The following is a 441868-nucleotide window of genomic DNA, read 5'->3' on the forward strand; positions in this document are numbered from 1 at the left end:
ACGACTGGAGTCAGCCGGGTGCCAGCACTGGAGTCATCGGGTGCCTGCGCGGGAGTCTTCCCGCGCAGGCACCCGATGCTCACCACTTCCTCTTCCGGGCCGCGGGAAGAAGAGAGCACGCCGGTGCTGAGCGGCACCGGCGTGCTCTCTTCTTCCCGCGGCCCGGAAGAGGAAGTGGTGAGCATCGGGTGCCTGCGCGAGAAGAAGAGGCCACGCTTGTGGGAAGAAGACTGCAGCGCGGCTCGGAGGAAAATGAAGTTTCAACCGCGGCCGATGGGACTCCGCCTCCGCGAGGGCTGAAAATGAAGGAGGTTAGTGTTGGGAGGAGGCTGCTGCTGCCGCGAGTTCCTGGGGTGGGGGTGGGGGAGAGAGAGAGTGAATGAGCGAGCAAGCGTGTGTGTTTGAGATCCTGTGTGTGTGTGAGTGAGATTGCATGTATGTGAATGATTGAGAGCCTGTGTATGTGAAAGAGAGTATGTCTGTGATTGAGAGCCTGCCTGTGAGAGAGAGAGCATGAATGTAAGTTTACCATTGGGAACCTGTATGTGTAAGTTTGTGATTGAAAACCTGTTTGTGTGAAAGAGTATGTGTGTATGATTGAGATCCTTTGTGTGTGAGAGAAATCATGTGTATGTATGATTAAGAGCCTGTGTGTATAAGTAAGAGAGAGATCATGTGTGTCTGTGTCTGATTGACAGCTGGTTTAGGTGATGGAGCATGTGAGTATGTGATTGAGAGCCTGTGTTTAAATGAGAGAGAGAGACCATGTGTGTCTGTGTGTGATTGAGAGCTGATTTAGGTGAGGGAGCATGTGAGTATGTGATTGAGAGCCTGTGTGTAAATGAGAGAAAGAGAGGACATGTTTGTAAGCATGTGAATGAGAGTCTGTGTGTGAGAGAAAAAGACAGCATGTATTTATGTGATTGAAAGCCTGTGTGTGTGTGTAAGCGTGAAAAGATAGACAGCATGTGTGTAAATGTGTAATTAAGAGCCTTTATAAGTGAGTGAGAAAAAACATGTGTATATGTGAGTACTGAGAGCATGTGTGTATAGGTGTGTCATTGAGAGCCAGTGTGAGAGAGAGCGCTGGTATGTGACTGAGAGAGGAGAAAGTTCCAAGCAAACTACCCCACCTCCTGCTAATTCAGAACAATCTCAGGACACCTGGATATCAAACGTTCCCAGGTATACAGAGCAAAAAAATTTTTGTATCCTTATTATTTTTCATTACTGGATCTTTGTGTCTGCTATTTTGAAATATTTTGTTGGTATCTGGAAATGTTTTATATGAGTTTTAATTATTGGATATTCCTCTCATCAGCTGTTTCGAAATATGTTCTTTTTGTTAGTACAGTTTTACTGCTGATGATTTTATATTTCTTGATTTGTTTTATAAGGATGTGTGATGTTTCTTTTTTCCTTTGTTACACTGCATACAGAGACTCTGGCTTGTTGCAGTTTCCAATTCAGTTTTTTCTGCATGCTTCTTGTTATGCGTTTTGGTCTCTTTATTCTATGTTAGGTGAGGGACAGCACGTGATTCAGGTGAGGTTTTCTGCTGGCGTGTTGTTTCTGTGTAGGACTCTATAGCAGCCTGACTTGGTCCGTTTTCCTAATAGGAGATGTATTGGTGTCTTAAGGCCTGGTGTAATATTTTCAGAGACTTATTGTACATTAAAAGTGGGATCTTACATAAAATGCACACATTTACTTGTATTTAGTTTTAAACATATTGTATGGCTCTCATGGAATTACATTTTAAAATATGTGGCGTTTATGGCTCTCTCAGCCAAAAAGGTTCCTGACCCCTGGTCAAACGCATGGACCTAGTGGCCCTTGCCTGAGATGTAGTCTTGACCAGCCAATTGTCCAGACAGAGGAAAACATGCACTCCCAGCCTACGGAGGTGTGCCACCACCACAGCCAGGCATTTCATGAAGACACATGGGGCTGACGCTAGCCCGAACGGCAACACCCGGTACTGGAAGTGCTGTGTTTCCATCACAAATCTGAGATACTTCCTGGGTCTAGGAAAGATCTTTATGTGAGTGTATGCATCCTTTAGATCGAAGGAGCATAGCCAGTCTCCTTTTTGTATAAGTGGGATCAAGGTGCCCAGGGACACCATCTTGAACTTTTCTATTTTTAAAAACTTGTTCAAGGCCCTTAGATCTAGGATGGGACAGAGTCCTCCTGTTCTCTGTGCAATAAGGAAGTACTTAGAGTAGAATCCTCACCCTCTTTGACCTGGTAATACACGCTCGACCACTCTGGTTGCTAAGAGGGAGGAGAGCTCCGTTAGTACCTCCTGATATGCTACTGGCCCCCAAAATGTGCTTGGAGGGCAATTTGGTGGACACCCAATAGATTTAATTGGCTCTCTTGACGGACGATGGAAAGAACCGACTAGTTTGCGAAGAACCGCAGCCTGCCCCGACAAGAGGGTCCAACGTCCTGGGTAAGGAAGACTGGCCTACACTCCCTACGACCCAGTCAAAATCCCAACCCTGGAGTTGACTGAGGTGCTGGCTGGGGCTTGGGGGCTCTCTGCTGCCTGGGATGGCCACGGGAACCCTGATGGTGCTGATGGGAGCAAGGGGGCAGAGGACAGTACTTCCCTTTGGCAAAAGAAAGGCTTCTTTTGCCCTGGAAGAGGAGGACGAGTCGGAGTGCTGATGGAGAGTTGTTGGAGGGTTTCATGGTGGTTTCGAAGTTGGGCTACAGCATCCCACACGCTATCTCTGAAGACATTCTCTTTAGTACATGGCACGATGGTGAATCATTCCTGTACCTCTAGTCGGATATCTAAGGCCCTCAGCCATGCTATTCTGTAGGTGCTGATTACACTGCAGAGACTCTCGATGCTGTCTCAAAAACATCATAGGTCACTCAATTCTCATGTTTTCCGCACTCCAGATCCTTATGCATCAGTGACATAAGGGTGTCCTGCTGCTGTTGAGGCAGCTGCTTGGCCACCTCCTTCACCTGCTTCTAGATGTCCCGCGAGTACTGGTTCATTTAGCGCTGGTAGGCAGCTATGCGGTTAATAAGCATGGTGCATTAAAATACCTTCTTTTGTTCTATGGTCCTTCCCTGGGGGAGCCGAAGAGTGAGTCCAAGAGCGCCTGGCCCCCTTGAGAGTGGATTCGATCACCACAGACTGGTGGAGCAGCTGACACTTATCAAACCCAGAAGCCTTCTGGATGAGGTAGACCTCCCCCCCCCCCCCCCGCCCTCTTATTAACAGGAGGCACAGAGGGGATGTTCTCATATCCTTAGCAGCAGCTCCTTAAGGATCTCATGCACTGAGACCACTATAATCTCCTTAGGAGGCTCCACAAACTAGAGGATCTTAAGCATTTTTGTGCCTGGTATCCTCCTCCGTTGATAACTGAAACGGGGTGGTTTCCGTGATCACCCTCACAAAACCTGTGAAGGTCAAATCCTCCAGCGGAGACTTCCTTCACTCCTCTGGAGGAGAAGGGTCTGATGGGAGACTGTCAGAGTTCTTGCAGGGCTCCTAAGCATCATCCCCATAGGGTTCCTGATCCTCACTGTAGGCTAAAGGGGAGGGGCCCTAGGTGCTTGGCCTTTGTCCAAAGGTGCAGGCACCAGTAACACTGGAAGGGGAATGTCAGGCCTCAGCGTCTCTGCTAGCCTAGGTGGAGCTTCCTCAAAGAAGGAACCAGCAAAGACTACTGTAGCGATGGGTGGGGAGGCTTCAGTGCCCCACTGGGCACAATGCCATCCTGGGAACCAATGCCAGCTGAATCAGTAATCCACCAATGAGCACACTGAGCTTCTCCAGCAGCTGTATGAGGACAGGCATCACCGGGTCCAGTGTCATCAGTGCCACAGGACCGAAGCCCTTCACCATCAACTGGACTCGCCGATACAGCTCCTCCTCAAACACTGCTGATACCAACATTGACTGGGAGGAAGGGGGGGGGGGGTCAGATCTTCAGACCCACGAAGCGGATCAGTGACTGGCATCAGGACCAGTGGAGATCATCGCAGATCCCTGGCATGCTTTGGGGGCATCGCAGCATGTGCTGCTGCAGCCCCGTTCCTGGAACTGTGCATCGATGGTGACCGGTGCCGATGCTTCTTGGTCTTCCCTCAGTGCTCAGCCCAGTCCTTACCTGGTGCCAAAGCCAATGACAAGGAACCCAACATCCTCAGCCTGGAGATTGACAGTGGTCGACTCTGGCGCTCTTATCCACTGACAGCCCTGTCATTGTCAATGGTGCTGTGTCCATCGGTGCGGTTCCCAGGTCCATCAATTCCAATGCTACTGATGCTGATGGCTCAGACTTCTTCGACCCCAAGAGCTGCTCTATCTTGTCAAGTCAAAGCAGTCATCCCTTCGGGGTCATCTGAGTGCATAAGCGGCAACCCTGGATGTCATGCAATGGCCTCAGGCAGAAGACATAAATCTCATGTGGATCGGAGATGGACATGGTCCTCGGGCACCAGGGGCATTGCTTAAACCCAGATGTGACCATGTCAGGATGAAACAAAAGAGGCGCAAACCAAACTATGGCAGCAGGCATCGATGGCCGGTGGGCACTGAGGCATCGTTACTGCAGGAAATTGACCGTGAAAGGAAACTTAGCAGAATCGCTGAAAACCCTGACTAGTAACACTACAGGGAGGCACCGAGAGGGATCCGGCGATGGGCCCATGAGAGAAAAAACACCAGAAAAAAAGTTTTTCACAAGGCCAAAAATAGCCAAAAGTGAGTCCACTCACACCATGAGGCTTACAGCTCTGCAGAAAAAGAGAAGGCTGGAGAGGGATCCCACGTGGACAAGTGGAATAGGGCATCCTGGGTATGATGAGTGTACTTAGTCAAAGTTCTAGAAACTTTGACATAAGTTTTCTGTATCAGGGTTGCATCTGCTGATGTCACTCATATGTGGACTACTATCCTGCTTGTCCACAGAGAAATAACATTTTTCCAAAATGAGTAGTCAGATAAAGCAGAGTTGCTTACCTGTAACATGTGTCCTCCCAAGACAGCGGGATGTAGTCCTCACATGTGGGTGATGTCAGCAGACGGAGCCCTATCACGGAAAACCTGTCAAAGTTTCTAGAACTTTTGACTGGCACACTGCGCATGCCCAGCATGCCATAATCCCTGTAGCCACAGGGGTCTCCCTTCAGTCTCGTTTGTAGCAAAAGGTGCAAGTGAAAAAATAAAATAATAAAACTGATTCGGACCCAACTCTGCGGGGTGGCGGGTGGATTTCATGAGGACTACATCCTGCTGTCCTGGGAGAACACCTGTTACAAGAAAGCAACTCTGCTTTCTCCCAGGACAAGCAGGAAGGTAGTCCTCATATGTGGGTGATTAGCAAACTACAGGCTGACTCATATTTATTTGGAACAACAGCGTACAACTTGTGCAACAGGCACAACTGGTGTACTGATAGGAAAAATGAGGCAGCCTGAAAATCACAGCAAATGGATGTGGAAGAAGTTGGGATTATACCGGAAATAAGTTCTTCAAGATGGATTGGCCAAAGGCAGAGTCTTGATGTCCTTCCTCGTCCAGGCTGTAATGTGCTGCAAATGTGTGAAGAGAGCTCCATGTTGCAGCTTTTCAGATCTCAGCAATCGGTACTGAACGATAGTGTGCTACTGAGGTTGCCATGGCTTTTACTGAGTGCGCCTTCACTTGTCCCTATAGAGGAAGGCCTGCTTTTTCATAGCAGAATTTGATACAGTCTGCTAGCCAGTTGGAGAGAGTTTGTTTGCCCACTGCAACTCCTGGTTTGTTTTTATCAAAAGAAACAGAGTTGGGTGGATTTTCTATGGACTGCAGTGCAGTCTAGGTAAAATGCAAGTGCATGTTTACAGTCCAAGGAGTGTAAAACTCTCTTGCCCTGGTGAGAATGAGGCCTTGGGAAAAAGGTGGGCAAGACTATAGACTGATTCAAGTGAAAGTCAGTAACCACCATGGGAAGGAATTTAGGGTGAATACGGAGGACCACTCGGTCGTATAGGAACCTTGTATAGGGTGAGTATGTGACAAGTGCTTGTAACTCACTAACCCTTCGAGCAGATGTAATGGCTACTAGGAAGAGAACTTTCCATGTAAAATTTAACATCGCAGGAGTGAAAAGGCTCAAATGGGGAACGCATGAGTCTTGCAAGTACTATGTTTAGGTCCCATTCAGTAACTGGTGGCCGTAGAGGGGGCTTAAGTTGCAGCAGTCCCCTCATAAATTGACTCACAAGGGGTTGCGCCGTTATTGGGGCATACCCATCTGCCTTGTGGTATGCTGAGATGGCACTGAGGTATACCCTCACCGAGGAAGTCTGGAGACCAGAGTCTGAAAGGTGCCAGAGATAGTCTAACAAGGATGGAAAAGGGGTCGATACCTTTTTGCGTGCACCACATGGTGAATCTATTCCACTTAGAAAGGTAGGATTTTTGTGTGGAAGGCTTTCGTGAATCTACAAGCACTTGAGAGACCTTAGTTGAAAGACTGAGCGGTTGTAGGATCAGGCTTTCAACATCCAGGCTGTGAGGGGCAGGGTCTGAAGGTTCGGGTGGAAATTTGTTGAGATTGTGGAGGTCTAGGATGGGTCGGAGGCCGCCTGATTTCTTTGCTGTGCCAGGGGAACGGTCTCCACAGCCCTGGCGCTCAGGAGGGTGGACAGTTCTGACTCTAGAAGGATTGTGTGATCTCTTTTGATCCACAGTGGATTGGGTGGTGATTCCGGGGGTACCATGAGGAAATTTAGATGGTATCCGTGGGTTATGATGGATATTACCCATTGGTTGGTTGTAATGCAGCGCCAGTTTGTGATAGAGTGGTGTAGCTGCCCTCCTACAGGCAATTCTGGTCTTGGATTGGTAGAGTGGCTGCTGTTCTCTGGACAGATTTAAAAATCCAGAGGCTGGGCCTATTTGTGGGGCTGGCTGAGATCTGGATGTTTTGGCCTGCCATGGATGTGATCTCTGAGGTGGTTTGGCGGGTCTCACATGAGATGTAGGTGGGTAGTATTTGTGTGAGCAATAAAAGTGTCTTCTCAGGTCCCTTCTTGTTGTTTTTCGAGCAGAGGAGGGAGTTTCGACAGTCACTGTGGAGAGTTGACGTAGGGTCTCATGATGATCTTTTAGTTGAGCCACTGCACCTTGTATCTTGTCGCCAAAGAGATTATCTCCAGTACACGGGAGATCAGGGAGCTTATCCTGGACTTCTGTTTGCAAGTCAGATGCCTTAAGCCAGGCCCATCTTCTGGCACTGATTCCTGTTGCTAATAAGCGAGACGCCATTCCAAAGGAATCATATTCAGCTCTGACTTCATGTTTTCCTGCCTCAAGGCCTTTGTGGAGAATGGCAGTAAGGTGTTCTTGCTGCTGTTGAGGGAGAAAGTCCACTATCCTTTGGACCGGTTTCCACAGATTCCTCTGGTATTGTGTCATGTATAACTGATAGGCAGCTATACGTGACACTAACATAGAACCTTGAAAGACCTTTCGACCCAAACCATCCAAGAATTTTTGGTCCTTTCCAGGGGGAGCTGAAGAATGGGGGAGCAGTCTTTTTGTCTTCTTCTGCGCAGATTCCACTAATTGGTGGGGTAGCTGTGGTTTCTGAAGCCCTGGAGTATGCTGGACCAGACAATTCGCATCTGCCTTTCTATTAGCTGGTTGGACAGTGCAAGGATGCTCCCATAGGCGATGTTGCAGATCCAAGAGAACTTCGTGGACGGGAATGGCCATAATTTCTTTGGGGGCATCTACAAATTGAAGAACTTCCAATGTCTTGTAACATGTGTCCTCTTCTTTAACTAGGTCAAAAGGGATAGTCTCTGACATTTCTTTTATGAAATTAGCAAAGGAGAGGTCTCCTAGAGGGGACAGTCTCCTTTCCTCTGGAGGAGATGGCTCTGAGAGTATGTCCACTGTAGAAGTGTTGGTGTCAACATCCTCCCAGGGATCATACGGGGTCTCTGGCGGAGAACCCGAGAGAGGGAAAAGGCTTGATACTCCAGGACGTACAGGCATCGATGGAGGCCTTGATGGTTTTGATGGAGGATGCGGCAGCACCGATGGAGCCTTAGGCGACATCGATGGCATCAGAGGGAACCGTGGGTGCCTCAATCCCAAGAGCCCCGATGGACCAGGAACCGGTTCCGGCATCGGTGGAAGCAGAGCTGGAAGAGGACTAGAGACTGTGCCTTCATCCTCCGAGGACCCTGGAATGGGTATCGGGGGTTTCGGAGACTCAGTAGGTCGTCTTGGTACCGATGGCCCAGGTTGGGTTGGAAGGGCACCGATGAGTGTATCAAGGCGGTTGAGCAACGATGTGAAGAATGATGGCTCCAGTGTCGGTGCCAGTATGGGGGCTGGCATCGATGGTGGATGAAGGTTCTGGAGGGCATTGAGGACCGCCTGTCGGACAAGTATGTCCAGCTCCTCCCTGGAAGCTGGTATAGGTAACAGCTGCAGGGGAGGCAGGCTAGGCGCTACTGGCACCTCCACAGGAATCTGTGGGGGCTCAGTAACTGGCACCAATATCAATGGGGATCGCCTCGGTTTCTTGGGTGCAGAGGAGGTTGGAAGCTCCTCTAACCGTGTCCTCTTCGCAATCTGCTCGATAGCCATCGAAGCCGATGCAGTGTCGGTGGCGGCACCGGGCGTGGAATCACGTCTTTGCTGGTGCTGGTGTTTCCCTCAGTGCTCGGTCCGGTCTTTCTCCGGCACCGAGGAGGAAGATGTCGATGCCCTGGATGATGTCAGTGAAGGATGGTCACCGCTGCCTTGTTGCTTCTGGTGAGGTTTATTGATGGATTTTGTCGATGTTACTGTCAGTGATGACTGGGTGGACGTCGATGGAGTTTGTTTTATCTTGAAAAGAGACTCCATCTTGTCCAGGCAGGCACGCCTGTCCTTCGGGGTCATTTGAGCACAGCTAGGGCATCGACGAACATCGTGTGATGAGCCGAGGCACAACACACAGATATCATGTGGGTCAGTAATCGACATGGTACGCGGACACTCCGGGAGCCCGTCGCCATGGTGGAAAAAAGGGGCCATGAAAACGGTTGGTGGCCTGCGGGAACCGAGGACAGGGTAGCAGGAACTAACCGAGGATGGTGGAAATTACTCACCGAGCAACGAGAAAACGATGTCGCAATGGGAGACCCCTATGAGGGAACTTTTTTGTGAAGAAAACTTCAAGTTTTTCCATGAGGAAAAGTAGTAAGAAAAATCTCACAGAGCTCCTAAACGCGAGGCAGACTGCAGCACGGAAAAAAAGAGACTGAAGGGAGACCCATGGCTACAGGGATTATGGCATGCTGGGCATGCTCAGTGTGCCAGTCAAAAGCTTTAGAAACTTTGACACAAACGTTTTCCGTGTAGGGTTCTGTCTGCTGACATCACCCATATGTGAGGACTAGCATCCTGCTTGTCCTGGGAGAATAGTTATGAAGTCATGTATAGTTTTATGCATTTTTTTGTTAATTTAAATTTTATTTAATAATGATATATTGTAATTCACCTATCACATTCTGTTGTAGACAAAAAATAAATATTTTAAATAAATAATACTGTTAACATCTTATCAATTTATACATTAATAGAAATCATGCCTATTAAAATAAATAAATGAACAATTAGATTTTAATCTCTATCATTATTAATTTTTGATAACTGAATGTTGATTACTTCAGGACTATATCATATGCTTGCTTTCTGCAGCTGACTACAATGTAATGGAAATGAGCCAATGATTTTAGTCTTGCAAAATGCACAGTTTAGACAATTGATTGGGTATCAGACGATAATATTAAATATTAATTTATTACAAAATAAATATTAAGGGTCTCTATAATAGCGTCTTTTTAAGCTGCTCATTATTATAATTTTTATATATGCTGTAACATTTTGTCTGGCCACAGGAAGGCCCCATAACCGGCCACACCTACCCCAAGTGCCACCAAGGCCACAGAACGCTGCTGGGATCTCTTGCAGCAGGGACACCACCATCATATGCTGGGCTGGTTGTGCTGCGCCTCTCCCTAGGTACGCGTGCACGCCTCTTGTACTTATAGGACCCACAGCAGTGCCCCCTGATGACATCAGCACAGCTGGATATTTAACCCCAGCCACACTCCTGGCCAGTGCCTCAGCAACAGGTACTTTTGCCTTGCAGTATATGTTGCTACCTCTCTGTACCTCGTTGTCCTGTCTTGCCTTGTTGTCCTGCCATGCCTCCACCTTGCCTTGCTCTTGCCTCGTCTTAGTCCTCAATATCATCTTGCCTTGCATGTATTGGCCTGATTCATTGTTCTAATCTCTGCTATGGACTCAGCTATCACTCTGGACGTCTGCCTGCCTCAATGTTGGCCTGGACCGATGCTGATTCTCGCTGCCTGTCCCAACCTTGGCCTGGACCCTGCCTACTCTCTGCTAGCCCTGACCTCTGTCTGTATCCTGCCTTCATCTGACCACTCCTTATGGGACACTTGTCTAAGCCAATTTGGCCCCTGGACCCAAGGGCTTAACCTGCGGGGAACAGGGCTGGTATAGGTAAAGTCCCAGTTCCAATCCCAGTAAGGGCATGTTCACCAAATGTTGGCATGGGTTTAGTATGTTTGCCTACTAGACTGCATTAACCATGCCACAGCCCAAGGGCTCACATCCATGACACTGATGAGAATGGTTTTATTATTTTATGATCATTGCATTATTATACATTGCTTTGGACGATTTATTTTAAATCGAGAAAGTGGTTTATAAATAGCACTAAATAAAATGTAATAAATAATAGCTGGAAGGGCTGTCAGTGTAAAACATGCAGGCGGTAGAATATCATGCCCATTCTATCTGGCTGACACAAACGGTATCAAGAAATTGGCTAAAAACAATAATTCCACTGGCACAATTCCTGAATCAAATATGAAAATACAAAACAAAGGTCCTCCTGGAATTTATATTTTATAATCAATAATGATTAATTGCAATAATCTTCACAGAAAACATCAGAATATAAAATGCCAAATTCATATACACATTACTTAAAGGATGTCAACATCTAGTGTCAAAAAAGTAACCATAACTGTGAAAAAAAACACTGAAAAATAGCAAACTTCAAAAATAATTAAAAATTATTAACAGCCTGAAAACTTATGCTTTGAAAATTCCATGTATAATAAAAAGAAAAAGTGGTTCCATTGTGCAGAGTAATTTTTCAAGAATTTTTCCCAAAGAAAAATCCTATACACAATGCACACAATCCCAAATTCCAATCTTCATAAAATGCAGTGATATATCAGAACAAAAGAACCCCATAGTGATATATCACTGGATTGTCTGATGACTGGAATTTGGGACTGTGCATGTATATTATATAATAGGAGTTTTTGGGGGGAAATTTTGAAAAATTACACTGTACAACAGAACTGCTTTTTCTGTTTATTATACATGTTGGAATTTTCACAGCAGAAGTTTAGAGTCTGTATAATTATTTTTAAAGCTTATTTGTGAGTGTTTTTTTCACAGCTAGTTATGATTACTTTTTTGACTCTATATATTGACATCCTTTATGTAGTGTACATATGAATTGCCATTTTTTCCTCTGAATTTTTGTTGACAATTCAATTAAATTTCATTATTGATTATAAAATATAGTATATATTCTAGGAGAACCTTCTTTTTTGTATTGATATAAACAAGCTGGCAAGTAGGTAAGTTATCCATGTAAAGTTGTGTGTAACTTTATCTGGATATTTAGTAAGACTTATCGCAATAAGTCTGCTGCTGAATACACTTGGATAAAGTTAAGCACATAACTAGCAAGACAGCACTCAATGGAGTGAATATTCAAAGGGGTTATGTATGTAAAAGTAATATTTCATAGTAATTTTCAAAAGCCCATTTATACACAGAAAATCCAATTTAACATATATACATCCTTTTGAAAATTAGCTCTAAAATGTGCCCCTGCTCCGCCTCTTTTTATTTGGATAAATTTTGTGTAATTACATTTATCTGCTTGGTGGAAAAAGAAAGCAAAATTACTTACCTGTAACAGGTGTTTCCTGAGAACGACGTCAGACAATGGAGCCCAGATGCAGCTTTTCTTAAAATTCTACACATTTAAAATTGCTCTACTGAGCATCTGCAGGAGTTTATGCATCAGTGATGAGCATGTGAGGCCCCTTTCTGGTTCAGTATAAAGCTACAAAACTTATAGAAACCAACTTTTAGGGGAGGTGAGTGGGATTGTGATGACTATGTATCCTGTTGTCTTTTGGAGAATACATGTTACAGGTAAGCAGTTTTGCTTTCTTTCAGGACAAATAGGAATCCATAGGTACAGGTTGCCTTGAAATAAAGGGAAAATACAAACCATGTTTTTGTTGGCAACAGACAATTTTGTAATTTTCTTAGGCAACTTGAAAAAATAAGAATGGGGATGAAGATGAATGCTAAACCACAAATAAGCCATGCAAGATAGATTGACCAAACCTTCCTTTGTGTTGGGAATCCCTATCTAAACAGTAATGATATGTAACTATGTAGACAAATCTCCACATCACAGCTTTGTATATCTCTTCCATCGAAGATTATTTCAACTGGGTGAGACACTGCTATGGCTATGCCATTCTTGGCCTCAACATACCTGTCCGGAGTCAGACCTGCCTAGGCATACTGGAGAGATGCTACCGGTATCTGCTATCCAATTAGTCACTGTATTTGGCCACAACTATTCTAGGTCTATTGGTAGACTGGAAAAGGAAGTGATGGAGGAGGTGATCAAATTCTCAGATCACCAGCCAATTGTGGGGAACTACAAGAAGACCTTGTGAGACTGAGGGATTGGGTGTCTAAACTGCACGTGCAATTTAATGTGGACAAGTATAGAGTGATATATATAGGGAAGAATAATCCAATGTATAGGTAATACAGTGAAGGGTTCCATATTAGGTGCCACCACACAGGAAAAGGATCTTGGAGTCATTGGCGATAGTACTTGAAATCTTTAGCCCAATAAGCAGCAGCGGTCAAAAAGGCAAAACAGAATGTTAGGTATTAGGAAAGGAATGGAAAACAAAACAGAGTATAAAATAATGACTCTGTACTGATCCATTGTGCTACCACACCTTCAGTATTGTAAGTAATTCTGGTCACCCCATCTCAAAAAAGATACAGCGAAGCTGGAAAAGATAACAAGAAGGGAGACAAATGATAAATGGGGTAAGGCTTCAAAGGTTAGGGATCTTCAGCCTGGAAGAGAGAAGGCTGAAAGGAGATATGATAGAGGTATACACAAACTTGAGTGGGGTGAAACTGGTAAACAGGGAACAGTTACTTACTCTTTCAATTAGCACGAGGACTAGGGGACACTCCATGAAGTTATTAAGTAGCACATTTGAAACAAATCAGTGGAATTTATTTTGCCAGAGGATGTGATGAAAGTAGTTAGCTTAGTTGGGTGTAAAGAGAGTTTGGAAAGTTCCTGGAGGAAAAATCCAGAAACCTTCATTAGTCAAGTAGAATTGGGAAAGCCTCTACTTATTTCTATTTATGTGCAAGGAGGACTGGATTAAGAAAGATGGAATGAAGGACAAACAATTGCTGGTATGGTTAAAAGTTGAGATGAAAGAGGCTATTTTATCCAAAAGGTTTCCTTCAAAAACTGGAAGAAGGATCCATTTGAAGAAAATAGGAAAAAGCATAAGCACTGGCAAGTTAAATGTAAAACATTGATAAGACAGGCTAAAAGAGAATTTGAAAAGAATTGGCCATAGAGGCAAAAACCCATAATAAACATTTTTAAATATGTCTGAAGCCAACGTACAGATTCTCGATCTCCTGCAAGGCTGCCCAAGCCTAAGACATCTGCCGGCTTCTTGAGTTGTCTTTTTGCCACCTGGTGACACTGCCCTGACGTCGGGAGGAGGCACCGGTTTTACTTTCAGAAGGTGGCACGCTGCAGGGCCGAAGCCACACGCTCCTTGTACAGGTTTTAGGCTCCTGTTTTGGCTGCTTCCCGTGGCACTCTAAGTTGCCTTTAATTTTTTATCATTGATATGGGTAAAAGACGGGACCCTGTGCTTAGTTCCTCTCAGCAACAAACAATTCCTGAGATGATTCTCGGTTCTTTGGTATCTGGTTCAGGGACCCTTGTTGCTGGTAATGTGACTGGAACAACACAGGGCCAGCTAGAGGAAAACACTACTATGATTCCTGATCACCGCACTCCCCCCTTCTAGAAACATAGAAATGACGGCAGAAGAAGACCAAACGGCCCATCCAGTCTGCCCAGCAAGCTATGCACTTTTTCTTTTTTATTTCTCTCATACTTCTGTTACTCCTGGCTCTTAGTAACCCTTTGGTTTCTTTTCTATAGGCCCAATCAATTAAAATTATTATTGGAGAGTAGAATAGCTATGGCTTCAGCCTCTATTCCAGCGCTAAGTCATTAATTAGGTGGTACTGTAGTTATTAATGTTAAATTTGCAGAATGTTTTACTTTTCCTCTTTATCCCTCATACCGGGTCATTCATCAAGCTGCGATGTGGCTTTATCACGTGCGCTAACGAGCTACCACATGCAATACCAGCCACATCGCGGCGGTACTATTCAAATTAAGGGAAGGGGAGGAGTGTGGGCGGAGTTTGGGCGGACGTATGTCCCAGCAGCGCTGCAGGTGATAATGTTTTTCACATTATTGCCAACAGCACCACAGGAAATAACTACACCTTTTCCCTTGTCACTATGGGGACGATAGTGTGCGGCACCACCGCAGCACCACGATGTGGCCGGCTGCATACTATCTCTCCCTCTTCCCTAAGGAGCACTTAGGGAAGATAAAGTTATTATGGAAAGACTAAATTAATTCTTTGATTCGGTGTTTACCGAGGAGGATGTTGGAGAGATATCCGTTCTGGAGATGGTTTTCAAGGTTGATGATTCAGATGAACTGACCCAAATCACAGTGAACCTGGAAGCTTTAATAGGTCAGATTAACAAGCTGAAAAGTAGCAAATCACTGGACCGGATAGTATACATCCAGGATTCTGAAATGACTCATAAATAACATTTCAGAGCTTACAAGTAATCTGTAATCTATCATTAAAATCATCCATTGTACCTGAACACTAAGGATCTGCATTCGTTTGCGAGCAATGGATGGCCCACGCCATTTTTTAAGATGGTGCCGGCCCATCCATTGATCCTACCATGTGACAGAGGCCGGCCAATGGCACCGATAGCCCCTGCCACATGGTAAGGGCAAAGGACCACCGGCGCGATTTTGTTTACTGGCAGCCGATGGCCCAAGAGCAGGAGATCGCTCCCGGGCCCCCGCTGGACCACCAGGGACTTTAGGCAAGTTTTTTTTTGGGGGGGGGGGATTGTAATTAATTAAATCTGAAGGGTTGGGGTGGGGTTTTTTTTTTTTGTTTTGTTTCACGAAATAGCACGATAAAAGTTTTCCGATCTGGGGAGTGGAGCGAAATGGCCCTCCCCAGACCTGAAAACAAAATGGGGATGAAAAAAAAATTGTATGCACACCCCTACTGAACACTGGAAGGTGGCCATTGAAGCCTCGATATATAAAAAGGGCTTCAGAGGTGATGCGAGAAACTATAGACCGGTAAAGCCTGACTTCAGTGCCAGAAAAAATCGTGGAAACTATTATAAAGAATAAAATCAAAGAACGTATAGATAAACATGATTTAATGGGACATAGCCAGCATGGTTTTACCAAGGGAAGTCTTGCCTCACAAATTTGCTACATTTTTTTGAAGGGGTAAACAAACGTGGATAAAGAAGAAGCGGTAGTTATGGTATATTTGGATTTTCTGAAGCGTTTGACAAAGTCCCTCATGAGAGGCTTCTAACAAAACTAAAAAGTCATAGGATAGGAGAAGATGTCCTTTTATGAAATGTAAAATGGTTAAAAGACAGAAATAAGATTAAATGGTCTGTTTCAAAGTGGAAAATGTAAACCGTGGAGTGCCTCAGGGATCTGTGCTTGGACCAGTGCTTTTTAATATATTTATAAATGATCTGAAAAGAGGTATAACGAGTAAGCTGATCAAATTTGCAGATGACAAATTATTCAGAGTAGTTAAGTCACAAGCTGATTGTGATAAATTGCAGAAGGACCTTGCGAGACTGGAAGATTGGGCATCCAAATGGTAGATGAAATATAATGTGGACAAGTGCAAGGTGTTGCATATAGGGAAAAATAACCCTTGCTGTAGTTACATGATGTTAGGTTCCATATTAGGAGTTACCACTCAGGAAAAAGATCTGGGTGTCATAATTGATATTAAATTGAAATTGTCAGCTCAGTGTGATGTGTCAATCAAAAAAGCAAACAGAATGTTAGGGATTATTGGGAAGGGAATGGCAAATAAAATGAAGGATGTCATAATGACTCTGGATTCCTCCATGATTAGACCACATCTTGAATACTGTGTGTAATTCTGGTCGCCACATCTCAAAAACATATAGTAACACTGGAGAAAGTACAGAGAAGAGAGATCAAAATGATAAAAGGTATGGAATGGCTCTCCTCTGAGGAAAGGCTAAAGAGGTTAAGGCTTTTCAGCTTGGAGAAGAGAAGACTGGGGGTAGATAGGATAGAGATCTACAAAATCATGAAAGGACCTGAATGGGTAAATGTAAAATTGTTATTTACTCTTTCAGATAATACAAGGACTAGGGGGCACTCCATGAAGTTAGCAAGTAACATTTAAAATAAATTGGAGAAAATTATTTTTCACTCAACACACAATTAAGCTCTGGAACTGGTTGCCAGAGGATGTGGCTAAGGCAGTTAGTGTAAGTGGGTTTAAAAAGGCTTCGATAAGTTCCCAGAGAAGACCATAAACTGCTATTAATCAATAGGGAATAGCCACTGATTGTTGCTGGCATTAGTAACATGTGATCTGTTTAATGTTTGGGTACTTGCCAGGTACTTGTGACTTGGACTGGGCGCTGAGACAGGATACTGGGCTTGATGGACCCTTGGTCTGACCCAGTATGTTATATCGTGGTTTTATCTATTCTGTGGTAACCTGTTGGGTACTTGTGACCTGGATTGACTACTGTTGGAAATATGATACTGGACTTGCAGGACTTTTGGTCTATTCTAGTACGGCATTTCTTACATACTTATGTTAAAGAAAACAAACCTGGTGAATTTTCTAAAGGCTTCATTTCATTCCAGATAGAAAACTAAGGCTCTTTTGTAATTCAAACTATGCAAGGACTGTTCACATTTGTGGACATGTGACTTAGGGAAAAATATTGGAAGGGCAATTGATTAAGGTGGATATCTGACCCTGCCTCAGGAAAGAACTTAGAATGTGTATGCAAAATCACCCTATATTGGAAAATCTTCATGTGTGGCCGATAAGTCACTAGGGCTTGGAATTCACCGACTCTGCATGCCAAAGTAGACACCAGCAAAATCTAACTTCCACAGAAGATACTTTAGCTTTTGGTAGTCCAATGGCTCAAAGGGAGCTTTTCATACACTGGGTCAATACCACATTGAGGTCCTATGATACATTAAATCCATGTACTTATTGACTGAAGGAACAGAGAGATGCTTCTACTACATCCTTAAGGATGTCATGGAACAAGTACTGCCACAACATCTTCGAGGGATTCAGAAAGTAGAGGATTGTCCATTGTGTGCCTGGGGCTTAATTTCTTTTTTTTTTTTTAAACTAAAAATGAAAACAGTCTCAGGCATTTCCTTGATAAAGTCTAAGAAGGAGAGTTCCTCTGGTGGAAAACTTACTTTCCTGTGGGAGAACAGCGGTCTAGAGAGACCTGTAGCCTCCTACTGTTCAGACCAGTCCTAAATATAAAACCATAACCCTAAGAATGGCCACACTCTGAGTCAGGAATAAAGTATTAGGATTGCTTGAGTCTGCCCCTGGTAGGCAAACAAGGCCCTCTGTGAGAACGCCTTTGCTTTAAAGATAAGAAGTCTATTTTCAGCCATTGTATGGCTTGGCTAATTAGCCAGAATAAACATATATTATCGAGCTAAACTCTGAATATCAGTTAATTTATCCAACTAACTCACTCACATAATACTTTTGCTTGTTGACAAGGTTGTCTTCTTCAAAAGATGTGATTTGCTTGTCTGTCATGTTAAGCCTTACTTTAACCAACAGTCTTATAAGAAAATTAGAATCCCATATGCCAATAAATTCTAGCTGAGGATAACTGACAGTCAAAAACAAATTTTAGTAGAATAAATTTACTTCCTAAATCAAGAAATCTTCCACAAATATGAACCTGTCTACAATTTAGATTCACAGAGTGTCTAATGTTAATAAATTAAAAATATATTCCTGCTCTAGTTCTAAAATTATATTTCTTTCTCTTTGTGGATATTATAACAAATTCTGTAAAAAATACGCCATTACCTGTATGACAACGAACACTTCATGCTGCCCTTTTAAAAGGCTGTTTAGGAAAAGACTAGATCAGAGTATTCCAAATAAAGTATAAACTAACTTTAATTAGCAATTCTCAGATTTTCTAATACTAATAAATTAAAGCAACCACATTAATCAGAAAAAGAAAGAAATCCTAAATCAACTGGAATTTTGCCAGAGGGAAACATGATAGTAGGTTGACACTTCCATATCCTGCACAGCAGATTAACATATTCAAGACGTTACACTAGAGAAGCATTGATTTGATCCTTTAAAGTGAGATCAAGGACCACCTACATACTGGCAAGCAAGTTTTCAAGTCATGACATCAAAACGTAAGGACAAAGTCACTGTCTGGAGTGATTCCTCTTTGGCAAGAGCCATCAATTGTATATCGAGAAGTAGGCACATGCACTAATTACAGCCCACAAAAAAGTTCTAATGGAGTGAAAGCTGGACTAGTATTTTCATCACCATCTTGTTAATAAGACAGAATTAAAAGCAAAAAAAAAAAAAAGCAAAAATGAAAGCAAAAAACCGAACTGTTTGTCTATATTTACAAAGAAAATTCACTGGTAAAAATGATAATAAAAAAATTTTTCCAATAGCTTCTTTGCACTGCAGAAGCAGCTCCATAAAAATGAACTGATTAGATTTCATATGTGGCAGTCCCATGACTCCCAGGTCACATCTGCTAAGTTTTCAAGTTAGAATCACTTAAAAAATGATCAGTTATCAGTCAGTGAACACAAATTATTCAACTTGTTCTCCCTGCTAATATCATCAGATTACCTGTCCACTACCTGGGCGAATTATAACGGAGTTTCATAATCAGTTTGCAATGATCAAGCATGATGGTACAAAAAAAAAGTGATTTTAACTTTTAGACTGAACAATTTATGACTTGAAAAGTCAGAGCAAGGACACACAGAGCCCAAACATCTCATTTCACAACTGACTTCTGAATTGTAGAAATGCTTTAAACTGAATAACTTAATTTCAAAGAGGCAGTACTTCAAATAAATACCACTTTCATCAGTTCACAAGTAAATCATCTTATAATCTTAGAGCTACTAGCTCTTCAAATGTTGTTCTGGAAACTAAATCTGTTCCAAACACAAATGAACTACTTGATAATTCAGGCAGTTTATAGAATGTGCTTGAAAGCATGGGTAGATGAGGAGAGGCTGATGATGTTGGCTAAAGGTTTTCTAGCAGTTCTATCACTGGATAAAAAAAAAGCCAACACAATGGATTTCTTCATTTTCTGGATGCCACAGCTACAATATCTCCAAGTCCACATGCCGTACATCAGGATTCCGTTGCTGTAACAAACGAAAAAAAAGTATAACATGTAAAGCACATATTAACCTTTGTGAACAGAACTATACATACACGAGTGCTGAGCAGTAGGTAAATAATTTGACATATTAAGCAACTGATGATCAGAAGATCCAGAAATCTTTGGCTTCTACCACATAACCTGAAAAATATATATATTTTTTTAATGATTTTCAAAGTTTTGTTTTTTTTTTAAATCAATAAATATCTTCTATAGTGGCGGACTGACAACGGTCTGCAAAGAACCGCAGCTGACCTCCGCCCCCTGTAGAGGGCACAGGTGGCTGTCTTACACTCCCTCCCAGCCAGTCAAAACCCTGTGGCGGAGCTTTGCTGGGGCACCGGCTGAGTCTTAGAGGCTCATTGCTGCCTCGGGTGAACCCTGCGGCCAACCCGCTGAGACCTCTCCCTGGTTGCCTGCGGGTAGTACCTGTGTGGCTGGTAAAAAGGGCGCCTTAGCCCTTGCCATGAGAGCTTCTTGCCTGATGACTGTGGGTCCGAGGTGCTGGAGGGTCTCATGATGATCCTTCAGCTGTGCTACTGCCTCCTTAGTCTTATCTTCAAAAAGATTCTCTCTGGTACAGGGCAAGTCCGCAATGCGCTCTTGAACTTTTGGACGGAAGTTGGAGGCTCGGAGCCAGGCCATGCTGCAGGCTCCAATGCCCGCTGTGGGCACTCTTGCCATTAATACCCCCCCGACGTCGAGGTCGAAGGACCAAACTTCCTGGGGGCCAAACAGCTTCTTCATCTTATCTAAGCGTGCGTGGTGACCCTTGGGGGGGTCATCTGGGCACAGAGGGGCATCCCCTGACGTTGTGCGATTCCCCCAATTATAGAACCCAGACTTTGTGGGGGTCTGTAATGGACATCGTAGAGCACTGGGGGCTTGGTGAAAGCTCAACGACGTCATGTCAAAAAACAACTGAAGAGTGGTCGATGGTCAGTGGTCGCCGGGGGACGGCAGAGTTGGGGATCGACCACAAAGAGCATAAAACTCACTGCAATGCCCACTAATTAAGGCTGAGGCGATGTCGAGGGACCTGGCGCAGGAAAAAGATCGAGAAGAACTCAAATGTAGCAGTTTTCCAAGAAAAAACAGCACGAGTTCCACATCCGCAAGATGATAGTCTGTGGAAAAACAGAGACTGAAGAGGGACCCCCACATGGACACGTGGATAGTGGCATGCTGGGCACGCTCAGTTTTCCGGGCCAGGCTCCATCTGATGATGTCACCTTCTTGTGAGGACTACCATCCTGCTTGTCCTAGGAGAAAAACAACCTCCCCCCCCAGATACTTGGAGCAGTTGCCTGGGGGAACTCAGACACCATCATTTTGGAGTTAATTTGGAGGACTATTGTCACCTTGGTAAAGAAAATATCTAGGAGACTGGAAAGTACAGACATATCTACTGGAACTCTGATAGAGTATGTTCCCAGGTTGGAATGCAATGTCATGGAGCACAGCAGGAAAACTGAGATTTTGGAAGCTCAAGTAGTTTCAACCCAATAGACAAATCTGGCCATAATTCAGGATATTGTGGCTATTCAATACAAATTAGAGCTTGTGGAAAATAAATCACATCACCTTAACCAGAGAGCTCTGAATTTTCCTCAGACAGTTGCCATTACTCTAATGAATATGTTTAAAAAGTATATGACAGATATTCTCAAAATCCCTTTGGAAGCTCTGTTTCCACTGAATAGAATATTTTATTTATCTTATGGGAAGCAAATGATGAGTCAAGCTAGGAACAATGATTGGGCTAGATATCAATGGATAGCCTAGACCTGACAGGCTTCCTGAACAAAAATCTACAGAGGGAAAACTCTTTACTAAGACTTATTTTTTTCAGTTTAGGAATAGACTTTATATGTATAAATTCACACAGAGTAGGCAGAAATTATTTTTGCATGCAGATAAGTCAAAAGGTTATTTCCTTGGGAGGAGAATTTTTCCTACAGACTGGATTTCTCTCATGAGCTGCAGTTTGTGCACTAAAAAGCCACATGCAGCTTGTGAGACACTGGTTGGCCTCTCTTGATCTATGGAATAAGCTACCTTCTGATATTCAGGATTCGCCTTCATTGACTTTAAAATTCAAATTTCATTTTTTCATGTAGCTTATGCAGTCAACTTCCTCGCTTCTAGTAATCTATTCTGTTTATTAGCCTACTTTCCAAAAGAAAGGCAGGCTTCTGAGATCACACTGTGTGCATTGGTGTGCATATGTCAAATAACCTTTTTGTTTGGTGTCCTATCTACAACAAAGTTTCAGAACATGTTGTGGGGACATGAGGACGTTGATAAGAGTGTGGTTTTTTTTGGATCCCGGCAAGTGTGTAGAGTGCATATCCTGGAAAGTAGGCTTCTTAATTTTGAGTAAAACTTATTGTATATTATTAGGTGCCCTGGTTAAGGGTACCATATAAATAACAATTTCTTTTTAATATGATGTGTAGCACGTAGATGGAATTATCTTTAGTATTTTAAAACAAAACCATGAGCCCTACTTAGAGTAAATTATCTTTAGTGGGTAACAAACTTCATCTTTACAGATTTTCAAGAAATTCTAAAGAAATGTAGTATGTTACTCCTGTTTTTACAGGACTGTATTTAGAAAATTCAACCTGCACTCTTCAATTTCATTATTGTTATTTAGGTTTTCTCTCATTATTTGCTACCCTAAATCTAGCTTACATGTAATCTATGTAATACAAGCCGTTAAGCCCCGTAACAACGAGCTACATTAAAACTTTTTTTTTTCGGTTTGGTTTTCGGAAACGGCACTCTTCCTCATTTCTTCTCCCTCACTCCCCCTTCCCCTCTCTCATTCACCTTGGTCACTCATCCTCCTTCCCCTGGTCACTCACCCCTCTTCCTCCACCCACCTCCCCCTTCCTTCCCCTGCCCCCCTCAAACTCCTTTCCCTCAGTCTTATTCACCCTCTTTCTTCCCCACTGCCTCCCTCCCCTCTCCCTGCCCTTCCACCCCCTTCCTTCCCTCTCCCTCACTCCCCCCTCCCCATTCCCCTCATCTCCCGCTCCCCCCCACTCCCACCCTCCCCTCCTCCGTCACTCCCCCCCTCTCCATCCCCCTCCCCTCCCACTCCTCATCCCCTCCCGTCCCTCCCCGTCCTCCTTCCTATGCTCTCACTCCTTCCCTTGTGGCACAGCAGTCTATCTGTTACTCTTGGCCCTTATTGGAAACTTTTTGTTTCAAATTTTCTTTCCCCCCCCCCCCCCCCCCCACCGCCATTGATGCAGAGAGCAGTGCTGGAGCTGCATCAAAGTAAAGGCTTGCTTTGCTCTCTTTCTGGGAGACCTGTGCCTTTAAGAAATCCGCTTATGGACTTGAGAGGGAGCAGGGAGTACGGCTCTGGCTTTCACTTTTGTTGCTCTGCTTTGCGGGGGATGGAGGGATGCCCATGTAAACTCTTCCCTTGGTGGCTGAGAGCCCCCCCCCCCCGCGGTTTGACTGCACTGCTCCCCCCCCTCCCCCTCCTGCAGTTGCTGAATGTTTACTTGGCTTCTCCTTATCTGCAGGACTCAGGGGGCGGGGGCAGGCTGACTCAGATCTTCTCCGTTTGGCTGTGCTCCTGCTGCAGCTGCTTCTAATCTGTTCAGCTGGAGGTAAGGAGTAAGGCCCCTTCGCAGCACATTGGTCTCTACTGCATTTGCTCAGCGACTCTTCTTTCCTCCTCCTGTCCCTGTGCGTGACAGTCCCTCCCTACTTCCCCCCCCGGCAGTAGAGGAACATATCGGAGCGGCAGCTCCCTGCCCTTTCCTCCTCCCCTCTGTTGCTCAGAGTTCTCTGTGCCGCACATGCGCGGTAGAGCTGCTCTCTACTGCGCATTTGTGGCACGTTGGTCAGGGCTCATTTATCTAGTTAGATTAGTGTCCATTCAGAGATGAGAATCTTCCATTCATGGTTTTGCTGTACTTTTCCATTTTAAAGGAATATAACAATTTTTTTAGAGTTCCCTACTTTGAGTAATATAGTGATAAATCTTTTTGTGGTAAACACAATAACAGCTGCTGTATTTTCCCCAAAGATCAGCTTTATGCTGATTTCCTTGTGGCAGCTGCAGCTTATTAAATCTAAAGGGGAAGGCTCACAAAATGTACAGCATAACAAAATTACACACAGGCAGGCAGGCAGGCATGCATGGTATCAGGGCCTCATGTTTGGCTGCTGCAGGATAGGCTCTGCAGTAGCCTACTCTTCCCTCTTCCAAGGCGGCCTGTCATGTCCTCCTCATAAGCTGCCATGAGATGGCTCCATGGCAGCTTAGATTGCTTCTTTGACTGTCATGGGATCGGTTCCATGGTGGCACAGCTGGACCTCGATTTTAGCCACCGCGGGAGGAGCTCTATGGCAGCTTGGACTTCTTCAGCCGCCACAATGGGTTCTGCAGCAGTGCAGCCCGACTTTTTCAGCCATCATTTCAGTGGGGTGGGGTGGGGAAGGATGTGGATTTAGCAGGCAGCTCTGTCCACAATGTGATCTTCCCCCTTCTCAGGAGCCATTTCTGGGACAGAAGTTGTAAATTTACCCTTTCACCATGAGCTGGCTGCTCAGAATGGGGAGGACTGCAGCGTGCAGGAGACAGAGGAAACAGTCTATTCGTCAGTTTTATGGAAATCTTTATTCTTTTTATTAATATAGTTTTACTATTATGAATGATGTTTTATATTTTTTTGATTTTATTTGGTATTTTATGAAAAATGGTGGTGGTTCTTTTTTCCATTGTTCCACTGCAGTTGGGGTTGTTGCAGCTTCCAGTTTAGTTTTTGTGGGTACTTTTCTATTTTTGCTTTATGGTTATTTTTTTTTCTGTGATTGGTGAGGGTCTGTCTGTGTTCTGTATGTGTGAGATATTCTGCTAGCACGGGGGTGGCTAACTGGCATTTCATGAGCTTTATGCACTGGCTAAGGCATCAGCGAGTCTGTTGGAGAGTGTGGGTGCCAAGAAGGGATGAGAATGGGAAAGGGAAGGGGCTGTTGCAAGCTGTGGAATGGCCCACAGCAAGAAAGAATTTTACTCGGGTGGGTGGGTGGGGGGCACTCACTAAAGAGGTAATTTTAAAAGGAGTTATACATGTACATGTAGCATACTATCGTAATAATTTTTTAAAGCCCACTTGCACAGGTAAAGTGCATGGACAGATGTACAACCCAATTTTAAGAGAGTAAATGCTTTTTTAATCAGGCCTTACATAAGCACATGAGTAAAGAGTATTTGTCTGTGTCAGAGAGAGTGAGTGTGTGTCTGAATTGTTCTGAGAGTGTGCACTAGTATGTCTGTGTTTCTGAGTGTATGTGTTTTTCTGTTAGAAAGTGTGTGTGTATCTGTGTGTCTGAGAGAGATTTGGCCTTTTCTTTTGTGCACGTGTGTGTGTGTGTGTGTGTGTGTGTGTGTGTATGGGGGGGTTCATCTCTCACCTGCTCATGAAAGGTCTGGCTAGCGCCGGTGCATCCCAATAGGTGAACTAGGCTGTTGCCTAGGGCGCCAGTCATTAGAGGGCAGCAAAGTGCAGCCATGTAGGGCCGCAAGTGGAGCCCATCTCACTCACGGCCGAGAGAAGCAGAGACTTGGTAGGCCACGAGGTGTAGGTGTGTGTGTATGAGACAGCAATGGTGCTAGTGAGAGAGATGGAGGGAGCCTGTATAAGGGTGCATGTGTGAATGAGACAAGGAACCTAATGGGCAGATTTTAAAAGCCCTACGCACATAAATCCCGGGCTTTACTTGCGTGGCCGGGCCTTGCGTGTGCTGGGTGAATTTTCAAGGTGCCCAGCCATGCAGGTAAACCCCGGTACGTGCACAAGTGCCGGGCTTCTTCAAAGGGGCGGGCCAGGGAAGCCTGTTCTGGGTGGAGAGGGGCGAGGCAGGGGCGGACTCGGACAGTGCCATTTATCGTTGTCCGGAAGACTCGCGCACTGGTAGCTGGCTGGCGCATGCAACTTACTTCAGCCTGGGGACCTGAAGTAAGTTATAAAACAAAAAAAATAAAAAAAGACAGGTAGGGTTTAGGAGGTGGGGAGAGGGAAAGAGGGAGGGAGTTTAGGTAGGGGCATAGGGAACTGGGGAAGGCCCAATTGCGAAGCTCCTCCCCCCCTTGCATGCGCCACCTGCACATGGCCACCCAATTTTAATACGTGTGCGCTGGTGTGCGCATGTTGTATAATCGGTGCGCCCATGTGTGCGTGCACACATTATAAAATCTACCCCTAAGTGTGTGCAAGAGAGGGGGGTCTGTCTGAGTGAATGAAGTCAGGGCTGGAACTAGGCCTGGACCAGGTGTATATGGGGGTGGGGGCGCAAAGCAGGTGGTTTACCTAGGGCACCTAATATCTGAATTCTGGTTTTGTGGCTCTTGACATATGACAGTTGGCCACCCCTGCCATAGAGAGAGGACAAAGAGCAACAAGACATAGTACCAAGAGGGTGCCTGACTGATACAGAAGATAGACAACAGTGTACGGTAAGAGAATTGGAGGCTGCATGCAGGAGGGGGAGTACAATGAAAGAAAGTAAGACAAATAGAGGGAAGCCCAATCATGAATACATTTTTAAGTCAGGGCAAGAATTATGAAGAGACAACATAATTTAACAGGGAGTTGATGTAATGCCAAGGGTAGAGGAGAAGCATGAGAGTGTAGTGGCAGTTGATACAAGAGGTGAGCATTGGAGTTTTAAAGAACCTGGAGGGGGTGAACAGCAAAATCAGGTGGTCCAAATGGAAGACTATTGCAATAGACAAGATGGGACATGAACAGAGCTTGATGTTTAAATTGTAATGTTTAAATTGTAATGTTTTATAATACCATGTTTAGACATTGTTTGTGTCATATATTTTTCTTCTATTTATCTGTTATTTAATAAGTTTTTCGTTATATGTAATTGCATTCAAGCAAGTTTTTTTAATTGTTCTCTGTAAACCGATTTGATTTGCATATAATGTAAGAAGATCGGTATATAAAAAACTAAAAATAAATAATAAATAAATAAATGTAAGTCAAAGACAGACATCAAAAGATATTTTGAGTTTCTATTATGTGGCAATAACTTCAACTCAGGACACACAAATTTTCTTCTAGAAAATCAGCAGAGGTGTCAATGGAAACTCACCTTTAGCTCTTTCTCAAGTCTGTCTACCTCAGCCCCCAGTGTGTCAATGATGTTCTCTCCATGCTTTAACATAAAAACTTCTAAATCCTCAGGAGTCTTAACTTGCAGGATTTCCTGGAAAGAAAATAAATCAAACTTTGAATGGTAGGTGGGGAGAGGGATACATTAAATCCGACATTTTCATAGTTAAAATAAGATCACATACTCAAAAGGAAAGCATTCTTAACCAGAAAATTATTTTCTTTATAAAAGGGACAGGTTTAGCTGAGCATGAAGAAATGGAATTAGACATCTATGAACAACCTAACAGATTACCTCTAATTGCAGGTCAAACAAGGCATCAACAACATTCACCAGCTCTTCACATTTGTATTTAATCATTTTGCTTTCTTCATTCTGTTTTTGGATACCATTTACTCAATGTTTACATGAGTTACCAAATTTTTATATTTTCCCAAGGGCTCTTTTTGGATTTAAAAAGTATGCCTTTGTCCTGAATTATGACTAGCAGAACCCCAAGAAACAGCAATCAGGGTGATGGGAGGAGATGTGATGTGTGCAAATTGATCAAACCATAATGATTGCAACACATGAACACTGGTTTGCCCCTCCCTGAAACATGTTCTTGATCAGTCATTCGCTCAGAGACAGGCTGAGCTCTGGAGTCCAAATGCATACAGCAGACAATGGTACAGGAAAGCCTATTCTGATGGTATGGCCTCCACCTTAGCCAAAACGGAACCTGGCTGCTGGTGCTAATAATTTAAAAAGATATGTTCAAAAGCCGACTTGCATGGGTAAATGTTCATATTGTACCCAGCTCTGAAAGTAGGAAGGGCGGGTAATAAGTGCTTTTAAATAAATAAATAGATAGATAAGATAGAACAGTTTCTTAAACAGGATAATGGAAGATGACCAATAGTCATGGTGTCTTCAAAGAATACTGTTAAAATAGGCAAATAAGAGTGCCTTGATATACAAGTTGAGATTGTTTGCTCTTCATTTAAATCCACAAGAACTAACAGTGCTTTACCCGGAATAATGGCTTACTACAAAATTGCCCACCAGATATGCAGGTAAACTTACATGTGTATGTCCTGTATGTACGTTTACCTGGATTGAGCAGAAGCATTTCTGGGTGCAGAGTTGGGGAGGGGGTTTGGATTTACATGCATACATTTGGATTAACCAAAATGCACATAACATTTCCCAAAAAAGTTGTATATGAGTAGTTTTGATGGGATAATTTTCAAAGCAAATCATACATGCTTAAGTTGCTTTGAAACTGGTGCATCTTATGCATGTTTTTGATTACTTAACCATGATATAAAATGTGCATTAAAAATAAGGGTGATGAAACTGGCATAAGCAAATGTAATCCAAGGCCCCTGGTAAGTGAATCTAGAGCACTGCTGGATGCCAATTTGGTAGAAGATAAGGCTGGTTTCTCCTGCTGGCTGGCTCAGCACTGAAAATGCCTGAGGGCTTTTAGGGATGGGTGGAAGGGAAGACGGGGTCAGGAAGACAGGGTTATTTATTTTGTATTGGGTGGGAGAGGAGATCAAGAGTCCTGGGAGTCTGTTTATTGTGATCAGATGGAGGCACTATTTACTGTGAAGAAGTCAGAGAGGGGATCGGGGTGGAGGGGACTGTGTTTTCACTAGATAGGTAGGAAGGCTGTCTGTGGTTATCAGAAGAGTGCAATCAGGAGGGGGAGTACATTTGTTTTGATCAGATAGGTGGGACGGGAGACTTCTGGGAATATTGAAGTTATGACTCACACTCTAGTAAACTGCTAGTTGTTGCATCGGGGCATTAGCAGGTTACTTCGATCCTGAACAGAAGTTAAATTTAAAGCACTAAAAAATGCTTTAAAATTAGCTTCTGCTTCTGGGCCCTTTGTAAATAGAGTGATGAGGTCATTAGCTTACTATATACCTATTTAGCATATGTGAGGCATTAACATTTAATACACCAGCAGATCAGCTAAAGAGCACATTTTGTTTCAATATCAGGGAGCTTTGTACATGGAACATTAAATTGACATAGGCTATAAGTTTTAGTATGGATATTAATTTTAATACTTCTTTAGTAAACTGGCCCTGTCAGTGACCTGACTGAAAGAACTAATCAGTGGGACACTGATAGCAGAATACAAAATATATCGAAATGACAAAGTAGATTGAACTGGTGGTGGGGTGGCACTATATGTTAAAGTAGCATTGAGTCAAGTAGGATATAAGTCCTACAGAAAATAAACTACACTCCAGAATCTCTATGGATAGAAATTTCATGTTTGATTGGGGAAGAGTATAGCAGTGAGTATACTATCATCCCCCTAACCAGGATGATGAAACAGACTATGAAATGCTACCAGAAATTAGACAGGCTATTAAAAGTAGAAACACAATAATGATAGGAAATTTTAATTACCCTAATATCAATTTAGTGAATTTCTCATGAGGACTTGCTAGGGAGGTAAAGTTTCTAATGGACATAAAATAAATGCTTCATGGAACTGCGGGTCTTGGAGCTACTTTACATCTAGTTCTCAGTAGGACACTTGACTGGTTGATGCAAGGTGTAATGGGCATAGAGCTGATTGGCAATAGTGATCATAATGCAATCAAATTCAACCTAATCAATGGAGGAAGAATAATAAATAAAACCAATGCAGTAGCATTTAAACTTTAAAGAGGAACACTGACAAAATGAAGAACTTGGAAACAAAGGAGTAGCTGAAAGGATTAAAAGCCTACACAAGGTGTAGAAAATGTTTAAAAATACACAAATTAGCTAAAGACCATACTACCAACAAACAATATATCACAATGCAATGAGGTAGGTTACACATATAAAATCAAATAGAATTTACCTATATATAATCATATTTAAATACAAAAACCTTTTTATTTAAACATTCTATTAAAGACAAAATTACAAAACAAAAACAAAAAAGATATACACTAAAAAAAACCCAAAAAACAAAACACAATTAAAAAGGAAAATAATTTTTTAAAAAACCCCCTCAAACAAATCAAAATGTAACTCCACAAGCATATCTCTTTTCAAAGGAGTAACCAGTGCAACCAAAATATTCGTAAAATGCTATCAAGAACCTATGAAAAAGTCACAGGAATATCTTTATTGTGCTGTTGAAATTTCATCCACAACAATGCTATATTAATGGAAAAATGATGAAAAAATGGCGAAAGTTCCTTAACCCTTTGGCACCGTAGCATCAATATTATAAACTCCTTCAAACAAGATCCAGCAATAATGTTGCAAATATGGAATACTTTAGGATCCAAACAAATCCCGTTTAGGTATCCAAATGTATATATAGTGAAGCAGTAGATCCACAAGCATTTAAGGTGACCCCATCATATAAATCAATCGAAATAGCAAGTAAACCCCAAGATGGTCCATGTTTCATCCATTCGGAGGCTGCCTCTGAGGAAAAAATAAGATAGCTATTGCATTGATGACTCCACTGACTGATAAGAAATATGTTTAAGGACTTACTTTTTGCATTGTTTAAACTACTTTTGTTTTATTTGCTTTGTTTGTGTTAATTGTTATGTGGTCTTTTCTTTATTGTATTTTCCTTTTTTAACTTTTCCATAATTGTTCAAATATTTAAATAACAAAAAGCTTTTTTGGATTTAGATTGTTTCAAAATACCATCTTGGAGACCCACAGAAAATGTATTCCACAAGTTAAAAAAAAAAAGTTTGAAAGGCCACCAACTGACTGCCAACATAACTAGATGATGCTGTGAGAGGATATCAAAGACATCTTAAATGGTCAGTTTTCCCAATGCAGAGAGGTGAACAGCAATGCTCCCTCTAAGGATTGGGTTGCTGTGAACAAAAGTTTTTGTTCATGAGCAAAATGTTTTGGTTACATTACCTTTTGAGCTCTTCTGGCTACAGCGGAATGGGTTCCATCATATCCCTGCTGGGCCTCCTCTCTCATTGGGCCAAGGTGCCCTGTGCGAGAATCATTAATGGTGCCCTCCCAACCCCCAGCAATTGATCTAGAGAAGGGCTAACACCATTCCCCCCCCCCCCCCCCCCCAGACTGACAAGGATTAGCAGGGGTGGACACATTATCTTTCCCCGACCTCTGTACTCTCCTCATTCCCCTCTATCACTCCAGTTCCGTCCTTAGAAATATAGAAATACACATTCTCTACATATAGAAATGCTGTATCTACAGAATAAAAAGTCTTTTTCATTTTCTACCAATCATGTATCCCTGGATCACACATCAACAGCAGAACTGAGCCAAAATATCTCTAATATATTTCAAATTTTGTCTAAATAACCAAGAAGTAGAGCACACCCATAGATTATGCAGACCTTGGCCTGCCATTAACTGTATCTGGCAACCTAAGACATTACAAGAACAACTCCTAAGGGACCTATATACAATAACGAAACCCTGGCCAGTTTTAGACACCTAGCAAAACTATTTTTGAAATCATCTGACAGCATTGCATCAATTTAAAAAACGGATACAAGATTTTTATTTAACACTTCATTAGATTACACATAATTGTTGGAGACAAATATTGAACAACAAGGCTGATCAGGAACTAAAAAACAAAACTACCTTGTGGGTGAAGAAAACATTTTAATACTTTTGGATATACCTCTAGCATACGCTACTGCTTTACATCATGATTCACATAGGATCCTTGAACATACAGAATATTTTATACACATAAAAGCCCAAACAGGTCAAATCTAGTGAACACATTATGCAGACTGAAAAGCAAAACATTCCTATTTAGACTTACATACATTTGGCATCTTTCAACTAACAGGACCAAAGTCATGCCTTTTCATGGATACATACTGAAACTTTATTTGCTGGAAATTGTAAATTGTTCAGAGTGTCTGACTCAAGCTACTCTGGTCAATAGAGTACCAAAATGCAATCAATATGCAGCTGCATTAAAGGTTTGACTCAAGCTCTTACTGGACAAAATAGATTTAGAAAACATTTAAATATTTGTTCCTACTGAGCCAAAGAGAGAAGCCTTAAACAAGCTAGGTGATATTTTAAAGAAACTTAAGGTATTAATGCTTCAAGATATCTAGCTTCAATGATAGCTTAGTTCAAAGTTAAAAATAATCTAAGGAGAAATTTAACTTACCTGATAATTTCCTTTCCTTGAATCCTGCTATATCAGACGCATGGGTTAACTATCCCTACTACCAGAAGGAGAAAGAGCACATACCTTTTCCTGCGACATCATCACAGGCTTTTGCAGCTCCAGCTAAAGCCTGTATTCTTATGTCAAAGCCATGAAGGATAACAGAACTAACAGCTGACTCAAAAATATCCTATAAATAATATGAAATACAATACCTAAAAAGAATACTTCATCAAGAAAATACCATTCAAAATTCTTTTGGTAAATGAAGAGGAACGAGAAAAAAAAAAGAACAAGTGAACTTCCAGTTGTCCATGATATGAAAACAATCAACTTCTATAATCCAAGGTATACCGAAATAAAAAAATGGCACAGGTCCAACTTCCTGTGAGAGTCTGGGACTGATGTGGAAGGATTTAAGGAAAGGAAATTATCAGGTAAATTCTTCTTCCTTATCCTACTACAACATTCCAATTGTGTGAGAAATGTCCAAGCCCAATTAATCTGAGAGGGAAGAAGTTAGGGTGGATTTAAGAACTGAAGCACCACAAGCTGTGTCCCTTCCTTGCATGTAGATCCAGTCTGTAATGCTTAGTGAATGTGTGAAAAGACTATCAAGTAGCTACTTTGCCAACTCCACTCCAGAGCTCTTGAGGAGCCCAAAGGACTTCTGGAGCCTGATGGCTTTTCAACAGTAAAACTGAAGCAATCATTTCTACCTAGCCAAAGAAGCCTTGGAAGCTGCCTCACCCTTGCATGGCCTTTTAAATACAAATGTCAGATTTCCAGACTGAATTAGTAACTTCAAAATATCTAAAACTCAATGGTCATCTAACAATTGGCGAGATCTATTACCACCATGACACTCCTTCTGAGATCTGGGAAAGAAACGGATTGGTTTAAATGAAACAGCTCTGGAATGCAGTGGTACTAAGGTTTTATTTATGCTGTTTGTAACTTATTTTGAAAATTCCAATAAAAATGAACAAAAAAAAAAAGGAATGGAAGAAGAGAAATGGAATTGGAGGAAAAGACGAAAAATGAATCTCTACATGTCATTGATTGCAACTCTGAGATCTGTCTGGCAGAACAAATAGCAACCAGAAAAATCACCTTCAGGAATATATCTTTTAGAGAAACTCTTAAGACATTTGCAAGGCGGACCCTACTAAAATTCTGAGGACCAGATTACGATCTCAATAAGGGAACAAAGATCTGGAAAAGAGGTTGTATATGCTTAATTCCCCATAGGAAATGAGATATATCAGGTTGGGTAGCCATGGAAACTCCCTGAACTCTGCCCTTGTAGCATGAAATAGTTGCAACTTATATCTTTAGAGCAGGGGTCGGGAACCAATGGCTCGCGAGCCAGATGTGGCTCTTTTGATGGCTGTATCTGGCTCGCAGACAAATCTTTAATAAAAAGTAAAAATCTAATAAAAACCCCCACCCTCCTGACGCCCCCCCAAGACCTCCAAAATTAATTTACTACAACCCCCCACCCTCCTGACCCCGCCCCCAAGACCTGCCAAAAGTCCCTGGTGGTCCAGCGGGGGTCCAGGAGCGATCTCCTGGACTTGGGCTGTCGGCTGCCAGTAGTCAAAATGGCGCTGACGGCCCTTTGCCCTCACCTATGTCACTGGGGTCGACCAATGGCGGCAGTAGCCCCTGTGACATAGTAAGGGCAAAGGGCCGTCGGCTGCCAGTAATCAATCCTATGGTTTACATAAGTCCTATGGTTCATAAGTCCTATGGTTTACATAAGTCCTATGGTTTACATAAGTTTTAAGATCAATTAAACAATTGCACCGTTGTGAGCAAAGGTGGAGAAAAATAACTTCCCTTCCACAAAAGTTGAATATTTGCAGAATACATTAAAAAACAGTATTATACTCTCAAAATTTGGTTGATTGGGAATAACAACTCTATTGAATTTTGTTTGAAGTCCTTAACTACTAAACCCCCTACTAAAGACGCAGGGAACATTGCAGTTTCTGAACACTGCAATCAGTATGCAATATTCTTTTCTACAAAGATTACTACTACAATTCTCTGTTGTACCAGTAATTTCTCCAACTTCTGCACTTCATGACAACTCTATTTGGAATCTTTTAGGTTGGTTACCGAGGAAGATATTGGCCATATTTTGGCCAGAATGAATTCTTCTTCTTGTCCCCTAAAGCCTTGACCTACTGCTTTGTTGAAGTTTCTTAGGGAAGATATCAGTAAACCACTTGCTGGAATCATCAATTTATGTTATCTTCTGGTACTCTGCTTGTGTCCCTTAAAAAGGCATCTATCCATCCAGTCTTCAAGCAATCTACTGCTGACCCTTTACCCTGGCCAATTATAAACAAATACCCTCCTTGCCATCTCTTGCTAAAATAATGAAATCTGCTGTCTTTTTCCAAGTACAGCTCTAGGAAGTTCCATAGCATGGAAACTCTTATTATCTGGTTTTAACACCATAATTTGAGTTTTGATAGTGATGTGGATTTTGTATTGGTTCTCCTTGACATATCTACTACTTTTGATACTCTTTACCACCAGATACTCCTAAAATGTAAGAAATCCTTTGGTATTACTGGCACTATCCTTAATTGCTTTTTGTCAACTCTCTGACTGGAATACGGTAACCACCAGAATCACTCAGGGCTCTACATTATTGGCATAGCTATTTAATCTCTCTCACTCCCCTTTGTAAATTGCTAGCTTGTCTTGGCATAAACTACAATGTTTATGCCAATGATATTCAATGTTTTGTTTCTTACTCCTCATCCTGGAATGAAGCTTTCAAACTTGTCTCACCCTGCATAAATTCTATTAATTGTTGGTTATTTCACAATAGATTATTATTGAATATTGATAAAACAGATTATATTGAGGAAATTTCCACTGTTCAATATTCCTTCTCCTGTTCAGTCTAGTAGTCACTGTATTCCTGTTGCAAATCAGGTTTGTAACCTGGATATTTTGATTGATCCTGCTTGGTCTATACTCCCACATACAAGGCCATGGTGAAATCTTCAATTTTTTAAGTTACAGATGTTGAGGCAACTTGTGCCTAATTTTGGAGCTAGATGTTTTTCAAAGTGTTCTTTCAAGCTCTTGTCCTGGTGGGTCTTTATATATCTTGGTCTTCTTGCTAACGTTACATGTCCTCTGCAACTGGTGTAGAATGGTGCTGAATGGTTGCTGTCAAATACACATGCATGAGACCACATTACTCCTATTCTTGCAGCATTATATTGACGTTCAGTAAAGTGGAGGGTCCAATTTAAGAGGGCTTGTTTACTATATTGCATGATTTATGGTGAGAATGATTGCTGGCTGAACAGTTTACAGGTTACAAACCCTTGCATTCTTTAAGATCTGCTCATTAAAATTTATTAGAGGTTTCCTCGATTAAGTTGGCCCACTTGCAAATAACAAGGGAGAGATATTTTTTCTGTTGCCGGTTCCCTACTCTGGAACTCTCTGAACAGCTTCATGTGACAGGATGTTTGAAATTGTTTAAGAAGGTACTCAGAATATACTTTTTCTCATTAGCTTTTGACCATTAGCGTTATCATAGGTTCTTTTATAATTGAGTTTTGAGTAAGATGCACTCTGTTATTTATTTTGTTTTATTGTTCTTAATTGGATTTATTTAATTTTGCTTGCTTGCTTTATGTTACTTTTATTGTGCATGTATTCCATGAACTCTGCCTCAAACCTTGGTAATATGGGTGAATGATAAATTATTTTAAAATAAAAATAAAAAATATAAATCTACCAGACAACCATAAGCCAGCAAAATGAAGATTTTTCAGATTTCAATAAAGTGGAAACTACAGAGGAAGAATAGCCTTTTCTGAGACACGACTTCTCAAGAGCCAGGCAAGTAAGATAAAATGGAACCTGATTCTCCATGAGAATCAGACCCTGAATTAAGAGTCCTTGATCCTCGACACACTTATCAAAGAATCAACCTGAAACCTTACTAGATCCACATACCATGGTCTTATTAGCTAATTATGAGCTGCTGCAATTACCAGTGAAATGTTACTCTTTATTCTTCTCAGAGTTCCCCCTATCAGAGGCCAGAGAGGAATCATGCATAATCGCTTTCACACTGGCCAAGACTGGACTAGGGCATCTATTCCTATGGAGCTGTACTTCTTGCTCCAGCTGAAGTGGAACTTTCACATTTCTTATGAGTCATTATAAGACACCAGTGATTTATTATTTTCTGAAAAGCCTCTGCCTGGATTCCCACCCTCCATGGTCCTATCTGTTTCTGCTAAGAAAAATTGGCCTGAACATTGTCCAGTCCCACACAAAGAAAGGCCAAGATTTGTAGGAGATACTATTCTGCTCATCTGAATAGGGCACTTGTCTTTTTGGCTATCCCTTGTCTTTGAGAACTTCTCTGCTTGATGACATAAGCCACTGCCATAGCACTACAGAAAGGACTCAGATTGCCTTTCCCTTCACCACTGACAGGAAGTGAAGCAATACTGACCTGATGGACCACAAGGCCTCCTCCAGACTCCAAAATTTCTGACCTACTTGATCCTGGCAGTGGGCATCCCAACCTGTCAGGCTTATGTCTGTTATAAATATTTAGTAAGGAGGTTCCAAATTCATTCACTTCTGTAAGTTTAACAGAATTGACCATCAGAAAAGGCTCTGCTTTACCAACCATGGAAGGGGAAGACTAACTTTGAAGTCTTGTATATGAGTGGACCACTGAGAGAGAAAACTGCAGAGGTCACATGTGAGCTCTGGCCCACAGCACAAGATCCAAGGTGGGTGCCATAGCCCATGTCTGCAGATAATTCCAAGCTCTGGGTGCTGTCAAAGAAAGAAATTTCTGCATCTTGCTAATGATTTTGGATATTTCCTGACTCAGAATAACTTGATTCGCCTTGGTATCGAAAAGAGCTCCCATATAATCCAGAGACTGAGAAGGCTGTAATATGTTCTTGGTAAAGCAGATTACACAGCCCAAGCTTTCTAAAACTTACACTGTCCTTTTGGAAACCATGAGGCTCTCCTAGCAGGACTTGGCTCTGATTAACCAGTTGTCCAAATAAGGATGAACCAGAATTCCCTCCTTTCTCAAGAAAGCTGCTACAACTACCATTGCTTTGGTAAATGTTCTTAGAGCCGTGATAAGACCAAAAGGAAGTGCTCTGAACTAAAAGTGCTTCTTCAAAATGAAAAACAGGGATATCCTTGATAGTTTTCCTGGATGAGAATATGGAAGTTTTTGAGAGATCTAAAAAGCACAGAAACTCCCCCTTCTACACCACCATTAAGACCAACCAAAGGGTCTGCATTTGAAAATGGGAGACAGAAAACTATTGCTGGGGCAGTGAGGGGTCTCTCTTGGCTCCCTGTTGTCCTGAGGCCCTCCTGGAACATCTCGGCTGCTTGGCCTCCCCTGCACACACACTCCTCATGGTGGGTATGACATCTTCTAGTAGTGCTGGCAGTTAAAAGGAGGAGTCCTGCAGCAGCGTATTGGGTTGTGAGGGATCTCTCTTAGCTCCCTGCTGTACTGAGGCCCTCCCAGATTATCAATTACCTCATCTGCCTGGTCTCAAAACCCCCGCCCCTCCATAGTGCGTCTGATGTTTAGTATTGCCGGCAAGCAGTTAAAATGAGTCCTGCGGTTTGCCGCTGCCAGTGTGCCAAATTCTCATGCCTCATGCCCCTGGGTTCATTTTGGATGGACTGTAGGTGACTTGTCATTTTGACTGCCTTGCTGTGATTCTTGCCTTCTGGCAATTCGTTTTTTCAATATAATCAAAAGGAAGGGTCGTGTGCAGGGGGGTTCCTGTTTCTTCCCCCTCCACAGATGTTGTCTGGATCTATGCAACAAGTAATCTCAGGTATGATCCTCATTGCTGATATTCCTAGTAGAGCAGTGATTGATCAGCCAGAGGATGAGACATCTCCGATTTTTGAGTATAGCAAACCTCCTTCTACACTGGTCTCTCGAGGGGCTGTGGATTCTGCCATCATGGGGGCTGTGTGGTACAGTCCAGGCAATTTGAAACATCTAGCTGGGCAAACCGCAGACATCTATGATGAGTAGGTTTTGCAGAGGCCTGCTAACTTTGATCTTGAACAATCACTTGAGCATACAAATCTAAAGTCCTGAGCAACCATATCATGGATTCCAAAGATTTAACTCTCTCTCATCATGGTCATTCACAGCAACTTATAAAGAAGAAACTTGTCCTTTGATTGAATCCAAGAAAGAAGATAAAACATCTAACTTTTTACTCCTAGAAAAAACTGTGAATAAAAAGTTGGATGTTTTATTTTCTTTCTTGGATTCAAACAAAGGACAAGATTCTTCTTTACAAGCTGCTGTGAATGACCATGATAAGAGACTTACATTTTTGGAATCCATGATCTGGTTGCTCAGGAATTTATATCTGTGTGGTCAAGTGATTGTTCTATTATCAAAAGGTATCTTGAACTCTGAGAACAGATGGAGATTTTTAAATCTTCAGTTACTGAATTTTCCTCATTCCTCTCTAATTGGTCCTAAGAAACTTGTAAACAAATATATGAAGGACATTTTGGGCATTTCTGATCAACATTTGCCCTCTCTCTCTAAATTTCACTATTTACCTACTGCTAAGGAAAATGATAAAGAGTTTCTGATATTTCAGCAATTTCTTCTGTTTTTTTCAATTTAACTTCTTTCCATGAACAGTCTAATAATGTAATAAATGATCAAGTCTTTTGTTATCTTGCTCCTGAGTCAAATAAGAAGTTAAGTATGCAATTCTTTAATAACAAAGATGCTTTCTATGGGTCATAAGATATGGATTTTTCCTTATATTTGCAAACAGACCCAAAGTAGGAGGAAATCCTTTCTCCAATTTAGTGATACTGTTCTGAGTTTAACGGCAAGAGCTTTTTCTTTGTCACCCTTCAAAATGTCTGATTAAATGAGGTGGAATCAGATATGTCTTTTTTGAACCAAGCCAGTGAAAGATATTATCGGATAGTAGGATAGCTGTGAATCCCGCTTCTAGTCCAGAGCCTAACTGATTAGCAGAGAAGAGGTTGTATTAATAGCAGTCAGGTTTTTCTTTATGAACTTGTTCCACAAGGTCCTTCACACCTCTCTTTCTTATTTTTATGTAGTAGGAGAATTTTGTGTCAATGAGATTTCTTTTTTTTTTTTTTTTTTAAGATTTCCTTTTTTGCTGGATTTTGTCCTAATTTCTGTGAGCAGTATTATGCTTGCATGTAAAGTATGAAATGAATAAATTAAGAAAAAATAGCTGTTCATTGCCTTGAGATCAAATATAAGTCTGAAGGATCCACAAAGTAAATGGAATACTGACTGTGACCTTGGGCTTCAAGTGGAACAGGAACCACTGCTTGCAGGAGCTAAAGTTTTTTAATGGTAGCCTGCACCATTAACCTTTTGACAGGCGACAAGCATAGGGAAATCATAAAGGCAAAGAAAAACTGGAGCAGTGAATTTTAGGGCATAGCTGTTTGAAACACATCCAAAACCTACTGATCAGAAGTTATGTGGATCCACTCCTAGTCAAAAAGCCAAAGGCAACCGCCCACAGATATTTGCAAGAGAACTCGACGACTTTCAATGGGAAGAATGGAAGATCCTTGTGGAACCAGAAGATTCTCCTTTGGTCTTTCTGGCGCTCTGAAACAACTGATTTCTTTATTTAAATCTGAACGATTGGGAAGATGACTGCTTCCCCCTGTCTATACTTCATACACTGACCACAGCCTCTGTTAGTCCTATAATAAGGTTGAACCTTATCTTCTGGAAGCCTTTGTGGTTTAACTTCACCAAGCTTCTCGACCAGCTTGTCTAGATCACCAAACAATTTTCCTTTAAAGGGAAATTTACTTAGATGGGCTTTGGATGATGCATCAGCCGACAAATGTCAAAGCTATAAAAATCACTTGGCAGCCACAGACGTTGCAACGGAACTTGAAGACATTCTAATCTGGACATATAGGGGATTAACTAGGAAAGCAGCCCCTGACTCCAAACAGCCACAACCTGAAATTAAAGCTAGGCGTGCTTTAATAAAACTTCAGTTTTACGATCTTTGAGTGCAGCAGTTCCTTCTACCAGCATATTTGTTTTTTTGAATACTGCAGAAACCAATCATCAATTCATGGCACTTGAAAACGTTTCTGGATTACAGTGGCAGATGATAGACTTTATTTAAAGCTTTAACACCTATGAGACAAGACTCTGAGGATTCCCATTCTGAAAGGAGCATATTTTCCACCTTAGAGTGTGGCAGAAAGGCCTTAGTAGACTTTCAAACACCCTGAAGATTAAGATCCCTCCAAGGAACTTCCTCTGCATTAGGGTCTGAAATCCTAGAAGTAACCACCTGAGAAATAAGGGAGTGATTTCATCCTTGTAAAATACACAGATAACTGTACCATCAGTTCCCTCTAAAGATAATTCACCAACCTATAAGAAATCAAAAGTATCAATTTCCCTGATGTCTTCTACCTCAGAAACAGGAAGAACTGCAATATTACAGCCCACAGAACTAAAAACATCCAAAGAAAACCAGTCCATTTGTTGTCACAGGTGCTACCATTCAAATACTTGGGACCAGACACTGATCCACAGGGAGAGAAAGATGGCTCCATCACCAGGTCTCCATAGGGCACAGTAGGCATAGTGTAAAAATAAAAAAAAATTAGGAGAAAACTCAAACTAGATAAGGTGATGCTTGCAAGTGATACATTATTTTGATCCACAAGAATCAAAAATAGAGCCTCCTCAATGTGTAGAGAGGAAGACTAGCAGATGAAATGCTGGATTTCAAAATGGTAGTCATTCCTGCTAAAACGGCTTCCTAAGCTGAGATAAATTCTGAAAAACTGTCCTGGTGCTAAGAGACTAAAACTGAGAACTCAACATTATCATCACCAGTGACAGCCAAAACAGGGTTTTATGAGATATCCCCCCTGGAAGAGGTAGCCTTCTTATAAACTGAACAAGAGAGGCTGACAACACTCCTAAAGTATGGCTCCCAGAACATGAACAGGGTTGTCTTCATTCACTGGATATTGCCTGCCATTCTTTAAAAAATGTCACAGAACAACAAAGGCTAGAGAGAATCTCAAACAGTCTAAACATGAGCCGCCACCTCCCCCTAAAACAATTACCCCATTCCTGTGGTTAAGTCAGTAGTTGCCAATGAAAATTGCCCAGCATGCTGTTAAATTCTCTATTTTTAAATCTTTAAGACAAAAATTAGATTTGGGGGGGGAGAAGAGAGAGGGGGGAAATTTTTATCTTCACAGAGGAACCTTCAAAAGGTATAAAAAGATACCTCACCTTCTCAATTCTATCGAATGCCCTTTGAGGATGTGAGTCTCCTAGAAGGGCTCGCAGAACAAAAGCCAGAATCAGGTAAAAAATAAATAAATAAAAAAATTTGTTTAACAAAAGGCTCTAAATAATCAATTAAGAAATGAATAAACCCAAACCTGGGAGACAAATATCCTGTTGTGCCAGGACAGTATGACTTGCCATCTGCTGGAGACAAAGAATAATGGCTTTTCTTGATCTGCACCATGTGATAATATCACTGAAAAAGGTGGGTCCTCTGTCTCCAACCACTAGAGTAGGGGAAGTAAACCCACACATCTAGGCTGGTATAGCAGGATAATGAAACAAATATTTACAGGATAACAAGAATGTTGGAAAAGGTAAACATATAGTTGCTTAAAGTATGTAATCTTTCATGTCTGGCAGGGTGCAATCTCATATGAGCCTATTAGCATTTCATGTTTTTCTCAAACTATCAGAGGAAAAATTGTGCTACCCTCATGCTACATATCACTGCCCACGATCTGCTTACAAATCTGGGTTTCAATGTACTTGATAATTAAGGAAATTTGAAATTCTAACCTGTCATAAAATAATATAAAAACACCAGAATAATATGGCTCTTTACAGCAGACTCACATTTAACATCTGTTCAATGTCTTGTTTTTCCAAGTAAGAACGCGTAACAACCCGTCCATCAAAGTCTACCTCTGCCTTGAATCTCACTTTGCTCATTCCCATATCTGTGGCTTTCACGTCATGAATAGCTCTGGAAAAAGAAAAGAAAAGTTGTCCCACTTCATTATACATTAGGCTGTAAATAAGGCAAGGATAGAAGTTATGAAAAAATGTGTGAATCACAACTTTATTATTTTTTTGTCAAGATCTCATTGCCCAACAGTTACACTGTGAATATAAAAATGCCATGTTTACTTTCCTCCTCACGCTTAAAGCTCATTAATATTATAACTGGAAAAGCAGCAGAATATGTACCATCATTAAGCAATAGCTCTGCTTTAAAACTTTATACTTGGAACATTTCAGAATTATATTCGTATACTTACATTCCAGGTATGAAAGAGATGCAGTGAAGCTAGAAGAAACATAATGCTAGGGTTATGGAAAATTTTATGAACGGACTGTGAAAACTGGAACTAGATGGAAAGAAAGGGGAAATCAACGAAGTAGCATCTAGATATAAAGTTCTGAGACTAAAAGATATGGTTGTCATGGCTTATTTTTCAGTTCCTCCCTCTATTGTTCTTACAGTTCAGGCACAGAGCTTGCTTTGGACTAGAACAGGTAGCAGATCAGGTCACAGTTTTGCAATAGTCCAGGGGTGACCAATTCCAGTCCTCAAGAGCCACAAAAAGGCCAAGATTTCAGAACATCCACAATGAAAGTGTATGACATAGATTTGCATACAATGGATGCAGTGCATGCAAATCTCATGCATATTCATTGTGGATATCCTGAAAATCTGGCCTGTTTTTAGCTCTAGAGGACTGGGGATGGCCACCCGTGCAATAGTCTATACACATTTTATGTTAGTGTAACAGACTTTCTGACCATCTTTTAGCAATTTACTTGCTGACTTTATTTAAGATATGCTAAAGGATAAAAATCCTGCATTAATTTTTCAAATATGAATTTTTTAAGCTTGTCTAAAGTTGGAAGCAATACTGTACAGAGAGTCAGGAAACATGAGAACTACCAATTCCAGTATACATTGACGAAAAGGACTTCAGAAAATAATATTTAATTAATGAACACTTATTACTCCTGCTTTGAAAAAGTACTTTGCAAGATATAAAATTCTATGTGTAAGGATGACTAAGACCTCACTATAGGTTAAAATATAAGCACTTCCAGAAATGCAAGTGTCCAGGGAAGTAGAATTAATTGGCTCATCCCATACAGGATAGCTCTTTGTTCAAAAGCTATATAGGTGACTGCACAATTCACAGGGAGGAGATATCCAGAAGAGCTAAGGAGAGGCAGCAAGGGTTGTGGCTCTGCAGGTTGCTGGAGAATAAAATGCAGTTTGCCATCCTTTTCCGTTGAGAGAATGAGTTGCTCTCTCTACCTGTTGGAGTGGCTTCTAGGATGGGATACTACCCCAGTCATTGGATACAGTAAACTTGTCCAGGAATCTGCTGTACTTGAAGTATTTCTATTTTTTTTTTAAGTGGGAGAAAATGACTTTATAGTTTCCTAAAGGGGTTTTTAAGGGAGAATGAAAGCCATTTGGATCAAGAGGAAGATTAAGACTCCTGTCAATTCAATCACGTGATATAAAAATTAGCATTTTTGTGCTTATGGACTGTTGAAACTAACTCTTTTTCCAATTTTTGTACTGTAAATCTTTTATTTTTATCTCTGGTATTTTTGCTTTGGAACAATTCCCAATGTGTGTGTGGACTGCTTCTTGAGAGACTGTGACCATGATACCTTGAGCTCTGCAGCTTTGTGCTTCCTCCACCCCACTCCCAGGAATCTTAATGTGGAGTTGCAGTCTACTTTCTTATGCTGAGGCATCTGAAAGTGGCCCCTTCCCTAATATTCGAGGAGTACCCTGAGAAAGGGGCTTGCATATTTTTTCATACAATTTTTAGAAAATTATTTTTTATTCTTGGTCAGTTAGCAATTGAGATTTTTAAGTTTTATATACATTTCCATACAACATTTGCCTGTATGAAGTACAGCAAGACAACAAAATAACCTGAAATATTGTTAGCAAACTTTTCACTATTTCAATGAAATCATTTTTCACCCTACCTTTTATCTCCACCCTCCTCCCATTCCCTCCACATTATTCCTCATATTACCATTAGCATGCCACATTACAATTAAACTGTCCTTCACTAAATTTTAAATGTAATTCACTCTACATTTGCCTAAAAACATATCAAAAGCAATTAGATTTTCACTCATTTCTTGAAACAGAAATGGCTGGTTGAAATGCTAGAAAATTTTAATTTATTACTTACCCTAACAACATTTATTTAGAAGTTTTTTGACTACTTCTTACCCAACCTGTCAGTTCTGGTACACAATTGATCTAGCCAACAATATTAATCCCTTTAAGGCTTTTCTTTTCAGAATTTCATTATACAGTGAAATCTGTTAACTGGGACCAGTGCAGGTTTTACTATATAGATTCTGGACAATCGATCAATGTGTTCATCCAGTCATAAAACAATACTGTAGAAAATGTATTTATCATGTACACTTCCCAAATACAACAAACTATAACAACCCACACAGCATATGAAATCCCTAACATTCAAGATGGCTTAGAGCCTTGTGAAGAAATGCAACATAAGATCCTTAAATTGCTCTTAAGATTTGCTCGACAGTTTCATTACTAAGCTTCTTACCTGACTGCAGGGTCACTCTCCAGTAACTCAGTGAGTCGCTGTACTTGCTCAGGTTGGATTGATCGCCCCAAAAGTGCTTCTGTGTTAGTGTAGATTAGAAAAGCTGATACAACACCTAAAAGTGTTCCAACACCTAGAGATCCAAGGCTGTCATAATAAGGGTTTCCTAAACAATACATCCAAAACACACAAAAGAAATCATCAGTTACATCTGAAATATGCCCCCCTTTGACCAGGAATTTTATATATTAGGCATTTGGTAGCTCATGGGGGCGAGGTCAACATCAATGTATGCTTTATTATATTTTAAAATGTGATAAATTGTGATCTAGAGCTTGGAGAGTAAACAAATAATCTTGCTAAAGGATAAGGCACATGAAAAAAGTATAATGACATTTTTCACTGACAACTAAATATTCCACCATAATCATACTAATTTAAGGGTCAATTCATGTCAATTCACACACACCCCCCCCCCCCCCCAGGCTTCTTTGGGTTGCATGGGACAAATATCTCAGAAAATTCAGGTTTTGGCAAATAGCAATTATAGTAATAGGGTCTAGTGAGGAGATATGTGGGGTAGACAAAAACACAGTGGCCGAAAAAAATGAGCTGAAGGTGTGGAGTCAAATGTACCATAAACACTTCTTGAATGTCCTCCACTCCATTCAAGGACTAGCACATGAGGGGTTATTTGCTTCTCAGAACTCTCTCAAACTCTTCCCCCATTATTTCATAAGAAGCCAGCCACATAAGTGTATTATTTATAAGAACATAAGAACATAAGAAAATGCCATACTGGGTCAGACCAAGGGTCCATCAAGCCCAGCATCCTGTTTCCAACAGTGGCCAATCCAGGCCACAAGAACATGGCAAGTACCCAAAAACTAAGTCTATTCCATGTAACCATTGCTAATGGCAGTGGCTATTCTCTAAGTGAACTTAATAGCAGGTAATGGACTTCTCCTCCAAGAACTTATCCAATCCTTTTTTAAACACAGCTATACTAACTGCACGAACCACATTCTCTGGCAACAAATTCCAGAGTTTAATTGTGCGTTGAGTAAAAAAGAACTTTCTCCGATTAGTTTTAAATGTGCCCCATGCTAACTTCATGGAGTGCCCCCTAGTCTTTCTACTATCCGAAAGAGTAAATAACCGATTCACATCTACCCGTTCTAGACCTCTCATGATTTTAAACACCTCTATCATATCCCCCCTCAGTCGTCTCTTCTCCAAGCTGAAAAGTCCTAACCTCTTTAGTCTTTCCTCATAGGGGAGTTGTTCCATTCCCTTTATCATTTTGGTAGCCCTTCTCTGTACCTTCTCCATCGCAATTATATCTTTTTTGAGATGCGGCGACCAGAATTGTACACAGTATTCAAGGTGCGGTCTCACCATGGAGCGATACAGAGGCATTATGACATTTTCCGTTTTATTCATCATTCCTTTTCTAATAATTCCCAACATTCTGTTTGCTTTTTTGACTGCCGCAGCACACTGCACCGACGATTTCAATGTGTTGTCCACTATGACACCTAGATCTCTTTCTTGGGTTGTAGCACCTAATATGGAACCCAACATTGTGTAATTATAGCATGGGTTATTTTTCCCTATATGCATCACCTTACACTTATCCACATTAAATTTCATCTGCCATTTGGATGCCCAATTTTCCAGTCTCACAAGGTCTTCCTGCAATTTATCACAATCTGCTTGTAAATTAACTACTCTGAACAATTTTGTGTCATCTGCAAATTTGATTATCTCACTCGTCGTATTTCTTTCCAGATCATTTATAAATATATTGAACAGTAAGGGTCCCAATACAGATCCCTGAGGCACTCCACTGTCCACTCCCTTCCACTGAGAAAATTGCCCATTTAATCCTACTCTCTGTTTCCTGTCTTTTAGCCAGTTTGCAATCCACGAAAGGACATTGCCACCTATCCCATGACTTTTTACTTTTCCTAGAAGCCTCTCATGAGGAACTTTGTCAAACGCCTTCTGAAAATCCAAGTATACTATATCTACCAGTTCACCTTTATCCACATGTTTATTAACTCCTTCAAAAAAGTGAAGCAGATTTGTGAGGCAAGACTTGCCCTGGGTAAAGCCATGCTGATTTTGTTCCATTAAACCATGTCTTTCTATATGTTCTGTGATTTTGATGTTTAGAACACTTTCCACTATTTTTCCTGGCACTGAAGTCAGGCTAACCGGTCTGTAGTTTTCCGGATCGCCCCTGGAGCCCTTTTTAAATATTGGGGTTACATTTGCTATCCTCCAGTCTTCAGGTACAATGGATGATTTTAATGATAAGTTACAAATTTTTACTAATAGGTCTGAAATTTCATTTTTTTAGTTCCTTCAGAACTCTGGGGTGTATACCATCCGGTCCAGGTGATTTACTACTCTTCAGTTTGTCAATCAGGCCTACCACATCTTCTAGGTTCACCGTGATTTGATTCAGTCTATCTGAATCATTACCCATGAAAACCTTCTCCATTACGGGTACCTCCCCAACATCCTCTTCAGTAAACACCGAAGCAAAGAAATCATTTAATCTTTCCGCGATGGCCTTATCTTCTCTAAGTGCCCCTTTAACCCCTCGATCATCTAACGGTCCAACTGACTCCCTCACAGGCTTTCTGCTTCGGATATATTTAAAAAAGTTTTTACTGTGAGTTTTTGCCTCTACAGCCAACTTCTTTTCAAATTCTCTCTTAGCCTGTCTTATCAATGTCTTACATTTAACTTGCCAATGTTTATGCTTTATCCTATTTTCTTCTGTTGGATCCTTCTTCCAATTTTTGAATGAAGATCTTTTGGCTAAAATAGCTTCTTTCACCTCCCCTTTTAACCATGCCAGTAATCGTTTTGCCTTCTTTCCACCTTTCTTAATGTGTGGAATACATCTGGACTGTGCTTCTAGAATGGTATTTTTTAACAATGACCACGCCTCTTGGACATTTTTTACTTTTGTAGCTGCTCCTTTCAGTTTTTTTCTAACAATTTTTCTCATTTTATCAAAGTTTCCCTTTTGAAAGTTTAGCACGAGAGCCTTGGATTTGCACACTGTTCCTTTTCCAGTCATTAAATCAAATTTGATCATATTATGATCACTATTGCCAAGCGGCCCCACCACCGTTACCTCTCTCACCAAGTCCTGTGCTCCACTGAGAATTAGATCTAAAATTGCTCCCTCTCTCGTTGGTTCCTGAACCAATTGCTCCATAAAGCTATCATTTATTCCATCCAGGAACGTTATCTCTCTAGCGTGACCCGATGATACATTTACCCAGTCTATATTGGGGTAATTGAAGTCTCCCATTATTACTGCACTACCAATTTGGTTAGCTTCCCTAATTTCTCTTAGCATTTCACTGTTCATCTCACCATCTTGACCAGGTGGACGGTAGTATACCCCTATCACTGTAGTCTTCCCTGACACACAAGGGATTTCTACCCATAAAGATTCAATTTTGTATTTAGTCTCATGCAGGATGTTTATCCTGTTGGACTCTATGCCATCCCGGACATAAAGCGCCACACCTCCTCCCGACTGCTCCTCTCTGTCATTGCGATATAATTTGTACCCCGGTATAGCACTGTCCCATTGGTTATCCTCTTTCCACCATGTCTCTGAGATGCCAATTAAGTCTATGTCATCATTTACTGCTATACATTCTAATTCTCCCATCTTACTTCTTAGACTTCTGGCATTAGCATACAAACATTTCAAAGTTTGTTTTTTGTTTGTATTTTTATTCTGCTTTTTAATTGAAAGGGATAAGTTAGAAGTTTTTAGGTCAGGTGAGTTTTTAGTTACAGGCACTTGGACTACTTTTCTAATTATTGTAACCTCACTGTTGGGATGCCCTAATTCTAATGCATCATTAGTATCCTTTAAAGATACCTATCTCCGAACCATGCGCTGCTGAGCGACTGTCGGCTTTCCCCTTTGTTCTAGTTTAAAAGCTGCTCTATCTCCTTTTTAAAGGTTAGCGCCAGCAGTCTGGTTCCACCCTGGTTAAGGTGGAGCCCATTCCTTCGGAAGAGACTCCCCCTTCCCCAAAAGGTTCCCCAGTTCCTAACAAAACTGAATCCCTCATCTTATTATTTATTTGAGGTTTTTCTAGACCGACATTTGTTGGGAACATCATATTGGTTTACATAAAACAGTAAATGCAACGTAAAAGCTTCACAAGGAATGTTATAGCTTAAAAACACAAGGAGGGAGGGGGGAAGTAGATAATTACAATGCAAGCTAACTTCAATACAAAACATTTTAACTTTAATACATGAACATTTTAACTTCAACTAACAGAGTGGGGTGTTTAGAAAAAGGGGAAGAGATAATAATAGATGAGATACTAAAGTAAGGGGGTCATAGGGGGAAGCGGAGGGCAATAGAGAGCGGTGTAGCGGTATAAGGTAGCTTCAGGAACAGAGGGGGAAGTAGGGAGAAAGGGGGAGAAAAATAGAGAAGGTGAGGAGGTATATCCAGTAATGAATTGCTTAAGGAATAAATAAAGGGTAATACAAGGGTTTACCAAAGGTAAGATTGTGGAGGGGGTCTAAAAGGTTGTGCATAAAAGAGGGGGGGAGGAGGAGGGATACAGGAGCCTGTAGTTGTGTCATGGGGCCTAGAAGGCAGAAAGAGGGAGAGGAGAGGGAGATGTCGAGTGACAGATGAAAGGGGGAGGGAGCTCAAGTGAAAGCCTATTTAAATAGCCACGGCTTCAGTTTTTGTTTGAATTTTTTTGGGCAGAGTTCTTGTCGTAGATCAGTGGGCATAGAGTTCCAGATTGTGGGCCCTGTGATGGATAGAGCACGCTCTTTAGTGGATGTGAGATGAGGAAGCTTGGTGAGGAGGGTGTGTGTGTGCAGGGTAGCCTTGTAGTGTGTTCTGGTAGGTCTCTTGAAGGTGTGGAAGTGTAGTAGTCATTGAGGAAGTGCATATTATGGGTATGTAAGGTTTTGTGTATGATGGATAGGGTCTTATAGCGAGATGCGATAGGGAGCTAGTGTAATTCTTTGAGGATGGGGGTGATATGCTCAGTTTTACGAGTGTTGGTGAGGATACGGGCAGCAGTGTTTTGCAACATTTGGAGTGGGGAGATTGTGTTTTTGGGAAGGCCTTGAAGAAGGGCGTTGCAGTAGTCAACTTTTGAAAAAATCTTGGCTTGGAGGACTGTGCGAAAGTCACTGATGTGGAGGAGGGGTCTTAGCTTTTTTAGGGTGTGCAGTTTGAAGTAACACTCCTTCACTGTGGAATTGTTACATTTTTTTAAGTTTAGTTGATTGTCATTGATGACGCCTAGGTCATGAACGTGTTGTGCAGGGGTGAATGTAGGAGGGAGGGAGAATGGTTGTGAGCGGGTGATGTTCAGGGCCGGTCGCTCTAGTCACATGGTCTGCCGAGCGCGGCCGTGACAGAGCCGCGCTCGACAGACCACGTGGTATCTCTGGGCTGGCCTGGGCGGCGAATCCCCGGGCCGGTCATCATCGGGAATCCGCCCCTAGTGATGTTGTTGTGTTGGGGTGATATGATCATGATTTCTGTTTTGGACCTGTTGAGAGCGAGGTTGAGGTTAGTGAGGAGGGTATGATAGGATATTCAAATAAGATCAAGCAGTGAGTGAAGTCTGGGCAAACAAATTTTTGATTCTTGCTCTTCGTAATACACCCAGTTCCAGATGTTGCTGACATTGTAATAGTGACTAGGCATATCCAAAAAAGAATTATGAGCCTGATGAATGCTGTAATGAAACTGATACTGTAGTCAATGTCCAAGAGCAGAAACAAGTCTAAAACACTGATTAAAAGGATTTAGGTTATTTTCACTGCTATGGGCCTCTTAGCAGCCATTTCAAAGTACACATTATGGTGTTCACTCAAGTTGAAAAATATATTTTTGCCAGATATTTCTCTAAGTCCCAAGTGGAGCTAAATCAACCTCTTAGCAACTGAGGTATTTTTTCTTTTCTTACTGTTAAGAGTCACTTATTTTCCTCTATAATCACTAGAAATACTGAAAGCAACACTTACTTGAGAATAGAATTGGATGCATATTTACAGTTTATGGTAGCCAGAATCCTTGCAATGGGACTGGTTACTTAAGGTTCCAAACAGAGTTCAGGTCCTTCAGCAATGCTTTCATATTGCAGAACTCCTTTGCTCTCTGATTCCCTCCACAGTAAGAAATAAAACAAATTCCAATTGTGGGGAGGGGTTTTCCTCATACTAACTTAATTTTATTATTTTTTGGAATTAGCTCAAAGTGAATTACATTGATGCAGTAGATATTTCACTATCCCTAGAGGGCTTACAATTTAAGAAGGTCATTACTAAACCATGATAAACGATTAACATTTGAAAACAGTGTTTATCGGATGAAAAACTGTTTATTGCATGATAATCGCATATTGCAGCAATATCGTGTGACATTTGGCCTAAAAAAACGGCCCCCTATTTAGATGAGCTGCTTTGCATTCATTTGAATGCATACAATCTTCAAATGCATGCAAATCAGCTCATTCAGGTAATCCTATGCAAATAAAATAACACGGCTTGCCAAAGTTGCATTATTTCCCAAAACGTTAGCTACAACTCAAGAGCACAGCGCACCCTCTAGGCTCCAGGTCCAGGAAGTGGCCATTTCTATCTGAAACTGATTTCTGATCATGTCCATCTATATTACTATAACTCTTTATACCTTGGTTAACCTATCTAATGTGTATATTACAGCTCATACAAAACGTGGCTGCTCGCCTGTCTCTGGACTGGTTCATTTCAATACTTTCATGAGCAATACTGCAGAAGGATTGTCAGGAAAAGTCTGTCTGTTTGCCAGTGACACCACAATCTGCAACAGGGTTCACAGCCAGGAAGGTGTGGGGAAAACATGAGGAAGGATCTAGCGAAGCTTGAGTAATGGTCTACGGTCTGGCAGCTAAAATGTAATGCTAAAAAAGGCAGAGTAATGCATTTAGGATGAAAACCCCAAACAAGAGGTGTAGTATTAGGGGTGAAATTCTTCTAAGCTGGAGTCAGTCTAGGGAGGCTGAAAAAATGGTCAGTGGTCTTCGTTCTAAGGCATATAACAGACAAAGATATGAATATGGAATGTGCTACTGGAAGTAATCACCAGCATTCTTGTAAACTAGAATTTATTCTGTGTTTTCTGGGCAAAGAATTCTCTGTGATCAGCTTTTGGTGTTTTGATAGAATAATGTAATGCAGAGCTAAACAGTTTTTTAGATTTTTTTTTTGCCAAAGTCCTCTAATCTGTGGCAAGAATCATGCTAGTAATACTAAGAAAAAAATACTTTCGGGGGGGGGGGGGGGGGGGTGTATGCTGCTGAAGGAAATAAGGAGCATTTTTACATTTAAACTTTGTGTGGGCTGTGTCAACAGAGGAATCGGTAGGTAGGAGGGTGTCCTTGAGGGGAGGATGGAAATGATGTTCTCACTGTATTCTGTGAATTTTATTTCCTTGCCGCAAACCACTTTGAACATTTTGTAGGAATGTAACGGTATATACATTTTAAGAAATATCAAGCCTAACCATTAGTATTTATTTCCCCTCTCTTTACTACTCTCAATACCTTTATCGTGGCAATGGCTTTGTCAAACTCCTTGTGTGGCTAGCAGGAACACAAACAAGATTCCAGATAAAACATTTGCTCAAATAAATATAAACTGTGGCCCTTCCTCTGGCTCTAGCACATCCAAAGAAAAGGATTCAGGAAAGCAAAGGACTCATGCATTACAACAAAGAGCTGTGTGATGCTCTCTCCCAAGGACTAGCGAGATGGATCTGTGTAGCACTTCAGACCTTGGCTGCCCTAAGAAACAGAAACCTGGCACCGGGCACAATGCATGGCAGAAAGGCCTTTTCAGTCCCTGGAACATATCAAGTGACCTAATAAATATTTGAAAAAGCTAAAATGCTAAGAACTTATTAACTTTTACTTAATTTGGTCATTTTCCTTTCAAGACTATTTCTATTTTTTTTTACATAAATTTACAGGTATTTAGAAAATTGTAGAGCTGGAATTGTTTCAATGCAGATGTGGTCCAGTAAATCTCATCAGGTTTAAAGAGGATAATCCTCACTGCATGCTCTGACATTTTCAAAGATAAAATCTTTGTTTCTGTTTGACAATAAGCATTCTTCATAAAGATACACTACACTTTCTGATAAAATAAAGAAAAAAATTGAAAAAAAAATATAATGGGAGGTTAACACAGAAACATGGAAGGTGTTAGCAGATAAGGACCAATTGGTCTACCCACTCTGCCCATTTGTGCCTGTCTCAGGTTTGATTCAATCTGTGCTCTTCTCCCTCCCTCCCCTATTAAAAGTGGGGTGTGTGTAAAGAATAGCTTCCCAATAGAGCTAGCATAAATGGGATCCAACAAAATATGGGATAACGATAGAGGATCATTAATTAAGGAAAAAGAAGGGTAAAGTCAGAGAGCAAGTAGGGTCTCCAGCACTACATGAGGAAAGAAAGATGGGCAAACTAATCTGGCTTCAAATTTGAGATTGGGCACCCAATGGAAGTGATACGAGCAGAGCTTGGGTTGGGAAGCAGGACCAGAGTAAGGGAGAGGACATCACAGCGGCTGCTACTGGCGGGGTCTGGGCTAGGATAAGGGAGCTGCAGCGGCTGCCGCCAGTTGGGCCATACATAAGGAGAATACCGAGAGGGAGGGGAAGAAGTTGGCAGGGAGGTGAGTTTGAGGGGAGTGCGGTTGAAAGGATCCTTGGCGAAAGGAGAAGTGAGGGGAGGAGACTGCCAAAAGAATAGGGAAAGGGAGAGTAAAGAAAAGGAAAAGAAAAAATATATAGAGAGAGAAAATACCTAAAGCACAAAATAGCCAAACAAAGAAAAGCTAAATAAAAATAAATTTGCCCAGTGCCTAACTTTTCTAAATATTTTTCCATCCCTGCTCATGGTCTCTCTCTGTTGTCCTATTCTATGGTGCTTAATATTTACCTGTGAGGGAAGTCAGACCCATACATGTAGCAGCTATTATCACTCCGAAAACTGCTGCTGCATCTTCCAACAACACCACGTTGGTGCTAGGATCACGGGACTGCATCACTGAAACAAGAAAAATACTACTCAACTGCAACTGTACCAGATCATCCACTTTGTTTCATTGACGTTTGTTGTAGCATCAATACAATATTGTAAATAAACAGTTATATATACAACATACCATTTGAAAAACATCAAGATCACAAACCAGCAATGCAAATTTTAGAACATTTAATGTTTCAATAAACATAGGGTATATACAGTGTTCAACAAGCATTAGTTAGCATCTGAAAAATAAACAAGATTTCAAAACAAACAATTTAGGTGCTAAAACAATTTGACCCTAGATTAAACAGAAATGCAATTTACAGAACTAAAAATTCCAAATCATAGGATCTGCTTAACGCTAACTACAAGATGCATAGTATTTCTTTCCGTTTTGTTCTGATTCCATATAGACAGGGCAGTAAGTTTTGATTGAAAGATCTATTGAATACCTTCCTTTACTAGCTGCCTGTGTAAAAAGGAAAACTATAAGCTGGTACCCTTGTTTTAAGGGGCAGCTTCAGGGTGGTTTCTACAACTAGGTGTACAGAATTCTGTGGCCACAATTTTTAAGTTTTGTTGCTGATCTGATATGCCTACAATGAAATACATGCTGATATGCTGTCACTTAAATGAAGACAAATTATTAAATATAGAAGAAAAATATATATTTTTTAAATACTTATATTTCTAGAGGTAACCTTATCATTGTCTCTCATTGGATTTTCTTTGATTACTATCGTTGTTTTGATAGGGAGAGAAGGTCATGTAAAGCAAAATTGCTTATCTGTAATAGGTGTTATCCCAAGACAGCAGAATGTAGTCCTCACATATGGGTGACGTCACTGGACGGAGCCCTATCACGGAAAGCTTTCTGTCAAAGCTTCTAGAAACTTTTGACTGGCACACTGAGCCCATTGAGCATGCCCAGCATGCCATGATCCCTCGAGCCACAGGGGTCTCTCTTCAGTCTCATTTGTAGCAATAAGCTTTAGCAAAAATAAAATAAAACGATCCAGCCCCAACTCCATGGGGTGGCGGGTGGGTTTTGTAAGGACTACATCCTGCTGTCCTGGGATAACACCTATTACAGGTAAGCAATTTTGCTTTATCCCAGGACAAGCAGGATGATAGTCCTCACATATGGGTGATCAGCAAGCTACAGGCTGAGTCACATCTGGAATGAACCAACAGCATACAACTTGCGCAACAGGCACAACAACTGGTGTACTGTTGGGAAATTGAGGCAGCCTGAAATCACAGCAGGTTGGATGCAGAAGGAGTTTGGATTATACTGGGAATAAGTTCTTTAAGACAGATTGTCCGTAGGCTGAATCTTGAAATTGTTGTCCTTCCTTGTCCAAACAGTAATGAGCTGCAAAGGTGTGAAGAGAACTCCATGTTGCTGCTTTACATTTGTCTAGGATTGGCACTGAACGATAGTGTGCTACTGAAGTTGACATTGCTCTTACTGAATGCACCTTTACTCGTCCCTGGAGAGGAAGGCCTGCTTTTTCATAGCAAAACTCTATACAATCTGCTATCCAGTTGGAGAGCATTTGTTTGCCCACTGCTGTACCCTGTTTGTTTTTATCAAAAGAAACAAAAAACTGGGTGGATTTCCTATGGACTGCAGTTCAGTCTAGGTAACATGCAAGTGCATGCTTACAGTCTAAGGTGTGCAAAACCCTCTCGCCCTGGTGAGAGTGAGGTCTTGGGAAGAATGTGGGCAAGACTATAGACTGATTTAAGTGGAATTCCGTAACCACTTTGGGAAGGAATTTTGGGTGAGTACGTAGGACCACTCGGTCATGTAGGAACCATGTATAAGATGAGTAAGTGACAAGTGCTTGTAACTCACTAACCCTTCTAGCCGAGGTAATAGCTACTAGGAAAAGAACTTTCCATGTAAGAAATTTAAACTCGCAGGAATCAATGGGTTCAAAAGGAGAATGCATGAGCCTCGTTAGTACTACATTAAGGTCCCATTCTGTGACTGGTGGCCGTAAAGGAGGTTTAAGCTGAATTAAACCTTTCATGAACCTACTAACAAGGGGTTGTGCTGATATCAGGACATCCCCTACTCCTTTGTGGTAAGCTGAGATAGCACTCAGATGTAGACATAGTCTGGAGGCCAGAGTCTGAAAGGTGCCAGAGATAATCCAATAAAGATGACGTGGGGCAGGAAGAGGGGTCAATACGTTTCTGCATGCATCACGTGGTGAATCTTTTCTACTTGCAATGATAGAATTTTCGTGTGGAACGTTTTTGTGAAGCTACAAGCACTTGAGAGACATTAGTTGAAAGATTGAGGGGTTGAAGTATCAAGCTTTCAACATCCAGGCTGTTAGAGATAGGGATTGAAGGTTGGGGTGGCGCAACCTGCCCTAATCCTGAGTTATGAGAGTGGGAGCAGTGCCCAGGTGAATTGGTTCCCTGATGGAAAGGTCGAGAAGTATGGGAAACCATAGTTGCTGAAGACAATATGGGGCTATGAGTATCATTGACCCATTGTCTTGCTGTAGCTTTACTAGAGTCTTGGTTATCAGAGGTATCGGGGGATACACGTATAAAAGGCCTGAATTCCAGGGGCGAGCAAAGGCGACCCTGGCTAATTTGTTTGTCTGCTTGTATAGGGAGCAGAATCTGTCCACTTTGTAATTTAGGTGAGATGCAAAGAGATCTATTGTTTGCTGACCCCGGCGTTTGAATATCCTGTTCGATACTAAAGAATCCAGGGACCAATCGTGGGGATGGAATTGACGACTGAGGCGATCTGCAACTACGTTGTGAATGCCTGCTAGATAAGTGGCCCGTAGAAACATGGAGTATGTCAGGGCCCAGTCCCAAATCTGTGCTGCTTCTTGGAAAAGGAGATAAGAACCTGTACCCCCTTGTTTGTTCAGGTACCACATGGCAACTGTGTTGTCTGTCTATATCAAAACGGACAATTTGTAACCTTTCATTAAAATCATCCATTGTACCTGAAGACTGGAGGGTGAACAATGTAACCCCAATATTTAAAAAAGGCTCCAGGGGCGATCCGGGTAACTACAGAACAGTTAGCCTGACTTCAGTGCTGGGAAAAATAGTGGAAACTATTCTCAAGATCAAAATCATAGACCATACAGAAAGACATGGTTTAATGGAAATCAATCAACATGGATTTACCCAAGGCAAGTCTTGCCTAACAAATCTGCTTCATTTTTTTTGAAGGGGTTAATAAACATGTGGATAAAGGTAAACCGGTAGATGCAGTGTATTTGGATTTTCAGAAGGCGTTTGACAAAGTCCCTCATGAGAGGCTTCTATGAAAACTAAAAAGTCATGGGATAGGAGGCTATGTCCTTTCGTGGATTACAAACTGGTTAAAAAACAGGAAACAGAGAGTAGGAATAAATGGTCAATTTTCTCAGTGAAAAAGGGTAAACAGTGGAGTGCCTCAGGGATCTGTACTTGGACCGGTGCTTTTCAATATATATATAAATGATTTGGAAAGTAATACGACGAGTGAGGTTATTAAATTTGCGGATGATACAAAATTATTCAGAGTAGTTAAAACACAAGCGGACTGTGATACATTACAGGAGGACCTTGCAAGACTGGAAGATTGGGCATCCAAATTGCAGATGAAATTTAATGTGGACAAGTGCAAGGTGTTGCATATAGGGAAAAATAACCGTTGCTGTAGTTACACGATGTTAGGTTCCATATTAGGAGCTACCACCCAGGAAAAAGATCTAGGCATCATAGTAGATAATGCTTTAAAATTGTTGGCGCAGTGTGCTGCAGCACTCAAAAAAGCAAACAGAATGTTAGGAATTATTAGGAAGGGAATGGTTAATAAAATGGAAAATGTAATAATGCCTCTATATCGCTCCATGGTGAGACCGCACCTTGAATACTGTGTACAATTCTGGTCGCCGCATCTCAAAAAAGATATAGTTGCGATGGAGAAGGTAAAGAGAAGTACAGCCAAAATGATAAAGGGGATGGAACAACTCCCCTACGAAGAAAGGCTGAAGCGGTTAGGGTTGTTCAGCTTGGAGAAGAGACGGCTGAGGGGATAGAGGTCTTTAAAATCATGAGAGGTCTTGAACGAGTAGATATGAATCTGTTTACACTTTCAGAAAATAGGACAAGGGGGCATTCCATGAAGTTAGCAAGTAGCACATTTAAGACTAATCGGAGAAAATTCTTTTTCACTCAGCACACAATAAAGCTCTGGAATTTGTTGCCAGAGGATGTGGTTAGTGCAGTTAGTGTAGCTGGGTTCAAAAAAGGTTTGGCTAAGTTATTGGAGGAGAAGTCCATTAACGGCTATTAATCAAGTTTACTTAGGGAATGGCTACTGCTATTAATTGCATCAGTAGCATGGGATCTTCTTAGTGTTTGGGTAATTCCCAGGTTCTTGTGGCTTTGTTTGTCCTCTGTTGGAAACAGGATGCTGGGTTTGGTCTGACCCAGCATGGCAATTTCTTATGTTCTTATGTCTTGTGTGAAAGACAGTCCTTGAATGCATGTAGAGCATAATGTATAGCTCGAAGCTTAGGAAATTGATTTGAAATGTTGCTTCGAGTTTTGACCAAGTACCTCGAGTCTGTAGATTGTCTACGTGTTCTCCCCAACCCAAGGTGGATGAATCTATAGTTAAGGTTACTTGTGGAACTGGTTGCTGGAAAGGTAGGCCTGTTCGCAAGTTGTTTGTGTTCGCCCACCAGAGGAGAGATGAACATAACTGGTGGGTTATTTGAATTGGAGATGATAGTGGTTGAATGGCTTGGATCCACTGTGATCTTAATGTCCATTGTGTTATTCTCATGGCTAATCTGACCATAGGAGTAACATAGACTGTGGAAGCCATGTGGCCCAACAGAGTTAGAAACTGATGGGCTGTCGCCTTTTTTTTTGTGAGAAGTGAGTTCGCTAATGTGGAAAGTGTCTCTGCGTGATCTTCTGGGAGGAAGACACTTGAAATTGTGGTGTTTAACTCTGCTTCGATGAATTGTAGTAGTTGAGATAGTATGAGGTGGGAGTTTTGGTAGTTGATTAGAAATCCCAACGAGTGTGGAGCAGATTGATTGTAAGCTTGAGCGAGTTGAGAGCTCCTTGTCTTGATTGGCTTTTGCTGAGCCAGTCATCGAGATAAGGGAATACATGTATGCTTTTCTTGCGTAGATGGGCCGCTGCCACTGCTAGGCACTTTGTGAATACTCTGGGTGCTGAGGCAAGTCCGAATGGCAGCACTCGGTATTGAAAATATTGATGACCCACCAGGAAACGCAGGAACTTGCGATGAGGGGGAAAAATTGGAATGTGAGCGTAAGCATCTTGAAGATCCAGAGGTCAGAGCCAATCTCCTCTTTGAAGTAAAGGAAGCACAGTGCCTAAGGATAACATCCTGAACTTTTCTTTTCGTAGAAATTTGTTGCGTTTTCAAAGGTCTAAGATAGGACGTAGGCCTCCTGTTTTCTTTGGAATGAGGAAATAGCGGGAGTAGAATCCTCTGCCCTGCTGAGGTCGGGGAACTAATTCCATGGCCCTGGCTCTCAGGAGGGTGGACAATTCTGTTTGCAGAAGTGAGGAATGATCTTGGGGTACCCAAAGCGAGTTTGGTGGAGAGTCGTTTGGTACTTTGAGAAACTCCAGATGGTAACCTTGAGATATGATGGAGAGTACACATTGATCTGTAGTGATATGCGACCAATTGGGACGAAAAAAGGAGATCCGACCTCCCACTGGTAGGTTTGGGGTCGGGTTGATGGAGTGGCTGATGTCCTCTGGCAGGTTTTCAAAATCCCAATGCAGGGCCTGTCTGAGGAGGAGGTCGGGGCCTAGGTGCTCTTAAGAACATAAGAACATGCAATACTGGGTCAGACCAAGGGTCCATCAAGCCCAGCATCCTGTTTCCAACAGTGGCCAATCCAGGCCATAAGAACCAGACAAGAACCCAAAAACTAAGTCTATTCCATGCTACTGTTGCTAGTAATAGCAGTGGCTATTTGCTATGTCAACTCAATTAATAGCAGGTAATGGACTTCTCCTCCAAGAACTTATCCAATCCTTTTTTAAACACAGCTATACTAACTGCACTAACCACATCCTCTGGCAACAAATTCCAGAGTTTAATTGTGTGTTGAGTGATAAAGAACTTTCTCCGATTAGTTTTAAATGTGCCACATGCTAACTTCATGGAGTGCCCTCTAGTCTTTCTATTATCTGAAAGAGTAAATAACCGATTCACATCTACCCGTTCTAGACCTCTCTTGATTTTAAACACCTCTATCATATCTCCCCTCAGCCGTCTCTTCTCCAAGCTGAAAAGTTCTAACCTCTTTAGTCTTTCCTCATAGGGGAGCTGTTCCATTCCCCTTATCATTTGGGTCGCCCTTCTTTGTACCTTCTCCATCACAATTATATCTTTTTTGAGATGTGGCGACCAGAATTGTACACAGTATTCAAGGTGCGGTCTCACCATGGAGCGATACAGAGGCATTATGACATTTTCCGTTTTATTCACCATTCCATTTCTAATAATTCCCAACATTGTTAGCTTTTTTGACTGCCGCAGCACACTGAACTGACAATTTCAATGTGTTATCCACTATTATGCCTAGATCTCTTTCTTGGATGGTAGCACCTAATATGGAACCTAACATTGTGTAACTATAGCATAGGTTACTTTTCCCTATATGCATCACCTTGCACTTATCCACATTAAATTTCATCTGCCATTTCGATGCCCAATTTTCCAGTCTCACAAGGTCTTCCTGCAATTTATCACAATCTGCTTGTGATTTAACTACTCTGAACAATTTTGTATCATCTGCAAATTTGATTATCTCACTTGTTGTATTTCTTTACAGGTCATTTATAAATATATTGAAAAGTAAGGGTCCCAATACAGATCCCTGAGGCACTCCACTGCTTACTCCCTTCCACTGAGAAAATTGTCTAGCTTGCCCCTCTGAGCTGGTCTTGACACCCTACCACGGGATGCTGGGGGATAGTATCTCCGTGGCCTGTAATAGGGCTTTCTAGTGTCCTTTCTGGCTGTTCGTCGTGCAGAAGATTGAGGTTCTGATGGAACAGAAGAGAGTTGGCGTAGAGTCTCAGAATGTTCTTTCAGCTGTGTTACAGCATCCTGTACTTTCTCTCCGAAGAGATTGTCCCCAGTACAAGGGAGATCTGCCAATTTTTCCTGAATTTCTGATCTGAGGTCAGAAGCCTTCAGCCAGGCCCATCTGCGAGCACTAATTCCTGTTGCAGCCATTCTGAACGATGTTTCAAAACTGTCAGGCTGCACAGACCTCATGTTTTCCAGCTTCTAGGCCCTTATAAAAGATATTATTAAAGGAATCCTGATATTGTTGAGGAAGTGATTCAGACAATTCCTGTATTTGCTTCCACAAATTGTGCTGGTATTGAGTCATATATAACTGATATGACGAAATTCTGGAAACCAGCATGGATCCTTGAAACATTTTTCGGCCAAGAGTGTCCAAACATTTTTGTTCCTTCCCAGGAGGCGTTGACGAGTGTGGGCGGATTCTCTTTGATTTCTTTTGAGCCAACTCCACCACTACAGACTGGTGTGGAAGCTGAGGTTTCTGATAACCTGGAATGTGTTGAACCAGGTACATGGCGTCAGTCCGCTTATTTACTGGTGGTATGGTACAAGGATGTTCCCATAGTCTGTGCTGGAGATCCACGATCACTTCATGCATCGGTATTGCAAGAACTTCCTTAGGAGGTTCTACAAATTGTAAAACCTCTAGGGTTTTTTGTCTCGTGTCCTCTTCTGCCACCAACTGGAAAGGGATGGTATCTGCCATCTCTTTTACAAAATTGGAAAAAGAGAGGTCCTCTGGAGGTGATTTTCTCTTCTCTTCCGGATGTGAGGGATCCGATAAGATATCTTCCGATGAAGTATCGGTGTGTCCATCATCCCAGGTGTCCGAAGGAGGATGTCGTGGAGGAGTGGAGTGAGGGTGTAACGGTGGCATCAAAGGCATCAATGGTTTCATTGGTGGTATTGATGGAATCAATGGAGAAGGAGGGGGTCTCAGATGTGATATCCCCGGTATTGGCTCAGGCATCAGTAAACTTTGAGACATCCTCTTCCCTGGGACCAGTGTCTTCGATCCCAATGGCACTGGTTGTACCGGAATGGCACCGATAAGGGCATTGAGTTTGGCGAGTATCGGTGCAAATATTGTTAGGTCCAGCATTGGCATGGGCATCAGTGCCGGTGATGGTATCGGTACCGGTGATGTTATTGGTGCCGGTATCGGCACTGAGGGTAGAATGTCTCATAGAGCTTCTGTAACTGCCTGTCAGGTGAAACCATCAAGTTCCGCCCTTATAGCGGGTGAGGTCAGAGCAGCTATAGGAGGTGGCAGTGAAGGCGTAACTGGCTCCTCCACAGATCCCTGTGGTGGCACCATACCCGGCACCGATATCAGTGGGGAACACCTGGGAGTGATGGGCATTGAGGGTATCGATGGCTCTGTTCGAGGTTTTTTCGGAGACGGCTCCATGGGTATCGATTGCACTCCAGGCATCATTCCGAGTTCAAGGGTTGTAAGCTCTCAGATGTTGGTGCCGATGTTTTTTCCCGATGCTCGGTGCCTTTTTTCTCGAGCACAGAGGTGGATTTTATGGACGACCGAGAAGGAGTCTGAGATTATCGGTCACCACTTTCATCAGGACGACGTCTTGTTTTAAGTACTAACTTTTTTGCCGCTCCGGCCGGAGACGAATGTGTTGAAGTGGACATTGATGGCAGCAATTGAAGATGGAAAAGATGCTCCATCTTCTCCAGACGGGCCCATCTGCCTTTGGCTGTCATCTCGGCACACTGCGGACAGGTCGAATGTGTTTTGTGCTTGGCCCCTCGCCCAAGCACAAAACACATTCGACGTGCGGGTCTGTAATGGACATGGTGCGAGGACAATTAGGGCATTTTTTGAACCCAGTAGCCATTTTGAAGGTCGGACAGCCATCGACGGCCTTCTGACTAGAAAAATTGGGACAACGGTATTGACCGGAAAAATGGTATAACTCACCGAACAATGGAGAAAGAGAGACCCCTATGAAGGGGATAACTTTGAAAAACTTTTAAACTTTTTCCGATGAGAAAAATAGTGTGTGAAAACTACCACACAGGGCTCCTTCACCGCGAGCTAAAAGCAGCGTGGAAAAAAGTAGACTGAAGGGAGACCCCTGTGGCTCGAGGGATCATGGCATGCTGGGCATGCTCAGTGGGCTCAGTTTGCCAGTCAAAAGTTTCTAGAAACTCTGACAAAGTTTTCCGCGATAGGGCTCCGTCCAGTAACGTCACCCATATGTGAGGACTATCATTCTGCTTGTCCTGGGATAACTTATAACTCAAATGCAAATCTAAAAAAAAACCCCACAAAAAAAAAACCAAACTTGTCCTTTCCACATTCATTTAACTTTAAAGTTATATACTCTGATAGATTTTCAAAAAACCCATTTAGCAAAAAGATAAGTCAGCAACTTTATCTGGTTATTTATAGCTGAATATTCAGCTGCATTAAAAGTGCAGCTGAATTTCTGGCTAAATCTAGCAGGTCAAATTTTGACAGCTAGATTTCACAAACTTGGTTGATTAGTGCTGAAAACAATTGCTAACTGGCTAAGTTCTCTTTAAAAAAAAAAAAAGGGTAGGGATCTCCAAACCCCAACCCTTCCCAATGTGCACCCTATATGGTCCTATCCTCCTCCCTCTCTCCCGAGCACCCAATATAAAAACGCAGAATGTTCCCCACTCACACGTCCCAATCCTCCTACCTCCCTCCTGCACCTTGACCCTACTGTTACCTCAATGGAGCCAGCAGAAGGACTTGTTCTTTCTTCCTGTCGGTTTGGCAACCTTACAGGCGAATTTTAAAAGCCCTGCACACACCAAAAGTGGGAGATATGTGCATAAGTTGGGCCGGAGCGAGCCAAGCAGATTTTAAAAGCCGCCCGAGGAAGTGCGTATCTCCTGCTGTGCACACAAGGAAAAAGCTTGCAAAAAGAGGCGGGGCGTGAGTGTGGTTTAAGAGGGGCACGGGCATGTCAGGGGAAGGCCAAGAGCGTTACATGTAAATACTTGCACGCACAGGCACATGCTGGGCTCCCATGCCACATCACTTTATTACTGCTATGTATGGCGTGTAAGTAATAAAACAAAAAATGTAGGCTAGTCAGTGGGCTTTTAAGGGTCGAGGCCAACAGGGGGGAAGGTTGGCTATTAAATTAGGAGAGTTTGGAAATCCTATCCTTTACCTGGGTGAACTGGGAATTAACTGGGAAAAATAGCTAATGGTGTCGGTGCATGTCCCTTATAAAATTCCCCCACTTACAGGGTAGAAGCGGCATTTGCATGCACATGTGCAAGTCCACTTAAAATCATACACGCGTCCAGGCTATTTTATAACATGCGCGCATATAGGTGCATATGTTGTAAAATGGACACGTCTCTGGATGTGAGCCAGCAAATGCGCGCCTGTTTAAGTTACCATCCCTTACTATTAGTTATAAGTGAAGAGCAAGTCCTCCTACTGGTTCCCCTGAAATGACTTTAGAAGAAACTAGGAGAGCAATAATTTGTTAAAAAAATGGGGGAGGGAAGAGGGGGACTGCTCCTCCCTCATTTTATTTTTTATTAGATGTTCAAGAGGGAGCAAGATCAGGGTGTGGGTGGTGAGGAGGCAATATTCCACCTTTTTAAATCTGGTATTCAGAAGAGATGGAAGAGGATATCAGAGCATGCAGAGAACAAATTTAGAGTGTTTTTAAATTGTCAGAAAGGAAGAGGGGCTCAGGGGACAATTTTTCTTTGATTGGGGCTTGGGGAATGCTGAATATTGCAACCCACTCTGTAATGTCTCCGACTCGGCCAACTTTTGTCCAGGTAAATTTTGGTTGCATGGTACGGATAAAACTTATCCAGGCAAAACAGGAGATTTCAAAACAGCAACATTTATATGGTTAAAAGCCACATAAATATAAAGATAAAGGAAACTCTTCATGTTAAGTCCTGCTTTATCTCAAGTTTCTATGGGGCCCATGTAATAAAACCCATGCTAAAATTGTAGCTAGATTTTAGCGTGGCTTTTATTTTATACACGTGTTAAAAATGTGGTCCCCACAGGATGCAGGAAGTTAATGACATGCAAATAAACCAGGAGTAAAAAAGCACACTAAAATGAAAAAAAAAACATGTTTTTCTTGACCGACTGTGCTTTTGCATGCCAATCTGAGCTCTCTTTCTCTCTTTCTCTCTATATATACATGCACTGTATATTACAAAGAAAAATTCCCTGACATCCTAACAAGTGAAGCTCCCTCCTGTGTGGGCTGGGCCAGTAAATCCTCATTTCTTCTTCTCCTCTCAAACATGCCCAGCCCACTTTAAAAAGAAGTTGGCCGGTTGGCTAGGCAGGATAGGGTTGGGTCAGTCGGTCTGGGTGGCATAGATCCTCCTTCTCCTTGTCCATTCTCTCTCACCTAAAAAATTTAAAAATTGGGCCCTGCATAACACCTACATAGTGAAACCTCTCCTAATCCCACCTGGAATTCCAGCTGAAGAACTTACCTTCTTCAGCAAGGCTGACAGCCCTGTCAGAGGAGGTAAGGTCTTCTCTAGCTGGGGTTCTGAGTGTGAGGTCTGCAGGGCCCAATTATTAGGTGAGAGCAAGGGGAATGGGAGACAGAAGACCTACACGACCCAGACCGACCAACCGTATCCTTCTTGGGCTGCCGGCTGACTTCTTTTTAAGGTGAGGGAGGGTTTGGCATGCTGAAGACAGAATGAGGACTTGCCAGCTGACCCACCCACTCTACCCCAGTGGGATTTGGTACCCTTCTCTCTACTGCAGGAAGCTTAATACCTGCCTCTGACCAGGCATTTACAAAATTACAGAAAACTAGAGGCCTTGACTTAAAATAACAGGTCTGTTCATTTCTGATTATGCTAAAGCAATAAGGTAAAATTAGCAAACAGTTTTAATTATTCTAAAGAGAAATACAATATGCAAATATTAACATTTTTATGCACACTAGGCTTAAAGGCCTTTGACTTTAAGACTACATACCGTATTGATAAAATGATATTCCCCTGGTCTGGGCACTTTTTCGGATTTCATTTATAGCAACAAGAAGTGTAGCTAGAAGAAAATATTTTCAATATTCACTGTTTTTGCACATCAGCAAAGTGATCACACTCACTTTTAAAATATTAATAAACTAAATCACACAGTATTAGGACAACCAGCAGATAATTTTATACAGCTATTCAATATTATTTTTCCCTTTCTCATCAATCTCTATTCGCTTACATCCAAATAAGCAAATTTACATTTTTCTAGATTCCCAGTTTTGTATTTTACATAGGGCTCTCAGGAGCTAAAGTAGCATGACAATAAGTGATTAGCCAATATAGGATTTCTTTTCTCAAAGTTTCTCCTAAGTAGCATAAACATTTTTGATGCTTTAGTTTCTTTATTTCTGCATTAGCCTAATTCTTTCCAAAAACTCTCTCTCTCTTTAATGTTATCACCCACATCTGGATTCTGGAAGGATAAGCACACACTGAGAAACAGTTTCAACTAGGCCTGAACACACATATGCAAAGATAACGAGGAAGCAAAACAAGGTAACAAACATCTGAAAAGCGTTCAGTAAATTATGCTCCCTACATTCACATTGTAAGCCCTGAATAGCTGAAATAAAAGCAAATGCATTTAATGCTGTATCTAGCCTCATTCTAAAGACTTTTCAATACTTTAATTTAAAAATTAAACTGTTGAAATTCTATGAATATGGTCCCACTGGTTTAAAAAAGGATATTGACTCTCTTCATAGAGGTAGTAACAGAGGAAGTTGGAAACTGGTTAGTCTCACTATAGTAGTGGGAAAATTAACAAAAACTCTGAAAAAGGAAAAACTAGTGAAGTGACTAGAATCCAGCAGGAAACATTTTATCATAGGGAGATGATGTCAAACAAACCCATCAATTTCTTTAATTGGATGACAAGAAAATGATATCAAGGACATGTACTAGATGTGGTTAACTTGGATTTTAACAAAGTTATTGCTAATATCCTGCATAAGCAGCTCATAAACTGAGCAGTCTGGTGGCAGGCTCAAGGTGGTGGTCTAGATTAGAAACAGGCTGAGTGATAGACGACAGGGAATACTGGTACATGGAATTCACTTGGAGAAAAGAAAAATGATTAGAGGAGTATTTCAAGGATCTGTCCTAGATCAGTTCGGCTTATTTTTGTAAGTGATATTGTGGAGGAGTTCGAAAGAAAAGGTTGCCTTTTTGTGGATGACACTAACATCTGCAACACAGAGGACCCCTCTGATGGAGACAAAGTGAGAAATATTTTCTGTTGTTCGGCCTTCCCTAGGGAATTTGCTTCCCAAATCTGTGGTGTCAGACTATAAAACTTTCAGAAAACAAATAAAGACTTATTTTTTTCACTTTAGCATTTAGTTCAGTGGCTTGATCACTATTTTAAGTTATAATTGAGTTTACTTTGAACCTATCATGCACTACTTATTTATTTATTATTTATTTAGAGTTTTTCTATACCGGCATTCGTGATTAGAAACCACATCATGCCGTTATTTTTGTTTGTTATTTGTCTTGTTTTTAAAACTGTGTATGTAGATGTAATCCGCTTAGAATGGCACTAGTTGTATAGTGGGGGAATATAGGTTTTTAATAAATAAAATACATAAATAAAGCTTGAGAACTGGTAGAGTGCATGCAGTCATATTTGGAATGCATAAATCCAAGGAAACAGTGCACAATATGGTCTGTTCTACACCAACCAGGAGGTAAACCTTGGTCTGATCGTGTGGTGAAACACTATGACAAATTGGTGGCCAAAACCAGAGAGATGCTAGACAGCATAGGGGAGGCATAATCAGCAGAAAAATTGGAGATATTGACTCTGTATCGATCACTGGTAAGACATCAACAAGCATATTGTCCAATTTTGAAAGGCTGGAGGCAGTCAAGAGAGAGTTCACTAATGAACCCTAGAAGCATACTGCAATATTCTAAACTCCTTCCCTTCTCCTAATAGTGGGGGAACATTCAAAAGATTTTATGCAAATAAACATGTATTGAAAAAGCGATTAGCACCCTTCCCGTATCATCACAGTATGCAGATAAAGTGGTGGGCACAACATAAAGAAGTGGGCATAGGACGGAGAGAGAAAGTATGTGCAGTGATTGCATTTTCAAATCACCCGGTATAATTTCTGCAGGTGAACAGTACATGGGTATGAAAGTGCCTTGCTGTGTATGCTGCCCAAATTTTCAAATGGAAACTACACAGGATGTTTCCCTTTGAAAGTTTTCTTGCAGGTTCTCTGCAAGCTGTCCATGAGGATTCAAAATGGCTTTCAATGCTTTCAAAGTTATTTAAATGCATAAAGTGTGGGTTTATGCATGCAAATGGTTTGTTTTGAAATTGTGCACCTAAAAGCATGCACATACAGTGCCTTATACCCTTATGTATTTTTTAGAAACAGAATGTGAAAAAGTTCATCAAAATGCATTAAAGAAGGAGTTTGTTTCATCAGTCTGCTCAATATACTAGACACTTCCATAATGAAGGAATAATTATAGAAATATTCTGAAAGTAAGAATTTTAAAAACCCAAATTCTTGATTGCAAAATCTGCACATCCTTTACTACAGCAAATCCAAATTAGCTCAGGTTCAAAATATTGCCTTAACAAGGCCCATAATAAGTTAAATAGAGCCCATCTGTGTCCAACAACAGTAGCTGAGCTGATTCAAACACTTCTGCATAAAGAACTGAGCAGTTTCTGTTATATAAAGTGAATCTGAAGCAAAGGTCAAAATATTCCAAAGAAGGAGCTGCCAAAAGAATTCCAGGATAACATTACTCAAAGGTACAGATTAGGGGAAGGCTATAAGAAAATTTCAATGTATTTGAATATCCCTTGATGCACTATCAGGTCACTATTGTAAAGTGGAAAGTTTGGCACCATCAGGACACTGCACCAAGCTGTCCCTCCAATGTCAGTAACCGTGGATTAAGGAAAGTGCTGTGAAAGGTCAATGTGAGTGTAGCAAAGCGTGCCAGAGAAACCCTCAGAAAACTTTCAAGGACTGGTCCACCTTAAAGCAAGGCATTCTGGGTGCAGGGTGACTCCTCTGAGCAGGAATAAAGAATAAACTCAGACGAGAGCAAGGGAGGCCCTGGGGAGATGTGGAGAAGGCAGCTCTAGCTAAATACTGCTTTTCTGACATTGTGTTTGTGAAGGGAAGCAGTCTGAACTTTATGTTTAATGCTGTGAAGAATAAAGTTTCTGCAAAGAAGAGCGAGAGTCCTGCAAGTGTTTGGCCTCTGGCAAACTGTAAACCACTCATGCTTTATCACAGTAAGGCCTATTTATTTATTTGATTTAAATTCCACCTTTCAAAGACCTTTCAGGTACTGTAGGTATTTCTCTGTCCCCAGAGTTTATACCTGAGACAATGAAGGGCAAAGTGACTTTTCCAAGATCACGAGAAGCAGCAGTGGGATTTGACCCCTGGCGTTCTGCGATTCACAGCCTATTGCCTTAATCACTAGACTACTCCTCCACTCCACAAGATCTAAGATTACATTAAAAGAACTACAGAGGTTCCCTAGCTCAGACTGGAGAAAATGCTGACTGCTCAACAACTTCAAGATTACTCACAAACATGGCCTGTATGGAAGAGTGGCAAGCAGGAAGCCACTGCTGAAGAAAAGCCAAACAATGTGCCATAAAGAAACACTTAACAGCCACTGCATACATGTGGGAGAAGGTTTTGTAGTCTAAGACCAAAGTTGAACTGCTTGGTCTCAGTGCTCAATGGTATGTGTAGTGTAAAACAAACATAGCACATTATCCTACAAACGCCATTCTTACAGCAAAACATAGTGGTGGCAGCACTGATTTGGGAATGCTTTGCAGCAGCAGGAACAGGAAGATTTGTGAAGGTCAAGAGAAAGACTGATGGTGCAGAGTACAGGCAGATCCTAAAGGAAAACCTGTTCCAATCTGCCATAAACCTGGGACTGGGGAGAAGATCCACCTTTTAGCAGAACAATGATCCTAAGCACAAAAGCAAAAGTGGAATGGCTCAGCAAGAAGAAGGTGAATGTCTTCCAGAGGCCCAGTCAAAGCTCAGGCCTGAATCCAATAAGAAGACATGAAGACTGCGGTCCACAGATGATTCCCAGACAACTTGAAGAGCTTGAACTCTTCTGCCAAGAAAAATGGACAAAAACTGCATCATCCCGTTGTGCAAAGTTGGCAGCACTTATCCTAAACAACTCATGGCTTCCACCAAGTACTGAATCAAGGGGTCTGAAGACTTATGCAAGCAATACTTTTTGTTTTTTTTATTCTTAACTACTTTTGGAATCTTTTAGTCCATTTTACTTGTGCTTTTTTTTTATATTATGCGTGTCTACGTTGTGCCCCACCTTGAATGATGGATAAGGTGGGATATAAATATTTCAAATAAATAAATATTTCTGTAATTGTTCTTTCATGATGAAAATGTAGACTATGTTTTGCAGGTCAGTGATACAAACTTCTACTTTAATCCGTTTTGATTTGTACTTTATTTAGCCATTTTATATACCGTCATTCCAAATGAAGATCACAACGGTTTACACTGTGACAAATATTATAGGTAGCTAATTACATTCACTTGATGTGTTGATGTGTCATATTTTAGCGAGCGACATACGTTAACTAAGGCGGTTGGGGGGAGGGGAGATGTGCAGGGACAGGGTAAAAGGGATGAGGTAGCAATTTTGAGCAAAATGTGTGGAGGAGACATACAAGGGGCGTTGAGAGAAGATGTTTCAGATACATTTATTTATGCTGTGTTGGAAAGAAAATGGTAATGAGATTAATAGGTAGGTTTATCATGAGATTGTCAGTGTAGGAGCAAGTGATGATTTCAGCGAGGTTAAGTAAGAGTGCAGGCATTTTGAAATAACCACGTTTTGAAGTCACATCTGAAGTTCTTTGTTTCAGTAGTCAGGCGTAGAGTCTCAGGTAGAGAGTTCCAAACTGTAGGGCCTGCAATGGAGAACACACGGTCTCTTATTTTTGTCTGATGAGTATTCTGTAATGATGGCACAGCTAGTAATCCTTTATTATGAGATCTTAGTGATTTCTGTGGTTTGTATGGTTGTAGTGCCACCCCTACCAGGCCAGTGTTGTCAGAATGGAGGGAGGAATGTATTAATGTTAAAACTTTGAAATGATTCAGAATTGTATCAGTAGCCAGTGCAGAGCTATCAGTGATTATGAGATGTGATCAAATTTCCTGGATCCTGTTAGGAGTCTTGCTGCAGCATTTTGTAGTAGTTGTAGTATTTTTTTTATAAGACCTTTAGGTGTCCGAGTAGAAAAGAGTTACAGTAGTCTAAGTCTGAAAAGATGAGGATTTGTAGTACCGTACGGAAGCCTGCATGAGCCAGCATTAGTTTCAGTCTATGTAGTAATTGTAGTTTAGCATAGCCAGATTTGAGTAATTTGTTTACGTGTTTTTCCATAGTTAGGTTCTCGTCAATCTGTACTCCTAGGCCCCGCACTTGGTCTATGGGTGTAATATTGAAGTCACCCAAGTCAAGTGTCTGCGGAGCCGCTATTAGAGAATGTCTTCTTAACAGAATGATTTCATTTTTTTTAGTGCTTAGAGATAGTTTGAGATTGGATAGTTCATGTTGAACAGCCTTCATGTATGATGCCAGTGTCCTTATTGTACTTTCAATGGAAGTGGTGTATGGTATGTAGAGCTGAATGTCATTGACATATAGATAGAAGGCGATTCTTAGATCTGATAGTAAATTAAATAGTGGAAGCATGCAGATGTTGGAGAGATGTGTGGATAAGGCTGAACTTTGGGGGACACCACTGTCGATTGGGAAAGTGTCGGAAATATGGCTGCCCAGTTTGACTTGGAATGTCCTTTTTGATAATGTGGTGGTTAACTACTTCATTACATCTCCGTCAATTTCTCAGCTGCTGGTATAGAAGGGTATGGTCAACAGTGTCGAAGGCAGCCGAGAAGTCAATTAGCACCAAGATATAAGATTCATCATTGATAAATCCACGTAATATGGGGGTCCATTAAGGGTACGAGTAAAGTCTTAGTGACATGATTTTTTTCTGAATCCAAATTGGTTTGGATGTAAAATGTGGTGGTCTTCTAGATAGTCTTCTAGTTGTGATAATATGGCTTTTTCAAGAATTTTGGATAGAAAGGGCAGGTTGGATATAGGTCGATAGTTTTCCCAGTTGTCCATACAGCTGGTTTTATTTTTTAGGATTAGGTTTTATCACTGCTTGCTTCGCTCTTTCTGGAATTAGACCTTCTATGAGAGATTAATTAAGGATGTGATTGCTGGAGTGATTAATCAATGTATTAGTTTTAAGGAGCTAGCTGGGATGTGGGTCGAGAGGATGATATACAGGTTTTAACTTAGAAATTATTTCTGAGATTTGTAATTTAGATATTCTGTTGAAGGTGGTTCATGATTTTCTCTTTTTGTTCTCTGGTCAGTGGGTATGCAGAAAATTGATTTTTTAATCTGGTTATTTTTTCTGATAAATGATTGGCGTAGTCATTGCAGGCATTCTCAGAAAAGCAGTTGTTGCTCGAGATAGAGGACGATGGGTCTTTGATTAGATATTTAACAACATTAAATTAGTTTAGAGTTGACTATCACTTCATGAATCTGTTTAGCATAGTGTCCTTTCTTTGCTTTATTGATAGAAGACAGATATTGAGAAAGTAGTGATCTGTTATTTTCCAAGTGATTCTGAGGTTTGGTTTTTCCGCCAAAGTTTCTCAGATTTGCTCAATAACTGTTTAGCGTACCTTAATTCTTCATTGTACCAAGGTTTCTTTTGTTTAGAGGAACGTTGATAGGGTTGGATTGACTATGTTTGAATTGGGCTTTAGTTGTCTGCTATTTCATTAACAATGATATCCCATGTGTCAAATGATGCAGAGGCATTAGGAAAGTTGAGGTCAGTTAGTTTATCTTTTATAGTTTCAGCGAGTAGCTCTGGTTCTATCATTTTTCTGAAGGTGAATGCCTGGTTGATGTTTGGGTTTTGAATTATTGTGTTTAGGCTGGTTATATCAGCTTTTAGTAATTGGTCAGACCAAAGCAGAATCATGTGAGAGGTATTTATCCTGTAATTGTTGTGGTTGGTGAATATAAAATCCAGGGTATTTCCAGTTTTGGTTCAGTTACAAATTGTGACCTCTCATTGCTTCCATAGTTACTAAGAAGGTTTCACATGCAGAGGATTTGGTTGTATTATCAACATGTATGTTAATGTCACCTACTATGAGGGTGGATTCAGGTGAAGGGAATGCATTGGTGAATGCTTTGATAAGAGGTGAACAGCCTTTTTGAAGTAGTCCAGGGGGATGTTTAATTGTGGCGATTTAAGTTTTGCCACTTCATAAGGGGGGTTAACCTCTAACTTGTATGGAGTAAGTTTGAGCTTCTTTTTTTTTTGTCTAATGATTAGTAGTCCCCCGCCCCTACGCTTAGGCCTGGGGAAGTGAGATATCATAAATGGAATGTTTGATTTGATTTAAGAGAACATTATTATTGTTCAGCCAGGTTTCGGTGATGCAGAAGATGGCCAGGTTTAATTCCTCAAGTAGGTCATTTATTAGGGGGATTTTTTTTTTTTTTTTTAAATAGACTGCACGTTTAGAAGAAGCAGTAAGAACATTAGGTAGGAGTTAGATGCTAAAGAGTTGTTGTTTCTTATGAGATAGGTTAGGTTAGTGTTTGTTTGCTGCTTGATGTTAGGGAATTTCTTAAGGTTTCTATGTGAATCTTGTTCTATCTTAGTTGATGTGGGCTGCTCCTACTCCAATTTCATTGTATTGTCAAAGCAGAAGAGCAGTACAGAAGAATATCTGCTGGCTTCACTTCAGGTGTGCACGAAGGGGCATGCAGAATGTGAAAATTGTATAAAGGTGTGAAGATTTTTACAAGGCACAGTAACCTAATTTTGGCCATACTTTTATGTGCATAAAAAATAAGCATTCTAGGGGGTTGTTGGGATTTACGTGCATACTTTTGATTTTAAAAAGTATGCACACGAATTACCATGCACAAGTTTCACTCTGCAAATTACTAATCGGAGAAAATTCTTTTTCACTCAACGCACAATGCACTTGTTGCCAGAGGATGTGGTTAGTGCAGTTAGTGTAGCTGGGTTCAAAAAAGGTTTGAATAAGTTCTTGGAGGAGAAGTCCATTAACGGCTATTAATCAAGTTTACTTAGGGAATAGCCACTGCTATTAATTGCATCAGTAGCATGGGATCCTCTTAGTGTTTGGGTAATTGCCAGGTTCTTGTGGCCTGGTTTGGCCTCTGTTGGAAACAGGATGCTGGGCTTGATGGACCCTTGGTCTGACTCAGCATGGCGATTTCTTATGTTCTTATATATGTGCTGGTTAATTTGTGTGTGTTCTTAGAGGCAATTTCAAAGTGAACTTAAGAATATAGGATCGTTTTGAAAATTGGCATAACTAAGTGTAGGGAGCTCATAACTTATGCAGATTGTTATAAATTTAACCTCAGCATGTATAAGACAAATCAAAAAATACATCCATAGTAGTGGATTAGAGGGCGTTTTACAAGATTACACTAGTGCACTATTCTATACATGCTAAGTATTGGCAGCATGATTCAGCTGTAGCAGTAACTCTGGGTTATTTTCATTTACAAAAGGAAGGGGTATAAATGAATGCCACCCTTAAGCTGCAATATGGATTAATAAACACCAAATAAAGTTCAAACCATCTAACCTCTGCAACAAATCTAAAACTCCTCAGGTAAGAATACCACAAACATACATGAGGCTATGATCCTACTGAGGACTTTTTGGAGCACTACCAGGGAGTAAAGTTCATATTAACAGAGACGGGTCAGTTTTTCACAATCACAGATCATGATCCTTGTTCACAGTTTTATATGTAGGAATAGATTAATCTGATCAGGAAAAAAAATCATCTGGACTAGATTCTTTTGAACCAAGATTAAAGATCTAAATAAGTCACAGCCCCCAAGAAAACACACAGAACAACTGTCAGGATGAGCGATTATTAAAAAAAGACTCATCTCAAATTATCAATGCCAGTTTGAGGATCTGGTTGCAACTTGCATCTTTCTGTAATTAGATGTTTCGCTATTTGCTTTTCACATAGTGTCTGGATTGATTTGAGACTATCCTGCAATTTCCAGCTCTTGACAACTAATATTCTTTTAATCCATTTAAATCTGACATCAGATCCATACTTGAAAAGCAACTGAAAGCCAGCTAGGAAAAAATATAACATTTCCATTCACTAAAACAATTTTGAGCTAGGCTGAGTGAGAATCCAGTTAAGCTAATATTTTGTTCTGCTTACCTCCTTCAGACACCAGAGATCCTGCTAAAATACAATAAGCCTGAAAAAAGTATTAAAAATAACACTTAATACTTGAAATTTTACAGTTAAAAAAAATTTATGAAGAAAATAATTAAGATGGTCCTACCCAAAGAAGAGATTCTATGGGCTGAGGGTGAATTAAACCAATGATTCCATGGTACCAAGAGAGTCCCGCACCCATCATGAAAATGCCAACTCCACTAATCAGTGAGGCGATATACCGCATATTTGTGAAACCATATCTGGAAGAAAATTTTTAAAATGCTCAAAAGTTAACACTTGCTTTCAAAGGTAATGACATTTGAGAAGGGAAGTCCGTGTAAGGAGGTTATCTTTTCTAACTCTTGCAGCATTGCACAGTGTAAGGTGAAAGAATCATAACCACCTGAAGCTGTTCAAGAGCCCACCTATCAATGCAGTGGCTTTCCAAGGTGGGAAGAAAATGGTTAGGGAAACTTTTTCCATATATTTACTTTTTGGATAGATGCCTTCTGATTTAGCAGGTAGAAATCAAACTGGAACAGCTTAGAACCTTTTGCAAATTTATAAAAGTGATCTAGGTGAATATATCATACCGATCAAAGGAGGGCTTGATCCACAGCAAAAACTTTTCTATCTTAGAGTCAGTGCTGCTTATAAACAAGTGAGCATTAAAAAGAAGGGGAAAATTATATCTTAGGGATTATAAGATATATAGATGAATACACAATTAAAAACAGCCAAAAATATTTGTGTGCAGCTAGATTGATAGTGACGAGATAGTAATGACTGCTTATTTCTAGAAAATACTTCAAATAAAGCAAATGTCATTTAATTTAGATTTTCTTCTCTAATCCCTCCTTTGCACAGACTATTTAGATTTAATCTCATTACTTTTAATGTTATGCACTACAGCTGCTGATGAAATTGATTTAATCCTTTTTAATGCATTCAGATGTTTAATGAACAGGATAGCATTTAAATTTCCTATGAATATCATTTCTAATGTAATTCATATAATCTTTACATGCAATCAAAGATTTGTTTTCATACTGTAAACACATTTCTATAACTTAACATCACAGCAATCTGCACAACAACTAGCTTGTGGAAACAGTGTCTCAAGCTCAGCTCTCTCTGTTCAGCACCTCATATCATGGACATTTTTTCTAAACATTTATTATGCTAGTAGTTGATATTAAATACAGGACTTCCTTATTATATAATAAGAGGGTCAATTGTATAACTGCCCACACTGGTACAAAGGGTGCAAATACTTTTTACCTGTAGACTTTACTCTATTGTTCAAAGGGAAAGTTATGCATATGTTCATTTTGAAAATTACCTAGGAAAACCATCCTAAGGCATATGCTTTTTGAAAATTGCCCATACTGTATGCAGGTAAAAATCTTTGCATTTTTGTGGCTATGTTGCTGAGGCAGAATTAGACCAGGGGAGGTAACAATACACATAATTTTGCATTTTCAAAACCAAACTAGTTGCTTTTGTCAGAAAAAGTACCCACAGAAAAAGCAAGTGCATATCTGAGGGTATGCTTTCCTTGGACAGTTTTCAAAGGAAATACATGCCTTACATGTTTGTTTTGAAAATTGGTGCAAAGTTGCCCCAAATTGATGTAGAAGTGCCCGTGGACTTTGCACCTGCCTGCAGTTGTGAAAATTGCTCCATAAAGACTGCTTCTGGAAATGCATGCATAGATATAACTTAACTCACTTACGGGTCGATTCAGTAAAAACGTGGGAGAGTGGACGAACGCCCGCTCTGCCGGTGCACGCGATTCAGTATGTAAATTAGGTGGTGCGGTAGAAACGGGCAAAAGGAGGCTCTAGGGACACTAGCGCATCCCTAGCGCCTCCTTTTGACCCGGAGTGGCGGCTGTCAGCGGGCTTGAGAGCAGACGCTTAATTTTGCCGGCGTCAGTTCTCGAGCCCACTGTCAGCCACGGGCTTGGAAACCAGACGCCAGCAAAATTGAGCATCCGGTTTTCGGCCTGACAGCCGCCAGCCCAATCTTAATTTTTTTTTTTTTTACTTTTTACACCCTTCGGGACCTTCGACTTAATATCGCTATGATATTAAGTCGGAGGGTGCACAGAAAAGCAGTTTTTACTGCTTTTCTGTGCACTTTCTCGGTGCCAGCAGAAACTAGCACCTACCTTTGGGTAGGCGCTAATTTCTTAAAGTAAAATGTGCGGCTTGGCTGCACATTTTGCTTACTGTATCCCGCGCGCATACCTAATAGGGCCATCAACATGCATTTGCATGTTGAGGGCGCTATTAGGTGCCACGGGTTGGACGCGCGTTTTCCGCCCCTTACTGAATAAGGGGTAAGGGAAAACACGCGTCCAAGGGCAGGTTAACAGTGCGCTCCGTCGGCGTGCACTGTACTGTATCGGCCTGTTACAGTTTATATCACTGTGTCATTAGGGACTATAGCAGTATTCATCTGTAAGGCATTAAATATTAGGGCATAACAGACTTTGACAACTCCAATGCTTTCAGCCCTAGTAACTTTCTTTTCCCATTCACATGAATGAGAACCAAACGCATTTCTGTAAGAGAGTTGCTTTCTTCTAAGTATGCCTAATGATACTTAAAGTTGTAAATCAATCTCACTGTAGCCTAAAGCTTCTATGATGCTTTCCTTAGAAAATCTCACAATAAAATGAAGATGGATAATAGTCATTCCATGGGTCACTTGACTACAAACGACCCTGATGGAACAGACTTCCAGAGCGCCTTTTGGAAAAGCTTAAAACTACACTGCTCACTTGTAACAGGTATTCTCCATAGAGAAAAGATAAATCAGCCACACAAGTGATACACATCATCTGATGGTGCAAAGATGGATTACATTTTTCTGAGCTTGCATGGACCTTCCTGCACAGCTACCCATCACGCAAATCTCCTCCGTCTTTATAGCAAGCTAATCTTCAGCTCTAAGGGGAGGTGGGAGGGACTGTGTGACTGATTTATCCTGTAGTCTATGAAGAACATCTGTTACAGGTGAGCAACTTGGGTATCTCTGTGGATGAGCAGGATAAAGTCAGCCACACAAGTTAGAACTCCCAAGCTAAAGGCTGCATATGATTATTTTTCTGTTCAAGAATTTTAGTATATGAACACAACTCATATTATTGCATGGGCTAGTAATGTATATTGAAAGATTTAGTTAAATAAGCTTTGAAGAACTGCCTGACCAAAACTGCTATCATGGCATGAAGCATTTTCTAGGCAGTAATGAGCAGTGAAAGTATGAATGGAACACTAAATAGCAGCTTTCCAGATATCTTCTATGGACGTTGACTGAAGATGTGCTGAGGAAGTAGCTTTAGCCCTAACCTCATGTGCTTATACTTTGCTTTGAAGACTTAATCCTGACTGATTTTAGCAATAAGAGATGAAATCAGAGATCCAGGCAGAAAGAGTCCTCTTTGTAACTGAAACTCCTTGCTTTAGTGTGTTGAAGAAACAAAAATAGTGAGGATTTTGTTTATTCTAAATAGAATACAATCTTTTGTAATCTAATGTATGAGGGACTTGCTTGCCTTTATGAGTATGAGGTCTTGGAAAGAATGTTGGCAATACAATGTTCTCATTTATGTGAAGACTACATTTGGTAGAAAATTAGGATGCTCTCAAAACTACTCTGGGAAAAAATTTGAGTATAAGGAGAGACTAGGGTTTGCAGTGCACTTACTCTTCAACATTAAAACTGATATGAAAAATAAAATGTTCCAAAAACGAAATTTAGATCCATAGTTGCGAATGGTTAGAATAGAGGTTTCATGAGTTGAGCAAGAACTGTTCATATCCCAAGGAACAGGAAGCTTCAGATTTATTAAATCTTTGCATGAATCTGGTAACTGTAGGTAAATGGGAAATAGAAGCATCATCCTAGTTATCTGGTATGGTGCCATAGCACTGAGGTGAACTCTGATAGAGTTACTTTCCAACCTAGAGTTAGAAAGGGTTAGTAGATACTGAAGTAACAAAGAAAAAGGACTTTGAAAGGGGTCTCCATTAAAATGTAAGCACCAGGTCACAATTCTTTTCCATTTACAGCTGTACGATCTTCTGCTAGAGTATTTCTTTGAAACTAGAAGACCTCCCATCACCTTCACAGGCAATTGCAAGGATATCACTAACCAACTTTCAACATTTAAGCAGTCAGATCTAAAGACTGAAGGGTGGGATGCAGATTTCCATTGATCTTCGGGATGAGAGAATATCCTCAGTCTTATTGGTTGTTGAACAGCTAGATGCTATAGCAAAGGAAACCAAATTTGACAAAGCCAGAAAGGGGCTATCAAAATCACTTCCCTTCTTAGTTTTTGGATTGCCCTGGATATCAGTGGGTTTGAGGGAGATGCATAAAGTCTTCCCAGATTCCACAGAATTGAGAAAGTGTCTGCCAATGTGCTGTCCCTTGCTAGACTCCTGGAGCAAGCATAGGAACTTTTCCTTTTGAAGGCTGTTGCAATGATATCTGCTTACAAAATGCACCAAGGCTGGAAAAGTTCCTGTACTATTTGATTGTGTAGCAAAGACTTGTGCCATTGAAGATGGTGGCTTAATTTGTCTGCTACTTGATTCTGGTCTTTAGAAAGACAGACAGCAAAGAGAAACATCCCCTGGGAAATTGACCATTTCCAAATGTTTAGTGCTCCCAAGAAAAGCCTATAAGAAACTGTTCCTCCGTGTTTGTGTCTATAAAACATTGCCATCTGGTTATGTATCTAGATCAACACCACTTTCCTTTCAACCACAGACTGAACATCTTTAGAGCATTTAAGACTGCTTTCAATTCTAGAAGGTTTATATGAAACAATTTCTCTTTTCAAGAACACATTACTTGAGGACAGAGGTTACTTAGATGAGCTCCCCAACCTTGAATGGAAATGTATGTCAGTTTCCTGAAATCATGGTTGGTGAAAATATTGACCCTTTAATGGATATGATTGGTCCAACCATGTTAGAGATTGGCTAAGTGCTGGCTATTTTCACTGTGGGGAGAATTTTAAAAGCATACTTGTGTTAAAAGGTTCACATAGGCAGGTATATGGGCTGTTTGTGAGCAATGCATATTTTAAAAGTCACAAATTAGTGCATATATCCACATGTGCAAGTTTAAAAAAAAATAGGGGGGGGGGGGGGGAGGCAGAGTTGGGGTATGTCAGGTGCATTCCAGAAAAGGGCCAAAATTTACGTACATAAATTCATCATATTTTAAATCCGGTGGCTGCAGTGCACAGCAGGCTGCTAGCCGTGCATGTTTACTTCAGCTCTTGAGGTGTAAGTCTGCATAAAAATTTGTTAACAACACAACAAAAGACTGCTTCTACAAATTATAAATTCTGAACAAATTTAGACCACTCCACTTCTATGACTTCTGGACAGTCCTCCAAGCTACCTTTTTCTCTAAAATCGACTACTGCAACTCCTTCCCTTCTAGGCCTCCTCGCAACTACCACAAAACACTTGCAGATGCTCCAGAATGCCACCGCCAGAATCCTAACCAATTCCAGCCGAGGAGACCACATCACACCCATCCTCAGGAATCTCCATTGGCTCAGCTTTAGAATCCTTCATAAGTCTCTATCACTCACAAAACCATCCACAATCAGCACTCGCTTGAGCTAAAAATCCCACTACGACTCCACACTTCAAAAAGACCAGTTAGAAGTGCTTATAAAGGAACCCTACACGTTCCCCCCCCAAAATCCATTCTTCACACCTCCTCTAGGGAACGTGCCTTCTCCACAGCTGGGCAATCCCTATGGAACACCTTGCCTCCAGACCTACGCCAGGAACACTGCCCACTGACCTTTAAAAAAAAACTAAAGACATGGCTGTTTTCAAACAAGCCTATCCTTAACCATATAATCTGTAACATTACATTCTTTATTCTATATTTTATATATTTATATATATATTATTGTTATAACTTATATCATTCAACTGTTCCTCTTACCGTTGTTATTCCATATATTTATACTATTACTCAACTGTTCCTCTCTCCTTACTCTCTTCTATCCTCCAAGTTCCAGTATCCCTCGTTCATTGTAACTTACCTCTTCCCTTAACTATCAGTAGCTCTCTAGCTATGATTATTGTTAATGTTAAATTCCCATGTTTGATGTGAACCGATGTGATATGACATGTGTCATGAATGCCGGTATAGGAAAGAATTAAATAAATAAATAAGTCTTTGTTTAGGACTAAAACGACTGGATGAGGAGTCTGGGTCAACTGAGGGGACTGCAGGCTGAAGAACCAGAGGCGTCTGGATGACCTTGAGATGGACTAGACAAACTGGTGGACTAAATGGTAAAACTGGGAATGTCCTTCATGCGAGCATGTTTTAAACTTCGCTTATCTCCGTACATTAAAGCCGACAAAGTCCTAAGGAAGATATGCAAAATACATTTGCTTGAATAACTGCTTAAATTAGAAGCACACATTTTAAATCTTACACATACAACTGCACGCACGATATAAAATTCCAGCATATGTACTCTCGCACATCCATACGCATATATATGGGCGCCCGAGCGCTCATTTTAAATTTACGGTCCATGTGCGTTAAAAGTTGAAGATGCTGATTCTGTTGAAATTTCATTTGCCACTGAACTTGTCTCATGTGAAGACGTGCAAAAGGGATGACAAACCACTGCTTCTGTATGACCTAGAATCTTCATGAAGAGGTGGGTCGAGACTTGTCTCTGGCCTAGGATCTTTAAGATTAATTTGGTTAAATCATCTGCCTTCTGGTGAAGCAGAAATGCTTTCCTCTGTGTTGTATCCAGGTGGGATCCTATGAAGTCTATTATATGAGAAGGATTCATATTAGATTTTGGGAACCCTATAAAAAACAAAACAAAAAAAAAAAAAACAAACCACCCTAGGAAGTGAAGACTCTTATCCAAATTTGTCTTTTTCACCTTTTGTGTGCTGAAGAGTCCAACTCAGCACCAAAATGATTCTGACATTGACAAAGCTCCACTATCTTTACTAGTCAATGGCACCGATAGAGTATCCATGAAATAAATAAATAATTCATAGGATTTTCCACTCTGTGATCTGTTCAGCTGAAAAAATATCTATATTAGAGAGACTGAATTGATGGTGTTGCTCTCCATGTGGATCTCTTTTCTGCATTTTGAACTATAGAGGACCAATGATATGTGGCAGCATAGCACCAGTGCCCACTGGCAACTTAATTCCTTCTTTACTCGAAGGTTAATATCTTCATGAGTGGACTCTGCCTTGTTTGATTAAAGGATCTGCATAAATAAGAATTGCCATGCTGAGTCAAATCAAGGTACATCTTGCTCTGTTAGTGGCTAGTTTGTGTCCTATCTGGTGCTTGTGACCCAAACAATAAATATATTATTTCTTGTTGCTTACTCACAGGGATAAGCAATGACTTTCCCAAGTCTACCCAGCTAATAATCCTTCTATGCTATTTACCTTGACCACATCCTCTGGCAACACATTCCAAAGCTTGTGTGCTGGGTGAAAAAAAATACCTTATACAATTTTATTTTAAATCTACTCATTTTTAGTTTCATGGTATGTCCTTTTGTTTTAGTATTATTTGAAAGGATAAATAACAATCCCCTATGTCAGTGTTTCCCAACCCTCTCCAGGAGGCACACCTAGCCAGTCGGGTTTTTAGAATTGGCATAATGAATATGCATGAGATAGATTTGCATACCCTGGATCGCCATTGTATGCAAACTTCTCATATGTATAACTGATTAAGTGTGCCTCTAGGAGAGAGTTGGGAAACACTGGCCTATTTATCCATTCCATACCACTCAAGGTTTTATAAATCTTTATCTCCCCTCTGTTGTCTCTTTTCCAAGCTGAAGAGCTCTAATTTGTTCAGCCTTTCTTCATAAGGGAGCTGTTCCATCCATTTTATCATTTTTGTTGCCCTTCTCTATACTTTTTCGACTTCTGCTGTGTCTTTTGAGTTGAGGTGGCCAGAACCACGTGCAATACTCAAGGCACAGTTACACTATGGATCAATACAGATGCATGAAGATATTCTCCATTTTATTCTATATTCCTCATGAAGGATCGGATAGGAAGAAAGGATGGAATGGCTCCCTTATCTGGAAAGACTAAAGAGGTGAGAGCTCTTCAGCTTGGAGAAGATTAAAGCTGAGAGGATATATGAGAGAGGTCTATAAAATCATGACTGGACAAAATATTTTTTCTCATCGCACAATTAAGCTCTGGAATTCATTGCTGGAGGATTTGGTAAAGACAGTTAGCGAGGCTAGGTTTAAAAACGTTTGTACAAGCTCTTGGAGGAACATTCCAAACAGCAAAAATGACAGGAGTCAGGTGGCACCTTATAGACTAACCAATTTACTGACCCATGAGTTTGAACTTGAAGATTTGATCAAAACAGCAGGATCATCAAAAAAAAAAAAAAGTGAAAAATATCCAACTTAGAAACTGTCAAAAAGCCTGACTGGGAAAGACACCAAGGCAGAAAAATGCACACACTAAAAAAAAAAGCTTAAACAAAGAAGGGTTCAACTGCAGAGCTGGTCGCATCTGATGCCACAGGCAGATGAAGAAAAAAATGAGGTGGACTGTTGGCCACTGCTGTGCAGGAAGTCCCTTGCAAACTCGGAATAGACACTTACACTTTTTGAGAAAGCTCTGGAAGTTTGTTCCATCAGAGCCAAATGTGGTTGTATGACTGGCTGATCTGTTTTTCTTCAGAGAACTTCAGACACACTTCACCCTTTTAGTTACCATTATGTGATGAACACAAATATGCTAGCTCCCTATGCCAGCTCTTAAATGCCTAGCTAAGGAAAGATAGCACTGCACTGTTATTAAAGACTTACACTGCTGAATATAATTGCTCTGAGCACTTTATTTTACTATGTCAAAATAAAGGTATCTAAGGGGTAATAAATCAGCACAACAACTACAAAACAGTGATTATTAAGATTATTAATCCTCAATAATCTTTTTTGGGTAAGTACTGTGTCTACAAATGCATTACAATAACAGTATACTTACGGATGATCGGGATCTGGTATTCTTGCAGACTGGCTGATCCCGAGCGCCAGCAAAGCCTAAAGAAAACAAAAAGAAAATGTTTATTTATTTATTTGAAAAGATTTATATTCCACGGTTCAAGGAAGATTACAAAAGCATATGCAAAATAAAAGCCAAATAAAACTGTAACAAAACAGATAAAAAAAAAAGAGAAAACTAACGCAACTAAAACCAATGACAACATTGATGTAACAATATAAAATCATTACATAATTCAATAAAAAACAATGTTCAACTATAGTGCTGTTAGCATGTTCTTGCCTCCATGTCAGGTTTCCACTTTTATAAAGAATGAAAAGGTGTTTAAAATAATTTATGTGAACACACAATTTCTTTTCTCAATGCCTGCACTTTGTCTGTTTCTTATTGTTCACTACAGTTCACTTGCTGATGTGATACCTGGGAAACCCTTAGATAAGGAGACATTACTACTTACCTGATAATTTCCTTTCCTCTAATAAGGGCAGGTCAATCCCTACCAGAGGGTTATGCACTTATGCCAGCAGATGGAGACAGAGCAAAAGCTGACATCATGGATATATAGTCCCGCCCAAACATCAGCCAACCAGCATTCTCTGGAAAAGCCAAACTGTGGACAAACTGATTATACTTGAATATTATCATTAACAATCAACTGGTTTCAAACCAATGGGAACCCCAAACTCAGAAAAAAGAAGTAACACATGCAGTAAACTAAGGGGCTAGAAAAGCCACTTATCATTCATCAATGAAGAGCAGGAATCATACCCTGTTGGATTAGCCCTGAAAAAAGGCTAACCCAACAGTAAACCTCGGCAGCTTAGGGCAGGTATGGGATTGACCAGCCTTCATTAGAGGAAATGAAATTATCAGGTAAATTGTAATTTCTCCTTCCTCTGCATTCTGGCAGGTCAATCCCCACCAGTGAGATCTAATCCCAAATCTAATTCCAAAAAGGGTGGGAGGCTGCCAGCAGTCCAGTCAAAACTGTCCGCGCGAACATCCAAGCGGTAATGCTTAGAAAAAGGTGTGCAACGATGACCATGTCGCCGCTCAGCAAATCTTGGCAGGCAAAAACAAATGAAGTCTCGCCCATGATACTGCCTGTGCTCTCAAGAAATGCAGTTTAATTTGTTTTGGCAAAACAACCTCAGTAGCCACATAGGTGGCCGTAATGGCTTCCTTAACCCAGTGGGCTATCGTTGCCCGTGTCACTAGTGCTCCCTGTTTACTGCCACCATGGTGTGCAAACAGGCAATCAGACGTCCGAACAGATTCAGTCACCTCCAAGTACAGCATTCAATTATTCTTGACGTCAAAGAAACACAAAAGATGGTACTCACTCATATCTGTCTCCATCCAAGGTGGGCAGGAAATGGACTGATTCAAATGAAATTCAAAACCACTTTTGGCAAAAATGAGGGCACAGCCCGAAGCTGTACCGCTCCCAGAGTCATACTCAGAAAAGGCTCATGGCAAAGAGCCTGCAGCTCGGAGACCCGAGGTATCAAACAGACTGCTACCAGAAAAAACTGTCTTCAAGGTAAGTAATCACAATGAAAGGGCACGCAGTAGCCGAAAGGGCAGACTTGCCAAGAATTCCAGGACCAAGTAAGATCCCACAGAGGCACCGGAAGCCATAGTGGGGGGCAAAGGTGCTTAACTCCCTTCAAAAAAACAGAACACACCGGGATGGAAAGACCCTCCATTGACTTTCCCCCTTTAACAAGCAAGAGCTGCAACTTGAACTTTCAGGGTGGTAAGGACCAAGCCCTTATGCAAGTCATCCTGCATTAATTCCAAATTTAAAGGGAATATCCACCTTGAGAGGTTGAGAACTTCACTGAGAAGACCAGGCCTCGATAACGCTCCAAACTAACAAAAGCTAGAGAAGTAGAAAATTTTTCTGGCCCAAAGTAATGAGGTAATCACAGCAGGTGAATAATCTTGCTTCAAAAACAGAGCCCTTTTGATGGCCAAACCGTAAGACAAATGACCCATATCCTTGTGTAGAATTGGCCCCCTGCCGCAACAAATCCTTCTGAGACGGAAGCCTGAGGGGACTGCCCACCAGCAGTCTCTGGAGATAAGCATACCACAGCCTCCGAGCCACTAAAAGAATGGTGTTGGATTGACTTGCAATCTTCTGGACAACCCTGCCTATCAGAGGTGAGGGCGGAAACATATAAAGCAGGACCCTGCTTAGCCACTCCTGAATGAGAGCGTTGATGCCTAGCATTTTGGGGTCCCATATGCACCTGAAAAAGCATGGAACCTTCTCGTTGTTGATGGATTCCAACAAGCTAGGTTCAGTAGGCCCCAGCGGGCCACAAGGAGCTGAAAGGCTTTGTCCACCAGCATGATGAAAGTCACTGTCGCTGTATTGGCTGACATTATTCAGACTGCCTGAGCCTCTAGATGCTTGGTGAACTGCAAGCACGCTATTCGTACCACCCGTGCTTCCAACCTGTTGATGTTCCACTGCGGCTCCTCTGCATTCAAGTGGCCTTGCACCATCAACTCCTGACAGGAGGCCCACATTTGTCATGAGTACCAACCAATCCAGCATCTCCCAAGGAAACTCCCTTTCCTAAGATGATCCACCTGTAATCACCAGTTCAACTGAGACCTCCCATGCAATGGTTGAGCAGCCTCACTGCATTGTTCTGCGACTGCGTGTTTCACTGGGAAAGCAACACGCATTGAAGAGACCGCATATGTGCCCTTGCCCAGGGAGTTACTTCTAAAGTGGCAGCCATCAACCCCAGGACCTGCAAATAAGACCACATGGTCGGGCAAAACATGTTCATCAGGGTTCAAAACTCAGGCCATCAACATCCGGATTTGAGTCTCTGGCAGAAACACTCTGCCCTGCTTTGTGTTGAAGCAAACCCAGAGATATTCCAGAGTCTGAGTCGGCTGCAAATTGCTGTTGACCAGATTCACCACCCAGCCTAGTTCCTGTAGTAATGAAATCACCTTCCGAGAAGTGCAAAACTTCTCTTCCTTGCTCTTGGCTCGAATCAACCAGTGGTCCAAACAGGGGTGAACTAGAATGCCATCTTTGCATAGGGCTGCTGCTACCACTATAATGACCTTGGAAAATGTCCTGGGAGCCGGGGCCAGCCCTAAAGGCTAGGTCTGAAACTGGTAATGATGATCCAAAATGGCTTGCCGAAGGAACCATTTGTGTTTCTGGTGAATAGGGATATGCACATATGCCCCATCAGATCCAGAGACACGAGGTATTCCCTTGCTTGAACTATTATGACAGATCGCACCATTTTCATTCTGAAATGCGTGTCTTGCAAATGATGATCGATGCCCTTGAGATCCAGTATGGGTCGAAAAGATCCTTCCTTCTTGGATACGAAAAATCAATGGAATAATGGCCTGTATACTGTTGTGACTTGGGAACTGGAATCACTGCTTTCAGGTCCAACAGCTTCCACTTCTACTCTCTTCTGAGGGGAGTTGCATGGAGAACTCATAAAGGCATCCAGAGAAATGCAAGGAAATTCTAGAGCTTACCTGTCTCAATGCACTTCGAAGATCCATTGATCCAAAGTAATCTGGACCCACCTGTGATAAAAGCGAGATAGGCAGCCACCTCTCCCCTGCACCAACAAGTGGGCCCACAACTCCTCATCAAGCAGATCAAGGGGTTCCATTACCGGAGTCCACATCCTTTCAAGGCCCCCAGGGGCAAAAGGACTGAGATCTACGGTAGGGACAGGATTATCTGGGAAGAGCCTCCCCTATAAGGCTAAAAATGTTAGTAGTCTAGAGGGCAGCCACTCAACCGAACAGTCCGGGAACCCGCTTATCATCCTCCAATAAGCAAGGGACCTGGGTTTCTCCCCATCATTGCCAAATGAAAGTGAATCCATGAAGGGCAACTTGGAAAAATTGGACTTGGAAATAGTATCTGTCAACTAGTTGTGTAGCCACAGTTGTTGCCCAGTCACAATCACAGAAGCAGCTCCTCTGGCGGCTACGGAAATCAGGTCACATCCTGCATCAGCTAAGAAGAGAGCCCCCCAGCTCTACCATAAGTTCATTATCAAAAGTGGCACTGCCAGATTCTTGAGAAAGACGCAAGGTAGCCTGAGAAACCAAGGCAACAACAAGAAGCAATTTGTAAATGCTTCGCCACTGCCTCAAAGCCTCAATTCTACTATCCTGAGCATTCTTCATAGCTGCAGCCCCCTCCACTGGAATTGTGGTTTGTTTTGTGTCAGAACACACCAAAGCATCCACCTTAGCGAAACATAACTGCTTTTTGGCCTGTGGAATTAAGGGTATTTAAAACCACCAAGGTGCACCCTCCTTTAAAGGATGCCTCTGGCGCACTCCATTCCAGATCAATCAACTCTTGAATCGCATCTAGGAGGGGAAAGAAAGATGAGGCCTTGCATAAGGTGAAAAAATAGGATGCTTCTTCTGTACCCCTGAGGAGTCAGCCCCAGCCACTCCGAGTTACTTCAAAGTTAGAGAAATCAAGCTCGGCCACTCATCTCTATGAAAGACACAGAGAAATGTTCCATGGGGCTTCAAATCTGGGGGAATTTCCCTTTTCTCCCTAGGAGAGCCTCCATCATCATTGTCAGTGTCATCTCGATCCATCTCCATTTAAACTGTGTCAGGCTGCGCCGCGCCATGGCACTTGATTGTGATGACAGGCACAGGAGAACGCTCCGTGCACAGATGTAAACTAGTAGGTAATGTCGGCTCAGAAGACCACCTCTGTATAAATGTCTAATCACTGGAAGCATTCCAACTACGAAAAGGAAGATGGGTCCGTTCCAGTCCCTATAGGCCCAAATTTTACATCCTGAGTGCGGGTTTCTCCTGATAACTTAACCGGTGTATCAACTGAAGGAGGGAGACACCTGCATCATGTCGTCCTTGGTCCCATTCCCTTCAGACCGGGGAGATAGACTATCATTGGCAAAATCAGAAGGAAGTAGATCCCCATGAGCATTCAGGCAGCAATGACACAGGCTTGAAGAAAGCTCTGGCTATATCATCCTGATGTTGCATGCAGCACAAATAGATAAGCGCTTAGACTCCTTTGTCGTTGGCGCCATGATTGTACTTCGCTCAGTCAGGTGTAGGCATATGGCCAGCTAGATGCACAAAATGAGTGGTCAGGCACCCGCGTGTAAAAGCAGTGCCCAAAATGAGGGCACAAAAAATGTGTGTCCAGGTTCATGCGCTTAGAACGCTTATACAAAGTGGACATCAAAATTGGATATTCAGACACATATCCGCTCAAGGAACGCCCAATCTAGGCACACAAGGTGTGTGTTCAGAATGAAGGATGCTCAAACTGGATGCACAAGATGTGCATCCAAGGTGTTACACACATGCGCCCAAGTGGGAAATGTGGCAACGGATGCCCAATTCACTGGTGCGCACCGGTGGCACACAGCGAAACTTGCGCGAACGCCCTTGTGGCCTACCACATGCCATCCAAGGAGAAGCCTAAGAGTGGGGCCTAGCCAAAAGGCCACTCAACCTGCTGTGCCTCAACTACCTTCACATCTCACAGAACTCCCCAGAGACGTGAGTGGGAAAGGCCTACGCCAAGGAAAAACAGACCCAGTAGGAAAACTCTCTTCCTTCTATGGTTTTTTTTTTTGGGGGGGGGGGGGTTTCTTATATATATTTTAAAACTTTAACCTGAGCTCAGCCCTCCCTGGCTAAGAGCAGGAACGGGTCCTGGCTATGGGAGGAGAGGGTGAAAGTCTTCACCCTCCGAGCCTCTCTCGGCCTGCAACTGCTAATTTAAGTTCACGCCATCCCAGGCTACCAAACTGAAGGCATTCTACTGAGGGAGGGACCAAACGGTATCACCTCAGGAGGCAAGCGGTGCTATATAAATATCTTGTCTTCCTGCAAAGTACATTTTTTCTTTCTTTTCTTTCTTGCTCACAGGCAATCCCCGATAGGGAAATGTATGTCCACATCTGCTGGAGACGGAGAATACTAGCTAGCTGATGTCTAGGTGGGACTATGTATCCGTGACGTCAGCTTTTTCTCCATCTCCATCTGCTGGCAGAGGTGCATAATCCACAAGTGGAGACTGACCTGCCAGAATAAAGAGGAAACTGTATTACAGCGTCATTCTCCACAGGTATCTCATGCATTATGCCCATTGGCAAAATGTAAACTGACCAGTGGAAAACAGAAATGGGGAATATGAGGCCAAACAGTATGTTTAAAAAATATATACTGGGGTTACGATTACAATACTCATTTCCCATTCTCCTTTTCATTTAAGATAAAAGCACATTCTTTAAACACATATTTGGCTAGTGCCTTGGTTAGTTTAAGGACAGGAGAAGAACTGTCCCAGAAATGAATTGGTTACTCAGGCAGAGAAAAATCTGTACTCAGCAATTTATCAGGCTCTAAACTTTGTAGAATTTTGCCTTTAGTGGATTACTTCCTTTTATTATGTCAAGGTTCAATTGTTTGTGTTTCTTCAATGGTGCAATTACATTTTTTTCTTTGTAATAAGTACTGTATAGATCACATCAGTCACATCAGCAGAAGAAATGTAAAATGATTTCTTACCTGGTTGCAGGTATCAGCTAAAGAATGTATGGCTTCTGAGAACATGCTTGCAGAGCCCGTATAAACCCAAGCAAGCAGTTTAAAGAAGAAGTTCAATCCGTTTCTGGGGAAAGAAGAGAGGAACAATAACTAACATATTTACTTTAACTTATAAAAATACAAACTTTCTCTTATAGCAAACATTCAAGTTTAACAAATATTTGTCAATGGTTAGTACCTGTTACACACAAAAGTCCCATATGAACCAGTAGGCTGGTAACTTGGTACTTATATATGGGCAAGACACCTTTGTATGATCAGATATTTTAGTTTGGACTGGCTCCCAAATTAATATCACCACAGCGCAAATTTTTTTCTTAGATATTTAACTTTGCTACTGTGAAGATGCATATAGCATGTGAAGGTAACATCAGCTTCTACTAAACAGGAGACCTCATTTCAGACACATTGCGAGTGTGATGTCTTGGAGCACCAGAGTGAAGGGAAGATGACTGCACACCTTACAGCATGCCCTGTCAACTCAAGGGTTAAAACAATGAGTTACACTGAGATGAGAAGAAGCTAGACTGGGGTAAAATGAAATAAAAAAAAAAGAAAAGAAACCCCATTAATACAAGATCTTTAAAATAGAATCAGAAGAATTCTGCCTGTTTATTATTTTCATTGGCTCCACTACATCTCTCTGGTCAGAGAACATCCTCTATAGATCTGGATCTCTAGTTGAATCCTCTGGATCAGAGAGCAATTAATAAGAATTATGACTAGCACATACTACAGACAAACATTATTTACATTTAAAAACAGATAATACCACCTAATAAAAAAGATAAAAAAGAAATGTTTCCTTGATAACTGATCAATGCATTTTATTTAGTACAACCATGATCTTATAATGTGCATTAGTTTACAGAAAGGTCTAACAAAAGAGCAAACAAAATATGGATGTAATTAGTGGTAAGATCTACACTGAATAATTATATTAGAATTATGGAACATAAGCATGCATAAATAAGAAAGAGAGCCCTAAAGGTTACACCATGCTATTGTGTGCTATTCTATTTTACAAGAACTTCCCACTAAACAAAACTGGAACTATACCCCCTGTAGTAAATAATAACAATGGCTTGCATTACATAACAAAAACAGCAAAATTCATGTTTCTGTGAAAGTGACCTGTTATGCTATAGTTGAACTTTCAGTTGATTGTAACAGAAACTAGTAATCTACAAGTAGAAGCATAGCAATTATAATAAAAAAAATTTGTATTTACATTCCATCTTTTATGACACTTCAAAGCGGATTACAGTCAGGCACTGAAGGTATTTCCCTTTCTCCAGAGGGCTTATAATCTAAGGGAATCATTTATCAAGCTACATTAGACATTTCCCATGCAGTAAAGGCCTTGTGGTAGCGATAACACATGGTATTTTAAATATGACGCATTATTTTCCCCCCAATAACACCATAATAGTAATGAGTTGATTTGCATGCAAATGTATTGCAAATCATGCAAAGCAGTTCATTACTAGGCAATTTTTTACCGTCTGAAATAAAAATATAAGACACGATACTTCCATAGCATCAAGTGAGCATTTGAACAGGACCGCAAGCATGGACTCTGAATGTAGAGGTGTAAGTTAGATTTCATAAGCTAGCTAATTTTTCTTCCATAACAGTTGAGGAAAAGGCAGGAACTTTGACAGGTCTTTCTCATTTCTTTCAACAGGTACTAGAAACTACCAGGAATTGAAGGATGATTGGGAAACACTGTATTGCCAGAGCTGTTGCTGCTGTTATCAGTTCTACACATGTCCAGACAGATGTCCTAAACCACAGGGAGGAACTGATTCAGTGTGAAAGATGTCTGCAAATCGACTCCCTCAAGAAAGAGGTGGCAGAACTCAAAGAGGTGGTGGCAAGACAGAAGCATCTGGGAGAATGAGGACTACATCAATGAAATGCTTATCAAGGCATCTAAGATGGAGAAATCAAGCAGAGTGGAGTGCGAAATTGGTCCACAAGATGATAGCTGGACCCAGATTACTATGGGTACTAGACCCTACATCATGACTCAGATTTCCCTTGAACTGAAGAGCCAGAATACAATCCTAGAAGTAGAGGAGATTTCATCCAATGAGAAGGAGGAACCAAGACATGCAAACCTCAAAGCTGCTGTTGGTGACTCACTTTTGAGGGGCACAGAAGCATCCATCTGTCAACCAGACATGGTGTCCCAGGAAGTATGCTATCTGACCGGGTGCCAAAATCCAAAACATTATGGAGAAATTGCATAAAACCTTCAAGCTTACAGATCACTGTCTGATGCTCCTTATCCATGGTGGTATGAATGATACTGCTAGGTACCATAAAGATTATATCAAAAGTGACTTCATGGCTCTGGGAAAGAGGGTAACGTAGATAGGTGTACAGGTGTATTCTCCTCAATCCTGCCAGTTAAGGATAAAGGCCCAGGAAGGGAAGCTTGCATTCTGGAGATAAATGAATAGCTGTGTAGATGGTATCAACATGATCATTTTGGCTTCTGGATCATGTGATGAATATTTCAAGGATTGCTGAACAAAGATGGGATCCACTTGTCAAAGAAGGGGTGCAGCACCTTTCAACAAGAATGGCAAACCTACTGAGAGACTTTAAACTAGAATCTTCGGGGATGGGTGAACAAAACCCTACAGTAAGAAAAACATTAAAAACTTGTATAGACCTGCAGACCCCCGCTGGCCAGCGAGTGACCGATACTCCTAGTATTCTTAAAAGTTTTTAGGGACTATTATGCTGCCTTATATTCCGCTGGGCCTCGGGATGCATTGAGAAGCCAACAATTTTGTGCTGGAGTAGAGTTGTCCCGCATTACTGTGGAGCAGCGAGCCCAACTCAACCAACCAATCTCAGAAGAGGAGGTTAGGAGGGCAATTTGGCAGGCAAAACGTTTTAAAGCCCCAGGGCCCGATGGTTACACGGCCGAATATTACAAGGCTTTGACAGAAGTTTTGACTGGTCCCCTTACAAGAGTGTTTAATGCACTGGTAGAACAGGGGGAGTTCCCATGCCATGATAATGCAGCTTTGATCTCGCTAATTCCTAAACCAGGGAAGGACCCACAGTCTCCTGCTGCTTATCGGCCTATATCATTATTAAATGTTGATCACAAATTCTTGGCAAAAATACTAGCGGACAGATTGGCGCTGATTTTGCCCTCTGTGATTAAACCGGATCAAGTGGGATTTGTGCAGAAACGCTATGCACTTACAAACATCCGTAAGGTATTGACGGCCATGGCGCTGAGCATACACTTTCAGGAGCCCTTTCTGGCTGTAAGCTTTGATGCCGAAAAGGCCTTTGATAGGGTGGAGTGGACTTACTTATTTGAGGTACTGGAGGCCATGAATATCAATGGGTGGTTTGGGAAGGCGGTTCATCTCCTTTATAAGGGCCCTGTAGCACGGATTGGGGTCAATCGGTCCTTTTCCGATACTTTTCCAATATCTAGGGGGACTAGGCAGGGCTGCCCTCTTTCCCCCCTGTTGTTCCTACTACAACTAGAACCCCTCCTCCTAGCTATCCAACAGGCTCAGCAAATTAAAGGGGTTCGATTTCGCACCCAGACATTTAAGTATGCGGCATTTGCTGATGACCTCTTAGTCTTCATGACCAATCCTAGGGCATCTTTATCCCATTTATTATCCCTTTTTAATGACTTTGGTTCTTTTTCAGGATTTCGCTTAAATCCTAATAAATCGGAGGCACTGGCTTACCCGGATGCGCTACGGGAACACTGGGAAGGTTCATTTCCCTTGCTGTGGGCGCAGGGGAGCATACGCTATTTGGGGATTTATATATCTACGGATTTAGCTAAGCTCTATGACCTTAATGTACGCCCCCTCTTAACCTCTACCTTAGACCGGATGCTCCGATGGCGATCTCTGCCATTATCTTTAGGGGGTCGTATTAACCTTTTTAAGATGATCATTCTGCCAAAATTTGGTGATTACTTTAAAACTTAAGGATGTTAGACGCTTGGAAAATGGTATATGTAAATTCATTTGGTGTGGGAAAAAATCTAGAGTGGCGCTTTCTTACTTGCAGAGTCAGTGGGGATGGGGGGGTCTCAGTGTACCCAACTTGCGTTTATATAATTGGGCGAGTAATTTACGGGTGGCCCGGGAGTGGCTGTTGGGGGAGGGCTATTATATGTATCTTGCGGCGGATCGCACAGTCATGGGCACATGTGATTTGAGGTTTGTTTTACAGACCACATGGGATAAAGTGAGTCTGCGGGAGCCCCTGGCGGGATTGATCACCCCGATTCGGAGAGCCTGGATCCGATTATTAAAGCTGTTGAAGCTTCCAAAGGGCTGTGCTTACTTCCTCCCCATTCAAGGGAACCTGGATTTCTCCCCGGGTTCCACTTCTATAATTTTTCAGAGATGGGCGGCTCTTGTGATCACGCAAGTGGGTCATGTTTTTGATGATCTGGGCCAATTATTCACCCTTCAACAATTGGCTGACCGTTATAATTTGCAGCCAGTATCTGTTTTTGAATACTTACAGCTTTCCCACTATATTAAATCCCTCCCGAGGGCCAGTTTGGCACCAGCGGGGGTCAGGGCGATTGTAGATTGCTTTCAGTTGGATCGGACCAGAGGACCCTCCCTCTCGCATTATTATAAGCGATTGCGGATTTTGGTATATCAAACGCCCTGTTTAATACTGGCGGAGCGTTGGAATAAGGAGGAGCAGTTTGGGGTTACGGCCATGCAGCTGGGAACTTGCTTTAAGCGCATTGCCAAGATTTCTTCTAATTCCTATTATAGGGAAATGCAATTTAAATTTCTCTGGAGAGCATATGTATCCACCCAGGTTGCTTTTCGTTCTGCTCTGGTGCCATCTGACATATGTGGGAAGTGCAATCGGGAGGGTGGGACTTTATCCCATTTGTTTTGGGGCTGCCCTGTTATCCGACATTTTTGGAAACGAATTGTATGTTATTTGGCTGCACTGTTGGGTTCTCCCCTAACGGCCTCGCCTTTCTTGCTGCTTTTTTAATGTATTCCTTTATTGCATATCTGGGACGCTGGGCACCGTATGTTGTTTATGAAAGCATGCTTTGTGGGAAAGAAGCTAATTTTATTGCAGTGGAAGGAAAAGACGGCACCCTCCTTTTGGGCATGGAGGAATCATTGGCACCGCTTGATGCAGATGGAGTGGCTGACTGCCTGCCAAGATCCTGGGCGGCGAAGACGTTTTCTACAGATCTGGAATCCGTACATTCAAACATTGCCTCATAGGGCGCTGAGTTTCCTTCTGAATGACTGATAACCCCTGCAATCTTGTTCTGTTCTTTGGATTATAGGGGGTGGTAACCCGACATCACAGTTTGGTTTAATAGACTGGGGCGGGAGGGGGGGGGATTGGGGTGGGTGATACTTGAGTTATGGATTCCTGTATTAGAGATTGCATTCACTTTTTGTATGCCTGTTGGATGCTGAAGGACGCCTGTGTCCAATATGCTATCTGTTTTTCCATTGTTGTATGCTGAATGGAATAAAAATTGTTTACACAAAAAAAAAAAAAAAAAACTTGTACAGAAATGGGAAATATGGGAAAAGGGCAATATCTGGAAAACTATGTACACTAATGCTCATAATATATGGGGAATAAATTCCCAAATCTAGAGGAGGTCAAAAAAGAATCTGATCTAGACATAGTAGCTGTCATGGAGACCTGGTACATGGAAAACCATGACAGATATAGTTATAACAGTCTACAATCTATTCAGGAAGGAATGGATAGGAAGGAAAGGAAGAAGCGTGACATTAGAAAAATCTAAATAGATAAAATAGATATATAAAGAATAATATTAAAGCAACTCACTGCTGGGCTTACGAGGTAAGGAGGAAGAAAAAGGGAATGTAACATCTATTTATATTGGTATAATATACAGAACTCCATCACAGACAGAGAAGATGGATAGAGATTTAATGGAGGATATTCACAGGATTGCTGTGAATGGGGAGGTGCTAATGCTAGTGTATTTTGACCTGCCATATACTAATTGGGACATTCCAGCTGTAGCAATTCTAGAAGCAGAGAGATCCTAGATTCTCTGCAAGGAGAGCATTTCTGGCAATGGGTAACTGAACCCACACGGGAGGGGGCAATATTGAACCTGATGCTTACCGATGGGGACAGTATTTCTGATGTTGTAGTGGATGATTATCTGGGATCCAGTGCCAACTGGAAGGTATGGTTCAATTGTATGTATGTATGTATGTATGTATGTATGTATGTATGTATGTATGAGCACCTTTGATGAGACTGCGTTGAAGTGATCGCATCCAGTCTATGTTAAGGGAACTGCATTGGTTACCAGTGAGGTGAAGATCCAAATTTAAGCTGTTGACATTAGTGCATAAGCTTATGATGTCACATTGTAGATGTATTTTTCAGAATAAACTGAATCATATAAACCAATTCGTAATTTGCGACTGGCAAATAAAGCTCTGTTAAAGGTACCAGCAAACAATGTTATTCGTTTGCAAAGAACAAAGGCATGGGCCTTTTTCATATGCGACTACTACTATGTAAAATTCTCTTCTGGATCAACTCAGGTCTCAATCTGATGTGAAGGACTTTAGAAAACAACTAAAACATTGTTGTTTAAGGAAGCGTTGAGTGATGGTCATATTTTTTATGAGATTGTATTTAATATATTGTTTGAATACAGAATGTTGTAATCCGCATTGAATACTGTGAGTGGATGTGGCAGAATATAAGCCACCAAATGAATGAATGAATAAATAAATAAATAAACAAACAAACAAACAAACTGATGAAACTTCCTGTTCCAAGGCACAGCGAATAGATTCCTGTCTGGGCTCACCCACAGGTAGAAGATCCAATTCACTACACCTTGATCCAGAGACCATTTGTGGGGTCTGAAGACACGACTCAGCATATCCACTAATATATTCTCCACATGGGCCAGATACATGGCCCTGAATACCATACCATACCATGCGAATGAGCCCATGACCAGATCTGATCTGCTTCCTGACAGATCTACTTGGTGATATACCACACTGCAACTTAGTTGTTGATCTGTATCAGGACAATTTTGTTGGACAGCTGATCTCTGAAAGCCCACAGAGTGAACTTGATCATCCAAAGCTCCAGGAAATTGATTTAGCAATGCCGTTCCAAGGTGGACCACAAACCCTGGGCGCTAAGCTCTTCTACATGAGCTCCCTAGCCCAGGGTGGACACATCCATTGTCAACATAATTTGAACCCGGGAACTTTGAAAGGTAACCCCCCATTCCAGATTGGAAATGTTTCACCACCGGGATAAGGAGTCCCGGAGTGCCGGAGAAATTCGGATGCAGTTTTGGAGGTCCTGTGTGGCCTGACACCACTGGTCCTTTAGGGTCCATTGAGTGTTCCTCATGTGCAGCATGCCAGGGGAGTGACATGTATTGTTGTGGCCATAGGGCCCAACAACCTGAACAAGTCCAAGGCTGGTACCTGCTGGCTTCCGTTGAATCCCCGCCGAAATAGTCATCAGATTGATGGTCCATTGTCGCAGCAGGAAGGCCTTGCCCTAAGCCGTGTCTAGCAAGGCTCCGATGAAATCCAATTGAGGTAATGGACTGAGATGGGACTTGGGGAAGTTGATGACGAACCCTAATGACTCCAGCACCTAGATGGTCGAGCGCATGGATGCATCGGCTCCTGCCTGAGAGGTGCTCTTGACCAGCCAATCATCTAGATAGGAAAAAAACATGGACTCCAGCTTGCATAAGTACGCCACTACCACAGGTATGCATTTTGTGAAGACACATGGGGCACATGTTAGCCCAAATGGCAGTACACGGTACTGGAAGTTTTGCGTTTCCACCACATATCAGAGATACTTCCGATGACTGGGGACGATCTCAATATGGGTGTACGCGTCTTTCAGATTGAGAGAGTATAGCCAGAACCCATTTTGCAAGAAAGGAATTACGATGCCCGGGTAAACCATCTTGAACTTTTCCTTTTTCAGAAATTTGTTCTGAAATTAGGTCTAGAATGGGACAGAATCCCCCTTTTTCACTGGTATCAAGAAATACCAGGAGTAAAATCCCCAAAACCTGGTGGAACGGGTTTGACTGCTCTGGTCGTTAAGGGGGAGAAGAGCTCCTCTACAGTTACCTCCTGATGGGCTACCGGTCCCCAAAAAGGACTCAGGGGCAATTTGGTGGGGCACTCAATAAATTTAATTTGCACCCACTGTGCACGATGGCAAGGACCATCTACTAGCCCAAATAGGGCAGGGCAGCAGAGAGGAATAATAGGAGGACATGAGCCAGCCCAGGGGGGCAAGTCTTAAGGACTATAAACTTTCTGTAACCATAAAGGGAGCAAGTTGTAAACAGCATGGGTACTTTTACCAATGGCATAAAATGGGCAGGGCTAAGTCAGAAGAGGGAAAAATGCATGGGGATTGCATATTAAAATCCCCACGTGTACTTAATATGTATTTATTTGCATCTCCATCAAAGCCAGTAGAAATATATGAACAGACTAAAGACCCCTGTTTCCCTCCAGCCCAAATATTTCCCTTTAAAAACTAGCTTACAGACCCCCGGATTTAGTTTAAAAATGTCTATAATATTGAAGATGTCTAACTATATTACATATTTATAAGACATCAATGGAATATAAAATGAGAAATTACTACTTACCTGATAATTTCCTTTTCTTTAGGATAGTCAGATGAATCCAGAACAAGTGGGTTAAACCCCTCTACTAGAAGATGGAGATGGAACAAAATTACATCACAGTACATATACCCCTGCAGTGACATCAGCCTTCCAGTATTCTCTTCAAAAGCAACTATGGACAGACTAACAAAACTTGATTAAACAAATAACCATTTCAATACTCAGTCAACAGGCAACACTGAGCTCAAACAAGAATGTATTAACACTAGTCTGGGCACTGGACAAACACTCACCAGTAACCCATGTAACATGTAGCCATGGAGGAGGACCATTCGGCTGCCAAGGGAGGGAAGCTGGATTCATCTGATTGTCCTAAAGAAAGGGAAATTATCAGGTAAGTAGTAATTTAACATTTCTTAGCGGCCAGTCAGATGAATCCAGAACAATAGGATGTACCCAAGCTACTCCCGAATAGGGCAGGAGGCTGCCCGCGGACCAGTCAGAACTGCACATGCAAAGGCAGTGTCCTCCCGGGTCTGCACATCCAGATGATAATACCTGGAAAAAGTGTGTAAGGAGGGCCATGTTGCAGCTCAGCAAATGTCGACAGAAGACAACAATTTCACTTCCGCCCATGACACTGCTTGAGCCCTAGTGGAATGGTCGCTGACCTGACCAGGTAATGGCTTCCCAGCATCAGCGTATGTAGCCGTGACTACCTCCTTAATCCACTGAGTTATGGCAGCCCGCGATGACGGCTCTCTCTGCCTAGTTCTGCTGTGAAGGACAAACAGACGATCGTCTTCCATAAAGGCTTAGTAACCCCCAGATACCGGACAATATGTCTATTGACATCCAAGGGTCGCAACAGATGATACTCCTCATCATCTCTTACTCTGTCCAAAAATGGCAGGGAGATGAACTGAATCAAGTGAAAGTCAGTGACCACCTTCGGTAGAAAGGAAGGGACAGTACGCAAATGTACTGCCCCTGGAGTCACCCAGAGGAATGGCTCCCAGCAAACAAAGCTTGCAGTTTAGAACCCCTATGCGCAGAACAAATTGCCACAAGAAACACAGTGTTCAAGGTCAATAACTGCGAGGTCAAGTTATGTATGGGTCTAAACGAAGGACTGGCTAAGAAATCCAAAACCAAATAAACACTCCAAAGGGCACCAGAAACCGCAAAGGACAACGAAGATGTTTCACTTCTTTCAAGAAACAGGCCACATCACGATAAGCCAACAAGGATCCGCCATTCATTTGACCTCAAACAGGTGGGAGCTGCTAATTGTACCTTTTAAGGAATTAAGTGCCAAGCCTTTATTCAAGCCATCCTGTAAAAATTAAAAAATGAGCGGGATCTTTACCAATCATGGAAGAGTTCCTCGATCCTCACACCATGCCTCACTCACCAAACCAGCACATAAGCCAAGGAGGTGGAGAACTTTCTAGTTCATAGCAAGGTAGAAATCACTGCCGCAGAGTATCCATGTTTCAGCAAGTGAGCTCTTTCAAGGGCCATACTGTAAGACAAAATCAATTTGATCATCGTGAAGAATAGGATCCTGCCGCAACATATTCCTGAGCACCAGAAGCCGAAGGGGCGATTCTGCTAGGTGCCACTGCAGATCTGCATACCATGGTCTCCTGGGCCAATCTGGAGCAACCAAGAGCACCACCTCTGTAGCGCTCGATCTTCCAGACTAATCTGCCCAACATGGGTCATGGAGTAAAGGCATACAGCAACTTGTCGTCCAGCCACTCCTGCACCAAGGCATCAATTCCCAACAACTTAGGATCTCTCCTGCGACTGAAGAATTGCGGAATTTTCGAGAAGTTGTCAGCAGGTCTAGAAAAAGGAGGCGCCAGCTATCCAGAATCAGCTGAAATGCCTCATTTGATAGCACCCATTCTCCTGGGTCCAGACTTTCCCAGTTGAGAAAGTCTGCTCTTACATAGTCTTTTCCTGCTATATATGAGGCTGAGATCATCTGGAGATGTAGTTTGGCCCATTCCATAAGTTGACCTATCTTCTGCGACACTTGGTTCCACCCTGCCAATTTATGTAAGCCACAGTCATTGCATTGTCCAAAATTATCTGGACCGCTTGACCCTGCAGCCTGTCGCTGAACTGCAAACATGCAAGCCGGATTGTCCTGGCTTCCAAACAATTGATGTTCCAGAAGGACTCTCTTGTATCCCAGCGCCCTTGTGCTGTCAGCTCCTGACAGTGAGCTCCCCTACCATGAAGGCTTGCATCTGTTGGCAGTACTAACCAGTCCAGTGGTGCTAGGGAAATTCTCTTCTTTAGATGTTCCGGCTGTAGCCACCACTGCAGTCGGGAGGAGACCTCCATTGGCAGGTGGAGCCGACCCAAATAATCCAGAGACTGCAGGTTCCACCAAGACAACAGAGCGCACTGAATAGGACACATATGCTCTTTCGCCCACAATACCACTTCCAGGGTTGTTGCCATAAAACCAAGTACCTGCAGGTAGGACCATACGGTTGGGCATAGGGTGTTCATCAATAGACGCAATTGTGTCATCAACTTCTGAATACAAGCTTCTGGCAGAAAATCCTTGCCCTGCTTTGTGTCGAACAGAACCCCAAGGTATTCCAATGACTGAGCAGGCTGAAGACTGCTCTTGCCCAGGTTCCCCCCCAGCCGAGCTCCTGTAACAAGGAGATCACCTTGCGGGTCACCAGGAAGCTCTCTTCCAGCGACTTGACTCAAATCAGCCAGACATCTAGATACGGGTGTACTAGGATCCCATCCTTTCTCAATTCTGCCGCCACTACCACCATTACCTTGGAAAAGGTACTGAGAGCAGTGGCCAGACCAACAGGCAGTGCCAAAAACTGATAATGGCATCCCAGAACTGTGAACCGCAGAAAGCATTAATGCTCTAGTCGAATGGGATTTTAGCGGTCTCGAGGGCCGATAAAACTTCAAAGCAGTATTAAAGCTAGCAGGCACCAAATGATTAAGACCCTTAAACACAAGCATTCAAATTTTAAACTTTATCTTCAATTTTACCAGAAGCCAGTCATATTTAGATAAAATGGGGGTGATATGTTTATGAGTAGAGACCCCCCTGAGACCACCCTAGCAGTGGAATTTTGGACATACTGCAATGCCCTGATGGAGGTCTGAGTAAGCCTAATATCCCTGCGAATATCCCTGCCAATATCCCTGCCAATATCCCCTCAGTGGTAACACGCTAGAGAACTATATAGATCTTCTCTAGAAATCACATGATCTTTGGCAGTCTATTATCTTCGGCAGTCTATTATCTTCGGCAGTCTATTATCTTCGGCAGTCTATTATCAAAACCCAACCTCTAGCCTATATTAGGCACCGCTCATGTTAATTATGTTATTACCCCCATATATCTTAATTATGTTATTACCCCCATATATCTTAATCCAAGTTAATTCGACCTGTTCATTGTAAGACATTTACTTGTCATTGTTGTTATTGTTTAAAATGTAAACCGAATTGATCAATAATTTTGTTATTGGAAAGTCGGTATAGAAAAATGCTAAATAAATAAATAAATAATATACAGGCCATTGCAGTAGTCCAAAGAAGAGAGAACCAGAGAATGTACGACCGCTTTTAAGTCTGTTTCTTGTAAATAAGGATGAAGACTACAAAGAACATGCAATTTGTAATATGCACTTCAAACCACATCCCATATCTGAGGCTTTAGTGAAAGGGAAGAGTCAATGACAACACCAAGGTTATGGACTTGAGTAACAATGGGAATTGAGTGTCCCTTCACACACAAAAAACTGGGAAAATTTGAAGGCATTTAGAAACTTTATTTAAAGTATCTTAAAAAGACCCCTTTATAGGAAAAAATATTGGATGTCGTCCGCATAGACACGATATCCTACATCAAGACTAGCTAAAACCTTACAGATAGATAAAATATAAATGTTAAACAAGGACGCTGACAACACAGACCTCTGAGGAACGCCAGTTTCAAGAGAAAACACATCAGATTGCTGGCCAGATAAAGTAATGTACTGAGTCTTATCAGATAGCGTGAAAACTATTGTAAAACAGAATGATTGATTCCAGTTTCGCTCAGTCACTGGATAAGTATTTTATGATCCACATTATCAAAAGCTGTAGTTAACTCAAGCAGCACCAAAAAATATTCAGTTCTGCAGTCAAACCTGCACATCGATAAAAGATAGCAATAATGCTTCCGTATTGTGATTCCGACAGAAACCATATTGATGGTTTCTGGTTCAAAACATCTTGTAGTTGAATCAGGATAACCTTTTCCAGCCATTTGGCGAGTAAAGACAGGTTTGATATAGGATGGAGTGAGTAGAGAAATTAACAAAAATTAGCTCAATAATCCACTTTTAAACAAAAGAGCAGAAAAGATAACCAAGAAAAGCAGCAAGCCGAGTGACAAAAGCTGAACTATAAGCACAAATGCTCATAGTCTGGGTAATAAAATCCCAGATCTGCAAGCTCTAATGATAGAAGTGGACTTGGATATTGTTATTAGAGAGATGTTCGGACAGTCTCATGAATGGAATACAGCCATACCGTACTACAAACTGTTCAGAAAGGATACAGATGACAGAAATAGGGAAGGAGTAGCTCTTCATGTCAACAATATGAAATGGAAGGGGCATGGGAAAAGGAAGAAGCGTTGTGGTGGTCTTAAAAATAAAAAGATGATGGTATTTCCATTTCCACTGGTGTGATCTACAGGCCTCCAAATCAGTCAGAAGACATCCAAAAGGTGGGAAGGGAGAGATGCTGCTCATTGGAGATTTTAATCTGCCTCATGCAGATTGGAATATCCCTGCACAGAATCTGCAAAAAAACAGAAAGACTATAGATGTCCTTTAAGGTGCTCTGCTCAGAGAAATGGTGATGGAACCCACGAGGGGAGAAGTAATACTGACTTGGTGCTCACAAATGGAGGTAGTATCTCTAATGTCTGGGTAGGTGCCCACCTAGACCCCAGTGATCATCAGATGGTATGATTTGATATAATAATCAAGAGGGAAAGAAGTCCTACAACGATCAAAGACATGGATTTCAAAATATGGACTTTGGTAAAATGGCAATGTACATCAAGGAGAATCTAGAAGTTTGGGAAGAGATGGATGAAGTGGAACCACAGTGGGCAAAATTAAAAGATGCTATAATAAAGGCAACAAATCTTTAATAAAAGTAAAAAAAAAAAAAAAAAGGTAAGAGAACAAGGAAACCGATATGGTTCTCTAAAGAGATGGTTAAGAAAATAAAGGCACAAAGATCAATATTCAAAACGTAGAAAAGAACTAAAAATGTCTGCCAAGTCAGTGAGTAGTGGTAAATGGAACCTATTCTGAAAAGAGAAAAGTGGAAGTGGAGTTCCTTAAGGATTGGTCCTGTTCGATATGTTTGCGAGGAATATTACTGAGGGATAAGAAGGTAAAGTTTTAAAGTTTGTCTTTTTATGGATAGCACTAAGACCTGCAATAGAGTTGATATACCTGAAGGAGTAGAGAAAATGAGAAGCGATCTAAAAAGCTGAAGGTTTGGCAGCTGAGATTCAATGCCAAGAAGTGCAGAGACATGTATTTGGGATATAGTAATCCAAAGGAGCAGTACATGATGGGGGAGGTAAAAGACTGATGTGCATCCACCATGAGAGATATCACGGGGTGACAATGATCTGAAGGTAGCAAAACAATGTGGCAAAGTGGTGGCTAAGGCCAGAGGGATGCTGGGTTGCATAGAGAGAGGCATAACCAGCAGAAAAAAGGAGGTGTCTTTGTGAAGCCTCACTTGGAGTACTGTGTTCAGTTCTGGAGACTTTAACTCAAAAAGATGGAAGCAGTCTAGAAAAAGACAACCAAAATAGTGTGGAGTCCGCATCAAAAGAATTATGAGAGGAGACTAAGACCTAAAAATATATACCCCGGAGGAGAGAAAAGACAGGAGAGAGATGATATAGACTTTCAAATACCTGAAAGAAGTTAATGTACAAAAATCAAACTTTTTCCAATGGAAAAGGAAGTTGGAAATCTAGGCATCAGGATATGAAACTCCAAGAAGGAAAAGTCAGGAACAATATCTGAAAATACTTTTGCACAGAAAGGGTGATAAATGCATGGAATACCCTATCAGAAAAGATGGTGAAAACAAGAACAGTAATGGAATTCAAAAGGGCATGGGACATATACAAAGGATCCCTAATGGCTAGAGAAATGAAGAACTGGGGTAACCTCTGTTTAAAGTTAACATTTTTGCATGGAAGCGTCTAATAGAGCAGCAATAACTACCTAAGCAATTTGCTAGGCAGACTGGATGGACCATTTTGGCCTTTACCTTTCTTCATTATGTACTAGGTTTACATATCTGGCATGCACTTTTGAAATATTAAGAAGAGAGAGGATACTGCTTTCTTTTAATATAACTGAAATCGCCTTCCATAACTGATTACAATGGTATGTATTCTCAGTGCGATTATTGTAGGCAGTGCTGCAAAAGTTATTTTGTAAAAACAGTCAGTCACAGTTACTAGTTCCTGCCAGCCTAAAGTATGCTGAAATTGCTATACTATCTGAATCTTTAGGAAATTTAAATATCAAAACACATTTCACGAGAAACACCGTCTCGGGGGAGTTTCAAGATGGCCGCCATGTGAAAGGCTCGCGAAACACTCTCTCCCCGTTTCTTCTTTAAACATATTTCTTACTTAAAAATGCCGCACTCTAAAAGAAAAGCTAAGCTCAGAGAAGCGGTGGCTTCGTCATCGCCGATCTCTGAAGCTGGCCAAACGCGGATAGAGACTTTTTTCGCCACCAAAGCAGCAGGGAAATTGCCGGTGGAAGCAGCCGCTGCAAATGCCGACTTCGGGCAGATGTCGGCCTTGCTGGCTGAGGAAGTTACACTAAGCCCCGGCGCTGCGATTACCCCCCCCCCCCCCCCCCGGTCCCGTCTGAAGCGGTGCTTGTTGGGGGTAAGTCCTCTGGAGTTACATTTAATGCCTGGAAGTACTGAAATTAAAAAATCTATGATGAGTATCTTACCCAAAGCCAGCAAAGACGAGGAGGAGAGAGCTATCCGGGAGGTTGTGAGTGGGAAAACTCCAGGCGGGGAAGAAACGGCTCAGAGACTCCTGTTGGAAAATTACACTCCTATTGAGACGCCGAAGGTGATAACACTGGAGTCCCTGTGGCATGCAATGAAGGGGCTGGAGAAAGCTGTTATTAACTTGACTAACATTACTTTGGAATCTAACAACAAGATCTTGAAAATTGAGAAAAACCTGACTGAACATGCTAACAGTCTGCAGGGGATGGAACAACGTTTGGGCAAAGTGGAAAATGCTCAGATTGAGATTATGAGAGTAGAGAATATAAGTGTGAAGAAATTAGAGAATCTGGAAAATCAGATAAAATATCTAAACCTTCGAGTTTTGAATTTCCCATACATAAAAGAGATATCCGCTTATGAGATGTTCAAGGACTATATGATAAAGATATTGAAGATCCCCTTGGAAGGACTCCCGGTGTTATCAAAAGTATATTACTTACCGAATAAGGAAGAAAAGGCAAAAGAAACAGCACAAGAAGAAGAGAATTTACTGAATTTGGCTCAGATTCTGGAATTATCATTGGCTTCAGAAGTAAAGAAGAGAATGACGTTGTTTCTCTCATGTACTTTCCCTTCAGATAGGGATTTGATTCTAAAGAGATTTATGAGAAATAGAGAAGAAGTTTACTATGGAAAAAAAATCTGGATTTATCCAGACATATCTCGTGTTACCCAAGAGAGACGTAAGAAATTCTTAACTTTAAGGTCCGAAGTTGTGGCTAAGGGTTCCAGTTTCAGTCTGAGGTATCCCAGTAAGTGTCATTAAACATTTAAATGCGAAATATATTTTCTTTGAGCCTGCCCAACTGCAGAAGTTTCTTGAGCCTAGTAACCCCCAGAACCTGTAGTAATCGTAGCAAGATACAGGTATTTCTGCTGCATTCTCATGACGGTCTAAATGTTTGGTTGTATAACTTATGTTTGATTTCTTGTAAACCGCCATGTTTAAACTCCCCCGTGATTACTTGGAATAGTAGATGAGAACTTGAATGTTAAAAACTGAGTAAGTAATGAAAAGTTTTGTTAATTAAATTTGTCTGACTGATATTAATCTACGTAATGTATAATATTTGCTTAATGTGAATATTGAAAAATTAATAAACATTAAATTGAAAAAAAAAAAACAAAACACATTTCACAAAACTTTTTTTTTCCCAAAACTTACATACAAATAGCAACCATTACCACCTTCCCTGGACCCTTCAGGAACATTTTTGCTGTGCTAGAGCGGGGCTGCAAAGAAAGGAGGAAAAAGAAGCACTAATATTTAAATGAACAAATACTCAGTTTTCCACAAGAGGTCTTCTAAAAAGACCAAGTGAAAATATTTTAGTGAACTATGCAAAACATAATTCTATGAGTGATATTTTCTCTTTTAGTAAAGCAAGTTTAATTGCTTGTAACAGTGTTTTCAATAGACAGCAGGATGAATCAGCCACAGCATGTGGGTGACATCATCCGACAGCGCAAACACGGACCCAGTTCTCAAAGCTCAGTAAAAGTCTTATTGAGCATGCACTGGAATTTCTACACATGCACGCTGACTTGTAAGCTACTTGTTCTCTTCTGGAGCTTAAGTTCTAGCAAGGCAATTGACTCTTCAAGAAGGCAAGTGTATATTAAGTATGGCCGATTCATCCTGCTGTCAATAGAGATCCCAATTTACAGGTAAGCAATCTTGCTTTCTCCATCAACAAGCAGGCATGAATCAGTCAAAATGTGTGGTAAGTCCCAAGCTGAGGGATGCTTTGTGGAGCAATTACTTAAAAGACAACTCGGCCCCACCAGGTGGAGAGTGGATTTCTGGATGAAAAGGCTGCGCAGAACTGCTTGTCCCAAGTTACTCTCGTCCTGTGACATGCTGTTCAAAGAGTAATTGAACGTACAAGTGTATACAGATGACCACGCAGCAGCTTTGCACATATCATTAACAGAAGCGACCCTTGATATGAACCACTGAAGTTGCCATGGCTCTCACTTGATAAGCCTTTACCAAACCTGTAGTCTGTATACCAGCCAGCACAAAACAGTGCACTAGTCAATTAAAGAGTTCTTTTGGCAACTGCCCTTCACAACAGCCCTTCGCAACAGCTGAACAGTTTGATGGTAAGAATAAATCCTCTTCAAGCAATGCAGAAGGACTCTCTTGCAGTCCAATGAGTGAAGAGCATGTGGTGTTGAAAAGAAAGATGGCAACACAACAGCTTGGCTGATGTGGAAAGCAAACACCACTTTCAGAAGTAATTTAGGCCAAGTATGCACAACCATTCTGTTGTGGAAAAAAATCAGGTATGGTAAGAAGACGACCAAATTCTGCATTTCGCTTACTTTTTTGCAGTTATGCGACAGCTACAAGAAACAACACTTTCCAGGTGAGAAACTCAAATCCACCAACTCAAGAGGCGTGAAGGGAGGTTTAATGAGTTGATTAAGGTCTACGTTGAGGTCCCAAGACAGTGCAGGCTTATTTCCTACAGCTCTCTCCAAGATTACTTACATCTTTTCATACCTGGATGGTAAGGCTCTGTCTTGGGCATTCACCTTGTGGGAACACAAGGACTCTATTTTGCAGGACATAGAAGGATTTATGGACTTGTTTAAATCCATTTTTGATGACCCTGCTCAAACTACTGTTGCCGGTTCTGCTTTAGTGGATTTGAAGCAAGGCAGCAGATCTTTGGTTGAATTTGCCATAGAGTTCAAAACTCTTGCAGCAGAACTTTGCTGGGACCCCAGATGTCTCAAGACTCTCTTCTGCAGAGGCCTGGATAACCGTTTGAAGGATGAGCTGGCCGCTCGCCAAACACCTGACTCGCTGGACGAATTAATAGCCTTAGCTACTCGGATTGATCAACGACTCAGGGACAAGGTGAAGGAACTCCAGCCTAGGGTGTTACCCGGGTTGAAACAGGCCAATGCTGTCTCTACACCTTGGATGGTTCCAGTAATCCCTGCTGCTTATACAGATGAATCTATGCAACTTGGTCATGGACGCTTGACTTCAAAGGAGAGAGAATTTCGGAAGAAGCGCAGACTTTGCATGTACTGTGGTCAACCCGGCCATGACACAAACAATTCCACAAAAATTATTACGGGAAGGGAAAGCAAAAAAATCAAGAGATGCAGAATTTACCACCACATGCAACAAGGTTGCAGCAATCCAAGAATTATCATCGATAATTAATTTATCTTCGGTACAATCGACTAAACATCAACAAGTACTTCAGTATGGGTTATCTTTTGTGCCAACAACTTTACATGACCCGTTTGAGAGCAGAACTGCCATCCATAGATTCGTCAGAAAACTCAATTTGAGATTAATTTTTTGAGACAATGTATTGGAAGGGGACATTTCGATAGTAAAACATGCATCAAAATGGAATCCACCAGGACCATTGGATACATACATAAAAATGTTTTTTAATTTGGTCATTAAAGATATCCAGACCCTGGAACAAAATAAACTCTTTGTCCATCATAATTTATCCTTTGTACAAAGGGAGGCATTAACAACACTAGGGAAGCTGGATCAGCTCATCACAAAACCCGCCGATAAAGGCGGAGCTATCTTGCTTCAAGACCGAACCAAATATGAAAAAGCTATGATGGATCATTTAGCTCAAGAGGGTTTTTAATGCGTCATGATTGATGACCTACCAGTGATTTTCAAGAACAAGTTAAGGCGATCGTAGAGCCAGCACCATTTTTGAATGGAAAAGAAAAAGCTTTTTTAGTGCAGAAATATCCCCGTACACCTGTAATGTATGCCCTCCCTAAAATACATAAGGATTTACCAAACCCACCAATTAGACTGATTGTCTCTTTAAATGGCTCTGTGTTAGAACCATTAGTGATTTTTGTGGGTCAATTTTTACAGCCTTTGGTCACCCAGAAGCCATCACACCTTAAAGATACCATTCACTTCCTCAATAAATTATCGGAAGTCCAAATAGGAGACATGGAAACTTTGTTGGTGAATATAGACATTCAACGCCTGTACACAGATTCCACAACATGCTGCCTTACATATAGTAACTCGAGAAATAACGAATGCATTAGGTCCACAAAGGGTACCAAAGAGATTTTTTGATCACACTTATGGAATTAGTGTTATTTAACAATTACTTCAAATTCAAGGACCGACTGTACCATCAAGATCATGGAATCCCAGTGGGGTCCTCATTGGCACCATCAGTCGCCAATTTGTACATGTCGAACTTCGAACACGAGAGTATCTATACATCTGAATGGATGCCACATATATATCAATAAACCGAAACAGCAACCGATCCACAAAATGGGGGTAACATAATCCAATCACTCTACGTAACCCACATGAAATATTTTCTTTTTGTCTTTTTATCTTGTTTTTCTTTTTTTCTTTTATCGTTCACACAGTTGAAAATGTGCCGAACCCTCAGTCACTGTGTCATCAAAAACTTATAACACACTGTTCATGACAAAAAAATTTTAAGAGAGGAAAGTGATGTTTCATAAAATTCAAGCCGCACATTTTACTTTCAGAAATTAGCGCCTACCCAAAGGTAGGTGTTAATTTCTGCCGGCGCCGGGAAAGTATACAGAAAAGCAGTAAAAACTGCTTTGCCATACACCCTCCGACTTAATATCATAGCGGTATTAAGTCGGAGGTCCCAAAGTAAAAAATAATTTAAAAAAAAACATTTTTAAATCGGCCCGCGGCTCATGGGTTGAAAACCGGACACTCAATTTTGCCGGCATCCGGTTTCCAAACCCGTGGCTGTCAGCGGGTTTGAGAACCAACGCCAGCAAAATTGAGCGTCGGCTATCAAACTCACTGACTGCTGCCGCTTCTGTCAAAAAAGAGGCGCTAGGGACGTGCTAGTGTCCCTAGCGCCTCTTTTTACCGCGGGCCCTCATTTAAATACTGAATCGCGCGCACAGGAGAGTGGCCTGTGACTTTTACTGAATCGGCCTGTGTGTTTGTGTGTCCAGAGCTGAGCCTGAACTGTGGCCCCTCACGGGACTTCCCCCCGTGGGCGTGGTGAGCTGCCACAGTGTCCAAGGGTCCACCCAAACTTTACAAAACATAACACAACCACGGTCAACATTAAAGATACAGATCGTAATACCCTACTACGTTATGAAAGTCATCATCCCACTATCTTCAAAAAGGGTCTGCCAGTGTCACAGTTCTTTCAAATAAGACGGATTTGTTCCACCATGGTCGAATTTGAAAAACAAGCTTGGATGTTAAGCCAAAAATTTCTATCGAGGACATACCCTAAAAAAGCTGTCAAACAGGCTTATAAATGGGCCAAGTATGGTGACTGTTCTGCTTTATTAAAGTATAAACCCCAAAAGGAATGTGACAGATTGGTATGTGTTTTACCCTATATTGCATATATAGGATCGATCACTGCATCCATTAAAAAACATTGGCACATTTTGGCGCTGCACGATATTTTTCAGAACATCCCACTAATAGCAACCAGTAGAGGAGAAACAGAGACCGGCTTGTTCATTCAGGGTTGAGAGATCAGATTCCAGAGGGGGAAACGCATAGTAAATGCGGTCGGTGTACAGTGTGCGAGTATACTATTGAAGGCAGTAATTGGATGGATCCTGTTACGAGATATGTCATCAGAAGGAGATATGATACCGATTGTACATCCGATAATGTGGTATACATCATTTTAAGTTCATGTCCCAAGATATATGTTGGTCGTACGAGCAGAACAGTAAAGCGTAGGATGATTGAACATCGTTCGAGACTAAACACTGAGAATATGACAGCCCCCATTGTTGCACATTGTTTAGAAGCTCACCATATGTTTGAGCAATTACAATGGACAGTAATTGATCATCTTCCGAAGGGCGAAGGAGATCGGTCCACTAAATTAAACTATCGTGAACAGTTTTGGATCCATAAATTGAAGTTGGAACAACCCCATAGGTTGAATGAAGAGCTCAATTGGATGTCTTTAATTTGAATTGTTCGATTCTGATTGGGTCCCCCAGGTATTCCCAGGTGACTTTATAATGTGGAGAAACATGACGGATAAGCAGGCCGCCATTGAGTATGTTCAGTAAAGAGGCTTGGCTGCCCGAATAAACCGCAGGAGTAACAAAGTGGAACAAGTTTGGTTATCCAAACTGGAACAGCGTGAGACAAAGATATACCCACTCCTGAAGAAGGATCCAGTTCGAAACTTGCGCATATATATATATATATATATATATATATAAAAGCCGTTTAGGGCACATTTAAAATTTGAAAAAAACCCACGACACGTTATAAGTGCACTTTGACAATCTATAAATTTCACATCATTTCACATAATTTGTAAAAAAAAAAAAAGAGGCGGAAGGTTTGTTGGTTTATGATTAAATCATAAGGATGGGACAACCTGCTTGGTTCCTGCCGTGAAAATATATGAAACCACCACCTTTCACTTTATATAATTTCAAAAGAATTTCAAAAGAATTTTGCTGTGAAATTTATGAGTATTTTATATGAGGTTCAGTTTTTTTTAATTTTTTTAAAATCCAAAGCCATCTTGGCTTTGGATTTCTCCAATCCTTTTTATTTAAATATAGAACTGAATAGTTCTGTTGAGAGGCTGCCAAGGCAGCACAAAGAGAATAGATTTGCAGTGTGGCAGAAAAATTAGGCCAAATAAGGCCAACCAAAAGGAAATACATCCATGTGGTAGCTCAGATGAAGACAGACCAAGAGGCTCAAGGGGCAATGATTGTACTCAGGAACTCCTATATATGTTCAGTGAGACTTTTACCGAGCTCTGAAAGCTGGGTCTGTGTCTGTGCCATCAGATGACATTAACCACACGTTAAGGTAGATTCATGTCTGCTCATAGACAGAGAAAAAGGTATCATTATAAGGCAAACACACAAAACGTTAAGATATAGCAAGTTAGAATATCACCATAACTGCTCTGCAGTATGACATCACAAACAACAACTTGGTAAAATGGGAATAAGATAACAGAGGATTGAAAAAAGGCTGTTTTCTATTTACTTTCCCTATACTTTTCAAGATTTTCATACTTTCAGTGTTAGCTCCCCTCAGTCATATCTTTTCTAAGCAGAAAAATTCTAAAATTTTAATCTATCTCTCTATGGAACTATTTTATTTTATTTCTTTTTAACACCCATAGTTATTTGTTGCACCATTTCTACCTTTTCTAGTTGTACTGCTATTTTTAAGATGAGGGTGACGAAGACTGCAAAAGTATTCAAGATGTGTGTGCTTTATGGAGTAGTACAATTGCATAATGTTTTATGTGCAAATTTTCTTAATTTCTAACATTCTATTGGCCTTTTTAAATTTAATTAAAGTGAAACGCAAGTTCCAATATCTAGCACATGATCTCACAAATATTTTCCCTCTTTTTAAGCATAGAACTTACACCACATAGTAATATATTTTCAAGGTTCTAGGAATAAGTTTGACAAAATAATTATCTGATAACTTACTATTGTCGGGGGGGGGGAAGCTTTATTAGAATGCTGTTTTCTCTAGCAGTAGTAAGCAAATACAAATAAACTACCAGTTACTCACATTATTAAAGATACGTTACTCGGGCCGAGCCAGTCCAGTGGCTCAGGGGCAGTACAGCACACTGTCATTCAAAGTACCCAGGTTCAATTCCTGGGTCATATCTTCCTGCAATCAGCTGGGGATGCTGCAGAGGCTCCTCACAGCCCCCAAGGAGTCTCGGTCTTTGTGCAATGGCAACTCCTAGTGTCTGTGACCAGGGCTCATGAATGCAGGGTCCCAGAAGGAGCCCTGATGCATGACTTTTGACTGGAGACTGATGCTGCAATGGCTGAACTTGGGGACATTGAAAGATGATATTTAAAAAGGAATAGTCATTTCACTCAGACTTACCTTTGTGTCGCCTAGAAAATCTTTATATTCTTTTAACAATTTTTGGTTTCTAAAATGATCTGCAACAAAACAAAGTTCAATATACTTATCACTCGTTTCAAAAAAGTGAAATGTCTATGTTTTAAGGGTCATAAGCTGATTTTCTATCATTGTATGAAAATATCACTATTTAAATTGAATACTGTGCCAAAACCAATTTATGGGTCCTTAAGGAGAACAACATTATCCAATATTAAGAATATGAGGTAAAGGCCAAGGTGAAAAAAGAATCAATACAGCGTGACAGATTTTTAAAACTAAAACAAAAAATCTTATGTATTTCATACACAAAATCTTTAAAAAGATAAATGCTTATTTCTCTCACAAGCTTGCAACTTAGAACATATTTGGTTATTGCTTCCATTTATGCAGAAAATGTTAAATTAGGCTCTATAAATCTTTTCAATTATATTTATCAATACTTCTAGGGATACACGTCTCACATGCACTGGCAACCTAACAAATGCAGTCTTGTTTTCAGGTCACAGTTAAGTGATTCTAGAGCATTCAAGTCTTTGACACACAAAAAAAAAAAAAGAAGTATAGCATTATGTCATTTCAGGGTTTGGATTGGTGAATTAAAAATGAGAACAAACAGTAAAACCATGCATAGATCTGCACTGCATATTAACTTTAAGACGACATGTAAATCTGTACTCGTGAATTGGATTAAACTAAAATTGAGAACAAACAGTAAAACTATGCATAAGTCAGCACTGCATATTAATTCTGAGACATGTAAATCTGTACTAATTGTGAATACAACCATAAAACATGTTAGATGTATTAGAAAATATTTGACTAAACAATGTTCTGCTAAAGTTTGATAGTTCAAATGATCTATTTTTTTATATAGGAAAATACCAAGAAATAGATTAATTTCAAAGAAAAATCTGTACATTTAAAATTATTTTGAACTACTCTGAGGTTACATTTCCTTACCTCTTTCAACCTCAGTTTCTACTTTCTGTGACTGTTTCATGTCTTCTAGCAGATGATGGGCCTTAAAAGGGAAGCTTCTTCCAAGACTGAACCCTTCAATACCACTCGCATGCAACCAGCGGTCACCCCATTCAGTCTGAAGATTAGGAAAGGGCATCTTTGCTAAAATCTTTCACTCAGTAGTCTCAACAGCAATGCATGCCAAGTCTATACACTTCTGGAAGGAGCTTATTGAAATGGTAGTCCATGGCCCCTGACACAAGCTCAAAAACCTTCTCTCATCAACACCCAAGGTATACTCCTTTCTGCAAGAATAGACTCTAAGACTCTAGAATTCTGACAGGCAATTAAAGACGCGGCATCCCTTTTCTCAATAAAAAATACAGGAAGTTGCCCAGATAATATAAACTATTTTGAATGTAGTCCTCAACAAACCGTTAGTGTCTCTATTATAGACTGTTAATATTTTAACAATTTATACATACTTTCTTTGTAGGCTCTCTCTTCTTCTTTACGCCACTTTCTTTCTCTGATAAGAGCCTCTGGGCTCCCCCATGCTTCCAAAGCTCTGTCGAAAGACATAAACTTAACATTTAAGTTTAAATGTGAGAAAATGTTGATCTACAAGTTAAATATTTTAGTTAACCACATACATAGGGTGGCTCCTTGCGACAGCAAAAGCTTTGGGAGTCAAGAAACTTATTATAGGTAAATTATAGCCATGATAACAAGAACTGAGCATGATTTACACTGGAGAGAATTTCAGTTTATTACAGAGAAACCACTTATTTTGCTTGAATATTTTGGGTCTGTATTAAATATACTTTACTTTAAAATAAAAACAGCTAAATATTTTTGAAAAATGTGTCCTCTTTGAAAATCAACTGATACCTTTAGAAGGAAGTATAGCAAGACATTTTCAAGCTGATGTACTAGCGAAAATGTTTTAATAAATCAGTCAAATAGTGAATTCAAAGTAAAGCATCTAGACACCACTTTTTCTGGCAGAAGTTTCATTCATGAGACTAAACAAGCACTGAAAGAATTTGAGATCTCACACCTATTCGGTTGCTTCTATTTCTTCAGATTTAGCAAGATCAGGGTTTAATTAGTAGACATAAAGGAAATGGAACTGTAGAGCTGGGAGAAAGGTGTGCCAGGGCCGAGGCTAGGTGTAACCTGTGCAAGGAGGTAAAGCCAGAACTAGATGTGTGTGTGTGTGTGTGTATATATATATATATATATATATATATATATATATATATATATATATATATATTGCTAAATCTGAAGAAATAGAAGCAACTGAATAGGTGTGAGGTGTACACACACACACACACACACACTATCCCAAACACATACCTGAACACACACTTCCTCCTTAATCCAGTAATCCTGCATCCCTAGCCCCCACCAGTGCTCAACCTCCAGCTGTCTTTTGCCCACCAAAACTGATTTACACCATCAGCTCTGCTCCACTTCCTCAAGTCTTGGAAAAAAAAAGGTGGCAGAACACTATTCTAGTTTCTTCCTTTAGAATGTAAGGCACAGGAGACACAAAAAGGCACTGAATGAGCAGAAGTTTGAAATTTGTGAGCTGTAGCGTAGTAAGCTTAGGTTGAAGCCTTGATTGGTACCACTGCTCACAAATTTCAACCTGTGGTAATTCAATCCCTTTTTGTGTCTGTTCTTTGAACTTCAGTGTCTGCTGCAGGTTCATACCTTCCCCTCCACCTGTACTTTGCAGAACAGGAGGGAAGGGGCAGAACACCTGGAATGAGAAGGGCTAAATCGGGAAGCAGTGTGGCTGTTCTTTGCCCTTTCTACTCCCGGCTCAGCTCCCTCTTCCCTGCAGGCTGCCTGGAGGGGAGGGGATGGAGCAGAACACCCCTGCTACTCTGCCTCTTAAGTCTGAAAAGAAGTGGTGAAACTCTGTTCCAGGCATTTCCCCCACAAATTAAACCCTGAACAAGATCTAGTTACAGTGGAGTCCTTCTGTACTCTACTGCCACCCTAATAAACTCAAACTATGATTCAACATTCGAAGAATAATCACAAGAGAAGACAGATTCTTTAAAATCATTCCATATTGACAATAAAAAGAACAATTTTTAAAAGAAGAAACAATACAGCATTGGTCTCACTTTGACTCCACATCCGATCGCAGATACACAGTAAAAGTCTCAGTATCATCATGGGGACTTCGCTGTCGGATTTTTCGCAATTGCTCCAAATCACTGTAAGAAGAGCAAGAGGGGAAACACAGAACTTATTATAATAAAACAATTTGGCAATTATGGGCCAATGCAATACTGTGAACTGTGGGAAGCGAACAGCTCAACGCACGACTGGTCGTGTGTCCATAGCCCCCAATGCAAAACAGGGGTTAACACATCCAAAACACGCGTATAGCTAATAACGCTCATCGCATGTAATGAGAAATTACTACTTACCTGATAATTTCCTTTTCTTTAGGAAAGTCAAATGCATCCAGAACAAGTGGGTTATGCACTCCTACCAGCAGATGGAGACGGAGCAAGCAGACATCATAGTACACATATCCCTGCAGTGACCTCAGCCTGCCAGTATTCTCTGCAAAAGCAACTATGGATAGATTAATCAAAAAACTTGATGAAAAACAGATAACCATGTTAATACTCAGCCAACATTGCATTCAGATAAGAACATAACACTAGACTATGGACTGGAGTTACACTTACCAGTAATCCCTATAACATGTAGATCACAGGAGGAGGAAAAGGCAATCACACGGAAGCCAAGGGAGGGAAGCTGGATTCATCTGACTATCCTAAAGAAAAGGAAATTATCAAGTAAGTAGTAATTTCTCATTTATTAGCATCCAGTCAGATGAATCCAGAACAAATGGGATGTACCCAAGCTACTCCCGCAGTCCAGTCAAAACCGCAAGTGCAAAGGCTGTGTCCTCCTGGACCTGAACATCCAGGCGAGAATACCTGGAAAAGGTGTGTAAGGAGGACCACGTCGCAGCTCGGTAAATGTCGACGGGAGACCACAATCTAACTTCTACCTATGACACCGCCTGAGCCTGAGTGGAATGAGCCCTAACCTGACTAGGTAACAGCTTCCCAGCATCCACGTATGCAGCTGTGACTACCTCCTTAATCCAGCGTGCTATTGTAGCCCGCAAGGCTGGTTCTCCCAGTCTAGTATCGTGATCTGATTTCCTCAAAGGCTCAGTAAACTCCAGAAACCTGACAATATGTCTCTTGACATCCAAGGATCGCAACAGACAATACTCCTCTATATCATTCTCTTTATCCAGAGACAGCAAGGAGGGAGTCTGATTAAAGTGAAACTCAGGGATCATAGAAACATAGAAAAGGACCAAATGGTCCATCCAGCCTGCCCAGCAAACTTATGGTAGCATCTGCTGCACCATACAAGTCACCCCCTTACTTAGTTTCCCAAATCGTCAAAGTCAGGGCCCTTTGTTGGTTCCTCTCTGAATACAATTCCCTGTTACTTCTTGCCATTGAAGCAGAGCACAATGTTGGAGTTGCATCCAAAGTATCAGGCTTACTGGTTAAGGGTAGTAATCGCCACATCAGTAAGTTACTCCCATGCTTGTTTTCCTAGACCGTAAAATCCAATGTCCTTGTTGGTTGCTGTCTGAATCTAAATCCCCTTTTCCTTTTCCCCTGCCATTAAAGCAGAGAGAAATAATGGAGTTGCATCAACAGTACCAAGGCTTATTGGTTAAGGGTAGTAAGGAGCAAGTTACCCCCATGCACTCTTTCCTTCATTTCCATCCTCTAGCCTTTAAGGATCCAGAGTATTTATCTCATGCCCCTTTGAAATCTTTCACCATTTTTGTCTTCTCCATCTCCTCCAGAAGGGCATTCCAGGCATCTACCACCCTCTCTGTGAATAAATATTTCTTGATGTTGGTTATAAGTCGTCCTCCCTGGAGTTTAATTATGTGACCCCTAGTTCTACTGATTTCTTTCCAACGGAAAAGGTTTGTCAATTGTACATCATAAAAACCTTTCAGGCATCTTAAGGTCTGTATCATATCTCCCCTGCATCTCTTCTCCTCCAGGGTATACATATTTAGGTCCTTCAAACTATCCTCATAAGTCATTTGATGAAGACACCCCACCACTTTTGTCGCCCTTCTCTGGACCGCCTCCATCCTGTCTCTGTCCCTTTGGAGATACGGTTTCCAGAACTGAACACAATACTAAGGTGAGGCCTCACCAAGTACCTGTAAAAGGGGAGTATTACTTCCTTTTTCTTACTGGTTATTCCTCTCTCTATGCAGCCCAGCATTCTTCTGGCTTTTGCTATTGCCTTGTCACACTGCTTCGCCGTCTTCAGATCACTAGACATTATCACCCCAAGGTCCCTCTTTTACTCCATGCACAATAGCCCTTCATCCCTAAGACATACAGATATTTTGAATTACCACACCCCAGATGCATGACTGCACTTCTTAGCAGTTAATCCCAGTTGCCATATCTTCGACCACCGTTCAAGCTTCCTTAAATAAAGTCTCATTCTTTCTATTTTTTCCGGCGTGTCCACTCTGTTGCAGATCTTAGTATCATCCGCAAAAAGGCAAACTATCTTCTAATGCTTCCGCAACCTCGCTCACAAAGATATTGAACAGAACACGTTCCAACACCGATCCTTGCGGTACTCCGCTTAACACCACTCTCTCTTCAGAGTAGGTTCCATTTACCATCACACACTGTCTTCTATCCATCAACCAGTTTGTAATCTAGGCCACCACCTTGGCGCTCACTCCCAAGCATCTCATTTGATTCACAAGCCTCCTATGTGGGACCATATCAAAAGCTTTGCTGAAATCCAAGTAAATCACATTGAGCGCTCTTCCTTGATCCAATTTCTTAGTCACCCAATCAAAAAAGTCAATCAGATTTGTCTGACAGGACCTTCCTCTAATGAATGCATGCTGCCTCTGGTCCAGTAAGTCTTCTGACTGTAGATAGTCACTATTCTTTCCTACAGCAGCGTCTCCATTATTTTTCCCACCACCAAGGTGGGCTATCCGGACTGCAGTTTCCAACCTCCTCTCTGCTCCCACTCTTCTCCAATCACTCAGCACCACACCCATTTCCACGGATCTATTGAACAGGTCGTGCAGCAGGCCCACCAGCACATCTCTGAGCTCCCTCAGATGAACCTCATCAGGCCCCATGGCTCTGTCCACTTTCAGTTGTCCTAGCTCTTCCCATACATTCTCTTCTATAAACAGAGTTTTGTCTACTCTACCCCCTTCCATTTTCTTGTTAACTAGCAACGTTCCTCCTCAAGGGTCTTCTTTAGTGAACACTGAACTGAAGTATTTGTTTAATATTTCTGCCATTTCTTCATCTCTTTCTCCACACATTGATTCTTTTCACCTTTCAATTTCACTACACTACTTTAGACCTTTCTTCTTTCTCTGATGTATCTGAAAAATATTTTCTCACCTCACTTTACCTCTTTGGCAATCCTTTCTTCCGCTTGACTTTTTGCTTTCTTGATTCAGTAAAAAGGAAGGAACAGTAGGCAGCTGTACCGCCCCTGGAGTCACCTGGAGAAATGGCTCCCAACAAGATAAGGCTTGCAGTTCGGAAATGCTACATGCCGAATAAACTGCCACAGGGAACACCATTTTCAAAGTCAGCTATCGCAAGGACAGCGTATGTAGCGGTCTAAATGTACGGCCTGCCAAAAAAATCCAAGACCAAATTAAGACTCCATACGGGCACTGAAAACTGCAAGGGAGGATAAAGATTTTTCATTCTTTTCAGAAAACAGGCCACATCAGGATGAACCAACAAGGATCCACCATTTACCTGACCCCTGAAACAGGCGAGAGCTGCTACTTGTACCTTTAAGGAATTAAGACCTAAGCCTTTATTCAAGTCATCCTGCAAAAGTTCCAAAATAAGCAGAATCTTGACCAAGGAAAGAAGAACACTTTGATCCCAAAAGGAGTCCAAGAAAAGCAGTAACCTGAACAAGAAAAGCTGGAAAGCTAGGAGAACAAATGCTCATAGTTTGGGCAATAAAAGCCCAGATCTGCAAGCCCTAATGGTGGAAGCGGACTTGGACATTGTTGCTGTCACAGAGACATGGTTCACGGAATCTCATGATTGGGATATGGCCATACCGGGCTATAACTTGTTAAAGGAAGGACAGAGGACAGAAAAGGGGAAGGAGTAGCTCTTTATGTCAAACAATATCCTAGCATCTGAGCTGCAAGGAAGATGGGGCAAAGAAGAAGCACTATGGGCAGACCTAAAAAAAGATAATGGGGCATCCATTTTTATTGGCGTGGTTAACCAGCCTCCAAATCAAATGGAAGAACTTGACAGAGATCTGGTTGAAGATATTCAAAAGATGGGAAAGAAGGGAGAAGTGGTGATTGTTGGAGATTTTAATCTGCCGGTTGTAGACTGGAGAATCCCTTCTGCAGAATCTAACAGTAGTAGAGAGATAATGGATGCCCTGCAAGAGCCTCTGTTCAAACAAACAAGGGAGGAAGCTATATTCGATTTAGTGCTCACTAACGGAGAAAATGTCTCTAATTTCCAGGTGGGTGCCTACCTTAGCACCAGTGATCATCAAACAGTATGGTTTCATATCTCAAACAGGATATGGAGAAGTCGCACGAAGACCCGAGTTTTGCAGTTCAAAAACATGGACTTTGTTGAAATGAGGAAGTACCTGGAGGAAGAAATAGAAGGCTGGGAAAACATGAGAGATGTGGAACAACAGTGGGCCCAACTAAAGGGAGCAATTACCAAGGCAACTAATCTATATGTTAGAAAAGTAAAGAAAAGCAAGAGAAAAATGAAACCTATCTGGTTCTCAAAGGAGGTGGCTGATAAAATAAAAAGCTAAAAGAACAGCGTTTAAGAAATATAAAGGATCTGAAAAGGAGGATTCACAAGGAAGAATATCTGGTGGAACTGAGGGAGAAAAAGAAAGTAATCAAGACAGCAAAAATTCAAGCGGAAGAAAGGATTGCCAAAGAGGTAAAGTGAAGTGACAAAACATTTTTCAGATACATCAGAGAAAGGAGAAAACTCCAAAGTGTTATAGTGAAATTGAAAGGTGAAAAGGATCAATGTGTGGAGAGAGACAAAGAAATGGCAGAAATATTAAACAAATACTTCAGTTCAGTGTTAACTAAAGAGGACCTTGGAGAAGGACTGTCGCTAGTTAACAAGAAACTGGAGGGGAGGGGAGTAGATGAAACTCCGTTTACAGATGAGAATGTATGGGAAGAGCTAGGAAAACTGAAAGTGGACAAAGCCATGGAGGCTGATGAGGTTCATCCCAGGATACTGAGGGAGCTCAGAGATGTGCTGGCGGGTCCGTTGCATGATCTGTTCAATAGATCCCTAGAAATGGAAGTGGTGCCGAGTGATTGGAGAAGAGTGGTGGTGGTCCCGCTTCACAAGAGTGGGAGCAGAGAGGAGGCTGGAAATTACAGGCCGGTTAGCCTCACCTCGGTGGTGGGAAAAGTAATGGAATCGCTGCTGAAACAAAGAATAGAGAACTATCTACAGTCAGAAGATTTGCTGGACCAGAGGCAGCATGGATTCACCAGGGGAAGGTCCTGTCAGACAAATCTGATTGACTTTTTTGATTGGGTGACTAGGGAATTGGATCGAGGAAGAGCACTCAATGTCATCTATTTGGATTTCAGCAAAGCTTTTGATACGGTCCCACACAGGAGGCTTGTGAATAAATGAGAAGCTTAGGAGTGAGTGCCAAGGTGGTGGCCTGGATTGCAAACTGGTTGACGGACAGTAATTGGAACTTACTCTGAAGAGAGAGCGATGTTAAACGGAATGCCGCACGGATCAGTGTTGGGACCAGTCCTATTCAATATCTTTGTGAGCAACATTGCGGACGGGATAGAAGGTAAGGTTTGTCTTTTTGTGGATGATACTAAGATCTACAACAGAGTGGACATGCCAGAAGAAGTGGAGAGAATGAGACGGGATTTAAGGAAGCTGGAAGAGTGGTCTAAGATGTGGCAGCTGAGATTCAATGCCAAGAACTGCGGAGTCATGAATAAGGGGCGTGGAAATCCGAAAGAACTGTATTTGATGGGGGGAGGAGTGAAGATCCCCTTGGACAGGGCCTTGGTGAGGCCTCACCGGGAGTACTGTGTTCAGTTCTGGAGACCGTATCTCCAAAGGGACAGAGACAGGATGGAGGTGGTCCAGAGAAGGGCGACAAAAAAGGTGGATGGTCTTCATAAAATGACTTATGAGGAGAGACTGAAGAACCTAAATATGTATACCCTGGAGGAGAGGAGGAGCAGGGGTGATATGATACAGACTTTCAGATACTTGAAAGGTTTTAATGATCCATGGTCAACAACAAACCTTTTCCACTGAAAAAAAAAAAATCGGTGGAACTAGGGGTCACGATTTGAAACTCCAGGGAGGAAGACTCAGAACTAATGTCAGGAAGTATTTCTTCATGGAGAGGGTGATGGATGCCTGGAATGCCCTTCTGGAGGAAGTGGTGAAGACCAAAACTGTGAAGGATTTCAAAGGGGCATGGGATAAACACTGTGGATCCATAAAGGCTATAGGATGGGAATGAAGAGAAGAGCCATGGGGGTGGCTACTACCTGGTGATTTCTACCCTTACTCAATAAGCCTTCACACGGTTAATGCAACTCCAACAGCAAGGAGAAATATGGAAAAGAGGATTTTCATTCAGACAACAACCAGCAAGGATTAAACTACAGTCTGGGTAAACAAATACACATGGGGGGGGGGTAGCTTGCTTATTGCAGCAGTTACTACCCTAAACCAATTAAGCCTGATAGTTCACTTTGAATGCATATACAGCGTTGCTCTCTGCTTCAACGGCAGGGGGTAATGTGGAAAAGAGGATTTACATTCAGACAACATCCAACAAGGCATTGATCTGTGCAGTCAGGGTAAAAAAGCATCGGGGTAACTTGCTTGATGCGGCAGTTAATACCCTTAACCATTAAGCCTTACGATTCACTTTTGATGCAACTCCAACATTACTCTCTGCATCAACGGCAGGGGGTGGCAGGAAATTTGAATCAAACAATTACCAACAAGGGACTTGAACTTGGTGGTCGGTGAAACAGATAAGTATGGGAAAATAAGTGTGGGAGCTTGCTGGGCAGACTAGATGGGCAGTTTGGTCTTTTTCTGCCATCATTTCTATGTATCCACACACCAGGCCTCAAACACTCTTCAAACTCGCACATAGGCCAAGGAAGTGGAGAGCTTTCTAGCTCTTATCAAGTTGGAAATCACTGCTGCAGAGTATCCACATTTCAGCAAAAGAGCCCTTTCAAAGGCCCTACCATAAGACAAAATTGTGTTGGATCTTCGTGAAGGACAGGTCCCTGCTGCAACAGGTTCCTGTGTGCCGGAAGTGGAAGAGGCAAATCCACCAGAAGCCTCCACAGATCTGCATACCACAGTCTTCTGGGCCAAGCTGGAGTGACCAAGAGCACCATCCCCCTGTGGCATTCGTCATTCGAATCAATCCCCCCAGCATGGGACATGGAGGACAAGCATACAGAAAGTCTTCTGGCCACTCCTGCACCAGGGCATCAAACCCCAATGACTTTGCATCTCTTCTGTAGCTGAAGAATCGCAGAAATTTCACGTTGTGCAGAGTCGCTAACAGGGCCTAGAACAGGAGACCCCAACAATCCCAAATCAGTTGAAACGCCTCATCTGACAACGCCCAATCTTCTGGGTCCAGACTCTCTCTGCTGAGAAAGTCTGCTCTGACGTTGTCTTTCTCTGTAATGTGGAAGCTGAGATAATCTAGAGATGCACCTCCGCCCATTACCTTAGAAAAGGTTCTGGGAGTCGTGGCCAGACCAAAGAGCAGCGACCGAAACTGAAAGTGGCATCCCAGAACTGTGAACCACAGGAAGCATTGATGCTCTATTCGAATGGGATTGAGAAGATACACCTCGGACAGATCCAGAAAGGTCAGAAATTCCCCTGACTACATAGCCATTATCACCGAGCACAATGTTGCGAAAATGCCTCACACGCAGCTGACAGTTGACACCTTTGAGGTCCAGAATGAGACGAAAGGAGCCCTTCTTCTTTGGCACAATGAAATAAATGGAATATCGTTCAATATTTTCTTGAGAACCAGGCACTGGAACTACAGCCCTCAGACTGAGGAGCCATGTCAATGTAACCACCACCTGCTTCTTCTGCAGGGAGTGGCAGGGAGATGCTATGAACACGACCCGAGGAATATTGCAAAACTCCATCGCATAATCTTCTCTTATCACCTCCAGGACCCACTGATCCAATGTGATCTCGACCTACTTCTGATAAAAGAGAGAGAGGTGACCCCCTATGTCCCAGTTTCCGGGGATGGGTTGGCAAGCCTTCATTGGGAGGGTCAGGAGGGACCACCACCCGAGCCTGCACCTCGTCTGGGCTGTCAGGGTTGAAAGGACCGAGACCTACCAAAGGGCTAACTCCTCTGAAAAGTCACTCCTCTATAGGGTTGAAAACGCCTGATCCTCTAGAACGACCTGTCATGGACAAGGGAGTGCTGTGCCTGTGTTTTATCTTCTGGCAAATAAAGAACCATAGATTCGCCCCACTTACTGACCAGTTTCTCCAACTCGCTGACAATCAAGAGCAATCAGTGAAAAGGCAATTTGGTGAGATTAGCCTTGGAGGTTGCATTGCTGAAAGATTTCTCAAAAACAACTGGCGTCTAGCCACCACAATCAAAGTTAATCCTCTGGCCAAAGTGCGGACCAAATCACAATCCACATTAATCAAAGTAGGCAGCAGCTGGTTCCATAACTGACCTGGGATTTACTCCAGGTTCATCAACCTCCTGGGACAGAAGCAAACAAGAGCAAGTCACCAAGGAACAACAAGAAACAATCTGCAAGGACACTGCCACAGCTTCAAATGCCTGCTTAAGGACAGTCTCAATCTTTCTATCATGAGCATCCTTCAAGGCCGCTCCTCCTTCCAAGGGAAAAGTGGTCTGCTTGGAGACTGCACACATCAGTGCATCTACCTTCGTAAAACGTAAGCACTCTCTCATCACTGGGTCCAGAGGATATAGGCCTTCCAAAATCCAGCACCCTTTGAAATTAGCCTCTAGGGCACCCCATTGAAGATCAATAAAATCTTGAATGGCTTCCATCAAGATTTTATTTTTCCATCAGGGAAGATTTTTCCATCAGGGAAGATTTTTCCATCAGGGAAAAAAACAAGAGTCTTTACGCAAGGAAACCAAAATAGGATTTTTCTTTGGCTCAGAAACAGGATCTGCCCCAGGAACTCCAAGCATGGTCAAAGTCTGGGAAATCAATACTGGCAGTTCATCCCTGTGAAAAACTGAAACATAGTTCTATATGGTTCGAATTCACAGGGATTTCCCCATCCTCAGAGACAGGATCAGAGTCATCCTCCATGCCATCCGCATCTCCAGCCAGAGGAGCCGCTATCGCTTGGTGGGGGGGGGGGGGGGGGGGGGGGGAGGTACTCCGGTGCGGAACAGAAGGTCCAGGCAAGATTCTCATCTGTGCCTCTGCTCTAGAAGCATGGGACAGAATCAAGGACTGCACCTGAAGAAAAGATTGTAACCCCTGGAAAAATTCTACCCAGGAAAAAGTAGAAGCATCCAGACCAGGAGGTACCTGAGGAGTTCTCACTGAGCTACCTTCCCCCGCTGAGGAACCAGTTAGGGGAGTTCCAAATTCAGGTGCCCCACCTGAGACATCTTTACCCAGACCCACATCCAGCTGGGAAGAATCAGGCTTAGAGAAATCAGAGGAAGACAATTCAACCTGAGCCTCCAAACAGCACTGGCACAATTCAGCAGGCACTTCTGGCTGAGACGCCTGAATATGACAAGCAGTGCAAAGAGAGAGACGCGTAAGGTTTCTTAGGCACAGGCGCCATAATGGCCTTCAATGCGCTGAGAGGCGGGCGGAGGCGTGCATCTAGCTTTTTTTAGTTTTACATAAGCGTGCAACTAGGCGCCCCAAAATATGTATGCATCCAACAGTTATGTGTGCACACACCTAGGCGCTCTACTTTGCACTCAAAATTATGCATCCAAGACTTAAGCGCGCACACCTAGGCACTCATCCAGGTGGCAAAATGAAAGCGCACAAAAAACAAGCACACAGTCACTTGTATGCTGACATAAAGGCGGTGCTGAACGTGGGCATTCAGAATTCAAGGCTTTACTGTCCTCCCAACAACTGGGTGCACAACGAGACACATGCTTGACCGACAAGCCTGTAGAGGGCAGCTCCAGAAAGCGCACAAAAAGCCATTGTGGCCTACCACACTGCACGCAGTGAAAAGCCTTGGAATGGGGCCTAGCCAATAGAGGCTGCTCAACCCACCAGGCTGCCCACGCCCCTCGACCTACCACGGAGTGGGACAAATGTCAGAAAGGTTGGTTTTTGTTTTTTTTTTTTTAGAAACTTATCGGAGCTCAGCCTTAACTGGCTGAGCACAGAGATGGTCTCTGGCTGCAGGAGGAGAGGGCATGTGCTGGCACTGCTGCACACACTTCCTGCATCCGCTACCTTTCAGCTGCTCAAGCAGCTAAGTCCACACTGGCAAAACCAGCCACCTGACCAAGGCACACCTCTGAGGGACCACAGAAATCACCTCAGGAAATTTCAACTAGGGGAAGGACCAATTTGGTATCACCGCAGGAGAGCAGGATATTAATCTTCTTTCCTGAATTCTCCTTCTTAAACTGAAACAATCCCCAATGGGGAGATGCATGTCCACCATCTGCTGGAAGTGGAGAATACTGGCGGGCTGAGGTCACTGCAGGGGTATATGTACTGTGATGTCAGCTTGCTCTGTCTCCATCTGCTGGTAGGAGTGCATAACCCACTTAATCTGGACTCATCTGACTGGATGCTAAGAAAATTCATGTTGATGAGGCTATTAGCTATTCTCTCCCCCACCCACACACATTTTTACTCTCCAAAATTAATTCCTGCCTTGGAGGAGTTGTTAATTTTTGAGGAGCCCAAAAAGTGTACAGAAAAGTAGAAAATTCTGCTTTTCTGTATTTCCTCCCACTTAATATCATGGCGATATTAAGTCGAAGGAACTAAAAAATATGAACTGTCCAAAAACATTTTTTTTTAAAAGTATGTCAGCAGTCAGGTTAGGAAAATGGATGCTCAATTAACGAGCGTACATTTTTCTAACCTGTGGTTGTGCAAACAGAGTAGGAAAACAGACGCTTGTAAAATTGAGCATCTGTTTTCCTAACCCACTGACAGCCACCTCTCCTGGACACCTGCTGCCGAGGCGGCGATAGGGGCGCACAATTTCCCCTAGTGCATCCTTTTTACCGCGGCAGCCTGATTGCAAATTGCATCGAGTGCCCCGGAGAGGTCAATCAGTATGTGTTAGGATAGGGGGAGCTCAGTCATGAGCGCCCATATCGCATCGGCCTGTTAATGCAGTAAGGCATTAAGCAAGTTGAATCAGTGATAAAGAAGAGTTAACAGTTTAAATGGCTGAATCCTATGGATGCAAGTCTAACAATGAACTCTATGAAGACAATTCTAAAGCAAGTATGGTACTTTTTACCTAGAGAAACATTTTAGGAGAAAAAGTTCGATTTACAAAGTTTATCAAACAACAGAATACAGAAGTTTACTTTTAAGCTACTGTTCACTTTCAGTGTAAATCACACATGATCTTTAACATGTTCATGAAAAGTTAAAGCCTAATTCTGTAGCAATAACCAAATAGCTATCTAGTTACTTTCACACTCCACTGTATTTTGCAAACTCTGATTATTCCTATTCCCTTTTTTGTTAAAACAGTAATCAGTAAACTATCAGTAAACGTATATCTCTACCCTTACTACTGAATATGCATGAAAAAGTCTGTATAAATTACATGGAAAAAACATTTAGAAGCTGCCCCAATTTTAAAAGGGAAAGTATGCACATACTTTTTCTTTGAAAATTATCCTACCAAAACTACTCAATTACACCTGCAAATCTGTGCACAGGAAATTTGTGCGCATACTTTTGAAAATCCACAAATATGCCTGTAAGTCCAAACCCTTCCCCCAGCCCTGCCCCTGGGAATGCCTCTACTCAGTTCAGGTAAAACGTATAAGCTATTTCTCTGGGTAAAACACCATTTTACCCACCAAAATGCCTTTTAGATTGACCTTTACAGTCTCTGAATTGGTTTGTGCTTTGCCACCACTTACTCTGCAAATGTACCCCTTGCATATAGGAATGTTTTAATGCCTTTGGTCTATGGACAATCTTTAGAGTATTTTACCTTCTGTAACTCTGCTAATTTATTTTGCTGTGCCACTTTTAAGTGAAGTTTGCTTTTGATTTTACACGTGTTTATGACTGTAACAGCATACTAATTATCTGCCTTTGTACAGACTGAAAGCTCCCAGGGTATATAGCAGGTGTAGTGAGCCACAAACAGGCCGATACAGTACAGTGCGCTCCGACGGAGCGCACTGTTAACCTGCACTTGGACGCGCGTTTTCCCTTACCCCTTTATTCAGTAAGGGGCGGAAAACGCGCGTCCAACCCGCGGCACCTAATAGGGCCCTCAACATGCAAATGCATGTTGAGGGCCCTATTAGGTATGCCCGCGCGATACAGTAAGTAAAATGTGCAGCCAAGCCGCACATTTTACTTTAAGAAATTAGCACCTACCCAAAGGTAGGTGCTAGTTTCTGCCGGCACCAGGAAAGTGCAAATGTACCCTTCAACTTAATATCATGGCGATATTAAGTTGGAGGTCCCAAAGAGTAAAAAAAGAAAAAAAAAAATTTTTTAAATGGGCCGGCGGCTGTCGGGCCGAAAACCAGACGCTCAATTTTGCCGGCGTCCAGTTTCCGAACCCGTGGCTGTCAGTGGGCTCGAGAACAGACGCCGGCAAAATTGAGCGTCGGCTGTCAAACCCGCTGACAGCTGCTGCTCCAGGTCAAAAGGAGGCGCTAGGGACGCACTAGTGTCCCTAGTGCCTCCTTTTGCCCGTTTCTACCGCACCACCTAATTTAAATACAGAATCGCGCGCACAGGCTCTCCCGGGGACTTTTTACTGAATCGGCCCGTGTGTGAACAGTATTCCCATCTATTCTATACCACCAGTGGGATGCCATAGAATTTGCACCAAGAACATTAGGCACCAAAGCAAGCGCATGGACAATATTCGTCTGCACCTGGGTGCCCAGCTGAAAAGAAGTTACACATATATTTTGCAAGTAGGGCAGAAGAGATGCATGCTAAAGATAAGATCAACCTGCTTGCAGCCCTGCTTCTTTATTGTGTTTTCAGCCCTTATATTGGTGGAGGCACAAAAATACTTTTAAGGCAAAAAAACACATTTTTAAATTAAACTTTGACACAATAAAACAAATTCTCATTTTGTTTTTGTTGCATTTGTCTTCTATTTTCCTGCTCACTCCAGGCACCATGCCATGAAAGGCAAAGGGCCCCACGGAATACCCAAGCACTGGAAGAGCACCCCCTTCAGAGGAGATCCTCCGTGCCACTCAGCCAGTAGACTGTCACTGAACAGCCACCACCTTTCCTTTCACCTCCATGGTTGGCCCTGTACAGGCAATCTGAACTTGTATCTGCTGTGCCACAGGCCTGAGCCATGGGACCAACCCATAAATTCACATTTTAAGATGAGGACTTCAATCTATGGCCTAAATATTTTTGAAAAAAGTCATTTTATAGACAATTTCAAATGGCTAAAAGTACCTCAATTTTAGACAGAATTCATTCATTGCTCGAACGCCTGTAATGAAGTTATTCTGCATGTATTTAGCTCCATACTCTCTCTTCTTCAGCACTGCTTTAACTGAATAAAAATAAAAAGAATTACTACCGAAAAAAATTAAACATCCAGGTTAAGATTTCTATACTATATTTCAGATTTTTAAATCTAAAATAACAGTGAGCTGAATGTTTATACCCTTTATTTGCATTTGATATTCTGCTTTTCCTGGGTGAGGCACAAGCTGGGTAAAATTACAATAATACAGGGGAAAAGCACTACAATGATGCCGGACTTAGCTTATAAGGATAATACATGACAATGACACTGGTACAGCGTATAAGGAGAATACAAAGACAATGACACAGGTACATAGTTTATATAGAGAATACAATGACAAGTAATGACACAAGCCTGTGATGCCAAGGGGTCTTGGGATTACACTTAAGGATGGAGTAGTCAATGAGGGGGAAGTTTCTAGTGGGAGAGTAGTGTATTTAGCTCATGCTTTTTCATCGTAGCTCAAAGCAAATTACATTCAGGGATAGTCTGGCTGATCAGACAAGCTTTGCATTTCTGATGGGAGGTAAGACAGCAAGTTTCATTAGTTTAGATGTGAAGTAGTTAAAGGCATAGGGCCTCATACAAACCAGTTTTGCCATTACTAACAGTACAGAAGAAAGGAAAGCCTGTTTGGGAGCACTGAAGTGTCCTAATAGGAGTGTAACTGATCAACAGCTGAGACAGATAATCTGGTGTCAGTTTAGGCATTTTTAAAATTAAGCGATGTGATAGCAAAGTAGCTTACCTCTAATAGGTATTCTCCATAGTCAGCAAGACAAATCAGCCACACAAGTAAGTGACGTCATCCCATGGCACCAACATGAAACGTGCTCTCTCAGAAAGACTGGTTTTCTGAGCGTGCATGCACAGGCATTCTGCAGCGCAAGTCTTTTGAGTCTTTTCACAAGATAAGCTTCAACTCTCTCAGCTACACCATTCAATATTTACATGCTCCTAATGTGCAAACTACTGACAAATCTAGGAATAACTTTCTTCTTGTATGCTGACGATATACAGTTCTACATCCCATTTTCCAGATCCTTTGAAAATACAACTTTGATACTTTCTACCGATATGAAAACAATACTAGAACTTTTGCATCTTAAATTAACACTAAACCATAAAAAGACTGAAATCATTTGGCTGAGTAGAAACCCATCGATAGTTAAACCACCTGTCCTAAACCTGGTAATTCTCAAACTAATCCCTCAAATCAAGTATGGGATTTAGGTATACAGCTAGATGAGAATCTTACAATGAAAATGCACATCAGCAAATTAATCAAGACAGGTTACGCCAAGTTGCGTATACTACATCGGTTGAAACCATTATCAACTTTTGAGGTCTTCCGTACTGCAAACTCTAATCTTCTCAAACCTAGACTACTGAAACTCCTTACTACTAGGCTTTCCAGCAAGTCACTTAAAACCACTACAACTATTACCAAATGCCACAGCAAAACTCTTATTAGGATCTAGGAAATACAATCACATTACACTCTCACTAATGTCACTACATTGGTTACCAATACAATCCAGAATCTACTATACAACATTAACGATAATATTCATCATTCTTTCCAATAATACCTGCTTGTTAGGACTGACACTACAATCATACAATCCACAGTGAACACTAAGATATCAAAATAAAGGACTATTGACTATTCAAAAATATGAAGACTACATCTGACGCAAACAAGAGATCATATGTTTTCCATAGCAAGTCCAAAACTTTGGAATTCCCTGCCTGAGATGTGTATTTTACCAGATAGAAAGAGATTTAAACGTGAACTAAAAACATGGCTAAACAAAAATGCATATAAATTAACTTTAAAACATCAGAATATACAGAACCACAAAGACAAGAAGGACAAAAGATAATAATCAAATCATGAAGGATAAATCAAACGAGAGAATGTAAGATTCTCCAAACAACCCACTGACTAAAATGTGAAACTTTCATTTTGTTTTAATTTTTCAATACCCTTGCCTTGAGTTCAAGATCTAGTATTAATATGTACTAGATAATTTTGCTTGATAAATATTAATGCCTTAGGAATGTTAGGAATTATTAGGAAGGGAATGGTTAATAAAACAGAAAATGTCATAATGCCTCTATATCGCTCCATGGTGAGACCACACCTTGAATACTGTGTACAATTCTGGTCGCCGCATCTCAAAAAAGATATAGTTGCGATGGAGAAGGTACAGAGAAGGGCAACCAAAATGATAAAGGGAATGGAACAGCTCCCCTATGAGGAAAGGCTGAAGAGGTTAGGGCTGTTCAGCTTGGAGAAGAGACGGCTGAGGAGGCCTTTAAGATCATGAGGTCTTAAACAAGTAGATGTGAATCAGTTATTTACACTTTCGGATAATAGAAGGACTAGGAGGCATTCCATGAAGTTAGCAAGTAACACATTTAAGACTAATCGGAGAAAATTCTTTTTCAATCAACGCACAATAAAGCTCTGGAATTTGTTGCCAGAGGATGTGGTTAGTGCAGCTGGGTTCAAAAAAGATTTGGATAAGTTCTTGGAGGAGACGTCCATTAACGGCTATTAATCAAGTTTACTTAGGGAATAGCTACTGCTATTAATTGCATCAGTAGCATGGGATCTTCTTAGTGTTTGGGTAATTGCCAGATTCTTGTGGCCTGGTTTGGCCTCTATTGGAAACAGGATGCTGGGCTTGATGGACCCTTGGTCTGACCCAGCATGGCAATTTCTTATGTTCTTATGGTCCTACGAATACCACATCTGTAACTAATCTTTGTTTGTTGAGCTATAACTATGAATATCACTTTGTCAACCGTTGTGATCTATAAATGGAATGACGGTATATAAAATGTCTAAATAAATAAATAAAAATAAGGGTAGAAGAGTGGGGCTGTGTGGCTGATTTGTCCTGCTCTCTAAGGAGAACACTTGGAAAGCAACTTTGCTTTCTCTATAGAGACAAATAGGAGCAAAGTTAGCCACACAAGTGGGAATTTCCAAGATGCGGGCTGCAAAGAAATATTTGTATTTTCCTGGATAGGGAGCATTTGCAACCTCGCTGAAGAGAGGATGGAAAGAGTTGAAGCTCTTAATTAACTACTTTTTTTTTATAGCTACTTTTGCAATGCTACTATCCTTGCAAAAGTCCTTCTCAAGACAGTAATGTTTAGTAAAGGTGTGTATAGAGGACCAATTGGCCAATCTGCAGATATCTTGAACATAAACAGAATGGAGATGTGCCAGTGAAATCCCAGCAGCTCACACCAGATGAGCTTTAAATTTATTTGGAAGATGAATTCCAGCATTAGCAAAACAGTATGAAATAAAGTCAGAAATCCACATAGAAAGGGTTTAGTATTTTTTTTTACTTGTAGACTTGCTTAACTAGTCATAAAATAGATAATTGAGAAGGTTTTCTGAAAGACTTGGTCCTTTACAAGATAAATAAAAGGGCTCTTCCAAAGTTTGTTCAGTTTTGCTGGAGTGAGGTTTTGAGAAGAATGTTGGTAATACAAAGGACCAATTTAAATGAAAGAAAGATACTACACTTTAGGTAAAAACTTCAGGTGAGTTCTCAAGACTACCTTATCTTTTAAAATCTGTGCGTAGAAGTGTGGGCTGCTATGGCCTTATTCTATGTGCTGACGCTACAGCTATAAAGAATAAGGTTTTCCAAGACAGGAATGTGAGATCTACTGTTGCTAAAGGTTCATATGGTGATTTCATCAATTTAGAAAGTACTACATTGAGGTCCCATTGCATGGGAGGGAACTTGTTCGGTGGCAGAAGAGATAAAGTCCTTTGATAAACTTAGCTACTAAGGGATGACAAGAGAGTGGAAGACCTAAGTACTGATGGCATGCTATAGCAGCACTGAGGTGTACTCTGACAGAGTTATACCTGCCTCACATTAATAAGAAAGCTTTCGCTAGCACTATTCAGCTTTCAATATCATGCTGCTGTTAGCACTATTTATTTATTTATTTATTTAAGGCTTTTATATACCGACTTTCTTGATACAGATCAAATCAACTCGGTTTACATCGAACGAAGCAGAAACAATAACCAACCATATAACAAGACAGTTTGAAGGAGCATAAAAGTTACATTCTAACAAGGTTGCCTTAACTGGGAGAAGGAAAAAAATGAGGGGGAGAACGAAGATAAATCACTATACACAATAAACAATAAATTACTATTTACAATGGAGAATGGAAGGGAGGCATGATAATTCTAGATCAGGCTGTTGAGTTATTAGTAGGGAAGGCTTGGCAGAGATGGAAGGTTGGGATGAAGAAGTAACCCACTATACTGGACTAGAAGAGTTGAAAATATTTGAAGATGGAATGATGAAGCCTTTGAGGTCATGGAAACCAAATCTGTTGTGGCCACAATAGGGCTAAGAGAATCATTCTTCCTTTGTCCATTCTTGAGTTATTGTTTTAGAGATGAGTGGAAATGGAGGAAAAATGTACATTAGAGTTTGCTTCCATGGAATCGAGAATGCATCTTATAGCAGGGAGTCAGGAGCAGGTCTCTTGGAATAGTAGAAAGGAGTCTGCAATTGAATGGGGCTGAAAAAAGGTCTCAGGCACTGCCTAGAGTTGAAAAAGGAACTGTATTGTGCTGAAGTGGAGAGCATTTATGAGGTTAGAGGCATCAGTTCAATGAGTCCACTAAAACACTGTCCTTTCCTGGAAGATAAACAGCATTGATGTGTATCTTCCACTTTATGGCCCTAATACCATATTTTGAGGGTTTCTTTTCATGGTCTTGAAAAACCTGTTCATCCCTATTTATGTAGTAAATTGCTACTTTATTACCTGTCTAAATCTGCACTACAGTTCCCTTAAACCAGGGCTCAAACATGTATAGAGTTCTGAATATGGCTATGAGTTTGAGACCATTGATATGGAGTTTTGCTTCTTGAGCGATTCAGGTTCCTTGTAAGCAGACTGTGTTGATGTGGGTTCTCCAGCTTTGGACAGAGGCATCTATAGTTAATGTTTGCTTGTCTTACACAGGTGAAAAGACTGACTGCAAAGCAGGTTAGAAGTTGCATCTACCACTGTATAAAACGAATGAGAAGCTTGCAGAGAAAGATTCTGTGCGACAGTGGTTGTAGATATTGATTCCAAAGGTGTTTGCACGTCTAAACATGTCTCATTTTTAGATGTAACAAGGGTATGACATGAACAGTGGCTACCAGGTGGGTACCAATGAAAGATGTGGCAGGAACCCATTGACGGTTGGATAGGGCTTGAACTATACATGCCAGAGTATCCAACTTCTGAAGATGAAGAAAGGCCTTCCTTTTCTCACTATCCAAGTGTACTCCTAAGAATTTCTATCCAAATTTCTGTGTTGGGGATCAGATGAGACTACTCAAAGTTCACTATGAAACCTAGGGGCTGTAGGGTGTTGAGTGCATAAGATGTGTCATGCATCAACTCTTTGAAGGATCTACTCAGTATTAGCTAATCATCTAAATAAGGGAAGACTAGAACGTTGTTCTTCCTGAAATGGGCAGCTACAACTAACAAGGTCCTTGGCAAAAACTCTGGCTCTTGCTACTAAGTCAAATAATATTGAAAATTATGTTCTTCTAGGAAGAAATGCATTACTTCCTGTGGAGCTTGTGGACTGGTATACGAGTGTAAGGATCTTTCAGGTTCAAAGTTGACAGCCAATCCTCTGAATTCTAGATGAGGAAGGATACAGCTCAGGAAACTCATTTTTAATTTTTACCTTTTGAGATATATGTTCAAATTTCTGAGATCCAGTATAGGATGAAGACAACCTATTTTTCTGAAATGAGGAAATATCTCAAATAGAATCCCTTTCCTTTTTCCAAAATTGGGATACATTCTATTGCATGCATCAACAGCAGGGGTTTTAGTTCTCCCTTAAGAATTTTGAGCTGCTCTGAAGATGGAAGATCAGTTGTGCAAGGTTAGAAAAGGAAGGGATCGAAAATTTAGACAATGACCATTGCGGATTATTGAGATCCCAACCATCAGAAGTGATGAATGACCACTGGGGGTAAAAAAAAAAAGAAAAACAAAGTCTCTCCCTGCTGGAAAAACTTTTAAGAAGGGAGAATGAGGATAATTTCAATAGTCAAGAAGTATGCTTTTGAGATAACTGAGACTGTCTCTGCTGAGGCTTATCTTTGGGGCAAGATCGTATCTGTTTTAGCTGAAATCATTGCTGCTTAGGAAGGAGACGCTACCTATCATATTAATAAAGATGGTGTCTTCTACAAGGGTAATAGTATTTTTTTCTGAACATTTGCTGTTAGTATTTTCTTTGAGAGGACTGCTCTTTTGTGGCTGCTGTTAAGAGCTTGTAAGGTAGTACAGTGGCCTTTTATAATATCCACTGCCTTGTACCTTTTCACAAAAGAGGTTATCCCCAGAATATGGTGTATCTGCCAGCTTTTCCTATCTTAAGACTGGAGGCCTTTAGCCAAGTGAGCCTTCTGGATTCTATAACATTAGCCAAAGATTGGGACGATGTGTCAAATACATCTTATTCTGATCTGTTTTGGCACATTCATCTACTTCATTGAGATAAGAAATGAAGTTTTCTTGGATATTTTGAGCAAGACATTGTGATGTATCCCTTAGCTTTTTATAAAATATTGTATTGGTACTGCACCATTTGTAGCTGATGGGCTGCAATTCGGGGATGACTAAAAACATCTTTTACCAGTAGTGTTCAGTAGTTTTGATTCCTTTCCCGAAGGAAAGGATGTATTCCTTTACTAGAGTGTGTCAGATTTCTTAGCTTTAATCAGTACAGAGTCATGAGAAAGCTGCACCCTAGGGTGTCCTGGACACCGCTGAACCTTATATTTGAAGTCTATGTTTCTGGCAACTGGAGGTATAGAAACATTATTATCAGATTTTTGCTTGCTGATTTTGCAAAGCTTTATGAATTGCAACAGTGTTTGCTTGTTTAGGTGCCTGAATAAACTTCAATACTCCTGGGAAATCTTCTGATAGTCGAGTGTTTCTCAAGTTTAAAATGTATGGCTTCTGCCATTTTAAGAAGACAGGAGAGATAGGACATGTCCTCCAATAATGCAGTACTTCTGGGTGGCTATGGTGAAGGATAAACCCGCACACTCTTGGAAGGAATAGAAGGTCTAAGATTCGAAAAATGAAAGGGTTTCAGAATCTGATATAACCACTGGAAGATCCTTTGATGAACATTTCTCTTTTGAAGACAAAGATACCAAACATTTTGCTCCTGATTGTGAAATTTTCTGATAAGATACAATAGGACAATGTGAGCACAACTAGGCAGAAAGTCTCCTCAATATTAGTTCCAAAATAGATATTTGTGGAGGAACAGATGGCATCTTTTTCATATAAGATTTTATAAAATTTACTCATAACATAAAACTTTAATGAGAAAGAATACAACTTTGGAGCTAATTCTGGAAGAGTTAGCATCTGTGCAGAAGTTGATATGACATGTTTGTGACTAGGAGATGTATTAGGAGTGAAGTATATTGGTGCCATAAATTTTGGCACTGGAACGGCCACTACAGATGGCGATGATGAAGCATACAGCATCTACCTTTCAGTGGCTAGCACCTTCTTTGTCTTATGCACCTTTGGAAATCTTGGTACAGTGCAGCTTAGCAGACAGAGCAGTAATGGAAAACACTTCCTTTCCTTTTTGCATTTGGCACCATAGAAGGAGGGAGTCGCAGCTTCAACCCCTGGGAGACTGCCCTCTTTGATCTAGGTACTGATCTCTTGGACTTTTTCCCCTCTATGTGTGAAGGAGAGGATAAATTATATTTTAACTTGTAAATCCAAATTCATAAGGATATTCTGCAACATGCTACACAGCTAGATATATCATGCGCCAAGCTCAAGCAATGGAGGAAGAGATTGTGGAGTTCAAGACTCCATCTTGTGTCCAAAATTCGGCCAGAGTTTGAAAGGTTTCTTAATGAATCTTGATGATTTCTATGATGTAATGAGGAAGTAGATTAAGAACATAAGACCATAAGAACATAAGATATGCTATACTGGGTCAGGCCAATGGTACATCAAGTCCAGTATCCTGTCTCCAACAGTGGCCAATCCAAGTCATAAGTACCTGGCAAGTATCCAAACATCAAACAGATCCCATGCTACTAATGCCAGCAACAAGCTGTGACCAATCCCTATTAATACAAGTTTATGGACTTCTCCTCCAAGAACTTATCCACACCTTTTTTAAACTTAGCTACACTAGTTGCCTTAACCACATCCTCTGACAATGAATGCCAGAGCTTGATTGTGCATTGAGTGAAAAAAATAACTGTGATTTTAAAAGAGCTACTTGCTAACGTCAAAGAGTGCCCCCTAGTCATTGTAAATAACCATTTCACATTTACCTTTCAAGTCCTGCCATGATTTTGTAGACCTCTATCATGTCCCCCCTTCAGCTGTCCTCCAAGCTGAAGAGTCCCAAACTCTTTAGCCTTTATTTATTTATTTATTTGTATTCTTTTTTATACCGAAATATAGCTAAATGCCTTCATTCCGGTTTACAGTGTAACAAATTCATACAATGAACAGTTATAGATTATAACATAATACAGTACAAAGAGAAAATAAATATATAAAAATATATAGAAACATCTCGGCAACAGCAGAGTATAACATGTTAGAAAGAAATATCACAGGTTTAGTTTGCATCATCTTATTAAAGAAGTAAAGGGTTTAGGAAGAAAGTTGGGATTGGTATATATAGATCATCTCATTCAGTGTATGATTGTCTAAACAACCATGTTTTTAGTTCTTTTTTGAAATTTAATCAGAGGCGCCATTTCATCTCCTTCATCATTCTGGTCACTCTTTTCTGTACTTTTTCCAGTGCAACTATATCCTTTTTGAGATGTGGCGACCAGAATTGTATACATTATTCAAGGTGCAGTCTAACCACTGAGCGATACAGAGGCATTATGACATCCTCCATTTTATTTGACATTCCCTCCCTAATAATTCCTAACATTGTTTGCTTTTTTTGACTGCCCCAGCACACTGAGCCAACAATTTCAATATAATATCAACTATGATGCCCAGATCTTTTTCCTGGGTGCTAGTTCCTAAAATGGAACTTAAAATTGTGTAGCTACAGCATGGGTTATTTTTCCCTATATGCATCACTTTGCACTTGTCCACATTATATTTCATCTGCCATATGTACCCCCAATCTTCCAGTCTCGCAAGGTCCTCCTGCAATTTATCACCATCCACTTGTGATTTAACTACTCTGAATAATTTTGTGACACCTCTGCAAATTTGATCACCTCACTCGTCATACCTCCTTCCAGATCATTTAAAAATATATTAAAAAGCACCGGTCCAAGCACAAATCCCTGAGGCATGCCACTGTTTACCTTTTTCCATTGTGAAAATTGACCATTTAATCCTGCTCTGTTTTCTGTCTTTTAACCAGTTTGCAATCCATGAAAGGACATCTCCTCCTACCCCATGACTTTTTAGTTTTCTTAGAAGCGTTTTATGAGGAACTTTGTCAAATATCTTTTGAAAATCCAAATACACCACATCTACTAGTGCACCTTTATCTACATTTTATTCAAGACTTCCCTTGGGTAAATCTATGCTCGCTGTGTCCTATTAAATCATGTTTGCCTATATGCTCTGCGATTTTATTCTTTATAATAATTTCCACGATTTTTTCCTGCACTGAAATCAAGCTCAACGGTCTAGAGTTTCCCAGATCACCTCTGGAGCCCTTTTTATATATTGGGGTTATAAATTAATTGAAATTGGTCTGAAATTTCATTTCTGAGTTTTTTCAAAATCCTGGGATGTATACCATCTGGTCTAGGTGATTTGCTACTCTTCAGTTTGTCAATCTGACCTACTACATCTTCCAGGTTCACCATGATTTGGGTCAGTTCATCTAAACCCTTGAAAACCGGCTCTGGAACTGGTATCTCCCCAACATACTCCTCAGTAAACACTGAAGCAAAGAATTTGTTTAGTCTTTCCGTGATGGCCTTATCTTCCCTAAATGCCCCTTTAACTCCTCGATCATTTGTCCACATTTTATATATATATTTTAAAAAAAGATATATTTTAAAAAGTTTTTATTATGACTTTCTGCCTCTACAGCCAACTTCTTTTCAAATTTTCTTTTAACCTGTCTTATCAATGTTTTACATTAAACTTGCCAAAGCTTATTCTTTTTCCCATTTTCTTCAGATGAATCTTTTTTCCAATTTTTGAAGGAAGATCTTTTAGCTAAAATAGCCCCTTTCACCTCACCTTTTAACAATACCAGCAATAATTTGGCCTTTCTTCCACTTTCTTAATGCATGGAATACATCTGGACTGTGTTTCTAAGATGATAGTTTTTAACAATGATAAAAGAAAGGTTTTTTTGAGACAAAAATAAATGGAAAAGAAATGAAAAAGAAGAGAAAAGAAATGTAAGGAAGTGGAAAATGTGGCAAAAACATGAAAAATCACAGTTGCAGCCAAAAGAGAGCATAAAAAAATGTCCTTTCACTTCACCAGAAGAAAAGCAACTTGTGCAGTGGTGGCGGCAGCTATATAGGAACACCCACACATGCTCAGAAGGTCTTCTAGGTCTTTCTGAGCTCCGAGAGAGCATATTATGTGTTGTCACCGTCAGATGTCACCCACTTGCATTGGTGAATTTGGTCCTGCTTGTCTACAGAGAATTGAGAAATTACTACTTACCTGATAATTTCCTTTTCTTTAGGATAGTCAGATGAATCCAGAACAAGTGGATTATGCACCTCTACCAACAAATGGGAGACAGAGCAAGCTGACGTCACAGTACATATATCCCCATGCAGTGACACCAGTCTGCCAGTATTCTCTTCAAAAGCAACTGTGGACAGGCTATGAAAACTTGATTAAAAACAGATAAGCATTTCAATACTCAACCAACAGGTAACACTGAGCTCAGACAAGAAAGCAATAACACTAGTCCAGGGACTGAAGTAACACTTACCAGTAATCCCTGAAACACATAGGCACAAAGAAGGATCATTATACAGTCATTTGGCAGCCAAGGGAGGGAAGTTGGATTCATCTGACTGTCCTAAAGAAAAGGAAATTATCAGGTAAGTAGTAATTTCTCATTTCTTAGCATCCAATCAGATGAATCCAGAACAGTGGGATGTACCCAAGCTACTCCCGAATAGGGTGGGAGGCTGCCCGCGTTCTAGTCAAAAACCCTGCAAAGGCCACATACTCCCGAGCCTGAACATCCAGATGATAAAACCTGGAAAAGATGTGTAAGGTGGGCTTCGTTGCAGCTCGGTAAATGTTGACGGGAGACAACAATGCAACATCCGCCCATGACACTGAGTCCTAATGGAATGAGCCCTAATCTGACTAGGCAACGGCTTCCCAGCACCCATGAATGCAGCCGAACTACTTCCTTAGTCCAGCGAGCTATTGTAGCTCGCGAGGCTGGCTCTCCCTGTCTAGTATGCCATGAAGGACAAACAGACGATCCAACTTTTGCAAAGGCTCTGTAATTTCCAGATACCTGAAAATATGCCTCTTGACATCCAAGGATCGCAACAGCCAACAATCCTCTATCGCTCTCCCACTGTCCAGAGACAGCAAGGAAATGGACTGAAGCAAGAAAAACTCAGAGACTACCTTCGGTAAAAAAGGAACAGTATGCAGCTGTATCACCCCTGGAGTGTCCTGGAGAAATGGCTCCCAGCAAGACAAGCCTGCAGTTCGGTACCCTACATGCCGAACCAACTGAACTAGTGACTTCTGAATTTGAGCTTCCGGCAGGAACACATTGTCCTATTTCATGTTGAACCGAACCCCCAGGTATTCCAGCGACCAAGTAGGCTGCTCTTGGCTAGGTTCACCACCCAGCTGAATTCCCGCAACAAGGAAATCACCTTGCGAGGCACCAGGCGGCTCTCCTCCAGCAACTTGGTGTGAATCAGCCAGACATCCAAATATTGATGTACTAGGATACTAGGATTCAATTCTCTCCCAACTCTGCCCACAACCACCACTATTACCTTGGAAAAGGTTCTGGGAGCGGTGGCCAGACCAAAGGGCAATGCTGAAACTAAAAGTGGCGTCCGGAACTGTGAACCGCAGGGAGCATTGATGTTGTAGTCGGATGGGAATGAGAAGATATGCTTCAGACAGATCCAGAAAGGTCAGAAATTCCCCTAACTGCAGATGATGGTTGATGCCTTTGAGGTCCAGAATGGGAGAATATTGCCCCCTATTTTCTTGAGACATGGCACTGGAACCATAACCCTCAGACTGAGGAGCCTTGCCAATGTACTCTCCATTGCCCACTTCTTCTGCGGGGAATGACAGGGAGATTCCATGAACATGTCCCGAGGAATCCTGCAAAACTCCATTGCATATGCTTCTCATATCACCTCTAGGACCCACTGATCCGATGTGATTTCGACCCACCTCTGATAAAAGAGAGAGAGGCGAGATTAGCTGTGGAGATCACATCGGCTGACCAATTTCTCAACCAAAACTGACTCCTGACCGCTACTATCGAAGCCAACCCTCTGGCTGAAGTGCAGACCAATCACAGCCTGCATCTGCCAAGAAGGCAGCCGCTGGTTCCATAACTGACCTGGAATTTACCCCAAAGTCATCGACTTCCTGGGAGCAAGCCACGAAAGAACAATAAGAAGCAATCTGCAAGGTCATTGCTACAGCTTCAAATACTTGCATATGGATAATCTCAATCTTTCAATCAAGAACATCCTTCAAGGCTGCTCTGCTTTCCACAGGAATAGTGGTCCGCTTGGAGACTGCACACACAAGAGCATCTACTTTCAGAAAACTAAGTGCTCTCTCACCTCTGGATCCAGAGGGTAGAGGCCTTCCAAAATTTGATTCCCTTTGAAATGATACTCTGGGGTGCCCCATTCAAGATCTATCAACTCTTGAATGGCCTCCATCATGGGGAAAAAACAAGAGGCTTAATACAAAGAAACCAAAATGGAATATCTCTTTGGCTCAGGCACTGAAAAAGCTCCAGGAACTCCAAGCATTTTCAAGGTCTGGGAAATCAGAGCTGGCAGCTCATATCTATGAAAGAAGTGTAACAGAATTCTAGACGGCTCTAATCCAGGGGGAACTTTACCATCCGCAAGAAAGGCAGGATAAGTGTCATCATCCATGCCATCCGGATCCATATTCAGAAGTTCTGCTGCCACTCTAGGAGTACTCCAGCGCTTAAAGTCCACGCAAGGTTCATGCCTGCGCCTCTGTTCGAGGAGCATTAAATAGGGCCAAGGACTGCACCTGAAGAAAAAGCTTGCAAACCCTGGAAATGTCTACCCATGAAGGAGGAGAGGAATCCAGACCAGGAGTAGTCACTGAGCCACCTTCCCCTGCTGAGGAACCAGATAGGGAAAGACCAAAATCAGGTGCCCCACCTGAGTCATCTTTACCCAAACCCACATCTGGCTGGGAAGAACCAGGCTCAGTGAAATCAGAGGAAGACAATTCTCCCTGAGCCTCCAAACAGCGCTGGCAGAAATCTGCAAAGAGAAAGATGTTTAGTCTTCTTAGTCACAGGTGCCAATATGGCCAACAGCACACTGAGCGGGGGCCAAAGGCATGTGTCTAGCTGTTCCTTTTTTCTTTTTTTCTTCTTTTTTTATGCGCCCAACTAGGCACTCAAAATACTTAGGCGCTTAACTAAGTGGCCAAATAGTCACAAAAAAGTTAAGTGCACAGTATCACTTGTATGCCGAAGGGAATGGCACTTATCATGGACGCACAGACTACAAGGCCCAAACAAGCGCCCAAAACAGAGCGCACAACCTGGACCCACAACTAAATGCACACGCCGGACCGACAATCCTGTAGAGAGCAGCCTTAGGAAGCAAGCAAAAAAACCGTTGCAACCTACCACGCAGTGTGCAGCGAAAAGCCTCGGAGTGGGGCCTAGCCTAAGGAGGCTGCTCAACCCGCCAGGCTGCCCACGTCCCTCGACCTCCCTCGAAGCGGGATGAATGTCGGACTGGCGTGCCAAGCACAGAGACTGAGGTAAGAGGAAGCCCTACACATGCAAAAACCTCCTTCTAAGTCTCTGTAAGTTTAATTTTTATTTTTTTTTAACTTATCTGAACTCAGCTGTTCCTGGCTGAGTACAGAGACGGTCTCCAGCTGCGAGGGGAGAGGGCAAGTGCAGTCACCGCCACGCTCGACTTCCTGCACCTGCTCCCTTTCAGATCCTTTAAGTCCACACTGGCTGAAAACCAGCTACTGGACCAAGGCACACCTCTGAGGGACCAAGGAAATCACCTCAGGAATTCTCAAATGTTGGAGGGACCAAATGGTATCACCACAGGAGAGTGGGGTGAATTTAATTCCTGAATTCTCCTTTCTTTAAAATGAAGCAATCCACAGAAGGGAGATGCACGTCCATCATCTGCTGGAGATGGAGAATACTGGCAGGCTGGTGTCATTGCAGGGTTATATGTACTGTGACATCAGTTTGCTCTGTCTCCATCTGCTAGTAGAGACACATAACTCACTTGTTCTGGATTCATCTGACTGGACGCTAAGAAAGCAGAGTTGCTTACCTGTAACAGGTATTCTCCCAGGACAGCAGGATGTAGTCCTCACATGTGGGTGACGTCACTGGACGGAGCCCTATCACGGAAAACCTGTCAAAGTTTCTAGAACTTTCAACTGGCACATTCAGCATGCCCAGCATGCCATAATCCCTGTAGCCACAGGGGTCTCCCTTCAGTCTCATTTGTAGCAAAAGGTGCGAGCGAAAAAATAAAATAATAAAACGTTTCGGACCCAACTCCGCGGGGTGGCGGGTGGGTTTCGTGAGGACATCCTGCTATCCTGGGAGAACACCTGTCACAGGTAAGCAACTCTGCTTTCTCCCATGACAAGCAGGATGGTAGTCCTCACATGTGGGTGATTAGCAAGCTACAGGCTGACTCATATTTGTTTGAATCAACAGCGTTCAACTTGTGCGACAGGCACAACAACTGGTGTACTGTTGGGAAAAATGAGGCAGCCTGAAAATCACAGCAGATGGATGTGGAAGGAAATGGGATTATACTGGAAATAAGTTCTTCAAGACGGATTGGCCAAAGGCAGAGTCTTGACGTCCTTCCTTGTCAAGGCAGAAATGTGCTGCAAATGTGTGAAGAGAGCTCCATGTTGCAGCTTTACAAATCTCAGCAATCGGTACTGAATGAGAGTTTGCTTCTGAGGTTGCCATGGCTCTCACTGAGTGCGCCTTCACTCGTCCCTGGAGAGGAAGGCCTGCTTTGTCATAGCAGAATTCAATACGGTCTGCTAGCCAAGTGGAGAGAGTTTGTTTGCCCACTGCAACTCCTAGTTTGTTTTTATCGAAAGAAACAAAGAGTTGGGTGGATTTACTATGGACTGCAGTGCGGTCTAGGAAAATGCAAGTGCATGTTTAAAGTCCAAGGTGTGTAAAACCCTCTTGCCCTGGTGAGAGTGAGGCCTTGGGAAAAATGTGGGCAAGACTATAGACTGATTCAAGTGGAAGTCGGTAACCACCTTGGGAAGGAATTTAGGGTGAGTACATCTTTAACATCTATCTCTTACCGGTATGCCAGCTCCTCTCCAGCCTCAATCTAAAACATTTTCTATATGCGGACGACATTCAGATATTGATCCCCGTTAAAGACACCTACTCGAAAACACTAGATCACTGGGAAAACTGCCACCAACAAATCAAACACCTCCTCACTAGTCTAAACTTAGTATTAAATTCCTCCAAAACCGAATTCCTGCTCATCTCTCCCGAGAACAGTAACATCACTTCTACTTACCCTGGCAACCCACAATCCATGCAATTGAGAGACCTAGGAGTTTTAATTGACAATCGGATGAATTTGAAAGCTTCTATCAACAAAACTACCAAAGACTGTTTTTACAAACTCCAAGTCTTGAAAAGGATAAGACCTCTCTTTCACTTGCAGGACTTTAGAACAATCCTTCAGGCAATAGTTTTCTCAAAGTTAGACTATTGCAACTCTGTCCTACTAGGTCTCCCTTCCTCCTATACCAAACCGCTTCAGATGGTACAAAATGCGGCAGCACGAATATTAACAAACACGAGAAGAAGAGATCACATCTCCCCTATCCTAAAAAGCCTTCATTGGCTGCCAGTGCACTTCAGAATTCTATACAAATCTATCTCAGTTATCTACAAAATCATTCATCAACATACTTCTATCGACCTGCAAATACCTCTCCTCTTACACAATTCTTCAAGACCTACCAGAGACGCATACAGAGGATCACTCCAGGTTCCTCCAACCAAAGCCACTAGACACATTACTTTGAGGGATCGGGCCCTCTCTATAGCCGGCCCCCCATTATGGAATTCCATCCCCCCACACCTAAGACAGGAACCCTGTCTCCCAACCTTCAGGAAGAGACTTAAGACTTGGCTCTTTAAACAAGCTTTCCCGGACTCCAGCTAATGTCCCTCAATTTCAAGTTCTATAACACAACCAGCTCAATTAACTGTTCGTTGTAAATATTTCAAATGCTTTCAACCTTTTCTTTTTTCCTTCCGCTCCCAGTTTAAGCATCCCTGTTTTTTGTAACTGCTTTCTTCCGCACTACAGTTCATGTTTGTTTTTTCTTTTTATGCACCACTGTTTTATTGTAAACCAGCATGATGTGAATTTTTTTCATGAATGCCGGTATATAAAAACCTTAAATAAAAAATAAATAAATGTAGGAACCTTGCATAGGGTGAGTATGTGACAAGTGCTTGTAACTCACTAACCCTTCGAGCAGATGTAATGGCTATTAGGAAGAGAACTTTCCATGTAAGAAATTATAAATCGCAGGAGTGCAAAGGCTCAAAAGGGGAGCACATGAGCCTTGTAAGTACTACATTTAGGTCCCATTCAGTGACTGGTGGCTGTAGAGGGGGCTTGAGTTGTAGTAGGCCCCTCATAAACCTACTTACAAGGGGTTGCGCTGTTACCGGGGCATCCCCAACTCCTTTGTGGTACGCTGAGATGGCACTCAGGTGTACTCTCACCTAAGAAGTCTGGAGACCAGAATCTGAAAGGTGCCAGAGATAGTCTAATACAGATGGAGTGGGGCAGGAAAAAGGGTCGATTCCTTTTTGCATACACCATATGGTAAATCTATTCCACTTAGAACGACAGGATTTTCGTGTGGAAGGCTTTCGTGAAGCTACAAGCACTTGAGAGACATCAGTTGAAAGGTTGAGTGGTTGCAGGATCAAGCTTTCAACATCCAGGCTGTGAAGGATAGGGTCTGATGGTTCGGATGGCGTAACATGCCTTGGTTCTGAGTTATGAGAGTGGGTTCTCTGATCGAGAGGTTGAGAAGCATGGGAAACCATACTTGTCGGGGCCAATAGGGGGCTATGAATATCATTGACCCTTTGTCCTGCTGTACCTTCACGAGAGTTTTGGCTATCAGTGGTATCGGGGGATACGCGTACAGGAGGCCTATGTTCCAGGGGTGAGCAAAGGCGTCCATGGCTAATGTGTTTTGTTGCTTTTGTAGGGAACAGAATCTGTCCACTTTGTGATTCAGTTTGGATGCAAAGAGGTCTACTGTCGGTTGACCCCAGTGTTAGAAGATTCTGGTTGTCACCAAAGGATCCAGAGACCACTCGTGGGGATGGAACTGTCGACTGAGGCAATCTGCTACTACGTTTTGTATGCCTGCAAGATAAGTGGCCCGGAGATGCATGAAGTGTGCAAGGGCCCAGGGCCAGATCTGCGCGGCTTCTTGGCAGAGGAGATAAGAGCCTGTTCCTCCCTGTTTGTTCAAGTACCACACTGCAACTGTGTTGTCTGTTTGTAGGAGAACAGTCATGTGTGAAAGGCAGTCCTTGAACGCATAGCAATCATAATGTATGGCTCGAAGCTCTAGGAAGTTGATTTGATACTTTGCTTTGAGTTGTGTCCAAGTACTTTGAGTCTGAAGATTGTTCACATGAGCTCCCCAATCCAAGTTGGATGCGTCTGTGGTTAAGGTTACTTGCGGAACTGATTGCTGGAAGGGTAGACCTGTTAGCAAGTTAGCATTGTTTGTCCACCAGAGGAGCAATAAACATAGCTGGTGGGTTACATGAATCTGGGATGAAAGAGGTTGAGTGGCTTGGAGCCACTGAAATTTCAAAGTCCATTGAGTTATTCTCATGGCCAGTCTGGCCATAGGAGTGACATGGACCGTGGAAGCCATGTGGCCCAGTAACGTTAGGAATTGATGGGCTGAGGCTGTTTTCTTTGTACGCAGAGACATAGCTAGCTTGGAGAGTGTCTCTGCGCGGTCGTTGAGTAGGAAAGCCTTTGCGATTGTGGTGTCTAGATCTGCTCCGATGAAAGTAAGGAGGTGAGATGGAGTCAGGTGGGATTTTTGGTAGTTTATGAGAAATCCCAACGAGTGTAGCAGATTGATAGTGAGTTTGAGAGCTCCTTGCTTAGAATGGCTTTTGATCAGCCAGTCGCCCAGGTAAGGAAACATGTGTATGCTGTTCTTGCATAGATGGGCCACAGCCACTGCTAGGCACTATCTAAATACATGGAGTGCCGAGGCAAGTCAGAAAGGCAGAACCCGGTACTGAAAATGTTGATGTCCCACAATGAAACGCAGGTATTTGCGGTGATGTGGGAATATTGGGATGTGAGCATAAGCATCCTGAAGATCCAGAGAACAGAGCCAATCTTTTTGTTGTAGAAGGGGACGCATGGTGCCTAGGGACACCATCCTGAATTTTTCGTTTTGTAGACATCCTCCGATGAGCCTGGAATGGGAATTGAAGGGGTCATCGGTGGATGTTTTGGCATCGATGGTGTAGATGGCGGCCTTGGAAGATCCATTGATGGAATCGGTGCCAGTGTTGGAAAGGCATCGATTAAGGCATCGAGTCTGTTGAGAAGAGGTTGAAAAACCAACGGTTCCGGTGTCTGTGCCGGTGGTTGTGCCAGTGCCGGTACCAATGGAGGCTGGAATTTCTGAAAAGCCTCGATGATTGCCTTTTGAACCATGGAAGTCACTTCTTCCCTGGAGACTGGGACTGGGTCCACTGTCGCAGGAGAAGGTAAGTCTGGCGCTACTGGCACTTCCACATCAGAGCGTGGTGGCACAGTAACACCGATCCCGGTGGAGAGCACCTCGGTGTCTCAGGTATCGAGGGGCATGGCAGCTCTAATACCCGGACCCGCTTCGTCATCGGCTCAATGTCCTTCAATACCGATGCGGAAACCGATTTTCCCGATGGAACAGAGTCAGATCGGTGACGATGGCGTCCTTTCTCTCGATGGTCTTTACTGAATATCGAAGAAGACGCTATTGAAGATCCGGATGGGGGTCGGTGACGGACGGTCATCGACCTTTTTCTTTCCTCGATGTTTTTCAACAGAAGATGAAGTTTTCTTCGGTGACGATGTTGAAGATGACGATGGAGTTACCTTTTTAAAAAGTTCCTCCATTTTATCAAGACGAGCACGCCTGCCCTTCAGTGTCATCTGGGAGCAGGTGGAACATGCCCGGACATTATGGCCTGATCCCAGGCAGAGAACACAAATGTTATGCGGGTCTGTTATTGACATTGTTCGGTAACAACTTGGACATTTTTTAATCCGGTGGCCATGGTGAATGAAGGCCGAACAATGGTAGGTGGCTGCGGGTACCAGTAACGAGGTAACCGGAATCGACCGAAAATTGATTCAAAAAAGTACTTACCGAACGGTACGTCAAAGGGAGACCCGAGTAGATTATTTTCTGGCAGAAAAGTTATGTTTTCCTTGAGGAAAATTTTTTGTGAGAAAAACTCACAGAGCTTTTAATATGTGAGGCTTACAGCAATACGGAAAAAGAGAGAGTGAAGGGAGACCCCTGTGGCTGCAGGGATCATGGCACCCTGGGCATGCTCAGTGGCCTCAGTGTGCCAGTCAAAAGTTTCTAGAAACTTTGACAGAAGGTTTTCCGTACCAGGGCTCCATCAATGATGTCACCCATATGTGAGGACTATTATCCTGCTTGTCCTGGGATAATGGCTTTCATTACTAATGTCCCCTTGATTAGTTTTCGGGAGCCAATACTCCCCTTCCTTGGGTCCAAACAGAGTAAGCAAAAAGAGAGAAAAGATTCTAAGTGTTGGGGTATTAAAGACCTATAAAAAATATGAGCTGGGGGATCATGGGATGCTCAATCATATGTGGCACAAATTTTAATGAAACTGGATGAACAATTCAAAAGTTAATAGGGAAGAAACAAATACAGGGAAGGATAAATACACACACATAAGACATGATGATTTTATAAAGCCATTTTCCCTGTAGGAAACTAGCCTGATAAAAATAGGATTTTAAAACATTTTGCTTGTAAGTATCTGAAGTATTTGAAAATCTGAAAAATAAAGTTTACCTACACAACATAAGCAAGCACATACCTCAATGTTATTACTATGCATAAAATTTACAAAATTCTATATTATTCAGTATGTACTCAGAACTCTGTCCCAAACCATGCTATAAAGTATATCTTACCTTTAACTTGAAGAGGGAGTTTCGGGAAAGCTGTTTTCTGTCCTACACTGCCAGGTTCCTGTCCTACAAAAATTAAAAAAGGAAAATTTCTTTAAAAAATGAATGATAGTATATATAATGTATGAAGTAATTTGATCTTACCTGTCAATTTCTGTTCATTATCATCCTGCAAGACCAGTCCAGACAAGTGGGTTTATTTTGCTTTTTAGCTGATAGAGAAAGAGGATGCACATTTTTCCATGACATAATCACTGGTCATAAGCAAGGTGCAGTTCAGGCAACCTTTTTGTCAAAGCAGTGCAGTGAAATCTCCACTCCAATAATACCTAAATTGAAACCTCTAACAGTAACACTTAAGAAGGGGTGGAGTGATAAGGAGGAGGCAATAAGACGGATGACACAGAGTAAAGTCAGTTCTATCCTTAAGGAGGAGCATGTAAACATTATGCGCCCCCAAAAGGCTGGAAGTGAGATGCATTAATTCAAATGAAAAGGCGACATTACCTCTGGTAAAAAGGACAGAACGGGAAGAAAAGTAACCAATTCAGCAGAGAAAACCAGTTAGGGGTCCCTTCAAGCTAAAAGTCTGCAACTCCGAAATACATCTGGCAGAACAGACTGCAACTAGAAAAATGGTTTTCAAGGACAGGTCTGTTAGAGAAGCCTGTTTCACTGGTTTGAAGGGAGAACGCACTAGAGCCTTCCAAGGGCCTCAAATGGAGACAAATATACTTAACAGTCTAGAGGAAGTGAGCAACATCTGGATATGCTGCTATGGATACCCCTCTAACCTGACCTCTGTAGCAAGAAACAGTTGTAACCTGAACCTTCAGAGAATTAAGTGCCAGACCCATATCAATGTTCTCTAAAGAAAGACCAAAACAGTACCCTCCATGGTGACACTGACAACTCTTCAGAGAAATGCTCAAAATGACGTCAAATTCGAACATAAGACAAGAATATTGCATTCAAATACAAGCTTTCAACATGGCTGAGATAACTAAAGGGGGATATCCCTTCCTGTGCAAACAAGCCATCTGAAGGGCCAGGCTGAAAGACAAAATGGAGCTGGATCCCCCATTGCCACTGGGCCCTGCCATAATAGCCTGAGCCCCTCCAGTAGACGAAGAGGGAGCCCAGTCAATAATCTGACCAAATCCGTATACCAGGGTTTTCTTGGCCAATCCAGAACCACAAGGATCATAGTGAAGGAGTGGACTTCTAATTTTTTTTAGTGTTCTGCCTTTAAAGGGCCAAGGCAAGGAGATAAAAAGGACCTTGCCCCTTGGCCAAGGCACGATCAAGGCATCTATTGCTACTACTACTTATTTCTATAGCACTACACAACATACACAGTACATCTATTCTACTGGAGCCCTATTCCTCCCATCAACAGAAGAACCTGTCCAACTTGGAATTCCTGTAGGTTGCCATCAGATCCATGAATGAGAATCCCCACTGACCTATTATTAGCTAGAATCTTTCCCAGCTGAGCTTCCATTCCCTAGGGTCCAACCTGACCCTGCTCAGAAAGTTGGCCTGAAAATTCTTGATTCCCATGATGTGGGCTGTGGAGAGGTGAAGCAAATTCTGCTTTGCCCACTGGAACAGATTTGTTTCCTGTTCCATCAAGGGACTCTGGGTACCTCCCCTTGCTTGTTCACATATGCCACTGCTGTGGCTTTATCTGATAGAGAAGGGAAAGTCAGTACAAGTGCTAACAGAAGGAACTGTGCCAGGGCTAGCCTGATAACCCTGATTTATAGCCTTATAGACCATGAGACTTCTTCCTTGATCCAAAGTCTTTGAGCCACCTGATCAAAAAAGTGAGCTCCCCAGCCTACTATACTTGCATTTGAGATTACTATGATGGCCTCTGGTGACTCATAGCCCTGTATGGGTTCAATCTGCAGGAAACCTCTGGGGCTTGGACTCCCCCCAATTCCAGATCTTTCCCGAACAGTAGCTTACTGCTAAAGGGAAGCTTACTGAGCCAGGCCTTAGAAGCAGTGTCAGCAGTCCAATTGCGCAACCAAAGTAACCTTATGGCTACAACCACCAAGGCCACTGAATGACAGAAGACTCTAATGGGTTGTACACAGTATCAGCTAAAAAGGTGACCCCTGACTCCAAAGGTGCTGTCTCAGGGATGAATCCAGCAAACAATAGCCTAGTGGTTAGAGCAGTGGGCTACGAACCAGGAGACCACGGTTCAAGTCCCGCTGTCGCTCCTTGTGACCTTGGGCAAGACACTTTACCCTCCACTGCCTCAGGTACAAACTTAGATTGTAAGCCCTCTGGGGATAGGGAAATACCTACAGTACCTGAATGTAAACAGATGTGATATCTCAGATCGAATGTCGGTATATAAAAATAAATAAATAATAATAATATTATTCTCCACAAACAGAGGATGGTATAGCCAAGTCTGCTGCTGAGAATACCTGGTACAAGAGGACTTCATTCTTCCTGTTCTGCAGGTCCATGAGCAGCAAAGCACTTCTACTGGAATAGTAATCTTCCATGTCACAACCAACACCAAGGTATCCACCTGAGGAACCTAAGGGAGACTATCCTTGTCCTCCACAGGTAGTCGGTAGAGCTTCTTCATGACTTTATTGCCCTTATGCCCTCCTTGAGATTATTCCAATTCTGACAGCACCATATGCTTCAAAGCCTTTTGGAGGGGGAAGGACTTTAGAGGCCTCTGAATTCCCTCCAGAATAGGGTCTCCTTCCATAATCTTCTGCCTTGGGAAACACCATCCTGATTAAGAAAATAACTTGAAAATGAGGGCTCAGAGTTCTTTCTTACAGAAGTCTAATGACCAAGGATCCTGTCTTTCCTGGAAAAACACTTTCCTTCCTCAGAGTGTCCAGAAAAGTTGTATGGGGATGCAGAGGAATTAGGAGCAACTAGCCTGCCCAAACCCTTAAAAGCTCCCTTGGGTGCTTAGGAGCAGAGCCCTGGTATTCAACAAACATGGGAACAGAAGTCGGATGAAGACCTCTCCTACCTAGTCTCTGCATAGCACAGGTGACCTGGTGCATAACAAGCACAAATTCCGAGGAAAAAATACACTCAGGAGAGCCAACCACTTCCCAAGGGACCTCCGTAATACCATTCCCTTCAGGAAATAGGACTGACAGCTCCATGCCCCCAGAACCAGAAGCCTTGGAAAAATGGTTTGAGAAGGTCTGAAAATTGAAGAGTTGTAAATTGGCAGCCTCCCCTGCCTCTGTGGTGTGGTTCTCTGCTGCCCCTGTGTCTGCCTGCTCCCCTTGCTCAAGGGGAATATAGGAATTAGGCAAACTAAGGTCGAGATCATGGCCTCCCCTATAGGAGGTTCTACATCCCCACTGCATTCAAAACAAACAGACCTGGTCATGCTACACAAGTGGTGAGTCCCACTAGTTGCGCATCTGTGACTGTATTCTTTTCTTATTCATCCTGGAACCCCAGGACTTCAGACTGCATGGGAGGCCGCTAGAATTAGAAATATGGCTCTGTAAGAAAAACCCCATCCCAGAAGACAGCACCAAGATGAGTTGGAAGACCTCAAATCCTGTGGCAGCTTAGCATTCATCTTCTCTGGGAAGTGAACAGACTCACAGCTGCAGAGGCTATCTCCTAGCTCCTGGCTTTGCTGCTTTCCCACAAGTAAAAAGGAGAGAGTTACAGAGGAGGGAAGGCAGAGTCAACTGCTAGAAGTTCCTCTCCTGCTATAGGGCCTCCCCTCTAGAGCTCAACCAGGCCAAGGTCCTGGAAACTGCCTGCAAGAGGCAATCAACCAGGACCATTAGAGACCCTAATATCAGTCCTGAGGATGCTCCACCTGGGAAATATTAGCCTTGGGAGCTCACACTGCTTGACAAAGGGAATCAACCCAAAAGGACTGTTACGCAAGGAGCAGAAACACCTGCTCAACCAGGCCAAGGCCCAAAGCCAAGCTCTGGGAGTTTAGAATTCTACTGCACTGATCCAACACGTGCCACAACTGTACCTCCCCTTATGACCAGTGATGATGTTGCGGAAAAAAGGTATGACCTCTGACTCCATCAGCTAGAAGGCAGAGTAAACCCATTTGTTTGGACTGGTCTAGCAGGATAAGAAATTCTTATTTGTTTTCTACACCATGCCTTTTATCCAATCAGATCACTTTAAAATCAGAAGATTTCAGGGGGGAAAAACCAAGCATCTACCTCATATGTGAGAAAAAATGAATAACTGAATAAACATCTCTCACCAAGTCTTGCTAAGTACCTTCACATGGTGACCTCATTGTATTTCACCTATACCAAATATCAGCAAGGTGAACACCTCAGCTGATGTAGGAAAGAAAAGAAGAAGAAAAATCATTTTGGCCACACATCAACCAGGATAAAAATTACCAATAAAAAGTGCCTCAGCACTATGGCTAATGATAGTGATAGCACCTCTGGAGCAGCTATGGGCCATGGTCATCCTACTCATAGACACACTGCAGCAGGAGAGGGACCTAAAAAATTAAGTAATTAAAACATAAAGAAGACTAAGTAAAGTTAGGTGGACCCCTGAAAATAAAAAGGAGATAATATATTGCTATTTTTATGCCAAAAAGCCTATATATAAATCTGGAAGGTATAAAAGAACATAAGAACATAAGAAATTGCCATGCTGGGTCAGACCAAGGGTCCATCAAGCCCAGCATCCTGTTTCCAACAGAGGCCAAACCAGGCCATAAGAACCTGGCAATTAACCAAAGACTAAGAAGATCCCATGCTACTGATGCAATTAATAGCAGTAGCTATTCCCTAAGTTTTTGCTTGGGACATTGTCTTTTTTAAAAGTATTGGGGCAAAGTTAACTATTTGGGAATATTATTTAGTGTGTTTGTGCTTTTAATAGTTAGAAAGGCGGTGAATAAACAAGTTACACTTTGTATTTTTAAATAGTCAGTCAATAAGGTAGCTAGTAAGCAGTAGGTAGTGTGTTTATTTTTAAAAGTCTGCAGAACAGAGTGTTCTGCAGACTTTTAAAGAACTGAGTGTTTGTATTTAATACAAACTGAGTGTTTGCATTGAAAAAAAAAACACAAAAAGTAGCCAGAAGCTAGAAATAAGCTAGAGGCAGTGTATACCTAAGTAAAAAGATTGAATAGTTCAGCTCAGTTACTCAACTTGGAAAGGTGTTGAGGTAGTGTGATTGGGTTTGAATAGGGACCAACATTTGTTAATCAAGAGAGCAGTGAGTCACTCTGGCTGACTAACTGAAGTTAAACTGTTTGTATTTCCCAACCCCCCCACCCCTCGCTCATCCCTTAATCTATAGGCAGGTGCCACTTTCACAAAAAAAAAAAAAAAAAATCAACAAAAACTTTATTGAGAATTCGATCAGACCCCGGTAGGCCACTACCAGACACATAGTGAATTCACTAATACATTTAAAGGACGTTAGACACATTCCTCCTCCCATAGCAACCTAAAACGTAACTAGGAACTGATCAAAATTGAGATGAAGGCAGCAGTCCAGCAGCAAGAGGGGGGCTTCATAGTCTTTTCCATAGAGTGTCACATGTATGATTTTTTACCCACCAGTGAGAAGTTGTACATGTGCATGCTATGCAAAGAGCTCCTGGCTCTCAGAGAACGAGTCCGATCTCTGAAGGCTAGAGTGGCAGACCTGGAGGAGCTGAGGCAGACAGAGAGGTATATAGATGAGACCTTCAGAGACATAGTAGTCAAGTCCCAACTTCAGACTGGCAGCCCTGGTGCTGCCTTATTTATTTATTTTATTTATTTTAAGTTTTTCTATACCGGCATTCGCGATAAATATCGCATCATGTCGGTTTACAATTAACAAGTAGATAGGGAACAAAAGGCAGAGAACAACATTGATCTAAGTAATAATAATAATAATAATCGTAATAGTAGTAAAAACATTAAACAAGAGAAGGCTAAGGAATGCAGTTACAATAAAACAAGGGAGTAAATATAACTTGGATCAGAGAAAAGAAGCAGGGGTTTAAATATAGATAACATATATGCCAGTCAATGTGCTTATAGCGTTGAATAATTGCCCTTATGAGGTAGTGATATTAATTACTAAGATTAAGGCAAAGTCTTAAGATTAAGGCAAAGCCTTGGAGGAAGAAGGTCTCATGATGGGAGAGCATCAACCAGGTGCAGCAGGAAAGGATCCTGTAGCAAGGACCTGCTCTCCAGTGATGCATTGTCCTTTCGCACTGAGGATATCTCCCCAAGGCCTACTGCCCAGGAGGGAAGGGTTAGGTCGGCCGTCATAGTTGGCGATTCTCTAGCACTGACTATTGTAACACACTATTTCTGGGACCTCTACAAATCTTACAGAACTCTGCTGCCAGAATACTTACTGGAAAGAGCAAAAGAGACCATATTACCCAAACACTTGCCGAATTGCACTGGTGCCAATAGAACAAAGAGTGCACTATAAAACACTCTGCACAATTCACAAACTGATAAACGAAGAAAAAGCAGACTGGATAAACACAGCACTACGCCTACACGTCCCACAAAGAAATCTCAGATCAGCTAATAAAGCTCTACTAACCATCCCTTCAATCAAGACAGCAAAACTGACCCAAGTCAGAGAACGAGCCCTATCATTAGCCGGACCACCACTATGGAACTCATTGCCACTAGAAACAAGATTACAGAGAGATCTAAAACTCTTTAAAAAAAGTTTGAAAACATGGCTTTTCAAGAAAGCATTTTACAATGAGAATGGAGATTCAGAAGTCTAAATGAACAAGCTAAAGTCACCAAAAACCCCACACCTATACCTATACATTATCATTTTAATTAACATTATAAAATATAAGTTAAGAGAACTGTAGTATAAAATGCAATGATTGTATGGTTTTTATTCCTATTAACCATTAAAAGGACAAAAATTCCAGATCACACAACATATACCTTATATTATGAATACTTGTTACCGATAAATGTTCTGGCACACTGTTAGTAAGAATTTCACCAAATATATATTTATGTGCCTCATTGTGAACCGTTGTGATGGTGCTTTACTAAACGACAGTATAGAAAAGATTTTAAATAAATAAATAAATAAATTAGGAATGTAGATAGCTGGGTGGCTGGTGGGCGTGAGGATCGCCTGGTAACATGCCTACCTGGTGTGAAGGTGGCGGGACCTCACGCGTCACCTAGATAGGATTTTAGACAGTACTGGGGAGGAGCCGGCTATTGTGGTACATGTGGGCACCAACAACATAGGAAAATGTGGGAGGGAGGTTCTGGAAGCCAAATTTAGGCTCTTAGATAGAAAGCTTAAATCTAGAACCTCCAGGGTAGCATTCTCTGAAATGCTCCCTATTCCACACGCGGGTCACCAGAGGCAGGCAGAGTTCCGGAGTCTCAATGCATAGATGAGACGATGATGCAAGGAAGAGGGATTCAGTTTTGTTAGGAACTGGGGAACCTTTTGGGGAAGGGGGTGTCTCTTCCGAAGGGATGGGCTCCACCTTAACCAGGCTGGAACCAGACTGCTGGCGCTAACCTTTAAAAAGGAGATAGAGCAGCTTTTAAACTAGAACAAAGGGGAAAGCCGACAATCGCTCAGCAGCTCATGGTTCGGAGAGAGGTATCTTCAAAGGATACTAATGATGCATTAGAATTAGGGCATCCCCACAGTGAGGTTCCAATAATTAGAAAAATAGTCCAAGTGCCTTTAACTAAAAACTCACCTGAGCTAAAAAATTTCTAACTTATCCCTATCAATTAAAAAGCAGAATGAAAATACAAACAAAAAACAAACTTTGAAATGTTTGTATGCTAATGCCAGAAGTCTAAGAAGTAAGATGGGAGAATTAGAATGTATAGCAGTGAATGATGACATAGACTTAATTGGCATCTCAGAGACATGGTGGAAAGAGGATAACCAATGGGACAGTGCTATACCGGGGTACAAATTATATCGCAATGACAGAGAGGAGCACCCGGGAGGAGATGTGGCGCTTTATGTCCGGGACGGCATAGAGTCCAACAGGATAAACATCCTGCATGAGACTAAATACAAAATTGAATCTTTATGGGTAGAAATCCCTTGTATGTCGGGGAAGACTATAGTGATAGGAGTATACTATTGTCCACCTGGTCAAGATGGTGAGATGGACAGTGAAATGCTAAGAGAAATTAGGGAAGCTAACCAAATTGGTAGTACAGTAATAATGGGAGACTTCAATTACCCCAATATTGACTGGGTAAATGTATTATCGGGACACGCTAGAGAGATAATGTTCCTGGATGGAATAAATGATAGCTTTATGGAGCAATTGGTTCAGGAACCAACGAGAGAGGGAGCAATTTTAGATCTAATTCTCAGTGGAGCACAGGCCTTGGTGAGAGAGGTAATGGTGGTGGGGCCGCTTGGCAATAGTGATCATAATATGATCAAATTTGATTTAATGACTGGAAGAGGAACAGTGTGCAAATCCAAGGCTCTCATGCTAAACTTTCAAAAGGGAAACTTTGATAAAATGAGAAAAATTGTTAGAAAAAAACTGAAAGGAGCAGCTACAAAAATAAAAAATGTCCAAGAGGCATGGTCATTGTTAAAAAATACCATTCTAGAAGCACAGTCCAGATGTATTCCACACATTAAGAAAGGTGGAAAGAAAGGCAAAACGATTACCAGCATGGTTAAAAGGGGAGGTGAAAGAAGCTATTTTAGCTAAAAGATCTTCATTCAAAAATTGGAAGAAGGATCCAACAGAAGAAAATAGGATAAAACATGAACGTTGGCAAGTTAAATGTAAGACATTGATAAGACAGGATAAGAGAGAATTTGAAAAGAAGTTGGCTGTAGAGGCAAAAACTCACACTAATAACTTTTTTAAATATATCCAAAGCAGAAAGCCTGTGAGGGAGTCAGTTGGACCGTTAGATAATTGAGGGGTTAAAGGGGCACTTAGAGAAGATAAGGCCATCGCGGAAAGATTAAATAATTTCTTTGCTTCGGTGTTTACTGAAGAGGATGTTGGGGAAGTACCCGTAATGGAGAAGGTTTTCATGGGTAATGATTCAGATGGACTGAATCAAATCACGGTGAACCTAAAAGATGTGGTAGACCTGATTGACAAACTGAATAGTAAATCACCTGGACCGGATGGTATACACCCAAAGTTCTGAAGGAACTAAAAAATGAAATTTCAGACCTATTAGTAAAAATTTATAACCTATCATTAAAATCATCCATTGTACCTGAAGACTGGAGGACAGCAAATGTAACCCCAATATTTAAAAAGGGCTCCAGGGGCGATCCGGAAAACTACAGACCGGTTAGCCTGACTTCAGTGCCAGGAAAAATAGTGGAAGTGTTCTAAACATCAAAATCACAGAATGTATAGAAAGACAAGGTTTAATGGAACAAAGTCAGCATGGTTTTACCCAAAGCAAGTCTTGCCTCACAAATCTGCTTCACTTTTTTGAAGGAGTTAATAAACATGTGGATAAAGGTGAACCGGTAGATGTAGTATACTTGGATTTTCAGAAGGCGTTTGACAAAGTTCCACATGAGAGGCTTCTAGGAAAAGTAAAAAAAAAGTCATGGGATAGGTGGCGATGTCCTTTCGTGGATTGCAAACTGGCTAAAAGACAGGATACAGAGAGTAGGATTAAATGGACAATTTTCTCAGTGGAAGTGAGTGGACACTGGAATGCCTCAGGGATCTGTATTGGGACCCTTACTTTTCAATATATTTATAAATGATCTGGAAAGAAATACGACGAGTGAGATAATCAAATTTGCAGATAACACAAAAATGTTCAGAGTAGTTAAATCACAAGCAGATTATGATAAATTGCAGGAAGACCTTCTGAGACTGGAAAATTGGGCATCCAAATGGCAGATGAAATTTAATGTGGATAAGTGCAAGGTGATGCAAATAGGGAAAAATAACCCATGCTATAATTACACAATGTTGGGTTCCATATTACATGCTACAACCCAAGAAAGAGATCTAGGCGTCATAGTGGATAACACATTGAAATCGTCTGTTCAGTGTGCTGCAGCAGTCAAAAAAGCAAACAGAATGTTGTGAATTATTAGAAAGGGAATGGTGAATAAAACGGAAAATGTCTTAATGCCTCTGTATCGCTCCATGGTGAGACCGCACCTTGAATACTGTGTACAATTCTGGTCGCCGCATCTCAAAAAAGATATAATTGCGATGGAGAAGGTACAGAGAAGGGCTACCAAAATGATAAGGGGAATGGAACAGCTCCCCTATGAGGAAAGACTAAAGAGGTTAGGACTTTTCAGCTTGGAGAAGAGACGGCTGAGGTGGGATATGATAGAGATGTTTAAAATCATGAGAGGTCTAGAACGGGTAGATGTGAATCGGTTATTTACTCTTTTGGATAGTAGAAAGACTAGGGGGCACTCCATGAAGTTAGCATGGGGCACATTTAAAACTAATCGGAGAAAGTTCTTTTTTACTCAACGCACAATTAAACTCTGTAATTTGTTGCCAGAGGATGTGGTTAGTGCAGTTAGGATAGCTGTGTTTAAAAAAGGATTGGATAAGTTCTTGGAGGAGAAGTCCATTACCTGCTATTAAGTTCACTTAGAGAATAGCCACTGCCATTAGCAATGGTAACATGGAATAGACTTAGTTTTTGGGTACTTGCCAGGTTCTTATGGCCTGGATTGGCCACTGTTGGAAACAGGATGCTGGGCTTGATGGACCCTTGGTCTGACCCAGTATGGCATTTTCTTATGTTCTTATGTTGATTAACAGCAGTTAATGGACTTCTCCTGCAAAAACGTATCCAAATCTTTTTTGAACCCAGCCACACTAACTGCACTAACTACATCCTCTGGCAACAAATTCCAGAGTTTAATTGTGCGTTGAGTGAAAAAGGATTTTCTCAGATTAATCTTAAATGTGCTACTTGCTAATTTCATGGAATGCCCCATAGTGTTTCTATTATCCGAAAGTGTAAATAACCGATTCACATCTACTCGTTCCAGACCTCTCATTATCTTAAAGACCTCTATCATTTCCCCCCCTCAGTCACCTCTTCTCCAAGCTGAACAGCCCTAACCTCTTCAGCCTTTTCTCATAAGGGAGCTGTTCCATCCACAGTATCATTTTGGTTGCCCTTCTCTGTACCTTCTCCATCGAAACTATATCTTTTTTGAGATGTGGCAACCAGAATTGTACACAGTATTCAAGGTGCGGTCTCACCATGGAGCGATACAGAGGCATTATGACATTTTCTGTTTTATTAACCATTCCCTTCCTAATAATTCCTAACATTCTGTTTGCTTTTTTGACTGCTGCAGCACAATGAGCTGATGATTTTAAAGTATTATCCACTATGATGCCTACATTGTTTTCCTTGGTGGTAGTTCCTAATATGGAACCTAACATCGTGTAACTACAGCAAGGGTCATTTTTCCCTATGTGCAACACCTTGCACTTGTCCACATTAAATTTTATCTGCCATTTGGCTGCCCAATCTTCCAGTCTTGCAAGGTCCTCCTGTAATGTATCACAATCCGCTTGTGATTTAACTACTCTAAATAATTTTGTATCGTCTGCAAATTTGAATAGCAGTGGCTTTCCTAAATCTACATGGCTAATAGAGGTTCATAGACTACCTAAGTGAAACTTGACACCCAAAATAAAGTGCATGTTAAGTTATATTAAGAAAGACATAAAGGGACCATCTATTGATATCACAGAAATAAAACTGGATACAATATTGTGCAGTGAAAATAATTACTGAGGGAGTACCCACCAACAAATACACAAGACCCGAAGAAAAGGAAAAAGATATAACTCCTGAAAAAAAAAAATATATAAAGAGAAAATAAAATCAATGCAAGCAGAGGTGCAACTGGAAGAAGAGTATCTCAAAGGATCGAGGATGCCAAAAATAATGAGAAAACTCCAAAACATGAAAGACAAACACATTTCCATGCTCCAATAACAAATTTAAAGTAACAACAAATGTACAAAAATGCACAGACAGGAAAAGAGTAGAGAGACATAGAAATAATACGTTTAGATATAAACCAAAGCAATTCTACATAAAAATGGGGAAGAACATTAGTGAAATCAAAATACCACCAATAAAAGCTAAAACAGAAAACTTCTGGAAAAATGTATATGAAGATTCCGTTGTGCATAATAGAAGTAGAATGACTACATACATGAGAACATGGAAAACAAAACCATCAATTATGGAATGGCCAGAGCTGAAAATCAGGTGAATCAGCGCCCTGACCTTGATGGAGTGCCCAATTTTTGGCTCAAATATTTAACATCTCTCCACCGAGACTTGGAAAACTGCAAGAACAATCATCAGACAGCCAGAACACTACAATGGTTAACAGAACACCACTCCTCCCTTTAAAGGAAGACCCACAATGTCCCCAAAACTACCAACCAATAACTTGCCCACCTACAATCTATCAACTGATCACAATATGATGCTGACAGAATACAGAATTATACTGACTGATGGCAACAGAACAGAAGGGCAATAAGAGGGGAGCATATGGATCCAAAGACCAGTTAATGCTGCTCAAATCCATCATCATGGCCAGCTGTAAGAAAAATTAAAATCTCAATCTAGCAAGGATTTGACAATAAGAAAGCATCTCAGACTTCTAGATAATAGATTGCCTTGATAGTATCCCACACATTATATTCCATCTAAATTATGAAGACCTGCAATTTGTCACCCCTAACATCAAGATCCATAAAGGAACATTTCAAGGAAATTCTCTCTTTCCACCCTTGTTTTGTCTGGCAACAGATTCTGCTTTATCCCAGAGACAATAATGATCCACAGATCACACTTCACCTACTATTTGTAGATAACTGAAGCTATACAGCTCCTGTGATCACTTAGCAGTATAATTGCAAGAAATGAACAGTTTCTCAGATGAGATTAGAATGCCATTTGGTTTAGACAAATGTGTTAAAGCAACCATCCTTAAAAGGAAAACTAAGCAAAACTGAAAACATCTAACTGAAGACTGTAAAAAAGGAAATTGGGCAGGAAGGTGAGAGTGAAAGATGGTGCAACAATCCAGCACAAATTGTTGAAAGAAAAGCTTAGCAAATAATACTACAGGAGACTAAAGCTGATTGAAAAGTGTATTAGCAGCACAGAATAAAATATAAGACATCAATTAGACTGCAATCCCTGCACTCTCATACAGCTTTGGAATCCTAGACTGACCTTACAAAAGATCTTGAAAATTTGGATGTAAAAACAAAAAAATCCATGCCCACTAAGTAAAAGCAAGTTTGCTTACCGTAAACAGTGTTTCTGTAGATAGCAGGATGAATTAGCCATGCTGTCATGGGAACTGTCCATCAGGGCCCGGGAGGCGGAGCTTCCATAGTAGAATTCAGAGCTTTGCTCTGAGACTGCACTTTCCTTCCCGCGCAGAAGAACAGATTCTCCTCAGTCTGTAATTAAGCAAAAAATATGCTTCGACTATCCAGGGAGGTGGATGGGTCTGCATGGCTAATTCATCCTGCTATCTACGGAAACACCGTTTACGGTAAGCAAACTTGCTTTTTCCCGTTGATAGCAGGGCTGAATTAGCCATGGTGTCATGCGAGCCCTAAGCTCCCGATCACGCTTTGTGCTTTGGTTGTTACGAGTGATCCCAGCGTGGTGGATAGTCGAGTATGTAACTATGTCGAGACAGATTGAAGCACGGCTCGGCCTAGTCTGGCATCGTTTACTGTCTGCTGATCTAAGCAGTAAAGGTATGTAAAGATGACCATGTTGCCGCCTTGCAAATATCCACGGGTTGCAGGTGTCGTAGGAGCGCCATGGAGGCCACAACTGCTCGTACCTGATGTGCATTTGGGTGAGATGACAGGGTTAACTTCTGTTTCTGGTAACAGAATTGAATGCATTGTGCAATCCAGCTAGATATGGTTCGAAGACCTCGTGCATTCAGGTTGAATGAGACGAACAATTGCTATGCTCTTGACTCCGATTGTGTCCTGGGCTTGTAATAGGCCAACGCTCTTTTACAGTCCAATGTATGTAACACTCTCTCCCAGTCATTTTTATGAGGCTTAGGAAAGAATGCCTGTAGCTCTATGGATTGATTTAAGTGAAATTGGGACACTACCTTCGGCAGGAACAATGAATGCATTCGAAGTACAACTTTGTGATGGTAGAATTGTAGGTAAGGACTACAATGTACTAAAGCTTGAATTTCGCTGACTCTGCGTGCTGATGTTACCACTATTAGGAAGACTACTTTCCATATATGGTACTTGATGTGGGCTGATTCCATATGTTCACAATGAAGGTGTTATGGTGCATCCCTATCTGGGCGATTGGAGCATGAGTTGCTCTAAGACCAGGTTGAGATTCCACAGTATTGGAGGTTTGCAAATTGGAGGGCACAGGTGGGTAAGGCCTCTGAGAAATCGAGATACCATTGGGTGGATTGATATTGGCTGACCTCTATGCGGTCTAAGATATGCTGCAATAGCGCTGAGGTGGATTCTGATTGACGAAGTTGCAAGATCTGCTGTATATAACGTATGTAGGTAATCTAGTAAGAGTGCCGGCGTGCAATCCAAAGGGTGCAGACCTTTGGAAGTGCACCAGATAGATTATCTTTTCCATTGAAAACTGTAATTTCTCCTTGTACATGGTTTTCTGCATTGTATAAGTATTTCCTGTGCCGTCAATGAGATGCCCTGTTCTGTTAGGAGGACCCGCTCAACCTCCACGCTGTTAAGTGAAAGGAGGAGTGCATTGGATGAAGAAGTGTTCCCCCCTCCTGCGATAAGAGGTCTGCTTGGTTTGGCAATGTGATTGGGTCTTCGACAGAAAGATATAGAAGGTAGGAGTACCACAGCTGCCATGCCAGTGCTATTAGTATCAGCTGAGCTGCATCTCGTATGCATTTTTGTATAGTTTTTGTGATGAGAGGTATTGGAGGGAATGCATACATCAGGGGTTCAGTCCAAGGAATCAGGAAGGCCTCCTGTTCAGCTCGTCGATGGCTGACCCACACCGATGAGAAATGAGAGACCTTTGTGTTTTCTTCTGTGGCAAAGAGTTCCATCGTTGGCACTTCCCACTTGGCAAATATGCTTAGCATCACTCGTTGGTTCAGTGACCATTTGTGAGGGTAGAAGGTGTGACTTAACCTGTCTGCTCAAGTACTAATGGCTCCTGGCAGATAGGTCGCCTGAAGGTGTATGCAGTGGCGATGCGCATGTTCCAAGATTTGCAGCGTTTCCTTGCATAGGGACCATGAACCTGACCCTCCTTGCTTATGTTTATGTAGAACATTGCTACCTGATTGCCTATATATACCATGACTCGACGACCTTGAAGCTGAGGCAGGAAAGTCCATATCGCATTTATTACCCTGAGTTCTATCAAATTCTGTTCTTGGGCGGACCACTGCCCTTGCGTCTGTAGGAGGTCTAAATGCGCCCCCCAGCCCTTGCGAGAGGCATCGGTGGTTAGGACTGTATAGTGTTGTGGCAGACTGAATAAGGCTCCCTTGGTTAGTGTCGTTCCTTAAGCCACCAAGCTATATCTTTTGTCATGTCTAGATTCAGAGTAACTCTGTTCATTAGGGGTTGCCTCTCCACTGCCTCTTCAACCCCCACTGAAGGCGACGCATGTGTAACCTGGTGTTGGGTACGGTGTGAATGGCCGCCGCCATATGACCCAGGACTGTGAGTACTTGCCATGCTGAAGGATGTTATGTTATCTGGAGAGAATGCAAGAGGCATCGCATCTCTAGTTTCCTTTCCCGGGGCAATAAAGCCCTGTTTCTCATGGTGTCCAAACGAGCTCCTATGAATTGGAGAACTTGAGTTGGATTCAGAATGGATTTCTGATAGTTGACCACTATGCCCAATCTGTCTAAGCATTGGATTGTGTGTCACAGTTGGTTGACCAGAGTCTCGGGATTGGAGGCTACTAGAAGCCAATCGTCGAGGTATGGAAATATTCGTATGCCCCATTGTCGTAGATGTGCCACCACCACTGCCATACATTTCGTAAATACTCTGGGTGCCGCTGAAAGGCCAAATGGCAGGACCTTGTATTGATAGTGCTTGTCCTGAAACTGAAAAGACAGGTAATGCCACGAAGATTGGTTGATCGGTATGTGGGTATATGCATCCTTCAGAACTATTGAGCACATCCAGTCATTGGGTTGAAGGAGTGGTAGGATGGTCTTTAAGGATACCATCTTGAACTTCTCCTAGATTAGGTGTTTGTTCAACTCGCGGAGATCCAGAATTGGTCTGTGGACACCTGTTTTCTAGGGAATTAGAAAATATGGTGAATGCCTTGTTGCGGGCATGTAGTGGAACAAGTTGAATTGCCCGTTGTTGTTGAAAGGATGCTATTTCCTTCGCTAGTTGGGGCTGATGGCCTTTTCCTACCCTGGCTGGTTGATGAGGTAGCAGAGGTTTGGTTGAAAACTGAAGTTGGTATCCCCGTTGAACAATTTCCAGAACCCACCAATCGGTTGTTATGGCTTTCCATTCTAAGAAGTGAGATGATTTTCTGCCCGGTGGGGTTGGGTGCAGTGGTGGTGGTGGTCACACAATTAAAAAGATGAAGGCATCTTATTTGAAGATGGAGGTTGTTAGCTCTGGGTACATTAGGCCCTTGGGCAACCTCTCCTTCGCTGTGGTAGATTGTAGGCGGGGGGCCGATATGCCGGATACTGTCGGAACGGCTGGCGTTGATACTGCTGCTGATACTTACGTCAGCATATTCTTTGTGTAGAATATGCTGACGGCTGTATCAATGATTGCACCGCCACCGATTGTTCCTTCAAATGGGACACTGTCTCTTGAAATCTATCTCCAAAAATATTATCTCCCTTGCAGGGCATGTTTGCCAACTTGTCATGTACAGCTTCGCGTATAGCACTCGAACGGAGCCATGCCATCCGTTGAGCCGCTATGGCTGATGCGGAAGCCCTTGACAAGGATACAAATGCTTCGTATACCGTGCGAAGGAAGTGACGGATGCCCTCCTCCATATCTTGTACCGGTTGATTCATGACTGCTGTAGAATGGTCAGCCGCAGGGAGCACTTCTTTTACGCCTTGTAAGCATTCATATAAATATTGAACAATATAAAATTGGTGCTGCTGTATTCTTGCGGAGAGCATAGCCGACTAGAATGCCTTCTTTGCGAAATCATCTAGCAACTAGTGTTCTTTACCCGGTGGTGTCGACACGTGCAGCCTGGACTTTTTCGCCCACTGCATGGCTGATTCCACTACAAGAGATGAATGAAGGAGTTGTGGAAGGGAGTAGAATGGGGACTGCTTCATTTGGAATTCTAAATCAGTCTTTCTGGAGACCAAAGGAATCAAACGGTGTTTCCCATGATTTTTCCAGCACTGAATCTAATACTTTGTGCGACGGCAAAGAAGTGGGTTCAGCTGGTAAATCAAATATCTTTAGTAATCCCAACATCTCTGACTTGGATCTGGAATCTTTTGAACTTCGAGATGCAGGACAGACCCCATCTTCTCAAGAATTAAGGATAGGATAAATCCTCCAGTGGAGAATATGGCTCAGGGGGATCCTCCGGAGGGTCAGATGGATATCCCATGGACGAGGCTGGAGATTTTTGAGGGGAGTCTGGATCCACGGATAAAAGAGACTCCTGTGGAAGAGGAAGATGTTCCCTTGGTTGGGGTGAAGGGTCCCTTGGTGAATGTGTCTCAGAATGTGCTGATGACGAAGGTCCTGTAGGTTGCTGTGATTCGGGTTCAATCCCCCTTGGTGAGGGAGGCAGAGAGAAGGTAGATTGCAGCGTCTCAAAAAAGCCAGAGAGAGCTGATGATAGTTGGATAATCGCTTGCTGAGTCTGAGGCGGCATATGAGGTTTGGAAGGCCGCTTCGAACTCAGAGGTGAAAGTGCTGTCCATAAAATATCTGCATTTGGAGCCCCAGACTGTCTGCATTGTGGGTACAAGTCCTCTGTTACCTGTCTCTTTTTTTGCAGTGGCTCCTTTAAGGCCGTTATCCAAGCCTCTATGCCTAGAGCTTGAAGAAAGATTGGAAAAAGGTTTTTGTGATGATGATGAAGTAGAGGAATGTGAGGAGACTCAAACATACTCCTTCTCCAACTGCAGGGGACTTCTTGGTGTCTCACCCCCCAGTGGTTACAAGGATTGTCCCGAGAGACGAAGGCTGGAAAGAGGCAATCAATCTCGCTCCAAGATCCCAATAGGTTGTTGACTTGTCCTTTCCTTGTGTCTTTGTCTCGGATGTTTTGTTGTACTTGGTTTCTGAGTCGAGTGAGACCCCTCCCATAGGGGGTGCGCCGCTTTTTGCGTCAGAGGGGTTTTCACTTGCACTTCCTGTGTGTCGGGCGTCGAGGCCGATGGTACATGCATCGGTGTTTGCGCTCCTTGCGCCGATCCTGGCACCATGTTTGTCGATGCAGACGCTCCCTGCGTCGGCTTCAGTTTGGTCTTCGGTGCATCCGGTGCTGGTCTCTGGTGTTTCGGCTTCGGATTCACATGTGTCAATTTTGGCTTTCTTTGCTTCGACGAATATGGCGAGTGGCTTTGATCGGCGTGCGTCGTGTATCCCGCAATCGATCGACGCATGGATGGAGATCTCTCTCGCTGACTTTTAGGATTTGAGGCCAGCGAATGCCAAGCGCTTCATGCTTTCTGCAGCCCATGATCACCTCCAGTCCTGGAGGTCTGAGGCTCCACCAACGCAGCTCTTACCTTCGGGGCTTGGTCTTTCGCTGGGCGCGGAGATGAATGGGCCTCCAACAGAGGGGCATAGGAACCCCCTGAAGCCAGTTTTCGCTCATATATCTTTTGAGCCTGCTGCTGCTGGGCTCTTGGCGACATTTGGCCATAATGTTCGCACTTGGCCTGCTCATGATTTGGGCCCAAACAGCGATAGCAACGATCATGTCCATCAGTTATGAACATGATCTTTCCACATCTGCAAGGTTTGAAACCTGACAGCCTCGGGTCTCATATTTTATACTTTTTTTTTTTTTCGCTGAGGAGAACAAAGCTCCGCGTGCGATCCTGTGTGTGGAAAAAACAGACTGACGAGAATCTGTTTTTCTGCACGGGCAGGCATGCGCAGCCTCACAGACCAAAGCTCTGAATTCTACTATGGAAGCTCCACCTCCCGGGCCCTGATGGACAGTTCCCATGACAGCATGGCTAATTCAGCCCTGCTTATCAACGGGAAATAGTGTATGCTGAAATTCTACATCCCAAGTGCAGGAGGATTGGGTCTTATAGAAAATGATTATATACGCTGTCATAGGTTTTCAGACATACTTAACAGCATCAACAGATCCAAATACTAAAAAAGTGCTAAAGTACAAAAGTAAACAGCAACAGTTGGTCTCCATTTTTAAATGTGTACAAGCACTCCAACAAACAGAAGGTATGAGTGAGAATCCACCAGCATAAAATAGGAAAGAAGCAACAGAATTTGCAAAACAAAAGAAATTTATAGTTAGACCAGCAAAGAAAAACAATTGACAAATCATAAATACAGTGCAAAATAGAAATAATTACTTCAGAAACCTCCACATAGATCAAAACCTGATATAGGAAAAGCCAAGGAGAGATGTACTTAAACCTGAAGATGTGAAATAGATAATTGCAGCACAGACTAGTAGACTACAGACAAAATGGTTCACGGCCAGTACAGAAAAAAAAACCCAGTAAAACAGAACTGGAAATTGTTACATCTCTCATTACTGGGTGTGACATGCTGATGTCAAAAGGACTGTGTAGAGGAAGGCATAACAAGGTGGCACAGCTCATCCAATGGAAACTGTACAAACACATATACTTTTGTACCAGAAAATACAGGGAAAATGACCCAGGCAGAATTACAAAGAATGAAGTTTTGATCACCTGGGAGTTTCCCAATCCAACTGATAAAAAGCTTGATACTAAAAAACCACAACAGCATTGTCGACAGAAATGTCAGCACCAAGGGACTAATCTGTTGGAACATATGGAGAGGGAGAAGATCCTCAAGTGGTTAGGGATACAATCAGAGACCAAGAAAAGTGGTAGAAAGATGCATAAAGAGTCCCAATTGTACTGGGCGCTGTCGGCCTGATTAAAAAAAAGAACTTCCAGGTGCATTAGGCTGACAATTAATATTACATCCTTTGAACTACAGAAGGAGGCTCTCTGACACAATGCAAGTATGCAAAAGAGCATCAGCAGTAAGTCTGAGAGATTGAGATCATTCTCAACATACACTGGGGTTTAGGAACTGGTTCATCCCTGTCAAGGTATGTGCAAAACAAACTCATTTGGAGACACTGCCCCTGAGTAAATATCTCTGATTATATAACCAAATCTCTGATTATATAACCAAATCAAATTTCCAGAAACCCAAACCAGGCCTGGAACACTTTCCTCACACTAGATCCTATTTAGATTTATGTTTGTTTATTTTAATTTTATCTAAATAAGTTGTCAGTAGGAACATCAAGGTCAGATCAAATACATGAATGAGGAATAACAGAATCAGGAGAGATTTTTGCTGATCAAGATGGGGGAAGAATTACATGAGTATTACAAGGATTTGCCCAAAGCAGTAAAATTTCTCAGGCATGCTGAGCATCTGATCACCTTCTAATGGGCTAAGGCTATCATATTTGCCACAGTGCCTGTTTTCAGTGTTAAGCAAATTCATCAAATTTTAGTAAATATCTAAATATATTCAAAAATGTATTACAATACTTAAGGAAAAGATCAACTTAAAATGAATTGTGATCTATTGCCTCCCTTTACTTCTCCACAACCATATCTCCAAATTCTACCAACAACAGCAATGACAAATGAAAACCAGCTACAAATATATCAGGCCTGAGAGAGAACTAGACCAGTGACATTGCATTGCCAGAATTACGATATCATTTGAAGGTTTAAAACCTGCAGGCAATGAGAGAAGTCAATTTTTCTTTTTTTTCACTGATAGCTCAAGATGTGTTAAATTGAAGTACCATAAGTATTTCCTTGTCCCCAGAGGGCTTACAATCTAAGAGGCAAATTTTAAAATCTGGGCACATGCATGAATTAGGGGATGTGCAAAGAAGTTCGGCTTACGCGTGCCGAGCGGGCTTTAAAACCCAGGGAAACGCGCACGTATCTCCCTCAGCGCGTACATCTCAAAAGGTTTACAAAAAGGGGCAGGTAGTGGGCATGGGCATTTCAGGTTGTGAACCCGAGATGTGCTTGTAAATACTTACACGACCCGGCGCACCAAGGTCCCCTGCTGTGTTACTTTATTTCTATGGATGACACATAAGTTAAAAATTACTGAAAACTAGGCAGATCTAAGGTGTTTTAAGGATCAGGGCTAAAATGGGAGAGTGAAGGCTATTAAACTAGGGGGCTTGAAGGAAATCTAGGGACAAATTGGTAAAACAGGGAATGGTGTTGACGCATGCCCCTTTTAAAATCCCTCGATTTACGTGGCAGAAGTAGCAATGTACACATGCACACTGGTTTGAAATTTACCATCCCCGTTTGTACCCGAGCCAATGGAGGGTGAAAAGACTTGTCCAAAGTCGCAAATTGTGTGTCAGCAAAATTTGAACTCTGGCTTCCTTGGCATATAGCAAGAATTCAGCATAAATAAATGCGTCCAAAAACATGATTTTTTTTTTTCAACCAAGATTTTGGGTAACATATTGTATACACAGAGCAGATGGCAAACTTGATGATATCATTACTGATGCAACAATTGTACTGATACAAACAGTGCTACTATGACATGTCATATCTAGCAATATAAAATGCTAGAGATTTTCAACAGTCCCTCATATAGCAGTCTTGCTACTGGCAGAGATATAGAACGTCATATCTATATATAAACAAGTAAGTCAACAGTTTATCATTCTGTTGAAATTCACTTTGAAATAATAGACTTTCTTTAAATATGTTTTTAAATTCAATTTTATTTAGCATTGCACTGCTATTTATAACAACTGCATTATGTAAACAACCTTTGCTGTTCATTAATCTCTGGGTCAGTGCATTAGGGCAGGATGTAATGACACCAGTGTGAACCAAGATATAAGAGGAACATCTGCACCAGCTGAACCTCCTCTTTCAGAGAGCTATCATTCAATTTATACTCAAGAGCACAAGTGGCTAGGTCATAATGCCTTCAGCTCTTGGGGTATAGGATATTGCTATTTTATCCATGATGGTGGCTAATTAGTGATAAAACTCACTTTATACAAACTGAATTGTGTTTTGCATTATTGTTTTACAGCATGGAATTTACATTACGGAAATAACTGGAGACAATGCTGACATTCTGGGGTAATTTTGTATAATGACACATAAAAATGTTAGCAAATAGCATGTTTAACTTACACCAATTTTCAAAGTGGACTTATGAACATAATTCTGCTTTGAAAATTATCTTACCAAATCTACCTGCTCAATTGCACCTGCTAAAACATATGTACAAATTTTGGTTCATGGTTTTTAAAATCCAAGCATAGGTAAACAAGTCCAATACCCTCTTCAACTCTTCCCAGGTAACAAAACACGCAAATAAGACAAGCATGCGTAATTTACGCACATTTTGGGCAGGCAATTTTGTAAAAGACCCATTTCTGCATGTAAAATACTACATTACCAGCAAAAGTCCCTTTGAAAATTACCCTTCCTAATGTTAAAATTAAATAAATCTTCCAGTATTGTTCTTAGAAAGTTGGCTTATGCAGCAAAAAAGATTGAAGGCCATTGTTTTACACCATGCTTTGTTGTGTACACAGATTGTCAAGAACATGTTTTATATACAATTGTATCTGAATTTGAATTCTGCATCACTCAAAGGCCTTTCCACTTCTTATTTCCAAGGCACTATGAAAAATTATTATATTGCCAATATGAAGCCTTTTCAGAATGCAGCTCTCCCTGTGAGGCTTTGTCTTATTCAGTATCAGTATGACCAAGCAATGGCCATGAAGTTACCCACTAAATAAAAGTGGTGGCTAAATCATTTTTATGATTTTAGCCAGCTTACCAGTTCTGCCACACTGATTTTGCTGATCCCTAAACTTGCGTGTCCTTGTGCTTGGTAGAATGAGGCATAATAAGATGGACGCATACTAGTACAGAAACGTGGATAAATTTAACACATCATCCAAATCCCCTAAATCCTAGCTTCATCAAGCTGCAATACAAGCATTAGAGTCTTCAGGCTACTGAAGCATATACTGTTTGCACATAGAAGGCAAAAATACACCCTAGTATCTAAAACAAGATGTACACAAGCAGATTTATTTAAAAAAAAAAAAAAAAGTTTCCTGAATTGGATTCATCTAAGAAAAATAATAATCACAATCATAAAAACAAATGTATTCCTCACTCACACCATACTCTGTGGTGAATTACAGCAGTACATTCATAATTAAAATATAACTAAATAAAAACAAACTTGATTGCCACTAATTACAAATATACTTGATAATGACTAGGTAACAGATAAATCTCAATTAGCCATATTATATGTTTGTTGGAACAAAAATATTTTAAGATGTTTTTTAAAGAGCTTGTGATTGATTCTCAATTAGCCAAAGATTTTCTGGAAGAAAATTCCAAAAAGTGGGACCTACCACTAAAAATACTCAGTCTCTCATCTCACACAGGTGCCACCAGTTTCAGAGAAGGAATCTCTAATTTCCCTTGCTACTAGAGCACAGAGTACACTATGGCCGATAGATACATAAAGGTGAATTTTCAAAGCGATATGCATGCTAAAACTGGAAGATGCATGTGTGCATGTCTGCCCAATTTTATAAACCTGCCACATACACGCACAAGTACCAATGTGCACATATCTAGCATCAGGGAAAAAAAAGGGTGGAATATGGGCGGGTCAAAGGCATTACAGGGCAGGGCCAAGAGATACACATGCATGTAACTACACACATGGGCGCGCGTCCAGGTATATTTCAGCACAAAGGAGAATATTACTACTTACCTGATAATTTCCTTTCCTTTAGTGAAGTGTAGGTAAATTCCAATGAGTGGGTTATGCACCTCATCTAGCAGATGGAGATGGAGCAAAAGCTAACGTCATAGCTATATAGTCCTGCTCCAACATCAGCCTGCCAGTAATCTCCGGAAAAGCCAAACTGTGGACAAACCTAATTATACTCGACCATTAGCAGCAACAGGGAACCATTCATGTTTCTCAACCAACAGGAACACTGAGCTCAGCCAAAAGAAGGAACATATCTAGCAAACTAAGGGCTAGAGAAGCCACTTACCAGTTATCAATTAAGAACAGGAATCATACTCTGCAATGCTCGTTCTAAGAAAGCTACCCACAAAATCCATCACTGGCAGCCAAGGGCTGATCTGGAATTGACCTACCCTTTACTAAAGGAAAGGAAATCAGGTAAGTAGTAATTTCTCTTTCCTTAGCGTTCAGGTAAGTAAATCCCAACAAGTGGGATGTACCAAAGCTAATCCCGAAAAGGGCGAGAGGCTGCCAGCGTCCCAGTCAAAACTGCCCATGCAAAAGCGGTGTCCTTCCTAGCGCTAACATTCAAGCGGTAATGCTTAGAGAAGATGTACAAAGATAAGCATATCACTGTTCAGCAAATTTCAGCAGGGGACAAAAACGAAGCTCCGCCCATGTGGAATGCGGTCTAAACTGTTTCGGTAAGGCAACCTCAGCCGACACATAGGCTGCTGTAAAGACTTCCTTAAGCCACCGGGCAATTGTTGCCCACATCGCTGGTGCTCCCTGCTTACCTCCACCATGGAGCACAAACAGGCGATCAGAATTATGAACAGTCTTAGTCATCTCCAAGTACTGCAGTAAATGATGCTTGACGTCCAAGGAACGCAAAAAGCGGTACTCAGCTTTATCTCTGTTCCTGTCCAAGGTAGGCAGAGAAATGGACTGAAACCAATCTGGGCAAAGAAAGAGGACACAGTCCGATTTTGAACTGCACCCAGAGTCATACGGAGAAAAGGCTCACGGCAGGAAAGAGTCTGCAGCTCAGAGACCAGATGTGCCGAACAGATTGCCACCAGAAAAACTGTCTTCAAGGTAAGCAGCAGTTTGCAGTGGTCTAAAAGACGGACCTGCCAAGAACTCGAGAACCAAGTTAAGGGCCCACAAAGACACCGGAAGCCACATTGGGGGGGGGGGGGGGCGAAGATATTTAACTCCCTGAAAGAAATGGGACACATCTGGATAAGAAGACAAAGGTCCTCCATTGACTCATCCCCTGTAACAAGCCAGTGCCACAACTTGGACATTCAAGATGTTAAGGGCCAAACCCTTAAGCAAGCCATCCTGTAAAAATTCCAAAATCAAAGGAATATCCACCTTGAGCAGTTGAGTACCTCACACAGAATACCAGACCTCAAAGACCCTACAAAGTCTAATATAAGCTAGAGAAGTAGAAAATGTCCGGGCCCGAAGAAGAATGGAAATTACACAAGGTGAATAACTGCGTTTCAACAGCCAAGCCCTTTCAATGGCCAAACCATAAGACAGAACCGACCCAGATCCTCATGTAGAACAGGCCCCTGACGTAACAGATCCGTCCGAGATGGTAGCTGGAGAGGACTACCCACCAGAAGTCTCTGGAGATTGGCGTTCTTTTAAGTCCAATTCAGAGCCACTAAAAGGACAGTGTTTGTTTGACTTGCAATCTTCTGTACCACCCTGCCTATCAAAGGCCAAGGCAAGAACACATATGGTAGGGTCCCATGTGGCCACTTCTGAATGAGAGCGTACATGCCCATCACTTTTGGGTCCCGTCTGCGACTAAAGAAGCATGGAACCTTCACATTGTTGAAGTTCGTCAACTGGTCTGTATCCAGTAGGCTCTAGTAGTCCACCAGGAGCTGAAAGGCCTCATCTACCAGCTCCCATTCTCCTGGGTCCAAGCTTCTCCTGCTGAGGAAATCGGCTCCGATATTGTCCTTTCCAGCAACGTGAGAGGCGGATATGCTCCGCCCATACCATAAGTGCATCTATCTCCTCCGACACCTGTCGACTCTTGGTTCCACCCTGATGATTGATGTAAGCCACCATTATCACATTGTCAGACATTATCCAGACTTCCTGAGCCTCTAACCACTCAGCGAGCCACAGCACACCAACCGAGCCACTCATGCCTCAAGTCTGCTCATGTTCCACTGCCACTCCGCAGCATTCTAGTGCCCTTGCACCACCAACTCCTGACAGTGAGATCTCAGCCTCAGAGGCTCACATCTGTCAGAAATACCAACCAATCCGGCATCATCAGGGAAATTCTCTTCCTGAGATGGTCCATGCATAACCACCAGTTCAACTGGGATCTCACCTCTAACGTAAAGAGCAGCCTCACCGCATAGTTCTGCGACTGCGGACGCCATCGGGAGAGCAAGACATGCTGAAGAGGGCACATATGTGCCTTTGCCCAGGGAACTTCTTCTAATGTGGCAGCCATCAACTCCAGTACCTGTAGATAAGACCACACAGTCGGACAAACAGAGTTCCACAGAGATCAAACTAGCAGCATCAATGTGTGGATCCAAGACTCTGGCAGAAATACTCTGCCCTGCTTTGTATTGCATTGAACCCCAAGATACTCCAGGGTCTGAGATGGCTGCAAATTGCTCTTGGCCAGATTCACCACCCAGTCTAGTTCCTAAAGCAAGGAAACCACATTGCGGGAAGCGCGAAGACTCTCTTCCACTGTCATAGCTCGAATCAACCAGTGGTCCAGATAAGGGTGAACTAGAATGCCCTCCTTGCAAAGGGTCGCTGCTACCACTACCATGACCTTGGAAAAGGTCCTGGGTGCTGTGGCTAGTCCGAAAGGCAAGGCCTGAAACTGGTAACAATCATCTAGGATGGCAAATCAGAGGAACCGCTGTTTCTGCCGATGGGAATATGTAGATACTCTTATGTTAAGTCCAGAGATGTGAGGTACTCTCCTGCTTGAACCACCATTATGACACAGCCCACCATTTCCATCTTGAAATGCGTGACTCCTAGATGTTTGTTGACACCCTTGAGACCCAGTATTGACCGAAACGACCCTTCATTCTTGGGCACGACAAAATAAATGGAATATTGGCCTATATTTTGCTGCAATTTGGGAATGGGGATCACTGCTTTCACAATCAACAGCAATTTGTAATGTTGCTTCCACTTCTATCCTCTTCTAAGCGGAGTTGCATGGAAAGATCATGAAGGCATCCAGAAGAATGTGAAGAAATTCTAGAGCATAGCCTTTCCGAACCTCTTCGAGAACTCATTGATCCAAAGTAATCTAGGCCCACCTGTAATAAAACAGATGTAGATGACTACTTATTTCCACTACCAGATGAGCCCGCAAACCTTCATTAGGAAGATCAAGGGGCTCCGCTTCTGGAGTCCATATCCTTTCGAGGACCTCGGGGGTGAAAGGACCAAGATCTGTGGACGGGACAGGATCTCTGGGGAAAAACCTCCCCTATAAGGCCAAAAACGCTGGTAGTCTCAAGAGCAGTCACTCGCCTGAGAAGTCCAGAAAACTGGCTTCTTATTTTCTGGCAAATGCCGGACCTGTGTCTCTTCCCTTTTACTTGCCATTTTTCCAATTCACTTCCAAACAAAAGCAAGCCTCTGAAAGGTAGTTAATCAGATGGACTTTGAAATAGGATCTGCGGACCATTGTGCAGCCATAGCTGCCGCCTGGTTGCAATAACTGAAGCAGCTACTCTGGCAGCTGTGTATACCAAGTCACAGCGTGCATCACTCAAGAAGGTGGCCCCCGGCTCTACCATAGGTCCCAAATCAGATCCAACGCCATCAGATTCTTGACAAGATGCAAGGTAGCCCGACCTACCAAGGCGCAACAAGATGCAATTGGCAAGTTCATTGCACTGCCTCAAAGGTTTGCTTCAGGATAGGCTCAATCCTCATATCCTTAGCATCCTTCAGTGCCACAACTCCCTCTGCCAGGATGGTATGCTTCATGACAGAACACACCAAGGCATCCACCTTAGGGAAATGCAACTGCTCACTGGCCTGCAGATCCAAGGGGTACAAACCCGATAAGACGTATCTTCTTTTAAAGGACACTTCTGGGGCATTCCATTCCAGATCAATCAACTCCTGGATGGCATCCAAGTGGGGAAAGAAACAAGAAGTCTTGCGCAGGGTGACCAAAATAGGATCCTTCTTCTACGTCCCTAAGGAGTCAGGCCCAGCCACTCCTAGGGTCTTCAGAGTCTGAAAAAAAACTCATCTCTCTGAAAGAAATGTAGAAGAGTTCTATATTGCTTCAAATCTGGGGAAATGTCCCCTTTCTCAGCAGGAGAGTCCCCATCATCGTATCATCCTGATCCACCTGCATTCGAGCACTATCAGATTGCATTGCTTTATGGTGCTTGACAGTGGAGACAGGCTAGGAGCATTCTGAGCGCTTAGACCTACCTCAGTAGGAACTGATGCATCAGCAGACCTGCCCTGTAAAAATGTCTGCAATCCCTGGAAGAATTCCATCCAGGAAAAGGAGGTCATGTCCATTCCAGGACCTAAAGGCCTGAACCTGATGTCCTGCGAGCCAGTGTCCCCTGAGGACTCGACCCACAGACCAATCAGGGGAGAGGACAACCCTACAGTGTCTTCCTCAGGCCCACTCCCTTCAGACCGAAGAGATGGACCATCATCGGCAAAATCGGAAGGAGGCAAATTTCCCCAAGCATCCAGGCAGTGCTGACACAGGCTTAAAGAAAGCTCAGACTGAATGGCCCTGTTGTGGAAGGCAGCACAGATAGATAGGTGCATAGAGCTCAATGAAGGCTCGTGCCAGCTTTCCTGTGGGTACAAGCACGCCTAAAATGGATGCACAAAAAAAATGTGAATCCAAGCCCATGCGCCTAGGCCGCCCATCCTACTGGACACCCAAACGGGATACCTAGAACCAATGCCTAAACTGGGCACGCAAGATGTATGTCCAGAAGGAAGAACGTCCAAACTGCAGGCACATACGGGAACGGACGAATACACAGACAGCATGTAGCAAAAAAGCTCACGAAAGTACCCTGCCTGGGAGAGTTGCCTAGCCGTGTCTGCATTCTCTCCTCACCTCACAGAACTCTCCAGAGATGTGAGCGGGACAGCCGAATGCTGAGGAAACAGACCCTTCACCTGCTGTCTTCCTGTTGCTGACATTTTTTTTTTTTTTTAAGTTAAAATCTTTTACCCGAGCTCAGCCCTCCCTGGCTGAGAGCAGGAATGGGTTCCGGCTATGGGGGGATAGGGCTAAAGGCTTCACTGGTAAGCCTCTCTCAGCCTACAACCGCTAATTAGAATTTAGGTCCATGCCAGTCAAGGCTACCAGACTGAAGGCACTCTACAGAGGGAGGGACCGCACAGTATCACTTCAGGAGGCAAGCGGTCCTACATAGATATCTCCTTTCCAACTTCTTTCTTCTTTTCTCCTTTTTATTTTTTATTTTCTTTTATTCACAGGCAATCTCCCAAAGAGAAATGCATGTCCACCATCTGCTGGAGATGGAGAATACTGGCGGGCGGGCTGATGGGGCGGGACTATATAGCTGTGAATTCAGCTTTTCCTCCATCTCTACCTGCTGGTAGAGGTGCATAACCTTCTTGTTAGGACTGACCTACCCAAAAGCTAAGGATGTTACTTCTGCTATAGATGAGATGTAAGTCTGAATAAAACTTTCTAGTCATATATGAACTACTTGAAGGGTCTGATTAACTGAGGGAGGGGCAGATTAAAGAACTTGGGGGGGTCTTGTGGACATTACTATAGACTGGGCAAACTGGTGGACAACTAATCAAACTGGTTATTTCCTGGCTGTGTGTATGTTATAAAATTCCCTCATTTGCGCGTCTGACTGCTGACTTCCCTGCTGTGTGCGTACACACTTAAAATTAGGGGCACGCATACACGTGCCAGGCCTATTTTATAGTGTTGCATAGGATATAAAATTTCAGCGCATCTTGCTGAGCATCCATATACACGCTTATATGGGCGTCCACACACTTGATTTAAAGTTACCATCTTAATGAGATGGGAATACATACCAGTCCCGCATTATTCAAAGATTTGTGCACAATCCTGGCAAGCTTACATTTTAAATGCCAAGCAATTGACAGCCAGTGTTTCAGGACTGGAGTTATATGCTCATGTAACCGAGCACCAGCTCTGATCATATATGCAGGAAGACCTATGTATACCAAATTACAGAAACCAAGCCTTGATAATACCAAAGACTGTCAAAACAATCTGAGGAGGATAAAAATGGCTTAAACCTCTCAAGCATATGTAGCTTAAAGAAAAAGGATTTTATTACCTCACTGATATGTTGTTGAAAAGATAAGTTAGGTTCATAAACTATTCCTAGACTGCATACATACTGAGACAATGAGACAGTAGTATCATTATACTGAAAACAAGATGGAACGCTATCAGATGGGAGCTTACTAAGAATCATTACTTCAGTTTACTTTTATATTGATGAACAATCTGTTCTTTTTCACTCACTCTTCAATCTCAGCTAGATATCAGGAGCCACATTTACAGGTTAATTTCAAAACAAGCGGGTATAGGTGCACGAGCGAACATAAGCTGGAATTTTAATTCATGCGCACATATGATTTAAAATATGCCTACCGCATGTATATTTGCTCCTAATTTTAAGTAGTTACCCGAGCAAAATCACGTCTTCCATAAGGATTTGTCGGTTTTAACACACACACAGGGAAGCAGGTTTTAAAACATGCTCGTGTGAAGGCCATTCCCAGTTGTATCCATTAGTCCACCAGTTTGCTCTGTCTGTCTCTATGTCATTCAGAGCATCTGGTATACTAGAGCAGCGCTTCTAAACCGGTGTGTCGCGACACACCAGAGTGTCGCCAAGCAGCGGCAGGTGTGTCGCGTGCTACCGCTCTCCCGCTGCTCTTCCCCTTTCTTCCTTCATCCGAGCGAGAGGCAGGCTATCTTCCACTGCCGCCGTTGCCGCCTGGGCTATCAGCACGTTCAAGCCTGGACGGGAAAGGAAGCAGTGTTAGTGGAGGCTGGCAACTGCGGCTGGGCCTTTTCTTCTTCCCGCACCTGTCCCCACCTTGGCCCGGAACAGGAAGTGATGTGCAGTGGGGTGCGTGGGAAGAAAGAGCCATGCTGCATGAAAAAGTAGCGGCGGCAGCGGTGGCCCCGAGCAGTAGCGTGGGCCCGAAGCAAAATCAGAAGCAGCAAAATCAGAAGCAGCCAGAAATCGGCACAGGAGACAGCAGAATTAGCCTCCCATGGCCGATGGGATTCTTCTTTCTTGGCCTGTGGGGGGCTAGAGGAGGAGGCTGCTGCAGCTACCATTTTTTGCTCGGGGGAGGGGGGGGGGCAGGAAATGAGAGAGAAACAGCCAGCCAGCCTGTCTGTAAGTGAGAGAATGTATGTGTGATTGAGAGTATGCATGTGTAACTGTGACTGAGAGCCTGTGTGTAAGTGAGAGCCTTTGATTGAGATCATCTGTGTGAAGTGTGTGAGCGAGAGCATGTGTGTGATTGAGAGAAACTGGTCAGAGAGGTGATGTGTGTATATATGAGAGACAATGGAAGTGACTAGTCAGGGAGATGACTGGAGTGTGTGTGTGTGTGTGTGCGTGTGTGTGCGAGAGAAAAAGTGACTGTGGGAATGAGAAGCCTGTGCATGTGGAGAGAGCTAGCATAGGACTGAGAAACATGGGTGTGTGTGTGACATAGCATGGGGGTGAGAAGCCTATATATGTAAGATAGAACATGGGAGTGGGAAGGCTGTGTGTGTGTGTGTGCGTGTGTGTGCACGCAGGAGAGAGAGAGACTGTTTGGGAAGGTGACGTGTGTGCGTGTGTAAGAGAGAGAGAGAGAGAGAGAGACTGATCGGAAGATGACTGGTGTGTGAAAGACAGAAACTGGTCATGGGGGTGTAACTGGTATGTGTGTGTGTGAGAGACAGAGAGAATGGTCGTGGGCACTAAGGAAGAGGACCATGAGTACAGAGCTTCAGTCACTACTGCTTCTGGTGTATGCTACTGGCCTGCATGGAAGAGGAGTAGGAGAGCTGCTGGAGGGGGTAAGTAAAGGTGGCTTTTTAAGTTTATTTTTCTTGATTGACTGCCATTTTAATTACTGAATATTATGTGATGTGTCTGCTGTTTTGAAATATTTTATTGGTGTTTGGAGAATTTTAAATAATTTTTATGAGTTTTTAATTGTTGGATATTATTCTGTTCATAGTTGTTGTGAAACGTTTATTCAGCTTATTAGTATAGTTATACAATTATTTCTGTGTTGGGATCTATAGCTGCTTGGCTAGTTCTGTTTTCCTAATAGGAGGTGTATTGGTGTTTAGGGCCTGATTTAATATTTGTAGTGTTGCCTTTTCATAGGTAGGGTTGTTACTGTTTGCGTGCATTCCATAATACAAGTGTAACTGTGCGGATTAGTTTATGTGCATTACTGCAGATCCTGGGAGTATGTTAGGTCGGTTCTGTGTATGTGACCAAGGTGAGGTATTTTACTGTATCAGTCTTATTTGTTGTATTTTCTCAAGAGGACATGCATTAGTGATAAACTGCTGTCTTTTCATAAGTAGGGCTATTGAGCCTAGTAGTTGGAATTTGTGTTGCTGTTACTGAGATGACACTAGAACCAGAATATATTTTTTGTAAGGTGGGTTGTACGGGGAATGCCATAATTCTGCTTTACATTCATATTTGTGGGTCAGGGGGGTTCCTGTGGATGCAAACTGTACTTTTACATTTAGCCCTATGATGGTCATGTGTTCAGTGTATCACGCATGTGAGAACCATCTGTCAGGTGTGCCCCGACAGAAAAAAGGTTGAGAACCACTGCACTACAACAAGATCTGACTTGGTATGCCCTGTCTTCAAGGTAGGATGCAAACCATCTATGTACCAGATCAGATTTCCCAAGTTCTAGAAATCAGGACAATAAGATCTGATAATCAATTGTGTCAAATGCCACCAAGATATTAATAAGTAGTACATACACACACATACATTTATATAATGTGTTGGACAGCGTAGGAAATGGTCTTATTCAGCTGTATCAAAGTCTTACAGTATGTCTAGGAGCTCTCTTTATTCAATATGGCAATTGTTAATGGATTGGTAAAAGGGATCATATTATTGAAGCCAATATTTTGAAGATTATATAGAAATTTAAGAGTCCAAGCTAAGTGATTAAAACTACATGTGAGTATCAGAAGCCTTCATTAAGCAGTACAGAAGCATAGTGAAGAAAAACATTCCCGACTTAAGAATACTTAAGAATGATTAACAAGTGATTTCAATCCCAATAAAATTAGCTTCGTTTAGAATTTGCTAATGACATCAGATGTTTGTCAAAACAAAAACCCATCTAGTGTGTGAGCATGAAGTACAGTGATTTAGATATTCATGAGAGAAAACGTCTGGGAAGGTGTTGGAAATAGCTCTTATCAGAAGATTTTAGTCTGCTGTAGATGGAGATGTGTGATGTGCTGAATATACATTCAGATCTGCATGTCTGGTTTGCAGTTGGAAACACTGTTCACCAACCTCACAGCTTCTACTGAGAAAAATACCTTAAAAAAGCTGTTGGTAATGCAAAGAAATGCTACTTTAGGAACTGAATTCAGGCTGCCTTAAACATGCCAGCAGAATTATTTTCAATTGTGAAGTCTCTCACGAATATGGGTTCAGCACATTCTCAACATTGTTATTTCTGTTTTACAATTGGAAGATTATTTTCAGAATATGATTATTGCTTTGTGTGCAAATATATATTATTAATGTGCTACTTTTTAAAGATACAACCTGTGATGGACCTAACTGAATTAAGTTCTCTGTGACTTCACTGGTGGAGATTCAATCGATGCATCATGACATTACTTTGTTCAATTACTTTGTTGAAATTTTCGAGATGCGCTATTGGTCCATCTGTAGTTCAATCAATGCCTTTCTTATTACTGATTGTGTACCCACTCATTTAAAGTATGCTTTGATTAGACTTTTACTTAAAAAAAAAAAAGGGGGGGCAATCTTTCGATCCAATACAGGTATCAAATTACAGAACAATTACTTCTTTGCCTTTTTTGACCAAGTATTAGAAGCAGCTTTCTGATTTAGATGATCACACTTTATATCAGTTTAGCTTCAGAAAACTTCACAGTACTGAGATTGGAGAAATTACTTACCTGATAATTTTGTTTTCCTTAGTGTAGATAGATGGACTCAGGACCAATGGGTATAGTGTACTCCTGATAGCAGATGGGAGACGGAGTCAGATTTCAAGCTGACGTCAGCCTCTATATATCTGTGCAGGAAGCTTAGCTCTTCAGTATTCTCCTCGAAAAGCAATTGTGGATATGTGTGCTCTAATAACTTGATTAACTTGATTAACTAGGACTGGTTCAACTGATTTCCAATTGGAGACCACTGCACTCAACCGAATAACGCCGATGACACCCGGCAACTAGGGTGTCTTGAACTAGGGTAATACCTGGCTTACCCGTGCTTGTCTTGTTCTCAGTGTTTGTTACCCAAGTTTTCCAGATTCCGGGGCAGCCGTGGGCGGGATGCTGAGTCCATCTGTCTATACTAAGGAAAACGAAATTATCAGGTAAGTAATTTCTCCATTTCCTAGAGTGTAGCCAGATGGACTCAGGACCAATGGGATGTACAAAAGCTACTCCCGAACAGGGCGGGAGCCTGCCCGTGGCCCACTTAGTACTGCCCTTGCAAAGGTTGTGTCCTCCCGGGCTGGCCATCCAGGCAGTAGAACCTGGAGAAGGTGTGTATGGAGGACCATGTCGCCGCCCGACAGATCTCGGCGGGTGACCGCATCTTGGTTTCCACCCAAGACACTGCCTGGGCCCTTGTTGAATGGGCATTGACTCACAGAGGTGGAGGTTTACCTGCCTCTACGTAGGCTGCCTTGATTACTTCTTTGATCCAATGGGCTATGGTTGCCCGCGAGACCTCTTCCCCCTGTTTCTTCCCAATGTGAAGGACGAATAGATGGTCTGTCTTTCGCACAGATTCCGATCTATCCAGGTATCGGACTAGGAATCTGCCGATGTTAAGAGATGGCAGCGAGATGGTTTGGTTTAGATTAAACTGAGAAACCACTTTCGGTAGAAAGGAGGGGACAGGGCATAGCTGTATGGTTCCTGGTGTGAACCTGAGGAACGGTTCCCGACAGGATAGCGCTTGAAGCTCGGAGATGCGATGGGCTGAACATATTGCCACTAGGAATTCAGTCTTCAAGGTCAGGAGCCGTTGTGACAGACCACGTGTTGGTCTGAAGGAAGTTCCCACTAGGAAGTTTAGAACTAGATTGAGATTCCATAGAGGCACCGGCCACTGTAATGGTGGTCAGATTTGTTTGACCCCTCTCAGGAAGCGGGAAACATCTAGATTGGTTGATAGGCTGATGCGGTCCACATTGGCTCTGAAGTTGGCCAGCGCGACCACCTGAACTTTGAGGGAGTTGAGAGACAACCCTTTCTTCAAGCTGTCCTGCAGAAATTCCAGGATTGTGGGAATTTTGACTGTCCGCGGAAGGATCTCGCAGTCCTCACACACACCAGGCTTTGAATACTCTCCATATTCGTATGTAAGTTAGTGATGTGGAGAACTTGCGTGCTCAAAGCAAGGTATCAATAACTGCCTTACAGTATCCACTTTTCTTCAGGTGAGTCCTCTCAAGGGCCAGACTGTAAGAGAGAATCGAGTCGGGTCTTCGTGGAGGATTGGTCCTTGCCGGAGAAGGTCCCTGTGTGGAGGTAGGCACAGAGGGTTCCCTGCAAGAAGTCTTCGCATGTCTGCGTACAATGGCCTTCTTGGCCAGTCCGAGGCCACTAGAAGTACTAATCCCCTGTGGTGTTCTATCTTGCAGATGATCCCCCCCAGTAGTGGCCATGGGGAAAAAGCAATCAGCAGGTGTTCCTGTGGCCAGGTTTGGATGAGGGCGTCGATTCCCCAGGATTGCGGTTCTCATCTGCGGCTGAAGAACTTGGGAACTTAGATGTTGGACCGGGTTACCAGGAGATCCATGTCAACTGGAAGGCTGTGGTCGACAGCGTCCATTCCCCTGGGTCTAGGCTCTCTCTGCTGAGGTAGTCCGCAGAGATGTTGTCTTGTCCCGCGATGTGGGCGGCTGAGATCCCTTGCAGGTTTATTTCCGCCCACGCCATGAGGGGGTCTATTTCCAGGGACACCTGTTGGCTTCTGGTTCTTCCCTGGCAGTTGATGTAGGCAACTGTTGTGGCATTGTCAGAAATGACTCTGAGACTCGCCCTGGAGTCTGTGGATGAATCGTAGGCAGGCTAGTCTGACTGCTCGGGCTTCCAGTCGGTTTATGTTTCATCCCGGCTCTTCCTTGTCCCATTGTCCCTGGGCCATCAGTTCCTGGCAGTGGGCTCCCCAACCTCGCAGACTCACATCTGTGGTGAGCAAGATCCAGTTTGGTTGGGATAGTTTTACTCCCTTGCTCAGATGGTCTTCCTGTAGCCACCATTGGAGTTGGGTCCGAACCTCTGCCGGTAGCTGGAGGTGAATGGAGTAGTTCTGGGACGTCTGTTTCCATCGTGACAATAGGGAACATTGAAGTGGGCACATGTGGGCCCTTGCCCATGGAACGACTTCCAGAGTTGTTATCATGAGACCGAGGACTTGGAGGTAGTCCCATACCTTGGGGCGAGCATAGTTCAACAGTTTTCGCAGCTGACCCATCAGTTTCCTTCTCCTTCGAGTGGGAAGGAAAACCTTGTCTTGCTTGGTGTCAAACCGGACTCCCAGGTACTCTAGTGATTGGGAGGGCTGCAGGCAGCTCTTGGCTGTGTTGACGATCCACCCGAGATTCTGCAGCAGATTCTTGATTCTGGTGGTCGCCTGGTGACTTTCCTCTGGAGATTTTGCCCTGATTACCCAATCGTCCAGGTAAGGCTGGACGAGGATTCCTTCTTTTCTCAGTGTTGCCGCCACTACCACCATGATTTTGGTGAATGTCCAAGGGGCGGTGGCTAGTCCGAAGGGTAGTGCCCAGAACTAGTAATAATGGTCCAGTATCGCAAAGTGTAGAAAGCGCCGATGGTCTTGATGGACCGTGATGTGGAGATAGGCTTCGGATAGATCTAGTGAGGTCAGGAATTCTCCCGGCTGTACTGCCCTTATGATTGAGCGCAGGGTTTCCATGCAGAAGTGTGGTACCCTTAGGTAACGATTGACGGTCTTGAGATCCAGGATGGGCCGGAATGTTCCTTCCTTCTTGGGAACGATAAAATAGATGGAATAGTGACCAGTATTTTGTTGGTGCATGGGCACTGGAGTTATTGCCTTAGGCTGAGTAGTTTCATCACTGTGGTTTCCACTGCTGTCCTCTTGGAGAGGGCATGGCATGGTGATCTCACAAATTTGTCTGGAGGGATGCTGTGGAAGTCCAGATAGTATCCCTCTCGAATGATGGTTAGGACCCACTTGTCCGACATTATCTCGACCCATCTTTGGTAGAAGAGGGTAAGTCTGCCCCCTATGACTTCTTCCGGTGGATGGGTCCTGTTGATTCTCATTGTGGGGTGCGGCCGGGGCCTGACCCTGAGCCTGCTCCCCCTCTTGTTGTGTCTGTTCCGAAAGAACTGAGCCCTGCCTGCGAGGCGAGGTGCTTGGTAGTGTGTGTTCTTGTACGGTCTAAAGCACTGAGCTCCTCTGCCCTTGGTTCTTTGGGGGGAGGAGCGCTGGTTTCTTTTGTTCCTGTCCTCCGGTAGGCAAGGTACTGGAGATTCGCCCCATTTGTTGGCTAACTTCTTCAATTCGCTTCCGAACAAGAGAGATCATTTAAAGGGCATCCTCATGAGGTTCACTTTGGATGTAGCGTTGGCTGACCAGTTTCGGAACCATAGATGTTTTCTGGCTGCCACTGCCGAGGCGACATTCCTGGCAGAGGTGCGCACTAGGTCTGAGGTCGCATCTGTGAGGAATGATACCACAGGTTCCATTGTCTCAACAGGCGTGGTTGCGTCTCTGGAGCGGAGCAAGAAAGAACGTGCCACCACGGCACAGCAGGAAGCGATCTGAAGAGTCATTGCTGCTACATCAAAGGACTGTTTAAGGATCGATTCCAGTCGTCTGTCCTGGGCATCCTTTAGTGCCGCTCCTCCCTCGACGGGAACGGTCGTGTGCTTGGAGGTTGCGTAGACAATGGCGTCCACCTTTGGGAACCGCAGGAGTTCTTTAGCTGCAGGTTCCAAGGGTTATAAGGCTTCTAGGACCCGTCCTCCTTTGAAGCTGGCCTCTAGGGCATTCCATTCCAGGTCAATCAGTTCCTGTACCGCTTGCAACATTGGAAAATAGAATGAGGCCTGACGGAGGGAGACCAAGATGGTGTTTATCTTTGGTTCCGCTGTGGTGTCCATGCCTGGAATGTCCAGCATTTTCAGGGTCTGGGACACGAGAGCTGGTAACTCGTCTTTGGAGAAGAATCGCAGCATGGTTCAGTATGGTTCCATCCCTGGGGGGATTTCTCCTTCCTCCAGGGAGTCAGCCTCGTTCTCAGAGGTGTCTGTATCCCCGGTAGGGAGGCACTTGCTTAGGAAGAGCACCTCTCGATTGGCCCGGGAGATGCTTGGAACATCTTGCGTTTCTTGTGGTGACTGGAACTGGGTCGCAGTCGGTACTGAGTGTGCTTGGACAAAGGTTTGTAGCCCTTTGAAGAATTACACCCAGGAAAAGGTCCCTGGGTGCATGTTGATTCCAGAGGGCATTATAGTGGAGGCCCCGGAGGTGTCTTCCTGTGTAGGAGCCGAGTTGGAGATACAGAGGTCCGGGGACCTTCCTTTGGTTCCCCCGAGCCTCTTCGCACTTCTGGCTGCGCAGCTCTCGGGTGGCAGGCTGGGCAGAAGGCTTGTCCCTTGACCTTCTTGGCAGGCGGTGCCATGGTTTGTGCTCGTGGTGAGCTTCAAAAACTCATCTGAGCGCATAGAAATGCGCAGCGGGAGGCTTGATTGGGTGCTTTGGATATGCCAAAGATGTGCGTGCGGAATGCCTAAAGATGTGCGCGCAGGCCACTACTTGTGCGCTTGGCTGAGATGTGCGTGCCGTTGTGTGCACAGCAATATTTGTGCACTCGGGCCGTTTATGCGGGCCGCTATGCGCCCAGCACCATTATGTGCGTCGCTGTGGGCACGGCACAGGTGTGTGCGCCGCTGTGCGCACAAATCAGTTCTGCGCACGGCTCAGTTGAGCTGGCAATACGGCAGTCAAGGGGGGGAAATGGCACCGACGACCATGCAGACAAGATGGCGACCCCCCACGTGTGTGGACCCTCGACCCAGATCGGGGTCTAGCCCAGATGGGGCTGCTCAACCCAATGTAACAGATGCTGGAAGGGACGATCTGTGCGGCAAATCGAGCCTCAGAGACCGGAGACTTTAAGAGAGGTTTCTACCTTACCTGGTCTCGGCGTTTCCCGGTCTCATGCTGGGCAGTGTCTGGCTGCGGGGGGAGAGGGAATTACCTTCACCATCGCACTCGATTCTTCACCTGCTGCCTCTCAGCCACCCTGGGGGCTAAGTCTACGCCTGGAGCTGGCTCCAGACCGAAGCTTGCCTCTGAGGGATCTCAGAAATCACCTCAGGAATTCTCGACTTGGGGGAGGGACCCTTAGGTATCACCGCAGAAGAGCGGGGCTCGTCTTGTACAGGTAAGTTTTCTTTCTTCTTTGTTTTAAATTTTCTAACACTATTCTAAGTGTGTGTAGTGTCCCTATCTGTTAGGAGACGGAGAAATACTGAAGAGCTAAGCTTCCTGCACAGGTATATGTAGGCTGATGTCAGCTTGAAATCTGACTCCATCTCCCATCTGCTATCAGGAGTACACTATACCCATTGGTCCTGAGTCCATCTGGCTACATGCTAGGAAACTTGCATTTATCCAATTTGGATTTCATTAGAATGGCCTTGACAGAGGCACTAAAGATGGATGGATATAGATAGATTAATTACATTAGATAGATAAACTATTTGTAAATTCCAAATCCACAAAACACCAATACACCAACATTTACTTAAGTGTTATGAGCAAAAAATGGGAACATTCATAATGGAACTAAATTCCACCATTAACTTGGTGTGTTTGTGCTGCATATTTTATTCATCTGTCCCACAAGCTCAATAGGAATGTCTCTTGTAAATACATTTATATGTACTGGAAGATACTGTGACTCAGATGTAGTATCTTCCAATAAGAAAGCTCCTTATGAAGATGATCTATTTGAAACATGGATTCGGTTAGGGCAAGGAAGTCAGACTGAGGTTACAGTTGTGCTCATAAGTTTACATACCCCTGGCAGAATTTGTAAGATGTGCAGCATTTTAAGATAACATGAGTGATCAGATAAAACACGTTTGTTATTTGTAATGTGTTTCAAATTAAATTATGCATCACAGAGTAGCACAATCATTAAACAAACCATAGCAATAAGGGAAATAATAAAATGGTCCTGTTCAAAAGTTTGCATACCCTTAATTCTTAATATCATGTATGGCCCCTTTTGCATCAATGATGGCTTGCAGTCTTTTGAGAGAATTGTGAATGAGGCCCTTTATTTTTTCATGTGGTAAAGCTGTTAGTACAGGTTTCAGCCAGTATAATATTCTCAGCTTAGTGTATCCTGTTTTTATTAATTTGCTTATATGCTTTTTCATGGTGAAGTTGTCATCGATTTGTATTCCTAGGTCTAGTACTTGATCTGAGGAAGTAATATTAATAATTCCTAGGTCTAGTGTTGGTGGTTTGATTAGTATTTTTTGAGTTTAGAGTTAGTTTCAGTTGAGAAAGTTTTTGTTGTATTTCCTCCTTGTATGTTGACAGGGACGAAAGTTTTTTCAAATGTTTTGTCGAAAGGGATGTAGAATTGAATGTCGTCTGCATATAGGAAGAAGTTGATTCCTAGATTTGCCAGTACTGCGCATACAGGCAGCAAATAAATGTTGAATAGGGTGGCCGAGAGAGCTGAACCTTGGGGGACACCTGTATCATTTGGGAAGGTGTCAGATATTTGTTTGTCAAGTTTGTCTTGAAATGTCCTATCATTTAAGAAGGGGGAGAAACATTTGTTGACATTTCTGTCTATTCCAATTTCTCTCAGTTGGTGGCATAACAGGGAATGATCAACTGTGACGAATGCTGCTTTAAGATCCATTAGAACCAGGATATATGATTCATTGTTGTCAAACCCCTGAGTACAGGGTCGGCTAAGGAGATGAGTAGAGTTTCTGTTGAGCGGTTTTTCTTGAATCCAAATTGGTTAGGGTATAGTATATTGTCGTCTTCTAGGTGATTCTCTAATTGTGTTAACACTTTTTCAACGACTTTAGCAAAGAAAGGCAGGTTGGATATCGGGCAGAAATTGACCCAATTGTCTATTCTGCCAGTTTTAATTTTTTAGTATTGATTTAATTACAGCTTATTTTGCCTTATTGGGGACCAATCCTTCTGCTAGCAAGTGGTTTATTATGGTTGGGAATTTGGGAGTTATTACGCTGTTTACTGTTTTCAGGGTACTTGCAGGGATAGTTGGGTAAGGGAGCAGGCTTCATTTGAGCGATGATTTGGTTTATTTCAGATTTCGATACTGGGTCAAATGAGTTCCATTTCACTTGACCGGATTTTTCTTCAGGCTCTGTTGATGAGTTGGTGGAGAATTGTGATTTTAGATTGTTAATTTTGTTTAGCAGAGATTTGGCATTTTCCTTGCATGAATTCTTTGAAAACTCATAGTTATTAGAGACGGAGGAGGATGGGTCTTTGATTAGGTTTTCAACTGTTTGAAAGAGTAATTTGGAATGAAATATTACCCCAATAATTTGTTTTGGGTAGTATTCTTTTTTTGCTTTATTGATTTGTTCATAGTATTTTGTTAGTAGAGATTTGTATTTTTCTAGTGAAACTGTAGATTGGCATTTCCTCATTGCTTTTCAGATTTTCTCAGGGTCTTTTGGTATGTCTTAGCTCTTCATTGTACCAAGGTTTCTTTAGTTTAGTTGTGTTGCCTTCATTTTGGAATGTTTTTTTCTAGATTGGGTTCAGGGTGTCTGCTATTTCATTGATGATTTTATCCTAGGAGTCAAAGGATGAGGAAGTATTATCGAGATCAAATTCAATTTATTTTCTTTTTAATTGTTTCTACAAGTATTTTCGGTTCTTTTTTCTGTATGTAAAGGATTGATTATTATGCGCGTTTGTTTGTTGTGTGGTGAGGAGAGTTACTTCAGCTTTTATTAGCCCAAACATGCGGCCTATCTGGCCCCAAACCCAGCCGTGACTCTGACAGCGGACCGCCCCCACTGACGCACCTCACATCCGGCCGAGAGGATCGTCAAAAAGGTGGGAGCAAAGGCCACCACTTCCTCTCTTGTGCACTGCCACCGCAGCTGATGATCTGACCCTCGCTGACCGCCGTGGCCGGCTCGGCGCAGTCGGCACGGGCCAAGCCCAAACATGTGGCCTACCCGGCCCCGAACCCAGCTGTGACGCCGACAGCGGACCGCCCCCACCGGCGCACCTCACATCCGGCCAAGAGGTCCCTATAATAACAGGACTTCCTCCCAGGCGTCTCGCACGTAAGGAGCGCGACAAAGGGGCCTGCCCCTTAGTGTGCTCCTTTGTGTCTCCCCTGTGTCTCTCACATCTCTCTTCAAACCCCGCCACCCTCTCTACCACCTAACACAGCTTCTCTTACCAGTACAATATACACTACCCTCATCCCTACAGGACACCCACCTCACCCACGCCAAGATGCATCCACTCCCCATACCCATAATCAAATATATACACCGCAACCACATAAGTTCCACCATCCCAACCCAAACACACCAACCAAGATCCCTCATACCCATCATGACATCCCCCTTCACACAACTTATAGGACTCACACTATTCACGCTGACGCTATTCAATGCACAATCCCTAGCTAGAAAAAACCCACATACTCAATGACTTCCTAACAGACTCAAAGCCAGACATCTGTGCCATCACAGAAACATGGCTCAAAAACACTGACATTGCACTACTAAACCAATTACCTTCACATCTCTACGACATATACTCCCATACCCAGACCCAAACAAAGAGGAGGCAGCCTTCTCCTCGTAACCAAAAAAGAACTTAACCTCACCCCCAAACAGTCAATATACCCCCCAAATATGAGCTTGGCTTCTTCAGATCCCCAATGCTACAAATATGCTTAATATACACTCCCCTGGTCTCCTAGAACATGATCCATCTCCCCTCATCGAATTCTTTGTAGACAACTTAGATCACAACACACCCGCCGTCTTACTCGGCGATTTCAACCTCCATGTCGACGCATGCCCACCTTCCCCCTCCTGTGAAGCATTTCTCTTCTCTCTCGAAGCCATGGGATACAAACATATCATAAACTTCCCAACCCATAAAGCAGGCCACACCTTCGACCTGATCTTCACTAATACCAACAAAGCCACCACCCAAACCCCCACCTGCACCCCAGTACCCTGGCCCGACCACTCCCTCAAAAACACCACCCTAGCTATAAAGAAACAAACTCCCCCCCCCCAACTCCCCATAATCACTCCTTCCAATTCTGTAAAACCTGCTCAAGAGAGGACTTAATAGAATCCTGCACTGACATCTTAAACAAGATTGATCTCATTAACCCCGAATCAGCTATAACACCTTGGAACGACACCACCAAAAACATTGCAGACAAAATCTGCCCACTCAAAACAATAAATGAGAACCCCGCCCGCAGCAACAAAAAAGCATGGTTCACACCTGAACTTAAATTCAAAAACAGCCTGAGAATAAAGGAAAGAAAATGGAGAAAGCACCCCTCCCCCTCTTTACTTGCCTCGTACAAGACATCCATGCATGAATACAGGATCAACATCCTAAAAACAAAGCGCAACTTCCACACACTCAAAATACACAACTATCAGTAAAATGCCAAAGCCCTTTTCTCTCTGATATCCAACCTAACTGAGCCAGCCCCCACACACAATCCCTCCCTAAACACCAAAAACAAATGTGACAACATAGCCTCCTTCTTCCACAACAAAGTATCCAAACTGACAGCCAATTTTCCCCCGGACTTGTCCTTCACCTTGCCACCCCCCTCCAACAACACAGCCTGCCTCGATCATCTTGAAACCACATCATCATGTGAAATTAAATCACTATTAAGGAAAATTAACCCCTCCTCACACCTCTTAGACCTCATCCCATCCAAAATGCAACAAACCATCCCAGAAACTATAGCCACAACCTTATCTGAAATCATCAACTGCTCCATCCGCCCTCAAGCTAGCGATTGTGAAACCAATCCTAAAAAAACCTAACCTCGACCCGTCAGAACTATCTAACTACTGTCCAATCTCAAATTTACCGCTACTAGCCAAAATCACTGAAAAGGTAGTCAACCTCCGCCTCACTGAATACTTAGACACACACAACATTCTATCCCCATCCCAGTTTCGATTCCAAATATTTTTCAGCACTGAAACACTCCTAATATCTCTCACAAACACTTTACTCAAAGGTATGGATAAAGGGCAATCATACATCCTAGCTATGCTTGACATCTCCTCTGCCTTTGACACTGTCAACCACAAAATCCAACTAAACCAACTCACGAACATAGGCATAACTGGTACTGCCCACTGCTGGTTTAAATCTTACCTGGAAAACAGACACTTCAAGGTCAAACTTAGCAACAACGAATCTGACCCCAAACTTACCCAAGGTGTACCCCAAGGTTCTGCCGTCTCCTCCACCGTCTTCAATATCTACCTGCTACCCCTCTGCCACCTCTTAACTAACCTAGGCATAGTCCATTTCATCTACACGGATATGTCCAAATTATCATTCCCATCACCGACTCACTATCCAAGTCCCTAAAAACCTGGAACAATTGCATCAACTCTATCAACCAACTCCTTTCTAACCTCAACCTGGCACTCACCACCACCAAAACTGGACTCCTCATAATCTCTCACAATCAGCCCTCCCTTAATCACATACTATCTAGCACCGCACCCCTCTCAGCCCCCTTCCCACAACACGTACGCAACCTGGGTGTCACCACTGACAACCAATTAAACCTAAAAACCTACATAAAGTCCACCTTAAAGGAATGCTACTTTAAACTGCATGTATTAAAGAGAATTAGACCCCCTCCTACACACTCATGACTTCCGCACTGTCCTACAAACCCTAATCTTCGCTAAAATTGACCACTGTAATTCCCTCCTCCACCATCAAACCCCTCCAATTATTACAGAATGCCACTGCCAGAATGCTAACCAACATCCGTAGAAAAGAGCACATCACACCCATCCTCAGAGACCTCCACTGGCTCCCGATCTCCTCTAGAATCCTCTACAAAACCCTCTCCCTTATACACAAAACATTACACAACCAAAACATCTCCTGGCTAAACTCATTCCTCTTCAACTCTTATAACAGACCAACCAGATCTACCTATAAAGGAACACTTCACATTCCCTCTACCAAAACCACACAATGGTCCTCCACTAGAGACATAGCACTCTCAATAACTGGACCCATCAACTGGAATTCAATGCCACCTGACCTACTCATGGAACCATGCACACACAAATTAAAAAAAAAATTGAAAACGTGGCTCTTCAAGCTAGCCTACCCCTAACCCCCCTTCAACACCTTATACTCTCTGCATACCATGTTTTGTACCCCCCCCCCATTTACCATGCCATGTAACCAAATCGTTCCATGTATTTTCTCTATCATGTTATATGTTATCTGTAAACCGATACGATGTGCAAACGGCTATCGATATATAAAAACCTTTAAATAAATAAATAAATAAGCTGGTGATCAGATCAAGGTAATATCTTGTGGGAAGAATTGATTATGCAGTTATTGTGATTGGCAAAAATTAAGTCAAGAATGTGTCCTGCTTTATAAGTTGGTTTGGTTATGAGTTTAGCCCATGGCTTCCATCATATCTAGAAAGATTTCACGTGCTGCAGATTTAGGTATGCTGTCTACATGTAGATTAAAATCTCCTACAATTAGAGTTGATTCAGGAGCTGGAAAAGCTTTGGTGAAGGATTTCGATTAGGAGTGAGCAGTCTTATTCGAGTGTTTCAGGTGGGAAATAGATCAAACCAATATTTAGAAGTGGTGATTTTAGTATAGCAACCTCATAGTAAGAGTTTATCTCAACTTTGTAGGGTTTAAATTTGAGTTCTTTTTTACAGATTATTAATAGACCCCCACCTTTTCATTTTTTTCTGGGGAAGTGAAAGATGTCATAGTTCAGTTTTGGTCTCATCACTCCAAATTATTTTGTTCCAGAAGATTTGAAGCTTTTCTAGGTGCTGCTTGGCATATTGTAAGCAGGCTGTTTTGTGGCGTTGGTGCAGCAATGGCTTTTTTCTGGCAACTACCATGAAATCCATTTTTGTTCAAGTATCTCCTTATCGTGCAAGCTGAAACACCCACACTACTTTGTTTCAGAGAAGCCTGTATTTCAGTAGAAATTGCTTGTGGGTTTTCTTTGCATCCCGACAATTTTTCCTGGCAGTTGTGTCTGAAATCTTTCTTGGTCTACCTTGGTATTAAAAGAACCCATAATTTTCCACTTCTTGATCAGAGTTTGAACAATACTGATTGGCATTTTCAAATCTTTGGATATATTTTTATATCCTTTTCCTGATTTAAAAAGTTGAACTACTTTTGCTCGCAGATCGTTTGACAGTTCTTTTGCTTTCCCCATGCTTCAGTAACCAAAGTAAGTGCAGCCCTGGATGAAATGCACAAGGGTTTCTCAAGAGCTAAGAAACTCATTGACTATTTATACACAGACACTAATTACAATCAACTTGTGTCAACTTGATTGTATATTATCAGCTCAAATATTCAAGGGTATGCAAACTTTTGAACAGGACTATTTTATTATTTCCTTTATTGTTATAGTTTAAAGATTAAACTATTATGCATCACAGAATAGCACAATTTGAAACACATTAAAAATAATAGATGTTTTGTCAGATCACTCATGTTTTCTTAAAATGCTACACACCTTACAAATTCTGGCAAGGGTATGTAAACTTATGAGCATAACTGTATCATGAGTGGCTTTTTCAGTGTGGGAAATGATATTGGATCATATAAGTACTTTACAAAAAGATTTTTAAGTATCTATAAAATATATTTACAAGAGACATTTCTATTGAGCTTGTGGGACAGATGATTAATTTGTGGCATTTATATGGATTTGGAATTTATGAACAATAGCTATGTGCATATTTCCATTCCTGTTGAACTTTAATTGGTAGTAGTATAGATTATATATGTATAAATATAAAATACACATACAGACACATCACCAAAGTCTAGAACTAAACATATGGCAATAAATTTAACAAAAATAAATCCCATAAAAATAAGAAAATTACTAAAAATTGAGTATACCTTATAAATTTCCTGAATATAATCTAGAAACTTTTTTTTTTCAATAGTGAAGCCAAATCTTCTACTGGCTTGGTATGCCTTATTAGACATTCAGTAAGGGCAAAACCAATGGCATCTGTGATTTATAAATTTTGATATCACATGCTGTATTTCAAAAGCCCCCACTGATGGCATATACTCGTGAGAGGAACATTAATGACTACGTAGTACGATCTTATCTGCATCCTTCAGATACAAATGATGAGCCCATTTCCACAAGTCATTCCCCATGTGAAAATTGTTCAATTTGTATTCAAACGTTTACAGGAAATTCTTGCAAGATCTAATTATAAGCAAAGTTTATATTGTAATTAGTAGTACAAGTTGTACATCATCGTTTGTTATTTATTTTATTTGCCCATGTTCCAAAATTTATGTGGGAAGAACGAACCCCATGCTCAAGACCAGTTTAATTGAACATCACAGCTTACTCGCTACAAGAAAACACAAGCACCATTACCACCACATTCTCATTCTTTCTAAGATTTAAGATGGGGTAAACCTGAGCACCTAAAATCATCAGCTCCAGGAGGAGATTGTCAAGCAATTTTAAATATGCAAGAGAAATTGTGAATTTACAAGTTATACACTGCACTCCTCAGACTTTGAATCTCGAGATAGAGTGGTATTCTGTCATTTAAATTAATTTTCATTTTTAGGAGTTCAAGCTATATAGTTTATTTATTTTTTTTTATTTTTAACAACAGTAGCCAGTGTAAGCCAGTGTATTGGTGCACAGATTAGTTGATTCTCAGTCAGTCTTTATAATGTTATCACAAGGCTCTTTAGGACTGGCTCATCAGCCACTCTTTTTTTTTTTTTTTTTAAGTGGCATAGAATATAGCAATTTGCTTCCGGGTAAACACAAATTTGGCACCAGTGTGTGAAAAGACTGAATCCAGCTAAAGGTTTGTGGGCAAAATTTGTAAAGAATGCTATATGCTGTTTTCTTTTTACAATTTTAAAATATGTGACAAGCTGTCCTTTTTTATTTCCAAATGAATGTTGGAATAATTATGAACATAACACCTTTCCTTAATTTTGATTGGAGGTAAAACTAAGAAGCTTCCTCTTGATGCAGAATCAATTTTCAAAGCACGGACACTTATTTTAAAGTTATCCTCTTAATTGACATCTGCTGGCAATCAACTAAACTGACAGATACTTGAGACTAGAAAAATTATGCAGAGTTATTTAAACTGAACAAATTTCTATGGAAGAGACAGAAAACACATTGAAGACATGATTATCTCTAAAAGAGAAGCTTCTTCACCTAGAAACATAGAAAAAGATGGTCAGTAAGGCCCAGCTGGTCTGCCTGAAGCAATACCATAAGAGCATACTCAGTCTCAGGTTTTACCCACCCTTCTTCACAAACACTGATCCTCTCTCTCTGCACATATTCCACACTTTCTTGAATTCTGTTACATTTTTTGGCCTCAAATTTACCAATAAGATAATTTTAAATAATCTGATCAAACCCACTTATAATACCATACCATCAGAAGTAAGAACTCATGTAAGTAAAACATATACACACCTGTTCCAGACTGTGGTGTGTTTCCTTCTGCAGCTGAAACACTAGAATCCTTGGATCCAGGTCCTTTAGTCTGACCATCAGCAGAATAAACTCGATGTTGAGATGCAGCGTATGTGGGCAAGTGACTGGAAGGCAGCCTGTGCAGGAAACCTCCATATTTCAACAAACGTTGCCATCCTAATAAAAAAAGATATACTTTAACTATAAATAGTTTAGCAAAGTACACCAGAAACCAGGATTTAGTCAAAACTATAAAACTTTTCATAAGGAAGTTGTGTCAGGTTTTGAACTTTTTTTTTTTAATTGCAAAACAAATTCATATAAAATAAAATTACATTTAGATTAGTAATTTATTGAAGTTAATCCTAAATGGTATCCCTCTGCCCAAACTGTGGGTGACTGTTTTAAGAACATGTTATGAATACAAAGATAATACTAACAGCACTTTTTCCAGGTCTTCAGATTTGATCCCACCTTTTGTAACACAATTGTAATGTCCCATTAGAACAATGACTACTGCTCTTGAGATTCATATACTGCTGAAGTCTGTTAAAACTACCTTCACTGATTGGATATGGCTACATGTTTCAGTTCTGTAATTAAACACAATGACGATAGAATCACTGAAAACATCTGAGTCAACAGGTCTTATTAACAAGTTTCTAAAAATCAGTATTTACTGATTGTTTACCCATACATTCCCTACAAATTAATCTAAAAAAAAAAAAACTATGCATGCTGGAAATTGTTTCTGAAGTACACATGGCAAGTAATACAAATCTCATATTTATTAGGATCTTCACTTTTAAGGTTTATTTTCACTACTTCTAATTCCCTTGCATTCACGCTGAAGACAAAGTTACAAATCATGTCCCATCCACTATCTTACCAGTTTAATCAGAGTAATAAGTTCTTTATAATATCACTGCCAATATAAGCCAATCAGATCTAACGTATCATGAAAAACTTAAGACACTTCCTAGGCTCTTTGTAGTTTGTGATATCTTTTCTGGACCAACTTAAAAAGTATCCAAAGATGACGACATACATGAACAACCCTGAAGAATTATACAAAAACCTACCCTCTCCTGTAGCTGATTCATATCTCAGATGTGACAGAGTGCTGCTTTTAGGAATGGAACTGGCTACAGTGATTCACCAAGTGCAGGATGTGTGTTAGCATCAAGCTAATGTAACAATAATATTTTAGAAAGGTTCCAGGGTTGATCCAGGAAGTTATAGACCAGTTAAGTCTTGTATTGGTGCAATGGAAGGTAGAAGCAATTGTTAAAAACTTGCTCTTTGCGTGTTTCCTCCTGAATCACCTTTCTCCACTGTATTCTATTCAAAATTCAACTGCACGACTTATCTTCTTTCAGGGTCACTGTGACCATGTAACCCTTCTTGCCAATTTGCTACATTGGCTCTCATCCACTTCCGCATACAATTCAAGTTTCTTTTACTCACCCACAAACGAAATTCATTCTGCAGCTCCTCATTCCCTATTTTCCATTCTCTTCCCATACACCCCTTTCCTTGTGAACTACATGCACTTGGGCAAGTTGCTCTTATCTGTGGCCTTTCGCCTTCACTGCCAATTCCTGACTCTTTGCTTGTTTCTTTTATTTATTTATATTCCACTTTTTGGCACTTCAAAGTGGATTACATTCAGGTACAGTAAGTATTTCCCTATCTCCAGAGAGCTTACAATCTAATAGGGAGATTTAAGAAGCCACAATTTTTTTTTTTTATCGCAGGATGAGCATACCCATGACATTGAGATGCTCCCGGACAAAATCTCACAGCTGTTTCCTGGCACGATTTTTTATCACAGCACAAACACAACAAAAAATCATGGCATAGTACGAGGCTTCCACGCATGATGACGACCCACCATCACATTAAAGGGCCAAGCGGCCCAAATCTGCCCCACCCCCATTCAGAACCTCACAATTGGCCATGGGATCTTTGGAGACTTCTGCCTGCCCCACCCCTACCACCTTACGAGGTGGCCATGGCCCCCCCCAAACCCAAAAAACTATTAGTCCAAATGCGTGATGGTCCACCCTCTTTGCAAACCATTTTTTTAGGCAAAATATATTTCCTATGCCATTAACCCCCCGAGGTCAAAAGCAAATAAAATCCTTGGGCCCTAGTGCCTCCCCCTACCCCATGTCTGAAAATAAAGACCCTGGTGGTCTAGTGGGGAACCCCAATCCCCAGCCCCCATGCTCGACCCCCCAACCCCAAGACAGCATTGTTGGTCTATAGCAGTGGTTCTCAACCCTGTCCTGGGGACCCCCCCAGCCAATCGGGTTTTCAGGATATCCACAATGAATATGCATGAGAGAACATTTGCATACACTGCCTCCATAACATGCACATTTTCTCTCATGCATATTCATTGTGGATATCCTGAAAACCCGACTGGCTGGGGGGGGTCCCCAGGACAGGGTTGAGAACCACTGGTCTATAGTGAGGGCCCAGAGCACCTCCTAATACTCTAGGCATGGTTGACACCATTTTTCGAAATGGCATCAACCTGACCTTGCCCCTATCATGTAATAGGAGCAAAGTCTGGAGACCGTGACCCAAGGGATGAAGGGACACTGATCCACAACCCCAAAAATGATGTGAGCAACGGAAAAGGGATCTCTTGGTCGCCTCAAAGGGAGAGAGTGGTGAAGACGTGAACCTCTTTGAGGGGCTTTTGATTGGGTACCCCTTTGGGCCAGGGGCAAAAAGGACACCCTATTGAGGGAGCAAATCTGATACCCTAGAGAGGAGAGGTTGAAGAGTGCCCCCCCCCCCCCCAAGAGGACCAGATCTCTAGCAGCAGCCACTGATACTAGCACTTGCTAGTAAGCCCTCATCTTGGGCTTCCTGCTTGTTACCAATTTCTTTACCTGGGCCTGCAGCTTCAAGACCCTCTTTCAGGTCATGAAGTCCTTCCCTAATTACATATTGAAGCATGCTCCAAGATACACCAGAGACTGTGGAGCTGTAATCAACTCTTGGACTTGTTCAATACCCACCCCAATCCCCAATGGCTCCTAGAGCTGTATCACCCTCAAGGTGGACTGCTTGCTCTCTAGCCTTGACTTGGCCCTTACCAGCCAGTCATCCAAATAGAGGTAGACCAGAATCCCTTCCTTGCTTAACACTGCTGCTGCTGCCACCATAACTCTGGTAAAAGTGTGTGGCATTGTGGGGAGACCAAAAGGCATGGCCTTGACTTCCAGTCATGCAAGGCAGCTGTGAAGTCATATTGTAGTTCAGCTCCAGTGTGCTTCACCAGAAATTGCTTCAAATCAGCATTTAATTTTCTTTGTAGGCTGGGGAATTAATTGGACTCATAGCTTGCTAAAACCTGCTTCATTTTTATTTTTGGGGAAGTTATGTCAAATAAATCTGAAAGATGCACTAAAAAAAAAAGATAAAACCCTCAGACCTAAAATGGCAACAGAGTTTGAGAATGCTCTGCTACACTTTAAGGAGGACATGATCAAAGAGATCTCTAAGAATGTGTCAGCAGCTCTCATGATAGCCTAAGTAAGATGCAATCATCTGTTGATGAGCTTAGAGAAAGTTTGGACAAACACGCTGTTTCACTAACTGAATTGTTAAATCAGGTATTAACTCAAGAAATGGTATCAGACCAATTTACAATTCAGCTAGCAGCCTTAAAGAAAAAATGCAACACTAATAGAGAGGATCAAAAGAACAGAGGAAGGAGGATCATCATCTGGATTATTGGGTTACCTGAAGAAGTAAGAATCTAATCTTTTTCAAATTGTGCAGGTCTGGTTGCCTGAGGCATTGGGACTATCGTTAGAGAGACAGCCTATCTTAATAGAGTGCGCCCACTGCCTGAGTGTGAACAGGGAGAATGGAGCAAGACCCATGCTAGTAATTGCCTGGATTCTGAATTATGTAGTTAAACTTTGCATAATGACAACATATAAGAAGGGACAAGCGCAGTATCAGGATAGTAAGTTATTGCTGTTCAATGACTATTCAGCAACGGTCTCAGCTGAGCGCAAAGCCTTAACTCCTATTTGCTCAGAACTTTTTCGCAAGGAGATTAAGTTCTCTCCTTTATTCCTGGCACATTTACATGGGATCAGTGAAGGAAAAACAAATGGTTTTGCAATTGCAGGACCAAATTACATAGAAACATATAGAAACATAGAAATGACGGCAGAAGAAGACCAAATGGCCCATCCAGTCTGCCCAGCAAGCTTCCCTCATTTCTTCTCCCATACTTATCTGTTTCTCTTAGCTCTTGGTTCTAATTCCCTTCCACCCCCGCCATTAATGTAGAGAGCGGTGGAGGAGCTGCATCCAAGTGAAATATCTAGCTTGATTAGTTAGAGGTAGTAGGAGTAGTAACCGCCGAAATAAGCAAGCTACACCCATGCTTATTTGTTTTTACCCAGATTATGTTATACAGCCCTTATTGGTTGTTTATCTTCTCCCCTGCCGTTGAAGCAGAGAGCTATGCTGGATATGCATCGAAAGTGAAGTATCAGGCACATTTGGTTTGGGGTAGTAACCGCCGTGACAAGCCAGCTACTCCCCGCTTTGTGAGTGTGAATCCTTTTTTCTTCTCCCCTGCCGTTGAAGTTATGCTGGATATGCGTGAAGTATCAGTTTTTCTTTTCCCCTGCCGTTGAAGCAGAGAGCTATGCTGGAAATTCGTGATGTATCAGTCTTTCTCCGATGCCGTTGAAGTAGAGAGCCATGCTGGATATGCGTCGAGAGTGAAGTATCAGGTACATTTGGTTTGGGGTAGTAACCGCCGTAACAAGCCAGCTACTCCTCGCTTTCCAAAATATATAGAGAGGATGAATATATTTTTCTATAATTCCTTTTGCCATCAGCTGCAATACATCATTGTAGCACTATCCTGTTTCATTTTTGAAAGTATGAAGAGATACGAAAGTCACCGATAGGTTTATTTTAGAGTTACTACTTTTATAATAAGTATAAGTACCATGACACTGCTTGATATGCGTGGGCATATTTTTATTTTGATTGGACTATATTGAACCTGTGGGCAAATTGTTAGACCTACAGTATTTTTCTTTTTGCCAGCACTTTGTTTTAATTTCACTTGTGAAACTGGAGTAGATGAGCAGCCTAGTGGTTAGAGCAGTGGGCTGGAACCAGAGAAACCAGGGTTCAAATCCTGCTCGCTCCTTATGACCTTGGCAAGTCATGCCACCCTCCATTGACTTAAACTTAGATTATGAGTCCACTGGAGACAGGGAAATACCTGAAGTGCCTGAAAAGTGGAATATAAATTAAATAAATTGAAAGACTCCATGGCAAAGTTGTGTGCAACATGACTTTGGCTACATGAAGAATTGTTAGTGGTGCTTTCTGTGTGTAGTGCTTATAACGTTTTTGCTGTCAGCTGCAGTACATCGTCATAGTGAGGTTTGGTTTTTTTAATTTTTGCTTCCTGTGAGTATAAAGAATGAATGTCATTTCTATATTGGTTACAACTCTTATTAGTGTCTATAAGTGCCACTGACTTACATAGGCATATTTTTTCAGGTTGGATTATTTTGAGCCTGTGGGTAAAATGTCACGTTACAATGTTTTCTTCTTCTTTTTTTTTTTTTTCTAACATGATGAACAGGGCTTCATTTTTTGTTTTTACCTTTTAAATGTTAATGTCCTGTGGGAGCTTGTGATAGATAGTCTTTCCCCACCCCAGATTTATCAGAGTATGCTGTAATGGCTTTTGTTTTGTCTAGAATCCCTGGTCCAGTCATGTAAGGATCTGGTGAGCCCTTAGGATGCAACGGCTGGAAGGAGTGAAGAAAAAAAGAGATGAAGAATGCATTTGTTGTGGCACTGTCCTCGAGCCACTTACTTGCTGCTCTGAACGCGGCCAGCCAGGCCGCCGCCGCCGCCACTGTCCTGGGCTTCCCCGCAGTCCTAGAGCCACCGGCGGGAGTCTCTTCTTCGTGGCACGAAGCCGCTCCTGCAGCCTGCCTCGCTTCATTCTTTGCGGCAGGGCTGCCAATACCAATGCCATCATCCTTCAGTCCTCCCATGCAGCAAGGACGCCGCCGTCGTGCCTGTTCTCTTCCTGGCTTCACCATAGGCGCGGGCGCACGCCTCTCCCCGGTATTTAAAGGGCGAGCGGTGGGAAAAGCCCCGCAGCCCTCGCTGATGATGTCATCCACCTGTTCCTGCTTCAGCCCTATAAAAGGGCCCTGCTGCCACAAAGGTAGAGAGAGTGGAGCGAGGGTGAGAATAGGCACGAACGCAACAGTACCCCCCTTCAAAGGGCGGTCTGCTCTTCGGGTACCAGGTTAAGTACCAGAGATGCGTGAGGTGGAACTGATGAGCATCTCTTATCCATTAGATCTGAGGCTCCCAAAGATGTGCCTTGATGAATCTTCATTCCATGTTCTTCATGTTCCTGAACTTCGTCTCCCTGATGTTCCTGGTCTCGTCTCTCATCGGAGCGCCCTCGTCACCTGTCTTCTGTTCCTGATGTTCCAGATATTCCGTGTCCAGATGCCCTGATGTTCCCAGTCCTGAGGTGCCATGTTCCATGTTCCTGATGTCCGATGTTCCTGTCTTGACTCCATCCGTCTCATTTTCAGCTCTTCATCCAGTTCCCAGGTCCCTTGTCTGTCCACCTCTCTTGGCGTGCCATGTCGTGGTCCATGACCAGCCCATGGGTTGGCTGTGTAGGGCACCTCGTGGTACAAGGCCTTCTTCTCATCTGCAGCGCAAGCCTCCAGGAGACTTTTTTTTTTTTTTAATGCCTTGCTTCTGAATATCCTGAGTCTTGAATCTTGTCCCGGTCTACAGAGTTCCCTTGTGTCTGTTTCCGTCCATGCCTAAGACTCTGCCAAAACCTGCTCCACTCCAGCATGGTCTGTGACCAGCCACAGGTGGCTGTGTAGGGTGTGCCATGGTGCAGGCCTCTACTGAATCTTCATGTTCCAGTCTCAAGTTCCACGTCTTTGCCTGGCTGGTCCGCGACCAGCCATGGGTGGCTATGTAGGGCTCGCTGCGATGCAGTTCTCACCCAGTACTTTTGCCTACCTTTTGAATCCTTGCCTGAAACTTCCGAACAGCCTGAATCCTTGTCTGAGTCCTCCAGGTCTTCTAAGTATCCTGAGTCCTTGTTTGAGTATCCAAGTCTACGCCAGAGTCTCCTGAGTATCCAAGTCTATGTCTGAGTCTTCATGTTCTTGCCCTCAGCCTCCATCTGGCCTCATGCACTCATCGTTCCCAAGCGGCGGGTCCGAAATGGCTTTCAAGTGGCCGGAGGGCTACTCTCGAGATCAGCATTGCGTTGCTGGATCCCACTGGTGCCTAGTTCCTGTTCCGAAATCCTCGCCTTGTCTTCGCTCCAGCCCTGCTCCTGCTCCACCCGTGCTCATACCAGCTCACCTCCCGCGGTGTGTCTTGGAGCTCCTCCCTGAGCCGTGCTGCTGCTCTAGGGCTCAAATTTTCCTTAGATGGGACCGCGCCTCCGAGCTCCTAACCAGGCCTGAGGGCATGCTCCACACAGCATCTAGTTGGTTGCAGACCCTTGGAGCATGGGAGTCTGTTATGTATGGTCTCTGTGGTGACTTTTTGTGGGGTTTGCATGTGATGTGATGGAGATGAGCAGGCTAATGAGAATGATTTTTATGTTAAATGTCTCGGCTTTGCTATTTTGGTGACTTTGTTGTTTGAGCTAAGGAGTAAACGTTTGTGTTCTCTGATTAGAAAGGGATCGGACTGGATTTGTATATTCCTGGCATGGAGTAAGATACGTGTATAAAGTAGTGGAAATCTTGTGGTCATCTCACGGTAAAAGCCGACAGAGTGTGATTATCAGTTTAGATACTGAGAAGGCCTTTGATAAGGTTCAGTGGCATTATCTTTTCTGTAAATTGGAGCAATATGGATGGGATTGGGTCAGTTTTATACTGGATAAAACTACTTTATTCTAATTCACAAACCAGATTGTGTTGTGATCGTGGACCCTTTCTCCGCAACATTATGAAGTCCGTCTCAAAGGTGAAGCCCCTGAGATCTTTGTCAACGGAAGGTGGTGCAAGAGAAGAAGATTCAATAGGATATTTGTCATACAAATCTGCGTTCTCCTCCAGTTCAGTCTTTAGATGTTAGGACCAACAGCAAAGGGTGGTTGAGACTGGCAACATGGTAATTACTGGATGAGGAACAAGCTGGATCAGGAATGGACTGAAGCAGGAATGGACTGAGGCAAGCAAAGGCTGAAGCAGAAGCAGGCTGGCAGACCTCACATAGCCCTAACTGTTGCCAAGACAAAAGGAAAAAGAACAGTTGGGCTTCAAATAGCCCTGAGCTTGTGATGTCATCCTCCTTGTCATGAGCCTTGGTTTCCTAGCGCAGTCCCTTTAAGAAGTTGCTGATGTTGCTGGGACCATATGCACGCATCTCGGCGGGCATGCACCAACGCTCCCAATATGGCCATCCGAACCGTGTGATTGGCCCGCAGCAGTCAGCGAGTGGCACGGCAGACCAAAAATAGATTCCCCAGACCCGCCTGAGCAGATAGGAAGGCCCGACCGCGGCGAATCACGGCCGGGTTTCCTAACAGATTGACAATTAATGGTAGAGTATCTTATCCTTTTGACCTCCTCTGTGGTACTAGGCTCTTTTATATACAGTATATTGTCTATTGAACCTTTGGTGATAATGCTCAGAACATCACCAGGAATTGAGGGTCTTATTTTGGGAAATCAAGTACATAAAATAAGCCTCTTTGTGGATGATATAATTCTTTTTCTTAGTAATCCTCAAGCATCTTTATGTGAAATCTTGGCAGTTTATGACACATTTGGTCCTTTTGCAAGTTTAAAGATCAATTATGACAAGTTTGAAGTCTTGCTGGTGCAGATTCAGGGCAAAGAGAGCTGGCAAAGTGATTTCCCCTTTCAATGGGCCCTGGGTATATAAGATTTATGGGGATAGCTGTTCCAGGGGATAAGGAGCTTTTTAGATTGAATATTAACTCCAAAAATTTGTCAAATACAGGATCAACTGCAAACTTGGTTGGAATTACCACACTCTTTGTTTAGAAGAAATGCTCTTTTTAAAATGATACTTTTTTCTAAGCTGCTCTATTGCCCGCAGAGGGTTCCTTGCTGGCTCACAAACAAAGATGTGCTTCTGTTGAAGTCAGCACTGACAAGATTTATTTGAAGGGCCAAAGGCACCAGGATCAGTTATGCCAAGCTCAATCGTACTAGGGAATATAGTGGATGAATCCTGAATTTAGATTTTACAATGTTGATTGCCAAATGCACTTTCTTTGGGACTGGATCTCTCTAGATTTTAAATATTGTACTTTTGGCATATTGTCTTTGCTATATGTCACACACTTCTGCGATTTTAATTCTGTGGGAATTAACATATCTCTCTTCTTGTTTCAGCCTGTATTGCTGGCTTGGAGCAATCTTTGTAAGTGGTGGAATGTCTCATACACAATATCTAAGGTTTTACCTTTGGTTGGAAATGCTGACCTTATTTCTGGTGTAACTGATAAAATATTTACTGTTTGGAGGTCTATGGACTTGAAAAGTATTTCAGATGTGCTTTACAAAGCTCATGGATGTGTTCTTATTTTTGAACAATTGAAAGATCAATATGATTTTCCACATAAGCACTTTTATGCTTTCTACAATCCAGAGATTTTCTTTGCATATTGCAAAGTCAGCATCTTGCATTAGAATCTGAGTTTTGTGACACTGGTAAACAAGGTAATAGGCTCTCTCATTGATACAAGTTGCGGTTCATTAAATGTGACCCACCCCAAACGCTGGACAATTAGATTTAGAGGTCACATCTCAGGATATATTTTTTTCAACTTCCAAGTAAAATTTCTAATGATGTAGCATATCAAGTTACAATATAAAATATCGCTTGCATATTGTAATCTGCACTGAATACAGGATTTACAGACTAGAAGATTTTTAAATAAATAAACGAGAATTGTACACTCAGCAACCTGTATTAAATGCCATATTAAAAATGAGTCTCTTGTGCATAATAATCTGGCGCTCTGTTCTAAGTAATTTAACTTTTGGGACTTATGGAGATAGAACCTATAATTTCTACCAAACCTCCCCTTTTGTAGCTAATGATTGTTATTGGGTTCTCTTTCTTAGGCTAATACTTTGTCTGTGGGCTGTAAGAAATTATTCCAAATTGCAGTGCTGACTGCATTTTGTTATATTGGTTGAAGAATTCTGCACCCCTAATGCTGCTTTGCTATCAATATGTTGAACTGGATGCAATCAGAAAGACTTGATTGGCTACCCTCCAAAAAGTGTGAAGCACAAGACTATATACATGCTTGGGAGTATTTTTTATAGAATATTTTTAAAAACATGTAATACTCAGCTCACTGGAAGGGTTAATATGTTTAAATACGGAGCTTCCCCTATGGGTGTGTGAGTATGGGTGTTTTGTGATTACTTTGGTTGTAGCTATAGGCAACATTCATGCATCATTGATAAAAAGGGTTGTACCCAGTGCTTGCAGACCTTTGGTTTACGTTCGTTTTATATAATTCTCTGGTATGGTTGATTGTTCCTGTACTGATGTTGCAATATGGTATGTTAAAAAGAAAGTATATATATAAAAGAGGCATGGCCTTGAATTGACAGTGGCTCCCCAGGACTGTGAAGCTCAGATATCTCTGGTGTGCTTCCCTGATGGGGATATGCAGATTTGCTTCTGCTAAATCTACAGAAGGAAAGATCTCTTTTCTCATCTCTTTTTTCCTTACTCCCCCCATCACTGATCTCAATATTTCTGTCCTGAAATGGGGAGCCCTGAGATAACTGTTCATCATAATTCCCTCTAAGCTGAGCGCATGAGCAATTGCTCATATATTTCGGAGCATCACTTACAGGTTTTACATGATCGCTCACAAATTTTTCTTTGTGCTATATACAGAAATGTAATGCTAATACTGGCATTCAAAAATTGTTGGCTTAAAAAAATGTTGCTCACATGGAAAAAATTTGCATGCACCTAGTCACTCCTTGGAGGGCGCATTGCTGTTCACCCTTTTTAGATCTAATACTGGGCGAAACATGACTTCTTTCTTTGGAACTATAAAGTAAAGCAAATAATATCCCCTTTCCATTTCAGACTCGAGGACAGGTACTACATTTCCAAATGAAGCAGTTTCTCTACTGTTGACTGAACGGCTCTTTCTTTTATTTGAGATCTGCATGGGGACATTAGGTATTTGTCAGAAATGGGGGGGGGGGGCAGTTCAAAGGCATAGCCCTGATGAATAACCTCTAGGACCTCTGTCCTTCGTAATATGGGTCCACTCCTCATAATTTGTTAGCCAGCCACCTACTGGAAGAAGTGAGGAGTAAACCCAGAAAACTTCAGCTGGAACCTCAGGAGTCCTCGTAATTCAGGAAGCTCTCTATTCTTCCCTTCTGGTTACCCCCCAAAATTGGTCTAACATGGGTCCTCCCCCCTTGTGGGTATGACCCCTTAGCTGGCCTATACTGCCTTGAGCCTTAAAGGTTCTTGCTACCTCTCGGTCTGAGTCTTCTGACAATTTCTGAAGTTTAGAATGCAAATTTATTCTTATCTGATAATTTGTTTTCCTTGACACCTGCTAGTCTTCACAATAGGGATTTTCTCCTTTGCAGCTGGTGTAGACAGAGAACACGCTTCCTCATTTTCGAGGGTGATGTCACTTCCTCTATAAGGGAGACATGCTGGAGGCAGTCCCCAGTAGCCTCCTGCCTTAGCTGATATTTTTTAGCCGGACTGCCTTATCCTGGATAAGTACTATAAATCAGATAGATTAGCAGTACTGCATTGCTCTTCAAGGACGCATTCAACTCTGTGGGACTAGGGTATACGACCCATACATTAAATTATGTAAATGATAATTCTGGTTTTCATGCCAAGAATAATCTAGACAAAACTATCTGATAATGACAAACTAAGCATAACCCTGCCCCATCTCCCAAGGAAAAAATTAAGGAAATATTTTCTTTTTTTTTTTTACTTCTCCCAAATGCCTCGCTGCATCTCATGCAGAAGGGAAGATACAATATCACCTGCGTAAAAATGGTGCCTGTTTTTCAACATACACACATCCCCCTCTCCTGGACGTGCGATGCAATATTCTAATGAGCTGCCATGCAAATAAGGACGCACTAGGGATAAATTGTACATCCCTAGAGATCAAAAGCATCAGGCGCCCAGGATAACTGGCTGTGCATGGGTTAGGAAAATAGATGCTCAATATGAGCATCCGTTTTATCCTGCCACAGATAATTTACCGGACACCAAAAAACTCCCAATCCACACAAAGTGGGGGTAATCCTAGTAAAATCACAAAAACGAACCCACACTCCAAAAACTATATACCCCTTTTTTTTATATCTATTTTTTTATATATAAATAATATTTTTTTATAATCACTCATAGATGACAATTTAAATATTTCAATGTTTATTTATTTTATTTATTTAAATTCTTTTAATATACCGATGCTCAAGACCAAGTCTTATCGTACCGGTTTACAATGAACTCGGGGGTAAACCAATTAACACTGAAAGCGAAAGTTACATTACAACAAGGAATGTCAAACAGGGCTGTTAGAAAAAAGGGATAGATTAACGATTTCTAACTGAAGAGCCGTGCCAGTGAGCAGGGAGTAGTTGTTTACATGGTAAAAATTAAATACAATTTACACTTTAAATTTACACATGGTGAAATTATATACAATTTACACAGAGGGTTCGATTAGGCAAGTTATATAAGAACGCAGTTGGCAGAAAACAATTCCTTTGTGAGGCGGCAGGAGGACACAACAGTGGGGTGTTGGTCCGTGTAGGTTACCGTAAGTATTTATTCAGGGAAATGCTTGGGCGAACAGCCATGTTTTTAATTTTTTTCTGAATGTGATATGACAATGTTCCTTGCGGAGATCTGGCGGGAGAGAATTCCAGTGATGTGGACCAGCAGTTGATAGCGCTCGTTTTTCAATGGCGTTATGTATAGCGGATTTGTTCGGGGGAACCTGGAGGGAGTCTCTGTATGCAGATCTGGTAGGTCTTGCTGAGGAGTGTGGTTTGAGGGGTATGGAGAGTTGGAGAGAGGATTGCTGAAATATGGTTTTGTGAATGATGGTCAGTGTCTTGAAGAGAATTCTGTAGCGGATGGGTAGCCAGTGAAGTATTTTTAAAATCGGTGTGATGTGGTCCATACGGCGAGAGTTTGTGAGGATCCTGGCTGCGGCATTTTGCAGCATCTGAAGAGGTTTGGAGGAAGAAGCCGGGAGACCAAGCAGAAGCGCGTTACAATAGTCAATCTTTGAGAATAGTATGGCTTGAAGGACGGAGCGAAGGAGTGGTCTTAACTGTTTTAGGACCTGAAGTTTGTAAAAGCCTTCTTTAGTTGTGTTGTTAATAAATTTTTTAAGGTTCATTCTGGAGTCTAGGATGGCTCCGAGTTCTCTCACTTGATTTACTAAAGGTGTATTAGTAGAGTTGGCTAGAGGGTTATTATCATTGGGGGAGATGACCAGCAGTTCAGTCTTGGACGTATTGAGAACAAGGCTGAGGCTTGTGAGAAGAAGATTGATAGCGTGTAGACAGCTATTCCAATGGTTTAGAGTGTCGGAGATGGGATCCTTGATGGGGATTAGGATCTGCACGTCGTCCGCATAAATGAAATAGGTGAGGTTGAGGTTATTGAGTAATTGGCATAGGGGGAGAAGATATATGTTGAATAGGGTCGGCGAGAGCGAGGAACCCTGGGGAACTCCTTGCTTGGCGGCTATAGGGGGAGACTCTTTGTTGATTATTTTCACTTTGTAATACCTGTCGCTTAGAAAGGATTTTAACCAGTGGAGTGCAGAACCTGATATGCCTATATCCATCAGACGGTTGATGAGGATTGTGTGGCTAACTGTGTCGAACGCTGCCGAGATGTCTAGCAGAGCTAGCAAGTAAGATTGACCTTTGTCGAGGCCCATCAGGATTTTGGCCGTTAATGAGAGTAGGAGAGATTCTGTGCTTCTGCGTTTCCTGAATTCGAATTGTGATGGGTATAGAATGTCGTGGGAGTCGAGGTAGTCTGTGAGCAAGTGTTTCAAAATGTTTTGTAACCACGTTTTTCACACTTGCTTGAGAGTCTCAAAGAGACTTCTAAACAAAGAAAAAAATTTTTTAAGGTGTAAGGTGATGCTTCATAAATTTACAAGGCACCATCCAGGTGTACCATGCTTAATCTTTATTTAATCATGAGCACCCCCGTCCACCTTAAAGTCCTTTTGTTTATTTTTTCAAAAAATATTCACTTATCATTTTATACTTATTCAAGAAAACTCTTCATCCGAAAGTGTGAAACACACAGCAGGAAGACGCGGTTCACCAAAACCCATTTCAAACAGGAGAAAATGTTTTTTAAAAAAGTAATTTAGCTTCAATGTGCAATTCCAGTTGTCCATTGGCATGAATTACCCCGACAAGGCCCCGTTTCGAAATCCTTCTTCGTCAGGGGGAGCCACTTGAACACTGCCTATCTCAGCTCCAAAATATTCTTTTGATCTTAATCCATATTAAAGCTCGCAGAAGCGCTGCTCAATACTCCTTAAGACAATGGCGAACCCGTCCTCCCATGTTCAGCGTCCCGATTTAAAGGGACTCCATCACGTGACATTAAAACATGGCTGTAATGAAATTTCAGCCTCCCCCTTAAACCAAATTTAAAGGAGAGAATACCAGTCAATCAAATCGTTCAACCCAGAGGGTATTTCCGTTTTTAATTTATAAATCCAATACTGTTCCCTCCAATTTAATATTGTGCTCATGTTCTCCCACGTTCTCCCCCTGACGAAGAAGGATTTCGAAACGGGGCCTTGTCGGGGTAATTCATGCCAATGGACACACTGGAATTGCACATTGAAGCTAAGTGACTTTTTAAAAAAAAATTTTCTCCTGTTTGAAATGGGTTTTGGTGAACCGCGTCTTCCTGCTGTGTTTTTAATTAAATTGGAAGGGTTGGGGCAGCCGAAATAAAATCGGCCCAAACCACGGGAAAACGAAATTTTCCACAGTGGGCCGATAACGAAGGTCGAACCGAAAAGTTCATGGAAAAAAAAATAAGACATCCCCTGAAAATAAGCCCTAACCTTTTTTTTCGGAGCTAAAAATAATAGAAGACCCTGTCTTATTTTCGGGGAAACACAGTAGCAGCCGGTGGTCCTGATCTTGTGTTTTCGGTAGTCTCCGAGGCACTGGCGCCTCCAGTTCCTAATGATGGACCTTGGCCTGTCTTCTTGGAGTCCTTGGGGCTGCGCTAGTTCCTAGCCTATCCGGTTCTTATCTGCACAGCAGATATCCCTCTGAGGGAAATTTACCCCGGCAGGACTTTGAGACTTCATCTGCGGCCCAAATCTGAAGACCTAGTATTATCTTCTCATTGCTTCTTCCAAGCCTGAGGCACGGGAAACTAACCTAATGAGGTCGTAGCAGGTATCTGCTAGGCAGGTCACCCTGATTCAAGTTGGGCCAGAGCTTCCATATCCAGCATCTGTAAAACCCAGCAGGCCACACAGCCTCCACCCCTGGAATCTTGTAGCCTCCCGCATCAGTTATGGAGGTCTGCCTTACTATATTTTTCTATCCAGTTGATCTTTCCATGCCAACCTTCCTTCCATCAGAACAGTAGTCTTGCAGGTGACAGTTAGCACCAGGGCACTCGTATTGGGGAACCTAAAGAGAAAAACCTACCTCTCTTGTGGTAGCGGGTAGACTTTCCCACAGATTATGGACCCTTCTAATGGCCCATGAGGGGATTCCCTTCTGCCATTACCACCTCTTTCTGGTTGTGGTGCAGTGAAAAGGATATTCTGGAGAATGGGATCTACTTCTAAATGACCCTTCTTAGAGAGTCTGCCATCCTGAGGGATGCCAAGGCCTTCATAAATAAGGCTGGCAATTCCTCCCTGCAAAACCAGCACACCCTTGCTGTATCATCCTCCTCAGAGGACCATTCCTGTTCCACTGAGGAATCTGGGTTTGACTTCATGGAGCTCACTTCTGGGATCCTGAGTCCTTGAGGACCAGCCAGGACTTGCTGGTGCTGCCCTGGCTACATTGAGGTCTGATTGACTTGCACACCTGGCAATCTTGCATTTATAACACTAAATCATTTGAAAAAAGCACCTGAGGGTTCCCTTACAGAGGCACTTATTGCTCTGGGCATCACTCGTTTACTTAACTGCAGAAGCCTCAAAATCACCAGGAATACCGCTTAGCTAGAAGTTATTTGCTTCTTCCTGTCCCCCATCCTCACTGCATCTAGAGGCGTAGCCTCGCCCTTATTCTATCTGGGAGGGTGGGGGAGGAGAGTAGGGGGGTCCGGGCTCAACCACTGTCTGATAAGAGCCATAGAGAGGACAGAAAAACCTGCCACCATGGGAATTCTTATAATCCCAAAGGCCAGGCATCTTCTCTTTCTCAGCATGTTGCTAATCTACCCTGCTTGTTGCCGCAAGTGCCATGCCCCTTACATATACAAAGGCGCATATGGGGGGGGCAGGTGTCATTAACACGTGCAACCGATGCACACAAGTGCACATGCGAATGCACATTGCTGAAGCACAGACACAGGCCGCCCTGTCTCCTCCATCTCCTGACTCTAGTGCTCCCTAGGTGGGCCCCTCTAAGCGTTCATTCTTCACTGCTGCCCCGGGCTATGAGGCGGCACCTCTACTGCTAAAACAAACACTATATTTTTTTTTAAACTTATCCACAGGAGAGACAGCCACGAGCGGCAGACAGGAGTGTCAGGGAAAGGCACTCAATGTCTGCAGTTCCCATCTCCATGCATGAAGGAGGAACTCCCTTACCAAGGCAGTTGCTCCAGCCCCCATGAGAGCTGGGGGCATGGCCCGAGGGATCTCACCAGGGAGGAGGCCCAACCACCTCATGATCCCGTGAGATACAGCTACCAGGGGAAGACCCTCGGGAGGGTCTCCAGAGAAATGAAATAAAAACAACACTCGTCCACACCTGCTATGAAACAGAGAAATACTGGAGACAGCCTCCAGCATGCCTCCTTTATAGCGGAAGTGATGTCACTTCCGCAGAGTATGAAATCCCTATTGTGAAGACTGGTCTAGCAGGGGGATAAGAAATCACATATTTACCAATTTTTCTAGATTTCCCAAAATAAGCGAACTTTAATGGGTAGCCTGCTTCAAAGAATCTGAAGGTGAGTAACCCATTGCACTATCTTAGTCACAGGAACCTTCTTGCCATTACCACTGCAGCTACTTGCTTGAAATCCTAATTATTAGATCATACAAAGTGACTGCCATAAACGCTGCCTCTGACTCTACCTTGGCAATTTCCAAATCTGCATCAGTGTCTACTTCACTTTTACCTACATGACCTTCCTGTAGACATTACACCATTGCTGGTCAACTCATAGGACCTCTTTAGGAGAGATTCTATCTTCCGGTCCAGCGCATCCTTGAGGGTTACACCTCCTTCTACTGGAAGGTTAAATTCTGCTTACTTGATTATTTTCTTTCCTTGAGTCTTGCTAGACAAGTCATTATGTATGGGGTTTACCTCCCTCACAGCTGACAGACACAGAGAACACATCTCTTTTATGATGTCACTCTGGGCTTATAAGGGAGGTGTGGTTATTGTCCAACCCAGTAACCTATTACCAAGGAACTGTGACCAAAAGAAACCTCTCCACTGCCCAAGTCAGAATCTTTACCACCAGGTACTGCAGAGTGCTCTGAGGTGTCCCAGAGATGTGCATAGGGGAAAGCAGAGAGAGAGCGATATCCAGGCTGCTACACATAGTGAGCTTAAACTCAATAATACCCCATAGCTCGTCTTCTTTGGCAGGAACTGAACAGTTTGGTCAGCCTGTTGGAGGACAACATGATCTTTCCTGCCTTGGTTTTGATCAGAGCCCCAAAAATTACAGGGCCTGAGGTGGCTCCAGATTGGTCTTCACAAGATTTATTAACCATCCTAGCTGTTGTAAGATCTGGACCACCTCTTGCAATGATTTGCGGCTCTCCTGTGCCAACTTGGCCCTTACGAGCTAGTTGTCTAGGTACAGGTGTACCATAATTAATTGCTTGCACAGGACTGCTGAAACTACTACCATAACCTTGGTAAAATTCCTAGGCACAGTGGCTAAGTCAAAGGGCAGTGCCTGGAACTAAAAGTGCTACTTCAAAGACACAGAACCTTAGCAGGCTTTGATGAGTGATTTGAATGGGAATGTAAAAGTATGCTTCTGCTAGATTCAGCAAAGTCAAGTACTCCCCCTGTCTTACTGAGGCCATTACTAACCTTAATATCTCCATTGAAAAAAAGGGGCACATATAGGCACCAATTAACTTTCTTTAGGTCTAGCATTGGCCAGAAGGATGCATCCTTTTTTGGCCATTACAAAATATATTGAATAGGTGCCTTGTCCCCCCTCTCCTGTGGTGGAACTGGCACAGTGGCCTAAAGGAGCTGCATCTTGCACAGTATTTCTTTCTCAGCCTCTCTTCTGAATGGAGACGTACAGGGGGCCACCATAAATATGCTTGATACCCGCTTTGCACACTTGGGGACATAGCCCTGCCAAATAATATCCAGGCCCATTGGTCCAATGTGATCAGAGTCCAGTCCACATAGTACCCCAAAAAGCAGCCACCTATGAAGTACTATTGTGTGGGGAGAGGGATTGACCCACTGTGCCTCATTTCTGAGAACGGACTGAGTTTAAAGCTGCAGGAGCATCACTTTTAGGCCTTCTGGCCCTTCAAAAAAAACAAAAAAAAACTGGGTCTTGGACCCCCTGGTTTGCTACCTAATGTATTTACCTGCTCAAAACCCCCGAAGGTCCCTAAAGTGCTGACACCTTGGGCCTTGATCACCTGCTCTGTGCTTGTCTTCAGGCAGTCTCTGGGGCTTGGAGTCACCTAGCTCCTTTATAAGCTTATATAGCTCTTTGCCAAATAGAAGTCCCTCAGAAGAGCAACTTACCAAGGTGATTTTTGGATACTGCATTGGCTGCCCAATTTCAAAGCCATAAGAGCTTCCTGCCCACCACCTCCAAGGCCACTGCCCAGGAAGTTGTCCTCACCAGATCATATAGGGTTTCTGCTAGATAAGTCACCCCTGATTCTATTCTTGCCATCTAGTCTGAGTCCAGAAGCTGATGAACCCCACTGCCTGGGGAACATAACCGCCATAAGCAGTGGCCTGCAAGACCAAGACATTGGTGGAGAAGACCTGCTTTAAGATTGAGTTGATATTCTTATCTTGTGCATCCTTCAGAGAGATGATCCACCTTCAACCAGAATAGTTGTTTTACGAGTGATGGCCGAAACTAGAGCATCCACCTTGGGAATTCTTAAGAGGGCCTCCCTATCCTCTATCAGTAGAGGATAGATCCTACTCATAAATCTTCCACCCTTTAAGCTCCCCTGGTCTTATCCCATTCAGCCAGCATCATGGCACTTAATGCTGGGTGAAGAGGAAAGTTTTTGATGGTTTGTGGACTCTCTGTAATTTCCATTTGATTGTCCCCTCAGGGTCTGATAACTTAAGGGCAGACATCACATTAGTTATGAGCCCTGTTACTCATCCCTATGAAATAGCCATACTACCATAGACTCATGCTTCTCCGAGAAGCATTCCCCCTCTTCGAAGAGCTCCAAGAGTCTAAACTGTTCAGAATCCATATCTGACCTAAAATACATTCTGGATTCCTGGATGAACATCTGGGCTGAAGAAAGGTCCTGTTAACCTGGACCTTTATGGTCAGGAACCCTCTCATCAAGGAACCCTGAGGGATCAGGCTATGAAAGTAGGGACCCTAATCCAGGCCTCTGAATGGTCCAGAAGGTCTGATACATGAGGTGGACAAATTCTGGAGGTACTCCACTGACAGGCCCTCTTCCAGGAGACTGGAAGACTCAAGCTGGGGAGGGATGGCATCAGGCTCCAGCTTCTGAATGGCCAAGGTGGCCTGATACAATAGGGAACCTCACTACTGGGCCCCTAACCAGAGCTCCCTGTGGGTTAGGCAGGACTCCTAGACCCCCTCTCAGATCCCAATCTGCTTACCTCTTGGGAAAGCATCAGGAAGCCTCTCTTCTGGCCCTAATGCATAAAGGGTACATAGACTTTTGGAGTCTGACATCCACTGGCACCTCCCAACAGGTCCCCCTGCCTGGGGTCAGGGCCTCCTGCGGGGACCGCACCTCCTCCAGTTTACAAACTGGGCATAAGGAGCATGCATTACATTAGCAATGGTAACATGGAATAGACTTAGTTTTTGGGTACTTGCCAGGTTCTTATGGCCTGGATTGGCCACTGTTGGAAACAGGATGCTGGGCTTGATGGATCCTTGGTCTGACCCAGTATGGCATTTTCTTATGTTCTTAACCTTCTCTGTGCCTCGGCGCTGCACCTGCGGCCTCTCATTATGATCCTTTCACCTTATATTTAAACTGATCCTTCTTTTAGAATGTCTTCTATTTAAAAACTGGAATGGAAGGGTGTGCAGGGAGGTGGCCTTTCTCTGTCTCTTGCACTTAAACCTCCCCTTTTCTTTTCTTTTTTCAGTAAGGCGGAAAGTTTGGAAGGAGCCCAGAAAGCTCCCTTGCCACCATGCTGAAGGCCTCTGCCCACCACCATTTTCCCGAAGTTTCATCACACCCTCGTGCACAGCTGTGGGCCCCCCCAGATGCTCCCTTGCTAACCACTGTGTTTCCTTCAGGGCTACTGGAAAACAGCTGCAGTATTAACACTTGTGGCTGCAATTGTGGTGTCACTCTTCTGTGGTCGCTTGGCCTGCTTCTCCTTCCTCTGCCCAGAGTGCGAATGTACTCACCCCTTCTCTGGAGTCTCAGCGCTGTGAGCTCCTCCTTCCTGCTTACTTTACTGACTTTTTTTTTTTTTAAACTTTATTGAGCCCACCAGGGAAGGAGGAGAAAGTAAGAGGAGGCAATAAGATGAGAGGAAAATGACAACTAACAGCCCTGCTACTCTCCTTGGGGATCCAATCCTCTGGGAAGGAGAGGAACCTCTCCCTGCCAGGGTACTCAACAGCCCGAAGAAACTGTGAGGAGACTTGATGGAACTCAACTGGGCAAATGAGTAAAATTAAGAAAATAGGAAAACTGGTTCTTACCTGCTAATTTTTGTTCCTGAAGTACCACAGATCAGTCCAGATAAGTAGGTTTATGCATCCCTACCAGCAGATGGAGGCAGAGAACAAAACTTTGAGGCACTGCTACATAACCGAGAGTGCCACCTGCAGTCCCTTGGTATTGACCTGTACCAAGCCAAGATGTCTACCTTAACAAACCCCAATAACCTTGGGCAAACAGAGACTTAAAGTTGGAGCCCCCCTGCAAGCTAGGTCCCCTTGATTAAACACAAACCTATATCAAACTATGTACAGTACTTAACAATCTGAGTATACTTTATGCCAGCTCTGCCAGCTCAGTCAAAACAGGAAACGAGAAAGTCTTTCGACAGATGGGGACCGGTCTCTGAACTGATCTGTGGTACCTTCAGGAACGAAAATTAGCAGGTAAGAACCAATTTTCCTTTCCTGTTCGTACCCCAAGTGGGATGTACCCAAGTCTCTCTACTTTGGGCGGGAACCTGAAAGACCCACATGATAAACACTGTCCCCAAACGTCGCTTCCGTTGGGGCTTGCACATCTAAGCAGTAATGTTTAGTAAAAGTATGAAGATAAGACTACATCACCGCACAACAAATTTCCTGCGGAGAAAGATGTTGACTTTCCGCCCATGAGGTCACCTGCGCCCTAGTGGAATGTGTTCTAAACCCTTCCTTTTAACCATCAAGCAATAGTGGCCTTGGAAGCCTTATTTCCCTTCTTTGCTCCACTGAAAAGAACAAACGGATGATCAGATTTCCAAAAGACATTCGTCACCTTGAGATATTGCAAAAGAATAAAACACACAAACAATAAGTGAAGCTCCCTAGCCATTGGAGTATCATCTGTCAAATTTGGAAAAGCTAGAAGCTCAACCACCTGATTAAGGTGAAAGGAAGACACTACCTTCGGGAAAAAAGGAAGGAACCATGCGCAAAGAGACCCCATCCTCCGAAAAGCGCAGAAAACAATCCCTACATGACAATGCTTGCAGCTCAGATATACACCTAGCTGAACAGATGGGCCACCAGGAAAATAGTCTTCAGGATTAAATCCTTCAAGGATGCCCCTCCGCATCTTTTCGAAGGAAGGGCCACACAGCACCCGAAGAACGAAATTCAGATTCCAAGCCAGCCAGATCTTCTGCAACCGGAGGACACAGATGTTTTGCCCCCTTCTAGGAAATGAGCCACATCTGATGAGATACTAGCAGTCTTCCCTGAATCCTACCATGCAGGGAACCCAAAGCTGCTACCTGGATCCAAAGGGAATTATAGGCTAGCTTCTTAGCCAAACCAATCTGCAAGGTGGCTAAAATCTGCAGAATGTCCACCTTTAAAGGCTGACTCCTGTTCTGCAAACACCAAGATTCAAAAACTCTCCACACCCGGATATAAGCCATTGAAGTGGAAGGTCTCTGCTCCTGAAGCAAAGTCGCAATCACAGATTCTAAATAACCCTTCAAACGGAGTTACCACCTTTCAAAAGCCAAGCCACTAGACAGAAGTGATCCTCCTGGTCCAAAAATACAGGCCCCTGCTGCAACAGCCCTGAGAGATGAGCCAGCGAACAGGGCCGTCCACCACCAGACGCACAAGGTCCACAAACCGTGGCCGCCGCATCCACACAGGTGCCACCAGAATCACCCCACTCAGCTAAAGCTTGATGCGCCACAACATTCGACCTTCGAGTGGCCATGGAAGGAACATGTACAAAAACAGATGTGTCGGCTACTGTTGAACAAGGGCGTCATGCCCTCCGATCCAACCTCCAGTCCTGTGACTGGAAAACCGTTGCATTTCACATTTGCTGGAAGTCACCATGGAGGTCTATCACTGGTCTGCCCACCTTGCCTGAAGCAAGGCGAAGGCCTGTGCCAACTCCCACTCCCCTGGGTCTAGATGCTGTCTGCTGAGGAAGTCCACCTGCACATTGTCCATTCCAGCCACATGAGAAGCAGTTTGTCTCACCAGATGTTTCTCCGCCTACATGAACAGCACTTGTACCTCGGGCACCACTAGACAACAATTGATGTACGCTACTGTCGTCACTTTGTCCAAGAAAACTCGCACCAACTTGTCCAAAATGAGTAGAAGAAACGCCACCAAGACCTTGCAACACTGCTCTGGTTTCCAAATGATTGATAGACCAAGTCGCCTCCTCCAGTGATCACTGACCCTGGACGGATTTTCCTTGACAAATCACCACCCATCCAGACAGGCTGGCATCCGTGGTCCCAGTACCCCAGTCGGAAATTTCCAGATCGCACCACGACAGCCACCACGAAAGACTGGACCTGGCATCGGTAAAGGAAGGCTGAAATTCTTCCAATAGTGGAGTCCAATGGGATAACAGAGCCCCCCTCCTTGCAGATGACGCATGTGAGCAAGTCCCATGGAACCCAGCACCTGTAGTTAATCCCAGACCTTGGGCACCAACAGGCTCAGTAACCAAAGAACTTGACTCTACAGCTTGAGGACTCTCTCCGCAGTCAGAAACACCTTTCCCAACTGAGTACCGAAGCGTGCCCCCAGATACTCCAAAGACTGGGTTGGTCTCAGATGACTCTTTGCAAGGTTGGTCATCCAGCATAACGCCTCCACAGCTGAGTAACACCACTGGACTAAGCGACCACACTCCACCTCTGACTTCGCCCAAATCAGTCAATCGTCCAGGTACAGGTGACCATACCACCCCACCATCATCTCTGTGAATGTGCGCGGCACCGCTGCCAACCCAAAGGGAACAGCCCGAAACTGGAAATGTTCTCCCAGAACCATGAACCTCAGAAGGCTTCTGGTGTTTGAGCTGATGGGGATAAGAAGATAGGCTTCTGACAAGTCCAACGATGCTAGAAACTCCCCTTTGCACACCACCACTATCAATGTGCACATCTCCATCCGAAAATGCGGCACCCGGAGGGCAGCATTCACCTTCTGCAGATCGAGAATAGACCAAAACGTCTCCTCTTTCTTTGGCACCACAAAGTACACAGAAAACCTTCCCGCCCTCTCCTGAGGAGGCACTGGAATAATGGCGCAGAGAAGTTATAAGCGCTGTAGCATGCCCACACTACCGCTCGCTTGCACCGGGAGACACAACAGGAGACGTTATTCAGACCCACTCCATGTAAAAGAGAGAGAGTCTCCCTCCAATAGCTTCCAGTGAGTAGTGGACCAACAAACCTTCATTGCCCAATCTTATTTCCACTCCCCCCTTGGAATACAACCATCTGTCGGGGACTTGCGCTGATTCAAAAGGAATGCTGTCTGCCTGAACTCTGTTTCTGCGATGCCAGCGCAGGGGGTCCTGCCTGCCCAAAATCTCCTAGCCTCTTGAAAACAGGCTCACGGCAGAAAGGACATCCTAGGACTTTTCATATCCTCAGGTAATTTATTGCCATTCAAACTCTTCCAAGTGCTTCGCCATTCAACTCTTCCAAGTGCTTCAAGAGCTGCTCCAAGTCCTCCTCCCCAAAGAGAATGTCCCCCTAAAAGGGAGGTTTGACAGCTGGGCTTTAGACCATACGTCCATCGACCCAATTTTGCAGTCACAGAAGCCTTCGCACCAACACCAAGACCATACTCCTGGCGGAAGTCCCAAACCATGTCATACAGAGTTCGACCACATAGGCAACCCTCACCTATGTGGTCGATACTCTGTATGACATGCCACCTGCGCTGTGTCAGACGCCGCTCCTGAACATTTGTCATGTGCCATCTGCACCCAGGACAAACAGGCTCTCTGTATCAGACTTCTGCACACTGCTGCATGCAGAGCCAAAGCAGAAACTTCAAACAGCCTCTTGAGTAGAATCTTCAGATTCCTATCCTGGACATCCTTTAGGGCCACTGCTCCCACTACCGGGATGGTTGTCTTCTTGTTAACTGAAGACACAGCCGCAATCACCTTGGGAATTCTCCACGACTCCAAAGGTCTGTTTTCCCGCAAGGGACATAGCTTCCCATAGCCCTCGCGACCTTCAGGCCCAACTCGGGAAATTCCCACTTCTGATCCACCAACTTCTTCACCTGATTCGGCAACGGGAAAGCTTAGGGGAGGTCCCAGTAATCCCTCCAGCAGTGAGTTTATCCCTTCCTTATCCGAATCTTCCTGGGCAGCCTTAATCCTGAGCTCCTCCAGCACCTGGGAATCAACAGATACAGTTCCTCCCTCCAGAACAGCTGGACCACTCACGGTCATCTCCTTCCATGATCGGAACCGCATCTGGATCCTGAATGTCCGGATCCTGCAGTGACTCCCCCAAAATATTCACTGGATCCTGGTCCGGATCCTGCCTTGGATCTCCCAGGCCACCAACAGGGTCCTTCTCTGGTCCTGCCGAACCCCCTAGGAGCTGATCAGGGTCATCCATACCATCTGACGAATCATCTACCTCCGGGGGCTCATCTAAGACCCATCATACACAGGATCCCTCCTGACCTCCCCCGGCCCTCTAGCCTTTTGGCATCTGGGACTTCTTCGGCAAGGTTCTCTTTGCCCCTAACTCCTTCCTGGCTAAATAAGCTTTATGAAGGAGAAGTACAAAACCCGTGGAAAAATGCCCTCCAGGTCCGAGGAGGAAGAGTCCTGTTCCACTCCCTCTCAAGCCCCCCCCACCCCACACCTCCCGTCCACTGCCACCAGCAGGGAACTTTTCCCACCGGAAAAAACGCATGGGAGGGGAAGTCCAGAGGCTCAGAAATGGCAGCCTGCACATTAGCATTGAGTGCTGCTCAAAATGATTGGCCGGTTCCTCTAATTTCCTCCCACCCCCCCCCCCCCCCCCGGGGCCTCCCGAGCCATCCCAGCCACCTGCACCTTCTCGCCACTCACTGGGGGACAAGCCGAAGTCCGGCCTCCCCCCCCCCCACCCCCCCCCCCCCTCGAGACACATTCGTGGCAAACGAGACTGCATCAGGCGAGCCTACCTCAGACCACAGCCACGACAAAGTTTACTGCACTGCCGCGGGAGCCGGCATGGCCAGAAAAGTCGGGCCTGCACATGTGGTCAGGCGCCTAAAAATAATCTAAGCCGATGCAATTGCTCTCCAATGTCTGGTGCAGGACATTCAGCACTCACCAGCCCCAATGAAGAGGTACGCAATTTGGCACGCTCCCTTCCGCCTGCCTCCTGGCAGGAAATCAAGCCTTACCGGCTCCTCGCTGCTTCTGCAGCTCTCCTGCTTCAACCTTCACTTTTTTTTTTTAAACAACTTAAAGTGACAGGTCAAAAAGAAAAGGGGAAAGAAACCTACCCCTCAGCTTCTGGAGGGCAGAATGCTGAGGAGACAGGCTCACATCGAGAGTGAAGGGCCCCAGAGGGAGCCTGGCTATCTACACACCCCCTTCCCCCTCGAAGAAGGGCCAAGTCCGGACATGGATCACCAACCCCCCCTCGCCCTGCTCCATCTGAGGGATGGCCCACGAAGGAACCTAACACCTCGGGGAGCGAATTCTCTTCTTATCCTAAATCTTTTTCTTCTAAGAACTCCAGACTGCAGGTTTGCACCTCTAACATCTGCTGGAGATAGAGAAATACTGAGGGAACTGCAGGTGGCACTCTTGGTTATGTAGTAGTACCTCAAGTTTTGTTCTCTGCCTCCATCTGCTGGTAGGTAATGTATAAACCTACTTGTCTGGACTGATCCAGGATCGAACAGGAATCATTGTGTTTTCCCTTCCGGGGTGGAATTCTACCAGAGGAGAAGCCCTTAAGGACTGGTAGCTTAGGAGTCAAGATCTCATCCAGGCCACAAACAAACTGTGGCCTGATGAGATCTTGACTCCCAAGCTATAGACAAAACTATAAACTCCATGCAGGCACGCTAGAGACAGATTATTGGAATTGGGACCGTAATACCTCCCTTATAAGCCTAAGTAATGTCATGAAAGAGGTTTTGTCTCTGTCTCCGTCAGCTTGTGAGGGGAGAAAATCTCATATGTAAGGACTGGTCTAGCAGGAGGACAAGGAAAATGGGGCTAAAAGTCATGGCAGAACATTTTGAGAATGATAAAGAAGAAGAAAACGGGTTTTTTTCCTCCTGCAGGTGTATAATACATATACTACAACACCTTCTCCAAGAATTTTCAAATATAACAATTCGGATGTTGGCTGTTACGAACTGCAGCTTTCAAAACCCCACAGCGAAATCCTGAATATGGCCTGGAACAGGGAAAAAACTTGTTCAGCCCTGCAAACCCAGCAATGTCATACAATTCTCCCTACAATGTATCCAAACAGGCTATAATTACAACCATCTACTAAACCTGTATCCCTAAATGAGAGAAATCACTTGATTATATGAAGATGTCTCATGCTATCAACAGTGGAACAAAATAATTCACAGCTGATGACATCATAGTATCTTTTTTTTTATGTCTTTCATGTAGTAAAAAAAGTATAAACAATTTGCAACAGTTCATTTGTGAGAATTACTTCATAGTAGCTTTTTTCATTATTTTCAAAATGTGATTTTTACAACTGCATGGAGGGGTAAACTGAGCAGTAAAACTGTACGGATGGGTACCACAATGAGAAACATACTCATAAAAAAGGCACTCACTGTCTTCTTTTAAAGAATTTACTGTTTAAAGCAAAAGAGCAATGAGCTTTTCCAGTATCTATAAAGATGTTAATACATTCAGTTACCTTGTGATGAGAACAATGTCAACTGCATTTTAAATCTAAAATCATTTAGGTCTGCAGCTCTCACACCTTAAAATTAGATGGATATAGAGACTTGTGATCTGATATGCTGGAGGGTTTGTGATGTCAAAGTCTCACCTACCAATCAGTGCAAGCACTGAATGCCTGCTCATGCTGACTGGTCAGTGATGTACCAGAAGGGCAGACATAATTACTAACTTAACACTGGCCAGGACCAGCACACCATCTGCATGGACCCATTCTCTCCATCCCCCAACACACATAAAAGCAAACATACATTTGAAGAAATATGCACACAAACAACCAAACACATGCAAACATACAACACACACACACAAACTAGGGATGTAAAATATTAAATGGTAAAATAATTAAACAGTAAGTGAAGTTTTACTTGTTAGCCCTTGAACTATTTAATATTTACTGATGCTACTATAGAGAGACTGGGCAGGTACAGATCAGCCCACAGCTGATTTCCAGGTTTCTCTTTCCTGGCACATGGCATGGTTTTCCATGTTGGGGCAGGCAGGGCAGTGTGTAGGAACACTGGATGGGTCGGAGAGGCAGCAAACAACATGTGAGCATGTCAGGATGGGGAGGTTAGGGAGTACAGGGAAACATCAGGGAGCCACAATCCTCACAGCTGCAGGCAGCCCTAGTGTAGCTATCATTTAAAATGGTTAACTATTTAAACAAGATTTACATTCTTAAGTCTAACATGCAAAAGACAGATCCCTCCCTTCTTCAGCAGTCTCTCTTACTATAGTAGCCGGCAGCAACTCTTCTGTTCCTCTGCTGCTGTCCTTCCCTTTCTTCAGCTTGCCTGCTGATTTCACCTAGGGTTACCAACTCACCAGGTCAACCAAACTGGTTGATCCAGTCCTGGTTTGCCCCACTGCATGCATAGAGTTGTAGTTCTGATCATCCTATTGATTTCCCCTAGACAACACTATAACTTCATGCATGCAGTTGGGGAAAACCAGGACTGGATCAAACTGCTCAGTCAACTCGGGTTGAGTGGGCAACCCTAATTTCGCCTCTTTTGGCCTGCACAAAACGCTAACTTCAAAAGGTTTTAGATCAGTGACCCGGCATGACTAGCTCAAAATCACCACCGTGAAGACTTTTTCACTGAATTCTATACCAAGTTCCAAAGTGGCTGTTATTTTACATAGACTGCAGCCTAATAGGATTACCCGGTAGGATTTTTTTTGTTTTTTTAAATCATCCTGAGTTTTTTTTTTGTAAGAAAGTGATTGAGCCCTAGGATAAGCTGATAAAGCCAGAACTGTACTACTGAAAACACTCCTTTGTTAAAAGAATAAAAATAAAGGGGCACAAAAAATATATGCTGTAATTAGGGTTGCCAACTCACCTAGATCAACCTGGAGGCTGATCCAGTCCTGCTTTTGTTCCACTGCATGCATGGAGATGTAGAATTACTTTCTTAGGGCAGTGATGGCTAACCTATGACACGCCAAGTCGTTTTGGCTGACACGCGCAGCGTTTCAAGGACTATCAGGAATTTATTTTTTTTTTTTTTATCGGCTGCGCCGAGCCTTTTCTTTTTCAGCTGCGCCAACCCTTTAAAATGTGTTTTCTAGTTTCCCCCTACCCTCCACCAATGCCCCCGGGCGCAGGGAGGCTCATGCGTCGCAGCGATGAGGCTCAAGACAAAGATCGCGTTCAAACGCGCTGATGCTCCTCCTTCCTGCCTGTGCGGCTCCAGAAGTAAACGTTGCTGGAGCCGCGTGGGCAGGAAGGAGGAAGAGAACCAGCGCGTGCAGAAGAGGAGCCGCCGCGGGTCGCTGCGAATCCCAAGTCGCAGCGGCCCAAGAAGATGAAGAGGCCCGGTAGCAGGGCTGCCGCGGCCCGAGAAGATCAGGGCCGCTGCAGAGCCCAACATGCGGCGACCCGCGAAGAGGAGGCCCAGAGGTGAGAGAGAGGCTGAGGGCCCGTAGAGTGCGTGTATGAGGTGAGTTGAGAGAGAGGACCTGAATGTTTGCAGAGACAGCATGTGAGAGCCTGTGTGTGTGTGTGTGTGTGTGTGTGTGTGTGTGAGAGAGAGCATGTGCCATTGAGAGCCTGTGTGTATGAATGATTGTATGAGAGAGAGCATGTGCCAGTGAGAGCCTGTGTGTATGAATGATTGTATGAGAGAGAGCATGTGCCAGTGAGAGCCTGTGTGTATGAATGATTGTATGAGAGAGAGCATGTGCCAGTGAGAGCCTGTGTGTATGAATGATTGTATGAGAGAGAGCATTTGCCAGTGAGAGCCTGTGTGTATGAATGATTGTATGAGAGAGAGTATGTGTCAGTGAGAGCCTGTGTGTGTGAGAAAGAGAAATGCATGTGAGAATGAGAACCTGACTGTGTGTTTGAGGGAAGAAGATGGAGAAAAAAGAAACAGAAAAAAAGACAATATAAAAGGAATTGGCAAAAAAAATAAGAAAGGGAAGGTGGAAAAAAAAAAGCCTGTGACCAACCATTAGAAACTAAGATCAGACAGCAAAGGCAAAAAAAAATAAATAAATTACTTTTTAGTGATTGGCACATGTAATCTTTGGGAATGTGCAAGAATAGCACTTTCTGTACGGATCTCACAATGTACGAGATCAGCATGGAGAAAGTGGAAGCCCACGGGGCCTGCACAGAAGAGGCAGCAGAATGGACTTCCGTGTCAGTAGCAGCAATCGGCACCTCCCCAATAGCCACGCGGCATCAGTGTCAGTGGCAGCAGAGGAATGAGAGAGGTTCTGAGGTTGCTGGCAAAAGAAAGCGAGGGGGGGGTCTGCCTTTAGTGTGTGGCATGTGAATGAATGGGACTCTGCCTGGGGGTGTATGTGTGTGAATGCATGGGTGCCTGCCTGAGGGTCTGTGTGTGTGAGAATGAATGTGTGCATGCCTGGGAGATGGGGAGGGAGTGTTGTGAACATGAATGGGAGCCAATAAAAAATCAACTGACAGATGAAGTTTGTAACGCTTGCTTTGACTTGAAGTGTACGAAATACCAACCTTCAATTGAAGATTTAGCCAATGAAATTCAGCAACAAAAAAGTCACTAAGCAGGTAAGGTAAAGAATTATTTGTTTTTGCTTTATTAATAAATACAGTATATATATTAAAATTATAATTTTGTTGATTAGAGCTACAAATATCACAAAATTATGGATTTTTTCTAGAAGTGACACACCACCCCGAGTTATGCTCGGTTTTTTAATGAATTTTGACACACTGAGCTCAAAAGGTTGGCCATCGCTGTCTTAGGGGAACCAGAATTACAACTCCATGCATGCAAAGGGGTGCAAGACCAGGACTCACTATGCTGATCTGGATGAGGTGGCAACCCTAGTTGTAGTAGGCATCAAAAGCTTCTAACCATTTCTTGAACTCTGAATCCAAAGGTCAAGTGGCCCAAGAAGATCACCAGAAATCTTGCGGTTTGGGAGACGAACAAACCCTTCAAATTGTGTTTTATGATGTTATTCTACCCCTAGGTTTTGGTAATCTAATCATGGCCACTTACCAAAGAAAGAGAAACGCTGATTTTTAGGCCCTCAAAGAACTCCCTACTTAGCTGAAAAAAGTACCCTGAATTTACAATTTATTAACATCTAAATAGAGAATCCTTAATCATAAACCTCTTATCCCCTTATGCATTACTTTCTTTTGCTGCACAGCTTTAGTTTTTAAAACCCAGCATGCTACCATCTGTTTACTCATGATGCTCCAGTTGTTAACACTCAGTGGACTGTCTGATCTGTGCTCCAGCTCCTGCCTCCTCTACTTCCATGCAATTCAGTTTCACTCCAGCAACAACTTATTTCATTCACTGTTACCCATTCCCCTAAAGTAAGCCACTGCAGAACTGGGCCGACAAGCAGTTTCAAGTTCCGTTGGTTTCTGACACAACCTGAAGCTGACAATAAAATGGCCACACCTTTACAGAGTTTCTTACATAAAAGATGTGGGTTTACAAATATTTTCACCCTTTGTCTCCTGCAGCATATTGTAATAGTTTTTAGCACTTCAATAAGCAATTATAAATCAGTCATCTCCTGGGGCCTTATTTTTAAAAGGGTTTCTCCTATACTGTGGTAATCGCTCTATAATTGTATGTAGAAAAACAATGTTTTCATGCTGCAAGCAGCAGTTCTGCATACCTTTTCCGGTTAATTCCAATACTCAGTTTGTAATTTATCCATCGATCTGTTCCCAAAATTGTTATAAAGTAGGAATAAAATAGCTTTGATTTCTGCAGCACAGCACAGCAAGGGGGGCAGGTTGATAAAGCACTGTGGAGGGAGCAGTGTTTTTTCTCGGGTTTATCCAATAAACACTAATTTTTGTTTACTAGGCATGTTATATCAGTGTTTATCAGTTAAACTATAAAAACAAAGTCCTACTTAAGATGCAGGAGCAGCAGTAGGGAGAATCGGCTATGGACACCATAACCCACTGGGGTTTTGGTTTCTGCTATACAGTGCTGCTTCAACCAGGTGGCCAGAAGGCATACACCTTAAACCACATCAACTAATCTAGCCAGCAAAATAATTTGGCTACCTCAGGTCAGCACCATTTATTCTTCTCTTTGCTTCTTATCATTCCTCCTTTTGCTAACTCTCCCCAGTCTTATTCTCCACTGTAAACCATTTCCACTCTCCCTCACATTTCAACTCTATTCCATACTTTACTCCTTCTCCTCACGGAGATATCAATCCCAGCCTGGCCATTAAAGGCAACACTTACCCCATCAGTGCACATCATCCTATTACCATAGTGCGGAGATGGCGAAATCCAGTCCTCGAGTGCCACAAACAGGCCAGGATTTCAGGATATCTACAATGAATATGCATGAGAAAGATGTGCATGCACTGCCTCCATTGTATGCAAATCTTGTTTGGGGTGGTTTGCGGGAATGACAGCTACTTCCAGGTGATGAATACCCTTATTCAATAAACATATACACGGTTAATGCAACTCCAACACTGCTCTATGCTTCGACGGCAAGAGGAAATGTGAGACAAAGGATTTGCATTCACAAATAAGCGTGGGAGTATTTTGCTTGTTGCGGTGGTTACTACCCCGAAACAATTAAACCTGATACTTCACTTTGAATACATATACAGCGCAGTTCACTGCTTCAACGGCAGGAGGGAATGAAGATAAGAGGATTTACATTCAGACAACTACCAACTAGGATTGAATTGCATAGTCTGGGTAAACAAATAAGCGTGGAAGTAGCTTGCTTGTTGCGGTGGTTACTACCCCGAACCAATTAAGCCTGATATGTCACTTTGAATACATATACAGCGCAGCTCACTGCTTCAACGACAAGGGAGAATGAAGATAAGAGGATTTACATTCAGACAACTACCAACTAGGATTGAATTGCATAGTCTGGGTAAACAAATAAGCGTGGGAATAGCTTGCTTGTTGCAACGGTTACTACCCCAACCAATACTTCACTTTGAATATATATACAGCGCAGCTCACTGCTTCAATGGCATGGGGGATAAAGAAAAGAGGATTTATATTAAGACAACCAACAAGTACTAAATTGCACAGGCTGCGTAAACAAATAAGCATGGGAGTAGCTTGCTTATTGCGGTGGTTATTACCCCTAACCAATTAGGCTTGATACTTCACTTTTATGCAGCTCCAGCACTGCTCTCTACATCAATGGCAGGAGTGGAAGGAAAATTAGAACCAAAAAGTTACCAATAAGGGCCCTGACCTCAGCGGTCAGAGTAACAGATAAGTATGAGAAAAATAACTGTGAAAGCTTGCTGAGCAGACTGGATGGGCCGTATGGTCTTCTTCTGCCATCGCTTCTATGTTTCTATCTCCTGCATATTCATTGTGTATATCCTAAAAACCTGGCCTTTGTGGCACTCGAGAACTGGAGTTCGCCATCACTGCCCTAGTGTTTCCCAACCCTCTCCTGGAGGCATACCTAATCAGCTGGGTTTTCAGGATAGCCTCATCCTGCTTGACCTATATGCTACTTTTTGACACAGCTTATCCCCATCTACTCCTTGACATACAGTACTCACTAGGATTGTGAAGCCCTATTCTATCTAAGTTATCCTTTTACTGCTATCACTACTTTTTTAATCTATCCTCTGGTGGATTATCATCTATATATATCCCATTATCAGCTGGTATGCCTCACAATTCTGTGTCCTGGACTATCTTCTCTCTCTGATCTCCTCCCACAACTTTCAGTATCATCTTTGTTTATAATTCACAGATCTACCAGAAATTTCACCAAGAATCCATTCCCAAATTTCAGCCTACTTGTCTAATATCACCACCTTAAACTTAACATAGCCAAGACAGAACTTTTCTTTCCTCCCAAACCTAATTCTACCATCTCCCTTTTCTATTTCTGTAAATAACACTACTATCCAGCCAGCATCCTCAGCCCATAGCCTTTGGAATCATCTTGGAATCTTTCTCCCTTCTCTCCTCACTTCTATATCACTGCTACAATGTATTGTTTCTCTATATATAGCACCACCAAAACCCATCCATATCTTTCTGAGCACACTACCAAATTCCCATTCACTCTCATCAATTCCAGGTGAGATTACTGCAACCTGATTCTCCCAAGCCTCCCACCGAACCATCTCTCACTACTGCAAGCCTACTCAACGTTCAATTGCATAACATCTTCCACTCAAGCTACTACATTGGCTCCCCATCTGCTTCCACTTACAATTCAAGTTTCTCCTGCTCACCCTATGAATGCATTTACTCTTCATCATTACCATTCCTCTTTCTCCCTACACCTGTCCTTGAGCAAGTCACTTTTTCTACACCCTTCTCCATCTCCAACTCCTGACTTCAAGTTTTCCACCTTGCTGCACTGTGTACTAGAATAAACTTCCTGATTTGCTGCATCATACTTCCTCTCTGGTCCTATGTAAGTTTCACCTAAAAACCCACTTTAATTAATTTCCTGAAGCCTCTTATTTATCTTATCTGTATCCTAACTAGATGGTACATGCCACAGAGCAGGAATACTAAGAACATAAGAACATGCTATAGTAGGTAAGACTAAGGGTCAATCAAGCTCAGCATCTGGTTTCCAACAGTGGCCAATCCAGGCTACAAGTACCTGGCAAGTACCCAAAAATTATATATATCCCATGCTACTGATGCTAGTAATAGCAGTGGCTATTTTCTAAGTCAACTTGATTAATAGCAGGTAATTACTCCTGGGGGAATTCTGCGCACAAAAATTTAAAATTCTGCAAAATTCTGCAAACTTTATATTGGTCAAAATAACACAATTTACATGACAATCTTTAAGTAATTCCATTTTAAATTAATTAAAGATGCAGAATTTTAAATATTTTGAGCAGAACTTCCCTAGAAATTCATTGTAAGAGTGTCCTATCCACTCGCTCTCCTTACTCCCCTGGCCACTTTGCCATCTCAGGCCCCAACTCCTCCACCTGCCAGTATCACTTTGCCCTCTCTAGGCTCAACCCCTTCCACTCTATCGCCAGTCCCAGAGTTTGACCCCATTCTCAGTACTGCCCCTCACACAGGCTCCCTTTGTCCCTCCCTCTCTCACACACATGCTCCTTTCTCTCTAGTACAGATACACAAACCCTCATACAGGCTCCATCACTCTCTCGCACCACACATATCCCCTCATACAGGTTCCCTTTCTCTTGCATACACACCCACAAAAGCTCCCTTTCTCTCTCACGCATACATCCTCACACAGGCTACCTATGTCTCTTTCTCACACACCCTTTCACACAGGCTCTCTCTCACACATACACAATCCTTTCACACAGGCTAGCACCCTCGCATACACACGAGCTCCCAATCTCTCACACACATACACAGTCCTTCACAATCTCCTCATATAGGCTTCTTCTCTCTGGCACCCACACTCAAGCATCCCCCCCCCCCAACTGCGCTCTCACCTCCCATGCTCTCTCTCACACCCTCCTGCTAACCCCCCTGCTCTCACCCTCCCCCCACACCCTCTCTCCTCTCACTCATACACACAGACACACATTCTCTCTCACCGGGCCTTTATCTTCACCATGAGCAGAGCACACAAGGGCCTTAGTCTTCGCGTGCTCAGTTCGCAGCATGCCGGGGTCTCCTCTGCTATTTTCTGCGCAGAAAATGGAAATTCTGCGCGGGGGGGGGGGGGGAATTCTGCGCTCCGCAGTAGCACAGAATTCCCCCAGGACTAAGTAATGGAATTCTCCTCCAAGAACTTATCCAAACCTTTTTAAAACCCAGCTACACTAACTGCATTAACCACATCCCCTGGCAACAAATTCCAGAGTTTAATTGTACATTGAGTAAAAACGAACTTTCTCCGATTAGTTTTAAATGTGCTACATGCTAACTTCATGGAGTACCCCCTAGTCCTTCTATTATCCAAAAGAGTAAATAACTGATTCACATTTACCTGTTCTAGACCTCATGATTTTAAACACCTCTATCATATCTCCCCTCAGCTGTCTCTTCTCCAAGCTGAACAGTCCTAAACTCTTTAGTCTTTCCTCATAGGGGAGCTGATCCATCCCCTTTACCATTTTGGTCACTCTTCTCTGTACCTTCTCCATTGCAACTATATCTTTTTTTTAGATGCGGCGACCAGAACTGTACACAGTATTCACGGTGCAGTCTCACCATGGAGCGATACAGAGGCATTATGACATTTTCCGTTTTATTCACCATTCCCTTCCTAATAATTCCTAACATTGTTTGTTTTTTTGACTGCTGCAGCACACTGAGCAGACGATTTCAATGTATTATCCACTAAGACACCTAGATCTCTTTCCTGAGTGGTAGCTCCTAATATGGAACCTAACATCATGTAACTATAGCACAGGTTATTTTTCCCTATATGCATCACCTTTCACTTATCCACATTAAATTTAATCTGCCATTTGATTGCCCAAATGTATATCTGTATCATGTTATGTAGCTGTACATTGCTGTGATTCATGTCGATTTATTTATTTAAAAGCATTTATTACCCGCCCTTCCTATGTTCAGAGCAGGGTACAATAAGAAAATACACAATTAAGAGTGTGGGACAATGAGGGTATATAGTTAGATGGACAAGCTGAGACAGGACAATGCAAGTTCAGAGGTAGGGGGATATAACCCTGAAAGTAATATTAGGCAATTTTTATTTGAGAATGATCCCTCCCTTAGTCTACTGATGGGCTTAAAGGTGACTTATGATGTAACACAATGGCAATGCTATCATGATTCAGTTGGAATTTAACATCCACTTTAAGCAGGTAAATGGCAGACTAATCCACTATCTACCCACGTTAGATAACTGTTAACAATGTAACAATGGGAGTAGTTTGAGGGCTGGTTAGTTGGATGATGCCTATGCAGCCGATGACTACAACATGCCGGGCTTCAACACCGAGAGCTAAAGGAGTGATTGCAGGGCCGGGCCACTCTTTCCCCTCCATAGGCAGTTCAGCCTCGCAAATCCCACACACCAGCTCTTCACCTGACCTCAGCGGTTACTGACCATGACAGATTCCGTCGCGTCGCAAAAAAGCCCCGGACAGCGAGCACCAGACGCGGCCCTGGGCCACCGCAATCATCTTCAGGCGCTACGGGCACAGCCCGTGGGCGCCGCGGTCACAGAGAGATGTGGCCTGTACTACCGCCCGGCATCACGCTGTCTTCCTGGGCAGCGGATCCAAAACACCACCAGCGCCTCTTGCGCCATCAACTATGCCAGGCCGTGTGGGGGAAAAAAAAGGCAGATAGTGGCACCGCACTCCGACCGCCCGGAAGCGGCGCTCCACCAGCGACCGCAGTGCGCCTGCGCTGGCAGTGACGCGACAGTGTTTCGTTGCCATGGTCACTCCCGGAAGCCGCCGCACTCTCCGACAGTGGCCGGTTAGGGTCGCTGCTGGTGAAGCCAGCGGCTCGGTTGCTTTCTGGATACCTGTGTGCATAAGAGCGAAAATACGGGAAGGGAAAAAGGATCGCTCAAAGCTGACGTGGCGGGGCTTGCCCAGTTTTCGTCCAGCTGTCCCCCGTCCCCCCCCCCCAAAAAAAAGGGTTCATACAAACCAAAAAGGCACTGATTTTTTTATATTTCATTCCTGAAAGAAAAAGAAGAAATGAAGATCAGTAAAAAGATGGAGGTCATACTTTGTGATTGTCTAAACAGCACCTCCCTGTGGCAGAGACCTCCCGATGTCGGGCGGGGTTAGTCAGGTACTAGATGTTAAATGTCCCTTAGTTACAAGGTCTTTAGATGGAACTTCACAGGGCGTACTGTTTGATGCCCTCTTCCCTACTAGACCTCTTGTGCAGAAATGGGGTCCTAAACCCACCCAGCAAAGTTTCCCGGGGGTAGGGAAGGGAAGAAGGGATAAAGTTAGGATAACCGTCCTAAGGGAGGATGTTATCAAGAAAACCTCAGAAATAAACAATTCCCGATTAACAAGTTTAACCATTTTATTTTTATAAAAAGAAAAGGATTAGGAATTGAATAAACAATAACAAATGTTCAAATTCTTTCAATAGGTATGTGTGAAATAATATTGCAATGGAAAATTCCTCTTTTCTTCTTTTACAGTAATCAACAAATATTTAGAATGCAAATGCTTTAAAACTTTTATATATAGCAGTGCTAAACAAATATTTATTATTCTGTTCTCTTTCTCACAGAATATTAAGCTGGATTCAACTCAAGAGTCAGATAAGTATCACTTTTAGTTTACTTTAGCTGTGTCCCAAACTTGTATTCAAACTTTAAATTTGTATTTTAAGTAATTGAGACTTTGTGGGTTATAGTTTCTCTTCCAGGCTCTGCTGAAACAAAGAAAGTCCCTCTTATGGTGAGTGTCTTTGTCTTCTCTTCCCTGTATGTGTTTGACTTTTCTGTGTTGTCTGTCTTTTATGTCACTTTCATACTGAGCTCAGTAATTTTTACTAGTTTGGGCAGACATAGGTTGTGTTCCTCAGATGTGTGTCACACTTTTAACTGTGGTCCCGAGGTTTTGGGTCCAAGCTCTGTCTGTTGCTGTAGGATGGTCTCAGACAGTCACATCTCCTTCAGCGGGCATTCCTCTGTCGTCGTCCTTCTCCAGGAGGAATACCTAATATCTGTAAGAAATCAATAATGACTGCCTCCCTGGCACTATCTTCCACAAATTTAAGATCTTTCTAGTGCGGGTGTCCAGCAGCTTGGTGAAGCTGGTTATATTTGACTATGGAAAACAAAAGATATTCAAGAATTCCCTGCCTTTAATTTCTTGAAACAGCATTCCCTATACGTACCAGGATCAGTCCAGACTGCTGGGTTATGCCTCCCTTCCAGCAGATGGAGTTAGAGAAAAACTGAAAAAGCACCTCCCATATACCCTGGTGTGCCACCTGCAATCCCTCAGTATTTCTCTGACTCCAGCAGATTGAGAGAGCATAACCTGCGGTCCTGATCATCTCTAAATTGGGAAGGGTTCCTCGGTCAGGTTTGGTTTAATCTTATGGGAAATCTTCTGACTAGTTCAATTCTTTAAAAAAAAGGGGGGGCATTGGCAGGCAGGGCATTGCCCTACAGCCTTTTTCCCCGGAGTAACCTTGGTCCCCTGCCCGGTTAGTTAGCAGGGGGAGGATTCACCGGTGGGCCGGTCACTCACCTCCTTTGCTCCAGAGACGCTGCATTCCTCGGAGACAGTTCTTGCAGAGAAGTTTAATTTCTCTGAAGGTTCAATAATGCTGTGGTTCAGGGAGGTTGTTCCCCTGTGTTGCAATTAAAGTTACAAAAAAAAAAAAAAAAGAGATACAGAACACATTAGGACACTTGATTTGAGTGAGAAAAGTTTTTTTTTAATTTAAATACCGTTCTGTTTGCCCCGCGCCTGGCTTACTCTCCCGGGCCTCCGGACAGGGTGGCTGGCCACCCGACAGCATTTTCGCGCCTTCAGGGATGCCGCGGGAAGCCGTTTGCACGGCGTGTGGGGAGCCGGGGTACCGGCTCTCCCGTGAAGGCCTCTGCTCCCGGTGCATTCCCAGGGGCGAGGGGCCTGCGCAGCGGCCGATTTCGGGCAGGGGGGCAGCCCTGCCACGCCCGAGGGGACACAAATCTGCATCGCTGCCTCAGAGGCAGAGGCCAGGCACGCTCCCGAACACGGGGGCGGCGGCCATCTTGCCTCCTCCGGATCCGCCAGCGGCCATCTTGCCTCAGGCAGATGGCAATTGCGATTCTATTGGGGAGGGAGAGGAGCTTCCTCCTTTGTCTCCGCCGGCACTCAGCCCTCAGAGACCACGCGATTTTCAGCGGGACTCGTGCCTTCCTCCGTTTCAATCAGCAGGGGGGCCCTTAAAGAGACCTCACCCCTTTTCTTCCCAGTTTGTCTTGCTTCTACATAAAGCTTATGTGGAAGCTGAAACTGACTGGGAAAATCTGTCTCCTGTCCCAGCTAAGTATTTTAAGGGCCCAACAGGCCAGGACAGCTCTGGTTCGGGGGTGCCTTGCATGGTCCAAGCTGCTGGACCTTCTATTCCGGTCTCGTCTGTGAATCCTATTTCTCAGGACCCCCTCACTCATGATCTGGGTGATGATGTGGGTAGTGCAGATCCAGTGGAGGGGGACGATCCACAGATACTCCGATTGTTCCATAAGGAGGAGCTGGACCCATTAATTTCGCATGTACTGCAGGAACTTGAAATCCCAGTCCCACAGGCAATTCCGGATACTTAGCCAGTAGACTCTGTGTTATCGGGACTCCGCGCTCCACCGCAAACATTTCCTTTCCATCCCAAACTTTTTCAGATCGTATCCCGGGAATGGGATACTCTGGAAGCTACCCTGCGTGTCAGCAGAGCTATGGAGAACCTTTATCCGCTTCCTAATGAGTCCTTGGAGCTCCTTAAAATCCCCAAGGTGGATTCGGCGGTCACGGCCATTGCCAAGTATACCACCATTCCCGTCACAGGAGGTACGGCGCTCAAGGACCTTCAGGATCGGAAGCTGGAAGTCTTGCTTAAGCAGATTTTTGAAATTTCGGCTTTAGGTGTGAGGGCCGCGGTTTGCAGCAGCATGATGCAGAGGGCCACCCTCCGCTGGGTCCAACAAATGCTCACAACACAGGATCTTCCTCCAGAAGAAGCTGAACAGGCGAATCGCATGGAATCTGCGGTGGCATATACCGCGGATGCTTTGTACGATCTCCTCCGCAACTCGGCCCGCACTATGGCTTCTGCAGTTTCGGCAAGGCGGCTCCTATGGCTACATAACTGGGCAGCAGACGCCTCCTCTAAGTCGCAATTGGGTTCCTTTCCTTTTCGGAGCAAGCTCTTATTTGGCGATGAATTAGAACAGCTGGTTCGCTCTTTGTGGGAGAACAAGGTTTACAAGTTACCGGAAGACAAGCCCAGATCGTTCTGTTCTCCCAGCACGTTTCGCAGCCGTTTCCGTGGGCAGCGCCGCTTCCACTCTGGGAGGGGCTCTTCCTCATTTACTCCACGTCAACCGCCCACAAGATCTCAAGCATGGGCGCATTCTTTTCGTGGCAGGCGGCCCCCGCGAACTGGCGCCTCTCATACCTTCGCCAACAATAAGGCGTCCCAATGAAGGGACGCTGGCCCGTTCCGGAGGTCGGGGGGTGACTCTTCCACTTTCGGGAGGAATGGACCAAGATCACCTCAGACCAGTGGGTCCTCGACATTATAAATCACGGCTATGCTTTGGATTTTGCACAGCCCCTTCGCGACCTGTTTCTTATTTCTCCCGGTGGGTTACAGACGAAACAGCAAGTGGTTTCACAAACACTGACTCGATTGCGGGCCCTGGGAGCCATTGTTCCGGTTCCCGCAGCCGAGCGGCGGACCGGTCGCTACTCCATCTACTTCATCGTTCCCAAGAAGGAGGGCAGATTCCGCTCGATATTGGATTTGAAGCAGGTCAACAGGGCGTTACGTATCCCGCGCTTCCGAATGGAGACATTGAGGTCCGTCATTGCGGCTGTCCACAAAGGCGAATTTTTGGCTTCTTTGGATCTAACGGAGGCTTATCTCCACATAGGAATACAGGAGTTTCATCAGAGGTTCCTGCGGTTCATGATCATGGGGAACCATTTCCAGTTTTGTGCCCTGCCCTTCGGGCTGGCGACGGCCCCAAAGGTCTTCACCAAGGTGATGGTGGTGGTAGCAGTGAGCCTTCGGAGGGAAGGCATATTGGTTCACCCCTATTTGGATGACTGGCTCATTTGGGTGAAGTCGAGGATACTCTGCAAGGATGCAGTACAGTCAGTTTTGAACCGTTTGAGTTCCCTCGGCTGTGTTGTCAACTATTCCAAGAGCCAGCTGGTTCCATCCCAGGTGTTGGAATTTTTGGGACCACGTTTCGACACCAGTGTGGGCAAGGTTTTCCTACCGCAGGTGAGGATGGAGCAACTAATGTCTCAGGTTCGGCACCTGTTAGCTCTTCCCTTACCCGTGGTGTGGGATTATTTGCAAGTTCTTGGTTTTATGGCATGCACACTGGAGTTGGTTCCTTGGGCTTTTGCTGATATGCGACCTTTGCAGAGGGTGCTACTTTCTCATTGGGATCCCAAATCGGCGGAGTTCCAGCGAGGTGAGGAGAGAGAGAGGCTCAAGTGCTGGGAGCTGCCCGAGTCCGGTTTCACTTGTCTGAAGCGAATTGAGAGAAAAAAAGAACTTTTCCTGGGCTCGGAGAGAGGAGGCCCAGATTGAGTGTGCGGACACAACTGGAGAAGCCCTGCGGCAGAGGTAAAAGCGGCAGCTCGCAGGAGGGACCTGTGAGTTGCCGAACACAACAAGGGCTTCTGAGTCTTCCCTTACCTGGACAACTCACTTGTGACAGCGAATGCCCAGAAAGGTATACTATCCTCCCTGAAAAAATCAAAATAACTTCTAATGTTGTACTGGTTCCTGGTAAATTAAAAAAAAAAGATCAATTCAAAGTCTCTCCCAGAAAATCAAATTCATTGGAGCATGGCTAGATTCTGTGCAGGAAAGAGCTTTCCTTCTTCAGATCAGGTGGACACTCTCAGGTCCCTTGATTACAGACTGTTGAACACAGATCAGTCAATAACCAGGGAACTACTAGTTGTTCTCAGCTATAGGGATGTGAATCATTTTTCTGACGGATGAAAATATTGCACGATATTTTCTCATTCGTCAGGTATCGGGGGTCCCCGAAAAGCGATAGGAAAACCCCACGAAATTTTCGTGCGGTTTTCTTATCGTTTTGGGGGGGGGAGAAAGGGCACACAGGAAAAAAAAAACCCAAACCCACCCTAACCCTTTAAATCGAATTATTTAGAATCCCCTACCCTCTCGACCCCCCCCCCCCCAAAAAAAAAACCTTTCCTAAAGTACCTGGTGGTCCAGCGGGGGTCCTGGGAGCGATCTCCCGCTCTTGGGCCGTCGGCTGCCACTAGTCAAAATGGCACCGATGGCCCTTTGCCCTTACCACGTGACAGGGGCTATTGGTGCCATTGGCCGACCCCTATCACATGGTAGGAGCAATGGAAGGCCTGCACCATTTTTTAAGATGGCGCCAGCTGTCCATTGCTCCTACCATGTGACGGGCCAGCCAATGGCACAGATATCCCCTGTCACATGGTAAAGGCAAAGGGCCATCGGCGCCATTTTGTTTATTGGCAGCCGACAGCCCAAGAGCGGGAGATCGCTCCCGGGACCCCAGCTGGACCACCAGGTACTTTAGGAAAGTTTGGGGGGGGGGTCGGGAGGGTGGGGGATGCAAAAAAACTTAGATTTAAAGGGTCTGGGTTGGGTGGGGTTTTTTTTTTAGCTCGGGACAGCTGAAAAAAAAAAAAACGTCTAGACCACGGGAAACATTTCCCGTGGGTCCATGATGCCGAAACCGGAACCGATTCCGGAACTGATTCACATCCCTACTCAGCTACATGGCGGTAGCAATTGACATATTTTACTACCCCGCCTTCATATACAGCTCCTGCAGTATGGCCTTTGTTCCCAGTGAGACCAGCTAATTCAGCAATATGGAGATTTCAAAAGAAATAAAACAGGAATTGTGCTGATGACAAAATTATGATATGTGCACAGTTCTTGTCCAAGGTTCTCCACTCACATTGTGAGATGCTGACAAATGTCTGATATGGAAGAACAATCACAGCTTCTTCTCTGCTGTGAATCACAGTCTCATATGAAGTTGTCAAGATCACATGGTTGAAGATTCCATCTTTGTGTTGCTTAGCCTGCACTTTTTGGTCCAATCTATGTGCATAGCTTCAGGACTCAAGTTCAATGATGCACATCCTTGTTTAGGGTCACTGGCATTTACCTGAGAGGATCTGATCACTAGGACGAATGGAATAAAACTTTTCCAGTGTTGTTTTACTCTGATGCAAATACGTTGTGATGTGGAACAGCTGCCCTATGAGGAAAGGTTAAAGAAGTTAGGGCTGTTCAGTTTGGAGAAGAGAAGACTGAGGGGGGATATGATAGAAGCCTACAAAATCCTGAAAGGACTTGAACAAGATAAATCCATAAACTGCTATTACGGTAATTAATAAGGAATAGTGGCTTGTGATCTATCTAATGTTTGGGTACTTGCCAGGTACTTGTGACTTGGATTGGCCACTGTTGGAAACAGGATATTGGGCTTGATGGATCCTTGGTCTAATGCAGTATGGCATTTCTTATGTTATAGCCCTTATAACAGGTATAACTTGAGATGGAGAGCGATGAAGAGGCAGAAAAACACTTTTTGACATGTCACACAGGAATTCATTCTTGTTCTCCTAAGTTTTTTTTATTTTTGATGATAGGTAGCTTTATAATTACTAACAAGTATAACATAACATTTTTGCTTCAGTTTTGTGCTTTGTTTTGCTAGACAGGCAGACATTGCGGAACGAGAGAGGCTAGCTAGATAGAACTGGGCCAAAGGGTTGTAGAAGTTATGTTTAGAACAGCAAGGTCATGCTGACACTTGAGTTCCATAGATAATATTTGCATACAAAGCAAGGATTAATTTACATGCACAGCGAGAACAAATCTACATACAGCCATTCAGATTAATTATTCATAATAAAAAGCTAATCATAGAAAATTTGACAATTGTGTAACCTAGTTTAGGGGTTGGAAATGTACAAGTGTAAAATCCTATATAATATCAGTAAGATCATTTGAGACAGAGTTTTATTGTTGGATTTGTGGCATATTGTGGACTCTTGGTCGAAGTGGCAATGACTCCTTCCATAGGGAGGGGCCCCGTGGGGAAGCACAACAATTGGCTAGACTCTAGTAAGCAGACACTGAGGAAAGAAAACTTTATTATACTGCTGTTGATGAATTGAATCTTGCCCAAGGAATGGACAGTGCTGTAGTCCAGTGATATCACAGTAAGCTCTAACAGTCTCTGTAGTTGATGGTCTCACCCAGATGTAGCAAAGGTCTGGTAGTATTCCGCAGCACGGGATAGGCCATGAACTTGAAGGGTGGAATGAGGAGAGCTGGAGCGTAGTGATACAGAGTAGCAGTGCTGATAACTTCCTTCGGTAATTGAATGAAGAGAGGGACCCGAGGTTCAAGGTGCAGGATACCCTGAGCAGAATAGGCCCTCGAGGAGCGAGTACCTAGGAGCGCCGAGGGTTCCTGAAAGAAAGCAGACGGGACCCCTGAGGAGCGGGTGCCCTTAAGGTTAGGCAAATTAACCACGGAGGGCAAGTAGAAGCGAGAGGCCCCAGAAAAGCGGGTACCCGGGCCTTCCGTAGGAGCGAGATACCCTGAAGGGTAGTGAGTAATCCAAGCGAGCAGCTTAGAAGCGGTCTCCAGGACCTCTTCCTAGTGGACTGGGTTTGAGGGTGTGCGAGATGAAATTGACGTACCATGTCTTTATCCATGTTGGCCAAAGGCTCCCATGAGTTTTCTTCTGGTCCATAACCCTCCCAGGAGATGAGGTATTCCCACGTCTTGCCTCTTTACCGGACATCCAAGATGTCATCTACAGCATACTCAATATCGTCCTCTGTGTCCAGGTTAGTGGGTTCTGGGGTCTTGTTAGAGAACTCTGAGAGCATCAAGGGTTTTAACAGAGTAGATGAGTAGCCTAGTGGTTAGAGCAGTGGGCTATAAACCAGGAGACCAGGATTTGAGTCCCACTGTCCCTCCTTGTGACCTTGGGCAAGTCACTTTACCCTCCATTTCCTCAGGTACAAACTTAGATTGTAAGCCCTCTGGGGATAGGGAAATACCTACAGTACCTGAATGTAATCCACTTTGAAGTGCTGTGAAAAGTGGAATATAAATCAAATCAGAGACATGGAAGGTGTTATGTATTCTCATTGCTGGGGGTAGTCTCAAACTGTACGTAAGATTTCCCAAGCACCAAAGAATAGCAAAGGGTCCTACATAGTGAGGTGCAAAACGTGCTGAAGGTAGTTTAAGACGAAGGAACTTGGTACTCAGCCAGATTTTGTCTCCAGGCTGAAAGTGAGGTGCCTCTTGACAGTGAGCATCGTAGATCTTTTTTGCTTTCTATCCTGCTTTAAGGAGTAGATCCTTTGTTTGCTTCCAAAGCTGAGATAACTGCTGCAGTGGCCTGTGCGGCAGGAGAAGCCACTGATAAGGGAATTGGCAGAGGAGGAAGCGGTTGTCGTCCATAGATGAGTTGGAAAGGAGAAGACCCCGTAGATGTAGTAGGATGTGAGTTGATAGCAAGTTCTGCCCAAGGCAGCAGTTCCGCCTGTTATGATTCCTGCCCGCGGGTTTCCCCGTGAGCAGGCCTCCTACCTTGCTCTGCTTTCTTCGATGCGGCTGCAGCCGCCAACTTCCACGGTGTAACGCTTTCACCGGTCCGTACACCGTGGCCGCCAACTTCCGCGGTGTAACGCTTTCACCGGTCCGTACACCATAGATTGCATCCGTTCCCGGGTCCAATCCCTGAACGAGCTTCCCTGGCCACTCGGAAACTCAAATAGCAGTTTAAAGTTATTTATCTTAAAAAGTCCTCAGGTGGGGTTTGAACCCTCTCCACCTGGATGAAAGGCAGATGCCTTTCCCACTAAGCCAGCAACTCACTTTCTGAAGGCTGACTTCAAAAGTTCATCTCCAACCAACTCAAGTCCACTGTTCAAAAGTCTGGCCCCACTGGGCCTAACTGCCACCTCCCACCATATCTCTCGGGATGTTTTCCTCATCCCTTAGAGACAACCACCCGCTTGGCAGTTCTTCTGGTAACGTATCCTTGCCATAAGTCCAAACAAACAGAAGTCCTTATATCCCCATGCTCACCTTCTTTGTGATAGTTGTTGCAGTCCTTCTTCACACAGTCGGGGAATATCCAGTGTCAAAGTCTCCCAGAACAAACAGGTAGTCCGATCCTTCCTCCTCAGTCCCCAGCAGGAGACTGAGAGTGCTCTACTAGGGAGTCCTTTTTATCCTGTGGAAACTCCTCCTCCTCTGTGAGCTGATTGGCTCCGAAAGTTCCACCCTCCCTCTGGTCCTCCCCTTGAAGCCTGGGATTGGTTTCTATAGCCCCACCCTCATCTTCCCACACCTGTGGTTCCTCTGTCCTTGTAACATCCGGGGGACGAACCAAGGGAGGTTTCTAGCCTGGTGTTGCCGTATTTTCCTTCCCCCCCCCCCCCCCCCCCCCCCCCCCCCCCCCCCCCTTCTCTTGAATCTTTGGTTCCGGGGTTTTTCTGGTTTGGGACATAGACCCCATCACACGCGGCTTGGAGCCGCCCCTTGGGACCTTGCTCACGCAACCGGCTGGCCGCCGAGGTCGTCAGCACTTTGTTGCTCTCCTCGGCCCGAAGCCACGCTGCCGTCCTCCCATGTGGCCAGAGCTGCCGACATCAAGGCTGTGTTCCGTGGCAGCTGGAGCCAGCCTCTTGTTCTTCACTCACGGCAGGGAGCTGCGAGTCAGCTGTGTCTTCAGCGACATAGAGCCACCACCGCTGGGACCTGTCTAGCGGCCTGGGGCCGCCCTTAATCTACCTTCGAGGCAGAGAGCCGCTTGAGCCTGCTCCTGAGCTATTTGTTCCTCCTGCCTGTGACTCTGCAACAGCATGACAGCTCTCCAAGGTCCTGCCCACTTCCTAAGGGGCAGGCCCGCGTCTTCTTCCCCTTCTTATTTATTTATTTATTTATTTAACAGGTTTTTTTTATACCGACATTAAAGTACACATCATATCGGTTTACATAATAACAAAAGGTGGAAATTACAAATAACAGGGGGAGGGGGAGTGGAGAACTAAGAGAAACTGGGGGTCGGGGGGACCCCAACAAATTAGAGCAGGAGCGAAGCGAGAGGAACGGTAACACATGGTTAAATAAGGTTTAAGTATACAAAATAAATATGGTTAAGTAAGGTACTGGAGTACAAAATATACAAGAGATGCACGAGAACAGAAAACAAATGGAAAATATATAGGGTTAAATAAGGGGCAGGAGTACAAAATATACAGGGGGAGCAAGAGTACAGAGTAGGAGTGATACCGGGATCCGGAGGGTCGTGATATCAATTATAGAATATGCAAAGGTTAGGAGGAGTACCAGGGGGGGGGGGGTGATGAGGGTAGCCGAGGTGTCAGGGATGTTAATCCGGGAAGGCTTGATGAAAGAGCCACGTTTTTAACTGTTTTCTAAATTTGAAAGGGCAGGGTTCTGTGTAGGTGGAGTCCTCCTGGCCCCACCGGAAGGCAGTTTCACCTGGTTTCCTGTCTCAGCCCTATAAAAGAGCTTCTCCAGCACTTCTGCCTTGCCTTGCATTGGAGTCACTTGCTCTTGGAAATCTCGTCTTCCAGCGCTCTGTCAGGTCTTCGTTCTTCGTTGGAGCTCCATGTCTCGTCGTGCTTCCTGAGTCTTCGTTGCTTCCTGTGACTTCCTGATGTTCCATGTCTTCATGTTTCGAGGTTTCTAGTACAGGCTTCCAGATGTTCCTCTTCTTGATGTTCCAGTCTTCCTGATGTTCCACTTCCTGATGTTCCGAGGTTTCGCTCCTCCTTCGTCTATTTCGAGTCCTCCAGATCCTCCAGCTCCTGTGGTTCTCCAGATGACACCTTGCCTCATCATTGGAGTCTCATCCCAGCTGGATTCCCTTCCTGCACTTGTCCCGCTCTCCGCGTGGTCCACGACCAGCCCATTGGGTCCGCCCACGTCGGTGGGCTGTGTAGGGTGCCCTGAGAGACAGTGCCTATATCTGAACCTTCCCAGCTTCTGGTCTCGTCCAAGACTCTTCCAAGTTCCTGGTCTCGTCTAGAGTCTTCTAAGTTCCTGGTGCTCATCCAGAGTCTTCTCGACTCGCCTCGAGTCTTCTGTGTCACAAGACCTTCGTCTGCCCTCATCCTCAGTCCGGCCTACTGCTTCTTGCCGATACCTTGCAGCAGGTCCGAAAGGGCTGGTAACGGTCAGAGGACTGTTCAACTACCACCATAGTGTTGTTGGCTTTCCAGAAGCATGCAGGTCCGGCAGAGGGTCAGATTTTGTCTTCGCCCATGCTGGGACACGCCTCGCCAACCCTCGGTGCTGTCTTGGATTCGTCTGGGGTCGTGCCGAGGCACAAGGGCACACATTCCCCTCAACTTGGGATCGCTCTCCTAGCATTCCCCAACACAACAGAATGGAAGGCCTCCTAAGGCTTTCCCTACATAACACCACCCAGTCACTCTGTCTTGAATTAACGTAGGACCATAGAAATTGTTTAAGCATTCTGTTCAATCTTTCAGTCTGTCCATTAGACTGAGGGTAGTAAGCGGAGGTCAAGTTCACGGAGATGACAAACTTTTGACATAGGGCTCTCCAGAACTTAGCAGTGAATTGTACTCCTCTGTCGGACAGAATATGCTTAGGCATTCCATGAAGACGGAAGATATGTTTGATGAAGAGTCTCGCTAACTCCACGGCTGAGGGTAATCCTGGTAAAGCAACAAAATGTGCCATCTTGGAGAAGCGATCAACGGTGACCCAAATGGTATTGTTCCCATTGGAGAGTGGTAAGTCTACCACAAAATCGGTTGCTATATGTGTCCAGGGTTCATCCTGCGCTGGCAGAGGTTGAAGCAGACCCCAAGGACGTTCGGCTGGCGGCTTTTGCTTGGCGCAGACAGTGCAGGAACCCACATAAGCTTGTACATCCTTTTTCATGGTTGGCCACCAGTAATACTGCTGTAACATGGCCAAAGTACGACTCTGACCAGGATGGTCAGCCAGTCGGGAATTGTGCGCCCACTTCAACAGTTTCTTCCTTTGATTTCTAGCCACAACCGTCTTCCCAGCAGGTACAACATGAGTGGCTGCAAGAACTTCCGTTTTTTTTTGCACCCCCTGTTATATGTAAACCGGCATGATATGATCTTATCATGAATGCCGGTATAGAAAAACCTTAAATAAATAAAAATAAATAAAACTACCTTTCCGGGATCAATAATGTGACAGGGTTTGTCAGGCACATCCTGAGGGGAGAAGGATCGTGACAGGGCATCAGCCCGGGTGTTCTTCTCTCCCAGACGGTATTTCAGAAGGAAATCGAATCTGTTAAAGAACAGTGACCATCTTGCTTGACGGTGATTAAGTTGTGCATTTCTGAGGTACTCCAAGTTCTTGTGATTGGTGTACGCTACTATCTGAAGTGCGCCCTCCAGTTAAGGATGCCACTCCTCAAAGGCCAGTTTAATTGTGAGTAACTCTTTGTCTCCGATTCCGTAATTTCTTTCGGCAAGCGAGAACCGCCTTGAGAAGAAGGAGCAGGGATGGAGCACATTGGATTCACTGTGCTGGCTCAAAACCGCTCCCACGCCGACGTCCGATGTGTCAACCTCGACAATGAATGGGCGATGCGGATCTGGATGGCGGAGGCACGGCTTCTTTTGAAAAGCCTCGTTGAGAGACAGGAAGGCTGATATAGCTTCAGGAGACCAGTCGGCAGGGTTGGCTTCCTTTCTGGTCATTGCATTGAGAGGGATCGTCAGTGATGAATAGTTCTTGATAAAGGAACGGTAGTACAATTCTGGTCGCCACATTTCAAAAAAGATGTAGTTGTGATGGAGAAGGTACAAAGAAGGGCAACCAAAATGATAAAGGGGATGGAACGGCTCCCCTGTGGGGAGGGGTTGGAGAGGTTGGGGCTGTTCAGCTCAGAGAAGAGATGGCTGAGGGGGGATATGATAGAGGTCTTTAAGATCATGAGAGGTCTTGAACGAGTAGATGTGAATCAGTTATTTACACTTTCAAATAATAAAAGAACTAGGGGGCATTCCATGAAGTTAGCAAGTAGCACATTTAAGACTAATCGGAGAAAATTATTTTTCACTCAACGCACAATAAAGCTCTGGAATTTGTTGCCAGAGGATGTGGTTAGTGCAGTTAGTGTAGCTGGGTTCAAAAAAGGTTTGGATAAGTTCTTGGAGGAGACGTCCATTAACAGCTATTAATCAAGTTTACTTACAATTAATAGCAGTGGCTATTCCCTATCAGTAGCATGGGATCGTCTTAGTGTTTGGGTAATTGCCAGGTTCTTGTGGCTTGGTTTGGCCTCTGTTGGAAACAGGATGCTGGGCTTGATGGACCCTTGGTCTGACCCAGCATGGCAATATCTTATGTTCGTGAAGCCCAAGAAATGGCGCAGTGCCTTCAGGCCTGTAGGTTGGGGCCAATCTCGGATGCGTTCTAATTTCTTGGGGTCCATCTGAAACCCGGTTTTTGAAACAGTGTATCCCAGGAAAGGTACAGATTTCTTGTGGAACTCACACTTCTCGAGTTTCGCGCATAGATGGTACTCCCGTATGCGTCTTAAAACCTTCTTGACATCCTCTTGATATGTTTATAGATCCTGGGAGAAGATCATGATGTCATCAAGATACTCTACTACACATTGATATAGTAAGTCCCGTAAGATGTCGTTCATCATATTTTGAAAGACTGCAGGTGCGTTACTTAGTCCGAAGGGCATGATGAGCTATTCGAAGTGTCCATCGCGGGTGTTAAAGGCTGTCTTCCATTCGTCACCTTCACGAATGCGCACAAAGTTGTAAGCTCATTTGAGATCCAGTTTAGAAATATCTTGGCTCCCTGGAGTCTGTCAAATAGTTTGGAAATTAAGGGCAGGGGATACCGGTCCTTGATGGTAATTTCATTCAGACCCCTATAGTCGATGCAGGGACATAAGGTGTCATCTTTTTTTCCCACAAAAAAGAATCCTGCACCAGCCGGGGATTTGGAGGGTCTGATAAATCCTTTTTGAAGGTTCTCTTGTATATAGGCGGACATGGCCTTAGTCTCAGCTGCAGAAAGAGGATAAACTCTTGCTTTTGGAAGCTCCGTATTGGGTTTCAGGTTTATAACACAGTCAAAAACTCTGTGAAGTGGAAGTACATCTGCTCCTTGTTTAGAGAGGACATCCTGGAAGGAGGTGTATTGTGGATGTAAACCTGGTAAAGATGGTGTAGTGGGCATGCATATTAGTGGCGAGACTTCTGCGAGACACTGGCCATGACAGCCAGGTCCCCACCGGGATAATTCCAGCATTGCCCAGTTAAACTGTGGCATATGATCTTGTAGCCAGGGCAGTCCAAGTACCACCAGATGCATGGCCTTTTCCAATACGAGAAAGGAGATGGTTTCAGAGTGTAAAGCTCCAGTGCACAGGTCGATGGCCTGGGTAATCAACAAAACCTCTCCAGGCAGTGGTTCCCCATGGATTGAAGATAATAGCAATGGCTTAGCCATTGGTGTGGTAGGAATCCTTAGATGTTCTACTAAATGTTTTAAGATGAAATTTCCTCCAGCACCAGAGTCTATGAGGGCAAGGTTTTGAAACTCAAGGCCTCTGCAGAGGAGTGAGACTGGTAGAGACAATGGAGGAGTTGGAGCGGTGAGGCTTAGGAGAAGTCCTCCTGCAGATCCTAGGCCTGTCAGTTTCCCGGACAGATGGGACAGGTTTGGATGGCGTGGCCTGATTGGCCACAGTACATGCATAACCCCATGCGTTTGCGGAATCGTCTTTCTTTAGAAGTTAAATGACTTCGATCTTGTTGCATAGGTTCATCTTCTTCTAATGTTTGTAGACGGTAGGCTTGAGGCAATTGGCACAGGTTTAGGACAGTTAGTTCCCGAGACAGGCTTCCGAGAACTCTTAGCCTCTTGAGTCCAGTCTCGAATCTGGCGCTCTATTCTCCCAGCCAGTTCCATGAGAGATTCAAGGGTATCAGGCAGATCGCGAGCCACCAGTTCGTCCTTTAAGCGAGAGTTGAGGCCCTCCATGAAGATAGCATCTAAACATCCTGTGTCCCAGTGTAGTTCAGATGCTAAAGTCTTGAATTCGATCGCATAGTCTGCTAGCGGCTTATTACCTTGCTGGAGATTGAGCAGAGCGGATCCAGCAATGGTGTGGCGAGCTGGGTCATCGAAGACAGACTTGAAAAGTTTCAGAAATCCTGATAGGTCATTCAGGATAGGATCTTCACATTCCCATAATGGTGAAGCCCAAGCCAAGGCTCTTCCTTCAAGTAGAGATAGGATACAGGTGGTCTTGGAAGCTTCTGAGGGAAAGAGGGTAGGTTGCAAAGAAAAATGCATATTGCATTGGTTAACAAACCCTCTACACATCCTTGCTTCACCCGTGAAGTGGGTATGCGTGGATAACGTTACGGTGGTCTCGACAGTCACCACCGGAGATAGCAATTCTTTCACTGGAGTTGCCAAAGTATTCAGTTGTGCACATAACTGATTGAAGGCAGCAGCCAGGCTTTCCAGAGACTTTTATTGCTCAGTGATCCGTTGGGCTAGGCCAGGAATGGCCTGCAAGGCTGCGAGCTGAACCGAGTCCATGGAGATAGCAATCTGTTGGGTTTGTGGCATATTGAAGACTCATGGTCAAAGTGGCGATGACTCCTCCCACGGGGAGGGGCCCCGTGGGGAACCACAATGATTGGCTAGACTCTAGTAAGCAGACTCTGAGGAAAGAAAGCTTTATTATACTGCTGTTGATAAGTTGAATCTTGCCCAAGGATCGGACAGTGCTGTAGTCCAGCGAAATCACAGTAAGCTCTAACAGTCTCTGTAGTTGATGGTCTCACCCAGATGTAGCAAAGGTCCGGTAGTGTTCCGCAGCGTGGGATAGGCCGTGAACCTGAAGGGTGGAATGAGGAGAGCTGGAGCATAGTGATACTCACAGAGTAGCAGTGCTGATAACTTCCTTCGGTAGTTGAATGAAGAGAGGGACCCGAGGTCCAAGGTGCAGGATGCCCTGAGCAGAATAGGCCCTCGAGGAGCGAGTACCTAGGAGCACCCAGGGTTCGTGAAAGAAAGCAGACAGGACCCCCGAGGAGCAGGTTTCCTTAAGGTTAAGCGGATTAACCCCGGAGGGCAAGTAGAAGCAAGAGGCTCCTGAGGAGCAGGTACCCGGAGCTACTGTAGGAGCGAGATACCCCAGAGGGTAGTGAGGAATCCAAACGAGCAGCTTAGAAGCGGTCAAACTGGTTAAAAGACAGGAAACAGAGAGTAGGATTAAATGGGCAATTTTCTCAGTGGAAGGGAGTGGACAGTGGAGTGCCTCAGGGATCTGTATTGGGACCCTTACTGTTCAATATATTTATAAATGATCTGGAAAGAAATACGACGAGTGAGATAATCAAATTTGCAGATGACACAAAATTGTTCAGAGTAGTTAAATCACAAGCTGATTGTGATAAATTGCAGGAAGACCTTGTGAGACTGGAAAATTGGACATCCAAATGGCAGATGAAATTTAATGTGGATAAGTGCAAGGTGATGCATATAGGGAAAAATAACCCATGCTATAATTACACAATGTTGGGTTCCATATTAGGTGCTACAACCCAAGAAAGAGATATAGGTGTCATAGTAGATAACACATTGAAATCGTCGGTACAGTGTGCTGCAGCAGTCATAAAAGCAAACAGAATGTTGGGAATTATTAGAAAAGGAATGGTGAATAAAACGGAAAATGTCATAATGCCTCTGTATCGCTCCATGGTGAGACCGCACCTTGAATACTGTGTACAATTCTGGTCGCCGCATCTCAAAAAAGATATAATTGCGATGGAGAAGGTACAGAGAAGGGCTACCAAAATGATAAGGGGAATGGAACAACTCCCCTATGAGGAAAAACTAAAGAGGTTAGGACTTTTCAGCTTGGAGAAGAGACGACTGAGGGGGGATATGATAGAGGTGTTTAAAATCATGAGAGATCTAGAACGGGTAGATGTGAATCGGTTATTTACTCTTTCGGATAGTAGAAAGACTAGGGGGCACTCCATGAAGTTAGCATGGGGCACATTTAAAACTAATCGGAGAAAGTTCTTTTTTACTCAACGCACAATTAAACTCTGGAATTTGTTGCCAGAGAATGTGGTTAGTGCAGTTAGTATAGCTGTGTTTAAAAAAGGATTGGATAAGTTCTTGGAGGAGAAGTCCATTACCTGCTATTAAGTTCACTTAGAGAATAGCCACTGCCATTAGCAATGGTTACATGGAATAGACTTAGTTTTTGGGTACTTGCCAGGTTCTTATGGCCTGGATTGGCCACTGTTGGAAACAGGATGCTGGGCTTGATGGACCCTTGGTCTGACCCAGTATGGCATTTTCTTATGTTCTTATGTTCTTATGTCAGAGTAGCAAATCCGAAGTCCTTGCTAACTCGTTGAATTGGAGCGGAGCAGAGGTTTAAATACCTGGAGGTACTGACATCATGCGGTGGGGCTGCCCCTGAGGTTCCCGCCATGACGTATTCAAAAACGTAGGCAGCGTGTGCGCGCGTGCCCTAGGAGGCCTCAGGAAGAAGCATGGCAGACGGGGACGCCCATGCTGGCTCGGAGACGCTGAGGGTTTCGGCAAACAGCAGCGGAGGCAGCCATCCTTCCAAGGGAGGAGGAAAAGGGTAAAAAAGAGGTGAGGCAGAGCGGTCGCAGCCGTCTGCGACCGACGGACGCAACATCTATACTAGTGCTTTGCGTGGCTCTCTGTCTCACCTTATTACTATAATATTAGTTTGTAGCATTTAATAAAGAATTTTTTCTCTAAAGCTGTTGGCTCTAAGCATCTATTTCATGAACTACATCAGTTGATTGCTCAACAATCTGTTAGCTATTGATTGCTGCAGAGACAATTTTTGTGGTCGAAAAAGTCCATTTAGGTGATCTGCTAATGTCACTTGCAGAACAGCCTGATGTTTGCATATCTTTATCGCTTCTAGGCAAAGGTCCATGCCCACCCTTTCAAAAGGGGTCTTGATGATGGTCATTGATATGAGATGTGCCGCTCGTACTCCGGCAGGCTTTGTGAGTTGGCAATTAGGGCAGAACTGACAATACATCTGGACCTGTTTATGTAGGCCTGGCCAATAAAACTGTGCTAGTATTATCTCTCGGGTCTTTTCCTCCCCCAGGTGACCCCCTATAAGGTGGCTATGCGCTAGCTAAATGACCTTCTGGTGATATGGTTTGGGAACTTGAAGTTATTCTATCAATTCCCCCTCCAAACTTCCTTTTGTGACTCGGTAAAGCCCTTTCATTACAGAATTAGGAGGAATAGGGTGTGTAACCTGCACTCCAGGGACTAGCTTTCCATCCACGCTCTGTATATTTTTTGGGCCCACTTAAAAGACTTACCATTCCTCTGGACCCTTTTGAAGCTTCCTGGGGTCACCCCCATTTTCTCACTCAAAGGGGCTAAGTATGACATTCTGGGTGGGTAGCTGCTCTTCCCCTGATTCCAATCCATCTTTCCCTTTTGCCTTTAAATTAGCTGCATAACTGTATTTTTCCTGTTGTCATTGCCTCCGGGATTTAGGAATTTTAGAGTCTTTATATACAGATAGGGATCTTCAAAGGGGAAATGCTCTGGAAATGTCAGTTCTTCATTGTTGGCCTGAGGTGACCCTGACATGACCTAGTTCCACAGGATTTTGAAACTTGGACAGTCCTGCCTATCACTACAGGATAGGGAAGCCAAGGAAGAACTCCCACTTCTATTTGTTCTGGCCGACCAGGGACTTCAGCTGTACTTGGCTTTGGGATACTGCTATTGGTCCCTGTGGATACACGCCAAGGTCATGGTTTTTCCGTAGTCGATCTGGATCCTCTTCACTAATTCTCTTCGAATGAGCATTTTCACACTCCAAGAGTCCTTCAATGTCTGGGTTGCAGAGCCCTCTAACTTCACATGAATCAAAAACAGAGAGACTTTCTGCTTGGGTATATCCACAAAATAACAATAATGTGGGGCCATGAAATTAACGTCCATTTGCTCATCTTTCCTGCAGTCTATGGTAAAATGGCCCCTTTCTCCACAACTGAAACATGGCAGTCTGACTGAGGTTTGCAATTGAAGTGAAAAGTCCTACCAGATCGGTGCTACTGGTGGTTGAGGCCTCTGGCTCTTAGGACTCTGTCATCCTGTTCCTGGGTCGAGTGGCCTCTGTGGGGACTCAGGCATGGTCAGGGCCTGGTAATAGGCCTCTGTTACTTCCATTGCCTTTTCAAGCATAAGGTTTGGGTATCAGTAGACCCATTGTCTCTTAGGTCATTCTAAGCTGTCTAGAAACTTTTTCAGCCAAGGGTGGCTCAAGGCAATCTGCTGCCTGAGACGAGGAAACCCCACACACACAGACCAAGGTGAGGCACAGGTCAAATCACCGAAAGAGTTGGGCAGGGGGGACAGATGCCCCTTCGAGTCTAGCCCTTTTGATGATTTGAAATGCTGGGGAAGGGGGGAGGCGAGGGTCAGGGATTCCAGAGGAAAGGCAGACAGAATGCAATTGATAGTGTGTGTGTGTGTGTGTGTGTCAGGCCAGTGCAAGGGTATTGGGCACCTAGATGAATTATACAGCCTTGCGCACACCCCTCCTCCACTTCCCCTCCATCCTCTGGCCCTTCCACATAGAATTACAACTTATGCATTTATAATAACATATTTTACATTAAAAAGTACAGTCTTTTGAGATAAAAACATCACTTACATCATGTGTATTTATTTATTTATTTATTTATTTAAGGTTTTTTTATACCGGCATTCATGAACTCGTTCACATCATGTCGGTTTACAGAAAACAGGGGTGCGGATAATACAACCAAAAAACATAAATAACGTGATGAAGAGAAGCAGTTACAATTAACAAGGGCTAATGAACTGGGAATGTAAGAAATAGAAAGAGATAGAGGAGAATAATTATGTACAAAAGTTCAATATAAATATGGTGTCTCATATGTACAGTCTCTGAGTAGAGAGTTTGTTTATGGTGCATATTAGGTAGAGTTCGAGAAGGCTTGCCTGAAAAGCCATGTCTTGAGTCTTTTCCTAAAGGTTAGGAGACATGGTTCGTTTCTGAGTTCTGGAGGGATGGAGTTCCATAACTGTGGGCCTGCGGTGGAAAGGGCTCGGTCTCTTAAGGTGCTGTGATTAGTGGTTTTCGTGGGTGGAACAATGAGGCATCCTCTGTAGGCTTCCCTGGTCGGTCTTGTGGATTTGTGGAAGCGGGGAGGAATTTGTAGATCGATTGTGGTATGTTGGTGAATGATTTTGTATATCAAGGTGATGGATTTATAAATGACTCTGAAATGAATTGGTAACCAGTGGAGGTCTTGTAGCACTGGGGAGATATGGTCTCTTTTCTTAGTGTTTGTCAGTAGACGGGCTGCTGCGTTTTGGACCATTTGGAGCGGTTTTGTGTATGAGGAGGGGAGGCCAAGTAAAGTGGAGCAGCAGTAGTCCAATTTTGAGAAAATGAGGGCTTGGAGGATGGTTCTGAAGTCTTTGGCATGGAAGAGTGGTCTTATCCTTTTTAAAACTTGCAGTTTATAGAAACAGTCTTTGGTGGTTTTATTGATGTGGGCTTTGAAGTTTAGTTTATTGTCGATTAGCACACCTAGATCTCTTACATGAGTGGTTTGTAGGTTGTTTGGCAGAGAGGTTGTGAGATTGTTATCAGGAGTTATGAGTAATACTTCAGTTTTGGCGGAGTTTAGTACCAGATTGAGGCTGTTGAGGAGGTTTTTGATTTCTAGGTGACAGGATTCCCAGTATTCAAGGGTTTTTGAGTATGATTCTTTGATGGGGATCAGGATCTGGATGTCATCTGCATAGAGAAAGTGTATTAACTTGAGGTTGATGAGGAGTTGACATAGTGGTAGGAGGTAAATATTAAAGAGTGTAGGGGATAAAGAGGAACCTTGTGGGACTCCGATGGTCGAGTCGTGGCGTGATGATTCTTTATTCTGGATTTTTACCTTGTAGCCTCTGTTGGTTAGGAACGATTTGAACCAGGAGAGCGCTAAACCAGAGATTCCTATCGCAGCTAGCAGTTTGATGAGGATAGCGTGATTTACGGTATCGAAAGCTGCTGAGAGGTCCAAAAGGATCAATAGAAAGGATTGACCTTTGTCTGTACCTAAGATGAGTAGGTCTGTTAGGGAGGTAAGTAGGGATTCTGTGCCCCTATTTTTGCGGAATCCATGCTGTGAGGCGGATAGAATTTTGTTGTCTTCGATGAAGTCCGATAGTTGGGCGTTCACAAGCCTTTCCATATTTTAATATTTACTGTATTAATGTGATTGTATGGTCCTATTTTATGCGTATTATGCTGTAAACTGCCTAGATGGGCAGATACCTGCCTTATTCGTGCGGTATATAAAAATTTTAAATAAATAAATGTACACGCACTATTGTGGTGTCAACCTGAAAATGCTGCAAAATAGCATAACACTTGCAAACCATATGGTATTAGGGCTATTATAAAATGCATTAGGTGTGAGCTTGGCCCTCAGAAAGCCATAAGTAAACTGAATTACAAATTACAATACAATAAACCTCCCATACCAAAACAGCACTAACTGCCAGCACTCAAATATTATCAACCCTACCCATGAAAAGCAACACTGAAAATACTTCACCAGGGCCTAAAACACAAATACAGTTCCTATTAGGAAAACAGAACAAGCCAGGCTGCTATTGACTCCACACATAATACCTCACCTCAGTCGCACATTCAGAATATAGACAGACCCTCACCAAATAAGACTAGAGACCATAAATTACAGATACATATAGACAAAAACAGCTAGAAATGGCAATAAGCCAGACTTCATATGCAGTGCAACAATGAAAAAACAGAAACACCATTCCTCATAAAACAGATACAATCAAGAAATATAAAACATCAATTATATTAAAAATGAATATTTCAAAACTATTGGCAAACAGAGCATTCAATAAACTCTTAAAACTTGTTAAACCATTCTCAAAAATCAGTAAATTATTTTAAAACAGCAGACATATCAAACAATAATTAAAACTAATAATAAAATAAATGCCCCCACTCTCCAAACCTGGGGAACTTTTGATTTCCAGTCACCCTGAAATAGTCATGGAAGAGTGGGAGGAGGAGGCTGCACATAAACAATGTCCTCTCTTTCTTAACACACACGCTCACTCACACTCTTCTCCCCCTCTGGAATACACAAACTTCAGAAGCCTCCACCTACAGTCCATGCAGTCAATAGGACTACTCTTTCCTTTTGAGATGTAGGCAGATGCTGCTCCTGCTCCTTGTTTCTGGCCACATGGGCCAATGTTGCTCCTGCTCTTTCTGGCTGCAGTGATTGCAACTCCTTGTTCTTTTCACCCATGTGGGCCCATGTGAAACTACTTCCTATGCTGGGCCCACATGGGCAGGAGGAACAATGAGCTGTGGTTGTTGCACTCTTGACTCCATTGTGCCACCTCCAAACCTGTGGCACTCTAGGCATCCATCTGCTTCTGGCCCTGCACTTTCTCATTCACACCCCCCCCCCCCCCGCCCCCAATAATTCTTGCTTCTCTCCTTTTGCCTCCCCAATCACCTATCCATCCCTACACCTTCCCTCTCCTCTCTCCCTCACCCCCTTCCCACCTCCCTTCAAGGATTCCAAATTATCCCTATCAACTGAAAAGCAGGTTAATACAAACAAAAAACACATGAAATGTCTGTATGCCAATGCCAGAAGTAAGATGGAAGAGTTAGAGTGGATAACAGTAAATGATGAGATAGACATAATTGATATCTCAGAGACCTGGTGGAAGGAGGATAACCAATGGGACAGTGCTATACCTAAACTAAACTAAACTAACTAAAGTAAACCTGAAACACTTCCTTTTTGCAGATGATGTCCAGATCGTGATCCCGGTAAAAGAATCCATTACAAAAACATTAGAATTCTGGAATAGCTGCCTAACAGAAATCAACCACCTCCTCACCAGTCTAAACCTAATTCTCAATGCCTCGAAAACGGAATTTCTGCTTATTTCCCCTGAAAACAACAATACCTATTCAAAGCCACCAGCTCTCCTTCAAACCTCTCACGTAAGAGACCTAGGAGCCATCATGGATAACCGTCTCAACTTAAAATCATTCATCAACCAAACCACCAAAGATTGCTTTCACAAATTACATATCCTAAAAAGAATAAAACCTTTATTCCACTCCCAGGACTTCAGAACAATTCTTCAAGCAATAATCTTCTCCAAGCTAGATTATTGTAACTCGCAACTACTGGGTCTCCCAGCTTCCCATACCAAACCTCTACAAATGGTGCAGAATACAGCTGCCAGAATCCTGACGAACTCTAGGAGAATGGACCACATCACCCCAATCCTCAAGGACCTTCACTGGTTACCGATCCACTACAGATTAGAATCATCTACAAATCCATCACCACCATCTACAAAGTCATTCACCAACAAGCATGGATCAACTTACAGATTCCCTTCAAAAAACACACATCCGCCAGACCCATCAGGGAATCTTACAAAGAATCTTCAGGTGCCTCACGCAAAAACCATCCATCATAAGTCTCTCAGTGCCAGAGTGTTCTCAACAGCAGGTCCACCTTTATGGAACTCCATTCCAGCGGACCTGAGACAAGAACCCTGCCTTCCAACATTTAAAAAAAGGCTGAAAACTTGGCTTTTTAAAAAAGCCTTTCCAATCCCTGACTGAGACCTACACCCGACATCTCAATCACATTATCAAAAATGGATTTAAATAACAAACTATGGCCTTCGCTGTCATCACCTTCACATTGTTATCAATGTCATCTACTATACAAATCTCATTTTATCGGATTCAATCTTGTTACCTTGTAAATAATTTGCTGTCAGTTAACTGCCCCTCTTCTCTCCTCCAGCTCCCAGTTATTTATTTCCCTGTTTTATTGTAACTGTCACTCTCCTTACAATGCTCTTGTTCCAGTTGTTTGAGTTCTCTCTTAGCTTGCACACTTTGTTAAATGTAAACCGGTTTGATGTGATTCATGTCATGAAAGCCGGTATAGTAAAAATAATAAATAAATAAAAATAAATAAAATACCAGGGTACAAATTATATCACAACAATATGGAGGATCAATTTGGTGGGAGAGTGGTACTTTATGTCTGGGAGGGCATAGAGTCTAACAGGATAAAGATCATACAAGAGACTAAAATGCACAGTAGAATCTTTATGAGTACAAATCCCGTATGTGATGGCTAAGAGGATAGTGATAGGAGTATACTACCGACCACCCTGCCAAAATGATGAGACAGATGATGAAATGCTAAGAGAAATCAGGGAAGCTATCCAATTTGGAAGTGCAGAAATAATGAGAGATTTTAATTACCCCACTATTGACTGCGTAAATGTAACATCACGACATGCTAGAGAGGTAAAGTTCCTGGATGGAATAAATGATTGCTTCATGGAGCAATTGGTTCAGGAACAATAAGAGGGGGCTATTTTAGATCTAATTCTTAGTGGAATGCTGGATTTGCTGAGAAAGATAACAGTGGTGGGGCCATTTGGCAATAGTGACTGTAACATGATCAAATTTGAACTAATGACTGGAAAGGGGACAATATATAAATCTACAGCTCTAACATTAAACTTTCAAGAAGGACACTGATAAATGAGGGAAAATAGAAAAAACTGAAAGATGTAGTTGCAAAGGTTAAGAGTGTACAACAGGCAGGGACATTGTTTAAAAATACCAACTTAGAAGCACAGTCCAGATGTATTCCACGCGTTAAGAAAGGCAGAAGGAAGGCAAAACGATTACCGGTATGGTTAAAAGGCAAGGTGAAAAAGGCTATTTTAGCCAAAAACAACTTCCTTCAAAAATTGGAAGAAGTATCCTTCAGAAGAAAATAGTAAAAAGCATAAGCATGTTCAAGTTAAATGTAAAACATTGATAAGACAGGCTAAGAGAGAATTTGAAATGAAGTTGGCTGTAAAGGCAAAAACTCATAATAAAAAACTTTTAAAATATATTTGAAGCAGGAAACCTGCGAGGGAGTCGTTAGATGATCGAGGGGTTTGAGGGGCTGTTAGGGAAGAAAGACTAAATGAATTCTTGGCTTCCATGTTTACTAATGAGGATTTGGGGAGTACCTGTTGTGCGTCCTGGCCGCATGGGTGCAGCGACCGGGCCTGCTCACCTGACTTTACCATCCACTGGCACAGGCTTACTCGCTGCCGCTAACCCCGAGCATCCCTGTCGCTCTCTGCGGCCTCCCTCGGCGTCCCCATCTCTAAAGGCCTCACAGCAGAGCTCCCGTCGGGGCTCCGCTCCTCAGCCAGCTCGGCCCCGCCCCAAGGCGCGCGGCCGACCTCACGATACTTAAAGAGCCCAGCGCAGGAAACCTTCGGGAGGTGCGCCCCGATAACATCATCAGCCTTCCATATATAAGGCAGGGCTCAAACCCCTGACCCTGCCTTGGCAATCGGATCGACACCGTTGGTTTAGTAAGCTTGCCTTCCTGTTCCAGTGTCTCCTGTTCCTGTTCCTGTTCCAGTGTCTCCTGCTCCCGTGTCCTTCTCAGGTAGTACCTATCCGGACTGACTTCTTGGTACTGACCTCTGCCTGCCTGACCATTCTTCTGCCTGCCACCTGGAATTGACCACTGCCTGCCTGACCATTTTTCTGCCTGCCGCCTGGAACCGACCCTCACTTGCCACGACTACGCACAGACTGACTCTGGTATTGACCCCCGCTTTGGCTGACCTCTCTTGGACTGATATTCTGGCTTTGACCCTTGCGCTTCACTCGGACACTCTCTTCCGGCCCCGGTGACCTTTGGGCCTACGCACTTGGATAACAACCACGGCTTCTATGTGGCTGGACCTACAGGCGCTGCCTGTCTCATCCAGAGGACTTCTCTGAACTGTTGCCTTCTCAAGGTCTCCGGAGCTTCCGGTTCTGGTCTAGTCCACTCTTTCTGCATCATCCGCGCAACCTATACCTCTCCGATACCTCTCTGGGAGACCACTGGAGGCCCACCTAAGTCCAGGCAGTCCGGGTACCCAAGGGCTCAACCTGCGGAAACCCCGGACTGTTATTGGTGAAGCTCCAGCTAGCCTCTGTCTCCTTCTGTGCTCCGCCTCCTGGTAGCAGGTGCTCTCTGGGTCCGACCAGAGGGCTGTACCAATCCTGCACCAGGCCAAGGGTCCTCCTCCAGCACAACAGGTTGCCAAGGCAATGGACTCTGTGGAGTCTCATGCCTTGCAGGCCATTCTTGGCCTGGCTAACCATGTCCGAGAACAACAACAGGTCCTGGAATCATTGGCTTCCTCCGTGGAAAGACTACGCTCTCAATTAGAGTAGTCTGTCATGGCCAGCTCAGGGGGTCTTGCCCAAAGCTTATCCTCTCGGGCACCACTGGCCCTCCCAGCTCCACCTCGTTTTAATGAAGATCCGCGCCTTTGTCGAGGATTCATAAACCAATGCTATATGCAGTTTTCATTGCAACCCTTGCTGTTTCCTGATGAGACTACTAAGATCACCTTTATTCTTTCATGCCTGGAGGAGAAGGCCCTGGCATGGGCTTCTCCACTGTGGGAGCGTTCTGACGCCATCCTTCGTCAACTCCCCCAGTTCATCTCCATCTTCCGAAGGACCTTCGAGGACCCAGGCCGACAAGCGGTTGCTGGCCACCACCTACTCCACCTTCGTCAAGGTTCACACCTACTTGCTGAGTATACAGTAGAATTCATAACACTCACTACTGAACTAGGTTGGCAGGAGGACTGCTTAAGGACGAACTGGCCGCCCATGAAATCTCTCTCTCTCTGGAGGAATTGATCTTCTTGGTTGGTAGAATTGTCTACCGTCTCCAACAACATCATCAAGAGGTAAGGGCTCTCCAAGCTCCTACACCACAACCAAGTACAGCGAGCCCATTGAAAGCCTTACCGCTTCCTCAGCCGCCTGAGGAGCCCATGCAAATCAATCATGGTCGTTTAACCCAGAGGTACGTCTCCAATGCAGAAAGGCAGATCTCTCTTTATATTGCAGTGGTTCTGGACATCTTCTTCAAACCTGCCCCATGCGTCCAGGAAACGCCAAAGCCTGAGCCTGGCAGGGGTCCCAAGCTTGGGCACCTCTGTTTCTGGCCCTCAACTATTGCTCCCTATCTCCCTCCTAGGGGAGACACGATCCTTTGCTACCACCACCCTTATTGACACTGGGGTGAGTGGCAACTTCATCATGGAAGATATCATTAAAGTTCTTCAGGTACAGACCCAGCCTTTAACAGTACCTCTCCATATCGTTTCAATCCAGGGGGAACACCTCCCCGGTTGTATTACTCATCGTACCACAACTATTCACCTCACCGTTGGAACTCTTCATGACGAAGAGATCTCCCTTCTGGTCCTAAGACGGACCATGCATCCGGTTGTCCTTGGACTCCCCTGGCTCCAGTTACATGCACCCCACTTTGATTGGCAGTCCTTACTACTAACCCAGTGGGGCCCTCAATGTCAGAATCGCTGTTTACGCCAAGTGTCCCCATCCGTGACCGTTCTCAACAACACAACCCTTCCTGGACTTCCTGTCCCATACTCAGACTTCAAGGATGTCTTCTCCAAGACTAACGTTGACATCTTGCCACCACTTTGAGAATGTAATTGTCCCATAGACTTACTACCTGGAACCATGCTTCCTAAGGGCAGAACTTATCCTCTATCACTTCCTGAAACAAAAGCCATGTCTGAATATATCAAGGAGAATCTAGATAAAGGGTTCATCAGACCCTCTAATTCCCCGGCAGGAGCCAGGTTCTTCGTCATAAAGAAGAAGGACTGCAGCTTAAGACCCTGCATAGACTACAGAGGCTTGAATGCAGTAACTCGTAAGGATTGCTATCCATTACCGCTTATCAGCGAACTATTTGACCGTCTGCAAGAGGCCCAAATCTTTACAAAATTGGACCTCCGAGGGGCGTACAACCTTGTATGAATCCAACCAGAAGACATATGGAAGACCGCCTTCAATACAAGGGATGGCCGCTACGAGTACGTAGTAATGCCCTTTGGGCTTTGCAACGCCCCTGCAGTGTTCCAACGCTTAATGAATGAGATCTTTCGGGACCTTTTGTACTCCTTTGTTGTAGTATATTTAGATGATATATTAATATTCTCCAAAGATCTAAAGTCCCATCGTTCCCACGTCCAAACAGTCCTCCAATGCCTCAGAAACCATCATCTCTATGCGAAATTAGAAAAATGTATTTTCGAACAACCCAATCTTCCATTTCTAGGATATATCCTTTCCAACCGTGGCTTCACCATGAACCCTGATAAACTCCAGGGTATCCGAGACTGGCCACAACCAGTGGGCCTCCGCGCCCTGCAAAGATTCCTTGGATTTACAAACTACTATCGAAACTTTATCACTAACTACTCCTCCCTAGCTGCTCCACTTACCGCCATGACTAGGAAGGGATGCGACCTCCGAGTGTGGCGTCCCAAGGCCCAGTCAGCATTCCACGCCTTGAAGGAAGCCTTCTGTTCTGGCCCATGTCTCCGCCATCCGGATCTTAACCGTCCCTTCATTGTCGAAGTTGACACTTCCGCTATCGGAGCCGGAGCAGTTCTAAGTCAGTACTCCACTAAAGGAACATTAGTGCCACGTTCCTTCTACTCGCACAAAATTCTCCCCCACGGAACAAAATTACACTATAGGGGATCGTGAACTCCTAGCTGTGAAACTTGCCCTCCAGGAGTAAGACCCGTGGTTGGAAGGGGCACAACCAAGTTCACAATATTTACTGACCACAAGAACCTAGAACATCTATAGGAAGCTCAATTAATTAATCCCAGACAAGCCCGCTGGGCTTTGTTTTTTGAACGCTTCAACTTTGTGCTCCGCTATCGCCCAGCAACTAAAAACCTTCGGGCAGATGCACTTTCTCGCTCTGTCGAGCCGGAGGATACACCCGAGACTCCTAGGCACATCATCAACCCTGCCTGCATATCCATTGCAGTTACCATCAAAGTACCAGCTGGAAAGACGGTGGTACCCCGCCATCTCCATGAGCGTGTGCTCCGCTGGGCACATGACTCTAAGCTGACTGGTCACTCCGGATGAGCCCGGACTCTCGAGATGCTTCGAAAGCATTATTGGTGGCCTACCATGTTAAAGGATTCCCGCAACTATGTGGACTCCTGTCCAGTTTGCGCGCAACAGAAACTTCCGACTGGCTGCCCATGGGGGCCTCCTCCAACCTCTTCCTGCACCCACTGAACCCTGGTCAAGCCTCACTACTGACTTTATTGTAGATCTGCCGCCTTCCAAAGGTGATACGGTCATCTGGGTGTTCATTGATCGCTTTTCAAAGATGGTTCATTTTGTCCCACTGCCTGGTCTCCCTTCAGCTCCAGAACTAGCCAAACTCTTCCTGACCCATATTTTTCACCTGCATGGACTCCCAAAGGAAATCAACTCTGACCGAGGTCCTCAATTTGCTGCCAAATATTGGAGATCCCTTTGTACGAAGTTTATTATTACACTGAAGTTAACCTCAGCCTATCATCCGCAGGCTAATGGCCAAGCCGAGAGGACGAATCATTCCTTAAATCATTCCTACGGTCATATGCCAACAACCAACAGGATAATTGGTCTGACCTCCTGCCTTGGGCGGAATTATCCCACAACACTCATGTTTACGGTAGTCTTTGGCTGCCAACCACGCCTATCCCTACCGGTTCCACTCACAGTTTCTTCACCTGCAGCTCAGTCTACAGTGCAACGATACATAGACTTTGGACCCAAGTAAAGGAGAGACTCAACTAAGCAGCCGAGAGAACCATGCATTTTACCGACATCCATCGTCGAGGTGCACCACTCTTCAGACCAGGCCAGAAGGTCTGGCTTAGTACAAAGCATATTCGCTTGTGCCTACCATCTCAACGACTAGCCCCCAGATTTATAGGATCCTTTCCAATTCTTCGACGCATTGGTACAGTCACCTATCAGTTGCAACTCCCTGCATCTCTAGGAATCCACAACATATTGCAGAGGACCTTGTGAGACTATAAGATTGGGCACCCAAATGACAGATGAAATTTAATGTGAATAAGTGCAAGATGATGCCTATAGGGAAAATAACCCATGCTATAGTTATATGATATTAGGTTCCATATTAGGAGTTACCACCCAGGAAAAAGATCTAGTCATCATACTGGATAATACATTGAAATCATCGGCTCAGTATACTTTGCCGATCAAAATAGAAAACAGAATAGAGATGTGCTTTGGGTCTAAATTTCATGTCAGGCTTCATTTCGGGGTCCCCCATGGGAATTTCATTTTTCCCGTGGTTCGGGTTTTTTTTTTTTTTCAGGAGCCCTGATTTTCGGGTTTGTGTGCACTAACTCCCAATAGTGCGCACTAACTCTGCCACGGTAGTGCGCACTAACGGAAGTTAGCACGCACTAACCCGGAAATGAATTTTTTCTGAAATTTTGGAAGAAATTCGATCATTTTTCGGTTCTCCTGAACCATTCCACATCCCTAAAACAGAATGTTAGGAATTATTAGGAAGGGAATGGTGAATAAAATGGAGATGTCATAATGCCTCTGTATCGCTCCATGGTGAGACTGCATCTAGAGTACTGTGTGCAATTCTGGTCACTGCTGTTATGTTTTGCCACTCACGGGACAGCCCTGCACTTACCTAGGGACTTTCAGGCCTCGCTGCAGCAGGACACCACTGGGCAAACTGTCACTGCGGGATGCCACCAGGATCGCTGTATCTGAATGTCCAATAGGTGCACGCATGCCCAAAGCTCATTCTTTTAAAGGGCCTGCAGCGGGAAAAGCCCTCAGCGCCCTTGGATAACGTCTTAGTTCTTTGCCTATAAAAGAATTTCCCTGACATTCTTTCTTTGCCTCAGCAAAGGTCATCCAAGTCTGTCTTCAGCTGCAGCCTTGCCTTCAGCTTTAGTCACAGTCAAGCCTTCAGCCTCAGTCTTCGTCCAAGTTTACAGCTTCAGTCTTCATCCAAGTCTTCAGCTTCAATCTCCATCCATGTCTTCAGCTTCAGTCTCCGTCCAAGTCTTTAGTCTCAGTCTCCATCCAAGTCTTCTGCTTCAGTCTTCATCCAAGGCTTTAGCCTCAGTCTTCAGCTGCCTTTAGCTCTGTCCGTATTTACTGACTTCCTGACTTTCCCTTAGTCTGGCCCGGGTAAGTGTTTGTGTGCCCGCCATTGGCACAGACCTTAGAGCTTTGCCCTCGAAGTTGCATCAATTGCGCCATGGCAAGTGGGGCTCATGCTTATGCTCGCAACAGGTTGCTGAGGCCATGAGCTTGGTGATGGGACATCGCTGCATTGTTACCCAGATGGAGGAGCAAAAAACCAAATTGAATGGTCTCCTGAACAGGTTCATGCAACAGACCCAGCTGCAACTCAACCAAGTAAATGGCTTACTACAGACCTTGTCTCAGCATTTATATATGATACAAACCCAACATCTGGGCCCTGTCTCAGTACCAGCTTTGGTGACCCCTGCACCAGCACCCATTGGGCCCATAAAATCCATGATTTAGCTCCCATCATCTCCGAGGTATAATTTATTTATTTATTTATTTGAGTTTTTTTCTATACCAGCATTCACGGAATTCGTATCATGTCGGTTTACATAAAACGAGGGGTGATCAATACATTAAAAAACGTGCATAAATATAACAAGAGAGTATACATTTACAAATTATAACAAGTTATAACAAGTGCGCAGAAAAATCAGTTACAATAAAACAAGGATGGTTCTAACTGGGAGAAGAAGAAGAGGATGATAGTAGTTTAACAAGAAGTAGAATGTGCAGTGTTTGGTAAGTCTGTATCAGTTTAATGGGTGATAATCCGTCTTTCTGTATTTGGTGGAATAATGATGTCCATGAGGGGAGCAGAAGGTTCCTCAACATTTGCAAGATATATTTCGAGTTACAACAGGTTTGTCTTTTTTCTGACCATGTCAAGATTACATATATCCTTTCCTTGGACAGTCCCGCTCTCGCCTGGGACTCTCTCTTGTGGGAATAAGATGACCTACTTCTTAGGAATTTGGATAACTTCACACAACTGTTTCGCCTGATCTTTGACCAACCCGGGTGCGTTTTGTCCGCTGCCACAGAACTTCAATTCGTCAAGGCACCCAATCAGTGTTGCGCCGGTCGGCCACGATAGCAGCAGGCCGCTTCCTCTGGAGCTGGCTCCAGCATCGGGAGGCTTCTTTCGGTGGCAGGAACACCGCTAACACTGAAGCCCCACCCCCGACGTCTTCTAGGATGCGCGTGGTAGGACCGGTTTCCTTCTTAAAGGGGACAGCACGGGAAAATCTGGGCAGTACCCAGGAAGGAATCCGCCCCTTTCAAGGTATTTAAACTCTCAACTTACCATCAGTGGTTGAGTTAGCAAGGACTTCAGTTTAAGCTACTCTGACCGCTCTAAACTGCACGCTTAGATGCTACTCTTTACTCCAAGGGCCTTGCTCCTTTAGAAGCTCTAGACACCCGCTCCTCGGGGGTCTCTCTCTTCCACCACCCTTCGGGGCCTCTACTAACTGAGACAACCGCTCCTCAGAGGTCTCTCTCTTTTTATTCTTTTCAGGATCTCCGACTATCAGGTACTCGCTCCTCGAGGGCCTCCCGGTCTATGTATCCTGCACCATGGACCTTCGGTCCCACCATCTTATCACCAGGAAGACGCCTACACTCCTGTGAGTACCTCTACGAACTGGTGCTCCAACTCCATCCACCATCTGTGGCATTACCCGCACTGTGGGCTCCTGCATATCATGAACATCTGGGTGAGATTCTCCATCCGAGCCTGTTGAAAGTATTGGCACCTAGTGGATCTCAGTGCCTTACTTTCCTGCTCTACACCATCTATCTATAGCAGTACAATAAAGCCTTCCATTCATTCCGTGTCTGCTCTCTGAGGTTAGCCTATCGTATTGGTTCCCCACGGGGCCCCTCCCCGTGGGAGGAGTCATCTCCAGTACGACCAAGGGTCCAATTCACCACAAACACAACACTTAGTTGGCGAGTTTGCAGTGGAATTTCATACCTTGGCCTCTGAACTTGGTTGGGGCAAAGATAGCCATCTGTCATTTTTTGGCAAGGTTTATCTGGGGGGGATGAAAGATGTACTAGCAGCCGAGGACCTTCTCCCCTCCCTAGAAGCACTTATTGTTTTTGCTAATCAAATAGATCTGAGATTTCAGGAACAAGCTCAAGAGAGGAAAGCCTCCCATCAGACTATGCCTGTGGGCCCTCAGTCTCTGACTCCCCTGGAGCCCCCTCCAGAGCCAGGGAGGGTCACTGCCATTGAAAAACCTGTGCAAGTGGGCAGTACACGACTCTCAGTAGATGAAAAACAAAGGCGAACACTACACAATCTCTGTCTCTACTGTTCATCACAAGGACATTTTGTTAGCCGTTGTCCCGAGAGATCAGAAACTGCTATAAGAGAAATCTAGTTGGGATGGCAGTTCTTCACCACCGTGTTGCCCTGCAATTAATGATATTCGTGTCCTTCACATCCGTAAAACACTCAGTTCAAACTGAAGCCTTAGTAGACTCCAGAGCCGGGGACAACTTAAATCAGTGTAGATGCCCTACTACCAGTTTGACCATGCCTTGGGTTATTTCTTTCATCTTCGGAGAACCTTTACTTAGTTGCATGACTATGACCACTTTGCCTATCGCTATGCAGATTGTTATACCAGCACAAAGACTTTTTCCTACTGATGTTTATGACTGTGGCTTAATTGACTTAAATGTTATACAAGTGCTACACATACTGATAGTTGTCAGAACCACTCCCCATTGCTCTACCTGAGCTTGATGGATCAAGCTAGGGTGAGAGAACATAGTAGAAATGTCATCTTTGTGAGACTTTCCTCACTCTAAATGACATCAAATCTTCACCGAGGTATACTATGTTGTTCCACATCTCACTCTGCATGTAAAACTGGCCCCTAAACCCTAAACCACCACCAACACCTTACCTCGAGCTATTAGCTGGCCCTCCTATAGAGATATAAATACTTGACTATTATGAGGGCTTTATAGATAGATAGTATCTCTCTCTCTGAAATGGAATTTGAAAATGTTATTGCAAATTGCGTTACGGTGTGATATTGCCCCTCGTTTCCATAAATCCCGCCCAAACCTGAGACAGCATTTGCAGAATACCTTTACCTTTGCTCAAAAGAACTTGGTAGAAAAGCCAACTATGATCTCAGGACTACCTCTACAGAGTACCAAATTGGTGGCAAGGTGTTTTATTACGATTTTGGCAAGGATAAGGCAAAGGAAAGCTGGAAAGGACCATTTCCAGTTGTGTATAAAGCTTCACCTGTCCAAATTAAGAAAGAAACTAAAGGTAAAGACTTCCTTAAATGGGTCCACATTAATCAACTTTGACCTTGCTATCCTGTCTGGAAGGGTCTGAGGCTGGCTGGCTTGCTGGGGTGGGCTGGTAAGCAGGGCTGGGGGGATGGCTAACACGCTTGCAGGATGGTTGGCTGATGGGGAGGAAGTTGGAGACAGGCTGACTGGGTCGGCAAAAATAGTTGAGGGGGGGAAAGACTGAGAGAGACAGGCTTGCAAGGTGGTGGGCACTGGGAATGGGAGCTGGCTGTTTATGTATATATATGAGAGAGAGAGAGAGAGCAAAAGCTTGCAGGATTGGGAGTGAGAGAGAGGTTAGAGAGGGGATGGGAATGGAGCAGGAACAGAGTAGGGGGTAGGGACATCTTTGTCACCTCAATCTGGATGTCTCCTTGATCTTGGAAACCTCTCTCCCTGTTCCCCATCTCAGATTCTATCTATTCTCCCATCTGCTATCTCTACACTTCTCCCCCTCCTCATCCCTGGGCCTCTCATCTCCCCATCCCTGGTCCTTTCCACTTTTCCAGTCCTCTTCCCCTCTCCTCCTCTCCCCATCCCTAGTCCTCTAATTGGACAGGAGAGGGAGATGAGAAGGAGAAGAGGGGAAGCTGATGGGTACAGGGGAAAGAGGAATTGGGGGATATTGGTAAAGGTGGGAGCAAAGTATCACAAAGATGAGGAAGAAGGTATTGCTTTGGGACCATCAAGCCCCCATCTTTATTCATGTAGGTGTTGTGGGTGAATGTTGTGTAACAATATTGTGTAACAAAACACTCTCCATTCTCCCCAAGAACAATGACAGGAGATTCACACCAATTATAACACCTCCCATTCTCCACAAAAATGGCAGTTGACTTAGGCTTCTGAGGAAATGTATATCTGTTTCTAGTTTTCCAGTCCACTTCTGACTTCTTAGGGGTTTCCATTTTGTTTTTTGTCTACACATTTGTAATTTGTGGATCTATTTTTGAGATCTACATGTGATCCAGATTGGTCTCTGTTGGAAACATGATGCTGGGCTCAATGGGTCTTTGGTCTGACCCAACTTAGCACATTTTATCTTAGGATATTAAATCAATTTTCCAACATGACTCTTGGAAAGGAACTGAATAGTGCTCAGTTGCTGACAGTCAGGAAACCTGGAGGGGTTGCCATCTGACTCAGATCAGCCCTGACAAGCTTGGTTTTGCCTCATTGCATCTATGGAAATGTCATCCTTTATTTTAGAGAAACTGGTACACATCAAACTCTATAGATCAGGCTTTTATGATGACTACAGTCAGGTGGCAACTAGAGATGTGCAAGAAGTTCAAGGTCAAACTGAAATAGGTAAATAAAAAAATGTTGTAAAATGCTTTGGTTAATTGCAATATGTGCAGCAAGGTGACAATGACTCTACTATGCATTAAACACTGTTGGAGGAATTATTTGCAAGATACACCAACTAGAATACACCAAAGCCAAATAATGTAATGAGAATGTCGGCTGAAATTAGCTGCTCGAGATGTTGATTGGTTAAGATGGTTCCCAATTTCTGCCAAGATGTGCTCCTCTGTAATATAATGTTTAACATGGTTCAGCATTCAGCATGTTTCATTTAAATATAAATGTCTCTTCTAGGAGAATAATGAAAAAGAATGTGGTAGCTCACCTAATGAAAAAGTAATGAATCTAACAAAGAAGTATTTGATAATTGAGAAGGTAATCAAATCAGGAAATATATCAGCTCAATATTACTTCCCTTGCAGTGTGGGCCTTCTTTTAGATGCAGAAAGGGCCCCAGGCCAACTGACCTTGCAGAAAAATTTTCTTTTACTGTTCATTGTGTTATGTGGGTTATTAGCAAGAGAGGCAAGGGATAATTTATAAATATCATTACATACATTTTGGTTTACTGTTAGGTTGATATTCAAACAGTTTGGTTGGCTAACTTAAGCCAGACAAACTGCGGGATTTGAAAATACCACTGTGCTGATGATCTGATTCATGCAAGTACATTTTTAGCTGGATAAAATTTACCAGAATAAATCAGGGGCTTCAGTGCAGATCAAATTTAGCAGGACATTTTACCCAGATAACATTGATATGCAGAGTTATTTGAATAAGTCTGTTCATGCCACTAGGAAGTCCTAAAGTCCTAAAGTTATGTGGATAAACTTTAATTTAACCAGTTATATATATATATATATATATATATATATATATATATATATATATATATATATATATATATATATATATATATAAATGGTTAAATTAATATATATATATATATATATATATATATATATATATATATATAAATAACTGGTTAAATATATATATATATATATATATATATATATATAACTGGTTTTATATATATATATATATATATATATATATATATATATATAAATGGTTAAATTAAAGTTTATCCAGATAACTTTAGGACTTTAGGTCTTCATTGAGTACATTGGGTACATCAATATCCCCCGGTCATCGACCTCTACGTTGTGAAATGAGATAGGGATCAATTATAATAACTGCAAAATATGTCAAATCCCCTACTCCAAATGTTAGGTATTAGATAGCGCTATGATAATATGACCTTCATAATAGGCGTCATAGTGTGGTAATTCTTACCATTTTGTCACTCTGCCTTATGCTTAATCATCGGTCAGTCCATTTTTTATAATATTTTTCGTGTGCTAGTGCTCCGTGTATTAAAACGTTAACTTCATTAGTACAAAACTTGCAGTCTTTTGTTGATACTTATCTTAACTTAGATGTAATTTCTTTGCATATTATTAGCCCGAGACTCTCCTCACAGATGGTCCGTAGCAATGCGACCAATCTCACATCGCTTCTCCGGTGTCTGTGCCCGACACTGTACAGGGTTTCAGACGTGCGTCGTCCTTCCTCAAGGGCAAGAATCTACGCCGCAAAAAAATGTTTAACAACAAAACTAAAACATACTATACTTAAGGTCAAACGTGTATTAGCTACTCACTCATATCAGGCTCATCATGGCTCCCAGCGTTTTTTGTGCATCTTTTCCGGTTTTTGAAGGAGGCGGGAAATTCAAAAACCGGAAAAGATGCACAAAAAACGCTGGGAGCCATGATGAGCCTGATATGAGTGAGTAGCTAATACACGTTTGACCTTAAGTATAGTATGTTTTAGTTTTGTTGTTAAAACATTTTTTTGCGGCGTAGATTCTTGCCCTTGAGGAAGGACGACGCACGTCCGAAACCCTGTACAGTGTCGGGCACAGACACCGGAGAAGCGATGTGAGATTGGTCGCATTGCTACGGACCATCTGTGAGGAGAGTCTCGGGCTAATAATATGCAAAGAAATTACATCTAAGTTAAGATAAGTATCAACAAAAGACTGCAAGTTTTGTACTAATGAAGTTAACGTTTTAATACACGGAGCACTAGCACACGAAAAATATTATAAAAAATGGACTGACCGATGATTAAGCATAAGGCAGAGTGACAAAATGGTAAGAATTACCACACTATGACACCTATTATGAAGGTCATATTATCATAGCGCTATCTAATACCTAACATTTGGAGTAGGGGATTTGACATATTTTGCAGTTTACATTGGGTACATGCCACCTTGTTGAATAGCTGGATTAAGTTATCTGTATAAGTTTATCAAGATAACTTACCTAGACAACCTACAGCTCAATATTGAGCTCTAAATCTTTCCTGAAGCAAAATAATTCATTTTGAGATAAAAGTAGCAGTGCCTTCTACTCTCCTAGTTTGATTCACTCAGCTTTGGAATTTGGAAAAATTTGAAGGAGATAGATAATTTTACAAGTTGTGCAAATAAAGGGACTGATACAATAACATATGCACCTTCCCTCCAGGATGGCTCCTGATTGCCAAGCCCAGATACTCCCTGACAATCTGGCAGACAATTTTTTAAAAGTCTGTTTCTGCGTGGAAAGCGCTGCTTTACAAACTGAACTTACTTTGAAAATTACACTCTGAGGGGTAGATTTTAAAAGAAGCGCGATCAGCCTACTTTTGCTTGCGCATCAGACTCAAGCAAAAGTACGCTGGATTTTAGTAGATACGCGCGGAGCCGCGCGTATCCACTAAAATCCTGGATCGGCGCGCGCAAGGCTATCGATTTTGTATAGCCTGCGCGCGCCGAGCCGCGCTGCCTCCCCCCGTTCCCTCCAAGGCCGCTCCGAAATCGGAGCGGCCTCGGAGGGAACTTTCCTTTGCCCTCCCCTCACCTTACCCTCCCTTCCCCTACCTAACCCACCCACCCGGCCCTGTCTACACCCCCCCTTACCTTTGTCGGGGGATTTACGCCTCCCGGAGGGAGACGTAAATCCCCGCGCGCCAGCGGGCCTGCTGCGCGCCGGGCCGCGACCTGGGGGCGGGTACGGAGGGCGCGGCCACGCCCCCGGGCCGTAGCCACGCCCCCGTACCCGCCCCCAAAACGCTGCCGACACGCCCCCGGAACGCCGCGACGACCGGGCCCGCCCCCCGACACGCCCCCCTCCGAGAACCCCGGGACTTACGCGAGTCCCGGGGCTCTGCGCGCGCCGGGAGGCCTATGTAAAATAGGCTTCCCGGCGCGCAGGGCCCTGCTCGCGTAAATCCGCCCGGTTTTGGGCGGATTTACGCGAGCAGGGCTCTGAAAATCCGCCCCTGAGTGAAGTGACACGTTTTTCAAATAAATGATTTTTAAGTCCTGATCATACCATGTTTTGATAAAATATTACATATTATTTTTTCTCGTCGATAGCTGGGCTGAATTAGCCATGCTGTCTGGGGCATCCTCTGGCAGCCCTGAGGCAGAGCTTCTCCTAGCCATCACAGAGCTTTGCTCTGTGCGACTGCATGCAGCTTTTTGCACGATCGAGTGCCATCTTCCCCTCAGTCTGTTTCTTCCGCACTGCAATTTTCACGTGGAGATTTTCTCTCCTGACTTCCCCTCAGAGGTTTTTCTTCGTCCAAAGGACAAAACAGCATTTTTCAGTGCTAACATGGGGCCCAAACCGCCTAGCTTCAAATACTGCCAGTGCGGTAAGGTGATGTCGATCATGGACGGGCATAACTATTGCTATGTCTGTCTGGGGTCTGACCATGATCAGTCAGCATGCTGTGACTGCGGTCGTATGTCACCGTGGGCCCAGAGACAATGTGCCCAAAAGATCATGCGACTCAGGAAGGGGGGTGACGGCTCTTATGCCCCGTCGTCAGAGCGGCTCTCCTCCCACTCCTCCCCCAGGCGAAAGCTTGATCGACTGGAAAAGTGCAAGAGGGCCTCCTCGCTGGGGCCGCAGATTAAGGGCACCAAGAGTGAGACAGTGCTTACTACCCCAGCGTTCCCCCCGCTCCAGGACTTGCCACGGAGTGTGGGCTCGGAGGGTGCGTTGCATTGAAACCAGCGCCGGGAGCAAAGTGCACTGATCACTTGTAGGCATCGACGCTTGCATCGACCCATGAGTCAGAGGCCAAGCGAACAACGCATGCGTCGGAGGACCGTCGCATCGAAGCACAACACACTGCGCCAGAGCATGACACATTGAAAGGTGCCTGGTTGAAGCCACATGCCTTGACACAAGACAGCGAGGCGCCAATGCCCCGAAAACATAGGTCCTCGACACAACCGATGTGGGTGAGGTCTGCATCACCTCAGAGTCACAGAGCGCAGAATCTGGGCATAAACATCCACAGCTCAAGAGGCCAGAAATGCGGGGACAAGAGCAGGACCCACAGATAGTCTTCAGTCTGGAGGAGCCTCACGAAAGGACGTTCTCAGATGTCGACCCACTCTCGGATTACCCAGACTCCTAGTTTTCCTCCACCTCCTCACACAGAGTCTATTCCGACATCTCCTCTGTCTCTAGGCATTAGAGGATGTCCTCACAGATACAACAGCCTCTCACCAAATGGCCCAAGGTTCCACAGGAAGTGGGCCCTCAAAATCACCGATGCAGTGGTCTAGACTTGGACATTCTGCTCACCACAGTACCCAGTACATCATCAGAGCGTGGACCCACCCCCAAGGTAAGGAAGAAGCAGATGAAGCCTGTGGCTCTGTCAGCTCCTGCAGGAAGAGGTCTGGCAGAATAGGCAATATCACAGATTTACACAGTCCTCATGGGGGCTCTTCGCGTCCCTGGAGTCCAGTGGACAGGAGCACCAGCCCGCAAGTCCTTCAGAAGAAGACCCTCTGGAGGACAAACCCCCTTCACAGCAACAAAAGGAGAGAATTCAGCAGATGGGAAAATTACCACAATCATAATTCTCCCCCCAACCGAGCTCGCACTCAGAGGCTTCACCTCCCAGATCACCAGAATCATCCACTGGGTTACCATCTGACCCGCCAGAAGAACCACCAAAGCCCTCATCCCCACCAGAAGATCTCTCCTACTCAAAGTTCATAGAGAAGGTGGGAGCAAGGCTCACTGTAGAAACCAGGAAACGGCCAGAGCAAAGGGCAGACGTCCTGGGTATATTAAAGATCTTTGAGGTGTCGGCTTGAACAGACAGCACTGCCTTCCCACGGTGTACTGGATGTGGTCTTGGGAAAAACTTGGGAGTCCCCTTTTTCGACACTGACGACTTCTAGGAAAACAGATTTAAAGTTCAGGATGCGGAAATCACCTTACTACACCACAGTGCAGCTCCCTCATGCCTCCATCATAGTGGAATCCGCCATGAAAAAGGCAAAAATACCAGACTTCACTCAAACACGCCTCCGGGTAAGGACAATTGTTACCTGAATGACTTCGGTAAGCGATCCTTCCAATCCGCTATGCTGTGCGCACGATACAAATACAAAAAATCTCATATAATACACATTGGGATAACTTCTCTTTTAGAATTTAAATGACCTTCATAATGCACTGTCAGACAAGAAATAACTTCAAGTTTCTGAAAACCCATAATGTGCATAATAATTTTTTTCAGTGTCCATGTTATGAACCACCAATTTTTAAAAATATTTTTCTTTGCATATAAAATATAGGACGAAACATAGAACTGAACTTATCTTAAGTTCGTTCATCAATCCGGGGACCTTTTAAAAACATCGGTGCAACGGATGAACTTGAGACATCATTATGGATACCTCGACACTGCAATGTTTCAGAACTTATGTCCTTCCTCAGGAGTGTGTGTTGATATTATGTCCCCATACAAAATGAACATCATTCTGAAAGGTCAAACAAAGCAAAGATAATAAATCAAACAGCTCATCCTGAAATATCCCAAAGTCTACTGAATAACACATATCAAAAGTTAAGACAGCCACAAAAATGAACCTGTGAAATCTCTCCCGATCATGTTCACTGTTCGGTCTGCCGGCAACTAAGCTTTGGCTAATGCTGTGAAACGCCATTTTTAAATGTCAAAAAAGGAACGAAAACTCTGAACTGTCAATCACATCAAAAGAGTAGAAAAATTTCTATAAAGAAAACTATGATATCCTCTCATTGAGTCCAAAAGGTTATACAGAGTTCAATTTAAAATCCAAAAACTTTCCCAACGGTTTAAAAATGTTTGCAGATCACCTCCCCGTGCTGAAACAACAACTTGTTCCACAATGGTCCACCAAAGATCTTGAAAAATATGTCCAGGATGAATACAATGAGTGACTCAAGCATGGACCTATTTGACTTAGGGAATGGCCTCTGTTATTATTGGCATCAGTAGCATGGGGTGTTCTTGGTGTTTGGGTACTTGCCAGGTTCTTGTGGCCTGGTTTGGCCTCTGTTGGAAACAGGATGCTCGGCTTGATGGACCCTTGGTCTGACCCAGCATGTCAATTTCTTATGTTCTTAGGTTCTTATGACCATTGGTGCTCATTCATCCCCCATAGAGATCCAGCTACGGTGCTCAATTAGATGCTTCTTGATCGGGTGTTTTGTGAGTCCTTCTCACTTTTGTCAACCAGGTTCCGGCAAGAACGTCATGGTACTCATGGTCAACCAAGTGGCCATGGTCTACATAAACAAGGAAGGAGGGTCAAGTTCATGAATACTGTTCAGGGAGGCCATTTGCATTCTGGAATGGGCGACAAAGCACTCCGTCTCAGTGCAGGCCACCTATCTACCTGGGATAATGAACTCCAAAGCGGATTGCCTCAGCAGGATATTCCATCCACACGAGTGGTAACTGAACCAGCAGATAACAGAAGCTATTTTCACCCAGTGGGGTGCCCCAAGCATGGACCTATTTGCAACTGTGAGCAACAGGAAAGTACACAAATTCTGCTCAGTGTTTCCAAGTTCAGAGAGATCCGAACAGGATATCTTCCTTATTCTATAGACGGGAAGCCTTCTATACGCTTATCTGCCAGTTCCGCTTCTGACTCGTACAATTCAAAAGTGCACAGAGGATGTCACCAACCTAATCTTAATAGCTGTAGCATGGCCATGTCAACCCTGGTATGCTTACCTGGTTCAACTGTCAATAGCTCCTCCCATACCACTGGGGGAAAAGTTGCTGATCTGTTGTCACAAGATGGGAGTTCTCTGCTACATCCCATGCAATCCTCGCTTCATCTCACAGCCTGGAGGTTGAAAGGACAATACTAAGCCAACTTAGTCTGTTGAATGATGTCCAAAATGTCTTGTTATCCTCTCGCAAAGGTTCCACCAGGAAAAACTATCAGCTCAAATGGCATCGCTATTCGGTCTGGTGCCAAATCCAAAGTGTAGACTCATTCTCGTGTTCACCAGAAACCCTACTGGATTACTTACATATGCTTTATCAGTCGGGTCTAGCAACAGCTTCAGTACGGGTCCACATCAGTGCTATAGCAGCCTATCACCAACTGTACAATGTCCGTAGTCTGTCAATGTGCGAGACACAACCCAATGACTGGGGACTCCCAGACAGCATGGCTAATTCAGCCCTGCTATCGACAGGGAAAAAAGCAAGTTTGCTTACTGTAAACAGTGTTTTCCGTAGATAGCAGGATGAATTAGCCATGCGGACCCGCCCGCCTCCCTGGACAGCCCGCTTTAGCATCTACTACGGATGGTATTTTTACTGTGATACAGACTGAGGGGAAGATGGCGCTTGATTTCATGGGAAGACACACGCAGCCACACAGAGAAAAGCTCTGTGATCGCTAGGAGAAGCTCCACCTCAGAGCCACTGGGGGATGTCCCAGACAGCATGGCTAATTCATTCTTCTATCTACTGAAAACACCGTTTACAGTAAGCAAACTTGCTTATATTTCATTAAGAAATGGAGAACTGAAGCCATTGAAGTTGTTTGAAACACTTTATTGTATTGTTCTATATCCAGGCCTGGATTTTGGCATAGGCAATTACCTATAGCAGGGGTGAACAAACAGGGGGGCAGGCCCCCAGGACGGGCGGGGGCTTGAACAGCCCTGAAGGGGGGCACACTGGATGCCCAATCAGGGAAGAAAAAAGGGCCACACAGTCAAATCTTGGTGCCATGGAGGCACTGCAAGCTCAGGAGGGAAGGAGCTACCAGAACATAATAACAACATTGTAAGCATGCCATGGCTTAGCCATGCATCTTTTAATGGGATTGGGAGAGAAGCTGCTTCTGCTGTTGCAGATCCAGGTGGGAAACTGCTTACTCTGTAGCACAACTGGACATGGGAGCAGCTACTACAGTGCTCCACAACCCAGGAAAAGCTGCTACCCAGGTCTCAGCCTCGGAGGAGTTCCTGTTGCTGCCACATCTCTACCTAGGTAGAGAGAACACAGCTGTTGCCCTCTGGGGGGAAAAGTGGGGAAGCTATGGAGGGGAATGGGCAAAGGAGCAGAGAGAATAAGGAAGTGGAGGGGAGAGATGGAGGAGGTGGGGAAGGGAGAATAAAAGCAAAAAGTGTAAAAAAAAAAAAAAAAGTTAAAATCAAAACATGAGAAAATTAAAAAAGATGAGCAAACTAACGAAAATACAAAAATATAGAGAAAATTAGAAAAAAAATGAGTGAAAACAAAAAAGCAAAAAAAAAAAAAAAAAAAGGGGGGGGGCAGTGTATGATGGAGTATTTCTCAGCTCCTAAAAATTTGGGCTGGCTTCTTAAGTTTGTTTTTAAATTTTCCAGCCCTTAGCATTGTGGTGTGTTGCCTGTGTGTCTGACTATAGTGTAATGTCTCTGTCTGGTGTGCTTTGGTCTGTGTGTGCAGTTCATGTTCTGTGTGAGATGTGGTCTGTCTTCATGTGTTGTTCTGTGTGTGTGTTTGTGGTATGTCCTTCTTTGTTTTTCTGTCTAGGTGTGGTATGTCTGTCCCTGTGCTTGTCTGGATGTTGATTCTCTGTCTCTCTGTGGGGGTGTTTTTGACCCTATGTATCTGTCTGGGTATGGGAAAACTTTGTGTGTGGGTTGTTTATGTCTATATATGGGTGTTTGTTTCGCTGTCAGTCTGGATATGGGATGTCTGTCTGGGTATGAGGTGTCTGCCTCTCCATTCTTGTGTGTGTGATTGTGTGAGTTTATTACTCCTTTCAGCAACTTGAAGAGAAACCAAATGGGGGCTTTAAGTCACATTTGTCTTCACATATATCTATGTGTGTGTATATATAACCCATCTTGTGTGTGTATGTGTGTATATGGTAACCCATCTTGGGGGCCCCAACCAATTTCATGAATGGAAGGGGGACCACAACTCAAAAAGTTTGTTCACTCTTGACCTACAGCATCAAATTCTAAAGGCTTCATGCAGCCATCTGAGCTGCTGCCAGCTATGATCTTCACTGGCACCCACCATAGTAACAACAGAAAAAAGACAGCATGGGGCCTATGAGCTGGCATGCACTCACAGTCTGAGCAGTGTCCCTGCCTCTTACTTGGCTTCCCCTTGGTAGGAGGAGCTCATGTGGGAGGAAGGGGTGGGACCACCCCAGGGCCTGTTAGTGTGCATCAGTGCACAGATCCCATACTGACTTTTCTTTCTGTTACTGCTGTTGTGAGTTCTGGCTGAGGTGAGAAGGGAGGATGTGGATAGAGGTTGTGGGGATGACCTAGCTGAGGGCACAGGAGAATGAATGGAGAGGAGGATCCAGGGGACCCATCCCCTCTTTCCTCCCCAGTGCTTATGGGCACTGACTTATTAAATTCAGCCCTGTCTATATTCACTTTTGGTTGGCATATTTCTGACACCTTCCCAATTGATACTGGTGTCCCACAGGGCACAGCACTCTCAGCTACTCTATTCAACATTTATCTGCTATCTCTATGTACGCTACTAGCAAATCTAGGAATCAACTTCTTCATATATGCAGACGACATTCAATTCTACATCCCCTTCGACAAAACACTTAAAAAAACACTAAAACCCCAAAAACTAAAATTGTGTGGTTACAGAGAAATTCACCGATAATCAAACCACCAACCCTAGCCCTGGGAATCTTTAACATTACTCCCTCAGGACAAGTACGGGACCTAGGAATACAGCTCAAACAGAAATCATGATAACACAATGAACAATATGCAATGAACAACGTAATGTGAAATGAATGTAGAATTAGAATTTGTATTTACTGTCATGTTAACCTAGAAGATGTATGAATATGCACTAGAAAATATATTTACTTCATTGCTGAATGAATGTTAAACCAGAATGTGAATGTCGACCAAGAATATGAATACTGATTTTGTGAACTGTTGTGATTTTCTTTTGCAACAATGGTATATAAAACACCTAAATAAATACAAATAAATAGAGGCCTGACAAGGATGTGGTTTATGAGTTTTCTACCTTTATGACTTGAATAATCAGAGAGCTGAGATTCATTTAACATACTGTTATATTGTGTAAATGTTTGGATTGTGCAATTAGTGACATCATTATAGTAAGAAAACAGCTTGTTTACCACGAGAATGTAGATTGAAAAACCTGCAAGTGAATGTGAAATTAGTTTATTTACAAAATACCAATTTATTACAGTATTTATATTTTCCATATATTGATGGTCTTACTCTAGATGTTTTACATCAGAGATTGGGTAATGATACATTATGTATTGAATAAATGTTCTCAGTATTTATTATAATATATTTTTCATCAATTTTTTAGTGAATGTTCTTAGTACAATGAAGCTGAATTGCCTGTCACATTGCTTTACTATCTTCAGACCATCAGACACTACCACCCCTGAGGTCTCTTCCTTGGTCCATCATGTATAGTTCCTTTGAATTATTTCATCCCCAATTCATGACTCTGCACTTTTTGGCACTGAATCTTAGCTATCAAATCTTCAACCATTCTGAAGGAAGGAGAGAGAATAAAAAACGTGGAAAATATCTAGACAGATGTGAATGAGGGCTCATGGCAACACAGCCTCTATAGATGAGCCGGAAGCTGAAAGGAGCAGGAAGAAACTCCTGGTCAAAAAAGTGACTTTTGTATGGGAAAGTTTAGACAGCTTTTAAAAACAGGGTAAGAGCTACAGAGGGTTTGTTATTAGTAGATTTCCTAATTTCCCCAAAGTGTAAAACACGTTTTAACATGCCACAATCATTCCCAATGGAAGTAATGGGAGCTGCATAGCTGTGGCAGCATTCTGGCCGGGACTAACTGCCGGCCTCAGGCAGCAGTAAATACTGTATATCCAGGTGTGAGGGCTCCCGGAGGAAAATAAAATGTGTATATATGTATTTGGGCAAATCAGTCTTTCAAAAAATACTAATACGAGAGTATACTCCATGAAACTAACAACCAGCAGATTTAAAACAAATCATAGAAAGTTCTTTATTCACTCAGGGGCAGATTTTATAACCTGCGCGGGCGGGGTACATTTGTGCCCGCTACCCAGCGCGAGCAAATGTACCCCTGATTTTATAACATGCGCGTATGTTATAAAATCTGGGGTCGGCACGCGCAAGGGGATGCACACTTGTGCCCCACCTTGCGTGCTCCGAGCCCTAGGGGAGCCCTGATGGCTTTCCCCGTTCCCTCCGAGGCCGGTCTGAAATCTGAGCGGCCTCAGAAGGAACTTTCCTTCCGCTCCCCCCACCTTCCCCTCCCTTCCCCTATCTAACCCACCCCCCCAGCCCTACCTAAATCCCCCCCCCCCACCTTTAATTTCATTAGTTACGACTGCCTGCTGGTGCGCCATCCCCCAGCACAGCCGCTGTGCCGGAGGCCTCGGTCCTGCCCCCGGACCGGTGCCACACCCACCGCCCCACCCCTTTTTCAAAGCCCCGGGACATACACGTGTCCCGGGGCTTGCGCGTGTCGCCGAGCCTATGCAAAATAGGCTCGGTACGCGCAGGAGCAGATTTTAGGGGTTACGCGCGTAACTCTTTGAAAATCTGCCCCTCAGTGTACAAGCAATCTGTGGATTCTGTTGCCAAAGGTCGTGGTCAAGGCAACTAGCATAGCGTGGTTTAAAAGAGGTTTGGCCAAGTTCCTGGAGGAAAAGTTAAAAAAATATTGGGGCCAATGCAATATTTATGCGCTTGTGCGCCTCTAGTGCCTTCTTGATAATGGGAGCCCGAGAGAGTCAGCCGTCCGCTGGTTAGGAAAACCAACGTCGAGTTTATCGGCGTCTGTTTTCCCTAAACGCCGCACAGCCAGGGGTTCAGGAACCAGTCGCTTGTCAATTGAGCATCCATTTCCTGCACCCGACTGCTGGCGCTTTTTTTTTTTACCTTTTTTTTTTTTTTTAGTTTAGTTTAGTTTATCCTCCTACTTAATATCGCAACAATATTAAGTAGGAGGCTGTACAAAAAAGCAGTTTTTTCTGCTTTTTTATACTAGTTTTAGGAGTGCTCAGCTATTAACGCCTAGTCTGAGTGAATAGGGAGTGAATAGCTAATAGCCTCGTTCACATTCATTTGCATGTGATGAGCGCTATGAGATTCACTCCGTGTTGGACACGTGTTGTAGAGGTGCAAATCCCCTAAGGGGTAGATTTTAAAGAAGGGTGCATGTGTCCATGTGGGTACACTATCCAGCGCATGCACATGGACATGCCGATTTTATAATATGTGCGCTGGATTTTGTAATCTGCGCAAGTATGTGCGGATGGTGCGCACAAGGGGGGGTAGACTTTAGCAAATTTCACGCGGCGACGAGAACAGTCCCTTCTTCGGTACAACAGCAAATGGTTGAGCGCACTGTATTGCATCGGCCCCATTATTAGCCACGTAGACTAAAAAGGTGCTACTGACCCTGGGCGTGAGTAATAGGAAATACATCTACTTTGTGGGTTCTGCTGGGTTTTGAGCCACTATCGGAGACAGGATGCTGGGCTCAATGGACCTTGATCTGACCCAGCATAGCATTTCTTATGTTCTTATGTCGACAGGTTCGTGGACAGACGGACGGAGTGAAGGGTATTCATGGAACATCTATTGTGGCTCTTCCTACTGCATGCCCCAATATTTTTTTTTTTTGGATTGTTCAACATAATTTCCTTTTTTTTTTTTCACAAATATAAGTTGTCAGTTTTTTTCCCAATATTCAGACTTCAGAGGCCAAAAATAATTTGGTTGGCAAAGCCATTTGGCCAAATTCCTGTTTGTTTGTCTAGTGTCAGTGATAGAACAGGTGTGGTTTCTGCACATTTTAAACCCCAGCTCAGTAGATCCTTTGTATTTTGACAATTTCATTTTTTTAAAATTGTTCTTAAGGGTTTTTTTTTTTGCATTGCAAAGAACCAAGTATGACACTGCTGCATAACTCAAGTCAAGCTATGCCACTGGAAGGATCATTTATTTGTATTAAAGCTCCAGAGGTTATGGAGGGAAGAAGATTTTTAAATGATGACTTAAGAGAGCAATTTGTCTGAGAAGTCCATTAAGAGATACCCACTCTCAGGAACATCTATTTGTGCTTGGACACAGAGGCTCAATGATAAGGTCTTTTAGCTTTCAGCAATAATTATAAATCCATTTCAAATCTTCTAAGATTTACAGCACTTATTGCAGCTGCAGGACATCAGAAATCACTGCCAGAAAATCAATATGCAGACGTGGCTTATGAAAGCATCATTCATATGGCAGTAGCCATCATCCAGGACTGCTGGGAAAGTGAGGGGCCAATAAAATTGCAAATTCTGCAAATTTCTGAGCTTCTTACTTTTACTTTAACTTTTCCCTTTTTCTGTAATTCTATTTACATGTTTGCTGCAATCTTTCTTGGACAGCTTCATACTATGTGCAGCGGAGCAGGCTCCAGGCTGTCGTTTCTCATTGCAAATGCCTCAGACCTCTATAATAGGTACAATATCAATGGAGACACAAGGAAATATAAAAAATATTAAATAAAAAAATTCTTTTCACAAGTTTTCAATGAATGCTTGATAACAGAACTTTGGTCACTTTAGTTGTCATTTGTCTTCAGAATGGCTTTAAGGAAAGGTCTATCTTTTTGCAGAAGGCACTAAGATCTGCGGCAGGGTTTAAACAAAAAAACAAATGGCATGAAAAAAATGAGACATGAGCTCACAAAGTTGAAAGAGAAGTCTAGAATTTACAAGCTAACATTTAGTGCAAAATTATGTAATTGGGATGCAGAAATTCAGTACATGATGGAGATTAAATTTCTGAGGTGCACCAAACAGAAAAGTAATCTCAGAGTCATCGTATTTGATGACAGCAAGGTTGCCAAACAGTGCAACAAGGCAATGGGGAGAACCAGAAGAATATAGTTACATATTATTTTACATTACTTAATGTTCACAATTTTTTATTTATATGTTTTCAATTAAATATTTTCATTTAAAAATATATTTTTACACTCACGTGCTTACATCTGGTTAATTTATTTTATTCTATTTCTTTCTTTCTTTCCTTCCTTTCAGTTCTTTCTTCCTCTTGTCTGTTTTTTTAAAAACTTAATACCTTTTACTATTTTTCTGCTTTCTTTATTTCTTTCATCTCTATACCTCTTCTTACCCCCTCTTCAAATGTACCATTGTTCTTTTTGCCTCCCATCCATTCTCCACTCTTCCCCTATCCATCCAGTCACGTTCCTCTTTTCCTACTAACATACTTTACTGAGATCTACACTTTTTCCCTTCCTTCCAGCTACCCATTCCCTCTTCTCCTTTGAGTACTCTTCCCTACCATCCATTCACTTATCCCTCCAGCCTTTTCTTCTCATCACTTTCCTCTCCCATCCACTCTTCTTCCCTTCCCCCCTATATCTACTCTTCCTTTCCCCATACATTTGCTCCCTCATCCATTTTCTTCTTCTTCTAATCTTTGTCTCCCCCTCTCCCATTGTGCCAGCACCACATGACTTTGTTTACTAGAGCAGTGTAATGCTAAAAGTAATTCCATGTTTTCTTGACTATACCACAAGAACATGGAATTATAGGGAGTACTTAAGAAGATAAGGCCATTGTGGAAAGATTAAATTAATTATTTTCTTCAGTGTTTACTGTTGACGAAGTGGGGGAGATACCCATTCCTGAAACAGTTTTCAAGGGTGAACCTGGAAGATGTAGTAGGGCAGATTGACAAAATGAAGAGCCAGCAAGTTGCCTGGACCAGATGGTATATAACCCAGGGTTCTGAAAGAGCTCAAATTAAATGTCAGATCTATTACTAGTAATTTATAACCTATCATTAAAATTGGCCATTCTACCTGAAGACTGGAGGGTAGCCAATGCAACCCCGATCTTTAAAAAGGGCTCCAGGGATGATCCAGGAAACTATAGACCAATGATCCTAACTTCAGTGCTGGATAAAATCATGGAAACTATTCTGAAGAACAAAATCACAGAACATACAGAGAGCCATAAAAAAAAATAAGACTTGCCATACTGGGTCAGTCCAAAAGTCCATCAAGCCCAGTATCTTGTTTCTAACTGTGGCCAATCCAGGTCACAAGTGCCTGGCAGGATCCCAAGAGATAGATAGATTCCAAACTGTTTATCCCAAGAATAATCAGTGGATTTCTGCAACTCTACCTTAATAATGGTTAATGGACTTTTCCTTCAGGAACTGGTCCAAACTTTTTTTTAAACACAGCTACACTAATAGCTTTCACCACAGCCTCTGGCAAAGAAATTCCAAAGCTTAATTATGCATTGAGTGAAAAATATTTTCTCTTATTAGTTTTAAATATATTACTTAGTAACTTCATTATGTTTCCCCTAATCTTTGTACTTTTCGAAAGAGTAAACAACTAATTAACATTTACATATTCCATTCCACTCAATTTTTTTTATAGACCTCTATCATAACTCCCCTCAGCCGTCTCTTCTCCAAGTTGAAGAGTCTGTATCTCTTTAGCCTTTCTTCATAGGGAAATTGTTCAATCCCCTTTATCATCTTGATCACCCTTCTCTGTACCTTTTCTAATTCTGCTATATCCTTTTTGAGATGTGGTGACCAGAACTTCACATAATACTCAAGACGAGGTCGCGCCATGGAGCAATAAATACAGAGGCATTATGATATTCTCTGTTTTATTTTCCATTCCTTTCCTAATAATCCCTAGCAGTTATTTGCTTTCTTGGCTGCTGCTGCACACTGAGCAGAAGATTTCAACATATTTTCAATGATGACACTTGGATCCTTTTCCTGAGTGGTGACTTCTAGGGGTAGATTTTTTTAAAAAGTACGCAGGATTTTATAAGATACGTGCATAGCCGCGCGTATCTTATAAAATCCTGGATCGGCGCGCGCAAGGCTGCTGATTTTGGGCAGCCTGCGCGCGCCGAGCCGCGCAGCCTGCCTCCGTTCCCTCCGAGGCCGCTCCGAAATCGAAGCGGCCTCGGAGGGAACTTTCTTTCGCCCTCCCCCTCACCTTCCCCTCCCTTCCCCTACCTAACCCACCCCCCCGGCCCTATCTAAACCCTCCCCTTACCTTTGTCCCTAGATTTACGCCTGAGAGAAGCAGACGTAAATCTACGCGCACCAGCGGACTGCTGGCGCGCCGTCATCCGACCCGGGGGCTGGTCTGGAGGCCTGGACCACGCCCCCGGGCCGGCGCCACACCCCCGGTCCCGCCCCCCGAAACGCCGCATCATCCGGCCCCGCCCCCGACACGCCCCCTTCAAAAAAACAAAAAGATATAGCAAGGTAAATGGATAGAGTATAGTAAGGAAGTTTGAGGTGCGGAGTGCACTTCCAGTCCTATTCTGCTGTAAGGGGTGTGGGACCTCTGGAAGCTGGGGCTGTGGAGTTTGAAGCCTGGATCGCTCGATGTAAGCTGTAGAGTCCTCTCCCAGGAGATGCAGGAAATGGTATGCAAATGAGCCTTCCAGTTCTCTTCTGCTGCAAGGGATGCAAGGACTTTGGAATCTGGGACTGTGGAGTTTGAAGTCTGGATCACTCTCTGTGACCTGTGGAGACCTCTCACAGGGGTTGCTGGGAATGGTATGCAGAAAAGTTTTTGAGTCCTCTTTTGCTGCAAGGGGTGTATGGTCTCTGGAAGCTGGGGCTGTGGAGTTTGAAGCCTGGATCATTCGCTGTGACTTCTAGAGTCCTCTCCTGGGAGCTGCTGGGAACGGTATGCAGATGAACCTTCTGGACCTCTTGTGGTGCATCAAAGTGAACCAAGCAAACAATGTGCTTGGAAAATTAAATCTCAGTAATGCACTGCAGCTTGTCATCTCTGTATTTCAGGTGAAGTGTCCAAATGAAGTAAGAATCCATTTTGCTGCATAGACAATAGTGAAACTTAAGGTTTTTATTCCAGATCACAAGGAGTGTCAGTGGGATTTGAACCCTAATTTCCTCAGTTCACAGCTTGCTGCACTAACCACTAGGTTACTACTCTATGCCATTAAAAGAGACCCATCTCCTGTAGATGTATTCCTTAGAGGTATTTAAATGTCTCTATCATATCTTTCCCTCCTTTCCTCCATGTTTAGATCTTAAAGTCTGTTCCATTTGCTTTATGATGAAGACTATTGACCATTTTAGTAGCTGCCCTCGACTAGCTCTATTTGTTTTATATCCTTTTGAAAATGCAATCTCCAGAGCTGTATACAGTACTCCAAATGAGGTCTCACCGTAACCTTATACAAAGTCATTATTACCTCATTTTTCCTGATCGCTTTTCCTCTCCCTAGGCACCCAAGCATTTTTCTGGCTTTTGCCATTGCCTTGTCTACCTGTCTGTTCATCTTAAGAACATCAGTTATGATCATCCCCCGATCCCACACTTGTTTTGTGCACATAAGAATTTATTCTCAAGTATTTATATTTGTATTTATTTAAAATGTATTAATCGCCTAACACATAGAGGCCTAAGCGATTTATAATAAAAAAAACATACATAATCAAAATTATTGACTCAGCAATAACAATAAAAACATAAATTAGATGATCAAAACATAAAATCAACAAAAAAGTCAACAGAAGGTCTGCTGTAATAAAAAGCCCTTCAACAGGAGTCTGAATGTTTTTACATTATCTTGGAGGCGACAAGTTCCACAAGGTAGGCACTGCTATGGAGAATGCTGTCTCTAGTTGTGGCAAGGTGGGCATGACGTATAGAGGGAACATCTAATAAACCACGTTGTGAAGATCTTAATTCACAAGAGGGCTTATAAATCCTTAAAGGGGCATTCAACCAAGAGAAAGAGTCTGTTCCTAATAATTTATAGTTAGTCATTGCGATTTTGTACCAGATACGCTCTCGAATCGGCAGCCATTTCATTTTAGCCAGAATTGGTGTAATGTGATAAAATCGACTAGAACCAGAAATATGTCTTACAGCAGAATTAAGAAGGAGTTGTAAAGGGTGAAGGGAACTGTTGGGAAGACCTAACAGTAAACTGTTGTAGTAGTTGACATGGGGAAGATAATTGCACGTACAATAGTATGGAAATCAGGATTATGTAACAAGTGACGTAAACCGGCCAATAGAGTAGTTTGTAAAAATCAGCTTTGATGATTGATTTAATTTGAGGTTGGAATGATAGTGTTGCATCCAAAAAAAAACACCCAAACTTTTAATGGGGGAATTCAGTGCAAAATTGAAGTTGTCAAAAGAAATTGAGTCATGTTGAGAAATAGAATCAGGGCTATGAATTAACAAAAGTTCAGTTTTCACAGTGTTCAATGACAATTTATTCTGATGCAGCCATTATCTTATTGAGGACATACAAATTTGCAGATGATCTAAGGTACCCTTCCAAGTAGGATGTAATTTAATAACAAACTGAATATCATCGGCATACATTTTGTACCCATCAGTAATACTTGCAAGAAGTTTTGTAATAGGAGCTAGATATACGGGGCAGATTTTAAAAGCCCTACGTGCGCCAAGCCTATTTTGCATAGGTCCGGCGACGCGCACAAAGCCCCGGGCCACGCATATGTCCCGGGGCTTGAAAAAAGGGGTGGGGTGGGACGGTCCGGAGTGGGGTGAGGTGTGGCCAGAGGATTCCATAGGGCCACTCGGCCGGTGCACACACCTACGCCTGCCTGGAGGCAGGCGCAACTTGTAAAATAAAGGTTAGGGGGGGTTTAGGTAGGGCTGGGGGGCGGGTTAGGTAGGTAGGGGAAGTGAGGGGAAGGTGGGGGGGGCCAAAGGAAAGTTCCCTCTGAGGCCTCGGAGGGAACGGGGAAAGCCATCAGGGCTCCCCTAGGGCTCGGCATGCGCAAGATGCACTAGTACACCCCCTTTCGCGGGCCGACCCTGGATTTTACAACATGCGCGTGCCTGCGCGTGCATGTTATAAAATCGGGTGTACATTTGTGCGCACAAATGTATGGCCGCACGTACATCTTAAAATCCGGCCCACATTGAATAGCATGGCCGACAAGGCAGAGCCTTGAGGAACACCAGAGTTTAGATGATGAACTTTGGATAATTGATGATTGAATTTCACTTGTTGGGAACGATTATTAAGATAGGAAGAAAACCAGCCCAAAACATTGCTGGAAATGCCACACTTGCAAAGATGGTATAGCAAACTTTTGTGATCTATTGTATCGAAAGCTGATGATATATCCAGGGAGACCAAAAGAAATTGGTGGCCACTGTCACGTCCCCGTTTGATAGTGTTGATCAGAGATACTAGTAAAAGTTCTGTACTCCTGACCTTTAATTAAGGTTAAATCACATTTACCAAGAGACTCTTACTTTTCCTGATGAGAGAAAATACGAGTAATATTACTCTTCGTTGTCTGCTCATGTTCAGCAACTTGAATTTGAACTTGGCCAAACACTTAGTTAAGATTATCAAGTTTAGACACCAAAGACTGTTCTAGCCCCTTAATAGCAAACCAGTGTCTAATGTAATCTGTGCTGGTCTCTCCAGAACTGTAGTTGTTGATACTGCTCCCAAGGTCGATATCCCCTGGGCTTCATAAATATTTCTACCATGTTCAGGAGATTCCATCAAGCAGGATACCCCACTACTGAAGGATCACTCTGGACATGTTGAAGTCTCAGAGAAGCCTACAGTGAAGCTGCTGTAGCCCCAGAATTTGAAAAGGAAGCTGGAATGCAAGAATCAGTAGAGATGAGCTTCATTTTTTCGTATCGGGTCGGATCTCGGTTCAGGCACTTCATTGAAATTTTTGTTTTTCCACGGATTGTTTTTTGTCGGCACAGATCAGGAAAACGAGTCAGAAAATGAATCGAAAAAAAACCCAAATCGGGACAAAAAAACAAATCGGGAAAAAAAAAGAATCGGAAAAAACCACCCCAAACCTTCAATTTTAATTTCTTATAACCCCTCCCCCACACACACCATCCCAATCCCTCCCCAAGACTTACTAAAAACCCTGGTGGTCCAGCGGGGTCCCGCGAGCGATGTCTCCCTCTCGGGCCATCGGGCCTACCATGAATTAAAATGCCCTTTGCCCTTACTATGTCACAGGGGCTACCGGTGCCATTGGTCGGCCCCTGTCACATGGTAGGAGCAATGGACGGCCGGCACCATCTTGTGCTCCTACCTTGTGACAGGGGCCGACCAATGGCACCGATAGCCCCTGTGACATAGTAAGGGCAACGGCTATCGGTGCCATTTTGAATACTGGTAGCTGATGGCCTGAATGCAAGAGATGGCTTCAGGACCCCTGCTGGACCACCAGGGACCTTTGGCAAGTCTTGGGGGAGACTCCTGACTCCAATCTGCTTGTGATTTAACTACTCTGAACAATTTTGTATCATCTGCAAATTTGATTACCTCACTCATCGTATTTCTTTCCAGATCATTTATAAATATATTGAAAAGTAAGGGTCCCATTACAGATCCCTGAGGCACTCCACTGCCCACTCCCTTCCACTGAGAAAATTGTCCATTTATTCCTACTCTCTGTTTCCTGTCTTTTAGCCAATTTGTAATCCACGAAAGGACATCGCCACCTATCCCATGACTTTTTACTTTTCCTAGAAGCCTCTCATGAAGAACTTCGTCAAACGCCTTCTGAAATCCAAGTACACTACATCTACTGGTTCACCTTTATCCACATGTTTATTAACTCCTTAAAAAAAGTGAAGCAGATTTATGAGGCAAGACTTGCCTTGGGTAAAGCCATGCTGACTTTATTCCATTAAACCATGTCTTTCTATATGTTCTGTGATTTTGATATTTAGAACACTTTCCACTATTTTTCCTGGCACTGAAGTCAGGCTAACTGGTCTGTAGTTTCCTGGATCGTCCCTGGAGCCCTTTTTAAATATTGGGGTTACATTAGCCACCTTCCAGTCTTCAGGTACAATGGATGATTTTAATGATAGGTTACAAATTTTTACTAATAGGTCTGACATTTCATTTTTGAGATCCTTCAGAACCCTGGAGTGTATACTATCCTATCCAGGTGATTTACTACTCTTCAGTTTGTCAATCAGGCCTACCACATCTTCTAGGTTCACCGTGATTTGGATCAGTCCATCTGAATCATTACCCATGAAAACCTTCTCCGGTACGGGTACCTCCCCAACATCCTGTTCAGTAAACACCGAAGCAAAGAAATCATTTAATCTTTCCGCGATGGCCTTATCTTCTCTAAGTGCCCCTTTAACACCTCAATCATCTAACGGTCCAACTGACTCCCTCACAGTCTTTCTGCTTCAGATATATTTTAAAAAGTTTTTACTGTGAGTTTTTGCCTCTACGGCCAACTTCTTTTCAAATTCTCTCTTAGCCTGTCTTATTGATGTCTTACAATTAACTTGCCAACGCTTATGCATTATCCTATTTTCTTCTGTTGGATCCTTCTTCTAATTTTTGAATGAAGATCTTTTGGCTAAAATAGCTTCTTTCACCTCCTCTTTTAACCATGCCGGTAATCGTTTTGCCTTCTTTCCACCTTTCTTAATGTGTGGAATACATCTGGACTGTGCATCTAGGATAGTATTTTTTAACACGCCTCTTGCAGACCTTTTACCTTTGTAGCTGCTCCTTTCAGTTTTTTTCTAACTATGTTTCTCATTTTATCAAAGTTTCCCTTTTGAAAGTTTAGCACGAGAGCCGTGGATTTGCTTACTGTCCCCCTTCTAGTCATTAATTCAAATTTGATCATATTATGATCACTATTGCCAAGCAGCCCCACCACTGTTACCTCTCTCGCCAAATCCTGTGCTCCACTGAGAATTAGATCTAAAATTGCTCCTTGTCGGTTCCTGAACCAATTGCTCCATAAAGCTGTCATTTATTCCATCCAGGAACTTTATCTCTCTAGCATGTCCCGATGATACATTTACCCAGCCAATATTGGAGTAATTGAAATTTAATGTAAAGAGTATCTCTTAATCTATAAACCTACAATTAATATAACATCAAAATAGAGAACGTGGTTTTGTATATTTTAAACTCACAATGCTTTATGTTATTTCCAATAGATTTTGATGGTAATTGAAATTTCCCATTATTACTGCACTACCAATTTGGTTAGCTTCCCTAATTTCTCTTAGCATTTGTAGTTTATGGATGATAACCATTTTTCCCTTACCTTACCAGAAGATTTAGAAAACCACAGTAGCCTCTCTTTTTCTCTTAACTTTATTTATCTTCCTGCTTACAATATCTCCTTTCAGTTTTGCTCACTGCTCTTCTACTTCTCCTAGCTTATCCCATCCAGTTAATGACCCTTTGAGGTACTTCCCCATCTTAACAAAGTTAGTCTTCCTGATGTCCAGGATCCTCGCTTTTGAATGGACCACCACTGCGTATGTTCTAATACTGAACCACACCATACTCTGTGATCACTGAATCCCAGGTGATCTCTCACTATGACATCAGAAAATCCCTCCCCATTTGTAAGCAGCAGGTTTAGTATCACCCCTTTTGTGTCGATTCTGTAACCATTTGCTGGAACAGTTCTTCCTGTATACAATCCATTCTAGATGACACTGCTGTCAGGATATCTCAATCAACATTCAGCAGATTGTATTCATCTAACAATAGCACCGCCCCTTTCACAGCAATTTTGTGAATGTCTTCAATTAAATTCCTATCCATTTCTTCTATCTGTGAAGGAAGTCTGTATATCACACTAATATAAACTGATGTTCCATTTCCTCTTTCCAGATTAACCCACAGTGCCGCCTCCTTACCACATAAACTCTGCAGTTATATTGCTTTAATATTTTCTATAGATAACACCACTCCTCCTCCCTTTTTTCCTACCCTGTCTTTCCTGAATAGATTAAAGCTTTGTATAACTGTTGTGTTCCGCGGTCATGGCACCCCATGACCGCGGTCCCCTACCTTAGCTGTGGTGTTCCCGCACTGCAGGAGCCCCGGGGGAGGGCTCCGATCCTGGCTGTCACCCCCGCATGGCCTCCCGAGCTGCCCACTGCAGGGGGAGCCGCCCTGCTGCCCCCTCGCGGCGTCCAGCAGCATCTCTCCTCCGCGGGACAAAGTCAAAGATGGCCGCCGCCATCTTTAGGCACGAGGCCGCGCCTCCTCATTAGCCTTAAAGGGACATGATCCCTTTAACCAGGCTCAGCTGTTCCCTATGAGCTGGAGCAGAGGAAGTATAAAGGGAGACTTCCTCTGCTCATTCCTCGACTTGGCAACGTCTTCGATTGCTGTCTAGTCTGCTTGCTTCGGTGAGTTCCTTGAGCTTGGCTTCTGGTTCCTGCTTCGTCTTGGTGTTCCTGTTTCCTGACTTCGGATTGGCAAGCGGTGATCCTCTGGTGCACGACTTCGGACTGGTGAGCGACGACCCTCTGGCACTCGACCTAGGACTCCTTCAAGACTCCGTCTCCAAGGGCCCACCTAAGTCCTAGCGGCCCGGGTCCCTACGGGCTCCTCCTGGGGGAACCGCGGGCTTCCAGGGCGAAGCTCCAGTTGGCCTTTGCACCGTTACCCTGACCTCCCTAGGTCCACCTAAGTCCCAGCAGTCGGGTCCCTACGGGCTCCTCCCGGGAGGACCGGAGACCACCAGTGGTGAAGACACAGCGCTTTATCTCGTCTCTTCATCGTCTCCGTGTTCGCCTCAGTCTCCAGTGCCAAGGGTCAGCTGGTCCTGCGTCCTGTTCTGCCTCGCCACCCGACAAGAGAGCCTACGGACCCTCCAAAAGGTATACCATCCTCTCGTCGGCCAAGGGTCCACAAGCCTGAACATAACAATAACTATATCCCAGCAAAGAATAATAATTTCATTGTCGCTGCAACACAAAGCGAAAAGGTAGCGCCGGCGCCATTTTGGTTCCTGTCCCCCGATGTCACGAGCGCAGGAGATCGCTCCCGGACCCCCGCTGGAACCCCAGGGACTTTTGGCCAGCTTGGGGGGGCCTCCTGACCCCCACAAGACTTGCCAAAAGTCCAGCGGGGGTCCGGGAGCGACCTCATGCACTAGGGCCGTATTGCAAAATGGCGCCGGCCGTATGGCCGTATTGCAAAATGGCGCCGGCCATACGCCGGCGCCATTTTGCAATACGGCCATATGGCAAAATGGCCATACGCCGGCACCATTTTGTAATACGGCAATACGGCCATACGGCCGGCCATACGCCGGTGCCATTTTGCAATACTGCAATATGGCCATACGGCCGGCGCCATTTTGCAATACGGCCCTAGTGGATGAGGTCGCTCCCGGACCCCCGCTGGACTTTTGGCAAGTCTTGTGGGGGTCAGGAGGCCCCCCCAAGCTGGCCAAAAGTCCCTGGGGGTCCAGCGGGGGTCCGGGAGCGATCTCCTGTGCTCGTGACGTCGGGGGACAGGAACCAAAATGGCGCCGGCGCTACCTTTGCCCTGTCATATGACAGGGCAAAGGTAGCGTCGGCGCCATTTCTATTAACGCAGCCGTGTCCCGAGAGTGGAAGATCACACCGGGACACCCCCCCCCCCCCCCCACTGGACCCCAGGTAATTTAAAACATTTTGGGGGGGTTCGGGAGGGTGGGGGATTTATTTTAAAGGGTCGGGGTGGGTTTTAGGGTTGTTTTAGTGTGCCGGTTTTCCCGCCCTCCCCCTTCCCCTCCCCCTCCCCCGATTTACGATTTTTAACGATAAATCGGGGGAATTCCTATTGTATCGCGCCTCTAACGATTTTTTGACGATTTAAAATATATCGGACGATATTTTAAATCGTCAAAAAACGATTCACATCCCTAGTCTCTAGCATAACCAATGAAGCAGATTATAACTGTGGATGAAGTACCATTGAAGAAACACTTTATTTTAAATCCCTACTAACATATATAATCCAGAGATATTCAAGATAATAGTATCCACAGGCAGAGAACTGAGGAAGACACGACAGTAACAGAAACAAGCAAGAAAAACAAAAAATAACTAGGAGTTAACCCTCTGCAGTGCTTCCCTATACACTGACTCGTGCCAAAGCAACTAGAGATGCTGGCAATGGCCCCACACTGACCTCAGCGATGACATCATCCGGCCTGCTCGCTCCAACAACATTCCACATCAGAGAACTTGCCAGCAAAATCAACAGCGTCTCCCCCATGGGGAGAACAAGGCAAGCCCGATCTGCCTCAGCCCACCGACCTGAGACGCAGCAGGCACTCGTCGGCGCCCCCTCTGTGGAGCGAGCGCTGCGAGGACTCGAGCCGCACCACCCCCTCCCACATTGGAGGAGCGAGAAGACCGGACCACAATTCCAACAGTACCCCCCCCCCCCCCCCTTTACGCCCCCTCCGAGAAGGGTTTGTCTTGTCAGGGTTTTCCCGATGAAACTGAAGTAGGAGAGTCTTATCTAATATGTTAAACGCTGGTTCCCAAGAGTTTTCCTCTGGACCAAAACCTTGCCAGGAGATTAAATATTCCCAACGTCTGCGGTAGAACCGAATGTCTAATATATCTTGAACTTGATAAATAGAGTCATTATCTGCAGCCACTTCCAGCGGTTCAGGAGGTTTCCAATGAAATGCTGATGTAATTAAAGGTTTTAGTAAAGATACATGAAAGGTATTGTGAATCTTTAGAGTGGTAGGTATGAGACTGGTCCTATATGTTCTTTTATAGAGAAAGGTCCGATGTATTTGGGTGCTAAATACATAGAAGGTATTCTTAATCGGATATGACGAGAACTTAGCCACACTCTGTCTCCAGGTTTGAGGAGAGGAGCTTGCAGACGATGTCTATCAGTGGTGCTTTTGGCTGTCTCAGCCGCTTGTCAGAGGCGAGTTTGTGTTGAATTCCACAAATTGTGAAGTTGTTGAGCCATGAGTTGAGCTGCTGGTGAATGCACATCTAGAGGTAATGGCAAGGATGGAATTGGTTGTTTTCCTGATACAATTTGAAATGGTGATTTTCCAGTTGCAGAATGAATGTGATCATTATATGAAAACTCTGCCAATGGCAAAAGAGACACCCAGTCATTTTGTCGTTGATTTACAAAGCGTTTGATTGGTATGTTCAGCTTGCCCATTTCCTTGCGGATGGAATGCTAAAGTAAAGTCTAATTTAACTCTGAATTTTTTACAGAGAGCTCGCCAGTATTTAGCAGTAAATGGTGAGCCCCGATCTGATTCAATATGTCGAGTTAATCCATGCATGTTGGATAAATAGCTGAGCAAATTCAGGAGTGGTAGGCAATTTCGGTAAACCCACAAAGTGAGCCATCTTTGAAAAACAATCAATAGTCACCCAGATTACTTGCTTTCCTTTGGATACTGGTAGATCTACTATGAAATCTGTAGAAATGTGTGTCCATGGTTCCTTAGGAATAGGAAGTGGTTATAAAAGTCCACAGGGGTGGCCAGGAAGAGACTTTTGCTGGGAACAAATTGGGCAGGAGCTAACATAAGCCTGAACATCTCATTTAACATGAGGCCACCAATAATATCGAGTTAATAGTTTGAATGTACGGTCCTTGCCAGGATGGCCAGCTGACAATGAGTTGTGAGCCCATGATAATACTTTCGCCCTAAGATGAAGCAGAACCACTGTTTTGCCAGTGGGAGCCACATTGGTCATGGCCAGATGTATTTGAGCTGGGTCTAAGATGTATTGAGGAGTTACTAGAGCATCTTCAACCTCAAAAGCATGAGAGAGTGCATCATCTCAAGTATTCTTTGAGGCTGGTCGATATCAAATAGAAAATTTGAATCGGCTGAAGAGGGACCAGCGTGCTTGCCAAGGATTCAATCGCTGTGCTTGACACAAGTACTCCAAGTTTTTATGATCGGTGTATACAGTTATTTCATGTTGGGCCCCCTCCAACCACTGATGCCACTCTTCAAAAGCCATCTTTATAGCAAGTAATTCCTTATCTCCAATACTGTAGTTTCTCTCTGAAGAGGTGAATTTTCGAGAAAAATAAGGCAATAGTGCTGCATTGGGCAAAAATTGGCTGAGTACAGCTCCAGTGGCAGAATTTGAAGCATCTACCTCCACCACAAATGGTCGAGAAGGGTCGGGATGTCGTAAACAAGAGTCTTGAAGAAAAGCTAGTTTTAATTCTTTGAAAGCTCTCAGTGCTTCAGATGGCCAATCTCTGGTATTCATCCCTTTCTTAGTGAGTACAGTGAGCAAAGCCACTATACTTTTGTAACTAGGAATGAAGTGGCGATAGAAATTAGCAAATCCAAGAAATCATTGGAGAGCCCGAAGTCCAACTGGACGAGGCCACTTCTTTATACTTGCAACTTTCTCGGGATCCATATGAAAACCGGTAGAGCATACTATATTTATTTATTTAGCATTTTTATATACCGACTTTCCAATAACAGAATTACTGATCAATTCGGTTTACATTCTAAACAATAACATTGACAAGTAAATGTCTTACAATGATATCCTAAGAATGGAATAGATTCTTGTTCAAAGAGACATTTCTCAAGTTTCACGTAAAGATTGTGTTCCCTGAAGACGCTGAAGCACTTGTCGTAATTGATAGTGATGTGAACAGAGGTCTTTTGAATATACAAGGATGTCATCAAGATATATTATTACCATGGAATGGAGCATGTCACGGAAAACCTTATTCATAAGGTTTTGAAAAACTGCTGGAGCATTGCAAAGGCCAAATGGCATTACCAAATACTCAAATTGTCCATCTCGTATATTAAAAGCTGTCTTCCACTCATCGCCCAGTTTTATTCGAAGCAAGTTATAAGTGCCTCTGAAGTCTAGTTTCATGAAAATCTTAGCTCCTTGCAATCGATCCACAAATTCAGGAATAAGTGGTAATGGGTACCTGTCCCGACGAGTAATAGCATTAAGACCTCAGTAATCTATACATGGTCTTAATGAACCGTCTTTTTTAGCCACAAAGAAAAACCCAGCTCCAGCTGGAGAAGTAGAGGTCCTGATGAACCCTCTATCAAGATTGTCTTGAATATATTTAGTCATAGCTTGAGTTTCTGGCAAAGACAGAGGATATACTCGGCCCCTTGGAGGTATAGAGCCAGGGAGTAAGTCAATAGCACAATCAAAAGGCCGGTGTTCTGATAATGTTTCGCCCCTTTCTTTTGAAAAAATGTCACTAAATTCTAATATTGTGCTGGGATACCAAGACCTATTATAGCCAAAGGTATTCAAAATCAAGATAACTTATTTAGACATGAAGAAAAACAAGTTGAACCCCATGCTGTAATCTGTAAAGTTTTCCAATTAATTTGGGGGGAATGTTTCTGTAGCCAGGGCAGTCCTAAAATCACTGGATGAATGGTCTTTTCCAGAATGAAGAACTTGATTTGTTCTTCATGGAGAGCCCCCGTGGGAAGAGTTACAGGAGCGGTGATAGAGGTCACCCAACTAGGAAGTGGACTTCCGTGTATTGAGGAAATTTGTAGCGGAGGATTTTTGCAAAGAGTTGGAAGCTGTAACTGTTTTACCAACTCTGCCAAAATGAAATTCCCTCCAGCTCCCGCATCAATGAACGCCATAGTAGAGAAGATCCCTCCTCAGTAATGCAATGATACAGGAACCGTGCATTGGGAGGCAGCATTTATACAGTCTAGGGTCAGCTCCCCTATAAGTCCTAGGCTCGGGAGTTTTCTGGCCTCTCTTTACACTGAGCCAGCAAATGACCCTTTCCTCCACAATAAAGACAGAGGCCTAGAGATCAATGTTGCTGCCGCTCCTCTTGAGTAAGAGGAGTGCGACCAAGTTGCATGGGCTCCTCTGAACGTGGTGATTCTGTTTTGGTAGGTAAAGAGTTTTTGGCCGAGAAAAAGCTAGTGCTAAGGAAATGGCCCGACGTCCAGTCTTTACATCTTGAGCTCGTTGTTACAGTCGCTGGTCAATGCGACCAGACAAATCAATTAGAGATTCCAGGTCCTCAGGTAGATCTCTAGCAGCAAGATTGTCCTTAATTCTGGTTGAAAGACCCTCCAAGAAAATACTTTGAAGCGCGGAGGCCAGTGAGTGGAACTCAACCACATAATCAACTAGAGGACGCGCACCTTGACTTAAATGAAGAAACTCCATGGCGGCTGTAGATTGGCAGGCTCATCGAAACCCTGTCTGAAGATTCGCACAAAATTCTGGAGATCTAACAGCAAGAGGTTGCCACACTCCCAAAGAGGAGAAGCCCATGCCAGAGCTCGACCACCCAATAAAGATAAAATGTACGTCATCTTTCCCTGATCAGATGGAAATTGATGTGGCTAAAGTGAAAAACGCATGAAACAATGATTTAAAAATCCTCAACATTGTATAGAATCTCCCGTGTAACAAGGTGGTGCCGGTAAATTTAAAGGTGTCGATGGCATCGCTGCAGAACCAGATGGCAAACTGGAAGTCGTAGCCTGAGAAGTGGAGTCCAGACGATTTACTAAACACTCTACCGTGGCAGATAATATATCCAAACAATGCTGTTGTTGATGCAGATGCTGAGCCAAGCCCAGAATAGCCTGAAGTCCAGAAAGATCTGCCGGGCCATGGCTTTGGCAATCTGTTATGATTGTGAACACTTGATCCATTTGAGGAATCTATGGAACTACTAAGGAATTGACCCTTAGAATTACCTACAACCGGGAGGCGGACAATACTTATAGATCAGGCAATAACTTTTCCTTACTAGCCCACGTTCCCTGTGGGTTGGGCCCTTGGGTATCAGAGCTAGCAGGACTTACCAGAAAGCTTTTTAGCAAAGAGTCTAGCAAAGATCTGAGTCAAGTTGATGACAATTAGTGAACAAGAATAGTCTGAAGATCAGGCAGATGTCTCAAGCATAACCAATGAAGCAGATTATGACTCCAGATGAAGTACCATTGAAGAAACACTTTAATTTAAAGCCCTACTAGCATATACAGTCCAGAGGTATTCAAGATAATAATATCCACTGGCAGAGAACTGAGGAAGATACAACAGTAACAGAAACAAGCAAGAAAAAAAAATAACTAGGAGCTAACCCTCTGCAGTGCTTCCCTTTACACTGACTCGTTGCCAAAGCAATGATAGATGCTGGCAATGGCCCCACACTGTCCTCAGCAATAACATCATCCAGCCTGCTCACTCCAACAACATTCCACATCAGAAAATTTGCCAGAAAAATCAACAGCATCTCCCCCGCAGTGAGAACGCTGCAAGCCCGATCTGCCTCAGCCCACCAACCCGAGATGCAGCAGACACTCGCTGCTGCCCCCTCCATGGAGAGAGCGCCGCGAGGACTCGAGCCGCACCACCTCCTCCCACATCGGAGGAGCGAGAAGACCGGACCACAATTCCAACAGTTTTGTAAGGAACTGAGGAAACTTTTGGGGAAGGGGGAGACTTTTCCAAAAGGATGGGTTCCACCTTAACCAGAGTGGAACCAAGCTGTTGGCACTACTTTTTAAAAAGGAGATAGAACAGCTTTTAAACTAGATAAAGGGGGAAAGCCGATAGTCACTCAGCAGTGCATGGTTCGGAGGAATGTATCCTTAAAGGATATTAATGAAACGGGAGAGTTAGGGCATCCCAACTGTGTGGAGCAAGAATAAAAGCACTGCCACACGCTCTCTATGATATCATTTATTTGCATGACGTCATGTTTCAAAGCTTACAGTTCTATACATATATACAAAGTCACATACCTGTCCATGGATATTCAGGTTTCCTCACCCCTCATACATCATCCTGTCTGTGCGAGAAGTCTGGTCAATTGATTAGGCGAAGAAAGGGAATCTGCAGTACTTCATACGTCTATGAAGGTGCTCCAAAAGACTCCTGTCTCACCGTTCCACCCCTCTGCTTTTATACACGTCAGGAAAGTTGCTGATCACTATGGTTTCCCCTGTGTCGTTGCCAATGAGTTGCCACCCCACAGTTGCTACTCCTGTGTCATTGCCAACAGTTGCTACCCCTGTGTTGTTGCCAACAGTTGCTACCACAAAGCCTGACTTATCTCTCCCTTGGGCGTAGGCTGGTTGATCAGGCCAGCGTGTCCCCGGCGCGAGCAGCCAAAGTCTTTGTTGCACAATCTGTTATAGGCACAATCTGTTATAGGCAGCAACATTTTCCTTACACTCCACCCCTTGATCAGCAAGTTTACGACACGTGTGCATAAGAGGCAGTATGAACATTGATTGGGGTTCTCTGAGATAGGCGATGTACACGATAGGTGAGGTAACAGTTACAGGTCAGACAGAGTATGCACACAATCATCACAATTAAAATAGGGTGTAGGAGCCAATTTAACGTTCTCTGGGCTGTGGAGGAATGACCTGTAAAGATGTCCCACCAGAAGTGGTGGGTTCAGCAATTTTTTGAGTCAAAGAATGAAGTTGATCGGCCACAAATAAAGTTCTAAGTGATACAATGTCCATAGACTTATTCAATCGAGTCAATATTTGTTGTAATTGATGAGAGGTGTTAATGGCTCTCTGCAAAGGCCATAAGTCTAGAAGGAGGATCTGTAAAAATGCAATTGATATGTTAACAGTCGTGGAAATATTTAATGTATCTTTAGCGGGCAGGTAATAAGTGACATTACTAAATGAAAAGACCGATATGTTATAAATACAGCCGCTAAAAGAAAAATTATAAACACAAATTACTTGGGGCGCGACCACAGTGAACCCTTGCGCATCTGCTGGTAATATCCATAAGGCGCATTCACTCGTAGAGTGTTGTAAAGTACAATCTTCCTTGGTACGAGATACTGAGAAGTGACAAGCAAGATGTCCTGATAAAAGCGGAATGCAGTTGTCCAAAGAAAAAGTTCTGTTATCGGGAAAGATCCATTTACCGGAAAAAGTCAGCTGGACTAAGACAGGTCCTGACGGGGACCACACATGGAACGGAAGTGCCATGAATTTACATGTGGTGGTGTTGCTTCCATGACACCATTCAATTAACCCAGTGCAATATAAATGGCTACATGTGGTTTGCTCCGGATGTGGTCTCCATCCAAGAGGATAAGGGATCAAAGTTTTGACATAATGCTCAAATAGCGTTTTCCAGATAGGAGTATGTCCGATATATAATTGGGTTTGGACATTTTGGATTTGTTGAGTAAGGTAAATTATTTGCAATCGGATCTGAGTCCAATTAAACAAGGCAGAGACATTCTCCATCACGTGGATCTGCTGATTAAACACGTTCCAATGGTGGTCAGACTGTACTTGCAAATAATTTAGCGTTTGGTGAAAGAGATTTACGTTGTCCGGTATCCAATCCGCCATCAGGTTAGTAGCGGTACTTACGTCAGTCCCAGCTCAGGCAACCTTATCTGATAACACTTCAACATCTATACTGTTAAGAACACCAACACCCAGACCAGCACTTCCCAACAGTGTATCATACCATTCCCGCCGTTGCCTGGTGGGCCGGGGTATGGGGGGAAAAGATATATTAAAATACATTTTATGTTCTGTTTTATAAAAGACGGTCATAACACAGGTTTCCGGCAAATGAATTATGGATTGTTCCCGGAATTGGGGCAGGGATTCCTGACTCATTATCCAAAAATAGGTAAACTTGGTAGTTGTTTTGGGTGCTGGGATTTCCATACAGCCGAGTATCCAAGCTGGTTTAGAAACAGTAAGAACAGGTAATGAAGTGGATACATTGGCACATTGGTATCGTGATGCATGAGCAGTACTCATAAAACAAGTATAATCAAAATTCTTACAAACATATTCTGTAGTGTTTTTAATTTCTAGCATCGCATTCGCATTGGGCTTATATACCCAAACATATTGGTTGATTGGTGTATGGGGAATGACGTATGGGATGATGTTTTCTATCATAAAATTCCATATGTTACAATTTTTGCATGTTGCATTACGGAATAACTTCCACGTTGTCCGATTTGATGCTTGGATCCTTGATAGTAGTTTGTGGAATCCACCTTGCGCTAAGGAGGGTGTGTTTCCAACGGTCAGGGCCCATATGACCAGGAGGGCTAGTAGCTTCAAGATCGTTGCAAAGAGGATATTGAAGAGGATATTGCCATCCTATTAAGAGAAGAAAAGAAAAACTTTTATTCCCGTAACTTGCAGCGCACGCTCGGTACCTGCTGCCAGACATCTGCGCCTTCCGCCAGTACTGTAAGGATAGTATCCTTACCTACCGCCAGGATTTCACCTTTTTGTGGTTTCCGATTAGGGCAAAATATCCAAAGTTTCACCCCAGGATGTAATGATTCCAGTGGTATAGTAGTGCTTCCAAGAGCATTTACCCTTGGTGTTTTATTTGGGACCCCCCATGTCATTGTATCTGTGTGACATGGTAGAGTGATCAATTGGGCCTTCCTTAATATGAGCTGTGATATATATTTCACTTTTTGGTAAATTATGATACACTACAAAAATAGAACCTCTATAGTCTGCGTCAATTATGCCTCCTAAGATTGTAAGACCCTGTTTTGCCCAACTTGACTTAATTCTTACCCAACCAAAATGACCTTTGGGGATGCTACATCCAAAATGCATATCATACAAAAGTGATTGTTGGGGAGGGATTACTAATGTGGTGGGATTGTCCATGTCATATCCTGTTGCATGCGAGCTATTCTGCTTTGGTAATTCTACACTACCTTCCGCTGTCGCCCAACAGATAATATTACGTTGTTCCAAAGATGTAATACTTATTGCTTCAGATTTTTGATACATTTTTTGAAAAGGTGTCCGTCCGCTTTCTTTCAATGCTCTGCTATTCAATAACTGCAATGCTATTGGTAAATACTGCTTCCATCCCTTGAGAGTATGCAATTTAGTCAAGGATCGCAACATATTTTTTAGTAATCCATTCATACGCTCTATTAACCCCGCAGCTTGGGGGTAGTAGGGTATATGAAAGATCCACTCAATATAGTTGTCTTTGGCATACTGCTGTACAGTGTGTCCCGTAAAGTGTGTCCCTCTATCGTTTTGTATTTGAGAGGGTATTCCATAATAGCGGCCCATTTCCCGTAACAATTTCAAGGTTGCTTTTTGGTTAGCCTCAGGGGCTGATATTCCCATTAATACTCCACTATAGGTATCTACTGCAGTGCATATATACATATCTCCCTGAGACTTACGTAAGGGGCCTATGAAGTCAATCTGCCAGATGGCAGCGGGTGTTAATCCCCGATGTATTTTCCCCCTTTCGATTGCATGCGGGGACCATGGATGGGATAATTGACAATATTCACACTATTTAGCAATATTTTGAAAGTCCGATAGGGACCCTGGTATCCCTCGGGCTTGCGCCCACCTGTGACTTGCTTCCGCCCCTAAATGACCGCTTTTGCAATGAGCCCATCTCCAGAGCCCACTTTCTTCCGTGTGATCAAGGGCTGTTGTTCTAATTTTGGCATGCTGATCTGCAATAGAATTGTACAAGTTAGACAAAGAAGTGTCTTTCACATGCGCATCTACATGGAAAACAGTAACCTTTTTCTTTTGGCATTCAGTCCAAATTTTTTGCCAAATATCAGCACCCCATACTGGGCGGTGATGTATCTTCCATTCATCTCGGTGCCATTTCGGCATCCATTGTGTTAATCCTTTCATTACGGCCCAACTATCTGTATAAATATGGCATTCCGGACTTCTCTTCTGGAGGGCCATCCATATGGCATACAATTCTGCAAATTGACTAGATTTTCCCTTTCCTTCCTCCTGCAAATCTTTAATAGTGTCCGTAATTTCCCTGTGTCCCCCAGGTATTCTGTATTGTTTCTGACATACCGGACCCCGAGTGTGAAGCAATCTAATCTCGGGTCCAATTGTCCGTCCTATTATTACTGTTCTGGATAAATAAGTAGGTCGATTTGCTTCAAAACCTACTCGTGTTTTAGGGGGAATACCAAAGTTCATTACCCCACAGCTAGTATTCAGGGTTAAGCCTTGTAAAATATCCATGCCGATAATATACTCTTTTATGGGAACAATGGCTACCTTGGCATGGGGAATTCTATAACCTCCTACCGTTAAAGAAATGATGGTTCGCTTCCCCACTACCATTTTTCCCCCTAGTCCCGCTAATTCCACTGAACTGTCCTCACTGCTGCCCTTATTTCTGGATCAGTGGAGATCATGGTAAACCGATTAACATCCCGTTGATCTATGGTAATATCAGCAGCCCCTGATTCATATAGCTGCACTAGCCATTTGTCCAAGGGCTCACCTGAGCGTTGTCCCATTCTGTCTAAAATCTCACTAATTTCGTGTTGTGAAAAATCTTCTAACACCTGTGTGGCCTCATTTGCCATTGCTGTCCCATCATTAGACTGCTTCAATTTTCTCCATATGATGGGACACGCCTGCTCTACTGATACCTCAGCTGATACAGCCTCCATTTCTTGTTCACTATCAGTTGAATCCCAAATATCCCCATCCCAGGTATCAGGGTCCCATTCAGTTTTCATAATACATGCTCTAACTTTGGCATGATTCACCTTCCCTCGCCGTTTCCTATATCTATGTTGTGCTAGTCGGACGCCCGCTCGTTCCGCAACCGATTGATATTGCTCCGACTTATTCCTATAAGCCTCTAGATGGCACCGTAGCATTATGTTGGCCTGTATGGCCTCATCTAGTTCTTTATCTAAAGCTGCTAGGCGTTCTTGCAGAACATTTTTCTGTTCACGACATCTCCGATATCCTGCTAAGACTGCCCAGCCCCTTCTTCTTACAGTAACTAATTCTTTTCCTTTCACTACCAGAATTTTTTGCAATTCATTCATTATATCTACAGTTCACTGCCTACGTCCCATGCTTCTGCTAAGCCAGTGTTAATAGCCCATTCCTGAGCTAGAATATTATATAGGGTTTTCTCCCACCCGAGAAAGTGTAAATCTATATTACTCTGAGATTTGGATGTCTCCTTAGTATCTTTAACTTTTTTCTTAAACAGATATCCTGCCGACTATGCCAATTGTTTGGAGCAAGAATAAAAGCACTGCCACACGCTCTCTATGATATCATTTATTTGCATGACGTCATGTTTCAAAGCTTACAGTTCTATACATATATACAAAGTCACATACCTGTCCATGGATATTCAGGTTTCCTCACCCCTCATACATCATCCTGTCTGTGCGAGAAGTCTGGTCAATTGATTAGGCGAAGAAGGGGAATCTGCAGCACTTCATACATCTACGAAGGCGCTCCAAAAGACTCCCGTCTCACCGTTCCACCCCTCTGCTTTTATACACGTGAGGAAAGTTGCTGATCACTATGGTTTCCCCTGTGTCATTGCCAATGAGTTGCTACCCCACAGTTGCTACTCCTGTGTCATTGCCAACAGTTGCTACCCCTGTGTTGTTGCCAACAGTTGCTACCACAAAGCCTGACTTATCTCTCCCTTGGGCGTAGGCTGGTTGATCAGGCCAGTATGTCCCCGGCGCGAGCAGCCAAAGTCTTTGTTGCACAATCTGTTATAGGCCCAATCTGTTATAGGCAGCAACATTTTCCTTACACCAACAGAGAGGTTCCAATAAAAGCAAATGTAGTCCATGCGCCTATATGTAAAAAATCACCTGAGCTAAAGATTTCCAAATTATCCCTAACAACTGAAAAGCAGGTTGTTAATACAAACAAAAAACACACTTTGACTAAGCCAATGCTAGAAGTCTAAGAAGTAAGATGGGAGAGTTAGAGTGTATAGTAGTAAATGATGAGATTGACATAATTGGCATCACAGAGACCTGGTGGAAGGAGGATAACCAATGGTACAGTGCTATATCAGGGTACAAATTATATCGCAATGAAAGGCAACTTGGTGGGGGTGTGGCACTTTATGTCCAGGAGGGTATAGAGTCCAACAGGATAAAGATCATACAAGAGACTGAATGCTCAGTAGAATCTATATGAGTAGAAATCCCATGTGTATTGGGTAAGAATATAGTGATAGGAGTATACTATCTGGACAAAATGGTCAGACAGATGATGAAATGCTAAGAGAAATCAGGGAAGCTAACCAATTTGGCAGTGCAATAAAAATGGGAGATTTCAATTACCACAATATTGACTGGGTAAATGTAACATCAGGACTTGCCAGAGACATAAAGTACATAAAGTACAAAAAGTAAATATACAGCTCTGACACTAAATTTTCAAAAGGGAAATCTTGATAAAATGAGGAAAATAGGAAAAAACGGAAAGGTGCAGCTACAAAGGTTAAAAGTGTTCAACAGGCTTGGACATTGTTTAAAAATACAATCCTAGATGTGCAGTCCAGGTGTATTCCACACATTAAGAAATGTGTAAAGAAGGCAAAACGATTATCAGCATGGTTAAAAGGCGAGGTGAAAGAGGCTATTTTAGCGAAAAAAACATCCTTCAAAATATGGAAGAAGGATCCATCTGAAGAAAATAAGATAAAGCTTAAGCATTGCCAAGTTAAGTGTAAAACATTGATAAGACAGGTGAAAGGAGAATTTGAAATGAAGTTGGCCGTAAAGGCAAAAACTCATAATAACAACGTTTTAAAATATATCCGAAGCAAAAAACCTGTGAGGGAGTCGGTTGGACTGTTAGATTACCGAGGGGTTAAAGGGGCTCTTAGGGAAGATAAGGCCATTGCAGAAAGACTAAATGAATTCTTTGCTTCTGTGTTTACTAATGAGGATGTTGGGGAGATACCAGTTCCAGAGATGCTTTTCAAGGGTGATGAGTCAGACGAACTGAGCCAAATCACTGTGAACCTGGAAGATGTAGTTGGCCAGATTGATAAAATAAAGAGTAGAAAATCACCTGGACCGGATGGTATGCATCCTAGGGTACTGAAGGAACTAAAAAATGAAATTTCTGATCTATTAGTTAAAATTTGTAACCTATCATTAAAATCATCCATTGTACCTGAAGACTGAAGGGTGGGCAATGTAACCCCAATATTTAAAAAGGGCTCCAGTGGTGATCTGGGAAACCATAGACCAGTGAGCTTGACTTCAGTGCCAGGAAAAATAGTGGAAACTATTCTAAAGATCAAAATCGTAGAGCATATAGAAAGACATTGTTTAATGGAACACAGTCAACATGGATTTACCCAAGGGAAGTTTTGCCTAACAAATCTTCATTTTTTTGAAGGGGTTAATAAACATGTGGATAAAAGTGAACCGGTAGATGTAGTGTATTTGGATTTTTAGATGGCGTTTGACAAAGTCCCTCATGAGAGGCTTCTAAGAAAACTAAAAAGTCATGGGATAGGAGGCGATGTCCTTTCATGAATTACAAACTGGTTAAAAGACAGGAAACAGAGAGCAGGATTAAATGGTCAATTTTCTCAGTGGAAAAAGGTAAACAGTGGAGTGCCTCAGGGATCTGTACTTGGACCGGTGCCTTTCAATATATTTATAAGTGATCTGGAAAGGAATACGACGAGTGAGGTTATCAAATTGGCGGATGATACAAAATTATTCAGAGTAGTTAAATCACAAGCAGATTGTGATATGTTACAGGAGGAACTTGCGAGACTGGAAGATTAGGCATCCAAATGGCAGATGAAATTTAATGTGGACAAGTGCAAGGTGAGACATATAGGGAAAAATAACCCTTGCTGTAATTACGCGATGTTAGGTTCCATATTAGGAGCTACCACCCAGGAAAAATTTCTAGACATCATAGTGGATAATACTTTAACATCGACGGCTCAGTGTGCTGTGGCAGTCAAAAAAGGAAACAGAATGTTAGGAATTATTAGGAAGGGAATAGTAAATAAAACAGAAAATGTCTAATGCCTCTGTTCACTCCATAGTGAGACCGCACCTTGAATACTGTGTACAATTCTGGTCACCGCATCTCAAAAAAGATATAGTTGCAAAGGAGAAGGTACAGAGAAGGGCAACCAAAATAATAAAGGGTATGGAACAACTCCCCTATGAGGAAAGGCTGAAGAGGTTAGGGCTGTTCAGCTTGGAGAAGAGACGGCTGAGGGGGGGATATGATAGAGGTCTTTAAAATCATGAGAGGCCTTGAACGAACAGATGTGAATCAGTTATTTACGCTTTTGTATAATAGAAGGACTAGGGGCACTCCATGAAGTTAGCAAGTAGCACAATTAAGACTAATCGGAGAAAATTATTTTTCACTCAACGTACAATTAAGCTCTGGAATTTGTTGCCAGAGGATGTGGTTAGTGCAGTTAGTGTAGCTGGGTTCAAAAAAGGATTGGATAAGTGTTTGGAGGAGAATTCCATTAACTGCTATTAATCAAGCTGAGTTAGGGAATGGCCTCTGCTATTACTGTCATCAGTAGCATGAGATCTTCTTGGTGTTTGGGTAATTGCCGGGTTCTTGTGGCCTGGTTTGGCCTCTGTTGGAAAGAGGATGCTGGGCTTGATGGACCCTTGGTTTGATCCAGCATGGCAATTTCTTATGTTCTTATGTTCTAAGAGTAAGAGTCAGAGTCAAATGTATTATGGTGTATTGAGGAATTGATAGGCACAGATCTGTGACAGTAAAACACTTAGCAAGCTGTGTCAAAGGTCCCAGAGTCCTTTTGCTGCATCTGGCAATCTCCAGTGTAGCCATGTTCTTCACTTTCCTTTTGGTGCCCTTTAAGGTGGCATGACTAAGGACACTATTTAAAATGCAAATGCAAAAGAAAATACCAGAGTTAGTAAATGCAAAGATGGGCATTTTTTTTGTCTGTAATAGCTGGTGATACCAGAAAAGCTATCAATGCACATTATATGCCCTCCTCTAAAATATATCAATATTTGTGTGCTCAAGCCAGCATAAACACAGTTGCCCAAATACAGTATAAAGAGGCATGGTAACAAGCTGCTCCCAATTGGGCACATAGCCACTTAATATTGAACCAGAACAAAATCAGTACCCTTAACCAAAATGGTTGCTCACATTGCGCACTGAAACGTAGCTACAACCATTCAACCATAATGCTGGCTGTCCTGTGCTAAGATGGTCACCATCCCATCTAGCAGCAATAGCGCTGCAAAGAGGAAAATGGGAGACGGGAAGTGATGTCACTATAAACTAGAAGATTGTTGATTAATGTAGTTCTCTGGGGACAAAAGCTGTGGAAATAGGTGTAGCCAGTTAGGGTATGGTTTAGGCAGAAAGAAATATTCTTTGAAAAAGCTGTAGAGGGCAGTCACTGGGGCAGAAGGCTCTGAGGATAGACAACTGCCCCACTGGATGTGGCCAAGGTAGGCTGAGGGCTACCACCTAATTGGGAGATTCTCATATAAATAGGTTGGATGAGTCTGCTGCTAAGTTGAGCAGCCTACAGTAGGACAGGAGTAAGTTGCTATGTAGGGCTTAAGTCAACTTGTACATAAGACATTTGTTGTGAATATCTGGAAGACCTGCTGTGGCAGGGAATGGAACTGTACTGTTGCCTCTGGAAGAATAAGCTCTGTGAGAAAATAAATGCATGGTGTTACTTCAAGTATCTGGGGATAGTCTCTCCAAATGGGTTTGTTTTACCCACACCATAACACTGTGTGGTTCTCACCGTGATTGAACAGTGGTCCAAGGACAGGGTGTCAGCATTGTCCTTTCACAGTTCTCATATGAACAACACATCTGAAGATATCTGGGAAAAAGAAGAAAGAAATGCAGCTATATAAAGAAATATATAAATGAATTGCTATAGCTCTATAGGATATACCTTAAAAAAAACCTCTTGTTCTTTGTTGCCAGCAAGTTATAATAATAGTTATCATTTTTATAGCACTACTACGTGTATGCAGTGCTAAGTATTCAGGTATGATAAGTCTCTTCCCCAAAGTGGGTGCCTGAGGCAATGGGAGATGAAGTGACTTGCCCAAGGTCACAGGGAATGTCACTGGGAGGAGTAGGATTTGAATCCTGGTTTCTCTGGTGCCCAGTCCATTTCTCTAAATACTAGGCCACTCCTTCCCCCAAGCCTGGCTTTATCAATAGGCACCCTAGGCCTGTGCCTAGGGCAGCAACGATTTTGGGGGCGGGGCAGCAGGCTGACTGAAGATTTACTGCCTTCCAGCTGATTTTCACTCAGCCTGAGAATAGCCCTCTGCTTCCTGATCCAGCCCCTCCCTTCCCAGGCTGCATGCAGGGAACAAAATGGGAGGAGTGTGAGTCTGAAACACAGAGAGCAAAGGAGGATCAATTTGGTAAGATTAGGAATAGAGATCATTGAGGGTGAGGAAAGAGGCTGAGGGATGAGAGTGGATCAGATGGGGGGAAGGGGGAAGTGTTATGTGTGTGTGTGAGAGAGAATAGATTAATGCTGGTTTATGTGTGCCAAACTGAGAGGATAGAGAGGAGTTGTAAGGGGGAGCAGGACCAGAACCAGAGCACAGCAGGGATACTTCCCTCCTCTCCTTCCCCCTTCCTCATCCACTGCAATTCAAGTTCTCTCTCCTGGATCATCCATTCAAGTTCTCTCTCCTGGATCATCCATTCTTCTCCCTTCTCTCCAGATGCTGGGACCCACCCCCCAACATTATCTTTCCCTTTCCCCCTTTCTCAATCCTAGAACCTCCCTCCCTCTTCCTCCCATCCCAGATTCCTGATTTTCCCCCTTTCCTCATTCTTCCGCATCTCACATCCTCCCCATCGACAATCCTATCTACCTGTCCTCCCTCATCCTGAGTGCCTTCTACCTCTCCTCCTTTCACCTTCTCTTCACCCCATTCTTAGTCCTCCTCCTTTCCTCTCCCCTTCCCTGGTTCACTTACCATCCCCTTCTCTTTTGCCCATCCCTGAGATCTCCTTCCTGTACTAATACGTAAGATCCCTTTTCCTCATCCAATAAAACAATAAATTATACAGACACAAGGTTGGAAAATTATTTAATTTTTAATATATGAAAGATGAAATGTTTGTCAGGGGGGGGAGGACAGCAGTAACAGTGCCTAGGGGTGCAAACTCCTAAATCCGTCTCTGCCTTTCCCTAACTTTTGAACATTCCCTCAATAAAATAAAATATAATTTTATGATTATCATTACAGGTCGCTAAATAGAATGATAGCCTAGCAGTCTAGTATTTCTGCTAGAAACCTGTAGTCTAAGAGTTGCTGTCTTGGTGGGGTTAAATCAACCTTTCATTCTTTTCTGGGAGCTAAAATAAGTGCCACTTGTAACTGAGGAATAATTATTATCTGATATGTTGTAAAGCTGAAGGTATTATAAAAGCATGCTTATTTTTAATGTTCTCTTTATCTGACAGCAATCTACCCATGCCCTTGGAGCCAAAAGTGTAGTTTTCATCTATTTACATTCTCTTTTCTTTTCATTTGATTTCTCCCCATAGATTGAATCTTCTTCTGTGGAAAGTGCTATTACCGGTAAGTGACCACTTAGGGAACTCTGCAAAGATTCATGAACATATCATGTTATATGAAAATAAGAGCACAATCTTGCCTATCCAATCACATTGTATTTTATGAGCAATAATAAATCTTGGGCCTGATTTGTCCTTATCACTTGCCATTTTGTACTTTCTACCTCATTCCCACAATTAAATAAAACTGCATTACATCGATTCTGAAGCTCTGCATATAAATCTCACATTTAAAGTTTCCAATCCTTAAATAAATTAAACTTAGGGGGGGAAAACCCCAACCTCTAGAGTTTTTACAGTAGACACTCCTGAGGAGGACACCTGTAAACATGCTCTTGAGCCAAGAAAGAAATGTCATTAACCGCTTTAATTCTGACGTCAATAGAAACGCAGATGTAACAGTGCAGAAGTAAAAAGAGCAATTTAATTTGAGCGGAAATACATATTTGCTGTATAAAGTACATGTGGTAAAGGGGCTGAACCAGCGGGGTCAAGCTAAATTACAAGTGGAATTGTCGTTTTGCTCATTCACTGGAGAAAGCCCAAGATATTTCCAATTTCACGCCATCAAATTTATCATTCTTGCTGATTTAAGCAGAACACAAAACAAATATAGATCCCAGTGCTTACTTTGTCGGGTTCTGGCATGGATAATTTACTGCCATGATCCAATTTGAAAATCAGTGGGGACCAGTAAATCGCTGCATAAAAGAAAGAGGGAATGAGGTCCTTTTTCTTTAGTGTCAGCATGCTGTGATTATTCTGATTATTAGATTTTATTGAAAAGACTTCACATTCTCACATATATGCAGGAGACCTATATTTCCCCTCGGAGCCCTGCATTAGCATCCATGGGCCTGAGTCCTCAAATACTCCAACAGGATGGATTTTTCAATTTATTCATTTTTGTAATGATACAGTGTGGATGGCAGGGACCTGAACAATGGAACTCCCCAGCCTGTCCAATATTTAATATTTTAAATTAATGCATTCAGCTTTTCCAGCCAAGACGCTGACATTTCAGAGCACTTTTTTTAGCTTTTGTTATAATTTCTGTGAAGCTGACAGCCAACCAACTGTCTCCATTTACTTGTGCAAGTAAGAGTCTCTCACAAAGACATATTAAATTGAATGGTATCATGCAATGGGGAAATATGCTGCTGTATACAAATTCAGGTATTACCTTAATAGCCCTTTGTGACGTACTATAAAATCCTGTAAAAAACCTACACTCAGTACCTATGTAACAAACCTACTATACCATAATAGCACTAACTATGAGGATCCAACCGGATTTAACCCTACCTATGAAAAACAACATTGCTGTACTGTGCAAAATACAAAGATATGAGATACACAATTCTGGTGGCATAAAAATGTGTACATATGTTGCCAATGTAATAAAAAGGAAACAATTACAAAGTACATAAGAATTGCAAAGGGTCCAGGTAGAGCCAGATTAAGGGATGAGCCTGCTAGGCAGCTGCCCAGGGCACCCATTGGTAATGGATGCTGGGGACTCATGGCTTCACTTGTTCATCCAGGACTATGGAACCAGCTCTGTGCCTCGGGCATCCACCTGCCCAGTCTCCATCCTTAGAGTTGCTGCAAATCCAGCAGGATTCCAGGTATCTCTGCCTGTAAGGGGCTGCGGCCCAAACAGGGGAGGGGGAGGAGAAAAGTGTGGGGGGGGGGGGAGGGATGATGTCACAGGTTAGTGGTCCCTGCTCCTAGTTGCTCTGGCACGGGAAGCAGATGGCTGAGCAGCAGCTCTGGCCCCAGCTTCTGCCAGGCTGTGTGGCTGTCGCTGAGAAGGAGTGGTGCCAGGCCAGAGTTTGTCCTGCTGTTGCCCAGGCTGGGGGAGCAGGAGGCGGGACACTCTTGAGGCTCCACTCTGGCTTGCCCTGAGCTCCCACTTTGCTCAGTCTGGCCCTGGGTCTAGGTGATGTTCAGTGTGTTCTTTGGTCATATTACTTTTCTTGTCTGGTAGAAGAATACAATCTTATTTTGCTGTATAACAGTTGTGAAAGATTTTATGGTGTTTTCCTGAAGATTTTATGGTGTTCTACCTGTTCGTTCTTTTGTATGAAGCTTTTTATTCTTTGTCATCTTTGAGAAATGTAACATCTTTTATATGTTTGCATTTTGCACAGTACAGAAGAAAACGCATTTCTATTTTTCCAGTATTCTACTATGTGCAGGATATAGCTTTTTGGAGATTCTATTTTCATTTTTGTCTGCACAGTTCTAGTTTGTGATTCATTATTCTGTATTTGGTGAGGATCCATCTGTGTTTTGTATGTGAGATCAAGGGGAAATATTATGCTAGCCTGTAGTTTCTGTGTAGTGATCTGTTTTGCGTTCTCTTCTGCACTTCCCAAAAGGAGATGCATTTGGTGATCTAGCATCTGTTGTCAGATTTGCAGTGCTGCCGTGCCTTTTCATGGGTAGTATTGTTGCTGTTTGACTCCAGACAGTTAGTGTTGTTATGCTATAGTAGGATTGCTATGTGAGTTTTATTTTTATTTGCAAGAGTTTGTTACACTTCACAATGAATCTGGTAGTGGAAGGATTTTATATTACTGTTACTGACGTTACATCAATTTTTAATATTCTTTCCTGTACAGTGAGTAGTATGGGGAAAATATATGGTATAATAATTTCATATACTGCATTGAACTGAGTTTATTTTGGCATTTATTTAAGCATTTATATTAAAAGAAAATGATCATTTCCATATAGTACACCAACCCTACTCATTTTACTGTGGCAGCCATGTCATAAAAACGAATGCAAATAAATACAAAAACAGCAGCTCTCACACAAGAAGGCACAGTAGTAATGAAGAAAATGTTGCGCGTCCCGTCCGCACTCGGCCCGCACCCGGGCCTGCTCACCTCACTAACTCCTCCACGGGTCCCAGGTCATCCTCCCCAGCTACAGCGACAAGCACAGTCAGGCCTCGGCGCCCTGTGGCGGCGGTCGCCGTGCCTTCCACCTCCAACCAGGCCTCACGGTGGGGCTCGGCACCCTCTGTGGCGTCGGCCCCGCCCCTAGGTGCACGCGCGCAGACCGCCCAGTCCCTTAAAGGGCCAAGGCGGATCCCAGCTCTGCAGCGCGCCCTGATTGATCACTGTATAAGAAGACGTCCCTGCCTTCACTTCCTTGCCTTGGCAATCGGGTCGATCACATCGTGATTTCTAGTTTGCCTCAGCGTTTCCAGTCTTTGTTCCAGTCTCGTTCCAGCCTTGTTCCAGTCCTGTTCCAGCGTCCTCCTGTTCCTGCGTCTCCCCAGGTAGTCCCTCTCAGACTGTCTTCTCAGTACTGACCTCTGCCTGTTCTTGACTACGTTGATCGCTGCCTGGATTTGACCTCTGCCTGATTACTGACCATGTCTGCACGCTGCCTGGAACCAACCTCTGCCTGACCTCTTACCACGTCTAACTGCCTGGAACCTGACCCCTGCTTTGGCTGATTACCCACGGACTGACCACTGGTATTGACCCCTGCTTTGACTGACTACGCTACCTTGACTCTGGCCTTGATCCTTGCCATACATTCAGAGACTCTCTTCTGGCCTTCTCTGGCACCCCGGACTTCTAGCCTGAACATCGATCGCGCACCCTTGATCGTGGTGGGCACACCTCTGAACTTTCTATCAAGGAGCCCCTGAGAGGCCCACCTAAGACCAGGCGGCCCGGGTAACCAAGGGCTCAACCTGAGGGAACCCCGGGTTGCTGGTGGTGAAGCTCCAGCTAGCCTCTGTCTCCTCCTGTGCTCCGTCTCCTGGTGGCAGGTGCTCTCTGGGTCCGACCAGGGAGCCTACCAATCCTGCACTAGGCCAAGGGTCCACCTCCCGGTGCAACAGATAACAGAGTCATCAAAACTTGCACCTCAACAGCCAGAGTGCTGAGGGGAAACAATATCATCACATGGCTTTGTTATCTTGTAAACTATAAATTTTTGTTTTTTTATATTGCAACTAAAACTTTTGAAAGTCACATTCATATGAAAAATCTTTTTGGATTATCTTATTAGTCCAAATGGATCATTTAAAAAAAAAATGGCAAGAATATTAGAAAAGATCGGTTACCCAATGCTGAACAGCATTTCGAGAGTGCTTGAAGTTTAGCTCTCTGCATCAGGGGAAATCACAGCCATCATAAAGAGGATCCTTCTTTCTGAAAAATGGAAGCAGACATGAGTTCTTTTAAATGCTTGATTGATTTGAAAATGCACCAGTCACAACAGAGAAACCTTTTTGCTTGAGAAAAATATCAAATCAAGTTAAAGTCAGCCAACTTCAAACCATTCAATAACCCATTTGGAGTCACAGAATTCAAGTTAAAAATCCACATTTGTTCCCTTGAACACAGTAATTTACAACAGTCTCCACCTCTTTCCTTTATAGGTATGAAATCAATTATAGTCCACTTGATCCACTGGAAAAGAATGATGTGCTTTCAAAAAATGAGAAACAATTGGAGCTGAAATTTTTCCTGTTTTAAGGCTGCTTCTGTGTTCAATCAATCTTTTTTTCATGTTTCTTGTAGTTCTACTGTCATATCAACAATATGAAACAACTGCCCAACGCCTGTTGTCAATTAAATGTCAATATCCTATACAGGCTACCCACTTATTTTCAGAATAAATCACTTTTTTAAGAAAGTGCAAACTTTTATTTATTCCACAAATATTATCCTATAATGGTTCCAACATGCAATACACATTACTCTCTCAGCACAACAAATAAAATCATTCAAAACATCCCTAGATTTCTCATTCACACCAATGTACCTGGGTAGCCTGTGTAGGATATTGACATTCTATTGTCATATACCAAATTCCAAGGACATATAATCAAATAAATAACAAAAGAAGATAAGCAATTCGTGTTATGCATTCTCTTTATAGAGACATTAGATGACAAACACATTTCCATGCCAATCACCATGAGGGAACAAAATTATCATGAGCCACGGCTGGAATGGCCCACTATTTTATCAACTGCCTTCTTATCGAAACATAGAAATGATGGCAGAAGAAGACCAAATGGCTCATCAGTCTGCCCAGCAAGCTTTCACACTTTTTTTTTCTCATACTTATCTGTTACTCTTGGCCTTTATTAGTAACTTTTTGGTTCTAGTTTCCTTCCACCCCCGCCATTGATGCAGTGCTGGAGCTGCATGTAAGTGAAGTATCTAGCTTATTTGGTTAGGGGTAGTAACTGCTGCAATAAGCAAGCTACTCCCACGCTTATTTGTTAACCCAGCCTGTGCCATTCAGTCCTTGTTGGTGGTTGTCTGAATATAATTCCTCTTTTCTTTATTCCCCCCTGCCGTTGAAGCAGTGAGTTGCGCTGGATATGTATTCCAAGTGAAGTATCAGGCTTAATTGATTTGGGATAGTAACCGTCGCAACAAGCAAGCTACTCCCCGGTTTTTTTGTGAATGCAAATCTTTTTTACCACATTTCCTCTTGCCGTTGAAGCATAGAGCAATGCTGGAGTCGCATTGACAGTGAGTATGTTTATTGAATAAGGGTATTAATCTCCAGGTAGTAGCTGACATTCCTGCAAGCTACCCCCATGCTTCTTCTCTTCATTCACATCCTCTAGACTTTATGGATCCACAGTATTTATCCCACGCCCCTTTGAAGTCCTTCACAGTTTTGGTCTTCACCACTTCCTCCGGAGATAAATGAACTAATATGTCTCTGAGATTTTTTCCATGGGAAAAAGAAAAGATAGGAGATTCTGATAATGCCGGGTACAAAGAAACAACTCCCCGATGATTTTGACAATTTTCTTTGTGTAAGTAGTGTATGGCAAAATACATGTCAAATGATATCCCAATTTTAATATTTCAACAAAGAATCTCTATCGGAGAAACATGCCCTCAAATAAGCTCTTTTAATAATCTTTAAAGGGTACCTATTGCGCTTCCCGGCCGCATCCGCTCCACAGCCGGGCCTGCTCACCTTTCTCTTCTGTCCACGAGCTCTGGGCTTCCCTCCTCCGCAGCCGCAGGCGTCCCCGGCTCCCCCGCTCTCAGTCTCCAGTCCAGGCCTCAATGCGGAGCTCAGCGTCTTCCATGGCGTCGGCCTTGCCCCTAGGCATGCGCGCGCGGACCGCCTGGCCTCTTAAAGGGCCAGGGGCGGATCCCAGCTTTGCAGTGCGCCCTGATTGAAGGCAGTACTAAAGGAAGTGCTCAGATGCCACTTCCTTGCCTTGGTAATGTTTGTTATAACAACTCTGACCAAGTCTTAAATCACACAATAATATATTTATTATACTGAGTATAAGCAATGGTATACGCAGGAAGCAAAGGTATACTTACAACATGTACATAGCACATCTATGGTCTGGAACATTTGCTTAATTTTTTCTTTTTGCAAGCTCTTTTTATATACATTTTCTGTAAGCTAATTGATAACTACTATTTGTCCCCAAACCACAAGATTTCAGTTAACCTTGCTGCTAAGTGCAGCTACTCTTTGTTCCCGTTTGATCTTATCTTACTTCATATGCACAAACTTTCTTCACAGATACCCTTTTTCAGATCTGTTATCTTCACAGATACCCTTTCTCCGATCCTTCATCTTGTTATCTCATGCCCATCCTGTGACTTACTTGTTGACGTTTCACCTGGATTCTGCTAATGTGTGTGTTACTTTGCAAAACTAGGCCATAGTTCATATGTTGCTTTGCAAAACTAGGCCATAGTTCACCATAGCTTCTTCTTCTTTCTTCAGAGCCTTAATTCATTTTGAGGCCTCTGGTATTTTTTCCATCAGTATGTTCTACAATCCTCCCTTGAGCCAGATTGACTCTGGCTCACATTAGGTGTCTTCATTCTTCACACAGGGGAACAGCATAGAGACTAGGGTTTTCTTCTTTGTATCTGTGGACACCTCCCTAGGACCTCCCTTTTTAACTGCTCTCACTTTCCGTTTCCCAGCTATCATCTGTACTGATTGTGGTTTGGATCATTCTAGTAGTTCTCAAGTTTATATTGCTATACGCTATCATATTGGTTACTGGTTTTGGTGTTGGCATCTTTGGTCGACAATATTGTAATACTGAACAAATACATGGAATACAAAAACATAACATTATACCTAAAACTAGTAATCCAAGAAAAACTCCTACTATCCCCTTCAAATGACTAGATAAGTTAGAAAACCAGGAGGTTATGGAATCCCACCAAGTTACTGAGATTCCTCCCTCAAAATCGCTAACTTGAAGTCTAGCCAGTTCTTGTATCTTTTGCATTGCGTTGTAAACTATATGAGAGCGATTAACCACTACTGTACAACATTCAGAGCTATTAAGTACCGTACACAATCCGCCTTGGGCAGCCAATATATAGTCCAGACCATGTCGATTATATGTAGAAACAGTAGTTAATTCATCTACCGTGTCTTGAAGGGCTTTAAGGGCAATCTCTAATTCATGCGTGACTACATGGAGGACAGATTGTAGTCGCCGAATGGCCATTCCCAATTCAGCTGCAACTGCAGGTTGGGCAAATGGTAACCATGAGGTATAGCTTAATGCGTCTAATCTAGTTTTAGTTAAAGGGTAGGTGGAGTTAATATAATCCAACGAGAGTTGGATTGCTTGATCTTCAGGGACAGCTGAGGGAACACTCCTTCGGGAGCGGGTTTGCATAGGGTGATTTAATGGAATAATTCGAGAAAAATAGTTAAATGTAACTAACACACAAAATTCATAGTATGCTGGGAGTTTGAGGAAGACTATTCCATCACACAACCAATAATGTCCAACATAAAGATTTGCAAAGTTTTGTATTACGGTATCATTGCTATTGTCATAAGGGCCATAAACAAAAGGAGATTTATATTTTCCTAATACACTACAAGGAACCAAAGATAAGTCATTTTCAGATGAACAGTTATTGTCTGCTATGTTGAAGAGGTCACACAGACGTGGACAGACAGTGTATGTGGAATTGAAAGTGCGTATGTATTGGGTGTCGGTGGCTACATGTACAATCTTGGACAGATTTGCTATACATGGGAGGCAACCTGGTGGAGGAGATGCAGTAATATGTGAAAATGTGCAATTACAGCTTATTACAATGTCAGTGAAAGGGGTGCTGGGTAAGATGGTTCCCTTACGAATAATCCATGTTGTATTGTATGTGGAGTAAGTATAGTTGCAAGGAATAGGGTTCGGGGAAGTAACATTACTAAGGCAAAGAAAACCATTTTTTGGTAAATCGGCTGTAAGTGGGGGAGGTTTGGCATTACCCAAATATTGTGTCCATGTTTGTCCTGCTAATGGATCTATGGTCATATTGTGTTGTCCATTATCTTTAAATCCTAAAATATGGTGTAATGGAACTGGAAAGGAAATGGCTGGGACATGTGAATGGGCTTTTTGATGTGGAGTGCAGACGATACAATCCGTAATATCTGCTGGAAGAGCCTTTACTAATTCTTGTATTGTCTGTACCCATAAATTTGTTAATCCTGAAACAGGGGCCTGTTGGAGAGGGAAAGAAGTAACAAGTGGCCATGTATACGTTAGTACATATAAACAGGTTAGTAAACATAACATTTTCATTTCCTTCAGTCGTCAGTCTATTTCAGAGAGAAAAGATAATGCAACAGTCCAATTATAGTATCGGATTAAATGTCCGTATATCCGACAAATGTACCCAAGTGGAATGTTCAGATAGTTTAGCAGCAGTATGGCTGAGGTCTGTGATAGTGAAAGGTCCAACGTATATCGGATCCTTCCAAGTCTTGTGGGTGTAATTCTTTCGTAGTACTTGATCACCTACTGAAAAGGAAGCGCAAAAAGATTGTTTAGGAACCTTTTTCGATTCAGTCTGTATTAGATCTGCTGCCATGGCTACTAGGGGCTGAACTTTTTTCCAATACTCTACTTGAGTATCAGTTTGTCTTATTCTCACCGGATTCATAATCCGTCCTGTCTGTAATTGAAATGGAGTGATCTCATGGATTGTACCTGGCGTATTCCGTATATTCATTAAGGCCAATGGTAATACATCCAACCAGGTATATAATTTGTTTGTTTTGTTTTTATTTAATGCTGCTAGCAATACCCTCAATTTGGTTTTCAATATTCCATTATATCGTTCTACCAAACCATTCGAGGTTGGCTTATAGACTGACACACGTCGATGGATAATATTACAGATCTCTTGTAATTCATTCATAATTTGATTATTAAAGTGTGTCCCATTATCAGATACAATTTTGATCGGACATCCATGGGCTGGTAAAATTCTATGTAAAAAGGTATCAATAACTACATGAGCTGTTTCTTTTGTACATGGGAAAGCTTCTATCCAATGTGAAAAGCTATCCACCCATACCAATACATACCGTTTTCCTTTAACTGCTTCAATCATATCAGTGTAATCAATGTGCCATTCCAAACCTGGTCCCTGGGGGATAGGCAAGTTCCCAGGACTCACAGCTGGGCCTCGACGAGCTATATGAGTAGAACAGACTAAACAGTTATGAATTATCTGTACAGCTAAAGCATAAAGATTCTGGTTCCAATGATTACTTTGTATGCCTGCTAATAGTGCAGTGGCAGACAGATGCATGGTTGCATGCCATGCAAAGAAGTATCGCAACACTTCTGATGTTGTCAAACATTTTTTTCCATTAGGGTGGAGCCATTCTTTCCCTTTTTTATAACATCCAATTGTCACCCATTTCTGTAATTCCTCACCACTAGGTTGTTCATGGAATATGTCAAGTGGCATGGGATATGGAGTATGCATTAATTCTGAGCTAAACCGTGTTTGCATAGTCATTAGTTTCACGGTAAGCACTTCTGTAGCAGCTTTATCTGCTAGGTCATTTCCTTGTGCCTCAAAGCTCATATGTCCAGTATGTGCTGGCGTCCATACTATAGCAGTTTTAGAACCAACCCCTTCCCTTTTTGATAATAAGTTCAGTATTTGTTTCCAGTTGTTGATATGTTGTAAGGGCTGACCCGTGGCAGTAATCATTCCCCTTCTTTTCCATTTCAATAAATGGTATTGTAGAGAACTAACTACATATGAACTATCAGTATAGATCGTGCAGTGCTCTTTTATTCCTGAAGATTTCAAAGCTGCTATTACAGCAAGGAGTTCAGCTTCTTGTGCTGTTACACCTTTCTCTGTTTGATACTGTATTTTGGTAATAATATCTAAACTGGGTGTAACACTTAATGCTGCAAACGCTGCTTGCTGGTCTTTCTGTGCCCCATCTGTAAACCATATTAGTCCCTTGTCAAGGGGATCAAACTGGGTCAGTAAAAGGTCTGGGATGTCTTTTCTTTCAATTTGTCTCTGTACATTACTAGGAAAAAAACAATCTAGTAACTTATTCTGAGCTTTCGTGAGAGGTGCTGTTACTATATCTTGGCCAGTCAATATTGTTTGATATTTACCAAATCTGGTTGCTGTCAATGCAGCCTGACTAGTCGTTAGCAAATGATGTATTGAATGAGCGCAGTGTAAAATTAACGAGCTATATGGCATCATAGCTCGCCATTTACCAATAGCGGCGACAATAGCAGTTAATAACTTTGGAATTTCAGGTAGAGCCATTTCCACTGGACTATAGGATCCAGATAGAAATGCCACTGCTTGTTTCGGTGTATCTTCTTGATTTACAAAAGCAGCCCATGTGTTTCCCATGTCTCGGACCCATATATGCACTTTCAGCCTGGGGTCTACAGTACCTAAGGGTTCAGCCTGTAGTAAAGTCTGTAATACATCTTGTATTACCATTTCGTCATCTTCAGTCAATTTTATTTGCGCATTAGAAACAGTACCAGCCGGTACCTGTAAGTGTCTCAGTAGAGGAGAAATGCGCGCTGAATAACTTGGTATCCATTGTCGACAGTAATTAAAAGTTCCCAATAAACCTCGTAATTGCTTTAAATTCTGGGGAAACTCCTGTTTCTGTAGTTCTAACAATAGGTCCTTTGTTATGTGTTTAGTAGCTGAGGATATTATTTGACCTAGAAAATTTACTTGAGTCTTAGCTAATACACATTTCTGTTGATTACATTTATATCCTGCCTCACCAAGCCTTTGTAATAATTTAAATGTCCATTCACAACATTCTATTTTAGTTTCAGCAGAAAGCAATATGTCATCAACATATGTAAATAAAGATACTGATTTAGGTAAAATACTTCTGAACTGCTCTAGATCCTTGTTCAATTGTTTTGAAAATACAGTCGGGCTATCTGTAAAACCTTGGGGCATCCGTGCCCACCGATAAGCCTTTGTGCCTAATACAAAAGATGTTAGATCACGAGAAGCAGTATGTAGAGGAATTGCAAAGAATGCATTAGATAAATCAATGACAGAGTTGAACTTATATATGGGCTGTGTTTGTAATAATGTCAGAGGATTAGCACATACTGGATATTGTGGAATCACTATATCATTCAATGCACGTAAATCATGAACAATTCTGACATCATTTTCTCCTTTTGGCACAGGGAACAAAGGAGTATTATAGGGTGACTGTGATTCTTCAATAATACCATGTTTTAACAATCTAGCAATATGTTTCATAGTAGGTTCCATTAATTTTTCTTTTACTGGATAAGGGCTCACATTTGGTCCCAGCTCAAATGGTACTGTTTTAATTCGATAAGCCGGAGCTGTTTTTGCTCTACCATAAGGAGCTTCCTCTGTGCTCCATAAATCTAAAGGTAGTTGATCCCATTTCCATTCATCCGGGATTTCATTCTCCTCCTCACTTCCTATTGAAGTGAGTAATGAAAGGAGGCTTTTAGATGCTGGGATTTTAAAGGTGAGAGTTAATCCAAATTGAGTAAGTAAGTCTCGTCCTAGTAAATTTACAGGGCAATGTTCAGCAATTAAGAATTTAACTGAAGCTTCTCTTTTACCTTGTGTAGTGTTAATTACTACTGGGGTTAATTCAGTTAAATGTTTTTTACTGGGCTTGCCATCAAAGCCAATAGTGGTGTTTGTTTCAATGGATCTTTTTACAGCGCTTGGTTTAACACAAATAACAGATGATGTAGCGCCTGTATCAATCAAAAATTGCATTGGAACCTGCTGAGGACCTACTAATAATTGCACAAACGGCTCTGAATTCTGTAAAAATACAGTATCACCCTGCATTATTCCTTCATTCCCCGAAGTCTGTCAATAATTACCTTGGCCCCACACAGGGAATTGTGAGGGCTGTTGGCCAGCCTGTAACTGATCTGGTGCAGATAACGGTGGTGTCTGCAATGTTTGGTTAAGCGGCGGCGGTGTCTGTACAAATGTTTGTTGTGTGTGATCAGGGACTCCTGATCGCCTGCATTCAGTTGCATAGTGTCCAAATGACTGGCAATTCCAACACTGCACATGAGCTCTTCTATCAGGGGACGGTCTATTCATTATCCCTTGTGCAAAACCTCTTCCTCCCCTTCCCCTTCTCATCCCTCGACCTCGGGGGATATAGGAGGGATATGCTCCCTGATATATTCCTGCATACGGGGTACGCGGAGGACCCTGTATCACATAACAATCCTGTATATCACTGCCTTGTAGGTTTACTGTATCCTGATTTCTTTGTGTTTTCATATTCTTTTTCTCCTCTAAGTCCGCTATCTGTAATGTCATTAATTTGCTAGCCATTTTCTGTTGCTCTTTATTAGAAGTTCTTATCATTTTGCAATGCACTGAGGCGAAATGCATTAAAGTGTTTCTCACCTCTGGCCATGTTTTTGTTGAAAGTGCCACAACATTATTCAAATTAGTCTGCATATTTGCAGGTAACGTAGCATAGAACAAATGTAAAAATACAGGGATGTTTGGCTGTATATCAGCATCCTGCCCGGTTTGTGCCTTATACATGTCCATACATTTTGTCAAGTGCATTGCAAAATCAGTTAAGCCATCCCATTTGGCTGCGGTGATGGCTGTAAAATCTATGCTGGTAGGATACAGGACATTTAAAGCATTTACCAAATCTATCCTATCTTGTCCTTGGAAAGGAATTCCATCGGCAATATGGGTGATAAGCCGTGGACGTGCGCTTACTGCTGAGAGTTGTGGTAAACTAATGCCGCAAGCTGCACATAGCGCCTTAAAATCCCCTATGGCTAAATGTGTTCCGGCCGTATTAGTATCTATTGCCTCGAGCCAGAGCCTTGCTCCTTTATGTATACTAGGCAATTTTTGTATAATCGTACTAATATCTACTGGTGTATATGGTTTATAAGCTGCAATGGGTGGCTGTTGCCCATTATCTCTTAGGAAGATAGGAAATTCTTTCAATTCCACATTATCTTTCTTGTTTCTTATTCCCTTAAAGGGTGGCGAGTTTAAATCTTGTATACATTTTAACCATATGTCTAGACCTTTTTGGATAAATTCCAAATCTTCTGACTCCTGGCAATATTTGCTGATTAATTCCCTTATTTCTGAAAGCTGTGCTTCAGTTACTGGCCCTTCTGGGTGGCAAGGAGTGTTTATATTTGCATTGCCTAATTCTGTCTTAACAGTGGTCCACCATGGAGCCCCATATGAACCTTCCTCATTCGTTTTAATCCTTTCTTTAATCATCTCTGGTGTCAAGGATGACCCTTGAGCCGTTTCTGTTAACCGACTCTGTGGGGTATCTGATAACACATCAGCCCGTAATTGCTGACAGTCCTTGCCATTGGCAGGTGTCAGGTGCACTAATCCCTTAATTTTAAAATTATCTGTTCCAGGGAAAAGCTCAGCAGTTTCCCGTTCAAATTTAGCTGCTTGTTCCAAATCCGGATATAAGGGTTTAGGCTTTTGTACAGGACCTTTTAACGGACCATAGCCTGCTGGTATGGGCATGGGCATTAAAATTTCGTGATCACTGTCTTCCAGCAGGGGACATGTAGTCACATATGGGGGCGGATTTAGGGATTTTGGTCCTATTTCATCTATAACCTTATTTTTCTTTTTTATTTCTTTATCAGCTGTATATAAGTCACCTGTCACTGAAAATAAATTCCAGACATGCAGGTGTTTCTCTAGACTATTTTTCTTTTTATTATCTTGTAGGAATGTTAACAATGGCAATAAATGACTAAGTTTCAAAGATCCTTCCATGGGCCAGGAAAGAAAGGAATCTTTAGTAGAGTATTTACCCCATTTGTCATTTGTTTTCTTAATAAGGTCTTTTTCAAATGGAAATAAATTAATTACATGCTGGACAGCCGTACATGTATCATCACTGTTAACATATAATGTATGTAACGTGTTAGGCTGTCCTAATTGTCCTTCTGGGACCCTTTTAGGGGTTGGGTGTGTTTTAACCATTTTAAACTGTCGTTTACTTAGGCTACGCACATATAACTGTATATAGTAACCAAAACAAAATAAGAACACAAAATATATACACGCTAATATCAACCCACACAGTAAATACAAGAAAAACAACAATTGCTGCAGCGTTAAAACCTCAGGCGCCTTTTCTCAAAACTATCACCACGATTTACACAGGACTCTTGGCTTTTAATTACCGATTGGGCTGCAGCTGATCAATCTGAGCCCTAGGGAATCAAACCAAGAGAACGTAAATCTTCTACTCTTCCCAAGAAATAATCAGAGTTGCTTCCGCAAACATGTGACGAATGCCCGCATTCTCCACCAATTGTTTGTTATAACAACTCTGACCAAGTCTTAAATCACACAATAATATATTTATTATACTGAGTATAAGCAATGGTATACGCAGGAAGCAAAGGTATACTTACAACATGTACATAGCACATCTATGGTCTGGAACATTTGCTTAATTTTTTCTTTTTGCAAGCTCTTTTTATATACATTTTCTGTAAGCTAATTGATAACTACTATTTGTCCCCAAACCACAAGATTTCAGTTAACCTTGCTGCTAAGTGCAGCTACTCTTTGTTCCCGTTTGATCTTATCTTACTTCATATGCACAAACTTTCTTCACAGATACCCTTTTTCAGATCTGTTATCTTCACAGATACCCTTTCTCCGATCCTTCATCTTGTTATCTCATGCCCATCCTGTGACTTACTTGTTGACGTTTCACCTGGATTCTGCTAATGTGTGTGTTACTTTGCAAAACTAGGCCATAGTTCATATGTTGCTTTGCAAAACTAGGCCATAGTTCACCATAGCTTCTTCTTCTTTCTTCAGAGCCTTAATTCATTTTGAGGCCTCTGGTATTTTTTCCATCAGTATGTTCTACAGTAATCGGGTCGTACACTCCAGTGTTATCTAGTTTGCCTGTTCCAGTGACTCTTGTTCCAGCGTCTCCTGTTCCAGCGTCTCCTGTGTCTCCTGTTCCAGCATCTCCTGTTCCAGCATCTCCTGTGTCTCCTGTTCCAGCGTCTTCTGTTCCTTCGTCTCTCCATCCCTGGTAGTATCCTTTGGACTGATCTCACAGTACTGACCTTGCTTGCTTCTGACTACTCCTGATTGCTGCCCGGACCTGACCTCTGCCTGACTTGACTACTCCTGATCGCTGCCTGGAACTTGACCTCTGCCTGACCTGACTACTCCCGGATTGACTATAGGTACTGACCCCTGCTTCAGCTGGCCATTCTGGACTGATTCTCTGGCTTTGATCCTCGCTATCCACTTGGACACCCTCTTCTGGCCTCCTGCGACCTCTGGACATTCATACTTGAACATCGACCGCACACCCTTGTTCGTGGTGGGCACTCCCCTGCGCTTCCTCTCTAGGAGACCCTGCGAGGCCCACCTAAGACCAGGCGGCCGGGTAACCAAGGGCTCAACCTGAGGAAACCCCGGGTTGCTATTGGCGAAGCTCCAGCTAGCCTCTGTCTCCTCCTGTGCTTCGCCTCCTGGTGGCAGGCGCTCTCCGGTCTGACCAGAGGGCCATACTAATCCTGCACCAGGCCAAGGGTCCACCTCCAGCGCAACAGGTTGCCGAGGCCATGGACTCAGCGGAGTCTACCGCCTTGCAGGCCATCCGTGGTCCAGCTGCTCATGTCCGAGAACAACAGCGAACCCTGGAAGCTTTATGCAATGAATAAAACGGAAAATGTCATATGCCTCTGTATCGCTCCATGGTGAGACCGCACCTTGAATACTGTGTACAATTCCGGTCATTGCATCTCAAAAAAGATATAGTTGCGACAGAGAAGGTACAGAGAAGGGCAACCAAAATGATAAGGGGAATGGAAGAGCTCCCCTATGAGGAAAGACTAAAGAGGTTAGGACTTTTCAGCTTGGAGAAAAGACGGCTGAGGGGGAATATGATACATAAGAACATAAGAAAATGCCATACTGGGTCAGACCAAGGGTCCATCAAGCCCAGCATCCTGTTTCCAACAGTGGCCAATCCAGGCCATAAGAACCTGGTAAGTACCCAAAAACTAAGTCTATTCCATGTTACCATTGCTAATGGCAGTGGCTATTCTCTAAGTGAACTTAATAGCAGGTAATGGACTTCTCCTCCAAGAACTTATCCAATCCTTTTTTAAACACAGCTATACTAACTGCACTAACCACATCCTCTGGCAACAAATTCCAGATTTTAATTGTGCGTTGAGTAAAAAAGAACGTTCTCCGATTAGTTTTAAATGTGCCCCATGCTAACTTCATCGAGTGACCCCTAGTCTTTCTACTATCCGAAAGAGTAAATAACAGATTCACATCTACCCGTTCTAGACCTCTCATGATTTTAAACACCTCTGTCATATCCCCCCTCAGCCGTCTCTTCTCCAAGCTGAAAAGTCCTAACCTCTTTAGTCTTTCCTCATAGGGGAGCTGTTCCATTCCCCTTATCATTTTGGTAGCCCTTCTCTATACCTTCTCCATCGCAATTATATCTTTTTTGAGATACGGCAACCAGAATTGTACACAGTATTCCAGGTGCGGTCTCACCATGGAACAATACAGAGGCATTATGATATTTTCTGTTTTATTCACCATTCCCTTTCTAATAATTCCCAACATTCTGTTTGCTTTTTTGACTGCCGCAGCACACTGAACCGATGATTTAAATGTGTTATCCACTATGACGCCTAGATCTCTTTCTTGGGTTGTAGCACCTAAAATGGAACCCAACATTGTGTAATTATAGCATGGGTTATTTTTCCCTATATGCATCACCTTGCACTTATCCACATTAAATTTCATCTGCCATTTGGATGCCCAATTTTCCAGTCTCACAAGGTCTTCCTGCAAGTTATCACAATCTGCTTGTGATTTAGCTACTCTGAACAATTTTGTGTCATCTGCAAATTTGATTATCTCACTCATCGTATTTCTTTCCAGATCATTTATAAATATATTGAAAAGTAAGGGGTCCCAATACAGATCCCTGAGGCACTCCACTGTTCACTCCCTTCCACTGAGAAAATTGTCCATTTAATCCTACTCTCTGTTTCCTGTCTTTTAGCCAGTTTGCAATCCACGAAAGGACATCGCCATCTATCCCATGACTTTTTACTTTTCCTAGAAGCCTCTCATGAGGAACTTTGTCAAACGCCTTCTGAAAATCCAAGTAAACTACATCTACCGGTTCACCTTTATCCACATGTTTATTAACACCTTCAAAAAAGTGAAGCAGATTTGTGAGGCAAGACTTGCCTTGGGTAAAGCCATGCTGGCTTTGTTCCATTAAACCATGTCTTTCTATATTTTCTGTGATTTTGATGTTTAGAACACTTTCCACTATTTTTCCTGGCACTGAAGTCAGGCTAACCGGTCTGTAGTTTCCCGGATCGCCCCTGGAGCCCTTTTTAAATATTGGGGTTACATTTGCTATCCTCCAGTCTTCAGGTACAATGGATGATTTTAATGATAGGTTTCAAATTTTTACTAATAAGTCTGAAATTTCATTTTTTAGTTCCTTCAGAACTCTGGGGTGTATACCAACCGGTCCAGGTGATTTACTACTCTTCAGTTTGTCAATCAGGTCTACCACATCTTCTAGGTTCACCGTGATTTGATTCAGTCCATCTGAATCATTACCCATGAAAACCTTCTCCATTACGGGTACCTCCCCAACATCCTCTTCAGTAAACACCGAAGCAAAGAAATCATTTAATCTTTCTGCGATGGCCTTATCTTCTCTAAGTGCCCCTTTAACCCCTCGATCATCTAACGGTCCAACTGACTCCCTCACAGGCTTGAAGATTGGGCTGACGTAGACACCTGTCATTTTGAGTGATCAGAAGCGGGTCTTTTCCCAAGGGAATGTGCCTGCGAATGGAGAGATCCTGAAGTATTGAAAACCACATTTGGCGTGGCCAGTGAGGTGCTATCAGGATCTTGGTTCCCTTGTCCTGACGTAACTTCATGAGAGTCTTCGAAAGAACTGGAAGTGGCGGGAATACATATAGAAGACCGGTTGCCCATGAGAGGGAGAACGCATCTCTTGGCTGAGAGTGTTGGCTGCGAGTGAGAGAGCAAAAGTTCTCTACTTTGCGGTTTTGAAATGTCGCAAAGAGATCTATATGAGGGTAACCCCATTGTTGGAAGATCGAGTTCGCCACTGAGGGGTTGAGAGACCACTCGTGCAGCTGAAAGGTGCGACTCAGCTTGTCTGCCAACACATTGTCCACTCCCGGCAAGTAGGGGGCCCTGAGGTACATTGAGTGGGAGAGGGCCTCCACCCATATCTGTGCAGCTTCCTGACACAGAAGAAAGGAGCTCGTGCCTCCCTGTCTGTTGATGTACCACATGGCCACCTGGTTGTCTGTCTGAATCAGGATAACTTGATTTGAGAGGCGATCCTGAATTGCCCTGAGAGCATATCTGATTGCTCGAAGTTCCAGGAAATTTATTTGGTGTTTGGCTTCCTCTGGAGTCCAAGATCCTTGTGTCTGCAGTTCGGCCACATGGGCTCCCCAGCCGAGGTTGGAAGTATCGGTGGTGAGAATTATTTGAGGGTCTGCAGCTTGGAAGGGCAAGCCTTGGCATAGATTGATGTGATTTTTCCATCTAGCTGGAGACTGATGGAGTGAGTCGGTGACGTGGGCAATGGTCGACAGGGGCTGAATGGATTGAGTCCATTGTGACCTTAGAGTCCACTGCATGACTCTCATGGCCAAGCAGGCCACTGGGGTAACCTGAACTGAGGATGCCATGTGTCCCAGCAGGTTGAGGAATTGGCGTGCAGTCGTGCGGTGCTGCGACTGTAGCTGGTGTGCAAGAGAGACGAGAGTGAGAGCTCGCTTTCGAGGCAGAAAATCTTTTGCTTGCAAGCTGTCCAAGTCTGTCCCTATGAATGATAAAGTTTGAGATGGGACTAAGAAGGATTTGTCGTAGTTGACGAGAAATCCTAGCGAAATCAGAGTATGTAGGGTAAGAGCAGTTTGCTGAGTGGGAACCCTGATCAACCAATCATCTAGATAGGGGTAGACGTGAACACCTTGAGTCGTGAGGAAGGCTGCAACTACTACAAGGGATTTTGTGAAGACTCGTGGTGCAGACTCGAGGATGAATGGAAGCACTCAGTATTGATAGTGCTTGGGGCCTACCAGAAATCTCAGGTATCTGCAATGAGATGGAGTTATTGCAATATGTGTGTATGCGTCCTGGAGGTCTAGAGAGCAGAGCCAGTCTCCTCTTTGCAAAAGGAAGAAGAGAACCCAAGGTTACCATTTTGAACTTTTCTCGATGGAGGTACTTGTTGAGGGCACGTAGGTCCAGAATTGGACGAACGCCTCCCGAGTTTTTGGGGATTAGAAAGTACCGGGAATAGAACCCTAGGCCGTGCTGAGAGTAGGGTACTGGTTCTATTGCGTTGGCCTGGAGGAGGATGGAGTGGTCGGATGTTCTCCACATCAGTAGAGGTGGGGAGTCCGGCGGAATGGAGAGAAAGTTCAGATGATAACCTTGAGCGATTATCGCCAGGACCCACTGGTCTGAGGTGATTGAGTGCCACCTGTTGTTGAAATGGCACAATCGACCTCCCACTGTTATTTGTGGCAGTGGACGCTGGCTGCTGCTCCCTATGCAGGAGTCAAAAACCGGAAGCAGGGCCCGGCATAGGAGCTGCTTGAGGATTTTGTTTTCGTAGTTGACGAGACTGGGTTTTTTGGAAAGGTCTCGTAGAACGAGTTCTAGATGGTGGTGGGTAGGATTTCTTCGGACGGAAGAATGACTTCTTAGCGTCCTTTCGGAGAGGCTGTTTTGAGGAATACTCAGAAGGCATCAGAGAGAGCTGTCTCAGGGTCTCATGATGGTCCTTGAGTTCCGCCACTGTCCGTTGAATCTGCTCGCCAAACAGATTATCCGACCTGCCCTGTGTAGGAGACAATCTGTCCTGTACTTCAGGGCGAACGTCCAAAGACTTGAGCCAGGCCCATCTTCTTGCCGAAATAGCAGCTGCAGATACCCTGGTAGTAGTGTCAAAGATATCGTAAGATGATCATAAGAACATAAGAACATGCCATACTGGGTCAGACCAAGGATCCATCAAGCCCAGCATCCTGTTTCCAACAGTGGCCAATCCAGGCCATAAGAACCTGGCAAGTACCCAAAAACTAAGTCTATTCCATGTTACCGTTGCTAGTAATAGCGGTGGTTATTATCTAAGTCAACTTAATTAATAGCAGGTAATGGACTTCTCCTCCAAGAACTTATCCAATCCTTTTTTAAACACAGCTATACTAACTGCACTAACCACATCTTCTGACAACAAATTCCAGAGTTTAATTGTGCGTTGAGTGAAAAAAACCTTTCTCCAATTAGTTTTAAATGTGCCACATGCTAACTTCATGGAGTGCCCCCTAGTCTTTCTATTATCCGAAAGAGTAAATAACCGATTCACATCTACCCGTTCTAGACCTCTCATGATTTTAAACACCTCTATCAGATCCCCCCTCAGCCGGCTCTTCTCCAAGCTGAAAAGTCCTAACCTCTTTAGTCTTTCCTCATAGGGGAGCTGTTCCATTCCCCTTATCATTTTGGTAGCCCTTCTCTGTACCTTCTCCATCGCAATTATATCCTTTTTGAGATGCGGCGACCAGAATTGTACACAGTATTCAAGGTGCGGTCTCACCATGGAACGATACAGAGGCATTATGACATTTTTTGTTTTATTCACCATTCCCTTTCTAATAATGCCCAACATTCTGTTTGCTTTTTTGACTGCCGCAGCACACTGAACCGACGATTTCAATGTGTCTAGATCTCTATCAAGCCGATACAGTAAGGACGCGGAAGAAAGAGTGCGGTAGTGCCAGGCGCACCCGCGTTTGCCGCACTCACAGTCTGGTTCTCATACCGCTCGATACAGTATTCAAATGAGACGCAAATGCAAGCGGCGTCCAAAGTGCGTCCATGAAGCGGTAGGAGTGTATAATCTATTTTACTGTATAGAGCAGTATACAGTGCCTATACAGTATCCCAGGTGCGCTGGTACCTGTCATTTCAGATTTCATTTCAAATGTCAGAAATGTAATTTGAAATGTCATTCCAACAGGTAAGTGGATGGTTTTTTTTTTTTGTTTCACTGCTCGGACGTTGTTCGTGGACCTTTGGACATCCAGCTGGGCGCTCAAGTTCCGTGAACGCCCGCTCAAGACAGCTTGGGGGTTCATGGAACTTGGGTGTCCAGCATGGGCGCTCAAGACAGCTTGGGCGCTCAAGGACGTCTGGCCGGGCGCTCAAGGTCCATGAACGCCGAAGTCGCGTCTTGGGCATCCAGCTTGGGTGCTCAAGGCAGCGGGAAGATCCACGAATGGCGTGCAAGATGCTGCCTTCAGCGCCCAGCTGAAAGGTCCATTCGTGGACCTTCGCGCTGCCTTGGGCGCCCAAGCTGGATGCCCAAGACGTGACTTTGGGCGTTCATGGACCTTAGGCGTCCAGCTTGGGCGCTCGAGGTCCATGAAGTCGTGTCTTGGGCATCCAGCTTGGGTGCTCCAGCTTGGGCGCTCAAGACGGCTTGGAGGTTCATGGACCTTGGGCGTCCAGCTTGGGCGCTCAAGACAGCTTGGGGGTTCATGGATCTTGGGCATCCAGCTTGGGCGCTCAAGGCAGCGGGAAGGTCCACAAACGGCGTGCAAGACGCTGCCTTCAGCGCCCAGCTGAAAGATCCATTCGTGGACCTTCGCGCTGCCTTGGGCACCCAAGCTGGCGCCCAAGATGCGACTTCGGCGTTCATGGACCTTGAGCGCACGGCCGGTCGTCCAAGGCAGCGGAAAGGTCCATATCCAGCTGTGTCTGACCCTTGTTCCATGCACAGGTGTATGTATGTACCTGACCCCTGCTCTAACTCCTATGTCATATGCAGCTGTGTCTGACCGCCGCTCTAACAATCCCTGTTCCATGCACAGGTGTATGTACCCGACCTCTGCCAGTCCGATCCATTATACCGTGGTACTCCATGTGCTCCTCTTCTGTTTCGGTAGAGTTTCCCTTTGTATTCCATGTGATCTTCTTGTGTTCTGTAGATTTTCTTGTATTCTTTGTTCTTCTCTTGTATTCTATGTTCTCCTCTTCTGTTTCAGCTCAGTTTCCCTTTGTGTTCCATGTGCTCCTCTTCCGGTTACTTTTCCCTTTCTTTTCCGCCAGTATGCTCTGCATGTTCTCCTCATCCTTGGCAGTCATTCTGTTCTTGATTATGGCTGTAGTATCAACACATAAGTCGCATGCAATCAATTATTGAAAGGAAACGAACCAACTTTTTAAATTCAAAAAAATATATGTATTTGAAAAATTAAAATAAAATGTAACTATTTACATTAATTTATTTACATGGGGGGGGGGGGGGTAGGCAGTAGGAGTGGGCGTTGGGAAAAAAGGGGACGGAGCATGCCATGGGGGAGGAGGAGGAGGATTGTCATTGACAGTCCTCAGGTGGTGCCCGTCCTGCAGGAGCCCACACCAAGACCAGCAGGGACTGAGCTCCTGCGATTGCTCGCAGGAGCTCTATAATCTCCTGCTGGCCAAGACGCAGGTCGTGCAGGATCGTCACCGCCTGCACTGCCATTCCCTCCAGGGTGTCAAGGTGGATGGCGATCTGCGCCAGGCCGAACAGCATAGCGTCTGGGCGCCCCCCAATGTTTGAGGGTCCTTTCCCAGATGCTGGGCCACCGTCGGCCCGATCACCAGCCCCAGGCATCCCCAGAGAGCCTTGGCCAACAACGTCAATGACGATGTCCTCCTCATCTCCCATGGCAGGCAGGGCGGGTGGGGCAGGAGAGAGTTGGGCAGGAAAATTAGGGGGGGGGGGGGGGGGGGGGGGGGGGGGTGGGTGGATGAAAAATGGGGATGGGCATGATAACGGACCGGCGCTCCAAAATGGGGGTGAGCGGGATAGAAGGGGGAGCAGGAGAGATTTGGGCAGGAAAATTAGGGGGGAGGGGGTGGGTGGATGAAATACGGGGACGGGCATGGTAACAGAGAGGCGCTCCAAAATGGGGGTGGGCAGGATAGAAGGAGCAGCAGGAGAGATTTGGGCAGGAAAATAAAGGGGGGGGGGGGAAAAACTGGGATGGGCAGGATCACGGGGGGATGCTCCATAATAGGGGGGGGGGGGACAGGATAAAAGGGTGTGGCTCCATCTGTCCCTCTGATGTATCTGAAAAGAGAAAAAATTAAAGCGTTAACGCTGTCCCACATTTATTCATGCACAACAGTGTATGAAACTGAACCTAGCAACTTTTTAAACAGGAACAAAACCTGTACCATTACAAACAGAATGACATTTACATGTGCAATTTTCATTGGGGTGACAAATGGCATAAAGTATGTCAATGCTATTAAAGGCTCACCGTGTCGTTGTTCCGGCGGAGAATATTCCTCAAAACTGCCGCCATCATCCGTGCTGCTCTCTGGAAACAGAAATATTTAAATTTTCACAGCTGTGCATGCAAAGATCAAGAATAGTACAAATAGTTTATTTCTTTATCGCACAGCAATACAAAACAAACCCACAAATGTATGTTTAACTTATAGTTTTGCATGCGTGTTACAACATAACAAGAAACAGAGGCCTATGAACTTACCTCCCTCGGAAAGGAAGCTTGTGCGTTGAATCGGGACCTTGCACTTATCCACATTAAATTTCATCTGCCATTTTGATGCCCAATTTTCCAGCCTCACAAGGTCTTCCTGCAATTTATCACAATCTGCTTGTGATTTAACTACTCTGAACAATTTTGTATCATCCGCAGTTTTGAATCATCCGCAGTTTTGTATCATCCGCAAATTTGATTACCTCACTTTCCAGATCATTTATAAATATATTGAAAAGTAAGGGTCCCAATACAGATCCCTGAGGCACTCCAATGCCTACTCCCTTCCACTGAGAAAATTGTCCATTTAATCCTACTCTCTGTTTCCTGTCTTTTAGCCAGTTTGTAATCCACGAAAGGACATCACCATCTATCCCATGACTTTTTATTTTTCCTAGAAGCCTCTCCTGAGGAACTTTGTCAAATGCCTTCTGAAAATCCAAGTACACTACATCTACTGGTTCACCTTTATCCACATGTTTATTAACTCCTTCAAAAAAGTGAAGCAGATTTGTGAGGCAAGACTTGCCTTGGGTAAAGCCATGCTGACTTTGTTCCATTAAACCATGTCTTTCTATATGTTCTGTGATTTTGATGTTTAGAACACTTTCCACTATTTTTCCTGGCACTGAAGTCAGGCTAACCAGTCTGTAGTTTCCCGGATCGCCCCTGGAGCCCTTTTTAAATATGGGGGTTACATTAGCTACCCTCCAGTCTTCAGGTACAATGGATGATTTTAATGATAGGTTACAAATTTTTAATAATAGGTTTGAAATTTCATTTTTTAGTTTCTTCAGAACTCTGGGGTATATACCATCCGGTCCAGGTGATTTACTACTCTTAAGTTTGTCAATTAGGTCTACCACATCTTCTAGGTTCACCGTGATTTGGTTCAGTCCATCTGATTCATTACCCATGAAAACCTTCTCCATTACGGGTACCTCCCCAACATCCTCTTCAGTAAACACCGAAGCAAAGAAATCATTTAATATTTCTGCGATGGCCTTATCTTCTCTAAGTGCCCCTTTAACCCCTCGATCATCTAACGGTCCAACTGACTCCCTCACAGGCTTTCTGCTTCGGGTATATTTAAAAACATTTTTACTGTGAGTTTTTGCCTCTACGGCCAACTTCTTTTCAAATTCTCTCTTGGCCTGTCTTATCAATGTCTTACATTTAACTTGCCAACGTTTATGCATTATCCTATTTTCTTCTGTTGGATCCTTCTTCCAATTTTTGAATGAAGATCTTTTGGCTAAAATAGCTTCTTTCACCTCCCCTTTTAACCATGCCGGTAATCGTTTTGCCTTCTTTCCACCTTTCTTAATGTGTGGAATACATCTGGACAGTGCTTCTAGAATGGTATTTTTTAACAATGACCACGCCTCTTGCACACTTTTACTTTGGTAGCTGCTCCTTTCAGTTTTTTTCTAACAATTTTTCTCATTTTATCAAAGTTTCCCTTTTGAAAGTTTAGCACGAGAGCCGTGGATTTGCTTTCTGTCCCCCTTTCAGTCATTAAATCAAATTTGATCATATTATGATCACTATTGTCAAGCGGCCCCACCACCATTACCTCTCTCACCAAGTCCTGTGCTCCACTGAGAATTAGATCTAAAATTGCTCCCTCTCTCGTCTGATCCTGAACCAGTTGCTCCATAAGCTGTCATTTATTCCATCCAGGAACGTTATCTCTCTAGCATGTCCTGATGATACATTTACCCAGTCAATAATGGGGTAATTGAAGTCTCCCATTATTACTGCACTACCAATTTGGTTAGCTTCCCTAATTTCTCTTAGCATTTCACTGTCAGTCTCACCATCTAGACCAGGTGGACGGTAGTATACTCCTATCACTATAGTCTTTCCCGAAACACAAGGGATTTCAACCCATAAAGATTCAATTGTGCATTTAGTCTCGTGCAGGATGTTTATCCTGTTGGACTGTATGCCATCCCAGACATAAAGCACCACACCGCCTCTCGGGTGCTCCTCCCTGTCATTGCGATATAATTTTTACCCCGGTATAGCACTGTCCCTTTGGTTGTCCTCCTTCCACCATGTCTCCGAGATGCCACTTAAGTCTATGTCATCATTCACTGCTATACATTCTAATTCTCCCATCTTACTTCTTCGACTTCTGGCATTAGCATACAAACATTTCAAAATTTGTTTTTTGTTTGTATTTTCATTCTGCTTTTTAATTGATAGGGATAAGTTAGAATTTTTTTTTAGCTCAGGTGAGTTTTTAGTTACAGGCACTTGGACTACTTTTCTTATTATTGGAACCTCACTGTCGGGATGCCCTAATTCTAATGCATCATTAGTATCCTTTGAAGATACCTCTCTCCGAACCATGCACTGCTGAGTGACTGTCGGCTTTCCCCTTTGTTCTAGTTTAAAAGCTGCTCTATCTCCTTTTTAAAGGTTAGTGCCAGCAGTCTGGTTCCACCCTGGTTAAGATGGAGCCCATCCCGTCGGAAGAGACTCCCCCTTCCCCAAAAGGTTCCCCAGTTCCTAACAAAACTGAATCCCTCTTCCTTGCACCATCGTCTCATCCAAGCATTGAGACTCCGGAGCTCTGCCTGCCTCTGGTGACCTGCGTGTGGAACAGGAAGCATTTCAGAGAATGCTACCCTGGAGGTTCTGGATTTAAGATTTCTACCCAAGAGCCTAAATTTGGCTTCCAGAACTTCCCTCCCACATTTTCCTATGTCGTTGGTGCCTACATGTACCACGACAGCCGGCTCCTCCCCAGCACTGTCTAGAATCCTATCTAGATGACGCGTGAGGTCCGCCACCTTCGCACCAGGTAGGCATGTTACCAGGCGATCCTCACGCCCACCAGCCACCCAGCTGTCTACATTCCTAATAATTGAATCACCAACTATGATGGCTGACCTAACCCTTCCCTCCTGGGCAGTAGGCCTTGGAGAGATACCCTCGGTACGAAAGGACAGTGCATCACCTGGAGAGCAGGTCCTTGCTACAGGATCCTTTCCTGCTACACTAGGTTAATGCTCTCCAATCATGAGACCTTCTTCCTCCAAGGCAGTACCAGGGCTGCCAGTCTGAAGTTGGGACTTGGCTACTATGTCCCTGAAGGTCTCATCTATATACCTCTCTGTCTGCCTCAGCTCCTCCAGGTCGGCCACTCTAGCCTCCAGAGATCGGACTCGTTCTCTGAGAGCCAGGAGCTCTTTGCATCGCATGCACATGTACAACTTCTCACCGGTGGATAAAATATCATACATGTGACACTAGATGCAAAAGACTGGGAAGCCCTCCTCTTGCTGCTGGACTGCTGCCTTCATCTCAATTTTGATCAGTTCCTAGTTAAGTTTTAGGTTGCTATGGGAGTAGGAATGTGTCTAATTAATGTCTTTTAAATGTATTAGTGAATTCACTATATGTCTGGTAGAGGCCTACAGGGGTCTGATCAAACTCTCAATAAAGTTTTTGTTGTTGGTTTTTTTTTTGTTTTTTTTTGTGAAAGTGGCACCTGCCTATAAATTAAAGGATGAGCTAGGGGGGATGGGCAAGGGGTGGGAGGGTTGGGAAATACAATCAGTCTAACTTCAATTAGTCAGCCAGAGTGACTCACTGCTCTCTTGATTAACAAGTGTTGGTACCTATTCAAACCAAATCACACTACCTCAACACCTTTCCAAGGTGAGTAACTGAACTGAACTTTTCAACCGTTTTACTCAGGTATACACTGCTCCTAGCTTATTTCTAGCTTCTGGCTACTTTTTTGGGTTTTTTGGTTTTTTTTTTAAATACAAACACTCAGTTCTGCTTACTAGCTGCCTTACAGACTTTTAAAAATAAACCACTACCTACTGCTTACTAGCTGCCTTACAGACTTTTAAAAATAAACACACTACCTACTGCTTACTAGCTGCCTTATTGACTGATTATTTAAAAATACAAACAGTCTAACTTGTTTATTCACTGCCTTACTGATTATTAAAAGCACAAACACACTAAATAATATTCCCAAATAGTTAACTTTGCCCCAATATTTTTAAAAAACACAATGTCCCAAGCAAAAGCTTATCTCATGCTTGCCTGCCTCAAAGCCCTTGTTCACTAGGGTTTGAAGTTGATCTTGGAACTGTTGAGGCAGGGAGTCTGTCAATTTTGTATCTGTTTAAATAAGACCCTGTTGTATTGGGTAATATAGAGCTGATAAGAGGCAATTCGGGAGATGAGCATTGAGCCCTGGAAGACACGGCGACCAATGGCATCTAGAAATTTCTGCTCCTTGCCTGGAGGAAAGGAAGAGTGGGGTTTTGATCTCCTTGTCCTCTTTTGGGCCGATTCTACAACCACAGATTGGTGATCCAACTGAGGTTTTTGAAAACCTGGGGCTGACTGTACCAAATAAGTGGTGTCAGCCTTCCTGTTGACTGGAGCAACAGAGCCAGGGTGTTCCCAGTTCTTCTTGAGGAGATCCAGAAGAACCTGGTGAATAGGGATGGAGGTTATTTCCTTGGGAGCATCCAGGAATTGCAACAGCTCTATCATTTGATGCCTGTCATCTTGTTTGGTCTGCAATTGGAAAGGAACCAATTCAGACATCTCCTTCACAAAATTTATGAAGGAAAGGTCCTCTGGAAGAGAACGCTTCCTGCTTTCAGTAGGAGAAGGTGGTGAAGGCAAGTCATCGGTGTCTGGTGAAGAATCATCAGTCTAGTTATCATAGGGATGGGGCGGAATTCCTGAAGGTCCAGATCTAGGCTCTGAAGGAATCGAAGAAAGAACTGGAGGCACCGATGAAGGCATCAAAGGCACCGGTGCAGGCATTGAGGGCATCGATGGATGGATCGGTGGAGTCGGACGCATCAGCATCGATGGCTGAGGCATCGGTAAGACTCCCGATGGAGGGAATGCAAAATGGTGTTTCTCCTTACGATGAGAAAGTAAGAAGAGAGGGCACCGGAGCCATTGGTGACCTGGGATCCATCGCTGGAAAAGCGGCAATAAGCGCTTCCATCCACGAGAGTAGCGGGGCCAACGCTGCCGGAATCGGGTCAGTGGTCAGCTCCTTGACCGGCACCAGTGTCGATACCAGAGGAACTTGTAGTCGATGCATTGCCTTGTCGATGGCCTCCTGAACCATCCGGTCCAGTTCTTCATGGATACCTGGAGCAATCAGCCCCGGCTCCGGAAGGGGAGAAGGAGGCAGAGGCATAGCCGGAGGGACCACCTTTAAAGGCAGAGTCGCGGCTCCCAATACCCGTCCGGGTGAGTGTTGCCTTGGTGACGCAGTCGCAGAAAAGGTCGGTGCCTTTTGTGGAAGGGGTTTCTTTGACGGCGGCTCGGACGATGGCGAGGTCGATGATTTTGCTCACTCGATGGTCCGAGACTTCCGATGTCGATGTCTGTCTCTATGATCCCCTCAGTCCTGAGGGGGAGTAGAGGGAGTTGAAGGCCGAAAAGTCGTCGATGCCGGCCGGTCACCGGCCGGTGGTCGATACTGGCGCGAAGTGGATGGTGCCGGTTCTGATGACATTGATGCAATAGACGGCGTCGGGGTTTGAGCACGGAAGAGAAGTTCCATCTTCTCTATTCTGGCCTTGCGACCTTTTGGTGTCATTAGGGCACATTTGTTGCATGTCAGGACATCATGCTCACATCCAAGACACATTACTCAGACCTTATGAGGGTCTGTTATGGACATGGTGCGGTTACAATCTGGGCACCGACGGAACCCCAATGCCATGGCCTTGAAATATTTAAGCTGCAGTACGGTCAATGGCCAGTAGGCTGCGAGGGTCAAACTCGACGGGAATCGACCGACGGGTAAAAAACTTACCGGAGTACCGCGGCTTGAAAAAGTTGAAGGAGGGACCCCTGTGGGGTAAGAAAGTTTTCAGTAATTCCGTGAGGAAAATTCCTGTCAGGAATCTCTGCAGAGCTCCTTAACCGCGTGGCTACTGCTGTGCGGAAAAAAGAAGACTGAAGGGGGACCCCTGCTGGCTGCAGGGTTAGTGCCATGCTGGGCATGCCCAGTAGGTGCCAGTCAAAGTTCTAGAAACTTTGACAAAAGTGTTCCGTGATTGGGCTCCATCCTGTGATGTCACCCATATGTGAGGACTACCATCCTGCTTGTCCTGTGAGAAAGCCATGATCTGTGGGGAGTCCCAAGCTGAGGGTTGCAGCATAGCATCCTTTATTAGCAACCTGGACTCCACTGTGGAGAGGAGACTGCTTGTGTATTAAGTGGTGCAAGACTGATTGTCCCACCGCACTGTTTGTGGAAGCTAAGGTATCTAAACAGTAGTGGGAAGTGAACGTATGCATCGACAACCAGGTAGTTTTTTGTTTTTTGTTTTTTTTTACAAATTTCTTCAATTGGTACCTCTCTGAGATGCTTGTACATGGTGAGCTCTAATTGAATTAGTAAGATTGAGACCAGCTGCTATATAACAATATTAAATGCAACTTGTAATCCAACTAGAAAGTGTTCTTTTGGCTAGTACTGTGCCAAGTCAGTTTGGATTGTAGGAGACAAAACAGCTGCAATCATTTTGGTGGGATTGTATACGTTTAAGGTAGGCTAGTGCCCTTTTGCAATCTAACGCCTTTTCACCTTCAAGTGAATGAGGTTTTAAAAAAAAACGTTAATAGAACTATTTACTGATTTAAGTGGAATGTAGAATTGACTTTCAGAAAGAATGTGGTATGAATTCTGAGCACCACTTTGTCATGAAAGAATTGCATCTATGATGGGTAATGTATCAGTGCACCAGTGCTTAAAATTCACTGACTCATGAAGAGAACTTTCCAAGTTAAGTAATTGAGAGAGCCATTTTCAAAGGCTCGAATGGAGCCTGAATAAGATGGATGAATACTATATTTATGTCCCAGAACATAAATGGTTTCCATACTTGTGGGTTTGAGACTAAAGGATGCATGGAAATAGGTGTGCCATTTTCAGGGGAATAATAAGCTGCAATAGCACTGAGATGTATACTCTGTGATGACACAGCAATTCCTGACTGTCGGGCCGATACAGTAAAGTCCGCGGGAGAGCGGACGAACGCCCACTCTCCTGTGCGCGCGATTCTGTATTTAAATGAGGCCTGGTGGTAAAAACAGGCAAAAGGAGGCGCTAGGGACACTAGCGCGTCCCTAGCGCCTCCTTTTGGACTGGAGCGGCAGCTGTCAGTGGGTTTGACAGCCAACGCTCAATTTTGCCGGCGTCGGTTCTCGAGCCCACTGACAGCCATGGGCTCGGAAACCGAGCAGTTTTTACTGCTTTTCTGTGCACTATCCCGGTGCCCGAAGAAATTAGCGCCTACCTTTGGGTAGGCGCTAATTTCTGAAAGCAAAATGTGCGGCTTGGCTGCACATTTTGTTTTCTGAATCGCGCGGGAATACCTAATAGGGCCATCAGCATGCATTTGCATGTTGAGGGCACTATTAGGTTTGGGGGATTGGACGCGTGTTTTCGGCCCCTTACTGAATAACGCGTTTTCGGCCCCTTACTCAAAAACGCGCATCCAATTGCGGGTTAACAGTGCACTCCGTCGGAGCGCACTGTACTGTATCGGCCCGTGTGAAAGGTAGTGAAGGTGGGATAAAAGAAGCCTCAGTTTGCAGGTGAATGGATCAAGGTGGTATGCAGTAGCAGTATGCCAGTTGGAATAATGTTTCCATTTAAAGGAATAATTGTACCTTTTTTATGGCTTTCTAGCTGAAAGTAGTATTTCCTGAATTGGTTCAATACTGAGTGCTCAACATCCACGCTGTTAGATTGAGGGTTGGTAGTGTCAGGTGTAGAAGAGAGCTGACTTTCTGTGAGAGAAGATGAAAGCTGTCTCCTAGATGGATTGGAGGTCTTGAAGAGTACTGAACTAGATTGTTATGGTTCCACCTGCTGTGCAAACTCCCCTTCACCAGCTGTCCTCAGGAAGCCCCCCTCACAGCTGCACAAGTTATCTCCTCGCTGATTACCAGATGCATAATCTCTAGCCCTAGGCTGTCCAGTCCCTTGGTGTCATTTTGTCACCTTCCTTCCTTGACCTGGCCATCTTTGCCTTATCATCTTGCCTTGCCTCTTGGCCTATCTTGGGCTCCTGCTTTGCTCAGTGCCTTCCCAGGCTTTCTGGCCTTACTCTGAGGCATTCCTGGCCTACCTGCCTTGCTCAGTGTCCTCTTGGGCTTTCCTCTGCTATGCTGTGGCCTTTGGGCAGTCTAGATTTGCCTAGCCAGGGTTATGCCCTGTTGGGTTTTCCTGTTTATTAGTACCTGTTCTATCTAGGCCTGTCCAGTCCAGTCCCTTGAATGCCTCACCCTTGCCTTAGCCTGTACCATGTCCCAGTTCCCAGCCTGTGTCTGAATCCCACCCAATCATGATGTTCTTGAGAAGGCAAGTCCTACCAGCCCCCAGCACCCAAGGGCTGAACCTGCAGGGGAGGGGGCTGATTAGACAGATGACCTCCTTTAGTCCTCCCCTGCAGCCCTGTGCCACTTCTACAGGAGTAATCCTTGACTGCAGCTGCCTAAACTGTACCAGTCTGAAGAGACCAAACATCCCACACAGGAGTGAGTGCAGGACTCCCTGGCAGCCTGGTGAGCAAAGCCTTTTTTTTCCCTTCTGCTACATCCCCTGCACTACGGAGTCCATGATAAATGTCAATGTTGGAACTCTTCACAATTTCTAGACCTCATCAGTTGTCGTTTCCCTAATTTTGACTTGGGGGAGAGGATAATGTCACTCAACCCTACCCATATAAAAGACTCTTGCACTTGTGCTACACTCTGGCCAGACCCTAAGGCATGGATCCCACGTTCTAAGGAGACATTTTCATGGAGAGTTTCAGCCCCACAAATACTTCCACTCTGCACAGCTTACTGAAAATGCAGCAAATAACCTGGTTGGAATACACCATCATTTCCAGACTATTGGATGTGGTTCCCTAAACGTACCTGATAGGAATGCTTAAAATGCAGGTCATGGTACAACGCTCCTGAGGAAGCCAGTTCATTTTGTTTTCCTACCAAACCAACTTCCAAGCCACAATACTTGCAAGGGCAAATTCTGTTTCCTTATGCAGCACTCATTCAGGTCACCTGCCCATGCCAGACAGCAGAGGTTTTTAAACAAAAAGAACTAGTTAATCAGTTCCTGCGATCCAACTGCAATCAGCTGTTGGCAGCAAGCCTTTAAGAAGGTCAGCTCAGATTCCTAAAAGGGCAGCATGTACCTCCCCCAACCCTGCTTCTTCTGGATCGCTCCTGATTGAACAAGGCTCAGAAGCTAATTCCAATCCATCTCCAGAGAGTCCATTTCAGACTGCTGTTCCCTCAGCTTCTGCAGTTCTGTCTCCAAAGAAGCCCAGTACCTCTGTTCAGCCATTAAGCAAGGTGAAAACACAGTTTATGCTATTCTGATGTTGGCTTTTCATTCTGAAGGAACAGTGGCGGCAATAACCTCATCCTGAGCTCTGTCATCAAAAGTTCCTCTTCTTGTTTTTCTTTTGAAACATACATGTCAGTGTACATGTTGTGGAGTTAATATTCATATTTGGTTGCATACAGTAGTGAAACATCTGCTACAGCCCTAGTCCTCTCAATTTACTTATTATTATGAATACTTTAAATCCTAGTTGGTTTCTGACTTTCCCTTCCCTTCTTTAGAACTAAGGATCCTCTGTATTTATCCCATCCTTTTTTTTAAACTTTATTACTGTTTTGGCCTCCACAGGGAGACTGTTCAATGTATCCACCATCCTTTCTGTGAAGCATGTAATTCCTTATGTAACTCTTGAATTTATCCCCTTTAAGCTTCATTTTATGACATCTTATTCTAGAGCAGTAATTCTGCACCAGGGTGTCGAAATACACCAGTGTGTCGCCACGCAGTGGGAGATGGGTCACGTGCTACCTGCAGCTTTTGGGGCCGAAGAACAGAGCCACCAGCGTGGTCAAAGACAAGCTGTTTAACTAGGGGCCGGTGAACCTGCCTAAGCATGCGCGACAGACAGGGAGGGAGGGTGAGGGGGGGTGTGTGTGTATGTGAGAGAGGGAAGGTGCTTCTGTGCCTGTGTGAGAGAGATGGAGCATGTTTCCAGCTGGCTGTGAGTGAGGGGGCATGTGTGGGACTGAGAGCCTGTTTGTGAAAGTGAGCGAACATGTGTGTGATCGAGAGCTTGTTTGTAAGTGAAATAGAGAGAGCATGTGTGTGATTGAAAGCCTGTGTGTAAAGTAAGAGAGAGCATTGTGTGATTGAGAGACTGGTTTCAGAGGTGACATGTGTGTGTGTGTGTGTGTGTGTGAGAGAGAGACTGGTCGGGGAGATGATTGGTGTGTGAGACACAGAAACTGGTCCTGAGGGTATGACTTGTGTATGTGTGCGAGAGAGAGAAGAGACTGGTTGTGGTCCCTAAGGAAGAGGGCCTTGAGGACTACTGCTGCTTCTGGGGTGGCCTCCAAGGGAATGGAGTAGAACTGCTGGAGAGGGTAAGTAAAGGTGGGTTTTTAAGTTCAATTTTCTTGATTGACTGCCATTTTTTTTTTTTTGTGTTTAAATCTTTTTATTGAAGAAAACCAGAAAGAGAAAAACATTACCAAACATTGGGAGTATTTATAAGCATACAAGCATATCTGAATACAAAAAAATCAAATAGGGTAGCAATTATCAAGTTAACAGCGTGTATCTGAACATGATTATAATATATAAAAAGACGAAGTGTGTAAGAAGGAAAGAGAGACAAGAGGAGAGAGAGAGAAAAAGTCCAAGATGAAAAAAAAGAGAAGAAAAGGTAAGTATAAGAAACAGAAGGTGAGGAAAGAGAGGTAACGGAAAGGAGGAGGACAAAGAGGAAGAGGAAAGGGGGGATTAGGAAAGGGGGGGGGGGGGGCAAGCAAGCTTTACCTGAAGAGGCCATCTGTGCACATCTAGTAATTATTTAGAAGCAAGATAATTGTCTAATGGCTTCCACACTTGGGACCAAGCAGTTAACCTATTAAATTTTACAGCCATAGCCTTTTCATATTTGCAATACAAGCATACTGAGTTCCACCATAAATGCTCTGAGAGCATGCCACTATGCTTCCAGTTAGAGAGAATATTGTGTTGAGCAAAATTAAGCAAAAAATCCAGCAGTATACGGTGAGGAATGGAGAGCGGTAGTGGTGCATAAGCCCTTTTAAGAATGACTATGGAATATGAAATTGGCCAATTAAACTCCAAAATATCAGAAACAGTCGACCAACCTTGATGCCAAAATGTGTTTGTGTATGGACAAGAATACAACCTATGGTATAAAGTAGAATTAGCTGAGAAACAGGACCAGTAAGCATGTGATTGAATAAGTCCTGCTCTATAGAGCTTCCATGGGGTCCACACCGCTCTGTGCAAAATAAAAAAGGAAGTCTGTGTTAGACTGGTAGAGAGATGCACACAGAAATATTCCAAACATGATTCCATTCCTCTGTGGAAGGTGTTTCCGCTATATCCGAAGACCAAATTTGGTATAAGGACTGTAAGCGGCACCTTGAGATACTTGTTTGAGAAGTTTATAGAAACAAGACGCTATATGGCCTTTCACACCAAATTCTAGATATAGTGCGTAAAGGTATGGAGATTTAGCAGGGAAAAGTTCACGCTCCACAGAAGAGTGTAAAGCATGGCGAAGTTGTAGCCAGGCATAAAACTGAGAGTGGAGTAAGTCAAATTTTTCCTGCAACATAGAGAAGGGTAATAAAGCATTATTATGAAGCACTGAGGATAAGAACCAGATATCTTTGGCCTGCCAAATAGGCCAATTGAGGGGTTGGTCTCCGATACAGATTATAAGGGGGCAAACTTTGAGGCTCGCCATGGGCAAGTTAGTGGCAGACGTAAAGCTTCCAGTTCCGAAAACGCTCGATGAAGAGAGCGTAGGGTCAGGTTGGAGGCATGTTTGGACAGTAATGTCATACCTGGAAAACTTTCTAGAGGGTAAGGAGAAAGTAAATTCCATTCTATGCATAACCACCTCAGTTGATCTGTAATAGTGTCCTTTGAGGTAAAGTATTGATAACCTTGTTGCAAAATAAAAGCTTGGTGGTAGACATAAAAATCCAGAAAGTTAACACCCCCACCCTGTTTACTAGCTTTCAATTTTCTTAATGCTATCTTGGGAACTTTGTTATTCTAAAGAAATCTCATTAATAATCTATTCACTTGAGTATAAAAATCTGATGAGAAAAAAACTGGGATCGACTGCCATTTTAATTATTGAATATTATGAGATGTGTCTGCTGTTTTGAAATATTTTATTGGTATTTGCAGAATTTTTAATAATTTTTAAATTTTTTTAATTGTTAGATGTTCTGTTCATCATGCAGGTGAAACTTTGTATGGATTAGTTTGTGTGCATTATTGCAGATCCTGGTACTATGCTAGATGCTATATTTCTGTTTCCATTTATCCAGTTTTGTACTGCATGCAGAGTGGCTTTTTTGGGTTTCCATTCTAGTTTCTGTCTCCACATTTGTAATTTGTGATGAAGGTTGATCTTGTGTATGAACGAGATGAGGTATTTAAATACCTCACCCTATTTGTTGTGTTTTCTCAATAGGATATGCATTGGTGGTGAACTGCTATCTTTTTGTAAGTAGGACTATTGTGCCTAGTAGTAGAGAGTTTCTGTTGCTGTTATTGAGATAACAGAATTTCATTTTTGTATGGTGAGTTGTACGGGAAATGTTCTAGTTCTGCTTTATATCCATTAGTAAGAGGTGGGGGTGGGGATAGCCTTGTGACTGTCATGTGTTCAGTGTGTCACACATGGGGGATCTATCTATGAGGTGTGTCCCGCCCAAAAATGGTTGAGAACCACTGTTCTAGAACACCCATTCTCGTGGGAAATGTTTGCTTGTGCATTATTTATATGTGAGGTATACAACATATCCCTGCTCCTGCTCCTGTAGGATATATATATTTAGGTTCTTACAACTGATTACATAAAGCTTTTGGTGCAGAATTTGCACCAGTTTGCTAGCCTCTCTTTGATCTTTTTCTATACTTTAGGAGAGAGAGCCTCCAGGATTGGGTAGTATACACCAGATGAGGATGCCCCAGTGACTTATCACTGCATCACTTAACTTTTTCTATTGATTATATTTCTATGAAACAGTGTTCTGCTGGCTCTCCTTGCTTTGTTGCATTGTTTTGCTAGCTTAAATCACTGGTGTACATCAGTACCTTACCGTATCATGTATTACTCCATTGCACTTCCGCATTCCACATACATAACTCTTTAGTAAATATTTAATGCAAAAGAAACTAACTCTTGACCAACCGAGTTTTCTTAAATCATTCAGTTTTTTCCAACACCTTATCTAGAATGTCCATCTCGCTACTTAGCTTTTAATTTCTGCAAAAAAATAAACTTTGGCTTCCAGCCCCTCTCTACTATCACTTATGAAAATAAGTAACAGGAATGTCTCCTGCAGCTTTCCAATGATAAATGCTCTCTCCTTGAATTTAACTCCATTTACCACAACTCTATCTTGTTTATCATTCAACCAGTATTTTACTTAGTTACTAAGGACATACCCCATAGGCTACTCAGTACATATGAGACTGCCATGTGGAACTTACAAAGTACATCAGATCTAGAACTCATCTTCGATCCAATGCTTTAGTCACCCAAAGAACTTGATCAATTTTACATGATTTTCCTCTGGTAAAACCTTGGTGCCTTGGATATTGTAATCTGATGTAACCTGCTACTTTTTGTTCCTTGACGGCCACAGATCAGTTCATGGGTTTTTCTCTTCTACCAGCAGATGGAGATAAAGAAGAAAAGTTTTGACACTGTGCTACTTACGTTAGCAGGTGGCACACTAAGCCTCAGTATGCCCTGTATCCAAACAAGGATGAAATCAAACAATAAACTCCCCCACCGACCATTAGCAGGGGAAAGGTTGGACCCCTTCAACCAATAAGGGAGATTGAAGACTCCCAATCTTAAACTACTTATCTATACACAGAATAGAGTGGTCTTTTCCAAAAGGATGGGGCTCTGGGATATTCCAGGGACAAAAATTAGCATGTTAAGAACCTTTCCTGTTCATAACCCAGATCAGTCTACTCATGGGATGTACCCAAGCTTCCCTAAACTGGGTGGGAACCCAAAATACCCGCTCACAACACACTCTCCCCAAAGCTAGCCACTTCAGGTCCCCACTGGGATTGGACAGCTCTTGCAAATATAGGCTTACATGATGGCCTTCTTTAGCCAGCATGCAATAGTTGCTTTATAAGTCTTGTCCCCTTTGGTCATCCCACCAAACAGAACAAACAGGTAATTTGAACTTCAAAAACTGTTGATGACTTTCAAATAATGTAACACGGCCCGATGCACATCCAAGTGAAACTCCCTCACATGGGGAGAAGAATTCAAGTTTTGAAAAGCAGGATGCCCCACCATTTGACTTAGGTGAAAAGAAAATACCACCTTTGGTAAACAAATGCAAAGAAACCCCATCATCAGAAATCTAAAGGAAGGGGTCTCCACAAAACGACGTTTGAATCTCTGAAATCCTCCTGGCTGAAGAATTCACCACCAGAAAAACCACCTTCAGTGTAAGATCCTTCAGGAATGTGTTCCTTAGCGGCTCAAATGGAAAACCACTGAGAACTCGCAAAACCAAATTAAGATTTCACAAGCAGAACACCTGCCTCATAGGGGGCCACAAATGATTTATCTCTTTCAGAAAATGTACTATATTCAGATGTGAAACCCCTGCATTTTAACTCTGAAACAACCCATGTCTGCCCCGTTGACACTTAGAGAATTGAAAGGGAGCCCCTTCGTAACCTGCTTTGCAAAAAGACCAAAGTATTAGAAACCGATGTCTGAAGAGGGGCGATCCCCTCCCCAAGACATTTCAAACACTCTCCACACCATGACATAAACCAACGAAGTGGAAAGCCTCCTAGTATGCAACAAGGTTGTAATGAATTCCTCAAATAACCTTTCAATCACAGATGATAGCTTTCCAAAGCCAAGCTTCGAGACAAAAGCAAGGCACCTGATCTTAAAAAAAAAAATTTTGGACCTTGATGAAGCAGCCAAGGAAGATGGTCAAATCTTGGAGGCCCATCCAAAGCCAGATTTATCAGATCCATGAATCATGGTTAACAGGCCATTCTGGAGCCATGAGGACTACCTTCTCAAGGTGAGTCTCGATATGTCTGAGCACTCTTCCTACAAGGGAACACAGAGGAAACACTTACAATAGAATACCAGGTGGTCACGGGAGAACCAGAGCATCGAGGCCTTCTGCTCTGATCTCCTGCCCCTGACTGAAAAAAGCAGTGCACTTTGGAATTCTAGCTCAACTGCCATCAAGTCCGGCTGAAGAACACTTAACCTGGAATGAATGAGGTCTGTCATCTTCATCCACTAGCTCCTATTCTCCAGGATCTAGGACATGTCAGCTGAGAAAGTCTGCCAGAATGTTCTCTACTTTGGCAACATTAGAGGTTACCAGGTGCTGCTCTACCCAGTGAAAAAACTCCTGGGCCTCCTCACAAAACCTCCAGGCTACAGATCCCTCCTTAATGATTGATATAAGCCACCATTGTCACATTGGCCAACAAGACTCTCACCTCTTAATTGTGCAATTGAGGAAGAAAGGAAAGCAATGCCTTGTGAACTGCTCTCGTTTCCAAGTGATTGAGAGACCATGAAGCTTCTTCCGCCGACCCTGTGCTGTTTGCCCCTGGCAGATTCTCCCCCCCCCCCCCCCCCCCCTTCACACTGGCATTAGTGGTTACAACCACCCAATCTGGGATTTCCAATTCCACACTCACCTCCAAATTGGCCCGAGAAAGCCACCAGGAGAGACTGAACTTGGATTCCCCTCACAGTGGTAGCCGAACCTGAACTCCTCCAACTGAGGGATCCAGCAGGACAGAAGCACTCTCTGAACAGGTCCTATATATGCAAATGGGCAGGGAACTAGATCAGGAATAGATGCCATAGAACCCAGGACCTGCAAATAGGCCCTGGATACTGGAAAATGCAATAAACTGCTGACCTGTGCCTGAAAAGCCAACATTCTCTCCTCCATGAAAAACACCCTGCCTAGCTAAGTATTAAAGCAACTAGGTTGGAACCAAGCTGCTCTTTGCCAGACCGACTACCCAGCTCAGAGCCAAATGCTGACAGAGCTCCTTAGACTTCACCTGAAGGAGCCAATCATCTAGATAGGGATACACCAAAATGACTTCCTTCCAAAGCACTGCAGCCAACCCAACCATCACCTTGGTGAATGTCTGCGACGCTGATGTGAGACCAAAGAGGAACGCACAAAATTGGAAATGCTCCCCTAGCACTGCATATGGGAATATGCAGATATGCTTCCATGAGTTTGAGGGAAGCCAAGAACTCTCCTTTGCAGACGTTCACAACAAGTAGTGTAGGATCTCCATCTGGGAACTTGGAATCCCCAGGGCCACATTCACCCTCAGGGCCAATAGGTACCTTCCTTCTTTAGAACCACAAAGTAGATGGAATACCTTCTCTTACCCCACTCCCCTGACAGCACTGGTACTTTTGCTTTCAGCTGCTTCAGCTGATTTAGTGTGATGCATACCACCTCTGGAGGAGCAGGAGGAAACCATGTAAGCTTCATGGACTGGTTGAGAAGATTCTAAGGCATAGCCCTCTCTTATGACTGTTAGCACTCACTGGTCTATGATCTTGGTCCACTCTTCATTTAAAAAAAAAAAAAAAGGGCCAATCGCCCCCTATGACTCCTGACCGGAGGTTTCCTGGGTTGACCTATATGATCCTCAAAAAGAGCCACGTCTTGCCAGACCCCTGCCTCTGGAAAGAGGAGCCCCTGACAGGGCAATATTTCCACACCTCTCTGTGCCTTTGCCTGCCCAGGAAGCTGCTCTTGCTTACTTTCAGCTTGTCCTTGCTCTGGTGCTTCACCAGATTCTCACCAAGCAGAGCTTGCCTTTGAAAGGAAGACTGGCCAGCTGCAATTTGGACCAGAAATCCAGCAACCAGTTACACAATCAGAGTCATTATCTGGTCAAAATCACCAACACAATATTCCTTGTTGAAGTGTGCAGCATAGGCTACTCCAGCCTCTAAATGCTCTGCCTGCTTAGTGGAAAAGGATGACCTCACACCTTAAGCTACTGCACACAGCAGCCTCTATGCCCAATGCTGAGGCCTCAAACATCTTCTTGAGATGTATTTCAAACCTCTGGTCCTGAGCATCCTTCAGAGCAGCTGACCCTACCATTGGAATGGTAGATTTTTTGATCACTGCTGAAACAGAAGCATCCACTTTAGGAAGCTTCAGGAGCTCCAAAGAGTCCTCCGGCAGCAGGTAAAGTTTAGCCATCACTCTACCCAACTTTCAAACCAGCCTCCAGAGTATCCCACTCCCCAACCAACTTTTTAACCATCTAATGGATGGGAAAAGCCTTCACCGGACATTAGGACACCGTAGTCCATCCATGACCGGGTCCACCCCCTTGTAACTGGATGCTTCCTGCATCTCCTTAAGCCCCAGCTCTTTCAAAACTTGGGGAATAATTCCTCCTTCCTAAAGAGCCTGAGCACACTGGGAGTCATCTCCTTTCACCACTGGAACTTCACCTGGTCCTGAGGAATCATTGTTCTCATCGCCCCCACCCATCCCCCTCAGCGCTATCAAAGTCCTCAGCTATGCTCATGGCATGCTGCCTCCATACTGTATTATGCAGAGGCCCTTTAGTCCTCCCACAGGAGACACTTTGATGTGCTGTGGAGAGGAGCTCTGCAAACAGGGGGACTTCCCAGCAACTTCCTTCTGTGAAAGAAAGGCCTTGTGCATTAATAGCACAAACTCCAACGAAAAGGCTTCCTCAAGTCAGATTCCTCCCCCCGGACTCCTCAGCTCCTTCCGAGTCCTCCCTGGCACTATCACAATCAGGCACGGCCGAAGACAAAGGAGGCAGCTCCACCCCACCCCAATATCTCCTACAATGTGAAAACTGACTCCAAAACAGCTGCCATTTCTGCCCTGCAGGGGAGAGGCACCTTACATGACCCAGCTCAACAGGACATCCTCCCTTCAGAAACTGATTATAGCAACCAAACTGCCTTCCCCACTGGCCTTGCACCTGCTGCACAGCCCCAAAGAAGAAAACTGTGTCTTCTTGTCCCCACATTTCCCTCACTCTACAACCACCACCATGTGCTGTCAGTACTAGTTTCCCACTGAGTAGCAAAGCAGTCCCACAGTGGCTCTCAACTGCTCCTTGGTCAATCCTGCGAATGCTGCAGCTGCCTCATTCTGACCTTGAGTGGTTCTACGAGCAGAGGCCTGCGTCCAGGGGATCCAGTCCACTAGCAGGAAATCAATAAAAGTAATACTTTCCTGTTGTCAATGGCCGAAGCCAAGGAAGAATGAGAGCTGCATGGGACAAGGAGGGAGCCAGATTACTTGCTATCAATTTCCCTATAGTTACTGGGCTGAATTAAATTTGGGTCACCAATCTCCTTGCTCACCCACTCTACCTGGGAGATGGCCCTTCACAGACCCTAAAACCCAGGGAGCAAGAATCCCAATTAAAAAATGTTTTTTTTTTTCCCAATCAATTCCCCCCTGCAGGTTTTACACCTCTACCATCTACTGGAGACAGAAAAATACTAAGGCACTGCAGGTGGCACACTAACAAATAGCAGTGTTAGTAAAGCTTTTCTTCTCTGCCTACATCTTTTGGTCCTGGAGGAAAACCCATGCAACTGGATTGATCTGGTGTATTAACAGGACCCACTAGTGTTTTCTTAAATAGTGATTCAATTAATGTACAAGCCACAGCACCAATTTTGGCATTTAGTTACCAGCCTCCTCATGTATACTTTAATAAAGAATTACTCTCCTTCAGTCCTTCTTAACCACTTCTGCCTCAAAGGCATTGCTGAATAGGACTGGCAGTGCCAGAACCTATGTGTCCTTAATATCCAAGTGCCCCATTTCCTTGTCCACTTTGTTTTGGTTGATCCATGTAAACCCTCACTTCTGTAAATTAGTTACATCTACCTTATCTCAGTATAAACTTTACTTCTAACAACCCTTTTTCAGTGAACAGTAAAATTTGTTTAGTATTTATTGCCTTGTCACACACCACATATTCCTCCTTTTCCCCTCAGTCCTACAATCTCATCCTTTTTTCACTAACATTTAACAGAAGTCAGCATTTTAACTGGCTTAGGTTTTTTTCTGTTCTCAACATTGCTATCCTACCTTCTCCCAGGACAAGCAGGATGGTAGTCCTCACATGTGGGTGACATCACTGGACGGAGCCCTGTCATGGAAAACTTGTGTCAAAGTTTCTAGGAAGCTTTGACTGACACTGGCACATTGAGTGCACTGAGCATGCCCAGCATGCCATTATCCCTATGTCCACAGGGGTCTCCCTTCAGTCTCGTGTGTAGCAAAAAGTACGAGCAAAAAATAAAATAATAAAACGTATGTGGACCCAACTCCATGGGGTGGCGGGTGGGTTCTATGAGGACTAACATCCTGCTGTCCTGGGACAGCATCTGTTACAGGTAAGCAACTCTGCTTTCCCTGCTTGCCTCAGCCCTTCCAGATATTTTCTCATCATCCTCCAAGATCCCTTCTAATGCAAGCTTATTGATGAGATGAAAATCATTATTAGTAAAACTCCTTACAATCTCTCTCCTCACTTTACCCTCATGCTTCCTGCTTTTAAAAGGAATATTTCCAAGGGCAATTTTGTCTAAATGTTTGTTTTAGACAACTCCAGCCCATAGACTGTATCATGAACTAGCAGGAGAGCGACACAGGCAACAAAAGTGACCCCCCCCCGAGATCCTAAGGGGAGATGTATTTTCTTACAGGCATGCTGCAGAAAACTTGCCACTCAATTCTGAAAAGCTAATTATGTTCTCTGTATCACTCTCCAGCCAGCAGATCAAAGTAAAATTGCCAGCAATAATGGAAAAATTAAATTTCAAATGTTTTTAAAGGCCCTTTCTAGGACTCATCATTTTTAAACAGCAAAAAACAATGAAGGGAAATTGCAAGAGTTATTTTCTACGGCTTCTCTTAAAGCAAGCAAATCTAGCATAAGAAATGTCCTCCTACTTTACAAACGTGATCTTTCTCTAAGTTACTAGCATAAAAAAAATGGAACATTTACAAGCAACAGTTTTATAATAGATCATTATGGCTGTTTTGGTTCCATTGGGAAGAAGTAAACCAGGCATAGGCATCTCTAGTCTTAGAGTGTCACAAAGAGGCCTAGTGTTCAGGATATCCACAATGAATATGTATGAGATATATTTATAGTGCATGCACATCTCTCTCATATTCATTGTGGATATCTTGAACATCAGACCTGTTTTTGACATGCAAGAACCAGAGTTGCCTAACAATGAAGTAAAAAATATCAGTGCACTGACTATTAATTTCAAAAGTAAGAAACTAAACAATTTTGATTGTAATTGCTATGCAACAAGAAATCTAATGAAGAGATACAATTTTAAAAAAATCTTTTACTTAGAATGAATTATTGAAATTTGGATACACTGCTCACTATTTCCTAACAATGTACTTGTAGGGGAGAGGGCATAATCTATCATATGAATATATGAAGATAAAAATTTGCCCATATATTCTTCAGGAATAAAGCTATATACAGCAAATACATAATTTTTTTTTTTAAGAGACAAGAAGAGTTAAAACTGACAAAGTATCGGGATTCTTAAGGAAGAGGTCCCCCAACTCTACTGCAACAATGACTTAGAGCAACACAGAAAGGTTTTCTCATTCAGCCCTAGAGCCTCATTTTGAGGGAGGAAATCACAGCTCTCCTCAGCAAGGCCAGTGAGAACACATTGGCACATCAATCCTTGGGAATCATATCACCGCTCTGAGGAATGGAAGAACTGGTAAGTATCTGTTCTCAGTTTGATGGACAAGTAAAATCTTCACTTTTATGAACTAACGACTCCATGAAAACCAACAGATCAAAACTAGTGCAATAGTCAAGTAAAACAGATACTTTGAATGTATTTTATTACATTTGTTTCATTTATGTAGAAATTTTAATTCTATAAAACCTCTTGTGCAGACCAAAGATATACAGATAAAAGTTGCAAGCATGAGGAACTGTACATCAGTATTGCATGCAGCTACTCCCACATCATAGCAGGCACTGGCTCCATAAAGATGCATCTGAAGAATGTTTATATAAAATAAAAGCAATTAAGTGGTTAATTTTACTGTAAGAATAGTACCTTTATCTGTATCTTGAAACTGAGCAAACGAAATATTCAGCTTCTGGATGCAAGTAAGACAATCACACGCATAACACAAAGGAGAAAACTAAATCTCAAACATTAAGTCTTAATCGAAGAGTTGCAGTTTACTGAAACGTTCAATATACACTGTTTTCAAATCATGCAGTTGGAGTAAAGATCTGAAAATTAATCATTTCAAAGTGATTGACCAGGATTTAACCTTCCATACAATTCCCTACTGCTAAAATATAGGCGTTTCATATTATGCTAATCTCCCAAGCTTTTGGCTAAACCTAAGGGAAGTCAGATTCAAGTTTCAAAAAAGACATATTCCTTTTTTTGCCCATCAACTACATATATAATACACGCATCCTGTTAACTACACAGTCAATCACAGACGCAGAGTCATTCTGTAACCAGTCTGAGATGCTCTGCTGTCATGGCAACACCTGAGCTACTGCCAAATCTGCACCAAAAGTCATGCACTTCTTCAGCAGGGTGAATAGAGGCCTATTTTGAAGCAGTAGCTTATCCTGCAATTATTTTCAATTATGAAAATCATGAATAGCAGCTCTACCGGAAAGCCTAAGCTATGAAGTTTACATTGAAATTATTCTTAAAAAAAATACCCAATAAGTATAGCATATTTATCATTCTGTTCTTGCTGGAAGTTCTCAGGTCACTCCTTAGGATGCAGAGCACAGTTGTGGGTAGGATCAGAAAAGACAGGAATACAAACAGAGATGCAATTTTATAACCCTATTCTCTTTTCCAAAAGATTTTCAGAGCAAAAGCTTTATGGCACAACACACACACAGTCACCCGTAAAACTGAAGGGAGATCAGTGCTGCTTTAAATCTAGAGAGGCAAAATCTCCAAGTAACTGCATGCACTATGACTGAAAAAAAAATGGTTTAGGATAGCCGTGCCCTATATTTGACTACAAAGTTGATGTTCCTTCAAAAAAAGAAAAAAAAAACCCTCACACATACATGAAAGTATCCTATGGCTTCAAAAGGAAAATTTGTTCTTACCTGCTAATTTTCTTTCCTGAAGTCCCACAGCTCAGTCCAGACTTCTGGATTTTCCCTCCCTTCCAGCAGATGTAGACACAGAAAGTTTTGCTGACACTGTCACTTAACCTGGTGTGCCACCTGCAGTTTGTCAGTATTAACCTGTACCCAAGCCAAGATGGAAAAGTATCCCAAAACTCAATGTAATCTACCAAACATCTCCCGCCGAACGAGCAGGAGAAGGAACCACTAAATCTGAACAACCCTTATAACCATATAGTCAAAATGTACAACAATTACCTGAGCCAGAAAAAGCCAATTGAAAATCCTTCAGCTTATATACAAAAATACACAAATCAAGCGGACTCTGGACTGAACTGTAGTATTACAGGGATGACAACTAGCTGATAAGAACCAATTTTCCTTTCCCTGTACTTATCAAGATCAGTCCAGACTCCTGGGATGTACCAAAGCTTCCCTAAACCGGGTGGGACTGAGAACGTCCTGCTCAAAGTACACTTTCCCCAAAGCCTCTAGTATCTGGAGCCTGAATTTCCAGACAATAATGCCTGGAGAAAGTGTGCAATGACTTCCAAGTAGCCACCCTACAAATCTCTTGTGGCGACACTAACTAACATTCAGCCCAGGATGCCGCTTGCTACAGTGGAGTGAGCTCTCAGACCCTGAGGCACCAACTGTCCCATACAAATATATGCCAAAACTATAGCCTCCTTCAACCACCACGCTATGGTCGCTTTTGAAGCTTTCTGCCCTTTCTTTGCAGTACTCAAGCGCACCAGACGCCCGAATCAGAACGCCACGAAACCCAGCCAAAGCATCAGACCGGCACTACAAAAAAGCAAAGAAAAAACAGAGGGTTTTTGTTTTTTACATTTTATAGAAAAGATCTCCCTGTTGCGGCTGCAGGCTCTGGCTGTCCAGCTGTAGGAGGGAGGAGGGGGAACTGGCCCCACTAGTTATCTCCCCCCTCAGCAGGTCGAGGACCCGGAAAGACCCAGAGGTTTCCAACTCCTCCCGCTCATCCACTCCTCTAACTGAAAGGATGACCCCACCAGGTCCTACCGACCTTCAGGAAGGGCTAAGTAGAAATCCTAACCCTAACAATAGTTCTAAAAAAAATTTTTTAAATCTTATTCTCCTCAGACTGCAGGATTTGCACCATCTTCCATCTGCTGGAGACAGAAAAATACTGATTGACTGCAGTTGGTACCATAGGTTAAGTGACAGTGTCAGTAAAACATTCTCTGTTTTCATCTGCTGGAAGGGAGGCAAAACCTAGGAGTCTGGACTGATCTGGGTACGTACAGGGAACTGCTCATTAGCATTAAGACACTGTGCCTATTATGAAGTTTCTGCAGAGGACTGGAAGACCAATGACTAGCATTTGTCATGCTCCAAGTACATGCTGACAAGAACAGTACATGTAAAGTGGCCAATAGTATTTATTAATTCATTTTAATCCCTGCCCTTACTAACAAAAATTAAGTTAAATCACATTTCATTTTGTAACATTTATGACAACATAGGGAAATACAGTGAGTGGCTCATTTTAATCCTTAAAAGAAAAAAAAATACATTTCAAATGAGTGTACATATAAGATGCTACTACTTAATCCACATTGCAGGTTTAAAAAGCCATACCTTAAAGGTTTCTGTAATTTTGGTGCTAATACATAGAAAATCTTGGCATTAACTGACACTATTTCTTGTTTGTTTTAATTTCATGTTCAACAGGTCATGAAAAATAGAAAGCAATTCTACAGTCCTGATATTTTATTAATGAGTGGTTTACCTGCAGGTCATGATTTGTTAAAATGAGAGCTTGATTTAGAAGATGAAAACAGCACAGAAACAATTCTGGAAAACCTTAAAAGCTGATTTAAAAGACTTATAGAGAAATGAGAACACATCTTGTACCACTGTGACTGAAATCAGTGTAAAAACACATGGACAGTATAATCATTTGCAGAAATACCAGCTGCTGAAAATGTTCATATTTATATATTACATATAACTTATCAGTGAATAAATTATGCAGCTGTGGGTGCCAGTCTGCTTATCAAGGCAATGCTGCTGAGACAGAGTCTTCTTACAAAGTCAGGGCATGCAGGCTTCATTATTAGATGTTCCACAATGATCCTCAATTCTGTGAACAATGTCCTAGAAGAAGAAAAGTGGTAAGATTTAAAAGACATGCTCAAGATTTAATTACAGGCCATTATGTAGGCATTTCAATAGTAGAGAAACAATTTGTGCTGCCGCAATTTGCCCTTCTGAGAGATTCACCTGTATGGTGGGGCCTCAACTTGTTTCATGGATCAGATTCTCAAAATCAAACTGTAAACAAACCTGACACAAGAGTCAGTGTTGCTTGGAAAATTATTCAAGTATCCCCTTTACTCCATTTCCCCTTATCTTTTAGCGTGCCTCTGCTCTTAATAGTTCTAAGAAAGGAAAAGGAAGAGCATGAAATAAAAGTTTTTTCTGTTCAGGGATTTCTTTACAAGCCTAAGGAGATTGACATATACAATGATCTGCTCCATAGTATTATGAAATAGCACTCTATAGCAAGGGTGGCCAACTCCGGTTCTTTAGAGCCAAAAGGCGGCCTGGTTTTTGGGATATCCACAATGAATATGCGTAAGATGGATTTGCATACAGTGGGGGCAGTGCATGCAAATCCATCTCATGATAATCATTGTGGATATCCTCAAAACCTGGCTGTTTTTGGCTCTGAGGGCTAGAGTTGGTCACCCCTGATCCATAGGCTTTCCAAGGGGGTCAGATAAGTACAGAGAGGTGCTTTAAAGAACTTTGTAAAAAAAAAAAAAAAGCCATGCTGGGTCAGACCAAGATGCATCAAGTCCAGCATCCTGTTTCCAAGAGAAGCTGGCCTAGGTCACAAGTACCCAGCATATCTCAAAAAGATTTTTTTCTTGTTACTCACTCCCAGGGATAACAATGGTCTTCTCTACTCTATCTGGCTAATGTTTTATGATCTTTTCCTCCAGGAAAATGTCCAAACCTTTCTTAAACCCTAAATTAATCACCTTGATCACGTCTTCTGATTACCAAGTCCATAGCTTGATTCTGCACTGAATGAAAACAAAGTTGCTTATCTGTAAGGAAAGTTCTCTGTAGACAGCAGGATAAATAAGCAGGGAGATGTCAAACAACACTGACACCGACCTAGTTCTCAGAGCTCATAAGAGAGCTTGTCCTGCACACAGCCCCAGCTCTGTGAGAGGCTCAATCTCTTCCATACTTAAGCATAAATGTCATAGTCAACTCTCAACAGAGGCAGGTAGGTAATACATATATGGCTTATTTATCCTATGGAGAACTGTCATTACAGGTAAGTAAATTTGCTTTTTCTCTTGACAAGCAGGATTAAATCAGCCATAACTAGTTAAGTCCCATGTGGAGGGAGCTTTGCAGAGTAACTGACAGACAACCTGGCAACCACATAGTTGAAAGTAGACTACTGGGTGAATAGGTTGAGCAGAAATGCTTGTCCAACGCTAGTGTCTGTTTGGGACACATTGCACAGAGAATAGCGGGACATGAAGATGTGAACAGATGACTAAATAGCAGCTTTGCAGATGTCTTCAATGGAAGTGTCTCTCAGATAAGCCACAAAAGTCATCAAGCCTTGTACCTGAAAAAGTCTTGATGGAGTCTGTAATCCTTCCAGGGCGTAACAGTGTGCTATACAGTCCGCTAACCAATTAGAAAGTATTGTAGGTACTGCCCTCCCAAACTTGTTGGGATCAAAAGACAAACAGCTGAGAAGCTTGATCGTAATGTTCAGTTCTCTAAGTAAAACGCTGGTGTTTTCTTACAGTCCAAAGAGTGAACAGCCCATACCCCTTTGTGTGCATGTGGTTTTGGAAAGAACATAGGCAGCGTGATGGGGATTGACTGATATGTATTGCAGATGGAGAAATTACTACTTACCTGATAATTTCCTTTCCTCTAAGGAAGGCAGGCCAAGCCACACCAGTGGGTTATGCACTCCTGCCAGCAGATGGCAATGGAGTAAAACTGACTAGCTGACGTCACTAACAGAGCCCTGCACCCACATCAGCCTGCCAGTATCTCTAGAAAATCCAAACTGTGAACAAACTGACTATACTTTAACATGTCTATTAACAGTCAACCACTCATGCTCCCAACCAAGCAGGGCACACTAAGCTCAGGAAAACAAGTTAACATCTTAGGGGCTGGTTCTTTCACGTACCAGTCCTTCAAATGAATCAAAAGAAATAACATTCTGCATTGTTCGCATATAAAAGACAAACTAAAAGCAAGTAGGCAGCTCAGGGTGGGTTGTGGATTGGCCTGCCTTCCTTAGAGGAAAGGAAATCAGCAGCTAAATAGTTTCTCCTTCCTCTGCACTCAGATTGGTACACCCCACAGACGTGGATTAGCCTAAGCTACTCCCAAAACTGGTGGGAGGCAGCTTGCGGTCCCGTCAATACTGCATGCACAAAAGCTGCGTCCTAAGTGGTAATGTCTGGAGAAGGTATGTAAAAATGGCCACATCACTGCCCAGCAAATCTCGACAGGAGAACAATCGAATCACCGCCCACGAGACTGGCCTGAGCTCTAGTAGAATGCGCCTTGACCTGCCTAGGTAATGTTACATCCACATTGGCAGCCGTGATGACTTCCTTCACCCAATGGGCTATCATCACCAGCTTCGCCAGATCCCCTTGTTTACCTCCACCATGGAGCACAAACAGATGATCGGTTTTCTTCAAGGACTGAGCAACCTTCAAGTACCAAACCAGAATCTGTTTGACATCCAAGGCATGCAACAAACAATAATCCCACTCATCTCTATCCCTGTCCAGAGTGGGCAGGAAATAGACTGATTCAAATGAAACTCCAAAACCATTTTCAACAAAAAGGTACATACAATCCTAAACTGTACCACCCCCGGAGACATTCACAGAAATGGCTCATGGCAAGAAAGAGCCTGTAGCTTGGAAATTCGCCTTGCCAAAGAAATTACCACCAGAAAAACAGTTTTCAAGGTAAGCAGCCGCAGATAAGTGAGCATGCAGCATCCAAAAAGAAGGATGCACCAGAAAACGCAATATGAGATTAAGGTCCAAAAGGGGCAGTGGTAGATGCAAGGGAGGATGAACATGCTTGAACTTTGCACAACACACCAGCTCTTGAACACTCTCCAAACCCTAATATAAGCTAGAGATGTAGAAAACTTCCTGGCCCGAAACAAAGTGGAAATCACTGCCTTGGAATAATCTCATTTCTGCAATGGCCCTCTCAAGGGCCAAACCATAAGAAAAAGCCGACCCGGATCACCGTGCAGTACTGGCCCTTGATGGAAGAGATCCTTCCTGAGTTGCAGTCTGAGAGCACTGTCCACCAGTAGCCACTGAACATCGAATTTCCACAGTCCTCTGGAGCCAATCTAGACTCACCAGAAATATGGTCTCGATCTGATCTGTAATTTTCTGAATCACCCTGCCGATCATCAGCCAAGGTGGAAAGGAAACACCACCCCCCCCACCCCCCAACACCACAGCCACACATGGATGACAAACCATGATACCTTTTTGTTGGCTCTTGCCAAAGCCAGACACTGCCAACCCAAACATTCCACTATGAGTTGAAAGGCTTCGTTCGCCAGCTCCCACGGTTCTGGATCCAAGGCCTGACTTGCTGAGGAAATCAGCCCATACGTTATCCTTCCCGGCAATGTGGGAGACATATGTCCTGAAGATGTTGCTCCGCCCACACCATGAGCCCATCTACCTCCAACAACACCCATTGGCTTCTGGTTCCACCCTGATGACTGATGTAGGCCACTGTAGTGATTGTTTTCAGACATTATCCTTACCATTGAGCTTTCAACCGCTCGGCAAACTGCAGTTGAATCGCACACACTGCCAAATGATTGATGGTCAACTGCTGCTCCTTGGCATTCTACCAATCTTGTGCCACCAAATCTAGACAGTGAGCCCCCCAATCCATCATGAGCACCAGTCTGGTGTCTCCAAGAGTAACCCCTTCCCGAGATAATCCACTTGTAACCACCACTGCAGCTGAACACTCACTTCCAGTGGCAAGTGGAGCCTCACTGTGTACTCCTGTGACTGTGGATTCAACCAGGAGACCAACACGTGCTGAAGGGCCCTGGTCATCATGTGCGCCCTCGCACAGGAAACTATTTCCAATGTGGCCACCACAAACCTGAGCATCTGCAGATAAGACCACATCATCAGGCGAATAGTCTGCCTCAAGACCTGCACTTGAACAAATAATTGTTGAATGTGATCTCCAGCAGAAACACTCTACCCCGATCCATACTGAATCACTTTGCTGAGGTACTCAGTTTCAGATGGTTGTAAACTGCTCTTGGCTAAATTTAATCACCCAGCCTAGTTCCTGAAGCAAAGAAGTCACCTTGCGAGATGCCAAATGACTCTCTTTTGCACTCTTGGTGCAATGTCAACCAGTCTTCGAGATATAGATGGACCAGAATGCCCTCCTTGCACAGAGACACTGCTACCACTACCATGACCTTGGAGAAGGGTCTGGGAGCAGTAGCGAGCCCAAAGGGCAGGGCCTGAAATTGATAATGATATCCCAGAATGGCGAAACATAGGAAATATTCCTGTCGAATGGGAATATGCAAATAGGCCTCCATCAGAGCAAGAGATATGAGAAATTACCCTTTTGTACTGCCGTAATTACGGAGCGCAGAGTTTCCATCCTGAAGTGCTGAATGACTCCCTTGAGATCCAGAATGGGTTGAAAAGACCCCTCTTCCTTCTTGGGAACGACAAAATAAATAGAATAGAGCCCTGTTATTTTCTTGCTGTCTGGGATCTGGAATTATGGCCTTTAGATCTATCAGCCTTCTTAACGTAGTCTCCACTGATGTTTTCTTCAATAGAGAGTTGCAGGGAGAGACCATAAATGCGTCCAGAGGAATTTGGAAAAACTCTAGATCATAACTGTGCTTTACCACTTCCAGGACCCACTGGTCCATCGAAATCTGGGCCCACCTTTGATAAATGTGAGATAGACAACTGATTCAGTAGGTGAGCCCCCACACCTTCATTGCAAAGATTAAGATGCTCCGATTCTAGAGCCCACATCCTTATTAGGCTTCTTAGGCCAAAAGGACTGAGATCTTCTGAAAGGATGAGACTTGAGTAGCTGCTCCTCTATAAGGACGAAACCCACGAGAATCCCTAGAGCAGCTTTATGCCCCAAAAAGAATGTGATGCTGATTTCCTGTCCTCTGGCAATTGAGGAATCTTGGATTCACCCCCATCTATTCCCTATCTTCTCTAACTCCCTTCTGAATAATAGTGAACCCTTAAAGGGTAACTTTGTGAGATTGGACTTGGAAATAGTGACCGTTGACCAATTTCAAAATCACAACTGGTGCCTAGCCGCTATCATGGAAGTCACCCCTCTAGTGGCAGGCCGAGGCAAGTCACAGACCGCATCAGTTAAAAATGTGGCTTCTGGTTCCATCACTCACCCGCTATCGAACCCTGCTCCAGGGGTCTCCTGAGGAAGATGCAAACAAGCCCATGCCACCATGCAGCAGCAAGAAGCAATTTACAAATTCATTGCCATGGCCTCAAAAGCCTAAGGATGGCCTCAATCCTCTTATCTGAGCATCCTTTAAAGCTGCCAATTCTTCAACTGGCATGGTGGTTTACTTTGTAATAGCGCACATCAAGGCATTAATCTTTGGGAATCACAACTGTTCCCTTGCCTTTGGATCCAAGAGGTACAAACTCGCCCAAGTGCACCCCCCTTTTTTTTAACTTGCCTCTGCTGTGTTCCACTCAAGATCAATTAACTCTTGAATTGGCTCCAGGAGGGGAAAGAAACAGGATGCTTTACATAAGGTAACCAATATGGGATCTTTCTTTTGTGAGCCCATAGCATCACCCCAGGCTACTCCTAGCATCTTCAGGGTCGGAGTCAATAGACTCAGCAACTTGTCTCTGTGAAAATAATGAAGTATAATTCGATGTAGCTCCAAATCAAGTGGCATTTCTCCCTCTTCCAGAGACGAAAAAAACAAGACCCATCTGAATCAGATTGTCAAGATCCACATCCCCTGAACATCTCTAGGGGCAGCTTCCCAAACTGGATGGCAAAGAGGCGGCCTGAGAACGTGACCCCTCCTTAATGGGTTGCTTTGCCTCCACTGGATGACCCTAAAGAAAAGCCTGCAAGCCCTGGAAAAATTTATCCCAGGAGATGGAGGATGGATCCATACGGGGACCTGTAGGCCTAAAGATGGTACTTTCCAATTCCCCAGCAATAACAAGGGGGGAGGGGAACTGTCTGCCATATAGCCTCCTGTGCCTCTCCCCTCCGGCTCCACCATAGGCTGAGGGAAGATTCCAACATCTACAAAATCTGTAGTAAGCAAATCTCCTTGAATATCTAAACAGCACTGACACAGGCACAGCAAGAGTGATGGCCGAATCACACTTATATGGCAAGCTGTAAAAACAGCAAGACGCTTAGAATTTTTTTCATTTGTCCCCTTTGCCATTATTCTTCTTTAACTTGGCTTTACGTGGCCTGATGCGTGCACGCCAACTGCGCTTGGGTGTACTTTACATATTCAAATTTAGGCCATGGCCTTATGCGCACAAGTACCCATACACATGCGCACCCATGTCAAGATACCACCATGCAACAAGGCTCACACATGCCCGATTGCGTGGGGGGAAAAAAACGCTGCTGTGGCCTACCAAGTGGCTGACTGAACCAAGCCTGAGATGTGGGGCCTAGCTAAAGCTGCTCAACAGCAGACCTATGCCACCTCCACTCTTCACTAAGTCCCCAAAGAAGTGAGAGTGAAAAGGGAAATGCAGAGGGTAAAAGACCTGATGAGGAGAAAGAGTCTAAACTTCCCTCCTAACTCTTTTTTACCTGAGCTCTGCTGTTCCTGGCTGATAGCACGATCTGGCCTCAGGCTGTGGGAGGGGAGGTGGGGGCAGGAGAGGGCACAACCTTCAAGGCAGAGACCCAGCGCGGTGAGTGAACCACGCCCCTGAGAGGCTCTAGGCCTATCAGAGGGCTCAACAAAGGCCTTTAAATTACCACGCCTCCCACAGGCTTCCCTCCTTGCGTCAACCCGATCTCGGCAACAGCCGACGCTCTCCCTCCGCAGCCGGGGCTCTCGTGGCCCAATCGGGGCAGGAGCCCGCTCGCATTACCTCGAGCCGTGCTGTGGAGGCGGACCACAGCAACGAGAAAAGACGCAGGAACTAAAGAAAATAAGGACACACATAAAAACGAAACTAAAAAGCTGCCGACCCAGCGCGGTGAGTGAATCACGCCCCTGAGAGGCTCTAGGCCTATCAGAGGGCTCAACAAAGGCCTTTAAATTACCGCACCTCCCACAGGCGTCGCGCGCCCGAAGGAGCGCGACCTAAGGGGCTTGCCCCTTAGCGCGCCCCTTGGAGCGTACCAGAGCAAGAGCCATTACCCACCCTTATCCATCCATCCAGCGATCACACATCCACCCATCCAGTCTCCAGAAGCATTCATCCAGTCTCCTGCGGCACTCATCCAGTCTCCTGCGGCACTCAACCAGTCCCCTGCGGCACTCAACCAGTCCCCAGAGGCACTCAACCAGTCCCCAGAGGCACTCATCCAGTCCCCAGAGGCACTCATCCAGTCTCCTGCGGCACTCATCCAATCCCCAGAGGCACTCATCCAGCAGCACTCATCCAGTCTCCAGAGGCACGCATCCAATCTCTAGCAGCACTCATCCAGGCTACAGAAGCACACATCCAGTCTCTAGCAGCACATCCAAGCTCCAGTAGCACTCATCCAGCACCGATCCAACCTGAACAATAATGTACTACCGACCACGCACCTACAAATCACTCATCCCAATCATGATTTCCCCCACTACACAGTTACTAGGCCTCACCCTATTCACCATAATCCTATTCAACGCCCAATCTCTCACCAACAAAACTCTTATACTCAACGACATACTGCAGGACACAACCCCAGACGTTTGCGCCATAACAGAAACATGGCTCAAATCCACGGACATCACACTCATTAACCAATTACCAACGCAGACTTACGATTTCTTCTCCATCCCAAGACAAAAAAAAAGAGGAGGGGTTATCTTCCTAGCTGCAAAAAAATCCTTAAGGTTCTCACACCACCCCATCAGTACAGTAACTAAACTAGAACTAGGATTGTTCAAATCAGAACAACTCCAAATCCTGCTAGTCTACGCCCCTCCAGGCTTACTAGAGTCAGACTCCTCTCCTATCATCGAAACCATAACTCTGCATCTCAATCTTGACTCCCCTGCTATAATCCTGGGTGACTTCAATTTACATGTTGACAAAGTTCCCCTCTCTACAAACTGTGAAGCCCTCCTCACCGCACTGTCAGCGATGGGATTCAGACAACAAATCAATAAACCCACCCACAAAGCAGGCCACACGCTCGATCTACTCTTTACAAACACTGGTATTTCTCTTACAAAACAACCAAATTGCAAAAATGTCCCATGGTCAGATCACTCTCTAATGTCCACCAGCTTTTCCTTACCTCGATCAGACTCCAAACTCAACTCAAGACCCTCTTTCCTATACAGAATACCTTGCAACTCGGAACATCTAAGTAAAGCTCTAACCTCGGATCTACCACTCATTGAAGTATCTACCCCTAACGCTGCCCTCCAATCCTGGTCCAAAATAACAAAATCTATAGCAAACACTCTCTGCCCACTGACAACCAAAACAAGGTCTGCTAACACATCCAAACGACATCCCTGGTATAATGATGAACTACGAAAACTCAAACAATTACTTCGGCAAAAAGAAAGAAAATGGCGCAAAGCCCCTTCACCAGCCTCACTCTCTGATTACAAACGATCACTCCATCTTTACAAAAGTACCACGTTGAAAATCAAGAGAGACTACTATGCCCGAAAGGTTCATCATCTCAGCTTTGACTCAAAAGCTCTATTCGCCTTCGTTTCCAGCCTCACTAAACCTATCACTCCAGATATACCACCCGAACAAGCCCAGACTAAAGCAGACGAATTGGCTCTTCATTTTAACAAAAAAATATCGGATCTCCTTAATCAGCTGATTCCAAACACATCGTCTCCAGATAACACATATCTTCCCCAAAATAAAGACATCCAGCTTAATGCCTTTGAACCCATCACAATCACAGAGATACAAAATGTATTAAAAAGAATGAAACCGTCATCACACCCATTTGATCAAATCCCTACCAAAATGCTTCTTCTTATCCCGGACACAATAGCAAAAACCCTAGCAGATATTATAAACTGCTCCTTATCACATGGCATCTACCCAGATGACCTAAAAACTGCCTCAATCAAGCCACTGCTAAAAAAACCAAATCTAAATGCATGTGATCCCAACAACTTCCGCCCTATTTCCAACCTACCATTTATAGCTAAAATCATGGAAAAACTGGTAAACACCCAACTATCCAACTACCTAGAGGACCACAGTATTCTGTCCCCAAACCAATATGGTTTTCGCAAAGCCGCAAGCACCGAAACGCTACTAATTTCACTCATGGACTACCTACTCTCTGGTATTGATAAAGGCCAAGCATATTTACTAATCCTCCTTGACTTCTCGGCGGCCTTTGACACCGTCAACCACGCCCTTCTTCTAAAACAGCTGGCAAACATTGGTTTAACAGGTGCCACACTAAACTGGTTCAAAACATTTCTAGAAAACAGAGGATACAGAGTCAAAATTCATAATAAAGAATCCCAATACCACCCTTCTAATAGAGGAGTGCCGCAAGGATCATCACTTTCACCCACCCTTTTCAATGTCTACCTGCTACCACTCTGCCAACTACTTACAAAATTAAGCCTGAAACATTTCCTTTTTGCAGACGACGTACAGATCGTAATCCCTATAAAAGAATCAATCTCAAAAACAATGGAATACTGGGACAGTTGCCTATTAGAAATTAAACTTCTCCTCAACAGTCTAAACCTTGTACTCAATGCTTCGAAAACAGAATTCCTGCTCGTATCACCGGAAAACAATAACACACTTCCTAAACCACCCACACTCCTTCAAACAACCCACGTAAGAGACTTAGGAGCCATCCTAGACAATCGTCTCAACCTCAAAACATTCATTAACCAAACCACCAAAGATTGCTTCTACAAATTACATATCCTGAAAAGAATAAAACCGCTGTTTCACACTCAGGACTTCAGAACAATCTTGCAAGCAATAATCTTTTCCAAACTAGATTATTGCAACTCATTACTATTAGGCCTCCCAGCTTCTTACACCAAACCTTTACAAATGGTTCAGAACTCTGCAGCCAGAGTCCTTACAAATTCCAGGAAAATTGACCACATTTCACCTATTCTCAAAAACCTCCATTGGCTTCCGATCCACTATAGAATCATGTACAAAACCATTAACATCATTTACAAAACTATCAACCAACACACGCAACTCGACCTACAAATACCACTTAAAAAATTCACCTCCGCCAGGCCTATCAGGGAACACTACAAAGAGTCACTCCAAATTCCAAAACCTACCAACATAAATCCTTGAGTCTCAGAGCCTTCTCATCAGCAGGTCCAGCTCTCTGGAACTCGATCCCACCTGATTTGAGACAAGAGCCATGCTCTTTAACATTTAGGAAAAGACTAAAAACTTGGCTTTTCAAAAAAGCATTTCCAAGCCTTGAATAAAACCTCCTCTCACTAGCACTAACTCGTATGCAATAATGGAATGTAAACACGAATCAACCAACCTCAAACCCTCTCTCACTAATTCCTGCTGAATATTTATCATACTATTACCATTCACAACTGTGTCATATTTATTCATTTGATTACCTATGTACCGTTTCATAGTCTTATTTTTTCACTTGCTATTCTAATGTATCAATAGGCTGAAATGTAAATATTGTGCTGTTCAATTTCTCCCCTTCCATCCCAAGTTTATTTTCCTTGTTTTTTGTAACTTTCCCTCTCCCTTTTTCTGATTCACTGTATTTAAAGTTCAAGGTTCTTATTGAAAATATTGTTTTTTACGATACGTTATGCTTTACACTCCTGGTTATTTGTAAACCGGGTTGATGTGATGCCTATCATGAAACTCGGTATAACAAAAACAATAAATAAATAAATAAATAAATAAATCTATGCCTGGTTACGCTTCCAGACTTAAAGTGCTCAACTGAGGGAGGGACTAATAGATGTCTCCTCAGGAACTCAAGCTCTGCGTTCAATTCTTCTCCTAATGTATCTTCTGTTTTTATTTTCTTTTTACAAGCAAGCTCCATAAGGGAGCTATATGTCCACCATCTACTGGAGATGGAGAATACTGGCAAACCAATGTTGAGGCAGGGCCATATGTCAATGATGTCAACAAGTCAATTTTACTCCATCTGCTGATAGGCATGCATAACCCACTGGTATGGATTGGCCCGCCTAAGTGCAAAGGAAGCCACTTTTGGAAAAAACTTAAGGTGAGTGCAGAGAACAACTCTGTGTGAAAAAGCAAAGTATGGCAAATAAGACACCATGGCCTAAAATTTGCTCATTCTGTGCGCTGTGTTGATGGCCATAAGGACCACCTTCCAGGTAAAGAAACATCAGGTACACTGACTCAAGAGGTTCAAAGGGAAGTCTTATGAGAAGTCAGGAGCACACACCAATGGATTACAGACTGGAGATTTGGTATGCATCAGTACCTTCATGAAAGGGACAGGCATTCCATTCACCTGCTAATGATAAGTTGCAATAGCACTGCGATGCACCTTGACAGAAAACGTGCGGAGGCCCAATGACAATAGGAAGAAGAGATATCGGAGATGGTCTCTCAGACCACAAGTGAAGATAGCTAAGATGTTATCCAGCTAAACAAAAATTTGGCCACTTATCCGGCTAAATTCTAGCCGTATTACTATTTGTCTGGCTAGAATTTGGCCAGATAAGTGAGGGGTATTCCAGGGGCAGTCCCAGAGGCATTTCAGAGAGAGTCTGAGTTAACCAGGTAAGTTATTTATTTATTTATAATTTTTATATACCGACATTCTCGATACAAATATCGAATCAGGTCGGTTTCCATTGAACAAAACAGTCGCGGTTAAGGCGTTACATAAAACAGAGTTTCAGAACATAAGAACGTAAACATTAAATAGACATCAATAACTCGTCAAACAGCATTGACAGACGTAAAAAATAGCTAAACTTAATAGTAAAATAAATTGAGTGATACAAGTAACAGTGAACAATGTTGATGAGCATAAACATGAGCATAACATGAGCTAATGAACTATTGCATCTACAAGGGTGTCTTTCATAACATGAGGGCTGTCCAGATAAGGCGTAAGCGGGCTCTGAGGGCTTGGGGTGGTCATGAGATTTGTTGTGGTCTATTTAGCTCTTTGACCGGTGTCAGAGTGTTCCTGCGATTCCGGGAAGGCTTGCCGGAAGAGCCATGTTTTTAGGTGTTTCTTAAAAGTTTGATGACATGTTTCTTGGCGAAGCTCCGGAGGTAATGAGTTCCAGAGGGTGGGCCCGGCTGTAGAGAGTGCTCGCTTTCTTAATGAGGTTTTGACCAGGGGAGCATATAAGGATCCTTTGTAGTTGTATCTGATAGGTCTTTGTGATGTGTGAGGACGGAGTTGCGTGTTTAGATTTAGGTGGGCAATGCCCATAATATCCTTGTGGATCATCATTAATGTCTTGAAGGTGATCCTGGATTTTATAGGAAGCCAGTGAAGGCCGTGTAGAATTGGTGTGATGTGGGCTCTTTTATTTGAGTTGGTGAGTAACCTCGCCGCAGCATTCTGCACCATCTGTAGGGGTTTCGTGGATATGGCAGGAAGGCCTAGTAAGAGGGAGTTGCAATAGTCTAATTTGGACAGAATTATAGATAAGTTATCAAGCTAATTCCGATATTTAGAGAGTTGACTTAATCTAGCTAACTCTGGTCATCTGTACAGCTGAACCAGATAAAGTTAGCCAGATAAAGTTTATCTGGTTAACTTTAAGAAAGCTAGGTATATTCAGAGATGCTGCTGAATATACAGCACTAGTTAACTGGATAAGTTTAACTGGCTAACTAGCAGAACAGACAGTGGCTGAATATGGATGGAGTCCCTTATAATTAGAGAGAGGCCAATATTCAAAACTATTTAGCCAAAAAACTCACAAACTTATGAACTAAATAACAAGTTTTGAAAATCCCCCTTATCTGACTAAATGTTAGCCAGATAAATCATTATCTAGCTAAGATTTAGCCGAATAAGGCGGTGGCATGTTGGCAGTGTTCCAGAGCAGGGACGATTTAGTCAAATAAATCTCTAAATGTGCCCGAGAGCTGGTCTAAAGTTATCTGGGCTGAAGATGTACAATTTTAAAGTACCAGGAAGCAGCCCAGGGGAAAATTTTTGGTTTAATTTTGGCAGGACAGAGGAGTGGGTGAGAGAAGGCCAGCATCAGACCTTTAAAATTACGTTTAAAGACTAGTTTCAGGGTGTACTACAGGCTTGTCCTAGCAGGGGTCTGGATTTTGAGCTTATGTGATGGTTGGGCAGAATGGGCAGTTACATGGCCATTAGGCCTGCAACTTTTTTTTTTTTTTTTTTTTTTTTTTTTTTTTTTTAACTGCAATTCTACTTAATCAGTTATATTCTTTTATCTAGTCACATGGGGCCAGATAACTTTAAACCTAACCAGCAATATTGAAATGATATACAATTAAGTTTAAAGTTATTCAGCTAAAACTAGACAGATAACTTTAATCAGGATTATTCAGCGGGACATTTATCCCACTGAATATCTGGGACACATTATCCAGTTAACTGTAGCCAGATAACTTAATTAATATTGAGTACACAGTGTATACCCTCCATCACAAACCTGAGGAATCTCCAATGGGCGGGGTAAATACAGATGTGAGAGTATATGTCCCCTTCAGGTACAGAATGCAGTGTCAGTCCATTGGGTGAATGAATAGCAGAATTCTGAAGTGAATTCATTTTGAACTTCTCCTAAATGAGTAACTTGTTCAAGTTCCACAGATCCAGGATAGGCCTTAGCCCACCTGAGTTCATGGGAATTAAGAAGTACTAGGGTAGAATCCTGTGCCATTGTAGAAGGGATGTTTCCTCCAGCTATTGCTGAAATGACTGGATTGGATCAGGAATTTGACGTTCGCTGGTTCGGGAGAGGGTGCAAGAAGCACAAGTGGTAGCTATACGCCACAATTCTTGGTACCCACTTGTCCTTTGTGATACAGTCCCATCTGGCAAGGACTGGAATCTTTCCCCAATGGAAGAGGCAGGAAAGAGGGCATCAGGGGCATAAAACACACACCCTGGCTTGAGATGAAGCACTTGAACCGTTGGCTGTCGTTTTTCTCTCTCTGCAGACTTGTAGAGGGGAGTTGCTGGGAATGAGGAGACAGGACCTCTTTCCTCTGGAAAGAATAGAAAGTTCTCATTTGATAAGTTTTTTGTACAATAAGTATGAGTGCCTGGATGTGAAGTGGTCTCCTGGCACCGTAGACAGCGATTACAGAATGGACTGATGCTCCTTGATCCGTCTCCTGCACCTAGCACCCATATAGATTCTCCTCATGTATGGACATCTACCAGTGATTATAAACATCTTCCTGGGGCCATGCAAGCCTCCTGCCTGTAACAGACACTGCTGAAGTTCTGGCCACGGTGTCAAAGGCCTCACATGTGGAGCGGATCAGTTGTTTATTGCATTCCTTTGTATCTGCCAAGGTACACAAATTCAGCCTGGTGAGGAACTCCTGAGTCTGCCAGACTTTTAAGTTTCTGCACCATGAAAAGCTGATGGGCTGTAATTCTGGACCTAAGCACTGCCCTCTTGAAAACCTTCTTCCTGAAAGAATCCAGGCTTTCTGGTCCTTCCCGGGAGGTATATTAGAATGCTTCTTAGAGCGCTTTAAATGTTTCAAAGTTGACTCCTCCACCATAGAGTGGTGCAGAAGCTGGACTACACCAAATCCTGGTCAGGCTTGGATTCCATACTTCAAGTCAATCTTGCATGCCACAGGCAAGCAAGACATAGGGGCCTGCCAAAACCTCAGCAGGAGGCCCCTTAAAAGGCCATGGAAAGAAACAAAAGTAGTTTCTACTGGGGGCTGGATGATTGCAGCAGCCTAAAAGCAACCACTCTTGGATCATCTTCCTACCTAAGGTTAAAGGATAACACTCACTATCCTCTCCAGGAACTGAGAGCAACTAAAGTCCACAGGAGGCTAGAAATACCTTGCTAAAGCCAGAGAGGGGTGAAAAGGCATTCCCTATAGACCCCTTTCTTATCAGACCATTGCAATACACTCATCCATAACTCGAAGAGGAAGGCGGCCGAGGAGAAGATCTCTGGCACTCCAATGGACAAGCAGGAACTTTGATTGAACTGATTAAATTCCTTCCCCCCTCTGGATCCCTACAGGAGGAAGGTGCTCTGAGGGGATGGAAACTAGCCGTGATGTTGAATAGACTTGTTCCAACTGGAGAATTTAGAAGGGATTTCCCTGAACCTCGCTTTATGGGAGAAACTCTTCCATCCTGGATAGGAGAGATTCCATCCTACCTATCTGAACTTCCGGAAGCAAAGAAGTAAAGAAATTTCTCTCCATCTCAGATAGTTGGTCTACCATTTGCAGAGGGGCCCTTTAAGCTGGCAAAACATCCTCCTTTGATACAGCGAGCAGAGTTGCTTACTGTAACGGGTTTTCTCCTAGGACAGCAGGATGTTAGTCCTCACACATGGGTATCATCAGATGGAGCCCGGCACAGAAAAGTTATGTCAAAGTATCTAGAATTGCCCAGCATGCCACTAACCATGCGTCCACATGGAGTCCCTCTCCAGTCTTGTAACAGAATTATGAAAAATAAAAAACATAGGAGAAACCCAACTCTGAGGAGTGGCGGGTGGGTTTTGTGAGTATAACATCCTGCTATCCTAGGAGAACACCTGTTGCAGGTAAGCAACTCTGCTTTCTCCTAGGACAAGCAGGATGGTAACCCTCAGACATGGGTGAATCCATCCAGGCTGTTCCCAAACAAGTAAGACCAATAGGCACCCAACCAGGTACCAACAGGCACAACCACATAGGTGCTGTTGGGAACAACGGGAAACAGCCTGAAACCGAAAAAAGGGCCTTAGGCAGAAAGAGTTGGGTTCTACAGCTGAAAGAGACTCCAAAGGACAGACTGGCCCTCTCTATCCAAACAGTAGTGAGCAGCGAACGTGTGGAGGGAACTCCATGCCACAGCCTTGCAGATCTCAGTAATGGGGACCGCTCTCAGGTGGGCCACTGAAGCTGCCATGGCTCTGACAGAATGAGCCCCGACATGGCCCCCAAGCTGTCGTCTTGCTTGTGCATAGCAGGAGGAGATGCAATCTGCCAGCCAGTTCAACAAGGTTTGTTTGACAACCACAACCCCCTAATCTGTTCTTATCAAACGAGATTAAGAGTTGCGTGGACTGCTGGTGGCCTACTGTCCGCTCCAGGTGGAAGGCCAAGGTTATCTTGCAATCCAAGCTGTGCAGAGTCCATTTGCCCTGGTGCGAATGAGGCTTGGGGAAAAAGGTGGACAGGACAATTGACTGGTTAACATGGAAATCAGTCACCACCTTAGATAGGAATTTAGGGTGCATACACAGAACCACCCTATCAAGGAAGAACTTAGTATATGGTGGGTATGTCACCAACACCTGAAGCTCACAGACCCTGCGCGCTGAAGTAACCATGACCAAAAACATGACCTTCCAGGTCAATTGTACCCATTTGCTCGAAAGGATCCTTCATGAGCTGAGCCAATACTACATTAAGGTCCCAGGACACAGCAGAAGGCCACAGGGGAGGCTTCAACAGAAAACAGACCCTACATTAAAAAAAACCCCACTATGGGTTGCACAGAGATGGGCGAACCATCCACCCCTGATGGTAGGGCCCTATGGCACTCGGATGTACCCTGACGGAGTTAGTCTTTAAGCCTGCATCCAAAAGGTGTAGCAGATAGTCAAGTAGCCTCGGTGTGGTGCAGGAGATGGATCTAAACCATGACGCTTACACCACACGGAAAACTTCCTCCACTTCAGGCCATAAGACTTCCTGGTGGCCATCAGGACCCGATACACATCGCCCGACAGGGCAAGGGGCTGCAGGAGTAGCCTCTCAATATCCAGGCCATCGGGACAATGCCCTGAAGTTGGGAGAGCGCAGCCTGCCCTGATCCTGCGAGACGAGGTCAAGGGAAGTTCCCAGACCGACTGGTTCTCAGTCAGAGAGATCTTGCAGGAACAGAACTAGATTTGCTTTGGCCAATGTCTTTTGCCTCAAATGGTGTTCAAAGGTACAAAGGCTGGTTTGCCATCCCCCTGTATAGGGAGAATTGTTCCAGCTTGCTGTTGCAAGAGGAGGTGAAGAGATCCACGTCCGGGGTTCCCCAGAGGCAGAAGGTCCGATCCTCTACATCCTGATTCAGGGACCACTCGTGGGACCGGAAGGCTCGGCTCAGCCAATCCGCCACCACATTCTCTGCCCTGGCCAGGTACATGGCTTGTAGCAGCAGGTCCTGAAACTGACCCCATGACCAAATCTGAACTGCCTCCTGGCACAGGAGGAATGATCTCGTACCTCTCTGCTTGATGCACCACATTGCCACTTGGTTGTCTATCTGGATCAGGACCACTTTGTTGGACAAACGATCCCTAAATGCCCACAGCAAGTAACAGATCGCCCGAAGCTCCAGGAAGTTGATCTGACACTGAGCTTCCTGAGCAGACCATAAACCTTGCGTGCGGAGCCCCTCCACATGGGTGGCCCCACCTTGGGTAGAGGGACACGAACAGAACCCCCTGCTCCAAATTGGGCAGGCTCTCCCATAAAGACAAGGAGGTCCTGAGAACCAGAGTAACATGGATGCGAATGTGGAGGTCTTGAATGGCTTGCTGCCATTGGGACCGCAATGTCCACTGAGCTCTGCGCATATGTAAGCGAGCCAAAGGAGTAACACGGATGGTCCAGTAGTTGGAGCATATGGCGGGCTGAAACCTTCTGACTCCAGTGCACCATTCCCTCAAGGGACGCCAATGAGAGTGCCCGGTCGCAAGGAAGATAAGCTTTGGCTTGAGTTGTGTCCAGTTGGGCACCGATAAAGCTCGACAGGGTAAGATGGGACCTCGGGTAGTTGATGACAAACCCCAGAGACTCCAACACTCAAAGGGTCAAGAGCAGGGATTGACGTGCTCCCTCCTGGGTAGCGTTCTTGACCAGCCAATCGTCCAAGTAGGGAAACACCTGCACCCCCGGATGGCAGAGGTGAGCTCCCAATACTCAGACACTTGGTGAATACCCTGGGGCTGAGGCAAGGCCGAATTGCAACACCCTGTATTAGAAATGCCTCTCGCCCACGACGAAGCGAAGATACTTCCTGTGACCAGGGAAGATCACGATGTGGGAATATGTGTCTTTCAGATCGAGGGAGAAAAGCCAGTCCCCTCTTTGCAGGAGGGGAAATTGGGGTGCCAGGAGAGACCATTGTGAATTTTTCTCTTCTGAGAAACCTGTTCAAGGCTCTTGGGTCCAAAATTGGACGTATTCCCCCTATTCTCTTTGGAATCGGGCTGCCACAGAGGAACAGGTTTGACCACTCTGAAATACCCTTGAGCTCCATCAAGGGTATTTCCTGATGTGAGGACAAACCCCAAAAGGAGCACAGGGGAGAGTCCAGAGGGACACCCCCAAAGATTCAACTGGTACCCTCTATGAACAATGGACAGGACCCACTGGTCTGAATTGACACTGGCCCAGTGTCCACGAAGAACCGTAGCCAGCCTCCGACTGGAGGGCCTGGTGTTGAGGGTATGGACGAATGGCTTACGCTCCCTCGCAGCCAGTCAAAACCCTGTAGTGGGGCTCAGCTGGTGTGTTGGCTGAGGTCTGGGGGTTCACTGCTGTCTGGAGCTGCCCTAGTGCCCAAGTGCTGAGAAGGGGCACGAGGATAATACTTCCTTTAGCGGTAAAAGTACCTCTTCTGGCCCTGCCGCGAGAATTTTCTCGCAGAGGACAGCGGGTCCGATGTGTTGGCAGAGAAATGATGAAGGGTCTCGTGGTGATCCTTCAACTGAGCCACAGCATCCCTGACCTTGTCCCCAACGAGGTTTTCACCAGTACACTGCAGGTCTGCAAACTTCTCCTGGATCTCCGGCCGGAGATTACAGACTCAGAGCCAAGCCATCCTGCGGGCACCAACGCCCGCTGCTGCCACCCTTGTGCTATTTCAAACACATCGAAGGTAGATTGCACCACATTCCAGGCCTTGTTGGGACAACTGCTAACAAGGCGTCCTGCTGTTACTGGGGCAGGCGCTCAGAAATTTCCTGGACCTGCTTCCAGAGGTTCCTGGAGTATTGCTTCATATACAACCGGTAGGAAGTAATATGGGTGAGCAACATAGCGCCCTGAAACATCTTCCTACTCAGCGCTTCCGACCCGGAGGGGCGGAAGTGAGGATTTGGGACCCCTTGGACTTTGAGGGCAGGCTCCACTACGACCAAATGGTGGAGGGAGTTGGCACCTCTCAAACCCCAAGGCCTCTTGCATTAGATGAACAGCATCAGCCTTCTGATTCACAGGAGGTACGGAGATGAGATGCTCCCAAATCCTAAGAAGTAATTCCTTGAAGATATCATGGACAGGGACAGCCACCACCGCTTTCGGGACATCAAACCGGAGAACCTCCAGCATCTTATGCCTGGCATCCTCTTGTCAGAAGCTGAAATGGAATGGCTTCTGCTATGGCTCGGATAAATCCTGCAAAGGACAGGGTCTTCAAGCAGGGACCGGCGCCACTCCTCTGGAGGGGACAGGTCTGAGGGAAGATCCCCCGAGTCATCCGATGAAGACTCAGAGGTATCATTCCCCCACGGTTCGTCATCCTCACTGAGATCATATGGAGACACCAGCGGAGGGCCCCTACCTAGGCCTCTCAGCTTGGGCACCAGGGGCACTGTGTGAACGGCGGGCACAAGGACTCCAAAGAACCCAGAATCAGACCAGGTAATGCCTGCCGTGGCACCAAAGGCCTCAACAGTGGTAGGGACTGCAATGGACTTTCCTTCTCAGAGGAACCCACAATGGGACTTGCACCGGACAGAGAAGGCAACAGTGATTTCCGGGGCATTGATGGACCCCTGGGCACCGGCAGTGTAGGTAGGACGCCAAGAAGGATAGAGGTGCTCCAGCAGTGGCACTAACATTGAGGGTGCAGGCTCCGGCACTGGTGGGGCCAGCAGCTCAATGCCCTGCAGGGCTTGAACAATCGCCAGTTACACCCTCCATGCCAACGCCTCCTGAAAATCCGCCAAAGACAGGATGGACGGACAAGGGGGAGGAGTCACCAGATCTCCCTCAGAACCCTGAGGGAGATTGGTGCCTGGCACCACATTGGTGGGGAACGCTTAGGACTCCTGGGTTTGATGGAAGACGGTGCCTCCTCTCCATGAGAGGGGGGCATCACAGCAGATGCTGGTGCTGACCCGAGCCCGGTACTGTGCGTAGACTGTGACCGGTGGCGATGCTTCCTGGATTTCCCACGGTGCTTAGCCTGGTCTTTCCCCAGTGCAGAGGAGGAAGGAGACGATCCCAGCTTCCTGGAACAGGAAGCCACCGACAGCTGATCACCAGCCCTTCTCTCCATTGAGGGCCCCCAGTGGAAGGGTGGACAGTGAAAGTTGTGTGTCCATTGGCTCCCCCCAGCCTCTTGGCGTCGATGCTCCCGACACCAGAGTCAAAGGTTCCGACTTCGTCGATCCGAAGAGCTTTTCCATCTTGTCCAGGTGGGTGCACTGGCCCTTGTGGGCCCATGTTCGAAAAACAGACTCCCTCAAATGTCAAGTGATGCCCCCAGGCAGAGGATACACTCGTCATGCAGATCCATGAGGGACAAAGTCTGAGGGCACTGACGAAAACTCGACAACACTATACGAAAAAGTTGGCGAGCGGTCAATGACCAGCAGGTTCCAAGGAAACCCAGTCGGAAATCGACCGCACAGAAGGGAAAAAAAAAAAAAAAAAAAAGACTTACCGCGTCCCTCAGCTAGCTAAGCCAGGGGAATGGAGAGTAACCTGGTGCAGGACAGTCGAATAGACTGAAAAAAGCATTCCAAAACTGAAAACATAGCACAAGCTCCACAACCACGAGACAATAGCTCTGCAGAAAAGAAGAGACTGGAGAGAGACCTCGCGTGTAGATAGTGGCATGCTGGGCTGTTCAGTGTGTCAGTCAAAGTTCTAGAAACTTTGACAAAAATTTTCCATGCCAGGCTCCATCTGATGTCACCCATATGTGAGGACTACCATCCTGCTTGTCCTAGGAGAAATGAGCTCATCCTCGCTTGGAACCACAGTAGTACTGGGAGGGCCAATGTGGAGCTATGTAAAGTGGGTAACTTTGGCCTAGGACACATTTGGTGCAGCTAGCTTCATGCTAGCTAGCACCAATGTACTCCACATGCTGGAGTCCAGCTGAACCAAAAGCACTAGCAAGGTTTCTCTCTGCACCAAGGCCCTACCTTCCATTGTCGATGGCTGCTGAGGTGCTCCACACTGAGGAAACCAACCGTGCCATGGCCGGTGCAGAGACCGGAATATCTGAGAAGAGCAAACCACCTACCATAGAACTTTGCCATGCCATGCAGAATGATGCCATCTGTGCCAAAGAATGAAAGCACCCTTGTTAGTGTTAGGGCCTGCTCCAGTGGAGCTTTTTTAAAATATCATTACACTTGCCACCCTCTAGTCTTCAAATATTGTGGCTGTTTTAAATAGGTTACAGATCACTATTCATTGCTTACCTGCAATATGGATTTCTACGGGAAGTGTAGCGCAGCGTAAGGAATCTATAATAAATGAAAGGCTGAAGCAAGCTGCCTTGGCCACTGTAAAAAAATAAAATAAATAAAAAACACAAATCACAAGCCTTTTACAGTATATGCAGTATAAGCTACTCCATCCTAGAAACATTAACCATCCCAAAACCCTAACATTTGTGAATCAATATCAAAAAAGTTTGTTTAGTTACTCAAGTTATAAGTTGCTTTATTTTTGTAACTGTAATGAGCATGCCATATTAATTGCTATAACTATTTTTTACATCCCCAATTCTGTGTGATATCAAAAGTTGTTCAATTATACTTCATAGGGGACATTTACTAAGCTGCAGTATTTTCTCCAGAAGGGGAAAGTACCATAGGATTTACTAAACTGCACTTCAGAGTACCACTGCTCAGTAAATCTCATGATATTTTCTCCCACAAATCAAACACGCTGGGTTAGTAGCCCCAAAAATGCCATGCAATGGCAGCTCTGCAGCCAGGAGCCACTATCTTCATAAAGGGCCCTAAAGGAAAATTGGTTCTTACCTGCTAATTTACATTCCTGTAATACCATGGATCAGTCCAGACTCCTGGTTTTGCCTCCCCTCCAGCAGATTGAGACAGAGAAGATTTGGTGGACTCTGTCCTATACCCCGAGGTGCCATCTACAGTCTTGTCAGTATTACACTGTATCAAAGCAGAATGATTCAAAACCCAACTTAAACTACCCACTATAACTGGGATTTGCTTCCATAGGAACCAGGCCCACTAACCCCAAATGGCAGTAAAGCCCGTGACAACTTAGAATAACATTAATGAAAATTTTAAAATCTTAAAAATACTTATCTGCAGAGCGAAATAACCAAGAACTGAACGAGCAGACTCTCCATTATCCACACGCTGAAATGGGCAGGACTCTGGACTGATCCGGGGTACTACAGGAACGAAAATTAGCAGGTAAGAACCAATTTTCCTTTCTCTGTACGTACCCGGATTAGTACAGACTCCTGGGATGTACCAGAGCTCTTCTATACGGGGTAGGATCCGGAGAGCCCCGCTCAGATCACACCTTCACCAAACCCCCCCAGAGGGTCCTGCACATCTAACCGGTAATGCCTAGCAAAGGTGTGTAATGACTTCCAAGTGGCCGCTCTACAAATCTCCTGCAGCAAAACTTGCTGGCACTCTGCCAACGAGGCTGCCTGCGACAGGGTGGAGTGTGCTCTGAGATAGACAGAGAGTAGCCTGCCATAAAGAAGGAACGATGACCCAATAGCCTCTTTCAACCAGCGGGCAATTGTAGCTCTAGCCGCCTTATGTCCTCTTTTGGGGCCACTCCACAATACAAAAAGATGATCCAACATACGGAAACTGTTCGTAACCTCCAAGTAGCGCAACAGAACCTGGCGCACATCAAGCTTCCTCAGGTCCCTAGACTGGGGATCAGATCGGTCCAAAATAGGAAAGAACAGAAGTTCAACCGACTGATTCAAATGGAGAGAGGATACTACCTTTGGAAGAAAAGAAGGAACAGTCAGCAAGGAGACCCCCATATCCGTAATTCTTAAAAAGGGCTCCCTGCAGGAAAACCCCTGAAGCTCCGAAACTGAGCGCCAAGGAAATAGCCACGAGGAAAACCACCTTCAACATCAGATCTTTTAACGTCGCTCTCTTCAGGGGTTCAAAATGTCCCGCACACAGAGCTTTAAAGTACCAGGTTTAAGTTCCATAAAGGACAAAGGTCTCTGATCGGAGGACGCAGGTGATTTGCGCCTCGGAGAAAACGAGCAACATCTGGATGCGCGGACAAGGCTACCCCACGGACTTTACCACAGAAATAACCGAGAGCCGCTACCTGTACCCTGAGAGAGCTGCATGATTAACTTTTGGCTAAGCCAGCCTGTAAGAATGACAAAATATCTGACACCAAAGCCCGAGTAGGCTCCACGACTCAAAGACTCCCCACACCCTGACATAGGATAGGGAGGTAGAGGTTTTCCGTGACCGCAAAAAAAAGTAGCCACCACTGCATCTGAATAACCTTTGCTCAGGAGACGTTTCCTCTCAAAAGCCAGGCCGCTGGACAAAAGCGATCTAGCTCTTCCAAACAAATGGGGCCCTGTCATAGAAGTTTCGGAAACTCTCGAAACTTCAGGGGTCCGTCCACCACTAGGCTGATGAGATCCGCAAACCACGGACGTCTTGGCCATTCCGGAGCCACTAGGATTATTTCCGCCGGGTGAAATTCTATTCGCCGCAGCACCCTGCCGATGAGAGGCCAGGGTGGAAACACATACAGAAGGACTTCCGTCGGCCAAGGAAGAACCAGGGTGTCCACGCCTTCCACTCCCGGCTCCCTGCGTCAACTGAAGAAGTGAGGGGCCTTTGTGTTCCGAAAAGTCGCCATCAGGTCCACGCTCGGCCGGGACCACTCGTCGCATATGCGCTGGAATGCTTCTGCGGATAGCTCCCACTCTCCGGGATCGAGTCTGTGTCGACTGAGGAAATCGGTTTGAACATTGTTGACCCCGCAATGTGAGAGGCAGCAATCCTGACTAGATGCTGTTCTGCCCAGTGCATCAACTGCTGAGCTTTGACCGCCACTGGCTGGCTCTTGGTTCCTCCCTGGCGATTGATAGAAGCCACTACTATTGCATTGTCGGACAGAACTCTGACCGACTTGCCCCGCAAGAGTGGTAGAAAAGCCTGCAATGCTAATTGAACTGCCCTGGTCTCCAGGCGATTGATCGACCATTGGGATTCCTCCACTTACTACAGACCCTGCACTGATTTCTCCTGACAAACCGCTCCCCAGCCTGAGAGACTGGCGTCCTTGGTAACCACCGTCCAAACAGGAAATTTCAGAGGAACACCGCAGCTCAAGTTGTCCGAGAGAAGCCACCAATCGAGACTGGAATGAGCATATTCTGTAAGAGGAAGAGGAAGATGAAATTGTTCTGACTCCGGGTTCCAATGGGACAGCAATGCTGACCTGTAGAGGTCTCATATGAGCAAACGCCCATGGGACCAACTCTAGAGTTGAAGTCATCGAACCGAGAACCCGTAGATAATCCCAAACTCTTGGACAACAAATCTCGAATTTGTCCCTGTAGCTTGAGAATACGTTCCCCAGTCAGAAAAACTCTCCCCCGCCGTGTGTCAAACAAAGCTCCCAGGAATTCCAAAGACTGGGAGGGAGTCAGATGGCTCTTGGCTAGGTTGATCACCCAACCTAGTGATCGCAAAAGCTGAAGAACTCTGTGAACCACTGCACGGCAGAGAGTCTCTGACTTCGCTCGTATCAGCCAATCGTCCAGTTATGGATGAGCAAAGAGTCCTTCCTTCCGCAGCTATGCTGCTACCACAATCATGATTTTGGTAAAGGTCCTGGATGCCATGATGAGTCCGAACGGCAGAGCCCGAAACTGAAAATGATCTCCCAGGATAGAGAATCTCAGGAACCTCTGGTGGATGGGCCGGATACCAATGTGCAAAAACGCTTTGGTGAAATCCAGAGACACTAGGAATTCCCCCTCATGCACCGAACAATGACTGACCTCAGTGACTCCATGTGAAACCACAGCACTCTAAGGCATCTATTGACCCTTTTCAAGTCGAGAATGAGCTGACTGGTGCCCTCTTTCTTTGGCACCACGAAGTAAATAGAATAACGGCCTTTCTGTTGTTCCACGGGATGGCTCCGAGCTCGATAAGGCGCTATAAGGTATCCTGCACTGCCCAAAGTTTTTCCGCGTACGAGCATGGGGGAGACAAGAAAGCGGTCTCAAAGACACAGAGCAAAATCTAAACCGTAACCATGTTTTATTACATTGAGGACCCACTGGTCCAACGACAACTTGGTCCATTCCTTGTAGAACAGAGACAGTCTGCCTCCCACAACTGGAACCGAGAAATGGACCGGCCTCATCTCATTGCGAGGTCTTAGGCACTCCTGTGGACTGGAATGGCCGCGAAAGGACTGAGACCAGGACCGTTGCCAGCTGGAAGACTGCCTGGACGAGGAACCCGATGATCTAGAAGACCGAAATCTCTGATTCCCCCTGAACCGGGGCCGAGGAGGAAAGGAACCTCTCGTCTTGGGTCTATCCTCTGGTAGGCCATGGATCTTGTTGTCCCCCAAGGATTGGATCAGATCTTCCAAGTCCTTTCCGATAAGTAGTTTGCCTTTAAACGGTAGGGAGCCCAACTGAGCTTTGGAGGAGACATCTGCACACTAGTTTCTCAACCAGAGTAGTCTGCAGGCATAGACAGCTGACACCATAGATCGGGCCGAAGCATGAAGGTGGTCATACAGGGCATCAGCACTGTAGGCCACAGCGGCTTCCAAACGCCCCTCTTGAGCTGCCTCCTCTTCCGAGAGAGACGAAGCACTCTGTAATCGTTGGACCCAGCGAAGGGTTGCCCTCAAAGAGAAGCTGCTGCACATGGCAGCCCGTACTCCCAGCGCGTACTCCCAGACCTCAAATATTTTCTTGAGCTGAATTTCTAGCTTGCGATCTTGGAGATCACACCTGTCACTGGGATGGAGGTCTTTTTTGTTACAGCCGACACTGCCGAATCCACCTTGGGAACTCAGAGAAGGTCCAGGGCTTCTTCCGGTAACGGATACAGCTTATCTATCTCCTTGCTGACCTTCAATCCCAAATCCTAGGTGTCCCATTCACAAAAGAGCAGGTCGGTTACTGAAGTTGAAAAGGTAAGGGTCTGGTTGGCCCCCGAAGGCCCACCATAACAGGATCAATGTTCCCTATCCGGGAATCTTCCTGCGGAGTCTCAATACCTGATTCCTCCAGAATTGCAGGAATGAGCGAGCCCAATTCATCCCTCCTGAAGAGACGGACTACCTTAGGGTCATCTCCCTCCATTGCCTGCGGAATTGAATTGTCCGGGCTGTCGTCAGGATCTGCCCCCCTCGGGGGCTTATCCCCCAAGTCCTGATCCTCCGGTTTAGAATCCATTGAGTCGTCGTCCAGCGGATGGGATGGCGCAGACCAAAGGGGGAGCTGCAGCCTCAGTATACCTCCTTTCTCAGGGGGTCCAGGCCGCTTACCAGGGGGGCCCAACATAGATGACAGTCCCTGAACCTCTCTTTGCTGCTTTGCGGGCCTTAAAGGCCTTGTGTAACAATGAAGTCAGAGGAAAAAGAGGATCAAGAGGAATCAGATGCCCCCTCAGAGCTGCCACATCCAGTGGAAAATCTGACAGGCTGCCCCTCCGCGGGGGCTGACAGTTGCAGCAATAATGGAGAGGGAGACTTCCCCTCCCTCCCGCCCCGCTGCATGCTCAGCCGCTCGAAAAGTTGCCAAAATGGCCTCCATTTCCGCTTTGAGTGGGAACGGGTCTGGAGTGCTGTGCCGCAGGCGACAGTCTCCCCAACTCTCAGTGCGGCTTAGATCGCTGAATTTCAGTGGCTCGGATGTTCCCTCCCCCCCTGGGGAGGCAGGAATAGCATAGGCCTTCCCTAGAGATGCGCGTGTCACCGCACACTGTACAGGCCGCACCACATGGCATCGAAGAGGCTGAATGCGGCAGAAAAGCAAAGGAGAAAAAACAAAATTTGAGCGCAGCTCACCCCCAGCGTTAGCACACCACAGAACAGAGAGAATGGCCAGGTTAGCAAAAGCTCTGCTTTCAAAATTTTTTTTTTTTTTTTTACAACCTGGAAGAAAGTGTCCTGTGCCTCCTGGGGTGAGTGATCCAGGCTCCCCAGTGTCACCTCGACCCCCATTCCAACTGCCTCAGGTACCAGGGGGGATGGTCCCCTCAGGACCTGCCAACCCCCCTGGGAGGCTGTCTTGAGCTCATAGAAATTTCCCTTTTTTTTTTAAACCTGTTCCCACAGATAAACTGTGATCTAATCCTTTTATGCTTTTTTTTTTTTTTTTTTGTATGACTAACTAAAGACTGTAGGGTTTTGCACCTCCATCTAATGGAGACAGAGAAATACTGACAGACTGTAGGTGGCACCTCAGGGTATAGGACAGAGTCCGCCAAAACATCTCTTTTCTCCATCTGCTGGAGGGGAGGCAAAACCAGGAGTCTGGACTGATCCGGGTACGTACAGGGAACGGCCCAAATAACACTCCCTTTCAGTTTCGAACACCTCAGAGTTCTCCTAGACTCCCTGTTCCCAACCCTCCTGCCACCCTATGAAGCGGTCAAAATATGCAAGAAAAGTTTTAAAGTCAATGATGGGCTATGCAAGCCTACCCCGCCCCCTCTGAATCTTGCCCTCCCCCAGCCTATCCCCCCAACTTTATGCAAACATCCTTGGAAGCCCAATGGGGGCCTGGAGTGCCTCCAGTTTTCAAAATGGCATCAGCTGGCCAAGCTGCTACCACTGCCCTATTATGTGAAAGGAACAATGGTAGGACCTCAGCCGGCCAGTGCCATTCTTAAAATGGCAATGCTAGGCCCAGAGCAATAGGGGATGCTCTGGGCCCCCATTGGGCCACCAGGGATGTTTTGGTAAGGACCAAGGCTGGGGTGGAGGATGTTACAAAAAGGGAGGGACAGAGCCTGCACTTTCATGGACATTAACTTTATACTACATACTTCGGCTGCCTCATGAAAAATCAGCAGCTGGGGGTATATAGGGGTATCCAGAGAATCCCAGAGGTTTGGCTACACTGGTGGTGGTGAAGAGGGAACTACTCGGGCCACTAGGGCTCTTTAAAAAGCATGGTCTCAAGGACTTCGGATCATGTAACCGTGTCCCAATGCTTCTGAGGAAAGTTAGCTACAACTCCCGAGTTGTAGCTAACTTTCCAGAAAAGAATGTGGCTTGTGATTTTTTAGGCAAGCCACGTTATTTTATTTATATGGGATTGCCTAGCACTTTGAGCATATCCTGTAAAACACAAACTATGTTTTATTTGCAAAGCTAACATTTTTCAGAGAAAGTAGTGCGGACGCTGTGTTAGTCCACTTGAAAGCAAAGAAACAACAGATTCAGTGCCTTTTTCAGAGATGGATACAATTACCCAGTAGCACTAAACACTTCACAAACTAGTTTAACATAGCTGATTCAGGTGGCCTTTAATAATGGTCACCACCTAAGAGTATTATCACCAGGGTTTCACAACAGTTTCATAAGCTTTTAATTTTTACAAAAAATGCAGAGAAATAATGAATTGTAACTTTGAAAATTTACTTAAAGAGCATATTGGCTTGCAACAAACATACTATCTGGAACAATCTGTGTAAGTGTTATTTGTAATCCATACAATTCTGATAACCTTTTGGGGGGGAGGGGGGGTCAAATACTTTTGCAAGCCACTGTATAGAGATATAACTAAATATATATATATGGCATATTGCATGCAAATAATTCCTTAATGAGATTATACCCCTAGTACAAGTATATTACCACCTCAAAGAGCCTTTGCCCTAAGAATTCACTCCTTCTCTACAACCATAATAGACAGTCCCATAAATATAGTGCTCTTGCATCAAGAGTGTAGCTCCACAATTTGGCCCTCCACAGGTAGAAATAACCTGAAAGCTGACAGTGCTGCAGTATAAATAGCACTGCTGCTCCAGGCTCTGACCCTTCAGGTCCTGACTCTCAGCTACAATATAAGGGAAAGGAGAAGGAATTTGGAGATTATTTCTCAGTTTACAGGTCACTTTCACTGCATGCTTCTCTTTTACAGTATTAAAGGTTCATGCTGGCTGGAAGTATTCTGGGATCATTTTAAAAAGTCAGCTTTTGTGCTCTGTGCTTCTAACAGCACTTCATGCCTTAAAGAAGTTAAAATGTAAAAAAAAAAAAAAAAAAGTTAAGAAAGCATGCAACATGCTGCAAAACATATCCTGTCCCTTTCTAGTCTGCTTTCTGCTGCCCTCTGTCCTAAGCAGTTACACAGAGTTCCAAAGCTGAAGCTCATCTATGGCTGATGTGACCTCGGCCATAGGCGCCATCCTTTAGGGCAGAGCTTTCCAAACTTTTCATGTTGGTGACACACTTTTTAGACAAACATAATTTCACGACACGGTAATTCAGTCTACTAGTAAACCAGAGGTTAAAGTTTAAACGAACGAAACATATTTCGACAATTTATGTATGTTTCCTTAAATATATACATAAATAAAATGTTTCACGACACAACCTATCTCATGAAAACCTTAAATTTATACTAAAAATATATATTCCAAGATTCATGTTATTGTTATAATTTATGAGAAACAATAATAAAACAAATTGTCTGTCCCCCACACACTCATCTCTCTCCTCCCCCCAGCACATGTCTGGCCCCCACACACTCATATCTCTCCCCCTCAAGCACATGTCTGTCCCCCCAGCACGTTTGCCCCCCACTCACTCATCTCTCTCCCCCCAGCACATGTCTGGCCCCCACACTCATGTACCTCGTCTTTTTGATTGTTGCCAGTTAAGTGCTTCACTCCCTTCCATGATCACCAGACACTGCTGCTTGCAGTCAGTACTCCTCATGGCCAGGCCTCATCGGCAGCAGCAGCAGCCAATGCAAGGATGGCTGGGCTCGTTCCACCCACCAAGCCCCCCAAAAAAACGCAATTGACAGCAAAAATCACCCAATAATAAGCAACACATAAACTGAAAAAAAAAAGTGAATCTCTAGGAAAAAAAAAGCCCAAACTCGCATCAGAGTTGACTGGGCTTGAGCGACACACCTGCACACTGCAGGCAACACACTAACGTGTCCCGACACACAGTTTGGAAAGCTCTGCTTTAGGGGCTACAGTCGCACAAAAACTATCGGACTCCAGCCTCCTCTTCCCTCTCCCCCACCCTGGCAGGAAAGAGCTGTGTGGCACACGAAGCTTCAAAAACAAACAATCTCTTCTTCCCGCCGGGACAAGGAAGACTAGCACGGGACACACAGCAACAAGAAACATCAACCTCCTCCTCCTCTGCCTCCCCACCCCGGTAGTGCCCTAGGGATAAAAAAAAAGCATTGGTCTTTTCCCCCCTTTCCCTGCCTGGCAGTGAAAAGCAGTGCAGCCAGCGAGGCCTAAAGGAGCAACAATGAGTAGCAGCAGCGTAGCCTGCACATTGCCAAGAAGCATTGGCTTCTCTTCCCCATGCTTCAGCATACCTGGAGGCTAGATAAGAGAGAGTCTATGAAAGTGTATGTCTGATTAAGCATGAGTGCCTATGTGTGTATTACTGAGCATGTGAGAGAGGTATGAACTTGTGAGAGATAATCTAATGTGTGTGTGTGTATGATTGAGCATATGGGGGAGAGCCTATGAGTGTGTATGACTGAGCATGAGAGAGATATGAGCGTATGTGTGTGTGACTGAGCATATGAAAGAGAATGAATGAGCATACGTATGTTCGTGTATAGTTGAGAATGAACAAGTGTGTATGTGTATATGATTGAGCATGCGTGAGAAACATTGAGCATGTATGAATGACTGAGCCTGTATGTTATGATTTATCATGTGAGACTGAACCAGTATGTGTGTATGATTGAGCATGAGAGAGAGCAAATGAGCATGTGTATGTTGCATACAGTTAAGTATGAGAGAGCAAACAAGCATGTGTATATGATTGAGCATGTGTGAGAGAAAGCGTGGAGAAAGTTTGTATGCAACAGCCCCCTCCTCTCTCTCCATGCTAATCTATGACAATCTCAGGTCATCTGGAAATGAAAATTTCTTAGGTATGGACAGCAGGGGGATTTTTTTTTTTTACCTTAGTTTTAAATTACTGGGTGATATTTGATGTATCAACTGTTCTGAAATATTTTATTGACTTCTGGAAATGGATAAAGATAGGAGTTTTTAATTATTGGATGCTCTATCCATCAGTTGTTTTGAAATATTTAAAATTTTAAATTAGCATGGTTTCACTATGATTTATGTTTCTTGAGTTTATTGTTTGATGTTTTCTGAGGAATGGTGGTATTTCTGTTTTTCCACAGTTGCACTGCAGTCTGGCTTGTGGTTTCCAGTTCAATTTTTGTCTGCACATTTCTATTTACACTTTACAGTCTCTGTTAGGAATTTGGTGTGGGTCTGTCTGTGTTCGGCATTTGTGAACAAGGTAAGGTGCTCTGCTAGTTTGTAGTTTTTGTGTGGGTCTCTATATCAGCCTGGTTTGTTCTGTTTTCTTAAAAGGAGGTGCTTTTAGGGCCTGGTGTAATATTTGCAATGTTGCCTTTTCATAGGTAGGATTGAATGCTGGCAGTTAGTGCTGTCTTGGTATGGGAGATTTAGTATATTGTAATTGCAATTCCGTTTACTCGTGGCTTTCTGAGGGCAAGCCTACACCTAACATGCACTACCATAGACCCAATACCATTCTGGTTCCCAGTGCCTTTTTTCTTCTACTTGTTTTGGAAGGTTTTCTAGTTAGCACCACAGCAATGCATGTAAATATAATATAGATGTTGTTGTAAGTGATGGGGTACATATTCAAAAGCCATGTAAATGAATAATGGGAAAGTTATCCGTGTAAATGGCTTAGCTGGCTAAATTCTAGCAGAATAAATTAACCGGTTAGAATTTAGCTGGGTAAGTTGGGGGTGTTCCTGGGGTGGGAGGTAGGCGTTCCAGGGAGGAGTAGAGCTAGCCAGTTAACACGCCATAGGGCAGGTCTATAGTTAGCCAGATACCACATATCCAGCTAACTAATTTATTGGGGTATATTCAGCAGCACGGCTACGCCGCTGAATATCCCGGTTAAGTTAGCCGGATATGTGGGATCCGGCTAAGTTAACTAGCTGCTCAACGGCTGAATATTTACTCCAATATTTTTAGCTCAGAATGGCCTTCTTCACGTAAAATCTGAATAATCTAATTGTGTGTAGGAAGGTGCATATCTAGGAGGGGGGGTGGGGGGGGGGGGTGACACCTAGTGGTTGGATTGGGGACCAATGACTGTAGGGTTCTGAAGGGAGTCCTGATGATGGCCCCCAGCCCAGGACTGATACTGCAATGACTGGATTAAAGATAGTTGAGGGGGAAAAAAAAACAGATCCCTGGGAGTTGTTAATGAAGGCTCCTGACACCAAGATCTCGCTACTGGTTCTGATTAAGTTGGATGCCCAAAGGAGCCAGAGAAAACTGCTGGGTGAAAATAAAACTCAAAGTTCCTCCATTTAACAGTCTCCCAGCTTGTGGTGTCATGTTCTGCTTAGAATGAGGGTGCACTTTTTCACTTGGCCAAGGTACCATATGGCCTGGCTACGGCTCTGCAGAGCACCACTCTCCTGAACTCACCAGAGAATAAGGCAGTGGAATGGGCATAAGAAAACAGTCAAACTGTTATATATTTCCAAGTTTTTACATGTAAAGAGAAAAAAAAAGGAGGCAGTGCAACAGACAGACTGGCAAAATTCCATTTTGGGACAAAGATACAGTAAAACAAGTCACAATCAAATTCTTACCTGAGAAGCATAAAAACTGTAGCTGGCATTAAGAAAATTTCATTGCATGCAATGAATTTCAGAATATTCAGCTGATTGGCATTGAGCTTGTCCAAAATAGATCTCATAAAAATCATACTGTTGGAACCTTTTGCCTTAAATTTAAAAAACAAGAGAATTATTTAAAAAAAAAAAAAAAAAAGACGTATTTAAGAGTCGTTCAGTATTTATCATCTTGCTTTAAAAACTTTAAATATCAATTGGCCCAACTTTTCAGCAGAACTCAAAAAAAAAAAAAAATCACCTTGCTAACCAAGCATGCTGATAAAATCTCCCAGCTAGTACTGTACGACATAGGAAAATTGGTTCTTACCTGCTAATTTTCGTTCCTGTAGTACCACGGATCAGTCCAGACTGCTGAGTTTTGCCTCCCTTTCAGCAGATGGAGACAGACAAAAACTTAAAGGGCACCCACTAATATACCAGTGTGCCACCTGCGATCCCTTCAGTATAAACATTATCAAAGCAGATAAAAAACAAAAACAACAAAAAAAAAAACTGTGCAACCAACAACCTCACATACCAATCCAATGGTTAGATCAAAAACTGGGGAAAAGGAATGTGATCAAAGAACTTTATACACAAAGGGCCGGATTTTAAGAATTACGCGCAGTGGTAGATTTTTGCGCGCACAAATCTACGCCCGATTTTATAACATGCGCTCGCAGCCGGGCGCATGTTATAGAATCCAGATTGGGGGGGGGGGGGGGGCAGGTTGGATAGGGGAAGGTGGGGGGAGAGGCGGAAGGAAAGTTCCCGAAGAGGGAATGGGGAAAGCAATTGGGGCCCCCCTAGGGCTCGGCGTGTGCACCCCCTTGTGCGCGCCGACCCTGGATTCTATAACATGCGCCCGGCTGCGAGCGCATGTTATAAAATCGGGCGTAGATTAGGCAGGCGTAGGTTGTGCGCGTGCCGGCTGAGTGCCGGTGCGCGATCCCCCGGCACAGTCACTGTGCCGGAGGCCTCTGTCCCACCCCCGCACCGCCGCCTCCCCGCCCCTTTTTTCAAGCCTGGGACATACGCGCGTCGCCGGGCCTATGCAAAATAGGCTCAGCACGCTCAGGAGCGAGTTTTAAAGCATTACCCGGGTAACCCTTTTAAAATCCACCCCAAAATGAGCACTCTGAAAAATGACTTCATGAAATTTCGCGTATTTGAAAGTTTGCTTCTCATTCGAAAAAACTGCAGATAGAAAAAATACAGTCGAGTGGACTCTCCCTTGTCATCTCTTCATCCCTGGGCGGGCGTCTGGACTGATTGGTGGTACTACAAGAACGAAAATTAGCAGGTAAGAACCAATTTTCCTTTCCCTGTACGTACCCGGATCAGTCTAGACTGCTGGGATGTACCCAAACTGCCCTACATGAAGTGGGACCTGGAGAGTCCCGCACGAAGCACACAATTGCCAAAACAGTCAGCATCCAGAGCCCAGACGTCTAACTGATAATGCCTAGCAAAAGTGTGCAGGGTTTTCAAAGTCATCTCTCTACATATCTCCTGTGGTTGAGACCAGCTGACTCTCTGCCCAAGATGCAGCTTGAGAGTGGACCGAATGAGCTTTTAAACCATCTGGCACTGCCCTACCATGACAGATATATACAGACGTGATCGCTTCCTTCAATCAACGGGCATTGGTCGCCTTGGAAGCCTTATGCCCTTTCTTAGGACTGCTGTAAAGGACAAAAAGATGGTCCAACAACCTGAAGTGATTAGTAGCCTCCAAATAGCGAAAGAGAATCCGCCGGACATCCAACTTTCTCAAATTGTGATCCTGAGGGGACCCAGAATTCACCTCCGGGAAAGCCGGCAACTCTATCGACTGATTCAAGTGGAAAGCAGACACTACTCTCGGTAGAAAGGACGGAATCGTTCTGAGACACCCCCCCCCCAAAGCTGTAAACCTAAGAAAAGGTTCCCTACAAGATAGCGTATGAAGCTCCGATATGCGCCTCGCCGAGCAGATAGCCACTAGGAAAACCGACTTGAGCGTTAGATCCTTCAAAGTGGCCCGCTTGAGGGGCTCCAAAAGGAAGCTTGCACAAACCACGAGGAACCAGATTTAGACTCCAAGAAGGACACATCGGTCGGACTGGGGGCTTCAAGTGCTTAGCACCCCGCAGAAACCGCGAAACATCCAGATGAGCCGTCAGGGCCATTCCATCAATTTTCCTTCGCAAGCAGCCCAGGGCTGCCACCTGTATTCTGAGAGAGCTATATGCCAGACCTTTCTTCAACCCCTCCTGTAAGAAAGCGACTATATGGACATGAGAGGCTCGGCGCGGGGCAACGCATAAACCAGTATACCACGAATCGAACATCTTCCAGACCCTAACACACGTAAGCAACGTAGAGGTCTTATATCACCTCAAAAAGAGTAGAAATGACTGTGTCCAGATAATCCTTCTTTCTCAATTGCCTCCTTTCTAAGCCAGGCCGCTAGACAAAAGTGAGCCACCTGGTCGAAAAATATTGGACCTTGCCTCAGAAGATTCGGGAGGTGACTGAGACGAAGTGGACCGTCCATTGCCAGATTGACCAGGTCTGTGAACTATGGTCTCCGAGGCCACCCCAGAGCCACCAGGATGACCAAGCCTTGATGGACCTCTATTCTTCATACGACCTTGCCCACTAGGGACCAGGGAGGAAACAGAGCAGAGTGTCGCGGGGCCACGGAAGGACAAGGGCAGCTACTCCTTCCACCCCGTGCTCCCTTCTGCGACTGAAGAATCGAGCTGCCTTCGCATTCAACTGATTCGCCATTAAATCCAGTTGAGGAACACCCCACCGACAAGTCAAGAGCCTCATCGCCTCGGAGAGCTCCCATTCTCCAGGGTCCAAATGCTGGCGACTTAAGAAGTCCGCCTGAACGTTGTCTACTCCAGCTATGTGTGAAGCCGCCAGACGGGTGAGATTTGCTTCCGCCCAGTCCATACGGATGTCTGCCTCTAAGGCCACCAGCTGGCTTTTCGTACCCCCTTGATGATTGTCAGAGGCCACCATCGTCGCATTGTCGGACAAAATCCGTACCGACAGATGACGGATGAGGGGAAGAAACTTCAGCAAGGCTAGCTGCACTGCCCTGGTTTTTCAGACGGTTGATGGACCACTGCGCTTCCTGCTGCGTCCATTGACCTTGTGCCATATGAGACTGGCAAATTGCCCCCCAACCGGAGAGACTGGCGTCTGTCATCACGATCACCCACTGCGGCACCTCCAGCTCCACTCCCCGCCATAAGTTTTCAGGGATCAACCACCAATCCAGACTGGACCTGGCCAGCTCCTGAAGAGTAAATAATATCTCCTGAAGAGGCAACATAATCCTGAACTCTTCCAACTTGGGATCCTAAAGGAAAAGCAACACTGTTTGTAACGGCCTCATATGAGCAAAGGCCCAAGGAACCAACTCCAGAGTAGATGCCATAGAACCAAGCACCTGCAAGTAGTCCCACACCTTGGGCACTGGCAGAGACAGGATGCGACAGACCTGCGACATCAACTTGTCGATTCGCTCCTGCATTAGGAAGACCTTCCCCAGCCGTGTGTCAAAGCGTGCTCCCAAGATGTCCAGAACTTGAACAGGAGACAAGTGACTCTTGGTGGTGTTGATGACCCAATCTAGCGAGTGAAGGCTGTGCACCACTCTGTCGACCGCTAACCTGCAGAGGTGTTCCGACTTCACTTGGATCAGCCATTCGTCCAAATATGGATGAACCAGCCTTCTCGCCGAAGGGCCGCCGCTACCCCCACCATCACCTTCGTAAACGTGCATGGGGTGGTCGCCAGTCCAAAAGGAAGGGCTTGAAACTGGTAATGTTTGCTGAGAACCACGAATCGCAGAAACCTCTGATGATCCTTGCAAATACCAATGTGAATAAATGCTTCAGTCAGGTCCAGCAAAGCTAGAAACTCTCCTTTGCGTACCACCGCTATCACTGAACGCAGGGTCTCCATATGAAAAATGGGGCACCCGGAGGGCTCTGTTGACCTTCTTCAGGTCTAGGATCGGACAAAAAGAGCCTTCCTTCTTGGGGACCACGAAATAAATCGAATACCTCCGCGTCCGGAGGAACTGGAACTCGAACTACCGTCCCCAGATCCTCCAACCGCTGAAGGGTTTGAGCTAAGATGCGCTGCTTTTGAAGAGATCCACAGGGAGAGATTAGAAACAGGTCTCGCAGGGGCCGAGCAAATTCTTATGTGTAGCCGTGTTCTATGATGCTTAGAACCCACCGGTCAGACGTTATGTTGACCCAGTCCTCGTAGAATAGGGAGAGGTGACCCCCTATCACTGGAACGGAGGAATGGGTCGGTGTTATCTCATTGTGAGGACTTGGCTGCCTGACCAGAAAGGACTCCATCACGAGTGGGCCGACAGCCTCGAAAGGAAGATGTCCAGGCCTGGGGCCTACCCGAAGACTGATGCTGACCGTAGAACGGCCTGGTCTGCCGAAACCGGCGCTGACCTCGAAAATGAGACCACGAAGGACCAAAAGTCTTGGAAGACTTAGGCTTATCCATGGGAAGCTTGTATACCTTATTATTGCCTAAAGATTTAATAAGCTGCTCCAAATCACCACCAAACAAGAATTTTCCTCTGAAAGGAAGTGTCCTCAAGTGAGTCTTAGAAGAGACATCAGCCGACCAGTTCCGGAGCCACAACAGCCTCCGAGCTGATACCGCCGAGACCATGGTACGGGACAAAGTACGGAGGAGATCATATAAGGCATCCGCTCCATATGCCACCACTGCCTCCAGACTATCTACCTGCTCCGCTTCCTCTGGGGAAAGTTCGCGGGCACTCAGCAACTGCTGCACTGAACGCAAGCTTGCTCGCTGCATCAAACTGCTGCAGTCGGCCACCCTGACCCCCAGGGCTGACACCTCAAATTATCCTCTTCAAGTGTACCTCAAGCTTTTAATCCTGTGGGTCCTTAAGAGCCGCCACCCCCACCACCGGAATCATGGTACGCTTCGTCACCGCCACATCCACATTGGGAACCTTAAGTATTTCCAAGGAATCGTCCAGGAGCGGATACCATTTATCCATAGCATGGCCCACACGAAGGCTCGCCTCCGGGGCATCCCACTCACGAAACATGAGCTGCAGCAACATGGAATGGAAAGGAAAAGTCTTGGTCGGAGGATGAAGACCCGACAGAACTGGGTCCACCGAATCCGTCGCTGGGGCCTCTGGGGTGGATTGAATCCCTAGCTCCGACAGAACATACGGAATCAGGGGCTCCGGTTCATCTCTCCAAAACAAGCAGAGAACACGAGAATCGTCGCCCTCAACAGGGTCCATCCACATCTGCATCCCCCTGCAGAGGATCCGCAGCCGCAGAGACACCCGCCGGAGCGGGCTCACCAGACCCCGAAGATCCTCGAATGCCCCAGATCCTGGAGACTTCCGGAGGGTCTGGGCGAGGAAGCATTGCAGGAGGAACCGGCCTTGCCAAACCTGGATCCGGCTCCCCTGGAGGCATAAGGCTAGCCAAATAAGCCTTATGCATAATCAACATAAAATCCACTGAAAATGAGGGCTGGCACTTTAAGCCCCCCTGCGGAAGTGAAGAGGAGGGCCCAAGAGAAGCTGGTCTCGAACCCTGATGAGACCTGGGGCTTCTGTTATGAGGAGAATCCCCTCCCCCTGCCATAAGATCAAAGGAATCCTCTTGAGGCTCCCAAAATGGCCGCCGTTCCTGTGCTCCGCGGAAACGAAGCAGGCAGACTGCCCTGATCATGCGACGGCTTACCCGCACCACAGAGCCTCGAGGCAGTCCTCCCTGTAGCCCCCTCTTTAAACAATGAGGAGCCTTCGCCCCCGGGGATGCAGCAGGAGCAGAGGTTCTCCCAGGAGAGCCTCCCTGCCGGCTCCCCACAAGCCACACAGTGCAATGCACGCCGCATTGCCGAGGCAAAGAGGCAGGGGGAACAGCAAATTATACCCTCCGGAGCTCGGGAGACTGCAGTGCAAAGGCACTCAGCTTTTTTTTTCAAAAATTCACTGCGACTTGCACAGCCAGGGGTCTCAGAGTATTGCCGACTCTGGGCCAAGGGGGGAGGGACCGGCCCACCGGTAAATCCCCCCTAGTAACTCACCAGTGCTCCGAGGACAGAGGCTGCAAACCGCAGATGAAGAAACCAACCGATCTCGGCAGCCAAGCCTGCAACCGGGGAGACAGCCCTGCTGACTTCTTCTCGGGAGGCAAAGTGCTCGGTGCTTTTTCTTTTTTTTCCCCTTAAAGGAACCACTTTGATCTAACCAGAGATGCAGAAACAAAAATCTGGGCTGCTGCTTTTTTTTTTCCCCCCCCAAAAAATTGAGGATAGTACCAGGACCGCAGGTTCTGCCACCTTCATCTGCTGGAGACAGAGAAATACTGAAGGGATCGCAGGTGGCACACTGGTATATTAGAGGGTGCCCTTCAAGTTTTTTCTGTCTCCATCTGCTGGAAGGGAGGCAAAACCCAGCAGTCTGGACTGATCCGGGTACGTACAGGGAAACAGGATTTTCTTCAGAGTATTTACTCAGGAATTATAATGTGGGAGTAGGAAACAATCAAAACAAGGCTTTCAATTTTAGCTTCTAAAATATAAATTGAAAGATACCATGAAAACACCAAGTCAAAATATAGAGGCCAATGTAATAATGTGCACTTGGCAGAATGCACTATTTTACCTGAAGTTGTGTGTACATTTTTGGTATGCACACTTTACTGCATATGCAGAAAGTTTTGTGTACAACAATGTACTTACAGGTTAGTGCCTTCCGATGTAAATTTAATGGTGATGAGGACAATATCCCCAATGCAAAGAGGTGCATAGGCTTTCAACTTTTTACATTGGAAATTCTACTGCTGGTCAGAGGTAGTTTCTAGCATTAGTGTTATTGCATGGGGTTGATCAGGAGTTCATGGTGCTAGAGACCTGCACTCTGGATTTATGTGCACACAAAATGATTTGTAAACAAATCTGCCCTCTCTCTCCCCAAAATCCATTTAAAATATTTTTTAAATGATGGCAATCTGGCCCTGCACACCTGGTTGTAGAGCGGGTGCCACTCACTGGACACAGTTACCCTGAGCGCTTGGCACAGGCAGCCCAGCTTAAAGGAAGGTGGCAGTAGTGGCACTGCCACCGGAGGCCAGATCTTGCTCCCTTCCTGACCAAGAGGCTCCACAGACAGCCAGCAGGCCTGTGAGTTTGGGTGGCTGGGTATGTCCACCACTGGTTAGGTCCATGTGGTTATTGAAGCTGCATCTCACTACCTCGCTGGGGCTCAGTAATTCTCTACACCTAATGATTTATGCATACAAACAGGCACAAATCATAGTTTGCACATACAAAAGATTTTTATGCGTAAAAGAAAACTCGGGTTTCTGCTTTGTGCACAAACTCCTTCCCCCTCTTATCCCTCCATCCCAACCCCTGTGCAAAAGGCTGAGCAAATATATAACTCGGTATTGTATGTTTCTCTCCCAATGCATTTGCTTACTGCAATGGGAGTTAAATTGCTTTTATCACCATGGTTAAATACACGTGTTGTATTTCAGCATTTAGTTTTACCTAATACCTTACGTTAGGCCCCATCATATTGGGACAAATTATATATGGGTATGTGTGCAGTGTTTGTAGACAAACAGACAGACAGATATAGAGAAATATAGCTAGAAACACATAACCAGTAATATACTTACATCAAGAATCCGCTTTGTATACGTGGCTGCATGAAGCAAAGAAAACAAGAGTACTGGGAAAATACTCACTGAAGTGAGCCGTCAAGGAAAGGTGTAACAGGAACAAAAGGTTACATTTTATCTGTCCAATGAAGCAGACCTCAGTCCTTCTAAATCAGTCTTGTAATAATACAAAGAGGAGCTTCACACCAGCCTATTTTTAGCACGTTCTGTGCAAAAAGGTTAACTGGATCCCAAGGCTAGAAACATTTTGAAAAGCTTTTTTTTTTTTTTTTTTTTTTTTTTTTTTAAATCTTTTCATTTCCTGCTCCTCCACTCCCTACTTCTCCTCCTCAATGCAGCCTGCTGATAGGGGGCTGGCCCTAGATCATAGCTCCTCCATGTGGTCCAGTGGTGGCTCTATTCAGTGCTGCTGGGGGAAGCACTAGTTCAATTTTACATGCTTGGGCAAAAAGTGTTTTTACAGCTCCTCTAGAACAAGAGGTGCAAACTATCTTTTAAAAAAAAAAAAGCCAGCTGCTTTTATGCAGGGGGGGTAGGGGGGGAGCCCAGTATAGAAGGGTCACACCCACTTTCTTGGGGCCACCCAATTCAGCATTCATTCCAAAGAGAACCAGATATTAAAGGTCCAGGGCAGCTTCTTCCAATGTTCAGATATAAAGCTAATCTATCTTTAGATATACTAGCATTTCTTCCTGGTACAAATTGATGCTTCTGTGTATTAGTTTAATAATAAAATATAGAAACACAGAAACATAGAAACGATGGTAGAAAAAGACCATGTGGCTCATATATCTGGTCTGCCCATCTCCCTAAAATGTGGAGAGATGTTTGCCCATAGAGCAATAATAAAGCTGTCATAAAAGAAAAAGGCTAAGGATACTTGTAACGGGGTAAGAGTTGACAAAGATGAGAGAATACAAGAGGTAGTGGCAGCTGTCCTCCAGCAAAGCCTGAGTCAGGAATGCTCTGCTTAACTGGAAATGTGGTAATCGCTGGTGGAGCCGAAGAGCGCTGGTGAGAGCATTGGCCAACAAAGCACGCTGGTAAAAGCTTGCTGCTTCCTGCAACCTGTAAATCAGCAGAGGACATATTACATATAGCAGCAACACAAGGCCCAAGACATCTTACTCACTTGGGGATTGCATCATAATTGCACAATATCTTAAGCTCTTTCCCAGCATTACTAAACAATGGTCGTTTTAAACACAGGAAAGATACCTATGCTAGCACTGCAAATGACAAAATTCCTCTCCTCAGTCAAAAGGCAAATAAAAAAAAAAATGGACAGGCCAAACATCTTGTTCTCTCCCATCCTTTTTTTTTTTTTTTTTTGCTGTTACTGAGATAAATAATTAAAATTCATGACATCTCGGATATATCAACTAGCAAAATGTGTACAAATCAAAACCACAAATACTTACCCTAGAAGAGGAAGGATGAACAAAGCTGAGCAGTACACTGTGAACAAACGGGAAACCCACATTGCTGTGTCCAACTTATTTGCCAGCATAAACTGCTATTTTAAAAAAGAAAGAGTATATTATTAGAACAACAGATGCAGATTCTGGCTCATTAATAAGACTTATGGTCAAATGAAAATTTTAAAAAAGTCTTTTCATGCTGTCAGTCTCCCTCCATAAACCCCTTGCTGCAAACATTACTATTTACATTAGTAGTCATTCCATTTATGTTTGAGATCACTAGTGTAGCCAATAACCCAAATATTACAGTTACCCTTGCCATTTCTCCCTTTTCCTTACATCCCTAAACCAAATACATTTCTACTTAGTTATGATTTACAGAACAAACCCATCATAGCTGGAAAGTCCTTTATGGTGGAATTCTATTGGTAGATCACACATGGAATATGAGGAAATTACTGATGAGACAGAGACCATTTTCAGAGAACAAAAACTCAGGTTCACGGAGGAATTAATTCCTATCCTACTTCCCACTCGGGCTTCTCAGGGACATGCTGCAATTTGAAAGTGCTGCAGCAAGATGATGGCTTGAAAAGTATATAAACAAAACCAATTTATCCCAAAGCAAGCAGGGAACGTAATTTAGGGTTTAAAACAGTATTGTAATCTCTTTCACTAAAAGGTACACAAAATAGCTGTGTCCTAACAATTAAAGTCCCCTACTAGTTGTGTAGCTAATTTACAAAGTCCCTTGCAAAAGTGGTGAGATCCTCTGGAGCTTTCTTTTCGGCAGAAAAAAAAACCAAAACCCAAACTTGTGCAGATCTTTTCCCCTACACCATCTCCTCCCACCCAGAGGGTTGGGTGTTTGATCACCTTGCCCTCCATAACATTTAACCTGCGGAGCACAGGTCCATTCATTTACAAGCCACATCTTCAGGCAAGGAGAGATCAATTGAATTAATTTAAATTTGGATGGGAATATCTGAGACTGTTTTACTTTTAGGACCCAACAAAGCAGAAACAGAACAGAGTGTAACAGCCTGCAGGAACATTAGACAATTTATTCAGTCACCAGAAAGTAAGGAATGGAAACACAAAGCAGTAACCCATTCCAAATTCTAAACCAACCAACTATATAAAAGATTATTATATGAATGTTGCCATTAAACTTGTGCATACTCTATGGTCTGGGCCATACTCACCATCAGTGATCAGATCAGCCATACTAGAATAATTACTTATAAATTCAGACACCCACTTCATCATACCTTAAAGAAAAAGCAGGCCAAGAAGTGACTACTATTTCTTCAACTGGTAGCTCCGGGGGCACTGTTTACCAGCAAATTGGTGAACAGCCTAGAAGTTTAGTGACATTTTAGGTTGCCAAGCAGAATCTCTGACCAGCAGAAAGCTAACAGTATGCACGCCATCATTATCTATCAGAGGTTAGGCAGCAGTGTCTGCTCTAGCTTCATTACAGATCACCATCAGTTCATCTTTTCCAAGGTCCCCAGAGATTTTTTTCTTGTACACACACACACACACTTAGAAGAGGCACATAGACCATTTGAGACATATTTAGGGTGGGCTTTCCCAACCAGTGTGCAATGACAGACGCACAGGTGTGCTGTGGTGGTGGACTCCATGGCATTACCCAAGAAAGTCTAATACAGAAAACAACCAGCCCTGTCTCTGCCCTTCAGGCAGCGAGCAGAAAGCAGGAGAGACAGGGCTGGAAAAAGGAGCAGAGCTATTGTTTTCTGCTCTGCCATGTCTCCTCAAGCTTCACCCCTCTCTTCCTGTCCTCACAATTCCCCTACTAAATAGGCAGCATGTGTGTGTAGGGGGAAGAGAAGGAGAAGATCAATGAAACCAAAAAGAGTATGTCAAAATTAATTGAAATTAAGAACATAGAACATATTGAACATGTCTGATCATTGGACTTTGAATTTAAAAACTCTGTGGAGTGCATCATGTGCAGCTCTCCCACTGACGATAAGAAAAAAATCATTTGTATTTATTTTTTGAATATATCTAATATTTTTATGGTTTGTTGAAAATCACTTATTTACTAATTTATAAATATATTTTCTATTATTTTTCTAATTTGTTAGTTTTCATTATTTTTACATCTTTTTTAAATCATTAGAAGGTATTAATGTTGTGACTTGGTGAAGTGAACCTATGGCCAGAATGCTGCAGCATGCCAAAGGCTAGGAACCACTGATCTAGGGCCACAATATGCCCCATCCCTTTCAAATAACCCAGCTGAACTTTATTCCCAACATTCACAATCATGAGATCACCAATTCCAACCTTGGTGTTTCCAAATGTAAGGAAACATCACTTTTTGCTACCCCTACATTTACAAACCTTCAGGCAAGTCAAACAGTCTTGTTTTTAATAATCTTAGCTTCAACACTGAATTATTAGCATGGTCCAAAACACTGTTAATATTTAACTTGTGAGATTTATATTTACTTGAATTAAGAATTTTTTACATCAATTTTCAGAGCATCTCTCTAACTTCAATTGCAAGGCATGTATGTAAAATATTCACCACTTTATTTTTCTAAATATATTATTGTAATTTTGGGGCCCTAGTAAAACTGCACCCTTGGTCATCGTCTATGTTGGATCTATATATGTTGGAGCGCAATCAATGCTACAATCAAAGAAGAAGCAGTTGACAAGTCACCGCGTCTGGATGCCATTCATAAACTCTTTATCAAAAGACTTGAAAAACGCTCTTCAGATTAATTTTGTACTAGAACAGCTTGAATTAATGGGTAGGGAAAGTTATCAAATGGAGAAATTACTTACCTGATAATTTCGTTTTCCTTAGTGTAGACAGATGGACTCAGGACCAATGGGTTATGCTCCCCTGCCAGGAAATAGAGACGGAGTCAGATTTCAAAGCTGACATCACCCTAATGCATCCCCCTGCAGTGACCTTAGCCCTTTAGTATTCTCTTCAAAAGCCATTGTGGACATACTATTTTTAAAACTTGATTTCAAATATGATTAAAAATGGATAACCGTAACTGTACTCAACCAGTCATAAACACTGAACCCCAGTAAGAATATAGATGCCCTCATCTAGGGATTGGTTGACAGTTTACCCAAAATCTCTTGGAATCGATATCCACTCCATAGGCGAATCCTTGGCACCATTCTTGGGCAGCAGTGGGTGGGATGCTGAGTCCATCTGTCTACACTATCGAAAACAAAATTATCAAGTAAGTAATTTTTCCATTTCCTAGCATGTAGCCAGATGGACTCAGGACCAATGGGATGTACAAAAGCTACTCCTGATCGGGGTGGGAGACTGCCCGCAGTCCGGTTAACAAAGCCCTTGCAAAGGCTGAATCCTCTCGGGCCTGTATGTCCAAGTGATAGAACCTGGAGAAGATGTGCAAGGACCACGGTACCGCTCGGCAGGTATTGACGGGAGACAGTAGTCTAGCTTCCGCCCATGAGAGCGCGTGAGCCCTAGTGGAATGAGCTTTAACCTGAAAAGATAATGGCTTGCCTGCCTCCACATAGACTCCCGTGACCACCTCCTTAATCCAGCGAGCTATTGAGCCCACAAAGCTGGTTCGTCCCACTTCCTTCCACCATGAGGAACAAACAAGCGGTCCATCTTGTGGACCGGTTCTGAAACTTCCAGATACTGCACCAAAAGTCTACTGACATTCAAATGGCGGAGGAGGTGGTATTCTTCTGCGTCCTTGTGCTTATCTATGGATGGTAACGAAATGGACTGATTCAAAAGAAACTCCGAGACTACCTTGGGCAAGAATGTTGGAACAGTATAAAGCTGTAACACTCCTGGAGTCATTCGGAAGAACAGTTCCCAATACAACAATGCCTGCCATTCAGAGATGCGACGTGCTGAGCATATAGCCACCAGGAACATTGTTTTCAAGGTTAATAAGCGCAAGGAAAGATCGTGCAGCGGCCGAAAGGAGAGCCCTGTCAAAATTTCTATTACTAAATTAAGATTTCACAAGGGAACCAACCACCGTAGGGGTGGCCAGAAGTGCTTCACCCCTTTCAGAAAACAGGCCACGTCCTGATGAGCTGACAGGAGGGTTCCGTTCACCTCGCCCCTGAAACAGGAGAGCGCCACTACCTGGACTTTTCACAAGGAGTTAAGGGTCAAAACTATATTCAAGCCATCCTGCAAAAATTCCAGAATTAGTGGGATTTTGACCGCCCAAGAGGGGACACCGCGTTCCTCACACCAGGCCTCAAATACTCTCCAGACCCACACATACGTTAGGGACACAGAGAACTTCCGAGCGCGGAATAAGGTGGCAATTACTGCCGCAGAATATCCTCGCTTTATCAGACAAGCCCTCTCAAGAGCTAGACCATAAGACAGAATTGAGTTGGATCCTCATGAAGGACCGGTCCCTGCTGCAGCAGGTCCCTGTGAGTCTCCGCATGTCCGCCAATCTGGAGCTACTATTAGGACTAATTCCCTGTGGTGCTTGATTCTGCGAATGACCTTGCCCAGCAGGGGCCATGGAGGGAAGGCGTATAGTAACTTTTCTTCCAGCCAGATCTGAGAGCGTCTATCCCCAGGGACCACTGATCCCTTCTGTGACTGAAGAATTGGGGAACCTTCACATTGTGAAATGCGGCCAGCAGGTCGATGGATGGGAGACTCCAGCAATCTATCAGCTGAAAGGCATTGGCTGACAACGCCCACTCTCCTGGATCCAGATTCTACCTGTTTAGAAAGTCTTCTATGAAGTTGTTTCTTCCTGTGATGTGGGAGGCTGAGATCATCTGTAGATGTATTTCAACCCATTCCATAAGGAGATCTATGTCCTGAGACACTTGCTGGCTCCAGGTTCCACCCTGGCGGTTGATGTACGCTACCGTCGTTGTGTTGTCCGACATTACACAGAGCACTTGACCCTGGATTCTGTAGCTAAATTGTAGACATGCCAATCTGACTGCCTGGGTTTCCAAGCAGTTGATGATCCAGAGGGTCTCTTCCTCGGTCCAACGTCTCTGGGCCGTCAGTTCCTGACAATGAGCACCCCAGTCCTGGAGGCTCACATCTGCTGTGAGGACCTGCCAGTTTGGAGAGGACAGGGGTATACCCCTGCTCAGATGAGCTTCCTGTAGCCACCACTGGAGCAGAAAGCATACTCCCATCGGTAATTGGAGGCAAATCGAATAGTCTTGAGACTGTGGGTTCCAATGTGACAGTAGTGAGCGTTGAAGCGGTCGCATGTGTGCACTCGCCCATGGCACTACTTCTAAGTTGCCGCCATCAAACTGAGAACTTGGAGATACGTCCAACGGTGTGGAGCTATCGTGTTCATCAACTGAAGTACTTGGGACATCAACTTTCTTATCGCGTGGTCGGAAGGAAGATCTTACCCTACTTGGTTTTGAACCGGACTCCCAGATATTCCAAGGACTGGGAGGGCTAGAGACTGCTTTTATCCAGGTTTACGACCCAACTGTGTTCCTGAAGCAAGTAGGTCATCCTGTTGGTCACTTGGACTCTCTTTCATGGACTTAGCCCGGATCAACCAGTTCAAGTACGGGTGCACCAAGATTCCCTCTTTTCTCAATGCTGCCGCTACAACAACCATAATCTTGGAAAATATTCTGGGGGTGGTGACTAGGCCAAAGGGCAGCGCTCGGAACTGATAATGGCAACCCAGTACCGCAAAGCATAGGAAACTGTATTCTTGACAGATTAGAATATGTAGGTAGACCTCGAATAGGTTCCAGGGAGGTTAAGAACTCTCCCGAGTGTATGGCCATTATCACAGAGCTTAGAGTTTCCAGGCAGAAATGATACACTTGTAGATGTAGGTTGATGCTCCTGAGGTCCAGGATGGGGTGAAAGGAACCTTCCTTCTAGGGTACAATGAAATAGATGGAATAGCGTCCTGTATTTTCCTGGGGCACAGGTACTAGGATTATAACTGTCATCCTGAGAAGTCTTAAAATAGTAGTCTCCACTGTCTGCTTCTTGTGCTGAGAGTGGCAAGGAGACATCATGAATATGTCCCAAGGAGTGCTGTGAAATTCCAAAGCATATCCTTCTCGTATGACCTCCAGTATCCATTTGTCTGAAGTGATCTCGACCCACCTCTGGTAGAAGAGGAACAGTCGACCCCCTATTTCCTCGTTCCGAGGGTGGGTCAGCAAATTTTCATTGGGGGGTTCGAGACAAACCTGAACTTAAGCCTGCCCCTCTCCTGGGCTGTCGACTACGAAAGGACTGAGACCTCACAAAGGGCCAAGACCTCTGAAATGTCGAGTTTCTGTAGGGGAGAAAGCATTGAGAGCCACTAGATTGATCCCCTCATAGGTGGGATAACTGCTCTCTCTTATCTTCTGGTAGCCAGGGAACTTGAGATTCGCCCCATTTACTGGCCAGCTTTTCCATTTCACTTCTGAAAAGGCGTAATCCTTTAAAGGCCATCTTTGTAAGATTTGCCTTGGAGATTGTGTCTCCTGATCACTTCCACAGCCAAAGCTGTCTTCAGGCCACCACCACTGAGGCCACTCTTCTGGCCGAAGTACGGACTAGATCCGAGCCCATGTCAGCTAAAAAGGCTGTGGCAGGTTCCATAACCGCTCTGGAATTCATCCTCGAGTCATCCACCTCCAGAGAAAGGAGTAGGCACGAACAAGTAAGGTCACTGCTACTGTGACAAAGGCCTGTTTAAGAATGGACTCCATCCGTCTATCGTGCGCATCCTTTAAGGACGCTTTTCCCTCCACTGGCATAGTTTGCTTTGAGACGGCATAGACCAGCGCATCCATTTTAGGGAAACGCAAATGCTCTCTCACTGCCAGATCCAGTGGGTATAGAGCTTCTAATGCTTGTCCCCCTTTAAAACTTGCTTCTGGAGCATCCCATTCGAGGTCAATCAACTCCTGGATGGCTTCCAGTACTAGAAAGTAGCATGAGGCTTTCCATAGGGAAATCAGAATGGAGTTCTTCTTTGGTTCCGTCACAGAGTCTGCCCCAGGAAATCCCAGCATCTTCATGGTCTGGGAAACCAGGGCTGGCAATTCGTCTCCATGGAAAAACTAACATGGTCCAATACGGTTCTAAACCAGAGGGAATTTCCCCATCTTCCAAGGAATATGTATCCTTCTCTTCATCCATGCCATCCGGGTCCCTGCCAGGGATACCTTTGGTGAGCCGAGGTATGCCTTGAGGTCTACCGATAGGACTAGGAGAGAGAGGGCTTACCAGGTGAGGTTCTGTCCAAACAGGGGAAAGTGAGGTGGCAGATTGTGCCTGTTCAAAGGCTTGAAGGCCCTCGAAAAATTCCACCCAAGAGAAGGCAGCCGGGTCCGTGCCTAGCCCAGGAGGTACTGAGGTAGGTGCTGCTGAATTTCCCTTTCCCATGGATGACCCAGTCCCGGGGGTACTCAGATCCGGGGTACTTCCAGTTAAGCCTGTGGCTAACCCATCTTCTGAATGGGAGGAGCCGAGCTTAGCAAAGTCTGGGGAGGCCAACTCTCCCTGGGCTTCCTCACAGTGCTAACATAAGTTGGAATCCAAGTCAGACTGTGAAGCCCTAATATAACAAGTAGTGCAGAGAGAAAGGCGCTTATGTTCCTTGGCTGCTGGAGCCATTGGTGGCGGTAACTGTGGGTTCTGTCAGCTCGCGCTTAGAATTTTGTGTGCACAGATTTGGCACGTCTATGCAAGATGTGGTGAGGCACTTTACCTGTGTTCTATGCTTAGTAGATTGTGTGCATATGTACTCGTAGGATGTTATGTGCACATCGCATGCGCAAAGCCGAAACACTGCCATTCTATGGAGGGCAATACGGCATGTACAAAGACTCACGAGATTGCGCCGCCACAGCCTACCATGCTGTGTGCTGACCAAGCCTACAACGGGGCCTAGTCCACCAGGGGCCGCTCAACCCGCTCGTAAGCCCACTTCTTACTCCAATGGGATCAGGAACAACATCGTTACGGTGCGCCGAGCAAGGAGACCGGAGGAAGTCTTACCGAAACCCTTCCAAATGTCTCTGAATTGGGAGGTAAATCTTTTTTTTTTTTAAACTTCCCTGGGCTCAGTGCTTACCAGCTGAGTACGGAGATGGTCTCCTGCTGCGGGGGGAGAGGGCTTTGGCCGTCACCGCCGTGCTTGCTTCCTGCACCTGCTGCCTTTCAGCTGCTTAAGCAAAGTCCACACCGGGAACCGGCTACCAGACCAAGGCACACCTCTGAGGGATCTCGGAAATCGCCTCAGGAATTCTCAGCTGCAGGACTCAATTTCTGCTCCAGTTTAAATATAGAATTTCTCCTTCCAAAAAGTACAGCAATCCCTACAGTGATAGGTACGTCCACCATCTACTGGAGACTAAGAAATACTGGAGGGCCGAGGTCACTGCAGGGTTATATCTAGGGTGACATCAGCTTTGAAATCTGACTCAGTCTCCATCTGCTGGCAGGGGAGCATAACCCAATGGTCTTGAGTCCATCTGCCTACATGCCAGGAAAGTTAAAAAGTTATTGGTGTCAATATTATGACCAGTTGTGCAATATTGGTTTATTTGTTTTGGTTGTAAGTGTACAATCTTTAATAAAAAGATTACAAACAAAAAACTGCATCCTCTTTACCTCCTCTTGCCCAGTTTAACTGCAACATGAGCTGTACAATCAATACTGGTAGAACAGTTAACAAATAGTATTAATTTACAAGACAAAATTTGAAAATGAATATCCAAAAAGCCAGGATATATGACATTTTGCTCTTATTTTAAGGGGACATTATTAAGACCCTGCCAAGGCATACTTGCTCCTGGGGAATCACTGCAAATACCCTTCCTTAGACAAAATGAGAGTCGATCTATCCAGTTTTTGTACCTTTATGAATCAATTACAGCAGTGAACAATGTCATTTACTGTATGACTATGCCAGGTGCCCATAACCATATCTGCCAGGAGAAACATTTCCCAACTGGAATATTTTTCCTTGTATTCAAGGCCAGGTGTGATCTGCAAGGGGGGGACCAATTAAATATTGACATAATTTATATTCCATCTATTACCAAACCTTATTTTAGGCAGACCATGCTTAGAACCCAAACTTCAATGAACCCAATGAAGACAGACTTTTCAACAGCCTTACTAACCTTGGTAGTAAGACAGAGAAGAGGGGACTGAGTGTTTGACTTAAGTATTGGTTTTATAAGAAGCAAAGTTGAAGATGACAAGGCCTGAAATGGCCTACTAGATTTTGGGCATGCTTGGGACAGATATGAAAGGTACTAGTAGAAGAGGGTTGAGAGGGCAGGTATAAAACATAAAGGGAAGGGGGGAGTCAGTGTTAGTTTATATATGAAAATATATATACACATCTAACCAAAGTGGACAAATCTCAACTGGGCAGACTGGTTGGACCATTTTGATTTTCTATCATTTCTACATGGGACTGCATTAAGAGTAAGTTGCAGAAGATGCATATATGTTAAATAAATCTGAAAAGTGCTCTGCAGCCATTTTACTTTAAAAAAAAAAAAATAAAGTTATGCAAGGAGCCATTTCCATTACATTGGGAAATGGGCTGAAGCATGCGTGGCCGCTCCTCTAGCTGCCATAGTAAATTCTAACAATCTAGGGTTACATAATTCACCATTTCTATTTCATTGGTGTGAACACTTTATAAAGCTTAGGACTTTTTTTTTTTTACACAACCAACCTACCACTAATGATAACTTCCATGCGAAGCATTCAATTTAATGCTCAAGAGTCAGGTGGGCCTTGAGAGCCTTCAATATCATCCCAAAACTTCTGAGAATCTCTAAGAAGGTACTAATGAATACATTGAATGACAAAGATGGACTATCACTGATTTAGATGTATAAAGTCTTTCATTCAAACAGGTTCCTGATGCACTTCGGAAATATTCAAGTTACCACTGGTAGTGTGAATTCTAGCAAAGGAAAGCACTTGGCTTTCACTCACTGTTACCAAATTACAGCAGGATAATCTGAGGCAGGTGGTTGTTGAAATCAGACAATAAAAAAAATACAGATTTTATTTTACAAGTATCTCAATTTTAGTTATTGATAATTTAGTTCAAATAAGGATTGCAAAATACTGATAGCCTCACCACTTTTTTGTTTTTAAACTAAATCAAAATCTTTAAACTTCATTGAAACAATGAAGCTGATGTCACAAGAAAGCCTGGGATGCAAGCTCAAATCGTCTCCAGAAACGACTGTATCTTGGATAAGTCTTTGTTTCACACCTCGCTTCAGGTTGACCAACTGAAGTTGGAAAATAGCATTATCTTCTTACCCCAACTCTTTTGAATTGAATTTCAGTATTGCCAGGGCATCCACCCTAGAAGTGGCTGCACATATTTTTTCTGGAGCATTGCAACTGCAAGGAAGCTTGGGAGGGAATATACATAATATAATTCCAAATAAGTACTATAAGGAATCAGAAATCAAAAGGAGGGTTAAAGTCTCGTATAACGTATACCTCATTTCTAAACACTAAACTGCTCGTGTCTGGCCTTGAGCTTTTCCGCCCGTTTATGAATTTTAAGCAACCGAGAGAGCGAAAGTGAGAGTCTGCTCCGGGAACTTACCACGGCTCCTGCGGGTTGCGGTACATTCTGGCTGGAATCCGCCATGGCTGCTACCCGCAGCGGCTCTGCCAGGAGAAAGAGAGGAGAGGCGTTAGCGGCAGCCGCGGGGAGCAGAGCTCATGCAGCCCGCGCCTCCGGACAGGAAGCACCGGGTGAGCGTCTTGGCAAGATGACGTTCCGATGCCTGGGTAACTCTAACGAAACTGCTCTGCTCCTCCGTCAACTACGGGCTCGGGCCTGGCGGCGGAACGGAAACCGCAGACTAGAGTGACGGCTACAGTGCGCGTGCGCGTCAACAGACGCTCGGCGTCCCGCATTTCGCCGCCTCTGACGTCACTCCCCCCCCGGACTCTTTCTGCCGGCCTGAGGCCATCCCGAGCGAGTCACCTTCACGTGGCGCGACTCCACCAATAGGTTAGGTGGGTGTTTGCTGGCGCCTGAAGGGAAAACAATCGGTGCCATGAGGCCGGAACGTGGGGATAACACGTGATAGAGGTTGCTTTGGGGTTTGGAACGTCTGTGCTGGTGGTTCTGCGGGAATCAGGGCTGCAGACATTCGGAAGGAATGTCTGCAGCCCTTAGCAATTCAAGGTGTTTGGCCCAGCTTGCAGCTGCATTATTATGAAGAAAAAAACCCCCGAAAACTAAATTGTAAGGCTAAGGCATGCTTGAGGACCGGATTATCCTTGTGTAACCAGTGCTCTGCAGAATGCTTTTACATGAGTAGTTCTCAACCTTTTTTCTGTCGCGACACACATGTCCAGATGAAGCTTACATGCATGCTGGATTTAAAAATAAATTCTAAATATTTTATTGTTAAAAGTGATGCAAGAGAGAAAATATTCTTTAATTTTAATAACTACTTGTAGAAGAAATAGTATTTAATTTTTTTCACAAAAGTTTTAATCCGTGCTTATTTAATCAGTGAGAAATCTGGGATTGATGTGCCTCACACAGTTTTTTGATATAGGGTTGAATGTTAGGAAAACTTTTGAGCATCACATTGTCAAACTCATAAAGCTCTGACCTCTTCTGGGGTTTGTACAGAGCAAAGTTAGGATGTTTCCCCTTTAAGTTCACCTTGCAAAGAAATATATTAAAATTCTAGTATCCCCTCAAAATCCCTCTCCTGCCAGACACTGTGAAATAACAGGAAAACTGCCATATCATTAGAGCTCTAACACCCAAGCCTCAAAACAGCAACAACCCTACCTATGACAGCACTGCAAATGTAGAACATAATGCACTTCCTGTGAAAAAAAATGACATTGCAAAAGATCCCTACAGAGAACTTACATGCTAGTCAGCAGAATCCCTCACCTCTGTCACTCACGCAGAGCACAGACTGACCCTTACCTTTTACAGAATAAAGGACCGTACATTAAAAACAGAAATATACAAATGCTGAAACTGAGAGAAGCCAGACTCTCCAGCACAACTTTCAAATTGTGCACAGAAGTATAAACCTGATATGGTACTCGAGTATGGAGAGAACAAAGATTCCCTAATCCTTAACCAATTGAACATATATGTAGGGAGATGCATTGGAGTGATCCTATGTGGACACAGACATATTGAGAAGACCCTAGCTGAAATAGTGGCAGAGCATAGTGTGGGAAATTGATAATAGGGTTGAGAACCCTGGTTGATATAGTGGCAGAACCCAGTGTGGGAAATTGATAATAGGGTATTTGAAAAATTGAAAACTGGGTATTGGGAAGGAATCAGCATGGGTAAAATGATAGGGGTTACATATTAATGAGGCAGAGTGTGGCCTTTGGGCTCACCTAAAAATTGGTATATTACAATTTTATATTGGGTGGGGGAGTGTATGAGGAATGAATGAGTATGTGTGTATATGGGTGTTTTTAGCATATTATTTCTGGATATAATTTGTCCATGTCCTCTGGTATATCTATGTTATAGAGGTGTTTTGATTGAACAATTCTTACTCAGGTTTTTGTATTTTGCACATGTATGTATTAAGATTGTATTATTGATTAAAAGTGTACTTTTGATACTGTATTTATGAATAAAAATGATAAAGTATGATATTCTAGGATGTAAGTTCATATTATTGAAGAAATTCTCTTACTCTATATTGAATATGATTGGGTAAAAAGTGTCTGGACTCCCTATATATATGTTCACACAGAAGTATAAAGTCACAGATTGTATGCCAATTTCCAAAGGAAAAATATTCCCCATTTGAAAAATGAGTTGGAAATTATGTGCACAGACTTGCACCTGCTATTGTTGGGTACTTTTTCAGACCCTGCTTTGTATTCTCCTCAAGCAGCTATTACATGTGACTGTGACAGCATAGGCTTGCTATGTAAATTTTTTGGTGACACTAGTTGAGAACCAGTGTTTTAGATGGCAGTATCCACCCCTTTTTCCTCCTCCCCCTGCATGATTGGCATTGTGGCTCTCTGGCCTACCCCCCCACCACAAAGACCAGGAGGGGGGAGGATATAGAGGAGAGTCTGGGCAATGTGTGGCCTCCCTTAACACCCTGGACAGGAGCTCAGCTTGTCCATCCACATTGATGATCCTGCTTGAAGATATTTATGGAATATCCTATAGGTCAGGTATCCAAGTTGTTTGATTTGCTGGAGCCAATAAAAAGTAGTGAGTTGTTGGCCAGCCCAGGATTCTTCTGTGGAACAGAGAGAAGGTACGTCTGCAGTTAATTCTAGGTCATATAGTTTGAGACACAGAGGAATGTGACATGCTTTCTCAAGAACTACAAGTCCCAGAGACCCTTACGCATATAGATGGAGAGGGGAGGGACATTCATCTCAGATTACCAGAGATGCGTTTACTAATGAGGATGTTGGGGAGATACCAGTTCCGGAGATGGTTTTCAGGGGTGATGAGTCAGATGAACTGAACCAAATCACTGTGAACCTGGAAGATGTAGTAGGCCAGATTGACAAACTAAAGAGTAGCAAATCACCTAGACCGGATGGTATGCATCCTAGGGTTCTGAAGGAACTCAAAAATGAAATTTCTGATCTATTAGTTAAAATTTGTAACCTATCATTAAAATCATCCATTGTACCTGAAGACTGGAGGGTGGCCAATGTAACCCCAATATATAAAAAGGGCTCCAGGGACGATCCGGGTAACTATAGACCAGTGAGCCTGACTTTAGTGCCAGGAAAAATAGTGGAAACTATTCTAAAGATCAAAATCGTAGAGCATATAGAAAGACATGGTTTAATGGAACACAGTCAACATGGATTTACCCAAGGGAAGTCTTGTCTCACATATCTGCTTCATTTTTTTGAAGGGGTTAATAAACATGTGGATAAAGGTGAACCAGTCTGAGGAAAGACTAAAGAGGTTAGGACTTTTCAGCTTGGAAAAGAAATGGCTGAGGGGGGATATGATAGAGATGTTTAAAATCATGAGATGTCTAGAACGGGTAGATGTGAATCGGTTTTTTACTCTTTCGGATAATAGAAAGACTAGGGGGCACTCCATGAAGTTAGCATGTGGCACATTTAAAACTAATCTGAGAAAATTCTTTTTCACTCGACGCACAATTAAACTGGAATTTGTTGCCAGAGGATGTGGATAGTGCAGTCAGTATAGCTGTGTTTAAAAAAGGATTGGATAAGTTCTTGGAGGAGAAGTCCATTACCTGCTATTAATTAAGTTGACTTAGATAATAACCATCGCTATTATTAGCAATGGTAACATGGAATAGACTTAGTTTTTGGGTACTTGCCAGGTTCTTATGGCCTGGATTGGCCACTGTTGGAAACAGAATGCTGGGCTTGATGGACCTTTGGTCTGACCCAGTATGGCATGTTCTTAGTGTATTTGGATTTTCAGAAGGCGTTTGACAAAGTCCCTCATGAGAGGCTTCTAAGAAAACTAAAAAGTCATGGGATAGGAGCCAATGTCTTTTTGTGGATTACAAACTGGTTAAAAGACAGGAAACAGAGTAGGCTTAAATGTTAAATTTTCTCAGTGGAAAAGGGTAAAAGTGGAGAGCCTCAGGGATCTGTACTTGGACCTGTGCTTTTCAATATATATATAAATGATCTGGAAAGGAATACGACGAGTGAGGTTATCAAATTTGCGGATGATACAAAATTATTCAGAGTAGTTAAATCACAAGCGGATTGTGATAAATTGCAGGAGGACCTTGTGAGGTCACCGTGTTAGAACAGTTGAAATCCTTTTTAAATGCCAGGAATTTAAACATCAACCCTGGGCAAGGTCCCCCATGACAATCATGTAATTGTTGAGATTCTGCCCTCTCGGGCAGCTTCTCCACCTTTTTTCCCTGCCTTCTTTAGCAGCCTGGAGGCTGCCGACGAATTCAGCACGGCTGGAGCCGTGCTGAGACTGCACACGTGGCAGGAGCCGCGCTACTGCTCTTCTAGCGGCCGGCATTTTACACACGGCAGGAGCCGCGCTACTATTTTTAGCACAGCTCGAGGCCATCCATCTTCCCTGCGTGGCTGGGGCCACGCTGCTATCTTTTATGCAGCAGGAAGCCGCCAACACCATTTCCATGCGGCCTGGAGGCCACCGGTCCTACCTTTTCCACTCCATGGGGAAGGGCCTCATGCATGGTCTCTTCTGCAGCCTGGGGCCGTCCACAGCTGTTTCCTCAGCAGCAGGAGGCCGCCTGTATCATCGGGCCTGCCTGTGGCCTGCTCCTCCCTTCACCAGTGTCTTCAGCGGCAGGGATGCCGCTCTCCATGGTCCTGCACTCCCCTGTTTCCTCCTAGGGGGCGAGGCCGCATCTTCCTTCCCTTCTTAAAGGGACAGCGAGGGAGGAGGTCCACCAATGATGTCATCAGGGAGTCACCTCCTCTTCAGTATAAAATTGTCTTCATTCTTTCCTTGCCTTCTGTGTGTGGGGAACCACCAGCGTGGTTCGTGACCTGTCTTCATTGGCTGAGTATACGGGCGCGTGATGTGCAGTACCGACTCAGCTCTGCTAACTTATGTGGGGAACCACTAGCGTGGTCCGTGACCAGCCTACCCTGGCTATGTAGGGCATGCTGCCTGCGTGGTCCGAGACCAGTCTGGCTAGGTTGTGTATGGCGCGTGACATCCGGTACCAACCAAGTCTTCGTCAAGCAACTTATGGCCTTTCCAGAGTTTCTTCAAAAAAGTGACCAGAGTTCCTTTTCACTCCACGTATCCAGATTGCATTCTTCATGTGTTCAAGTCTTCGTCTTTGATGTCCTCATCCTCTGACCATTGTCCGCCCTGTCACAGTTGCTGCTTTGTGTGGCAGGTCCAAAAGGGTTTGGAATAGTTGGAGGACCACTCATGAGACTACCATTGCGTTGTTTGGGTCTCTTTCTGCTGCGTACAGGTGTAGCTGTGGTTGAGGTCATCGCTCCCCCATCTTCATCCCATGCTGCGGTACCTCTCACCTGCCTCGGTGCTTACCGCAGCTCCTCTGCGGCTGTATCGGGGCCCAGGGGCACACGAAAACACCAGGGATGGAACCGCTACCCGCGTTTCCACAACAGTAATGTATTCCACCATAACCGTTAAGCCAGTTTTACTTATGTTAGATTTTCTTATTCTATAGAAATCTCCCTTTATTTTTCTGGTCCTTCTTTGTTTCCTAATTAATTCCTCGCTGAAAAGCATGTAAATGTAATTTACCTCTATCAGTTGTTAAATGTGAAACTAAATTTCTTACTTGTCTTTTCTTTTCCTGATAAAGTATGATGTATGATTACTTTGTGAAAATTAATAAAATATGAATTGGAAAAAAATGATGAATGTAATCCGCTTTAAAATTCCTGACAAAGCAGAATATAAATCAAATAAGTAAGGATAACATAGAATTTGGTTAGCAACACTGCAGAGTTCTCAAGGACTGTGACCTTTACAGCCAGTTACACAGCGGCACTATCAGCAGGAGCTCTAAGTGAAATGGATTCTAGTTTGAAAGGTGATAAAACAGGTAAAAATAGTAGAGATGTGAATCGGAACCAGAATCGGTTCGGATTTCAGTTCCGATTCACATCTCTATAGATGTGAATCGGAACCAGAATTGGTTCGGATTTCAGTTCCGATTCACATCTCTAAAAAATAGAGCAGCAAAATAATAAGCATGTCATTAAAAACAAGGAAAACCACTAGGTGCTACCCTAGATGCCTGTGTACTAAGCATTTTTCCCATTGACACAAAATGGGAAAACCCTTTAGTTAATCAGCCCCCAATATATGTAAAATAGAAAAAATAGTTGGACCTCCCCTTTAAAAGGAATCCATCTTCCCTATACAGGCAGTGAATAATCTCTTCCAATTTCTGGCAGTTGGCCCACAGGGTGGCAGTACTGATGCACAAAGCAAGCTGAAGAAGAGCAAGACATTGCCAGCGAACAGTTCAAACAAAAGCAGATACTGGAAAGCTAATTTGTGTTTCATTAATGGCATTCTATAAGACAGAAGTCTTGTAGAAGTCCACTAACCAATCATGAAAAAATATTCTGCACTTACTACAAGATTTATTTTTATTATACCCCTGTTTATTCCTGTGGTGTAATATTTTATATGCTAATACATTAAGGGGACTATTTACTAAAGTATGTTAATGCCTTAATTCACATTAAACACCTTCAATGCATGTTAAATTGGTGTTACTGTGCCTACATTAGTGCTACCGGCTTGCATAATTTTGACGTGGTGTTTTGTTTTTAATTTGTGTTCAAATTTAAGTGAGCAGATTACAATGTTAAATTATACTAACCAACCCATTTACATGTAGTGCATTTTGTGTTAATGCAAAAATCCATATTAATGCTACCGTTAGCACATTAAAAATGCATAGTAATGCAGGTTTTAATGTGCAAATTTGCTATGTTTTCACGCACTATTCCTTAAAGATGCTGCAATAACGTGTGCTTGTAACACACTTTATTGCATAGGCCCCTAAAATCCTTATTCAGTTCTTTTTTCAAAAATGAAAATAACTATGACATTTTAACATAATGAACAACCAAATGAATGGACCCGAACTAGTTCTGATTTACCCAATAAAGACATGCCTAGGAGCTCCACAAGGTTAGGAGGCCCCTGCCCCTCATAGGCTATATAACAGTCAATTTACAGGGATATGGGAGCTCCAAAGTTGGTGCCTAGTGGTCCCAGAGTGTCTTAAACCATCACTGTTCTCAGCAAAATAGCACTAGATGTTTCACAAGCTAGAAGGATGTGAGTGCAAGTATTTTGTTGTTTTGTGGCTCATGTTCAGTATTAATAACAGTGCAGGTTTTTTGGTATGTGCTATTAAAAGACATCATGCTGCTGTTTTGTAGCTTTACAAACAATATACATTTGAAAAGCAGCTGAAGTATGCTAGAGATGACCACTTTTTAGTAGTGTGGATTTTAATGTGTAGGATAGATGGCTGTTGTGCTTTCTAAGTGGAGGAGTAGCCTAGTGGTTAGAGCAGCAAGCTACAATCAGCAGGGAAACCAGAGTTCAAATCCTGCTGATGCTCCAGGTGACTTTGGGCAAGCCCTTTCACCTTCTGTTGCTTCAGGTTCACTTAGGGCCTCTGCTTACTAAGCAATCTCCATTGACAAGCAGGGCTGAATTAGCTATACCATATGGATGTTGTCATCCAGCAGCACATACACCTCTCTCTTACCTAATAGAGCTTTTGCTTTACTGAGCATGTGCGGGAGTTCCCACGCAGGCATTGCATCATGAGCCCCCTTGGTGTTTTTTGTCCGAGCACCAGCTCTGTTTTTCTGTAAAAATCTTGATACTTTTTTTTTTTTTAGATTTGCCTCACTGTCAGGCCGATACAGTACAGTGCGCTCCGATGGAACACACTGTTAACCTGCCCTTGGACGTGCGTTTTCCCTTACCCCTTATTCAGTAAGGGGCGGAAAACGCGCGTCCAACCCGCGGCACCTAATAGCGCCCTCAACATGCAAATGCTCGTTGATGGCCCTATTAGGTATGCCCGCGCGTTAAATTGGTAAAAACTGCTTTTCTGTGCACCCTCCGATTTAATATCATGGCGATATTAAGTCAGAGGTCCCAAAGAGTAAAAAAAGTAAAAAAAAAAAAGAAAAAAAATGTTTAAATGGGCCAGCGGCTGTCGGGCCGAAAACCGGATGCTCAATTTTGCCGGCGTCCAGTTTCCGAGCCCGTGGCTGTCAGCGGGCTCGAGAACCGATGCCGGCAAAATTGAGCGTTGGCTGTCAAACCCGCTGACAGCTGCCACTCCGGGTCAAAAGGAGGCGCTAGGGATGCGCTAGTGTCCCTAGCGCCTCCTTTTGCCCGTTTCTACCGTACCACCTAATTTAAATACAGAATCGCGCACACAGGCGAGTGGCCTGTGCACGTGCCAGGAGAGCGGGCGTTCGTCCGCTCTCCCGCGGACTTCACTGAATTGGCCCGTGTGTCAGCAGACTCTGCACTTTTCAGTGATATAAAAAAAAAAAAAAAAAAGAAAATTACTAACATTTCTTTCTTCAACATGTCCAGTAAGAAGAAACATATCATGAGTGGGTTCAAGGACTGTATTTGTGGTAGAAGAATATCCATTACCAATAAACATGACCTCTGCTACTGCTGTCTAAGAGCAGACAAAGACCAGGCCAACTGTTACCGAGGTGGACAGATGTCCCCGTTTACTCAAAAGTCCAGGGCCTAGAAAATAGGGGAACTGCATAAGTCTCTCAGAAGCCACATCTGGACCTCCTCCCGGAGAGCAGCCTTGTCTGCCTCCTCAGGAACTGTGTTAAGAACATAAGAATTTCCATACTGGGTCAGCCCTAGAATCCATCAAGCCCAATATTCTGTTTCCAGCAGTGGCCAATCCAGGTCACAAGTACCTGGCAGGATCCCAAACAGTAGATAGATCCCATGCTGCTAACACCCAGGGATAAGTATTGGCTTTTCTCAAGACTATCTGCTTAATAACAGTTTTATGGCCTTCTGCGCCACAATCTTGTCCAAACCATTTTTAAAACTGAGATACACTAACTGCCTTAACCACATCCACTTGCAATGAATTCTAAAGCTTAAGTGCATGTTGATTGAAAAATCATTTTCTCTGATTTGCTTTAAATGTTTCACTTACTAATTTCTTTGAGGGTCCCCTAGTCTTTGTATTTTTTGAAAGAGTAAATAATTGATTTACATTAACCCATTCTATTCCATTCATGATTTGATAGACCTCTATCATATGCCCCTTCCACTGTCTCGTCTCCAAGCTGAACAGCCCTAGCCTCTCTTTAGTAACAAGTTCCTTCTTCATGGTTTGCTTTCACTAACTACTTTCATAATTTATGACTTTACTCCGAGTTTCTAGTCAGCAAGGTATGTCAGATAGAAAATCAAAGCTACATACATAGGCTGACTTGGTTCCTTTAACCTAACAAACACCCAACTTTCCAGTAGCTGGTTGCCTCCCCTACTTTGCAGTGTACAAAAATTCCTAGTGGTGTGAACAGTTTCTCTGTCATCCCTACATCGAGGCCACTGTCCCCCTGACAGTTGCAGCCCCTTTTCTTCTGTCCCTTCTTTCCCTGGAAGTTCCCTGTTTTCTAATCCAGCTGCAATTATCTCAATTGCTTCCAGGTGGTTTATCAGTTTAGAACCTGCCAAGTCTACAGATTCCAACAGGGTCTTCCCAGGAGCAACAACATTTTCGGGCCTTCAGCAAACTCCCTACAGCAAATTCTAGTGGCCAGCTGTTCAAAATGTAGGAAAGATATTCATGGGGAGGTCAATATTCAAAGCCATTTAGACGGGTAACTTGAGAGTTATCCGTCTAAATGGCTAGTTTTGAAAATTCCACTTTCTTATCCAGTTAAATCTTTGCCCGGCTAAAATTTAGCTGAATAAGAAAGGAGCCCGTTGGGGGCATTTTGTGGCAGGGCAGAATTAGGTGAATAATTTGCCTGGCAAACTCCGACATTAAGAATTAGCTGGATACATTTTTGGCCTAACTCTAGATATGCCCGAGAGTAGAATAAAGTCAGTTAAGTGGCAAATTAAGGCTTAAAAAACAAAAAAAGGATTGCAGGCCTACTTGCCCTAACATATCTCCCATCCTCCCTCTCACCTGAGGTCCAAATGCTAAACCCTGCTGGGCCGAGCCTACAGCCCCCCCAAAACCCTTCCATCTGATTTGAAAATATAAGCACCACGGCCGGTCCCGATCTTGCCCCCTCCCTCCCCTGGGTCCTGTTGAATTTCAAAAGAATAAACCCCAGTCCCCCCTTACCTCCCCCCAGCCCAACCCTTACCTTCCCCCCCCTCTTGGTACCTGGATTGCCTTTATTCGCCTGCATCGCAGTAGCGGCCTCTTGCGACCCGGGCCCAGCACTTCTGGCATCGTTAAGCACATCCCCTGGAAGCGGCCTCTGGCTCCGAGCTGAGGAGTCATTTTAGAAGCGTATGTTTCCAGTGTAGGTGCCTAGTGACATCAGAAGTACCGGGCCTGGATCTTGATAGACCGCTGCCATTATCTGGGTGAAGAATAAAGGCAATGGCAAGAGGGAGGGTGGGGAAATGGGGGAGGTGAGGCGCCTGGAGCTTATAATAATTCTTTTGAAATTTTGACAGGATCTGGGAGTGGGGTGACGGGGTTAGGTGGCGAGAGTGGGACCAGTTGCAGTGCTTATATTTTCAAATAAGATGGAGAAGATTTGTGGGTGCTGAGGGCTCGGCCCAACAGGGTTGAGCATTTGGACCTCAGGTGGGAAGGAGAAAGGGAGATGTGTTAAAGCCAAGAGGTCCACAATCTTTTTTTTTTTTTTTAAAGCCTCAATTTCCCACTTAACTGGCAATATTCTTTTTGACTATGGCCATGTGAAGGAGTGTATGGTGGAACCTCCTTAAAAGCCCGGAACCCAGCATTTAGCCTGGTCCACCTTAAGCATTAGATAGGAAGGGAGTTCCTCGCTGAAGGCATTTCCCTTAGAAGGGGATAAGAAGCAAGGCCCAGGAAGAGAAGGAAGCCTATGGATATACCTGGGAACTTTTGAGATGTAGTCACCCTAAGATTGCTGTTGATTAGCAGATGATGGGGGGGGGAAGCAATGGAATAATATGTATCAGCTTTCTCTCGTCCACCCCCTACCCCCACAGTTTCTCACTCTTTCTTCTACCCACCACCATCACCTGTCCCCCCTCCAGAGACGATCCCACCATAAATCCCCTTCTTTTTCCCCGCACTCTCTTTGTTTCCATCTCCTATAAGTTACAGCTCCATGACTTTTGCATCCTCACTCTGCCCTTAGCCGAACGATCCCAGGTCCTGAAACCTCAGCTGCAGACTGAGTTTTGCAGCTCTTCTCCAGTTTCTCCCCACATGCTGCTTGCAATGTCTGCTCCAGAGTCACCCCGCTTCTCCTGCTCTCTGCAGGCTTACGGCTGGATTTTAAAACCCCGGCACGCGTAAATCCCGGAGTTTAGGTGCATGGCCGGGCCTTACGTGCCGGGCCAATTTTCAAACAGGCCCTGCCACGCGTGTAAACCCCGGTACACGAGTAAGTGCCAGGGCATGAAAAGGGGGGGAGAGGGGCGGTCTGAGGGGCGGGGCTGGAGGCGCCTGTACAGCGGCCTTTGCCGGAGGAGCAGCAACTTAACAAAAAAAAAGGTACGGCAGATTAGGTTTGGGGTGGGGAGGAGAGGAAAAGGGGAAGGGAGGCTAGGGTAGGAGGTAGGGACATTCCCTCCCAGTCTGCTCCTTAATTGGAGCGGACTGAGAGGGAACTGGGGAAGGCCGCAATGCGTCGCCCTACGAAAGTTGCTAAATTCAAACCCCCCCTTGCGCGCGCCCCTCTGATTTTATAACATGCGCAAGTTGTGAAGGGGGGGAGAGGAGCTACACATGCATGCCAAGCTGCTCCTCTTACATATTTATTTATGTATTTGGTATTTATAAACGCCAACACCTAAGCCCAAGGCACTAAACAATAAAAGATACATAATTAAAAACAAAACAAAGGCTAACATCGACAGCTCATCAAACACAGACAGGCTATACGCTAAAATTATTCATTTAGAGATAGAAGAGGGTTGAAGGGGCCTGCCTTCATGGGGCTGGGGGGAAAGCAGACATTTTGGAGGCATTTCTTGATATTCAGGACCTTGATGAAGGAGGTCGGTCTTCGGGGGAGAAACAATGTTGATGGGAGACTGAGGGGGTGGGGGTGAATCTCCATGGCACGGGAGATTTCTTGATCCATCACATGCACGTTACACTTTATTTATTTATTTAATTTATTTATTTTGGATTTAGCTCACATCTTTTCATTGGTATCTCAAGGCAAGTTACATTCAGGTACTGTAAGTACATCCCTATGTCCAGAGGTCTTACAACCTACTTCTGAAGCATATGAAGAATATGCTAAATAGTTACTTCACGCACACAAAACAAATTGGTGCAAGTTTTAGTGCACAGACAATTAGATATTTCTATAGGAATGAAGGTTAACAAATAAAAACAAAAAAGGCATATAATGTATATATCAGGTGATTGGGCAAACAATACATCTCTAGACCAGATGTTTTTATATCATCCATTTCTTTTTTTTCCTTAATCCATGTTTTAATTTTAGTAACATGACATAAATTTTATTTTACTTCATCGTGCTCCTATCTAATGCTAATGATCCTGAAATATTTAATACATGGGCGTGTCCATAACACAGTATCATAACTGATAATTTTAGTATGAGCCTAATTTGCATTTCTCTGATTTTCTATTTGTAAATCACTTGATAAGGATGTAATAAGTGCATCACTAATTATTTTCACAGCTTTCACTTGTACAGGGTCTAATTTTTTAATACAGATAATGCTGTGAAGCTATAAGCCTGACATCCATAATTAAGGATTGGTCTAATTAAAGCGCTTTGTATAACGTCAGTAAAAATTTGCACTTGACTCCTAACTATTATCTGCAGTCATTTTTACCAGATTTATTTTAGGTTTATATTTTGAGGTTAATTTTCAAAGCCATTGACATGAATAAAACCCAGCTTTATGCATGGAAATGGCCATACTAAATAGCCCATGGCTCTGTGGGTGTTGCGACCGCGGGCTACGGATCCTGGTGCAGACGCGGTCACTAGCTCATGGGAGAGTGTGAGCCCCTGGACCACGGTACGACTCAGGGAAGAGCCCCAAGGCACACTGTGGGAGGTGAGAGCATGCAAGCACGGGTGGAGCAGGAACAAAGCAGGATTGGAACTAAGGCAAGGAACTTCAGAGCGGGAACAAAGCAGGAACAGCCCTCTGCTGAGCCTACACGCACCAGTGTGACCCAGCAATGCAATGCTGGTCACGAGAGTAGCCCTCTAGCCACTCGATAGCCCTTTCGGACCCGCCGCTTGGGAACGATGAGTGCGTGAGGCCAGATGGAGGCTGAGGACAGGAACAAGACAAGACAGGAACTCGGAAGGACTCAGATGAAGACTTGGAACTTGGAAGGAATCAGACGGAGACTTGGAACTTGGAAGGACTCAGACGAGGACTCAGGTCACTCGGAAGACTCAGACGAAGACTCGGAACTTGGAAGGACTCAGACAAGGATTTGGATACTCAGAAGACTTGGACAAGGATTCAGGTACTCAGAAGGTCTCAGGCAAGGTTTCAGGACTCAGGCGAAAGTACTGGGTGAGAACTGCATCACAGCGCGCCCTACACAGCCGCCCATGGCTGGTCGCGGACCACGCTGAGCGCAAAGCAGACTCCAGGCGAAGTAGTGGAACTTGAGACTGGAACATGTCGAAGATTCAGTAGAGGCCTGCACTGGGGCGCGCCCTACACAGCCTCCTCTGGCTGGACGCGGACCACGCTGGAGCATAGCAGGTTCTGGCAGAGTCTTGGGCATGGATGGAAGCAGGCAAGGAACTCCGAAGACCGGGACAGGATTCAAGACTCAGGATTCAAGACTCGGAACTTGGAACATTAAAAACAAGGGTCTTCCAGAGACTTGCGCTGCAGACGAGAAGAAGGCCTTGTACCATGAAGCGCCCTACACAGCCCCCATGGGCTGGTCATGGACCACGACGGTGGCTCGCCAGGAAAGGTGGACACAGGAAACTGGAAACTGGCTGCAGAGGTGAAGACAAAGGCATCAGGACCAAGACATCAGTAACACGGAACATCTGGAACAGAATCATGGAACATCAGGACATCGTTGGAACAAGCAATGAAAGAGTTCCGATGGCCGACAAGACCAGGAACATGGAACACGGAACGAAGAGCCATCTAGACAAGCGAAGACCATGGAGGACCGGTACCGGCAATGAAGGACATGGATAACCATGACATCCAATCCGAAGACCCCGAGGAACAGGAACTGAGCCCTTTTATAGGGCTGAAGCAGGAAGTGAACAGATGATTTCCGGTGGGGCCGTGGGCTTTTCCCGCCGCTGGCCCTTTAAATAGTGTGAAGAGGTTGGTGCCTAGAGGAGGGCCCAGGGAGGAGCAGGACCATGGACAGCGGCAACCCTGCTATGTAGACGGAGGAGTAGGCCCCGATGGCGGCACTAGGCCACGAAGAGGAATCAGCGGCAGCAGCGGCCTCCAGCTGCTTGAAGGGGTCCCGGCAGCATCTTCCCTGCTGCGAGGGCGGCGACAAGTGCAGCTCTCGTGCCGCGGAAGGGCAGTACTAAAGGCGGCCTCCTGCCACAAAGATGACGTGGTCCTGGCAGCAGCTCAAGCCGCGAAGAAGGAACGTTGGAAGCACACGGCTACGAAGAGGCGGAGTCCCGGTAGTGGCACCACGCTGTGGGAGTGAAGAGACAGCCATGGCATGGACCGGAGGTGGCCAAGGCCGCAGAAAGGCAGTGGTGCGGCGGCCCGCTGCGGAGACAGTCAGCGGCGGCTCGGGTGGTAAGTGGGGGCCTGCATGCGGGTTGAGCTCCGCGAGCAGGATCACAACAGCGGTTATGGAAGTACATGTGCAGCCCTATTACGCACATACTTTTACATAAACTAGAGAAATATATAGGGCAGTGTTAAATGTAAGGTTGAGTGATTGGGTGAAAGATATAGGGGGGTGGGGATAGAGTTGATGCTGCTTTAAATATGGAAATTTATGCATTCATGTACCCAAAGTGCCAGAGAATCAGAGAAGACAATTTAGTACACTAGATGGACTAATTGGTCTTTGTCATCATTTGCTATGTTACTTTTGAGGCTGCAACCATGGACTGCATTATCAGCCTCTTTATAATATGCATGAACTTCATTATCACTTTTCTGATATGCAAACTTGCTCAGATTATGTTGGTCCCCTATAGAAGAAAAGGAAATCACCTGAGCATCTGTGCACCATGACTTCAGCACAAACTAAAGGGAAAAAGCCAAAAACTCCTACCTGCACTTCAATTTCCACACCACCTCATTTGCCATATTCCCTGCAACACTTGTTTACCCCGTTCTATAGAATTCAATGAATGAAACCCCAGCACTCACATATACATACTGTGAAAAAAAAGGAATGTATTTCCAAACTGTAATTCATGAGGAACTGCTGAGCATAGCTTTCCCCTACATGCATACTTTAGTCCCCAACCTCTGCATTGCTGTCATGGTCTCAGATCTCCCAATGTACTTCCACATGTCAAGACAGGCCAGCAAAGCTGGGACACTGGGCAATGGATCCTTAACTGACCTATACAAGAATTCCATGTCCTGCAACCCCAGCATTTATGCCATAATAAAGGGAGTTCTGCCTTCATACGTTCCACGTTTGCATTCAGCAATGCATTCATCATACATATTGATAAAGTGGCCTCTACGATAGAATTCCCACTTCACCACCTGCAGTTACTATTCTGAACAGGGATGCATGATAGTACACACATAGATAACCCAACCAACCGTTAATGCTTTCTCTTCTTTCCCCTTCTCTGATGGCTGATGTTTATGATCGACAAAGAGCACAGGATACCTGCATGTTCTGGATAACATAACCCTCTCAATCATTGCTTCTTCAGGCTGAGGACCTGTTTAACTTTTCCTCATAGAGGAGCCATCCCATCCCCTTTATCATTTTGGTCATCCTTCTCTGAACCTTTTCTTGTTCCACCATATCTTATTAAGCTGACAATAGATATAAACTAAAGAGTACAGTACCTGAATGTAATTCGCTTTGAAGTGTTGAAAGGCAAATTACAAAAAAAAAAAAAAGATATATTTTTTTTTAAATGAGAGGACCAAAACTGCACACAATATTTTAAGGTGCAGTTGCACCATGGATCAATACAGAGTTGTTATGATATCCTCTGTTTTATTGTCCGTTCCTTTTTTCATAATACCTCACATTCTATGTGCTTTTTTGATCACCTCCAGTATGCCTTGCCTCATCCAGCCTGTCCAGTCTTTCCTTATCCAAACCTTGCTCTGTCTAGTATTTCAGCCTTGCCTCATCCAGCCTTGCCTTGTTCAGCCTTGCCTCGTCCAGTCAACCAGCCTCGCCTTTTGTTACATTTATGCGCGTAAATCCACTTGGAAAATTCTGGTTAAAGTATGTGGCAAAATGCCAAATGTAACAAAAGGCGAGGCTGGATGACTGGATGAGGCAAGACTGGACAGGCTGGATGAGGCAAGTCATATTGCAGGCAAAACTGGAGACCCATTGATGATGCAAAGAGGAGAAGTCATGGTTGGTTTTAAATATCCAGCTGCAAAAGTATTTTAGTACATAGACTCCTTAACCTTTATTCCTCAGAACCAAACTATATAAAAGCCACAATCATGGAACTAGGGTGTGGAGTAACATGAATTATGTCAGACATACAAGCACTAACACATTCATTCTACAAACTACTTTAAACAGTAGTTCTTCCTCCCCTAGGCCACAGGAAGGCTATATAATGCAATAACACCTTAGCAGATATTTGGGTCATCCCGATATTTGCCAACTAGAGACCCAAACCTCCAGATGTGAATCAACCCCATATATCTATATATTTGAAGAGAGAGAAAGAGAAATGTGTGTGTGTGTGTGTGTGTAAATATATATATATATATATATATATACTGTATATCATGTTTTTCAGCTTTCTTTATGTAAATGAAGTTGCTTTAGTTTTAGAGCTTGGGGATTTTAAACCTGGATTTTTCACCACTGCAGGGTATTCTTAAGTGCTTCAATTATTTTCTTGACAGCTTAATTCACTTCTTTTTGGGTTTAGCCCATATTATACAATCATTAGCAAGCATGGTTATCTGCCAGCCAGTTTACCAATATAATCTAGAAGTCATTCACATTGTATTTAATTCATTTGGACTTATCACACTTCCTGGAAAAGCTCAATTATTTAATTTATCTATCCCAGAAAACATGTCCTCTGTTCTGTCTTGAATAGGATGTTCATTCCAAAACCACCCAGGAAAGCCTTTCTCAAATGTTCATTTAATCCATTTTTGCATAGAGTCCTTCATGACCTATCATCAGCCATTTCAATGTCATAAGAGATAAATAAGCAATTTTATTTCTTCTCATGGGGTTTGATTCATTTGAATCTGGGTCGTAGAAAAATTTCAAGCAGAAAGATATTTGCAGAGTTTGGCAAATACAATAAATCTCATCCTATCTATCTATCTATCTATCTATCTATCTATTTATTTATTTAATTTAGACACTATCAACCGCAATATCCAAAGTTCCATGTGGTGTACAATTGTAAACATACATAATAATTAAAACATTATTAAAATAAAAATACAACAAACAAGGCTCCCAAGGGTTGGTTATCTTAATGAAGTGTAAACCTCTGATTCTCAGTGCATTATGAAGATCAGACGAGACCCGACCAGGCTTATCATAAATCAGACAAAACTGTGGCTGGACGAGGCAAGGCAGGACAGGCTGGATGAGACAAGACTGGAAGACTGGATGAGGCAAAGCTTGACGAGGGCAAAGATGGAGACTCATTGCTGAAAGAAAAGAAGAGAAGTCACGGCTGGGTTTAAATACCCAGCTGCAAGATGTCATCAGGAGGCACCCACCAAGTGAATTCCCGCTGAGAATCTTCTAAGAGGCATCACATGGCGCATGTGCCTAAGAAGGCAGCAGGATCAGTAGCCCGGGATTGACGGCAGCGTTGGGGGTAGCATGGTCGTCCGAATGTGATGCAGAGCTTGGTCACATGCGCCTGAGTTGGAGAAATTCTGGTAATCCAGTATCAGAAAACTGTATGTTAGAAGCTTGAACTTCATAAATCCCTTTTCAATTTGCATTTCCATTCAGTGACAGCAGGCACATCCACACTAATTAGGCCTGTTTATTAAAAATCAGTAAAACTTCATGATAACATGTGTTATTGCCGCACTTTTCATGTACTATTCACTAAGGGGGTAATTTTCAAATGGATTTATGCACTTAAAATTGTGTTGCACATCTGTAAATGCGCTTTACGTATATGTGTGCTTATGAAAATTGCTACAATATACTGTATGCTATTTCATTGTCAATAGGTTTTACATGCATATATGCACTTTACTCGAGTAAATGGTTTTTAAAAATTGCTATGACAGTGTGTTACATTTACATACGTAACTCCTTTGAAAATTACCTCCCATGGGAGCAATTTTAAAAATTGCACCCTCCTTTGCAAGTAAAAGTAAACCTGCTGACCACAGTGCATGCACTTTTATCCATGGGGAAGAGCTTGCTAGCACCTTGGGCAAGGTTGGGGGGAGGGGACTGAGTGGTGACCTGCTGGCTTCCTTGATGTTGATGCCACTCTGGGTCTTGTAGACATAAGTGAGCAATACTGGAAGGGAGACCTGTCTGTAGGGATGTGCATTCGTTTCAAACAAATTTAAAAAATGTGACGAATAAGGGCAATTCACTTCATTCGTTTGAAATGAATGTATTGGGCCTAGGTAGGGGCTGTAGCCTATGCTCTAGTGCAACACTGGCTGGAGCCCAGTCCCAGGCCCGATACCGTGACCCGGCCTGGAGGTTGGGTCTGAAGGCCAGGACCTCGACCCAGATGCAGGCCCGACGCCGCAATCCGACCCAGGGCTAGATTCATCATTTCCAGCGGAATGATGAGCTGCCACGGTAAAGGGGGCGGCGGAGGGCGAAAAAGTGGCAGGGGGCGCTAGTGTGCAGCACAGCCGCATCACGGCGGTGCGGTTTCGCCTGCCGCCGTGCGGCTGTGCTGCACACTATTGCCGCCATAGTGCCACGCTAAATGGTGCTGCTATTTCCTGTGCCACTGCCGGCGATAATGTCCTAAACATTATCGCCTGCAGTGGTGCCGCCACCCCCATTTCCCTAAACCCCTCCCAAACTCCTCCCTAACTCCATCCCTTCCCCTAATTTTAATTTTACCGCTGCGATAACGCCCTAACGCACACGATAATGGGCTTGGAAAATGACCCTATCAGTTTGGGCTTTTCAACTTCATTTTTTTTATTTATTATTATTATTTTTTTTTTTGCCAGTTACTTTTTAGTAATAAGTTGTTAAAACATGAAATATTCCCTGAAACATAATCCTAACTGCACACCGTATTTCATATAAGGCATTTTTCAAATGCATTTCACCTTTTCTCAACTATTTTAGAAAGCCTATAGTATTTGTTTGTGCTTCTTACTTCACGACCCGTGCAGGTGGCAGGGATGTATATTCTTGGAATGACCATTTTGTGGGCTTTGAGATTAGCTCTACCCAGACTGAAAAATGTCTTATTATCACTGCTTTTTGTGACCTCATTATTCATTACCCCATAACATGCTCATGAGATAGGTCTCTGTTTCCAAAGATGTCTTTAGTGTATTCATCATAGCTGCTCACAGGTGAAGGCATAAGATCAACTATACTTCCACAGGTCAGTGGCTCTCACTTCCAATGCTCCGAGCCCCTAACAGATCTGATTTTCAGGAAAACTAAAATATTTAATCTGGTTCAAGTCCAAATGTATGCAAATATTTATCATGAATATATATTGTGGACATCCTGAAAATGACACTTGTTTGGGGGGGGGCGGATGGAGACAGAGGGAAGGGAGCCTAGGACCTCAACTGAGAATCACTGACCTGGATTGTGTAGACTGGAGACCAAGCAAGTTTAGAAACTGAACCTGGTTCAGTTATTTTACAAAAGGCATTCCCAAACAATAGGAGGAAAGCCATTTTGAAAAATATGAAACACGCCTTTAATATGACGTGGCCATCCATCTGTCTGTCTGTCTGTCTGTCACAGGAGCTGCTCAGCCCGTGCTGCAGAACAGCAGAAAGCAGTGCTTTTATTTCTATACTTTTTATATGCTGGATTTCCTAAAAGCTCCCAGTGTGTTAGAAGAAGAAATGTAAACAATCGTGTTTAAAAGAAAACCGTTTTCTTATTTTTTTCTTTGTTTAGATTTATATTCCGCTTTTCGCACAGCACAAGCAAAATAACAAAATATAAACAAATATATAAAAGAAATCCCAAATGTAAACAGCTCTCCTCCTATATTTGAACCTTTTTACAGATCCAAGCAGTTCCAATCGATGCTTCGCTTGTGTTTCTTCACTGAAACCTTACTCTGGCATCGTCCCATCCAGTGCTCTTCCCAGGACTGGGAGCTCGGCTTGCTCTGCTTCGGGGGATGACACTGTTCATGGCGATTCCCGGTATAATCGCCCCGACACAGCGCCCGCCGCCATCATCGCCCCGCCCCGCCAGGATGCACAGCGCCCCCTGGCGGGAGGCCTCCTGACTCCTCCTCCGCTGCTGGGCCCTTTTCAGGGATTTGCCGCAGGCGGGGGTATCTGGGACACACATGCACAGCACGGATGGCTCCCTATGTAATGTATCTATATAATGTGTCCGATCATTTCAGTCGGCAGGTCTGAGCTGGATGAAGCCCTTTAAATGAGATTATTTCACTTGTTGGGGGCTTTCCGATCTAACGCTGGGCTGTGCGGGGCACTTGGGAGCCCCCCTGCAGCCAGAAGCAGCTCTTTGCCCTGTTGGTCGTGGCGAGCCTGCAGATCTTTCTGAAAGTGACCCATACTTTGTTCTGAGCTGGAAGAGGAGCCACGAACCCCCGGCTGCCACTCGTGGGCCTGGCAGGCCCCGGCTTCTTCTCGCCTCTCGGTACAAACGCCTGAGGTGGCCTGGGGGCTGGAAACCCTCTCTCAGACCACATGCTCTGAAGAAATAGCTTAAGATTAAAAAAAAAAAAAAAAAAAGGCGCATCTGTGCTTTAAATGAGCAACATAGAAATAATAATAATAATAATAATAATGATGTGGCCGTTTAAAACGAGATCTCGCATTTTGAGGGGGGAGGGGACTTGGCTGAAGACGGTGGCAAAACGCAGGCTGGCAGGAAGCACCGGGCCCTGGCCCCACGTAGCCCCGGGGGGTCTCTCCTCCTCGTACCAGGGCAGAAGGAAGTGAATGCGGGGCGACCCCCTCCCCCCCCAGTCTTGGCGGTGCCGGGCACCTTGCACACCCAGGAAGGCGCCTTGGGCAGGCTCTTTCCCGACTCTTGGCGAGCTCCGTGCGCGGGGGGGGGGGGGGGGGGGGGGGGGGGATGGGGAGCCCCTTCCTCGCCCGCTCGCCTCCTCTGCCGCTTCTCGGCTCGCTGGCACCTTCACATGTTGGGCTCTCCTGCAGGAAGTTATGACTTGCAGGTCCCTTTTTGCAGACATGAAAACAACTCTTGCAGGCAAAAAAAAAAAAAAAAAAATCGGTCCAGGACCGATAAAGCTGTTACACATTCAATATCAAGGACCTACAGGACCGGGTGTGGGACGCTCCTTCGTTTCCTATCAGTAATATGGTTTTGAAATATAACTGCTTGCACTTTCATTCCGTTTTCTGTTAAACCCAGAACCACAATTAAAGTTTTGTTTTTCTTTTGCTAACTCTCTCTCTCTTCCCACTCTCTTTCTTTAAATGTGAACTGTTATAATCGCTTCTTTGGTAACAGGCACCCAGGGGTCCGTGTCCTAAGCCACCTTAAAACCCACGTAGGTCTGGACCCCAGCAGGACACTGGGGGGCAGTGCTCAGTGCCCTCCATGAATGACTCGCAGCAGCGCTCCCCCCTCTCTGCAGTGAGGGCCTTCAAGGATGGCTCTGCTTTGTGTGGCTCAGGTTTCCTAACAGGTCCGAAGCGAAAAGGAGCCTCCCCTTCCTCCTTCCCCCGCAAGCCAAGTCTTCCGGCCAGAGAGCAGAGCGCCCGCTCCCGGAGCCTGCTCGAGAAGCAGGGGTGCCAAGCTGCAGATGCCGATTCTCCCCCCCTCCCCAAACCTGGAAGCCCAAGGTGCCCTCGGGTATGGAGGGTGAGGAGCTTTGGGCACAGAAGGCCAGAGTTCATGGCCCAGGGAGATAATTTTTCGGCCTAGATGGCCTCTTGGACTGGCCGCAATCATCCACTGTTCAGATGCAATGAGACCATTGGCATTTTTCAAGGAGCTCGTTAGCCTCACTGCTGGCAATGCCAAGGCGCCTGCAGATAAGACATTTTAGTTACAGACAGGGAAAGCACGCATTGATACTAAGGCCCTTCAGTACACAGATAGTGTAGGTTAATCTTAAACTGTAATATACAAATGGTAGTGGAGTAGATAAGGTAAAATGAATCATTTCCATGAGTACCTCCTACAGGCTGCCCG

At 43.7% G+C, this 441868-nt stretch overlaps 3 protein-coding genes across 4 annotated transcripts; all 3 read right to left on the reverse strand.

Annotated features, from left to right (window-relative positions):
- Positions 1–18501: 18501 nt before the first annotated feature.
- On the reverse strand, positions 18502–239083 carry SLC30A9 (solute carrier family 30 member 9). Its single transcript, XM_029588688.1, has 18 exons — positions 238772–239083; positions 201350–201526; positions 152224–152286; positions 131581–131680; positions 117932–118024; positions 116273–116355; positions 114807–114865; positions 108081–108148; positions 91069–91171; positions 84469–84524; positions 75525–75660; positions 75398–75437; positions 66010–66081; positions 53813–53920; positions 44802–44967; positions 42061–42190; positions 26912–27025; positions 18502–19763 (listed from the first exon to the last, which is right to left on the reverse strand). Exons 1-18 carry the CDS (start codon positions 238845–238847, stop codon positions 19719–19721), a joined length of 1689 nt encoding a protein of 562 aa, XP_029444548.1. The 5' UTR covers positions 238848–239083; the 3' UTR covers positions 18502–19718.
- Positions 239084–306137: 67054 nt separating this feature from the next.
- Positions 306138–312040, reverse strand: LOC115080167. The gene is made up of 3 exons (XM_029584268.1): positions 311613–312040; positions 309836–309944; positions 306138–308592 (listed from the first exon to the last, which is right to left on the reverse strand). Exon 3 carries the CDS (start codon positions 307816–307818, stop codon positions 306829–306831), a length of 990 nt encoding a protein of 329 aa, XP_029440128.1. The 5' UTR covers positions 307819–308592; positions 309836–309944; positions 311613–312040; the 3' UTR covers positions 306138–306828.
- Positions 312041–362880: 50840 nt separating this feature from the next.
- Positions 362881–419626, reverse strand: TMEM33 (transmembrane protein 33). Of its 2 annotated transcripts, XR_003854500.1 has the most exons (8): positions 419269–419626; positions 408659–408753; positions 408118–408305; positions 407235–407302; positions 399499–399632; positions 388079–388162; positions 387797–387933; positions 366185–366315 (listed from the first exon to the last, which is right to left on the reverse strand). XR_003854500.1 is itself a non-coding variant. In XM_029588699.1 (7 exons), exons 1-7 carry the CDS (start codon positions 419311–419313, stop codon positions 366186–366188), a joined length of 744 nt encoding a protein of 247 aa, XP_029444559.1. In that variant the 5' UTR covers positions 419314–419623; the 3' UTR covers positions 362881–366185. The 2 variants fall into 2 exon arrangements, 1 of the variants encoding a protein (XP_029444559.1); XM_029588699.1 differs by lacking the exon at positions 387797–387933 and having other exon boundaries at positions 362881–366315; positions 419269–419623.
- Between the last annotated feature and the right edge of the window lie 22242 nt (positions 419627–441868).

This window comes from Rhinatrema bivittatum, chromosome 1 (assembly GCF_901001135.1).
Source record: "Rhinatrema bivittatum chromosome 1, aRhiBiv1.1, whole genome shotgun sequence".
Lineage (NCBI taxonomy): Eukaryota > Metazoa > Chordata > Amphibia > Gymnophiona > Rhinatrematidae > Rhinatrema > Rhinatrema bivittatum.

What these genes read in the sequence shown, in the direction of transcription:
- LOC115080167 (XM_029584268.1), bottom strand. Translation starts at nt 307,818, where the DNA reads ATGGCGGATTGGATACCGGACAACGTAAATCTCTTTCACCAAACGCTA.
- TMEM33 (XM_029588699.1), bottom strand. Translation starts at nt 419,313, where the DNA reads ATGGCGGATTCCAGCCAGAATGTACCGCAACCCGCAGGAGCCGTG. An exon ending in CGCAACCCGCAGGAGCCGTG is followed by an intron (nt 408,754 to 419,268) that starts GTAAGTTCCCGG and finishes TTTTTAAAATAG; the next exon opens with CAGTTTATGCTGGCAAATAA. An exon ending in CAACTCTTACCCCGTTACAA is followed by an intron (nt 407,303 to 408,117) that starts GTATCCTTAGCC and finishes GGCTCACTTCAG; the next exon opens with TGAGTATTTTCCCAGTACTC.
- SLC30A9 (XM_029588688.1), bottom strand. Translation starts at nt 238,847, where the DNA reads ATGATTGCGGTGGCCCAGGGCCGCGTCTGGTGCTCGCTGTCCGGGGCT. An exon ending in GAATTCTGTCTAAAATTGAG is followed by an intron (nt 118,025 to 131,580) that starts GTACTTTTAGCC and finishes CTCTTCTTACAG; the next exon opens with TGATTTGGAGCAATTGCGAA. An exon ending in GACTTGAGAAAGAGCTAAAG is followed by an intron (nt 19,764 to 26,911) that starts GTGAGTTTCCAT and finishes CGTTTGTTACAG; the next exon opens with CAACGGAATCCTGATGTACG.